The 516,538-nt window shown below is 37.7% G+C and overlaps 9 protein-coding genes, 1 long non-coding RNA gene and 1 pseudogene across 20 annotated transcripts; 8 read left to right on the top strand and 3 right to left on the bottom strand.

The window, feature by feature from the left end:
- Window positions 1-60,536: 60,536 nt before the first annotated feature.
- On the top strand, window positions 60,537-179,044 carry PRTG (protogenin). The gene is made up of 20 exons (XM_039216581.1): window positions 60,537-60,630; window positions 62,810-63,112; window positions 117,808-117,952; window positions 118,925-119,058; window positions 120,780-120,917; window positions 121,170-121,328; window positions 121,943-122,102; window positions 122,902-123,149; window positions 125,173-125,337; window positions 128,082-128,387; window positions 129,699-129,887; window positions 162,697-162,792; window positions 163,441-163,627; window positions 164,537-164,664; window positions 165,893-166,063; window positions 173,919-174,101; window positions 175,462-175,582; window positions 177,101-177,266; window positions 178,056-178,160; window positions 178,640-179,044. The coding sequence occupies exons 1-20, from the start codon at window positions 60,537-60,539 to the stop codon at window positions 179,042-179,044; spliced, it is 3,603 nt and encodes a 1,200-aa protein (XP_039072512.1).
- A 26,078-nt stretch (window positions 179,045-205,122) lies between these two features.
- On the top strand, window positions 205,123-228,281 carry PYGO1 (pygopus family PHD finger 1). The gene is made up of 3 exons (XM_039216583.1): window positions 205,123-205,405; window positions 225,864-225,949; window positions 227,007-228,281. The coding sequence occupies exons 1-3, from the start codon at window positions 205,357-205,359 to the stop codon at window positions 228,129-228,131; spliced, it is 1,260 nt and encodes a 419-aa protein (XP_039072514.1). The 5' UTR covers window positions 205,123-205,356; the 3' UTR covers window positions 228,132-228,281.
- Window positions 228,282-251,350: 23,069 nt separating this feature from the next.
- On the top strand, window positions 251,351-312,760 carry DNAAF4 (dynein axonemal assembly factor 4). Of its 3 annotated transcripts, XM_039216575.1 has the most exons (10): window positions 251,351-251,512; window positions 251,870-252,017; window positions 255,335-255,468; window positions 277,707-277,938; window positions 289,586-289,731; window positions 291,248-291,357; window positions 303,638-303,791; window positions 304,806-304,911; window positions 306,888-307,016; window positions 312,729-312,760. In XM_039216575.1, the coding sequence occupies exons 1-9, from the start codon at window positions 251,390-251,392 to the stop codon at window positions 306,995-306,997; spliced, it is 1,263 nt and encodes a 420-aa protein (XP_039072506.1). In that variant the 5' UTR covers window positions 251,351-251,389; the 3' UTR covers window positions 306,998-307,016; window positions 312,729-312,760. The 3 variants fall into 3 exon arrangements, with proteins under 3 accessions (XP_039072506.1, XP_039072505.1, XP_039072507.1); XM_039216574.1 differs by lacking the exon at window positions 312,729-312,760 and having other exon boundaries at window positions 306,888-307,098; XM_039216576.1 differs by lacking the exons at window positions 304,806-304,911; window positions 312,729-312,760 and having other exon boundaries at window positions 306,888-306,971.
- On the bottom strand, window positions 310,700-317,289 carry CUNH15orf65 (chromosome unknown C15orf65 homolog). The gene is made up of 2 exons (XM_039216577.1): window positions 317,206-317,289; window positions 310,700-311,171 (listed from the first exon to the last, which is right to left on the bottom strand). The coding sequence occupies exons 1-2, from the start codon at window positions 317,221-317,223 to the stop codon at window positions 310,824-310,826; spliced, it is 366 nt and encodes a 121-aa protein (XP_039072508.1). The 5' UTR covers window positions 317,224-317,289; the 3' UTR covers window positions 310,700-310,823.
- Window positions 317,290-317,574: 285 nt separating this feature from the next.
- CCPG1 (cell cycle progression 1) lies at window positions 317,575-357,082 on the top strand. Of its 3 annotated transcripts, XM_039216571.1 has the most exons (10): window positions 317,575-317,783; window positions 337,402-337,470; window positions 339,628-339,748; window positions 341,093-341,169; window positions 341,967-342,165; window positions 346,049-346,300; window positions 349,970-350,091; window positions 352,807-354,215; window positions 356,323-356,420; window positions 356,962-357,082. In XM_039216571.1, the coding sequence occupies exons 2-10, from the start codon at window positions 337,411-337,413 to the stop codon at window positions 356,976-356,978; spliced, it is 2,355 nt and encodes a 784-aa protein (XP_039072502.1). In that variant the 5' UTR covers window positions 317,575-317,783; window positions 337,402-337,410; the 3' UTR covers window positions 356,979-357,082. The 3 variants fall into 3 exon arrangements, with proteins under 3 accessions (XP_039072502.1, XP_039072500.1, XP_039072501.1); XM_039216569.1 differs by having other exon boundaries at window positions 356,323-357,082; XM_039216570.1 differs by lacking the exon at window positions 317,575-317,783 and adding an exon at window positions 332,720-332,782 and having other exon boundaries at window positions 356,323-357,082.
- PIGB (phosphatidylinositol glycan anchor biosynthesis class B) lies at window positions 357,074-393,951 on the bottom strand. Of its 2 annotated transcripts, none has more exons than XM_039216572.1 (12): window positions 393,734-393,951; window positions 391,848-391,983; window positions 391,299-391,416; window positions 387,339-387,443; window positions 385,533-385,663; window positions 374,539-374,679; window positions 367,464-367,515; window positions 365,966-366,177; window positions 365,438-365,502; window positions 359,657-359,870; window positions 357,882-358,062; window positions 357,074-357,442 (listed from the first exon to the last, which is right to left on the bottom strand). In XM_039216572.1, the coding sequence occupies exons 1-12, from the start codon at window positions 393,864-393,866 to the stop codon at window positions 357,305-357,307; spliced, it is 1,626 nt and encodes a 541-aa protein (XP_039072503.1). In that variant the 5' UTR covers window positions 393,867-393,951; the 3' UTR covers window positions 357,074-357,304. The 2 variants fall into 2 exon arrangements, with proteins under 2 accessions (XP_039072503.1, XP_039072504.1); XM_039216573.1 differs by lacking the exon at window positions 393,734-393,951 and adding an exon at window positions 393,492-393,586.
- LOC120219719 lies at window positions 358,072-374,658 on the top strand. Its single transcript, XR_005525373.1, has 3 exons — window positions 358,072-358,404; window positions 359,529-359,602; window positions 374,593-374,658. It is a non-coding gene; the product is annotated as an uncharacterized LOC120219719 (long non-coding RNA).
- LOC120219725 lies at window positions 374,025-374,114 on the bottom strand (annotated as a pseudogene).
- Window positions 393,952-394,013: 62 nt separating the features above from the next.
- Window positions 394,014-395,773, top strand: PIGBOS1 (PIGB opposite strand 1). 2 transcript variants are annotated; one of them, XM_039216579.1, is made up of 2 exons: window positions 394,014-394,262; window positions 395,398-395,773. In XM_039216579.1, exon 2 carries the CDS (start codon window positions 395,479-395,481, stop codon window positions 395,641-395,643), a length of 165 nt encoding a protein of 54 aa, XP_039072510.1. In that variant the 5' UTR covers window positions 394,014-394,262; window positions 395,398-395,478; the 3' UTR covers window positions 395,644-395,773. The 2 variants fall into 2 exon arrangements, with proteins under 2 accessions (XP_039072510.1, XP_039072509.1); XM_039216578.1 differs by having other exon boundaries at window positions 394,014-394,384.
- Window positions 395,774-409,363: 13,590 nt separating this feature from the next.
- Window positions 409,364-490,842, top strand: RAB27A (RAB27A, member RAS oncogene family). Of its 5 annotated transcripts, XM_039216587.1 has the most exons (9): window positions 409,364-409,458; window positions 426,723-426,846; window positions 428,556-428,629; window positions 442,615-442,721; window positions 456,395-456,569; window positions 466,178-466,263; window positions 468,961-469,064; window positions 476,761-476,884; window positions 488,542-490,842. In XM_039216587.1, exons 5-9 carry the CDS (start codon window positions 456,417-456,419, stop codon window positions 488,738-488,740), a joined length of 666 nt encoding a protein of 221 aa, XP_039072518.1. In that variant the 5' UTR covers window positions 409,364-409,458; window positions 426,723-426,846; window positions 428,556-428,629; window positions 442,615-442,721; window positions 456,395-456,416; the 3' UTR covers window positions 488,741-490,842. The 5 variants fall into 5 exon arrangements, with proteins under 5 accessions (XP_039072518.1, XP_039072517.1, XP_039072519.1 ...); XM_039216586.1 differs by lacking the exon at window positions 428,556-428,629; XM_039216588.1 differs by lacking the exon at window positions 442,615-442,721.
- A 4,643-nt stretch (window positions 490,843-495,485) lies between these two features.
- RSL24D1 (ribosomal L24 domain containing 1) lies at window positions 495,486-511,228 on the top strand. Its single transcript, XM_039216589.1, has 6 exons — window positions 495,486-495,636; window positions 501,446-501,559; window positions 503,283-503,355; window positions 507,430-507,493; window positions 509,408-509,493; window positions 510,924-511,228. Exons 1-6 carry the CDS (start codon window positions 495,556-495,558, stop codon window positions 510,995-510,997), a joined length of 492 nt encoding a protein of 163 aa, XP_039072520.1. The 5' UTR covers window positions 495,486-495,555; the 3' UTR covers window positions 510,998-511,228.
- The last annotated feature ends 5,310 nt before the right edge of the window (window positions 511,229-516,538 follow it).

The raw sequence follows: 516,538 nt of genomic DNA, 5'->3' as shown, positions 1-516,538 counted from the left end.
AATGTTTTACTATAAATCTGAAACTCTTTAGAAAAATGCTACCAATAGAATCCTACTTTAACCAAATGGAAGTACGTGAAAATCATGTGCATACATTCAACAAATGTGTTACTGCGTGCCTGCTGTGTGCTCGGCCCTGTGCCAGGCCCTGGGGGTCAGGGCTGTCAGCTTCAAAGATATCTAGCTCAGTCCTCACCTCAAGGAGCTTATAGATCTATAAATGAATTTGTAAACAATCCAGAGAGGGGTGAGCAGCAAAAGGCAAAAAAGAGTCCCAGGACACCTGCAAAGATAAAGTGTGCCAAGACTGTATTGATGTGTTTCATACGCTTATTAGAATGAGTATTCAGAAGATGCTCTTGCAGAATGTTCAGCCTGTTTCTCAATATGGTGTCTGGTCATTTAGGAATAATTGTAAATATATGTTATGAATCTTCTTAAATACATATATATACTACAAGAGTTGTAAAAAAGTGCTCCTGGCTGTTGGTTTTAGTTTGGCAACACAGTAGGTACCTATCAGCACATGGTAGAGATCTCAAGTGTGACAGGAGCCAAACCACTTGCCAAATACATCTGCAGCACGGCGAAGGGAAAGTAACTGACAGATCAGCGCACCCCGCGTTTTATCTTCACCTGTGTTAACCAGCATTCAGGCAAGACCACCAGATATAGTACTAGTTTTATCACATATCAGCTGTTTAAACTGAAGCAGCTTACTTAACCTCTCTGGGCCCCTGTTCTTTCATCCATCAAAGGAGAACAATCACACCCACCCTCATTGTCACGGAAGATTGTTAGAAGTTCCAGAGAGCTGCTCTGTAAAGTATGATACAATCAGAAGATAGATGCTTTGCGCTTTGTGCTGATCATCAGATTTTGTCAAATCAGGTGTGCACACTAGCTACACTCCCAAAGAAGAACCTCTTCATTTAAAAATAAAATGTCTGCTAATAGACAAAGAAGTAGGAACATCTCTGATAGTGTGTATATATGTTTATCTGTACATGGATCTTACTATCAGAATTCATTTTCTCCACATCAGCAAAATAATATTAATATGGGCCAATGCATTTTGAAATGTCTTCATTATAGAGACCTTAATGTGAAAACTATTTTTGTTAACACAGGATTTTACCACATGATTGTTTAAATGTCATTTCTGTGAAATATCATAGCAGACCAGAGCTTGAGAAAATACAAAGCGTGCTTTTCATCTGACTGATAATTCACTTGGATGATCCTGTAACTCCAATAAAACAAGGTGTCAATGAAACCAGACACTCCACCAGCTCCCAGCCATGGACCATCTTCCCCTCTGTCTTCAGGTGTGGGCTGATGGTCTGGACGGAACCTGTATCAAGTGACACAGCCTCTCATCCCGGATAGAAAAGTGTCTCAAATGCCCTCTACAGCTGGAGAGTAAATAGGGTCGTTTTCATAAAGCAAGAATGTTCTATTTTTCTAGGAATTATAAGCACATAATGTTAGCCTATATTTTCTCAGTAATCAAACTTTAACATAGACATAAAATTGTAATACAAACATGTTTCATCCTAACTCAAATTTAAAATGGTATTTGTTTTCATTTTTTTATTTATAATGCTGAAATTATTCCACACAATTATCAAGTTAAACACAATTCAATTTGATTATAAGCCATTTGACATTGTTTTAAAAATTCTTCTCATATGGTAAATATATATCAAGATTAATGTATCAAATTTATTGTATAAAGTATAAAATCATTTTTAAAAATCTTGACACCACAAATAAAGTTCTATTCTAATAAAAACAAAAACTGTGATTCATTCTGAAATAGAAATATTTACAAGCCAATATTCTGGGTGATATTTTCTGGTCTGGTCCTTTGCAGCAACATAAGGAATTCTCAAGAGCATCTTAAATTTGTATCTGATGAATTGGCATGATTATAAATTCATAACCACAGATAATTTCTGTTTTACAAATAGGTATTTTTCCAAAAGCCTAGTTGTTAGTGAAAGATCCAGAAGATAATATAATAACAAAGTTACAAATGGACTGGATTCAGACAGGCTATTGCTCATTCAAGAAGCCAGCTTGTAACCAAACCATTATTTATAACCTTGTTTCTATGAAAGCAGGAGTTCCAAGTATTAATTCAGAACTGAGTATCTTCTCCTCCTTCCTCTAGGCACCTGGAAGTTTCCCAGTTAGAAGGGAATCCCAAACTAATTCAAGCCAGCCCTGGGAACGTACTGTTCCAGCCCCCTGTTTGTGCTAAAATCCAGACCGTAACTTTTAATCCTTGGGAGTCAGGCCACTGCCCTGTCCACTTCTGCCCCTTCAGGGCTAACCGGCTCTGCCTCGGTGAGCCCATCTCATGCCTCCCTGTACATGAAACCTTTATTTTGAAGTCCATCAGGGGCAGACACATTCCTCATATAAAGGACATTAAACTATGTGTTAGAATCTTAGGGCTTCACTATGAATAAAGGGCTCCAGTAGATGTGTGTATATTTTTCTTGAAAGGTAAAGATGAACACTAACTTAGCCGCCTGTTTGGTGCTTCCAGTCCCCGCCTCTGCATCCATCCCATGCAGCCCCTCCATCCCACACCAGTGTTTCATCTCTAGTCCACACAGCTGATCAGGAAACTCTGCCAAACAACCTCTGAAGGCTCCCCGGAACCAGAAGTACAAAGCACAAGCCTGGCACGAAATGCAGGCTGATCTCAGCTTCACATAAGAGAGTCCCACCGTCCCTCACAGCCCACCCAGGGCCCCTGGGCTGCACCCAAACCAGGCCTCTCTCAGCCCCTAATTACTGCAACCTCCTTGGTGCCTGCCCTCCTTGTACGCTTTCACCCCTTGTGCCTACTTGAGAATCACTCCTTTTAGACCAGTGGGAAGGTGCTGTGGCCTCGGTAATTGATATATACTAGCAGGACTGGCACTGGAGCCCCTCCAGTGTCCCTGGCTCTGTGCGAGAGCATGCAGGAAGCTCTGTATTGACAGGGACACTGGGAACTATACAAATACATATGCATAGAGGGAGCTTGATTGCGATCCTGCTGAGCATCGGGGTCTGCAGTAAACACTTTACGTGGATCCCATTTAATCTTCATAAAAACTCAGTGAGGCAGGTTTTATAGGCTCAAGAAGGACAAGCAATTCACCTGAGGCCACACAGCTTGTAAACCCAGTGGATTATGAACCACAACAAAGTAAGAAAACTATGGGATCCGGCACACAAATCAGCATGTGGTAGTAGTTTCCTACTGCTGCATAACAAATTACCACAAACTCTGCAACTAAAACCAACACCCATTCATTATCTTACTCCAGTAGGTCAGAAGTCCACATAGTCTCAGTAGGGTTCTCTGCTTAGGACCTCACAAGGCCAAGAGCAAGGTGTCAATCAGCTGGGTTCTTCTGTGCTTCCATGATCCTTCAGGTTGTTGATAGTATTTAATTCCTCTTGATTGTACGTCTAAGGTCCCCATTTTCTCACTGGCTGTCAGCTGGGGGCCACACTTAACTTCCAGATGCCACCTTTATCTTCAAGCCAGCATTGGTGTGTGGAAAATCTTCATTCTTGGAATCTCCCTGATGTTCCCTTCTGCCACCAGGTTCTCTTTCTCAGGGGAAGTTCTCTGCTTTTCAAGGCTCACTTGAATAGATTAAGCTCATCTGGATAATCTCCCCTTTTGAAGGCTGACTGTGCCATAGACAGAACACAGGGAGTGAGAGCTCACCACATTCACAGGATGCAGGGATTGGGCACTTGAACTGTTGGGGGCTATTACTGAAAATTCGGCCTCCCGTACAAGGTACAAGTAAAGAATAGTAAAGGCTTATGGAGATACAGCTTGAAAAATACTGAAATATATCTAATTTTATAGTGTGCAGTTCAGTTTTCCATTCATTGTCAATGAAGTGCGAGATGGATAATGCTAATATCAGCCTGTAGGATTTGACTTCAGCAGCTGTAAATTTGCAAATCCTTGCTCTCAGGTGAGCCACCCATTTGCGTTGTTGTTTTTTTTAATTATTATTATTTATTTATTGTTGAGAGCGAGAGAGACACACACACACACAGTGAGCAGGGGAGGGGCAGAGAGAGAGGGAGACACACAATGTGAAGCAGGCTCTGGGCTCTGAGCCCGATGCGAGGCTTGAACTCACAAACCATGAGATCATGACCTGAGCTGAAGTCAGACACTTAACCGATTGAGCCACCCCGTTTTTGTTTTTGGGTTTTTTTCAGTGACATCAAGGTTAGATTGGCCTGAAATCAGATTCAGCTCATCCTTAGGAGACTCCTTATTACATAAAGGGAGATTAAAAAATCATAGCTGCTCTTTGTATTTGCTTGAAGGGTTGGTATTCTTCCCAGTGAAATCATGTTCAGGATGATGAGGTTAGGTGTGAATCAACTTAGAGCTGAGAAGGGAAGAAAGCTGTTCATAGCCCAGAGGTGCTGATCTTTTGGGGGCTTTCGGTCTCTGGAGACAAGGGGAGGGGGGCCTGAAGGGTCCCGTATAGTCACCTATCTCCGGAGCAGAGGTTTTTTTTGTCCTCGGGACACTAACCAGAAATTAAAACCATAACTATAGGTCCATGAGTATGCTCAGTCCATCATTTACGTTCTGATTTACATTCTCCCGTGAAAAATAACCAATTATTATGAAGGCAAACCCCATGACTTCCTGAGAGTTGTTTTTCTTTAACACGCATATTTTATAAATGAGAAACTCAGGCATATTCTCTCAAATTAAGGAGAGGTGATGAGCACAGCGAGCTAAGGATAATTCCAGTTTAAACAAACAAGATTTTCATTGATGCTAGACTTGAAAATGCCGTCCAGATTAGTGACTTTGTTAATACTCAGTCACTGGGCCTTAACCCAAGTGTAGCATAAATATTCTTTCAGACTTGATGACAGTGAAATAGCTTATGTTTAGCCCTCTAAAGGGATGACCAAGTTCTCAGTGATAAATGGGTAGTAGCCACCTGGGTTTGCTTTCATAATATGGCTGTTTATTGTAATGGCGTAACACTTGTGAATGCATGTTGATGTTGTGTGATTCTAAGCTACAAGGAATTCTGTAATGTTTATCCTTGTCTACTTCTTCGAAAAAAGTGTGAGAAGCAAAGACAGAAAGGTCTGTTAACTCAGTCACTACTAGGACTCCACAAATATCTGGGGTTGCCCGAGAGACTCAGTTAACATATCTGCTCCCTTCCCATCTGGGAACAATACGAACCAAATTTGGGATCTATTGTCAAGACCTACAATTACTAACTTAAGCATTGTCTGGGCAGGAAAAGGGAACATGCAGCACATACTGCAAGCTTTTGGACCATTGAAGACCTTACCTGGAGCCAAGGCCTAATCCAGCACCGCCCAACAGAAATACAGTACTGGGGCACCTGGGTGGCTCAGTCAGTTAAGCATATGACTTCAGCTCAGGTCATGATCTCATGGTTTGTTAGACTGAGCCCTGAGTTGGGTTCTGTGCTGACAGTGTGAATCCTGTTTTGGATTCTGTCTCCCTCTCCCTTTGTCCCTCCCCCACTTGCACTCTGCTTCTCTCAAAAATAAATATAAATATTTTTTAAAAAGAAATACAATACAAATGACCTGTGTAATTTTATTTTCTTGTAGCACATTTTTTTAAGTTTATTTTTGAGAGAGAGAGAGAGAGAGAGAGAGAGAGCAAGAGAGGAGACAGAATCCCAAGCAGGCTCTGCACTGACATATGTGAGTGAGCCCCGATGTGGGGCTCAAACCCAAAAACCATTAGATCATGACCTGAGCCGAAGTCAAGAGTCAGATGCTCAACTGAATGAGCCACCCAGATGTCCCATCTAGTAGCACATTTTTGAAAGTAAAAAGAGATAAATGACTTTCATTGTAATGATATATCTTATTTAACCCAATCTATATAGAGGAATATTACCATTCCAGCATGCAAGCAATAAAAAATTGCTAGTGACATAACTTTCACTTCTCACCACTAGGCCTTTGACATGGAGTATATATTTTATGCTTACGGCACATCTCAATCCAGACTGGCCACATTTCAAATAGCCCTATGTGGCTGCTGCTACCATTGGGCCCAATGGGCTTAGGTCATGGTTCCACACAACATAGGGGATTGAGAAGCAGCTAGAATAGCTCACCTGGTAATGTGCTAAATCAGCTTGCTTTCTCCAAGCAACTCCAGACACTTGGAAGAAGTCCCTCTAAGAAAGCTAAATACTGAAGACAAAGCGACATTCTAGACAGTTGCTCTGTGACCTTTTCAAATTTTATATTTAGGAGCTTAAGGATGGTGGTCTGGTGGAAAGAGGAATTGTGTTTACCCTGTAAGCCCACTGTTTCCACTTAAATTGTATGTTTAATAGGGATGACTTGAGAGAAATCAGATGCGGATTATGGGGAAGGAGACTAAATCCCCACATCACAACCTTTGACTGCTTCCTAGTGCTGACGTTGTTCTCGATGGTGTCCCGTACTGAAGATCATGGAAGCTGTGGGCAGCAGTAAATATATGGGAATTGCTGGAAACCAGCATCCAGCGTGAAGTGCTACATCCGAGCTCTTGGAATATCATCACCAGGAAAGGGAGAAAGGGACAGGGAATGGGGTGGTTTATCCGAAAGAAATAGCCAGAAAGTTGGGGGTGGCAGTAAGATTGGACAACAGGGAGGGAAGGCCACTGCAGAGGACGGAACTCGACGGGGTCGCAGGGGGTCACCTGGGAAAGAACTCCTTTGACATTGCAGGGAAGGCAGAGACTGTGGGAGAGACATCTGTTTGTTTTTTCTGGTGCAAGGAGAAGAACAAAATGCGACCAGGAGGGCTAATAGACTGCAGATGGAGAACTTCTGGCTGAGAGCTCAGTCCAGCCAAAGGCTTTGAACTGCAACCAACCCTCTAATTTTCAGCAGTGCGTGTGGCCCATGAAAAAGAAAGAGTGAAATACAACAAGAGACTCACCAGAGATAATTATGACTTACTCCCAATGGGAAAAATAGCAGAGATTATATTGGGCTGGAGAAACACAGGCTCGATTGTGAAAGGCCTTATATCAATGCTCAGGAATCCAAACGGTATATGCTGTCAACAATGGGGAAGCTATTCAAACGTTACAAGCCAATAGCTTGTGATTTGGCATAAACTTGAGAAAGCTTGTGCCACCTATTTAGGGGTAGCAAGACTTAGGAGCAGGTGCTGGTTGGGAAAACATTCCAGTGACACAAGAGAGAGACGGTAGCACCTGAACCCAGGGTGGAGATGTCTTTGCCAGAGGTGGCAGGTTGAATCGACCCCTGCTGTTGTTTCGGGAGGGCAAGAAGGGCAGACAGGCATCTAGGCTGACCCACTCTGATATCCAGACTGGGGTAACGACATGGGTCTCATGCTGCCACTGGAACAGAAACAGGAGATATGGACTCTGCACATGGTGATATCAAAGGGGGCCTTTGGTTGGCAGCTGTGGATCTGAAAGTGGGTGGAGATTCAGAGGTCATCAGAAAATAACTGAGAGCCTGTGGAGACCATAATACATGTGTGGCAAACTAGGAAAGCTTCTCCATATTACCAAGTACGACTTCTGATCATTGTGTTCTGCCTTGTAATTAATAAGTGATTCCATTTGAATGATTGGGGGTCAATTATAATCAAAGTAATTGATAGTGGTTTTTCTAGCCCAAACCAAGCTTTTAGGTGTTTCATCCCTCTTTGTTAGGTATCCTAGGACCCTTAATCATTGCCAAACAGCTTCTCCCCTGGTTCCAACAGCCCTTACACACACACACACACACACACACACACACACACACACACCAGTGCACACACCTGCAGCCTGATGCCTGTTGATGACCAGGCTCCCACTCCCAGTTTTCCCCATGCCAGGTCAGATCTGAATTTGCTCACTCCCATCTGAGACCCGGTCTGTGCTCCCCCCTCCCCAGTCTTCTTCACTTTAGCATCCAGGTGCTGGCAGGCTAGAGCTGTGGCACTCCAGCCCCAGCAACTGTGAATAACCGCTGATTGGGGAAAGCCCTAGAAAGTCCACGAGGAAGCGGGGGTGGGTGGAGAAGCTGAAACAGGCCTTGGCCCTTGAGGAGGGAGGTGAGAATGGGCTCCGAGATCTTAGGGGTGTCGGGGCAGAGGACGTGGAGGCTGGAGGTGAGCTAAGGAGCCTAGAACAGCACAGAGGAGGTGGTGAGCAGGCTGCCCGGCGGGAACAGTACTGGAGCCTGTGTTGTCACAAGAGCTACATGGATGAAGCCTTGGCGACTCCAGGAGAAGGAGCAGGTAAGGCGGCAAGCCCTGCCCAGAGGGGTGAAAGCCCCTGCGTACCCCCAAATGACCCTCAAGTACCTAAATGACTACCTTTAGTTGGGGTCTGGCCTCCCCAGCAGGAGGGGTGAGATTCAAGGGCAATTGGACATGCCCCCCACACCCATTTGCTGGTGACTGAAATTGTCTTTAGAGAAAATAAGACCTCTTACTTCCATACTTACAAGATTGGAATTAGAATACAAGGGAAACGTTTCCTGACCCCAAGTATATTCATAGTAATGTGCAAGTGACTGAGGTAAGACCTGATCCATCAGTGATAGAGGTGAGGAAGAGCGTCACCTCCCCTAGTTTGGAAAAGTGACCTGAAATGGGAGGTTGTGGTCCTTACAAGACTCCTATTCCTAATCTTTCCAATTTCTCCTGGGCTCTGTGTAACTGAAATCAACCTCAGACTGAGAGAAATGACCAGGGCAGAGTTCTCCGTGTGTGCAGTGCTGGTGGTGGTGTTAGCTGCAGTGTGGCCCACTGAATCATTTCATCTGCCAGAGACTTAACTTGAGACTTTGGTATAGACGTAGTTCACAAATCTCTTCACCTCAAGATTCTTCCAGATATCGAGTTACTCAAAAGATGCTTACTATTCATGGGGATGAACTCAGAGAACAAACATGCATACATCAAGAGGGACAGACATAAATGTGAGGTTTTCTTTAATTATACTGGTTCCCTAGTTAAATATAACAGGCACTACTTGTGTGAGTCTACAGAATCTTTTCCAGAGTGACAATAACTTTTTCCCTCTGACTCAACCTCTTTCTTCATCTCAGCCTCTCCTGCCAGCATTGTGGGGAGGGCCTTATTCCAAAGTCTGTTTTATGGGGCCCTGGAAGTCTCTTCAGCTGGTGGAATACAGATTTCCCAGCCCTTTTAAAATGATCTCACATACACACCGTGGTCGGAATAGTGACTCAGCCACTGAGAGGATATTTTTTTAATCCATGACAAATGTTTGAAAACTATCTAAGTGTTCCCTCTCTTCCTAATTAGGACCCTGGGAAGTGCTAGAACACAGTGCACTGACCCACTCTAGAGAGTCCTTTACATTTAGATAGTGCTTTCGATTCTCTTTAATGTATTTTTATTTAATTCTCTCCCTTTATTCAATGCCAGGAAAAGTGAGTAGGGCAGGCGTCATTACTCTCATCTGACAGATCAAAAAGGTAAAACAAGACACAGCAAGGGTTCGCCTCTGGTCACAGAGTAAATTAGGAGCAGACGTGGATCTAGAAGTGAGGTCAGCCTCTTTGGGTGGCCCCCTGACCCAGGCTTGATAGAATTTCAGAACTTTGTACCTAGGCCTAATGAGCTCACCTGAATCTCACTGTGACTGACCTGCAGGTGAGGTTTGGAGGCAACCCCCACATCGGGAATATCAGTCACGGGGCCGGTACTCTTCCTCCCATCCAGATAGAACAGGTGTAGGTACATGAGATGCACGCTGTCCATCCCTGAGCTGGGATGCTAATGGGCAATAGGAGCTAACCAGATTTGCACTTTTTCTTGTAACCTTAGGCCCTCAAAGTGGTACTGGTAGTAAATATTATTCCTAAAATAACAAGTATCAGCAATGGGTAAAGTTTTCCAAATAGCTTGACATTAGAAATTGAATATACCTAGATGCTTTTGGCTTAGAACGCCACCCTTCACTTACACAGAGGGCTTGCTGAAGATCCTCCAGTGAGGGTGGCTGTGCCAGAGTCTTTGTTCCGTCCCTCAGAACTTGTTCTCTGCATCTTAATCAATGCTTTTCTGTCATTCTGTGTGCTCTGTGGGCGTGTGAGAATAAGAAGAGAGGAGGTGCATATGTGTAAACTTCCGGCAGTATATCCAGTGCCTGGTTATTCTAATATAAGGGCTTTGCTGTCCTGGTTACGAAATTTACTCTTTGTCTCCTCTATTCTGAAATTCTGTGTCCCTGGTCACTGACTCCATTGTTTATATCAGCCTCCCCCTCCCCCTCGTCAAGAGAGGAACTGTTTATCTTTCTCAAGAAATTTTATGGTTTAGGTGGGAAAAATCTGGCTCCCCACAGAGCCCTGAGAGGAAGATCCAAGAAAGAAAATAATCCTGTATTTCTGGCATTTCCTGGCTGCCCAGAGCATCCTTGTACAGCTGACATTGATAAAATTTCATCAAAGGCATTGGTCATTCAGGCTACAGGTTTTTAAAACATCACTTACTATGTGAGTCCTACTAGCACATAAGACATGGTGGTCTTTTTTCTGCATAGAACATGGCATATTCTGTCTCAGCTTTGCATGTCCTCACATTCCTAAGCACTCCTTATGGTCCTTAAAGTAATTGAAAAGCAATTTAAAAATCAAACTTGACACCCGTGACAAACCCAAAAGCATTCCCGAACAATGGAAAGACACCTCCCGTTCTTGTACAGGATGACTCAACATTATAAAGATGTCATTTTTCCTAAGTTAATTTAAAACTTGAATGCAAAACCGACAAGCTTTCTTAGACAGGTTGATATTAAATAGAGTTCACACGGAAAAACAGAAATGCAAAAATAGCCAGCAAACACTTGCAAAAGAACAAGAGATGACTAGCCCTACCAGATAGTAGAATATACGATGAATCCTCTGTAATTAAAAGTGTGTGTGGAGGGGTGCGCTTGGGTGGCTCAGTTAGTTGAGCATCTGACCCTTGATTGCAGCTCAGGTCATGATCCCAGGGTTGTGGGATCAAGCCCTATGCTGGGCTCCACACTGAGCATGGAACCTGCTTAAGATTATCGCTCCTGGGGCACCTGCGTGGCTCAGTCGGTTAACCATCTCACTTCAGCTCAGGTTCTGATCTCACAGTTTGTGGGTTTGAGGCCCTCTTTGGGCTCTCTGCTATCAGCATAGAGCCTACGTTGGATCCTCTGTCCCCTTCTCTCTGCCCCTCCTCTGCCTCACACATGGTTTCTGTCTCTCTCAAAAATACACATTAAAAAAAATTTTTAGGGGCGCCTGTGTGGCTCAGTTGGTTAAGCGCCAGACTTCAGCTCAGGCCATGAGCTCACAGTTTGTGGATTCAAGCCCCATATCGGACTCTATGCTGACAGCTCAGAGCCTGGAGCCTGCTTGGGATTCTGTATCTCCGTTTCTCTTTGCCTGCCTCTCTCTCTCTCTCTCTCAAAAATAAACATTAAAAACATTTTTTTAAAGATTCTCCCTCTCTCTCTCCCTCTGCCTCCTCCCCGCATTCATGCTCTCTCTCTTAAAAAAATATGGGGGCCCCTGGTTGGCTGAGTCAGTAGAGCATGTGACTCTTGATCTCAAGGCTGTGAATTCAAGCCCCACACTAGGTGGAGAGATTACTTAAAAATAAAATGTTTAAAAAAAACTGTGGCAGGCCACATAGACCAATAGACCAATGAAATAGAAAAGGAAGCCCCGAAATATACCAAGTATATATGTGAATTTAGTAGACATTAATGGTGACATCTCAAATCCTAGAGCAAAGATGGGCATTTTAATAAATGGTGCTATTCACAATAGTCAAAGAAAGTGGAAACAACCCAATGTCAACCTAATGAATGGATAAACAAAATGATGTACTTATAAAATGGAATATTATCCAATAAAGAATTAAATATAGATACATTATACAACATGAATGAATCCTGAAAATGTGCTAAGTGAAAGAAGGCAGTCACAATAAAAAAAAAACCCACCATTGTATGATTCCATTTATGAAATGTCAAAATTAGACAAAACCATAGGGACAGAGTGGTTAGTAGATCCTGGGGCTGGGGAAGAATAGAGAATAAGATACAAGGTTTGTTTTTGGAGTGATGACAATGTCCTAAACTTAGATTGTGTTGATGGTTGCAGACTTCTATGGAACTATTAAAACCACTGAATTGTGGGTGCCCCGGTGGCTCAGTCAGTTGTGCGTCTGAGCAGCTCAGGTCATGACCTCACGGTTCACAAGTTGGAGCCCGGCATGAGGCTCTATGCTGACAGCTCAGAGCCTGGAGCCTGCTTCAGACTCTGTGTCTCCCTCTCTATCCCTTCCCCACTCTCACTCTGTCTTTCTAAAAAATAAACATTAAAAGAAAACCATTGAATTGTGCACTTGAAAAGGGTGAATTTTATGGTGTATGAGTTACATCTCAATAAAAATGCTAAATAAGGGACAAAGGACAAAAAATCCAATCGAAAACTGGGGATGATATTTTTCAAACATGAAAAAATGTTAAAATTCATGCATAATTAGAGAAATACAAGTTCAACAATACGGAGAAAGTACTTCTCACCTACGATATTGGCAAAAATGACGAAGTATGACGATACACTCTGTAGGCAGGGGGGAGACTGGCATTCCCACATGACGCTGGTGGAAATGCAAGCTGCAAAGAGGATTAGGCAATACCTAACAGAACTGAGAACGCAATTTGACCCGACAATACCGTGCCTAGGAAACTATCCTGCAGATGTACTTCCAACAAAGTGAAAATATAGGTACACAAGGTTATTCACTGCAGCACGGCTGGTAATTGCAACTCGAAATGTTCATTCATAGGGGACTGATTTAACAAGCTGTAGTTCATCTATAAAACGGAGTACCAAGCAGTTCTATAAAATAATGAACACCTCCATGAAGTTGAGATGGAATGATTGATTTCTAGGATATACTGTTGAGTGAAAAAATAAGAGCATCTATATAATTTTTTCCTTTGTGCAAAAAAAAATAGGGGAAGAATAAACCAGAATAAAGAGTTAGGTTACTGTTGTGGGTTGAATTGTGGTCCCACCACCCCCTTTCCCCACAGTACTGAAAAGCTATGTTGAATTCTTGATGTCCAGTACATCAGAACAGGACCTTGCTTGGGAACAAGGTCACTGCAGATAGAATTAGTTGAGATGTGGTCCTTCTGAAGCAGGGTGGCCTCTAATCTTATGTAAGGACTAGTGTCCTCGTAAGGAAGATGACCATGTAAAGAGAGAGACACAAAGGGAGAGCACCATGTGAAGATGAAAGCAGAGATAAGGATGAGGAATAAGCCAAAGAACAAAAAGATTGCCCACGAACCATTGGAAGTTAGGAAGTGCCAGGAATGATTCAGATGGAACACTGACTTGCAGACCAGTCACCTTGGGTCTCATCTCCAGAACTGTGAGACAACACGTCTCTGTTGCTTTAAGCCACTCAGTTTGTGGCACTTAGAAAGCAGCAGCCCTAAGAAATACAGTTCCCCACAGGGGGTGGGTGCAAAAGGGGTTGACAGAAGGGGAGAATTAGCATGGGGTGGTGGGGATGAGGAGGGAGGAACGTTCTCTGAATAATCCTTTTTGTGAAGCTCTGACTCAGAACCATAGTAACGTTTCACATACCACCCAAAATTCAACATTTAAAATCAACCAGGATGTGGGAGAACCCAATGTGGCACACAAACAGTAAAATAGGAACCCAAACCGAACTGAAAATGGATAACATAACTACACTAAAGGGAGTGAGGAAGAAGCATAACCCAGCTGCAGAAACATTATTTTGAGTGGAAACTGTAAGGTTAAAGACACTGTATATATATAATAATATATTATATATATACTGCCCTCCAGTTCCTTTATTTCTCACAGTGGCATGGATTAGCAACTCTGAAATTACCGGAGGTATATGCCAGGATGGAACAAACATATAAGTACACACATTGTGGATGTTGAAAGTCATATTTCTCAAGGTCTGAGAAGGAAGTTGCCAAAAACAAAAAGGGAGAAGGCTGGAAGGAGCTCTACAGTACTGGATCAACTTTGGAGGAAGCATGATAAACGATGTTTTGTGATGTATGTAAAGACAGATCCATCATTCTCCCGTAAAAGGAGCTAGGGCTCCTTGGAGAAATGGTTGAACCCAGGCCTGGGGCAGGGAAAATTAAAGATGGCCTTGAACAGCTTGTAATTACAGAAATAAGTTGCTCAAAAACTGATAAAAGGCATCAAAAGGTCACAGGAGCCAACATGAAGGAGCTCCCCACAGAATAAAATGAAGTTCCACGAGTCTGTACTGATACAAATAATTGAATAAATAAATACATGGGTGGAAGCTTCTTCCTTACAGAAGAATTCCAATTAATGTAAAAGAAATGAGAGAAATTGTAATTTATAATTAGGCAGACACCACCATAATTGTTGCAGGCAACATCCACCGACGGATGCTAAAAGGGCAAAAGTAGAAGAGAAATGGGATATTTGCATACTTTCGAAGTGTCTCCTCTGAGATACAAATTACCAAGGAAAATCATAACTTTGCTGTGGAGAAACCCTGTGGACAGCACCTTAATCAAGTGATCAAGGTTAACCTTGAGAAGTCATGTCGATAGCATGCAGCCCCGATATGAGACAGTGAGAAGGGCACACTTGTGGCCTTTTTGCCGAAAGCGCCTAACTTCGGTACGATAAAGGGAAGACCTCAGTCAAACACGATTTGAGATAGTCTACAAAACAACCGGCTAGTGCTCTTCAAAAGTGTCAAAGTCAAGAATGGCCAGGAGACTGAGAAACTGTCACATGTTGCAGGAGACTAAGGATGCAGGGCTGCTGAATGAATTGTGGGGTCCTGGCCTGCATCCTGACACAGAAAAAGGACAGTCGTGGAAAGACTGGTGAAATTCAGATCAGGCCTTTATTTTAGTTAATAGTATGGTATCAGTGCTAATTTTCTGGTTTTGATCATTGGACTATCATTATGTAAAATGGTAACATTGAGGAAAGCTGGACAAAAGGTGTGTGGGATTCTCTGCACGGTTTTGGGGTTTAGTTTTTTTTGGCAACTTTAAGCTTAAAATTATTTCAAAATAGAAAATACTGTTGTTCGAAATTCTTATCTATGCAACTATTGCATCCTTAGTTCTACACCCAGAGAAGTTTTAGTTATTTCCCATCTCCACATCCGTAAACAGTGTTTCTACCTCTATTCCTTGATTCATGAATTTTACACTTTATTTCCCTCTATAACACTATAGTTTGTTGATTCTACCTCTTACCATCATTAACTTCTAATATTTTTATATTCCGACTTTCAATTTCTCTCAGTCTATCACTATGGTCTGAAGGTTATGTCCCCCCAAAAGTCCTATGTTCAAATCCTAACCCCTACAGGTGTTGGTATTAGTAGGTGAGGCCTTTGGGAAGCCATCAGTCAAGTGGCTGGAGACTTCATGAATGGGATTAATGTTCTTTTAAAAGATCCCACAGAGCTCCCTGCTTCTACTACCATGTGAGGATAGAAGAAGTCTGAACGGGCTCTCACCTGACCATACTGGCACCTTGATCTCAGACTTGCAGCCTCCAGAACTGGGAGCAATAACATTCTGCTGTTTATAATCCACCCAATCTGTGGTGTTTTGTTACAGCAGCCAAACAGACTGACACGAGTTTTAGAATTTTAAGTGAAAATGATACCTTTAATATCAAAAAGGTATGTTAACATACTGGAATTAACATAAAAAAACTTTTTAAAAAAGATACCTTATTCTCTTCTTTGATCTACTATAAACAATATTCTTGGCTTCAAATCAGCACCCCTACTTTCTTCCAGCTGTCTTCTTTCTCTTAATGCTGTTCATCTGACTTCGAGTTTTCCATTTTGAAGAGTCATAACAGTTACATTTTGTTCGGAGACTGTCATTTAGTCTTCCTTATACTACCTATTGGTCAAGCTGAGCAGCTGAAAACCATTAAGCAACAATCATATTGTTATGACCAGGTAGGTAAATAATGTTCATACTAATTTACATAGGGTAAACACTATAATTAAAGTTCCTCTTTTTTCTGTGCAGGTTTCTGTTTTTCTGGAATTTCTCATTAGCTTTCTTTTGTGTTTCTTTTGCCAATTGTCTTTATCATAGTCCCAATTATTCCCAAATTCTTCATGACTTAAGTATTCTTTTAAGGTCCCATTTTCCCAGAGAGCTCCCTTCTGGAATGCCTGGCTTCCTGCTCAGGTGGGAACTTTTTTCTCAAGGACTCTGTGGGATAACCTTGACTCCCTCCTCGATTGGCTACAGTATTTCCTAGGTCTCATTTTTCCTCAGTTTGCTCCCTCCATTTTTGAGAGCATATCCTAAGGTAAATTCATAGGAACACTTTTGAAAGGGGTACCTGGTGGCTTAGTCAGTTAGGTGGCTGACTCAGGTCATGATCTCAAGGTTTGCGAGTTTGAGCTCAACTCACAGTGCAGAGCCTAGCTGGGATTCTCTCTCTCAAAATAAATGAATAAACTTTAAAAAAAGTTTTGAATTAAATAGGTTCAGTCCTTACTTGCCTGAAAATGCTTTGGCTTTACCCTCATGTTCAGGTGACAGTTTTGCTGGGTACACAAATGTTGAAGATCTTTTTCCCTCAGAATTGTAAGGTCTTTGTCCCATTGTTTTCTAGCATTTACTTTTGCAATTGCCACTCTGATTCTTGTTTTTTGATGGATATTCTGTTTTAGTCTCCCCTGAAGCATTTAGAATATTCTTTAGTCTCAGTATTATGAACTTTAATGTTCTATCTAGGTATGAATCTATATATCATTTTTTTAAATTTATGAGGTACTTACTGAACCATTTTAATTGCAGTGTCACTCATTGACATTGTAATGTCATTCAGCATTAGACATTTTTCTGAAATTCTTTCTGTCATAATTTCTTCCCTTACATATCCTTGGTTCTTTTTTCTGAAACTCAGAAAATAGGGGTTTAGACCTCTTTGATTGTCTTTTCTATGTCTTTTCTTTTTCCCTCTGATATTTAATGTTTTGTGGGTTTTTGTGTATATGTCCTAGTGTCTTATTATTGTGTCTGTGTGTGTTGGTTTTATTTTATTTTCTGGGAGATTTCCTATATTGCTATATTCTAATATCTATATTTCTATAATCTCTATTAAATATCTATCTCACCAATCATATTTTAATTTCTAAGACCTCTTTCTTATATTTTTCCTTTTGTCTATGGTGTTCTGTTCTTATTTTAAGGGCATGATATCATCTCACATTTTTCTGAGAATATTATTTACAGATTTTTAAAAAATCTGTTTCCTGAATTACCTTTGTTTCCTCTGAAGTCAATCTTTCTATTTGTTTAGCTTTTTCATTCATGTAATTTAAACCAACTGTCTGGTGACCCGTGGATTTCTGTTCATGTTTAAGAATGAGGGATTAAGAAATTGTATGAATGGGAGAGGCCTGTCATCTCTCAGGTGACTGAGCAGGAAGGCAACTATCCACTGGATGGTCTCTAAATGCTAGAATCCAGACAACTCTAGAGATACTTAACTTTGGTAGGAGAGAACTTCTAATTTAAGAAAAAAAATTTAAGGGCTGCCTGGTGGCTCAGTTGGTTGAACATCCAACTCTTGATTTCTGCTCAGGTCATGATCTCATGATTCGTGAGATAGAATCCCCCATACGCTGACACTGTGGAGCCTGCTTGGGATTCTCCCTCTCTCTCTCCCTTTCTCTGCTTCTCCCCTGCTTGCACTCTCTCTCTCTCACACAATAAATAAATAAACATTTTGAAAAATTAAGTATTTTTCCAAGAGAATAGATCCTAGCTTCCAAGAGTTTTGTATAAGAGAGAAGGGAAAAATGGTGGGATCAGCTGGTCTGCTCACATTCCTCCTGGCATGGCTTGGTGCGGTGGAAGTCTCCAGCCCAGGTTCAAGCTCTGGTTGTCTTCCTGGGAACCTCGTGTGAGTGGCTGTCATATCACAGACTTCCTCCAACTGCAGGTCCCACCAGGACATCACCCCCAATCTCAGCCAGGTCAGCTGGTAAAGGCCGATGCCACGAGGTGCTCTCTGTGCGGCCCTAAGCCTGTGGAGCAGGCCAAGCTCTATAAATAGCAGCAGTGATTACAGAGTAACACTCCTTTTAAATGCCTGGATTTTACAGCTTTCCATTCAAAACAGTCCTGGCCCAGTGTTTAGTCTCTCTGGGGGGCTGCTGTAAAGGCCACCTTGTTTCACAGCTAAGGAGAGGTTACAAGGCAATTAAAATATTTTTGTCTCTTTTCCTTTTTGATGATTATTCCCATGCGGTGGCAGCCACTGGAGCAGTTCCTGCCTCCATTACCCACAGGGGAACTGGAGAGCACAGTGGCGGCCACAAGTGCTGAAGCTGAGCTCAAATTAGAGTTTCAGCCTTAACCCTTCTGTTGGCTTTCAGAGATTTAGAAGGAGAAGTCAGAAATACTGGTGTCTTTAACAGCCATACCCAGGCAACTGTCACTCACTCTGCAGGGGTGCTTTTCCCCTTCAGGAGTAGAGCAAATGCTTCTTGTATCAGAGTAATTAAGTGCTCTAAACGCCGCATATGCTTTGGTCCGATAAATGCATTAAGTGCACAAATAAATGCATGTTCTAGCCACATGGAGATATTTTGGGTAAAGGCAACATTCCACGTGAATTAACTCCGAATTGTAACAAACAATAATAATAATGCTGGTTATAAACACCACCATCATATGGAAAGAACAGCTATCATGATCTTAACATTGATCCTGACATGTACAGCCTCTTGACAGTGTTCAAAAATACTCATTAACCCTTCAGAGCTACCTCACAGCGCAGCCTAAGCAGAGATCATGACCACCCCCATCATACAGGTGAACACACAGAGGTCTGGAGGAGTTCTGGCACTAATTAGTGGCCAACGCTGTATTGGGCCTGTCAGAAATCAGCATGCTCCATGTAGTCCATCTCAATGAGGCCTGGTGGCCAGTGGGCAAGAGCCCACATACCAGCCCTTGCTACCCCTCCCATTCTCTCTCTGAGAGCTGAGGTGATGGAGGCTGGTGTCTGAGGTGCTTGTTCCTGCACTGTCCTTAGGAATGGGTGACGAGGGGAGAAGGGGAGAGATGATTTGGAATATTAAGGATTGTCCAACTCAGCAGGGACAGATTCTGCAAAACCCTCTTCTTTCTTCCAAAAGAGCAATTATGGAAAATATTTCCAGGAAGGAAAATATTACGCAAAATAAATAGTTATGACTGTAAATCATTGAAGAAAAATGCCAGCACTGCTTTTGGAGTCCAGTGTAGACACTAAGGACTACTGGCGGTGATGCCAATGGAGTTGGCATCTGAGACTGAAAGGACCACAGAGGTGACCAGGTCCAGATCCCTTGTTTTACAGGTGGCAACCCTGGGAAGGGGGCACAGTTAGTGAATTCTTCCGATGATTGGAGATGGCGTTAGTAAAGTAGCTAGCACAGAGCCAGGTACAAAGCAGGTGCTTACACATCAGTTAGGAAAGTATTGAGCTACAAGCAGCAGAGAGCTGGCATTACAGGTTTGTTTTTCTCACATAATGAGTCTGAGGGCAGCCACCGTTGGGCCTGGGTGTCCCTGAGCTTAAACAAGAGAAGGAAGTCATACTCCTCAGGAGCTGATCTGCCCAGAGGCTGGATGGGGTTCTGGGGACACAATGTGACCAGAGAAGAAGAGGCCTTGTTTGGAAACCATAAAACAAGCCAAGGATATTTTAAGTTAAAGGAGAGGAGCCCAGTAGAAATTTGACCGCTATTGTATAGATGACAACCTAGATAGGTCCTATGCTGCCCAAGGGGTTAGAAAGAGTATCAGGGAGGGGTGACTCGCTAGCTCAGTAGATCATGTGACTCGATCTTGGGGTCATGAGTTCGAGCCCCATGTTGGGGGTAGAGATTACTTTTTAAAAAAATCAGGGAGTGCAATTGTTGAATGACAGACAGATTCAACAGGAATAATTCTAATGATATGCACTTATTGAAAGTACTGAGTTTCCTGGAGATATCAAGTTAAATGAGGAATGGAGAGGAGTTTGTGTGTGGAGGGAGTCCTGATTGACTTCTCAGGAACCACATGCCGTCCACAGATCGCATCCCACCACTCCCAGGTTCCTCCCCTCCCCTCCCCCCTCCACACAATGGCCTGTTTCCATCCAGATTCTCAGGACCAGTGAACAGGGCAATCTGTATAGTTTAGTGACAGCGTTTTTCCAGATACACTGGAGCCTGGGCTTAATATCTGTTCCATATGATGTCCAGATATCTGAAAGTTGGCTAGGAAGTACCAGAAAGGTAGTGGGGAGCTCAGTCATTGATTAGCTGTCATTTGAGCCTCTCTGCCCCTCACTTCTCTTACCTGGAAAGTGGGAGAGAATAGTATCTTCCTTATAAATTTGTCATATGTAACAGGCTTTGTGCAGTGTTCAGCCCTTGGTATTAATTCAACCGATGCGATTCATTTAGTTCCTCTGTCTCTGCTCTGCCACTGATTTGATGTCACTTTTCCAGGTCTCGATTTCTTCTCACAGGTTGGACTAGAACAAGCCCTGTGATTTCTTCCAGCTCTGAACTTTCTGGTGCCCAAAACAAAATGGCTGCCATGTTTTCCCAGCCTTCACCAGGAGGGGTCTCTGCCAGGAGGTGGCACCACTAATTCATGTTTCCAGCAGAGATGTGGGCTGACCATTTGTTAATCTCCCCTCAGCGTTGACAAGGAGCCTGAAAACTGGTCTGCTTAACAGCTGCCTCTAAACTGACTTTTAAAATGATGGTGCCGATGTTTCTCCGGGCGTGACTAGATTTTCCATTCTTGTTCCTGGCATATCAAAATCACCTTCCTTTGGACAGTCATCAGTATATAGGAAAGGGATAAATAGAGAACTCTCATGGAGCCAACTTCACCTTTGCTCCAAAGCAAAACTGCAGATACCAAGCACGTGCTGTTGAATTGCACCTAACATAGGCCATCTGCATGCTATTGCAAGGGCACAAATGGCCATTTATGCTGGCAATTGCCTAAATGCCACGTAGGAGATCACAGATAGAATTTTGCAGCCTCAGATCTCTGGCAGCAGCCAGGCTGGAGCGGCCCAGAAAATGTGGTTTTCTAGTCTTCTTGGGTTACTATGAACAGGATCGGTCTTGTGCCGTGTGAGCAGGACAGAAAGAGGACTTACAGCCAATAGAGCCAAATTCCTAATTTTATCCAAGGCCAGTGCTGGATATGTAAAGTGAATTCAAGACAAAATTCCCTCACTCTCTTCTACCCTTTGACTTTTCTCAATAGTTAAAGAAACAGAGGAAGGGAAGAAGGAGATGGAAAAGAGGAGAGGGGAAGAGAAAAAGAACAGTACTGTTTTTGTGAAATAGTTAACATTTAATGAGTTATCTTGTCTTTTCCCTCCTAATAATTTTAAGATTTGGGAAGTGAAGATATAACTGGATGAATTGGCCGTTGCTTCTAGCTTGCCCTGTTTTACACGTACAAGCTCTAAACATTTACTTGGCTGGAGGCTGGAAAATTAGTGGGCTAAATCAGATTATCCTGTGGATTGGTTTTGACCTTTTGAATGTTAGGTTGTCAAAACTTTCTTCTCTGGTACCAGCCTCAGCAGAAAGTTTTGGATGTATCCATTATGAAGAAGAAAAAATTACTTTCAGACTCTACACAAGATTTTCTTTATCACCCAAAAAAGATGATTATGATTCCTAATTTATGGCAAAAAAAAAAAAAGTGCAGGAAGAACAGTTTCCTCCCTAGCGTCTTTTATTAGAGCTAAACTGATTATTTTAGATTGCTAGAGAAATCACATCACAGACCATCAAGTCTCGTTGATGGTGGTGTAGATCTTGTTAGATCAAGTCATTTTTCTTCATTATTAACCAAGTGCTTTGTAAGTGGCTTTGAAATTTGCATTAAAAAGCCCACATCTTTTTGGTCTTTTAAGGTTTTAGAGGTGGAATGAGCAGTGGGTTGTCAGAATGATGATTCTACACTGCTGTGTAGACGTCACTGAGGATTGTTGTTTCACTGGGTTGGGAAGACAGGGGGTGGTAGATCCTAGAACATTCCCTCCTGCTCTTGCCCCCACACCTTCTGCAGAATGGGAGCAGGTGCATGTGGGTGAGAGCATTATTATGGTTTCATCTGTTGTTACTTATGGAAAGAGAACCTGCCTGTTGACATTACGGCTTTCTTCTGGTCTAATGAATGAGACCTACTCTAAAATTTACCAGGCATCTCATGACGCCACCAACAAATGAACTCTGTTAGAATATTCTGCAGTGGCTTTTTAAAAATGTCATCAAAAGCACGCCCAGTCCTTGCAAAAGGCAATTCTTTTCTCTTGCTTGCTTTAAAGTCATGCTTATGGTGTGTAAAGTGCCTTTTGTGACAGCACAAGAAAGGTAGTGTTTTCTATTTTGAAAAGCAAACCCAGACAGATTTCTGGCAAACTGGAAGATGCTGTAGACCTTTTTTTCTTCCTTTCCCACAGTGTCAAGTTAAGGATTGCAGGACCAATCCTACAGGCTCTTGAGAGGGGTAGTGCTTTATTAAAATGCATGGAAGTTGGGAAGAAACCAACATTTATTGGAAACACACTATGAGGGAGACATTTAACACATGGTATGAATTATCTCATTTAATACTCAGTACAGTGTATGAGTAAGGTTGTGTTATTCCCAGTCCTTAGATGAGGAAACAGGTTCAGAGAGAACAAGTAACCTGTTCTGAGTCACACTGCTTCTAGGTACTAGAAGAGGAGTTGAAATCAGGTTTGTCTCAGCAGCCCCGCGCTTTTATGATATTCTAGGTACACAGGTTGCTTTAGAAGCAAAGGATGTTACTTGTCAACCACTTCTACAGCACTTACTGTGTGCTAAGCACTACTTTTTTAATATATATATATATTTTTTAAATTATTTCTAGGAGAGAGAGAGAGAGAGAGACCGCGTGAGCACGGAAGATTCAGAGAGAGAGAGAGAGGGAGACACAGACTCTGAAACAGGCTCCAGGCTCTGAGCTGGCAGTCAGCACAGAGCCCGACGTGGGGCTCAAACCCACGAACCACGAGATCATGACCTAAGCGAAAGTCGGACGCTTAACCGACTAAGCCACCCAGGCGCCCCAGCACTGCTTTAAGTTAGGACAGCCTGCACTGGGCTGAGTGGAAGAGAGAGACTGGAGGAGGGGCTGGGGAAATGGGTGCTGGGATTGGCCAAAGGAAATACCAACAGCACCCAAGAGTGATGCAATGTGGGGCCTGAGGTGAGGAAGGAGCGGTCAGCCACGGTACCAGGCTGACTATAATCGGAACATTATTGCAGATGGACTTGGAGCAGTCACAGGTGGGGGAAGACGATCCCTTCCCCATGCTAGACTGCTCAAAACTGCAAAAGGCTCAGGGAAACATTGGCCAGAGGACTGGGAAACATTGCAATGACCACCAGCTGAAGCAGGTTTTAGACTTAGTTGAATGTCTTCTTGGCCCTATCCCCTCAAAGCTGTGAAGTTCTCAAGAGCCTGGCTTTTGCAGTTGAACCTGGCTTCCCATCTCTGTTTCAGCCCACTCACTATGTGACCTTGCACCTCAGTTTCTCATCTCTAATAACGACTGCTTAATAGGGTTATCATGAGGCTACAATGAGATCATTCCCAAGATGTGCTTAGCACGGTGCTGGCATGATTTCAGTGTTGTACACACATCCCCTCTAGGATTTCGCTTTCTTAGGTATCCCTCTCTCCATGGTGTTTCTGAACTCCTCATCTCTGTCACCTGTCTGTCTGAGACCATACCCTGGGCTCGCTCACCTTCATACCAAAGCAACAAAACAAAATAGACCTTCCCTCAACTACTTGGTGGTGCTACCCTCTTGGTTCTCATGACACCTGCAATCTTCCTTTTTTAAAATTGAGTTATATAACTGACATATAACATTTCTCCAGTCTTATTGAAAGGAGAGGATTCAGGCTGCTAGTCCCAAAACGTAGGGACCTGTGTTTTGCATATTTTTTTAAATGTTTTGTTTATTTCTAGGAGAGAGAGAGAGAGAAAGACAGCGTGAGCAGGGGAGGGTTAGAGAGAGAGGGAGTCACAGACTGAAACAGGCTCCAGGCTCTGAGCTGGCAGTCAGCACAGAGCCCGACGTGGGGCTCGAACCCACCAACCGTGAGATCATGACCTGAGCCGAAGTCGGACGCCCAATTGACTGAGTCACCCAGGCACCCCTGTTTTGCATATTTTTGTATCCCCAGCATCTATCCTAGTGCCTGGCATACAGTCAGCACTCAAATATTTGCAAATAAATGCATGGATGTCTCCATTTCCTCATTATACTTTCCCAAACGATACGTTTCTAGCCTCGCTTCTGCTCTCGCACCTCTTCATAAATTCCTTTTTCCAAAATTGCCTCTGACTTGATTACCAAAGCCAGAGGTTGTGGCTCCATCCTCTTCTCTCTGAGCTCTCTCCAGCCAACTCAAGTCTTTAAAAAAGGCTTCCACTTTGCAGTAAATAGTAAATGCAAAAGTACTCCAAGGGGCACAGACAGGCTGGGCTCTCCAGTTCTTAGTCATCCACTCAGTCAGCAGTATCCTTTGAAGTCTTCCGAGGTCACCTCTCTTTGATGGGGGTGAGTGGCATAAGACAGTGAACATCCCGGAAGCCATCTTCCCTGATCTCAACAGCTGGAAACAATCTCTTCCTGCCCTGACATGCTGTACTAAGCTTTATCTGTGCTTCTCTAATGGTACTCTCTCTTTATTTCTATTTTGAGTTAAGGTATTTATAACCATATCTGTGGCACCTGCTATGTGTGTACCCTTTGAGGGCAGGAACCAGGCTTTTTCTCACCCTCCCATCCTGCTCAGCCTCTAGTGTAGGGTCATACAAAGGGACCAACTGAAAGAATTGCAAAAAGAGGAGACCTTGCCTAACTATGAAAACATTGCCTGTGGAGAGTTTTATTACAAGCTTTTCCACTCATGTTAGACCTAGTATAGCCCCTCAGTGTACTCAGCCCTGGTCTGGGTACAGGAGAGGAGTAAGATAGAGAGTAACCCTGAGACCAGAGACCTAGCTTGTAAAATAGGTAGGACAAGTAGATATAAATGCAACAAAGTTAAATAGCAATTCAAAAATGCAATTAAAGCGGGGCGCCTGGGTGGCTTAGTCGGTTAAGCGTCCAACTTTCGCTTAGGTCATGATCTCGCGGTTCATGGGTTCGGGCCCCGAGTCGGGCTCTGTGCTGACAGCCAGCTCAGAGCCTGGAGCCTGTTTCAGAGTCTGTGACTCCCTCTCTCTCTGACCCTCCCCTGCTCACGCTGTCTCTCTCTCTCTCTCTCCTAGAAATAAATAAAACATTTAAAAAAAAATTTTTTTAAATGCAATTAAAGCAATGAGCAGTGTGGAAAGAACAAACACATATTTAAATAATAATTACTGAGTAGCAACTACATGCCTGCTGTGTGATACAGCCCTGAAAGGGTCTGGGGAATTGAGAATCCCCAATGCGGCTGTGTTGAGGGGTGGTTTTCAGAAGAGGGTAAGAATTATGCTAGACTCTGTTGATTATTCGATTTAATTTTCCACAGTACACGGTAGGTATGTCCTAGCATTAATTCCAGTGTATAAGCTATAGGTATTGGGCACTGCCCTCTTGAATGCCCAGATGGTTCCAATGCAGTAGAATAGTTAAGAGTGAGAGTTCTAGGTCAGCAGGACCTGGGTCTGAGTCCCGAATCCACCATCGTGGCTTTGGCAGGTCGCTTTCTCTTTTTCACCCTAAATCCCTCCACTAAGAAAGAGAAATGAAAATGTCTACCTCTCAGGTATTATGTAGACATTTATGGAGCAGTCCCTACATGCAAGAAACCATGCTGGATGTCAAGGATACAGCAGTGAGCAAAACAGCTGTATTCATTGCCCTTGTGGACCATGAAGAAGGAGATATGTGGGGACTGCTGGACGCAGTGCTTGGCACCCAGCAGTCACTCTAGGAACAGTCACCATGGTTATCCCAAGCATCTGATGGGGCTGCGTTCTCACTAAGCAGGCCCAATCTGGTTTCCAGGCTACTTTCTGAGGGCTTCCCCATCCTCACTGCACAGTCACTGCATTGCCTTCTCTGGTCAGGTAACTTTTCTCTATACTTGGAACTGGTGCCTAATCATAAGCTGTCTTACGAAGTTATTGCCCCTCAGCTTGAGTGGGCTTGTGCTGAGCCTAGAGAAAAGGCACCAGGAAAGAAGGTTAGGGGAGGATGGTCTAGCTCAGCATTACCTTGGGAATGGGCCTCATCCAATCAAATGAAGGCCTTAGGAAAAAAGACTGAGGTACCCAGAAGAGGAAGGAATTCTACCTCCAGACTCAAGACTTCAACATTAACTCCTACCAGAATTTCCAACTTGCTGGGTAGCTCTGCAAATATCAGACTTGGCAGCCCCCACAATTGTGTCAGCCAGTTCCTTAAATTCAGTCAGTCAGTCTCTCTAGATGGATAGATGGATAGACAGATAGACGGATTGGTTTGTGTGTTTGTACACACACAAATCCTATAGGCTCTGTTTCTCTGGAGAACCCTGACTAATACAGCAGATAAAGATTTATCAACTCTTAGAAAAATGCTTTTGTTCTGTGCAACACAACATTGTATTTCATGCTAAGACAAAACAAACAAAACCCACAAACTCTCAGAATAGATTAAACTCTGAAAATTCAGGAAGTGAAATAAAACGAACTCTGTCAATCCCCAGGATTCCTTAAGTTAGGCATTTTGGATGACGGACCACAGGCCCCTTCAAACTGGAATGTGTACTGTCATCCCAGGGGGCACTGGTGTTCCTTTGGAAAGCAATGGGAGAAAGGCTGGGATTAGCTTCAAACCCTAGTACAGACAGCCAAGGCCCTTCACCATTAGCTCCCAACAGCTTTACTGACCTCTCTTCTTTTTCTTTCTTTTTTATATTACCATCATTTCCATTTCTCTACCTCTATTTCTTCAAAATACCCTATGTTAAAACCTCAAAAGACTGGCATTCTTTGCTATTTTCTACATCTGAGCCTTGGCTAATGCTTTTCCTTCTGCCAGAAATGTCCTTTTATGACCCTCCACCTTCCTCCACTCCCACACTTATAATTCAGTCTCTACTTAGTGAAGATCTGTTCATTTAAGACCTACTTCCAATGTCTCTTTCTCCAAGAGCCTTCCTGAAGGGCCAACCCTCACCTCTCCCTCAGAGTGAGCCCTGCATCCTGTGCTTGGGCTGTGCTGTTAGCACACTTGTCCAGCGGGGGTGTAGTTATTTGTTCATATACTTGTCTCCTCTACCAGTATAACAGAGTACACAAGTCAAGAATTGGCTTATTCTTCATGGTAGCACCCAAGGCTACAATTTTGTTCAATTGAATGAGTAAGTGAATGGACATTTCTTAGTTCAAAAACTTCCAAAGTTTTCCTAAGACTCAACAGCGCATTTACACCCCACTGACTGTTAAGACCCTCCACCCATCCTCTGTCCACCTATACTTTCTTCCATACTCCTTCCCAGCATGCAATGTCCACATCTATCAGCACACACCACGGAGAGCGCGTGGTCAGTCCTAAAGTCATCCATTTGTTAGCACAACAGCTCCTTTCTGCGAGTTAGAAAGGTAAATTAAGCCATTTGCCTTTTACACCTTATTGTGAATTATCATGAACGTTGCCTTTCTCTTAAAAATAAAGTCCTATGAAAACAGATTTCTGAAAGGGGCTACTCAAACTATTTGCCATGCTGACTTAGGCCAACCTACTCCAAAAAGAGATAGGAACAAGCTTTCCCAAGCAAATGTGGTTTGTTTTTACCTAAAATCTCCTTGCTGGTCTAGTAATGTATTTACTGGAGACCCCTGCCACCTCTGAACATGACCTTTAGGGAGGAGGCCCCCATTTGCTGTTAGGGAGTGATGAGACAGTACAACTAGGGTCCTAATCCCCTCTCTGCCACTTTCTAGCTGTGTGATCTCAAGCAAGCCACCTAACCTCAATAACCTTATCTGAAAAATGGGAATTGTAAGGACTATGTTTACTTTACAGAGTTGTGATGTCTAGAAGAGTACATGAAAAGTGCTCAGTAGAGCGCCAGGCACATGGTGTATATTGTACACAGTAGCCTCTGCGGTCTTTGTTCTGCACTAGAGCACCTGACACTTACAAGACCCTCTTCCGGATGTGGATTGAAGAGGAGGAAGACATTTTTGAGCAATGGAAGGAACACTTTGGTGATGTCCTGGGTGTGATGTATTTATTCATTTCTCTATTAATTCAGCACTCTATGAGATGCTGGTACAGGCCAAAGCAGGCAAGCAGGACAGACATCAACCTGACCTCAAGGGCCCTAAGGTCTAGAGGGAGACAATATACAAACATCGCAAGTCAGAGCACATGAAGGAATCAAGAGATTAAAGATGGGGGGAGAGGGGAGAAGAGAGTGACCTCAGAAAGGAGATGGATTCAAGCGGAGACCTGGGGCATGAGTACAAGCTGGGGTGCTGGATGTGGAAGAACTACTGGGAGATGGAGGAGGCACAAAAAAATTTTAAAAAGGCCCAGAGCTGAGTTTTCACACCTCCATCTTTGGCTAGGTGTGGGGCCTATCTTCTCTTGCATGAGACAAGATGGAAAGCTGCTCCTTTCTTGGGGGCCCAAGGAGATGGGGTCCCAAGCCCCCAAAGCTCACTGTCCTTCCTGCCCTGGGGACCCAAGGTGGGAGAACTAAATATTTTCCATATATGGGAACATGCCTTTGCCCATTGCCAAGCAACCCAGCTCCCAAGCTCTAGGCAGAAGATGGAGACAGATTCACCTCCTTCCCCCCTCCTCCTCCACCCGGCAGCCTGCAGACCACTTTCCTGCTGCCAGAGGAAAGGGAAGCCCTTCTTCTCTCGGGCTCCCTCCCTCCCTCACCTGCCCAGGGAGCTGGAGGAGCTGGCGCCAGAAGGGAACCAATGGAGCCTGGAGAGGTTTTTCTAGGACAAAAGCACGAAGACACCAGGGAATGTACTTCTAACCATTAGGGGCCTCTGGCAGGGAGCTCTGTCTGCAACTCATCAAGCAGCCTTTGTTACCTGCTGCTGGGGGATTATTGACCCAATTGGCTATTATGCGAAGGTTATCGGTTTAAAATTCCTACCTGGCCTGAGGGCTGTGCTTTTTGCACTTTCTGTGCAAAAGATTTGCATGTGTGAATCCATTAGGGGACAGTGTTTCCTCCTTCGATTTATGGGGGGGGGCCTTCACTTTGAAAAGCTAAATCCAGGCTTGCAAATCATGCCAGTAGGTAGCTGTCATCGTCCTGACAACAAAGAAGATTGCTCTTGCAGTGAACAGGAAGAAATATTTTGAGAGCAGGCCCACAGCTTTTTGTAACCACTTTGCTCCCTCTCACTCCCACCTCCCACAATTACTCACTGGTGAGAATACTCACATGTCAGATTTTCACTGAACTATTGTAAATATGTAGTACATGATTATTTGAGTCGCTTCCAGAAGTAATTGCTCTCTACTCCCAGCCCCACCTGCTACTGAATCACAGCAAATGAACAAAGAGGATGCGCCTGGGGCTTCAGAAAGTCTCCTCTTCTCTTCCTTTGGAGGCTGAGGTGGCCACTGTGAAGACCTTGGTCCCCAACAGCTGCAAGGTAACAGGAACAGGAGAGATTTTGGCAACATCCGTGTAAGACTCTAGGAAGAAATTCTATCAAACGTTCTCAGATGGCAATTATAACATCAGAGTACTACCATGTTAATACTCCTTTCTTCCTCTTTTTCTGTTTGCTCACCTATTTTTGAATGAGTTTGACTTGATATTGCCTCCCCCCAAGTAGCTGGAGCCGTGCGAATCATGCCTCCTCTCCAGGGACCCTGAGATGACAATAATATGTGACTGTAGAAAGAGTCCAGGGGCCGAGCAGTCATAGTTTGGGGTTGTTTTTAAAGCAGGGGGAGGGCCACAAGGGTCCTTCCAGAGCAGGGGTGGGTAGCTGGTGCTGGGAACAGGCTTTGCAGACAGAGAAATCTGTTTATCTTCACACTCAGGAGAGGCAATCACTCTTCCCGTGACAGCAAGAGTACTGTAGCGAGCACATTCCAGGAGCAGAGATGTGTGGGCTCCTCAGCCAAGTGGCCTTCTCCTAATCAGCAGTGGGTCTCAATGAGATAAAATGGGGTGAGAGCAGCAGGCAGCCTTGTTCCATCTTTCCCCCTTGGTCTTCAGAAGAAACTCTGATCAAAGGGGAAGTGGTATTTGTGAAGAGCCGGGAAGACTTGAAAGAAAGTCACAGTGGGCATGGATATTTGTTTATATTTGTCTGGGTTCAGGGCAGTCTGGCCTGCAGCTATTCAGCAGGCCTGCCCTTTCTTCATCCCTCCACCCCTCACCCCATCCATTCCCCAAAAGGGGTAGCTTTTCTAAATGTTAAAAACATTTCTTATAATTCTGTGGTTTTCCCAAGCACCTAATACATTCATGATTTTATAGGCCGAGAAGGAGCTGTCTGTGATGGTTTATCTAGATTTACAAATTTTAATATCTATAAAAATAGATACCCTCAGTAATGGTCTTTGTCTCTGAGGCCTTAGAAAGCAAGGCTTGCGGACACAGACTGGATGGAGAGAAACCAAATGCGTGTGTGTGTGTGTGTGTGTGTGTGTGTGTGTGTGTGTTGGAGGGTATTTTTTTAGATCAAAGAGTTTCATTTGGTGTCCTTCCTTCTCTCCTCTTTCCTTCCCCTCCCCCCTTCATCCCAGATCTGTTTGAAAAGGACTCAGATCTCTTTTCCCACACACAGACTGACCTGATAGTAGAGGAATGAGTGGGGGAGGGGTCTGTTCTGGAGTGGAGCGTAGCCACTTCAGCACCCTTAGTCTCTGATCTAAAGGAGGTCCTGGTAAGAGGAGATCGTGAGCAATCACTGTACCCTGCGGAGGTGCAAAAAGCAAAAACAAATGCCCCACTTTGATTTTAAGGACAAGACAGTAGCGGTATTGCCTTTACTGCTTCACCCAAAACCACTAATAGTTGTCATGCGTGTATGGAACGTTTACGTTCCAGGCATTGTGTTAAGCACAATGCATGGATTAGCTCTTTTAATGCTACTGACAATTATTCTGTGATAGATATGATCCCTGATTTCCAGATGAGGAAAGGTTAAGGGATATTAACTGGCTACTACATAGCTAGTAGCGCTGGTGTGCACACCCAGGTCTGTCTCACTTCAAATACTGAGCTCTTGGTCACTATGCAATAAATGTTGCCGAATGGTAATGTAAATATAAATTGAGTGCGAGAATTCTGACAAGTGCCAGGCAATATACTGTCCACTATGAGGCAGACAAAATTAATAGCATACGTTAGTAAACATGGAAGGCTCTGTGAGAGCAGGACTACAGCTCAGTTGACAGATGGAGATGTTATTGTATGGACTGTCGCACATCTGGAAGCAGAGGCAAGCCTTGAAATCAGATGTATTCCAGACAGGCACAGGTCCCCTCCCTCCCCCTTGGAAAAACCTTTGCTGGGTCCTGCTGTGCCCTCCAGCTACGATACTGTTCTCTCTTCCCTTTCCCTGCCAACCTTTCTGAATGAAAAATGGAGCCACTCGTCATCCCATTTCCGCTACCCCACCCCTGCACCCCAGCTTCCTCCCACTGCCCTCCTGAAAGCTTGAAGAGGTTACTGGTGAACTGCTTAATTCCCAATGCAATGACATTTTCTCCATCTTCATTCTCTTGATCTCCCCCCAGCATGTGATGCTGTTCATCACCCCGTTTCCGCTTCGATTCTGTGATTCTGCCCTGTGTGATCCATTTTCCTTTGATTGTGGCCACCATGGCTTTGTCTTTCTTCTCTGTTTTCTCTAGGCTGTGCTCTCTCTTAGCCATGGCTCTCAGTTCTCTCACTGCTTCAGCTCCTGTCTCTGTGGAGAAGACAGCCAACAGGATTCAGTGAAAAGAGAACATGATAGAACCCTGGCCATTTCTCTCCACACCAGCTGGGAGGTCCCAGGTAAGCCATGTGTTTACTTTTCTGTGCCTTACTTCCCTTGTCAGTAAATTAAGGATGGCCACAGGTACTGTATCGGGTGAACACCCTATATACACAGTAAAGAATTGTGGAAGAATTAGTTATTGCTATTGTCATTACTGCTCTAGAAATAGTATTCACATGCTTTTTCTTGAAATTTGGAGCAGGACTTCTCAAATTCTAGTACTACCATTCCCATCCTAACATGTATAAATATTGTGAGTTAGTACAATGTATCAATTGATATCCAACTGTGCAGACCCACCGTGACATTTTTATGTCCTCCAGTTGGAGTGAGCCCTGGCCTTTTGCCAATAACCCTCCTGTGACTGCTCAAGCTCAATGCCCTGCAGTGACTGCTGTTAACCTTCTCTTTCTGTCAGTCTTAGAATTACAGAGACATGGTTCAAGTCCTGACTCTAAATCTCACTAGCTAGATGACCATGGGCAACGCATTTAGCCTCTCTGAGCCTCAGTCCGCTGATTTGTAATATGGGAGATGTTGTTGGTTGAATGTGTCCCCCACCACCATGAAAAATTCAAAATACAACCCATAACTCACAATATGACCTTAAATGAAAATAGGGTAGTTGCAGATGTAATTAATTAAGGTAAGATGTAGAGTAGGATGGTCCCCAATCCAATATGATTAGTGTGCTTATAAGAAGATGGGCCGTGGGGCACTTGGGTGGCTCAGTCGTTTAAGCATCTGACTTTGGCTCAGGGCATGATCTCATGGTTTGTGGGTTCAAGCCCCGCATCAGGCTCTGTGCTGACAGCTGGCCCAGGGCCTGGAACCTGCTTCAGATTCTGTGTCTCCCTCTCTCTCTGACCCTCCCCTGCTCATGCTGTCTCTCTCTCTCAGAAATAAATAAAAAACATTAAAAAAAAAGAAGAAGAAGAAATGGGCCGTGTGAAGATGAAGGCAGAGACTGGAGAGATGCATCTACAAGTCAGGGATACCAAAGACTGTCAGCAAACCACCAGAAGCTGGAGAGAGGCCTAGAACATGTCTTCTCATCCTTAGAAGGAACCAGTCTACCAATATCTGGATTCAGGTTTTTAGACTCCTGGACTGTGAGACTGTAAATTTCTATTGTTTCACACATACAGCAGCCCTAGAAAACTGATTCAGGAAAATACCCATCTTGAAAGAGATAAGATAACAGATCAAAGTGTCAGGATGCTACTATGTGCTCAGTCCCACCCCACCCTGCCTGTCCTCATGTTGCTTGCCTTTACAACTAAACTCTGTCTTTCCTGTGGTCTCGGAGGGAGAGGGATGTCCTTCCTGTGCTTGTGCATATCATAACCACCACCTAAGCTCTGGCTCTGATTTCTTCTTTACTCTTTAAAATCACCGCAGCATCCGGGCACCTGGGTTGCTTAGACTGTTGAGTGCCAAACTCTCGATTTTGGCTCAGGCATTGATCTCAGGGTTCATGGGTTCAAGCCCCGCATCAGGCTTCATGCTGGAGATTTTTCTCTCTCAGTCTCTTCATCTATCCCTCTACCCTGCTCACATGCACTCTCTCTCTAAAAAAATAAATAAAATCCTGTCAGGGGCAAATTTGTTTTCAGAAGCTGCCATGACTGCCAGGGCCATGCCCCACCCCTGAGACTGCACCTCCCCATCCTCACCTTTGCTTACTTGACCCCCTTCTCTTTCCCCCCACCCTACTGACTCAATTCTAATCACATCCTCCTGTTTCCACCAACATGAGAAGTGAACAATCCTTGGAATTTATAGCCTCCTTCCAACTGTCACTCTATTTTCTCTTTCCACAAAGCTGGTTCTTCATGATCCAAATCAGTGGGTTTAAGATCTATTTCTTTGTGATATAACCTTTTGCCACTCCAGCTTCCACCTCTCCAGTCTCCAGAACACTGTCCTAAGGATAACAGTAACATTTTTTTAAATGTTTATTTATTTCAAGAGACAGAGAGAGAGAAGAGAGGGAGAGGAAGAATCCTAAGCAGGTTCCGTGCTGTCAGCACAGAGCCCAACACAGGGCTTGAACTCCCTAACCATGAGATCACGATCTGAGCCAAAATCAAGAGTCGGACACTCAACCAACTGAGCCACCCAGGTGTCCCACGACAGTGACATTTTTTTTTTAAACAAATTTTCCAACTTTTCGGGATTGGACCAAATGTTCTTACCCAACATTTGCTTCCTCCAGAAGTTAATTTATTCTTTCCTCTGCCCTGTTCTCTCTTCTACGAAACTTTTCAAACAGGAATCTCTGTGAAGTAGATGCTTCTTGTGATTCTGTAAGGCTCACAAAGACTCCTCCGAAGAGTGGCCTCGATGACCTTGGAGATAGCTGATGGATCCAGGGGTGCATAATTCCCCCCAGCGTCCCTTCCGAGCAGGTTAGGTATGGACGGGAGAGATGGTAAGCCTGAATGTTGTCGGCCCTAAATAACCTCTGGAGCAAGGCTCTTGAGAGAACAACTTTCACTTAACCAGGACCCAGAGCCACCCTGGGTTCTCCTCTTCTCAAACTGGAGTCATCTGATGCTTTCTTGATCCAAAGTACGCCCTACAGAGACTTCCAGTTTCTGGTCCCATGCGTAAGGAACTTGGAAGTCATCACTCCCATCCACCCGTACACAAATGCTGAACAAACCAAGATTTGATAACTCTTCTTAAATCCTCCAGAGAACTGAGGTCACAGGACAACCCCCTCCCCGACAAAGCTGAAGAGTGGGAGGATACAGACAAACACAACATACCAGAGTGGAAGCCCAGGAACAGAGAACTCCACAGAAGTCACTACTTTCATCTGGCACATCCTATCCGACTCTCGGCAAATTTGACATTCCATGTTCCCGTTATAAGCTTAAGGCAGCCATTGTTGGCTCATGTTGCTCAACCCTGTGGGAAACATTCTAGTTTCTACATGCTTTCTACCTGGTACATGTCTCCATTTTTTCACATGTCCAATAGCTAGCTGGTGCCCGCTCACTAAAGATTGTATACCGGCCTCTGAGAGAAATAAGAAACATGGGATTCCTACTTTCACGGGGCTCATCACCTACGGGAAGCAGACTTACAAAAATAATGCTAAACTCAAGTTTGATTGGGATCTTCTGCTGAAGCAGAGGCACCAAAACATTCTATGGAGAATTAAGTGTGACTGTGGGTATTTGGGAAAGCTTTATAAAAGCCATGACATTCGAACTAGGTCTGAGAGGATTTCAACAGATGCAGATGGGGTGGGGTGGTGGCCCTGGACACAGTAGGGAGAAGGGGGGCAATCCAGTCACTTCCTCCGTGAGGAGGAAGCACAGACTGCTTCTGGGAAAGGAGGTGAGCCCGGTTGGGCCTTTCCTTCCACGTCGGCTTTCAGAATTCATCTTTCTCCACCCCAAGCCCTGCTCTTGTCACTTCCACCACCGGCACACACAGCACTTTAGTCAGACTCACGACTTAAGTCACAGATTTTTCAAAATGTAAGTGATCTTGTAGATTATAGAATCTTGATTTTGGCTCAGGTTGTAGAAATAAAGGTTTTCCTTATTTCATAGGACTGTGGTTTGGACTAAACAAGACTGAAGGTAAAGGGCTTGGAGCCATATTTACAACATACGACACATGTTTACTGTTACTATTATTGACTGCTCAGCTGTCTTTCTTGTTTTGAATAAGCAGCATGCATTTGAATATAAATGCAATTCCTTTGAGTATATATATAATTGCTCCAGTCAACAAATGTTACTAAGTATCTACCACGTGCTGAGCACTGTGCTAGTTGCGAGGGTAGACTCTGTCCCCTGCCCTCAGCTATTCCCCAGATCAGTGGTTGCTGGTATAACTGGGTCTGGAGACTGAGCTACGGGAGAATCCGACTGCAGGCATCAGGAAAACTTTCAAGAGAAGATATTTGATCTTCTTTAAGGATGAGTTTGCGGGCTGGGGAAGAGAAGGGAGAGAGCCTCACAGGCATTCCAGCCTCAGGGAACATACTGGCAAAGGGTGGGGCCGAGAAGCGGGTGGTCAAGGAAGGCAGTGGTGGGAAAAGGCTAGAGAGAGGCCCTGGAGCCACATGGCAAAAGGTTCTTATGAGTAAATTGCAAGCTTCCTGTCTGTCCCTTAGGGGTAATTAGCACAGTGCTTAATTTAAAAAATGACTTGATTGATTTCTTTTTTTCTCCTTAAAACACACATGGAGAAAACAGATTCACTCTCAGTTTCCGTTATCACCACTGTATGTTTTTGATTCCCAAATCTACGTTGCTGGTTCTCTTTTTTCTATCATGAGCCCCACATTGCCAGATGTCTGTGTGGTTGAAATATTAAAAATTCCCCTGCCCCAGTATTTCCTGTTACAACCTTCACTCTTGCCTTAATAGGGAAGCTAGACCAGAGCGTATCCAGTGCCTTAATAAGGGGAGAGAAAGCTTTTGACATCAGAGCCAAGTATTCCCATTCTTAAACCAAGATGAAGATTTTCTGCTTCAGAAGGAGGTGAGTCCAGTCTGGAGAGGAGGGCAGTGATAAAAAAAAAAATCATTACAGATAGCTTTCTGAAAAAGCACAGATTTGCCCTGTCTGCTTCTTTTAAATTGGCCTGGAGGGGAAGGTGGGAAATGACAACAGAGACTGCAGCTAGGTGTCGGGAAGCTGAGAGCAGAGGACACTCATGTCCCGGTCCTCTGGTAGACCCAAGAGACAGCCCAGAGCAGGTCTGAGCACCTGGCTGACACCACATAGCACTAGGTGATGAGCTCCTTTGAACCTGAAGGGCACAAAGGAGATAGAATCAAGGAATGAGGGACACCTCAGCCAAGCGCTGTGTAGATGGAAGACTCAAAACAAGATGGTTCTCTTTAAGTCCTCCAGGAATTCTACCTAGTCCCGGGGGAAAGCAGGAGAGACCCCCTAAATTTGTGTCACCCTAAGGAAAATGAATAGGACTTTTAGAAATGTACATTTACTTTTTTTTTTTTTTACATAAGTGGGGTTTGAAGCTATCCCTAATACCTATATTAAAAATTCACCTGTAGTTAACTTTAAACTCACTATGTGCCACATTTTTAAAAACAAGTTTTTTTTTTAACTTTTGAGAGAGTGCACACAAATGGGGGAGGAACAGAGAGAGCGGGGCAGAGGATCTGAATCAGGCTCTGCACTGACAGCAGAGAGCCTAGTAGGCTAGAACCCACAAACCATGACATCATGACCTGAGTCGAAGTCAGATGCTGAGCTCACTGAGCCACCCAGGTGCCCCAACCCACATTTTATTTCAATAGATGCCTTTTGGGCACTCATTAATCACAAGGCACCCACAAGAGGACAGTGGGGGAGGCAGACATGCAAATATGTGCATATTCAAAGTGCAAGCAATGTGTTGTAAGTACAGAGAGATGCATTCTGATTGACAGGAGGGGAGAGTCTTTTTTTTATGTATTTTTTTTTTTTTTACAAATAGTTTATTGTCAAGTTGGTTTCCATATAACACCCAGTGCTCATCCCCAAAAGTGCCCTCCTCCATGCCCATCTCCCCCCTCCCCCCACACCCATCAGTCATCAGTTTGTTCTCAGCATTCAAGAGTCTCTCATGGTTTGCCTCCCTCCCTCTCCCTGACTATTTCCCCCCTTCTTCTCCCCCGTGGTACTCCATTAAGTTCCTCCTAAGACAGGAGTGGAGAGTCTTAAGGGGTTGGCACTGGCCCAGGAGTAGAAACAGATGGATAGGAAATTGACAGTGAAACAATAGTGGTTCCTGACTATGAAGGCCATGTTTGATACTTTCCTCTCTCTCTTCCTAGGGCCAAGCACTTTCAAGTCTCATTTTTCCTATAACTATAACAATAGCAATAAACATCATAAAAATTGTTAGTAATAATAGCAACTACCATTTAGGGATTTGGCATAATAGGAAGTTTGTATTGAAATTATCTTCCTTATCCCTAAATAATCCTAAATATCAGAAGTGTTATCGCATGCAGGAGATTATCTTCTCTTTTCCAACCTCTATCCTAATCGTAATAGTGTCTAAATAACTACTAAGATTTTTCCCCCTAAGACTCTATATTATCCAAAGTGTTTTATGACATGTACATATATTATTTTTTTTGACAAAAATAATTTTAAGCCTCCAAGATAATCTTGTCTGTAAATTTCCTTCTGCTCTCTGTCCAGCGATTATAATTGCACATTTTTTCTTCCTCAATATGAATTCACACTACTATTTAATTGTTTAAGAAGCTGCTCACTAATTCCTACCTGTACGCCTCTCGACATTTGCTGCCTCTTCTGGGATTTATTTCAAGCTTTTTCTCTTCCTCCTCCTGGGAATATCCTCCCTGATCCCCTGCCCAGCAAAATCTGTTCATTAAATTATACCTACTCTTTAAGACCAGGCTAAATAACTACCTCCTACATGAAGCCTTCCGGAAGTCTTTCCGTCAGAATGACTCCCTTCCTCCTTTCTATTCCCATGAGTGTTGCTTCTGTGTCCTTATGTGGTTGTATGTAAGTTCTGTACATATTTTTCTTCCTCTTCCACTGAGTAGTGGACCCACATCTTAAACTTCTCGTGTGTCCTATGCATCCACATTGCTCACATTACAGAATTTTACTCATAAATATTTGTTGAATCAGTTGGAAACGAATCTAAATTTCTCAGTCAGGTGCTCAGAGCCTTTCCCTCATGTTCTGTTTCTCTGGCATGTACACTAGATTTTTGTGAGGTCGTGATCATTAACACAATCGTTTCCTCTTCTTCCCCTGGTTATTTTCTCCTAAAATGGAGGCGGAAGGAACTAGATGAGCATCTGGCAGCCAGAACTGCCCTGCCCCTATACCGGACTGAGTCCTCAACAGGCAAACACCATGGGAACTGGGGCGGGGGGCAGCGGAGGTTGTGGCAGTTTTGGTTCAGGGGAAGGCTCTGGATTTTCAACAATTGGAGCAGCCTCATCTGGGGGCACCCTGATGCTGTAGTCAACTGTGGTTTCAAGGAACTGAGGTCTCTATAGCTGGAAGCCTAGAAAATATTCAGACGTCAGACCCATATTCCAGCAGACTTTCCAAATAAAGGTAAAAATGAAGTGGAGACGTAGAGAGAATTCATGATGAGATCTTGCTGATTTCCTTTTCAAATTGATGGAGAGAGATTAATGAAGAAGAGATGTCCCTGAACACTTTAAGGTATAGGTGAACAAATCACTGGGTTTCTCTTTTAAAAGATGTCTGCCCAAATGTGCTTTAAAAGGTTCAGAGGTGGAAAAGACAATGTCTTTTTAATAAGAAATCATTGTTCCAAGTACTACATAAGTAATATACAAGTTAGAACTAAAGAAACCAATACAACCATATCCTGAGCATACACCATATGCAAAGTTTTTTTAAACGTTTGTCTTTATTTTTGAGAGACAGAGAGTCAGAGATCAGAGAGAGAGAGAGAGCACAGGTGGGGAGGGGGCAGAGAAAGAGAGGGAGACTCAGAAGAGGCTCCAGGCTCTATGCTGACAGCAGAGAGACAAATGCAGGGCTTGAACCCATGAACCATGGGATCATGACCTGAACTGAAATCAGATGCTTAACTGACTGAGCCACCCAGGTGTCCCACCATGTGCAAAGTCTTAGAAGCTTATATTAAAGTTCTTAAGTAGTTTAGGACTGAAAGCAGATTTAGTACTTGGGATAGGTGCCCAAAATATTGTATTCCACTTTCCAGAATACAAACCATTATATATAGAGAATAGTCGGCAAGAATAAGAGCAATCTAGTGCTTTCATTCCTGGAGAAATATTGTAGAAAACAGAACATGGCTTGTTTTTTGTTTTTTGTTTTTTTTAAATATTTTTATTTATTTCTAGGAGAGAGAGAGAGAGAGACAGCGTGAGCAGGGGAGGGCCAGAGAGAGAGGGAGACACAGACTCTGAGATAGGCTCCAGGCTCTGAGCTTGCAGTCAGCACAGAGCCTGATGCAGGGCTCGAACCCACGAACCGCAAGATCATGACCTAAGCGAAAGTCGGACGCTTAACCGACTAAGCCACTCAGGCGCCCCAAACATGGCTTGTTTTTAATTCCTTACTATTCAGGAACAAAAAACATAGGTCTTTTAACTATGCAGACTAACAAAATAAGCAAGAATATATCATGCAGTCCAACTTTCTCATTTTGTTGATGAGAAAAAAAATGAGTCCTAAAATGACTAAACAACTTGCTCAAGATCATCAAATACACTGATTCAAACTTACAGTCTTAGGGGTGCCTAGATGGTTCAGTCAGTTAAGTGTCTGACTCTTGATTTCGGCTCAGGTTATGATCTGAAAGTTGGCGGTTCAAGCCCCATAAAGGGCTCTGTGCTGACAGTGTGAAGTCTGCTTGGGATTCTCTCTCTCTCTCTCTCTTTCTCCCTCCCTCGCTCCTTCTCTCTCTGCCCCTCCCCTGCTCATGCTGTTTCTCTCTCTCTCAAAAATTAATAAATAAATGAATGAATGAATAAATAAAAACTTATAATCTTAGAGAAGCTGAAGGGAAATAATGCCAAGAATTGGAAACCATAACATCATTAAACAATTCTCACAGCTGGATGGGTAGGAGATTCCCCCATGTCCACTCCTCACAGTTTTGGCCACCCTGCCAAAGAGAAAGATGTTTGAACCCCAGCATCTGGTTGTCCATGTGCCTCTAGGCTAGAAAGGTCAGCCTGTGAGTCAGTTTTCAAATCATGCTGGCTATTAGAAAACAGCCATGCAGGGGGAGGCCAGAGAGGAGAGGGAGGGGCAGAAAGCTGAAGCCTTTAAAAGCTCTCCACAAAAGGCTAAGAGTTCTCCTCAACCAATCCTGACCTCTACCGACCTCCTGACCTTGTTACCTAAGGTCAGCTTAACACTTTAGAAATGATTCTGACTGCCTCTGTAACCTCTGTCATTCACAACTAACAAATATGTCTTTACAGGGGTCACCTTTTGGCCAGAAACTGGCAGATCCTTTCCTTTCAATTCATATTAACCAAAAGTCTCTTTGGTTAAGAAACTCAAGCTGTCTAATTTGAAACCATTTTCACCAACACAGGATGCTATGATCATTTTCACTAACACAAAATTCTCTAAAGAGTCTAAAATTAATACACAGTTTGGTAAACTGAGTACATTTCATATGGATATTCACAGAACAAACATAGTGTGTGCCCCCTGTAAACAATCATGCTGCTATTTAATGAGAGAACACAGGATGGTTAGAAACTTAAATTTTAGGGGTTCAAATAAGTCATGTCTTTGGAGAATTGTCAGTCATCTCTCTGGTGTACAGAGATACTTGGAGAGAAAGAATAGGCAATAAGAATAATAGGCAATAAGAATAAGGCAAACAATCATCCCTAATTATTCTCATCACGCAGTCAGTCAAATGTTGAAAGATCAGCTTGTCTAGAGTGAGGCGACTCCATGTGCACATAGAGAAATAAAAAGAATAGTGCTGAGGGAGGTGCGGATGGTTCAGTTGGTTGAATGTCCAACTCTTGATTTCGGCTCAGGTCATGATCTCACAGTTTCTGGGATCAAGCTCTAACTTGGGCTCCATGCTGACAATATGGTGCCTGCTTGGATTCTCTCCCTCTCCCTCTGTTTCTCTGTCTCTCCCCAACTCGCTCTCTCTCAAAATAAAAATAGACAAACAAGAAAAAAACCTGTAGGTATTCAGCATAGTAATCAAGTTTCAATTTTATTCAAGACAAGAGAGCAATCAAAATAATTTATACTTAGTCTCCAGCCCTCCAGTTCCTCACATTTACTGTAAAGATATCTTATTACTCAAGTGATTTACTATCTCAAGATTCTCTCTGGCTCGTCTTCAAATTCAAATAAAGTACCATCCAAATTCAAGTTTCCTTTATAAAAGTGGAGTTTGCTTCCAAGTTCTGGTCCTCAGACCTTCTTTGCTCATAATTTAATTCACAAATTTAATTTAGCCATGCTGTTCTGGATGTTGAATTCAGAACCAAATAAAGCCTAGCCCTTAAGTTCAATGAGTGCAAAATGAGGGAAAGTGAAAGTGACCTGTAAACAAGTGAGTGAAATAAAGAGTAATGTGAGTCCAAGGGGACCCAAGAGGGCAGAAAAAGCACACAGGAGTGTGGTGGAATGGTCAGAAAGGATTTCATATGAAGGGTGTGACAATGTGGTCACCTGCCTCCAATATGGACCCAATTAGCCTCACTTTCTGGTATTCACAACCTATATAGTCCCTCTGACATTGTATCAAAGTTAATCTGTGTCATGTGTAGAATATGATGGAAGTATTGGGGTGTGACTTCTGGAGCTAGCTCATAAAACACATTGCCATTTCTGCTTTGCTTTCTTGGTTCATTCACTCTAGGGGAAGTCATTAGTCATGTTTTGAGGATTTTCAAGCAATAGAAGAGAGTCCCATGTAGGAAGAAACTGAGACCTTTAACCAAGAAGCAACATCAACTTGACGAGTTACCTCCGAAATGCATCTACCGAGCCAGCTGACATCTGACTGCAGCCTCATGAGAGGCCCCAGTTAAGATGCACCTGAATCTCGAATCCACTATAATAGAATAATGACACCCTCTCCAAGATGTCCATGTCATAATTCCCAGAACTTGTGAATATGTCCTATCACATAGCAAAAGGGAATCAAGGTAGCAGAAGGAATTAAGGTTCTGACCTTAAAATAAGGGTATTATCTTAAATTATCCATGTGGACCCACAGTAATCACACATCTCCTTAAATGTGGAAGAGGAAGACAGAAGAGGTTGGAGTGAAGTAGTGTGAGAATTCAGCCTCTCGGCTGGGTTTATAGATGGAGAAAGGGGCATGAGAGAAGGAATGTGGTGGCCGCTACAAGCTGGAATGCGTGAGAAAACAGATTCTCCCCAGAGCCTCCGTTAAGAGAGGTAGGCTTGCCAACAGGACACCTTGTGTTAGTCCAGGCAGACCTTTTGTAGAGTCCAGAACTACAGAGCTGTAAGATAATAAATCTGTGTTGTTTTAGGTCACTGTGTTTGCAGTAATGTGGTACAGCAGCCATACAAAAGTAACATATTGACAGAAACTATAAAGACAAAGCACATCTGCTGTTGGTTTAGGACACTGAGTTGGGGGTAATGTGTTGTGAATCAATAGGTAACCAATACAGAATTTGATTCCTCAAAGTTGACTGCTGACAATAAAAACTTAGAATATGAGAGACATGTGGAACCACATGGGAAGAAACTAGAAAGACTTTAATGAGAGAATTAGTAAAAGCTCTAAAGAGACTGTCCATCGAAGCCTGGTCGCCTCTGAGGAGGCAGACAGTGGGGTCTTCAATGAAAGTTAGGAAAATTTTATTGTATCTGGAAGAAAGCTAATCCTTGTTATATAATGGCAGAAATTTTAGTAACACTATTGCCTATAATAAAAGGAAAGTAATAAATATACCTAAATGAATTAAGTGATCTAGCTAAAGATATTTCCGGGCTGAGTGCTAAAGGGACTACCCAGCTTCCTCTTGCTACCTCAGACAAAACATGAGAGGAAAAGCAAAAAAAAAAAAAAGACTTTTACACAAAAAGATCTCCAGAATTAGTGGGTTTGAAAATTTCTGGCCTCTCCAGATGACACATGTTGCTAAAATTAAGAAATCGCTTCCAAGTAAGATGAAATCCAAGACACCAAGAAGGGCATTATATACTAATTACAGGGTCTATCCATCAGGAAGAGTTAACAATTATAAATGTCTACACAACAAATTCAGAAGCACCCAAATACATAAAACAATTACAAACAGAAACAATCTTATTGATAAGCATATGCTAATAGCAGGGGACTTTAATACTCCACTTACAGCAATGGATAGATCAGCTAGACAGAAAATCACTAAAAGAACAATGGACTTGAAGGACACATTGGACCAGATGGATTTGACAAATATATTTAGAACTCTACATCCTGAGGCCATGGAATTCACTGTCTTCTCAAGTGCGCATGGAACATTCTCCAAGATAGATCACATACTGGGACATAAAGCAGCCCTCAATAAATATAAAAGAATTGAGATCATACCATGCACACTGTCAGATCATAATGCTATGAAACTTGAAATCAATCACAGGAAGAAGTCTGGAAAACCTCCAAAAACATGGAGGTCAAAGAACACCCTACTAAAGAATGAATGGGCCAATCAGGCAATTAGAGAATAAATTTAAAAATGTATGGAAACAAATGAAAATGAAAATACAGCACTTCAAACTCTATGGGATGTAGCAAAGGCAGTCTTAAGAGGAAAGTACATTGCACTCCAGGCCTATTTCAAGAAATTAGAAAAAGCACAAGTGCAAAATCTAACAGCTCACCTAAAGGAACTAGAGGGAGAGCAACAAGAGCATCCAAACCCAGTAGGAGAAGAGAAATAATAAAAATCAGGGCAGAAATAAACAATATAGAATAAAAAAAAACAATTGAACAGATCAATGAAACCAAGAGTTAGTTTTTGAAAAAATAAACACAGTTGACCTCTAGCCAAGCTTCTCATAAAGAAAAGAGAGAGCACTCAAATAGACAAAATCATGAATGAAAATGGACTTATTACAACCAACCCCTCAGAAATACAAGCAATTATCAGGGAATACTATGAAAAATTATATGCCAACAAATTGGACAACTTAGAAGAAATGGACAAATTCCTAAACACACACTCACTACCAAAATTCACACAAGAAGAGATAGAAAATTTGAACAGACCCATAACTAGTGAACAAATCAAATCAGTTATCAAAAATCTCCCAACAAATAAGAGCCCTGGGCCAGATGGCTTCCCTGAGGAATTCTACGAGACATTTAAAACAGAGTTAATACCCATTCTTCTCAAGATATTAAAAAAAAAAAAATCGAAAGAAAACTTCTGGACTCATTCTACGAAGTCAGTATCACTTTGATTCCCAAGCCAGACAGAGACCCAGGAAAAAAAGAGAACTACAGGCCAATATCCTTGATGAACACGGATGCAAAAATCCTCAACAATATACTTGCAAATTGAATTCAACAGCACATAAAAACAATTATCCACCATGGTCAAGTGGGATTCATTCCTGGGTTATAGGGCTGGTTCAATATTTGCAAATCAATCAATGTGATACATCACATTAACAAAAGAAAAGACAAAAAATAACATATGATCCTGTCAATAGATGCAGAAAAAGCATTCAACAAGATACAGCATCTCTTCTTAATAAAGACCCTCGAGAAAGTCGGGATACACGGAACTTACTGAAACGTCGTAAAAGCCTTCTATCTATCAGAAGCCCTCAGCTAACATCATCCTCAATGGGGAAAAACTGAGAGCTTTCTGCTTGAAATCAGGAACACGATAGGGATGTCCACTCTGACCTCTGTTGTTTAACATAGTGCTGGAAGTCCTGGCATCAGCAATCAAACAACAAAAGGAGATGAAAGGCATCAGAATTGGCAAAGAAGTAGTCAAACTTTCACTTTTCGCAGAGGACAGGATACTCTACATAGAAAACCCGACAGACTCCACCAGAAGCCTACTAGAACTGATCCATGAATTCAGCCAAGTTGCAGGGTACAAAATCAATGTACAGAAATGGGTTGCATTTTTATACACCAATAATGAAGCAACAGAAAGAGAAATCAAGAAACTCATCCCATTCACAATCGCACAAAAAAACCCACAAAATACCTAGGAATAAACCTAACCAAAGATATAAGAGATCTGTATGATAAAAACTAAGGAAAACTTATGAAGGAACTTGAAGAAGACACAAAAAAAATGGAAAAGCATTCCATGCTCATGGATTGGAGAAATACATATTGTTAAAATGTCATTACTACCCAAAGCAATCTACACATTCAATGCAATCCCAATCAAAATTGCACCAGCATTCTTCTCAAAACTAGAACAAACTATCCTAAAATTTGTATGGAACCACAAAAGACCTCGAATAGCCAAATATTGAAGAGGAAAACCAAAACGGGAGGTGTCACCATCCCAGACTTCAGCCTCTACTACAAAGCTGTAATCATCAAGACAGTACGGTATTGGCACGAAAACAGACACATGGACCTATGGAATAGAATTGAGAACTCAGAATAGGACCCACAAATGTATGGCCAACTAATCTTTGACAAAGTGGGAAAGAGTATCCAATGGAAAAAAGACAGCCTCTTTAGCAGATGGTGCTGGGAGAACTGGACAGCAACATGCAGAAGAATGAAACTAGATCATTTTCTCACACCATACACAAAACTAAACTCAAAATGGATAAAGGACCTACATGTGAGACAGGAAACCATTAATACTCTAGAGGAGAAAGCAGGAAACAACCCCCCTGACCTCCACCGCAGCAATTTCTTACTTGACACATTCCCAAAGGCAAGGGAATCAAGAGCAAAAATGAACTATTGGGACCTCATCAAGATAAAAAGCTTCTGCAGGGCAAAGGAAACAATCAATAAAACTAATAGGCAACCGACGGAATGGGAAAGGATAGTTGCAAATGACATATCAGATAAAGGGCTAGTATCCAAAATCTATAAGGAACTCACCAAACTCCACACCCAAAAAACAAACAATCCAGTGAAGAAATGAGCAGAAGATATGAACAGACACTTCTCCAAAGAGGACATCCAGATGGCCAGCAGACACATTAAACAATGCTCAGCGTACCTCATCATCAAGGAAATACAAATCAAAACCACACTGAGATACCACTTCATGCCAATAATAGTGGCAAAAATGAACAAATCAGGAGACTCTAGATGGTGGCGAGGATGTGGAGAAACGGATACCCTCCTCCAATGTTGGTGGGAATGTAAACTGGTGCAGCTCCTCTGGAAAACAGTGTGGAGGTTCCTTAAAAAATTAACAGTAGAACTCTCCTATGACCCAGCAATAGCACTGCTAGGAATTTACCCAAGGGATACAGGAGTGTTGGTACATAGGGGCACATGTCCCCCATTGTTCATAGCGGCACTGTCCACAATAGCCAAAACATGGAAAGAGCCTAAGTGTCCATCAACGGACGAATGGATCAAGAAGATGTGGTTTATCTATACAATGGAATACTACATGGCAATGAGAAAGAATGAAATCTGGCCATGTGTAGCAACATGGATGGAACTTGAGGATGTTATGCTGAGCAAAATAAGTCAGGCAGAGAAGGACAGATACCATATGTTTGCACGTATAGGAGGATTAGGAGGAACTTAATGGAGGACCATGGGAAGAAGAAGGGGAAAAATAGTTGGGAGGAGGGAGGGAGGCCAACCATGAGAGACTCTTGAAGGCTGAGAACAAACTGAGGGCTGATGGCAGTGGGGGAGAGGGGAAGGGGGGTGATGGGCACGGAGGGGGGCACTTGCTGGGATGAGCACTGGGTGTTATATGGAAACCAGCTTGACAATAAACTATTTAAGAAAAAGAAAAGAAACCCACATTCAAAGAATTAGAAGTCAGATGGTTAATAGGACTCCTCAATGCAAAATGATGCCAGAAGACAGGAGATGCCTTTAAAGTTTTGAAGGGCAATGATTTTTTTTTTAAGATTTTATTTTTAAGTAATCTCAACATCCAACATGGGGCTTGAACACACAACCCCCAGATGGAGTCTCATGTTTCACTGAATGAGCCAGCCAGGTGCCCCAGGATGATGATTGTCATTCAAGAATTCTGTATCTTGCCACACCATCAATCAAACACAAAGAGTGAAACATGATTTTCAGATATTCAAGGATTCAAGTAACACTGCCCAAGCACCCTTTCTTGGAGATCTACTACAGGACATGCTTCAGCAAAATAAAGGAATATACAAGAAAGAAGATGACATGGGATCCAGGAAACGTGGCTCCAACTCTGGAGAGCTGGGAAGGAGAGGCCAGGACAACAGCTGTGCAGCAGGCTGATACAGTCACCAGCCCAGACTGCAGGAAGGAGGGGGAGGCTCTGGCTGGGAGGGCCAGACACACTGAACTGCTCATTTGCATGATAACTTTTCACTCCACGAACATGTATTACCTTAATAAAATTTAAATTAATATTTTAAATTATATCCTATTTTTTTTCCCAAAGAGAGTGCACAAGGGGGTAGAGGGGCAGATGGAGAGAGAGGAAGAATCTTAAGCAAGCTCCATACTCAGCATGGAGTCCAAACCAGGCTCAATCCCAGGACCCTGAGATCATGACCTGAGCTAAAATCAAGAGTTGGATGTTCAGTTGGATGAGCCACTGGGTGGCTCAGTTGGTTAAGCGACTGACTTTGGCTCAGGTCATGGTCTAGTGCCTCATGAGTTCAAGCCTGGTGTCAGGCTCTGTGCTGACAGCTCAGAGCCTGGAGCCTGCTTTGGATTCTGTGTCTCCCTCTCTCTCTGCCCCTGCCCTGCTCTCTCTCTCGCTCGCTCAAAAATAAAAATTAACATTAAAAAAAAGAGACACTCAACTGACTGAGCCACCCAGGCACCCCAAGTTATATCCCATCTTGAATTGTCCTCTCCCCTACTTAAACACATTCCTATCCAGCCAAGTCCTTCCAACACAGCATATATAGTGCTGTTAGAGCACAGATCACAGAGCCTTATCAGCATTTGTTTATATGTCTGTCTCCACCGTTATGATGTGAGCTTTATGAGGGTTGGGGCTGTGTCATTTCATCTTGATTTTCTCAGCATCCAGCAATCCAACAGTGCCTGAGTAGACAGTGTGTGTTTGTCCAGTTAAACCAAATACTGATTAAGATAGCACTGGAAAGAAATTCCTCAAAAAGAGCACTTTAAAAAAATAGTCTTTTTTTTTTTTTAACGTTTATTTATTTTGAGAGAGAGAGTGTGCAAGTGGGGAAGAGGCAGATGGAAAGGGAGGGAGGGAATCTTAAGCAGACTCCATGCTGAGCACAGAGCCCAATATAGGGCTCAATTCCATGACTGAGATCATGACCTGAGCCAAAATCAAGAGTCAGATGCTTAATTGACTGAGCCACCCAGGTGTCCCCCAAAAGAGTGTTTTATATGACATAATAGAATTTCAAATCAGAGAAAAAAATCTATTTCAAACAACTAACATTTCAAAAATATTCTCTTGATATTAATATTAAACTATCAACAGGTGAATTGTTTATATCTCCAAAATGCTTATATCTCTAAAATAAGTCATTCGTTTAATAGAGACTGAATGCCCACTATATGCCAGAAAGTCTTCTACCTACTGTAAACCAGATAAAGTCTTCCAGTGGAAGAGATAGGAAATAAATTACAAATAAATATATGCCATAATTCTGGGCTGGGTAAGGAGACCAAGAAGGTGGTGGGAGGGGAGCGGACATGGGGGTGCTCTCAGATGGGGTAGTGAGAGAAGGCCTCACACCTCTTTGCCCCTGTTCTTCCTCTACTTCCCTCCATCTTATTAGGAAATAGGGCAACCTTAGAAAACAAATAGCAAGTTTTTAGTTGGGATGCCCCTGCACTAAGTAAAATTCTTTTTTTATGTTTGTTTATCTTTGAAAGAGACAGAGTGTGAGTGGGGGAGGGGCAGAGAGACAGGAGTCACAGAATGCAAAGCAGGCTCCAGGCCCTGAGCTGTCAACACAGAGCCTGATGCGGAGTTGAACTCACAAACCATGAGATCATGACCTGAGCTGAAGTCAGCGGCTTAACCAGCTGAGTCACCCAGGCACCTCTAAGTAAGATTCTTTAAGAAGAGTGGAGGAAGAGGAAGGGGGGAGGGCAGCTCCTCCTCCTGCCCTATGTTTAAGGTGATAACCTCTATGGGACTCAGTAAAGGATTCCTTGCACTCTCAAAGGCTGTGAAGAGGCCGCTATAAAGTCTTAGAAGAAATTAACACTCCTTCACTAGCGCAAGAGCTTTGAACCCTGGGTACCATCCCACATCAGCTGGTGCCATTCAGTGATCAAAGGGATGTGACTGCTACAAATGGGAAGATGATTTCTTAGTGGACCTCAAACCTAAGGGAAACTTGAAGAACTAAGCTTTAGAATTAAAGTTTCTCCCAATTCTTAAAACACACATAATTAAGGAGGATTAATTTTTTTAAATTTTTTAAAATGTTTTATTTATTTCTAGGAGAGAGAGAGAGACAGCGTGAGCAGGGGAGGGTCAGAGAGAGAGGGAGTCACAGACTCTGAAACAGGCTCCAGGCTCTGAGCTGGCAGTCAGCACAGAGCCCGACGCAGGGCTTGAACCCACGAACCGCGAGATCATGACATAAGTGAAAGTCGGACGCTTAACCGACTCAGCCACCCAAGCGCCCCAAGGAGGATTAATTTTTGTCAGCACCTGTGGTAAGTCATACCTACCACTCCCAAAATATATAGTGCATTTTCATCTTGGTAAGGTCTTTGTTCACAGTTATGTTATCACCAAAAATGCTATATAAGAAAGTTGCTCTATGTTATAAAATGAATATTTATTAATAGTATTTTTATTTATTTTATTATGACCTGAGCCAAAGTTGGTCTCTTAACCAACTGAACCGCTCAGTTACCCCTGATAAATAGTATTTTTAAAACTTCAGGGCAACTGGTAGCTTGTTAAGTCATCAATCTCAGTTATCTTAATGAGAAATTTAAACTTGCAGAATATGTTTTCTGAAAAATGTTAGCCAAAGCAAAATAATTATAATCTGCTTGTTTGTTTAGACATATCCCCACATTGATTTACCATTTCTTCCCTAACTCTAATAGCCAAGAGATCTAAAAAACACTTTGCAGTGATCCAAAAATCTCTGGAAATCTTATACAAACTTTAAAAAATTCTATGTCTATACTTATAATTATTAAAACTATTCTCCTTTAGTCACCTTCTCATAGTATATATCCCGTGACAATGATAGCCATACAATTTACAAACTAGAGAAACAGAAATGTATGTCTGTTAGCTGAAAACATGTGACTTAATCAAGGATATAGGTTTATGAGCTCCTAGATAGAGATGGTGAACCACGTGGGTACGGCCACCCAGTAGACAGTAAACAGCAATTACAAGTACCACTAGTGCTATTATTTATAATAGGAGCAGGAGAAATAGCAATATATAGTGACAGACTTGAAATTTCCCATTGATATAAAATGTACTTTCAATGAAACATTACATCACTTACCAACTTACAGAGATCTTTCAGGAGTTGATTGAGAAAAGTATTGGTTTAGGGGTGCCTGGCTGGCTTAGTTGGTGGAGCATGTGACTCTTGATGTCAGGGTTGTGGGTTCCAGCCCCATATTGGATGTAGAGCTTACTTAAAAAAAAATCTTAAACAAAAAAACCCATTGGTTCATAAAACATAACTTCAGTGAATTACGGGCTAGAAATTGCCACTATATCTGTGTGTATGTGTCATCAACATTTCCTATGGCAGGGAATGGCGAGAGCTTGGTGTTCTTGAAGCTTGGGCCTTGAAATACTGGCCAGATGAGTTGGGAGTTGGGTGGACACAATTTAGAGGCTTCTAATTGTGAACTTTGCTACTTCTACATCAGCGCCATCACATACATACCAACAATGGACTGCAGATTAGTGGCACATCTCCACTCATCAGGAGACAAAGTGAAAAGTAATTTATTCCTCCTTTTGAAAATGTGGGGACCCCCTGGTCCACTGTGTGCAAAGCACTTTGCTAGGTGCTATATGAAGGTGTTGAGGCATGGTGTGCTGCTTGAGGACAGTCATAAAAGATTTATGAATGTACTAAACAAAAGCTTAGCATGGGTAGGTCTAGAAATGGAGTGCTCAAGTCCCTATGGACCCCTGGAGTGCCTCTAATGAAGCATGAAGGTGTTGGGGCCAATATCTTAGTACACAGTGTGCCCTCCCTCACCACCACTTGTCATTTTCTCATCCACCGAGCAGAGCATAAGTAAGAACAGGCACCTCTTCAGTGGTCAGGAGATCAGCAGCAGGGTGGTTTAGAAGGTAGGGAATTTCTAAATCCCATAGCCATGTTGTGAATTTATTCCACAACTTTTACTTCTTTGGTTTAAACATTTTTCCACCTCTCCCTATTGCTCTTGCTTTACAGATCTCCACTGCAGTCGTCTTCAGCATCCTCAAATTTCCCATTTCCTATTTTTTTCCTTTTTTCTCCTTCAGCTGTATCAAGTGGCGCTAGAATAGAACTTGTATACGAAGACAAGCCCATTGATAAAGAGGAGGGAATAAGTAAGTTTAGATGCCAGAAGTTATGTGTAAGCATCCCATCGCCACGTTTTCATGCATGCATGTATTTTGCTTATTTCTTAGATGCTTTGCAGGAGAACTCCTGAAACAAAATCAGTTGATTTTAAATCCAGTCTCCATAGACTTTTGAAGAGGAACAAAGGAAAGTGTGAATCCAATGATATGTCAGTCTTGGTGTTGGTTAAAGAAACAAATATACATGAAGCAATAGAGCAGGGATTGAACTAGCCTACATTTGAGTTCTGCATTGTCACTTACTGCTTGTATGGCCCTGAGCAAGTTTCTTACGCTCCCTAAGTCTGTGTCCTCCTCTGTAAAATGAGATTCGTTATTCCTTTTTTTTTTTCTTTTTGCTAATATTATTTTGGCTTCCAAAAATTTCACCCTCTTGGTTATTCTGTTCCTGCATCTCAAAATGTGGTATTCAGAGACGAATATAATATTCTAGAACATTATATGACCAAAGCGGCTTATAGTAAAACTACACCTTCCTTGTCCTGGACACTAGATAGATATGAACACAGCACAGGTTTGCATTAGCATGATTGTAACCATACACATTGTGGGCTCAGTTGTGATCAATATCTGCAAGTCTTTTCTCACAAACTGCAGGTACATCAGGTTTCCCTGTACCTAACTCTGACTCCTGTCAATTGTATGCAATTAAACTAGCCAAAAAATACGACTTTATGTTGATCTCAGTTAAATTCCATGCTGTTTAAAAAACGAGAGAGATGTTTTTCACCCACCACACAGCCCAGCTCTACCAGTTGTCTGTGGTTTGCTGGTCCGTGCAAAGAAGAAAAACAGGTGGTAGTCTCAGATAGACTGTGACAGGAGAATGGAGAGTGTGCCAGCAAGAACCAGTGAGTAGTGTCATTTCAGAGCATACGAAATATAGAAGCAACCCTTGGCTAATATAACTTATTGTGTGGGGCATCTGTGTGGCTCAGTTGGCTAGGAGTCCAACTCTTGACCTCAGTTCAGTTCTTGATCTCAGGGTCATGAGTTCAAGCCCATACTGGAACCTACTTTAAAAAATTATTTTGTTAGAATCTGTTAGTAGCTCTGTCTGTCCACCATCTGCCGTCACTTCTCTCTCTCTTCAACTTTTCACAGGACACTCAGAGTTCTATGACTGAGGATCTGAGTCAAGTAGACTTTGGGGAGCATCATGCTTGTGTGATGTACCTGCTGTGTGAACCAGACTAAGCTACTTAACTTTCTTGAGACTCTGCTCTTCTGCAAAGTGAGGAGGATAACAATACTGAGCATATCTAGTGTGAAGATTGAGTGAGATAAAATTGCTAACGTGCCTGGCACAGGGCAGATAGCAAAGAGTATACTACAGGCAACTGTCCAAAGGGCAGCCTTTGGGAAATCATGGCCTGCAGGTTCAAGCTCCTTAGCATGGCATGAGGCCTTTTTGGACATGCCCCTGCCTCTCTTTTCTCCACTCTCCACTATGGCAATTGAAAGACCTACTCAGGGTTTCCTGAATATATCTTGAACTTTCATACTTCAATGCCATGTTCATACTTTTCTGTCTGGAATGCTAGCCACAATCCAGTTCAACTAGAAAACTTCTACTCATCCTCAACATTCACCACAGGTGTCAGCTCCTCTGTGAAGCTTGTGTTGGGAGACAGTGCTTCATGGCTCTCTCACATTTGGGCATATGAGAGAACAGCTTGCAAGAGAGACACCAGCTGCATTTCATTCTGGTCTGCCTCTTCAGGGATGTTGGTATAGTGAATAGCTGAGGAAGACAGAGTATCTCTCTCTGGGACAAAGGGGAGGCATGCTTACTGCCCATTATAAGATTTGGGTTTCCTTTTTAAAAAAATATATTTAAATTTTCTTGGAAGACAGTTTTACTTTTTTTGATGTTTATTTATTTATTTTTTTGAGAGATGGAGAGAATTGATGGGGAGAGAGGGGGACAGAGGATCCAAAGCAGGCTCTGTGCTAACAGCAGAGAGCCCTATATGGGGCTTGAACTCATGGACTGTGAGATCATGACCTGAGCCAAAGTCAGACGCTTAACTGACTGAGCCACTCAGGTACCCCAAGACTTGGTTTTCTTAAGTTTAGGATTCCTCTCCTGTAATACAACATACTGTATATGCAGGTGACATTTGGTTCTCTTTATACAGCACTGTGGAATTTGTGGCTTAGGGAACTGATGCAAAACTGCTGGTACTTTGGCTACTGCTATTGCCATGAGTAATAAACGGTCCTTCATCTCTGACACAGAAATTGTGTGTCTTTTACCAGTATTCACAAGAGGGTGGCAGGCTAACCCGTTAGCAGAGTAAAATCCAAGACCCTTCATATTTCTTGGTACCTTGCTCCCTCCCTTCCCATTTCATCTCCCTGTAGGGGTATACATTTCTTAAGCCCTGTTCTCAAATTATCCCAAATATTGCACTTTATCACAATATTCAGTATCTACGTACTTTTCTTATAACTGTATTTGCAACATCTATCAGTGCCTGGCACACACTGGATGCTCTGTACTTTGCTGAATGAGTGAATATGGTCAGTTCTTAGCAGTTCCTCTAAGATTTTTCTCATTGCTGGTATACTTCCAAGGTGATACCCAGTGCTCTTGGATTCAGTTCTAAATGTCTTTTGCTCTTCTAAATGTCTTGTGCTCTCTTTTGTCACAAACCCTTGATCACCTCCCCTTTCCTGCCCTGGAATGACCACTTCAGTTCTGGTGCCTTATGAGTTACTCCTAGCTCCTGCTTCCACTCTTCTGCTCCAGTAACTAATAACTAGCAACAAATATTCACCAAAGAGTCCCCCAGTACCTCTCTTCTTAGTTTCCATGTTAGACAACTATGAGGAATAGAAAAAAAAATTCATTCTATCATACAACTTACTGGTTATACATTATTTTACATGCAAATTCAGATAAATATGTCCTCTGTGTTTTAATCCAAGCCAATGATAGTAAAAGTAGAGTAGACAAGTTCATCTCCAAATACTGGACTTTACTCTCTCCAAGAACTTTCTTTCAATTGCTTTCCATCTATTTATTTATTCCATCAATATTTCAGTATAGTAATGCATTATTCTTCATTGAACAAATATCTATTGTTTCTCTTAATTGCAAGTCAGTGTCTTTCTCACTCAAATGAACACAAAGACAAATCAGATATGATTTGCATCCTCAAAATGTGAATGATTATGTATATGTAAGTTATATACTAGAAAAATACCGTAAGGTTTAAGACAAAATAACATCTGTGCTCTGCTTGAAAATATAGATAAAATTTAGAAGGCTCTCAATACAGGATGGGGGTGAGGGTAAAGAAAGTATTTTAGGCTCAGGGAAGAGCTTCTGCGAGGGCTCATAATCAGGGCAATTCAAGTGCTATTGGGCAATCATCAGAAGCTTCACTTCGGTCTGAATGTTGAAGACATTTAGGAAAAGACTGACTGTAAAGTTGTAATGGTAGGTTGAGGTCAGATCAGGGGACCATTAGGATTAAGGCATTTGTTATTTAATGAACACTGTGGTCTTTACAGGCAATGAGGGGGCAGTGAAAGTTTTTTGAACAGAAAGAAACACTTGATCACAGGCAAGTTGACCTGATAGTCACCATACAAATGGATTGGAGCATGGAAAGATTGGAAGAGTTAGAAGTCTGTTGAGAGCCTATTCTACTGCAATGGCTCAGGTGAGAGGTACCGAGAGCCAGAACATGGCCAGTGACAGGAGACACTGAGTGAAGAACAGATTTTTAAAAGATTTCAAGGAGAAAGTTGACAACTTGGAGCCCTTCCTTGAGTAGGAATGAGTAGATGCTTCAAACAAATGTGAATTTGCATAATCCCTTTTAAACGCAACTATTATTTTTCCAATATCATGAGATGGGGTGCTCAGATGTCTTGTTTTACTTTTCCTTTTTCCTTGACGTACCTTGACATATGTATTCTTAGCAAACGTGGGCTTCTGCCCCATTGTTACCACCACTGCCTCTCTCATGCATTTACAACCCTCATTTTTTTGTGGTAAAAAAAATCAACACAATATAAATTTATTCCTAACAATTTTAAGTGAGTAGTAAAATACTGTTAACTATATGTATAACAGATCTCTAGAACACTTTCACCTTACATAACTGAAACTTCATACCTATTTAACCACAACTCCATTCCTCCTCCTCGATCCCCTGGTAACCACCATTCCTCTTTCTGTTTCTATGAGTTTGATCCCTTTAAAGTTGTTCTTTTTTTAAATTTACTTTTCGTAATCTCTATACCCAGTGTGGTGCTCGAACTCATGACCCCGAGATCAAGAGTCATGTGCTCCACAGACTAAGCCAGCCAGGTACCCCCATTTGATTACTTTAGATACCTCATATTAGTGGACTCATGTATTATTTGTCTTTTCGTGATTGGCTTATTTCACTTAGCATAACGCCTTCAAGGTTCATCCATGTTGTAACAATGACAGGACTTTCTTCTTTTTTAAGGCTGAAAAATATTCCATCACGCATACATGAATATACCACATTTTCTTTATCCATTTATTGATGTACATTTAGGTTGCTTCCACAGCTTGGCTATTGTGAAGAGTGTTGCAATGAACATGGGTGTGCAAATACTTCCTCAAGATCCTATCTTCAATTCTTTTGATACATCCCTGAAAGTAGAATTGCTGAATCATATTGTAACTTCTATTTTTAATTTTTTGAGGCACCTCAATACCATTTTCCATAGCAGCTACACCATTTTACAATTCTACAAGTAGTTACCACTCTTCTTTAAAATAGTCCATTTCAGGATGTTTCTGATGGCAAAAATTAAGCTCATCAGCAGTGAGTGATTTCTGAAATCATGAGAGATGATATGTGATCCTCATGATTTGTGATCCTTATCCTGGGCCTGGTCTTCTAATCAACATAGTAGGAACTCAATAAATATTTGTTAAATGAAAAGTTGAACAACTATAGACTTTTGCTGTCTTTTATTATTCTCTATGCTTCACAAACATACATAAATGGTCCCAGGATTTCATGGAAGCAGATAATGTTCAGAGATCAGAGGATTTAAAGATTATTTGGTATAAATCCATAATTTGATGGATGAAATTATGTAATTCCTCCCCCCACCCCCAAAGTTGGGCCAGCTGACTTGAATTTACTTAATGAAACACCAATTCCTTTTTTATTTTCTTAACTTACCCTCATATTTCAGTTCTCAACTCTTTGGCTCCACTGTTTTCAGCCTGAAAATAAGTGTTCTTGTTTTAGAATGTAAAAGCAAAAGGAGTTGTTTATCTCAATGAGATTTATCCTTCAAGCCGGCAGCTTTGAGAGATTAAACACCTAGGCACTTCCTATCTCTTTCAGGACCAATTTAGGAACTTTTAAAGGAAGTAATTAGAGTCGCCATCAGTGCAATCACCAAACAAATTAATCAGATTTGACTTTACAAACTTGAATATTCAAAAATTAACCTACACTTTAAAAGGACAAAGATTGATCACTATTGGAAATATTTACTTACTAAATAATAATCATTTATAGAGCCATGCACAGTTACTTTCCATGCATTATATCACGGCAACCCATTGGTATTATACTTATTCCCATTAAATAGATGAGAACTGAGACAATAAATAACTTGTCTACGTAATGCCGAAATTTGACAGTGAGACAGCAGAAAGATTGTTTTTCATCAATGCAAGGTACTGTGCTGGAATCTGTGGAGCACTTGAGAACTGTGTAAGGAGCCTTTAAGTAGAATATGCAGCCTGGTATGTGATATAAGTCAAGTAGACAAGTGTTATACAGGAAAGAAAATGTACATGAGAAGCATGTACTGTGTTATTTAAAGAATTATGCTATAAATTCTGAAGCCAACAGGAATAGGTGTTTAAAAATTAAAAAGGTAGGAAGAAAAGAAAAATTTAAAAAAAGAGAAGTTTAAAGGCAGAAGGGATTCTACGGTAGAAAGGGCAACAAACAAATCAGAACACATGAATTCTGTTTCTCAGCTACAACTAACTAATTAGTGACCTTGGGTATTCCCAAGTTTTATATAATACAGTACAATTACATCATCAGAGTAAGTTTATTGCCACCTAACAGAGGACAGTAAATATATCAGAAAAGTTCGATAGGGTTGTTGAATCTCATTACATGATGTGTGTGCATACACACGTATCACATATATTATTTTATTTCTTATTAGATGCAATGCTATGTTCTTCTCCAATGCAACTCCAGGTGCAAAGCCATCCTATAAGAATCAAAGGCTTCTATGATCAATTAAAATGTTAAAGGGAAGGCAAATGGCAGTTTAAAAAAAAAATTCTCCCCCTGCTTTTTAGCTTACTTATCTCTCCCCACCACCAGCCTTTATACTTCTGATTTATTCAAGAAAGAGAGTATAAGAGCATCTTATTAGCAATTCTTATGCAGGAAATATGAGCACTTAGGGTCAATTGAAAGGAAACTGGGAGAAGGGGAGTCAAGAGGAAGAAGGTCATACAATTAGACAATATAGTTTAGCCGCACACAGTTAAGAAAATCCTGTAAATGAGTGTAGATTTCAGATATTTAAAACATCCTTGCAAGTATTTCATTTTATTACCTCTAAACACTTTTCCCTTTCCTTGAACCTTTATTGTGATGGTTAGACATTGTTCTAACTCATTTAAATTATGAGTAAGGTTTTGGAGGCGGTATAGCCAAGGGTAGTACTGTTTTACACGGGTTAAAATTGTTAAACAGGCTGATCCTTATTATAGAAAGCTTCCGGGCAAGGTAGTCCTGCCCTCCCAGCAGATGTGCTAAAACTGTTGATCCCCCCACCCCCTTTTTTCATAAGGAGGATTTGGGGAACATGCTACAGGCAGTGTATTGATGTCTTAGTGACAAAAGCTAGATTTCTGTCAGCAGCTTTCATTAAGGTTAGCTTTTAGCCTGTGCCCTCATCATGTGCCATAGATTTAGTTTGGGATTAGCAAGTGCTAATCCACATGGAAATGCTCTCTGTGATCCACAATGTTTAAGCAACCTGATTACATTTTCAAATGTACCTTTTAACTCCTCTTGTTATCCTTAATTCTGAGAGATGTGAGCAAATTAATAATATTTGTGTCTTTCCTGATCAGTTTAATTTCTAACCAGGTAGTCTATGGAAAGCCTAGTTCCCCAAGGCAAGCCCCGAGCATCTAGACATCTGATCTCGCCTCAACTCTTTGCACAGGCCTTTTGTATGCGCCGTTCTCACGAATTAAGGAACTTGACTAACTTGAGGTACAGATAGTAAACCGTCTCCCCAAACGGTAATTATTCATTTCAGGGTACTCTTCGGAGATGTTTTTAAGCCAGTGCTGCATCTGACGGGGGGAGGGAGGGTAAAAGCCATCTCCAAATGGGGCTTTAGCACCCGGAGATGCCTCCAGTCGAGCTAACAAATCTCCGAAGTGGGAATAGTCTGTTTTCCCTCCACAGGGCCTCGGCGTGTGAGGGAAGGAGGGGGATGGGCAGGGGGCCATCAGGGGAAAAGTCTCCGGCCTTTCCACGTCTCTCAACACCATCCCTCCCCCACCCGCCTCCTCCTTCGCCGAATCCTAAACAAGCAGGCGGGAGAGGGGCCCCGGGGGCTGGCTGGGCCGCGAGGCTCGGCCTTTGTGGCTCTGTCCTCGACGGTGGCGGGCAGGCAGAGGGGGCGGGGCCGCGGGCCGGAGACCCTCAGCCAGGGCTTGACCCCCAGGTGCATTGTCCGGCGGGGCCCGCCCCCTCCCCGCGGGGCAGCGACAGGGCCGCCACCGGCCCCCTCCCGCCGTCTCCATCCGCCGGCCGCACCGACCTCGCGGTCCCCAGACCAGGGGCCAGATGTAGAAAGTAGTCCCAGGCCGGCAGCGGCGGCGCTGTCCACTCCGCCGCCCCCGCCCCCGCCCCCGCCCCCTCCAGCCGCCGCCTCACTCCGCCCCCAGGCCGGACTCTCGGGGCCCCCCTCCCGCGAGCGGGTGTCCGTGTGCCGGCCTGGCCGAGACCACAGAGACCCACCGCCGGCCGCGCGCTGCCACGCCACGCCGGAGCCCGAGCAGGAAGCGCAGGCTGCGCGCGTCCAGCCGCGGCGCGGGGAGAGTCCGGAGAGGGGGGCTGGCAGAGGGGCAGCGGCTGCAGGGCGGCCGGGGAGCATGCCCGCGCAGCCCCGGTGAATGGCGCCTTCTCTGCGACCCGTCGCCCGGCTGCGGCCGCCAGGGATGCTGCTCCGCGCGCTCCTCTTCCTGCTGCTCCTCGGCTCCGGTCCAGGTGGGCGCGCTTTCTTTCGCGTTTCTTCTGCGCCTGTGGGGTTGGAGCAGGCGCGAGTGGGCTGGGGAAAGAGGAAACCGCGGGGCGCGGGGGGGGGGGCGTTGGGGGAGCGGCGGGGTCCTCCGCGCTGCGCTGACCGCCGGACCCTGCCCCCTCCCTGCAGCCAGTCGGGTGCCGCTGCTGGAGGCGGGAGCGGCCAGCGGGCGCTGCGGGGACGCAGGCAGGGCTGTGGGCTACTCTCCCGGCACACGCCCCTCCTCGCAGCGCTCTCTGAGTCGTAGGCTGCAGGGCCGTGGCATCCGCTGTCCACTCTTCCCCCCTTCTCCTCGCGCCATTGTCCGGGCTCCGGCCGCGTCCCCGCGCCCGCGGCCAGCCGCAGTTCCGCGCCGCCCGCCGGGGCCGCCGCGGCGCACGTGGCTTTATTTATATTGTTTCCTTAGTGGTAGCCTCGCCACGCAGGGGGCGCCGCGGTTTCTCGCGGCTTCCCCTTTTTGCAGTGGAGTTTCCCTCCACGTTTTTGGACTGGGGAGAGAATAGGTGAACTCAGCGTCCGGGTCAGCACCCAGAGTGCGCCCATTTTCCCGGATCCAGATCAAGAGAGGAGGGGACGGCAGGGGTGGAATTGCAAAGACAAGAGGGTTGGAAGGTGCTTGGCTGATTTGTGCTCCAGAGGGGAGGAGGGTATTTAAATAGGATTTTTTTTCCCCTCTTGTAGCCAGGTGTTTGGGGGAGGGCCTGAAGTGTGTACGAATGTGAGGATCCCAAACTCCAGGTTAGCCTTGTGCCAATTTGGATGAACTAATTTTTTTCGTTTGCGTCGGTGTTGGTTTATCCTCAAAGAGATAAAACGTGTAAAGTGGGTGTGTTGGTTGCAGGAGGCAGGGAGGAGAGACGTTCAGGAGAATGGGTTATTTTATTTATTTACAGGTTACAAACCCCCAAACTTTTGTCTTTTCTGGAGGAATTAGCTTTCTGTTAACATGAGAAAAGGATCAAAGTCAGATGTGACTCGGAAACACAATGGGCGCCTTCCGGAGCGGTCCTTGCAGCGCTGGGCTGTTAGGGTCGCTTGCGTAGTCCCAGGCACAAGTTTGAGGTCCGAAGCCCCAGCGTGGGAGTATGACTAGTGTGTGAGGTTTCCGAGGACCTGCCTTGATGAGAAACAGATCAATCCCGGGAATTTGTAATCATGGATTCAGAACATCAGAAGGAAGATTAAATGTTCCCAAACTCCTGACACTCCCCAATCAATATGCCAGACTTTTCGCAGGCCTTTGCGCAGAATGCAAGAGGTGATAGCGTATTAGGTGGTCATCCCATGCCTTCTGGCAGGGATAATGTGTATGCTTAGGATAAAGCCTTTCCTCTGCTCTCATAAAAATGTGTATTGGTTGATTAAGCAATCTCCTATCCCTATTAGACAGTTAGGACCAATTAGTCATGCACTTTATTTTCCAGCAGTTGGTGGTTCTAAAAAAAAGAAAGAAAGAAAATAAAAAGAAATAAAAGTTTTCTAATCCGATCACCCACTGAGTACAATCCGCAAGAGTTACCAACGTTTCGAAGTTGATTGTCCATTAAATACTTACCTTACTCCTCAGATATTAAGTAAATGGATCTCTTTCAAGAAGAGGAGATAGAGTCCTTGCTATAAAAAGACAGATATAAAAATGCAAACTTGTAATTTGTCATGAAAGATAAATGCACTTCCCAAAGGCATAGGTGCCAAGGGGTCCAAAACACTTCAAGGGACAAGGAAATAAACTTGCTTGTTCACAGAGTTGGAGTTTTGCTAATGATTTCTTGTAAAATTAGACTTTTACGACTTACTCTGTTCAAGATCTTTTTGACAAGCTTGTAAAAGTAGCAAACAGCGTGTGCTTTCCTGATGATTTTGATACTCTAGCAAGGAACTTGAGAACAAGATTCTTACAAGGCAGAGAAGATCATGAAATCTTCCCTATGCTTTTACAGTAGATGTAAAAGGTGATTTTTCCAATTTGTTGCAAAGGTTTGCTGAACATTAGATTCATTTATTAAGGTGTTTATAAGGTAACTAATATGGTTTGTTAAACTTTGTCATGTTATACCCTGCATATATATTTTACCATGGTGTGTTAAGAAATGATTTTATACCTATGATTCTGGATATGCCCCCCCCCTCTTTTTTTCCTTATAGGAGTGTGGTGCTTTAGTGAACTGTTTTTTATAAAAGAGCCACAGGATGTAACTGTCACAAGAAAGGACCCGGTCGTTTTAGATTGCCAGGCTCATGGAGAAGTTCCTATTAAGGTTACATGGTTGAAAAATGGAGCAAAAGTGTCTGAAAATAAACGGATCCAGGTTCTGTCTAACAGCTCTTTATACATCAGTGAAGTGGAAGGCAAGCGAGGAGAGCAGTCTGATGAAGGATTTTATCAGTGCTTGGCAATGAACAAATATGGAGCCATTCTTAGTCAAAAAGCACATCTTACGTTGTCAAGTAAGTGTTTAAATTCTTCATTGTTTGACACTTTTCATTGCTACATTTTGATGATTTTTTTATATACTATGTGCTAACCTTAAAAATCACACAAACATTAAGAACTACCTGGAGATAGTAGTTGATGCTAACTAAAGCATGCAGAAAAATCTGAGACAAAAATAAGTTTGATTAGTGATTAAGAACAAAAGTCAGGTTCGGTTTAGGACACTTAAATCTGTAGAAGTGGCTTTATATTAATTTAAGTGTTTCACACTATGGGAAGAGTTGGTTGTAAAAGTTTGGCTAAAACAGCAAAAGTTCTAAAATCTCATCTTTCATATATTAATTAAAATTTTAAAATCACAAGCAAATCTTCCTGCTTTGTAGATAGCCCTTGAGTGCTAAATCTTTCTTAAAGCCCAACCTTCCACTTCTCTGAGTACTTTAAGATCACTCAACTTGCTTTTTAATTGTAGAGATGGCATTGGTCAGTAACTCTCAAGCCTTTGAAGTATTCCTAGTCTTTTTCTGCTGGGAGAGAAAGAGGTTAAGGCCATTTCCATATTATGCCTAATGGATTTAAACCAGATCTGCCCCTTTTATTCCAGTTGTCATAAAGTTTGCTGTCTAATGATTTCTTTTGTATTAACAGCCCCATCAGATCAGCCATTTGTCCAAGTGATCCAGTGCTTGGTGGCTGATCTGATCTGTTGAGTGTAAAGATGGGCGTAAGATAGATAGGGATCTCCTTATTCCCACTGAGGCTTTCCATCTTCTCGGGATCAAACATGCAGTACTCAAAATGACAATAGACCATGTAAATCTTAAAACCAGTTTTCACAGACATCCTAGTAGCTACATTCTCTTGTTGATCCACAAAAGATAGGTTTTGTGCTACACCAACAAATTGATCATTTACAGGATGAACAATAGGAAGGGGGAGCCTTTGAGATAAAAACTTAGTCTTGATGAAATAGTTTCCTCAGGGTCTATACAGTTGAAATTTAGGGAGGTATTGGCAGGGTTTTTTTAGGTGACTTTAACTATTTTAAAGCGTATGTCCATATATATACCACCATTGTATTTGTATTTATTTTATTTGTGCAATAATGATTAATTGTAGAAAGTAAGTTGCAAGCAAATATGTTTATGTTGAAACGTGTCAGAAAAGTAGAAAAGTTTCTAATTTTAGCGCTTCCCCAGAATAGCAAAAAGCTCAGAATTTCTGATAAACTTTCTCTTTTGTTTGCCATAATCACTGGCCAATAATCATTTTGTTGTTGTTGAGTGATGTTGTTTCTGTACAGTGCTGTTATTCAGGATAATGTGCTTTTTATGCTTATATTCAGTTCATTTAATTTTTGTGTGACATGAAGTTGTTCTATCGAGCTGTAAGCTTTTCACCTTTTCCAATTTGTGGAAAGTATTTCATCCCCAGGAGCTGTAGCTTGTATTTCTTTGCTGGAGAGGAGAGGGGCAGGGTAGGAAGGTGGAAGGAGGCGGATGGGCCTTGAAAGGATGAAGCATCTATCGTGACCACACAGGATTTCCAGGACCTCCTTAGAAGCCTGACAAAAAAAATTTTAGGGCGCCCAGAAATACCTTGAACACACACACACAGCTTTGAAGTCTGAATAGCAGAGCAAGTGCTATTAACAGTGAAACGAATGTTAGTATTGGCTTTTTGAGCATCTTTTGATTTTTGTAACTTTGTAAAAAATAATACATATTAGACTTGAATCATTTTGAAAGGTATTGTAGTGAGGTTGTTTTCATATGAGTGAAAAAAAACTTTCTGGTGAAACTATGTAGAACGTTGCTTTGCTGTTCAATGTCAGCTGTAGTCAGTTACAGGGACCACACTTCATAGGCACACATTTTATATACCTCTGCGGAGATATTTTGCTACGAAATTGCATTCAGTATTATAGATTTAAAATTAATGCATAGGAGTTTTAGGTTTTTCTTTAGAAATATGAGACATCTTAGAGATTCTGAATTCACAAAGTTAGTTTTGATATTTAAGAAGCAGTGTCCAATGATGTGGGTTCAAATGACTTTATCCTATGTTCAGGGTAAAGACATTATACATATTAAACAGAGAGAGAATAGGCATTAAATGGACATTCTGTTTTGCTTTTTTTTTTTTTTTTAAAGCTAGTTCTCTCCTAGTTATTGATAGCAGCAGGGTGCAAGTGTGTTCTTTTTATTTTCTAATCAAAGATTTGTCAGCAAGCATATCTTTTGGTTCAGAAGTGTAATAATACAGCATCTGAAAATCTAAAACTTTAATCTGCGCAAGTTTAGATTTTTAACACACAGGCAATCAAGTCTTGGTTTCTAAACTTAGGAACTAGAAGCTGAAAGTTGCACTCTAGGCAAGAATTCCATTATTCATGTGTAAATTAGGAATTCACAGGGTTAAAAGGTTAGAAACTGGCCAGGATGAGGTTTACCCTTGTGATAAAGAGCAGATGACCCTCATTCATTGGCCAAAGCTTTCATGTAGCTCTTCTGCAAAGTTAGTTATTGCCATGAATTGTTCTTGAGGAATGCAGAAATTCAAATGTGAACAGGCCTTTCCTTAAGTGTCACTATGGAGCCTTATCTCCCAAGCACATCAGAGCTGGCTGCAGGGACAAGGTTCCTCCCCAAAGGGCTGGAGGCTTTGCTTTCCTGTTGTTCATCCAAGCACAAAAGAATTTGTCTAACTTAGTTTTTCTAAGGCATCCCATTTTTAAAGGAAAGTATAGGGTTAAAGTAATATTTAGGTTTTTAAAAAAGATAATCCTTTTTATTGATAGGCATTTTAGCCGTTTTACATTTTCATGAAATTAGGATAGAAAGGGGAGTATGTGGGAGGCCCCTTTTCTAGTTGTATGCCATAGTAAGAACAGAGGATTAAGTGGTTTCCTATAAATTTCAGTATTTTTAGCTTTTGGCAAATCGAATTTTCACTGTCACGGTTTCTAAGTCTTCACTATGTAAATAATTTAATTTAAATATTTTAGGAATAGGAAATAATCCATGGACATTTTGATGTTTCTTGCATTCTTAGCATTAAAGTAAGATGAATTTGATCGGAAAGCATTAGTGTTGTAAAATGGTCTCATATTTCAACAAGTTTAAATTAAGATAAGAGACATTTGAGAGAAGTCAAGGAGGAGGCGGTTGTGTTCTGTGATGTGTAAAAGACTGGCTGTAAGCTAGTGATTGAACAGGAAGCTAGTTGTTTATTTCCTTTCCATAAAAGGTGGAAATTGAAGTCTTAGGATAGAAGGAAAGGGAACATAAAGCTGGCTAATATTTCTTAGGTATTTCAGGACTGTTCGCTTGGGTGAAAAATCATTTTTTCAGTGAGCATTTGTAACTGGAAGACCATAGTATTGTAACTTTATGTTGTTGGGTTTTTTTTTCCCCCAAAATTTTGAGGTTAGTTTTGGCATCTGCAGAGTTCGGGGGGAGGGAGTCTGTTTCTACACCTTTACTTAGCAATAGTATTTCCTTTGAAAGGATGTAGTTTATTTTCCATGGATAAATTGTTTATCACTTCGGTTTAAATGGAGATGACACTTGAAAGGGTTGTTGTTGTTGTTGTTGTTAGACTAATGAAAAACTGTTCTATGAGTGTGGTTTCTATTTTGAAGAGTAATACATAAATGATACCCCAAAGTTGATCTTGAAGTGAGTTCATGTATATTGAGAACATTTAATGATTCATGTTAAAAAAAAAATTAGGTGGCTGGTTGAAAAGAGAAAGATAAGAACTGTGAGAGTATTAGCCTAGATTTTGACTTTTATTAATGATCAGGGACCCAAAATGGGGAAGATTTTGCTACACTGCCAATTTTTTTTTTTTTGAGATTTGTAGATGCTGTAAAGGAGATCATTTCTTACATGTGTGCTCAATCACTTTAAGCTCTAATTCAAGAGTCATAACAAAAGTAGAGGTCATTTGATTTCAGAAAAGTAAGACAACTGAGGCATTGAGAGAGACCAGTCTGACAACACTGTAGATAAGGTTTAGATGATGCTTTCTGGGATCCAAGAAAAATCATCTTTAAAGAGAAGGGGTGATAGTTCAAAAGTATATGTTTAACTTAAAAATTGACCATCTAAAAATTGCTTCGGAGAAGTAAAAGCACACAGAGTTCTACAGGCTTATATACAATGACATTTAATTCTTTTAAGTCTGTCTGCTTAAAAGGTTTATCAGGTAATGGAACCAGTTTTTCCCACCTTGCACTTGATTAGTGAGGATCATTTCTCATCTTCAGAAACCTGGAACACTGTCTCACTGTTGTTCAAAGTTGTTGGATGTTTTATTTTACAACCAAGCAGGATCCACTAAGGGGTAGAGTTATAATTTGCTTTAAGATGTATATAAATGTGTTGGTTTTATTTCTGTTCAGCTTCTTAATGGAATCTTGAAAGGGCATTTGGTATGCCCTCTTTTGTCAACTATCTCTGATTATTCTCAAGAAAAGGTCTCACTCTCAGCTGTTGTTTGCCAAGGGATTTGTTGTCATTGCTCCTGAATTTAACAGCTGGGCCTTTTGATGGAGTCTAGAGCAATTTAAAAAAACACCAAAAAAACCCAATAGCAACAACAAAAAACAAGCAAAACACAAAAACAGCTAAATCTTTTAAACAAGGTGTTAGGTTGAAGGAGCATTTCAATTAATAAATAAATGTATTTGAAGTTACTTTTTGGAAAAGCCTAATATTTCTGACTACAGTTTTGAGAGATGATGTTTATCTCTCATAGGCAGATTTGCTCAATTAGGATTGATTACTTTCAGCTTTTAAATTGGCAGTTACTATTTATTTGAAAAATAGTAATGTTAGACATTTTTTTTTGGGGGGATTATACTTGAATTTTAAGAACAGCTATGGTTATGGAGCTGTTTGAAGAGAAAACTCAAAAATTATACCCCAAGTTAAGTTTTCACTTTCAGTTAGTACTATTTTAATACTTCTGATTGTCCAGATTCTTTAGTAAAACATTTTTTTAATTCATCATTTAAATTTGGTAAATAAGAGAGGAAGAAGAAGACACAGTTGTGATCGTTGAAACAATATTGGCAGTTGCCTTAACATGATAATCTGTACAGTGCAAGCTCATGGTCAGCAGTTGACAAGGGTGATGTCAACTTTTACCTTTTTTGCAAAAAAGGTAAAAATGTACTAACTTACCTCCAGTGGCTATCATTCTGAAGCCAAGTGAATTGCTCCATGGATATGTATTGCAGAGGATAAAGGTGTCATCCTCACAAAGGTCTCTGACACTAATCTGACAAATACTTTCCTGACTTTTACATTCCTTTTTTCTTTTTTTAACCTCTGGTTCTCAGAAACTGCTTTTGATGAGCTTTAAAAGCCAAATTCTTATAGGCTGAGCAAAAGGCATCAATTAAAAATGTTTATTTTTTCAGTTTCTGGAGGGTTTGCCCTTTACTCATGTTTATGTGTATATATATATTTTTATAGCTTTAGCATTTGTGACTAATAGAGAATGCAATCATGGTCAGGGTTCTGGTTTCAAACTTGTGTCTTCACTGGGCTTATTTCTAAGGACTGATGAAGGCAAATTTTCTTTTAAAAATTTACTTTATGAAACCATAGTAAATCCCAGTTTAGAATAGTGTGATAGTTTTTTTTTAATGATGCTTTATATAGACTACTTTCTCTAAATCATATTCTTTTGGAGAAATCCTCCAGAATGGCCTTTTTATTATTTTGTAATCTTTTTGGTACTACTCAAAATGGATCTTTCACTCCACCAATTTTAAAAAACAATAACAAAAACAAAAAGATACTATATTTCCACTGTGTTTTGCATTTCTCAGAATTTCTCATCTTTGGTGCAGTTGACATTTGGGGCTAGATAATTCACTTTGGAAGCTGTTGTATGCAGTGTAGGATGTGCATCAGCCTCCTTGGCCTGTACATACCAGATGCCAGGAGCACCCCTTCCTAGTTGTGAAAGCCAAAAAATGTGTTTGGGGAAGCAAAACCACCCCTCATTGAGAACTACTGATGTTTCTGAAAGAGGTAGAAAACTTCTGGGCCATTGGTTATTTTAATGGTGTCTATCTTATACTTGATAATCTCCTTTTTTGAATGTTAACAGCGCTAAATATATTGATTGGATAAGTAGTTACTATTTTTAAGTATTGTAAAGGAAGCTCTTTTAAGAAAATGTGTTTGGGTCATTTTTTGTCTTAAGTGGGAGTGATGTCATCTCTCCATTCCTTATTCACACACATGGTACATTTAAACCTGCTATTAAGACTTCACCCTTCTATAGGATCATTCATTTTGATTTCAGTATTTAGATCTTTTCTTGAAGTATCTAGTCAAAGAGTAAGTGCAAATTGCAGTTAACCCTGTTTACACAGTGCATTTTATTTTCTTGATGTGATGGGCATCAAAGTTGAAAAATGTGATAAATCTCCATCTGTGGTAAATGTTAAAGAACATCTTTCGTGATGCTCTGCATGGAGACAAGTAAAACTGTATGATATTAACAGCCCAGAGAATAACATTTGTTGTGTGGTAGGTGGTTCTTTGGGTTAATGGTTAATAGAAATCTTTTCAGCTGACTCAGTGGAACCATAGATTTACTCTGGGTAGAAACAATTTAACTTTCCCTAGATAATGATGGAAAGATGGTAGTGTCTTGAGAGGGCATCAAGAGTAAGTAAAGGGAAAAGAATTAGAGACTATAGTATGTTAACTAGTACACAAGAAGTTGCAGGCAAATTTTTGAATGGCTATTTTGAAGTACTTGAAGTACTACTACTTTAGATTACTTAGTAGTAGTGGGTGGGGATTTCATACTCTTTATCTTTCTCAAAGTATCACTCTTTGTGTTTGCCTTTGTTTTAGTTAGCTATTTATGCTAGTTAATGTTTCTATATGCAGTTGGCCATCTGTACAGGCCAGTAGCCACTGGTGGCCCACGTGGCCATTGAGATGGATGAAGGATAAAGCATAATCTTTTCATGAGTGTCTTTAGTGCCGAGAAGGAATGGCTGAACATTGTCTTCATGTGTTCTACTTCAAAAAAATACTTGGAGTAGAACTAATCATCAGTTCAAATTAGAAGAGAAAAATGCACATTTCCTTATGTTTAAGGAAAATAGTAGCCATGTCAAAATAGAATTTTAGTGTTCTTCACTTCTTGTTTTCCTATTTTTGTAGTCAGAAATTATGAAATTGAAAGGTGCCAATAGCTCATAAATATTCTTAGTGCTGCTGTATATTGTAAGTGAACCGAACAAGCCTGGTTCTTTGTTGTTGTTGTTTTTTTAATGTGTATGTATTAATTTTTGAGAGAGAGAGAAAATCCCAAGCAGGCTCCAGGCTATCAGTGCAGAGCCTGCCGCAGGTCTCAATCCCATGAACTCTGAGATTGTAATCTGAGCTGAAATAGAGTCAGATGCTTAATCGATTAGTCACCCAAGTGCCCCACTGCTGCCATATTTTTTAGTTGAGTTGCTTGGAGCAGCGGTGGAAAACCAGAAGCACAAAAGACCAAAGAGCCAATCACTTATTTCTTCTCCATTGCTGGTGACTCATTTGACTATAGACAAATCCTTTAATCATTTTGATCCCTACCTGTCTTATCTGTGAAACTGGGTAGCTGGGGAAGAAAGGAGGGGGAATGGATGTTGAGCAACACAACACTTAGTTTTGTAATTTGGTCACTGTAATTCTAAGTAAATGGCCAATAAATTATATTTTTATAAGACTGAGTCCAGTCATACATTGTAAGAGAATGATTTAAGTCATTGAGAAAAAATTAAAATAGCTTGACCATTATTTAACTTGGTACTTTTAAGAATTCGTACTTTTTAAAAATTTTTTAAATGTTCTATTTGTTTCCGAGAGAGAGAGAGACAGCGTGAGCATGGGAAGGTCAGAGAGAGAGGGCGACACAGAATCTGAAGCAGGCTCCAGGTTCTGAACTAGCTGTCAGCACAGAGCCCGATGCGGGGCTCAAACCCACAAACCGCGAGATCATGACCTGAGCGGAAGTTGGATGCTCAACTGACTGAGCCACCCAGGCGCCCCAAGAATTCATACTCTTGCCATGCAGTTGGGAATAGTTGGGATCTTTGAAGATTGACATAGTATATGAAAGGTGGAACTTCACAAATGTGTCTGGGTTTGCTAACAATTAATAGTGTATTCTGATGTTTATTGACTCAGCATTTTAAAAACATAGTGCTAATTTCATCTTAACAGAGTTTTGCTAATGTATTAGTGTTTCAGTAGAAATAGATTATTTAATTTTTCCCCTAGCCTTCAAACTGAGTTAGCTTGAGTCACTCTGATTGTATTTACAGTAACTCCAATTAAAATATTGACCTCCAACTGAATATATAATAGGAAAAAATGCTGTGATGTTAGTATTGCCATTTTGGTATTTCTTTTTAAAAGAGAGATCACAGCTTTTCTTAAATAACTTTAACAGTTAAATGTATTTACTGTTTTTTTTTAAAGTAAGGCTCACTTTTTATTTGTTCAAGAAAGCCACATTTCCACTAGGAAAACTGTCCTAGTAATACTTTTATCATAGTTTTACTTGAGGGGTCAACCTCAGTAAAGCAGCAAGATTACCAAAAAGTTTTGCCAGAAAAGATTATTAAAGTTATCCCAGGGATGGAATATGATTTCTTCTAAACCTGCAAGAATCTTTACCTGGGTGATTTACCACCTTTTTAGGAATCTGTGATAATACATGAAAGATAGCATGCCAGTAGGAGAAACTTGGTGAAATTTAAGTTGAATTTTCAGTCCGCCAGATGTCAACTTGGAAGCTATGATATTCAGGGAGAGAATTTTACTGCTTAGAAAATGGTACACCGAAAAATTTCAAGTGAATCCACAGTTGATCAATAGAGAGGTGACTGGTTTCTTACATTAGAATTGACTCTTCTCAGGACAGAAAGAAGCTGACAATCAGGAGTTTTACCCTGTTAATCCATTTTCAGAAGGGGATGACATTTTTTAAAAATGGAAAGTAAGACAAAGAAAAAATACATTATTATTTTTATACTGATCTCCAGACTTTTTAAAGATTTGTTAAGATACTGGCCATGAACATTTTGAAGAGAAGATTTTCTGAAACCAATAGTCAGTAGAGAGTCCTTGCTCCCTAATTTGTCTTGCAGTATCATTTTGCTTTCCTCCAGCATGAGTTAAGATCACACTTGTAGTCCTAGAAATTTCTATTTTGCACATAAGGAACATGAAGCTGGAAGGACATAACTGCCTTGCCAAGGGGTACAGGCTCTAGATCTGGAACCAGAGCTCAGGTTTGCTGAGTCTAGTCATAAATTTGTAGTGTTTAAATAAAGATTTTCTGGGACATCTGGATGGCTCAGTTGGTTAAGTGTCTTACTTCGGCTCAGGTCATGATCTCACAGTTCATGGGTTTGAGCCCTATGTTGGGCTCTGTGCTGACAGCTCAGAGCCTGGAGCCTGCTTTGGATTCTGTGTTTCTGTCACTCTCTCCACTCCCCTGTTCTTGCTCTGTCTCTCAAAAATAAGTAAACGTTTAAAAAAATTAAATATTTTCTCCTGTGTATTATGTGGAAATGTATCTTTCTGTATTCAAATATATCTTATCCAGTCCATAATACAGAAAAGAGAATGGTAGTGGAACTGACCCTGGGATTAAAGACACTTCTTTAATTTCTTAATAATTATTTTGAAAGTATGTCTTTGGGGTGCCTGGATGGCTTAGTCGTTCAACTCTTGGTTTAGGCTCAGGTCTTGATCTTGTGGTTCATGAGATCCAGCCCTGTCTGGCTCTGTATTGACAGCATGGGGCCTGTTTGGGATTCTCTGTCTCTCCTTCTCTCTCTGCCCTTCCCTTGCTCATACTCTCTTGTGCTTGCCTGTGCTTTTTCTTTCAAAAGTAAATAAATAATTTTTTTTAAAAAGTATGACTAAAAAAAAGTATGACTTGGGGCACCCGAATAGCTCAGTCAGTTGAGCATCCAACTTCTGCTCAGGTCAGTATCTCTCGGTTTGTGAGTTTAAGCTCCCCTACCCCACTTTGGGCTCACTGCTGTTGTGCAGAGCCCATTTTGGATCCTCAGTCTCCCTCCCCTGCTCACAAGCTTGCCCTCTCTCTCTCTCTCAGAAAAAAAAAGTATGACTTTATCATTGCTCAACTCACCTTTTACTACTATATTTGTATAAGGTTTTGTTGATGATGATGTAAATAGGCAATTTTGAAATAATCACTAATGTGTTTTTATTTTAAATGTATTGTGACACTTCATGGAATTTTTTTTCCTGTGTATAACCTCATTACAGGGAGATTGTGCTCCAGTCCTGTTAGAGGTTTAGCAATTGTTGATTTATTTGTACATATGGAAGTTTGAGCAAAAACAGTGAATTTCACTGTATATTTAAATAACATCCTTGGAGTGAGGCTCTTTCATAGTCAAAAGGTCGAGATTTGTGGTGCCTAGGTGGCTCAGTTGGTTAAGTATCTGACTTTTGATTTCAACCCAGGCCATGATCTCATGGTTTGTGAGATCCAGCTGCAGTTGGGCTCTGTGCTAACAGTATGGAGCCTACTTGGGATTCTCTCTCCTCCTCTTCTCTCTCTCCCTCCCCTGCTCACTCGCTCACTCTCACTCACTCTCTTTCTCTCTCTCTCACACACACACACACTCGCTCTCAAAATAAACAAACATTTTAAAAAGAAAAAAGTGGTTGAGATTTAAATAAATGGTTGATTATGTGTTATTATTATTATCTCCTGGAAAGATAGCCTATGTCTAGCATGGAAATTTTTTTCAGTAGCAGCTTTATTGAGCTAGAATTCATTGATCACAAATTTCACCTTTTGAAAGTGTATATAATTCTGTGGGCTTTATGCATCTATTACAACTATCTAATTCAAGAATATATCCATCAGCCCAAAAAGAAACCCCACACCTCCCAGTTGGCTCTTCACCTGTACCCTGGAACCACTAATCTGATTTCTGTCTCTGTAGATTTGCCTGTTCTGGACATATCCGAAAAATAGAATTGTACAATTTGTGGAGTTTGTGTCTGGTTTCTTTCACTTAGCATAATATTTTCAAGGTTCATCCATGTTGTAGTACATATCAGTACTTCATTTTCATGGTTGAATAAGATTCTGTTGTATGATACACCATATTATGTTAGTCTAATCATCTGTTGATGGACAATTGGATTGTTCTTTCTTTCAGCTATTGTAAGTAATTCTGCAGTGAACATGGCATAGAAGTATCTGAGTCCCTGTTTTCACTTTTTTGGGCATATGCCTAGGAGCGGAAATGGTAGATCATGTGGTAATTCTACATTTAACCTTTTGGGGAGCTACCTAACAGTTTACCATACTCCCTGGACCATTTTATATTCGTACCAACAATGTGCAAGGGATTTAAGTTTTTTATGGCCTCACCACACTTGTTATTTTCCTTATTATTATCATTATCCCATGGTAAGTGTGAAGTGTTATCTCATTGTGGCTTTGATTTGCATTTCCCTAATGACTAGTGATCTTTTCATGTATTTATTAGCCATTTGTAAAAATTTTTTTTTTTGGAGAAAAATCTACTGCCCGTTTTTTAAAATTAGGTTGTTGATTTTTGTTGTGGTGGTTGTTGTTATTGTTGGATTATAATAGTTTTTTTATATATTCTGGATATTAAACCCTTACCAATTCTGTGATTTGCAAATACTTTCTCCAGTTCTGTATTTTGTCATTTCACTTTCTTGATCACTTTCTGGATACTGTCCTTTGATGCACAAACTTTTTAATTTTGATTAAATCCAATTTATTTTTTCTTTTGTTGCTTGTGCTTTTTATACCCAAGAATCCATTACCAAATCCAGTGTTAGGAGTCCAACTTCACACTTTTGCATGTGGAAATCCAATGGTCCCAGCACTGTTCATTGAAGAGACTATTTATTTCTTATTTTTATTATTACTATTTTTTTTTATTAAGAGAGCACAAGCAGGGGAAAGGGGGGGAGAGAGAGAGAGAGAGAGAAAATCTTACATAGGCTTCATGCTCAACACAGAGCTGAATGCGGAGCTTGATCCCATGACCTATGAGATCATGACCCCAGTGGAAATCAAGAATTGCACATTTAACAGACTGCACCACCAGGCATCCCTGTTCATTCCTTATTGAATGCACTTGACACCCTTATTGAAATCCATTAGCCATAGATATATAGAATTTATTTCTGGACTCTTCCATTGGGCTGTATGTCTACTTTTATGCCAGTACCATACTATTTTAATTATTGCAGTGTGAAGTAAGTTTTAAATTAGAAAGTGTGAATATTCTAAATTTTTTATTTCTTAAGACTATTTTGACTATTGTAGCCCCCTGAAAGTCTACTAATTGATTTTTTTGTTGTTGTTGAACTGCCTTGAATTCTTGGGATAAATGTCACTGGAATAAATCTCACTTGGTCAATACAGTCTTTTAAATATGATATTAGATTCATTTTGCTAATAGTTTGTTGATATTTTGCATCTATATTCATAAAGATGGTCTGTAATTTTCTTGTGATGTGTATCTGGACTTGACATTAGAGTTGGACTCATAGAATGAGTTAGGAAGAGTTCTCTCCTCTTCTGTTTGTTGAGAGAGTTTGTGAAGATTTGTATTAATTCTAATATAAATGTTTGGCAGAATTCACCAGTGAAGCCATTTTGCCCTGGACTTTTCTTAGTTAGGAGGCTTTTGATTACTGGTTCAGTGTCTTTACTCATTATAAGGCTATTGGTATTTTTAATTACCTTTTGAGTCATTTAGATAATTTGTATGTTTTTAGAATTTGTACATTTCATATAGGTTATCTAAATTGTTGGTGTATAATTATTCATAATGTTATCTCATAATCTTTTTTATTTTGTAAAGTTGGTAGTACTTTTCCCCATTTTCACTTCTTTATGTCTCCTTTCTTTTTTTTTTTTTTTTCCTTTGTCAGTCTAGTTCACCATTGGTCAGTTTTGTTCATCTTTTTAAGGAATCAATTGTTGTTTCTTTTGATTGTCTTTGTTGTTTTTATAGCCTCTATTTTATTTATCTCCATTCTAATCTTGATTCTTTTCTTCCTTCTATTAGCTTTGGGTTTAGTTTTTATTTTTTCTTGTTCTTCAAGATGTAGTTAAGATTATAGATTTGAGAATTGTTTCTTATTTAACATAAACTTTAACAGCTTACAGATCTGAGCACTGCTGCCACCAAAACTCTGTAAGCTTTGGTGTGTTGTATTGTCATATTCATTTGTATCACATATTTTTTTTCTTTCTTTTTAAAATTTTCTTATTATCGGGATGCTTGGGTGGCTTAGTCATCTAACTCTCAGTTTTGGCTCAGGTCATGATCTCATGGTTTGGAAGCTTGAGACCTGCATCGGGCTCTGTGCTGACAATGCAGAGCCTGCTCGGGATTTCTCTCTCCCTTTCTTTCTGTCTGCCCCTCCCCAGCTTGCTCTCTTTCTCTTAAAAAAAAAAAAAATTTAAAAATTTAAATTCCTTCTTAATATCTTTTGATTATTTCTTCCTTAACCCCTTGACTAATAGTGTGTTGTTTAATTTCCACGTGCATGTGAGTTTTCCAGTTTTCCTTCTGTGCTTTTTACTTCTAACTTCGTTCCATTATAATTGGAGAAGATACCTTATATGAATTTAATCTTAAAAAATGGATTGAGACTTGTTTTATAACTAAACATATGGTGTGTCCTTGAGAATGTTCCATGTATACTTGAGGAGAATATGTGTTCTCTTACTGGGTAGATTGTCTTTATATGTCTATTAAATCTAGTTAGTATACAGTATTGTTCAAGTCCTCTATTTCCATATTGTTCTTCTGTCTAAATGTTCTATCCATTGTTCAATGTGCTGTACTGAAGTCTCCAACTATTTTATTACTCCCTCAATTCTGTCAGTGTTTGCTATATATATGTGTGTATATAATATTTATATATGTATTATATTTTTATATATGTATGTTTTTATATGTATATAGCTCAACTCTGTTATTTGGTGCACATATGTTTATAATTGTTGTATGTTCTCAATGAATTGACCTTTTTATTAGTAAGTAATGTCCTTCTTTGTCTCTTGTAATGGTTTTTTACTTAAAGTCTATTTTGTCTGCTACTGGTATAGCCACCAGCTCTCTTTAGGTTATCATTTGCATGGAGTATCTTTTCCTATCCTTTCACTTTCAACCTATTTGTGTCATTGGCTATAAAGTGAATCTCTTATAGACCACATATAGTTAGATCTGGATTTTTAAGTCCATTCTTCCAACCTCTGCCTTTTGATGGAGACTTTACTCCATTTACAGTTAATATATTTACTGATAAAGAAGGATTTCTGACATTTTGCTATTTATTTCTCTATGTCTTGTACCTTTTTGCCAATTTTTTCTTCCACTACTACATTCTTTTTTGTATTTAGTTGATTTTGGTTAATGAACCATTGTGACTGCCTTCTCATTTCCTTTGGTGTATATATTTTAGATATTTGTGGTTACCATAGATATTACTCTTAATCTATATTTTAACAATCTAGTTTGAAGTGATGCTGCCTTAATTTCATTCTTCTATGAAGTTAAGCCTCTCATTTTATGTTATTATGATATATTACATCTTTATACATGTGTGTCCAATAATAGATATTTGTAATTATTTTTATACATTTGTCTTTAAATTATGTAGGAAATAAAAAAATGGAGGTACAATCCAAAAAATAGAATATTGTTGACTTTAATATTTCCCTATTTAGTTACATTTATTGGAAATCTTTATTTCTTTATATAGCTTTGAATTACTGTCTGTTATCCTTTCATTTCAACCTGAAGGACTCACTTTAGCATTTCTTGTAGGGCAGGTCTAGTGGGATAAGCTGGCTTGGCATTCATTTATCTGGGAAGTCTTCATATCTCCCTCATTTCTGAAGTACAGTTTGACTGGATATGGATTTCCTGTTTTACAGTTTTTTATGTCTCTTTAAATATGTCATCCCACTCTCTTCTGGCTCCCATGGTCTTAGATGAGAAATCAACTGTTAATCTTATTGTGGAAAAGTAAGATATGATGAGCTTCTTCTTTTTTGCTATTTTCAAGATTGTTTTTTCTTGCAGTAGTAGTTTGATTATAAATGTATTTCTTTGTGGATCTCTTTTAATTTATCCTACTTGAATTAATGGACTTTGTTTGGTATGTAGATTCACTTCTTTCATCAAATTTGTAAAGTTTTCAGCCATTATTTCCTCAAATATTCTTTGTGTCTCTTCTCTCTCTACTCCTAGAACTCTCACAGTGCATATGTTGGTCTGCTTATTGGGGTCCCATATGTCTCTTAGGCTCTGTTCACCTATCCTTTTCTTTTCTTTTGCACATTTGTGTGTTCTTCCCTATGGCTTTTATTTTTTAATTTTTTGTAAGTTTTCGTTTAAATTCCAGTTAACAGTATAATAGTAGTTTCAGGTGTACAGTTTAGTGACTCAATACTTATATACAACATCTGGTGCTTACCAAAATAAGTACATTCCTTAATCCTCATCACCTATTTAATCTGTCCCCAACCCACCTTCCCTCTGAAAACCATCAGTTTGTTCTGTATAGTTAAGAGTGTATTTCTTGGTTTTCTTCTCTCTTTTTCCCCTCTATAATTGTTTTGTTTCTTAAATTCCACTTATGAGTGAAATCATGTGGCAGCTAACATTTACTGCCAGATAATAATAGAGAATACCAACTGTGTGGGGGGAGGATCATTTTCTATGCACTTTACATGTATTTAATTTATTTAATCCTTATTATAATTTTATGTGATAGTATTATTTTCATTTTAAAGTTTGAGCACCTGAGGAACAAGATCTTATTCATTGCCAATGCTTTTATCTTTGTGTTTTGTTTCATGATTTTAAATATTTTATTATCTTACAATTTCCTCCAACTGTGCTATTACCTCAAGTTCTTGAGGTGTCAGCCTCCTTTTTTGTCTGGTAATTTTCCCTTATGGAAGATTGGTTCCTTAGTGATTTTAAATTTTTTATTATGACCTCATCTTTGGTAAGGCTTACTGTATCCTGTATTATGGAAGTGTTTCTGTTTGGTGCCCCTTGGGTTCCACTGATCACAAACCAGTTTTGGGGTTAATTCTTTGCCGCTCTACATTAGTTCTATAAATTTACATTTTACACAATTGTGTGAAATAGGCCAGGCGTTTATATTTGTCATAGTAAACATTTTTTTCTCATCGACAATTAAGCCTCCTTATTTCTAATCTGGCTAGTGAGTGAGTTTTTCTACTGACCCTTTCTCTAAGTGCTTTCAAGATCCCAACTTCAGGTCTCCATTAGTTATGTTGTGATGGAACAAATGCACTTCCTCTTTCCAGATGCCTGTGGCCACATCTGGAGCATCATAACATCAGTCCAAAGTTTACTACTCTGACCTTGACCTTGAAATTTTGTTAGTGGTGGTGATATTATTTTAAATATATTCCTTGTAGCATTTCTATGTGTTTTTAGTGGAAAATAGCATCTACATTCACTGTCTGCTCTTTTGTAAGAAATGAAATGAGGATGGAATCTTAAAGAATCTCCTTGTACCTTACAAATGACATGCCTGATCTTTGAGGATTTAGTTCCCAACTACCTAACTTAATTTCTCTGTATAATCCCGGCTCTCTTCATTTTAGTTTTCATCATCCCTCCTAACTGCATTTCTGTCTTTCTTTATTATCTTGTCCCCATGTTAGTTAATGAGATTTTTCAGTGACCTTCAGTGATACTCCCTTCTACTGCCAGAGCCCCCAGATTCTTGGCATGTTGTAGACACTAAAACAATACTTACTGATTGGGAATTTTGTGTTTAGGGTTATTTATGATTTAGGACTATCATTCATTTCTTTGACAAATATTTATTGAAAGCCTACTCTGCTAGGTCCTGAGAATGCTGCAGTTAATAAAAAATAGTCTCTGATTTCACTGATTGGTTAGGGGGAGAAGAGAATTCATATGTAAGTAATAACTAATACAGTTGGTTGTGCAATAGTAGAGTGTGCTCCTAGCAGAGTTGTATATGTGGTGTTATTTTCTCCAATTTTTTATGTTGAAAATTTTCAGATCTACAAAGAAGTGGAAGGATAGAATGACTCCCAGAATACCTTTCACCTAGATTCCCAGATGTTAACTAACATTTGCCACATTTACTTCATCCTTCTTTCTAAAAAAGTTACAGACATCATGACACTTCACCTCTGAATACCTCCTTATGCATCTCCAAGTCTGGAGTAGAGAGTGAGGGGCACTTAAAAACAGGTCCTTGTGGAAGTGATATCTAAGCTAAACTTTAAAGGAAAACTAGATTTTAGTTAAATGAGGGGAATGGATAATTCAATAAGTTACAGTAGTGAGAAACAACATGGTATGTGTGGAATAATAAGCTTTTTGGTGTTGCTAGAGAGTAAATTTCAAGGTAGTCAGTCCCCCAACCCTTGTTTTTGGTGTTTTTGGGACTATGATTTTCTAAGCACTTCAGTTATTCAATTTTAATATGCAATCCAACTAATATAGTGGCTTAAAAGTGTGTATGTTTGTAAAACCAGTTTTATATGTATGCATGTATAAAATTACTTATGAAAAGTAATTGACTCTTCAGAGATCTATCTTCATAAATGTAGTATGTCCGTATTTGAGAAGTTCAATGAAGATATTGCATTAAAAACTTGGATGAATTTTTACAGGGTTGTTTTCTTTTGAGGAAAAAAAAAGTTTCCTGTTAACTTTAAAATCCTGGATATTTTCCTATGTGATAGTGAAAATTACGATGATTTTTAAATATATAAGACAGAGAAACAAAACTTTCATCTAAATGAAACAGCAACATAGGTGTCATTAGTAAGATAAAGACATTTGGTTCTTCAAACATATTGTGTCCCACTACATAATAATCCACTAGATTAAATGAAGTTATTGATTTCTGCTTCATTACTGACATACTTTTATGAGCGGTTTCTTTGGCACCATAGCACAATGTCAAAGGTCATAACTTTCTTTCTTTGGAAGAATAAAAGCTTTTAGATGGCAAATCCCAGAAAACCTTCACTGTGGCCTTTTGCTTTTTCTCCCTTGCATAGAGTTACTAGAGAAGCATGGTTGAAAGAAACATCTCATAAATCAGCAGGAGAGAGCCTTTACCCTGTAAGGCTTTGTAAAATCATTAACCACTAGTAGAAATCCACTGCAGGATAATATTGTACTTTACCCAGATTTTGACAGTTTTCAATAGGAAATGATTCGTTATAATGTGCCTTCTTGTGTATACTGTTTCATGTGAAATGTCATTTATATTTTTAGTTAAAGCATTCTGTTTGAAATAAGTTAGAAAATTTCACCTATTTTAAATATATACATTTTCTGCTTCCCTGTAAAAGCCAGGTTTCTATGACATCAGGATTGACCATTAGAGAGTTAGGGATTTGGGGGGTTTCTGTCACTCACTTGTGTTGTGTAACTAAAGCCTTTGCATCAATGGCTGGATTTTCTACTTTTCATTAAGTTGTTTTGTTTATTCATTTGTGGCTAATGCCACATTATTTCACCATAGCTTACAGATCAGTTTGTGTGTGACAATATGATTCCCATTTGAAAATGAGAACTATTTATTTATTTACTTACTTGCTTGCTTGTTTATTTACTTATTTATTTTAGAGCGTGAGCACAGGCAGGGGAAAAGGGCACAGGGAGAGAGAGAATCTTAAGCAGGCTCCATGGTTAGCACAAAGGAATCACACTGGGATTGTGACCTGAGCTGAAATCAAGAGTTGGACGCCCAACAGAGTGAGCCACCTGGGCAACTCTGAAAAACTCTTTTAATTTCATAATCACAGCTTAAGTTTTAGAGACTATCAAGTTTTATATACATATATATACACACACACAAAATGTATATTTTTGTTATATGTATTTCTGTTAATTACCTTTTCTATGTTGTGATGAACTCAGCAATTATAATTGTAAGAATTCTTCATATCTTTGCCTAGTTAGATACAAAAAGAAAAAAAAAAAGAAAGGAATAGAAGCAACTTCTTTCTCTTAGAGTCTGGTCATTTGGAAAGAAAAGTAAAAACTAGATTATATTGTATTCTTGAAGATTAGATCCTCTCAGCATTTAAGTTGAAGGTAATTTCCATATTATGAAGATGTTGCAGCATCCTATTGAAACCCTCTTCATAGTCCAAGACCTCTTCAATGTCTCCTTGCCTCTGAGGCAACTACAAGAACTAACTATGAGTTGAGTCAGGTGGATTAGGGAGGAAAGGGAAGGTTCTGTAGTTGGCAGAGTAACTGTCCTTCAGCCGTAGGTTGTTTGTTCTGAATAAAAGCTCAGTCTTGGTTAACGACAAACTGGGATGTTATGACTGATAAAAAAAAAATTTTATTTGGACAGTCACCTGATCCTCAATCTAATTCATTTATTAGTGGCACCTGGGTGGCTCAGTCTGTTAAGCGCCTGACTTCAGCTCAGGTCATGATCTCACTGTTCGTGGGTTCGAGCCCCGCATTGGGCTCTGTGCTAACAGCTAGCTCAGAGCCTGGAGCCTGCTTCACATTCTGTGTCTCCTTCTCTCTCTGACCCTCCCCTGCTCACGCTGCTTCTCTCTCTCTCTCAGAAATAAAAACATTTAAAAAAATGTTTTTAAATCATTTATGAATTGGTAAATGATATTTCTTTTCCAGGAAAGTGCTATACTGTGTCTGTTCGGTAGCCTTTGGGGTGGTAGCTGGAAAATATGAGTTAATGTGAACAGATTTTAAGCATTTTAATAGCCATGCACTTATTGAGTAATTCACCTGTGCCTTCTCCAACATGTGCCAATTCAGAAAGAAATGAATTGTTTATCTGAGTGTTTTCCCTCTTAGGTTTTGTCTCACTTGGAGTTGGTGTTAATTGATAGACCAGACTAATAAGTAGTTAAATTCTTTTCTGAATTTCTTTCACTGCCTTTTTAGCTTAAATATTAGCCCTTTTAAAACTTAAAACCAATATTTTCTCCCACCCCCCACTTCCACTCCCTCACCCCTCAGACCTCTAGTTTGGATCCTTAGTACTCAGGGGTTTTTTGGTGACTATAATTCCAGAGGACCCTGGATGTTTTGATCCCAAATCAAAGACATTTATCTCTTCTTTTAAGGAAAAAGGGATTAGGAACTTCCTGCTGCTTTTGCAAACACTGAAAGCATCCTTTAGGGCTTGGAGTTGCCCTAAGGTCACTTTTACAAATGCTTCAAATACTCTCAAGGCCCCAAGTCATCTCCTAACTCCATGCTTTTGCTTTTAGGGATAAGAGCTTGAATTCCTAATAGTCTAATAGCTTTGTGTATAGAATCAATGAATCAATAAGATTAAAAACATAGTTGGGATTATTTAGAGAAAGTGTTTTTATCCCTGAAGGCAAGTGGAAAATCTCTTGATTAGCCTGAAAATTCAGATTTATTTTCTTAAAGTTTTACCATGGGCATGTTGAAAACTAATTCATTACAGGGAACAAATGTGAAAGCTTTGGCACTGAGGTCTTTGGATGATAGCGTTTTGTTTCAGGGTAAGTTTGTCACTGTAGCCTCAAGTAAAGAATAGATATTTTATTAAATATTTTTGGTGCTGGTATATTTTACTCTTTGAATAAATAAGAGATAAATTATTAGATTAAAAGAAAAATTATGATTGTATTAAATAGTATTATTAGAGTATCTTCTCCGTGTACTATATAGTTCAGCTCCTAAGAGGTTAAAGAGCTTTGTAAATGGCTGTTTCTCAAAAGTCCCCCTGTGGGGTTGCTATTTGAATTCATTAAACACAGACATTTTTAAGGATTGTTACTAAATGTTAACTTCAGCAAACTTTAATAAGCTGCTGCTTATTTCAGTGCATATATATGTACCTTTAATAAGCTGCTGCTCAGTTTCAATGCATAAACAACATTTTTCTGGTATAGAAAAAATGTGTATTATTTCTTATAGCTATTTTGTGTATGTTTTTTCAAAAAGTGTAAGTGGTTAAGAGAGTTGAGTAGTTACAATCTAGATTACATCATGATACCTGAAACAATTAATATTTCAAAGCTTATGTGATGCACAAGCAAGGGAAATAGTCTTTATTTAGAAACTTAACCTTATCTAAAGCCTTTTCTCCATTAAAAAAAAAGAGGGCAGTGAGTTCATGCTTTAATATATCCTCTATGTATCAAATACATAATTATAGGTAAAACATAAGAAAAGAAAACTAAAAAGATATCCTGGCTCAAAAACAAGAGAAAGATCTGTGGAAACCAAAACAGAAGAGAATTGTAGAGGGATAAGTGGCCTGACATTTTAGGCTTTTACCTAATTCTGGATCAGGAAGTATTTAAAAATAACTTACAAAAAAAATTTAAACAATGAAGAAAAAAATAATAACTTTTATAAATTTTTAAAAATTTAAAATTTCTGAATTTCAGAAGGACAATATAAATCTGGAATGAAATGACAAGCCACAAGCTGAATTAAAGCATGCACAGTGAATCTAAATAATGAACGATTAGTAATCATATATATAAAGAATTCCTACAAATCAATAAAAAAAGGCAAACATCATAGTATAAGTGATTAACAGGAGGCAGTTCATAGAAAAGAAAACTTAAATAGCTGTTAAACATAGGAAGCTATACTTATTAGCTCACTTGTAATCAGGGACATGAAAAAAATTTAGTACACTATTTTATATCCACTAGATTGACAAAGATATGTGAATATACAGTATATTGCATATAAATGTGTATTGATAAAAGTGTATATTTCCAAATAATAGCAAAAAAAAGCTGATGGTAATCTAAATTGGTGGAGCTGTTTTAGAAAGTAACTTCACAAAACCTGGAAAAATTTAAGATAAATATGCCGTTTGACACACTAGTTTCATTTCTAAGAATATGTTATAGAACTCTTGCCCATGTCCATAAGGAGACATATATAAAAATCCCCTATTAAGCATCCTTTGTGATAATGGAAAGTCTGAAACAACTTACACGTCCATCAATAAGAAAATGGCCAGTAAGTTGTGGGATACTATATACAGTGAAATGAATTAGTTAAAATGATTAATTAAGTTGTATATATCAATGTGGATAAATGGCAAAAAAAAAAAAAAAGAAAACCCAGTTGAACATAAAAGTAAGTTGCAGAATGGAGTATGATGCCTTTGTATATATATTGAAAGTATGTATGCAGAACAGTACAAATTTTGTTTATGAATACATGGATATTTAGTAATATTATAAAAAAGCCATGGGACTTGGCAAACACTAAATTCAGGATAGTAGTTAATACTGTGGAGGGAAGGAATAAGATCAGATCAGAAAGAGGTATACAAGAAGCTTCAACCAAATCTGTACTGTTTCATATTCTTAAAAAAAATTCTGAAACAAATATGACAGAGTGTTAATATTTGATAAAGCTTGGTGGAATATACATGGGTTTTTATTGTATTATTCTATGTGTTTGAAATTGTTTGAATACAGTCTTTGGATGGGTTGCTTAAAATACATTTTTCCCTAGGGGCACCTGAGTAGCTTAGTTGGTTAAGCTTCCTACTTTGGCTCAGGTCATGATCTCATGGTTCGTGAGTTTGAGCCCCACATTAGGCTCTGTGCTGACAGCTTGGGAGCCTGGAGCCTGCTTCGGAATCTGTGTCTCCTTCTCTTTTACTGATCGTCCCCTGTTCACACTCTGTCTGCCTGTCTTTCTGTCTCAAAAATAAATAAACATTAAAAAATACATTTCCCTATTTTGTCAGAGATAAAGTGAGCTATTAGTGACCTGAAATTAAATTATATTGGTATAAATGGTTTTTGTTTGCTTGAATTATTTAACAGAATACTTTTAAATTTTAACTGTCTTTTTACTATTTTTCTTATTTCCAAATCTTAAAAATAACTTAAATTTTTATTAATTTTATGATCTAAAAGGCCACTAATAATCTGAAATAATATTTGCCCTGGTATATGTTGAAAATTCAAAACCATATCTATGCTTGACACCAAATTGGGTTAAGTTAATTTGGCATGGCCTTTGAATTATCAGTTTGCCACGTGGTTAGTTCAATTTGGGAGGTAGGACAATTATAATAACCAGATCTTGCATCATTATTTTGGTTGTCTTAATGATCATATTGGATGAACAATTAGGATTTGAATCAGCTGCTTTTCAGTTAGCTATTATAATATCCCAAAAAAGCAAATCCACCTGAGATTTGTGGATTTGGTCAAGATACACAGCAAAGCTGTGTTCTGGTACAGAAAACAAGCTTCTCTCTCTCTGAAGACTAAAGCTATTATTTGAGACAGGGGTCTTTGTCTGTCTTTGACCAGTGGTCAGTGAACTCTGACCAAGCATTTCATTTCACCATCTTGACCATAGCGTGAGTTGCTAGTGATTGATTCATTAACCCTCTAAAGTTCACATTCTTATGTCAAAGACTTATCTGTGTAGGGAAAAAAAAAGATTCTATGTGAGCTTATTCATTTTATTTTAAAGGTTAGTATGCAGTTGTGTGATTGACGAGGTGACTTTGAGGCCTGGGAATCCCTTTATTGCTCCATTTTAATTTGACCCAATCCAAGTCCTATATGCAGAATCATTTGCCTTTTTTCTTTACCATTTCATATCACTGTAATCTCTCCCTTCTCTAATGAGAGATGTCATCTACTTATTTAACAGTTTTTATTTATCACTTACATCTTCATTTGTTGATTAAATGTTTTTTACATGCACACACAGTTGACCCTAGAACAGTGTATACACCTAACCCCTGTACAGTCCAGAATCTATATATAACTTTGGACTCCCCCAAAACTTACACTGATAACAAGAACATAAAAGATCACTTTTTGCCACCATATGCAATTTATTGGAGAGACGAACTGCTCATGTGGAGGTGATTAGTATCACTTTTTTTTTTTTTTTTTGAGAGAGAGAGAGAAAAGACAGCACACACAGTAGGGGCAGAGAGAGGGAGAGAGAGAATCCCAAGCAGGCTTTGGACTGTCAGCATGGAGCCCAATGTGGGGCTCAAACTCATGAACCATGAGATCATGACTGAGCTGAAATCAAGAGTTGGATGCTTAACCAACTGAGCCACCAGGTACTCCAGTATCACATGTTTTAAGTGGATACTTGGCAACATTTGGACTCACTGTAGTAACAATAGGAGGTGTCTATAAAATTATCACAGTAGTACAATGTGTAATATTGTATTGTAGTTATGTAATATATGCAGTTATGACTTAACACTGCATCTTTATTTTTGTTTACATTTTTCTCAACTGCAAATGGCACCATGTATGGCGTATAAGTGTTTGCATAAGTTTAGGCAGATTTTCACTTTTATAATAGATTTGTATGTATTTTATGGTCTTAGTGATAAAATAGACTAGCATCTACATATATTTTATGCCTTCTTGACATATCTTCTTTATGATTTTATAAGCACCCAATAAGCATATTGGGTGCCAGAAGTTGATGGGGTTGCTAAAGAAAGAGGTAGTATGCAAACGTAAGAGGACTGAAGACATAGCCTTATACTCAGTGAGTGGGTGAACAAAGAGGAGTCATCAAAGTGTGTTAAGGAATTAGTGAGAGAAAATAGTGACCTGGGAATCAAAAAGGAAAGAAGTCTCCAAATGCAGAAATTCTGTTGCAGATGCTATGGAGTCCAAATCAGCTGAGGATGGAGAACTCATTTGGTCCATCACTGTGGTCATAATGGGGTTGAAAAATGATGAGCACTTGGGTGGCTCAGTCAGTTAAGTGTCAGACTTTGGCTCAGGTCATGATCTCATGTTCGTGGGTTTGAGCCCCACATTGGGGTCTGTGCTGAGAGCTCAGAGCCTGGAGCCTGCCTCAGATTCTGTATCTCCCTGTCTCTCTGCCCCTCCCCCTATCATGCTCTGTCTCTCTCTGTCTCAAAAATAAATAAAACATTTTTTAATAGTCTAAAAAAAAAGAAAAATGAGTAGGAAATGTAGTGATGGAGAAGTGAAGTGGGAAAAAGATAAACTTAGGAGACCATCTATGTAGGATAGGGAAGACATGGGTGTATTAATAAGCAAAAGGCACCTAGGAATGAGGAAACACTGGAAGACAGAGGTTATAAATGAATCAGAGGAATGGGAAGGAATGGACAAAATTAAATCTTTATATAGATATTTAATTCTCACAACTTAATGAATTAAACTTCTCACATTTTTATAGATTAAGAAACTAGAGACATTAAATAACTTACTAAGTCACATAGCTATTAATTGGTGGACCTAATTCCCTGTTTTTCTGAGTCCTCACCATAAAATTTTGTTTTGTTTATTTGTTTGTCTTAAAAAAAAAAACATATCTGTAGGGCACCAGGGTGGTTCAGTCAGTTGAGCATTGGACTCTTGATTTCATTTTAGGTCATGATCCCATGATTGAGCCCCACATCAGGCTCTATTATAAGTATAGAGCCTTCTTGAGAGTCTCTCACTCGCACCTTCTCTCTCTCACAGACAAAACAAAACAAAAACCAAAAAGCCCTAGCTGCTATATAGCCTTGTAGAGGGGAAGAGCCAAGTCCTCTAACGTCAGGTATAAAGTTTCACTTTCCTTCTGTCTCTCACTGTGTCTTACATAAAATTTGGGGGTTTAATATGTTTTTAATTAATAATTTTGAGTACATAATCTATCTAAATTGATCAGAAATCAACTAAATGCATTTAAAGAGGTATAACATTTTAGCTTAGAGAAGACCTTTACATCTGTTGAAAGTAGAAGAGTGATTTAAGGACAAGTTAAAAGTACTTAAGCATACCTAAAGTAAGTATCCTAACCAAGAAAATATTAAATTCTAGAATCTTATGCTCTAATTACAACCCAAAATTTCAGAAAATGAGGCTTTTAAGGCAATTCCAGGTCCACATCTTTTCAAGTCTGAGTATCAGAGACAAACTAAATATGAGTGATTTTAGTGGTTTGGAGTTAGAGAATACTTTTCCATGAGGGAAAAAAATGCTACAAATAATTAGTTTGCAAACAGACCTGTTTAAATCATGTAGTAGTTAATAAATTATAAATATATAATTAAAAATATCAAATAGATTACTATATTCTATGTAAATTACTATAATCTAAATAAAATTAAATAGATTACCATTAAGACTGGTAAGAAATACTGTTTAACAGTTGCTCATGAAGAAACTGGTGCTTTGTGATTTTGAATAGGGCTTTCTGCAACTTTTAAAGGCTTTTGAGGATACTGATTTCTATTTCTATTTTCATTTTTTATTATTTTTAAAAAATGTTTTATTTTTATTTTTGAGAGAGCACCAGCAGGGGAGGGATAGAGAGAGAGGGGGACAAAGGATCTGAAGTGGGCTCTGTTGACAGCAGGGAGCCCAGTGTGTGGGGCTCAAACTCACAAACCTTGAGATCATGACTTGAGCTGAAGCTAGGTGCTCAACCAACTGAGTTATCCAGATGCCCCAGATTTCTGATTTTATTTTTGAAGTTACAGAGGTAATACATGTTTACCATAAATATTGAAATAATGGAGACTTGATGAAGTGCTGAGTTCCTTTGGAGGTGGTCATACTTAATGGTTGTGTAGATTCTTCCAGGACTTTTTCTTTGCATTTACAAACACATGTATGTCCATATACACGGGATTGTTATTTTTTTTCATCAGTCTTAAAACTTTATTGAGATATGATTGTACAATAGACTGAACATACTTAAAGTACACAATTTGGTGAATTTGACATATGTATATACAGATGAAACCACTACCACAGTGAAGCTAATGAACATACTCATCAGTCCCCAAAGTTTTCTCATGCTCTTTGTAATCCATCTTCCTCCCCATCCACAGACAACCACTAATGTGCTTTCTGTTACTGTCAATTAGTTTGCCTTTTCTAGAATATTATGCAAACAGAATCATATAATATATACTGTTCTGTTTGTCTAGATTCTTTCATCCAGCATACATATTTTTTGAGATTCACTCATGTTGTATAAATATCAATAGTTCACCTTTGTTGTTGTTGAGTAATATTACAGTTGTTTGTTTATTCATTTGTTAATGGACACTGGGGCTGTTTTCCAACAGTTTGGAGCTGTTAAAGCTGCCATGTCCAGATCTTTGTGTGAACAATGAGTTCATCTCTGCTGGCTGGATACCTGGGAGTAAAAAAATGTGTAGGTTGTATAGTAGATATATGTTTAACTTTTTAAGTAACTGCCAAGCTGATTTCCAAAGTGGTTGTTGTAACCTGTTAACCAGATTGCACTTTATATTGGTATTTAACTTTTTTTTTTTACCCCATTCAGTATATAAATACTTTGTTTTTGTTATTGCCCCCTTGATAGTGTTGAATTTTAACACACCCTTCACGTCTATAATTATAGTCATAAAGAAATTTAAACTATCAGTAAGTTCTTTTAGACCTTAAGAAAATCTGTAATTCTATTAACTATTCATTAGTTTCCCAGATAACTTTTTTAAAAATTTATTTCACAGCCCCAGCAGGGATTACTTTGAAATAATCCTGGTTAGGTGGATTTATTAGTAGAGCCAGGTACAGTGCTTTGTCACCAAACTGAAATGTACTGGAAGCTTTTGTCATGATTGTTTAGGTGATTAGTAGACCAGTGATTTGTTCCTTTGTTTTTAAATTTTGTTTCCTTTTATTTGTGCCATTCATTCCTGATCTCTTCTTCGTCTTTTTTGCTTGAAAATGCTTGTAAGTTACTACCTTTGTGGCCTCCAAGCATTGGAATATTTTCAGAAATCTTTCCAGTTACTTGATGCCACTGATAATCAAGGTCTCTGTTGACCCACATTTACATTAGGCTGTGAATAGCACTCTACACAAAGTTGAGGTATCCAGTTTTACAATTGGTTCTGAATGTAGTTTTATTCATATCAAAGTCATGATCCTTTAGGGATATCAATCTTGGATCAGGTGGCTGTGAGGACTGAATATGAGTAGAAGTATCATAATTTCTGGGTCACTATAAAAGAAGCATTACATGTTTAAACACTATATCTTTACTGTTGTTATGAAAAAAATCAGTTTTATTATCTTTTTTAGCAGGGTCCTGTTTTTTTTAAGTGCAAAATCTTTTCAATAATATTAATTATATGCTATCAAAGAAAAAGTCAGGGTATGTGGCTCTCTATATTGCCAATAATCAGCATTAAAAAGCAGATTTTATCAGTTAACTTCCCTCTCCTTGAATGAATTGACACTTGACAGCAGATGAAATAGGAGCTGCAAGTCTCGTTCAGCCCATTCCTATAAACCATGTGTTGTTTTGATTTGGCTTATTTAACACATTATAGGGGATTTCTGTATGGCTGTGGTCCAGAATTCTGTGCTTTTATTTTATTGAGCTGAAGGTTGCATATAATTTGGCAAAAATTTCTAGGAGAATGTATGCTATGCTCATTTAAAAAATTATTTATGAGCAGCAAATATAGTCTGTATCATCCCTACCCAAATAATTCAAAGGCCTTCAACAGGTAAAATAAGAGTAAGCTGTTTATATAACAGCTTAGAGTTGATGAAACAACTTAAGGAATTTGATTATACAAATTTGATTTAAATCGTTAGTTGGATAGGATTAGACATACCTTTGTCCTATTGAAGGTACATTCTTGGTGTTTGAGATAACCTTGTATGTTCCTTGTATCATTCATTAGGAACCTCTGTATAGATAAGGAAAACTTCTTTTTAAAAATTCAGCTTTATTGAGGTATAATTGACATATAAAATTGTAAGATATTTAAAGTATACATCATGGTGATTTGATATATGTATACATTGTAAAAGGATTCCCGTCTTCTAGTTAATTAACATATCTATCACCTTATATACTTATTATTTTACATATGTATGAAAACATTTAAGTTCTGTTCTCTTAGTAAATATCAATTATTCAACTCAGTGTTATCAGCTGTAGTCAAAATATTTTTTTAAAAATTTAGTGTTTATTTTTGAAAGAGAGAGAGAGAGAGACAGAGACAGAGCATGAGTGGGAGAGGAGCAGAGAGAGGAAGACACAATCCAAAGTAGACTCCAGGATCTGAACTGTCAGCACAAAGGCTGACACAGGGCTCGAACCCACGAGCCACAAGATCATGACTCAAGCTGAAGTCAGATGCTCAACCGACTGAGCCACTCAGGCACCCCATAGCCAAAATATTTTAATTAGACCCTTAGACCTCATGAATCCCATAGCTGAGAGTTTATACCCTTTTACTGGCCTCTCCCTGTTTCCCTCACCTCCTAGATCCTGGCAACTATAGAAACAGAGAATAGAAAAGTAGTAAGCACTTTTTTGAAACAATCATTCTCCAATATAAGAACCCAATAGCAAATAAACCATAAAAAAACCCCAAATTTGCATTTGTACCTACTCATAATTAGCCTTCCATATGGCTTTCAAATCTGATCATGTATATCCTTTGCTTCCAGTATTTCAGTAGCTTCTCTTTCCCTTCAGAATGCAAATTAAATGGTTAGAGATGTGCTTCTCAAATTTTTAAGTGCATATAAGGCACCTGGGCATTTGTAAAAAATGCTGATTGGATGTGGTAAGCTCAGAGGTGAAACCTGATATACTGCAGATCAAACAAGTTAAAGGCTGGTCCAAGGACCACATTCATTTCTCTGAATGTGTTGTGCTCTCTCATTGCCCTGTGCCTCTGCCTAGGCTCTGCCTTCTGCCTGGACCACTCTTCATATTCGCTTGCTGCTTCCTAGTCCTTCAACTCTCAGCCACACATGTCACCACCCCTGCAAAACCTTTCCTGACTCACAGTTTTGATTTGATGGCTGGAGACCATGGTAGCATCCTGTGGAGGGGTTGCTTTCCCAGGACTTAACAACACTTGAATTCTGAGTGTTTTTTAAAGAATGGCAAGTCGATTTATTTGGGGTAGCCAAGAAAGTCCATATTGGAAATTAATGTAGAATGTTGAATAAATAATTGTTTAGTTAAGTTGATATTGGTTATAGGTGCATGCGTTACTCAGCTGGTTAAGCGTCCAACTTCTGCTCAAGTCATGATCTCTGTTTGCGAGTTCAAGCCCTGCACCAGGCTCTCTGCTATCACTCTGTTCTCAGCACAGAGCCTAGTTCGGATACTCTGTCCTCCTCTTTCTGCTCCTCCCCCTCTCATGCTCTCTTTCTCTCTCTCAAACATCAACAAACATTAAAAAAATAAATTGATGTTGGTCAAAAATAGGTAGAAAGAGGGAGAAAAACCTGTTGACAGAAGATTTTAAAGTCCTCATTGATAACTTGGGGAATGATGAATATTTAATCAACTGGAAGGTTGGGGAAATAAATTTTTGTTGCTGCTACTAGTGATGTTTATTTATTTTATTTTAGTTTTTAAATATAACTTACTGTCATACTGGTTTCCGTACAACACCCGGTGCTCATCCCAACAAGTGCCCTCCTCAATGCCCCCCATCACCCACTTTCCCCTCTCCCCAACCCCCCCACCCTCAGTTTGTTCTCTGTATTTAAAAGTCTATTATGGTTTGCCTCCCTCCCTGTCTATAGCTTTTGTTTCCCCCTACCATTCCCCCATGGTTTTCTGTTAAGTTTCTCAAGATCTACATATGAGTGAAAACATATGGTATCAGTCTTTCTCTGCCTGACTTATTTCACTTAGCATAATACCCTCCAGTTCCATCCACATTGCTGCAAATGGCCAGATTTCTTTCTTTCTCATTGCCAAGTAGTATTCCATGATATATATAAACTACATCTTCTTTATTCATTTGTCAGTTGATGGACATTTAGGCTCTTTCTGTAACTTGACTATTGTTGAAAGTGCTGCTATAAACATTGGGGTACATGTGCCCCTATGCATTAGTACTTCTGTATCCCTTGGGTAAATTCCTAGTAGCGCTATTGCTGGGTCATAGGGTAGTTCTATTAGGGATGTTTAAAGGAGAGGAAATGTGAGAGAGGGAAACTGTTCTTTGTGCAGTAGAGGAGTAGAGTAGTACTCTTTGGGAGAGTAGATTCACAAGATGAGACAAGCATTACTACTCTAAAGTGCTGGCGAGGGTCGGGGTCGGGAACTCCTTCTCTAGGGCTGGAGCTTGAGTGTAATTTTAAAAAAAACTGTAATACCATTTTGGAATCCTGACTCCCACTATTTACTAATTCTATGACCGCGAGCAAGTGGCTCAACCTCTCAGAATGTATTTCCCCTACCCATAACTGAGGGTAATATTACTTACCTGTTAAGGTTTTTAGGAGTATTAAATGAGGTAGTATATATAAGACATGTAGTAAATTAATTCTCTCTTCTTCCCTTTAGGGCTATGTGTCAAGCCTAATAAATTGTTAGCTACAATATTATTAAAAGACTTCATTATGTTGTGGACAGGTAGCTTAGAACTCAAGGTCCACTTTGTAAATTCACTTTAACAAGTTTATCTGATATATGTATATGAGGGCATGTGTGTATATACATTTTTTCTGTTATCAATTAAATAGGCTTTGTCTTCAATAGGTATTAGAAGATTAAAGAGATATCTAGTTATTTCAGAGTGATTCCCAGTTTATAAATTGAATGTCATATATAGAACATTTAATTAGTGGAATAAATAATGATTACATAAACTGTAATGAATTGTACTGCACAGCAGGCACTTACTAAATATCCTTGGAGTGTGAGGTTATTAAGAGGAAGATAAAGGAAAACCAAGCCTTTTATAATCTAAGAAAGCAATATATAAAACCACTGTGGTAAGAAATACTGTAAAGTTTGTAAAAAAAATAATTTAATGTATTGAAGCTCCTGAATTCTATTAAATGAGATAATCATTTTGAAAAGTAAAAAAAAAAAAAAAAAACTAATAGTAACATTTCTGCTGTAATTTTGATGGATTTTATATCTTTCCCATTACAAATTTCTACATGAATGAAGTTGCTAAGTGACATGAGTTTTGTTACAAAACCTCACTCTTCTTAATGCTTTCTTGATCCTTCTGTTTCTCTGACTGATGCAAAGTGTAAAATTGCATGGAATGTTCTTCCTGCACAGTTGAGCTATTAAGCAGAACTAATTCTTTATGGAATGACAACAAGGCATAAGAAAGGCATCTCTTGGATTAGGCAATATAAGGCAAACACTTGGCAAACGGCTGAAGGGGAAGTGGAAAAAGCAATGGCGCTTTTTCTCTTCCCCTTGAATCCATAAGAGCCACACAAGTTGAATAGCTTTGAAGCTGGATAATGTGGTTTCCTAGACATGTTTTTCTGTACTGTTTCCTGCTTGTTTTTGTCAGCAAAGGGGTCAAGAATAATCACTTGATAAATGCGTTAGCATGTCTCATACACTTCTGTGACCACACACCGTTGGTGGGAAGACAGATAATTTGAGAAGACAAAAATCCGAGTTGGGGACATCTTTTAAAGTAAGATCAGATTTGGGGCGCCTGGGCGGCTTAGTTGGTTAAGCGTCCGACTTTCGCTTAGGTCATGATCTCACGGTTCGTGGGTTCGAGCCCCGCGTCGGGCTCTGTGCTGACTGCCAGCCCAGAGCCTGGAGCCTGTTTCAGAGTCTGTNCGCGTCGGGCTCTGTGCTGACTGCCAGCCCAGAGCCTGGAGCCTGTTTCAGAGTCTGTGACTCCCTCTCTCTCTGACCCTCCCTGCTCACGCTGTCTCTCTCTCTCTCTCCTAGAAATAAATAAAAACATTAAAAAAAATTTAAAAAAATGTAAGATCAGATTTTATTCCCAACTAACAGGATTCTGTCTAGATTATGAGAGTACCATATGGAGGCTGATTATTTTTAAAAAATTTTAAACTCAGGATTAAGTTGTAGCTGGGAAAGGTAAAAGGCAAAGTGAATAGTGGCTTATTTTCATTATATCAGTTCTAAAAAGGAAGACAAGGAATATTGGTAGTAATTTTATGATGGTTTAATAGTTAATAGAAAACTGTTTTTATTTCCATGGATTTTTCCTATTGGCAGCCTGCTCCCATTTATTTTGCTTGGGTGTATGAATTTCCTTGTTCCTAAACTCATCCTTAAATTTCTACCAGGACAGACCCTTTCTATTATAGCATCACATTTCTGTATCTACTTCTTGTGTTCTTATGATCTGTTCCTGAGAAGCCACCCTAGTTGCCTGTCACTCTCTAGTTAGCGCTGATCTTTTTAGGACGGACACCATCAATCCAGGAGAGAGCATAGGCCAAGGTGTAGCTGAAGAAGTCAAGAGAAGTAGTTGTGACTTCAGCATTGCCACCCTTCACTCAGTGTAGCTCTTTCTACCTCTGTTTTAGGAGATAGAAGTATGGCTGTGGCACAAATGTGTGTGCAAGACAGCACACCTTTGTTTTAGCTTTCGGTGGTGCAGTTTAATCCCGAAGGAGCTCTCAAATGTTCAGTGGTCTTGGTCAAACATGAATTCCAAAACCCTGTTACCACTATAGAAAATATATTTCTCATGTTCTTTGGAGCACAAGAAATAGAGGTTGTAGGACCTATTTCTAAATAACTTTAAGCCTGATCTGATGGAATCTGTGTCAGGCTGACTATTACGAGACTTCCCAAGATAAGCTCAGAATGCCAGGGGCCCTGGGAACTGACAAGTTTCTGCACTATATGCTGGGTCAGCAGCCTGTGAAAGGTCCCTGCCAGAATGGCAATCCTGCAGTGTGCTGCTGTCATCAAGGCAGAGGGCTGTCCTGGGCTGCTCAGGAAGGGCTTGTTTCTCAGGTGTATGCCTGTGTTTATGTGTGTGTGTGTGTGTGTGTGTGTGTGTGTGTGTGTGTATACATAAGTGTGTGTAATGCCTTATTTACTCCCCATTCTTCTAGCCTCTCAGCAGAGGTGTGACCGCCTTCCTATTATTTCCAGAGGAAGAGGAATAGCAGAGTTCTAGGCTTCTTAACTCCTCCTGTTCCTGAGGGACAGAGATCCATTTCTGTTTATTAGGATAAGTATTCTTGCATGTGCTTTTCATTTATAGTATTCTAAAGATCATGTAAACATAGTTTCAGCATCATGTGGTCCTTCAGCTTGTTATTATGCATACATTATACTGTACACTCCAGATGATGAAGATGGTAACAGAACTGAATGTACACGTACCCTAGGGAATATCTTACCCATTTATCAGATATCTATTGAGTGCCCTTTTTGTCTATGTGCTATGCCTGAAATACAAATGAAAAGACATAGGCCTTGTCGTATGGGTAGGGGCAGAAAGCAGAGCTGAGAAAACAATAGAACAAACAGCATATTCCAAGATCGCAAGAGCATGAAAGAATTCTGTACTTGAGAAAATCAGGTGTAACCTCACACAAGAAGTGAAGATGGTCTGCAGGAGTTGGCTTGTAAAATGTATGTGTGCTATCATCTTGCTTAATTTATAATTATTAAAAGTGACTAGAAAATGAAAAGCCTTTCTGTTTTGTAAAGAATATAGCCTTCCTCAAAGTTTATTTTTTACTTTACATCCTTAAAAAAGTAAAGCTTACTTTACTGGGTTCAGTTTTTTGAGTTTTGACATATGCCTAGCAATATAACCATCACCACAGTGAAGACACAGAATAGTTTCATCACCCCGAAACATTCTCTCACTGCCTGTATAGTCATTCTCTGCCTTTCCCCTGACTCCTACAGCCACATTATCTTGCATTTTCCAGAATGTCATACAAATGAAATTATACCGCATATAGCTTTTTAGGTTTTGCTTCTTTCACTTAACCTAGTGCATTTGAGATTTTTCTTGGTTGTTTAGTGTATCAATAACTTGTTCCTTTTTATCACTGAGTAGTATTCCATTGTATAGATTTACTGCAGTTTATCCATTCACCGATTGAAGAATGTTTGGCTTGTTTACAGTTTGGGGCTATTATAAATAAAGCTTCTGTAACCTTTCATGTATAGGCTTTTGTGTGAACATGTTTTCATTTCTATGGAGTAAACATTTAAAGACAAGAACACCATAAATGCCTGTGGTGTTTAACTTTTAAGAAACTGCCAAGTAATTTTCCGAAGTGACCTTACCAGTTCTCATTCCCACCAGCAAGTATTCTACATCCTCAGAGCACTTGGTATTTTCAGTGTTTTTTCATTTAACCCATTCTGTTAGGTGCATAGTGGTGTCTCATTGTGGTGTGAATTTGCACTTCCCTCTAACTATAACTAATGATGTTGATTATCTCCTCTTTTGTTTAGTTGCTTTCCATACATCTTCTTTGGTAAAGTACCTATTTGCATCTTTTGCCCCCCTTTTAAGTGGTTATTTCCTCATAATTGAATTTTGAGAGTTCTTCATATTTCCTGGATACAAGTACTTTGTTAGATATTTGATCAAATTTTCTGTCCCAGTTTATGGCTTGTATTTTCATTCTCTTAACGGTGTTTTTTTTTCAAGAGTAGAAGTTTTTTTGTTTTGTTTTGATGAAATTTAGTTCATCAATTTTTTCCTTTTGTGGATTGTACTTCTGGTGTCGTATCTAAGAACACTTTGCCTAATTCAAGGTTGCAGACATTTTTTTATGTTTCCTTCTGAGAATTTTATAGTTTCATGTTTCACATTGAGGTTTGTGACCCATCTTGAGTTAATTTTTACATAGGATGTAAAGTATAGGTCAAGATTAGTTTTTTGTAGGATGTTTAATGTTCAAGCACTGTTTGTTGAAAAGACCATCCTTTACTGAATTGCTCTTGCAATTTTATAAAAATCAGTTGACATATTTGTATTGGTTTATTTTTGTGCTCTTTCTTCTGTTCCATTGATCTATGAATCTCTGCTTTTATCATAGCTTTATTGTCATTCTGGAAATTGTGTCTTTAAATCAAGCAGGCAAGTTCTCCAATTTTGTTACTCTTTTAAAACTTCTTTTTTAATTGTATTTAATTTTGAGCAAGAGAGACAGTGTGTGAAGAGGGGAGGAGCAGAGAGAGAGGGAGACACAGAATCCAAAGCAGGCTCTAGGCTCTGAGCTGTCAGCACAGAGCTTGACATGGGGCTCGAACTCACAAACTGAAAGATCATGACCTGAGCCAAAGTCGGACCCTTAACTGACAGAACCACCCAGATGCTCCACTCTTCTTCTAAAAAAAAAATATTTTATTTATTTTTTGAGAGAGAGAGCATGAGCAGGAGAGGGGCAGAGAGAGAGGGGAACAGAGGATCCAAAGTAGGCTCTTTGCTGAGGCTGATAGCACAGAGCCTGAGTGGGGCTCAAACTCACAAACCATTGAGATCATGACCTGAGTGGAGGTCAGATGCTTAACTCACTGAGCCAGCTAGGTGCCCCAAGTCCTGCAGATTTTTGTGCTTTATGATACATCTGTTTATGCACACATGTAAATATGTCACTGCCTCCTTGTATACTAGAACTCAAACATGTGAAATAATATGGTATAAATATTTAGTACAAGAAAATTTGGACTGGGGTGCCTAGGTGTGGCTATTGGTTAAGTGTCCGACTTCAGCTCAGGTCACGATCTTGCAGTTTGTGGGTTTGAGCCCTGCATTGTGCTGACAGCACAGAGACTGGAGACTGCTTCAGATTCTGTGTCTCCTTCTCTCTCTGCCCCTTCCCCACTCAGCTCTATATCTCTTTCTCTCTCCTTCTGTTAAAAATAAATAAACAATTTAAAAAATTAAAGAAAATTTGGACTGATTTTAAGTCACTCATAGTCTCATTCTAAATCTTCTAGTTGCACACAAAGCACATTACTATCACAGCTAACTATGAGTTATCTTCATATCAGTAGATATGAAATGGCATGATGGGCAGTTATATCTAAAGCACTATGACTTTTAGGCCCATTAAAATTACTGCTAATTCCTGGCTTTTGAGCTCCTTGCATATTTAGGAGATAGATGCCAAGTTAATGATACTTGTCCTTTTTCTGAGAGTATGTATTAGAAGGAGTGCCAAGTGGAAAAGTGGGGGAAATCTACCAAAAAGAGCCCTCTCCTTAACAATTAAGCCTCAGTCTTAGGTAAGCTTGCCATTGAAAATAATGGGTAGCTTGGAACATATCATTGAGGATTAAGATCATTCATGTTGGGTCTTTTTTTTATGGCTACGATGGCTATAGCTAGACCAGTAATCCCGGTTAGCTCCATGAATCCTATGTTTTCAAGTTTGAAGATGGATCAGGGCACACCAAACTGTGGCTCGGGGAAGGTCCTTTAAGTGTGGAAGGAATGGCAGTGATGGCTGCCATTTTTATTCTTTTTAAGAAACAAGCTTTATTGCGGGCACCTGGGTGGCTCAGTCAGTTAAGCCTCCAACTTCGGCTCAGGTCATGATCTCGTGGTCCGTGAGTTTGAGCCCTGCATCAGGCTCTGTGCTGACAGATCAGCTCCTGGAGCCTGCTTCAGATTCTGTGTCTCCCTCTCTCTCTCTCTGCCCCTCCCCTGTTCATGCTCTATCTTTCTCTCAAAAATAAACAAACATTAAAAAAAAAAAGAAACAAGTTTTATTGATATTCAGTTCATCCACTTAAAGTACATAATGAAAAAAATATTTCATACATTCACTTGGGCAACCAGCACCCCAATCTAATTATGACATTCATATTCCCTATGAGAAACCTGGATACCCATAAGCAATCATGCCCATGGAACCCCATCTCTGCCACACACAGCCCTTAGCAGCTGGGTTCATTCTTCACAGCTCAATACCCAGCATGGGGGCCAGAGTCAACAAATGAGTGTAGAAAAACACTACCATTTTGTGTATGAGGACACCAAGAACTGGAGAGAGCTTAATTTTGACAGGTCATACAGATTATTTATAATATAGCTTGGAAAGAATACAGGTCCCTGACCTCAATTCAGTCCAGTTCCGTTTCTCAGTTTGCTTTGGTTTTTGCCCCATAGCTAAGGTTCATTCATACCCCAGATCAGGAGCCCTGGTGTGGGGCGTTTAAGACACTCATGCCTGCAATCTTATTCCCTCCTCAAAAAAACCTGGAGGTAGATGGCACTACCTCTGATCAATGCATGTTAAAGGCAGTGAGTAAGTAAGCCAAGACCAGAACTTCAAGCTCGTGACTCCAGAATCTCTCGTTGTGTCACAGCTATCTCTGTGTCAGAGATTTAGCTTCCAAGAACACAGCATATGCTGCTGGAATAATCGTGTCATGGAAGGGACCTTTGAGACTATGAAGGTCAATCAGCCTTCCAAACTACTTTGGAATCTTTTACCATATTCTTTTTTTTTTTTTTCATATTCTTTAAGGTTGAACAAAAAGAAGCAACTTTTACATAGATTATTTTACAAAAAAATGTTTATTATACATTTATAGTAGCTACCTACATAGGCATTCATTTATTTAGTCAACCAATAAATAAAATTCCCTGCCTCAGTTTTGCTTCTCTCCTAAAGCAATTAACCTATGCTGTAACTAAAAACTTTGAGTTCTCATTAAGCTTCTCTTAAGTTTTTCAAAGAAATAAAATTTCTTTGCTTAATTTTTTGCTTTTTTTCAGTCATATGGTCTCACATCTTTTTAAAAATTTTTTTAAATGTTTATTTTTGAGAGAGAGAGAGAGACAGAGCATGAGTGGGGAGGGACAGAGAGAGAGGGAGACACAGAATCTGAAGCGGGCTTCAGGCTCTGAACTGTCAGCACAGAGCCTGATTGTGGGGCTTGAACTCACAAACTGTGAAGATCATGACCCGAGCCGAAGTTGGACGCTTAACCAGCTGAGTCACCTAGGTGCCCCTGGTCTCACATCTTTTGATTTACTCTGTCCTCAACAACATTATCCAGTGCTTAGTAAGCCCACATTGTTGTCAAGTGCCAGTTCTTAGATGCCAGCAAAAGAGCTTTGGTTCACCTGTTCATATTTTATTAAAAATAAAAGAAGTTGTAAGAGTGGATTCTAGCTCTTTACTCTAGCAATCATGAGACAGTTCTCAATACTATAGTTTTGTATCTTTTTTCTCTTAGCATATTACAAACTTTTCCCCATGTAATAACATAGTCAGTTTAAGGGTTGAGTTCCATTAATTGAAGATATAATAGCATCCTAAGGCATTTTTGTTCATTGTTATACATTAACCTTTTTTGATATTGTACTGTCAATTGCAGTATATTATAAAAATGTTTGTTAATTTGCACTGTCAGAACATTTGCCAGTTCTGGTCATACTGGTTCCATCTCCCAAATGTCTCTTGATTCTGTCCCTGTGTTTCCATCTCCAGTCATTCCTCCAGTTCAGGCCACAGTTATTTTACCAAAATGTCTACCAGAGACAAAGGAATATGGAAATTTGGGAAGAGAGAATGAGAGGGACAGAGGAAAGAGAGAGGGAAGAAATTAAAGAGCAAGGGACTGTGTTAGTGACCGGACAACACAAAGTCAACAATTAGAGTTTTTCCTCTAAGATGAAAATTGATCGCCATGTGTCAGATAAATACAGAGATGCCTGGCATCTCTACAGGGGCGCAGTAGGCATTACAGTATGAGTAAACGCTCGTAAAAACGGGATCTTGAATGATGAAAAGTTAAAAAGGGTCTGTGGGAGAGGTAAATTTTCAGTTAGCTCCAGTTTAGTTCATTTCCTGTGCTCAGGATCCTGGGGAAGTCAGCAGCCTCTTCTTTCTTTCGTTAATTGATTATCCTTCTCAAGTGAGGCTTGTGGTTTCTTTGGCCAGGTGTTTTCTGGTCAGTGCATGAACTATATTTGCTGTGCCCTATTCTAGTTTGTACTGTTGTAGCCCCAAATAGTGGGTAAACTTGTGTTCTCTACTCCAAGTAGTCTTGTGAAAACTTTCAGAAGTTTTATCCAGCAGCCTGAATGCATTTCCCTCTCCCCTCTTACCTCCTCCTTTATGTACACATATTTAGGGGTCCTGATGGCTTGCCTAATGTGAGTCAGGTGGCCATGAATTCTGACACACTCCTAACCTAAACTGGTCAGTTGTTTTTAAACTAAATCCTTGAGCACCATGAGCACTATTACTACCTCTCTTAAGAGAAATTTCTTTCCCAAGGAGATTCCTGAGCCCTGCATATAAATACAGTTGACTCTTGAACAACATGAATTTGAACTGTGTGGGTCCACTTATACGTGGATTTTTCAATAAATATAGTACTGTAAATGTATTTTCTCTTACAGTTTTCCTAACACTTTTTCTGTAGTTGTGCTATAAGAATTCGGTGTATAATATATATAACATACAATATATGTTAAATGACTATGTTGTCTTTAAGGCTTCTAATCAGTAGTTGGGTATTAGTAGGTAAGTTTGGCAGATGATAAAAGTTACACGTACATTTTTGAGTGCATGGGGAGGCTGAGTGCCCCTAAAACCTCCATTGTTCACAGGTTGACTCTACACCTATGACTGTTCTCCCTCTCTCTTCATCCCTACCCTGTACCATTCCACCCCACCCAGCAGCAGTGAAGAATTAGGTTGATGGAGTGATTCCAGAAGAATGACAGTAGCAGAAAAGAGATGTATTGCATGTTGGCTTGGCTTGAGTTCTGTACTACTTTTTAGGATGGGAAGATATGAGTATGTTTATAGTCAGGAAGAAACTGGTATTGAAGGAATGATGCAATAAAATGGGAATAATAAATGGAAGAGGGGCCCAGAGATGGTCATCAGGGATGAGATTAAAAGAGCCAAGAGAGAGTTAACTTTGGTACAGATTGAAATGGTCTCTTCTTCCTCAGAACCAGGAGTGAAGAGAGAAGAGGTGAAGAAGGAGGGATTTTTAGGTGATAAGAAAATTTATATCCAATAAAATAATAGATATAGCTAAAGTCATTGAGTGCCTTTAATGTTATGGGCACTGTGCTAAGTGTTCTACATGCATTACCTTAGGTAATCCATAAAAACCCTTTTAAGAACCCTATTTTACATAACCACACTTTTAAAGATTTTTTAAAAGTAATCTTCACACCCAGTGGCTCAAACTTAAAACCCCTAGGTCAAGAGTTTCCTGATCTACTGACTGAGTCATCCAGGCGCCCCTACATAACCACACATGTTTAGGAAGAGTAACTTGCTCAGGGTTATACAGTAGGGAATGCTATAGCCAGAATTACCTTAATGTTCTCAGGGAGATAAGATAGTGTTCTGTTTTAAATAGGAGGGAGATGGTGACATGGTTCATTGAGTTCACTCAAGAAATCTTTATTGTCACTTCTTTATCTTTATTGACTCAAGAAATCTTAATGCCAGTTGTATGCAGGGCACTGTTCTGGCTCCTAGCAACATACAGAGCTGTAAGACATGTTGTCTGAACTCAAGGAGTTTATAGTCTGGGGTTCAAGTGGTTGGGGACCTGAATGAATTGGAAAGCTAGAGAATTCCTAAAACAAATTATTAATAAGAAAATTGTTGAACAGCAATGAGTGGCCCAGCTGACAGAAAGGAACTTGAAGAGCTTTGATTCACTCTTTCCAGACAAAGAACTTGAGTCTGGGAAGAGCCAAATCTGGCGTTTGGCAAGTCAAGGTTGATAAAATATCAAAGAAACAAAGACTTCTCAGGTGTTATTAAAGGTGTCTTTTAACATGGATACAGTAGGGACATATTGAAAAATAGTCCAGTCTGGAAACTTTATACATGGGATCTATTTCTGAAAGTTGCTGCATTCCACCCTTGTTATAAAGTTTCTAGCCTTTATTTTGTTTATATTTATTTTGACACTTATTTTGGCTAAACATTTCCTTTGAAAAGCAAAGGTATACTTCTTAGCAGCTAGCTGTCAGAATTGCTACAGTTTCAGGGCACCTGGGTGGCTCAGTTGGTTAAGTGTCCGACTTCGGCTCAGGTTATGATCTCACGGTTTGTGGGTTCGAGCCCTGCATCGGGCTCTGTGCTGACAGCTAGCTCAGAGCCTAGAGCCTGTTTCAGATTCTATATCTCCCCCTCTCTCTGACTCTCCACTGCTCACGCTGTCTTTCTCTCTCTCAAATAAATTTTTAAAAAATTAAGAAAAAAAGAATTGTTACAGTTTCAAGCAGAATACTAAACTGTCTAGAAGTCAGGTAATAAACCATTTATAGAATGCTATACTCTGTACAGCTCAAAAAAAGAGATTGACATTGAAGACATAAAATGAGTACATTTAGGGGCACCTGGGTGGCTCAGTTGGTTAAGCATCTGACTCCTGATTTTGGCTTAGGTCATGATCTCACAGTTCATAAGTTCGAGCCCTGTGTCAGGCTCTGAGCTAACAGCATGGAGCCTGCCTGGGATTCTGTCTCTTCTTCTCTCTCTCTGCCCCTCTCCGGCTCATGCATACACTCTATTCCTCTCTATCAAAATAAATAAATAAACATTAAAAAAAAAAAAAGAATGAGTGCACCTGTCTTTATTATATTATTTTTGTTAAGGAGGTAAAATTATTTCTATAAAATCACTTCTTAAAAAGTACAAGTAGTTTCTTGCCTTGTCTTGAGGATATAAAAAATTTTCAACTTCTGTTTGAAATTTGTATGTTGGTTGGTTTTTGCCTCAGTAGGTGAAGAATTAGTTACCCTGATACTTTGATTAAACGATGGATCGGGTCTCTAGGTTTACATCCCATTCAATTGCAGGTCAGTCTTCAAGTTTGAAGCCTCAGAATGAATTGGGCCTGATGAAATAAAAAGTTACAACTGTATTTCGATTAGTAAAGTCTTGAATAGATAAATGCATGATTTGAAAGACCAGTGTCATAGAAATAAGCTTTAATCTGTATACACTCCATGATGGACTCTGAAATTGTACACATTTAAGAGTGTGAGTTAAGAATCTCGTTGTATTCTTCATGAGCTTACAGATGTCCCCAGAGCTACTGATTGGTGACTTAAACCCATGAAGACAGTATAGGGGTGCTAGAATGTGACTATGGGCCATGTTCCCCTTCCATTTAGGACTCCCCAAGGAGTGGTTATGGCAGTAGCAACTGGTACAGTCCTGGACTGTCTGAGGCCTCAGAACCCTGGCTGATCCACAGTGTTCGGGCCACGGATAAAAACCCCACACCAAGATTCTGACTGACTGAAGTGTTTTCTGTTTAGTAGAAGAATATTTTAAATTGCATTTATAGAAGAAGGTGATTTTTTTATTTTTATTTTTATTTTTTTTTTAAATGTTTTTATTTATTTCTAGGAGAGAGAGAGAGAGAGCGTGAGCAGGGGAGGGTCAGAGAGAGAGGGAGTCACAGACTGAAACAGGCTCCAGGCTCTGAGCTGGCAGTCAGCACAGAGCCCGACACGGGGCTCGAACCCATGAACTGTGAGATCATGACCCAAGCGAAAGTCGGATGCTTAACCGACTAAGCCACCCAGGCACCCCAAAGGTGATTTTCTTAAATTAGGGAATAATCTATGAATTTATTTTAAATTATGTATGGCTGGGGTGCCTGGGTGGCTCAGTCAGCTGAGTGACTATTTCTTGATTTCAGCTCAGGTCATAATCCCAGGGTTGTGGGATTGAGCCCCATGTCTGGCTCTGCACTGAGCATGGAACCTGCTTAAGATTCTCTCTCCCTCTCCGCCTCCCTCTGCCCCTCCTCCTGTCCTTCCCCCCACTTTCTTTTACTCTCTAAAAAAATCACTGTTCATCATTTCAAGACTGTGTTCTCATAAATTTTAGTTGGTTTTAAAATTCAAATGTATTAAGTATTTTATTCATCCCTTTTTAGAAACATGAATGGCATACTAATTTAAAATTGTAATCCTACATATCCACTGTAGAGACGTCTGTATGTTGCTTTCTGATCAAATAAAGATTTGAAGAACATTCTCTTTTGAGCATCTTTGTTCCATTTTTTTCTGACTATAAATCATAGAAGCAAATGATTAAGTAGACAGGTGGAGAAGAGGAAGTCACAAATAAAATAGGCACTTACATTTATTTGTTTGCAAGATTGTTTTTTAGGATGGAGCATGTTTCTTGACACTGTGTTTCTTACCTATTTTATAGAGCTCTGGCCTCTTAACAGCACTGCTTTAATGACTTCTTGTGAGGCTCTTGGTTTATGTTAGCACTGGCTGTGGAGGGAAGAAAGAGGTCGGGTTTCACAAGGAGGCTATAGACTTGTAAAATCCTACCTAACTGGCAGAAACAAAGTCCATATCAAGGAGAAAGCCAAGATTTGCATAAGAACATTAAAGAAGTGCAAAATGTTCTGATAATGCTGAAAATAGTTTGTGAACTAAAGTTTTAGAGGGATCTAGCATTCATTTAAAGGATGTATTTATTTACTTGATTAAAACCCCCCTTTAAAAAAAGCAAAATTAAACAATACTGGAAAACAAAGTTTAAAGCTGTCGTGATAGAGATATGTATATTCATATGCTAAAGTTTCAGAGTTTTCTTGTGAAATTCTATATAATTTATATTTTATTGAAAAGGAGCTGTTTTCAGATGTTCTTTTTCTTGTAATTCTAAGATTGAGGGCACTGGTTAGAATTGGGCATCCATAGGTCATAGGTGATACCTGCCCAGAGAAAGGAAAGTTCAAAGTACTAAAAAGAAGGTGGAAAAAAATTAAAGATGAGGAATTATATCAAGTAGTGGAGCAACAGTAGAAAATTTATACAAATTCTTCCATGTCCCATGTAGGCATATAAAATTTATTTTAAAATATTACTGTTTCTTAGCTATGTGTATTATAAGAAAAATATCATTACAAAAAAAATCATCTTACATAATTCTACCACTTATGGATCTGAACTTAATTATCTTGTAATCTATCCCCTATTATTTCATCATTGAAATAATTTATCTGTGCACATGAAAAAATGGGAAGATTATTTGTTTCTCTTCATTTTATGTTCCTTTACCTAAAGCCTACGTAGTCTGGCTTAGCAGAAAAGAAGAGAAGAATCTTAAATCTTAGAATATCTCTGCCCTTGTTAGGACTTCAGTGTTTATTTTTACTGTATAAGATCACTGGCATCCTTTGCTTGCTTTCCTTGAAGTCATCGTCCTGAAGGTAAAAGCAGTGTATTCTTAGCAGGGCATCCTGTTACTGTTCCTACCTGCAGCAACCCTACTGGGATTCACTAGGTGCCCAGCAGTACCTGAGCACATTTTCATGTTGTTCTCTGTGCATATGTGTACACCTATGTATATGTGCACATAATTTAATTTTTTTCAATATCCTTATAAAATGTTATCCCCATCTTACTGAGGGATATTGAGGCTTGAGACTTCTCAAGGGCACGCAGCACATGAACTTGAGACCAAGGCTATGACTTTACCCCAGAGCTATATATTTTAATATGGGCACCCTTACCTGCAAGGCTGTGCTGCAATACTGCCTCCTTCTATCTGCCTAAGTTATACCCTATAATATACTGGAATTTATTCCTGATTTTCTTTAAACCAGCGAAGGCTAAGCTTCTGCCTTAGTCTTCATATCATCTGTTTTGGTTTTCTAATGCCTTAACTTCTATCATCAAGAAATGAGAATAAGTTAAAGTGGAAGAGCAATAAACACTGTGCTTCCTATGTTCAGCCTAACAGATTCGGAAGTTAGAAATTCTTTCCTCTGCTAATTTTACAGTTTATACGTTGCTTTTTTATAGGCTGCTGTTTTAAAAACTCAAGAATGTAGGTGCCTGGGTGACTCAGTCGGTTGAGCGCCCGTCTTCGGCTCAGGTCATGATCTCACGGTTCGTGAGTTCAAGCTCCATTTCAGGCTCTCTGCTTCAGATTCTGTGTGTGTCTCTCTCTCTGCCCCTCCTCTGCTCATGCTCTGTCTCTCTCTGTCTCTGAAAAATAAATAAGCATTAAAAAAAATTTTTTTTAATTAGAATGGATATATACTTGAGGGTTTGTATTATTAATCCTTGGCCTAATTTTATAGCTTCCTACACTTCCTTAATATGTCATTTTTTCTCATTTTGAGGAAATGAGAGTCTATAATGGTGATTCACGAATCTAAGCTCCTCTTCTCTGTCTCCTGTGCAGACACCATACTATACCCCAGCCTTCCATGTACATAGGCCAGAAACCTCAACCATTTGGATACTTCCAATTTCTTCCCTTGAACACCTTATGGCCAAATCATCTTGTTTGTTGTACATCATCATCTCTTATATGTGTGCCCTCCTTTCCATTCCATAGTCTCTTGCATCATTCAGAACCACAGCTGGTCTCTCATCTGCTGTTCTAATAGTGCTCTCCAGGTACTTGGCTTTCTGATGATCAAATGTATATGAGCTTAGAACTAGGAGAATAATAATACAGGAATTGTTAGCATTCCCATGTGGTAAATTTTTTAAATAGATTTTTTAATGTTTATTTTTGAGAGACAGAGTGCTAGCAGGAAAGGGTCAGAGAGAAAAGGGGACATAGGATCCCAAGCAGCCTTCACACTGACTGCAAAGGGGCTGTGGGCTCTAACTCATGAACCACTAGATCATGACCTGAGCCAAAGTCAGACCTTCAACCAACTGAACCACCCAGGCTCCCCTTAAGTAGATTCTTTAAAAATATAGTTGACTCCTAAATAAATATTAGACTAAGTTAGTATGATTCAATTAACATGCATTCTGATCTCTCTTATCCTAATGGGTTCCTAGAAATAGAGGAACTCCTGTTCAAGATGAAAGCCATAGCCTCAGAATCCTAGTATACAGGAGTTTAAAGGTGTTACTCTGCTTTGGAAATTTAGGATTTTAACACATACTCTTATCCAACTAGAAATTCAATACCTATTAACTTATACCAGAGCAGTAGAGCTGCTTGGATGTAGAACCAATATTTTTATCTTCAACAAAAACTTGAGGATCTCAAACTTGTACTCATGAGAAAATTCACATAAGGGTCTGTGGAGGTTACTTGGATTTAGATCCCAGCCTCACTACTTTATAGCTGCAGAACCTTGAGTAAGTTGCTTAATCTCCTGTGCCTCAGTTTCTTCAACTAAACTTTGGGGGTAATAATAGTTATGGGGTTTAAATAAATTGGAATATATATTGCACTTAAAGCACTGCCAGGCAATAAAATATTTTAAGCTATTGTTATTTTTATCCGTATTATAATTTGTTATGTGCTTTCATAATTCTTGGTACTTTTCCTTGAAGGCACTTACCACAATTTGAAGTTATATACTTGCATAGTAATTTAGTTAAATGCCTTTCTGCATCACTAGACAAAGATCCCTGAGGATTGTACCTCTATTGGTTTTGTTTATTATTGGATCTTCAACACCTAGATTATGCTAGACACTGAATAAATATTTGTTGAACAAATTAATGAATTTAGATGAGATTACTAGTCAAAATTTTTCTAATATAAGTGTAATTAATATACTAGACACTGAATAAATATTTGTTGAATGAATGAATGAACTTAGAAGAGATTACTAGCCTAAAATTTCTAAAATAAGTGTAATTAAAATCCTTTCCTGGATTGGGGAGATAGTTAATATGGCCCAGTATTTTATAAATAATTGCTTGACTTAAAGCCTGCCAGCATGGGTTAACTACAAGCTGAATGAATGGTGTGACTATACAGATAATGGGATTGATATTATATGACTTTGTGTCATAGTTATGTGTATCTCTAATAGAGATATTCAGTGTTTTTTAAAAATAGCTACTTAAGAATGACTATTTTAAAACTGTTGGGGCGCCTGGGTGGCTCAGTCGGTTGAGCGTCCGACTTCAGCTCAGGTCATGATCTCACAGTTCGTGGGTTCGAGCCCTGCATTGGCCTCTGTGCTGACAGCTCATAGCCTGGAGCTCACTTCAGATTCCATGTCCCCCTCTTTCTCTTCCCCATACCTGTTCATGCTCTGTCTCTCTCTGTCTCAAAAATAAATAAAACATTAAGAAAATTTAAAAACTGTTGTCCGCTTACCATATAAACAGTTTGGTTTGGGGTAATCAATGCCAAACCACTTTTTTTTTTTAACATTTATTTTTTTTGAGGGGGGGGCACGGAGAAAGAGGGAGACAGAGGATCCAAAGCAGGCTTTGCGCTTACAGCAGCAAGCCAGATGTGGGGCTTGAACTCAGGAACTGTGAGAACATGACCTGAGCTCAACCGTCTGAGCCACTCATGTGCCTCAAACTACTTTTTCTTTTTGCAGAAGAGAACCAGTGAATCTGTTTGTTGAGAATGTACTCAGCCAAAAAGAATTAAAAATATGTAGTTGGCATAAAGAAAACTATTTATCTTTTGATGTAGCAAGGCTATATACATTCAGGTTTTCTAATTAGGCTAAGCAGTTTAAAGACTTAGACGGAGGGGTTACTAAGGCACAGTGCTTTTGACAACGTTTAAAACTGGAATCACATTTTTTTTGAGATTATTCCTTTTTTGATTTTAGCAGTAATGGGTTGACTTATGGAAGCCTTTTGACTTAATAGGTGGAAGCTGCTTGTGAGCCCAGTGTAGCCATATCAAACACTTGTGTTCATCTAGAGGATGTTTTTGAAGCAGGGAAGAGGGGAAATAGGAGTAAGGAGACCAGAAAAGAGACTTTAATAATGGTTCCAGTGAGAGACATTGGGAGAGGAACACAGGAGTGGATTTGACGTGTGTTAAGGGGTTAAAATCAGTGGGAAAAATGAATGAGAATGCAGAACAAGGAGTTAGTAGTGTGTAGCTCAGGTGAGTATCTGGATAGTCATGTGACAAACTGAAGTGGAGATGCAGGCTTGGAGGAAAGAAGATGATTTCATTTTAGACTTAATGAGTTAGAAGTGCCTTTTATAAATTATAGGTGAAGATATCTAATAGCAATTGAAGCTATGAGTGTGAAGCTTTGGGGATGATGATCCAAGCTGGAGATGTATTTGGGGGGAATCCATAGAGGAATCCACAGTGAGAGATGGAAGTCATTGAAAACTGAATGTGGATGAGATTACCCAAGGAGAATCTGGAGAGAGAAAAGAATAGAGAATTTCTGGAGGAACGGGCAGAGGAGGGAGCACCCTTGAAAAGGGAGACTGGAAGGAGGAATCCGAGAAATAAGAGCTAAGGAAATGTGTAAGAGGAGCGCCTAGGTGGCTCACTTGGTTAAGTGTCTGACTTGTGATTTCAGCTCAGATCATGATCTCATAGTTTCGTGAGTTTGAGCCCTGCGTTGGGCTCTGTGCTGACAGTGCAGAGCCTGCTTGGGGTTCTCCCTCTCTCTCTGCCCCTCCCCAGCTTGTGTCTCTTAAATAAATAAGCTTTTTAAAAAAGTAAGTGTGTAAGAAATAAGTGTGCAATGTCCTAGACACTGTTTCAGTTAATTAATAGGTAAGAAGGCAGATTAGATGTTTGAGGCATAAAGTCAGAGAGGAAGAAGGGGAAGCAACTAGAATAAACTACTCTTTAGCAAAGTTTTGATGCCAGGGCGAAGAAAGTGGATAGCTGCTAGAGGGCTACATGCCATAGAGATCTGGAATTTTCTTTTTTGTGTTTTGAGGTTTGGAAAAACTTAATCACTTTTAAGGCTGACTGATGGAAAGATCCAGAAGACTTTAAATATGCAGGAGAGAGACAGAGAGGGAGAGAAGGCAGATACATCAGATTCTCAGAGGTGAGGGAAGAAAATGGAGTTGATTGACGGGTTACAAACAGAAGAATGACAACTTATTTTTATTGTTGAATCATAAATGCCTTTTTCTTTAGTCTCAGAGATACTAATGAGAGCTCCCAAGGGTATCTGGCTTGGCCTTCTTTGAGAAAAATCATTTTGCCAGCAGGTTGAATTTTCAAAAGGGGCCAGAAAGTTAGAAATGTTAAAATATAAAGGTGTTTAGGAGAATTTAAAATTTTTTGATACTTGCTTGAGACCTTACTGAGAACCAGAGTGAGCTCATTCCATTAAGTGTCCACCTCTTGATTTCATCTCAGGTCTTGAGTTCATGGTTCGTGAGTTGGAGCCCCGAATCAGGCTCTACTCTGGCAGCACAGAGCCTGCTTTGGAGTCTCTCTCTCAGCCCCTCCCCAGCTCTCTTTTTGTCTTTCTCAGAGTAAATGAATAAACTTAAAATAAAAAAAGAAATACCCTTATTTGATGGATGTATTAACTTACCTTCTTGTGATCATCATTTCCCAGTGTATACGTGCATCAGCTAATCACATTGTACAAAATGTTGTATGTCAGTTTCAATACAACAAAGCTGTGGAGGGAGGAAGGAAAGTAGATTAGTGATTCCCTAGGGCTGGAGTAGGGGAGGGGATGGGTAGATTAGGGAGTGATAATTAAAGGATATGAGATTTCATTTTGGAATGATGAAAATATTCTAAAATTGATTATGAAGATGGTTGTAAACTCTGTACTAAAAACCATTGAATTCTGCTCTTTGGTGAGTGAGTGAATTGAATGGTATGTAAATTACATGCTATATGATTATATCTCAATAAAGCTGTTTTTCCATACTGTCCCCAAAAGAAATACCCTTATGGAGTCAGATGATGCATTCATTTAGATTTTAGTTCTTGGTATTTGCTGACTCTAAAGTTTTAGCATATTTGACCCACAGTGCAGAGTTAATTCAATTTTTATCATAAAAACCTTAAGAGTTTCATAGACTTAAGCATCTGGAGGAAAAAGCAGAGAGCCATTCAAAATGAATGAATGAATGAATGAATGAATGAATGATCGATCCAGAGGGATCATATTGTTTGACTGGTTCAATGAAATCTAGGGTAGAAAACAACATTCAAGTGCTTAAGTGATTGGAGGGAAATACTCAAGGCAAAAGAGTGGTTATTAAACTCAATCACAACATTTATAAAAAGTCTTATATAGGGGCGCCTGGGTGGCTTAGTCGGTTAAGCGTCCGACTTTCGCTTAGGTCATGATCTCGCGGTTGTGGGTTCGAGCCCCGCGTCGGGCTCTGTGCTGACTGCCAGCTCAGAGCCTGGAGCCTCTTTCGGTCTGTGACTCCCTCTCTCTCTGACCCTCCCCTGCCCGTGCTGTCTCTCTCTCTCCTAGAAATAAATAAAACATAAAAAAAAATTTAAAAAAAAAATTTAAAAAAAAGTCTTATATAAAGACCCCTCACTTACTGGCTTATTTAATCTTCATAAAAATCATTTAATTGAGGAGGATTAGATTGTTGTCTCCAAAGATAATGCCACTAAAATACTGGACACCATTTGGAATTACAACAAACAACAAAATTATGAAAAGCATTTTTTTCTTCTCAAAATGAGAAGTATCTGTATTTATACCTGGGAAACTCCCTACCTTTCTGGTTACTGTGTTTAAAGATCTAATACAAATGAAGAAAAAATATGTATAAGTTCAGTTGAATAAGTATTGTTTTAGTGCCGAGTGTGCCATTCACTGTCTGCAGGGATCTTTCAAAGACTATGACCCATTACTAGCCCTCAGTGAGTTCCCAGTGTAGAATGGGAGAAAAATTGTGAACCAGTAGCTGTATTACTGTGGGATAAAAGTAACAGCAGAGGTCTGCAGTGTACAGAAGTTGCAGAGAAGGTGATCAGGAGCAACTTCCCAAAGGATGGGACAAGTGAACTAGGCTGTAAATGATGACAGGGTTTCATCAGGTGGACAGAGGGACCTCGGATATTTGAGAGAGAAGGATATGCTCATAGAAGGCTTAGAGGTGTGCAATATCATGATATATTCAGAGAATTAGTAGTTTAGTACACATGGAACAAAACTGTACGTGATTGAGGCAAGAGAATTTTGCAGGGACTAAATTCATCAGCCACACAAGTCAAATTTTATTTTTTGACCATCACTCTGGAGGTAACTCTGCTGGTAGAAGAAATAGCCCCTAAGAGGTACCTACAATACTTCCAGGCAGGAGATAATAGTGTCCTCGATCAAAGAGAGGACTATTAGAGGGATAAAGAGAAATCAGTTATAAGAGAGAAAGAGATGAGATAAAACATACTGAATCAGGTACTTCATCTGTTCTGGGGTGATGGAAGAAGTCAAATAGGGCAGAAGGAACAACTACTTTATGAAGAAAAATTAAAGTATATTGGATATTTCAGCGTAGCGTGGTAGAGACTGGAGATTAAGATAAATTTCTCACTTTGAAGTATGTAAGTTGAATACACTCTGGCTTATGAATGACAACCAGAATAAATAGTCACCCTTCATACATGAAAAAAGTAAATATGGGATCAGTAAGAGAAATTAATGCTTCATAAATCAGGCATTAAATTTATGGAAACTTAGGTCCTAATTCCCCCTAAATGTGAATGTATTCCACAAAAGTTTAGTTATTTGTAGACAGATAAGCTTACATTGTTATCAAGAAATCAGGCTATTCTATTGCAAACTTGATAACTTTGAAGATAAATATTTATTTCCTTATTCTTCAGTAGGTGGACCATAAGTTTGATACAGAATGAAAATGTCTGTAAGTAGGGGCGCCTGGGTGGCTTAGTCGGTTAAAGGTCTGACTTTCACTTAGGTCATGATCTCGCGGTTCGTGGGTTCGAGCCCCGCATCGGGCTCTGTGCTGACTGCCAGCCCAGAGCCCGGAGCCTGTCTCAGAGTCTGTGACTCCATCTCTCTCTGACCCTCTCCTGCTCACGCTGTCTCTCTCTCTCTCTCTCTCTCTCTCTCCTAGAAATAAATAAGACATTAAAAAAAAAGTTAAAAGAAAAAAGAAAATGTCTGTAAGTAGATTAACATCCCACAAAGTGATTATAGAGGCAATTAATAAGAAAAACTATATTGATATTTAGAGTTTGATGTTTTTGACATAGGTTCTTAAAAATTTTAGTCTTATTCTTTATGCTCTTAAAATTCATTGAAGACCGCAAAGAGCATTTATTTATGTAGGTTACATCTATTGAGACATAGTGTTAGATATTAAAACTGTGAAATTTAAGAAATTTCATTAATTTTAAAATGAAAGGATTGATCTGTTACATATTAACATGTCACATTTAATGAAACATAACTGTTTTCCAAAGCAAAAAAATTTTAAGAGGAGAAGAATTGTTTTGCATTTGTGCAAATCTCTTTAATTAGCTTGATAGTAGACAGCTGGATTCTCACATATATCTCCTTCTGCATTGAGCCTGTTGTAATATCATCCCATCATGTAGTTTCTGGAAAATTCTGTACACTCTACAAATAAGAGTAAAAAAGGCAGATGATAGTGATCTTGAAAATAGTTCCGACTTTGTTATCCACTGACAGTAGCAGCTTGAGAATCATTGTTCTTGAGGAGGCAGAAATTTTTTGTTCTATACACACATTAAAGTATTACTCTACCCCCAGTCTGCTTTTTGGAAGTAGATGCTCTTAAGAATATTTTCATCATTATTTACTGGCTTTGTGCTTTACCTCTCAAGTGTTGTGATTTGTTTATAGATTGATGCAGAATTTGTAGTCTTCCATCACCTTTTACCCTTTCCAGTCTAATGAAGCATAAGTCATGTAGATCTTATTCCCTCTGCTTTTCTTCATAACTTCTCATTTTGTTGATAAACCATAAAGGCTTATCTCCTTTTTTGAACTGGAGTCTGTGGAGGGGGAGTAAGACCATCATTGCGGCCTTCCCTTTATTTATGTTCTAGAAGACAGTACAGGAAAGGAAATCCACACTGTTACCTGGAGTCTGGACTCAATCAAAATATAAAACCATGGAGACTGATAACCAGCTCCTGGAGGCTTGCCTAGAATGAGAAAGAATTATCTTTAGAAATATCAACACTTAGAGATTTATCTCTACTTGGGAAGAAATGAGGCTAAAAATAGCCTCTTGAGTCTCTCTACCTTTTATTCATCAAACACACACATCATTTGCCTTCTCTCTCCTTTCTCATTCAGCTCCATCAATACCAACCTCATTTGACTCCAAACACAGAGTGACATGTCTGTGTCCAATAAGAATGAAGTCTTTGTTTCCATTAAGATATCTGTAGAGCCTCACCATTCATATAGCCACACCCAATTCTGTCATTCCTACTTAAACAGGCTGTTGGTCTTTTGACTTGAAGCTCCTTTTTTCACTCTATCCTGTGTAGCAAAGCCTGATTGATTTTTCCCAAACTCTGCTGTTATCAGGATTACTACTGTCCTTTGCTCAAAATTTTTCAGTGATATCTTCATTTGTGCCATGTTATAAATCTTCTTTATCTCTACTCACCTTCTACTTTTCCATGAACACTTAATCTGAAATATTCTACAGTAGTTAGTCCTGGCTCTTTCCTTACAATCCTGTGAACACAGGCTATACATGTAGAATGTCTTTATTTCCCCCCTCCCATCTGAAATGAGTCTTCAAAACTTAATTTAAAACCAATCCCTACAAATGATTTTGCCTTTCTAATCTGTTTCCTTTGATATCCCTCTTCTCTGAAATACAGTAGTATTTGAAGTTTGTACCACAAAGTTTGGTATATGATTACATAGCATTATTAAGTGTTTATTTTTGCTTCAGTTATGTTAAATTTTTTCTCCAAATAGGTTGCAAGTTCTTTGAGAATCTCTTCCTGGAAAGACTAGATTCCCTGAGCTAGGCAACTGCCAGTGGTTTTTCTATAATTATTACCTAAATTATCTTTGTGCTAGTTAAATTGTGTTGGTCTTCTGTCTGGGCAAGAATTCAAGTCTGATACATAATATCTAGCATGATGTTGTTTCCAAGTACAGTACAGTATAATAGTGCATGCATTTAATCTAAATTTGTCAAACTTTGTCTTAAAGCTATTTCTGCATTTGAAGTTCAGCCAATTTCTACTGAGGTCCACGAAGGTGGAGTTGCTAGATTTGCATGCAAGATTTCTTCAAACCCTCCTGCAGTCATAACATGGGAATTAAATCGGACAGCCCTCCCTGTAACTATGGACAGGTAAATGCAGCTTTTGTCTTTGGAGATGATACAGGAGTAATGAAGATATCATGAGACTTATACAGGGAAAGACCATTATGGAGCTTATTTTCAATAACAGTAGCAGTTATCAACTTCTTAAATACATTGCAGACTGAGGGAAAGAATTAGATCATCATTCTCTGACAAATGGAGAATAGTTTCTGTTTTTTGGTTTAGATCATAATTCAAATAGCCTATTTATTACTTTGTTGCTTTCCTCAAATATCTTTTCCAACCAAAGGACCACTTGAATACCTGGTTTATAGCCCAAGGTTTTAGGAAACCAAATTAGACCTTCATTGCTGCCAATAGCAGTACTACTGTAGGGGTCTCCTATGTATACCCTGGTAGCTGCCCACTTCTGTCTCCACGTTCCACTTCCCACTATTCACATATACATGTATGCACACATGCACACATACCTGTGCTCTGAAGGTGGTTGAGGTTTACGGATCAAGAACTTAGTAGAAATTCCAAAAAGTTTGATTCCTATTCTAATGAGTAGCAGTATTCCAAAGTAGATAAAAATCACTTGCTAAAATGGTAGGGTATTGAGTTGAAAGAAGTTATTCAAGAAAGTTTTTTTTTTAATTTATATCCAGGTGTACCATGGAGACTACATCTATATTTATAGGCAAGAAATCAAGATTTGAAAAAAGTCATACTAAGCTGTAGACCACCATTTGTAGAAGCTATAATGTCAAATGTAATTCTGTGTAAAATTAGATTGACAGATTTCACAAACCACAGACTGCATAATTATTTATGCTTTGGAGAGCTGTAGTGACCCAAATGCAAACAATTGAATCAAGCTAATATTTTAAAGGGTCTTGAAACTATTGCATTTGGCACTTTAAAAAGGTTGAACATATTAAATCTTAATCATAGAATGCATGTTAAAATCAGATTTAAAATCTACAAAGAACTTAATCATCTTATTTCTCATAACAGGATAACAGCCCTACCAACAGGAGTATTGCAGATCTATGATGTTGGCCAAAGGGATACTGGAAATTATCGTTGTGTTGCTGCTACTGTAGCCCACAGACGTAAAAGTATAGAGGCCTCTCTAACAGTGATTCCAGGTAACACACAGAAGTTATTTCAGTTTTTATTGGCCCAGCTGTTTTTCTTCTCTGGTGGTAGCAGTATGCCATAAAGTAGTACTTTAGTTTCATTTAGATTATTGTAATTCAGTTGGATATGGTCATTTTTACCCTTATTAGGCACCTCTTCTTTTACAGGCCAGCTCGTTTTATGTTATATCACAATCTTTAAGAAAGAATGAATATTTGTGCTGTAAATATTTCACTTTTGTTTTTAAAATATAAAATGCAAAAAAGAGACAAACCATTATCCATTTCCACCAAAATTGTCCATTATCAATAAATCTATTTGTTTCCAGTTTGGCATTTTTTGCTGTTTTAAGAAAAATTATAATTTGCATTTGTAAAAATAACACATGCATATTATATAGAGTATTGTCTATAAAAGTAAAAAAGGTAAATATTTTTACATTAAACAGTATAAAAAAGTATAAAGATAGAAGTTAAAAATATCTTCCCTAACTATCCCCCCAGTTCTAGTACCCAAAAATTATCATTGTTAACCTTAAGTGAACATAATTTTATATATTTTGCTATACATGAACATAGTTAGAAGGGAAACTAGCTGAAGAGATAAGTATGAAAAACAATATATATTTTGTTAAAATGGAACTATACATGCTAGTTTTTTATTTTAAAATAAATTTACTTGAATATAGTGGAAGAAAATCTGGATGAAAGACATTATTGAACTTCATATGAATGTTAACTTTCCACAAGATTCCGAAAAGATTCTTGAAAGTTAAAAAATCTCTTTGGAAGGGGTATCTGGGTGGCTCAGTTGGTTAAGCATCTGACTTCGGCTCAGTCATGAACTAACGGTTCATGAGGTCAAGCCCCACATTGGCCTCTGTGCTGACAGCTCAGAGCCTGGAGCCTGCTTCACATTTTGTGTCTCCCTCTGCCCCTCCCCCACTCACAGTCTGTCTGTCTCTCTCAAAAATAAATAAACATTAAAAACATGTTTTTAAATCCCTTTGGAAACTGTTGAGAAAATGAAATTATATTTTTAATGCCTTGTTTTAATATCACGTAGTATCTGTTAGCTTCCTGGTATGAAAGATTAAAGGCAAAAGCACTTTCATACTTCTCCCCTGTCACATAAATTCTTAAGAAGATTAGCGAAAGGATTAAATGAATATTTGAACCTCCATTAAAAGTGAACGATATGGAACAACCTAAACGTCTATCAGCTGAAGAATGGATAAATAAAATTTGTTGTATCTATATGATTAAATCTTATTCTATTCTTGTTACTCAATAAAAAGATAGAAATGCTAGTACACGTTGCAACATGGATGAATCTTGAAAACATTATGCTAAGTAAAAAGAAACCAGGCAAAAAAGATCATATAATATATGGTTCCTTTGTTATGAAATGTCTGGAATAGGCAAATCCAAAGAGACAAAAAGATTAGTGGTTGCTAGGCTGTGGGGAGAGGAGATTGCTAATGGGTATGGTGTTTCTTTTTGTGGTGATGGAAATGTTCTAAAATTGATTGTGGTAATAGTTCCCAACTCTGAAAAAACTAAAAATCATTGAATCACTTAGAATGGTGCATTGTATGTTTAAGTGAGTTATATCTCAGTAAATTTATATTTTGAAACGTGAATAACTTAAGAATAGATATTTTAACTTGTTTCACTTATTATTTCTTATTGATACTTTATTTTTATATTATGCCTTTTCCTCCCCAAAGCTGAAGAGTCTAATTCCTTCTACACACCAACCATTATAGCAGGCCCACAGAACATAACAACGTCTCTTCATCAGACTGTTGTTTTGGAATGCGTGGCCACGGGAAATCCTAAACCAATCATTTCTTGGAGCCGCCTTGGTAAGTTTTCTCAAGGAGAAAAGTCTTTAAACATTGTTCATTCTAATGAAACTGATAAAATGTTTATTTTATATATAAAACACATGTTTGGCATTTAAGTGACTTTTAACTTTTGGGCATTTCAGTGTGTAGAGAAAAGGTTTTTGTATAGCACATTTTATACTTTTTATGATATGATTAGATAGTGATCTTTTGATATAATTTTAGATCATATGTTACATTGTTTTAATTAAAGTATTGTCTTGGAAATAGATCACAAGTCCATTGATGTCTTTAATACTCGGGTACTTGGAAATGGTAATCTCATGATATCTGACGTCAGACTGCAACATGCTGGAGTGTATGTTTGTCGGGCCACAACCCCAGGCACCCGCAACTTTACTGTTGCTATGGCAACTTTAACTGTATTAGGTATGTTTTATTTCATTCTGCCATCAGGAGAATCTTATATATTTGAAGTTGTTGTTTTATCTCATTCATAGCTTACTTCTTCCTTTCTTGAATTCTGTAGCATTGATATGAAGGTTTATATGAACTATTGTAATCCAACAATGAATTTTAGGAGACAAAGCCCTGTGTTAAAATGTAACTATCATTCTGAAGTCATCCTGTTTGCTTGCATACCATTATGTTCTATCTTGTTTCAGCTTCCCTTTTATCTCTTTCTTACCTACCCACAAATCCACATATCCATCTTAAATTTTTTTTTTAAATTTTAATCTGTTGATCGTGTGCTATCACAGGTGGCTATATATTCTTGGGCTTAGTTACCTAGTATTATAATACGTATTTTTAGTGTGTTTACACAGAAGGTCTCAATAGGGGAAACTTGGGGGAAGTGTACATCTACATGAGCAATGCTGAGAGAAGGCATCTGAGATATATGTAGAATGTAGATAAGAAGCTCCGAATGTCAGATATTTTCAGGGATGGGGCTTGAGCTATTTGCTGTACTCTTCCTTGAATGACATTTGGTATCATTGGAACAAAGAAATTTTTTTCTTTTCTTTTTTCTTTAAAAATAGCTCCTCCTTCATTTGTTGAATGGCCAGAAAGCTTAACAAGGCCTCGAGCTGGCACTGCTCGATTTGTATGTCAAGCAGAAGGAATCCCCTCACCCAAAATGTCATGGTTGAAAAATGGGAGGAAGATACATTCAAATGGTAGAATTAAAATGTACAACAGGTAAGCTATGTCACTTTGCTACTATTTTAGTTATGATATAATGGCTTTAATAATTTTTATGTGAAATCATTGTAATATCAAGTATTTAAATTATCTTGCTACTTTATACTAAAAATAAAATAAATATGAAATTAAAATGATAACATCAGCATGTCATATATCCTTTTGTATTTTATATGTGGATCACGGAAGTGGTAGATTATAATGAAATAAGTGTTGGACAGTCCCTCAGACCTGAGTTCTAGTCTTGATAAGCCACTAGCTAATAAATTAATAGCAAGTATATCAATCCTTTGGGGTCTCAGTTTCTTCTTCCAAAAAATGAGAAAATTAGAAGGAAATATTTGAATCTCTAGGAATTTTTCCACAGTTCAAACTTAATAATTTTAAGAAATCTTTATTAGTGCAAATATGAGTCTTCTATTAACATTGTCATATGTTTAACAAAACTTTAAAATTCTGGTTGAATTGAATTTTATGTAACATTGCAATATCGTTATAAATGAGATGCTATTACAGAATACTGTATTTCTTAATAAACACCAAATTTTAAAAGAGATTAGCCTATCACTTAAAACAAGTGGCGTTTGGATATCACTAGTACTTATTTAGGTAGACTCAGAAAATAAGAGTGATTTTAAGCAACTCATAGATTTTTTTCAGTAGGGTTGATTATACATGCAGTTTTTTGTTCTTAGTAATTTCAGTCATTTAAAATGAGAGTCAACTTAGCAGTAGTTTAACTTTAGTTTTATATCATTCTTAGAATTTTTCATGAAAATATTTTTTCTTTCCTCAGTAAATTGGTAATTAACCAGATTATTCCTGAAGATGATGCTATTTATCAGTGCATGGCTGAAAACAGCCAAGGATCTATTTTATCTAGAGCCAGACTGACTGTAGTAATGTCGGAAGACAGACCCAGTGCTCCCTACAATGTGCATGCTGAAACCATGTCAAGTTCAGCCATCCTTTTAGCTTGGGAGAGGCCACTTTATAATTCAGACAAAGTCATCGCTTACTCTGTGCACTATATGAAAGCAGAAGGTAAGCAATGTGAGGAGTTTATTTTTCAAGTGGACTTGGTGTTAGTAATTTGTTTTCAGTGTGAATGACATCTTACATAATTTAGAAAATACTTTTGAACTTCTTTGGCATTTATCTCTTTTATTAAATAATCTATCACGTGCATATCCATTTTGCTAATTCTTTTATTATCGTATTCTTTGTGTAAGTATAGTTTAAGGTTTTTATGTTTAGAAATAAGTATCATCTCTGCTTGCTAAACATTACAGAGTGGTGAACTAATAAATTTCATTCCAGCCAAGAAATAAATTCTTTAACTAAGATTTAATATACCAGTGTAAGTATACAGTTACATAGGAACAATGGTGTAATTGCTTCATAAAATAATATGGTGAATTATGGTCACTGTAGCATGTTATTTTTAAGAGGGGAAGTAAGCATTTTCTGCTCCCCATAAGTTGATTTTACATGTTTTGAATGTTTTCTGAAATTATGTAGAAATCTCTGAACGGGACACTGTTTATCAATATGTCATATATTATATAAAAGTAGAAACCAGATCTGTCTCAAAATTTTTACTCAGAACTATTCTATTTTTTGCAATCTCTTTTATCCTACTATTTTCTTTCGGCAAAAAGATTAGAGGGAAAGGAAAAGCTACTTATAAATCCCAGAGATTTCTCTATTAATTTCTCCTAGAAACTATAGAAGTTCATAAATTTTAGTTGTACATCTAGTCTAGCTTTTATGCAATAGACATTAAAAACAAATTGCAGCACCCAAAAGTGATAGGATAAAATTGTTTGTAGAAGCAAGTGGTTTGTTGTTGTTTGTTTTTTGTACTTTGAAGTAGTATTTTGAAAAGGAGTATTTCGAATTTAAATCAGGGGTTGTGGTAGCCAGAAGAATGAAAGTCTAACTGAGCATGTTGGAGTATGTTAATTCCCTTCTTAGTGATTTAGGAAGGTGAAAGGAATGCTGGTTTTGGTGGAGGCCACTCTTGTTCCCTATTATGGTTGTTTCATTAGAGCCTCCGCATGTGGCTCAGTGGTCTATTCAGAGACAGAACAACGCTTTTTAATTCGAACTCAAGGACCTTGTTTGGTAGGTCAGAAATCGTACTATGCAGTTCCTAATTAACGAGCCATTAGCCTGTCTGTTTTGAAATGGCTGTAATCTTGTCTAATTAAAATGCTATCAAGTTAATTCAGAAATGTGGGAAAACTTAATAGTGGAATTTGCCTTCTGTTTTGTTTATAAATCCGGTGTGGGGAGAAGGGCCTTCGTCCTTACAGAGTTTTGATGAAGTTGACGTGCATTTACTGCGAACTGTTCACAGGGCTGCCAGCGCTCTTGTTCCACTTTACAGATTGGCTCTGTAGGAATTAAATCCCACAAAAGGCAAATTCTTTTCTATACCTTGCCATGCATATTTTATTAAGAATTGCTGAGAATTTTTTTCTCCTTTGGGAAAAAAATTCATTGTGGAACAAAGTGTTTTGAAGCACATTCTCTGCCTCCTCATTCTTTTGCTTTCAGTGTAAATAAAAAGAACAACTTGTGTCAGTCAAATTTAATAGAATCTCTAGGGCCAAAATGAGATCTTTTGCAGGACAACTTTTGGCTTCATTTGTTTTTATAAAGAGTAGAGCCATTACATTCCCTACTGTCTCTCCATTCATGTTTCAAACAAGAAAGCCATGAGTTTAAGCAAGTAAAACTTCCACTGTTATGAACTGCAGTGTTCTACAGTGTTAAGCTCTATTGTGTTACTGCTGTACGTTGTCTCTGCTATGGGTTTTGACTAGATGTTCAATGAAGTTTAGAGAAGATTATTTTCAGTTTGATTTATTAGGGAAAAATTCAAACTACTGCTGTGTAGCAAGACACAGTTATTTTTAGAAAATTAAAACCTTCCCATTCCTATTTTTTTAAGGGTCACAATAGATAACAGAGACAAGATTGTAGGACCAGGAAGGGAAAATGGTCTTATGAATTTTATTTTGAATATTCACAACTTTTAAACACTGGTTCTTTAATCTAGGTTTAAATAATGAAGAGTATCAAGTAGTCATCGGAAATGACACAACTCATTATATTATTGATGACTTAGAACCCGCTAGCAATTACACTTTCTACATTGTGGCATATATGCCAATGGGAGCCAGCCAGATGTCTGACCATGTGACACAGAATACGTTAGAGGATGGTAAGAAAAGACAAGACTAGTATGAATATTAATATGTTTAATCAATTTCAACGAATAAATGTGTTTTAAAGTAGAGAAAATCTCCTCTTTTAGGTTGAAAAAATAACCAAAAACAAGGTGACAACCAGCAAGCTAGTTTGCCATTTCAAATTTGACTCACTTTTTGACAGTCACAGGATAGGGGTAAAGAGCTTTTATAACTTATAATGGAGAACATAAATTTTAATAATAAAATTCTTGTATTTCAAGTTTCCTAGCTTAAATTGTAAATCTATTGTAGTTTTAAAATATTTTTTGACATTGCAGTTTTTTTTAACTGAGTAGAACAAAATGTGAGATTTTCTAGGCATGAATAAATAAATATATAATGAGTAAATAGATTGAGTGTATATAATGATAAGAGGCCAGAGGTCTTGGGCTTCTGAAACTAGGAGTTTATGAAATTTAGTTACCTGTCAGTTTGAAAAATTGTTGTAAAATCAGCAGTTAATTTATTTTTAGTTATAATATGTTTATTCTGCTTAGGGAGGAAAGTAATAGTTGTTCAGTTTGTTAACTGACTATGGATTAGAAATTGAGTTGTAGTCCTTTTGAAGGCAGGTCTTCTCATATTTTTACAGTGGTGGGAAATCCCATCCATTAGGAAAGTCCTGAGACTGATTCTCTCCCTCTCATTCATTATCTCTCTCTTCAGGGGCTCTGGAAGGCCTTTTTGTACCCTTCGCTGTGAAAAGTGAATGATTTAACATATGCCAAATTATACTATCCTTCCTTTAGAGGTGTTTCTCATCCTCACAAAATGGTCCACCCTTAGTTTTCAAAACATTTTTTGTATAAATGATTTCCAGATCATTTCCTTTGTTCATTTGGTCCCAGATCTCTTACATACATCTCTGGTTATGCCTCTTATTTAGATGTTTATAAATTCAGAGTTTGACTAAATGAAAACAATATTACTGAACTGGGTCCTAAATTCCAAGTTCAGTTTTCATTTAAGGGTCTGTTTCATTTTAGAGTGAATCACAGTAGTTATGACCTCTCTAGTTATCTTCTCACTTTTAACCTCTGACATGCATATCTATGGTGAAACACAAGCTGGTAGGGGTGTTCTCCTGGGGTTTGTGGGGGTTTTTGGTGTATGAGGTGTATTCCTCCCTATGTTTTTGAAGAAAAGGGATCTAACCATAGCAAGCTACTTGTTAAAGCTTGCCAATTCCAGTTAACTTTATGATATCAAAGTTTTTTCCTTTAAACCTTTCCTTACTCTGCAGCTTTTTCATTTCATGAAATTTCCTTTTGTCTTCTGGAAAAGATGGAGACTTCTGAGAGTGTCTTTCACATTTCTGCACCAGTTTTTCCCCATTTCTTAAGCCCATATTTCTCAAACTGAGATGTGTGGGTCTTGGAGGGTACACAGCAGTGTGTAGCAGATATAACCAACTAACACTTGGAGAGGGCTTACCCCTGCCTGTTCTAAAAACCTCTTCATTATCTCATTTAATCCCTACATAACCCTGTCATAGGAAAACTATTGTTACATAAGAAATAGTAAAGTAGAGGGGATAAGAATGTGGGCTTTGTTCAGTCTGCTTATATCTGCTCCTTCACTAACAACGTGTGACTTTGAGCAAGTGATTTGACTGCTTTGTACCTTAGTTTCCTCAACTGTAAAGTAGAAATGATCTTAGTACTTCCTTTGGTTTTTGTGAGAATTCATAAGTGCATACACATCAAGGACTCAGAAATGCTTAATTGATTTTCTCTTTTCCACGTATTATTTCATTCATGCAACAAATATTCATTGAGTACCTATTATGTGTTAACTAGTAGTGAACAAAAGAGACAAAAAATTGTCCCTGATTTCGTGGAGCTTACTTTCTAGTGGGAAAGGGGGCCAGAGGAACAATAAGATCAGGGACGCCCGAGTGGCTCAGCCGGTTAACCATCCTACTTCGGCTCAGGTCATGATCTCATGGTTCCTGAGTTCAGGCCCCACATGGGGCCCTTTGCTAATAGCACAGAGCCTGCTTCAGATCCTCTGTCTCCCTCTCTTTGCCTCTTCCCCAGTAGGTTGCATTCATTCTCTCTCTCTCTCTCCTCTCTCTCTCTAAACATTAAAAAATAAATAAATAAACAAGATGAACAATCCATTAATTATATTCTGTGTTGGATATTGATAAGTATCTAAGAGAAGGGGAAAAAATCAGGAGAGGGGAGTATGAAATGTTGGGAGGGTTTGAGATGAGCTAGAGTCACCTAAGAAGGGCTTATTGAAGAGGTGACATTTGAATGAAAACCTGAAGGAAATGAAAATGAGGGAGCTGGCCAGGTGGATAAATAGGAGAAGTGTACTCTAGGCAGAAGAAATGGAAATTGCCAATGGCTGGAGTGGAGGGAACAAGTGGAAAGCACTAGGAAGAGATTGAGGCCCAGAATTATTGAGAAGCCAAACCATATGAGTAGATACGGCTTTGTATGAAGTCACAGTGGGGGCTTGGGCTTTTACTATTAATGACATCTTATTTTCTTTGATCCTCTATGCTGTGATTGTCCCTCATAATTATTCCTTCTTTTTTTCTGGTTTGTGGTCTACTTGACTGAAAACCTCGACTGCTAGGGCTAAAGGTATCTCTCCCTTTGTTATGTTAGGTCTTGCTCTTAAGAGAAATCAGTAAATACTAGTGGGCTAATTGACAATTTTGATTCTAAATATTCATAAGCAACCTGTCTTCTTGTATGAATAGTTCCCCTGAGACCTCCTGAAATTAGTTTGACAAGTCGAAGTCCTACTGACATCCTCATCTCCTGGCTGCCGATCCCGGCCAAGTATCGGCGGGGCCAAGTGGTCCTATATCGCCTGTCCTTCCGCCTCAGTACTGAGAATTCCATCCAAGTTGTGGAGCTCCCAGGGACCACACATGAGTACCTTCTGGAGGGCCTGAAACCTGATAGTGTCTACCTGGTGCGGATCACTGCTGCCACCCGAGTGGGGCTGGGAGAGTCATCAGTGTGGACTTCACATAGGACACCCAAAGCCACAAGTGTGAAAGGTAAATTTCTAGAAACTACTGAGTAAAAATAAGACAGTATTTTTAGTCTTTTTAAATCTAAGTTATGTTTAGGGGCACCTGGGTGGCTCAGTCGGTTAAGCATCCGACTTTGGCTCACATAATGATCTCACAGTTTGCGAGTTTGAGCCCCATTTTGGGCTCTGTGCTGACAGCTCAGAGTCTGGAGACTGCTTCAGATTCTCTGTCTCTCTCTCTCTGCCCCTTTCCCACTCTTGTTCTGTCTCTTTCTCTCTCTCTCAAAAATAAATATTTAAAAAATATATTTTTAGTCTTTAAAAAAATAAAATAAACCTGTTATGTTTTTTTTGTTTTTAATTTCAGAGAGAGAGAGAGAGACAGCGTGAGCAGGGGAGGGTCAGAGAGAGAGGGAGATACAGAATCTGAAACAGCCTCCAGGCTCTGAGCTGGCTGTCAGCACAGAGCCCGACGCGGGGCCTGAACCCACGAACCGTGAGATCATGACCTGAGCTGACGTCAGACACTTAACCGACTGAGCCACCTAGGCGCCCCAAACCTAAGTTATGTTTAAATTGTTTTATGAATGAAAATATTCCATAGATCATGGACTTAACTGAAAATAATTTTAAACTTTTTGTTGAGTAGTCCCATTCTACTAAAGTTCAATAGCTTGTAACACTTTTAGTTACTCTGTTAGTTTGCTTAGCAAATTGTTTATAGATGGGTGGGTCCAAATCAAACTGAATTACCAAAAGGTAAATACTAATAGAGACCTAAGTAATATTATTACCCTATTTTTTTTAAATCGTCAGTTCAATAGACCATAAGACTAGAAAGTTCTAGACCCTCTTCGTTTAATAATGTGAAATATAACATGACGGGGGTTTTGTTGTTGTTCATTGATTAATTTGGTCCCCAAGTTTAATACCATTGTGAAAATTTGTAAGGTAAGTTAATTATTATTTATTATTTTTTATTTATTATTATTGTAAGGTAAGTTAAAATGTAATTGTTTGGAGGCCCCTGGGTGGCTCAATCAATAGACATCCAACTCCAGCTCAGCTCCTGGTCTCACGGTTCGTGAGTTTTGAGTCCTGCATTGGGCTCTCTGTTGTCTGTGCAGAGCTACTTCACATCCTCTGTCCCCCTTTCACTTTACCCCTACCTCACTCGTGCTCTCTCTTTTTTCTCTCAAAATAAATAAACATTTAAAAATATATATATGTATATATGTTTGGAATTGAATTTTTTTTGCAACTGTTAGCTTAAAGCTGTGTGTATTTATATGAATGACAGATTTTTTATACATATATTTCTGGTGAATTTTTCTAGCCCCTAAGTCTCCAGAATTACATTTGGAGCCTCTGAATTGTACCACCATTTCTGTGAAGTGGCAGCAAGATGCTCAGGACACCACAGCCATTCAGGGCTACAAACTGTTCTACAAAGAAGAAGGACAGCAGGAAAACGGACCCATTTTCTTAGATACCAGTGACCTTCTCTATACTCTCAGTGGTTTAGGTGAGTGAGCCCATATTGCACTTTCCTTTTTTCCTTCTTTTCTGACGAGTTGGGAAAAGAGTTTCTGGATATAGCAGAAGAACTGACTTACTGGTAGAAAGCGAAGAATTGCCTTTATTACATCACCGTGTATCACTATTGGTCTTTGACTCACCATTGTGAGCAAACTGGCAAAATGTCAGATAACTGTGGGATCTTTCCATCTTTCCCTCACCTCTGGGCATCTGGTTTTCTTTCTACAGTTCACTTCTGGTAGAGTGAGCTTTGATAAATTATTGTGAGTATGTGGTGTATGTAGAATAGGAATGTAAAAAAGAAATATCACCAAATGATCAGAAGATACGCAGAAATTACGATTAACTCAGAAATTGCCTGAGAGCACTATGCAAGTGTATTATATTTCCCTGTAAAATCTATTTAAATCATGTACAAAATAATGCTCTTACGTATGATCCATGTCACTACAAATATTTATTTTTTGTATCTCTAACACAGAAACACCAGAGAAAAAGAATTTAACTTTGTGTTTGGGTTCATAGTTCTAAAAGACATCATTTTTGAGGCACCCAGGTGGCTTAGTTAAGCTTCTGACTTGCACTCAGGTCATGATCTCAAGGTTCATGAATTCAAGGCCTGTGTTGAGCTCTGCACTGATGGTGCGTAGCCTCCTTCAGATTCTCAATCTCTCTCTCTCTCTCTCTCTCTCTCTCTCTCTGTCACCCCTTCACACTCACTCTCACTCGCTCAAAATAAATAAATAAGTAAGTAAATAAAAGACACCATTTTATTCTCTGTTCATCCTGTCTTTGCTGACTGAAGAATTTCAGAATGTAAACATGTTTGGTAGAAAGTAAAGAAATTTATGTCCATAATAAATACATGCATATGAACGGATATATACTCAGGTGTAAAATGCACACTTAGTTATTTCTTAGTTATTTGTTAAAGCAGCAACTTTAATTAACGATTATTATTTAAATTCCTACTAAATTGCACATACTGAAATTTTACAGTGCTCTCTGGCTTTCCCTGTCACAGACTACCCTTTGGAGTACAAAAAGCAAAGAGGCTCAGCATATAGGTGTGGACAGTTCCATTTATTTTTCTGGCCTCATGGCACAAACTGTGAAAACAGCATTAGACCTGAGACCCTGCACAGTTAGAAGCAGTGGTGGGAACTTTTTCAGATTCAGGGACACAGGACCCCATCATCTGTTTCTTGGCCTTAGTTTTCCAGATGGCATTTTGCTTCTAATCTTGTTGTCTTGGATTTTAACTTAATCTGCATTTGCTTAAATAAATTTCACTATTGATTCCTGTCACACATCTTTATAAATGATGAGGAGAAGTTACATATGTTCCAGAGTGACCTTCCTTAAAACCACTGATACAGAGATGACGTTAGCCCAACCTGTCACCAAAGTCAGGAGCATTTATTTCTAGCCATGGCTTCTCAGTCAGTATGCTCTCCCTTTCTGTGTTCATAATCATTTATTCAAAAAAGTTGTACTAAGTTTGAAACAGTATTTTGCACAGTTGCTGATGAAAAATTATACATCATACTCAGTATTTCCAGTTTCTTCACTGTGTTTTGTCTTTTTTTAAGGCATTTATTTATTTTTGAGAGAGACAGAGAGCATGAGCGAGAAAAGAACAGAGAGAGAGGGAGACAGAATCTGAAGCAGGCTCCAAGCTCCGAGCTGTCTGCACAGACCCCGATGCAGGGCTTGAACCCACAAACCATGAGATCATGACGTGAACCAAAGTCAAATGTTTAACTGATTGAGCCACCTAAGTGCCCCTCCACTTCCTTCATTGTTAAGGAAATAAAAATAAGTAGAAGATACAAAAGATAGGTTCATAGAGCATTCTTCTTGAACATATAACTCATTTATTGTAAACAAATGAATAATTTATTGGGAAGAACAGAATAATGCTCTGCTTGTGAAAAGTTTAGAGAAACGGTTTATTAAAACTTTGTCAACTAAAAGTAAAGCTTTGAAACTTAAACATTTTCTACGGGCGCATATAATGAAGACTCATTGATCTTTGTTGAAATTTTTTAAATAATCTCTGTATAATAGTTTTTAATACTATGAACTTTAATTTCCTTCTGTGTTTTAAAAATATATATATTACTGACTGTGCTTTTATCTTATAAAATCCTCTTTGAATATACTATTTGGGGTAGTTCAGCTTAAAAATTTATAATGTATAACCTAGGAAATTGTTTTGTTAGAGTCAGTTTACCCTGCCTATTAAAATAACTCCATGTACCCTGACTGTGGACCTGGACTGAGTAGCAGAGCTAACTGCAGTGCAGGTAACAGGGAACTCTCACAGCCTGTAGGACTTTCTTGTGGGACAGCAGGTTCCACACCCCTGGAGGTGCCAATCCAGGGCCGGAAGGGCTGACTAGCAGAGAGGCAGTTGTGTGGATCCAAGCATTGTATAGCTGTTGACCAGATCACCTTGAAGATGCCCTTTAATCGTGAGAGCCCTAGCGTCTTAAACAGACACTGTTGGAGCCTAGCCAATCTCACAGCAAGTTCAGTGGGTGCAGCCCACTAAGCAGGCAAGTGTTAACAGCTCTCACTCCCACCCTTCTTACTTTGGGCTATTGGGAAGGCAGTATGTTCTGTTAACTGGACAGCTGACCATCTGTGACCATTTTTAGCAAGAGCATCTGGCGGTAGCTGCCTGTTTAACAGAGAGTGATGTGTGTAGAGGGCAGTAGGTTAAGGGAACCCTATCTGTGTCTTGCACGGTGAATACTTGCTTCCACAGAGCTTTTGTACATTAAAGATGCTCTAACTAGAACTAGATTTACTAAGTGGGGTTGGAAATGAAATTTAAATGCTTCTGTTTGTTGATTCCGTGTCAATTTGAGTAGCAAACTGATGTCTCAAAATTTCATTTTAATACTAATCCCTTCTCTGATACCCTATTACACACATCCTTTCGTTGCTTTTGGTAATTAAGTTTTCAGCTGAAAAGTATGTTATTGGGACACATTCTCCATGGCAACACATACAGTTCTTTGTTTCTGAAAGAAAGAAAGAAACTTACGTATTTCAATTCATTTAATAAGAATTTACAAATTATTTTTCTAGGTAAGGCATTGTCATACTAAGTAAGAAGACTAACAAATAACCTCTGCTCAAAACAAGAATTAAATAAAAAAATATTAACTTTATTTACGTTCCCAATTTTCTCCCAAAGTTCTGATTAATTAAATTTAATTGTACTTAGTAATGAAAGTTGTTTCAGAACATTTTACTCTAAACCCTCAAAGCTCACTTCAGGGATATGGAATGTTTTGTTTTTTAAACTGGTTGAAAAGATTATCATGTCTTTATTAGTATAATATAAATATTTGCAGAGTAGTGGAAGTATTTTGATGTTGCTGGTTTGTTCTAGTTTAATGATTTGTAAATATACAGTTTGATTTTAATTAGAAGTGGTTTTGGGGAGTTGGGAAGAAAACATTTAGCTTGTAATTTAATGTCTATGTGATTTGTTCTAAATTGTGGTTTGAGGTTTTCTTCAAGGTTTTGCATCTTGTGATGATTTTCCCTTAGTTATCCTCCCCCTCCCCAGCACTTTTCACATTTACCTGTTTTAAGTAGAATTTTAAAACATTTGCTAAATCTGTCGTACAATAAGCTGAAGCAAAATTGATAACACACTTGTGTTCCCTGATAATAGACTTACTGAAATAATTTGCTCCTTTCTTTTTTTCTCTGTTTAATTCAGAAATTGGCTTTAAATTCTAAAGTTAGAGTTTCTCATTACAAAGGGAACTGTTTTAATAAGCTGTCAGAAACTTAATTGTTCAGTATCGATATAATAAGAGGTAAAGGGGAGATTATTTAGATGATGGTGTTGTTAGCTTAGCATTTGGAACATTGATGATCTTTAGTTTCGATTTTGCCGAAGAACGTGTGCTATTAAATTTCACAGCAAACTTGATTAGTGAGCATGAGATTTAGTACCAGTTATACAGATCCAAAATATTAAAAATCATTAGTAACACTTGTGGATTCCTTGTATACCTTATAAACTCAATCTTTTTTTTTTTTTTTTTTTTTTGAGAAATCCAAAATTGGATTTCCCAGTTACGGGGGGAAGTAGGAGGCAAAAGAAACAGTCTCTGGGTAACTATGTAATTTTAAAATCCCGTAGCCAGTTTGTGTGGAAACATAGTAAAATTAAGTCGTATTTCTGGATGCTATCGTTTGCCATAACAGAATAGGATTTGGTTATGTGGTTATGGATCTGAGGAAAGAAAATCAAGAACTACCGTTGGTGAACCCAACTCATATAGCTGGAGGGAATTGTAATCTTCTCTTTAGACAAGACAGGACAAGATTTTGTGGCATAAAAGAAACTACTTTTATCAGAGAGAGTTCATTGTGAACCTTACTATAATAGTGATTTTGTTTTGAAGAGAACTAGAATCACTGACTGTATGAAATATGGAAGTCATGTTTTAAGGCAAGCCAGAGTCTTTTTAGACACTGTGTTCCCTCATTCCCTGCACACAAGGAAGCCTTAGATAAAACTCAGAAAAATCTTTGGAAAACATGCTACAGGTGAAAATCCTTGTATTGTGGTTGTTTAGCAACTTTCTCACTACACCCCTTACGACAGTAAAAAAAAGAAATGATATTTTATAAAAAAAAAATCTTCCTGATGGTATATAGTTTCAAGTGTACCACACTGACTTCTAGACTATAAATTCATTTCAAATACTTTGGTGCCTTGATATCAATTACCAACTCAAAATATCATCGCAGATGCCAGGATTCTTCTGTTTTCTAAAGTAATGTATAATCAACCACATAGACATCATTAACCGTTCTGTCCAGATTAGTGTTGACTTTATAAAGCAGCATTGGTTTCGATGAGATCACTCTGCATTTATGTTAACAGATCATTTTTAGGGATTGGTGTAGAAATTCTGTTGACATATTGCTGTCATTTACCACAGATGAGATCGTTGGGGACATACCCCATATTTTCTGCCTCTTAGTTCTTTCTGTGCTTTATCACTGTTAAATTCTACTTTTTGTAGAAATAGCTGCTCTGACCAGTATCTGATTGCACTCTTTCATTCCTTTCTTTGAAAAAATTATAAAATAAACTCATTTAACTGAAGTCGGTAGACTTCCTACATGAATAATTTTGGAAACCACCGACTATGTAGGTCAGAAAACTGACTGACAACATGGGAGTACAAATAACAACAAAGGGAACATGGTAAAAGTATTTCACTTCATTGTTAATTATTTTTTAAGTTACCATTTCTTGTATTGTGTTTAATTTGTTATCTAGGCAGAATACTTTGAAACTTCAATGCAGACTTTAAGAAATACTCAACTATTTTTTTCCTTAATTTACTAGAATGAAATATTAATTCTTTCCTGTATCTGAACATGCCAAATATGATAGATATTCGGCTCAAGTTTTGGGATCTTAGTACTTGTAATATCAAAAACACAGTAACTGAAAAGAAATGGAGCATCGATTTCTTAAAACAATCCTGTTACTAAAAAAATACTGTTAACATTAAGACAGTAATGGAGAGCCTGGGTAGCTCAGTTCGTTAAGCATCTGACTTCAGGTCATGATCTTACAGTTTGTGGATTCAAGCCCCACATTGGTCTCTGTGCTAACCGCTCAGATCCTGGAGCCTTCTTCAGATTCTGTGTCTCCCTCTCTAGAATTCTGCCCCTCCTCTGTGCTGTCTCTCTCTCTCTCTGTCTCTCCAAAATAAATAAACATTAAAAAAGGTTTTTTAATAAAACCCATCAAGACAGTAACAAAGGAAATATTTTCATTTGCCAGTTTGCAACAGCCTCCATTTAAAAACAAAATGCGGATTTGGGAAACTGTAAGAACTATACAGAAACCACTGTGCATCAGCTGGTTATTTTTCCTTAAATTATTTTTCTTGAATGAAAGGTTATCTGCCATTCTGAAATATTTTTGATACTTCTGGATGAAAATGTAGATATGTCTCTTCACATTTGGAAAATCTTGCCTAGCTTTTAAGTCTCAACCCTTCGGGGAATCCTCTTGCAGCCTCAAATGGTGTCAGTCATTCCCATGGTACATGGTTTATAATGCTCTATTATAGGAAGCGCTTGACACTGACAGCTGAAAGAAGAGTATCAGTGAAGTAAATCTTATGTCTGCTGCCTGACATAAGATCTGTAACTTAACAAATTAAGTTATAGCTATTTGCCTAATCTTTTAGATAAGGATAATAATAATAATTGCTATTTTATTTTAAGTGTATTTATTCATTTTTAGAGAGAGAATGTGTGTGAGTGGGGGAGGGGCAGGGAGAGAAAGAGAAAATCCCAAGCTGGCTCCGCACTGTCAGCGCAGAGCCTGATGCGGGGCTAGAACTCTTGAACCGTGAGATCATGACCTGAGCCAAAATCAAGAGTCAAACACTTAACCAACTGAAACACCCAGGCACCCCAATAATAGCTATTTTAGAACGTTAGGAGGATTAAATGAAATAACGCACATAAAACTGCATTATGAGTCCTAAACAAATGTTAGCTGTTGTAATTGTTAAAAATTGTTCTCTTCCCAGGATGGAGCCTGGAAATCTGTATTTTAAAAATATGTTTTCCATGTGATTTACCATGATCACTGGATCTGGAAACTAGCTTCTTGAGCTTTAATATACCAGAGATCTTATTAAAATGCAGATTTTAATTTAGTAGGTTTGGGTGGGGCCTAAAATCTTTGCATTCTTGACCACTTTGACAAGCAAGGGTCTAGACAAGGGGCAGGCAAACTTTTTCTGTAATGGGCTTGACAGTAAATATTTTAGGATTTGTGCATGTTGTGAACTGAATATTTATGTACCCGTCAAATTCATATGTTGAAGCCCTAACCCTCTGGATTTGGGAATATGGCCTTTTAGGTAGGTAGGTGTTAACTGTTAAATGAGGTCATAAAGATGGGGCCCTAATATGATAGGCTGGTACCCTTGTAAGAAGAGGAAGAGACAGCAAGAGCTCTCTTTCTTTTCTTTTTTTTTTTTTTTAACGTTTATTTTTGAGAGATGGAGAGAGACAGAGTGTGAGCAGGGGAGGGGCAGAGAGAGAGAGGTAGACACAGGATCCGAAGCAGCCTCCAGGCTCTGAGCTGTCAGCACAGAGCCTGATGCAGGACTCAAAATCATGGATCAGGAGATAATAACCTGAGCCAGTCAGACGCTTAACTGACTGAGCCACCCAGGCGCCCCCAAGAGCTCTCTTTCTACCATGTCAGCAAGGACTAAGTGAGAAAGTCACTGGCTACAAGTCAGGAAGAGAGCTCTCATCAGAAACTGAACACTGCCAGACCTTGATCTTGGGCTTCCCCATCTCCAGAACTGTGAGAAATTAATTTCTGTTGTTTAAGCCTCCCAGTCTGTGCCATTTTGTTATGGCAGCCCAACCAGACTAATCCCGAGTGGACCATAAGGTCTGCCACAAGTATTCCGTTCTACCACTATCGCACAAAAGCAGCCACAGGAAATATATAAATGCATGGATATGGTTATATTCCAATAAAACTTTGGTTATGGCACTAAAATTTGACTTTCATATATTTTTGATGAGTCATTAAATATTATTAATTAAAATCATTATCTGACCATTTTAAAACATAAAAACTGGGGTGCCTGGGTGGCTCAATTGGCTAAGCATCCAGCCCTTGGTTTCAGTTTAGGTCATGATCTCGCAGTTTTATGAGTTTGAGCCTTTGTGTTGGGCTCTGCGCTGACAGCACAGAGCCTGCTTGGGATTCTTGGTCTCTCTCTCTTTTTCTCTGACCCTCCCCCACTCATGCTGTCTCTGTCTCTCTCAAAAATAAATTAATTTAAAAAAATTTTTTTAATATTCAAACCATTTAACTGGCAGGCTGACTCTTAGGCAGCAGACTGCATTAGTGTGTTTTCCAATTTCAAGTGTAGACTTTGATTATAGGTTTTGTTTTAAAGTCTATTTTTTCCAGTGTAAGTATTGCTACTCCAGCTTTCATTTGATACCTATTTGCATGATGTTTCTCACTTGAACCTGTTTAGGTAGGTGTCCTTGGTTTCTTGTCAGGTATAGACTCTAATGTGGTTATTCTTCAAAGTGCAGTCTCAGGATCAGCAGAATAATCTGGAAGTTTATTGAAATGCTGAATTTCAGACTTTGTTGTTCCCTCTCCAGATCTACTGAATCAGAATCTCGGTTTTAACAGGATTCTTAGGTGATTAGAATGCACGTGAAAGCTTGGTAAACACTGGTCTAGATGATCTAGTATATTTTTTCAAAATAGCCAATATTAATTCTTTTTAAGTTAATAACTTTTAGCTTTAGGTTTGTTATTCTTGTTGGAAATCTTTGAGAATTTGATTTTGTGCCTTCTATGTTCCTAATGCTGACTCTCTTAATTGTCAGGCCAATTACAGTTTTGTTTTTGTTTTTGTTTTTAATGTTTGTTTAGTTTTGAGAGAGAGAAAGAGAAAGAGACAGAGCACGAGCAGGGGAGGGGCAGAACGAGAGGGAAACACAGAATCTGAAGCAGGCTCTAGGCTCTGAGCTGTCAGCACATTGCCCACTGCAGGGCTCAAACTCACGAACCATAAGATCATGACCTGAGCTAAAGCCAGACACTTAACCAACTGAGTCACCCAGGCGCCCCAGGCCAATTACAGTTTTTATTTATTGTTGACATTAAGCCTCTCTTAAGTCTGCTTTTACTGCACTTTTTATTACATATCTTGTTTCTAGTCCTGTTTCCCCACACTTCTTGGCTTTCACATGAGGAAAAAAAATGGTCTTTCATGGGTATCATCCTTCAATCAATGAATTTCTTCCCATACATCCAGGGAATGGATGAATCACACGTTCTCAGGTATAATCTTCCAGTTTTGCTCCTTCTTCCCTGTATTTTGCCTGCCACTGAGTGCTCATTCACAAGTTCATTCTTTGATTCTCAGATATTTACCAAGCTTAGTGTATGGTAGTCCCAGTGTTACGTATTGCCATATTTAATGTAGATGTGGTCATAGTATTTGAGTCTAGAAAGAAGACCAACAATTAAATAAACAGCTAAAATATGTCATGAACTTATTGATAATGAACATGAGATCTCTGTAACAGCATTTGGCAGCATTCTGACCTGTTTCAGGGCTGGAATGGGAATTGCTTCCAGGAAGAAATAACATTTAGGTTGAAATCTAAAGGATGAGTAGGATTCATTAGGCAAGGGGGCAGGAGCAGTGGCAGGTACAGATTCTATGGGAACTAATAAAGAAGTACATAATAAAATAAAAAATAATCTAAAAATACACTGTCAGTATATGGCGTTGTACACCTACATTGTAGGTGTAGGCTTCATGCCAGTGGAGGGTTCTGAAAATTCAACCACACTCACAGCTTCATGGTAAACCTGCCTCTGCAAAGAAGGAAGGGCAGAACCCAAGAGATGCTCACAGAATTGTGAAATTCACTTGAGATGTCCAGGAGGCGAGGGGGACTGTGTTCCAGAGGAAATGAAGTATTATGAGATGAGCACAAAATGAAGCCAGTACCTGGTAAGCTACATGAGGGAATTTGAGCTGTATTCTAAGGGCAGTGTGAAGCCACTAAATAATTTTAAGCAAGCGAGTGACCTGATTAGATTTACGTTTAGAAATATGTTTCAGTTGCAGTGTGTAAAATATAATGTGGAGAAGGAAGGTGTGAAACAGCTCAGAACTGCCTCTTCTCTGAAAGAGGGGGTTTTTGTGAGCTTTCTTTTTCACTTCCTTTCTGATTGAGAGATGTTACAAAAGTCTGTCCTCCCCATTTGCTACAGTCCTATTGTACATGGCAATTTCCATTCACACAAATCATAAATATTTCTTCAGAAAATAGCATATTCTATTGTTTTAAGCCAGTTTATACTCAACTCTTAGAAACTACAATCACTGTATAAAATATATATATATTTATGTGTATATTTATAATTTAAAATATAAAAGTATAAATAAATATGCATATACACACATATATACATATATATGCATATATACACACACCCTACTGTTTTATAAAGTGAAGGTATTTGGATTTTTGGTTTATGCTTGTCTTTAAGTAAGTTCTGTAACTGTGTTAAAGTGTTTTAATTTCTCCTTCTCTTTGCTTGAGTCAGCTCTGAAGAGGCAAGCAGTCACAAATCTAATGATGTATTCTGTCCCCCTCAGAATGCCTAATTACTCTTGATTTGGTACATTTCATTTTAGGCAACTGTGATACTGCCAAGTTAATTAAATTCTGTGTTTTTAAATGGGTGGTGTTTTTTTTTTTTTTTCCTAGGAGAGAGAGAGACAGCGTGAGCAGGGGAGGGTCAGAGAGAGAGGGAGTCACAGACTGAAACAGGCTCCAGGCTCTGAGCTGGCAGTCAGCACAGAGCCCAACGCAGGGCTCAAACCCACGAACCGCGAGATCATGACCTAAGCGAAAGTCGGACGCTTAACCGACTAAGCCACCCAGGCGCCCCAAATTTTGTTTTTAAATGAACAAGAAAATAAAGGAAATATAGCCATGGATTCCATAAACTCATAGCATAAACTTCTTTGAAGCCACGGTGTGAATCCAGGAGCATTTAGTAGTCCCTCAAAAGAAGAATATTTTTTGAGCCCACTCAGCTGCTATCATTAAGCTTTAGGATAGGCTCTTAGAGCTACAATACTGTTTACAGAGCCCTTGTTAACACTGTGTGAATACAGTGAGTACAGTGTTTTATGGAATTCAATAGGTTTCAGATAAATAGACTTCTGTGCTTGGTTGGTTGTTCTTTTGGACCCCGGCTAGAAGGCTTAGGACACAGAAGCTCAGTGGACTTGCAAATCAGAAGATGAACTCAATTTAGAAATTACTGATAATGGGCTGCAGTTAGCATTAGTGTAAATTAATTACCAGTAAATGAATTACAAAATTGAAGCCATCGTTAAAGCCCACTGTTTTGACTTGTGTGATTTCTTTTCCTCTAACACCTCATGAAGACCTTGTCTAGAAGATAGAGCTAATTAAAAATGCAAATTTTCTAATTTTAGTGTTGCTACAATATATATTTTTCTCAGAACTTGATTTAGTGACAGGAGATGGCTATCTCTATCAATTTAATTGTCATATCTTGTTTCATAAAATTTTCGAAGTAAAGTTTACCCACCCTAATTGTAGAAGTTAAGTTTATTTTCCATTACTGTTAAAATTTAAAAATTAGTGTATATTGATGGAAAGCACATACTCTGTACCTGGTCCTGTCCTGGGAACAGAGAATGTGAACACCAGAGGGCATGCCTGCTTCCAAAGCATTTAAGCTCAGTATGAAGGACCTATCAGCAGTCATAGGAATATGCGATAATAGACAAAATTAAAGTATAATCAGAGTGTTCTAGAAGCACAAAGGATAAATGGCTAATTTTTAATCACATGATGGAAAGTGGTTTGCCTAGTAGAGAATGGAAGAAAATCATTCCAATTACAGCAAGTTACAGTGTACAGAAAAGAAGATTAAAGAGGTAACCTCATTGGTGTACTATGGCTAAGAGAGGGGTTACATGGGAAGGAGTTGTAGAGACTGAAGCTGTAGAGTTAAATAGGACCCATGTTTTAAGAACCCTGTGTACCCTAATAATTGATTTGGTCTTTGTCCTATAATACAGGCAGTGAAGAGCCATCACAGGTTTTTAAATGAGAGTAAAACACGGCTTGTTTTACTGGTAATGACAATGTCAGGGATAGGTGTAGAAAATGCAGTGAGTAAGGGCCAGGGAGGGAGTTCCTGAAGACAAGAAATCAATATGATGGTTGTTGAAATAATCTAAGATGAGGAGAGTGTGAGCTAAAGCAGTAGTTAATTGGAGATGAGGCAGGCTGAGGTTGTTTTGGGCTTAGAACAGTTAGGACTTGACTGATTACCTATGGCTACCTATGGCCTGATGGGAGGTCTTAAGATATAAGGGTCTATGAAAAGATGTTCAGCATCATTAGCCATTAAGGAAATAAATGGAAATTTAACCATTTAAACTACAATAAGCTACCACTACATACCTATTAAAATGACTGAAAAATTTTTAAATGCCAAAACTGCTAATAGCAAGTGCTGGCATGGCTGCAGAACACCTGGAACTCCTATGCATTATTGTAGGAATGCAAAATGGTACAGACACTCTGGAAAACAGTTTAGTGCCTTTTTTGAAAGTGAAACATGTCTGTACCATATGAGTCAGCAGTCCCATCCTAGGTATTTACTCTAGAAAAATGAAAATGTATGTTCACACAGAAACCTATACACAAGTGGATAGCTCCATTACACCCCAAATATTGGAAACAATAAATGTACTTCAATGGGTGAATGGATAAACAAGCTGCAGTATATTCATACAGTTGAAATACTCAGCAATAAAAAGCAACGAACTGTATTGCTGCTTGCAACAATTTGTGGTTGAATCTCAGTGGCATTATAAGTGAGTGAAAGAGGCCAGTCTCCAAAGATTATAATCTGTGTGATTGCCTTTTTATGACATCCTTGAAAAGTCAGAACTAGATTAATGATTGCCATGGATTAGAGGTAGGAGCAGGATTTAACTAAAAGGAGCAGGATTTAACCACAAAAGGGTTTCTTGATGTGATGAAATTCATCTGTATCCCAATTGTGGTGGTGGTTAACAAATCTGTACATATGTTAAGTAAAACTATACACCAAAAAAGGTCAGCTTAAGTGTATATTAATTTAGAAATTAAAATAGAAGACTGGGATTTGAGATCAGATGGCCAGAATTTGAGTCCTAGCTCTCCACTGACCAGAAATGTGATCACAGTCAAGTCACTCCATGTTCATAATCCTCAGTTTGCTGTAAATATCTAGGATGTTGAGGATTAAATGTGCTTGTGTATGTGGAACCCTCAGCACATTGTATTGATATGAACTATGTGCTCAGTACCTAGTAATTCTTTATAAATATGATTAAGGGAAGGAAGAAGTTGGAATGATTCCCAAGAGCTCTGTGTGGATGGTACTTTCATTGGAGTAGGGCTTTCAGGAGTAAGACCAGGTTTGGGGAAGTGGGAGATACTGAGTCAAGTTTGAGTTGAAGTTGGTATCCTAGTGGAGGTGTCTGTAGCAGCTTAATATATATTTAGATTTCAGAAGATCTGAATTGGTGAACCCGTGTGTAGCTGGAGTTAGGCTGCATATTGATTGATGCAATCCTTTTCCAAGAGACCTGGCATCTTTCTGGCTTTAGCTACCTTGAAAGAAACTGACAAAAGCACTTGAAGAAGAAACCTCTGTCAGCATAACTGTGAAATGAAGGATGTTAGGTCATTTTCAGGAAAGTGAGGCACATCCAACAAATCTCATCGAAATTTCTCTTACTATGTGAAACTTTGAACATTCTCATTTTCTGTGTTAATCGCTTTGAGTGCAGTCCTTTTAAAAAATCATTGTCTTAGACCTTGGGAAACTGAAATTCTTTCTTTAGTTTCCATATAGATAAGGTCATACTTACAATCTTATTTTGGTGCAGTTCTAAACATTTATCAGTTTCTCTTATTTGCCACAAAAAAACAGAGGAATTTTATAAGAAACAAGCAAAGAGAGGTAGATCATTGCTGCTATGTTATAGGAGAAATATAGTTGGCAGATTTCAAACTGAATCTTGTAACAAATTACAGAAGGTATCTTACACTGCAGTAACACTACTACCATAATTGCATTTTTGCCCCTTAAATTCAGAGGATTGTGAAAAGCATTAAAATGACAGTGCCTCCTGAAAGAATTAAAGCCTTATATTCTTTTGCTGTATATTGTCCTATATCAGAATTGTAGTGACGGCATCCTATGGGATGTTATACCAAACAATTTTATTTCTCATTTTTAAAAGGTCATTTTGGAGAAAGAGAAAAGGAAGGCTGCAAAAAATGCCTGTATTTTCTTAAATATTTTTTACCATCTTTGAAGAAATAATAAAGTTCAACTTTCCATATCAAACCCCCAAAAATAATTGAGAAAAGAATGTTGATGGTTTTTCCTGGGCTTTTTATATTCTTAGTCTTGAATAGTCATCACCTTTCCAAAAAGCTCTAAAACATGGAATGCTCTGTGAAAAACATCTGTCGTGTTTTTAAATGCAGTGTAATTTATGAACAAAACCAGTACACAGCTACCCTCCCCTGTCCTTTAATTTTTAAAGACTTTATCAAGCCAAGTTTGATTTTTCCCCCCAGGAACGAAATGCATGCATTTGCCTAAATGGTCATCACTTTTGTAGGTTTGAAGTTGTTTTACTGCTTTAGCAGCTGTGTGGCAAGTTTTCTAGCAGACAATGGAGGTGGGGAGGGAGGCTCAGTTGCATCTGGTTTCTCTTTGTAGAATGCCTGAAAAGTTGATATTTAGTGGTTTCTTGAGAAAGCAGTTCGTCTGTAGAAGAGGAACCTTTTTAGTACCTAAATTAGTTTGCTCTGATTCATATGCATTCATTTTGTTTTCCTGCTTAAAAAAGGAGAAAGAGAAAGAAAGAGAGAGAGAGAGAGAGAGAGAGAAAGAAAGAAAGAGAAAGGAAGGAAGGAAGGAAGGAAGGAAGGAAGGAAGGAAGGAAGGAAGGAAGGAAGGAGAAAGGAAGAAAGGAAGAAAGGAAGAAAGGAAGAAAGGAAGAAAGAAAGAAAGAAAGAAAGGGTAAAGAAAATCATCTACCCTAAAACTACATAGCACAGATAACCCTTTGACCTTTGGCGCTGGGGAAAGATTTACAGTACTTGCTGAGCCTCATTCACATGCTTGACTGAAAAGAGCCCTAAAGTAAGGCTCCTGTGGAGATGGAGAAAATAAGCAGGATAAGGAAGTTCCATTATTTCAAGTGGCAGTGTGTTGTTTTATTTTTACTAGTCTATAAAGTGAAATAACAATCGTGATGTGTTTCCAGTTTTGAATCTGATGTCACTTAAGTTTGGGGTCTGATGTTATAATAGTTTCAGTCAGGGATGCCCTGGGCAAAGCATCTTTCTTCGTCCCCTTTGCTACCCAGCAAAGATCCCTACCTGTTGACTCCCTCAAACTAAATTTCCATGTGAAATATCTGTCCTTTAAAAAGAAAGCAAAACAAACAACAGAAGACTTTTCTTTTTTTTTTTTTAAAGGTACTTTCAAAATATGGACAAGAATTAGAATCACTAGTTGTTTAGCTCTTATACATTAAGTCAAGTTTTTCTTCAGATAGAAAAAAAGTACATGAGAACAAAATTAGTTCCATTCTTTGTCTCCAAATGATTTTTAACTAAAAGCTTCATACTGAATCTTTAACTTTCTGTATCTTTATTGCAAAATATCCCATTGTTCTCTACAGCACTTTGTATTAATGTTTTGAAGCTTCTTTCTTAAACTGATTTTACTGTTTTATTTCCTGTTTCCTTTTTGTATGTCCTAGTAAAACCTCATTAAAATGGTGACAAATAAAAGCAGTTTCCTTGGTCTTAGGAAGATACTCCTAGCCATTGATCAGCTCTTGATTGTTTTATAGGCCAGAACTTTCAATTGGTGTTTTTTGAATGAAGGGAAAACTTCACTAAGCTTTTAATTCTATTTTTAAGAATCTGTAAACATGGCAAAATGTTTGACATGAATTACGAACAATTTTCCCTATAGAAGGGAAAACTCTTGTAGAAAAATTAAATCAATACTGCCCATTAATCATACTGCTTGTCAGCCCTCAGACCACTCTGGAAGTTTCTGGTGAATGTAAAAAGTCTTTAAATGTGTGAGGTCCTTAAAGATCTAAGTAATTTAAAGGAGAGGAGGTTTTTTAAATACCACCATTAGCACATGAAAGAAGCTTCAGGGTGGATAGAAAAAAAAATTAGTTGTAAAGCAGTAATTAGACTTGTAGGTTTTGTTTTGTTTTTTGTTTTAAGCCTGCTCTTTTAAAAAAAAACAACTTAGTTAATGCAAATAAAATTTTAAGCTTTGTACTAATTATACACTACATGGGGTAGAGGGGAGCTGTAAGACAGACCATTACTGGAGGAAAATATTTTGTAGCTTAGCCTTTAAAAATATTTGCATGTGTTTATTTCATAACATGCATAGTATATCAGGACAGTAATACATGTATATGTTATAAATAAAGGTATATATGTTATAAATATGCATGCTAGAAAAATATTTTACTAATGGAAGGTGAAATAAAAAGATTTGGAGACCAGTGTTCTAACTTATTGAATCAGATATTTCTAAGTAATTACCCAGTTAGTTATAAAGCTACAGTCTAGAAGAGAAAATAGCCAAGTCACCACAGAAATCATAATTACAACCTTTAGTAAGCACTGTGATGGAAAAGCAGAGGGAGTTATAAAAACCCTGTTATAGGGAACGCTGAATAGCATGAGGGTAGAGGTCAGGGTAGACTTCCCTGACTAACTGATATTGCATTGATATCTGAAGGATAACAGGTTAACTGGGTGAAAGGACCCTGATGGGATAATGAAAGATTAAAAAAGGCATGACATAAATGATCATCGTGGACTAAATAATCAGAAGAGGCTAAATACTGAAGTACCATACTAGCTAAACAATCTGATTTATGAGTTGATTCGGATAAACTGGTGTGATAACATAATGCTGATAGAGTCTGTTGAGATTTTGCATATTTTTCTACTCTGTTTTAAAACGTGAAATTTTGAAAGACTTTGGGTAACATCCCATAAAACATAGGCTGCCCTATGTAAGTGAAGGCCTCTTGAATTAGCCAAGATAATGGACTCCATGGATGCTTACCTTGGTTTAGTGTAGAAACTAGAACTGTTTCAGCTCAAGGTTAAAATAGCATCTTAGCTTGCTTAGCTTGCCATGCCAAGATGTTAACAATAACTTAAGAAACCTGTACACACAGTAGGCAGCACATCTTGGCTGATTATCATAGTGTGTGCATCTCTCCTGGTAGAGTGTATAAATATATCTAACCAGAGTCATTATTTCAAATGTACGTATCGTCTTGCTTTTCTAAGAAAGATTTGGAGTGACTCAGTACGAAAACACAAAATTCAATAAAATAAAAAAACAGATAGGTGACATAAGGCTCAGTGTTTGTAAGGGTTTGTTATTAAATGACATTCATACTAGTAGTAAAAGTGTAAATTGATTCACAACTTTTTAGGCATGATTAACACCAAAGGAGAAGGTTGTAATATGTGTACTATTTTACGCAGCAATTCCATTAGTTAGATACCTATCATGATGATAATGAACACGCACAAACATTTAACCATGAGGATGTTTGGGACAGCTAGGGGTTTCAGTCGGTTGAATGTCCGGCTTCAGCTCAGGTCACGACCTCACGGTTCATGGGTTCAAGCCTCATATCAGGCTCTGTGCTCACAGCTCAGGGCCTGGAGCCTGCTTCACATTCTTTGTCTCCCTCTCTCTCTCTGCCCTTCCCTCACTCACACTGTCTCTGTCTCTCCAAAAATAAATAAACGTTAAAAAAAATTTAACCATGAGGGTGTTCACTGTAGGGTCATTTATAATTGTGAGAAGCTGGAGAAAACCTAAATATTCAGCTACAGAGGTTTAGTAAAATAAACTGTGGTACATCCATACAATTTGGATAAATGTGGACTTTGAAAAGAATGTTTTAGAAGAATATTTAATAACATGAATATTTGTTCACGGTATATGAAGTGGAAAAAGCAGGCTATAAAATTTTTAAAAAATGTTGACTACATGTGTATATGAATAGAAAGAGGAATGAAAAAAACATCCACCCTAATGTTAAAAGTGCTATCTGGGTGTTGGTATTAGGATATTTTATTTTTATTTCCTCATTTTGGTTGTTTGAGTTTTATAAATTTCTTATAACAAACATTTGATCTTAATGAGAAAAAAATAGTATTTTTTAATCGAACATACCCAGATGAAGAAATTGGAGCAAAGATAAGTAAAAGTTGGAAAATCGGTGAAACCAAGATATTGGCTTCTTTATTGCATGCCATAAGGTCCTGTACAGTTGCTGGAAATGTCTATAAGTTTAGCTGTGAGCTTCCTGGCAACCAAAGCAAACCACAAACACTACTAGCTATGGGGAATAGGATATTTTAATTATTAGAAGAAAATTGTAATAGAGTCACCTGGGTTGCTCAGTTGGTTAAGTGTCCTACTTTGACTCAGGTCATGATCTCACAGTTCGTGAGTTCAAGCCCCGCATCGGGCTCTGTGCTGACAGCTCAGAGCCTGGAGCCTGCTTCAGATTCTGTGTTTCCCTCCCTCTCTCTCCCCTCGGCTGCTCATGCTCTGTCCCCCCCCAATTAAAAATGAATAAACATTAAAACAAAATTTTTAATAAAATAATAATATATTAATTAAATTCCCAAAATGCATTACCTCCAAAAAAACTGAATATTTGCTTAAATTGTTGGAGATTCGTTATGAATCTATATTGAAAACCATATAACTTAAGTTTGACAAGGGCTTAATATAATAAGGGAAGAAGATTCCTGTGGCTTCTAGCATCATTTGACAAGTTATAGGGTTTTGAATGATCTGGAGATATTAGTGGAGGAAACAATTAAAATAATTTTTTTGAACTTTCACCTTTCTCCATCTGGATGGCCAATTAGGATAGTTTTTAGTGTGTTTCCCTTTCTTGAATACATTCCCATTCTTTTCATAAAATGACCTTTTGTCTGAGAAAAAAAATCTTGGCAGATGGGCCTCAATTCTGACTCCACAAAACTATAGATACTACATTTCAAACCTCTGAAAACTTAAAGAAGTAAGGAGACACTTGTTCTCATTTTGCTAATGCACATTTCTGTTCTGAGAAATTACAGGGATTGTTGTAATTATGTTCTCTTTCCCACGTCGACTCAGTGGCACAGTTGTGTGGCCCTGGTTCATTGTGTACTTTATTCCCATGCTATGTGCATATTACAAATTGGCAGTCCTGTGTGACTCATTGAGAAGTCTTTTAGAAAAGAAATCTGCATTTGCAATAATTATATAAAAGGCATTAGCTATTTCTAGAAATCTTTCAAGAATCTTAAAAGTATATGCCTTTCTCTTTTTATTGTCCTCAGTGTCAGGCAAGAGTTCAATATGAACATTTATATGGATAAATGTAGATAAATAGATAAGATTGAAAGAGAGGAAATTAGGTTATTTTGAGGTTAGGAAAACTCAAAACCATAATATTCCCCTTCAACAAGCAAGCAAACAAATCCACACTTGCAAAACAACGTGAATTTTAAGTTTTATTTCCCTTAATCAAAAATGCTTTATTAAAGTCATAATCTGATGTAGTAGTCTTATGAAAAAAAGAAAATGTTGAATCTGAATCTAATAATGAGGAAACAAATAGGTAAATCCAGATTGTGAGATAGTCTCCAAACCATCTGCCCTGGATTCCACAGAGGTGTCAATGTTAGAAAAGACAGGAAGAGAACCAGCGATTCTGAATGAAGGAGATATGACATGCAGTGTGTGACTCTTCGGTTGGTGGGGAGGGAGCATTTTAAATAACATTTTGGAAGCAACTTGGGAAATTTAAAAGTGAGTTTCATGTTAGATTAAATCATGTTATTGTTAAATTTGTTGGACATAATAATGATATTATGGTTATGTAGGAGAGAATGTCCTTGCCCTCAGGAGAAGCATGTCCAGGTATTTAGGTGTGAAGTGTGATGGCTCAACGAAAGAAAACATGTGTGTACACTTACTTGCACATGCACATGCAAGTAAGAGAACAAGTAATAAAGCATATCATCAAAATGTTAAAAAAATAGTTTAAGAGGGTAAACATGCCCTGTACTTTATTTTTAATCTTTACTCAGTTTCTCCAAATTAGGAACGTGTTTACAGTGACTATGCACATGGTTAAAACAGTAGCACTTCTGAAATAACAAATGGTGAATATAAGAAACCTTAGGTTTTCTGTTCAACATTTTATTTATCAGAAAATCCTTTTGGTTTAATTATGTATGCTCAATTATTTGAGATTCTCTATTACATGTGTTGAAAACCATTTTAAGTTATAATGAATACTTTCCAGTACCTCGGTGATCTTTAAGGTCTTTTGATACCTGACAGATTTAAGGTTTATATAGAATTTGAGTAGGCCACTCAATTGCCTAATTGAGTAGGCAATTAACATGGTAGTGACCTACACCTGTTTGTATCAGAAAACTCCCAGAATTCCCTTATATGCTAACATTAACATTGACTTAAGAGTGATATATCAGAAAAGTTTAAATAAATTGTTGTAACATAGTGCTTATTGTGAGTTCTAAAGGAGGCATAAATAAATAACACGGATTGTGTTTTATCACTATGATTGATGAGGCTGATATTTTGCTGGCTTGCATTTCCCACTTGAGAAGAAATTTAAGTTTGGTTTCAAGCTGTCTACCTGCACGCTTCCCATCTTGTAAGCATGCTTTTTACTGCCGAGGGCTGAGATTTGGAGGAATGGTTATCAAACCACAGATGTTTTTGCAATGAAACTGTGCACCTCCGACCAAGTCACTGCGGTTCAGGAGATGATAGATGGTATTTTCATGTTGCCTCACAAAAGGGTCAAAATGGCATGGTGAGTCCATGACAGTGAAACAGAGAAATGTTAGTCCTGGAAAGAAATTTATTTCATGGCTTCAGGGGAAGTTTGGTTGTCATGAAAAGGCTCTCTCTGTCAGTCTATAAAAATATTGTTTGTAAGGCAGTGATGTATGTGAGACAGACAGCATAAGTGTGCTGGCAGACAGAGCAGCTACTTAAACAAATGCCAAGCCAAGTACAGTATCATAAGTCAAGTACTTGGATGTTTTTAGGATAAGAATTGCTCCTGATAGAAATAGTAACATAATTAAAGGAACTTGTTTCATTTTCTTAAGTAAACTTTATTTATAAATTTTACACCCCCTTAAAGTGTCCTAGGAGGCCTCGTCTTCTCTCCCAGTCTAAGAAATTTTTTATGTTATATTTATAAATTCTTATAATCAGCAATTACTGTATTTTATTCATTAAAAAATGTTTTTAAACTTTTTAAAAAATGTAAGCTCTGTGCCCAATGTGGGGCTTGAACTCACAACCCAAGAGGTGCATGCTCTGATTGAGCCAGCCAGGTGCCCCTCCATTTTATTCATTTTTAAGTTATTCAGGACATAAAGGACCAGCCTCATTAGTATTGTTAACATAAAGCTATCATAAATTTGGGGACAGTTAAACCGCTGCTTCTTTGAAGTCTTCCTTTTTCTTCTCTCCACCCCAAAGGAAGTATCAACCACTGACATCGTTCCATTAATTGATGATGTGGTGGCTTTGCTCTCTCATCTTATAAAATTGGACCAGTGAGGTACCTTTCTTCATGGGGATTCACAAAGGGAAAGGAGTAGCCTAAGAAAGGAACATAAAAGATCAAAAACCGTGTTTGTGGGAGATTCGTTTTTCAGAGTTTGGATGTAAATCAGATTCATTCGTGGCAACGTTCAAATAGGAATCTTCAACCCCAAATATTTCTAATTCAGACAGCCTCAAGTAATGCGTTTGTCAAAAATGAAAAATAGTTTTTATAAGAAGTCTTGAAAGCCTGCTAGATGTATAAAAATGAAATTGCGTGTTCAGAAAACAGCAAGACCAAAATATTAGTGAACACAGTATGATCGAAAAATCCATTTGCTTCTGGATTTTGCAAAATAAGCCCAGTCTTTTGGGGACGGAAGAGGTTTTTAAATAGAGATTATCAATAGGGTATACTTATTTTGGTAGGAAACTGATTCTCAAATATCACATACAAAGAACTTTCTTCTAAATTATCCTAAACTCAGTAGGAGAGGGGATGTTTTCACTGGGAGCGAGAGGTGTTATTTGTCTTCAGGCCCTTCAGGGGGGCAGAACAAAAGGCATTTCACGTTTAGACAAATACTCTACCCTCAGCTTCCACAGAGGTGTTACCCAGAACATGAAGGGTAGGTTAGAGTGGGGGAGCACCCACTCCATCTGCCATTGTGTAATTTTACACTCAAATATTCTATATTATCACAGAGCAGACATAACATTTTGGCATAGTGAGCATTAGCAAAAATCCTTTAAATTTATAATGTGATAGGAAAAATGTTTATCATTAACAATCCCTTGCAGAAATTCAGTTTATAAACAAAAGGAAAATGAAATTTTTAATTAAGGCTGAAAGGAAAATTTATAGATTTTTTGGGTTTGTTTTTTTTTTTTAGCTGAAGACCTCTGTTTTTAAATCAGCGTATTGGCACTCTCATGCCAGGCCTTGTTTTAACTATCACGAATTAACTTTTTCCATGAATTAACTCTGATGACAGGAGACAAAGAATTCCTACTTGAAAGAGGCCTGCTTCTCTCATGTCCCTACGTTTTCTCGCTCGGTTTCTCAGACGGGAGAAACGTACAAATCTAACAACGTTTGGATAACTTGTAGGTGAATCACATTGTTCACATGTGATTTGTGTTTTTGTTACTGTGCTTTTAAACATTGCATGTTAAACCAGAGTATTTCACTCTGCTTTCCTTTCCCACCCATCCCCCTTAGCATTTTTCCTGCTCCTCTGCTGCTGGAACAGACTTGAGCTGGCCCCAGATCCTGTGTCAGAGGCCACGACCCAGGTGTCACAGCAGTCATCCTGTTGGCCTCTTCTCTGAATAATTATATGGGGGGTATTGTGTTGGAGGGACAGGCTTGGGGGCAGTGCAGTCACCCTGGCTAGCCAGACCAAGGGGCTCTCCAGTCGGACCACAGAGGAACAATGGCCCTGAAAAGGCCTGCACAAAACCTTGTAGCACAAAAGATTAAATTAAAAATGTACATCAGGCCAGACACTAGGCTTCATCCTTCAGAATCTCACCTTTGTCACTTATTCTGAGCATTTCGTAATTTAACATTTCCAGACTTCACATGCAGTGACTTTACATCATTGTAAATTTTCAGATTGCTGCTTACCTCTGCATATATAATCTAATTTACTTTTTTAATTCTCTAAAGCCATCTTAAGTGTGACATGTTGTGGCTACCATAAGCAAAACTTTCTGTACTGATATTTTAAGCAAATCATTTAAGTTAGTGCATAAGGATGTTTAAAGTAATGCTTTGCATTTTCCTAAGACATTTTACCGAATGTGTTCCATGTCTACACTGAACCGAGTGGCAGGGACTGTCCCAAAGTAGGTGAAGTTGCTTTATCTTCCTTTGGTCTGAGGAAGATTATTTTCCCCACCACCTGAAAAGTTTCCCCTAGAAGGATGGGGAATAAAACTAAGTCTTATGCAGATTTGAAATTTAGAAATGATGTCAGAGGTGGCCTTATTCATGTCAGGTAAAAGTTTTCTCATGGTCCTGACCTCAGGTGTTTGCTTCATTTTATCTACCCTGGGCTTGCCCACTCTGGCCTGGCTCTTCTGAAGGTTTCTGGAACCTCACCATCACAGCAGCTCAAGCAAACAGACCTGGTTTTCATGACGCCAACACTCTCTTTTTCTGTTGGTCCACAGCTAAATACTTGGTAAATAATGGTTTTCTATTATGCATTTTCCAGGAAACCAGACTTTCGGAAATGTTAGTGTTTCAGCAAAGCAGTAGTTTGAATTGAGGTCTGTCAGTTTTACTATCTGAGTTTATCTTTCATCAGAGAACACTGGGGCCTCATAGTGTTTGGAAGAAGGGATGGTGTGGAAACTTCATAAGTCAGACTATTGATTACCTTTTGTATCTTAGAGAAGTTTAAGGGCAGAACAATGATCAAAATCTGGTAAGACTGGAATTCTTAAATGTTTTCTCCTTAAAGTTAATTATTTTGAATATTACATCTCTTGATTATTCTGCTTTTGTTCTGTGTATTTGGCTACTATGAATATATATTAATATCAGCCATCCCATCAGGGCTTACTTCAGAAATAACCTAAAACCCAGAAGTAAGTCACAAAGGAGGTTTAAGTCATGAAGCCACTAAGTAAGAAATGATGCCATTTTTCAGAATGTGTTCTCTTAATATACACATATTCTGACATGCTTTTCTGTTTGGCTTCTCAAACATTAGTGATTGTACGGCTCCTGGCTTTTCAGAAAATAGGCTCAGAAGCAGAATTGGAGCTGAAGGTCAACAAAAATAAGTTAAAAACAAAGCACTACTCTATGCTATGGAAGCTATAGTAATTGATGCTAATAAGGATGATTTTGAAGCATCAAAACAAATTTTGGTTATTTCTAACATATTAAAGAGCCTGGGAAGTTTGAAATACATTTTTGGATATTCTGTATAGAAGAGTGGTTAATTTTGAAACAAAAACTAATATAATTATATAGAAGGTGTCCTTATCTATAAAAAAGTTCTTAATATATAGGGCTATTACAGGATTATTTAAGATAATACATATAAAATACAGAGCAGCTTGTTGGCATATAAAAGATAATACATTTTCCCCAAATAATTCTTTATTGTTACCAAAGGAATTCATATTTACTGTAGAACAGGTAGAAATATAAGAAGTAGAATAACTAAAAATTCTACCATATAGAACTAGATACCACTATAAACATTTTGGTACATATCAGAAGATAAAGCATTTTTATTTTCATTCTGCTTTTTTAGCTCTGCCTCTGGCATCCCACCACTTCCTTGTTACTTAACTCTGTTTTTTCTGCTACCATCCAACCCCAGCCCTTCCTGATAAATTTACTCTGTTAAATGACATAGATTCCAGATGTCACTTTTACCCTCAGTGACTTCTCTATAGCACTGGACATTGCCAACCCATCTTTTTCTCATGACTCCTGTGATATTTTACCTTCTGGGTTTTCCTCATGACTTCTTAACACCACTTCCTGTCTCACAGCTTGGTTTCAGTCCCTGCAGTCTTTTCTCTCCTAGGTACCCTGTTCTCTGTGTACGTGACAGCTCATTGGCTCTCCATCCTAACTGCTGGCTCCAGCCCATACCACTGGTCGCCTCCACTTGAATGTTCCTCTGGCATCTCTGCTTTACAATGTCATAGGCTCCTCCAAGCATATCTTCTTCTAATTTTTTTGGTCAACACAGGCTGGAAACTTTGGAGCTTTCAGATTCCTTCTCATTAATCCCTTCTCTCAACAATCCCATTTAGTCAAGCCATCTTGTATGTATATATAATAATCCATAATGGCTAGCCTGGCTCTTGGAGGTGTCTGAGATCTACCCCTAGCCTAACTATTCTACATGACTTTCACCCACGCACCCTCGACTGAGCTCTTCCCCATTACTCATCCCTGATCTACATGTTCCAGTCCCTGAGCCTTTGCTTATGTTTTGTCCTTGGCCTTGCTCTTCTTCCCTGTACTTACTATAAAAATCAAATTGTGTTCATTGTCTTTCTTCAGTGAAGCCTCTCTCTCCTAAAAAACTACTAGTAATCTTTTCTTCTTTTGAATTCCCTCAGAGCTTTAACAAATCTGTTTGCAGCAGTATTTCCTGTCTTGCATGATACTTATTTGTACCTTGGTCTTAGCTCCCCTAATACACTGTTACCAAAACAAATTTGAAACAAACAGATTATTTCAATTTGTTAATCTTAAAGATGAGGAAACTGAGGGACTCCTGGGTGGCTCAGTCAGTTGATTGTCCAACTTCGGCTCAGGGCATGATCTTGTAGTTGGTGAGTTCGAGCCCCACATCAGGCTTTGTGCTGACATCTCAGAGCCTGGAGCCTGCTTCAGATTCTGTGTCTCCCTCTGACCCTCCCTCACTTGGACTCTCTCTCTCTCTCTCTCAAAAATAATATTAAAAAAAAAAAAGATGAGGAAACCAAGTTCCAGGAGACTGCCTTTGAAGTCACACAGCTACAAAATTGAAGATTAAAATTCAAATCCCCTAATTCTCAAACCAGCCTTCTCCTCTACATTTATTTATTTAGCACTGAAAAGTACCTGCCAAGTGTCAGGCATTTTTAAAAGTTTTTTTTTTACAAATGTAAACCCATTTAATTCCCATTTTGTAGATGAGGAAACTCAAGTCAAACCCAAGTAGTCTGGTTCCAGATCCTGTACCTTTAATCACTATGCCAGCCTGTCCTATCCGAGAGGGAGCAGGGATTTGGAGTCATGTGATACTGAGAGTAGTTATTTTATTACTATTGATGTTTTCATCAGCATCTCATTACTGTTACACACTGGCCCTTTTGTAAAACTTTGTGAATAAATTTATTTCTTCTTACCAATAGTCTCAAGAGGCAGATTCTGTTATTGTCATCATAGCTATCTTACAGTGATTTTACCTAAGGGACACAGAAAGAAAATAACTTCCCCCAGGTTTTGCACAGTAGTGACCAAGCTAGAATTGGAATGCAGGCAGCCTGGGCCTCACATCTCAGACCTTCATCATTGTGCTAGACTGTCCCTTAGCTTCCGATAGCACTGAGTCATTAAGAAAGTTGTCTTCTGTTTGTCTCAGCATCCTCCTCTGTAGAGATTAGGTGACAAAAGCAATAACCTAGCTCAGGGTTTTTAAAACTCCATGTGAAATATTTATATGACAAATACTAATCCAAGGCACCCTTTTTTTCTTTTCACTGCTTTGCAATGCATGCAGTTCTTCATTTGGTGAAACTTAAGCAGTCATCGTATTTTATGCATACCTGTTTTGAATTGCTCATTCATAGTTTTTAGCTGGTACCTGAATAGCTACCACCTTCACTAGCTGGATGAGCCAGGGGCCATCACTCTCCATACAGGCACACAGATGCCATCTAGTGTTAGAGAAGAGAAATACAAGTTATTGAAGTAAAACACTGGAAGACCTGAGTTTTTTGTTCTGTGGTCTTTGGGAACATGTATGCAATGAAAATTGGGTATATTGTAGCACTGTTTTTGTAGGTTACTAAAATATCTAAAGATACCATTAATATGTGATTGCTTTTAAATCATATGCTTTTAGAGTGGATTTTAGGTCATTGATCAGGACATCTTGAACTTGGGCCTTAGAGCAAATCTCACTTTCTTGAACTTTTTTTCTTGTTCTGAGTTGTAGTCATTGAGGGTGATAAATACCTAATTGTTAAAACTGGTTATAATTAACTGAATGAATTTGTTATCTCTATCTGTTTGCTGTTTCTAATGCTAGTCCTCAAACTTCCATATTTCCATTTCAGGAAACAATCTACTGTTCTTCCATTAGGGAAGAAATCTATTACATTTCCCAAAGCATTTATATCATCAGGTAGTTTCTTTGTTAGCAGATGAGAGAGTATTAAAAGATGTGGGTGAGGATGGATTTGAAACTGAGAGTGTTATACACCATGTGACATGGTTGCCAAAACAGCAAGCATTCTTAGTTACCATAAACACATGACACAGCTCCTTCAATCATATATACATACAGACACACACTTGGGAGCCTTTGCCTGCTCCACAAACCAGGGAATATTAATGAGGACAGAGAATAATTAGAGCTCAGCTTTAGTATCTGATAACAGCTACTTTACTGACATTCTGGATTCCCAACCTTGCCTGTTTGAATGAATATCCTTGATATTTATTTACCTTCACAAAGATGATTACTAAGTTTTTGGTAGAGTCTTTTCTGCTTCCTGGGCAACTCTCCTCATTAGCATAACAGCAATAAAATCATGTGTTTACTAATTATAGGAAATACAGAGTTTTTAATAGCCATAATTTCATTTAGTACTCTTAAAATCCCTATTAGGGATTATATCTCTATTTTCCAAATGAAAATAACAAAGCTTAGCAAAGTAAGATATATGCTCAAGGCTTTACAGTTAATAAATAATACATACAGAATATTCATTTGCCAGTCTGTACTCTGGCAGACTGGAATTAAAGCAAGAGTTATGGCTTCCTAATCCTTGAGTCTTCATATAGTACCTGACTATCAGTAGGCATTTGATAAATGTTTGATGCCTATGACCAAACTTCTGGTTCTGATGTCTCCTGGTGTAAAACAAACTCAAGTGGAAGAGTTGGTGGTGAGAATGAATCAAAGGAAAAAAGTGAGATGAGTCCTAGAGTCAGAGGAGAAAAGAGAAGGGATGTAGCCATAATAATGTTTCAGGAAGGAAATCTTTATTTTTCTGCCAAAAGTTGACTCTGTAATAAAGGTACAAATTACTCTGGCTGGGATGATGATCATGTTAACTTAAGCTGACACTCACTAGAGATTTGTGTTAAATTAATTTGAGCTTTCTTTCCTTATTCTTCATCTTTTATATTGCTAAATCTTTAAGCACGTTTAAGTATAAATTCAAATACTACCTATCTGAGCCATCACCCCTGAGACCATTGAGAATTAACCCTCATGAGTGGTTTTTATACCCCTTATGTTGAGTTTTGAAGCAAATGGGACCAACTCTCTCCCTTTCTCCTTTTTCCCTCACTGGGTTTTGGAAAAGCTTGTACTGGGGCGCCTGGGTGGCTTAGTCGGTTAAGCGTCCGACTTTCGCTTGGGTCATGATCTCGCGGTTCGTGGGTTCGAGCCCCGCATCGGGCTCTGTGCTGACTGCCAGCTCAGAGCCTGGAGCCTGTTTCAGAGTCTGTGTCTCCCTCTCTCTCTGACCCTCCCCTACTCACGCTGTCTCTCTCTCTCTCTCCTAGAAATAAATAAAAAAATATAAAAAAAAAAAAAAAAAAAACTCACGCTGTCTCTCTCTCTCTCTCCTAGAAATAAATAAAAAAATATAAAAAAAAAAAAAAAAAAGGAAAAGCTTGTACTATTCTCTGTGGCTGCTCTTCCTGACTCTGCTGCTTTCCCTATAAACCACATATAGCCTAAGTCTCCTGAGTCTCATGTAACCAAGAACCACATACGTGGCAATGGTTGACTCAAGAAGGACTGTTAGCAGGCCTTGGAAACTGGTTCTCTGTGGCATTTCACAGTGTTGATCCAGGGTCTCCACTCTGTCCAGTACGCAACAGAGGGTCTTTCAGAACTGTAGAGTTTGAGTACTTATGCTGCTTGGGCTAAGGTACATTACTTATGCATTTAACTATATTTAATATGTTGGTCCTATCTTGTGTTTTTTTTTTTTTACTCTAATATTGTTAATTCTGTCCTCTGTTTTCTTTCTTAGTTGATAACTCTTATGGCCTGATAATGTTCATCTTAACATTATTTGAGGGCTCTGGTCCCCTGGATCCATGATACCAAATTTCTAACAAATGATGCATAAAAATGGGCCATATTATTCCAGAGCCTCTGGATTAACAAACCAAAATAATATAGTGACTAGATTTTGAGATCGGAGTCCTATTTCTTAAAGCCTTGAGGCACATGGCAAATGCACATGGCTGACTGCCCAGCGTGGTCTCCAACCAGACACTTTTATTTTTTTAACTGAGACTCTGTGAAGACCATAAGGAGTTGATCACATGTGAACAAACATTAAGTGGATTGTCTTTCTCAGATTTTTTTTCCACATAGTATGTCTTCTGTTTTAATTTTTTTCCACTAAAACGGTTTCCAAAATTATCCTGTCTCTTGTACTTTTTTGTGTGTGGATACAAAGGAATCTCGTGCACCTGATGTACTTGGCTTGCCAGCCTAATGTCTTGCCTTTTCCTGACCTCATGGAAACGAGCAGGGGAAGTAGCCCAGCGCTGAAATGGTTGCTCTGGAGATTTGGATGATTTCCAGATGGGCACCAGAAGAGCGACTCCTCTTCATGCTGGCTTGTTAGAGTCTGTGCCGAGTGGGTTGTACAGGTGCTGGGTGTGTTCGGGGAGCAACTCTTTTCTCTCATTTCCTCAGGACATGTAGGCCCTCTTCTGTCTGACCAACAAGAAAAGGTTAATTTGGGGTTTAAAATTTAATGTAAGCAGCTCTTTTTTTTAAAGAGGAAGAAGGGAAGTTGAAGAATCGATTTTAGGACTAAAAATAAATAACCATTGCAGAGAAATATTCATGAAGTGTTGATTGATAGTTTGCACAGAGGAAAAAAGATTAGTCTCTCCACCCAGACTCTTAAACCTCATCAAAATCAGCTTTTTGTGGGGGTCCCTGGGTAGCTCACTTGGTTAAGCATCTGACTCTTGATTTTGGCTCAGGTCATGATCTCACAGTTCATGAGTTAGAGCCCTACATTAGGCTCTGAGCTGACAGTGTAGAGCCTGCTTGGGATTCTCTGTCTCTCTCAAAAATAAATAAATACATTAAAAAATCAGCTTTCTGTGAGGCCATATCCATGTCTGGCTCCCTGAGAATGTGAGCTACTTTAGTCATAACCCTGTCTCATCCATCCTTCCTTTTCAGTATTTCCTAATTCCTGGCATGGTGCCCCACTCCCAGGAGACTTTCCTAAAGATATTATTCAGATTGAGTAGAAACAGTGAAGAAGTATGTTTGAAGAACTAGACTGCAGAGAGCCAAATGAATTCCATTTGTACCCCTTCAGAGGGAGTATTTGTAAATGGCACTCAGGATTCAGTTGATTAAGGAGTTTAGCAATATGTTAGGAGAAAAGAAAGAAGAATACAGATTAAAATTAACTAGCCATTAATCTGAACAGAAATCTTTGAATCTCAGAATTTTAATGCTAAATGTTGGAAATCATTTGAGTAATGAAATCCAAATATATTTTTTTGTTTTCTGTAATTATTTTACAAAATGTTTAAAAATATTTCTATTTTAAAATTTATTATAAGGTGGCAGACTTCCTTGCTGTGACAAAAGACCATGTATTTATGTAAATTTAAAGGACCCTATATGCTCCTCATCAAAGAAATATTTTAGTTTAGCTTTGTGTAACATTGGACATGCTACTTAATACCTTGGTACCACAGTTTATAGAATGGGAATAACATATATATTATAGAATTTTGTTGTACTCAAGTGAGATAATGTCTCAAAAAACATTTTCTATATTATAATCATGTATTAGTTCTCCTTCCTTCTCTCTAATAAGTATAGAAATATTCTAAGTTGTGTCAATTTTTCTTCTTGTGGTTTTAACTTTGTCAAAATAAATAGAAATAAAAATTTTCTATTTTAGGACATTCTTTTGATGCATTTTAATATTAAATATTAGAATATATATCAGTTTCAAAATGTACAAACTCTAATATTTTGGAAATTTTAATAAACTTCACATTTTATTTTTAGGTTATTAAATGTTTAAATTCACTCTAAAATTATTTTTATCCTTTTATTCTAAGGTTTTCCACATTGGCTATATGTATTAAGGATTTTTTCCTTATAAAATGTAGGTTGTATTTATGTGCTTATTATTATTTAGACAAGTACCATATAGGAATACCTTAAAATTAGAAATATCTACTATATGATTCAGCAGTCCCACTTCTGGGTATATATCAAAAGGAAATGAAATCAGTGTCTTGGACCATGTAGTTGCATCCCCATGTTCATTGCAGCATTTTTCATAGTAGCCAAAATATGAAAACAACCTGCATGTCTTCTGACAGGTGAATGGGTAAAGAAAATATGACATATATACACAATAGAATATTAGTCAGCCTTAAAAAAAAGAAGAAAATTTTGCCATTTGCACAACATGAATGAACCTAGAGGATATTATGTTAAGTGAAATACACCAGACACAGAAAAACAATTACTGTATGATTTCACTAATGTATGGAATCCAAAACAGTTGAACCCATAGAAGCAGGGAGGAGAATCATGGTTGCCAGGGGCCAGAGGTGGGGGGAAACAGGTAGATGTTGCTCAAGGGTCCAAAGTTTCACTTATGTAATATAAATAAGTTCTGGAGATCTGATGTACAGCATGGTGAGTATAATAGTTTTCAATACTGTATTATATTTCAATACTGTATTATTGAGATTTACTAAGAGTGTATTCGACATATATGCACACACAAAAATGATAACTGTGAGATGATGGATGTTTATGAGCTCAATTATAGTAGTTACTTCACAATTATACATATGTCAAGCATCAATTTTATACTTTAAATATATACAACTTACATTTGTCAACTGTACCTCCACAAAGCGGGGGAGAAAAATACAGTGTTTCTCAATAGTATTTATTTTTGCCCCAAGTAAGCACTCTGTAATTAAATATTATCATAAAGTTATACTTAAACATATTTGTATCATTAAACTTCTTGAATATGTTCTAAAATATATCATTTAAAACGTATAACCATTTATTTCCTCAAAACCTGAAAAAAATTTTTGGTTTCTGTATGTTTGGGAAGGACTTTGGTTTTCATAGTATGACCATGAATGAGCACCAGTAGAGGGAGCTCCAACTCTTCTTTCTTGGTGAATTTAGGGGTCAGCTTGAAAATCCGATTCTGGGAAGGGCATGCATTGAGATAAATAACACATAGTTATGAAGATTTTTAAAGGTATCAAGGAATGACGTTTGTAATTCTCCTTACCTTTGAGGAGAAATGATCTCACTTTGATTTCCATACTTTAGAGTTAGCTATCCTCAGATAACTGAACAAAAAACTTCTATGTCATGTAACCGCTTATAAGTGATCCATCAGGTTACCTTTTAGAATCAAGAATCTGTCTCTGGTCAGTTGAGAAGGAGGAGGAAGAAGAGCAATAGTGGTGATGTTACTGTCCAAACCAAGGTTAAGTAAAATTTTAAATAACTAGTAGTCAGAATAGCAAGGTCATACTAAGGTGAATTGCTGTCACTGTATAGGATAAGGAAAGGAAAAAAATAATCTCAAACTGTGAGGTTTTCAGAAGATTTTTAAACCAAAATCTAGAAAGGCGCTAGAACCTTTGCTGATTATCTAGATGGCTGGACCAAATTATTACCTGTCAGTTTCTTTATAGACCCCAGAAGAAAATATCACGTGAGGCTACTGGCTTACAACAACATAGAAGATGGCTATCAGGCAGACCAGACAGTCAGCACCCCAGGATGCGTGTGTAAGTAAGAGTTGTGGGAGCACACTTCACTCTGTATGGTTCACAGTCCTTTTTCTTCTCTTCCTTCTGTAAATTTAAGTCTCATTACTACTGGAATCATTGGTGATTTTATATCTTCCATGGTGCCTAATATAGTTACTTTGAACAAGTACATGCTCAAAATAAATATTTGAGATGTATTTAATGCCAAGAACCTATTTTACTTTTGCAAGCAAAAGACCATTAGAAATTTAATTGGGAAAAATAACCCTGAACACCTATCTGCTTTAACCTCAAGCCTATTTATTTTCTTCCCATTTCTGTTCAGTTTTACTGCTGCTAAGACCTGGTAGGTTTTATTGCTACTGAGGAGGGTGTTGGTTTAATGTTAAGTCCATTGCTGGCCTTCTGGATGTTTCAGGCTGGTAGTTTTACTTCTCTGTGCTTCTGTTTTATAGTCTAAGTATTGATAATATTTGATTCCTTATCTAAGTCATGGAAGAGTTGCTCAGAGTTGAATGATACATCTTTAGATATATCTATGAACGTCTTTAGTGGAAGAAAGAATTAAAGCCAACTTATAGAGTGGGGAGTTATGATTTTATCATTTTACCACTTTCTACAGTAATATTATGCCATGTAGTAAAATGACATTTTTTCTTTCAACAGCTGTTCGAGATCGCATGGTTCCTCCTCCACCACCACCCCACCATCTCTATGCGAAGGCTAACACCTCATCTTCCATCTTCCTCCACTGGAGGAGGCCTGCATTCACCACTGCACAAATAATTAACTACACCATCCGCTGTAACCCTGTCGGCCTGCAGAACGCTTCTTTGGTTCTATACCTTCAAACGTATGTAGCTTCTAGTAATTTTTTTTTGCTCTTTTTGTTTTTCTTTGCTCTTCTCCCCACTCATACTTCTTTCTTACCATCTCCAGCCAGCTTAAGCTTTAGCTGTAAGCACTTGTCTCAGGATTTCCCTTCCTTATAAAATGGCTAGGAGTTTTGCATCTTTACCATATCGAGTTCTGAAAACTCTTTTGACATCTAGTTTCTGTAAATGATTTTTTGTTGTTTCCCCAGCCTCATGCAGTAAGATTAGACAAGAAGCTAGTATTACTTTCAAGTGGCTAAACTTAGCATATTTAAAGGAAAAAACAAAAGACCATTTTTATGCTAGCATCAAAAAATAAAACTAGTTATTCTGTTTTCTTGGTTATAGTTAGAAAGATACCCATTACTATGATTTAAAAGAATGATTTGACGGGGCGCCTGGGTGGCTTAGTTAGTTAAGTGTACGACTCTTGGTTTCAGCTCAGGTCATGATCTCAGGGTTCGTGGAACTGAGCCCCAAGTCAGGGGCTGTCAGCACATAGCTTGCTTGGAATTCTTTCTCTGCCCCCTCCCCAGCTCATGCTTGCTCACTCAGCTCTCTCTTTCAAGATAAATAAACTTAAAAAAAATTATTTGAATTGTAGTATTTGAGAGGAATTCCTTTTGTAGTGGGACATTTCTATACTGCTAATTTCCTAGTTTCCTTTCAGAGACACAACTTGTAAGCTAGTTTACGTAGGAAAATACCAAATGTAGTATTTTAATAGTCAAATGAGATTGCTCGTTTAGGCTAAAAAAATTGTTTTAAAGAAAATGAGGAGGTGATAAATAAGAACAGTATGCCTTACCTATATTAACTGGAAACACTGAAATCTTTCAGAAATAATGCACTACCAGCATTAACAACTTCACTACTCGTATTTCTAGATCAGAAACTCACATGTTGGTTCAAGGTCTAGAACCCAACACCAAATATGAATTTGCTGTGCGGTTGCACGTGGATCAGCTTTCCAGTCCCTGGAGTCCTGTTGTCTATCATTCTACACTTCCAGAAGGTAAAGACAGTTACCTAAATGTGTAAATAATATATATGTCACTTTAAAGAAGGTGCTATCTGAGTTGCCACCCTGGTTGACCTGTATGCATTTGTTTTGTTTTGTTTCTTAACTCTCGAAATTTATTTTCCTTTATTATTATTATTTTTTTTTTTTAAGTTCCTCTCACTGCATGTATTGCACAGACAGGTGAGATTAAATCTAGCCCCTCTCATTAGGGAACACTAAATTTTCCAAAATCAGGTGTGCTGTTCAAGACTGCACCCAAATAATTTAAAATGGAAGTAAGGAAATAGTGCATTTAATGATGTTAAGAGTCGCATTAGAGCAAATGTGAGTGGTAGGTTGTGTGCACAGTGCCGTGAATGTGATCCCTGACTGAGCACCATTTCTGTAACTTACCTATGACTCTCACTGAGGTAGTTCATGCCTGTGGGCCTGCATTTCCTTTTCTCTAGGATGAAAGTGAAGGAGTGGATGATCTATATAAGGACCAATGCAGCTCTGTTATACTTACACTGAGAGAAAACAAAGGCAGGACATTTACTCCAGAGAGCACAGGGCCACTTTACCTGTGGTTTGGGCTATATTCCCATATGTGATGTGGTGCCAAAACCCAGCTCTTCATACTTTTAGTTCATATTAAACTGGAGTCAACTAAAATCTCAAGACTTTACTACTTCCCCAGATACAAATCATTAGTCTAAAGTCTGCCCTGTAAACTAATTGATTCACATCTTTTTGGAGAATAACTAAGTGTTTTGGTCTCAGGTATTTCCTTTAGTGGCTTCTGAATCAGGTTAAATATACTGTACATTTTAGTAAGAAATGTAGTTTAAATTCAATTCCTAAACAGGGTGTGAGACTCAATATTTAATGGGCAGCTGCTGCTGGTGGAATTGTAAACATTCCTTAATTATCAATTTGGTAAAACAATATCAAAAGTCCTAAAAATGCTTACACCCTTTGACTTAATAATTCCCTAAGACTCTACCATCTCCTTTTTCATGATGTTTTAAATATTATAAAAATGAAATTATCTCTCAGAAAAAGAAGAAAAATAGTTTTTTACCCTTATCACTGATGATCTTTAACAGCTGTGATTCTGAGACTTTTTATTGTGGTTTCTAGTTTTTCTAACTCTTTTCCATGACTATCCATCTATTAGGTATTTGGGTGTTTGACCATTTAATCCTAGTAATATAGTATTTTTTACATGTGTGCACAGCCCCAACAGGCCCACCAGTTGGAGTAAAAGTGACGTTGATAGAGGATGACACTGCTCTGGTTTCTTGGAAACCCCCTGAATGCCCAGAGACAGTGGTGACGCGCTACACCATCTTGTACGCGTCCAGGAAGGCCTGGATTGCAGGAGAATGGCAGGTCCTACACCGAGAAGGTAAATATGATCATAAGTTATCAAAGAAGATGAGATGTAAGGTTATTGATGATAAGGAAACAAATAGAAGGCTCTAGTTTGTTTTAAATTTATATTTATGAAGTAACAAATTATTAAGGATTTGGGCTTTTTTTAATGTTTGTTTATGTATTTATTTAAGGAGACAGAGCATGAGTGGGGAAGCGGGGGAGAGAGAGAATCCCAAGCAGGCTCCACGCTCAATCTCATGAACCATGAGATCATAACCTGAGCTGAGATCAAGAGTAGGAAGCTCAACTGACTGAGCCCCCCAGGACCCCAAGGACTGGAGTTTTATTCGGAGAGCATGGGGAAGCCATCAGCATATCTTAAGCATGAGCATATGATTCACGTTCCAGAAAGACCATTCTTGATTATTGTTAATAGAAGGGGTTTGGTCCAGGAGGATTGGGTAAGAGTAATACAGAGACTAGGAGGTGACTGTAATGGTCCAGGAAACAGACAATAAGCCTGGATTAGGTCACTGAGGATTGGATATGAGAGGATGGTCAAAAGATACAAAGGAGGTTAAATTGACAGGACTTGGTAGCTTATGTAAAGAAGAGAGGGTTAAGGAAGGGAGAATTGTTATAGATGATTACTGGATTTCTGGTGCTCCCTTGCACTGGAGTAGCCAGTGCTGGAAGAAGACCTAGTTGAAGGTAGCAGACCTGTATACAGCTACTGAAATGGCCCACATACAAATAATGTGGCCCATATAAATATTAGGGTCCACTTAAGTACAGGAAAAAGCTGATTGGGACATAAGAACACTGAATTTAATTTTTTAACACTAACTTTTATTTTTAGGTGAGAAGTACTAAATTCTAAAGCATTTTAACATTCTCACTGCATGCTTTTATCATTCTATCCTTTTTAAATTTTTGAGTCTTCCATTTGGACGAGTCCCACATGGCAGTTTTTAGATGGGCCATCACATAAGTGGTAAAGCGTTATTACTTTGGTGCTTCTTTAATTCAGACATGCATACTGGGAAAAGAACAGTTTGCCAAGCAATTAAAAACTTAAGAAGGATTTTAAGAAGGAAATTTGTTGGCCATCTCTATATTCTAAACACTTTTCCAGTGTTTAGCTTTCTACATACATTTTACTTTTTGAGGAGAATGTTTACCTAATTAAGAAAATAAATTTTAAAGACACTCATGTGGATATAATATAAAACTATCTATGCAAGTGTAAAACAAACAAATGATGACTTTAGTTGGAATTTTAATAGTCATATATTCATATTTTTCATTCTGCTGAAGCCACACTAAGTAATGATTTCCTGGTCACTGAAGAGAATTGAATGTAATAAGTGCTTGACAGCAATACAGTTTTATATGTGTGTCAATTATCTATTGCTTCCTACCAAACCACTTTAAAATTAGTCATGTTATTTTCTCACAGTTCTGTGAGTCAGCAGTTTGGACTGGGATCAGCTGGATAGTTCTTCTCTTGGTCTCTCCTGAGGTCACTCATAAGACTTAAATCATCTCATGATTTCAACAGTGTGGGTAGCTTAAAAACAGCAGGAGAGAGTTCCAACATCAGGAAGGGAGGGAGGAGGCTGCACGTACAAAGCTTTGCAAGCCTCTACTTGTATCATGTTTGCTAACGTCCCACTGGGCAAGGCAAATCAGGTAGGCAAGCCCAGAGTTAGTGTTGGAGAGAACTGCTCTTGGGTGTGGATAAACAGAGGCTCCATTTATTTAGGGCTATTAGTCTTACAGGCTATCACAGTATTCTTCAAATGCATACTTTAGTTTGAGTTAATTCCAAAATGATTTATTGACACATTTGACCAACTTGATTTAATGAGGTGTTATTTATAAGTAATTAATCTTACAAGTAATTAGTTTATCACATGAGCACATATTCCCTTTAGCTCTTTATTTGTACCTGGCTAAAAAGAAACAGTATTTTGTTTGGGTTCCTTTCAACACATTCATTTGTCAGTTTCAAACAAGGCTCAGAAAACAATAGTTTGCCTTGCTGATGACCCAGTAGTGAAATGGATTGTAATTGCAGGTTTTTACATCTATATAAGCCTTTCTAACTGTATAATCATGCATGGGAGAAAAGAATCTATTTTTGCCATTATTCTACTTTTGTGATTTTAAGAAACATTCTTAGCAAAAAGCTTTTGTCTTTTTTTAAGTATAGAGAACCTTTTTAATAGCTAATGCTAGTGTTTCATAGTGGGCTAAATGAACAATATAGGTTAAAAAAAAAACCATTGAATTTATTTTTTTGAGAGCAAAAAACATAAAGGGTTTAAGTCATCTACTTTTATTAAAAATTTGTTTAATGTTTATTTTTGAGAGAGAGAAAGAGAGAATGCGAGTGGGGGAAGAGCAGAGAGAGAGGGAGACCCAGAATCGGGAGCAGACTCCAGGCTCCAGGCTCTGAGTTGTCAGCATAGAGCCCAATATGAGGCTAGAACTCACGAGCCATAAGATCATGACCTGAGCCAAGTCGGATGCTCAACCCACTGAGCCACCCAGGCACCCTGGGTTACCTCTTTTAAACCAAAAACAAAAAATGCAACATGACATTTAAAGATAAAAATAAAATGTAAAATGGTCTTTAACGTCTGATTATGGCAATTTTTTAAAAGGTAAAAGGAAAGAAGAAAATGAGGAAAATGGAAGAGGAAGAATATCAGTATTTCTTTCCTCTATCAATCTCCTATACGTATTTTGTTTATACATTTTATGTGTATATTTAATTCACATATTTATTACCAAATGGAATAAGATTTTTTCATTAGGGAAAATATTTTTATGTTTGTTTTCGAGAGAGACTGTGAGCAGGGGAGGGGCAGAGAGAGAGGGAGACACAAAATCCAAAGCAGGCTCCAGGCTCCGAGCTGTCAGACCAGAGTCCAACGCAGAGATTGAACCCATGAACCATGGGATCATGACCTGAGCTGAAGTTAGACACTCAAACGACCGAGTGACTCAGGCACTCCCATTAGTGAAAATATTTTTAAAAATATTCCTGATGACCAGATGATATTTGTGGCTAAAATTGTACATGGTGAAATGCAGGGGCAGAAATGTGATATGAAATCATACTTGCGTGTAGTTTAAAGTGAATCAGAAATTATAGTCTTTACCTTCCAGATCTGCAGTAAATTAGCACAAACTAGTCAATTATTTTAAAATCTAAAAGGCACTATGGGAAATTATGCCCTATACTATAGCAATTCCTGAACTCCATTCCTCATAGCATGTTTCCCAAGATTGTCCAAGATGTCCCTTCTTCAAAAAAAAAAAAAAAAAAATGTTCTATGACTAAGTAAATTTAGTCTAAAATTTAAAAAATAATTTTTTTACATTTATTTATTTTCGAGAGACAGAAACAGCACAAGTGAGGGAGGGGCAGAGAGCAAATGAGACACAGAATCTGGAGCAGGCTCCAGGCTCCGAGCTGTCAGCACAGAGCCTGACGTGGGGCTCAAACTCACAAACTGTGAGCTCATGACCTGAGCTGAAGTCAGACACCTAACTGACTGAGCCACCCAGGCGCCCCAAATTTAGTCAAGATAAAAATATCATTTCCACCTATTAGAGATTCACACCAGAAATTAAAGTATTTCAATAAAGGAATCCATTTAACTTAACATTCACCAGTTAAATCAGAATACCAAGAGTAGGAACAAATTAAGTTATTAAATGAATTCTTACTGAGTTATTATTTTGTGGCAGGCTCTTTTCTAGGCATTGGCAATACTACAGTGAACAAAACAATGCTCCTTCCCCATTGAAGCTTATATCTCAGGTAACACACAAACAAATATGTAAGTATTCCAGTAGTATCCTACGTGCTGTAAAGAAAGCTACAATGAGGAGAAGAGACAAAGTGATGGAGGTAGTAAGGTCAAATTCTTTTGGAAGAAACTTCATCTGAGCAGAGCCCTGTGGATATCGGAGGAAGTGCAAAGGCCCTGAGACAGAAGTGTGCTTGGCATGTTAGAGGAACAACAGGAAGGCCAGAGAGGCTGGAATAAAGGGAAGAGCAAGCAGTAGAAGATTGGGGGGAGGAAACCAAGCACAGATCTTATAGGCTGGACTTTGTAGACTACAGATTTTATTTTAAGAGAGATGGAAGACATTGGAGACTTTTGGTCAGATTTACATTTTGAAAGGATTTACCTGGGGGCACCTGTGTGGCTCAGTCAGTTAAGCGATTTCAGCTCAGGTCATGATCTCATGGTTCATGAGTTTGAGCCCTGCATTGGGCTCTGCACTAACAGTGTAAAGCCTGCTTGGGATTCTCTCTCTCTCTTCTCTCTTTGCCCCTCTTGACTCTTACTCACAATTTTCTCAAAATAAAAAAATCAACCTTAAAACAAAAAGCATTTAAAAGGATTACTCTGGCAACCACCTGAAAAATGGATTATAAGCAGGTAAGTGTGGAAGTTGAGAGACCGTTGAACATACAGGTGTCTACGTGAAAGTTAATGGACATTTGGACCAGAGTGATAATGAGGAAGATAGTAAGCTATAAGAACACAGTTTGAAAGAACAGCATATTAGGTTTGCTGCAGATTGATGTGGAGTGTAAGGAAAAAAGAGAAGCAAAATTGACAGAGAAAGTCAAAGGTTTGGTACTTAACATGTTAAATTTGAGATGCCTCCTAAGTGTTCAAATACAGAAATTGATTAAACAGTGGGAGGGTTAAATTCATGGGAGAGGTATGAAAAGTATACTAGTGGTGTAACTAAGACTAATTAAGACTATGGGACTGGAAAGCATTCACATTGTGTAGACAGAAGTGAGTTCTGAGACTGCATTCTGGAGCACTTCTGCAGCCTCAGAATCTTGCCCTGTGCTTTTTTATACTAAATGAACACTCCTTTGGTGACAAATAGCTCATATTTTAATAGAAGTTCAATTGGCATTTACTAAGAATTGTCTTATGCAAAGCATTATGCTATCCACCTTAAGTTGTTCAAATGTGCAAAATATTTCTGTCTTCCAGAAGGGGAAGAAGGGAAGGTCAGAGGTGAGGAAGAAGACTCCCTTTCATTGAGTCTATATACACACTTATGTCAGAGACTTCCCAGTGGTAGTTTATTTAATGCTTTCTAATAATTATATGAGGTGGGAATTATTGCCCCCATGAGGAAATTAAAGTTCAGTAATGTGCCCCAAGTCACAAATTACATAGTTGGTAGCATGCCAGCATTTGATCAACATTGATCCAACACTAAGGCTATTGTACTGTCTGGTTTGTGAAACTCCTAGAACAGCTAAAGATTAAGATACATGTGAACAGCTGTGGACTGGAGTAGTCACACTAATTGAGATTGAGCTAGTCTGCTGAGAGGATATAGGGAAAGGCATATCACTTCAGTCTTCAGTATTTGGGAACTGCTTTGAGTAAACTGTTTTGTTCTTGATAAAGAAGCCAGAATGTTAGTTTCCTTTTTGGTGTGAAGGAAGATTCTTTTTGTGGGACACGTCTAAACAGCTCTTCTGTTTATAAAACTTAAATGAAAAGAGTTTTAATTGCAGGTAGGGATTGGTTTTTGCCAAGCATTTTAAAACTTAAATATAAAGTATTCTGTGCTAAAATGGAAACTCTATTTATATGTCTGTTGTGAAGAAACTGAAATGCTTTTTCTTCTAGTTAACTGTAACCTGTCACAATACATTTCTATCTTTTTTTTTTTAATTCACCTGCCTGAGAACATGGTAGCCATAGAGAGACTTCCTGATTCTAAATAAGGGTCAGTTTGTTTATTTAACAGTTGTGTACTCAAGTCGCTCACACTGTCTTCAGTCCAAGCTGAAACCAGAGAACATGAAAACAAGCGTGTTCAGCCCTCGCATAGCTGCTCGGTTCAGCTGCCTCACACCGTGTGACCTCAGAGGTGGCCTCCGAATCATGACCTGAGCTCTGAGATCACCCCACGTTTCACTTGCATAATGAAATAGACTCTAGCAAGTGTAAGAGAATAGTGAGGTCTGGCTGGGGGTGACTGCTACAAGCTATCATAAGCTTTTTGAAGCTCTTATTTTAAGATTTATTTATTTAAGTCATTTAACATACAGTGTAGTATTGGTTTTAGGAGTAGATCCCAGTGATTCATCACTTACATGTAATACCCAGTGCTTATCCCAACAAGTGCCCTCCTTAATGCCCATCACCCATTATAAGGAGGCTCTGAGTTGGGGGAAATGTGAGATGAAGTCACCTTACGGAATCTAGGTTCCCTGTGAATATTGGCCCACAAATGCAGGATTGGGACACATTTCTGGTTGGATCCTCTTACACCTATGTTCTTAACATTAGGATTAATTCCTAGGGTGGGAATCCCTTTTGTAAGAAAAATACTTTATTTTTTTTTATATTTTTATTTCTAGGAGAGAGAGAGAGAGACAGCGTGAGTAGGGGAGGGTCAGAGAGAGAGGGAGTCACAGACTCTCAAACAGGCTCCAGGCTCTGAGCTGGCAGGCAGCACAGAGCCCGACACGAGTCTTGAACCCATGAACCTCAAGATCGTGACCTAAGCGAAAGTTGGACGCTTAACCGACTAAGCCACCCAGGCGTCCCAGAAAAATACTTTAGTGCAGTGGCAGAACAAGAGCAGAGAGACCCCACATGTAATAAAAGTGCCCAAATAGAAATCCTTCTTAGCCGTCAGGCCCACAGAAAAGATCTTTTGATACTAAATATATGTAAATTCAAGTGATGGTTACTTTGGAGAGAAGCAGATGCTAAGCAGATTACCAGTGGTGGTTTCTGTAATTAATCTGAAACCTAGGTCTTCAACACTCTTAGGTTCCTACATAACTTTGGCATTTTCCTGCTGTTTATTTTCAAGAAATTTTAGATAATGATTGAGAGAGTGAGAAATCTATTGATACTTTAAAAAATAATTGTGTTGTTTCTAACTTAAGAAGTAAGAACAAGATCATCTATCACAATTATCATAAATAGTTTAAACATTTCTCTCTTTTTTTCTGTTTTATTTATTAATTTTTTAAGTAATCTCTATACCCAGTGTGGGACTTACATTCACGACCTCAAGATCAAGAGTCACATGCCCTATCAACTAAGCCAGGCAGACATTCCTAAATATTTCTAAAAGAAAATAAGACTTTCACATTGGATTTAAAAAATCTAATTATGGCTGTTGAATCTGGGTTCATTATATCATTCTCTCTTTACCTGTGTTTGAAATATTAAAACACACGTTATATAAAAAACATATAAAAAACAAAACAAAAATACATACAACTTTTTTTTAATTTTTTAAAATTTATTTCTGAGAGAGAGAGAGAGAGAGACAGTGTGAGCATGGGAGGGTCAGAGAGAGAGGCAAATACAGAATCTGAAGCAGGCTCTAGGCTCTGACCTGTCAGCACAGAGCCCAACGGTGGGGGGGGGGGAGGGGGGGGCTTGAACTCACAAACCGTGAGGTCATGACCTGAGCCAAAGTCGGATGCTTAACTGACTGAGCCACCCAGGTGCCCCTACATACAACTTTTTAAAATTCCTAGAACAAAATTACAGAGAAGGATTATTTAGAGGCAGTGTGCATGGTACAAGGTTAAGTGAAAACTCTAAAATATAAAAAATGCATGTAGTAAATATGTACTCAGTAAATATGTGTGCATAGACACACATACACACAAATATACCAGAATGTTAACAAAGGAAGATTGTCATCTTATTTATATCTGTATTTTCCAAATGTTCTACAATAAACATGTTACTTTTATAGTCAGAAAAACATATCTCAAATAAAGAGTCATGGTTGTGTGTTTTCTAAAAGATAAAAAATAAAGTTTACTTCTTTTGTAATTGATACATTTATAGGGGCAATAACCATGGCTTTGCTAGAAAACCTGGTGGCAGGAAATGTGTACATTGTCAAGATATCTGCATCCAATGAGGTGGGAGAAGGACCCTTTTCAAATTCTGTGGAACTGGCAGTCCTTCCAAAGGAAACCTCTGAGTCGAATCAGAGGCCCAAGCGTTTGGATTCTGCTGATGCCAAAGGTCTGTATGCTGCCACAGTCACTGATTTTTCTTAAGAACGTGTAGTATTTTTTTCAGCTCTTCTGTACTTTATTTCCTCTCCTAGCATGGCCATATCCCTAAACCTCCACTCAGCTCCGTGAGTTGCTGCTCCATGGCTGTTCCCTGCACTCTAGCAGGAAACAAACTTTACCTCAGAATTAACTGCAGCTTTCAGATCACTGTGTTCCAGTTACTTCACTTCCCAGCTGTGCAGCTACTGAGACAAAGGAGTCACACGGCCCAAGGATTGATGGGAGTAGGCTTCCAGGGAGATTTCATGGAAATAAACAGCAGTGCTGGTTGTGGTGATCAAGCTGAAAGCATGGTTTTCATTAAGAGTTTTTACCACAGAAACAGAAAGTTGTTTCTCTCCAGAAAAGCAATAAATAGAAGAAATATCTTTGAAGAGCCACCCTCACCCCATTCAGGGCAACTGTCCTGTCCTAAAGGAAGCCAGGGCCTCCTGTGGTACAGGACAAGCCACCTTTTTTTCCTCCACTTCAGGGGAGTGGGCCTGTGGAGGGGGAGGGGCTTTAAATGGAGGCATTGCTGGCTGAACTCCGCGGGGCTCCAGCTCCTCGGATAGTCATTCAGTACCTCATTGCTGTGTATGCATGTTTGTGCATGCATGCGTGTGTGGGGGAGGGGAGGTGTCGGAAGAGAAAGACAGGGAAGGAGAGAGAAAAAAAGAGAAAGGACAGAGCTTTAAGCATTGGAGGGAGGTAGCGGTAGTATCTGCCTTATCATGGGAAAAGGAGAGCAAGGCTCATATTCGCTTCTCAAATACCTTGCTACTCAGAGTTTTTAGGGACTAGCAACATGAGTATCACCCAAGAGCTTGTTAGATGTGCAGAATATGGGCCCCACCCACCATGTAGTGAATCAGAGTCTGTATTTTAACATATCTCCTAGTGATCTGGTGCACATTAAAGTTTGAGGAACACTGGTATATAATGCAAGCATGTACATGGAAAACTAATCTTTAATATACAGTTCTGTTTTTAAGGTAACATGACATGAAAGCTACCCTTTGGTTCATCAAGAAACATCTATGTCTTTTGCCTTTTAGCATTATAAGTTATGCACTGGTGTCCATGTTTGATATAATAATATAATATTTAGAACTTGCATTTACAATCTTCAATATGGGAAGATAAACTGATCTTTGAGATGACTGATAAAAGTAGTATGTGTCTTTTCTGCTTGCACACAGACTGTCAAAAATTTTTCCTATGAGAAGAAAAAAATTATAGAAAAGCAAATACCTATCTCACAATTATGATAAATGGAACCGTTTATATTTCTGATTGATTCTGAGTGAATGTGTTTCTCCTTCTAGTTTATTCAAGCTATTACCCTCTGGATCAGAAGTCGATGACTGGCATTGCTGTGGGCGTTGGCATAGCCTTGACCTGCATCCTCATCTGTGTTCTCATCCTGATATACCGAAGTAAAGCCAGGTGTGTTTCCATTGCTAGACATGTTAGGTGGTTAAAAAAACATTTAAATTATAGTAACCACAAGAAGCAAATTGAAGTCAAGCACTTTCAGTAGCAACTGGGATTTTCCAACTTAAAATAATGTTGAGTTCTTAATTGCTATAGAGATGTGCTCACTTTGGGAGGAGATTATTTTTTTGCCCAAAAAACTATACCAATAAAATATTCTTTTAAAAAAATTTTTTTTATAGTTTATTTATTTTTGAAGGAGAGACAGAGACAGAGAGTGAGCTGGCTAGGGGCAGAGAGACAGGGAGACACAGATTCTGAAGCAGGCTTCAGGCTCTGAGCTTCCAGTACAGAGCCCAACATGGGGCTTGAACTCACAAACTGTGAGATCATGACCTGAGCCAATATCAGACGCTTAACGACTGAGCCATCCAAGTGCCCCACCAATAAAATATTCTTAAATGAGACTCTAGTTTCCTCATTTCCTTTTTATTTTGAGAAGTACAAAATATATCCTTTGATTTCTTTTTTAAAATGGCACACTTAATCTGATGTATGTCCTGATTGAGAAGATTTCTTACTGTCTGGAATATTTTCTTTTTAAGTAGGCTGCCATGAGAGCTCCTCCCTTACTTCCTCCACAGCACGTATGTTTGGGATTCTCCAGACATTGGTTAAAACAAATGCAATAAGTAGGGATCTGTCCTTTGTAAACGCTGTTAGACAGTCTCATTTGTAGTTTGACTTGGGCTAAACCCTCAGCATTCAGTAAATTTGTCTGTATCTAACCATTTATATTTTGGCTTTTGCTTTTATATATTTTTAAGGTTCTTTATTGTATTTTTTAAATGTCAAGGTCAGATACACATTATTTTTGGATAATCCCTATCATTGGACTCCTTCCATTAGCATTGATTATCAGAATTGACCTTAAAAGTTTGGTACTTGTTCATAAAAACGTACTCAGAAAGCATATTATGATAAAGAAAGAATTCTAACATCTTATAATATGATTTCACTGGCTTAGTTTTGCTGTACAAGCTTCTCACTTTGAGAATTTTTTTATAAAATTTTTCTGCACATTGTTTTAGTGATACCAAAATCTGACAGAAGCGCTACTCTGAATTTGCCATCCTTAACTGGCACGTGAATTGTTATGCTAGTGTGATGGACGATCTTCAGACCTGAAAGAGAACATGTGAATTTTAAAATTATAATTTTATGCATGAATTTGAAATAATAGTTATAAATAATAGTACTTTGTAACTATTAAAGCTTTTCTTAAGTGTGAAAAGTTATTTTATATAAGCAGATATTGGGGCAAAAGGAAGTAAAGAATGTTCCTCAAATCCTAAAAGTTCACAGCAGTGAGTTGGAGATAAAAATTTAATACTCAGTTTCTAAAGATATTTGAGAAACAAGCATTGAAGATCTCCACTGTTTGTGAAGTTGTGATTATAGACCGAATTTGGTACATCTGTCTAGATCTCCGATGAAATTAGAAGATTTCTTATTCTTGCAATATTTCAGGAAATCATCTGCTTCCAAGACGGCACAGAATGGAACTCAACAGATATCTCGTACTAGTGCCTCTCTAGCCAGTGGAAATGAAGTAGGAAAGAACCTAGAAGGAGTTGTGGAAAATGAAGACTCCTTAATGCCAATGATAATGCCAAACAGCTTCATTGATGCAAAGGTACTCTGAGCTGAGATACTGATTTACTACATATCAGGAGAAGTGGTGTGGGAAGAAAGACATGGGGAAAAAAGATAGAATCTAAAGTGGAAAGAGGGGCACCTGGGTGGTTCAGTTAGTTGAGCATCCAAGTTGATTTCGGCTCAAGTCATGATCTCATGGTTCTTGGGTTCGAGACCCCTGTATTGGGCTCTGTGCTGAGGGAGCAAAGCCTGCTTAGGATACTCTCTCTCCCTTATCCCTCCCCTGATCACTTTCTCAAAGAAAGAGAGAAAAGAGGCAAAACAGAGGAAGGCCTAGATGAAGCAGAGAACCCAGTTTGGAGGATGGAGCTCTCAGTTCCCTTGTCTTAGCCTAAGAGCTGATCCTCCCATTAGTGCCATTGTTGAGCACTGTGGAGCATATACGGACCCATTGTTTTTTCTTCCCAGCTGCTTTTTAAGTTTTCCAAATATGTGGAAAAATTGAAAGAATAATGAATGCACAAATAATTGTCAGTATCTTGTCATAGTTCTTTATTTCTCTTTGTTTGCTGTACCATTTGAAAATAATTTTTGGAATTACTACACTTCACCCCAAATACTTCAGCATATATATCTCTCTTGAGAATAAATCTATTATGTCTTTTTGGTCAGTAACAAATACCCTGAATTTGTTATGCATTGCTTGTGTGAAAAAAGAAATAGTTGTGTCTCTGATGGTTTTTTTTTTAACACTTAAAATTTTGAGTGCTACTTGTAATAAACTGAAATCTATAATATTTACTTTTTCTCCTCCTTTTTCCTCCAGGGAGGAACTGATCTGATAATTAATAGCTATGGTCCTATAATTAAAAACAACTCTAAGAAAAAATGGCTTTTTTTCCAAGATCCCAAGAAGACAAAAGTTGAGCAGGTAACCCATCTAAATGAGAAAAATTTTTGGCAACCCAAGGTATTATGAGATGATAATTAAAAAGAGAGGAAAATGTAAATGAATGCTTTAATTTTCATTTCTCTCTGGATATGATTTTATTAATTTGGGGCATGACTCTGTGAAAATCCATGGTGCGTGATTACTAAAGTGACAGTTGGAATAGTAATCAGAGCTGTGTTTTTCAGCAGGGAAAAGGGGCCAGTGAAGAAAGGGATGGGGCAGGAATATTCATCAAAAATCACTGAAGAAGACTTTGGACACTTCACTTGACCCAGTGATTCTGATGTACAGCCACTTGGGTGGAGAGCTACTGACCTAGATAATCCCTTCATGATGGTGGCCTTTCACCCATGTATTTGAACAGATTGCTATCAGAATATATGGAGTTTGTAAAACCATATATTATTTTTCAAAAGCATTCTATCATCACTGATGGTGTTTTATGTATTTTTGTATAGCCTCAAAGAAGATTTGCTCAAGCAGTCTGCTTTTACCAGCCAGGCACTACTGTGTTAATCAGTGATGAAGACTCTCCCAGCTCACCAGGTCAGACAGCCAGCTTCCCAAGACCCTTTGGTGTTATAGCTGATACTGAGCATTCGGCGAATAGCGAAGGCAGCCACGAGACTGGGGATTCTGGAAGGTTCTCCCATGAGTCCAATGATGAGATACACCTGTCCTCAGTTATAAGCACCACGCCCCTGACCTCCAGTTCCTTCACTGGCAGTGATTCCGGTGGGGATCCCTCAGTGAGGAAGTGTGAAGACCCTGCAGTGCTGCTAGATGCTGAGCAAACATCCCCTTCAGTTCTGCAGCCACCGTCGGCCATGCTATGCTTTGATAAAAATGATTTTCCAATCTAGATAGCCATGTTCAGGTATTCCCACCTTTAAGTCTGTTCGAAGGACAATGAACAGGGAGCCAAAGCCTTTTGTGAAAATCTGAATGTCTTATTGGGTATTTCAGCTTTTTTTAAATGTGTTTTGTTTTTTATTTTTAAACTCACGTATTTTGAATGTTTCATTGTCAGCAATGTGAAAAGACAGTCAAGATATTTGACTGAATTATAAAATATATCACTGGAGCAAAGGGAAGACTTTTCAAAGTCCCTTTGCTGATTATCTACCTCAGTTTGCCAGATTGCAAACTCAGAAGACAACTTTGTTATCTCATTTATTGTGATAGTTTATCTCAGCTACATAACCAATGATACTTCCTAGTAGCATTTTGTTTTCATTGCTGTATGTGTAGTGTGTGTGATCAAAGGAGTCATATAGGTATATGGGTAAGAATGTTTATCTGAAGCTCTGATTTTTTTAAAGAAAGCTGTGACATCTGCATGGTTTGGATAATTTAATACCACTGGCTGTGCAGACTGTCAAACCACAGAGAAGAGAAAAAGTGGGACTGTTGATTTTCATGCATGATCAAAACAAACAAAGTGTCTCTTTTGAGAAAAGAACTATTCAGTAGCATATAGGGAATACTGTTGTTTCAAGGGCCTTTATGTTTCGGGCATTAGAGTCTGAGTGCTTTATCTGCTGTACCCCAACCTCAGCCTGCCTAGAGCCGTGCCTTTTCCACCTTCCCCTTTGCCTGACAGTTGGCCAAAGGCTGCACTGTGTAGTTTGCAAAGCATCCTCAACATTCCAGAATTAGTTGCAAACCTCCATGCAGAAAACAGACTTTTAAAGAGAATCGGTTAGGGTTTTGGTTTTTGTTTTTAATCCCACCTTGGCTTAAAAAAAGGGGGGGGGTAAGGAAATTTCATAAAATTTTAAGAATAAAGATAAATGCAACAGTAGACCATAAAATGAACTAGAGGTTATCATGGTAACAGTGCCTTCCATTATATATTATGAAATTCTTTGCCTTATACCTTTTTAATATTCATGAAGTTATTTAGGACAGGAGAACAAGAAGTTGCCTTAAGAGTTTCTTGGATTTTATCAGTAACTGTTTTGATGTATAGCATCTTATCAAAGCAGTTTAGTTTGTTCTCATGCAGGTTTTGTTTAGGGGTAAGTATTCAGGGCTCTACCACCTTGCTTGTATTTTCTTGAATTCTTAAGGGAATTTGGTACTCTATTTAATCTTCTTTCAGTGTCAATGCTGTGAATGAGGAATGCTAACTCCAGGAGTGAGTTAATCCTCTTGCTGGTTTGAAATCAGCAAACTGTTTACTCAGCCACATAGAATAGGTCTTCTTTCAGTCATAAGACAGTTACCTACCAGGTACCCAGCAGCGGGAGAGGAAACAGAATTTAACACATGGTGTAGAAAGGGGGCCTCATATTTTTTTTTTTATAAGTATTCCTTCACATTATCTGAAAGTGACTTCTGAGCCTCATTTTAAAAGGAATCTTAATGGATTTCCCCTTGAAACCTTTGGTTTATGGGGATGGAGGACAGGCTATGCTAAGTGGTGTTTTAAAATCAAAAGAATATTTACTGGATAATAGTCCCGCCTCCATCATCTCCTATCCCATTGTCTGATGATGCATTTCTTCTTGTTTCTTAGTTTGTAGTTTTGTGCCAAACTGGATGTGTTCAGAAGTAGACCAATATTATGTGCTAGCAATCACTTCTGTACTAAATTCAAAGTCCCCATTTAGTTATTTAAGTCTGGGCTTCATGGCAAAACAAAAAAGCAGAGCTTTAGGTGAACAATCTGAGGCAAGAAAAAATGCTGCTCCTGCCTGTATAGCTCCTGTTTTATACTACCTCCTTTTAAAGTTATTCTAGTGTTACTTTTTTCCTGTACTCAGGGAACATTTTGTTACTTTTAAGCTGCCTCATGCAAGCATGGGCAAATTGACAGGGTATGGTGTCTTTTGATTTGTAAGTAGGTATGTGGGGCCAACTTTTATCAGCATCCAAAATTAAGAAATACAATGAGTTCATTTAATTTTTTTGATTAAACTTTCATTAAAAGGCAAATAAAATCTAAAGTTGAAACATCATCCTTTATGGTTATGGAAGATGTGTCCAGGACTGCATGAATTTGAATCATTTTAAAAGTCTAAAAAGATGATCTGAAAGCCCTTGAGGAAAGTATTTTGTTTGTTTGGTTTTTGATGAATAGGCCCATAGTTATTGTAGCTCTTTAACCTATAACTATTTGCTACTTATTTACCAGTACATTTTTACTTTTTCACCTTTTCATTTTGTTTTTATACAGATTTTTTCCATAATAATCCTGTTACCAAAGAATTTTCAGTAGAAAGTAAAAATTTGACTATAATTCCCCCCCCCAAATTGAATTAACTAGAAACATCTATAGGTATGAAACTTATATAAGTAGTTACTAACCCAAAATAATAGGGTTTATATTGACTGTTGTAGTTAAATAGACTAGTAATTTCAACTACCTTACTGTTACCAGAGCATTTAAAATAAGTTCTTTACCAGCAGATAGTTCCAAAGAACTTCAAGTGTAATTTTTTTTTCTTTAGCAAGTAAATGTTCATATACAGTATTAAATTATTTTTAAATTGTTGAAACTACTTGTTGGAGAGAAAAAAAATCTTTTCACCAAAGATAAATATTTTGGTCTCATTGAATAAGATATTTAGTATACACCAAAGACTTCTTTTTTCTTGGCCAAAGCTAGCTTCTTTGAAGTCTTAAGTCTGAAACTGTAACTAAATCGTGAAGGTTCTAATTCATCTCTCATAGTGGTGTTACTTCTTGGTATTTCATTTCAACAGGGCTGATACACAAATAGTAACTGTTTTCTTTTCCAAAGATTTATTTGCTGTAAGTACTGACACACACATGCCATTTTTATGCCAAATATTACAAGATTCTGCTCATCAGTATTTTCATACCAAAGACCATTAAAATATATAGATTAGCCTGTAAGTAAGTAAAGATGAGCAGATTTGAAATAATTTTATTTAGAGGCTGTTAGGAATCTAGCTTTAAGTAGCAAAAGATATCAAAGGGCTAAGTTTACATAATTAAAAGCAATACGATTATGTTGTTGGTATTTGTCAGTGTTTATATTCAAGTACTTTTTATCAGCAAATTTTAAAAAAACCAAAGATATTTAAGGTTACCTCCACATATAGACAAATTTAGTTGTTCATTATACTGTTGTTTCTTGTTTTTATGTCAACCAAACATGTCTCTCCAGAACCCAGTCTGTATCTGAATGGCGTACTCAGGGACTTTCCATTAAATCTGCTGATTCAGCCACAGGATGTTTTTGCCAAATGATGTGATTACTTTACTAAGCACCTTGAGTGTGAGATGTCAACAGAAATCTCAGCAAGTTTTTCCATTCCAGAGCATATGGCAATCCTGAATTATCCTGTACAGTCTTCCTCTTGTTAAAGCATTACCTGATTAACTCAGAGTCTTGAGCAGTCCCTTAATAATAGGGGATGTTGTCACCTGTGGGGAGCAGTGGGCTATATGGGCAAACAAATCCTATCACTGTTTCAGTGAGCTATCCTTCGGTAGATGTTGAAAGTTGTCCATAAATTAAAATATTTTAACTTCATCAAGGGAGCCAAGTATTTCAAACTTGAGGGGAACCCTGGATGAAAACCCTGGATTTTTAACAAAATATGGAGTTTTATATTTTGGTTAGCCTAAAAGAAAGGACACAGCTTTATCCGCTAAGTAGCTTTTAAAAGATCTGCTTTGGCACACCAGGGAAATTAGATCCTCAGTGAAATGCCTTTGCTTCAAACAAGAGCAGTGCCAGCACTGGGAACAATGACAGGGATTTGCATTAGTTTGTCTAGACTTTGTTAAGGACTTCTGCCAGAAACTTGCTCCTGTTGACTACTCAGGATCATTTGTCAATTCCATATGAAGACACCTTTCAGGAGTGTCAAAAAAGGTTGGAATTGAAAGTATGCTTCCCTTTTTTTAATGCAAAAATATCCAGATGTGGTTCCATCTGGTGGCTTGAGTGGTGGCTGCAGTGAGTCACATATATGTTTATATTTCGTTGAATGTAAATTTTTAATACTGAATGTAAAAAAAAAGTTCCAAATATATGGAACAGAGTCATGATCTTCTAAGACTAAACATATGTTTGGTAAACTTTGTTCGTGATAATTTTCCACCTGCATCTCTGGTAAAATTGCTTTGGTTTAATAGTCAAAATAATTTTTGTGGGCTGTGAACACAGAGTAGAGGGTTCTGGAGATCACCATATACAACCACTTGTCTAATTGTGACTTTTACTGATGTTTAGAAGAACGCATACATAGAGTTCTGTGTTAAGTTGATTTATGCTCAGGACATAAGATCACAGGCTAATGCAATGTGTATGTTTGCAGGCTTTAATCTTCTCAGGCAGTTTCCCTTTTTATTCCTTTGAAAGTGTTTAAGATTATGACAGTCTTGCATTTTTATCAGATGCTATATTTTCTTAATGCTGCTGTAACAAATTACCTCAACTTAATGGCCTTAAAACAACACAGATTTATTATCTTACAGTTCTGTAGGTCAGAAGTCTGACACAGATCTTACTGGGCTAAATCAAGGTCTGTTTCCTTGTTTGTTTTTTTTCCTTCTGGCTTTTAGAGGCTGTGGACTCTTTCCTTCATCTTCAAAGTCAGCAGTGTAGCATCTCTCTGAGCCTGCTTCCATCATCTCTCTTTTTCTGACCCTATCCAGGAAAGATTGTCCAGGGTTTTTTTTGTTTGTTTTTTTTTTAATTTTTTTTAATGTTTTATTTATTTCCAGGAGAGAGAGAGAGAGAGAGAGAGAGTTATATTTTTTGTGTTGGGGAGGGTCAGAGAGAGAGGGAGTCACAGACTGAAACAGGCTCCAGGCTCTGAGCTGGCAGTCAGCACAGAGCCCGACGCGGGGCTCGAACCCACGAACCGCAAGATCATGACCTAAGCGAAAGTCGGACGCTTAACCGACTAAGCCACCCAGGCACCCCAAGGTTCTCCAGTGTTAAGGACTCATGTGATTACATTGGGTCCACCTGGAGAATCCAGATTAATCACCCCATCTCGGAATCCTTAATCACATCTGCAAAGTCCCTTTGCTACGTATGGTAACATAGTAAGAGGCCAGGGATTTGGGCATGCACTTCTTTGAGAGGCCATTATTTTGCCTACAACAGATACACTGGTACTGTAGAATTCTGATATCCACAAAATGTCTGTGCATTACAGAGATTGGAAGTCTGAAATCATGTACCCTTTGGGGATCTTCAAAAGTTCAAAGCTATGGAAACCTCGGATTATAGCTTCTCAAATGTATGATTACACTTTCTCTCTAGATCACTTGCAAAAGCAATTCAGCTTTAAACTTTTTGAATATGTGCTGTGTAAGTTTAACTTTTCAGCTCTGTGTGTTTAACAGAAAGTTTCCTAAATATTTGGCTCTAACTTAGGGAAGTTATAAAAAATTTTTGATAACTGTTCTTATTATAGTTGAACTTTCTGCTTGTCTCTTAAGTAATTATGTTGTTGGGGTAGGGTTGGGGGAAAACACCTCAGACATAGGGATTCAATAGATGAACTGGATCATGCTCATGTTCATTGTTTTCTTTCTAAAAGCATATTTGCAACATGAGACTTTTCTACCTTTTTAAAAAATTTTATTTTTGAGAGAGAGAAAGAGAGAGAACAAGTGGGGGAGGGGCAGAGAGAGAAGGAGACACAAAATCCAAAGTAGGCTCCAGACTCTGAGCTGTCAGTACAGAGTCTGACATGGGGCTCAAACCCATGGACTGGGATATCATAACCTGAGCCAGTCAGAAGCTTTAACTGACTGAGCCACCCAGGTACCCCATCACCTTTCTACCTTTTAAATCAGGTTTATTTCTTTGGCTTCACCAGCTATTTTATTTTCATTTTGATAACCCCTCGATTTCCCATCAACCTCAACGGGAATTTCCACTCACTTTATCAGCATGTGCAAATCCTAAGCAATGTTCTCTTCCTTGTCATTCTTTCTTTGATTTCACTTACCTCTTTTCCTGGAAAGCTTTAGGTTTCACAGCGTTAGTTGGTTCTAATTCCTAGATCATTCAAGTGAACCATTCTTTAAGTTTTGAAAGAGTGTCTAATTCTACCCTAATTTTCAGTATATCTTAACTAAGGAGATAAAGCTATCTCCATCATGGGTGGAAACCATGATGATATTGTCAGTAAGGATAAGAGTGCTGGTCATTTTTCACCTGCTTTTGACTCCAATCTCTAGGAAGAGATACTGTGATTTACTGAGCATATGCAGTATGACAAACACATGCTTCATTTCTGAAAACTACTACATTCTGCAAAGCAAGTATTTCCCCCCATTTTAGAGATCAGAAAACTGAGATTTAAAATATCTAACTTGCCAAAGATCACAGATGGTTAAGTGGCTTAGCCAGATAAGATTTCTACTAGGATACATCTTCTCAACTAAGAAAACCTTCCCAAGGCTCATGGTGCCTTCCACCGTGTCAACACAACCTGCCCAAATAGTAATAGCCCACCAACAGAGAGTAGTCTACATTGTGTCCATTTATTCACGAGGGGAATTTAGGAGACTGAGCTGTAACTTACCCCCGTCATCTCCTAACCTCCCTGTTTTCTCCATTCAAACTTTAAATTTCTCTTAGCCAAAATTATGCCTGAAAACTGATGCTTGTGCTTAGGGTTGCATTAGAAAAAGGGTAGTCCTGGTTTCTGGAGTCCCTGTCTATTCAAGCATTTCTCTAATAGATTAAGTATTTAGAATTGGAATTTATCTTTTATGATTTTTGTGTAGTCTCCGTATCTAAACAGGAATTTATTAACTGGAAAAAGCCAGGCATGTAACGAATCATCCTTCCTTGCTAGATCTGAAGAGTCAGTAGTTTTTGTATGAATTACAACCTAATTAATTCTTCCCACTAATTTAGGAGGGAGCAAAGTTGAGGGAGAGTCATGTAATAGAACAAGTATTAGCTACTGGAGCACCTAAATTCTAATCACTTAACCATTTTTAGAATTGGCTAGTCAGAAAGTTCTTAACCTGCTTCTGTTCCTTCTCTATCCATGAAATAAGGATAATTTGTTGTGCAGAATGAAGCAGTAGTACTTTAAAAACTTAAGAGGAAATTCCAGTGTAAATAATTACAGTCTGAAAGTCATTTCTTTGAGGCTGTGGGACGTTTAACAGATTTTTTCTCTTTACAGGTCAGCCCTTTCAATTACATTTTTCCTGCCCTACAATGAAAAATGTTTGTGTTGCCTGTGTATGCACCCAAAACTAACAGACAAGTGGTTGTAAAAAGATAAAGACTAGTATTTAAACACTCATCTGAATGTAGGAAAATCTATAAGAGGAAATGGGAATTGACAGTACTTTTGAGAGTAGTACTAATCATCTACCTCAATTTAAATCTTGGAATTTTTTAAAGATGATATTGCTCTACATTTTATTATGGTGGTATTTATATGACTATACAATTACCAAATTTCATCAAAGGTTACTCTTTAAACTGATGTATTATATAATTTAAACTATATATCAACAAAGCTGGAAAAAAGTATTAAGTATTATTCTACAACATGACTTTTCATAGTAAAAAAAAAAAAAGTTCATCACAGAGATAATCAAGACTTGTTTGAATATACCCATATCCTCATAGCTACTAAACTTAAAGATCTTTCAGGAATTGCCAGAAATCAAATTTCCTGTGAAAAGCATTCTATCAATAGCTTCCTAGCTTAAGTTGGATAGCCTTTGTAATTATTCGACATTTTGCTTTTTAAAATCAGTTTAATATGAGATTTAAAAATTTATATTTACATTTTATATTTATATTTGTGTTTAATGTCTTTCTATTCCTGTTAGTTTATAAAGTCCGTGAGAACAGGACTCATGGATTTTTAATTTTAGCTTTAGATGCCTAATACCATTCCTGGAATCTCAGTTATTCAAGCAATAGTCCAGAATCAAACCTAAAGTAAGGACCTCCAGGCTTCTCTTTCCTTACAATTTCCATTTATTGTGGAGGGTGTTTTTTGTTTTGTTTTGTTTTTGTTGAAAAATTAGACCATGTACTAGAGAACTTACTTCAGACTACTACACTGAAAGTAGAGTACTGTGAGGTAAGATGTCAATAAGGATCCTACAGCTTCCAAATCAAATCACCACAGCAACAAATCTGTTGATGGTGGCAGTCATCTGAGAACCTTAGTTCTTATCCATTGTGCTTATCCACGTGGCCTCTCCAGATACTCTGGTTCAAGCTTCCCCCACAGCACAGTAACTGGGTTCTGTCACCAGGCATCCTTGAACAAGGATGGAGTGGGTGTCAACTGAGTTGTAGCTGTGTTATTGCGTGTTGGCCTTCAGCACCAAAGAGCAGGTTGATGGATCCTCCTTTGACCTCAGCGACTCCCTACCCTCACCCACTCCATCTAGGGCCCAAGAGGACACCGGGTAGGCAACTCTGGCCAGAAGCCACTGTTGGACTAGTGTGCAGGCTTCAGAGTGCATCGTGTCCCCACACTTGCCAGGTTGTGCCTTGCCTCAGCCAGGTCTCTCTGCTCCCCTAAATCTTTCATTTTTTGATATCTTGGCTTCTTAAACATTTAAAGAAAGAGTCAAATATCCGCAGAGGGGTAGAAGGGTGAGGAGAAAAGTGCATTTTTAGGGTTCTCTAACATTTACTTTTTCAAAGTTACTAAATGTCTTAACAGTTCTCTAAACTATTTGGAGTGAATTTTCTAGAGGTCAACACCTACCAGCACCTGTATCTAGTTTTCTACCTTAAAAGCTTTTTGGAAAGCATTAGTGATTATCATGAATCTGAACATCTTTGCAGATTTACTCAAGTTTATATCTTGTAAGTAGTTCACGGTATGTAGACACAATTGTAACTCCTAAACCATCTTTAAAAATTTATGCTACAGAAGTTTGTTTTTCTACAGCACTGTCTTTAAAATAGCAAAAATATTTTAAAATTTTACCTAAAACCTTTTTATTCCTGTTACCACATTCTCTTTATTTATTCTGTTTGCAAATGAAAATGATTACTGATGATTTGCATCTTGAGCCTGTTAAAGGAATTTGCAAAGCCTGAATACACACACATTGCCTTACCCTATCAGTAGAGTAGAGGACATATATTACCTAAGTTTGTTGCTATTGGACAAAATTTTATGTCTGTGTACGCGCTATTGTTTTCTGTTTTCTTCAAAGATGTGAATTAAATGAAAGTGTGGGAGCCAGCTATATTATTTTATATTATGGGTGTTCTGGATCCTTTCACTCTGTATACCAATTTCTTGTAAGGGCAGCATTTGCAGACTAGCTAGTGGACTCTAGAGCTGAGCTATTTTAATTTTGTACTTGACTCAGGGGATCAGCTCTGTGAACTCCATTGCATGAAGAAAGCAAATGTTTGCCTTGATTTTGAATGTACCTTTTTAATGTCTCCTTAAAACATATTTTTTTTAATAATGGTTTGTTTTCTTTTTCTAGCATCATAGTAAATATTGCCTAGTATTTTCCCTCTCCTCAGGGTAGTTTATATACTATCCTACAGGTCATGCCAAAAATGAGTAAAAGTTTAAATGCCAAAATGTTTATGAAACTGCTGTCTAAATACTGATTGATTGCACAGTTTAAATAAAAATTTTCCTTAGTTTAAAAAAAAAAGAAAAGTGTTCTTCTACCCTCTTTTTCTTTTGGGGAATGGGGAATAAAAGCTTTCACTTTATAGAATGATGCCTTTTATATGCTGGTATGGGGTGATTATAGAGGCTACTCAGGGCAAGAGGAATATTGCCTAAGGTATCTAAGAATTGTTATCATTGAGCATTTACTGAATAGCAGCAAGGAAGTAACAACTTCCCCTTCCCAGCAGAGGGCTGATCACCTCAGGAACTAAATAGGTAACCTAAAAGCTCATCCAGATAACAGTTCTAATTCAGCTTAAAATTTCTGTTTTTTATATGTAAAACATCTGTACAGTAAAAGACAACTATAACAAAGTTAAAAGGCAGTGAGATACTGGAAGAAAATATCACTCATATACAGAAAGACCCTGTAAATCAGTAAGAAAAAGGACAAATGAAGAGAAAATTTGGCAGTGGATTAGAAATTCACAGAGAAAGAACCAAAGTAGCCAATAAATGTGTATAAAAAGGTGTCGCTAGCAATTACAGAAATGCAAATGACACAAAAACCATGTCTGCCCATCAGATTGGGAAAAGTAAAATGTTTGATAACAACCAGTGCTGGCAAGGATGTGGGGAAATGAGCACTCATAAACCATTGGAGGGAGGATGACTTGTCTGAACCTTTGGAAGAGTAGTTTGGCAGTAGTAAATAGTGTTTTAACCCCACAAACTAGTAATCCCACTTCCAGGAGCTTCTCCTGTGATAGAAGAGGCACTCATATAAACATTCAGGGATTCTCATAGCAACATGGCTGACAAGAGTAAAATAGAAATTGGAAAAAGGCCTAAATGTTTCTCAATAATGGAATGTTCAAATAAAATATAGTGCATCCAGACAATGAAATACTCTGCAGCCATTTGATAAGAGGTACATCTATATCTAACAAGATAAGAAATATCAAGGTATAAAATGCTATTTCAGAATATGCTCATTTTTATAAATAACGATTTGTTGGTATATGCCCCAGAAGACTGCAGGAAAATACCCAGATGTTACAGTGAGCACCTACTAGTAGGAGCATGAAGGGAGTTCCATGATCTCCATTATCCACAAATGTGTTGGATTTTCTTTTGTGATTAGAAGAACAATAAGTAGAGTTAATGGTTTTTTCTTTTAAAATTTGTTTTTGTTTTCTAATATTCTTATTTTAAAAGGTTAAGAAATATTGAAAAACTAATAAAAATCTAGAAATAATAGAAGAAACAGATATATTAGAAAATGAATAGAATTTCTAGAAATAAAAAGGTACAGTCATTGAATTTTTGAAAATCTGTTAAATAGCATACCAAATACAGTGAAATAGTCTAAAACTGGAAGATAGATATAAGAAAATTATCCAGGATGCAGCACAGAGAGATGAACAGAAAATATAAAACAGAGGCAAACATAGAAGATTCAACATACATCTGACAGCCACTCTAAAATGAAAGACTAAAGAGAATGAAGGATAAGCAATATTCAAAGAGAAAATCACTAATTTATGAAGTCCATCAGATTAAAGAAGTACAAATCTCAATCTAGGAATATAGAAATAAATCCATACCAAGACATTTTCGTGAAACTGAAGAACATCAAAGATACAGAGAAGAATTTAAAGGCAGGTGGAGGGGAGGGGTGGGGAAAGATTGTACAGACTGCAGTGAGATTTCTCAGTAACGATAAAAGAAGCAAGAAGATGGTGGTACAGTGTCTTTGACACATCACAAAGAAAAATAACTACAATATGGAGTTCTATACCCAGATAAACTATCATTTAAACATAATTCTAGTTGAAGATTGAAAGAATTTACTGCTCATGTACCCTTGCTAAATGAATAGTAAAGTATGTACTTCAGAAAGAAGGAAATCCACGAAGAAGATATGAAAAGCAAGAAGCAATGATGAACTGGAAATACAAATCAAAAAGACAATCAGGTATCATCTCACATCCACTAGGATGGCTATAATCAAAAAGACAGATGATAACAAGTTTTGGCAAGGATGTGGAGAAATTAGAATACTTACAACTGCTGGTGGGTATGTAAACTGATGGAGCCATCATGAACACTAGTTTGGCAGTTAAACACTGAGTTGTCATTTAACCCAGCAATCTCACTCCTAATATATATCCAATGGAAATGGAAACATATGCTCACACAAAAGTTTGTAAAGACATACTCATTGCAGCATTATTCATAACAGCCAAAAAGTGGAAACAACCCAAATGTCTACCAACCAATGAATGGATAAATGGATTGTGGTATATCAACTCAATGTAATGTTACTCAGCAATCAAAAGGAATGAAGTACTGGGGCACCTGTGTGGCTCAGTCAGTCAGTCCAACTCTTGATTTCAATTCAGGTCATGATCTCATAGTTTGTGGGTTTGAGCCCTGCATCAGGCTCTGCACTGGCATCATGGGGCCTGCTTGGGATTCTCTCTCCCTTTCTCTCTGCACCCCCTAAATAAATAAAATAAACCTTAAAAAAAATAAAAAAGGACTGAAGTCCTAATATATCCTACAACAAGGATGAATTCTGAAAACATGCAAAGTGAAAGAAGCTAGTCAAAAAAAACCCACATATTGTGTGATTCCATTTATATAATGTTCAAAATACGCATATCTGTAGAGACAAAAATATAATAGTGGTTGCAAAGGACTTGGAGGTTGTAGAAAATGGGACATGACTGATGGTGGGTATAGGGTTTCTTGTCGAGGTGACAAAAATGTTCTAAAATGATGGTGGTTGTGATTGTGATTGTGATGGTGGTTGCACCACTCTGTGAATATACTCAAAACCATTGTATTGTGCCCTTCAAATGAGTATATTATATGGTATATGAATTATATCTCAATAAAGCTGTTTTTACCAAAAAGCCATGATGAGCAAAGACATAGAGAAACATGGATAAATCTAAATCAGCATTGACTATATAAAACAAAAATATAAAGTCCTTCTAAACTACAACAATAAAAAGGGGCCCCTGGGTGGCTCAGTCGGTTAAGCATCTGACTTCAGCTCAGGTCATGATCTCACGGTTCATGGGTTTGAGCCCTATGTCAGGGTCTGTACTGACAGCTAGCTCAGAGCCTGGAGCCTGTGTTCGGATTCGGTGTCTCCCTCTCTCTCTGACCCTCCCCTGCTCACGCTGTCTCTATCTCTCTCTCAGAAATAAATAAAACGTTTTAAAAATTAATAAAATACAACAATAAAAAATCAAAAGCCCAACTTAAACACGGGCAAAGATGTTGAATTGACATTTCGCCAAAGGAGCATGCAAATGGCCAACAAGGGTATGAAAAGATGCTCAACATCCTTAGTCAACAGAGAAATGAAAATAAAAACCACAATGAGATACCACTTCACACCTACTAGGATGGCTATAATAAAAATTTTTAATTTTTAAAGGAAAATAAATACTGGCAAAGATAGGGAGAAATTGGAACTCTCACACACTGCTAATCAGAACATAAAATGGTTGCAGCCGCTTTGGGAAATGGTTCAGCTTCCTCAAAAAAGCATAGAATTACCATGAGAACTAGAAATTTCACTGCTGGGTATACCTAAAAGAATGAAAACAAGAACTGAAACAGATACTTGTACACCAATTTATATTGACAGCATTATTCACGATAACCAAAAGTTGGAAACAACCTATGTCCACCTACAGATAAACAGATAAAACGTGGTGTATTTATACAATGGAATACTTTTCAGTCATAAAAGAGGAATGGAGTTCTGACACATGCTACAACATTGATGAACTTTGAAAACATTACCACTCCTATTTAACAACATAGTACAACAGCTAGACAACATCACATAGGTTGGTAGGTAGGATTGCAAAGGAAGAAATAAAACTTTCATCATGTGTATATGATGTGATCACCAACATAGGAAATCCAAGAAAAATCTATAGACAAACTATTAATCCTAATGATGGAGTTAAGTAAGATCGATGAGTGTAAGATCAAAATACAAACAGTTTCTGAATATCAACAACAAACCCCTGGAACATTTAATTTTTATTTTTAAAAATATATTTATTTATTTATTTTGAGGGAGAGACAGACAGAGAGAGAGAGAGAGAGAATCCTAAGCAGGCCCCGAGTTGTCAGCAAGCCTGACTTGGGACTTGATCCCACAAACCATGAGATCATGACCTGAGCCAAAATCAAGAGTCAACTACCCAGGGCACCTAGGTGGCTCAGTCGGTTAAGCTCAGGTCATGATCTTGCAGTTTGTGAGTTCAAGCCCTGTGTCAGTCTCTGTACTCAGCTTGGAGCCTGGAATCTGCTTTGGATTCTGTGTCTCCTTCTCTCTCTGCTTCTTTCCCACTTACACTATGTCTCTCTCTCAAAAATAAATAAACATTAAAAAAATTTTTAAGAGTTGGATGCCCAACTGACTGAGCCACCCAGGCACCCATAAACATATAATTTTTTAAATGCTCATTTATATTTATATAGTATAAATCATTTATATTATATAGTAAATAAATGTTTGTTTATTTTTGAGAGAGAAGGCATGAGTTGGGAAAGTGCAGAGAGAGGAGAGCCCTATGTGGGCCTCCAACTCATGAGCCATGATAAAATCATGAATTGAGCCAAAGTCAGACTCTCAACCAACTGAGACACCTAGGCACCGCAGAACATGTAATTTTAAAGAAAAATATAATTTACTATATCAACAAAAATTAAGGATTAAGAATGTAACATACAGGAGCCCATGGAATTATCTTGGAATTCTTTCTCTCTCCTTCTCTCCCTGCCCCTCTCCCACTCATACTGTCTCTGTCTTTCTCAAAATAAATAAATAACTTTTTAAAGAAGAATTTAACATACCAAATAGGTGTAACACTTTCAGAGAAAAATATTATAAAACTCTATCGAAGGACATGCTTGAACACCTATTTAAAGAAGGAGATAGGACATGTTTATGGACAGGAATATTCAGTATTTTTAAAATGTCAATAGTCCCTAATCTATATATTTAAGGAAGTTCAAATGAAAATTCTAATATGGTTTCTCACAGAAATTTCCGTATGAAAAAGATAATATAGAAGCCTACCTCATGCCAGAAATGGGGAAAGCTTTAAAGACCAGGTTGTGAAAAGTACAGCTAAACTGTTAAACTTCAGAAGAAAATAAATTTTTATATCAAGATAGGCAAAGACATTTTAAACTGTGCTTAACTAAAAGCAAAAACAACTAAAAGATGGACAATTCAACTACATAAAAATGTATAGCCTCTCCATGACTAAAGATAACCTAAACACAATTAAGAGAGAGCTGTGTACTGGAAGAAGCGATATACAAATATCAACCTCAAAAGTTTAGTATCCAGACATATAAAGAATTTCAAATAAAGGAATGAGAAAACTTCAAGCCACACAATGGAAAGATGGGCATGAATATCTAAATAGACAATTCACAGAAAAGGAAATCTGAATGGCTTACAAACCATTTGGTAATCAGAGAAATGCTTCAAAAACAATGAAATAACTCTTCAATAATAACTATTGGCAAGGATGGGAAGCTCTAGGATCCCTTATACTCTTCTAGGAGGGATATAAACTGACGCAATTACTTTGAACACAATTTGGCAACTTCTAGCAATTGCATTGCTAGGTACCTATTCTAGAAAAAGAACTTTTGCACATGTGCAAAAAAACAAATACAAAGTTGTCCCTGGCAGAACTATTCATAATGCTAAAAATTTATAAATAACCTGCCTCTTAGAAGAACACTTAAATAAACTATTGTTTGGTTAAGTTGTGGAGTATTATATAGCAGGTAAAAAACTACTCAGACCACCATAAACCAAGATTTACTATAAAACCACAATCGAGACAGTATATTACAGAACCAGACTCCTATTTATAGACACCCATTTTTACCAAAAGCACCAAGTAAGTTCAATAAATTTAAATTTTAAGAATATTAAATATAGGAGCTTCCTTTTTTATTTATTAAAAATTATTGCTTGATCAAGGCAAGAATCCATTTATATATGCAATTTTTTAAGGTTCCAGTTCACAAGGGCAGCAAACAAATATTAAAAACGGAATTTTAGGGGTACCTGGCTTAGTCGACTAAGCCTCCAACTGTCGATCTCAGCTCAGGTCTTGATCTCAGAGTCGTGAATTCAAGCCTTGCATTGGCTCTGTACTGGGCATGAGGCTTACTTAAAAAGAAAAAAACCTGGTGTGCCTGGGTGGCTCAGTCGGTTAAGCATCCGGCTCTCAATTTTAGCTCAGGTCATGATCTCATGATTCATGGGACTGAGACCTGCATCAGACTCTGCACCGACAGCACAAAGCTTGCTTGAGGTTCTCCCTCTCTCTCTGACCCTCCCCCATGCTCTCTCTTTCTCCTTTAAAAAGTAAATAAACATTTTTTTTAAAAACCCAGAATTTTAAAAAATGTGCAAAAAACATATACAAGGCCTGTATCAGGGATTTTTATCTAAAGAGGCCTTTTCAAATTTTAACCACCTTCCCCTCCCAAACCTCAACCCCAAAATTCTCATATAACCCTTTATTAAGATTCAGTTTCATGAGAAGAAAGAGATAAACTGAAAATAGTAGTGACTTGAACAAAATAGAAGTTTCTTTCTTTCTTGTCAAGAAGACTGTAAGTGGTCATTGCAAGGCTGGTCAGGGATGCAACAGTGTCAGGGCTGCAGGCTCTATCTTTTTATTCCATCTGTGCACAGATTCCATTTAGTTCATTTACAGTCATATATGGCTGCTGGAGCACCATTATTACATTCACATCCTGTTCCAGCTGACATACGGGAAAGAAGGGAACGGCTCCTACTTTTAAGGACACTTGCATCTCATTGCTCAGAACTTAGTCACCTGTTGCACCTTTCTGCAAGACAGCCTAGAAAATATAGTCTTTATTCTAGGCAGACATGTTCCCAGCCAAACAGAGAGTTCTGTTACTCTGAGAAGGCAGGAAGGGAGGAAGGGAAAGACAGAAAGAGGAAGGCCATTGAAAAACAACTTGCAGTCTCTGTGTCTCTGCTGTACCATCAAACCGCTTCGAATCATTTAGCGCGAGATATTCTGGATGGGAGGACATGCTCTTGGTGGCTATGGATGGGATGGAAGCAGAAAAAAAATCATTGAACACCACTGATCTCTAGGAAAAAGGAAATGAAAACAAGTTACTGAAGGATATAGAAGTTAACTTTTTACAGGGCAGTTTGGCAAGAAAATAAAATTTATGTACAAGAATGTTTAGCACAGTTTAAAATAGAAAAAAATGGAAACATCCTGTCTCATCAGTAAAGGCTGAAAATTAAACTACAGTATATCTATATAATGGAATATGATGATGCAATGACAAAGAATAAAGCAGATCTCTATTCATAAATGGGGAAATAAACATATGTAATATAATCAATTTCACATAACAGGTATGTATGATCTGATTCTATTTTTGTAGGAAAATAGAGACTAAATACAATAACAATAGCATGCATTTACATAGCCCTTACAGGCACTATTCCAAGCACTTCATTTACATTAACTCATTTAATCCTCACAATAAACTAAGTATTGTCCCTCTGTTGCAAATGAGGACACTGAGGCACAAGAGAGGCCAAGTACTTTCCCAAGATTACACAGCTAATATACGTTGAAGCAGTATTTGAAATCAGGCAGCCCGAATCCAAGAATCTGAGAGCTTAACCACTATAGATATACTGACTCTATATCACTATGTATACTGACTACATATGTTTACACACATATTCATGTTGAGATCAATACATATATAAAAGAAAATTGATCATTAGAAAATTTTAACTTTTTGTATTATTCAACCCTCCCTGGCTTCCTTCAATCCTTACCTCTCTCTGTCTCAACCTTCTTTACCTCCAGTTCCTTCAACTTAGCCTTACAAGAGCTACCTATAATTTTTGTGTAAGGTATTAACTAATTATAAAGCTGTAATTTACAATTTAATTGATAACCTTTCAAAAGCAAGGTAATTTTACAGTTCAAAAGAATGAAGCCATAATATAATAGTAGAGTGATAAGTTGTGAGTTTTGCATTTTGGGGAAAGAAGACTAAAATTAGTTAAAATGAATGACCATACGCTCTTAAATTGTCTCTACATGTATTCACAAATGCATGTGTTTGTAATTTGTGTGTGTTGTTAATATAATTTTGAAATTATAAATGAAAACTGTGCTTTGACATTTTGCTTTTTTTGTAACAAAAGCCCGAATAAATGTGGAAACTCAGGGAACCAAGGTTCTCACTGTAGGGGAAGAAAGATACAAGGAGGGAAAAAACATATGAAATTGGTTCAGAATTAGAGATATCTATTTATATTGATATAAATTAATAATTTAATATATATATTTGAACTATGTAACATTACATCCTCCTCCCAAAAATACTATAATCAGTGACACTTTAATAGCAATAGTAAACCAAGTACTCAGAGTTTGTTATCTAAATATCATTCCCCACTAAAAGGGATCAAGGCTTCTTGGGGGAAAACTGCTTATCTTAGGGCTGGGTCAGAGACAGTACTGGATTCTAGAATATCTTGTGTCAGAAAGTAAAGGAAGTGCCCAAAGAATCATGAGATACATTCAAAAGATCACAGGAGTCATCTGAAAGGCTCTTCATAGCCAAATCTGGGACAAGCTGAGTGTCAAAATGGAAAAATGAATAATATTGCAACCCATTGAATGTTTATTCTTTTTGGGGTGATAAAATGTTCTGGATTTAAGTAGGGGTGATGGTGGCACAACTCTGAGAATATACAAAAATACACTAAAAAGTGAATAAAATACACTGAATTGTACATGTTACCACAGTAAATTTTATGACATGTAAATTGTGTCTCCATAAAAAATGTGAATGTACAAATAAAGGGGGGACTTCAAGGAAGGTTACTGCACAAAGTTGTCATTACCTTGCCTTCTTTTTCCCACTCTTTCCTTCCAAACACACATACAAACCAAAAAGGCTTAAAATTGGCACATCTTCTGTCTTTTAAAAGAGATTTCATAAAATGCCAATTGTTCCATATTTACAGTTTGTTGTTTTAACACCAAGATTTGTCATGTTTCTTAGGTAGTCCTGCTTTGCTGTGTTTCATTCACGAGTATGCACATATCTTGCTCATTCCCACATGCTCTTAAAAAATTTCTCAAGCACCCACAGTGTTGCAGTCTGCCTATGTTGGCAGTATTTACATCCTGAAAAAAATCTGCCTCTTTTCCCATTGCTGTAAGAAACAGAGCAAAACAAGGCAAGAATCCCACATTACTTTGCCATATTGGTTTCATCAGCTGTCACATAAGAAGCATGTGATTAACTGTCTTTAAAATCAAAGATCAAAAACAGGTGCCTGACTAGAGGCACCTCTACGTAACCAGGAATGTTTTTAACCACTTTGTCCCAGGAAAGGTACCATGAACCTTCTTATGACAGTTATGTTAAACTAAAATATTTGGGTGTTGATTGCAAAAGGTTTGTCAGGTTCATATGACAAACAATGATCTACCTGGAGACCACATAGACATTTGTTCCTTTCTTGACTTGCAAGCCTCCTTAATATTTTTAAAGAATAACAATAATCATTTTATTTTTTTATTTTTCAATAATATTTATCTGTCAGAAATATTTAGAAAGAAATCTTAGCTTAAGTAATATATATTTCAGAGTGTATTAATGTAAACTGTGTATGGATCTAAAACTTGGGTAAAGGAATCTATTGCTTAGCAGACTACCCTGAACATGAGTAGTTAATCATCTTTTTTTCTACCAGCTTTAGAGTAGCTAATACATCTTAAATAAATAATGGGTAAACAAAATTATGGAATGTTGAGGCTTTGACAATGGATTCTTTGCTAGTATGTTGTTCATTTATTCATTCGTTCATTCAAAAAATAATGCTAAACTTGGGGTGCCTGGGTGGCTCAGTCCATTAAGCATCTGACTCTTGATTTCAGATCAGGTCATGATCTTACGGTTTATGGGATGGAGCCCTGCATCGAGCTCTATGCTAACAGCATGGAGCTTGCTTGGGATTCTCTCTCTCCCTCTCTGTCTCCCTTTCTCTCTGCCTCTCTCTCTCAAAATAAATAAATAAACTTTAAAAATAATGCTATTGAACACCTGATATATGCCAGACAACAATAAGCAAAAATCAACACAACCCTTGCTCTGATGAATTTCAGAGTCTGGAAGTGAAGACAAAATTTAATCAGGTATTCACAGAAATTAATATGTAATTTTAGACTGAGAGAAGTGTTGAAGGAAAGGGACTTGAAAAAACAGAACCTGAGGTAGATTAGAAGGAGGCCTCTCTGAAGAGATAAATACTTGAGATAAATACTTCAGGGAAAGAAAAGTAGAGTTTGAGTTAATTAGACTAGGACCAGGGATAAGAGCATTCCCCAAAAAGAAAACATTTGCAAAGCCCCTGTGGCAGGAGAATGTTGGAGGGAATTTTTAAAAGGCCAGTGAGCTTCAAAAGCAAGGGGAGTAGAACAGGAAGAGGCTGGAGAAGTCAGTGGAAATCATATTATATAAGCCTTATAGTTCATCTTAAAAAAAAAAAAAGATCTAGTCTTAATTATAATAGCAGTGGGAAGCCATTGAGGAGTTTAATGTAAAGTGATGACAGGATGATTTCTGTGTTTTAAAAAGAGCACTCCGCACTCTGGAAAATAGTTTGGCAGTTACTTTCAAACTAAAAATGGACTAACCATACGACCCAGTGATTGCATTCTTGGGCATTTATCCCAGAAAAATGAAGACTTATTTTCACACAGGAATTTGTACATTAATGTTCATAAAACGGTTTTATTCACACTAGCCAAAAAGTAGAAGTTACCCATGCAAGCTTTCAATAAATGAAACTGTGGTACATCCATACCATGGAATATCACTAAGTAGTTAAAAAGAACAAAACAGTGACACACACAATAACTTGGATGCAATTCAAGGAAATTATGTTGTGTGGGAAAAAAACCTCAAAAGGATACATCCTGCATGATTTCATTTGTGTAACCTTAATGAATAACATAATTATAAAAATGCAGAATAGATTAATGGTTGCCACTAATAAGTTAGGGATAGAGAGTGTGTGAATGTGGCCATAAAAGGATCATACAAGGGAGTCTTGCTATCAGAATCTTGTGGTGATGACATAGTCGAATATCTTAATTGTGGTGGTGGTTACACAAGGCTACACATGAGATAAAATTGCACAGAGCTCTACACATGCACACAAACATATACACACCAGTGCATGCATAACTGGTAAAATCTAAGTAAGCTCTATGGATTGTACCAGTGTCAGTTTCTGGGTTTTGATATTGTACTATAGTTGTACATGATGTTGACATTGGGGGAGGCCAGGGTAAGAATGCACAGGCCTTCCCTGTACCTATTGTAAGTCTAAAATTATTTCAAATTAAAAAGGAGCACTCTTGCTACAGAGTGGAAAATGGACTGTGTGGAAGTTAAAGTGAATGTGGGGGAAACTACTATGTGATTAGTATATTAGTCTAGAACAGAGATAAATGATCATGGCTGGAATTGGGTAGTGGCAGCAGGCATAGAGAATGAATACATCTGAGAAATATTTATGAGGTAAAGTTTATGGAATTTATAAAATTTATGGATGGGATCTAATAGGTTAAGGAGATGACTTCAAGGGTATTTTGAAGCAAAACTTTGCCCCAGATTCCATAGCCTTGAAAATAAATATACATTCAAAACAAGATAGCAGGATGCTGGGTGGCTCAGTCAGTTAAGCGTCCAACTTCTGCTCAGGTCATGATCTCATGGTTCTTGAGTTCAAGCCCCATGTCGGGCTCTATGCTGGCAGCTGTGAGCCTGGAGGCTACTTCAGATTCTGGGTCTCCCTCTCTCTCGGCCCCTCCAACCCCCCAAAAAAAAATAAACAGAAAATTTTTTAAAAAAAACAAGAGAGCAAAAATTTGGAAGGCATCATTTTTTGATAAAGCATTTTCCAGAACCAGAGGTGGTATAGATATGAGGTCACTTAGGGAGATTTCCTAGGTTGAAGTATAGCATTGTGTGAATAATCAAATCATTGCCTCTCTCTTCAGTAGTGGGTGCTGGAGGGATATTGCTGGAGGAAGGGGCTTTTCTTTCTGTTACAGATGCTCCTCTTGAAGGGCTTCTGCAGCACCCATGTCTTCTCTAGTGTCCAGCTTCTGTAGTGCTGGCAATTTATCCAGGGCAAGGCTCTTGAAGTGCAGGCAGCATCCAAGGGCCAACAGCTTTCCCTGGCACTCTACAGTGTCAGAATCTCAGCCTGGAAAGGGAAGGGCCTTTTCTTTGGGTGCTCTATCTCAGCCTTAAGGGTAGTGGCTCTTCCTTATATCTGCTTTTCCCATTAAAAAAAAAATTTATTTACTTATAATCTTTGCACCCCACATGAGGCTTGAACTCAGGACCCTGCCAGGTGCTTTTCCCATATTCTTCAGCTTTTTTTTTTTTTTTAACTTCTTAATATCCCTCCCTACAGCAATCTCCTGCTATAGTTAATAATTCTTTGTATTAAACTTACCCTATTCAAATTATGGTATGTTTTCTGGTCCTGAGTGAATCTGGACTCATAAAGCCATCCCCATAAGTGTGCTGTCGTGATTCCCTCAATTTTGAGCTTTCAGTGGCCCATCTATATTTGTGAACCATATAGATGTGGTTGACCAATGTATAGAGGTTGCTAAGCTGACCACGTTTGCAATTATATCATGAAAGGACCCAAATCAATGTTGCAAAACTTCCAAACACCTACAAATGGCATTGATTTTTATTTCTATTCTGTGTTAAACACATCTATGATTTTAAATGTTTGAAAAATAGAACTTACAGGAATATTTTCTTTTTTTTTGAAAAAAAGTTTGCATGTAAATCTAAACCAACTCATATCAGAGTCCTTACACTTAATCATTCCACTGTGCTACATTCCACAATACAAAAAGACAAAATTTGAGATGTAATGTATTTTTTTAAATTTTTTAATGTTTTATTTATTTCAGAGAGACTGAGAGACAGCATGATCAGGGGAGGGTCAGAGAGAGAGGGAGATACAGAATCTGAAGCAGGTTCCAGGCTCTGAGCTAGCAGTCAGCACAGAGCCTGACGCAGGGCTCGAACCCACGAAGCGTGAGATCATGACCTGAGCTGAAGTCGGACACTGAACTGACTGAGCTACCCAGTGCCCCAAGATGTAATATATTTAAAGCAAGAACTATAAATTCAGTACTTCAAAATATGCATAAACGACATGAGGAGAAGTTTAGTATATTCCCGGCCAAGGATGGGTGATGAAAAAAATGAGTACTTCTCTCTAAAGCATATGATCATGTTGATCATTTTTCTCTTTTCTTGATTGCCCTGACATTCCTTTTTTTTTTTTTTTTCCTCATTCCTTCTCAATTTCCTTCACAGACTCCTCTATCTCTACCCGTCTTTTAAAACGTGTTTCCCTGTATTCTGTGCTTGGCTCTCATTTCTCATTAGTCCTGGGTAGTTTATCCATTTTTAAATAATATCTCCTTCATTTATATCTGCAGCCTTAGGCCTATCTGTCCCTGAGCTCCAAAGTCCTTTATGTGATCCAACCTCTAGTCTAGGAGTCAACAGATTAGTCTCTGGATCAAATTCAGTACACTGCCTGTTTTTATAAGTAAAGTTTTATTGGAACACAGCCATACCCCCTTGTTTACATATTGCCTATGATTGATTTCCTCCTATAATGGCAGAGTTGAATAGTTGTGACAGAGAACACATAGCCTGAAAAACCTACAATATTTATTATCTGGCCCTCCACAGAAAAATTTTGCTGACCCTAAAATGTGTTTCTACTGAGTTTTAGGCATGACTGGGCATGTATTTTTAAACAGTGGGGTAAACCCACCAACAATAGATTTACCTGCATTTCTCTGTATGAAAGAGGGAGTAAAGATTGACTCTGGAATTCCTAATCAATCTCAGGGATAAGGACTACAAAAGCAAAGTGAAGGAATATTTTTGTTAGGAATTTTGTCATATTGGAGGCATATGGAATATAATGCACAATTCTCATTGCTGTAGAATCACCAAGAGAGCATTTAAAGACAGATTTCCGGACCTCATTCCCAACAATTTCAATTCAGTAAATCTGGGGAGAGGTTTGGGAATCTGAAATTTCAGAATGTCTTCCAAGTAATTCTGGTATGTAGCAACTAAATAGTCAGAATTTGGAAGTCAAATTGATCTAAAAAACCATAGCCAAGTAAAATGGTCTGTTTATTCCTGATGAATCATTTAAAAAAAAAAAGGCCAATTCGTTTTTCTTGATTTGCATATTATTTCTGAGTCTCTAGCTTTAGGGAATTACAGTAAAGAATTCAAAATCTCTTAGCAATGATTTTGCTCAACCACTCTCCTTGCACTATTGTTTATATAACAAAAATTCTACACTTCCATATTGACTGATACTTCCAAAGCTCATCTCTCAACAACCCTGTAAGGTAGAGTGTAAGACCTCAATTTGCTTTACTATAGGCTTTATCACACTGAACAAAAAAACCCTGTCAATCCCATCATCCTATGGTCACTTTCAGTCTATCTATTCATGTATGCATTCATTCAATAACAATAAAATCTTGAAGAGTTGCCAGTCATTGTCAGGTACCAGAGGTGAACTGGATAAAATCCCTGCCTGTATGGAGCTTACATTCTGGCTGGGGGGAGGAGATGGTGAGTTTCTCCTTAGATGTGCCTTCTGTACAAAATTTTCCTCAGCCTATCCTAGTCTGGATCTTCTAATTACGAATTTTCCTCAAAACTTACTAGAGAAAGGGTAACTTTTGTCTCCTGAACATACCATAGCCTGTCTTTTAAAGCTGATTCTGTGGCTATGGTGCTTGTCTATTAGGTAGCTGTTAAGACTATACATTAGTTTCATGTTTACACCTTCTTTCTGATATTCTTTGTGCAGTTGAGTGATTTTTAGGAGTCTTGTCTCAGAAGGATGAGACTCCTCTTGTTTGTGGTAGCCCTCATATGATTAATGAGTGCTGTTCAGTGATCCCGACATCAAACCCATTGTCTCACCTGACTGAAGATCAAAGCCTACACCTACAGAGTCCCTTTAGTAGGATAACTGGAAAACCTAACAACAAACAGGGGCAACAGTTTTGTAAAAGTCAAAGAACATCAGAACTAGATGAGACCTTAGAGATGCGGCCCCACTGCCTTTTAAATATCGTAAGTCTGAGACTCAGAGAGGTTGCCTAGGTTGCCTCAGGTCACACAGCCCAACTGATGGATGTGCAATCAGTGACCAAATCCAAAGTACAATCACACTGGGGCTCCTTCTCCTAAAATGTAACGTCTACATCAGGTCTAGCCTTCTCACCGCTCCTACCCACCCTCCTTTGCTGTCTTAAATTCCGCATCGCTCTTTCCTGAAGAGTCAAGTTATTAAAACTTTAAGTTGGGGCATTCAACAAACAGGTGTCCAGAGCACGGACACGGAGTCGGGGAATGTGGGTCTTCACATGCCGGCCGAGAACTCTCCAGCTCCCGCTTATAAAGTTTTCTCGGATCGTACGTTCGTCTTTCAGATCCCTGGCTGCGAGGCCAAGATGCCTGCTGTGGCCTCCGACGAAGTTCGGAGATGCCACTGCCTTGCAGAAGCCCGGCCGGGGCGCGCTGGCCGCAGAGCCGGGCGTCCTCGGGCCTGGCGGGCGGCAGGGGAGGCCGGGCGCGGGGCTGGGCGGGGCGGCCCCTCGGCGCGCGACTGCCCGCCCCGGCTGCGAGGACCGCGGGGCCGCGAGTCCCGGCGCGGAGCGAGAGGCGCGCGCGGGCCGTGGGGGCTGGGCCGAGGCGGAGCGCGAGGCGGCGGCGGCGGCGGCGGCGGCGGCGGCGGCGGCGGCGGTAGGCGCCGCGGGACCAGGCAGCGGCCCCCGCCCCCCGAAGTCCGTCCCCGCGCGGGGCTGGGGAGCTCAGGGCGGGGAAGTCGCGGGGCCGCGCCACGTCCCTCGCCCGCCCCACAGCGGGTTTTGCAGGCGGCTCCAGGCTGGGGGCTTTTGTGTCTGCGACTCGGGAGCGGCGAGAGCGCAGACCTCCTCCTCAGAGGGCGCTGTGAGTGCGCCGCCAGGGCCGGGCCGCCCGCCTCCTGCCTCCCCTGTCAGCGGCTCCCGAGGCGGCGGCGGCGGCGGCGGCGAAGAAGAAGGAGTGGGAGGAGGCGGCGGCGGCGGCGCACTCGTCCTCCGCACATGCCGGCCCCGGGCGGGGGGCCGCCCCCAGGCCGCGCTCTCGGCCGCCGCCGCTGAGCCCCGCCAGCCCCCGCACGCCGCCCGGCAGCCCCGAGGCCTCGTCTTCCTCCCAAACTTTGCAAAGTCGGGCAGCGTCCCCGCCGCCCTCGGCCGCGCCTCGGCTCGGAGGCTCGCCTCGCAGCCGCAGCGGCCCCGCGAGGAGGAGGAGCCGCCGCCGCAGCATCAAAGAGACCGAATTCCCGCGGCCTGGGGGGGAGTCATGCTTTGCGGTCTGTAATGTCAGCAGAACAGGAGAAGGATCCCATTTCGCTGAAGAGAGTTCGAGGTAACCGGGAAGGGCGCGGGGTTGGGGGGGATCGGGGTGAGCGCGGTGCGCGGGGGCCGCGTGCCCGGCCGCTGGGAGGCCACGGGGCTCTGTCCGGGCCTAACTCCGCGCAGCCGGCGTCCCGCCTGCGCCCCGCGGCCGAGGCTGCGGTTCCGGGACCGCAGCCCCCGAGCCCGCTCGCCCCTAGACACCCGCGCGGAGCCCTCGCCTCCTCGACTTTGTGTTAGGCGGCAGTTCAAGCCGCACTCAGCATCCTTCCGTACCCCGCTTTCCTACCTCAGCCCATTCGCAAGACAGTACAATAGGCACCTCGAAGGGTGAGAAAGAAACACCCCCTGGCAGAGACCACGAACGATGCCCACCCCCTGCAAAGTAAGTTGGACTGCCCAAGAGTTGAAGCTTTGAGGAAGGTGTACCGGGCCTTCGCGTCTCTCCCAGCCCCCCTTCCAACCCCTCAAAGGCAACAAATATACAGCTTATTTTCCTTGGGTTTGAGAGGAGACACTATATAAATTTCAAAGGCATTTCTTTATTGGCTTATGGATAAGAATCGAATCACCTAAAATCAATTTTATACGTGATTGGTTTGCTTCTTCCTTGCACACTAGTTAGGAAATTTTGTGCTGCCTATCTAAGAAAAATCGGAGGGAACACTGTACCAGACAAAAGATAATGCGTGTAAGTTCACAGACGCCAGATACCGGAGGGAAATTTGGGGGATGTCCTCCAGCTCTCATCTCTAGCTCAAAATAGGGTTAAGGCTGAAAGTCCCAAAGTTGAAATAACCCTGTTTGTTCATTAAGCAAATATTTATTGAACACGTACCGTGAGCTACGCACTGTTCTTGGCACTGGGGTACAGCAGTGAACAAAGCAAAAACAGTCTTCACCCAGCAGGAGTTCATATTCTTGTGGGGTAAACAGATGATAAACAAAAGATACAGAATGTCACATAGTAAGTGCTCTGGCGAAGAACAAAGCAGGTAAAGCAGGAAATCTATTTGAGGTTGGAGAGGTATTGATTATGTGTAAGAGGACTCATGTGGAAGATGATGTTTGAACCAGGACCCAAAGGAAGTGATAGACCAGAGCCGTGTGGATATATGCGGGAAGAGCAGTCTCCAGCAAGTGCAAAGGCCCTGGGTCTAGAATTTGCCTCCTGTATTCAAGAAACAGCAAAGAAGTTATGGTAACTGGCAGAGAGTGAGCAAAGGGAGAGTAGTAGAGTAGTATGAGCTGAGCAGAAAGGGTGAGAAGAGTGATCTGACTTCTATTTTCAACAGGTTTCTCTGGCTGCTCTCTGGAGAATAGACTGTAGAGAACTGCTAGTTAGGAGGCTGTTACAATAGCCCTTTCATCCTAACAGGTTAAAGTGCTTTAAAAATCTGTAAGTAATAAGGTAAATTTTGTAGTTGACTTAAGTGTTGTAGAGATCAAGAACCACAGGCATTCATCTATGTTTTTGTTCCATGTGACTAGAGATTAAACACACAGAATTGGATTGTGACACAGGGCCAATGTGGTATCCAAAATACATCCCTCGAATATTTAGGTAGAGATTGATTTTCTTAGCCTTTTAAGCAAAAACGTAATTTAGAGCAGAATATTGGTTTTAGCACAATCTTTCACTGGGTGAAGGTTTTTCTCTTTCAGCTCTCTATTTTTTGTTTGTTATTTTGAGTTGCCAAACACTTTAAGGAATAGACCTTTCTGAGATATAATTTTTCCTCTGATATTTTTACCATATTATTTTACCTATTATTATACATTACTTTGGAGTTGAAGGAAAAGAGAGCTCTCAGGTTTATACCTTTAAACTCAGTTATTGGTCTTAATCAAATATAATTTTAAATAAAATGAGTATATTATTGTGGGTCAAGAGCGCAGATCTGTCTTTATTTTGTTGCAGTTACTGCTTTTAAGTTTGGTGCCTTGGCTGTTGGGAGTTGGCTCAGGTGTCAGCTCAAGAATATCCTGCAAGTTAAGTACCCGAATAAAAGAGAAAGCACTTTTTAAAATAAAAAGTCAGTATGAGGTGGGATTTTTATGTCACTTTGTAGTGACTATAACATTAATTTTTAAAATATTTTTTGATTAGTTTATAAAAGGTACCGGAATATCTAGATGAGCTCTTTTGAAGCACGTTTCTGCTGAACTTCACTGCCCTGAAACTTTTTGTTGTAATTTATATCCTGAGACTACATGCAGGATGTGGTCTTTGCAGAACATAAACTGTGAGCAGTGCTTCTTAAACTGGTTCCCATCCATTCATGTATACAGACTTTTAAATAGTTATGTATTTATTTCATGTGTATTATAAAAAATATGAGATACAGTACCCTCGTTTTGGATAAGGCTAAGATACATCCACCAGAGTTTCAATTTGAAGAAATTATTAAGAAAATAATATTATAGATGGAACTCCGATGTGGCAAAATTATGACAACATAAATGACTAAGGACTTTATAGTACTATATTCTGTAGACCAAAAGTATCATATCCCTTGGGATGCTTATTTAAAATGTAGGTTTTGGGTCCCACAGAATCAGGATTTCGGGGAGATTTTTCTACATCTTTAACAAGATCCCCTGGTGTTCCTTTATGCCCATTAAGGTTTGAAAACTGCTGCTGTTAGACCTAGATTGAAAAGGTAAGTGTACCAGAGAAAGCTGATTTGTGGTTTCCAAACTTGTCCTGATAGTTTAATACTAGATTCAGAATTGCTGTTTAGTGGCAAAGTGTCTTAATCCTATTTTCTACCAGTTCTTACCTTCCCCAGACCCTTAGCCCTTGACTGTAAGAAAGATCCATGAAGAGGGACACCCAGGTGGCTCATTTGGTTAAGCATCCAACTCTTGAATTTGGCTCCGGTCATCATCTCATGCTTGATGGAATTGGTTCCTCGGATGGAGCCCCAAACCTTGCTTGGGCCTCTCTCTTTCCCCCTCTCTCTGCCTCTCCATGCTGCTTGCTCACTCTCAAAAATAAATGGCTGGGTGGCTCAGTCAGTTAAGTGTCCAACTTGGGCTCACGTCACGATCTTACAGTTTGTGGGTTCAAGCCCCGCATCAGACTCTGTGCTGAGAGCTCAAAGCCTGGAGCCTGCTTCGGATTCTGTGTCTCCCTCTCTCTCTGTTCCTCCCCTGCTCGTGCTCGCTCTCTCTCTCTCTCTCTCTCACAAAATAAACAAACATTAAAAAAGATCCATGAAGATAGGTGCAATATCTTGGTTATCTTTCTGTTTCTCCCTTCATTGCTTTCCCTGGTAAATACCAAATAAATGAATGAGTGAATACACGAAGTAACTCATATCTTTATGCTGCTTTCTGATCGTCTATAGCCCCTCATACTATTTTACATGGCTTTTTCTTTTAGAATGTTATTTTTAACCAACACTCACATTATCCAGTGTTCTTAAAACTGTTAGGTGTGGATCTGATCACAACATCCATTCATTTATTCAGGAAATATTTATTGAGCAATCATAGTGCCAGACAGTGGGAATATTGATAAAGAAGGCGTAATGCTGTCTTCAGGAAATTTTTAGTCCAGGGTACTGGCAAGTAGTAGTCAGTTACGAACAGCATAAGTACTATGATCATCTGTAGGAAATAAGGGAACATAAAACCTGTCTTCTTTAAGGAAATCAAGGAATGCCTCCTGGAGAAGAGTTGTAAGAAACAGTGAATGTTCCCTTGTGGAATGATGTAGAAAGAGCAGCAAAGTAGATGGGGGATTAGAAAAAGGTCTAGAAAATCAGCAGTGGTTTTAAGAAGGCACTTTCAGGAGAAAACCACATGTAAAAGTCATGAAAATAGAGTGATAAAGATGTGACTTAAGAAAGGTGGTAAACAGAAAGACAGCCAACAGCTTAGAGAAAGTCGAGAGAAAAGTGTCTTTTTATTTCCCTTGAAAAAAGGCTTCAGCATATTTGTAGACTTAAAGATGAACCCAATGTAGAGGGAGAGAGAAGAAGCTGAAAAACAGTAGAAGAGAGGGCAATTAATTAATACAGCATTCAGTACATGTTTTTAAATAAGTACCATGGTCTGGGAAGCTGGGGATGAGACAGACAAGACTTCCTTCTTGTAAGTCAGATCTCTGCTGGTGAGAGTAGGGGAATAGCATCGGGATTTGAAATAAAGAGACTTACAGAAAAAAAAAAAATGAAGAAAAACAAATCTAGAGAGAAGAAGGAAGTTGAGGCATTCATTCTGGAGAAGATGTTTTTAACCAGAGTTAGCAATGCCATTGGAGAGGTTAGGATGTGTTTTAGCCTGGGATAATAGCACAGAAATGTCATAAAAGTACAAAAGTAGACTTTACTAAAAAAAACGTAGGCCACGTTGAGTGAATATATGCAAGGTTTGGATTATGATTGGAGAAGAAGCATATGAAAGAGCCAGTGAAAGTCTAAAGGAAAGATTTGGGGCAGTTTTGTTCTTGTTCTGTTTTTTAATTGGTACATATAAGGGCCAGGCAGATTATCAGGAAAGTGAGTATGCCCCTGGGATGTTTCAGTGTGCACAATGGATATACATGGTTTAGAAGTGAGGGAAGTGGTCTGAGCCAGAAATAAGAGATCTGGAAGTTATCAGTAAACAAGTGAATACTAATTGATGCCTTGGGAGTAGAGCCCTCACCTGAGAGAGTAAAAAGTGAGAAAAGAAAAGCATTGAGGAAAGCAGCTTGGGGAATGCTAATATTTAGGAGACAAAAGAGAAAAAGAAGACCCTGAAAAGCAGAACGTGGAGTAGTCTGCGAGGTAGAAGAGAAACATCATAATATAAAAGGAGTGGATTTATGAGAGGGAGATAAATAGATACAGAAAGGTATCTATCTGTGGGATGTCCACAATGCTCTTTCTCCCACATTCCCTACTATCCAGTGACCCAAACCTATCTCCCACTCCCACCCAGCACTGTCCCAAAGTCCTAGAATATATGTCTCCTGACTATGTTTTGAATCCACCATCTCTTTGACCTTTCTACAACCACTCCTTTTAGTCCAGATTTTATCTCTTTGATTATTACAATCGCCCTCTCACTGGTTTCCTAGCCTCCTGTTTTGTCCTTCTTTATCCATTTTCCACACCACCACTGGTGATAAATAACTACTATCTATTGAGTATTTACCAAGCAGTTTGTTAACTGGTTTAAGTTGATCATCTTACTTAATCCTTTCAATAACTCTTTGGGTTAGGTGTTATTATCATTCATAGTTGAGGAACTGGTGCTCAGAAAGGTTAAGTAACACGTGGTTAAATAACACATTCAAATTTAACCAGCTAGTAAGTGGCAAAGCTAGAGCTCTAGGACTGAAAGTCTTAGCCACTGTGTTCCATTGCTGTAGTGCTCCAAAACATAATTCACGTTACTCTTTTTGTAAAATTCTTTATTATTTCCCCATTGTCTTTGGATAAAAATCCAACCTTCTTGTATTGGCCCTTTTTTATTTGGTCCAGGCTTACCCCTTACTTCTCCATTCTTTGTATTCCATGAAACGCTCTCCTATGCTCCATGTCTGGAGATGTTATAATGGTTTCTCGAGCCTTTAAAACTTTCTTTGCACGTTCTGTTCCCTCTGCTAGGCTTGCCCTCTCTTTTCCCCACCTTTTGTAGAATACTCATCCTCAAGGCATTAGTTCTGTTGAAACCTCCCAGGATGTGTTTCCTAATACTCCTCCTTCAGTCATTATTAGACGGGATTTCCTTATATTCCCTCAACATCCTGTGCTCATCTGTATCATAGTATTTATCTCATTAAATTTAAGAGCTTAAAAGAAAGAAAAATTGTTTTCTCTAGATTATGGGATCCTTACAGGGAGGAATTACTATTTTTATTTCTACACTTAAATAAACTCAACAGATGTTTCTGAAATCTAATTTGATGAATGTTAACAAAGAGGTTTCAATAAATTCAGTTAATTTAGCCTTCCTAGTTTGCTTTCCCCAGAGGTGTGCAGGAGTTACCTCTTGGGAAGATTAAATAATTCTCTCTTTAATACTCTTATTCCAAGCAATTCAAGGGGTCTAAGTCATCTTTACCTTCAAGGTATCCCTAACGCATGGTCAGGAGTAATTTTGGGTCTCCTTTCCTATTCCCAGTCTCTATAGACATGCTAATAACAATATTGAGAAACAATACATCATTTGCCTGTGGAGCGTGACTGCTGGGTTTCTTATCTCATTTCTCCTGTTTACTAACTGTGTGGTCCTTGGCAAGTTATTTAGCCTCTGTACATCAGTTTCCTGAAAAATGAGAATAATACTGGTACTTATAGAGTTGTTTAAAGGATTAAATGTGTTAGCATACATAAAGCATTTTGAACCATTCCTGGTTTACTTTAAGTTATCTGTTTACTTTTAAAATCAGCACTAGAATATGCATTCTAAAATACAAATAATATGATCAGCATTCACTTTTAGGTATATTTAATCAATAGGTAAAAAACTTAAGCATATTTTTTCTTGTTTTGATTGGGAGAGGGTATGAACTCAACAGAAATGAAGGTTCTCTCCCTTTACAGAGAAGACTGAACCAAAAAAATTATAAAATCAGAAACCCCTGAGATTTCAGTTTTGCCAAAAAGAACATATACAAACTGTTTATTACATGATTTTTATGAATATTTGCAGTTTTATTCTCCATTTTTCCTGAAATTTTTTTATTTAAAAATTTGGTTGACTTTGTTAATAAAATAGGTTTATTATTAGTGGCATTATTGTATAGAGTCAGCTTCATACATGAATGCCATTCACCCACCCTCTAAGCTTTACCTTTGTTAGCCACTTTAAACCTCATGCACCTCAGTAATAAAAAGATCATTAGTTTGGGGAGAGCAGCTGATATAAGAACCACAAATATTTAAAACCTTAAATTACAGATGTTGAGAGTTTTCAGAATTTAATATTCATTACATGCCCAGATTGATCTAGAGTCTGCGCATCACAAAGGGTATAATGGCACTTTCATTCCGGTCATATAAGGCCATTTCACCAAATGCACGAGTATTAAAATACTATATTCACATATTAATTCCTAATATTGTCATTCCATGGTAGAGACCAGTATTGCAGAAGTACATGTTGCAGGTGAAGGTAAAGCTGTTAGCTAAGATGTTCACATGCATAGTAAATGATAGAATAAGCCCCAAATCAGGCTCCATGTTGATGGCCCGGAGCCTGCTTACGATTCTCTCTCTCTCAACTTTTCCCTGCCACTCCCCCCCCCCAAATAAATAAACTTTAAAAAAAAATAAAGCAAAATGAAAACTACTTTTGAGGGTCCACTGTGTGCCAGGCATTGTGTTAAGCACTGCCTTAGTTCAGTCTGCTGTAACAGAATACCATAGACTGGGTGGCTTATAAACAATAGCTATTTATTTGGCACAATTCTAGAGTCTAGAAAGTACAAGATCAGGGTGCCAGCAGATTCTGTGTCCGGTGAGGGCCTACTTCCTGGGCAGTCTTCTCATTCTGTTGTAACATGTGTAAGGGCCAAAGGAGCTTTTTCAGGTCTGTTTTATAAGGGCATGAATTCAATTCATCCTACAGGGTAGAGGTTCTGCCCTCATGACCTAATCACCTTCCAAAGGCCCCACCTCCAAGTACCATCAAACTGAGGATTAGGATTTCAACACGTAAATTTTGGGAGAGACATAGACTTGGTTTGTGTCATTTATTCAGCATAGTACGTGTACTTAACCCAATATACACATACACTAGAATGCATACTTATTTGAACTACTCTTGAAGCAAATCTATTTTTGAAGGAAAACATAAAATATTAAAATTTATTTAGTTGAAGTATAATTGACAAGTGCAGTGTTAGATTAGTTTCAGGTGTACAACATAGTGATTTGACAACTGTATACATTATTCTGTGTTCACCACAAGTATAGCTACCATCTGTCACCATACAATGCTATTACAGTATTTTTGACTGTATTGTCTATGCTGTAACTTTCATCCCCCTTATTCATTCCATAACTGGAAGCCTGTATCTCCCACTCAACCTTCATCTACTATTCCTTTCCCCCACCCCCCTCCCTTCTGCCAGCCACTGGTTTGTTCTCCGTATTTGTGGGTCTGTTTCTGCTTTTTTTGTTTGCTTGTTTTCTTAAATTACACATACAAATGAAATCATGTGGTATTTGCCTTTTTCTGTCTGGCTTATTTCATTTAGCATAAAGCCCTCTAGGTCCATATGTGATGTCCTAAATGCCAAGCTCTCGTTCTTTTCTATGGCTGAGTAATATTCCATTGTGTGCGCTCATGTGTGTTTGTATCCCGTCTTATTTATCCATTCATCCAGCAGTAGATGCTTAAGTTGCTTTCATATCTTGGCTATTGTAAATAATGCTGCAGTAAACCTAGGTGTACATATATCTTTTTGAGTTAGTGTTGTTTGTTTTGAGTAAATATCAAGTAGTGGAATTACTGAATCCTGTGATATTTCTATTTTTACATTTTCGAGAAAAATCCATAGTGTTTTCCCTGTTAGCTGCACCAATTTGCATTCCCACCAGCACAGCCCAAGATTCCTTTTTCTCCACATCCTCGCTAATACTTGTAATTTCTTGTCTCTTTGATATTAGCCAGTCTGACAGGTGTGAGGTGATATCTCATTGGGGTTTTGATTTGCATTTCCCTGATGATAAGTGATGTAGAGCATCTTTTTATGGTCTGTTGGCCATCTATATGTCTCCTCTGATAAAACATTTTTGTATTCTCCCCATCTTTTAATTGGGTTATTTGGTTTCATAGTGTTGAGTTGTATAAGTGTTTTATATATTTTAGATATTAACCCTTTCTGAGATATATCACTACATATATCTTTTCCCATTCAGTAGGTTTTGTTTTCCTTTTGTTGATGGTTTCCTACACTGTGCAGAACCTTTTTTTTTTTTCTTGGTGTAGTGCTAATAGTTTATTCTTGCTTTTGTTTCCCTTGCCTTAGGAGACCTATCTAGAAAAATGTTGCTGTGGCTGATGTCGGAGAAATTGCTGCCTGTTTTCTTCTAGGAGTTTTGTAGTTTGAGGCTTCATATTTAGGTCTTTAATCCATTTTGAGTTTGTTTTTGTGTGTAGTATGAGAACGGGTCCCATTTCATTATTTTTCATGTAGCTGTCCAATTTTCCCAGGACCATTTATTGAAGAGACTATCTTTTGCCATTATGTATTCTTGTCTCCTTTGCATAGATTAATTGGCCATATTAACATGGGTTTATTTCTTTCCGTTTTGACCTTTTGATCTATTTTGATCTGTTTTGGTGCCAGTACCATATTGTTTTGATTACTACAGCTATTGCGGTATAACTTGAAATCTGGGATTATGATGTCTCCAGCTTTGTTCTTACTCAAGATTGCTTGGCTATTTGGGGCTTTTTGTGATTCCGTACAAATTTTAGGATATTTGTTTTAGTTCTCTAAAAAATGTCTTTGGCATTTTGATAGGGATTGCATTGAATCTGTTAATGGCTTTGGCACTATGGACATTGTAACAATATTAAGCGTTCCATCCATGAGCATGGAATATCTTTCCATTTGTTTGTGTCTTCTTCAGTTTTTTTCAACAGTGTTTTATAGTTTTCAGAGTAAAGGTCTTTCACCTCCTTCCTTAAATCTATTCCTGGTGTTTTACTATTTTTGGTATGATTATAAATGGAATTGTTTTCTTCATTTCTCTTTTTGTTACTTTGTTATTATTGTATGGGAACACAACTGATTTCTAGATGTTAATTTTGTATCCTGCAACTTAATACCAAATTAATTTATTACTTCTAATAGTTTTTTGGTGGAGTCTCTTAAGGTTTTCAGTGTGTAGTATCACATGCTTTCTGCAAAGAGTGATGATTTAACTTCTTCCATACCAGTTTGGATGCCTTTATCTCTTTTTCTTGTCTGACTACTATGGCTAGGATGTCCAGTACTATGGTGAATAAAAGCACTGAAAGTATACTTCCTTGTCTTTTTCCTGATCTTAGGGAAAAAGCTGTCAGTTTTTCACCTTTGAGTATGATGTTAGCTTTGGGTTTGTTATACGTGGTCTTTATTATGTTGAGGTATGTTTCTTCTACTTTGTTTCCCCACTTTGTTGAAGGTTTTTACAACGTTGAATTTTGTCAAATGCTGTTTCTGCATCTATTGAGATGATCATATGTTTTTTTACCCTTCATTTTGTTAGTGTGGTGTACCATGTTGATTGCTTTGCAGATGTTGGACTGTCTTTGGATCCCCATAACAAATCCCAGTTGATGGTGGTAAATTATCCTTTTAATGTATTTGAATGCAGTTTGCTAATATTTTGCATCTGTGTTCATCGGTGATAGTGGTCTACAGTTGTATTTTGGTTTCTTTAGTAGTGTGTTTGGTGTTAGTATCAGGATGATGCTCACCTTTTAGAATGTATTTGGAAACTTTCTTTTTTCTATATTTTGGAATAGTTTGAGGAGAATAGGTGTTAACTCTTCTATAAATATTTGGTAGAATTCATCTTCGAATTCATCTGGTCCTGGTCTTTGTGTTTTGGGAGTTTTTTGATTACCAGTTCAATTTCATTGCTAATAATTGGTATGTTTTCAGATTTTCTATGTCTTTGTGATTCAGTTTTGGAAGATTGGATGTTTCTGGAAACATTCATTTCTTCTAGGTTGTCCAGCTTGTTGGCATAAAATTTTTGTAGTAGTCTCTTATAATTCCTTGTATTTCTATGGTATTGGTTGTGTTTGAGTCTTCTCTTGATTTTTGTTTGTTTTTGTTTTTATTTTTTTTATGTGTTTAGCTGAAGTTTTATGAGCTTTATGTTTTCAAAGAATCAGCTCTTTGCTTCATTGATCTTCCTTCTTTGTTGTTGTTGTCTCCATTTCATTTATTTTCATTCTAATCTTTATTATTTTATTCCTTGTATTAGGCTTGGGATTTGTTCTTCTCTTTTTAGTCTCTTTAGGTTAGATTGTTTATTTGAGATTTTTCTTATTTCTTGAGATAGGTCTGTATCCGTATAAATTTCTTTCTTAAAACTGCTATTGCTGTGTCCCCAAACTTTTGGATCATTATGTCTTAATTTTCATTTGTCTCCATGTATTTTTTATTTACTCTTTAATTTCTTCATTGACCCATTGGTTGTTTAGTAGCATGTTGTTTAGCCTCCACATGTTTGTGCATTTTCCAGGTTTTTTTCTTGTAATTGATATCTAATTTCATGCCATTGTGGTTGTAAATGATACTTGGCATGTTTGTGGCCTAACATGTGACCTATTCTGGTGAATGTTCCTTGTACACTGAAAAGAATGTGTGTTCTGTTATTTTGGATGGAATGTTTTATATATATCTTTAAGTCCATCTGGTCTAATGTATTGTTCAGAGACACTATTTCCTTACTAATTTTCTGCCTTGATGATCTATCCATTGATATATAAGTGGGGTATTAAAGTCCCCTACTATTATTATATTATTGTCAGTTTCTCCCTTTTAATATTTGTCTGATTTAGTTGCTCTAATATTGAGTGCAAAGATATTTGCAATTATCATTTATTCATTATGCAGTTTTACCATTTTATCATTATGTAATGCCCTTCTTTGTTCTTTGTTACAGTCTGTTTTAAAGTCTAGGGGGTTTTTTTGTTTTTTGTTTTTTGGTTTGTTGCTTTCATTTGCATGGAATATTATTTTTCTATCCCTTCATTTTCAGTCTATATGTATTTTTAGGTCTGAAGTGAGTCTCTTGTAGGCAGCGTAGATAAGGCTCTTGTTTTTTAAATCCATTCCATTACCCTGTGTCTTTTTGGGGTTTTTTTGTTTTGTTTTGTTTTTTAATGTTTTATTTATTTCTAGGAGAGACAGAGAGAGACAGCGTGAGCAGGGGAGGGTCAGAGACAGAGGGAGTCACAGACTGAAACAGGCTCCAGGCTCTGAGCTGGCAGTCAGCACAGAGCCCGACGCGGGGCTCGAACCCACAAACCACGAGATCACGACCTAAGCGAAAGTCGGACGCTCAACCAACTAAGCCACCCAGGCGCCCCATCCTGTGTCTTTTTGTTGGAGTGTTTAGACCATTTACATATAAAGTATTTTTGATAAGTATATACTTACTGCCATTTTGTTCATTGTTTTCTGGTTGTTTTGTAGTTCTTTTTACTCCTTCTTGCTCTTTTCTTGTGATTGAGGACTTTCTTCAGTGTTATATTTGGCTTTCTTTCTCTTTACTTTTTGTGTATCTATTATAGATTTTTGGTTTGTGGTGACCATAAGGTCTGTAAATAACATCCTAAGCATATAATAATAGTGTATCATAAGTTGATGGTCAGTTAGGTACAAACACATTATAAAAGAACTTTATGTTTACTTCCCCTCCCAATTTTATGTATATGTTTTCATATTTTGCATCTTGTTATTTTGTGAGTTCTCTTAACTAATTAAGATAAAACTAATTTTGCTACTTTAACATTTCTCATAAGGCTTGTTTAGGGGTGATGAACTCCTTTAATTTTTGTTTGTCTCTCCTTCAGTTCTGAATGACAATCTTGCTGGCTAGCGTATTCTTGGTTGTAGGTTTTTTCCCTTCAGCACTTTGAATATATCATGCCTCTCTCTTCTGGCCTGCAAAATTTCTGCTGAAAAATCAGATGATGCTTGTGGGATTTCCTTTGTATGTAACTATTTTCATTTCTATTGCTGCTTTTAAAATTCTCTATCTTTTAACCTTTGACGTTTTAATTATTATATGTTGTCATGTGGACCTCCTTGGGTTCATCTTGTTAAGGACTCTGTGTCATTCGTGAATGTGGATGCCTATTTCCTTCTCCTCAGATTAGGGAAATTTTCAGCTCTTATTTCTTCAAATAAGCTTTCTGCCCTTTTTCTCTCTTTTCTCCTTTGGGGACCCCTCTAATGCAAATGTTTGTTCACTTGATGTTCCGCAAGAGATCCTTTAGCCTATCTTCATTTTTTTTTAATTCTTTTTTCTTTTTGCTATGCATCTTGGGTGTTTTCCATTACCCTGTCTTCTAGATTACTGATCCTTTCTTCTGTATCCTCTACTGTTGATTCCTTCTAGTTTTTGTAGTCTTCCACTGTGATTGTTTTTTTGTTTGTTTGTTTGTTTGTTTTTTCAATCTCTGTTGAAGTCCTCTCTGAGTTCTTCCACTCTTCTCTCTAGTCCAGTGAGCATTTTTATGACCATTACTTTGAACTCTTTATGGGGCATATTGCTTATCTCCTGTTACAAATGGATTTCATTTTTAAAAATCTTTAATTTATAAAATCTTTAGATGGGAAAAATTACCTGTTTAACAAGTTAGACTCACCTAGAAGACTATTAAGAGACATATAACTTCAACTTCCAGCTCTAAAAAAAGGTTAAAGGGTAAAAAGAGATAAAAGAAGTATTCTGTTTAATTGAGATTAAGTGGCATAATGTGATGATATCTGGAGAGATAAAATTCCTTTGTTTTCTTAAGATGAGAGAGGCTTCTTGTTCTATTTTATGATCATCCTCCCACAGTCTGTTCCCCTTGTGCATTGAGAGGTAACTGGGCAGGTAGGGTAAAGAGATGAGATAAAGAAATTGGGGTATTAACAAATTAAAAGTATCACAGTAGCCGGTGTTAATAATATGCTTTGGCAATTCCCATTTTCTTGGTTCTCTACCCACAGTTCTCAGCTCCTGACTGAATAGTCATGGTTTACCTTGCAGAGTTAGCAGCAACAGGTTTTTAGAGCAGCTAGAGAGAAGCTTTGGTACCAAAAGTTCTCAGGGTAACCTAAATGACTAGCTTAATAACCACTACTTTCCCCTTTCCTAGATTCTGACCTTTCACTTTATTTTTAAAGAGAATCATGGAAGTTCTTGGTAGCTTGCATTCTAATTAGCCCTGATTACTATGAATCTGATCTAATATTAATGATTACCCCTAGAGAAGAACCATCAGTATTATAGGTAGCAGCAAGAAGGACCTAGGTAAGGACAAGAGTCAGAACTATTTGCTTTATGGAGGGAGATATTTATACTGTGTCATAGAAGTTGGTTTCTAAAAAGAATTTTAGGTCATTTTACTCACAGATTAATTGAAAATAATAAGTTTATTTAAATGACGGCCAGTGTCAGAGCCTTGCCTTGCCTTACTGTGAACACAGCCAGTTATTACTAAGTTTTTGGAAAGTGAACAAAGATGGCAAATACCATTAAGAGTACATTTTGTCTGTCTTTAAATTATAGCATTTTAATTGTAACATTATAATTATTCAGTATTCTTAATGCTCTGAGTGCTAATTTATATATTCTAGATTGGAGATCAAAGATTAGTTTATTAGTAATTGTTTTTATTTTTTTATATTTAGCAATTAAATTTTTCTATTTATATTTTTGTTATAATGAAATACCCATGACAGATGTTAAGAAGTACAGAATTTTGATGTTTGGTATCTTTGTTTATTTATATAACCACTTTATTATTTGAGCTCTAAAAGCATTGCTGAATTCTTTTTCCCTTCCAAAGTCATCAAAATTTCTAGGTATTCAGATTTGAGAACAATACATTTCTCTGCTCTGCATGTCAACAGATATACTGTTAAGGAAAAGTGAATACAATTTGTTAACAGGGTCATTTTATATAGGCTACTGAATAGTTATAAATTAGTAGTAGAGTCATTCATTCCTGAACTATCAGATTCTGAATCAATGACTTTGAGGGGTGGACTGGATCTCATTATTACTTCTTTACTACCCCATCTAATGAAATAGGATTACTACCACATCAAAGAATTCAAAAATAGGAATCCTTTATTTGAACCACAAGTTTTCATTTTTGTCTTTTGTGTTTGCTAAGGAAGACAGTATGTGTATAAGATTTTAAGGAGGCAAATGAGTACCTTTGAAGTATATAAATCTAGTTTTATCTAAGCAATCAAAAGAAAAATAAATAAATTGGAGTTTATCAAAATTAAAAAGGTGTGTCAAAGGACACTATCAAAAGTGAAAAGACAGCCCACAGACTGGAAGAAAATATTTGCAAATATTATAACTGATAGAGTCTAGTATCCAGAATACATAAAAAAAATTCTTACAACTTAACAACAAAAAAAAGATAACCTAACTAAAATATAGGCAAATGATTGGATGAGTCATTTTTTCAAAGAAAAGAGATATGTATGTATAAATGATCAGTAAATACATGAAAAGATGTCAACATCATTAGTAATTATGAAAATGCAAATTAAAACCATAATGAGTTACTAATTTATACCTGTTAGAATGGCAGTATTTAAAAAACAAGTAAGAGGGGCGGCTGAGTGGCTCAGTCAGTTAAGCATCTGACTTGAGCTCAGGTCATGATCTCACCGCTCATGGGTTCAAGCCCTGCATTGGGCTCTGTGCTGACAGCTCAGAGCCTGGAGCCTGCTTTGGAATGTGTATTTCCCTCTCTCTCTGCCCCTCCCCCACTCGCAGTCTGTCTCTCTCAAAAATGAATAAATGTTAAAAAAAAAATAGGAAATAAGTGTTGGGGAGGATGTGAAGAAATTGGAACCCTCAGACTTAGCTGGGAGTATATAATAGTGCAGCCACTATGGAAAACAGTTGGGCAGTTCTCAAAACATTAAACTTAGAGATACCATATTGCCCAGTGATTCAGTCACCAGGTATATACCCAAGATAATTGAAAACATATGTTCATATAAAAAACAAAACTTGCATAAATATTCAGCAACATTATTCATAGTAGCCCTAAAGTAGAAACAGCCGCAAGTGTACTATCTTTCGCTCCTAAGACAACCTCTGCCCTTGGAAGCTGTTGATGATTTACAGAATTTTGAGACTTCTTCCTAATAACCCCATGTCTGAGGAGAAGCAAATTAAATGAGTACTCTTATCTTCTCATTATCTTCAGTAAGGAAATAATGAGTGAAACAAAACAAGTTAAAAAAAAACAAAAAAACAAAACAGGACTACCTCTGGCAGAAGTCTCCAGGGGTGCAAACTGAGTCAGGAACACAGGGAAACCATCCCATGTCAGTGAGTTACTGAACCCCACAACTAGGTAGATGTACACTTAACAAAAAGTCAGAATTAAGAACCTGGATGTTCCAAAGAAACAGAACAGGTTAATCTTACTAATATAGGCAAGCGTTCTAAAGAGATACTAGTATTTCTAGTCATATAGAAATGATAACATTCATATAAAAGTAAGTTGGTTTTATTTCAGGAATGCCAGTCTTGAGTTGAGCAGTAAAATAATTTAAAGGGAAAAAAAATCACATGATTATCTCAATATATACAGCATATAACCAACAAATCTTAGATGTGAATAGAAGAAAGTCAGAAAGTCACCCATGTAAATTCAGAGCAAGTAAAAGATCTAGACAGGATTGTAAGATAAAAATAAAAGCAGAGGCTCCTGGGTGGCTCAGTTGGTTAAGCATCTGACTTCAGCTCAGGTCATGATCTCACAGTTCATGAGTTTGAGCCCTGCATTGGGCTTTACACCAATAGTGCCGAATCTGCTTGGGATTCTCTGTCTCTGTCCCTCCCCTGCTTGTGCATGCACTCACTCACTCACTCTGAAAATAATAAACGTAAAAAACCCATAGTTATGCAAATATACTACAGCAAATGAATGAAATAACAAAAAAAAAAAAAGAAAGAAGAAACAGCATGTAGGAGATGAAGGCCTATAACCTAAAAGACAGAAGTAAATCTCCCTCTCTCTTTTTTTTTAATGTTTTATTTATTTCTGAGAGAGACAGCATTAGCAGGGGAGGGTCAGAGAGAGGGGGAGATAGAGAATCTGAAGCAGGCTCCAGGCTCTGAGTGAGCTGTCAGCACAGAGCCCAACATGGGGCTCAAACCCATGAACTGTGAGATCATGACCTGAGCCGAAGTTGGACCCTTAACTGACTGAGCCACCCAGGCACCCCCAGAAGGAAATATCTTAAATGTACTTCAAGTGCTAGGCATTAATAAAAACAAAAAATGAAAAAAACCAAGAGCTCAAAGACAGAATGATAATTCAACAAAATTAGATGAAACGTGAATTGCAGGGGCACCTGGGTGGCTCAGTTGCTTAAGTGTTAGACTTAAGCTCTGGTTATGATCTCATGGCTCATGAGTTTGAGTCCTGCATCAGACTCTATGTGGACAGCTCATAGCCGGAAGCCTACTTCAGATTCTGTATCTCCCTCCCTCTCTGCCCTCCCCTGGTCACACATGTGCTCGCTCTCACTCTCTCTCAAAAATAAAATAAACGTGAAAATTTTTTTAAACTTTTTTTTTAATGTTTTTTATTTATTTCTGAGAGAGAGAGACAGCATGAGCAGGGGAGGGTCAGAGAGAGAGAGACAGAATCTGAAACAGGCTCCAGGCTCTGAGCTGGCTGTCAGCACAGAGCTTGAACAGGGCTTGAACCCACGAGCTGGGAGATCATGACCTGAGCCAAAGTTGGATGCAGAACCAACGAGCCACCCAGACGCCCCTAAAAAAAAACCAAAAAAACAAGAACAAAAAAAAAAACAACAACTTTTATGGTGGGGAGTGTCTGGGTGGCTCAGTTGGCTATTAAGGGTCTTCATTTCAGGCCATGATCTTACAGTTCATGGGTTCAAGCCTTGCATCAGGCTGTCAGCATGGAACCAGCTTGGGATCCTCTGTCTCCCACTTTTTCTGCTCCTCCCCAACTGTGCTCTCTCTGAAAAGTAAATAAACATTAAAAAAAATATTTTTTAACTTCTCTTATGGTAAAGAAACACTTAATACACTCTTCAGTTTCACTTCTTTTTTCCTTTATTAAATTCTAATTAAGTTAAATTTTAATACTTTTATTTAAAAAATAATATCCTATCTTTGTAAAGGTATTACTATTGTTCTATATACACAGAAGGGAAAGTATGTAAGTAGATAATAAGCTAGATATCTGGCATGATGCTAACTTAGTAGTAATAACAGGTTCCCATGTCTAGCCAAGAGATAAAAACCCTACCAGTTATTTTTAACAGAAAGAATTTAATACAAGGTATTATTAACAGACATTAAACTGAAGTAGCAAAATAGGATACTAAAGTTTTCACAGAGGTATCAACTGTGGGAAACAGCTACCATTCCTAAGCCTGTGAGACAAAGGAAAGAAGTTGAAATTAGTAGAATATATAAATTCACATGAGGGGCGCAGTGGAGGCTCAGATATCTGAGAATAGGGTTACTGCTTAGGCTACTTAATGCCTCTGAGGAGAGCACAGCAGGACTGTTTGGGATAATAAATGAGGTTAAAAAACAAAACAAACAACAAAAAAAAAACAATGTTATTTTGTTCTAGGTGGCTAGCCAGAATAGGGAATACCCTTTCCACTTTTTAGAAGTCTTCCTATATGTCTCTCAATATAGGACTTTTGAAAGTTTTTATTCATACTGACCTTGTGCATTTTTAAAATTTATTGCTTCCCATTTTAGTTTAGTTTTGTTCCTATAAGTGAAAAGTTTTCTTCTACTCTATCTTTTGACTGGTTTTAGTTTGTATATAAGAAAATTTTTTGTTTAAATATTAATTTAACATCCAGAATCCTTACTGAATTTTGTTAGTTTGTCAGTTTTCCACCTTCACAGTATTTAAACTTTTATAAATAGCTCTTAGAGAAATCTGCTTCACATTTTGTCTAGGTGGGGGACTACATCCAACATACTGATTTCTCTTTTTTGCTAAGTAACATTTCTTTTCCTGAACTATTATTGTAAAATAGTGGTCTCCCTGCTTCTACCCATCTCTAATTCATTCTTAACACAATTGCTAATACAATATTTTTAAAAACATAAATCACATCAGTTTCCTACTCAAAACCTTTAAATGATCATCCACTGTTCTTCAGATAAAATTCAAATTCCTTAGCATAAGCTACAAGGTTCTGTGTCTTAGTCTACATGGTCCGCAAGAACAAAAATCAGTGACTGGGAGGCTTAAAGAACAGAAATTAATTTTTTCACAGTCTGGAGGCTAGGAAGTCCAAGATCAAGGTGCTGGCCAGTTTACTTTCTGGTGAGTGCTCTCTTTCTGATTTGCAGATGCCCACCTTCTTGCCCATGTTCTTGCCTGGCTTTCCTGTATTTGTACTTCATAGGTGGTCTGCGAGCACACTCTTCTTTCTCCTAACGCCAGTAATCCCATCAGAAGGGCCTGATTCTCATACTGGATGTAACTTTCATTACCTTCCAAGGGCCCTACATCTAAATATCATAATATTGTGCATTAGGGCTTCAAAATAAAAATTTTAGTGGGACGCATTCACTCCATTGTGCTCTAAAATGATCTGGACCCTGCCTGTCTCTAACCTTTCTAGTGGCATTCTCCAGAGTCCCTTAACACACTGGCATCTTTTAGATTTCCCAAACACATCAAGCTTCCTTCTACTTAAGAATCTTGACACATGCTGTTCTCTGCCTAGAGGCTCTTTCGTATGCTCTTTACGGAGAGATTTGTTATCCTCCTTTAGGTCTCAGTTTAAATGCACCTTTCTCAGAATCCATATTTGTGAGCAAGTCTCCTCTTAATTGTCAACGCACTGAGCTTGCTTATTTATTAACCTATTACAAATGTGTATCTGTATATGTATGTACATAACTTTATTCTTCTATCTACTTTTATAAAAGATCCAGACTCCTCCATAATAAGTGTTTTTCTAATGGAAAAAAAATCTGTCAATAAACTTTTTTAACTTCTTTAATTCATAGTCGAGGTTTTGCTTTTCCTTGATCATATACTGTTGAGAGAATAATACTCACATGCATTGTACTTGATCAATACCTTTAAGAGTTAAAAGGCCACAGTCCTTTAGCGTCTTAATTCCAGTTCTAGGGATGATTTGTACGTGTATTTTAAGACATTTATGCATGATTTTCATTGCAGACAGCAAAGTTTAGAGACAATCTAAATATCCATCAATGGGGAGGGGGCTAGTTTAATGAAATAGAATGTATAATCATACTGTGAAATACTACTCAGTTATTAGGGGATAGAGCATTTCTGTATTTAATAATATGGAATGATTTCCAAGAAGAAAGCAAGTGTACAGTGGCATTGTGTATAGTGTGTACACCCCACAAAAGATACTATATTGGGATTTATCTAGATTATTTAGAATTATCTAGATTATCTAGAAAGATAGAGCAGAAACTAGTGTTTGCTTCAGGGATAGGAAACCAGATGACTAAAGTTTCAAGGGCAGCACAGAGAGTTTCTTTCTCACTGAAAGAGTAATAAAAAATGCCATGGAAGTAGAGATGAATGACTGTTTCTGACTGAAATTATGGGGAAGACTTTGAAAAACAAAGATTTTTTTTAAAAAAAGCTTAGTATTGCTTTTATCTAACAAAAATAGAACACATATTAACAGGTAATTATGATAGATATTGCTATGAGAGATATACAGTTTCAGTTACAAGTAGAAATGTTATCTGGATTTTATTTTCTTTTAGGTGGTGATAGTGGACTGGATGGGTTAGGAGGACCAGGTGTACAACTAGGAAGCCCAGATAAGAAAAAACGCAAGACAAATACACAGGTAAATTGACAGTTTCTTTAATAACTGTTTTTGTCCACTGATATGATCAGGCTAATAAGGTAAATTTAAATTTGATCATGGGTTTATTTCCTGCCCTCATTCATAACCTAAAAGTGAATTCTACAGTGATTTTTTTTAACTCTGTAACCAATGATTATTGTTGGCCTATAGGCCTGGAGTGGATACTGAAAGAAGGAAGTGTAGGCAGACAAATTAAAATGTTTATTCTTAAATCTAACTTAAACAGCAGATATGCCTGTAGTTCTACTAAGAGATTTAAAATATATGGACACAGGTTTAACCTGAAGTAATGTTTAGCTATTACAATAATTCAGTAGTATGTACGTATTATTGAGCAGTCATGGGGAAGCAACTTTTATGTATAACTTGTGGTTGAAAAAATAGTTATCAAAACAGGCTTTTCTGGTTTTTATCTTCTGTAAATTTGAAGCACTCTTTTTGTTTTAAAGACTGCAAGTAAATATGATGTATGTAAGGATTATTTTTTTCCATTTTGGCCACCACCCCTTAAACTTGCAGTGTGACTAAGACTGGAAGTTTATTTTTCCATTCTGAGGCCAAGAGCACAGTGCTTGGGGAATACTTTAATAGCTACTCCCTGAAGTTAAGCTAGTAAAAAAACTTAGATCCTGTTTATTGTTACTTAATTTTATGGTTATTGGGGAGGGTGTAACAGGTACTTTTAGTTAGAATTTTAAGTGAAACATTCTAGAACTAAAGTTAAGCATATTAAATGTAAATTATGTAATGAAGCTTCTTTTGAAGGTTAAAAACCTTTGATATTTGAAGTAACAATGAATTTGAGCTCAGAAAAGCATCCTTTATTTCCTTTCTTAAATGGAAGAAATCTACACATTTTAATCATTGAATATAATTAAATATGAAAATTATTTGGAACTGAAAGGTCAGCTGAATTAAATTTTCATAACACATAGCAAGAGAAATTTGATTAAAACTAGGTTCTTACATGTTAAGATAACAATTTTAATGACTTCTTTGATCAATACATGTATTTTACTCTACATTTTCTTTTCAGGGGCCTTCTTTTCCTCCATTGTCTGAGTATGCTCCACCACCGAATCCAAACTCTGACCATCTAGTGGCTGCTAATCCATTTGATGACAACTATAATACTATTTCCTATAAACCACTACCTTCATCCAATCCATATCTTGGCCCTGGTTATCCTGGCTTTGGAGGCTATAGCACATTCAGAATGCCACCTCACGTTCCTCCAAGAATGTCTTCCCCATACTGTGGCCCTTACTCACTCAGGAATCAGCCACACCCATTTCCTCAGAATCCTTTGGGCATGGGTTTTAATCGGCCTCATGCTTTTAACTTTGGGCCACATGATAATTCAAGCTTTGGAAATCCATCTTATAATAATGCACTAAGTCAGAATGTTAACATGCCTAATCAACATTTTAGACAAAATCCTGCTGAAAACTTCAATCAGATTCCTCCACAGAATGCTAACCAAGTATCTAACCCTGACTTGGCATCTAACTTTGTCCCTGGAAATAATTCAAATTTTACTTCTCCATTAGAATCTAATCATTCTTTTATTCCTCCCCCAAACACTTTCGGTCAAGCAAAAGCACCACCCCAGAAACAAGACTTTAGTCAAGGAGCAACCAAAAACACTAATCAAAATTCCTCTGCTCATCCACCTCACTTAAATATGGATGACACAGTGAATCAGAGTAATATTGAATTAAAAAATGTTAATCGAAACAATGCAGTAAGTCAAGAGAATAGCCGTTCGAGTACCACAGAAGCGACAAATAACAGCCATGCAAATGGGACACAGAATAAGCCACGACAACCTAGAGGTGCCCCAGATGCATGCACCACTGAAAAAAGCAATAAATCCTCTCTCCACCCAAGCCGTCATGGCCATTCTTCTTCTGACCCAGTGTATCCTTGTGGAATTTGTACAAATGAAGTGAATGATGATCAGGATGCCATCTTATGTGAAGCCTCTTGTCAGAAATGGTTTCATCGGATCTGTACTGGAATGACTGAAACAGCTTATGGCCTCCTAACTGCAGAAGCATCAGCAGTGTGGGGCTGTGATACCTGTATGGCTGACAAAGATGTCCAGTTAATGCGTACGAGGGAAACTTTTGGTCCTCCTGCAGTGGGCAGTGATGCTTAATCACAGGCATTAAAGTGATTTTTTTTCCTGTGTCTTTCAGAGGTTCAGTGACAAAGGATTTTAATGTTTTACATTATTTTTTTAAATGCACATACAAAAAGATTATTTACCTTTCTGTTTTTATTAATATTCTACTTCATTACCAGTGCAAATTTTGTATTGTCTTTGTTTGCTATCGTAAATGAGAATAATGTATATTGGGGTGCTTTAGAAAGTACTATACAAATAAATGTTAGTTGTTGTTAATCATAAACATAAAAGCCTCTTGAAGCTTCAAAATAATATATAGCAAATGTAGGCAAGTTTTGACTTTTAAAAGTTAGAATCATTGAAAAATGTACACTGCAGAGCTGAACTTTGGCAATATTACATTAAACAGTTCAAAAAATGTTTCAAGGATCTATTTGACATATGTTTAAAAAAACCATGTAGCTATAACATGGAAGAAAGCATACATTTCAGTGGATGTTTTAAAAGATAATAGAGTATGACACCAGATTTCTCCCCACTAAGGTCCTTGAAATTAGTGACTTTACTATTTTCAAGTCAGTCTTTCCAAGATATCTGTTTGTACAGATAGGAGACAGATGTTAGCATATAGTAGATGCTCAGTAAGTATTTGTTGATTGACTTGTGGAGTGTACCACATGAAATTGCTAATATTAGATCAGTTGAAAATTGACTGCAATTAGTAGAGTTGAAGTGAAGTATGTTTCTAGTTGTGCTATTTAGAATTGTAACAGTATTATGCTCTTCACTCTTCAATTTCCTTTGATTATCGAGTTGTTTTGTTATTGTTTTCCAGAGAAATAAATAATATAGTATCCTTAGAAGAATTATGGATACTTCTTTTAATATGATTTCAAGCCAGGACATACTGCAAATGAGATAGGTGGAAACATCAAGTTGGCCCTACAAGCCTCCACTGGGGAAAGAACTATTCAGTGGTGGTTTGAAAAATCTTGTTCTGGGGAATCTGGATTCAAAAATGAGCCTCAGGGGAGGTCAGAATCCATCTTAAAGACCAATTAAGAGCCAGGGTGAGAGCTAACTCACAAACAACAATTCAAGGTCTTGAAGCAGCAAGAGCTTCTGCTGTGACTGGGGAAAGTGGAAAGATGGACCCAAGAACATCCTCCTGGGAGATGATCAAGAATGAAGATTGTGGAGGTGTACTCATTAAGATTCAAAGCAGCAGAAACCTATTTTTAGAGTGAATCGTAACCTGTGACCAAAAAAAAAAAAAAGATACTCTGTGACAATTGGTAGCAATTTATACAATGGTTGGATATTGTTGAAGTTCTTAAAGTTGTGCCATCATTATCATTGTGACCAAAAAATTCTGAAGGCCATATGGTGATCTGCAAAGGAATAATTACTACTATTTAAACCCTGGTAAAGTGACATCAGCAGCATATTGCTAAGAAACTAAAATTATGCATGAAAATTTTGATCAAGAAATGTCCTTTGGTTAATAAACATGAGCCCACACTTTTACATGACAGCACTTGATCTCACATGTCACAAGCCACGAAAGCAAAGTTAATTGAATTGGGATATTAAATGTCATCATGTCCATTGTAGTCACCAGACCTTTATCCAATGAACTACCATCCTTTTTATCATTTGAAGCTTTTTTTTAAGAAACAGCATGTTCTCCAATTAAGAAGCAGTAATTGGAGGACCTGAACAATTTATATAGCTGAACAAATGACAAAATTTTTTTAAAATGAAATATTTAATATCTTATTAGAAGAGTTATTAATGCTCATGATACATATTTTGATTGAATAAAACTTATTTTTTTAAATACAGTGTTTTAATTTTGACCTACGAAAACAGCAATTTCATATGGTACAAAGTAGTAGAAGGTTTTCTCCATTTACCTGTGACTAGTAGAGGTGAGTACAAAATATTTTCAATATAGTTGTAAAATATATATCTTTACAGTTTTAGGAAATGATATTATATAAATTCTAGTACTAGGTACTCCTCTGTGTGACAACTTTACCAGTTGAAGCAGGTTAAATGCAGTATTTTTGGCTGACTTTGACATTTGATGTGTTCAGTAGCATACTTGAAAATCCCATTTTGCTTACATTATAGTTTTTATTAGAGATACACAGTTTTTTAAATGTTTAAGAACCGAATCATGTTCTTGAAATCCTAGTGAGTGCTTATTTTTAAGAAATGATGCACTGCATGCTATGTGCTTACTCCTAGCATCGGGTCATGATTTTTAAGTACAGTTAGATATTGAGTAGAACCGTCCAGTGTCCTCAGGAGTTAACATTTTTCTTGCTAGTACTTGAGTTGTACTTATTGTTAAAATCAATTTTGCAGTTTCTTAAGCCATCTGTTGCTTACGCTTTCAGTAGTTGTGTGAAAGTGAAATAACCTCTCCCAAGCTAGTCTAAAGATACTTGATTCATAATGTGATTCTTTTCCATTTTCAAGTAGTTGTTTTTAAAAACTTACAAGTGAATTTTTATTCAAGTATTTAGGTCTTCAGAGCACCTTATTTAAGTAAGAATCTGTAAATATTCAAAAGAAAACTCATGGTTGATTGACAGTGAGTCACTGGCAAGCTGTAATCAAAGTTCATGAATGTCTTCATTGGTATTTGAATTACTTTTCTTTACTAGTTCCACATTTGTCTCCATATGACACTAAGTCAAAAATTGTCTAGACAGCTTTTGATAGGAAAAGTAATGAATTATAAGAATGGCTAGGTACTAATTTGTCCAGTTTGACTCAGATAAGGTAAGGCTATGATACATATTGGTATGGCTTTGTTAGGACAAGTGATGAGCTTCCCTAAACATTTTTAAATATTCAGTGATAGAAAGAAATGTACATAAGTGGGATAACCTTCCAGTAGCATTGCACGTTTTTTATGTAATCCTTTTCCTTCACTGAAAGGCCTCATCTTTCATGCACACATATACACAGACACACACACATACACAATTGAACAGAAAATTGTAGTTTCTCTTACATTCTCAAGTTTTGTCTAGTTTAACCTGACTAACCCTCAGCAGCTAGGCTCTCTCACAACAGCTAGTCCTGATAGTTTTAAAGCATCAGTTCCTTTCTCAGAACTTGCTTTATTCATTTCACTAGAGAATTCCTAGTCTACTTGCTTCTAGATGCTACTGGATTCACTAATGCTGAAACAGCTTAGCTTGTAAAAGAACATTTATTCTTCAGATAGAGTGCTTAGAAATAGATTTGTGATCAGTGTTTTCCTTTGGTGTGAAATACTTTTAGAGTACTGCTATTATGATTCTTGTTAATCCAAATTAGATTATGTATATAAAGCTAGATTTTCTTCTAATAGTGCTTATTCGTCATAGAGTAACACAATATAAAGAAATCCAGTCCTCTTTTTTTTTAGACTCTCATCTCTGCCTACTGGTAGGGAAAAAAAACCTCAATAGTGTGGGTCACCATAAATCCTGCTAACTTTAATCATCCAAATAAGCATCAGGAGTCTTCATCTAGAATCCTTTCAAACTTGTTTGTCTTGAACATACTGAGTGCTAGTACTTATTGTCTATACAATAGTAATTGTATTTAATAGTAAAAAAAAAATGTAAGTAATGGTTTTTTCTAAGGGAGCTCTAAAGAATTTTTGGATTTCTTTTTTTTTTTTTTTATAGTGTATAGAGGTTTCATATGCATGAACATTTGTGCTTAGATTTTTTTTTTTTTAATTAAAAAGTTCAATTAAGAGCATCCAGGCTCCCTAAGTTCATTTGTAAATAGTGGTTTGGAACATTTTATAAGGTGATTAGATTGTTAGGAAAGCTCATAAAGGCTTATTTAAACCATAATGTAGTTAACCAACAGTATCATGCTGAACACTCAGTTTTCTTTAGGGAACCAATCAGTGTAGGAGATAGGAAGAAACAGAGGTCTTCCTTTTTCCTGATGTGATTCAGGAAAGTTTAGTTTCTTGGTGTTAGTGTTTCCTAGTTGCCCTCTTACACCCTAAACCCCCCGGTGGAATGCTGTATAAGCCAGCTTGCCTCTTCCCTTACTGGATGCTCTGTGCTCCAAAATTTCATATATTTTCCTCCAATCAGAATTCCCACTTCTCTCTGTGGTTATAGTTGGCTGGATTTTAAGGAAAAAAGTGTTTCCCATGCAAATGAAGATAGTGAAGAAAGTGGGACTAAACTTCTTTTTTATTTGCTTATTCAGAATTAATTTTTATCTAATGTCTAAGATTTCAGACAATATGGCCACATTTCAGGCACCGTGGGAAGCAATATTTTTATCGAATTGATGGATGCTGTCTTGAGAGTACTTCCCAATTTCCCTTAGATTTTGGGGAATTTTCATAGTTTACTTTCCTCAACTTTTGAGCTCAGAGGTTTCTTCTCATATCCACATTTTAGTAACTTTCCCCTTTTCTGTATTTTCTTTATCCAATAGAGCAGTATAGAAGTCACATCTGCATTTTTTCACCTTTTGGTACAGTGATGGAAGTTTAGAAGTATTCCTGGAGTAAGGAGGCTAGGGCTGGCATTAACATCTCCTAAGACACACGGTTTAGGGGAAATGAAAAGTGGCTGTCTCTAAGCCAGACATGAATATGTCAGAGGCTGCCTGTATTTCGGTGAAAATATTTAATGAAACCCAAATGGATAAGCTTCATCTTTGTCAGTTTGTCTAAATACATTACTTGCAATTATATTAAAACTTATTCTAAATACCTGTACTTCTCGTTCTGTAGATGATATAGATGATGTTGCTTGTTAGTTAAAATATCTTTTATAAAAGAAAGTCCTGCTTCTTATCATGATGTATGTGACTTAAATGACTGTTTCATATTAAAACTATTTCTTCCTTATGTACTGTTTACATATACCTCTTTTTGGGATATTAGTTCAGTACTTTTATACAAATCTGAGTGTGTTCCACATTGGTGACATGTATTTTTGCAGTAATTTTTTGTTTTGTTCTTAGAGCATGTCTAAAGTAACACATGCACTAGTGCTGTGGTCTGTGGCAAAATTACTGTAATTCAAATTGGAAAATAAAATGTTTCCAGACTTTGTCCAACATTTATTCCTATGGCAAAGGAAATTACTATGTAATACTAATTATTTCTTATGCTGGTATGTTTAAGCTACTCTATGAAGTATGTGAAACATCAATATTTATGGATTAGTAGATGGCCTGATGTTTTGAAATGGGAGAGAGGGGTAAAATTTGGTGTTAGCAATTCATAACATGCAATACAATAAATACTTCTGAAAATGTTGATTTTCCTCTTACAGTTACAACTTTTTAAGGAATTATTATCTTAATTGGTAGCACATATTAGGACTTTTTTTTTTAGCCCATACCATTAAAGTTACATTCTAGACTTTGAACCTAGTCTGATATCTTACAACCAAAAAAGATCTCATTCACTTCACCATAACCAAAATAGGTAGAAATGCTAATCTTCACTTTTAAATAAACTATTATAATACCATAAAACTCCTCTAATTTTCTCAGAATTTGTAATCACTGATATAAGGAGTTGAATTGTGTTTAATTTGTACTATTTGATGAAAAGATTTGTTAATAAAAGTCATAAGGTTTTAAGGAAAAATGTTTAATCTTGGAAAATTAAGCTTATAAACCATTTATTTAATAATACTATTTTAAAAGCATTCTTTTGCCAATAAAACAAGTACCCAGAAGATTGTAATTGGTAATACTTGGCCAGTGCAAATTTGTATATTTGAAATTATATACTTGAAAGAAAAAAAAAAGAATGCTCATGAGTGCTTAAACAGCATATCTTTTTAAAGTATTCAAATTTTTAAACTTTTATCAATTCAAACTATCCTGAGTAAGGTTTTGCTATATTGATATATATTACAAGATAAATGTTTACCTGTGTTATGTTAACTGTATCTCTATACAGCATCATTTTTGGCATGGTTGTTGTGGTGTATTTTGTACATTTGATTGTTGGTAGGATTGACATAGCAATAAATCTCATTCAGTTCTTAATATTTAAAAAAATGCCATATACCATACTGTGGCATAACTCCATTATATTTTATTAGAATGCCTATTGTTTTCATTGGTCTATTTTTGGGGTTAAAAATTTAGAATTACATGTTAGGGATTTATTTTTTCCTGGAATCTTCACATACAATCTCTTTGAAATGGGTCTGCTTCTATTTAAATCATAGAGGTTTCAAGAAGTATTAGTATTAAATAATTCAGGAATTGCTTTGTGGAAAAATTTAAAGTATGAGTAGGTTCCCCCCCAAATTTTTATTTATATTGTTTTGTACAGGTTACAGTTTTCAGAGAAGCAAAATTGGCTTGGTAACTGTTGGGGTATAGTAGATAATGGATAATTCATCTAAGGGTCTCCAAGTATTAAACCAAAAATTCTCAGTTCTGAATTATTTTTAATAATTACTGTTAATAGTGGTAAGCCAATTTTCCTTTTTCCTTTAAGAACTTTGATTCTTTTAATTTCTTCCTTTTGATCCCTTTCTTTATTCCCAAAACACCATGCTTTAAATTCTTTTAAGAGGAGTTTATCTTCCACATTTCAGTTTTTTATTCTGCAGATAAGTAGTAAGACAAGTAGAAGTTCTACTTTCAAAACAGTCCATGTTATTGTTGGCCATTCTTTTCAGGGTTTGTACTAAATGTCATTTGTGCATTGTATAAAGAATGGTATTTATCAGTATTTAGACCTACTATTGGTAGAAATGTATCGCAGGCTTTCTTGAACAATATGTATTGTAAGTTTGTTCCTATAGTGTTATGCTTCAGATTCTTTTAAATAAAGCTAGTTTTTAAAGAGAGAAATAACTGTTTTTTCAAGTGCTTGACTTTCAACAGGACAATCTTAGGTTATAGGTATGACAGTCTTGACTTTGGGTAGGAAATGTTCTGGGAAACATTTACCAGGACAACAGCCTGTAATTGACCAGTAATTTAATTTTATACTGAGGACCAAACCAATATTATTGGATAGATCTTGTTATATGCATTCCCTCCCCTGTAAAGTTGATACATGGCACTGAGCCCTGAGTTTCCCTTAGAAAATCTGAGCATAACCTATCTCTATTTTGATTTTAACAAATTAGAACTTCAGTTCTGTTAATAGAAAATTAATTGGAGAGGAGCTCTACAACCTCACAGCTTAACAATCCCTGAAACAAAGACACCCTGTAGCAATATTAAGAAGGAACTTGTCTGAATATAAGATTAAGTTTATAAACTTAATCTTAACTCCAAAGTTTGTTGGAAACACCCATTAGGTATCTAGACTTACATGGAAAGATGCAAGTGAATCTGTCAGTTGATGGAACTTGATATTAGTGGTAATAGAAATGACAGTCAGATAAAATTATATGAAGATAAGATTTGAATGTGTGAACATTCTATTTAGATTTATGGAATGATGGGGTACCTGGCTGGCTCAGTTGGAAGAGCATAGGGCTCTTGATCTTGGGGTTGTGACTTCAAGCCCTACATTGTGTGTACAAATTACTTAAGTAAATAAGAACTTTAAAATTTTTTTTTTAAATCAATGAAGGAAAATCAACAAAAGTGTGTATATCTTACGTGCTGTAGGAGGAAGATGTACAGAGACTTCCTATCAAATAACAGCATGAGTGTCTAAAGCTCCCACTGTGTTCCAAGCATAGTATGATAAATATAAAAAGAAAAGTGTATTCAAAACCAAAAAATATATCCAAGGACAAGAAATAATAGGAAGAAATTTTGAACAATGCTGCAGCAGCAGCCTATCTGACTTTAGGTCCAGAGCAGTAATTTGCAGTCAGAAATTCTAATCTGGCAGGGTAATGAGATCTAAAAGTGCAACCACATTTCACAGCTTGTAAGATGCAATAACAGTACTTTTTAAAAGATAAATTTATAGCTTTAGATAATTTTTAAGCCCCAAACATAATGATCTCAAGAGAAAAACAAAAATGTAAGGAAAGTAGAAGAAAGGAAATAGTAAAGAAAAAATAGGAAATAAAACACAGGAAAGGAATAATAAAGCCACAAGTAGGTTATTTTTTAAAAGATTAATAAAATTAATGATCTTCTAGTGAAATTTTTTTTTAATGGCAAAAATAACAGGAATGAAAAAGGGGGCAAATACAGCACTAGTTTAAGCTAAAGGCCAAGCTGGTATTCCTCTCCATTGCTGCAGCTACCACTTGTGAAAGAAGGCTAAACAGCAAACCCTGCCTACAAATAATAACATGGGGCTCTAGCTCATAGGAAAATGTGGGCTCAAGGTTTGCTCAGTTGGTAACATGTCATCAAAGATACCAGTTACCACCAAATAATTGGTGATATGCTATCAACCAAAGAATTGAGACCGTGAATTAGCATATAACATTTGGCTAAATTGAGGTTTCTAGGACACAATTTAGAGGCAACTTAAAACTGCTAGAAAGGATGAACCCAGAGGAAACAAAGAAAAAATGAAAGAGAATATCCACTGCAAATCAAAGTTTCAAAATGTATGAAGAAACCTGGTGATAAGACAAACAGCCAACCAACACCTTTTGAAATTTCAATCCACTCAAGATGAAAATAATAGAACAGCCTGAAAAGGCCTTTAAGATAAGTATGTTTCAGGAACCTGAAAGGCAACCTAAAGAATAAAAATTAAAGTTATGAAACTTGGTAAGTAGACCTTAATTTATTTACTCAACATTTATTGAGTGTTTTTTAAGTCAGTGTTTACTGAGTGTTTTTTAAGTCAGTCAGGCACTGTTCTAGATGTTAAAAATATAGCAGTAAATCAAACACAAAAATCACCATTCTGAGAAGATTGTTATTCTGAAGAGAAAATAAGCTATAAAGTAGGTTAGAGAATAAGTGTGATGCACAAATAAAAAGGAATGAGATAGGAAATGCTCAGGCTGGTAGGGTAAGAGGTGCAAGTTCTTGATTTTTAATAGCTCAATTAAAAGACTCTTAAGTAATGACCTGAAGAAGTAAGGGAGACTGTCACACAGATAACCAGGGAAGAGAATTCCAGATACAGGTAACAGGTACAATTACTCTTTGGAAAGAGCATGCTTGGCACATTTCGTATTATTTCAAGGAAGACACTGTGGAGCGGACAGTAGAAAAAGTGAAAGGAGATGGAGTTAGAACATTAACAGGAAACCAGATTATATGGAACTTTGTAGTTCATTGTACAGCTTTTGGCTTTTATTGGAGAGTTTTCAAGGGAGAAGGATCTTCTAATTCTGACTGTGTTGAAAATAGACTCAAGGGTAGGGTAGGGAGTTGAAGGAAGAAGACTAGTTAGGAAGCTATTGTAATTAATTCCTGTGAGAGGTGATGTGATTAGAACCACAGAGATAGCAGTGAAAAGAGTAAGATGTGGATCTTATTTGGTCTTGATTCAAACAAAATAACTGTGAAAACACACATCTGGGGAAAAGTGACTATGAACTTGGATTATATGACATTGGTGATTGTTTTAGTTTTGTTATAATAATGGCATTGTGTTTATTTAATAAAACACCTATTTTTAAAAAGATGAATACTAAAATGTTTATGATTCTTCAATTGGCTTAAAAATAGTCCATAGGGGAGAAGGGCATCGAGGTGGTTCGGTTGGTTGTGCATCTGACTCTTGATTTCAGCTCAGGTCATGATATTATGGTACGGGATGAAGCCCCTTTTCAGGCTCTGCTGTGCTGAGTGTGGGGCCTGCTTAAGATTAACTCTCTCTCTTTCTCTATCTCTATCTCACCCTCCCTCCCTCCCTCCTTCTCTACCTCTGCTCCTTTCCCCAGCTCGCACGATTTCTGTCTCTCTCAAAAAAAAAAAAAAAAAAAAGGCCAGAGAGGAGGAAAGGAGCCCTCAGAATCGGTAAAGACATGTAAGACTTAACGATTTTTAAATGTGGCCTAGTGATCACATCCAGGAGGATGTTCAAGTGGTACTTAAGGCATGTTAGTTCTTATCTCGTTCAAGACATGTAATGATACTGGATAGTTTCAGATTTTTTAAGAAAAAAATTTAGTGAATTGCATTTTGTTTATTTATTTATGAGAGATTATGCACACATGCAGGCATGCAAGCAGGGGAGAGGCAGAGAGAGAAGAGAGAGGACCTTAAGAAGGCTCCATGCTCACTGTGGAGCCCTATCAGGGGCTCAGTCTCTCAACCATGATATCACAACCTGAGCAGAAATCAAGTTGGACTCAACCAACTGAGCCACCCTGGCACCCCATGAATTCTGTATTTAAAAAGTCACAACTTTTAAGAAAATTTAAAAGTCACAACTAAAAGAAAATAAATACAATATAGCTTCTAAACCAGCAGAGGGCAAAGCAGAGTTCAGAAAATGTTATCAAGCCAATAGAAGATAGAAAAGCAGATAAAAAGAAACAATAACAAAAATGTAAATAAAACCAAATGTAAATGGATTCGATTCACCTATCTGACACTGACAGATCAGACTAAGGACTTTTTTTTTTTTTTGTCCAAATGATGTTTACAAGAGATACACATAGAAATTTCAAAAGCAAGGGAATGGTTTATGTACAGTGATATTTATTAAGAACTAGAAAAGCCAAATTCTAAATGATTGCATACAAAGTAAGGCCTTTTATATGATGAAAGATTATGAAAAATTAAAACTCTTCATGTATAAAAAATAAAATGGAAGAAATGGTGACAATTGTTAAGTAAAAAAGTTTGAAAAACAAGTTATATACAAAATGATCACATTTTGTTCTTAAACATTTTATATATCTATGTACACCCACCTAGAGATAATCATCTGTAATATGACAAAATGTTATTGTGTTTTTCCCTGAACAATGGAAGTATGTGTGTGATTTTTCTCCTCAGTATTGTCAACAATAGATATGTATTCCTTTAGTCATCAGAAAACATAGTTTAAAAAGAAAAAAGTAAACAGATAGCAAAAGATGTAACAGGAAAATGCTAATCAAAGGAAACCATTATAACAATGTTAATATCAGACAAAACATGATGTAAGGCTATTATCAAAGAGATAGGAGATAACAAGTGTTGGTGAGGATGTGGAAAAGAGGGAATCCTTTTGTACTAGTGGTGGGAATGCAAACCGGTGCAGCCACTACAGTTTCCTCGAAAAATTACAAATAGAACTAACATGATCCAGCAATCCTAATTCTGGGTATCTGTCCAAAGGAAATGAAATCACTGTGTCAAAGAGACAACTGAACACCCATGTTCATTGCAGCATTATTTATAAAAGCCAAGACATGGAAACAACCTAAGTATCCAATCAATAGATGGATGGTAAAAAAAAAAAAAAAAAAATGAATACAATATATTATTCAGCCATAAAAGAGAATGAAATTCTGCCATTTGCACCAACATGGGTGGACTTTGATGGTATTAGTCTAAATGAAATAAGTCAGATAGAGAAGGACAAGTACATGATCTCCCTTTCATGTGGAAGTTAAAAAAACTGACATCACAGGTACATAAAATGGATTAGTGGTTGCCAGAGGTAGAAGGGTGGGGGGTCAAAATGGGTAAAGGGGGTCAAAGGGATCAACTTCAATTATAAATAAGTTCTGAGATGTAATACACAGCATGTGGAGTAAAGTTAATAATACTAGTATTATATATTTGAAAGTTGCTAAAAGGATAGATCTTAGAAGTTCTCACCATAGGAAAAAAAATTATAACTTTGTGAGGTGATGAATGTTAACTAATCTTATTGTGGTGATTGTTTCACAGTACATATGTCAGCCATATTTCAATAAAGCTGAGAAAACTATTTCTGGTTACACTTTTTTTTTAAAAAAAAGGATATAAAGACAAAAATATTAATAGGAAGGAGAAAATTTTGTAATTATAGAAGGAGCAACCCACCAAAATGATCAAACAATCATGAATACATATGCTTACAACAGAGTTTCAACACACATAAAGCAAAAGGCAATTACAGGAAGAAAAAAGTATCATAAAAGATACCAACACACAACTATTAGATTTGCTAAAATTGTTTTAAAAGTGCTAATGTTATTAAGTGTTGGTGAATATGCAAAGTAACTAAAACTTTCATACACTGCTGGTAGGAACAGAACATTTGTATTTTTGAAAAATTTTTTAATGTTTTATTTATTTCTGAGAGAGACAGTGTGAGCAGGGGAGGGTCAGAGAGAGGGAGACACAGAATCTGAAACAGGCTCCAGGCTGTGAGCTGGCTGTCAGCACAGAGCCCAAAGCGGGGCTCGAACCCACGAACCGTGAGATCATGACCTTAGCAGAAGTAGGACGCCCAACTGACTGAGGCACCCAGGCACCCCCATTTGTACTTTTGAAATAGTTTGGCAGTTTCTTGTAATACTAAACGTACACCCACTGCTAACCCGCTAAGCTGAAGCTGGAAGATTCTTGTGTCTGGTGGCATCTGCAAGTGAAAAAAACCTTTACTTCTGCTTGTGTGAGTGAGATATAATTCTACCTCTAGAATTAATATGATTTTATTTATTAATATAATAATAATATATATTATAATATATAGTATTAATAAATTATAAAGATCTTAAAGTAAAGATAAAGATTTTAAAATAAAGGAGCCCTATTCTGATTGACTTGGAGCAATTGTCTGCTTCTCCCCTTGAGGACATTTGACAACGTCTAGAGATATTTCTGGTTGTCACAACTTGGTGGTGTCTCTGGCATCTGGTGAGCAGAGGTGTGGTATGCAGCCAAACACATTGCAAGGCCCAGGTAGCCATACAGAACAAAGAATCATCTGCCCTACATATCAAGAGTGGCAACAGTGAGAAACCTTATTATGGAGACTAAAGAGCAGTTATATAAATCTAATAATTTCAAATTTTTCCCAAAGTAAAGAAATAAACAACTAATACTTTAAGTGTGGTGATCTTTTAAAGAAAAAAATTATTCTCACAGAAGCTGCTAGCTCAGAACCATTTTTTAAAAAATAAATCAAGTTCATGCAATCAAATCAGACTTATTTGATAATTTAGGTTTAAAACACAGCTATGCCTACTTCCTGGTTATATTAGTGTGAAGTAAAATACAAATGTACATTTTATTCTTTTTAAAGATGTGGATTTGTTTTCTCCTGCAGAGAATAGTTAATCTAAACTTCCTACCATATTCTGTATAGAGTTGATTGAATACATTAACTTGACTCCCAGATGTTTAGGATAAGGAACAGAGAAAAATTTTGTTTAACCAAATTGCTTTATAATTCTAACAAAATTTTTAAATATCAAGAATATATTATGTTCTAAAAGGATGTCAGTTTAAATGTTAACTTTAAGACCTTAAACTATATTAAACTGAATTAATTAATAATCTTTGGATGCTTTGATAATTTCTAAGTAATGTTAGAATATAACTATGCATAATTTTCTTACATACAGTTTTGGATTGCATTCTCTTGATTATAGAGTGGTTCTATCCTTGGGTCCTGTTACTGTGAAATTCACAGGCATGAAAGATGTCTGTGTGAACATATTATGTGTACTTCTGAGGCATATTGTTCCACTAAATTCTTGCTGCATATGACAGACACGTACTTCTCAGTGGCCTCTTGCCAGTAGTTTCTGCGAAGTAAGTAGAACTCTGTGAATGTGGACGATAAAGACTATCCTAGGTGCGATCCTGGCAAAGAATCATGAAGAGAGTAGTTTTATTCTAAACTATTTGATGCAGAATGTTATAGAAGATAAAAACATGAATGGATGAGGAAAATTATAGAAGTTATGTTAAAAGTGAACTTCATAACATGCACAGAGAAGAAGTCTAAAAAGAAGCAATGAAAGGTGTTAAAATTTTTGGCAAATTTTGCTTAGTTTTTTTTCAACATTCATTTATTTATTTTTGAGAAAGAGAATAAGCAGGGTAGGTGCAGAGAGAGAGGGAGGCAGAGAATCTCAAGCAGGCTCCACGCGGTCAGCACAGAGAACCCATGAACCATGAGGTCCTGACCTGAGCCGAAACCAAGAGTTGGATGCTTAACCAACTGAGCCACCGAGGTGCCCCATATTTTGCTTAGTTTTTATCAATAAGATCATTTTTTAAATTTAAGATTGGGACGCCTGGGTGGCATAGACATTTAAAAGCATCTGACTCTTGTTTTCAGCTCAGGCGTGATATCACAGTTTGTGAAACAGAGCCCCCCATCAGGTTCTGTGTTGACAGCACCAAGCCTGCTTGGGATTCTCCCTCTCACTCTGCCTCTCTCTCACTCACTCTCTCTCAATAAACATATAATAAGATAAAATTTAAGATAAATTTATTGCCAACTATCATATTAATGCAAAACTAGAATTTCTTTTTTCCCTTATGTTAAAATGATAAATTGGTTTTAAAGCCTATAATCTGCTGTTAATGAAAAGTAGTAAAATATTATTTTCTACATTCTGTATAGTCCACCCAGATAACTAAAATTTTGTATGTCATCAGAAAAGTTTTCAAGTTTTCCTTGATTTGTGGTGATTTTGTCATGCTTTTGATTACTAAACTGAAAACAAAAACCAAAGTCCTCAGGTCTGAGAAAGCTAAAGTTTCTTACAATTGTGTCACCTTCTGTGTTTTCTTGTCCTCTTCTATGTACCTTGGCTAATAGGTAGCCAAGTTAAAGTCATTCATTGTTCTCTGACTTCTATGACCCTTTCTTAATCAAGTGACAAAATCTCCCGTGATAATTTTTTTTATTATGCTTTCTAAGATCAGACCATAACTGTATTTTATGATTATGTACTTTACTATTTATGTATATATATATAATATATATATATACAATACATTTCCAAAACATCTTTTAGATGTAAAATGTCTTTTTCCAAGAGGTTCCTGGGAAGTCACAAGGATTCATTCTTTTATCTTACAAAAAATAAATAAAAGGTCAAAATATTTTGGATTGCCGGATATGTTTTATATTTCTTAATTGCCTCAACATTATTTTAAGAACTACATGGAAAGAGGTATCAAAAGAACAATTCAATCTTTGCTGGGTTGACCTTTAGGTAAATACTACTTAGGTAAACATATTTGAGAGATTATGAACTTAACATAATTTGTCAGTGTCCTCACTATCCACAATATGTTTTTTTTTCCTCTTGGAGGAAACACTGATTCAATGCTTATTAAATAGTTATGTATTGCATCCTGATTAGAAAAGTTTACTCTCCTCATTCTCATTTAGCTGCAGCCATTCAGTCTCATCATCAGAGGGTATTTCTGTTTTTCTCTCATGCTTGCCTGAAGTCTCTGCTGCAAGCCAGTTTAGAAATTGGGTCTTCAAGAGCACCTGGGTGGCTCAGTGGGTTCAGTGTCTGACTCCTGATTTTAGCTCAGGTCATGATCTCACCGTTCATGAGTTCAAACACTGCATTGGGCTCTGAGCTGACGGTGTTGAGCCTGCTTGGGATCCTCTGTCTCCCTCTCTCTCTCAAATAAATAAATAATTACATAAATAAATACATAAATAAAAGAAACTGGGTCTTCAGTCAAGGTAGAGAGTCTTTGAGTCTTGAAGAAAAGATTCTATTAGGTACTTTCAAGGTACTTGGTTGGTTGCTTACATAGTTACTCTTCTAGAGAACTACTGATAGCTCAAGAAATTATGACAATGGCAGTGAAAAGTGGATGGATCTGATAAATATTTAAGACTTGGAGATTGATTGGATTTGTAATCTCCATCATAGTTATAGTTGTCAAAGTCAACAGCATTCAGTTCATGAATATTAATAGCTCCACTATTCTTACTCAAGTAAAAAGCCATTTCATGTGTGCCAGGGTGTACATCAGAAAAATAATGCTTATGGTGAAGTCCAGGAGAAAAGCCCTGGATCTGTTCAAATGTCTAAATACCAACAATACTGAGCACTTTACACAAAATTCTATTTAATCCTCTTAACACCCTACAAATAGATATTATTGCCTCTATTTTACAGATTGAGGAAACTAAGGCTCAGGGGGTGAGAAACTTGCTCAAGGTCATACAGTTAATAAAAGTAAAGTTGGGGTTCTAACAAATTAGCCTGATTTCAAACAATAGATAAATAATAAATTATTTTAGCCTGAATTCGTGACCTTAGATCCTGAATTCCCTGTTTTTGAGAATCCTTCTCTGACCTTCTATGTGCACTTTCCCCAAAGGGCCAAGAAGATGTTGATCAGGAGGATGTGCCATCTGGCACCCATGCTCCCTCTTCTAGAAAATGTTTGGGCTGCCCCAAATCTGGAATCCTTGCCCAGTAGCCCTCGGCTGCTTTAAGAATATTACAAGTCTTTTCTCTGGCTAGCCTGCTAAGGGTATCTGTGTTGCTGCTGCTTTATTTTTTAATTGAGCTAAAATTGATACATAACATTATTAGTTTCAAGTATAAAATATAGTGATTTGATCTTTGTATGCACTAAAAGCAATCTCTACAATAAGTCCAGTTACCATGTGTTGCCATATAATTAACCCTCTTCACCCATTTTGCCTACCTCCCACTCCCTTCCCTTCTGATCGCACCAAACAGTTCTCTGGATCTGTGTGTTTTGTTTTGTTTGAGATACCCACACACATATATGTGTGTGTGTGAGTGTGTGTGTGTCCATTTCATGTAAATGAAATCATACAGTATTGTCTTTCTCTTACTTATTTTACTTAGCATAATATCCTCAAGGTTAAGGTCCACCCATGTTTTTGCAAATGGCTGAATTTCCTTCTTTTTATGGCTGAAGAGTATTCCACTTTACATATACCATGTCTTCTTTATCCATTCATCCATCAATGGACATGTAAGTTCATTCCATATCTAGCTATTGTAAATAATGTTGTAATAAACATCAAAATGCATTTATTTTTCTAAAATTAGTATTTTTCTTCTTTTTCATATAAGCACCCAAAAGTGGTATAGCTGGAACATATAGTAGTTCTATCTTTAATTTTTTTAGAAACCTGCATATTGCTTTCCATAGTGGCTGCACCAATTTGCATTCCCATCAACAGTGTATGAACGTTCCTTTTCCTCCACATCCTCTCCAGCACTTGTTATTTCTTGTGTTACTGGTTTTTTTTTTTTTCATAACAGTCATTCTAATAGGTGTGAGGTGGTATCTTATTGTTGTTTTGACTTGCATCTCCCTGATAATTAGTGACATTGAAGATCTTCTTATGTGCCTGTTGGCCATCTGTATGACTTTGGGAAAATGTCTGCTTAGAACTTCTGTCCATTTTTAAATTGGATTGTTTATTTTATTAGTTTTTGAGTTCTTTATATATTTTGGATATAGATATGTGATTTGCAAATGTTTTCTCCTACTGAGTAGGTTGCCTTTTATCTTATTGATAGTTTCCTTTGCTGTGCAGAATCTTTTTAGTTTGATGTAGTCCCACTTGTTTATTTTTGCATTTGTTGCCTTTGCTTTTGGAATAAAATCCAAAAATTCAATTTCAACATCAATGTCAAGAAACTTACCAGCAATGTTTTCTTGTAGGAGTTTTACAGTTTCAGGTCTTATATTCAAGTATTCAATCCATTTTTAGTTAATTTTTGTTTATGGTGTATGGTAGTGGTCTAATATCATTCTTTTGTGTGTGGCTGTTCAATATTCTCAGCACTAGTTATTGAAGAGATTGCCCTTTCCCCATTGTATATTCTTGACTCCTTGGTCATAAATTAATTGACCATATATGTATGACTTTATTTCTGGGCTCTCTATTCAGTTCCCTTGATCTGTGTGTCTGTTTTTATGCCAGTACCATACTGTTTTGATTACTATAGTTTGGTGGTGTAGTTTCAAATTAGGGAGTATGATAGTTTCAGCTTTGTTCTTCTTTCCCAAGATTGTATTGGTTGGCCTGTACTTCTTGTGTGTATATCCCTTTCCTCAAGGAAAAGCTTTCATTATGCCATATTCCTGCAGAAAGCTCCACAGAGACAACACAATATTGAAGGAAAAGAACAAAGTTAGACAATATCCAACTTCAAGACTTGGTACAAGGCTGGCTATGGCTCCCTCTAGGAAGCTGATTATTCTGGCCTCACAAAATAAGCCAGAAGTACACCCTCTGCCTCTGTCTTCTAAAAGAGGGGTGCTAGGTAGCTCAGTCAGTCAGGTGACCAATCTTTGATTTTGGCTCATGTCATGATCTCACACTTTTTGAGACTGAGCTTCATGTCAGGCTCTGTGCTGACAAAGCAGAGCCTGCTTGGGATGGTCTCTCACCCTTTCTCTCTTCCTCTCCCCTGTTCACATTCTTTCTCCCTCCCCAAATAAATAAATAAACTTTAAAAAATAAAAGAGATTGTAGAAAAATGGTATTTTTTTTTTCCTTATAGTTTAGTAGACTCACCAGCGATCCCATTTAGGCATGGTGTTTTCTGTTTGGGAAAATTATGGATTATTGACTCAATTTATTTAATAGATATAGGCCTGCTCCGATTATCTATTTCTTCTTGGTGAGTTTTGTATCTTTTAGAGAATTGGTCTATTTCATTGAGGTTATCAAAGTTATAGGCATAGGGTTGTTGATAGTATTCCTTTATTATCTTTTTAATACTCATGGGATCTGTAGTGATGTCCCCTCTTTTATTTCTGATATTAGTAATTTATGTCCTCTCTTTTTTTTCTTAGTTAGCCTGGCTAAGGTTCTGTCAATTTCATTAATCTTTTCAAATAGCTAACTTCATTTTATTGATCTTCTCTATTGAGCCCCTGTTTTCAATTTCATTGATTTTTGCTCTAATTTGCATTCTTTTTTAACCCCCTGCTTCAGATTTTACTCCTGTTTTTGTGGTTGCCTACAGTGGAAGCTTAGATGAATGATTTTATGTCTTTCTCTTCTCTAATGTATGCATTAAATGCTATAAATTTCCCTCTGGTCAATTAAACTTTGATAAAACCCCAGCCAGTTAGAATCTGGTTAAATGGTTTCATCCTAGGGCATACCTTGATAAGAAGAACAGAATGTTTTGGCCTATTTCAAAATGGTTTCTTTTCTCCTCCCTCTGCTGGGAGCACAAGGGGATTTTTCTCTGATATTGACTGTGCAAACCTGGTACAGCTTCAGGAAGTAAAATTCACACAAGTATAGGGGCTCCCTGATGACCATGGGTAAGCTTCACCTGGAGCTGGTGAGCTCCAGCAATTTGTCAACTACAGTTCAGGTTTTCCTACCTTGACACTGGTTCCCATGGAGGTTACTTCTCTGATTGGTTGTGATTCTCTGTATTCATTTGTTGGTCTCTCCAATTTGGGGGCATGGGAGGCAGTGATTTTTCTCTGTGACATCACTTTTTTTATGGATCTAAGAAGAATTGTTGAACTTTTACTTTGTTTAGCTTTTTACATAGAATGGAGTGGTGACTTCCAAGCTCTTTATATATTAGATCAGAGTTTAAAAAACAATTAAATAACTGATATTGTGCTAAAACAATCTAATAGGAAAAATCATAAGGATCTATACTTTATAAGTGTAAATCTAAGATATATGGGCCATAAATAAAAAGAAAGGAATATCACTGTATACTTTCTAAATGAGGTCTATCTACAAATTGTCTAATTGTCAACCACTGTCTTTTTTAAAACCCAAATTTAAAATAGTAAAAATAACAAATGCATTTAAAACCTAGTGCCTAGATTTTGGTCTGAAATGCTATTCTCCATTAAAAAGAACTAAGAGTTCTTGGAGAATAACTGATTCCATTACCTAGAGATTTAAAAGAGAGAGAGAGAAATTTCAAGGTGGGACTAAGTCTTGTTCAAAGAATAAAAGATTTTTAAAAGGCTTTTAAAATTCTGGATGGTCTTAAAAATCATAATCAACCTTTACCAATAGCCAAATATGACAATTTGACCATCAAAAATAAACAAATTATAGTTACTTAATTTTAGGTTAAGAATAATAAATCGGATTTAATTGTTGCTTCATAATGTACATCATCACTCCCTAAGAACCTCACAATATGTTAGGAGAAAATAGGGATCCTCCTTTACCACAGAGCTAGTTTTTACATTTTTACTTTATAATATTTGTCATGTACAAATGATGCAGATATTTGTATATGTAAGTTATGAATCATAACACAAATTGTACATATCCATCACCCAAAATTAGAGAGAGACAGAGAAAGAAAGAGAGAGATACAACTTGGCAGTTTCTTTGGTGCTCTCTAATGGCTTGCTCCGATGTAATGAACAGAATTAAACAAAAATGATCTTGGGTGTTCTCTCTGTCTTTTCTTGGGGAACCAGGCAATATGGCCTAGATCTCTTGTCTCCCCATAGGAAGGACTACATCTGAACTCAGCTGGCCATGGTACTATTACTTTCTTCCAACTAAAGCTCTCCACGCGAGTCAAGGTATCAAGTCCCCAGATACTGGGTAACTGACTTTCTTGGACAGGTCTTATAGTTGCATCTAAACCAAGACAAGTGCCCCAGTGACTTCCCTACTGACAAGATTCCTTCCATGTTTGCCCTGTAGGAAGGGAGAGCCACAGAAGGATGGGATTCCTCTCCTATAATGCAAACTCACACTGAATATCCAACACAGTGCTCTGGCCCCAATGTACTTCTCTCTTGAGATGATGGCACAATGGGGGAAACTATGTTTTTCTCCTTAGTTTTGTAAGTAAGATTCCTTTTTCATCAATAAAACCTAGCCCTTAACCTAGTAGGGTTTTTTTTTTTTTTATGTTTGTTTACTGAGATACCCAATGTTGTGTGTTCTACCTTGCTCAGTAAATAATGCACTCATCTTGTTCAAGTACATGGTTCTCTGTGGTCTTTGGCTGAAGGGTATATATATAAAATATCTTAACATTTCTTGTGCCTTTTGGTAAACACCAGTTCTTAATTTTAGTTCAAGTTTTCAATGTTTTCTCTTTATAGTTGGTGATTTTATGTCATATTTAAGAATTCCTGTCTGGGGCGCCTGGGTGGCTTAGTCGGTTAAGCATCCGACTTTCGCTTACGTCATGATCTCGCGGTTCGTGGGTTCGAGCCCCGCGTCGGGCTCTGTGCTGACTGCCAGCTCAGAGCCTGGAGCCTGTTTCGGTCTGTGACTCCCTCTCTCTCTGACCCTCCCCTGCTCACGCTGTCTCTCTCTCTCCTAGAAATAAATAAAACATTAAAAAAACAAAGAGTTTGGTATATTTAAAAAAAAAGAATTCCTGTCTTATTCTAAGATCATATGGATATATATTTTAATATTTCAAACGTTGTCTTTAGTTCATCTGAAACTCATTTGTATGAGGTCATTTGCATGTAGAAATCTAATCTCATTTTCTCCCATGTGGTAACCATTACTCCTAGCAACAATGTATTCAATAGCCATTCCTTTCTGTGCTTTTTCCCACTTACATGCAGAGCCATCTCTGCCATTTATCAAACTTCTATTTATGTATGGGTTAAATTATAGCTTTTTTGTTTTTAAACTGTAATAATAGTTTAAGACTTTAAGACTGAATGTTTCAAAGGTTGTGAAATACTGTTCAGATAAGTACATAAAACATAAAACAATGTGTAAAAGTTAATGTTTTAAATTGGTCTCAATTGATGCAATGATTCAGTAATAAACTTATCAAGTTTTTTACAGGGTAATTCATTCAGAGTGCAGAAAGTTTAGTAAGACTATGGTAGGCTGGAGAACCATTTAACTGCAGAGGTGTGCATGTGCTTAACAAAGTGATTGCTAACAGATTTTTTAAAGCCCCAAAGAACACAAAATATCTCTTTTTCTATCTTCCATAGATACATTTCCTCACTTTTGTTTTTACACAGAGAATCTAGACTTTAACATTTTATATTAAAGAAATGCATAAATCCTCTCTCTTGGAGCACATGAAAGTCCGAAACAAAATGGTACGAGTAAGAATAGAACCAAAGGGGAGAGAATGACAAAAGTGAGGACATGGATAAAGAAGTCTAAGAATGGCTCCTGGTATTCTAAGTTAGAGAACTTGAGATGATGAACTCATAACAAAATTGGGTAAAGTACTGAGGGTTGTCCTGTTTGAGGGAAAAGATGATTTTTTTTTCTCTCAAGTCTACTGTTCCTAAACTTTACTCAGGGAAAATTTCCGGAGGTTTTAAATTTGTGTTAAAGGCCTGCAAAAGTCAAAAGTTAAAACTTCAAGTCCAGGGTGACTGGGTGGCTCGGTCAATTAAAAGTCTTTTGGTTTTGGCTCATGTCATGATCTCATGGTTCATGAGTTTGAGCCCCATGTCAGGCTCTGTGCTGACAGCGTGGAGCCTGCTGAGAATCCTCTCTCTCCCTCTCTCTCTGCCCCTCCTCTGCCCTCCCTCTCAAAATAAATAAAGTTTAAAATCCAAATCTGTAGGTGGCAAGTAGTTCATAGGTGCTTACGTTTCATGTAAATTCATCGTGTTCTTTTCTTCTTTTTTAAACATCTCATCCCAGTAACTTATAAACCAAGTCTAGAGAAGGTAGCCCAGAGAAAGATAACTGGAATGGGAGTTGAGATCAGGATTTTAATCACAATTCTGTCACTCCTGTATGTGCAAGGGGGTTAAGTGTATGGACTTCAGATTCCTTAAATATGCAGGATGCACTATATCACTTTCATATCTCCTTCTAGAGCTAAAGTTCTAAGTCTCATTAAGCAATTGTAATATGTACCCATGCAAATCCAAGGTATTCTACAGCTGAGTTGCAATCAAGCATTTGTCGAATGAGTCATAGAGCCATTTCTCCCTAGGTCTCAAACCATGGAGTGAACCCCACCAACATCCTTTCGGTGGCCTTAAGGTTGATTGAATTTGGATCACTACAATAGTAAGGCCAAGCTCCCAGGCCAAGATGTTGGTATGATCAGGAGATTTCCAAAACAGGAACACCAAATGATGCTCTGACGGCCTCCACCGTAACAAAAGGCCAGGGCTGCAAGACACGTGGGCTTCGCACCTGTTTCCTACAGTTCACTCTTTCCCGTAAGGGAACTTTTTTTTTTTTTCCATTCATAAGAGCAAGGTTTTTTTCTTAAGACGAAGTCTTATTTCTTTGGTGATTCACGGCCAGAGAAGTGGCATCACTCGCACCAAGATGCCCAGGAAGTCACAAGAGGAGCTCACGAGGCGGTTACGGGGCGGTGGCAAGGGCGCGCCCGGGGCACGCTGGGAACGCGCGGGGCGCCGCAGCCCGGCCTGACCCGGAAGGGCTGGCGCTTGGTAACCCAGGCTTCCCTAGCAACGGAGCAGGTGCTCGTCCTAACCAGCCGCATCCTCGGGTACTACAGCCTCCAGAGATGCCCCTGCAGGTTAGCGATTACACTTGGCAGCAGACGAAGACTGCGGTGTTTATCTCTGTGCCCCTCCGAGGCGTCTGCGGCAGAGACGCGGACGTGTTCTGCACGGAAAACTATCTAAAGGTAGGAACTCGAGCTGTGCCTGCGGGGATCCTCGGGGGCGTGTCCCGAAGCTTCGGCGGTCGCTGCTGTGTACACTCCACAGGCGCGTTCTTGCAGATAAGCGTCCGAAAATTTAGTCCTATTTTTTTTTAAAACCGAATCCCGTTAGATGACACCTCATCTTTAGACAGATGTCATCAGATCAGAGCTTATTTTTATCCAGGATTTCCTCATATGCCTTGTTAATCCTTTACGACCTCGAGTAAATTTATAGCGGGCACCTAAGAAAATTACTTTGGCCTCCATCCCGTGTTTCCTAAAGGCTTAGTCTTTATTTTGTGTAACTAAATTAACCTTCTTTTATCCCCTTCCGAATAGGTCAACTTTCCTCCATTTTTATTCGAAGTGTTTCTCTATGCGCCCATAGATGATGAGAACAGCAAAGCCAAGATTGGGAATGACACTGTTATATTCACCTTATATAAAAAAGAAGTGGCCATGTGGGAAACCCTTTCGGTGTCAGGTGGTAAGTTTTTTTATTCAAAGGTGTTCATCTGGTTGTGCTTTTTGTATTTTATACCTTTTTAAAAAATTGTTTTTCAAAACAGCTGTTTCTCTAGTAGAAGAAAAAATAGGAACATGAATATGATTTAAATGATACAGTGCTTCAGCTGCCACTTAAAATGAATAGCTTAAAGACCGAATGATTCAAAAGTTAGAACACATTTGTAATAGTTGTCAAGCAGATGCTTGTATCTTCAGAGTCTAAGGGCTCTTGATATGATCTTTATTGAGTACTTATTTTGTATAGGCATTAACACATCTGGTAATCCTAGGCTCACCCTGTTACTTAAGTTACCTCCCTCCTCCGCCACCAGTTTGTTTTTTTTTTTTTAAGGTTACGCTACTGAGGCACAGAAGGGTTGAATAATTGTCACAGGTCAGGCAAGTAGTAACTGGCAGATTGGAACTGGAGCCCTAGCAGTTTGACTCTAGAGCAGTGACTTTGAATTATCTACAAAACTTTTAAATAACACAGATGTCTGAAACTCACCCTAGATCAGTCAAATCAGTTTATGGGAGTGGGTCACAGGTATTGACAGTTTCAAAACAGCTTTCCACGGATTATAATGTGCAAAGCTGAGATCCCCTGTTCTCTGTTCTCTTAATCAGTACTCTGTACTTCTGCCAAGATTGGTTTTGTTGGTCAGTAATTGCCCTCTACTGCTTTACCTCTATGTCCTTCCTCGTTCTAGTTGTAATATATCCTAGGGCTTTATATCTACTGCCTGAAATTTCCCTTAGGGCTCTGGCATTAAACCTTGGGTAGGAGCTACTGAGAATGGGTGGATGCCATTCTTTATATTAATCCTTTGTTGGTATCTTGCACTGGAATTTAATTTTGTAATCCCCAGGACCAGGTAGATTTTTCTCTGAAGTCTGATATTCAGCTCAGAAAATACTGGTTAAGGTAGATTGCCATACTCAGGTTACTTTAATTTTTTAGTGATTGCCAGACTAACTGAAGAGTTTTCTTTTCTTTCCTAACCATGATCTTCCTCTTTGTTTTTTACATCTGCTTTCATTGCATATCTACCTGATTCTTCTTTTTCATGGTCATATGGTCATCCCTTCCACATTTTGACCATTTAAACCAAGGTTTAATAAAATTTTTCCTATATAGGACCAGATAGTATTTTGAATATTATGGGCAATGTGGTCTCAAAAGCAGCCAATAGCCCATTCATACTTATTGACGCTGATATTTGAATTTTACCTTTTTTATATATCACAAAATATTATTTTGATTTTTCAACTATTTAAAAATATAAAAATTATTCTTAGCTTGTATGCTGGAGGATAATAGGCAGGAGGTCAGATTTGGACACAGTTTGCCAACCTCTGAGATGAATCAAAACAGTTTTAAAACTAGCTTTTGTAACAAGTAATGAACACTGATTTTACTTGAGGAACCAGGTTTGAGATTCCTTTAGAAATCAAACTCAGTTACACATGCAATTCAGTGAAATTATTTCTTTATTTTTTTATTTTTATTTATTTTTATTTATTTCTAGGAGAGAGAGAGACAGCGTGAGCAGGGGAGGGTCAGAGAGAGAGGGAGTCACAGACTCTGAAACAGGCTCCAGGCTCTGAGCTGGTAGTCAGCACAGAGCCCGACGCGGGGCTTGAACCCACGAACCGCGAGATCATGACCTAAGCAAAAGTCAGACGCTTAACTGACTAAGCCACCCAGGCGCCCCGAAATTATTTCTTTAAAAATACGATGATTTACATAAAGTATATGGAACTACAGTCCATGTGCCAAGCCTGCCTCACTATTCAAAACATATTTGCTCCATTCTTTCCCCATGAGTTCTTTCTTGGTATATTTTTCATTTTTTAGATGTGAAAGTAGGTTCTTTTAATTAATTTTGCCCCTGAAGCTGGTCCAACTGTCTCCACTCTGTTAGTAACTAGTAGGCGAGTTGGAAGAGGCGTCAGGCTTAATTTTAGTCCGAAACCCTAGTCAAGATCTTGAATGAGTAAAAATTCCATGCTTTTTTTTTCTTTTCATTTTTTTAAATTTTTTATTTTATTTTATTTTTATTTACTTCTAGGAGAGAGAGAGAGATAGAGACAGCGTGAGCAGGGGGAAGTCAGAGAGAGAGGGAGATACAGACTATGAAATAGGCTCCAGGCTCTGAGCTGGCAGTCAGCACAGAGCCCGACGCGGGGCTCGAACCCACAAACCGCGAGATCATGACCTAAGCGAAAGTCGGACGCTTAACCGACTACGCCACCCAGGCGCCCCTCCTTTTTCATTTTAAGACAGGTTTTTTAAAGTTAAAATTCCAGGAGAGCCTGGGTGGCTCAGTCAGTTAAAAATCTGACTCATCTTCATTTTGCCTCAGGTCATGATCTCTCAGTTTGTGGGTTCGAGCCCCATGTTGGGCTCTGCTCTTTCTCTCTCTCTCTCTCCCCACCAAATCAATAAATAGACTTAAAATTTTTTAAATTAATTGTATACTTTTTTTGAATAGCAGGCAAAAGTGGATTACAATATAAGATTAGAAAGGAAGAATAGTAGCAAACCTCTCTTTACAGAGAGGGGACATTTGAAAGTAAATGCCCCTAATTCATTACTTTTTATTTAACCTCCACCTGAAATTTAGCATTCCATTCAGTTATGAATATAGGCAACAAACAACAGTTGTGTCAACAAATATCACAAATACATTTATATCACAAGTATACTTTATTTTGTATACTCACTTTGGAATTTTAGTATTTATTACACTTGTTGCTATATATTATTTAATGCATTAATGAAAAAGCACATATTAGTATACCACAAAAAAAAACCCTCTCTTGTAGGAGACCTCATAGTAATGATTTATTGTGATTAGGTTTATAAGCAAATAGCCCTGGTTTCTTGACAGAGAAGGAGGGGGGATAAATGTGTATTCTTTCCCTCCCGCCTGTCCCCTCCCCTTCTCCACCTCTTCCCGGTCTCTCTTTCCATTACCTCTCTCTCCCTCTGTGTCCCTCTCATCATCATTCCCCATCTTATTCATCCCTCTCTGTTGTTCCTACTTTCTCTCATCCCCTCCCCCCACCCCGCCCTGTCTTTATCTCCTTCTGTAGTAATTTATTGCTGTTACAGTTGCTTGCTTACCTTTTAATGTTAGCTTTTTGGCCAGTTTAATATTGAGAAATGTTTTCATGTCTCCATGTGAAGTTGGGTCCCCCCAAAATCTCATCTTGGATCAGTATGGTGGACAGTTTTTCCCTTAACAAATCATTCATCAAAATCCTAATTTAGTGATATTTCTTATGTTTTAGTTGACAAAGAGATGATGCAAAGAATAAGGGAGAAATCTATTTTACAAGCACAAGAAAGAGCAAAAGAAGCTACAGAAGCAAAAGCTGCAGCAAGGCGAGAAGATCAAAAATATGCACTAAATGTTATGATGCAGGTAAGTTGCAGATTGATAGGAAAGACCTCTAATTAAAGAGATAATAGTAAATTGTGTAAGGATAACTTATTCCAGTCACTGTACTTCCTTGCATCTTTGTTCATGCTTTGGTTACAAGATTTACTATGTTATGTAGGCTATCTACACTTACATGTATTCCTCAAAATCTGTATGAAAGTGGAGGGTATAAAGGTTGAACAAAAGATTTACTTGTTTCAGGGAGAATGTTCTATTTCCAAGGTAGTAAAAAAAATTATAAGGCTGTATGATAGAAGTGTTTTACTTATTTTTTAATCTTGGAATAACAGACATGATTATTTAAGACAGTAAGAGTCTAGGAGTGCCTCTGTGGCCCAGTTGGTTAAGCGTCTGACTTTTGGTTTTGGCTCAGGTCATGATCTCATAGTTTCTGAGGTTGAGCCTTGCATCAGGCTCTGGACTCCGTGCTGTCAGTGGGGAGCCTGCTTGGGATTCTCTGTGTTTCCCTCTCTGCTCCTCCCCTGCTTGCTCTCTCAAAATAAATACATAATCTTTAAAAAAAATTTAAAAATAAAAAACAGCCTAGTTAAAAACACTAAATATTGACATATTAATATCTTTTTTTTAACTGTTGAGGCTTTCAAGTTAAAGCTTTTAATCAGCAATTTATTGTCTGAAATAAAATTCACATACCATATAACTCACTCATGTAAAGCTTACAATTCATGAGTTTGACATATATTTAGAGATGTGCGACCATCACCACAATCAATTTTAGGACATTTTCATCACCCCAAAAAGAAACTGTATGCCCATCAGGAATCACTCCCCATTTCTCCCATCCACTTCAGCTCCAGGCAACCACTAATCTACTTTGTGTCTTTATAGTTTTACCTATTCTGACTAATTTTTACAAGTAAATTCTTACTTCATATTCTCATTTTGACATCTTGAAATGATTAAGGAATCTATAACTAGCATCTCCTGAAGAGCTCTGTGGATCCGAGTTTCTTATTTTGTATTTGGATTAGTACTGTTGTATTCATAATGAACAGTTCATAATTCCAAACGTTTCTCCACTTCTTTCATTACTTCTACTTGACATATGGCTAATGGTCATATGCTTTGTCTTTTACTGGAAAATTGAACACATGGTCGGCTGATCAAAGATGCCTGCTTTCAGTATACTTAAGTTCCATCTTTATTGTGTGATTGCTAATGTCAGCCTTTTGATTTTAACATTTTCCTGAATTTTAAAAAATATAAGCAAAATAATATAAAATTTGTGGTAACAGATAAATACTTATTCAGCAAATTAAATAGTTAAATAATGGTATACATTTTGCTGTATTGGTAAAATAACAAACCTAGCAGTACCACCATGCTATATCTTGAAGTTATATTAATATACTGATATCTGAAAGCCTGACTTTGGTATTTGGAAAGGTGGTTTTAGGGGTGTTAGTGTATAAAATATGAAGCTGTAGATTATATTAAAGTGAATAGAACCTATAATAAGTCTATAGCCTATACCACAGATTGTCCATGTTATTTGTCTCCTTCCTTCAGTAGAGTTCAGAGTTGGGATTATGTTTTCTTTTTTCCTTATTATAGCCATTGCCAAGTTAAATAGTAGGTACTCAAATATTTGAATGATTTAATGTGAATACATTACTCTAGTACCCTGTGACAGTAGCAAATTTCTATTTTGATGGATAGATGCAACTGTTTTTATTCTGTCTCATCTTAGACATTCAGAAGAGACTGTTCATGGTTCAAGAAGAGTAGATGAAGACACAACAAAAGCCAACCTGTTAATAGCTTAAACCAAAAATTAACTTAAAATTTGAATAACATCTCAAAAAAAGAACAGTTTTTAGTAGTAATCTTTTAAAAATAATTAACAGGGCTGGTGCTAAGACTCATTATAATGTCAGTTCACTGTGGTGTATTAGTCTGCTTGGGCTACCATAACAACATACCACAGATTGGATGGCTTACGCAACAGACAGTTCCAACAGTTCTGGAGTCTCGAAGTCTTAGATCGAGGTCCAACAAAGTCAGTTTTGGGTGAGGAGTCTATTCCTGGTTTGCAGTTGGCAGAGAGAGAGACAGACAGAGAGACAGACAGACAAAGAAATCAGGTGTCTCTTCTTACTAAAACACTAATCCTGTCCTATCTGGGTCCCACCCTTAACATCTCATTTAGCTTTAGTTACTTCATCAAAGGCCCATTTCCAGATATTGCTACACTGGTGATTAAGGATTCCACAGATAAATTTGGGGACACACAAACATCTAGTCAATAACACTGTGTAATAAACTATCCAAAATTTAGTGACTTAAAGGCACAAATGCTTATTTCTCAACATCCTGTATGTTGGTGAGACATTTTTTTGTGGTCCGGGGCTGGATTTGTTATGCCTGGATATTCTAGGCCTCACTCAAGTGTCTGAAGCGTTGCCTGGAAGAGCAGTCGCCTCTCTACATGTGGTATTTCATTCTCAGGAGCCTAGCCCAGTTTTCTTTACTTCATAGTCCAGGTTGTTGGTAACAAGAAAAGGAAGGCTCTAACTGTATAAGCATTTTCAAAGCTTTTGCTGTATCATATTTACTAATGTCCCATTAGCCAAAATATGTCATATTGCAAGCTCAGATTCTAGGGCTGGAGAAATAGATTACACCTCTTCTAGGAAAGGGGGATTAAATCACATTGTAAAGGGACATGCATTTAGGGATGGGAGGAATTTGGGGCCACTTTGCAATTTACTTTACTCAGTTAGTTTGAATTTAAAATATTAGGGTTTAAATAATAAAGAGAATTTGACTCACACCACAGAAAAAGTTCAGCAATAAACCAGTGATCAGATATGGTTCAATCAAGGCTCCGATTCCATCTGTCTTCATCATCTTTAGCACTGCCTTTTCTTTGTGTCTTTTTTATCCTTAGGCTGATGATCCACATCCACATATAACAAGGCCCAGTGGAAGACAGGCTATTTTGTTGGCTGCCTTGTAAGCCCCATGAAACAATTGCTTTAGATGCTATTAGAAATGATAATCAGTTTGACACCTGTTCAGATGAATTTTGAAGTATTTGTCACTTCAAACTTAGTTTACAGCATCAGCTCTTTGGTATCTTTGCTACTTATCTATTGTATATTCATTTTATAGTCATTTTTTGAATACTCTGAAAGGTGTTGCTACAGAGCTGAACAAGTCAGTCTTCACTTTCAGTTTGCTCATGGTACGGAGAAAGTGATAGCAAGAAAAACAAATCACATTGCAGGATGCACAAGAGGTCATGGAGGATGAAAAGAGAACACTGACAAAAGACTGGTATCTCAGTCTGAGAGTATGGGCAGGAAATATGAGGCAGTGTTGTTTGTGCCCAGTACTGGAGAATGAGTCACAGGTACCTAGGGAATAAATGGAAAAATTAGAGACAGCTTGGATAAGCACGTGATAGAAAGTGGCACAGTGAGGGAACATTTGTTGGTCAGAAATAAAATCTTAATATTGTGAAAATTTTCCTGAAGGTAATAGGGCACACTTTAGGGATTTTCAGCAAGAATAGTAAATTTATTGGGTTTGTATTTTGGAAAAGCTCATTCTGGCTAATGAGCATGAAGTGCTTGTAGAGTAGAGGCAGAGCTTTTGTACTTTTAAGATGGAAAGACTTTGAACATATTTGTATGTTGAAGAAAGAGGCCAGTGAAGGAGAAGTTGATAATACAACCAAGGGAGGAGATTAATGATGATGATTGAGGGTGAAGAGGTGAAAAAATTACTCTTAAGTAATAATGGGATATATTTTTTAAATATTTATTGTTGAGAGAAAGAGAGAGAAGTGAAAAGGGCAAAGAGAGAGGGAGAGGATCCCAAGCTCTACATTGTCAACACAGAGCCTGACTGGGGCTTGATCTCATAAACTGTGAGATCTGACCCAAAATCAAGAGTCTGATGCTTAACCTACTGAGCCACCCAGGTGCCCTGTGGGATATTTTATCTTTGGACACTAGAGGGCAGGAATAAGGAATAACTAAGTATTTGGAAAATTGTTAAGGACACAGTTAGTTAATCCTTTGTTATTAGGGTGACGGAGCAAGAGGGAAAGAGATTGAGGCAGAAGTATAGGTTTTGAGGTGATTAATGAAAGTTTGGAATATAGATACCAGACGAATCTTCTGAAACATGCTCTCTTTGACAGTTTTGACTGCTATTGCCTAGTTTTTCTAACTTACTATTTTGTTTTATAGATTGCCTATTTTGAGTTTTCTTTTTGTTTTCTACTTCAGTGGAAGTACTACTTCACTTTTGCCCTCTGAACTTTTAACCTAGGTGGATTAAGTGTGAGGTGCTTTCTTCTTCTTTTTTTTTTTCTTAATAGTTTATTGTCGATTTGGTTTCCATATAACACCCAGTGCTCATCCCAACAAGGGCCCTCCCCCATGCCCATCACCCCCCCTTCCGCTGTCCCCCACCCGCCCTCAGTTTGTTCTCAGCATTCAAGATTTGAATGATTTGCCTCCTTTCCTCTCCCCAACTATTTTCTCCTTCTTCTCCCTCGTGATCCTCAGTTAAGTTCCTCCTAATCCACCTATATGTGCAAACATATGTTATTTGTCCTTCTCTGCCTGACTTATTTCACTCAGCATAACACCCTCAAGTTTCATCCACAGTGCTACACATGGCCAGATTTCATTCTTTCTCACTGGCATGTAGTATTCCATTGTATAGATAAACCACATCTTCCTGATCCATTCATCAGTTGATGGTCACTTAGGTTCTTTCCATGTTTTGGCTATTGTTGATATTGCTGCTATGAATTTTGTGGTACTTGTGTCCCTTTGCATCATCACTCCTGTATCCCTTGGGTAAATTCCTAGCAGTGCTACTGCTGGGTCATAGGGGAGTTCTATTGTTCATTTTTTTAAGGAACCTCCAAACTGTTTTCCAGAGAGGCTGCACCATTTTACATTCTGACCAACAATGGAGGAGGGTGCCTGTTTCTCCACATCCTTGCCAGCATCTAGAATCTTCTGATTTGTTCAGTTTCACCTCTCTGACTGGCGTGAGGTAGTATCTCAGTGTGGTTTTGACTTGTATTTCTCTGATGATGAGGGACACTGAGCATCGTTTCATGTGTCTCTTGGCCACCTGGATGTCCCCTTTGGAGAAGTGTCTGTTTATTTCTTCTGCCCATTTATTCACTGGAGTATTTGTTTTTTGAATGTGGAGTTTGGTGAGTTCCTTATAGATATTCGATACTAGCCCTTTATCTGATATGTTGTTTGCAACTATCTTTTCCCATTCTGTCAGTTGCCTATTAGTTTTAAGGATTGTTTCCTTTGCCATGTAGAAGCTTTTTATCTTGATGAGGTCCCAGTAGTTCATTGTTGCTCTTGATTCCTTTGCCTTTGGGGATGTGTCGAGTAAGAAATTGCTGTGGTGGAGGTCAAGGAGGTTGTTTCCTGCTTTCTCCTCTAGGGTTTTGATGGTTTCCTGTCTCACGTTCAGGTCCTTATCCATTTTTGAGTTCATTTTTGTGTATGGTGTGAGAAAAATATTCTAGTTTCATTCTTCTGCATGTTGCTGTCCAGTTCTGCCAGCACCGTCCGTTAAAGAGGCTGTCTTTTCTCCATTGGATACTCTTTCCTGCTTTGTCAAAGATTAGTTGGCTGTACATTTGTGGGTCCAATTCTGAGTTCTCTATTCTATTCCATTGGTCTATGTGTCTGTTTTTGTGTCAATACCATACTGTCTTGATGATGACAGCTTTGTAGTAGAGGCTCAAGTCTAGGCACCGTCTAGGACCTGGGGCACCCAGTTCAAAGTCAGCAACCCAGCTAGAACTAAAAACACTGCTTCCAAGCTGAAGTTTTTCTCTTCTCCAGGGACAGTTCTATGAGTAGTTTCAGCCACTCTTTCTTTTCCCCTTCACTCACTGGGCTGCCCGCGAGGGGGGCTCCCTTCCCTCCCTCTGTGTCTTGGGTCCCAGCCCGCTTTTATCTTCCCCAGTTCACACTCATGCACTTATGAGGTTGCCTTTCCTGTGTATTCTGTCTCTCCCTTCCCAGATTCCTGTGGCTCAGTGTCCTATAGCTTCAGCCTTCTGTTTGAGAGATGGGTGTGAGCGAAATGCACAGAGCTCCCTACTTCTCCGCCATCTTGCCCTGAAGCCCTCTTCCGTCTTTTTCTTAAGATGAAACCTGGAAATCTCAACCTCTGAAACAATTTTGTCTAATCATGCAGATGAGGTATGAGTTGCTCTCTGGAGTTGTCTAGATTATACTGTAGTGCCCTAAAAAGCTCTTATCCATAGGGGTTGCTTTCAGCTCAAGTCATGATCCCAGGGCCTGGGGATTGAGCCCTGAGCCCTGCATCAGGCTCCTCGCTGATAGCACAGAATCTGCTTGGGATTCTCTCTCTCTCTCTCTCTCTCTCTCTCTGCCTCCACCCCAGCTCTGTACCTCTCTCCTGCTCACTTGTGCCCTCTGTCTCTATCTAAAATAGTAAAAAAAATTCTTATCTGTGAAACCACATATGCTGTTTATTGAAAGAGTGTACAATGTACAAAAATACCACAAGGAACTACTTGGCCACTTTTATTCTGCTTTTTAATAGTAATTTTAATGTTCCTAACATTTTTTGTATCCCGCCCAGCCCCTCCTTTTTCTGCATCTTCTTTCCTTTCAGTGTACATCAGTACCCTGTTGACCCTATTGACTTTCTCACAATCCTGTTTCTTGCTTTTACATAGTTATCATTTTCCCTATAAACCCATCTTTAGGGCTCTGTGCTTTTGTTATCTCCTGTTCTAACTCCTTGACCTACTCTTTATGTGTGAAATCTTCATTCTCTTATGTTATTTGTTACTAACAGCTATTACCATCATAAGACACTTAATTATGCTATTTGTATACGCAGTTTTTGTATCATTATTCCTTTTGAATTTTATTTTTCACCTTTTCTATCTTTGATATTTCTTTTTTTAAAATTTGTTAATGTTTATTTAATTTTGAGAGAGAGAGAAACAGAGTTCAAGCAGGGGGAGGCAGAGAGAGAGGGAGGCACAGAATCCAAAGCAGGCTCCAGGCTCTAAGCTGTCAGCACAGAGCTCAATGCAGGGCTCAAACTCACCACGTGATTATGACCTGAACCAAAGTTGGATGCTCAACTGACTTAGCCACCCAGGTACCTCTGTCTTTGATATTTCTTATTGAGGAGTTTTACAGACCAAATATATTTGTTTTTGTTTGTTTGTTTGTTCTTCAAAATGTACTATGGTGGCTTTTGTTTTTTTTAAGCTTTTTTTTCCTTTAGTTTTACTGAGGTATAATTGACAAAATTCTAATATATTTAAAGTATGTGATGTGAACATTTGATATACATATACGTTGTGAAAGGAATCCCATAGTGAAGTTCATTAACACATATATCACTTTGTATAGTTATCCTTACATTAGATCTCTGCATTTATAATAAGCTGAAAATTTGTATTCTATTATCAGCTCCTCCCCATTTCCATAACCCCTAACTCCTGACAACCACCATTCTACTCTTTGTTTCTGTGAGTTCAATTTTTTCTAAAAAAATTCTATGTATAAATGATACCATGCAATATATATTTTATATATATCATAGTATGTATATATATGGGTGTGTATAATGAACAGAATGAATGTGTGTATACATACATATACGTATATCACATTTTAATCCATTCATCCATTAACAGATACTTAAGATTGTTTTTATATTTTGGCTGTCTTGAATAGCGCTTCAGTAAAGATTGTAGTATAGACATCTTCTGAAGATAGTGATTTCATTTCCTTTGGATATATAAACCTGTTAGTCATTTGTATATCTTCTTTTGAAAAATGCCTAGTCAGGTCTTTGGCTCATTTTAAAGTTTTTATTTATTTTCTTGCTGTTGAGGTATATGGGTCATATGAGTCTTCTGTATTTTGCATATTAATCCCTTATTGGCTATGTGGTTTTCTCCCATTCAGTACATTACCTTTTCATATTGTTGATGTTTTCTTTTGCTGTGCAGAAGCTCCTAAGATGTAGTCCCACCTTGTTTCTGCTTTTGTTGTCAAATATAAAAAATCATTTCCAAATCAAGGTCAAGGAGCTTATCACCTATATTTTCTTCTAGGAGTTTTAGGTTTTAGATCTTACATTCAAGTCTTTAATCCATTTTGAGTTGGTTTTTGTGTGTGGTGTAAGGTAGGGATCCAGTTTCTCTTACATGTGAATATTCATTTTTTCTAGTATCATTTACTGAACAGACTGTCTTTTCATCTTTGTACATTTTTCATGCTTTTGTTAAAAATTAAGTGATAATACATGCGTAGGCTTATTTCTGGGCTCACTATTTTGTTTCACTGATCTATATGTCTGCTTTTATGGTAATACCCTGCTGTTTTGATTACTCTAGCTTTGTAATATAGTTTGAAATCAGAAATCAGGATACCTCCAGCTTTTGTTCTTCTTGCTGAAAATTGCTTTAACCAATCAGAATCTTTTCTGTTCCATACAAATGTTCGGATTATTTTTTCTATTTCTGTGAAAAATGCTTTTGGAATTATGATAGAGATTGTAGTGAATCTGTAGATCAGTTTGGGTAGTATGGACATTTTAACAATATTAATTCTTCCAAACCATAAAGATTTATTTGTGTCATCTTCAGTTTCTTTAAGCAACATTTTGTAGTTGTCATTGTATAGATCTTTCACCTCTTTGGTTAAATTTGTTCTTCAGTATTTTATTCTTTTTTATGCTATTGTAAATGAGATTTCTTATTTTCTCTTTCTGATTGTTGTTAGTGTAAGAATGCAACTGATTTTTTAATACTGATTTTGTGCCTTGTAACTATACTGAATTTGTTCTTTAGTTCTGATAGGTTTTTGTTTTTTCTTTTCTGGAGTCTTAAGAGTTTTCTATGTATGTAACTTGCAAACATAGACACTTTTATGTCTTCCTTTCCAATTTGGACATTTATTTATTCATCTTTCTTTCTTTCTATCTCTCTCTCTCTCTGGCCTAATTGCTCTGGGTAGGCTGCAGTACCGTGTTGAATAGAGGTGGTGATAGTGGACATTCTAGTCTTGTTCCTGATCTTAGAGGAAAAGCTTTTGACTTTTCACTATTGAGTATGATGTTAGCTATGGGTTTGTCATATATGGTCCTCATTATTTTGAGCTCTGTTCTATATTGACCTAATTTGTTGAAAGTTTTTTTTATCATGGAAGGATGTTGAATTTTGTTAAATGCTTTTCTACATCTATAGAGATGACCATATGATTTTAATCCTTCATTTTGTTAAACTGGTGTATGACTGTGATTGATATCCATATATTAAATCATCCTGTACCCAGGAATGAATCTTACTTGGTTGTGATGTATAATCCTTTCAATGTACTGTTGAATTTGGTTTGCTAATATTTTGTTGAGAATTTTTGCATCTATATTCATCAGGGATATTGTCCTATAGTATTCTTTTCATGTAGTGTTCTTATTTGACTGCTACTTGGGTAGTGCTGGCCTAAGAAAATGAGTCTGGGAGTGTTCCCCCTCTTCAGTTTTTTGGAGGGTTTTAAAAAATGATGTGTATCAAATTCTTTTCAAACTGTTTGGTGGAATTTACTAGTGAAGCCATTTGATCCTGGAGTCTTTTATGCTGGGAGGTTTTTGATGACTGATTCATTCTCTTATAATTGGTTTGTTTAGATTTTTTCTTCATGAATCAGTCTTGGTAGGTTGTACATTCCTACAAATTTATCCATTTTTTTAGGTTTTCTAATTTGTTATCATATAATTTATCATTCTAGTCTCTGTTGCATTTCTTTCTGCTCTGATTTTTATTATATTTTTGCTTATACTAACTTTGGGTTTAGTTTATTCTACTTTTTCTAATTACTTAAGGTGTAAAGTTAGGTTGTTTATTTGAGATCCTTCTTTTTTCTTAAGGTAGGAGTTTATCTCTATAAACTTCCCTTTTAAAATTGTTTTTGCTTCATCCCATAAGTTTTGGCTATTTTGTGTTTCCATTGTCATTTGTTCGATCTATGTTTTGATTCCCCTTTTGATTTCTTCTCTGACCCATTTTTTTGTTCAGGAGTATGTTGTGTAATCTCCACATATTTGTGAATTTTTGTTTTCCTTGTTTCTGATTTCTAAGTCCATGTAATTGTTGTCAGAAAATATGCTTGAGCTAATGAATATTCTTATCTCTTTTATGACTTTTTTGGCCTTACATATGATCTGTCTTGGATAGTAGCCATCCTAATGGGTGTGAGATGGTATCTCATTGTGGTTTTGATTTGGTCCTCATTTCCATTTTAATTTGAAATGTATCTTTGAAAGCCACCCATTCTCCTTCCCTTCCTTTTTAATTCTTTCAGATATTGGTGAGTAGAACCTTTATTTTTGCTGGGTCTTTTCCTCTCTTCTGCCATCATTTGGCCTACACTTTTTTTTTTTTTTAAAATAACTGCTTTATTGAGATTTCCCATACACTGTACAGTTCACTCTTTAAGTATATAATTCTGTGGCTTTTAGTTTTTTCACAAGTTATGCAACCATCATAATTATGTAGTTCCAGAACATTTTCATCACTTCAGAAAGGAACTCCCATCCCCATTAGCAGTCACTCACTGTTCTATCCTCCTCTGTAGTCCCTAGAAATCACTCTGTCTACCTTCTGTCTCTATGGATTGTCTATTCCAGACATTTCACATACAGTATCTGACCTTTGGTATCTGCCTTCTTTCACTTAGCATAATATTTTTGCACTCATTCATTTTGTAAAATAGGTGAGACTTTCATAGCTGAACAATACTCCACTGTACAGATAAACCACAGTTTGTTTCTTCATTCATCAGTTGGTAGCATTTAGGTTCTTTTCACCTTTTAGCTATTGTGAATAGCACTGCTATGAACATCCACTTACTATTTATTTTTTTGGATACCTTTTTTCAATTCTTTTGTGTATATACCGAGGAGTAGAATTGCTGAGTCATTTGTACTTCTACATTTCACTTTTTGAGGAAGCACCAAACAGTTTTCCATAATGACTGCACCTTTTGGCATTCTCTTCAGCAATATGTGATGATTCCAATGTTTCTACATCCTTGCCAAAACTTGTTATTTTTCATTTTGTTGATTATAGTCATCAAGAAGTGTGAGCCCTCCAAGTTTTTTTTTCTTCTTTTCAAGATATTTTGGCTCTCCTGGGGCCCTTGTAATTCTATATGGATTTAAAGATTAGCTTTTTCATTTCAGTTATTATTGTAACACATCCATATGTTATCTGACAGTTTGAAAAGGTCATTATATAAGATCTTTTTTTATAATTAAAAAATGAATAGAAAATGAATGGATGGTGAGATCATAGTGATTTTTTTCTTTTGTATTTTCTGTGTTCTCACAATAATAAATACGTATTTTTTTCATTAAAAATTTTTAAATAAGCAACACTTATTACTTTCTGATGATTATTTTTTCTACTTTTAATTTCTCTTTGCTGTAATAGGAATTTATTATTTTCTGTGTAAATCTACCAAATTTCTAAGCATATGATAAGTTAACTTTAGCCATTAACAGGTAATCATCAGAAAAGACAGTATCTCTGTCACTGCTTTTCTAATCTATACATTTTGATTAGGTGGAACTTAATGGAAGACCATGGATGAGAAGAAGGGGAAAAATAGTGGGGAGGAGGGAGGGAGGCAAACCGTGAGAGACTTTTGAATGCTGAGAACAAACTGAGGGCAGATGGTGTGGGGGGGAGAGGTAGGGGGGTGATGGGCATGGAGGAGGGCACTTGTGGGGATGAGCACTGGGTACTATATGGAAACCAACTTGACAATAAGCTATAAATAAATAAATAAATAAATATAAAAAAAATCTATACAGTTTGTCAAGTGTGCTGAATTACTTCCCTTTTATGTAAGCATATTCTAGATTCACAGCATCTGTGTCAAAATAAACTTTTAGCAACCATACATATGTCCATTTTTTTGTTTACTTCAAACTTTTTCATCCTTTCCAAACGTGTGGTTAAAATTCATCATTCATTCATTCATTCATTATACCCATTAGGGTATTTGTTAGACTTGGAAAGAACAGAGTGTGGAAGCAGAAATACTTTTTTTTAGAGAAAAATTCAAAGAACTGAAGTTATTAGATGGTTATTAATCTTCTCATCAGCACAGTCTTCTGAAATGGAAGTAGCAGGATTCAATTAGGCATCTCTAAAAAGGAAATTGATTGTAAAAGTCATTTATCAGCAATGAACAAGATTATTACTGAGCAGAAAGAGTAGTATAAAGGGTAGGATACAAAAGTATATATTAACTGATTTTCATTAGTCCAAATCTGGTTTTAGAAATAATTTTCTTCTCTTCCTCTATTCTGTTAGTTTTGTTCCGTGAATTTGAAGGCTAGTCAAATGGGAACTTTGTAACATACATAACATTAAATATGTCTGTTCTGTCTGTGTAGTAAATTTGGGTACTGGCTTAAAAATTTTTTCTTCATCATTAAGCTGAAGCTGAATCTTTAAAAGATACCAAACAAATCTTGATGGGTTGTGGAACCATATAGCGTAAGAGAGAATTTTCTACCACATAGCTTCTTTGAAGGAGAGAAAGAGCTAACTAGTATAATGAAAGTTTGTTCATATCCTTGTCTACGTGTTTCGTTTCCAAGTTACTTACAGATTCTTAAGCTTTTTTATAGTAAGTCCAGATATTAATTTAATTAGGGAAACTGAAAGGGAGATTAGCCTATGTCCAAATATGTTGCAAAGCTGAACAAGTTCTTCTCTATAATTCATGAGTTTTAATTTTAGTTTGTGAATTAATTAGCCATTGGCTCTCCTTACAGCTCTTACTGTTTTCTTTGGGCCCTTTTCACTCACCTATTTTGAAAATCTACCAAAGGGAAAAGAGAACTGTCTTAGTTGGCTCAGGCTGTCATAACAAAAAACCACAGAGTGCATCGTTTCAATGACAGAAATTTATTTCCTCATAGTTCTGCAGGCTGGGAAGGCCAGATCTTGGTGTGGGGCCAATTCAGTTTCCAGTGAGGACCCTTTTCCTGACTTGCAGATAACTGCCTACACGCTGAGTTCTCAAAAGATGGAGAAAGAGAGGGGGGAAAAGCAAGCTCTCTGGTGTCTGTTCTTATGAGGACACTAATTCTGTTGTATTAGGGCCCCAACCTTATATTCTCATTTAACCTTAATTACCTCTTTCTAGGCTTTGTCTCTAAATATTGTCACATTTGAGGGTTAGGACTTCAAAATATGGATTTGGGGACTATGATTCAGTTCACAGTAAGAAGGGAATAAAAGGATATCAGTTTTGTTATATGTTACCTTTGGCTGTAACAGATGCCTGTGCCATTCTAAACACCAGATTCTTATTTCTATAGAACATAAACAAACAATTAAATAATACCGAAAATTTACAACTTTCAAGAAAAAAATTTTAAACTGTATTTATTAAACTTCAGATTGAGTTAATATTTTAATTTTATTTCTTAAGGTAATTCATTGTTGGAATTATACACAGCCACATGTGGAAGATAATACTTTAAGATATTCTCACCTGTCATTGTTGCACATTTTCTACTTTTTCTGTTAGAATCCTTAATATATTAAACAATCATTTTGAATTCTGTGTCTGATCATTCTTATATTTGTGTTCTATCTGAGTCTAGTTCTGTTGATTATTGTTTTTCTTGCCTTTGGCATGCCTGGCCAATTTTTTGTTGAAAGCCGGACACATTATATCAGGTAGTAGAAACAGGTTATTAGGCTGATAATAATGTGGCTAGGATTTAGGCTATGTTTAATGTTAACTGTAGCTGTTGGTATCAGAGGCCTTTCAAAGGCCTCTCAAGTCTTTTTTGTGTTTTGAACTCCCCCTTTGACTCTGGGCTTCTCTATCTATTCCTCTTCTGTGAGAGTCTTTTTCATAAGACTCCCTCTTATATAATCTACTCTCATTATCCTGGAACCCTGTTGGTGTGGTAGTAAATTATAAGGGAGGAGAAGCATTCATAGACTTTCAGTTAAATACTGTTTTTTTCATGGGCCTACATCTTGGGGCTGTGATCTTTACAAGTTTTCCTTCAGTGAGACCGTTTTTCCCCGCTGCCTCCTATTCCCTTCCTTGACTGTAGTGTTCCTGGTCTATTTTCTTGGATCCCTGACTACAAACTGTTTTCTTCTACCTGTAGGTGCGACAGAAAGGGTGAAGAAGACTGAAGTGGGAGGGATTTTCTTTCCCAGCAGAGATAAGGGACTTCTGCTCTGTCAAGGTCCTTTACTCTGGAGAGTAGATCTTTGTTAAGGAGAGTGCTCTGAGTATTTCTGTAATCCACAGTAATTGTGCTTTCCCTCCCTCTGCCAGAGACCCAAAGTTAATATTCAGAGCTTCCTCAGTGTAGCCTAATGCGGTTTCTGGAGGTGGAGCCCACAAAAATATAGGGGCACCTCTCAAGACTGTGGCCTCAAACACTTATCACTCCCCTGCTAGTCTACCCTTCAGCTCCAGTATTTTGTCAAAATGACCATTTAAGTGTTCCTACTAGTTTATACCTCTAGTTACTTTTGCTACAGGCAAGCAGATCTTTGTGTGTTTTTGGATACACCTGTCTGTCCAGATTTCAGGCTAAAAGTTTGCCCTGCAACTCACTTCTCTAATGAGTCCAAAAAAACTAGTTGTTTTTCACTTTGTCCGTCTTTTTTTGTTGTTGTAAGGATTCCGAGTAACAACTTCTAAGCTTTCTGCATGTCAAAACTGAAACTAGAGCTCCTTTATGACATATATATGTATATATTTATTTATATATGTTTGTATGTATATATATATATACACGTATGTATATATATACATGTATGTATATATATATAGGTTGTTGTAAAACTTTTCAGTGGCTGCTGTATGCTTTAAATTCTAACAATCTACCTCAAGTAAACACTGATTTTATTCCAGTAAAATATAGCAAATTTGTTTTAATACAACTCTGTTATCTCTCCTTCTCTTTGAGCTGCTTTGCCATTTTGTACATGTATTTGTTATAACTCAACAATATATGTTCTTGTACTTTAAAAATTACTGCTTTTGTTAAAAATAGAACTACACTACAACCGAGCAATGGCAATACTAGGTATTTATCCAAAGGATACAAAAATACTGCTTTGAAGGGGTTCATGCACCCCTGTTTGTAGCACCACTGTCAACAATAGCCAAAGTATGGAAAAAGTAGTGTCATTCGACAAATGAATAAAGAAAATGTGGTGTGTGTGTGTGTGTGTGTGTGTGTGTGTACATTGGAATATCACTCAGGCATCAAGAGAATGAAATCTTGCCATTTGCAACAATGTAGATGGAACTGGAGTGTATTGTGCTAAACCAAATAAATCAAAGAAGACAAATACCGCATGATTTCACTCACGTGTGGAATTTAAGCAACAAAACAGATGAGCATAGAGGCAGGGAAAGAAAAATACAGTAAGATAAAAACAGAGAAGGAGGCAGACTATCTTAAAGAGATTTTTAACTATAGAGAGCAAATGGAGGGTTGCTGGAGTGGAGGTTGGTGGATGATGGGGTAGATGGGTGATGGACATTAAGGAGGGCACTTGTGATGAGCACTGCATGTTGTATATAAGTGATGAATCACTAAATTCTACTCCTGAAACAAATACCACACTGTATGTTAACAAACGTGAATTTAAAAAAAACAAACAAACTTGAATTTCTTGAAACTTGAAGACTTGGAAGAAAAAAATTAAATAAAAACTTACTGCTTTTTAAAAAATCATAGGTTTTTAAAGAAATCAAGAGAATAAAGGCCAAAAGGTCTGTATTTTTTCTTGATTAAACAATGTAATGTATTAAATCAGCAGTACTTTTTCCCCTCTCATAATTTGTTTGTTTTATAACTGGAAATTTATACCTTTTGACCCCTTTTACACATTTTGCCTAATCCATCATCCCATCACTGGTAACCAACAGTTTGTTCACTGTGTCTGTGAGCTTGAGGGTTTTTTGTTTATTTGTTTTAGATTCCACTCAAAAGTGAGATCACATGGTATTTGTCTTTCTCTGATTTATTTCACTTAGCATAGTGTCCTCAAGGTCCATCCAAGTTGCTGTAAATGGCAAGATTTTATTCCTTTTTGTGGCTGAACAATACCCTATTGTGTATATATTCCACATTTTCTTTATCCACTTATCCACCAGTGGACACTTAGGTTGTTTCCATGCCTTGGCTGTTGTAATTAATATTACAGTAAAGATGGGGTGGGGCATTGTTTATCTTTTTGAATATGTGTTTTCATTTTCTTTGGAAGTAGGGTTACTGGATCATGTGTTAGTTCTACTGTTAATTTTTTGAGGAACCTCTCTACTGAATTCCATGATGGTTACACTAATTTACATTCCCTAACAGTGTACAAAGGTTCCCTTTTCTCCACATCCTTACCAACACTTGTTACTTCTTGTCTTTTTTGATACTAGTCATTCTAACAGGTGTGAGGGGATATCTCACTGAGGTTTTGATTTGCATTTTTCTGGTATTTAGTGACACTGAGCTTTTTTTTTTAACGTACCTGTTGGCCACCTGTATGTCTTCTTTGATAAAATGTCTATTTGGATCCTCTGTTCTTTTTTTAATTGGATGGTTTGTATTTTTGGTGTTGAGTTACATGAGTTCTTTATATATTTTAGATATTGCCCCTTATGAGATATTTTAATTTGCAAATATTTCATTTAGTAGATTTTTGTTTTCATTTTGTTGATGATTTCCTTTGCTATGCAGAAGCTTCTTAGCTGGATATAATTCTGCTTGCTTATTTTTGCTTTTCTTGCCTTTCCTTTTGGTGTCAAATCTAAAAAATCACTAAGACCAGTTATTAAGAAACTTACTATATGTGTTTTCTTTTAGGAGTTTTATGGTTTCAGATGCTACATCCAAGTCTTTAATCCATTTTGAGTTAAATGTTGTGTATGGTGTAAGGTAGGGTCAAATTTTATTCTTTTGCATGTGAATATCCAGTTTCTCCAATATCATTTATTGAAGATACTGTCTTCTCTCCATTAGGTATTTTTGGTTCCTCAATTATTTTCTGAAATATTGTTGATTGAAAACTATACATTTTAGGGGCACCTGAGTGGCTCAGTCAGTTGAGCATCCAATTTTTTACTTCAGCACAGGTAATGATCTCACAGTTTTGGGATTGAGCCCTGTGTTGGGCTCTGCTCTGAACATGGAGCCTGCTTGAGATTCTCTCTGTCCCTCTCTCTCTGTTCCTTCCCCATTCATGTGCATGAGCGCTCTCTCTCTCTCTCAAAAAAAAAACCCTACATTTTAATTAGTAGGTTATAGAAATTCTGGGTCCTGTTTTATTTATTTTTGTTTGTTAGTTTATTTATTGAGAGCTGTTTATTTTTTAGTAACTTGCCTATACTTTATTTGTGAAATCAGTCTTTTCTCCCTTATAGTACATATTTGCTGAAATCTCTGCTAAGTTTTTAAATTCTTATTATTTTCTTAAAATATTTTTTAATGTTTATTTATTTTTGAGAAAGAAAGACAGAGTAGGAGTGGAGAAGGGGTAGAGAGGGAGGGAAACACAGAGCTGTCAGCACAGAGCCCAACGCGGGGCTCAAACTCATGAACTGTGAGATCATGACCTGAGCCAAAGGCAGATGCTTAACCACTGAGCCACCCAGGCACCCCTAATTCTTATTTTTTAGGCTGGATTCCTTAGGGGTCTTTCCTGTGTCTGCATAACTTAATTGTTAGCTAATGATATGGTAAAGGTTTCCACTCTTTGCTGATTGGTCTATGTATAGGTTTTAGAATACATTCAAGGTTGGAGCCAGTTTTCAACTCTTCCTTGGTTTCATTTCTTCTTTTTTCTTTTTTTAAGATTTTATTTTTAAGTAATCTCTACACCCAACATGAATGCTCAAACTTATAACCCCGAGATCCAGAGTCACATGCTCTACCAAATGAACCAGCCAGGCACCCTGCCTTGGTTTTCATTTTTCAGGGTTCCCCAACAAATACATACCTTTCCACTTAGCCAGAGCTGTAAGTTTATCATAGACCTTCTGTGGTTTTCTCATTGACATGATCTTTTCATTAATTTTCTGACTGGTCAGCCATTTACCCTCCCCAGCACCTCTACTACCTTCACATTTTCCCTGTTCATTCCCAACCAAGTCTATCACTTTTATCCACCAAATCCATGGGTTTTTGACACCTCACCCTGAAATGAATCCACTGTTTTTGCCAGCAAAGCTGTTGTGTTCTTTTTGCTAGCTTTATTTGGCGGAACTGCCAGTCTCGTTATTCACGCTGGCAGTGGGTGGTCAGGAGCAATCTCAGGCAGACGAGCCTAGCCTCCCACTGTTCTCACCTGTAACTTAGCGTTTATTCTAGAGCAAACACTTCTCCATTTGCAGTCTGTCTTTGGTTAGTTTCCTATGCTCCAAAGTGGTTCTTTTGAATAGCTTTGTCCAGCTTTATATTTGATGTTTATGTATGGGAATTGTCACTTCCTTCATGCCTCTGTGGTACATACGTACATATATATATGTATATACATATGTACGTATGTATATATATTTGGGGGGGGGCAGATGAATTTTACATTTACTTACTCCCTAGGAAGTTTTGGTGGTATTTTGATTAGATCTACATTGACTCTATAAGCTAATTTTCAGAATATCAACATATTTACATTGAGATTTCTCTCTGGGAACATGGCATTTATCTACATTTATTTGGACTTAACCCTCAGCAAAATTATTTAACATACATATAGGATTTACACCTTTTTTGCTAAGCTTATTCTTAGCATTTTAAAAGTTTTTTTTGCCAGTCACTAATGAAATGCTTTTTCCAGTGTATTTTTCTAATCATTTATTGCCAGTTTGTAGGAAGGTTAGTTTTTATGAGTTTGTATTAGTTGATCTTGTATGCAATTGCCTTGCTGAACTTACTCTAATAGTTCTAATAGTTTGTCAGTTTCTTATTTTGGTTCTTTTAGGTAATCTGATTATTTGCAAATAATGACAATTTTATTTCCTTATAATTCCTTATAATTAAGGAATTAATTATAAGGAATAATAATTTCTTATAATTTTATTTTCTTACATTTCTTGTCTTTAAAATTCTATTGTATAAGTTACGATCTCTAGGAAAATAGTAAATTAGTAGTCATAGTGGCTTAGTGACTTTGCTAGAAATATTTCTAATGCTTCACCATGAAGTATGACATAATGAGTTTTTTAATTAAGCAACAATTGTTCTTTTATTTCTATTATCATCTAATATTTTGGCATATACTGAGATGATATTATTTTTTCTCTTCATTTCCTAATATAGATAAGAAATAATGCTATTTGATCAAGAAGTATTATAATTTTAATATTTTCCTCAATTCACTTTGCTAATATTTCATGATTTTTGCATTTAATTCATAATAGAGATTGGCTTATAAAGAACAATGCCTTAATAAACCAGATATTCATTCCAAATTAAAAGAAATTTAGATAGGGACCCTGGATGGCTCAGTCAGTTAAGCGTATGCCTTTTCCTCAGGTCATGATCTCACGGTTTGTGAGCTTGAGCCCTATGTCGGGCTCTGTGCTGACAGCTGGGAGCCTGTTTCAGATTCTTGTCTCCCTCTCTCTTTCTCTGACCTTCCCCTGCTTATTCTCGCATGCACTGTCTCTATGTCTCTCTCTTTCTCTGTCTTTCAAACATAAATAAACATATACACATTTAAAAAAAAGAAAAAAGTAGTGTATATGTCCCCTTCTTCAGAAATTTGGTTTAGGACCTGTTCATTTTTCTCCTATTATTTACATTAGCTGTCTATATTAAATTAATATTTCACACTATATGGCATCTTTTTTTTTAGCAGTACAAAGAATTTAAAGTCCAGTTTCTTCATATGTGATGATTGTTTTTCTAGCCTTCGGAGTTTTTCTGTTTACTATAGTTTACCATACAGCCTTCCTTTAAGAGTTATGCTTAACATATTTTTTAATAAAAGAATTACAAGAATTGTTTAGCATTTATGTGTCTTTCTCTTTGATATACTTAGTCTCTCTTTTCCTTTTATTATAAGCTTTGTGGTATTCCTCATGTTGTTCTCTTCATTCTAGTCCCTTCTGTCACCTGCTCTGTAAAACTTTTCTTGGTCCCTCCTCTTCCCCATTACTCCCTGAAGAGTTAGACTTTTTTTGTTTCTAATATAGTTTATTATAAATTAAGTTATATGTGTATGTTTATATATGTATGTATGTGTATGTATATATGTATGTAGTTCTCTTAATTATATCTTTGCTATAATACCGTAATTTCCCTGTTACTTTTGGTTATAAGGACAGTCTCATTTTTGGTACTTAAGACTTAGTCTTACATATTTTTAAAAAACTTTTCAAAACTCACTTCACTTGCAGAGATTCTGAGGGATTGAGGGTGTCTGACTGAACATAATTTTCCCTTCTTCCATGTGTTGGGGCAGAAAGGGAGGAGAAGAAAAAAGGCAAACATATTATTAAACTGGGTGAAGTTTTCATCTTCTCCTTTTAGGTTGTGGCTGTCTGTGGCTAACAGTGACTGTTCATCATGCCCTGTTGTCAGGCATTTAAAGGCTGGCTCATTGCCACACGGAAGATCCTTCCTGGCCCAACCTTTTGGCAACTCTCTGAACTTAGAACATGTAAAAATTACCATCTTGTGTGCTTAGTTTAGGCCTTATGTGCAATTCTGGGACTATAGGAAAATCCTGTTCAGTACTCTGTGAAATTTATTTTGAAGTTCATGTTCCACAGTCCAGAGGAAAATAACAGCCTTCCAGAAGAGGGTATTAGGTTGTGCAGATATTACAGAACACTTCTTCAGTGTAGTTTCATACTTAGAATGTATATTCTGTGTTCTGAAATAATTGAGCCCGTAGGAAACTCTGTCTCAACATGTTATTCTAGAGATGTGCCAAATGTACTATTTAAATGTAAGTTAACTTAAATTTACGTTAATGAAACTTAAAATAAAAATTCAGTTTTTCAATCACATTAGCCACATTAAAAAACATTCTTAAAAGTTTATTTATTTATTTATTTACTTATTTATTCATTTTCAGTTTATTTAAGTTTATTGCAAGCACGGTCGGGGTAGAGAGAGAGAGGGAATTAATTCCAAGTAAGCTCAGCACCTTCAGTGCAGAGCCCGATGCAGAGCTCAAACTCACAAACTGTGAGATCGTGACCTGAGCTGAAACCAAGAGTCTTTCACCTAACCACCTGAATCACCCAGGCGGCCCACAGTACCCACATTTTAAGTGCTTCATTAGCCACAAATGGCTAGTGGCTGCTGTATTGAATAGCACAGAACATTACCATCATTGAGAAAAGTTCTCTTAGATACTGCTTCTCTAGAGGATAGAGAGGAGGATATTTTTGTAACCATAGGAAAATCAGATACATAGAGTCAGTCATATATATCAACCAGTTACTCTTTCACAGGTTCTTGGGGTTTTTTTATTTCTTGCCTGTACGAAGGAAGTTTGTGAAAGGGAAGAAAGTTAGCGCATTCCTCTACAATGTACTGCTTTCAAATTCATCTGATAGTTAGCTTCTCTTGTGGAAGCTTCAAGTAACTGCTACTGCAAACGTAGTTGGCAGCAGCAGCATCCAGAGTTCAAACATTTCCACCCATCAGAGACAAATTCCCTGGTTCATCCTTCCTGTTTCCTTTCTTATTATTCCCTTATTCCTCCGGTGAAGGTAGGCGCAACTTCAGTACCAAGACAAGGTAGGGCTGGCATACATAGAAAGGTAAACGTGTGTGCATGCATGTGTAAATTTTGGAACAAGTGATAGGATTTTTAGAAAGATAATTTTTTTTTACCAAGTCCTTAGATATCATTTAATTGAATGCCTGCCCCCATTTTACATATAAGTAAACTGAGACTAGAGAAAATGATTGTTCAAGATTGTATTAATAGTAAATGGTAAATCTGGAACTAAAAGCTGTGTTCCATGACATGCTAAATCGTTTACCATTCCTATTTTAATTTTTTATTTACTACTAACAATTGCTGCAGATACAATGACAAGAATTTAGAGGTAAGACTAATTATTATAATGAATTTCTTATTTTTAAAATGTTGCTTTTTATATGTTTTAAAGTTTTGGTAATTATAATTTTTACAGATTGAAGAAGAGAAGAGGAAAAAAATTGAAGATATGAAAGAAAATGAACGAAAAAAAGTAACTAAAGAATTGGAAGCCTGGAAAGAATGTCAAAGAAAAGCTGAAGAACAAAAAAGAATTCACAGAGAAAAGAAATGCTGTGAACAAGAAGAGCAAATTGAAGAAGAGAGAAAGAAGTTAAACCATAAAAGCCATACTAGAATTTCAGCATCTAGACATCTTGCCACTAAAGGTATTTTCTGGGAAAGTGAGGCCTGTTGGTAAACTAGACAGGTCACTGTTTTTGTTATTTATTTACACGATTAGGTCATTATTTTGGTGTGTAGAGAATAAGTACTGTAATATAAAGGCCAAGGTGAAAGATCTCTTTCTTCTTTTAGGAAGTAGTGACATTTTCAGAATACAACGAGCAAGGATTCAGTGTTGGTTTTGCTGTGTGTTTCATTTTGAAATGTATGCAAGTGTTTTTAAATAGGTGTTTAATTCCAGTCGAAAAAGACTTGGAGTGGATTAGTGGTGCCAGGAGCATTCATTTACTTCTTTAGAGATAAGAAAATAGGAATCTCATTAAAATATACTTTCGTCACATGGCTCAGGAATACGAGTACTGTTACGCCAACTTACTTGTAAGCAAACGGGGGCTCTTCTGGCCTTTGATCCTGATGTGTTTAGAAATAGGTAAAAGAGCTTTTACTATTGAAAAGCTAGGAGTTTGATTTTTTATTTACTTTACTTTACTTTATTGAAAGCTAGGAGTTTGATTTTTTCTGATTTTAGAATATTAAACTTTGTTTTGGGTATATTTAGTAAATGGAATATTTTGTACCAAAATCACTCCTATAATAACAATAATTAACATTTATTGGGTGATCTCTCTATGCCAGGCGATTTTATTGATTGTGTGACTCAGTCTTGACAACAACACTTTGACCTAAGTGCTGCTTTTCTTATTAGAGGAAATAGATGTTCCAAAATGATATACAACGGCCCAACAAGTAAACCTGTGGGATTTGAACCCGATCTTTTTGCACCTGAAACCTACACTCTTCTTCTAGACTATGTATCTTTACTACTTTAAGTGAGGTCTAGTGTGTTGAAAAGTCATTAAATGACCCTAGGACTTAGGAACCATGATTATCCCTGTTTTCCAGGTGAGAAAAGGCATAGAGAGTCTTACTAGCCCAAGGTACCACTGCTAATAAATGGCAGTCAGAAGTTTGGATGCAGGTGACCAGGCTCTAGAGTAGGCGATGACAATTGTTGTGTTATATTGCTACACAGGCAGGCAGATTAGCCATGTTCATTATTTAATTCATAACATATGCTGGCAGGGACTGTTTGTATGTAGGGAAGAAGAACTCAAAGCATATAATACTGGTTTGGAAAAGTATTTCCTTTTAAATGTTTGTTGTCTAGCATCCCAAAGCCTTAAAATAACTTTGAAGAGTGACTCAGTTTGTGTTTAACCAAAATATTACTAATGATGAAATAGCTAAACCTCAGAAGTTGTAATTACCAGTCCTGTATTATAAAGTACATCCCCCCCCTAATTTTATCTCTTAATGTGAAGCTAGGAGCCAGACTGTGACACAATTACTTTGCAGGGCATAGCAATTAAACGTGATGTGACATCCATGCTCTTCTATACCTAAAACTTAAATATTGGGGGGTGCATTTTGATGAAAACTATGAAGTATTTTATATTAAGGTGATTACAGAAGTAAAAAGTTTCAAGAGGTACCTGAGTGGTTCACTTGGTTAAGCATCTGACTTCGGCTCAGGTCATGATTTTACAGTTTATAAATCTGAGCCCCATGTCAGGTTCTGCACTGACAGCTCAGAGCCTGGAGCCTACCTCAGATTCTGGTCTTCCTCTCATTCTCTGCCCTTCCCCAGCTTGTGTGTTCTCTCTCTCTCTCGATCTCTCTCTCTCAAAATAAATAAACATTTAAAAAACTTTTGATAAGATTTTATGTGATTTCAAAAATCAACTTAGATGTTTGGAATTTTGATTGTTGCATTCATTCTTTGGCACATGAACAAGCAAGACTCATAATTTATAATAGAATATGAGTATATATAATATATAGATAAGCCACTTTTGTACACACAATTATAATAATGTAATAGACAAACCACTTTTTATCTACAGAATACAAATAGTGTGGCAGGTGCAGCAGGTTTCCTACTCAATATATATTCTCCCCTTAGTTTTTACTAATAGCATCATGGTTTGGGGGAGGGGACAGAAGAAATTGTGCTCAGCTAGAAAACCTTGCCTCTTGAAAATTTAAATACCAGTTGAATATTTGAAAAATTAAAGAATAATTACAATTTTGCCTTTAGATGTGATAATGTAGTTAGATTTAGAAAATCCTTATCTCTGGAGCACCTGGGTAGCTCAGTCAGTTAAGCATCTGACTTCAGGTCATGATTTTGTGGTTTCTGAGTTTGAGCCCCACGTCAGGCTCTGTGCTGACAGCTCGGAGCCTGGAGCCTGCTTGAGATTCTATGTCCCCCTCTTTCTCTGCCCCTCGCCTGCCGCACTCTGTCTCAAAAATAAAGAAATGTTTAAAAATTTTTTTACATAGAAAGTAAGTCCTTATCTCATAAAGATACCTACTGAAATATGTATGGATGAAAAAATATGATGTCGAAGATTTGCTTCAAAATAATATGGTATGTGAAAGTAGATAGAAGCAAAGATGAAGTGACATTGACCAACAATTGAGAATTAAGTCAAATCATGAGTGCATGATGGTTAATTATTCTATTCTGTCTACTTTTGTATATGCTTGGAATTTTTTAATTATAAAAAGAAAAAATGAAGAACAAAGTATACTGAATCATTTTTATAAACAAAGTAATCTTGAATAACTAGGGAGTTTTTGTTTGTTTGTTTTTTTGTTTTGTTTTTGGTTGTGTTTTAGTTTCCAAATGTATAGAATGGAAATGCCTATATAGTTCTCATATGTAAAATTTCCTGGATCTCTTTGTGTATAAATTATAGTGTATGATATTTATTTGCGGTGTTTTAAAACAATTTTAATGTTTATTCTTGAGAGGGAGAGAGAGAGAGAATGAGTGGGGGAGAGGCAGAGAGAAAGGAAGACACAGAATCTGAAGCAGGCTCCAGACTCTGAGCTGTCAGCACAGAGTCTGATGCAGGTCTTGAATCCACAAACTGCAAGATCATGACCTGAGCTGAAGTTAGACGCTTAACCGACTGAGCCACCCAGGCGCCCCTATTTGTGTTTATTCTAAGGCTTTCTTTTAATAAACTTTGGGCTGGGGTACCTGAGTGGCTCCGTTGGTTAAGTGTCCAACTTCAGCCCAGGTCATGATCTCATGGTTTGTGGGTTCGAGCACCGCGTCCAGCTCTGTGCTGACAGCTAGCTCAGAGCCTGGAGCCTGTTTCAGATTCTGTGTCTCCCTGTCTCTCTGACCCTCCCTTGCTCACGTGTGCTCTCTCTCTCTCTCTCTCTCGTTCTGAAATAAATAAAAACATTTAAAAAATAAATAAACGAACTTTGGGCTGCTTAGATTTATTATTATAAATAAAATATATCCTTATATCTTAGGATTTTCTTCTACTGTCTTACTTTGTGACATATTTACCAGACTTTCTTTTGCATTCTTTTTTCTGTTTTTCTGTCTTGGATTTAAGAAGTGTTCTTAATTACTTTATTTTCCTTCTACTAATTTGAAAGGTATGTATTCTATTTTCGTTCTTTGAATGATTAATATTAAATTTTTTGTATCTATTTTGGCATATAGATATAATTCTAATTATTATATTTTAACACACATATTAAACAAAGTTTTAAGGTTAATCTCTACCATACTTGTATATATTACAAGGAAATTCAGTAAAAGTAAATCCTTGGGGGCACCTAGGTGGCTTAGTCAGTTGAGTGTCCGACTTTGGCTCAGGTCATGATCTCACAGTTCCTGAGTTCCAGCCCCACATTGGGCTCGCTGCTGTCAGCATAGAGCCCACTTCAGATCTTCTCTCCCCCTCTTGCTCTTGATCTCAAAAAAAAAAATTAAACATTAAAAAAACTTTATAAAAAAGTAAATCCTTTAATAGTTCTTTAATGAAGATTTATGGGTGTAAGTTCAATTATTGTCTTTCTATTTAAAAAAATTTTTTTAAGTTTATTTTGGGAGAGAAAGAGCGTGCATGCGAGCACAACAGGGGAACAGCAGAGAGAAGGAGAGACAGAATCCCAAGCAGGCTCCACACCATCAGTACAAAACCCAATCTGGGGCTCAAACTCAAGAACTTTGAGATCATGACCTGGGCTGAGATAATGAGTCAGATGCCTAACCTACTGTGCCACCCAGGTGCCCTGATTATCTTTATATATATTTTACAAATAGTTTATTGTCAAGTTGGTTTCCATATAACACCCAGTGCTCATCCCCACAAGTGCCCTCCTCCATGCCCATCTCCCCCCTCCCCCCCCAACACCCATGATTATCTTTATATTTTTACTTGTTGAAGCATGGTTTGGCTGGTGATAATTATTTTCCATCAATATATTGAAGATATTTTCCTATTGCCTTTTGCCCTCTAATGTTGCCGAGAAGTCTGCTCTTGATCTAAGGTAATGCATGTTTTGTTTCTGGCTGCTTTAAAATTCTTCACTTTGATGTACTTTGATTTTATAAGTCTCAGTGCAGTTTTATATTTGTTTCATGTCAGAACTGGGAATTTATTTTTATTAAAGAACTTATATCTTCAGTCATTTCTGGGGAGTTCTAAGTTATTGTCTTCAAATATCATCTTCCTCTGTTTTCTTTATATTTATTAATTACATTCAGATATCTGTATTAAGATTATCTTAATTGCATTAAGATAATCTGTATGTTATCCTCAGATTTCTTCAAGTTTGCAAATTTTCAACTATGCTTAATGTGCTGCTAAACTTTTCCTAAAGTTTTATATTTTAGTGACGGTATTTTCATTTTGGAAGTTCCTTTTTTTTTTTTTTTTGCTTGTTCTTTTGTCATCTTTGTTTCTTATTTGTTCTTTTGTCATTATTTTCTTAGTTTTTCATTATGGCATTAGCCTGTTTTTGCTCCTTAAATAAACATGTTTAAAATTATTATTTTAATCTCTTTCAGATTATTCTATTCTTTCAAGTTCTTAGGAAGCCATTCCTCCTGTTTGTTGTATCTGCTAACTGTTCTTCATGCTGGATTGTTTCCTTCCTTCCTTCATGATTGTTTCCTCATGTGATTTATGTGTTCATCTTCAGCAAGGATTTTTTGTTTAATGAGTGCATTTTAAAAAAATCTCAGGTGTTCTGAATTGTGGGAGGAAGAGTTGCTCAGAGGGATACCTGGAATTTTGATTTCTCACAAGAGAAATTTTTTTCTCCTCCTATCCAAAGTTCCAGGAAGAATAGCCTTCGCTTTCCTGAACCAGTGGGCAGAGATCTTATAAGTATCCTTTTCACTAAGGGTGCGGCCCTTCTAAGCTTCTAGTTTCATTTCCAGCTTCTCACCTTTGTAACTATATCAGCATTAATTTTCCAGCCTTTAGCCTTTATATATGTATTTTACATATAGATATAGATACATTTCCAAACAGTTTTTTAAAATTTTTAGTTAGTTAACATACAATGCAATATTGGCTTCAGGAATAGAATTCAGTGATTCATCACTTATTTTTTTAAGTTAATTTTTTAATTTATTTTGAGAAAGAACTAGAGAGGAATCAGGGGAGGTGCAGAGAGAGGAGACAGAATCCCAAGCAGGCTCTGCTGTGTCAGCAAAGAGCCCAAAAGTCATGAACCATGAGATCATGACCTGAGCCAAAATCAAGAGTTGGATGCTTGGACGACTGAGCCAACCAGGCACCAGTTTCATCACTTACATACAACACCCAGTGCTCATCACAACAAGTGCCTCCTTAATACCCAACACCCATCTAGCTCATTTCCCACCCACCTCCCTCCAGCAACCCTCAGTTTGTTCTCTATCATTAAAAGTCTCTTGTGGTTTCTTTCCTTCTCACCTCTTCCCCTCTTCCCATATATTCATCTGTTTTGTTTCTTAAATTCCACATATGAATGAAATCATATGGTATTTGCCTTTTTTGATTGACTTATTTTGCATATCATAATATATTCTAGCTCCAACCATGTCATTGCAAATAGCAAGATATCATTCTTTTTGATGGTAATATTCCATTATATATATATATATATATTCCACATCTTTATCCATTTATTAATTGATAGATATTTGGGTTCTCTCCATAGTTTGGCTATTGTTCATAATGCTGCTATCAACAGTGGGGTGCATGTAACCCCTTCAAATCTGTATTTCTATATCCTTTAGGTAAATATCTAATAGTGCAATTGCTGGATCATAGTGTTCTGTTTTTAGTTGCTTGAGGAACCTCCATACTGTTTTCTAGAATAGTTTTACCAGTTTGCATTCCCACCAGCAGCACAAAAGGGTCCCTCTTTCTCTGCATCCTCACCAACATCTGTTGTTGCCTGAGTTGTTAATTTTAGCCGTTCTGACAGGTATGAAGTGGTATCACATTGTGGTTTTGATTTGTATTTCCCTGATGATGAGTGATGCTGAGCATCTTTTCATGTATCTGTTAGCCATCTGGATGTCTTGACTTTGGAAAACTGTCTATTGATGTGTCTTGCCCATTTCTTCACTGTGTTGTTTTTTGGGTGCTGAGTTTGATAAGGTCTTTATAGATTTTGGATACTAACCCGTTATCTGTAATGGCATTTGCAAATATCTTCTCCCATTCCATCAGTTCCCATTCAGTTTTGCTGATTGTTTCCTTCACTGTGCAGAAGCTTTTTATCTTGATGAGGTCCTAATTGTTCATTTTTACTTTGGTTTCCCTTGCCTCTGGAAACATGTTGAGTAAGAAGTTGCTACAACCGGGGTCAAAGAAGTTTTTGCCTGCTTTCTCCTCTAAGATTTTGATGGTTTCCTGTCTCACATTTAAGTCTTTCATCCATTCTGAATTTATTTTTGTGTATGGTGTAAGAAAATGGTCCAGTTTCATTCTTCTGCATGTTGCCATCCAGTTTTTGCAATACCATTTATAGAAGAGACTATATTTTCTCCTTTGGATATTCTTTCCTGATTTGTTAAAGATGAATTAACCATAGAGTTGTGGGTCCAGTTTTGGGCTTTCATTCTCTTCAGTTGATCTATGTGTCTCTTTTTGTGCTAGTACCATACTGTCTTGATGACTATAGCTTTGTAATATAGCTCGAAATCTGAAATTGTGATGCCTTCAGTTTTATTTTTCTTTTTCATAATTGCTTTGGCCATTCAGAGTCTTGTGTGGTTCCCTACAAATTTTAGGTTTTATTGTTCTAGCTCTGTGAAAAAATGCTGTTGGTATTTTGATAGGGATTGCATTATATGTGTAGATTGCTTTGGGCAGTAAGGATATTTTAACAATGCTTGTTCTTCCAATCCATAAGCATGGAATGTTTTTCTTTTTCTTTCATAAGTGTCTATAGTTTTCGGAGTACAGATCTTTGACCTCTTTAGTTAGGTTTATTCCTATGTATCTTTGTGTGTGTGTGTGTGTGTGTGTGTGTGTGTGTGCAGTTGGAAATGGTATCGGTTTTTCTTTTTTTTTTTTTTTAATGTTTTATTTCTGAGAGAGAGAGAGAGAAAGAGAGAATGAGCAGGAGAGGGTCAGTGAGAGAAGGAGACACAGAATCTGAAACAGGCTCCAGGCTCTGAGCTGGCTGTCAGCACGGAGTCCGACACAGGGCTCGGACCCACAAACTGCGAGATCATGACCTGAGCCGAAGTCAGACACTTAACTGACTGAGCCACCCAGGCGCCCCTGGGATCGGTTTTTCTGCTGCTTTGTTATTGGTGTATAGAAATGTAACAGTTTTAGGCACATTGATTTTATATTCTGTGTCTTTGCTGAATTCATGTAGCAATTTTTTGGTGGAGTCTTTTGGGTTTTCTTCATAAGGTATCATGTCATCTACAAATAGTGAAGGTTTGACTTCTTCCTTGCCAATTTGGATGCCTTTTATTTCTTGTTGTTGTCTGATTGCTGAAGTTAAAACTTCCCATACTGTGTTAAATAGTAATGATGAGAGTGGACATCCTTGCCTTGTTCCTTACCATAGGGGATCCAAACAGCTTTTTGTCAGCTTTTGAATTACCCCAGCTGTAAATCACTGATAAGACTTTTTCTTTGCTTACCTTTTAAACTGAACTATATATTTGGACCTTTTTATTTGTTATCTTTTTATCAAGCATTTTATGTGTTTATAGCATTTTATCTGGAAATTGTAAAATTTTATAAAAACTTTAACTTATGTTTCTAGAAATAGAAAGATAAGTTTCTTTTATTCTTTATTTTACTATTTGTCTTATTTTACAGTAAGGTTTTGGAAGTTAGATACCTTATTTTTTTTTAGGATGGATACTCCATTTTTAATGTAACCAGTGGTCAGGGTGCCTGGGTGGCTCAGTCAGATGAGCATATGACACTTGGATTTTGGTTCAGGTCATGATCCCAGGGTCATGGAGACATGTTCTGCATTTGTGCTGAGTGTGGAGCCTGCTTGAGATTCTCTTTCTGTCTCTTCCCCATCCTTCTGCTTCCACGCATGGAACTCTCTCTCTTTCTGAAAAAAAAAAAAGTAACTAGTGATCACCTTAATGTTTTTAATTAGCATTTAAAAATGTTTATTTTAGCAAAATTAGTAAGAAATTTTTTTTTAAATTTCTCATTATGGAAAATAGTTCTTATTCCCCTCATGTTTATTTTAGTAATCATTAATGTAACAATCTGAAATTATATACTTCATTTTAACTTTTTATTCTCCTTTCCTTTTGTTCTGCTCACATTTAATCTTATTCATAACATTTAAAAAAATTTTTTTAATGCTCATTTATTTTTTGAGAGAGAGAACGTGTCTGATGAAGGGGCAGAGAGAGAAGGAGACACAGCATTGGAAGCAGGCTCTAGTCTCTGAGGTGTCAGCACAGAGCCTGATGCGGGGCTTGAACTCACAAGATTGAGAGATCATGACCTGAGCTGAGGTCAGACGCTTAACCACTGAGCCACCGAGGCACCCCTTATTCATACCATTTTTAGTGTGTTCTCTACTATTTAGAAAATCCACTCTTTTCCTTTGTTACCATTAAGTTCCCTACACTTGGGTTCTTAATTTCATTTCTCCATTTTCTGGAACATTTCTTTGAATATATTACAGTAAAACCTTTGATTGTTAATAACTTATTCTGTGAGTGTTCCTCAAGACAAGTAAACATTGCTGATAAGTTTTAACTTAATAAACGAGCAATGTGTTGCAATATGAGTTGTATGTGACACTGAATGTCACGTAGTCACAGCTGAGTCCATGGTTCTCTCTCGCTGAGGGATTGTGGGTAATCGCCTACCATGCTCCAATGCTCCATCTCAGGCTGTGGTGTTTGGCAGAAATCAGACTTTTCAGAATGTTGGAAGGTGCCCACAACTGGCACTAGTGTATGTTTTGTCGCTTCAAAACACCTATGGAGAGTCCTTTGTCTTTTATACAAGAGTAAACTTAGGAATGCTTTGCTTCCTTCTAGGTCAGGCTGACTGCCAATATAGACCCTTTCCTCTGCTGCCTTATTGCCAGTTACATTAAATACAGTATATGACAAGAGTTTATTAATACTGTACTGTAGTCAACATCCATGTAAGCATATACAATGGCCCCCATGCAGAAAAAGATTCCATTGAACCAATAGATAGCAGTAATTTCTGTTAGTGAGTGAAAGTCGTCCTACACGATAAATTACCTCTCTCTTACCTCCCTCACACCAGCCATGTAGGTTTTCAAAAGCAAGTGCAGGTTAATTTGTTTATTTTTTTCTATTTTCTACTTTATTATTTTGTATTATATTACAGTATTATAATCATTTTTATATGAGTATTTTGGGCTTGTGGAATGAATCATCTGAGTTTACATTATTTCTTATGGGGAAGTTTGCTTTGATACATAAGCGTTTTGGATTCTAAGCATGTTTCTGGAACAAATTATGTTCACAAACCATAATTTTACTGTATTTAGAAAAGACAGCTAAGTAATATATTTACTTAGTTCTTACATATCTAGGAATGTCTTTTGCCTTTATAAGTAAGCAACAATTTACTTGGATATAAAATTCTTGGGACATTGTATTAGATAATTAAAGTTAATTGTTATAATAAGGAGATCCAAATTATAGATCAAATGGATGCTGCAGTTGGCATTGTTTTTTGGCCAATGGGAAATGGAAAGAGAAGTTCTCAGCAAGCAGATTTACCTATAAGATGATGATCTATAAGTTATATATATCACTTCTATTCAGATTTTGTTGTCTCAGATTTGGCATGTAAGTTACACCTAATATTTTTTAAGTTTTAAAGTTTAATCTTTTTAAAGATTTAATCTTTTTAAATTTAAGTGGTTTTAAGTTTGTTATTTTGAGAGAGAGAGCTCCCATGTGAGCAAGGGAGGGCAGAGAGAGAAGGAGAGCGAGAAACCCAAGTAGGCTTCACACTGTCCCCGTGGAGACTGACTCGGGGCTTAAACTCATGAACCGTCAGATCATGACCTGAGCCAAAATCAGGAGTCAGAGGCTTAACCAACTAAGCCACGCAGGTGCCCCAATCACACCTAACCTTATGGGAGACTGGGTTATATCAATTCTAGCCTGACACAGTCATGTCCTCTCCTAGAACTCAAATTCTATCTCTAAAAGGAGGAGAGGAGAATAGATAGAATACTAGAAGATAGCTGTCTCAACCACAGGAATCTGTAGAAAACTTACACTCAAATTTTTGTTGATGTTGTTTCTTGTTTGTTTGAGTCCTTATTTTTTCCTACTTGTCCCCCACTTCCCTCTCTTGGAAATGTCAGCTTAGGCCATTTTCTAATTTTTTAATTTAGAAGTTTTTTTTTTTTTTTACTTGTATGTATTCATTTTATAACAAAGATATTACTGTCATGTTTGTGGAAAATCTGATTTTCTTAAAAATTTTGATATTTGCCTTTTAGATCTATGTATCTTGCTTTTGGTAGTTTTGCAGCTTTTAAACCGGCCTTTCCTTCCTTTTATTCATATAGTTTGCATTCTAACACATAGATTTATGTCTCCTCTTATATTGGCTTAACCATTATTACATGTATCTTAATAAAAACATATAGCTTTTCATTTTTTTTAAATGTTTTATTTCTTTCTGAGAGAGAGACAGCATGAGCAGGGGAGGGTCAGAGAGAGAGGGAGACACAGAATCCGAAACAGGCTCCAGGCTCTGAGCCAGCTCTCAGCACAGAGCCCGACATTGGGCTCGAACCCACAAACCGTGAGATCATGACCTGAGCCGAAGTCAGACACTTAACCGCCTGAGCTACCAAGGCGCCCCCATATAACTTTTCATTATTACTTTTAGCCTGTTCTCATTAGCTATCTCTGGTGGCTGAAAAACTTTGAAGCTTATACAAGGAAGGTTATAGAAGATATTGCCATAGTAGCTTAAGGAAAATAGAAGTAGTGTTGCTAGCAATGGCTTTCTAAAATGGAAAGTGGTTGTAGAGTTGCCTAGAGTGTCCGCCCTTTCCTAGACTGAATGTAAACTAGACACTGTATTTTAATAAACAGAATCCTAGAAAAGTACCTGGTCATTGATTAAAGAACAGATAGCTTGCTGCCACACTTTCAATGATGGATTTTACATTCCTTCTAGCAGAAGTTATCTTTGGTTTATTTGTATAGGATTTTACAGGTAGCTTTGCTGTGTAATTAGTTTAAAAATCATTTTGACTGTTAACCAGAAAATGAGAGAAAGAGAAACTCACTTGCTAATATTGCTTTTGAAGGAAGAGATTCAGAAAATATATTTTTGGAGAAGTTAAAGGAGAATAGTATTCCTGCTCCTCGCTCTCTTGGCAGTATTAAAATCAATTTTACCCCTCGAGTATTTCCAACTGCTCTCCGGGAATCACAAGTAGCAGAAGAAGAGGAGGTAAGTATTCTTGCTGTTAGTTACAGTGATCACAATGATAATATTTTTTATTTCATCTTTTAAAACTAATGCTGGTTCTGAATTTCTTAAGTATTCATTAGACTAAAGATAGTACTTCTTGAATATATTTTAGTATTTCGTTATGAGAAAAATATTTTGCAGAATTTTTTTTTTTTTATCTCCAGAACACTAATGAGAAAACACTGATTTAGTATGCAGTATTATTGTTTATTCTGGGAGATAAACACTTGCCATCTGTTTTTTCAAATACATCATTTTCTTTTATTTTTAATTTTTTAAACATCTATTCATTTTTGAGAGGCAGAGTGTGAGCAGGGGAGGGGCACAGAGAGAAGGGGAGACACATAATCTGCTTAACCAACTGAGCCACCCAGGTGCCTCGGGGAGACACAGAATCTGAAGCAGGCTCCAGGCTCTGAGCTGTCAGCACAGAGCCTGACACAGAGCTTGAACTCACAGACCATAAAATCATGACCTGAACCAAAGTCTGAAGCTTAACCAACTGAGCCACGTAGGCGCCCCTACGTCATTTTCTGTATTAGATTTGTAATGAGATATTCTAGTGAAATAGATAATATCTAGTGTGATTAGATATTCTAATGAGAATATTTCTCATTCATTTATAAATACCTGGGCCCTGGGATTTTCAATGTTATATCTTTAAGTATATAGACCCTAAGAACTGCATTATTTTTTACTACGAGATGTTAAGTGTTGTCTCTCACAATTCAAAAGTTGTGGAAGTGATTGAAGATCATTAAGACATAATGACAATTTATAAATATTAACTGTTTTATTATTATTAAACAATATATTCTAAATGTTATCATTTATAAAGTTATTTCTAGAATTATAAAACTATAATTGTTTAAAAGTCATTTATGTATTTTTTAATATAGAAAAACAAATATGCTATAAATAAGAAAAGTAAAATAATAATCCCATGAACTCCTAGAAATTTGCATGAAATTTGGATTAGAAATTTTTGTACCTTTGGTCTTAGCCAGCTGGTAATGTTAAACAAAAAAGGGTAAAAAACTGAATGTTTAAAAATATCACCATTATCAAATAGTGTATTAGTCTACTCAAGCTACTCTAACAAAATACCCTAGACTGGGTGTCTTAAATGACAGACATTTATTTCTCAAAGTTCCGGAGGCTGGAAGCCCAGTATTGGGTACAGGGAGTGGTGGGAGGAGAGCTGTGTTCTGGTCTCTTCCTCTTTTTGTAAGGACACTAATCCCCTCATGGGGGCCCCATTCTCATGACCTCATCCAAACTGGATTATCTCCCAAAAGCCCTACTTCCAAATACCATCACATTGGGGATTAGGGCTTCAACATATGAATTTCGGGGGACACAAATATTGAGTCCATAACAAATAGTATTTTTGTTTTATACAGAAGCTGGGTAATGTCAAAGTAGCTGTTAATATAATAATATAATAATAATATAATAGCTGTTTGTGTCCTTCATTAGACTTCTCTGATTTCAGTGGTTACACAAACAAGCAGAAGCACGGAGAGCATTGAATACTGATATTCCTGAACTTTCTGATTTAAAAGAAGAAGAAAAGAACCCAGAATGGCTGAAGGACAAAGGAAAGTAGGTTGTTTGAACTCTGGCTGTGAGATTTATAATAAATTTAGGTAGACCTTAGTACTAACTCCATTTTCTAGATATCTTGACATATGTGCTTATGTGTGTGTGTTGTTGGGGAAACATAATCTAAATAAGCAAATTAGATAGGAAGGACCTCCATATTTAAAAAGTCAGATTATATAACAAATAAGGCTTTTATTTTTATTTGATTTTGCATTTAAATGTCATAGAAATGAAACATATCACATCTTTTGGGTTAGATATTAAAATCCCCTTTAAAATCATTTATATTTAACTTAAGTCCTTCCGAGAAAGGTGTTTCTCTCTTAGAAATGTGTTTTCTAGAAACTAGAACTTCTTTTATTATTCATCTCCATCTTTAAAAGATTATCAAATTATCTTATATATTTTCATTTATATCCAAGAAATCCTTTTATTTGTTTACATGTTGCTCTGTGTGTTAAATAATTTTTTAATGTTTATTTATTTATTTTGAGAGAGAGAGAGAGAGAGAGAGAGCACAGCATGGGGAGGGACAGAGAGAGAGGGGGAGAGAGAATCCCAAGCAGGCTCTGCACAATCGGTGCTGAACCCAACCTGGGGCTCGATCTCACAACCATGAGATCATGACCTGAGCTGAAATCAAGAGTCAGATGTTTGACTGAGCCACCCAGGTGCTGCTATGTGTGAATATTTTTATACAATTATCAAAAATTCTGATACATTCTGATACCTTATGAATAACAGTACATTTTGATACATTATGAATGAAAATTTGATTTCATATTTTGAGGCAGTTGTAGATATTACTTATTATATATCAAGATATAGACTTTTATGTTATTTGTTTATTGTTGCCATAATAAACTACCATAAACTTAGTGGCTTAAAACACAAATTTATTTTTTATTTATTTATCTATTTTTTAAAAGTTTTTTTTTTTTTAATTTTTGAGAGAGAGAGAGAGTGTGTGAATAGGGGAGGGGCAGAGATTGAGGGAGACATAGAATCAAAAGCAGGATCCAGGCTCTGAACTGACAGCAGTGAGCCCAAAGCGGGGCTCAAACCCACGAACCATGAGATCATGACCTGAGCTAAAGTCGGATGCCCAACGGACTGAGCCACCCAGGCACACCAAAAACAACACAAACTTATTATCTTATAGTTTTGGAAGTCAGAAGTTCAAAATGGGTTTCACTGGGCTAAAATCAAGGTATCATCTGTGTTTTTTCTAGAGCCTATAGAGAAGAATCTATTTGCTTTCATTTTCCAGTTTATAGGTTGCCTACATTCTTTGGCTTGTTGCCTCCAGCCAGCAATTGCATCACTCCAACCTCTGCTTCCATAATCCTATCTTCGCAGACTCTCCTGCTTCCCTCTTTGTTTGATAAGGATCCTTGTGATTACATTAGTATCCTTTGCTTAATCCTGAATAATCTCCCACCTCAAGACCTTATTTTAGGCATATCTGTGGAATCCTTCCTGCCATGCCACATAGTCACAGATTCTGAGGATTAGGATATGGACATCTTTTGGTGGGGTGGTCTCCATTATCTGTCTACCACCATGTTTGTGTGTGTATTTTTCTTATCTTTCTCAGTCTTTTCTTCTGTCTATTACACCACCAGGGGTTAATATGTAGAGTTTAACCGAAGTGACAATTTTTCTGAAGGTCAGAGGCCTGGGGCTGACAAGCTGGTTTCTCTTACATCTGACATTAAAGCCTTACATGATCCTTCCTCCCCTTTCTCGCCTTTTCTCCCTCCCTTCCTTCCTCTCCATTTATCCAACCATTAAATAAACATCTACTAATTGTTTCCTATTTACTAACTAGGCTTTGAGCTACAAAGATTAGTACAGGAGACAGACAATACTTAATACTACTTTATGAGAAGTACAATACATAGAAAAGAACAAGGTAAAATGAGAATACAGAAGAGTGGCATCTACCCTTAAAGGAAGGAAAGCATGTTCAGAAAAAGCTTCATAGAGAATGTAGCACCTCAGATCCTCAGTGATAAGTAGGAGTTTTAAGAGAAAAGGAAAGAAAGGCATTCATTTCAGGTATTGGAGACACTATGAGCAAAAGCTAAGAGATAACAAATAGTGTGATATATGGGTCAGGAACTATGTGTGGTCTGTTTTTTGCTAAAACATAAAAATTGAGACTAGGAGTAATGACAGAGGAACCTAGAAAACTCATCAGGGCCTTGTATGCTTGGTTAAAATTCTTTTTTAACTTATTTTTTAATTTGAGGATAATTACCATTCAGTGTAATATTAGTTTCAGGTATACAGTATAATGAGTCAGCATTTCTCTACATTACTCAGTGCTCATCATGATAATTACTCTTAATCCCCTTCATCTATTTTACCCATCCCTCCATCCACCTCCCATCTGGCTACTACTAGTCTTTTCACTATATTGAAGAGTCTAGGTTTTTTTAGATTTATTCTGTAATATGAGGGTGAAAATGTGTTGCAGAAAACATGACAAAGGCCTTGAACTAGCATTGTTGTAGGTGTTGTTGTAGGGGTGCAGAGGAGGGCAACGTGAAAAATATTTATGAGGTAAAATAGACAGAACCTCTTGATTGATTTTGGGGGAGTAAGAAGGAGGAGTTCTTGGTTTCTAGTTTGGATGTTTGATTGCATGACGTCATCAGCTAAATTAGAGAATACTAGATGAGGGGCCAGTCAGGAGAGAATGCAGGTAAGTTCAGTTTTTAATATATTGAGTTTGAGTTGTTTCTGGGCTAGTCTGGGTGACACCATCTGGCAAGTTTGAAACTTAGAGAAGAAGCCAGCACTGTAGAAATAGATTTGGAGCTTATCAGCATTTATATTATAGTTAAATTTATAAAAGTATCTGAGATATCCACAAAGAGTGTGTAGACCCAGAGAACAGTGGCCTGAGGATAACACTCTGTGACCCACCAGCATTTGAAGGTCTGGCAAAAGAAAGGAATACACAAAAATATTCCCAGAAGCCAATGGAATGGAAACATGAAACAGGTTTTGTTTTGTTTTGTTTTGTTTCCTTAAGAATATAAAAGATTTGAATAGGTTTGGAGACTAGAGAAAGAAAAGATTGAAATCTTTCTGATTTCTCCACAGAGTGGAGAAAATTGGGTCAAAGCCAAGAATTGGATGGATTGTCTTGATTTTCTCTTTTTTTTTCTCCAAGTTGGTTAGCCTTAGTGAAGACCGTCTTAAGTGGTCTGGCTGAATTGTTCCTCCTTGCATTGTGAGAATGCTAAAGTGGGCAAAGCTGAGTGGGCTGTCCAGTTGGATTACTTTGCTCAGAAAATGTTGACAAATTGACTTGGAATAGACAGAGATACTCAGTTACTGAGACTGGAGGAAAGAATAGTGGAGACAAGTATAGACCTAGATAAGGGAAATTAATTAGTGAGTACTGTTGGCCCTGCCAGGTTGAATTGATAGAGATGTCAGCACAGGTGTGTGATTTACCTCCTTTAGGGTTTTGTCTTTTGGATTTAAGAATAGATCTCGGGCCAGAGTGAGAGTTTTAACTGACAAGTACAGTAAAAGACTAATAGTGCAAGGGACCAGATTGCTCATAGAAAAATAGCTCTGGTATTTAGCCACAAAGTCCAAGTTGGGTTAGAAAGGAAGAGATGCTGGGGCACCTTGGTGGCTCAATTGGTTAAGCATCTGACTCTTGATTTTGGCTCAGGTCATGATCTCAAGGCTCTTGAGTTTGAGCCCTGTGTCGGGGCTCTATGCTAACAGCTCAGGGCCTGGAGCCTGCTTGGGATTGTCTCTCTCCCTCTCTCTCCGCCCTTACCCAACTTGTGCTGTCACATACCTTCTCTCTCTTTCAAAATAAATAAATAACTTAAAAAAAAAAAAAGAAAAGAAAGGAAGAGATTCCATGAGGGGCTCATTGGACTAAGAGAAAATGGAGCAATTAAGAAATTAGAGGGCACTGATAGAAGTGCCCAGATAGATAGATAGAAAGATAGGTAAAAGAAGACTTATACTATCTATTGAAGACTTAATATAAAGAGAAAGTTGGCAGAATAGAGAATTCTGATATTCTGATTAGTGGCTGGGATTCCAGAGTTTGAAAGGTAGTGCAATTCAGGTGCTGATGAAGGCCAAGGTGTGGCCCTGGGAGTGAGTATCAGAAGTACAGTTGAAAGGAAGATATGTTGAATTAAGGAGTTCCAGTTATTTCAAGACTAAATTGATAAATGGGGCATATACATAAACCTTAGAATCTTCTGCAATCATGGCAGAAGTTGGGGTAGAGACAGATGCTGGGAACCAGTTTCAAAGCCCTTAATGAATATGAGAAGAGTGATTGTAACTTCTGTCTGTCTCTTTTTTTTTAAATAGGCTCCATACCCAACATAGAGTTTGAACTCATGACCCTGAGATCAAGAGTCCTACACTTTCACAACTGATCCAGCTAGTTGTCCCAGGAGAATAGTGATTTTTAAAAAGCCAGGAGATGACAGTGACCAGAAGGCTAGAAGGAAAAAGATGTCGGGAATCCCAAAGGATAGTGATTTCTATATAAAGGGAGAGTTACAGCTTGTATTTAGCAGAAGGGAACCTGGAGAATGCCAGTTACTGCAGTCCTAATCCCTGATGTGGGAAGGGACACAGTGGAGAAGGTGGTAGAGATTAGCACTGCCCTCAGGGCAGAGCCAAATTTATTTCTGACAGGTTTTGTAGAAAAGTTAAAGGTATAGGAAAGGAGAGGTAGAGTCAATTATGGCGAAACCAGGAATAAGAAAGTGTAAAGGAGGGGCACCTGTCTGGCTCATTCAGTAGAGCATAGAATTCTCGACCTGGGGTCTTAAGTTCTAGCCCCCCTTTGAACATAAAGATTACTTTTAAAAAATGCTGGGTGGATCAGTCAGTTAAACGGCTCACTTTGGCTTAGGTCATGATCTCAAATTTTGTGTTTGAGCCCCGCGTCAGGCTCTGTCCTGATGGCTTGGAGCCTGGAGCCTGCTTTGGATTCTATGTCTCCCTCCACCTCTGCCTCTTCCCTGCTCAGGCTCTGTCTCTCTCTCAAAAATAAACATTAGAACAAACAAATTTTTTTTTAAGTGCAAAGGAGTAGAGAGGGGGATGGGTTAGGAAAGGGCGGCAACATGAAGACAGGAAAAGTGTACTTTTACATCAGTGCTGAAAGATAACAGGGTTGATTGACATGGAGAGACAGGTCTTTGGTATAGGAGTTATGATCCTGTGACTGGCTAAAGGTCCTAGACAGTGTTGATCTGGTCTTATTTCTGATACCCTAAAGATGTGATTTGGATTTAAGAGTAGAAAAGACAGGTAAGATCACTGAGCCAGGGTTAGAATTTTGACTGAGAAGTGCAGTGAAAGACGTGTGTGCATGTGTGTGTGTGCGTGCGTGCATGTGTATTAAAATAAAATAAAAAATAATGGGTGCCTGGATGGCTCAGTTGGGTGAGCATCTGACTTCAGCTCAGGTCATGATCTTGTGCTGTGGGTTCGAGCCCCCGCATGGGGCTCTGTGCTGACAGCTCAGAGCCCGGACCTTGCTTCAGATTCTGTGTCTCCTCTTTTTCTGCCCATCCCCTGCTTGTGCTTTTCTCTCTCTCCCCCTGTCTTTCAAAAAATAAAATAAAAATGTTTAAAATTTTTTGAAAATTAAATTTAAAAAATGTTTTAAAGTGAAATCTTTAAATAAAATTGACTGCTGGCAAAAGCAATGAATTGGCAGCAATCTAGTGCGAAATTATACTTTGCAGGCGTCTGGCATGACTGGTAGATTGTAATTACTTTTAGTCTCTATTGTTTTTGTACCACTTTGCCTTACTACCTCCAATTAGGTAGAAAAAGAAAGAGAAGCAAAATAAGAGGAGAGGAAGAGAGCTGAGAACAGGGAGAGAAAGAAGAAAACTCAGTAGCTAATAACACCCAGAGAAACAGAGCAAAGTACAGTTAATCATAGTGCCAAGTACAAATAGATAAAAGGAAAGGTAAGACTTGTTAGAAGAATATCCTCACTAGCAATGCAATGTGATACAAAAGATAGAAATAGACATAATAGAACTGATTCAGAAGCAGTGTGTTGAACTTAAGCCAAAGGATGAAATACCTTCATCTCCAGAGGCTTTGTTTCGTGATAGCCTTCTATATTTACACAGGCAAAAACAGTCCAACTGTTCTTACTATGCTAAAACCCATGGGACACTTGTTTCACAAAAGGGTAGGGTGGGCTAGCCTTTCAAAAAGCAATAGCTTTTTCTTAGAAAAAGCCACAGATTGTTTTCATGTTTTTGGGGGGGAAGGGGGCCTGGCCTCCTACTGCTGTATCTTAGTTTTAAATGCCAAATCTCTACCTTTTGGGAAAATACATAAGCTTGGGTAATTTTACTTGCTCATGAAAGCCTTTTACCTTTTCCAATTAACATTATGTACCATGTAGCTTTTTACTGAGAACATCTCATAAAACAGAGTCTGAATGCTCTACTATAGACATATGCATGGTATGTATGATGTTATTTAACAGCCTTACATGACTCAGAATCTGTAAATAACTTTAATAGCTGTCCTTCTAGATACTTGTAATCATATTAAGTAAATGGACCCTAAGTGGATCATTGTTCTGTCTCAAGGACATTACTCTGTGCTTGACTTTTAGTGTAAGTTCTTTTGGACTCTGTTTTAACTTTAGACTTAAATGCCTTTTTTGCTCATGCTAGGGCCACTTGAATTCCATCTACATACCTCACTCTCTACAGAGAAGTCTAATGTTAGATAGGAGGGAATTAAGGATATATTATGCTACAATCCAGTTCCCAGCACTGTATTGCTATTATTACATAAAATCATTGTCTACCCTAGTTCTTGAGTCTGAATTTTCTTTTTATTCTCTTGGCCTAAGTGCCAGATTTTGTAGCCTGTCTAATACCCCATTCCTTTTAAGATTGAGGATCTGCTGTACTTTTGTATTTCCTTTTGCCACTGGCTAATTCTACTTCTGAGCTCCAGCTTTGTAGAAGCCGCTATCTGCTAACAGACTAACCTAGTCTGCCAGTCTGTATTTCCATGTCCTTATTGTTTGCATATGTTCTGTCTGGACTCGATCTGCCTCGCTGGATGTCCTATTACTTCATGTTGGACTTTTTGATGCTGATTATTGACCATCTTCTCCCAACACATTATATAATTTAACTTTCCTAACTGAATTTTTTCAAATACATAGGGTTGGGTCCATGCCCTGGCAAGAATTGTGAAGGATTAGCCTACCACAATTTCATGGGTACTGGGAGAAGACAGGAGATGCATAGGTCAGAGACAAAGGACTGTTATTCAAGGTGTAGCAAGCAGTGTGAGCTTCATGTTGGTTCCCTTTGCTCCTCACGTCCCACATGGCCAATACAAAGGCAGGCCCAGGTTTGAACCATAGCTGAGAACACTATGCTTAAAGAACATAATTCTTCATGAGAGGATTGTAAGCAAACATGTCCAACTTTTGACCCACAAGGAGATACTATCTTTTTTCATATTGAACAGCAGATAAATCTTCCATTGCCCCAGAGGGAGACACTATATTTTTCAAGGCTGTGTGCTATATGAGCTTTTTTGAAAAGATCATCACAATTAAAAGCGTTCTGTGCATCTGACATAAGACATTCATGAGCACAAGATTCCCATGGAGAATCATCTTCTAACAACCTTTTGCACCTGCCTACTTTCAGGACAGATCTGCCAAATCTGCCTTGCTCTGCTGCATTTTATTTTATTTTATTTATTAAAAAAAATTTTTTTAGTATTTTTTACTAAATTTGTTTAGTATTTGTTTTGAAGGAGAGAGAAACAGAGTGCAAGCGGGGGAGAGGGAGACACAGAATCTGAAGCAGACTCCAAGCTCTGAGTTGTTAGCACAGAGGCTGACTCGGGGCTGGAACCCATAAACTGTGAGATCATGACCTGAGCCAAACCTGAAGCTTAACTGACTGAGCACTCAGGTGCCCCTCTTCTGCATTTTAAAAACTATGTGTCTGGAGATAAGACAGTTTTCTTATACTGCTACCTTCTTCCAGACTTACAGAAGTTTAGAATCCATATTTATTCTAAGATGACTTCTTTGATGTAATTATTATTTTGTACAGTTGCTTGTTTGTATTCATTTTATAGTCCATAATATTCTGTTGCAATACAGTGCCTATTATGGCCTAACTTGTCATTTTGTTTAGTATGTAGTTTCCTTTTCCCATTTCCTTTTTTTTAAATTTTTAACTTTTTTCTTTTTTCTGAGAGAAAGACACACAGACTCTGAAACAGGCTCCAGGCTCTGAGCTGGCTGTCAGCACAGAGCCCGACGCGGGGCTCAAACCCACGAACCGTGAGATCATGACCTGAGCCTAAGTCGGACGCTCAGCCGACTGAGCCACCCAGGCGCCCCTCCTTTTCCCGATTCCATCCTCAGTGCTAAGTTGTACTGGTTGTTGTGCCTTCACTAAGGCATAATGATACTCAGCTTTAGAAGCTCTCGAGATACCCAAGAATGTTTTCTATGTTGAAAGATAAGATGCTGAAAGAGACAGTGATTTTTGAAGTCCTTTCAGGGGCAGTGGCTGTTACAGTTCCTCTTGCCCATAAAACAGAGCTCTTCTGTCTTCTGTTAGAATGTGTGTTGCCCCTGCCCCTCTGGCTGTTTCTAAGCCATACTACTCCTTACTTCTCCTAGCTCTCTTCTGTCCTTCTCTTTACTTCTCTCTACATCACTTCTTTCTTATCAGTCCTGCCTCTGATTGCTTCTCCCACAGTCTTGTACAAAATGTTGGGCCCTTTTGGCCATACTAATCAGAATGTTTCTTACTTTACAAAGGCACACCAGTCAGTCATCATAAAATTGACAGAAAAAAAAAATGACAGGATTGTTTGCAATTGTCCATGTCTGTTTTGTTCTCACTATACATTCAGTATAATAAGCACTCAGTATGTGTTGAATTAATGAGTACTTTTACATCATTCTTTTCACTAGCATTGCCTTATATGGAGCGTCAATGGAGATTTGATGGTTATTAACTTCTGTATTTAAAGTTGGTGTTCAAAGGTTACTGCCCTTTAGATAGAGGTTTAATTTTTTCCCTTTCCTTTTGAAATTTGACAGTTTCCAATTTCAAAATTATTCTGAAAGCCATAAAGCAGATTTTTGGTTGTTTGAAGTGGCATTAAACTTAAAAAAAGTAATGCTCATTTGGATTTATATTTTAATACATATATGTAAACAATATAAATCATTTAATATTTTATACTTCTTGCTTTTATGCCTCCTACAATGATTCTTAAATAATGCTCATTGTAGGGGTACCTGGGTGGCTCAGTCAGTTAAGGGTCCAGCTTCAGCTCAGGTCATGATCTCACAGTTCGTGGTTTCGAGCCCCACATCAGGCTCTGTGCTGACAGCTTAGAGCCTGGAGTCTGCTTCAGATTCTGTGTCTCCCTCTTTCTTTACCCCTCCCCTTGTCTTGCTCTGTCCATCTGTCTGTCTGTTTCTCTCTCTCTCTCTCTCAAAACTAAATAAACTTTAAAAAAATTCAAAATAATGCTCATTATAAACTCTTCTTCCCTTTGAACCTGGGAGATTTTTTCTGACCAAACTGTTATCGAACTATAAACTTATGTTAAAGATAAAAAATGGAACTGTTCTTCAAATATATAGGTTAATATAAGGTTGGTACAGACATATAGACCAGTGTATTAGATAGTCCAGAAATAGCTCCCCTATATGATCAATTGATTTTCAACAGTTATTCAGTGGAGAAAGGACAGTCTTTTCACCACATGGTTGTAGGAAAACTGGAAATTCATATGCAAAAGAATGAAGTTGGGCCCTTACCTAACACCTTATATAAAAATTAACTTAAAAGAGATCAAAGACCTAAACATAAGAGCTAAAACGATAAAATTCTTAGAACAAAAAACAGAGTACTTTATGATATTGGATTTGGCAATATTTCTTCGATGTGTCATCAAAACCACAGATAACAAAAGAAAAATAAGTAAATTGAAACGCATCAAAATTAAAAACTTTTGTGCATGAAGGACACTATTAACAGAGAGAAAAGACCACCCATGGAATGGAGAAAATATTTACAAATCATATACTTGATAAAGGGTTAATATCCAGAATATATTTAAAATATTCAACAGCTTAAAAACCAAGCAATCTTTTTAAAAAGTAGGCAAAGAAAATCTTTTCTTAATATGAAAAGATTATCATATTGTTGAGTTTTCTTAAATGCTCCCAAACAGTAGTATGTAGTACTGAGGTGTACAAGTGGGGGGAGAGAGAGAGACAGATGGGGAGAGAGATTGAGGAAGAGAGGGAGTGACTGGTGGTTTTATTAAGACAAAATATTTTTTTTTTAAAGTTTATTTTGAGAGAGAGAGCTTGAGTGAGGGAGGGAAGGAGAGAGAGGGCAAAGAGAGAGAATCCCAAGCAGACTCCATTTCAGTGTGGAGCCGACATGGGATTAGATGTGGAACTGTGAGATCATGACCTGAGCAGAAACCACGAGTCAGACACTTAACTAACTGAGCCACCCAGGCTCCCCAAAGCAGAATTTTTTTTTTTCTTTCAGGTGGGTACTTTTGGATAATGAGACAGGAAAGGAGGTGAACCAGGAGATTTCTGGGAAAAGTTTTCTTGCTCTTGAGGAGCATATAGCAGAAAGTACCGTCCCAATTTATTCTAATAAATACCGTGTTTGAATGTAATACCTTAAACTATGTGGTCATCTTATACTATGAGAAAAACCAGCCCTAGGATGAAGTAGCTTGTGAATATAGTAGAACGGAGAAATGGAAGGAATCTTAGGCCTTAATAATATGTTCAAGCTGCTTATGTCATTGGGCATGGATACTTTCTCTCTGGGTTTTTTTTTATTATTATTAATTTTTAAAGCTTATTTATTTATTTTGAGAGAGAGAGAGAGAGAGAAAAGAAAAGCACCAGCAGGGAAGGGGGAGGACAATGAGGAAGAGAGAGAATCCCAAGCAGGCTCTGCACTGTGAGCATAGAGCACTGATGTGGGGCTCGAATTCACAAACCATTAGATTATGACCTGAGCTGAAGTCAAGGGTCTAACGCTTAACTGACTGAGCAACCCAGGTTCCCCCATCTGCACTTTTTAAATTGAGATCATTTACTTCCTTGTTTAAGCCAGTTTGATTTGGAATTCTGTTATTTGAATTCAGAAACATCCTAGCTGATATGAGGCATTTCAGAAACATAAACTGTTACCAAAGAATTAGCTTTTACAGTTGGTGCAAGTTATTTTAACCTTGAATTAACAGACTTACATTAAATGTCACAATAGTGTCATCTTACCTTTTACTAATGTTTTACTGGTTGCTTTTACTTTTGATGCCATCAAGTTCTAGAACTGTACAGTATGCAGTAGAATCAAATGGAAATAAATACAAAGTGCTCTTTATATGACAGTTTTCTATTTGGTATTTTCTATTTTCCCTTGTTTGTGCATTTTTCAAAATTCTAGGAATTGTACATGAAAAATTAAAAAAAAACACTTTACATTTTAAATAAATCCCTTAATTATGTACATCTTTTTGAAGAGAATTTTGGAAGATCTCAACTGTATATTAGATGCTTTTGTTTATAATTAACAACAACAAAAAAAAAAACAATTTAAACTGGCTCTGTGTTAAAAGGAATCTATAGGCTTATATAACTAAAAAGCTAACGGCATGTTACATTTCAGGTAAAGCTTGATCCAGCAGCTTAATTGTATCACTAAGGACTCTAGTTCTGTCTGCCTTTTTATTCTTTTCATAATTCCATAGTATCAGCTTTATTCCAATGCTGGCTCTTTCCATGGTGTTAAAAATGGTCATCACAGTTTGGGCTGTGTGCTTTCTTCATTTGAATCCAGCAAGAGGAGTTTTCCCAATATTTCATTTTCCAACATTGGAAACAAAGTCACAGGCTTCGTTCTGAATAGACCAATTTAGGTCACAAGCTTATCCCCAAGTCAGTCACTGTAGGTAAGAGGATGGAAATATGCTTATGGTTTAAGCTACCGATAGCTACATTTGGAGGTGGGGGTGAGGTCAGTCCCATTCAGATTATATGCTGATATATACGGCAGAAAGTTGGGGGCAGGGTAGCCTACAAAGTCCATTGTATAGGGAATAGAAAAGGAGGTAAGCCATCTCCTCTGCCAAATATCACTAGATAGTATTTCTGTGTTTTTATTTCATTGTTACATTGTTTTCCTTTTTGTTTTTGTCTCATTAGCAAATTGTTTGCGACAGAAAACTATTTGGCAGCTATTAATGCGTATAACTTAGCCATAAGACTAAATAACAAGATTCCACTATTGTATTTGAATCGGGCTGCTTGCCACCTAAAACTAAAAAACTTACACAAGGCCATCGAAGATTCTTCTAAGGTATATATATTTATTTATATATGTTGCTTTAAAATTGTTATCCTCTTACTGGGTTAAACGATGTCTTTAATCTTTTTTTTTATTTATGTAGTTATGCAAAGATTAAAACAGTCATCTTGTTTTGTTTTTCTACTGAAAATAAAAAGACTGTTTTTGAATAGACAAAGAACTGGTGTTTTTTTGAGATTTCAAGTTTAATTAGAAATCCCCATCTATTGCTCCTATATTTCCTTGGTGTTTCAGTTGAAGTTCACAAGGAGATTAGTAAATGCTTGTCAGTTTGTGCTTACCCTTTTTCTTATTAAAGTTTTTCAGACTTAATGCAAGGTTGAAGGAAGAAAACTTGGTATTCTCTTGTTATCACTACCACTTGCCCAGTAGGATAGCTTCCTAATAACTTCCCGATTTTCAGAGTAACTTAGTATATCCTAATTTCATTACTAATATCATATCATTATCTTAAACTTCTAGTTTTTTCTCTTTTTTCCATATTCAAGTAAACTGTCTTAAGGGAAAATCACATGCGAAATCTCTTATGTCACTCCTTGAGATTGAAAATATGGAGGAAATAACCAGATCCTCATAATTTGATCTTATTAAGCTATTAAAAGATCTGGCAATATTTTTAGGATCCAGCTTTCCTTTTATTAGCACAATTCTGGGCATACATATTTATTGAATGATTGAATGAACTGAATTGCCCAATTTGAATTTTTATAAAAGACCTCCAAATGCTCTTTAATCATTCCTGCTAATAAAGATAAAACTGTAGAGGTTTCAAATGATAAACCAAAGATAACTTTTGGAGAGAGGGTATGAAACTTGTATAAGAACAATTGAATAATTCTTTAAATTGTTCAAACAAATATAAGTATTTGATACATTTCTATACAAGTTAAGCCCAAAATTTCGGTGGGTAAAGACTTGAGGCCTGTCTCAAAGTAAAGATTTTTACCATGTTTTTGCTCAAGTTTAAAATTAGGAAATTGTCTTTCCCTGATTTTATTTTGTAAGGCACTAGAATTATTCACACCACCTGTTGCAGACAATGCTAATGGAAGAATGAAGGCACATCTACGACGTGGAACAGCATTCTGTCAACTAGAATTGTATGTAGAAGGTAAGAAATTGATAGAAATGTTTTAAGTTCCAAGTTATACTCTGAAAAAAGTATCACTGTGATTAAGATCATAACTTTTTAGCACTCCACTGTTGTATTTTTTTAGCATTTAATATATTCTTTGCAACTTATCTGACAAAAAATGATTTTGAAATATTTAAAAATTTATTGTTGTAGAAGGGAGTTAAAACAAGATGTAAACAACTAATTTAGGTCTAGGAAAGTGCTGTAGTATCAGACAACTTTTCTATGGAAAGATATGTGATAAAGGATATAAATGATTCACTTAAGGAATGATGGTAATTTAAAATGAACTGCTATGGTTATACAGGTGCACACACACACACACACACACACACACACATACACACACGCTCAGAAATAACTGATCTACCACCGGGTATGATCATTGCTTATATTTGTGGAACTGTACTAAGGTTTGTAATTCAGCCTTGTGGATAGAAGCCATAACACTAATTTTTTATTGTTTTTCATTTTTAATATGTTTAGGGACTATTTTGCAGTTACTCATTTTGCTCCAAAGGCAAAATTTTATAGTACTTAGTGTCTTATTTTTAATGCTCTTCTACCCATACTTCTGTACCCAGAGGACCATTCAGCTTTCCTATATTCAAGGCCTAAAGGCATACTCCCTGATGATGCCTTGCAGGGAATGTGCTAGTCCATAAGGTCTTATTAACTCTTTGTTTTTAAACTTGTTTCTGACATTTTTAGATTTTTCTTTTCTAAAATTAAAAAAAAATTTAATTTTTTTTTGAGAGAGAGCATGCATGTGTGCACAGGGCAGGGGCAGGGAGAGAGAGAGAATCCTGAAAAGCTCCATGTGCAGCACAGAGCCTGATGCAGGGCTCAATCTCATGACTTAAGGTGAAATCAAGAGTCCTCTGCCCAACTGACTGAGCCACTGAGCACCCATATGAGATTTATATGCCCTATCCTTTTTATTCTTCTAATGTTTTATTCAGCTTTGTGAAGATAACAATTATCAACACAGGCATGAAACATTTTAAAGCATTCTTTAAAACTTACAGCACCATAGACTTTCTAAGCTAAAAGTACTCTTCATTTTAAAGATGAGAAAATGGAGGCTGAGAGAAGTTACGTGATTTACCTCGAGTGGTATGGCAAATCAGTAGCACTTAGAACTCAACTTTCCTTATTCTCAAAGAAAGTTTCCCACTGCTTATTTTGGCAAAGATTTAGACTCATTTGTATATTTAACAACCAACCCACAATGCTTTCCTTTTAAGCCAGTTTTTCTCAAAAGAATTCTGTAGATATGATAGCTTTAGAATAAACCATATAGTCTATGAATTATATAAAGAGTTGATTGAGTCTACCAACATTATTTTTTAATCTAGAATTATTTTAATATTTTTTAATGTTTATTTATTTTTGAGAGAGAAAGACACAGAGTGAGAGCAGGAGAGGGGCAGAGAGAGAGGGAGACACACAATCTGAAACAGGCTTCAGGCTCTGAGCTGTCAGCACACAGCCCATTGTGGGGCTTGAACTCATGAACCAAGAGATTGTGTGTATGAGTCTGTTCATGTTTTAATGAATTTAAGCTGTTAGCTTATTTGTACTTGAATTTAAAATAACTGCTTCTGAGATGCCTGGCTGGCTCAGTTGGAAGAACATGTGACTCTTGATCTTGACTCCACATTGGGTGTTGAGATTACTTAAATAAAATTTTAAAAACCTTAAAAAAAACTGCTTCTTACTGAATCCTGAGTGAACCTAGTATAATTATTTCTGAAATCACTGAAAAATTTCTGTAGTTTTTTAGAAATACTACATAGAGATGCATATATGAAAATGAGAATCTAATTGAAACCCAGGACTTGTCCTGAACCATGTTCTAATTGGTTTTTTTTATTAAAAAATATTGTCTAGATAACACAAGTATTTTTAAAATACTGATTTTATTGACTGTCATTCCTATATAAATATAGGCCTACAGGATTACGAAGCTGCACTTAAGATTGACCCATCCAATGAAATTGTACAAAATGATGCTGAGAAGATTCGGAATATAATTCAAGGAACAGAACTAAAATCTTAATGACTGGTGAAGCAACTAGGTATTGTACTAAATTTTGTTTGAAGTTTTTCAAAAATAACTGGAGGCATTAGGAATCTTTGTAAATATTATGGCTGATTGTGCAGAATCACTTTCTCTTTAGTTCTCTTGTTCTGTAGAGGACAAAATATTATAAATTCATTGAAAATGAAATGTTTGAGTTGAAGGGTTTCTGAATAAGTAAATCAAAACAAGAATGATTTCCTTCTTTGCTGCTTCAATACACAGATTAATTATATATATATATTGTTGTTACTAAATTCAGCTTGCTCTTATAACTAACCAAATATTTGTTGATGTGATGAGTATTAAGACACTGATTCATTTTTGACAAGGTAAAGTTTGAAAATAAAAGACCACGTTTATAAATTTTAAAAAAAATTAAATATACTACTTAATTGTCTGAGTGGTTGACTTTGGTATAATCAATACTAATGTTCACTTAGTTTTCAGTGCCCAGAACTTTTTTTCCCCTTTAATACTGTTTAATACCTGTTGTGGGAGGTTAGACCAGTTCAACCTAGCAGAACAGCTGTTTGGGACACCTTGTTTTCAACTTCAGGTATAGGCATTGTTCCCCAAAGCATTGATCATATTTCATACTATCTGATGAAGGTAAGTTTTCTAGTAACTTCAAGTACAATAGGAAAAAGAAAAAAAGACCGCAAAAGCTGAAATGTTAACACCGAATATTATGATACTGGCATCTGATTACACCACCATACAGTGTTGTATCACTGTGATGATGCAAGCATTAAGCAAAAACAGTACAGCTTCCCTTTTGCACACAGTAGTTATCACAATTGTTTAGATTTAGAGGAGTTTTAGGAAAACAATTTTTTAGAAACAAGATTTTATAACATTTGGTAATCTGATGTCATTCAAAGGGACCATAAAACAGTTTCATTCTTTTTTTTTTTAACACCATATTCTTTTTGAATGGGTAAGGGTAGTTCAGCAACCTTGAGACTTACTTTCATAAAACAATGTTTGATAACTTACATAGCAGCCTTGTCCAGTTATTAGACCTTCTAATAAGGCAGGATTGCTTTTACTTATAATCAATACTGGTTCATTTGTTTTTATTTTTAAAAATAAGTGTTACCAAAATAAAGATGGATCTTCATGTGTGTCAAATACCGGTTTGATGGTCAAAATATGTTAACTAACCTAGTGCTTCTTCAGGCTCTTCCTACTACTATCCTCTCTCCTTGCCCCTCAAAAAATACTGGGCCCAATAGCTGCCCTAAGGGCAAAAGATCTATCCTTGGAGGAATATAAGGGATAGTCTTAACTATCATATAGTTGACTATAAAAATATAGTCAAACCATATTTTTGACTCTATCCTGTAAATAAAGTCTTGGTTTAAATGCAACAAATAAATTTGTATTCACGAAACACTTGACCTCTTTTGAGCAATCTCCAGTGGTTTACAAGGGGCTTTTGTCTTAGATTGAAGTAGTGACAGAGTTGAAATATTGATACAACATTCCCATTTCCTTTTTGATAAAAAAAAAAAAAAAATACCTCCCAACTAATAGTGCTAATTATTATCAAGGCTTATGAATAAAATATAAGAAAAAAATTTATAGTCTTATCTGGCCTCATGATTTTAAATAATACCTTTGTGTGGATTTTGTTCAAATGGATTATATTCAACATGGGCTTCTCGCCTGAACTCCAGACTACATATTCAGTTGTCTCACAACAGCTCTACTTTCCCCAGAGATTGTCTTCACTTCCTTCAGGGGTTTGGTCAGACATCAACTTATCAGAGACCTTTCCAGACCAGTCTACCAAAAATAACTCCTTGCCCAAGCCTTCCCTTTCCCCACCCTATTTTATTTTTTTCCCCATAACGTTTATCACTTGCCATTATATATATGTATCACTTATATATGCAAATCTATACATGTATATACATGTAAATATATGCCTATATATATAACATGTATGTGTAACAGGTAAACATAAACATATATTTATATATATAAATATGGTACATAAATATGTATATGTACTTACACACATATATCTATACATATGTGGTTTGTTTGTTTTTTAAGTGTATTTACTTATTTTGAGAGAGTGAGAGAGAGCGAGGCAAAGGGAGAAACAGAATCCCAGGCAGGCTCCACACTGTCAGCACAGAGCCCAACACGGGGCTCAAACTCATGAACCGTTAGATCATGACCTGAGCCAAAATCAAGAGTCAGCCACTTAACCTACTGAGTCACCCAGGTACCCACCTATACATGTTTTTTGGTCTGTTTTTCCCTACTGGAATTTACTAGAATGTAAGCTCCATGAGGGGCAGGCTCTTAGTGCCTAGAATAGTCCCTGGACTTTAACAGGCACTAAATGACTACATAGTAGCATTCCAGACATTGTGCTTGATTCTGAGATATTCATCCTATCTGAGAATTTTAGCAACAGCCAAACAAAAAAGGGCCTAATCACCTGCCACAGTAAGAATCGTTAGGTTAATATCTAGATTTCTAAATTTTATTAAGTTGACTTCACTTGTCACAAATGAGTACCTACAGTGAAGGGGAAAACAGGTTATATAGATTTTGTGAGGAAAAGGCACCTAAACTCAAGGTTTTTTAATTTGCATTATTCACCTCAATATCTTGCACAATGCCTGAATTTTTGGTGTTTTAGGCGAAGTGAACAAAACTAATTTTTCTTTTTGTTTGTCATTATCAAATATCAAATTTTGTGGTATTTGGGAAAATCTCATGAGGCAGAGTTTGAACTATTTTCTCACATCAAACCATTTATTTTATAAATAGAAGATACAACTTTTATGATCCCCTAGCAACTCAAGATTATTTTTAATTGATGTTAATATCCTCAATCTGAAACTAAGAGGAAAAAATAAGAGCAGTGATTTTTTTTAATAAAGGTACTCAGATGCAAGTGTGGTTTCAACAGATGGCAGCTGAAATAAATAAATCTCTGTATACAGTGGAATTACATAGTTTGAAGAAGAGTATAGTCTGTTGTCCACCACTACTTACACTGTGTTAAGGATATATATATAACTTTATTTGCATTTATAAAAAACATACCATCTCTCTTACATCTTTGTTCTTCTATGTATTGCTTCTTCTTCCTCTACTGATCTTTCCTTTGATTTGGTTTTACTTTCTCCAGGATGCTTCTCCTGATGTCCTTGGTCTCAATTTGAGCCATTCTGTCTTTGTGTTTGAAATACCTTTTCATAATTTACATAAGTTGTAACACTTTATTAATTTGCTAATCTCATTCCCCTAAAATATTATACATTGAAACAATAAAAGATACTGTCTTTTATTTCTGTGTTCCGTTTGCATTAGATAGTGCCTGTCATTAGCAGGGGCTCTATAAATACTTGCCAGATGAATGAATGAATAGCAGGTCCTCTCTTCTACCAGCCTAGCAGTTGGAACTAACATTCCCCCAGGTTCTAAGCTATTAGTTGAAATAACAGAAAACTGGGAAATTACTGGTCAGTCTTCCTTAATTCACTTTTTTTTCTTAGTGCTCCTGTGTCCCTTTGTCTTGTTAAATATACTCAGTGGACAATTTTGGAGAACATGTACTAAATAACATACTAAATGTGTCTACTTTTTATTCTATTTTGAACACATTTTTATTTAAGAACTCACTGTCATTCAGTTATCAGTTCAAATGCTTTATTTCTTAAAAGTATTCTTTTAACTGATTCACATGCTTTTCTAGTTCAAACTTGGTACTCTAGCCTTGGTTTAAAAACTCACTTGTCCTGAGTATATTTTCTTAAATATACAAAGGAATATTTTTTCACAAAGTGTGTTGATAATTAGGAAAATCAAGGGTTCTGGTTCTGTCCAGCGCAGTGTTTAGAGTGTTATTTTGATAAAATCCGGTAGCTCTGATATGGCTTGAAAATACTTGCTCCTTTGGAGTATAATTGCAAGGAAAAAATTGTGGTATAGGTAAAAATTCACCATAATTACTTGAATTGGTTTTATACATAATCATCTTAGGTTTTGATAGAGAGGTAGCTGTATGGAGTGTCTTTGGGTCCAACATACATGAAAACACAGGATTTCCAGGGTTCACACAAGGGGGATTTTTTTCAGGTTTCATTTCCATATCTGAATTTGAAGCTGAGGCACTTTTCTTGTCCTAAAATATAAAGATATAAAATCATTTTCAATTATAAAGTTTTGGGGAAAAAAAACTTAAACTTAGTACCAACCTTGTCTTATACCACTCACAAAAATTAACTCAAAATGAATTAAAGACTTAAATGTAAGACCTGAAACCATACAGCTCCTAGAAAAGAACACAGGGGAAGTGCTGTGTGATTTTGTTCTTGGCAGAGAGTTTTTAGATATAACATCAAAAGCATAAGCAACAAAAGCAAAACTAACAAGTGAGACTGCATCAAACTAAGAAACTTCTGTACAGCAAAAGAAGCAACAGAATGAAGAGACAACCTAGAGAATTGGAGAAAATATTTGCAAACCATATGGATAAAGGGTTAATATTCAAAATATACAAGGAACTCATACAACTCAGTACCAAAAAAGAATCTGATTAAAAATTAAGATGTCCTGAATAGACATTTTTCCAAATAAGACATACAGATGTCCACCAGGTACATGAAGAGGTGTTCAACATGATTAATCATCAAAGAAATGCAAATTAAAACTACAGAGATATATCACCTCACTGTTAGAATGGCTAGTGTCAAAAAGACAAGAAATAACAAATATTGGAGAACATGTGAAGAATAGGGAACAATTTGCACTGTTGGTGAGAATGTAAATTGGCATAGCCACTGTAGAAAACAGTATGGAGGTTCCTCAAAAAATCTTGAAGAGATATTTGCACTCCCATGGTCATTGAAGCACTATTCACAATAGCTAAGAAATGGGAACAATCTTAAGTGTCCCATTAATGCATGAATGGCTAAAGATGTAGTATACTATATTCTCATGTATACATACACACATGAATATTAATCAGCCATAAAAAGGAAGGAAATTGTGCTATTTCACACAGCATGGAAGCCATTATGCTAAATGAACTCAGATAAAGAATATTAGATTCTCACATATATATGAATATAAAATTTTAAAAAGTAAAACTCATTGAAGAGTGCCCAAGCTGCTCAGTTGGTTGAGTGTCTGACTTGGGCTCAGGTTGTGAGCTTAGGGTTCATGAGTTCGAGCTCCACATCAGACTCTGTGCTGACATCATGGAGCTTGCTTGGGATTCTGTCTCTTTCTCTCACCCCTCCTCTGCTTGCTATCTCTCTCTCAAAAATAAACATTAATAAAATTTCTTTAAATAGAAAAGTCTAATTCATTGAAACAGAATAGTGATTGCCAGGGGATGGGTGATGGGGGAAAGAGATATCGGTCAAAGAGTACAAACTTACAGTTATAAGAAGGATAAGTTCAGGGGATCTAATGTATAGAATGGTGAGTATAGTTAACATTACTGTATTATTTATTTGAAAGTTGCTAAAAGAGATATTAAATGTTCTCACTACAAAAATAACCTTAATTATGCAAAATGATCATCAAAACAAATAAATAAACATTATAAAAAATAGATGTACTTGTGGCTAGTTATAATCTTGAAAAATAAAAAGATGCTACAAGTTGAAATTAACCTGAATTAAAATGTTTTCCTCATAATTACATCCCTAAAAGCTACCTTTTTATTCAACAGTACTATAAAATCATATTCAATTAACTCTTCAGTCAACTGTTAATGTTCTACTTGAAGAGTGCCCTTAATAAACTTTTTGGAAGTATTTTTCTGTGAATAAGGGATTTAAAAATCTGAATCAAGTTTAGTGAAAAGAGCACTGGAGTGCTGGTTCTGGTCTCCTGGACTTGCTGGAAATGTGAGAACCTACGTAAGTCTGATTCTCTATGCTTCAGTTTCCTGTTTGTAAAATAAGAGAGGCTGGATTATTTGTTCTTTTAGATATCATCTAATGACTCCCTTTATCCCATGGAACTGGTAAAGTTTGTAAATTTATAGTTTATAAAATGAGGTAGTATCACAAAGTAGTATACTATGTTCTCATGCTGTGCCTCATTTTAATGATATTCATAAGGCAAAGTAACTTTTCAGAAGAGCTTCTTTAAATAATTTTGAGAAATCTTTTGGATCTTCTTGAAAATCCAATCCAAGAGCACTTGTTTTGCTGCTGGATTTGCATAACTGGAAAAAGCCTTTTTCTTATTGTAAATTTCCCTATTGCAGACATACTTGTTAGAGGTGAAATTGCTGTTTGCTTTTTTTTCTTAAATTCTCCAGGTTAACTATCCATTTCTTTAAAGACTGACATTGTAATTGACAAAGGTTTCAAGTGTTTGGTTATCGTTCTGTTGTCTCAGTGTCTTGAGCTGAGAGCCTTTAATATTTGGCTTCAGAAAAACTTCATTGGTCAGTTCTTGAGAATTAAGCCATTATTTTATGAATATTTATCTCGTTAGAACCTCCAGCTACCACTGACCCAGCCACCTTTAAGGTTTGTTTCATTCCTTTGATTTTGCTAATCAGGAACAAAATCTTAGTAGTGCTTTACTACCTACTAATAACATGGAGAAGTTATCTGAAACTAAAAGTCCTTTATCTATAGTCGTGTTGTTCTCTTGTACAGTCCTTCTCTTTTATGTACATATGAAATACACAGGAATCTGGTTAAAAACTAGATTCTGACTCAGGTCTGGGGTAGGGCAAAGATTCTGCATTTCTAACAAAGTCCTAGGAGATGCTTAAGCTGCATCTTAGATGCAGCTGGGAGATACGCAAAGGAGTGTCGGTAGAGAGAAAGGGCCATAATCATACCTGCATGGCTTATACAAGAACATGTCAACAGACTAGTTGGGAAACTTGGTATTTGTGTACCTTCTGCTTTAAGAGTTGTAAAGAACACCTATTAGGTGTCACCAGTTATTTGTTCTGATATTAGCACTGATAGCTAGATGACTGGCAAAATTATTTTACAAGAATTCAAGTTCCTTGTCTATAAATATAAAGGAGATGGATTAGATGGCTGTTTCCTAATCTGAGAACTCAGATATCAGGACCCTCCAAATGTAGCAATAGCTACTGGTAAAAAACAAAGTTCAACAAAGTAAAATTGAAGATCTAATTGGCTTTAGTAAGCAGTTATGAATCAGGCAGCATCCCATCAAGTAAGTGGAGGGTAGCTCTGAGGAGTGGTACAAAATGGAAGGTTTTCATAGGAAGGATAAATTACTAGCAAAAGAAAAGACTGTTTCAGGCAAGGTCACCTTCCTCTAGGGGAAAGGACAGAGGGTTTTATCATGCAGATTATCTCATTTTCCTTTGGGGGAGGGAGAGGGTGGGCCAAGGTGACAGATCACCTGATTGGTGCTGACTAGAAAAATTCCAGATTGATTGGCTTAAAATTCCTCTTATGGAGTGGCTGAAACTGCAATTAAGTCTTGGTTTGCTGTCCTGGGGGCAAATGATTCTACCTTGGCCCGAGGCTTTCTTTTTAACAGAGCTAAGGGATACTGTTCAAAAAGCATAAAGGGATATGCATATTTGCTAGTGATAAGGCCCTTTATTTGTCATAAGACTGTTAATAAGTACAGTTCTGTGGTATCCAAATAGGCAAAACATTTTGGTTAGTTTAAAAATACAAAAATAAAAATATTTGGCAGTTTCTGGAATATTTAAAATCTAAATCCTTCCAGATTAGAAGTTATGTTATGATATCTAAATAACTTCATGGTAGTTGACAGGGTACTGTAACTGTTTTTTTAAAGGTTGTATTAAATAGAAGATTGTTTATGTATCATATGTAAATTAGTAAGAAACAAAACAAAAAACTGCCATAGTTCTGTGGCTCTGGAGATAAAATGAAATAAAATTGGATGTAATAATACAAATGGAATCAGTTTTTATCATTTTCTTTCAGGTTTACCTCAATGCATATGGATGATGTTCCAGAATTCAGTTCCAAAGTTAATAACACTAAATTAGTATAGTAGTTTACTAATACATCATATTCATGATCTTTTTTTTTTTTTTTTTTTGAAAGAGAGAGAGAGAGGATCCCAGGGGAGGGACGGAGAGAGGGAGAATCCCAAGCAGGCTCTGTTCTGTCAGCACAGAGCCCCATAAGGGGCTTGATCTCATTAACTATAAGATCATGACCTGAGCCGAAATCAAGAGTTGGACGCTCAACAGACTGAGCCACCCAGGTGTCCCACTATATTCATAATCTTGTAGGAAGTTGGCAAAGCTGGAAGTAGACCATATCAGATCTTGCTACATATTCTTTGTGACACTGCCTGTTAATTAAAAAATATATATATCAACAGTATAGACACTGCATAATAGCAAGTCATCAGAATCCTACAGTACCTCAACACGTCACCTTTTTCCAAATGTGTAGATTTCTGGGGGTACCTGGGTGGCTCACTTGATTAAACCTCTGACCCTTGATTTCAGCTCAGGTCATGATTTCCTGGTTCATGAGTTGGAGCCCTGAGGTGGGCACTGCAGTGTGGAGCCTGCTTGGGATTCTCTCTTCCCCCTCTCTTCCACTCAAGCTTGCTCTCTCTTAAAATAAATAAATAAACTTAAAAAAAAATTTTTTTTTTACTGTATAGGTTTCTGGAGCACAGGAAAAGCTTCTTAAGTGGAAGGTGGCTTCCCTGTAACTTGCAGGAACCAGTAGCAACCCTAATATACTTTATGGACACCCAGTCAGGTTGCCCATAGCAACCTCCGTCACAGAGTACTCTCATCAAATCACTTTCTACTAAATTCTGATCATCTTTGGCCCAAAATAAAATACAGAAAACCAAATCCATTCAAACCAGAAGACAAACTTTGTTGGCCAGATTTGTACCACACAATCTGGAAATGTTAAGTGTCTACCTAAATCTTTTAGACTTCCAAGATAATTAACAAATGTTAATAGACTTAGAAACAAAATACTCAAGGGGTGCCTGGATGGCTCAATCTGACTCTTGATCTCTAACTCTTAATCAGTCTAAGGAACTGACTCTTGACCTCTGCTCAGGTCATGATCCCATTTGTGAGATGGAGCCCCAAGTCAGGCTCTGTGCTGACAGTGTGGAGCCTGCTTGGTATTCTCTCTCTTCCTCTCTCTATCCCCCCTGCCCCTCCCTCAAAAATAAATAAACTTTAAGAAAATACTCATTGCTTTTACTTTATGTCATAGGCCTCACTGCAGTTTTCTTATTTGGGTTTCACCCTCTTAAAATCTGATATCTTTAAAACAGAGAGTTCAAACTAGATACAGTTAAAAACATACAGCCTAAAACAAAGAATAACAAAAGGATTATTTTAAATGCTTTGCCAGGTTACACAGCAAATATCACTTAAGGATGAAAAGGTTAATTAAAATTCTAAATGATTCTTCTAAAATTGATTATCTTAAAATTAGACTGTGAAATTGCTTTGAAAAGAAAAATCTATAAACAGATGGTATTAGCTTTCTAATTTTCAGTCTCCCCTGGAATAACAGAAAGCCAAGCCACTGACTTTTCAAAGTTCTTCATTATAAACACATGCACATTTTCAAAAAGATAAATAATAAGCTCTTGAGTAATGCCCTTTATGGAAGCTGTAATTGTAAAATTAAAAATCATGTTTTCTTTTTTGGCTCATGGCACAAATGATGTTAATTATAGTAATACCAAAAGCAAACAAAAAAACCCTCCAAAAGTCAAATTCTGAGGTCCCTTTTTCTTTCCGTGCAGGCCCATCGTCTTCCTTGTTAATGTTTTTATTTAATTATTTTTTGCCACAATTGAGGGACAAAAACCTTAACTTTAACCTTAAACCTTAACTTACTGCTTCCACCAACAATAAACGCAAGGGCACCATATCCTTTTTTTTGCCCCCCATCCTTTTTAAATAAGTCACAGCGTAAGAATGTAAAATTAACAAGGTACACTTTTTTCATTTAAAGCCATCACCGCACAGTCTGCAATGGCGTACGAGTTGCACACCATCCCCAATCATTTTTATATTTTCAGAGGCAATTCTGGGTCAATGCAATGCACAATCACATCTGTGTAGCCCAGTGGTTCCCTAAAAAGGAGTGTGGGGGCGGGGGGGGGCAAGCCCAAATTTACAGCAAGGAGTACCAGCCGGCAAAAACATTCAGCCCTCTGTCCAGACCCACCCAGTCATACTCGGTCATTCTCGGTATCTTCCTTAGTTTTTCGGCAAACGCAGTTTTTCCTGGTAGCGGAGGGCAAGACCAGCGAGCGCCCAGGGGACGCGGCCTTTTTACTACACCCAGTTAAAGCAGCGAAGAGAACGTGATATGTCGGCTGAATCAATAGGTATCGACTAATCCGCCTAATCCAGACAGTAACCCTCGGGGTGAAACCGCGAGTCCTTTAGTGTGGTAGGAGCAGCCCGTCTCCATAGCAACCGGCCGCGGCGCCTCTCCAACGCCGGGGCCCGGATGTTGTGAGGATCGCCGCTGCCCCGCCCAGCTTCCTGCAGCCTGAAGGCGGCGGGCTGCGCTCCTCTTCGGGAGTCGTAGTTCTTCCCTCCTCGGGCGCCAGACATGAGGTGCGGGAGGGACTACGAGTCCCGGCAGGCGTTGCGTTGCCCCGCCGGCTGCCGCCTCCCGGCTGCGGACGCCTGCGAGCAGGTTGTTGTTTTTAAGAGAGGCGTCACTGTGGTCGGAACTGTGACCGCCGCCACCGCGACAGTCAACGCAGTCGAGCGGAGGTGGCGCTAGTCTTTCAGGTACGGCCCTAGGCGGGTTGGGACCCTGGGAGAAGAGTCGCGACCACCGGTCTGGGTCCTGACCGGCATCCTAGTCTGGAGGCAGAGGCGGGGTCTTCTCTGAGGCTGGGGCTGCTCGGGACAGAGGGCTCCTCCGGAGGGGGCCGACTCCTGGAGCCTGGCTTGTGCAGGCGCACGGGCGGTCTCGGAACGCGAGTCCGAAGCCCCCTAACCTGAGCCGGCCCTTGAGGCGTCGGGTCGGGAGGTCCTGCAGTCTCAGATCCCCACTGCAGACCCGAACGGCGTGTCCGGGGCGCGGGGAAGCTGATGTCCCGGGGAACCCTCCCTCCTTCACCGAGCTTGCTTGGGGCGCTTCTTGGTCTTGACTGTTGGGTATCCATATGGTGAGATGTTACGTGCGTCACCCGGCCGGGTTTTTCAGCCGGCCCTTCTTTTTTGGTGACGTTTGAGCCCCGTGATGCCAGGAATAGAAAGATTAAATATTAAATAATGCAGTTGAGATTTCTGCCTATACGCCAGTCTGACAACGATCAGATCCCCTTCCTTATCCTCTCCGTATCCACCAGCCCACTGTAGCATGGTCTTCCTAATAACTCCTCTGTAGCAGCTGCCCTCCCAGTTGCTTGTATGCGTTACATGTTTATCTCTGTTAATGAATGCAGCTCTGCCATTGGGAACGCCAATCGTAACGAACTCAGTAAATTAACGTACTTTGTTGAGTGGGTGAAATTTGCACTGCTTCACAATTGCTTTATTTAAAAACGAAGTGAAGCTTTCTTGTAGTTAGAGTAGGTTAACTACTTGAGTCCTGCGAATTTTAGATTTGCCTCCTCCAGTAAGGTTACATCCATTGGATAGCGCTTGAAATGTTTTGTTAGCGCTTCATAGTTTTAAGGTTTGAATCTTATTAGGTTCCACATTTCCCAGAGGGATCTGATTTATCACACCTTAAATGCTAGTTTGAATGGCTTAACTATTCTTTGTTGAGCTCTCATCATAAAGGTGAAGGGACGGAGTAAGGGTATTATTTTAATGCATAATTTTTAATCCTTTACGCTAAGAATAGGATTCTAATTAAATCATTAAAAAATCACACATAATATTCGAGGATGTGGGAAATACTACTTTGTAATGAGAACAGGTTAGAAAATAATGTAATTCTCATTTTGTAAACTAGAGCTAGAAGTGATCAGAAATAAGCTCAAAGGATAGTTATAAAAGTGAGTAGATGGTGAAACTACAGATGACTTTGTCTTTATACTTTCTGGTATTTTCCAAATTTTCTATGGGAAGGAACTTAATTAAGCAGCAATTCCAGTTATATAGACCTTTTAAAGATTACTTTAAAAAGCAAATAAGCAACAACAAAAAATACACAGAACTCCTGTTACTCCATCCACAGACTATATGAGTAACTATTTGAATGTAAATTATTTGTGCAGAAGGGGCATTAGGTCGATTAAAAGGGGAAGAAACCCTCACATGTGACAATAATTCTTAGCATTTGTATCTCATTTTTTAAAAAATCTGTTTCTGTTTTTTTACAGTAAAATCAAAGACAGAAGTGCTTAGTCTTTCATTTAGGCAGTACAGTCTTGATTATTCCTGTAAATCTAACAGGTGACAAAAGATGGGCATATTAATCTGAAAAGATTTGGAGATAGGAGAATTTTAAATTTATTACTTGTAAGCATTTGCCAGTGGAAATAAAGAACTTAAGCAGTAACAAAATGTGGGCTTTTAACATTTGTTTTCATTGAATCACATTGAGGACCATGTTTAATATGTCTGATATTTTAGATTATGCATACTTTTATTTTCTATTATGGATATGTTGGATATGGATGAGTAAGAAGCATATTATTTAGCCCACATTTTGTTTTCTGTCATAAAGAAAGGGTCATATCGGTCTTCTATAGGAATATTCTATTTTTGCAACTATCAGTCCTGAAAAATTGAGGTTTAAATTCAACTCCAAGTGTCCACTAACTGTTAATAAAATCATTCTGAAGCCCTTTTGTTGTTTTTCAAGCTATGGCATTCATATTTTATTTTCTTAGATTTTTGTTCTTTGGAGCTTTGCTTCTTCAAATTCCAATTCCTTTTCACTATTTTGTACTTGTTAATTTTGTATATTTTGTGTATTGTGTTGGCTCAGTATCTTATTAGATATTTGGTTCCATACACAAGACATAAGAAACATAACTGATTAACATCTTTTATTTACTAACTGGTTCCATGGTATTGTAGTCTAGATTGTGTAGTTGTATTCTTATCCAACTTAAATAAACATTTAAAAAAGCTAGGTGAGCCTGAACTGTTAAGATCCTAGAGCAGTAGTTTCTGACATGTAAAGAACATGGACACAGCAGCAGGGCCTGTTAAGCCCAGGATATTTTAAAACAGAAAATGCAGACTCATCTAACAATGCAGAACTACTAGAGGCTGGATTGTTTGCAGGTTATGTGTGGTTAGGTGAGGAAGTTGCCATAAAGTATGTGATAACTTCTATTTTCAAAAACTTCCTCGTGGCAGTTTTACAGTTTTGACTAGATTAAAACAATTTAGAGATAGGAGTGTGTTTCAAAGGACATGTCCAATATATAGTACCAGATAAACTTAAAAAAAGTTTTCAGTTTGAGTTCTAAGATGAAATTTAGCCCTATAATGTGAGAAGGATTGTAGTTAACTGATAAGTTTAGGGATTTTTTTTTTTTTTTTAAAGGGCTTCTTTGTGTGGAAAGCTGTTTAAGGAAGAGCCAGGGTTTTCTGAAGGAAGTATTAAAAATGAGTAAAGTGAGTCAAAGATGTTCCTCTTTCATGACAGGAAGTCAGAAATTTAATTTTTTTTTAGTGTTTGTCCATAAATCACAATCTAAAACTTTCTATTATGTTACCTTATTCATGTTACCATCATGATGAAATGTAAAAAGAGCATTGGATTGGGACTTAGGATGTTTAATGATGTTGAAGCACATAATTTATGCGTCTCTTTTGTTTCCCTGTGTACATTGTACCTCATAGCCAGTTGCCTTACTTCCTGGGGTACTTGTGAAGATCAGATCAGATATGAAAATGACATCCCTTTGTGAGTGGCTGAGTGGTCTATTAATGCATAGTATTATTGGTCTACATAAAGTACTATTTACATAAAAGTAGGTAATGCATTTGAAGTGTGATGATAACGTGATAATGTGTTTTTTGACTGGGAAGTTTGATGGAAAACAGTCAAATGGGCTATTACTTTGATATTTTGGTAAAGCTTTTGGCTTTTTCTAGTTTGAAGGAGACCTGGCCCCTTTCCTGACTGTGACTTTGCACTCTTTTGCATTGAAGGTCCTGAAACTTCAGTATGCTTTTATGGTTGGGCTTTTAATTTTGGTTTTGGTTTTGGTTTTAATTGCACATCTAAAGTATAAGGACATCAGTCTAACTTCTAACAGTAAGAAGTGGATGTTTTTTATGTCTAAATGTGTTTAATGTCCTAAAATGTTACTTTAAGTTGTTTTCATAACAGGCTTATAACAGTGAGCCTACACTGAATATGAAGTCGTAGGTCCTCTGAGAGATACACTGCATGTGTAAGCATTGGACTTTCAGAAATAGTTTACAGCTTTAGGTACCTTCTTCTGGGGAAGTCACTGCAGCCCATTACAGCATCTGACCCTTGAGATTAACTTCAAGTAAGGTGGACATACAGAATATTAAAGTTAAAATTTGTCTTTTTAGAAACTTTTCTGAGGACTTTATAAGAGTAAATATAAGTGAAAGTAAAAGACAAAGAAATACATTATGTATCCTGGGTTGGTAAAGACTTTATATAGTTAGTTGATAACTCCATATCTTTACTAATATTTTCAAATATTACTACTAAAAAGTAACAAATGGATGTTTATATATTTTAAAATGGAAAACAAGAAAAGTGTAAAATCCCTTTGTGTTTCATAAAATTAGGACAGGTTAAAAGAAAAATAGATATATGGTGAATATTTTTTAACAAGAAAAAATAATTTTTTAAAAAATTTGAGAATAAAGGAAAACAAAGAGGCAATACCCAGTAGTTTTTATGTATTCATTCATTCATTCTTTCGTTCATTCATTCATTCATTCATAAAAGGGGGAAAGGGGCCACCAGAGGCTCATTGTCCTCTGGAGCCAGGTCAGGTTTATTTGTTTATTTGTTGGCTTTATCAGACTCTTCCAGAATTAAGATATAACAATCTCAGAAAGCCAGGATTTTTGCTTGGAATGAGAATACTGGTGAAAGGAATGTTACATGTTAACAGGCATCTTCATTTCCCTATGGGAAACCTCATTTAAGGTTTGAATTTATAATGTTTTCTCTATTCCAAACTTTTTTTTTATTTCTGAGAGAGAGAGAGACAGCATGAACAGGGGAGGGTTAGAGAGAAAGGGAGAGACAGAATCTGAAACAGGCTCCAGGCTCTGAGCTAGCTGTCAACACAGAGTCTGACACGGGGCTCGAACCCACGAACCGTGAGATCATGACATGAGCCGAAGTTGGACGCTTAACTTACTGAGCCACCAGGCGCCCCCATTTCAAAGTTTTTATCAAAGGTATGGCTTCTTTTAGATTGAGGCAAAAATAGAATACTTTTTTTTAACTCTGAATATGGTAGTTGCTTTTGTTTCCCAATTTGAGGGATGTTACATCATAGAACGAAACTTGTGAAGAAATGTGTATTCATTCACTTCTTAGAGAATTTATTTTCTAGATCAAAAGGTTAATCTGCTATACATAACAGTGCTGGTGCCTCTTTCTGGGCATGGATAAAATGAAATTACTACTCTGTTCTAGATTTTTTCCCAGATACATATCTTTAGTGATAGATTTCAGTGTTTTAAATGAAATTCCACTCCATTAGAATTAGGAGAGGGTTACTTAACAAAGATCGATTATGTTTATCTTTGCATCCAGTAACATGATGAATATAGTAACCAAGAGGCAGGGCAGCCATAGGACCCGCACGTTAATGCTGTATTTATTGCACTGTGGACTCCTTAAAGCCCTGAGTAATGCTTTCTTCTCTAGTGTCAGTTTTCCACAGTAAACTTTGCATACCTCAGATAGTAAACATTTTTCTATGATTCCCTTAAGCCCTTTAACTTGTTTTGAAGAAACTGGTCATCCAGAAGATGATTGGATATGTATCAGTCATATACTGTACTTAAAATTGGGTTTGTCTTTTCATTTTAAAAAAGTGTTTATTTTCTGCTGACTATAAGGCTAATAATAGTCATTGAAAATTTAGCAGATATATTACATATAATTTTAGTTTTTTAAGATTTGAAAGATACTCATTTTAGTGGTAAATATAGGTTAATATAAATAGCATTTTATCATACATATTTTTCTTGCTTTTTTAATATATTGATATCTCTCCATGCCAAGGCATGTTGATCTCCTTTATCTTTTTAATGGCTCTATAAATTATAGATGCTACAGATTTTAATTTTAATAAATTCACTCTTGGTAGACATTTTACTTTCTAATTTTATATTATAAAAATTGTTCCATCAGCGATTCTTACATATGTATATTTTCTTTCTTTAATTTTTAAATAATTTTTTTAACGTTTATTTCTGAGAGAGAGACTGGGAGAGAGCTGGCGGGTGGATGGGAAGCAACAGAGGATCAGAGGCAGGCTTGGTGCTGACAGCAGAGAGCCCTATGTGGGTCTGGAACTCACGAACTGTGAGGATGTGACCAAAGTTAGAGGCTTACCCTACTGAGCCACCCAGGTACACTGTGTATATATATTTTCATACTCATGTTAGCATTTGTCAGGTAAATTCCTAGAAATGAAATGAGTAGGAAATGAAAATTTTTGTTGTTAAAAATCAATGAAAGGAGGGGTGCCTGGCTGGCTCAGTTAGAAGAGCATATGGCTCTTGATCTTGGGGTCATGAGTTCAAGCCCCACATGGGGTGTAGAGATTACTTTTAAAACTTAAAAAAAAAAAATCACTGAAAGATGATAATAATATTCACTTCCCCTGTTTGCAATGCCTATTTCCCCATATCCAACTTACTAACCTGTTTAGTCTTTGTTAATTGGTTAGGCATTAAAATAATCTTGTTTCTCTTTGGTTGTAAGATTGACTTTTTCCCCCCACTATTTTAAGTTATTTTTATGTGTCTTATAAATTGTTTGAGTATGTTCCTTGCTAAATTTTCCACTCCGTGCTTTAACCTTTTTTCTTACTGGTTATTGGTATACTTGAAGTGTTTTGAAAACTCTGTCATATATGTCACAGATATTTTCCAAGTATATCATTCATATTTGTGTATAGTTACTTTTGGCAAGCAAGTGTATGATTTTTATATTTTTTCCTTTACAGTTTCTGGATTTTGTGTAACGCTTAGAAAAAGATAATCTTTTTTTAAGTTTATTTATTTTGATAGAGGGAGAGAGAGAGAGCATGAGCGGGGAGGGGCATAGAAAGAGGAAGAGAGAGAATCCCAAGTAGGCTCTGTGCTGTTAGCACAGAGCTGGATGTGAGGCTCGAACTTGTATGAACTGTGGGATAAGCTGAGTAGAAATCAAGAGTCAGATACTTAACCAGCTGAGCTACCCAGGCACCCTAGGTAAAGGTTGTCTTTACCTCAGGATTATAAAGCTATTTTCTATTTTCTTTTCAGTCTTTCTATGGTTTCATTTTGTACATTTAAATCTTTAGCCCTGTTTTACCAGGTGGTCTTAAAGTTTTATGAAACCATATGTTAATAATGCTTATCTTTTATAAGGCAAACAAAAGATGACATATTGAAAGTCTTTTGTAACATCATATTTATGAAGTTTTAATGAAGGTTGTAATTCTTGAATGATGTAACTTGGAAAAAACTGATTATTTTTTCTCCTTTGGGATGCAGGATAGGGAGAACAATGAAATTTGCTTTGTTTTTAAATTCAGAAGTATTTTATGTGAAAGTGACTATTGTATTTCTGCATCTCTTTCATCCTACACCAACAGTGGGAAGCTTTTGTGCTATGTTGTGAGCATCCAGAATGATAGCCAGTACTTAGTTCCATATTCAGAATTGCCTGTCAAATTTTTTGTTCCTTGATGTTTTTGGAAAGCCACGTAGTTTGGCCTTTGCTTGCTGAAAATACGTCCAATATTTATTAGCTGTAACATTTTAAAAGTCCTACAGAAACTTAGTCTTTCCCTTTTTCTTTTCTTTTTTTTTTTTTTTAAAGTCTTTCTCGATCAAAGGATTTTCCTGACCATTCTAGCCAGTAAGCCTTGAAATCAACTTCCCTGGGGTAGTACTTCTGTTTCCCATAGCACAAAGACCTACTGGGTACTGGGTACTAGGTATTCCTAAGCTAGGTTTATTTATTGCTAGAATTTGGGGACCGAAATAAGGTCCATTTTACCTTTACACTGTCGATGGTAAAAATATAAATTGATCCATCACCTAAGATTAGACTACTTTGAAAAAAGCAAATACAATGGAGAGTTCTTCCCTCCTACAATGAACCTATTGAAGACTCTTTAGTTCCTGAGAGAGACACATTTCTTACCATCTAACTACAGAAATATTTATGTCAATATAACTTTTTAAAATGGAAGTCTGCCAAATTCCATAAAGCATAGTGACAGAACCATCTTTATTAGACAGTAAAAGCCTTGGATGGCTTTTTCTTGCATCACTGTTTTTCATTGATGATTAAAAAACTCTTCCACCACTTAGACATCCATTAATAAGATCATAAACTATGATAAATATAATTGTGTAGTCATTAAAGTCATTTTTGAATAATTTTTAAACATTAAAAAGTTTGTTGAACAGCTAATTGGAAAAAGTAAAGTAGAAAATTTGTTGACCCCAATGCTTATATAAAATGTTTGGAAGGATATATCCCAGGTGCATTTAAATAAAATTTGCAGCTATATTCAGACCACAACGATATGATACTCAAAATCAACCACAAGAAGAAATTTGGGAAGACAAGGAAGACTTGGAGATTAAAGAACATCCTACTAGAGAAGGTATTTGCAAACAACATATCAGATAAAGGGTTAGTATCCAAAATCTATAAGGAACTTATCAAACTCAACACCCAATAATCCAGTGAAGAAGTGGGCTAAAGACATGAACAGACACTTCTCCGAAGAAGACATCCAGATGGCCAACAGACACATGAAACGATGCTCAACCTCACTCATCATCAGGGAAATATAAATCAAAACCATAATGAGATACCACCTCACACCCATTAGAATGGCTAACATTAACAACTCAGGCAACAACAGAGGTTGGTGAGGATGTGAAGAAAGAGGATCTCTCTCTTTTTTTTTTAATGTTTTATTTATTTTTAGGAGAGAGAGACACAGCGTGAGCAGGGGAGGGTCAGAGAGAGAAGTAGTCACAGACTGAAACAGGCTCCAGGCTCTGAGCTGGCAGTCAGCACAGAGCCCAATGCGGAGCTCGAACCCACGAACCGTGAGATCATGACCCAAGCGAAAGTCGGACGCTTAACCGACTAAGCCACCCAGGCGCCCCGAAAGAGGATCTCTTTTGCACTGCTCTTGGGAATGCAAACTAGTGCAGCCACTCTGGAAGACAGTATGGAGGTTCCTCAAAAAGTTAAAAAATAGAACTACCCTACTTCACTACTAAGTATTTATCCAAGGGATATAGGTATGCTGTTTCAAAGAGACACATGCACCCCAGTGTTTATAGCAGCACTATCAACAGTAGCCAGAGGATAGAAAGGGCCCAAATGTCCATGGATGGATAAATGGATAAAGAAGTGGTGTGTGTGTTTGTGTGTATGTATATATTGATTGCCAAGTAATACTCGTATTACTTGGCAATCAAAAAGAATGGAATCTTGCCATTTGCAATTACGTGGATGGAACTAGAGGGGTATTATGCTAAGTGAAATTAGAGAAAGACAAATATCATGACTTGACTCATATGAGGACTTTAAGATATAAAACAGATGAACATAAGAGAACGGAAGCAAAAACAATGTAAAAACAGGGAGGGGGACAAAAACATAAGAGACTCTTAAATATGGAGCACAAACAGAGTTACTGGAGGCGTTGTGGGGGAGGGGGATGGGCTAAATGGGTAAAGAGCATTAAGGAATCTATTCCTGAAATCATTGTTGCACTATATTCTAACTAATTTGGATGTAAATTTAAAAATAAATAAATTAAAAAAAAAGAACATCCTACTAAAGAATGAACGGATTAACCAGGAAGTTAAAGAGAAAATTAAAAAGTACATGGAAGGCAATGAAAATGATGACACCACAACCCAAAAGCTCTGGGATGTTGCAAAGGCAGTCATAAGAGAGAAGTATGTAGCAATCCAGGCCTTCATAAAGATACACAACCTAATCTTACACCTTAAAGAGCTGGAAAAAAAACAGCAAATAAAACTCCAAACCATCAGAAGACAGGAAATAATAAAGATTAGAGCAGATCAGTTCTCTTGAAACAGTAGAAACAGATCAGTGAAACCAGGAGTTGGTTCTTTGAATTAACAAAATTGATACTCCCCTATCCATTTTGATCAAAAAGAAAAAGGAAAGGACCCAAATAAACTCAAGAATGAAAGAGGAGAGATCACAACCAACACTACACAAATACAATCAATAAGAGAATATTATGAGTAATTATATACCAATAAAATGGGCAATCTGGAAGAAATGGACAGATTCCTAGAAACTACCAAAACTGAAACAGGAAGAAATAGAGTTTTTGAACAGACCCGTAACCAGTAACCAGGATATAAAATCATTGCACAGAAATCAGTGGCATTTCTATACACCAATAATGAAGCAGCAGAAAGAGAAATCAAAGTATCAATCCCATTTATAATTGCACGAAAAACCATAAAAGAAACCCACAAAATACCTAGGAATAATCCTAACCAAAGAGGTGAAAAATCTGTACACTAAATATAATAGATAGCTCATGAAAGAAATTGAAGAAGACACACAAATGGAAACGTATTCCATGCTCATGGATTGGAAGAACAAATGTTGTTAAAATGTTGATACTACCTAAAGCAACCTACAAATTCAATGCAATCCCTATCAAAGTAACACGAGCATTCTTTTCAAAGCTAGAAGAAACCATCCCAAAATTTGTATGGAACCAAAAAAGACCCCGAATAGCCAAAGCAATCCTGACAAAGAAAACCAAAGCTGTAGGCATCACAATTCCGGACTTCAAGATATATTATAAAGCTGTAATCATCAAGACAGTATGGTACTGGCACAAAAAGAGACACACAGATCAACGGAACAGAATAGAGAACCCAGAAATAGACCCACAGATATATGGCCACCTAATCTTTGACAAAGCAGGAAAGAATATCCAATGGAATACAGATAGTCTCTTTAGCATGGTGTTGGGAAAACTGGACACCAACATGCAGAAGAATGACTGTGGACCACTTTCTTAAACCATCCACAAAAATAAACTTGAAATGGATGAAAGACCTAAACGTAAGACAGGAAACCGTCAAAATCTAAGAGGAAAAAGCAGGCAAAAGCCTCTTTGACCTTGGCTGCAGCAACTTCTTGCTCAGCACATCTCCAGAGGCAAGGGAAACAAAAGCAAAAATGACCTATTCGGACCTCATCAAGATAAAAAGCTTCTGCACATCAAAACCAAATGACATCTGATGGAATCAGAGAAGATATTTGCAAATGCCATATCAGATAAAGGGTTAGTATCCACAATCTATAAAGAACTTATCAAACTCAACACCCAAAAAACAACCCAGTGAAGAAATGGGCAGGAGTCATGAATAGACAGTTTTCCAAAGCCAAGACATCCAGATGGCCAACAGACATATGAAAAGATGGTCAACATAACTCATCATCAGGGAAATACAAATCAAAACCACAATGAGACACCCCCTCACGCCTGTCAGAATGGCTAACATGAACAACTCAGGCAACAACAGATATTAGTGAGGATACAGAGAAAGAAGAACCCTTTTGCACTGCTGGTGGGAATGCAAACTGGTGCAACCAGGAGAAAACTATGGAGGTTCCTCAAAAAATTAAAAATTGAACTACTTTACAACCCAACTGTTGCACTACTAGATATTTATCCAAAGGATACAGGTATACTGTTTTGAAGGAGCATGTGCACCTCAACGTTTATAGCAGCACCATCAACAATAGGCAAACTATGGAGAGAGCCCAAATGTCCATTGACAGATGAATAGATTAAGAAGTGGTTAAAAAAAAAAAAAAAAAAGTGGTATATTTATACAATGGAACATTACTTGGCAAAGAATGGGATCTTGCCAATTGCAACAATGTGGATGAAACTAGAGTGTATTATGCTAAGCGAAATTAGAAAACTATCTTAGACTTCACTCATGTGGAATATAAGATACAAAACAGATGAACATAAGAAAAGGGAAGCAAAAATAACATAAAAACGAGGAGGATATAACACAAGAGACTCTTAAATATAGAGAACAAACTGAGGGTTGCTGGAGGGGCCATAGGTAGGGGGATGAGCTAAATGGGCAAGGGGCCTTAAGAACACTTGTTCGGATGAGCACTGAGTATTATATATAGAGAATGAATCACTGGATTCTGTGCCTATGCCTTTTGTTGCCTTTGTACATGCTCTGATTTTTGCCTGAAACACCCTCCCCATTCTTTATCTGCACGGTTTTGCTTCTGTTTGTACTCAGCTTGCATTTTGCCAAATCAAAATCTATTTTGAGTCCTAAATGATAATAATTAAAAAGATTTAGAACAGTGTCATATAGTTGATGTTTAATACATATTTGCTGAATGAATGTGAATGAATGAATTTATCTTGTTGCCAGAGGGTTGAAGCAACTTGTGGAGGTGGACAAAATACAAGAAGGTAACAAAAGTAGAAGGGAAAAATGACTCAGGGAGAGCATAATGGTAGGAATTATGAAATGGAACCAAGGATGAAGATATTCTACTCACAATATACATTATGAGGTCTATATTTTTACCAAGGCTAGGTAACAAGAGGGAAAACTCTTCGGTTACTGAAGCCAGGTCAGGATAAGCTCAGTTCTTCTAACACTAAAATCAGAAAGAAATTTCTACTGATGGTTTTTCTAAAGAAGATGCTTGAAAACCTAGTGAAGTATGTGCTTACTAACAGTTTCAAGAAACAAGATAATGAGTTCAGTTGGACTTAATTTTAAGTGACTTGTTAATGTATGTCAGTGGCATCACAACAAAGCAAAGTTATGTTGGGGTAAGGTTAAGGTGTGACACTTTTAAGAGGGTTTTCTTTGCTACGGAATTAGAGTAAAATGCCTTTGCGTAGATCTGAACTAGACTTCACTATCTTTAAGACTAAGGTGAGAGCATCTTTAGTATTACATCAGAAGGCTGGGGTCCTGATGGATGCAAGAATATCATCGTCTCTGACTGCTGAAAGTAAGTTGAAGTAATACAGAAGCCAGCTCCATCTGGAGACTTTTCCTTTTTAAGATAGATTCTGCTATACTTTTGCAAGATGTCTTTTTAAAATTGAATACAGTAACAGGGTCAGACCACTTGGGTGATGCGCATTAGGCTCTTTCCTTGCTGCTAGAGACTTTAATGGGATGCTGAAGAGTGGGTGAAATTGTAAATAATAGTAGATTTCTTGAAGTTTTCTTTTTTGACCTCTTCGCTGTGGTAGTGGGTGTAGTGGCTCTAAATCCCTTTTGAAAATAGGCAGCATTAGAAAAATACTCATTAACTATGCTAAGTTTAACAGAGGCAAGCTTAGGGGTGGGGCTAAAGTTGAAGCTCTTTATCAAAGCTTTGAATATAATACTAACAAAGCAAAATAACTCAAGGACAAAAGTGATACAAACTACCATTAGGTAAATTGTGCTAAGAAGTAAATGCTGTAGATTTAGGAGGAGAATCTATTGTGTCAGAAACTGATCTAGAAAAATTTCATGGAGGAGAGCTGAGCCTTAAATATAGAAATGAAAAGGAAGGAAGGAGGAAAGCATTCCAGAAAGTATAACTTGAGCAAGTGAAGACATGGACATAGGGATGTCCTTCTGTATTCAGGAGGCATAGCAGGTAGATTACTTTGACCAGGTGAGATAGTTCAGGAGGGAGACCCAAGTGATTGCTACCTTAGCAATAGTGAAAGATAGTGAAAGTTTCTGAATATCTCCCTAAAGGGTTTGGCTTTTTGTAGAGAATAGTTTCTTGAGGTCAGGTTGAAGTAAGTATTATATGTAACCTGCAGTCAATTTCATCTTTGCCTGTATATAATTGTTTTGGGTGGTTATATATGTTTAGGAAGGGACCAAGAAAAATGTTGAAAAATGGTACTAGAGAAAGTGACAAGTACCATAATAATTAAAACAGCATTGTATTGGTACAAGGAATGGAGGCTACATAAATTGATTCATAAATGTATAGAACTTTATTTTTAAAATTTTTTTATGTTTGTTTATTTTTGAGGGAGAGAGAGAGACAGAGCGTGAGTGGGGGAGAGACAGAGAGTGAGGGAGATACAGAATTCGAAGCAGGCTCCAGGCTCTGAGCTGTCAGCACAGAGCCTGATGTGGGGCTTGAACTCAGGAGCCATGAGATTATGACCTGAGCTGAAGTCAGACACTTAACTAACTGAGCCACCTAAAGCACCCCTATAGAACTTTATATAATAAAAACTGGCATTTCAAATCATAGAAAAAGTATAAAATTTCAATAATTGGGATAATTTCTAACTCACACTAAAGGGGGGGAATCCAGATTCATAGATTTAAGTAGCTAAATGTAAAATCCAAAACTGAAAAAGAAAATATAGGGGAATAATTTTGTAATCCTTGGAGTAGGAAAGATTTTCTAAGAGCAAGCAAGAGATATAGTATAAATGTTCTAAAGAACACCCTGTTCTCCAACCTTTATATTTGCCTAAAATTTAAAAACAAATCTATGGTAGAAGGTATTTTTAAAAAACTGAAGCATTTCAGAAGAAAATATTTGTGATAAGTGTAACAGTGAATTATTTTGTGACCCACTTTAAAGAACTTCTACAGATCAATAAAGATAATCCAATAGGAAAGTGAACATATTAGATAATTTACAGAAAAGGAAATAAGGATAGCCAGTAAACCCTGGGAAAGATGTACAACCCCACTATGTTATCTGGGGAATGTAGATTAAAATGAGATTGTTTTTGCTTATGAGATGATCACAAATTAAAGATGGTTGTTACCCTTTTGAGGTTATGGAGAAATCGATGCCCTCATATTTTGGTAGGAGACCTTGCCTAATCTTATTTAAAATTCTGATCCCTATCCTCCAATCCCTACATTCTGCTTTCCTCCTTCATGCTTTATTTTTCTCCACTGTTATTTGCCACCACCTGGCTTACCACATTCTGCTTGTTTGTAGCCCTAGAATATGAACTCTTTGGGGGAGGTCCTGGTGTTCTGCCACTCTGCTGTGCTGTATCCCCAGCACTTGGAATAATTCATGCATGACACATGGTATTTGCTCAAGAAGTATATGCTGACTAAATGAATGAAATATTTATGTTCCAGATTAAGATAGATTCATTTAAAATATCTCTGAAGAGTTGTTATTGGAGAAGAAATTAAATATAAAGGACATTTAAAAATTTTTTATTAGTTGGGATCTTGGATCTTCTTCCCTTTCTCTTGATGAAGTCTGGTTTAAAGCAGGCATTTTGGTATCCTTTTGGAGAGGCGAAAGTTCCATAGCCTTTGAAAAGCATTTTAGAAATTGGTTCTTGAAAGCTATCAAGACTGACTCATCTTTGATCCCACTTACAGCACAGCAGCACTTTTGAGACCTTTGCTGACAGCCCATTGGTTGGCTTACGTTGGAATTATAGACGTGTGGGAGAATAATGCCCCCATTCTTCTTCATCATGTCTAATTCTAGAAGATACGCTGATAGGAAACCTTACCCTTTTCCATAGTAAAATGTAGCTACTCAGGAAGGATGAGGGGCACCATCATATCAGGTAACACTCATTCCAGGTATACTTTCTGAGGTAAAATTAATGCTGTTGCTGTTACTGCCTTTGACAACTGCCACCTGAAGTGTTTTAACATCTTTAGCCGATAACTCCCCTAAATTCAGTCTCCAGCTTCCTGCTTGATGTTTCCACTTGAATGTGATAATCGCTTTCTCAAATTTAACATGCCCCAAATTAGTTCACTAGTTTTCTTTTCATAACCACCTGCTTTTGAAGTCTTTCCTTCTCAGCGACAATTTAGTTTTTGTATTTCTTTAGGTCAGGACTCCTGACACCCTGTATTCAGTATATTGGGAAGTACTGTTACTTAGCTGTACCTTTAGAATATATGTGTTATCTGTCCACTTGTAACTGTCTTTACAGCTACCACTCTGGTCCAAACCACCATCTCTCAGCTGGCTTATTGTAATTTTGCAAATGACCTTCCTGTTTCTGCCTTTGCTCTCCCCCACAGTACTGTCTAAATAAGGCTACCCAAGTAATATCTTTCTTTCCTTCTGTGACTCTTAGTTTCTCTCAAAGTAGAAAGCTGAAAAGTCTTAGGATACGTAAGGTCCTACATGCCTGTTAGCCCTCTGTCCTCATCTTTTCCTGCTTTCTTGCCAGGCCACTCTTCTCTACCACACAAGCCTCATTGCTGTACTCAGAGATGTAGGCAGGCCTCCTTCCAACTTAGTTCCTACTGTTTGGTCAGAAACGCTCTTCCCCCAATTAACCGCATAATGATTTCCTCACCTATTCAAATATTTGCTCAAATATACTTTCTTAATGAAGCTTTTTCTGACTCTTTAAAAATAAGTCCCTTCCAATCTTGCATTTTCTGTACCTCTCTCTTGTTTTTCTTCATAGTTAGGAAACATACCATCAAATATCAGACATCAGACAATACCATCAGACATTATTGAATGTCTCCATTGTGGAAGATGAAATTCACAGTATAATTGATGATTTTAGTTCAGGCTGTTGCAATATAGAGAAAGTTCATTAATGAGAAACATCTCAAAGAGGGAAGAAACCAAGGGGTTTTATAAGGAGAAGTAAATAAGGGAATCATTAGGAGGGGTGGAAGTGACTCTTACCTAAGATTTTGTGAGGAAAACTTGGTCCTTTGCAGATAGTCATTTGTCGGAAAACAAAACAGGACTGGGAGATTTTTCATTGTTCCTTGCTTTTCTCTAGCACAGGGCTCAGATGCAGTTCAACGTATTCAATTATGAATAGAATTTAAACCCCAGGAGGCAAGACTCCTATCTGTTTCGTACTTTGGTATATAGTATTTTCAATACCTAGCAAGTGCTAAGAAACTCAATAAATGCTGAACAGATGGATAAAGGAATGAATTTAAAATGGTAACCACCTTAGGTCTCCTGTCTGCTGAAGAATGTGTGATTATACCAGTGTAGAATTGGTCTTTCTGCTGTAAGTGGCTTCATAAATGAGATGAGCTTCCATGGAATATATTTACATCCTATCATCACCAGTATGTGGTATATTCTCTGTTGAAACCATATGTTTGTAATACTTACTGTCAAATTCTCTTTCATAGAGAGAGTCAGAATTGCTGACTTAAGAGGGTTCTTTTAGTAGGACTCTGAATTCTACTTAACGAAACTGTTTCTCTGGTGTTATGGCCAGTAGAGAATCTTTTTTTCTTATTTGGGCTAGATGTCAAATTTGTCCTTCCTTCAACATGAGTAAACAAAGAATTAAACTGGGCCTGATTTAATTGGGCTCCTTGATTTGAAAAACTCACATTTAGTTGTTCCAGTTTAGGAATGTATATAACTTTATTTTGAAATGTTGGCTTTGTTAATTTCAACAACTGAGCTACTAGAGTACTTTGTTAGAAAACAAAAGCTAGGAACTACCTATTTAAAAGAGCTGTTTAAATGGAAATTACCTAGAGAAGGATAGGAGATACACACATATTAAATATCTCTGACTGGGTTTGGTAACCCACAAGTTTGGAAGTTTATTAAGAAAATAAAGCACTGGTGGGGCGCCTGGGTGGCTTAGTCGGTTAAGCGTCCGACTTTCGCTTAGGTCATGATCTCGTGGTTCGTGGGTTCGAGCCCCGCGTCGCGCTCTGTGCTGACTGCCAGCTCAGAGCCTGGAGCCAATTTCGGAATCTGTGTCTCCCTCTGTCTCTGACCCTCCCCTGCTCACGCTGTCTCTCTCTCTCTCCTAGAAATAAAAAAAAAAGAAAAAAAATAAAGCACTGTTAAGTCTCAGTGGTGAGATGAAGCAGCAGTGAGAATGTGGGTTATAGAGGAGGGTAGAAGCTTTCACAGCAGGAAAAATGCTTTTTAGGCTTCAGCCAAGTTTCTTTATCCTACTTCTTGTTCCATATAGAATGGTTTTTCCAACTACCCAGTCACTTAAACTAGACCTGGGAGTTATCCTACCAACATTCTCTCTCTTGGTTTGGTTAGTAAATCCTTTAAAAAAAAAAAAAAAAAATCCTTCACATCTTTTCAGATCTTTCCTAACCCTTTCCATTCTTCTTTGTTCCCTCTTACTCATAAATCCTGGTTAAATGTAGGTGCTCATCTTTTCCAGGGAGTATTGGCACTGATGGCTTGCATCCTTCAGGTCTAGGGCCCTTTAGTTGCTTACTAACTCATCTTATTATATACTCTTAAATTAAGATTGATACCTGATTTTCTTTTAACATTCCACTCATACTAGTTTAGTTGCCTTGCTTAGAACTTTCATATTTAATTTTTCTGCCTTTGTTTTTGCTCTGTAATGTTTTTTCTGTTTTTTGGGAGGGAAATCCTTCCAGTGTCATCATTTTTTTTAATGGGAAAACAACTTTATTTTTTTGTGATATCTCTCAAATTTAAATTTTGGCAACTAATTAATTCAGTTAAAAAAACTTGCTGTCTCCCATGTCTAAAAAACATTGAAACCTCATAAAGCTTTCTTTGACCATTCTTCTTTCCTCCTGCGAAATTAATTGCTCCGTCTTTGTGTAGTCTCATATGTCAGCTCATAATTTTCAAATTGTTCTAAAAGAAAGTACAAATAGTAATGTATCAAAGTTTCTTTTTTCATTCATAAAAACTGGTTCAATGAGGAATTGTGAGTTATATAATAATAAGGAATGCTGAAATAAAATTGCTAAAATATAAAATTGGTTGATATTCTATAGGGTAGGCAGACTATATAGCCTTTGAGATATACTGGAACTACTGGAATAGTTTACTTTTACATTTATGGAGTTGTAAACTGCCTGGACCCTAATCAGTTGTAAGTTGGAAATCAAATAATCAGGTGACATCTGGTGAACTTATTTAGAAAATCCTCTGCATGACAGTAAAAGTCACACAAGTCATCTTTGTATTTTATTTTAGATTTTGAGTAGTTTGTCTGAAAACATGTTAATTTATATATTGTTAGTGGCCAAGTACCTCTTCAAATCTTCTCATTTTATTTTAAAATGTTAATTTTTCCGGAATCACCAATGGAAGATTCAGACCAGTATTTTTTGGCCTGTTCTTTTTTTTTTTTTTTTAATTTTTTTTTTTAATGTTTTATTTCTGAGAGAGAGACAGCTTGAGCAGGAGAGGGTCAGACGAGAGAGAGGGAAATACAGAATCTGAAACAGGCTCTAGGCTCTGAGCTGTGGCCTGTTCCTAAATGAGCACTGGTTCCATATTGAATTGTCTGCAATAGAGTTATGTTAGAACATCAACCACCAACTTGAATTTAATGTGTTCTCAGTATATGTATAAGAATAGAAGCATTCATAGGACTTAAATGTATAGAACAAAGTCAGTAAGATGCCATTTGATTAGTTTGGTTTTGAAGTTTAAATAGGAGCTTCACACAGAAAGGGGAGAACAAATCAGATAGAGTGACCAATCTGCTTTAAGACCAACACTGCTTTAAGACTTGAGTGTGGGTTATTGTCAGTGACCCCAAGTTTCTAACCAATCTCTGGTCTTTTCTTTTTCCACATTTTAATTCAGGTGAATTACTGCTGACATAGTTATTTTCATAAAAACTTTGATCATGGTCCTTCCCTGCTTAAGAAATCTAAATTGCTTCATGTTGCCAACACATTAGACTTAATTTTGCTTGGCCTGGGAGCTCCTCCATTCCCTTGTTCTTTCAGACTCAGTTTCTTTATTCCAACAGTATGATGGTCTGTATATTCTGTGGAGGTTCTCTTGTCTTAAAAGTTTGGTTGTATAAGGGGCGCCTGGGTGGCTTAGTTGGTTAAGCGTCCGACTTTCTCTTAGGTCATGATCTCGTGGTTCGTGGGTTCAAGCCCTGCGTCGGGCTCTGTGCTGACTGCCAGCTCAGAGCCTGGAGCCTGTTTCAGTCTGACTCCCTCTCTCTCTGACCCTCCCCTGCTCACGCTGTCTCTCTCTCTCTCTCCTAGAAATAAATAAAACATTAAAAAAAAAAATTTGGTTGTATTTGTTCATAGAGATATGCAGTTATATACCCTGTATGGTAAATCTCTGGGTGGGTGTCTCAGTTTCACCTGGAAGGCAGCAAGCCACTTTTCATACTAGGTCACATATAGTGCTTCATATGGAATTTTTGCTATATAAAAATATACCTCACATGTCAATATATTTTTGTATTTGTAGACCTGAAAAATGTCTGAAAATTCCAGTGACAGTGACTCATCTTGTGGTTGGACTGTCATCAATCATGAGGTATGCTGTTTAATACTTTTTATAAGGCAGTTTGTATTATTACAGTGTTAATGGTGTAAGCTGGGTTTTTTGAAGACCATTATTTTTCTACATTGAAACCTAAGGTGCCATTGTCTATAGCTTGGACATTTTTGTACCCATATTAAACTTCACTACTGAAAACTCTTCATGAGCCAGTATCTTCTGCATTACTGTACATTGCTTTCCTCAGCTTTGAGACATTAGGCAAATATTTATTGAAGGTTTATTGTTGTTCAGGGCCTGCACTTTACCTACATTCTCATAGAATTGTGAACAACCCTCTGTGGTATATAGATTGTTTCATTTCTCATTTCATAGTTGAGAAACCTAGAGCTTAGAGAGGTTATTAAGTAATTTGGCCAAGATTATATAACTAGAAGATGTTGGAGCCTGCATTTAAACAGATCAGAAAAGAGCATGGAGAACATATATTCACTTTTGATATGTTATGCTGTGTTATGTTATTAGCAGAACTTGACAGAAACAAGAATTCTTTCAAAAAAATCAATATTCTTATAGAAGTGTGATGTTACATGACTAGTATATAATAACCGTTATTTTTCTTTTCCACACTCGTAATATATGTTCATTGTAGAAAAATCATAAAATACTGATGAGTAGAAGCAATAAGTTAAAAGTCACTTATTTCTATTTAAAGTTTTAATGGATTTATCTATAGCTTTCCTATTGGTTTTTAGGATCTCTTAAGCCTTGACTTGTCTTCCTTGATTAGTAAAAGTTTTAAACAGTTTTTTAAATAATTACTTTGATAATTTAAGGCTTAGACAGTTGGTTACTCATGTCTTCTAAAAACCAATATTAACCAAAAAAGGATTTTTTCCGCAATAAAGTTTGAAAATTTAATAACAGCTGTACCAATTGAGATTGTAGTGGTTTCTTTTTTTAATATAAGTGTTTTTTTCTATTTTTAACCTGTTTTATACAAAGCTTCCATAGCAGTAACTTCTCCTTCAAGGATAATTAACATTATAGGAGCAAGGAAGCTGTGAGAGCCTTACTTAGGATTCTGCATTGGGAAGCAAGAAGAAAGCCTCTCCGGCACTTATCCAAGTGTGTCATTAGGGTGCTGTTCACCAGGGATAATCTTGTCACACAGTAGATCAGATTTGTATTTTCATCCCTCTTCCCTCAGTATCTAGTTAATCAGGTTCTACTCTTTCTTGCTAATGTCTCTTAACATGTGTTTCCTTTTTCTTTTCCTTTACTGCCATTCTATTTTAGGCCAGAACCTGTGTCCCCTGCAGTCCCGAATTCAGCCCTACACTTGTCTGTTCCTGTCATTTCCCTGCCACTTTAGGCAACCCAAGAGTCTTAACATTCAGAATTCTCTTTTGGACTAAAGTGAAAACTTAGTCCTTTAATGATTTCTTTTAATTTTTGTTGTTTTGAGTTATGTATATTAGGAGAACTTAGACCTTTCAATTTCATGGATTAGTAAACCACAGAAAAACTTGAGAGGGGCATGAGGATCGGCAGAATCAACTTAGTGGTTCACTTTATTTTGCTAATTAAGATAAGAGAATAAGTGGATCTGTAAGATCCACTATTTTATTAAAGAGAAGACAGTTGACATCAAAGTAGGAAGGACAATATTAGAAGAATAAAGAATAATCTAAAGTTTTACAGAGGAAATTTACTCCATCAATCCTGTAGACACATTTTAATCCTTGCCCTTAGATTTTTAGCTCTGCATTGCCAAAGTAAATAGTTACTTGCATGTGGAAATTTCTCTAAATAGGCTGCAAATTTGAATTTTGGATTTGAATTTTTTATACCTCACAACAGTGCAAAGTGCCTTGCATAGTACTTTTGTAAATGCTGAGTAGGAGTAAATTAATAGAAATAGCGAAGCTTAAAAACTCACCCTCTGTGATCAAATTTATTGCTTGGGCTTATGAAATAGAGTAGAACATTTGACTTTTGGTTGACTTCTCTTAGAATCTAAACCTGTTTCCCTGCCATAGGCCTTTATGGACTAAATTGAATAAAAGGTACAAATTAGATACTGTTCCCTTTGGAGTATGGCAGCATCTAGGACTTTAAACAATGGAAGTATCTACGTGTAGTGAAATCCAGCTTTGATAGACATATAACTCATTATCATTATTTTCCTAGGGGTCTGATATAGAGATGGTGAATTCTGAACATGGCACAGCCAGCGACAGCTGTGAGCTTGCTCCAGAATGCACATCTTTGGAGCAAGAGGAGCTGCAAGTATTGCAGTCAGAGCAAGGAGGTAAGATGTTAAAAGGAGTCTGATTTTTTTTTAATAGAATTTATGAACAATAGTGTAAATTGCCTTCCTTCTAGGTGGGCAGCCTTTCTGGCTAATCATTGATCAGGTCACTAAACGACTAGAATTTTCGTGTGGATTGGGTAGTGGCACCAACCTGCTCAGGGGTTTATTTGCATCCATAGTATGTATTACAGCCTCCCTTAGTTACTCAAGAGTTATTAGGAAATAGAGTGTTATACAGTAACTAAACATTACTAATGTTAAGACTAGTGATGTACAAAATACAGGGGATTTACTAAACTCTTTTCAAGTTATCATCACACTTCAAATTACTTTTGGTTAGAGGTGGTAAAAAAGTATTTAACTGCTGTACTCTTCATTTTTAAATTACTTCTTAAATGTTTTTAAAAAATTGAATTAAAATGTAAATAGAACATATCCTCCTCAGGATAAAGTGGATGTGTCATGTCTAGAAATAATGATGGATTATTCTTTTAAATCTTGTTTTCAGCCTGTGTATTGATTATTCTCATTTGAACAGTGATTCTCATCTTTGATAGGTCAGAGATTTTCCCAAGAAATGCACATACTCACTTATGTAAAAGTATTTCCAAACTTCCTTGGGAGTCCTTGGACCCATGTCCACCTTTGTTCAAGAGACTTAATATCAGATTAATACTCTATTAGGGGCTTTGTAACACCATACAGATGGCATAGTTTTTCTTTTTTTCCTCCTTTTTTTTTTTTGGAGGGGATAAATTCTATGAGAATTGCATTGACAGAAAAAAATTATGAACAAAACAAATTTTAAGTCACCCTTAATTCTTTTTATCTGGAGATAACTGCTATGAGCATTTGGTATATGTTCATGTATTAAAACTTTTAACTTTTATGAAAAATTTATAGCCTTTTTCATGAAAAATAGAATTTTTTATAAACTCTAGGTTTTTTTTGTACATTTTTTTCTTTGAGGAATTTCTTATAAAATATATCTGCTGTAGTAACATCTTGTTTTTCTGTGTTCTTTTGAATCCTTGTTTTTTATAGTCCTTTTCATTGCAAAGAATTCATAATTTGAAGCTGTAGTTTTGTTTCTTGTGTTACCAGGTATTGACAGTCATTAGAATAGTGCTACTTTTAGGAATTCTTAATAAATTAAGAATTCAGGAAATGTACCCTCAGATGTCTGAAAATTATTTTCCCGTATTAACAGATTTTTACAAACACCTTGGAATTAAGTCCACTTAAAAATTAGGAATAGATTTTATGTATGCAGATTATATTTGTGGCCTATAAAAAGTCATTTAAGCATAACTGATTGAGTTGATCTTTGCTTTATGTCAGAGAGTAGCCAAAATGGCACGGTGTTAATGGGAGAAACTGCTTATCCAGCTCTGGAGGAAACGAAGTCAGCCCTTGAGGTAAACTTGTGTTTTACTCTGTGGATATATGATAAACAGTATTCCTTATGCTTCCCTTTGTAATTGTGCTTCTGTTCCTCTTTGAATTATATACAACCTGTCTTAAAAAAATTTTTGAGATTCCACATTGGTCACTTTTATGATTAGTATTAGCTTTTGTTTTAATTCTTACGTGAGATGTCTTTTAATTTACAAAAGTAATTTCTTGGTAATTATATAATTTTCCTTGGAAATAGACTACATTCTTGAATGATATTGAGAAATTAAATTATTAGGGCTGATCTCTAAAAATGATTCATTTTTAAATTTGAGAACAAACAAAATCTTGTTTTTTGGTGTGTTACTTGACTTCTAGACAAAACTAGATTACATGATCTTTACATGGCATAGCTATTGAAGTTTATTACATAGATAACCAGAGAAATTTTAATCAGTCTTTTCCTGACTATAGAGTCATGCCCAAATAAACCCGTAGAACTGGTAAGAAATGAATCCTCTCTTTCATGGCCCTTGTGTTTTAAAGGTGGGCTTTGTAGCTTCTGCAGCCCACAATAATTAGGCAGCAGTTTGATCTGATCCTGAGAGAGAGAATCCTCAAAGGGATTGATGATGTTTTCAAACTAAAAAATGAGCCTACTTTTGAGTAATCTGTGTCTTTTGGGCAGGACTCATATCTTTTATTTTAAGCCTAAATTACCATACCACTTAAGTACTGTTGTACACTTTGAACTGCATAGAAAATAAAAAGCTTTTAAATAATTGTTAAATTTACTACTGTCTTTAAAATTATCTCTCAGAGAGAAGAAAAGTCGTCTGAAGACAATGTCTATTTTGGAACTGTCAGTGATGATTCTGATATTGTTACCCTTGAGCCACCTAAGTTAGAAGAAATTGGAAATCAGGAAGCTATAATTGTTGAAGAAGCACAGAGTCCAGAAGACTTTAACATGGGCTCTTCTTCTAGCAGCCAGTATACATTCTGTCAGCCAGAAACTGGTAAGAACTGCATAAAGAATACACTGATAAGAGACTTAAGGTCTCCAGTGACCACCTTTTATGTATGTATAATGGTCAAGTTTTTAATATATTTGAGATTTTCTGGGTAAAACCTACTGTTAAATCTGGTGTTTTCTTAGATTGTAGGGCTTAGAACACAATTGCTATAACAATAAATACCATCTTTTATTAAGTGAAAGATAAAAAAATATATCTTTAAGGAGATTTGTTACTGTCTGAAACACTCTAAAATGTGTTGACGTTTTAGATCTTTAAAGGTGGGAGATTGAGTCATTGTAACTAAAAACAGGAGAAAGTTAAGATTTCTACTTACAGTGTACAAATTTTATATTCTAGAGATAAGCTGCTTTTTTAAGTCTGTTAGATCCTTTCAATTAATCATTTATTGGATACTACTTTGTGCCAAACAGGGTCCAAAGAGTGGCAGTACAAGCAGCAGCCCAACACCCCTGACCTTTGTATCTTTCATCTTAGATTGAGTTATGAAAGGTGTCTGTTTTAAGTCACATTATTAATGCAGTTCATGCCTACTGCTCAGATAATTATTTGGAGGTTAAAATGTGAGTTACTGAGCTAATTCCTTTCTATATTTCTTTGGCTCAGTTGAATGGATGTATATACAACATCTTTTAAGGTGAACATAAATGTTAAGACACAAAGTTACTGGAAGATAAACAGACCTGGAGTAACTCACCCTTATTAACCAATATCTTGAGCTGTAACTCAAGGATGAATTTTAGGAAAAACAAGTTGGTACACTGCTAAGTGATTCCAGAATGTCCTAATTTGTGCAAAAATAGGAACATGTCTATTTTGGATCATTTTCTTAGAGTTTACCGTTCTTTAATACTTACATTTGCCAGAATCAGACAATGGAATTTCTGTTATTCCACTTTAAGCTAGTAGAGATTTTTAGTTATATAATTTAATGGCGAGTTATTTTCAGTTAGTATATAAGAACTTGAAAACACTTTATTCAGATATTTAAATACTCAACTGTCCTTCTTATTGGTGGTCAGCCTTGTTCGAATGGTATATATGTAGTTCGTTTATTACAAGGACTAATGAAATTATTTTGGAACCTTTTTTGTTCATCAGATTTTATTTTGTTTAAATCCAGGATTCATGCTGTTTCAAGTAGTCTTCGTTTTTCCTATTTTTGGAAGACTATAGATGCTGGTTTAGTTTGAGAATATTCAGGGGCCAGAAAAAGTAGTCACATTGAAGCAGGAGTATTGCAGAAGAGTCTAAGCAGTCCTTTAAGAAATTGATGATACAAACTTAATTTTTTTCAGTAACTTGGGCACTTCAAAGCACATTATTCTAATTTTTATCTCCATTCTAAACTTGGACTTCTTGGGAATTTTACAGTTTCAGTTAAGAGAAATATTTTATTAGGAGTATTTCTATCCATTGCTATCTCTCCCAAAGGAGGAAGTTATTTCAATAAAGAAAGTATTACTAAATACTTTACAACATGACATTTTGGATTATGTTGAAAATATTATATATAAATCCATTGCTAAGAGTCTTTGGTTTTGTTTTCTCTCTCTTATCTCCTCTATTTTTCTTGGTTTAATTCCCGAGTGCCTATTATCTGGTTATTTTGATTTTTCCTTTCCATTCTTCTCCCTCTCTGTAGGATTTCAACTTCAGGTTTTTTTCTTCTTCTAAATTAGATTCTGGGAGCAATATACTTTTTATTTGAGAATATTCTCCACTGCTGCCAGAGGATTCTCCCCTAAGAAAGCAAAGTTGGTAGCTGTAGAAAAGTTCGTATTGCATATGTTTTTTTAAAAGGCATGCTGTAAAATTTTGATGGAGCACAAATAATGATGTTAAGTGATAATTAAAATAAGTATTTTCAATTCTCTTTTTCCTTTTTAGTCCTTATAACAAAGCTTTATACATCTTTTTTTCCTGTTTATTCACAAAAGAAAGGTGGTGGGAGAAGCTGTGGAAGATTCCTGAATGCATAAGGGGATGGGATGATCAGCTGAAACACCATGTTCCTAGCCAACTCGCTTCCCAAGGTGGTGTGACTAAATCTGATCAGCTTTTCCAGAGCTGAGTGTGCCTAGTCACATTTACTATTTACTTAGTGCTTTAAAGATATCTGTTGCCATCTGTGATACTCTAAACAGGTGTTCAAATTGATCTTGTAATAAAGCTGGCTGAGCTTACTGCATGCCTTTGCATTGCCTGCATCTTGGACTATGGGCCAAATTAAGCTTTGGAAGAAATGTAATAATCAAAATACTTTAGCTATCATATGTATGGGTTAAAAAAGATGGAAGCATTAGATGAGATGAATTTATTAATATAGATTAGGCTGACTTGTTTACTGAGAAAATATAATGGCAATATGCTCACGTAGAATTAAATTAATTTTGTGACATTTCAAATGAAATTTGAAAGGAATTTTGACAAGTTGTTTTTGCATTTATCCATCTTAATACGTATTGCCAGAGAGTCTGACTTAAATACTCCAGCCATGATCTTGAATGCCTTTGTATTATGTAATGCTTTGTTTAAGTCTTCCTTTTCTTTCTCTTTGTCCAAGAAACGTAACCTCACAGCTGAGGCGACGGCATCTGGGAAAAACTAGTGATCAAGAATAACCTGATAAACATGATGGGCATAAGGGTCATGATCAAAAGATCTCTCAGTGGCATCTGTATAACTAAATATTAGGAATATTCATTCATTCAGTAGTTCTTTTTGTCTTTGTGTGTGTTGTTGTCAGTGTGATAGTTAACTGAATTCCTTTGTGATCCATCTTTAAAAAGTACTGCCTAACCTAAGTCACCAGCTTTCCTGTGGCATGGATATCCTGTCTTCTGAAGAACCGTTTTACTTTTTTGAAGCATGAGTGTTTGTTATTTTGGAGCTCTTTGTATGAAATTGAGGTTCACGTTTATCCTTTTGGTGCCTTTTTTTTTTTTTTCCTTCTAACTGGCCTATGGAAATTCTTACTACCAAGCCATCTAACTTTCTTTGTCAACATATAGTTTATTGACTGATGGAACAGTGTTAACAAATTATACATTTGAAAAAACCGAAGGTGATTTTTTTAGTGGATATACCTGGACTTGAGATTTGTTGTGGCTTTTTGTTGTTGTTGTTGTTGTTGTCCTTTACTATTCTTTTCATAAAGGAGCAGCACCAGACTAGTCCTTAATATCGGAGATAGCTGTTGTGTCACTTCCTCATGCTGACATATTTACTAGAGGGTTAAATTAATAACCTTCTAGTAAGAGTGGCAGTCGAAGGGAAGGGCTCATCTGACTTCTGGAAACCTGTGTTAAACTATAGTGCTTTGAACCTTGATTGAGGACTCAAGGAATGGAAATGAAACTAGGGTCCAGATACACCCAAGAAAACTTTAGGAAGTAGTTGTACTTTGTAAGTCACAGGAACTGTTTATATACCTCCCTGTGTTTCTTGAACAGTTGAGCTTAAATTGCCTCTATTTGATATTCAAAGAAGAGATTGAGAGTTAGTTTTTTTTTTCCTTCCAGAAGGAGTATCTGTTTATGGTTCTAATAGCAAAGAAATTTATTAGTCTATGAGAATGATTGTTCTAACAGTATAAACTATAAGAGAGGTTTAAAAAATAAAACCAGATAGACCCTCAAAGGCACAGAATATGATTGATTCTTGTGTATCACAGTTGAAATCTTTGATGTTTTGGCTTTATGTTGATAAACTTGAAAACTTGAGTGTTTGTGTTCTTTTGTTTTTATTTTTGGCTGTCTTATGTAAAAGGGAATGTAGGGATGGCATTGATTATTCTAAATCATGTTTACTGGAAAACACAATTCTAAAATTTTTAATATTTACATTTTTCTTTTTAAAATAGTATTTTCATCTCAGCCTAGTGACGATGAATCAAGTAGTGATGAGACCAGTCATCAGCCTAGTCCTGCCTTTAGACGACGCCGTGCTAGGAAGAAGACTGTTTCTAGTTCCGAATCTGAAGAACGGCTACTTCCCGAACAAGAAACCGAACCCTCTAAGGAGTTGTGTAAACGCCAGTTCAGCAGTGGTCTCAATAAATGTGTTATACTTGCTCTGGTGATTGCAGTCAGCATGGGATTTGGACATTTCTATGGTAAGTATTTGAAAATTGGTCATATAGAAACTGATGGTGTAGTGTATGGACCCTTACTAAGACTGAGGAATTCTGGGATCTGTTTTCAGTGTCCCCAGTAAATATATAACCTTGCAAAGCTTGCCATCTGTTTGAGTCTAAGTTTTCTCATTTAGAAAATGGGGATAGCGCTACCCTACCTATCTCACAGGCCTGTTTTTTTTTTTTCACTGAAGTTAGGTGTTATTTATTTAAGAGGTGCAGGGATTTTTCACATGCTTTTTATTTTTTAAGAAAAAGAAAGATTAAAAATATGAATTGCTTACCACGAGGCAAATCATCTTAATTTAAAATCACAAACTAGCTTTAATTGTGGCTTTATTTGGAAGATTATTTAAATCTCAGTTGAAATGGTTACATTTGAAATGTCACAATAATTGGTGCTCATTATTTTCCCCCTTAGGTTTTATGCAAGCATTATATTTTGTGACATTTGTTGCTGTTTCCATGATCCATATGAATTGAGAATTTATTTGTTTTATAATTTAGCATTATACTTTACTCATTATTATTCTTGTTAGTGTTTATGTATATTGATCATCTTTAATGCAGAGCTCTTAAAAGTGTCTTGGATGAAAAGAGGAGGGAATTCCATATGTTGTTATTTTTCATTTGGGAGCCTAACTGTTGAGTCTTAGTTAATGTGATTGTGTATACAAAGATAAGACTGTTTGAGAACTGAGCATTCACACTCTTTGCTGTATTAGAATTTTGTAAAACAAACAAACAAAAAAACCACTTTAAACAAATGTTTTAGATCTTGTCACCTTTACAGGTTTCAATTTGTCTTACATGAAGTACTCCTCTAAGTTTTTTGCCGATATGATCCGCAGTTTAACTTTTGGAATATTCTTGTTTTGCTAGTTCCTTTGAACAATGTGTTTCTTAATACAGAGTGCACCATATGTTAATTTTTGAAAAAGATACATTATTCACCACAGTGTAATGTTAGAACAAACTTAAGATAGTCAATCCTTGTTTAAAGTCAGAGTCAGTAAAACTTCTGAAAAGAAAAACTCTTCTTCTCTAACTTTATATTAAAAAATTAAGCATTTAGACTCCTGGTGGATATCTGCTTGAATTTAATACTGAGATACTATAATTTGTATCCACCCTTGAAGTTTGTTGTAATGGGTTTTGACTTGAAATATATGCTTAATTTTGTTATTATCTAGCTGCGACAAATGTATGAATTTTTGAGCATGATTTTTTCCCCCACAGGTAAACATGGAGGTAACAAAGGAGAAGGTCTTCTCTTAATCTTTTTTTATCTTACTAAAAAAATTGGACAGCGATTTAATGTTAATCCAAACTGCATTAAAACCCCACCAATTGCATGACCTTTAAGTATTTCATAGAAAGTATAATTTAGAAAGGAGTTCTTTCAAAATTAAAAAACTACTCTGTTTAAGATTTTGGTTATTTGTAAAATTTACTTTAATGATTATATTTAATAAAACACTTCCTTATACTTTAAAATTATCTTTCTGGATATGAAAAGCCTGGGTAATATGAAGTAGGTCTGCATTATGAGGAGATTGGCTTGGTGAACATATAAAAACTTCTCTGAATGACTGTTTGCTTTTCAAGGTCACTGTTTAAAGGACATCATATTTTTCTTAATTCTGGCACTTATCTCAACACTTCAAGAGCTCTTTTGAGTTGATTTCAGAGCCCGTTTGAATTTCTCATGCACCATGAAATTAGTCATTGCACTCCATAATCTATCATTTGCTTACTAATTATTTAACACAATATCTTATTAAGTGAATCACTCAGAACATTCAGCAATGTTGGCTCTGGATGAGCTTAGAGAATCAGATTGATCCTAAAGGAAGGGAAAACTAGCAGAATTGAGGATAGTAAAACAATGTACTATAGGTGATTGGTTCTGCTTTAGGTTCTAAAAGTGCTTACAAAAGTTTTTTAAAAATCTTCATGTATGAAGCACCTGTCTTCATTACTCTTCTTTTACATGTAGGCTATCCATATTCTAAATTAATAGTGGACTTCAGTTGATTTGATTTTCTCATGGAGTTGCTTTAAGTATTGATAGGCTACCCTGCTCTTCAGACATTACAACAGAATATAACTAGCTACTAAGTTATGTAGCACAGACAAGAATTACAGCTCAAAGGCTATACTTACTGAGTCATTCTGGAGGTGGTAGGATTTGAGCTGGGTCTGGTCTTATGCTTATAATCGAAGGAAAGTGGACCTTTGCGGCAATGGAGAACATGATAATCTGAATGTAAACTTTGCTGGGTTTGGGAGCAGTGAGAAGACTGACTGGCTTATAGCAAAGGAGATAAATCAGGTCACGTTAAGAGAGTTGTCCAACATATGCTGTGTAATAGTACTGCAAATTCAGATCTCAATACATAGTTTTAGGTTATATTCCAGGGGGTGAAGGAATTCATCCTGTCAGCAGTTTGAAAACAAAGAGGTTTTCTGTTATTTGGGGAACTACAGATGAATTTTCAAATTTAAAAAAATCTTAAATTCTTCTGAGTAATATTGAAACAAATTTGACATGCTTTTATAAATTAAAAAATTAAGAGAGGAGATGAACCCTAACAGAAGACTGTCAGAGCTGGTAACAGTTGTTTATAATTTGTCAAAAATTTTCTCGTTAGTGTAACTCAAGATAATTGAAGAAATTGAAGGGAATTTATTTTAGCAATAGGGGAAGAAATAGTAAACTATCATTACATCCTTTCATTACAAATCCTGTGATGTCTTTGATTAATAGAATGCCACTGTAGATGTTAATGTCATGGTTGCCAAATGTCTTTTACCTTATTATTTTTTTTTTAACATTTACTTATTTATTTTGAGAGAGAGAGAAAAAGAGCACACTTGTGCACATGAGCTGGGGAAGGGCAGAGAGAGAAGAGAGAATCCCAAGCAGGCTCCACGCTGTCAGCCCAGAGCCCAATATGGGCTCAGTCCCACAAACCGTGAGATCATGACCTGAGCTGAAATCAAGAGCTGGATGCTTAACTGATTGAGCCACCCAGGCGCCCCCTTTTGCCTTAATTTTGATTCTGTGTTGTTGTTGCTGTTGTTTTTTCTCTCATGCATGAAGAATGTAGCAGCATGTGAACAGCATGTCTTGGCAAATTAACATTGTGGTTTTTAGGGTGAAACATAGAGAATCCTTCTTGGTTTAAGATTTTTCACTGCTGGGATGGGGATGGTGGAACTCTAGCACAGACCTTTTAAGAATGCAGAATTCTTAAAAAGATTTGGCTGTGAGAAGGGTAGGTAATCACAGCCAATTATTTTCCTTGCCATACTTTTTGGGCTGTTAAACCATTTAGGCAAAATATAGTGAGAAGAAATAGACATTTTTATTATTCCTTATTGATTACATCCTGTGAATAGATTCCATGGTTTACACAAGACTTTATATACCTCAACCATCTCTCAAAAACAACAAACTTTGAGGCTCCTCAATATGGTAGGCCTGGCTTATTTTAATCAAAAGAATAGTAAACTGCTTAAGTATCTGTCAGTGTATGCTAAATTTTAAAAAATGTATTAACCTACTTGGCCTGATTTATATTAACATTTATCTACCACCGTTTGATGAATGACATCATGAGATTTTACTTATTCATTTTTCAGGCACAATTCAGATTCAGAAGCGTCAGCAGTTAGTCAGAAAGATACATGAAGATGAATTGAATGATATGAAGGATTATCTTTCCCAATGTCAACAGGAACAAGAAACTTTTATAGATTATAAGGTACATACCACTAATAAACTTTATAAAAAAGACTTGTTAGCCACTAAGTGTTGTGCTGTTCAGATAAGTACAAAGCAAATTATTAGTTAGTGAATAATAATATTGTAATTGGAGATTACTTACTGTGTCCTAGTCACTGCTGTGAGTACCTCACATACAGTATTTCTTAGCTCACCACAGCTCTGTGAATTAATAAGCAAGTATTAACTTCATTTCATAGATGGGAAAGAGGTTCAAAAAAATTAACTTTTCCAAGGCTAGCAACTGGCAGAGCTGAATTTATCTGACTCCGAAGATGTTATTTCTGATTACTATAATTAACATTTTAATTGATACTATATACAGAAAACATTGTTATTATTAACATTATTTTTACAGAATTGAGCAAAACATTTCCAGTCAGTAAAAAAGAGGAGTTTGTAGCCTCTAAGATCTTTCCTTGTCAAAGGAAATAATCAGCCAGTATTTTTTTCTTTGGCTTCTTGTTGGGTCTGATAGAAGAGAGAGCATGTTCTACTTGCCAACCTACAACTCACCCAGCAGCTCTTTTAATACCTGCGTGGATATGAGGACCAGCGCAGTAGCTGGTCTCCTATCTGGTTCTTCCATAAGAAGGGCATAGGGCTTGTAGGTAAACTCCAGGTAGAAAAGTAAGCTGTGGCTTTTTCCTCCATTCCCTTAAATTTCCTTTATAGTTTCTGTGTGTTTCCCTTATAAACGGACATGATTATATTTCTTTAAAAAAAAAACCCACTTGACATCTGAGTTCTTTCAGGCAGGGAACTACTCAAGTTATTTGTAAGTAGTGTAGTTTTTCCTGCCATGATCAAAGGATGTTTTAAAAAGTAGCCATTTTCTTTACCATCACAGTTTTTGGTTCCATAGGATGATGTTGGCTTTTAGGAGACTGACACTGCTTAGATCTTTACTGAGTCAGTTCTTGCAGATTTCTTATCTCCAGATAGAAGTGGTTTGGATTTTGAAGATCTTCATGGGAGACCTGCCCCAAGATTTGCTTATCAGGCACTTAGTTTAAGACTGTGGAGTTTACTGAATGCAGAATATACCCTCCAGTCATTCTATGGCCTCTTGTGCTTTTGTATTTAAAGATAATGCTACATTAGTCTGTACTACCCTGTGGTCCACATCCATTGCATACATGAAACTTGTTTTCTCTCACATTTAAAGAGCAGTAGAGATGATTATAATGAAATTTTAAATTTTTGAAGACTAATGAATCAGACAGTGAACTATCCATTTCAGATAGTTATTTTTCAAGTGGAAATACTGTCATTTTCTTAAAGGACTTTTTTTTGTTTCTTGTATATCAGATTTTTTTGGTCTCATTCAAATGGATCGCCATAAAGTTTGGTAAATTAAGTAAAATTTAAATATTATTTGCTGATTTATACATAAGATACTTTGATTAGATAATGCTATAACCGTTAACCTGTTTAACCATATTATTTCGTTTCTTGCTGTTTCGATGAAAGTTTGTTACTAATAATGTGAAAGAAAGGCCATTCAAGGATACTTTGAAATGCAGCAAAATTCTGTAAACCTAATTGAACATGTTTTTTTTCTCTTATCAAGGGTGCTGGCTTCAGAGTTACATTGCTATTCTGGTTATAATCTTTTCAGAAGATTATTTGAAATTGGAGAAATTAGTTATAAATGTTACCAAGATTGAGTCCTTTAAGAAGTTCTGGGAGAACCTGTAGGACTCACCTGAACTTTTTTAGGGTTGTTATAGACATAGGCAGGGTGAAGATCTTTCAGATAGAACTAAAATTATTGAAATGTTTTTCTTTTAGAGTGCAGGGAATATAAGTAGAATTTTTTGAAGCTTAAAGTAATCTCTAGCTATAATTTTACTTTTTATAAAAGATCATCTTCTTCACTTAAGGATCGGAGAAACCTATAGTCCTGCCTAAATTCTCCTTAGGAGACTTCTCAGGAGAGATTAGTCGTGTAGTCAAAAGATAGAAGACTTTTCTCCTTTTCTACTAACTTGTAAGTGGACCTAGAAACCATTAAGGATTTAATATGATTATGGGAAATAATAATCACTAATAAGCACTAATCAAAAGTACTCCTAGCTCTATTTTAGAAATCTTACTAGAGATAAACAAGGCTATAGCTAATTTTTTCCCTGTCTTTAATGTCTTCCAACATGCTCTGTTGTTGTTACTATTTTTTTAAAGAAACATTTTATTTACTTTAGGTTCTACACTCCAGCTTGGAGTCCAGTGTGAAGCTTGAATTCATGATCCCTAGATCAAGACCTGAGCCGAGATCAAGGACTGGGGACTTGCATACTGAGCTGCCCAGGGGCCCCAACTATGTTATTATTTTGATGTAGTTCTGTGCTGTGTATTTTTTTGCATATGAACCTTGTATTTTCTGATTTTTACATCTTGAAATACAGATGTATACACTACAAATATATATACTGAATAAAGGATAGTCTGCAGAAGTAGATACTTGGGGCTCCTGGCTGGCTTAGTTGGTAGAGCAAGAGCAAATTACTCTTGATCTTGGTTGTGTTTGAGCCCCACATTGGGTGTGGAAATTACTTAAAAATAAAATCTTAAAAAAAATAGATACTAAGAATTTACAAGTATTGGTTATATATGGTTATGTCTTACAGATTTAAACTGAGCTTTTAAATAGGGCATTTGACATTTTTCTTTCCTCTCTTTCAAAAAAATTTAGTCATTGAAGGAAAACCTTGCAAGGTGTTGGGCCCTTACTGAAGAAGAGAAGATGGCCTTTGAAACTCAGAAAAAGAACCTTGATACAGAAAATCAGTATTTAAGAATATCTCTGGAGAAGGAAGAAAAAGCCTTATCTTCATTACAGGAAGAGTTAAGGAAACTAAGAGAACAGATTAGGATATTGGAAGATAAAGGGACAGGTACTGAATTAGTTACAGAAAATCAGAAACTTAAGCAGCATCTGGAAGAAGAAAAGCTGAAGACACACAGCTTCCTTAATCAAAGGGAGACTCTTTTGGCAGAAGCAAAGATGCTGAGGAAGGAACTGGAGAGAGAACGACTAATCACCATGGCTTTAAAGGTGGAACTCCAGCAGTTAAGCTCTAGTGAATCATACAGCAACCCAGACTCTCCCAATGTAGTGACTGAAAAAAAGGAAATAGAAATCTTACGGGAAAGACTCACTGAGCTGGAGCAGAAGCTAAACTTTGAACAGCAGCGTTCTGATTTGTGGGAAAGGCTATATATTGAGGCAAAAGATCAGAATGTAAAACAAGAAACTGATGGAAAAAAGAAAGGGAGCAGAGGAAACCATAGGGCTAAAAATAAGTCAAAGGAAACATTCTTGGGTTCAGTTAAGGAAACATTTGATGCCATGAAGAATTCTACCAAGGAGTTTGTGAGACATCATAAAGAAAAAATTAAACAGGCTAAAGAAGCTGTGAAGGAAAATCTGAAAAAATTTTCAGATTCAGTTAAATCCACTTTCAGGCATTTCAAAGATACCACTAAGAATATCTTTGATGAAAAGGGCAATAAAAGATTTGGTGCCACAAAAGAAGAAGCAGCTAAAAAACCAACAGTCTTTAGTGAATATTTACACCCACAGTATAAGGCACGTACACAAAACCAGAATAATAGAGGCCCTGCTATGCAAAGAGAGGGAAGGAAAGAAAAGCCAATTCACTTTGAAGAATTTAGAAAAAATACAAAATCACAGAAATGCAGTGCTGAGCATGACTGTAGTGCAAATTTTGATTCTTTCAGAAAGTCTTGTTCTGGTGTATTTGAATGTGCTCAACAGGAATCCATTAACCTTTTTAATATGAAAGTGTTGAATCCTGTAAGGATAGATGAATTTAGACAGTTAATTGAAAGGTATTTATTAGAAAAACTGGATAGTTTTCGTCACTGGAAAGAACTTGATCAATTCATCAATAAGTTTTTCCTAAATGGTGTGTTTATACATGATCAGAAGCTCTTCACTGACTTTGTTAATGATGTTAAAGATTATCTTAAAGACATGAAGGAATATCAAGTAGATAATGATGGAGTGTTTGAGAAGTTGGATGGATATATATATAGACACTTCTTTGGTCACACTCTTTCCCCTCCATATGGACCCAGGTCGGTTTACATAGCACCATGTTATTATAATAGTTTTTAACATTTATAGATTGGGTAGCATTTTTATCATTTTAACATTTTGGAATGTTACGATCTGTAAAGTACTTTTTGTGAAGGAAAGAAAAGTCCTATTTGTAAAAGTACTTTATTGCTAGAGAATTTAGAATAAATTAAATGGAAAGATACAATTTTAAGTTAATAGCTATTACAAACTGAAAATTTCATATGATCAGTTTGACTTGCAAATGGTTTAATTTCTGCCTTAAAGATGCCTTAAGGAAAAAAAATCCTATTTTAGCCTATTTTGTTCATTATAGTTGATATAAAAAGATAATCACCCTAAGTAAAATTATTTTCATTTAATCTTTTATTTTTTTTACTCAGTTTGGGTGAACAGTTAGAGATTTCACTTTGAAATTGGGAAAGCTCATATGTAACAATTTGCGTTGACCCACTGGTCTAATTCCACTTACTGACTAAATTATGATACTTAATAGTTAGTACACAATTATCATTGATAAAAGTAGATGCAGATTTAGCAAGCTACAAGTTATAATGTGTGTGGTTTCTATGCATAATTTCTAAATAAAACTATTCACTGCTTATTAGCTTTATATTCTGTAGCCTGAAACTCCCCTAACCTTCAAATGTTAGCTTTATTTTTTTATCTTTGAGATAGTTCTATATATCTTTTTGAATAAATGTAATGTGTCTATAAAATAATGAGACTGATTCTGGTATCTTTAGTCACTAAATTATCTAGTGCCTAAATGAGCAAAACAGTTTGAGGCTGCCCTGATGAAACATGAAAAACTCTAGACATCAAGGAGCTCACAAGCTTTTGGAGAGTTAGGTAAATATAAGAAATGAAATGGAGGAATGGAGGCATTGTATATGGTGGCCTCAGCCTAGAGATGTTTGGGGAAGCTTCATGAGTGAGGTGGTCTTTGAACTGAACTTTAAAATGGTTTTTGAAGGAGAAATGAGAATTTGCCAAGTAGATAGAGTAGGACATTTTACTCAAAGAGAACTTTATTTGCACAGGTTTGGAGATGGGAAGACATGCCACTTTAAGGAGGCAAGGTAGTGCTTGAGTATGAAAAGAAAAGGTACAGATCTTTTGTGAAAATCAGAAAGACTTCATTTCATGCTAAAAGACTTGTTGCTTCATTGCATTTTGGATCATTGGCAATAGCCTCGAGGATTGGTTGGAAAGAGTGAAGCTGGTCTGGGTTGGTTCACTAGTTAGATAATGGCATCACTAAGGTAAGAGATACCAGAGTGTTTGGAGTACGGGGAATTGGAAATGAGAATTGGGCTTGGAGGTTATCTATTGACAGACACGTGGAAAGAATTAGTTGGCCATTAGATATATGACTTTCTAGTCAGGATTCTGTGTGCATATAGATAGTCTAGGCTGGGGGGGTTATCAGACTCTTGGGGAACACTAACACCTAAGGGGTTTTGGAGAAAGAGGGTTGAGAAGGAGACCATAGAAAGGCATCATGAAAATCGAAAGATCATCTCAAGTGAAAGGAAAATACAAAAGTGTGTCAAATGCTTTAAACATTAAACAAAAGAGACTGGATTTCTTGGGTGGGGAATTGGGTGGTCATGAATGGCATTATGGACTGTTTTCAGTGAGGTAGTGACAGAAGAAGCCTGATTATGAAGTTTGAGGAAAGCTGTAAATACAGACCTTGTTTATGAATCTTAGCTGTAGCTGTGAGAGGAAAAATAAAACTTTGTTTTGTTTGTAAGAGATATATACATATTCCTGCTGAGGTGTGAAGCAATGGGGAGTGATTGACTTTGCAGGAGAGGAAAAATAATGGAAACACATCTCATTATTTTATTGTCACATTTCTATTTATTTGTTGAGTATTTCCCCTTTTTTGCCACTACAGTTATGTTTGCTTATTTTTCCTGTCTGTAGGATAAAAGTATAATACTGAATCTTTTTGGTATGGTTGTATTAGGATTATACTTAAGGTTAATTTACGTCCTTTTTCAGAGTGTTGTGATAATTAATGGAGAAAAACATTAAAGTTGTTTCTTGTTTAAATTTAACTCTAACATAGATGAAAAATGTGTTTACTGCTTTCAGTCGACCAGATAAAAAGCAACGTATGGTAAATATTGAAAACTCCAGGCATCGAAAACAAGAGCAGAAGCACCCTCAGCCACAACCTTATAAAAGGGAAGGTAAATGGCATAAATATGGTCGCACTAATGGAAGACACATGGCAAATCTTGAAATAGAATTGGGGCAGTTACCTTTTGACGCTAAATATTGATCATGATTAAGTTAAATTAGAAAATGGTAACAGAAACATGGATGTTTTCTACAATGTTTGGTGTTGAAACTAAAGTGAAATTTCTTTGTCATTTCTAAGTATCAGTTTGATGACTTTACATTATTACTCAGAAGCATCAAGCAAAAGCTTACTAACTTGCATTTTCCTGTAGTTTAGCTTTGCTGAATTTTTTTTTTTTTTTTTTTGGCACTGGAAATGTTCAACTGTAGTTTCAAGGAAGCCAGGCATGCAACAGATTTTGTGCATGAAATGAGTCTTCCTTTCAATGTTTGAGCTTAAAGCAAGCTCAGATCCTATGACAAAGTGTAATTAACACTGATATTTGTGTTAAATTTGCAGTAGAGCTTGAAAAAAGTACCTTGTGATGGGATTTCATCTTTAACACTTTATAATCTGACACTTGCTTCTTGTCTTTTTGTGGGTTCAAGAGCCCGCTGACTTATGAAGAATTTGCTGCCTTCTTATGAGCTTGCTGACTTGTTCTCTTGTGAAATTTCTTGCACATCTGAATATTGTGGAAGAAACAATAAAACTACACCATGAGGAAAACTAAAGGTCTTTATTGAAAATCTGACATCTGTATTAATACATGAATTTATACTTTGTGATATTTTCCATACATTTCCTCAGTAGTGGTTTTTGGTTAATCAGTTCAGTGGTTGCTAGTTCATGAATCTTACCCAGTATTTACAAGTGTATTTATGCAGCAGCTGAATGTTTCTACCCAGCAATGTCTTTTCTCTAGAAGAGATTTAAACACATTTCAGAATTTCAGCTTCTGTTGAGTTTCCTTTTTAATTTCCGTTCATAGACATATATGTGACTTCCAGTTCGACCTTCTGGCAAGTGAGTGTGGAAGAACACAGCAGTTCTCTCGTAGCTGCTTGAAATTAGGAAAGCACTTATTTCCTAGAAGTAAATAAATGTTTAAGTAAATAAAGGCTACATTTTGCTGAGCACTGTTTCAGGAATTTTAGAATGACTTGATTTGCGTCTATACCACTTTTGTCTTAATAAAACAACATAGTTTCTTAATAAAAGAATTAACTTAAGTAACATATGTATCCTGAAAGTTATAGATCTGGGACGGATTTTGACCAGGGAAAAGACCAGTTACAAAATATGGGGGTTTGTGGGGCACCTGCATGCTGTCAGTGCAGAGTCCACTTCAGATCCTTTGTCCCCCTTTGTTTGCCCCTTCTCCACTCGTGCTCTCAAAAATAAAATATTAAAAAATATATATGGGGGTTGGAAGGGATCTTTAAAAAGTTGTGTGTTTATTTGCTTAAGTGCTAAACTTGAGATGGAATATAAATAGTAAGTTTTCCCTTTTTTCATGTTTCCTTACCTCCTCTAAGATGCTGAAGATGATCAAGTGAGTAGGCAATGTTGAATCATTGTGAAACTCTTTATAAAGCCAGTTTAAGGGATTTAGATAAAATGTATCTGCTTCATCAAGATACTGACTTTTTCCAGTCAGGTCTGGGGGACATTGGAGAAATCTCATTGGAAGTGGGTAATGGACATGACTGTGAAGAGAAAGTTAACAGTTACAAGAAGTAAAAAGAAAAAGTTTTTGAAGTACTCTTAATATCTATCATGTTCACATAAGAAACTGTGAAATCTGAATCTTAATGGAGTTCCAGTTGAAGTGAAGAAGCAAGTCTTTAATGTATGTAGTTTTCTCAGAGATGGACAATATGATTCTTAAACCATGTTGCCTTTTGCAGCAGCAGCATAACCTTTGAGTCCAAACTAAAGCATGAAACATCATTTCAAGGTGGGATAGTAAGTCAGTAGTATGGGTGTCTCCATATTCTCCTACATTAGTGTGCTCTTGCAAGAAGAATGGAAGGGGCCTTTGGGACCAGGTAGGTTACTTGTTAATAAGAGTAATTTCCCATAGGCTTAATTGGCAAGGTAGAAAATTTCTTGAACCACAAAAGATTCTTGCTTTCTTCCCTTTCTGCTCTGAAAGGGGATGGATCATGTCCTTAAATAAGTTTTTTCCTGGGTGGTGGTGGTGGTGGTGGTGTTCTATATTTATTTAAATAAGATTTAGTAAAAGAGAGCAACATATGCTCACTGATTAAAATCCAAATAAGTAATGGTTTTATTGTGGCCTAGAAAGACTAGAATGCATGTAAAAGATGGATTGATGAATTAGGACAACTTAAGCCAGTTACTTGCACTATGCAAAAGCCACTTTTATAACTTTGCCTCAGGAAAAATAAGTATGTGATAGAGGTTTTTGTTATCTATGAAATGCATACAAGTAAACTTACACAAGACCTAACACTTCATGGACTTTTATAATTTAGGAGATGAAGGTCTTGTTTCAGGGAGAAAATAGAAACAGCTGGACTTTTTTTTTTTTTTTTGCTTCATTGTGCAGTTTGAAAAATCTAAGAGCTTGGTGAACTACTCAAAAGTCTAAGACATCAACTACTACAACCATGTATGGAAAGGATCTTGGTGCCTCTAGAATTCCTTTTGTCTTCAGCGTTACCGCTATCATGAGCTTGGAGGGAGAACGAATGTCCCACTCTTAGCTCTGGTCTTTTTTATATAGCAGGTGAACCTCAAGCTGAAAGGATACCTGGGATCTTACATCAAACTGGTGGCTTTGCTAGGCAATCCCAGCTTTCCAAATGTGTGGCATTAATGATTCAGTTAAGTAGACTATTGTAAAAGTGTTGTATTACCTTAAAATGATATCAGCTTTGATACTTAGTTGACTATGCACATGGAAAATTACTTACATATTGTTTAAAGCCAGGTTAAGTAGGTGTAGAACTTTTTAAAGGAAAGCAGTTTACTCTTGTACCATTATTGGGCAGTTGGTAATGAATGCAGCTTAGAATAAAAGCATAGGACCAAATGGATGTCTTTTAAAATGTCCTGCATAGTTAAGGCGATTTTAGTGTTATATTTCCCAGAAACACTTAAGTCAAACATTAGGATATCACCTAATTGAATTAACTAATTCTTATAGGTGAGATAGCTGATACGAAGACAGATCACTTGATCAGTGGTCAATTAATTTAAATTCAGGAACCTGAAAGGAATGTAAGTAGTCAGTTTCATTTTCTTAATAGCATATACTGGGACAACTTGTATTACCTATAATAAGGAGTAGAGTGGCAAGGCATCATTACAAATACTGAGTCTGACGATGTATTGGGATTATTGTAACAGAGTTCTTGAACATGAGTCATGACATCAAGAGTACCTCGTTGATGAACTAAACCAGTATAGAGGGCAAGGAGCATATTTGATAAAAACAGGAAACTCAGTACTGGTGTCTTCCACGTTTTGAGGTGGTTTAGTGAGTACCCTGTATGAAAATAGACACATTGAACCATAATACTGGCATTCTTGTTTTAGGCTAGCTAAGCAAATGTTAACTGCAGATACATTTGTAATATTTAATGGAAGTAGCACAAACTAATGCTGTCATAGGCAAACAAGAAATAAGCAATAGATCATCTGTGTAATCTCTCTAAACCATTCGCTGTCATTGTCCTCTGGTCTTGACCTTTTTCTGGAAAAAATAATTAAGGGATAGTGGAAAAAGTATGGCTGGGGAGTTCAAACAGACCCAGATATGAATTCTAAATTCTGGCACAAGTCACTTTACTGTGCTGAGCATTAGTTTCCCCATCTGCAAATGGGATAACAGTAACTTTTCCAAGTATTAGAAACATGTATGTCCTATGCTTGTCCTGGTACATAATGGTTTGTTTACCTGTCTCTTCTCTTTCATCTCCCAAGCATAGGACATACATGTTTCTTGCATACATACAAGTCTCAGTAATTCTGATGAAGAATGGCAGAGTGTCCTCATAGAAAAATAAACCACTGGGAGATTTTCAGTAGTATGTATGGTGGCATGGATGGATATCCTTTTCTGAAAGAACTGTCTTTTCTTTCACCACAATGTTGGGCAATTTGGAGACGCCGAACACTTTTTTCCATTTGTAAAATAATCCTTGCATGTGGCAAAAAACCAAGGAGAATAGAGTAAATGAAAAGTAAAAGTCCCCTGTCCTCCTATAGTCTTGCTCCCCAGTAATAATCATTGGTAATGAGCACATTAGGATCTGTTGAAAATACTATACAAGAACAGGGCTTCCCACTGGGAAAGAATAAACTTTCTTGCCATTTTGTTCACACTTCACAGGTACCGTCTCCTGGGATTAGATCATTGTTCTTTAGGAATTTGGGCACCCAGAATCGAGTCTGTGGCTTGCCTAAAATTTTAGCACTAATTCCCACTGTGGCCAAAGCACTGTTTTCCATGATTATCGCCTAATTGACTGTTACTAGCTGTTTTAGCTTGGCTCAATCACTAAAACTAATTGAACATGAATAAAATCAATTTTGAACTGTTCCCATTTAAGAACATAAAAACTGGCCTCGGAGGGATTGTTTCAAAAACAAGAATCAATTAATACCTATACTTCACTTGAATCACATCTAGTACATGACACTAAACGAAGACATTCATTCTTTAAAGTTACCATTGTTGCAGATTAAGAAAACTATTAACATTCAGTTTAGGAAAAAATGAAGATACCTTTCATTGTACACTTAAATGTTAATTAGGTATGGTGCCTTAACAGCTTTTATCTGTATTCATTAAAGATTATAAATAACATACAGCACATAAACAATATAATAATAGAAAATATGGCTATTGAAACTAATAATGAAAATAACTTCATCAATTCCAAGACGTTTGATACCTGCCACTTACTTGATAGCTGAATCAAATCTGTGCAAGAAATCTTAGATACCCAATTTTGTTGCTCTAGGAAATGTTTTAGATAACATTACCTGAACAGAATGTACAGTCCTCCCTTCTCTGCGGGGGATACATTCCAAGACCTCAGGATGCCTAAAACTGCTGATAGTTGAGAACCCGATACTCTTCCTATACCTACATGCCTATGATGATGATGTTTAACTTAAAAATTAGGCATACTAAGAAGTTAAGAACTAATAAAACAATTATAACAGTATATTGTAATAAAAGTTCTATGAATGTGGTCTCAAAATTTATTGTACTTCCTCTTTGTGATGTGAGATGATAAAATGCCCATGTGATGAGAAGTCTGGTGAATGACAGGCATTGTGATATAGTGTTAGGCTACTACTGACCTCCTGAGGATAGGTCAGAAAGGGGATCATGTACTTCTGGACCACAGTTGACCACAGGTAACTGAAACTGGAAAGCAAGCCATGAATAAGGGCATGCTACCATAGTAACTCTAACTCATGGTAAATAATATCCCAGAATCTTTAATTTGCTTCTGTTATCTATGCCAACAAGGATACATAAAAGAAGGTATAAAGGAAGTTTTTGTGAGAATTTATAAGAAAGTGATAATTATCTCTGGGAAATGGGGCTAGATTATTCAGAGGATGACACTACAGGGTTTTTTCTTTTTGTACCATGAGTATATTTTTATAGTAAACACAATGGGTTCTTATCCAATCACTCTCATCAGGTTATTATTAAGATTTTAAATCCATTATGTCCCAGTTGATTACTCTCCAGGATAAAATCTAAAGACTTGAATATATAAGAAGGCCCTGCATGAGTTCGTTGCTTCTTTACTCAGCCATATCTTCTAGTCATCACATGATTTTTCTTGATAATTCATAATTACTTTTTAAGTTTTGGATACTTAGTGTTAAAATTTGTGTTCTTAAGCAGTGACTGATAAATTCTTCTTACCAAGGTCAGGTTCATTGTAATAGAGAGGATGAGAAAGTCAGGTCAAATTACTGATCCCATCAAACACAGGGGTAGCAAGGATACATCCTGGTTTTGGCAAGATGGAATAGAAAACCCAATCTAGGGGCGCCTGGGTGGCTTAGTCGGTTAAGCGTCCGACTTTCGCTTAGGTCATGATCTCGCGGTTCGTGGGTTCGAGCCCCGCGTCGGGCTGTGTGCTGACTGTCAGCTCAGAGCCTGGAGCCTGTTTCAGTCTGTGACTCCCTCTCTCTCTGCCCCTCCCCTGCTCACGCTGTCTCTCTCTCTCCTAGAAATAAATAAAACATTAAAAAAAAAAAAAAAAGAAAACCCAATCTAAAAGCCCAGGAAAAAGATCACCAAGTTCTACCAACCAGAGATGTTTCTCTGTGTTGAACTTTTCGTTTTGACATACTCTAGGAAAGTTGTTAGGTTAACTTAAATTCAGTGTTTACATGAGAAAAAGTGTTTTAACTGTGTGATGTAACACACAGGAGAATCAACCTGGGGAAAAGAGACTTCATTTTTTATTTTTATTTGAAGGGAGACTTTATTAAGAATAAGAACAATAAGAATATTGGGCACAGAGATTGGTATCAGGAAGAATTTAATTTTGCTACTTTGCTAAGGAAATAAAGTTATTTTCATCTTCATAGTGAAAAGTCCTAAATAATGCAAAAACAAAGATGTTTAAGGGCATTATTAGTATTTTATTTAAAGAGATGAATATCACCACCTAAAAAAGTGTAAGTGCTTCTGAGAAGGGGAATTAGGAGGGTGGGCAGGAAACCATTGTTTAAAAAAAAAAAAAAAACTTATGGAATGGCTTTTGAAACAAAATGCATGTTCAATTTTGACAAAAAGATTAGCATATGGAGAAACAAAGTGGTGTAATCCGAGACAAGTTTGCCTTGGCCACTGTGGTAGACACAAATTAAGCAGATACCCAACCTAGAATTAATAGCAGGTGTTAGAAACCTCATGAGCACAAATGACAGAGGTTCAACTAAAAATGTCAATGTTACTAAACCAATGGCACCTTTCTTTTACAGATAAGGAAACTGACACACAAGGTTATATGGATCACTAAGGATAAGAGCCAAATATAGAAAATATGTTTTCCAGAGTTAGGTCCTATTTTGGATAGGACTGAGGGAAATTCATATTGGGCAAGAGAAATTATTTAAGATTGAAGAAGTGGCTGCAGTTTTTCCACTTCATGTGTCCAGTCCCTACCTGAGCCTGAAGTTTTTCTTTCATCTCTTGAATCTGGCCTGGCTTTGTGACTTGCTTTGACTAAAAGAATGTGGTGAAATGGACAGTGTGCCAACTACAGACATAATAAATGAAGTTTTAAGCCACTAAAAGGTGGCTGTTACATAGCAATTGCTGGTAGAGTTGTGTTTATATAAAAACCAGGTTAAAATAGGTCACAAAAGAATAAAAACTGAGATTTGAGATATAATAGAACTCAAGATTTCATGACACAAACTGGACCATTTAAAACAAATCCAAAGAGAACTACTGGCTGATACTGTGCTTAATATCCAAAGATTAATGTCTAGTGAGCTCACTACTGACCCTTAGTGGGAATACAGGTCTCCTAGGAATTAGAATTTTTAGGTCCAATTCAAGGACCTTAGGTATATGTGTCCACAAGAAAAGATCACATTCAGTGAGAAGACGAGGGATTTTGCTAGTTCGCAGTCCTTTAGGGATCCTTCTGAGTGGACACAGAATAGCCCAAAGGCTGATTCTCGTTCATTAGAAGGGGATCTCTTCAACCTTCATCAGCATTTTATTTCAGTCTTGGGACTGGAAATACCACCAGGAACCTGCCACTTAAACAACTGATTCTTTTGGACTGGGAATGAGGATTCAGACAACTCAGTCTGTCTCTAAAACACTCTGTAAAAACAGAGGGCACAGAAGTGGAATGCTGGAAAAACCCAAAATTATACAAATGGAATGAAACCAAATTCCTAAATTAACCAAACAACAACACAGACACACACACACACAATTTGTCCTCCAGTATGGCAGTATACCTGGGCAAAAAACCCAAAAGATTTAATTATAACTCTTAACTCCAACTCACGTCATTGTAAAGCAAAATTTTAAATGTGAATAGTGATTCATAGATTTGCTCTGCCGAATGGGTCCACTATTCTTAAGAGTTGCCAAATAGCTGTTCTGTTCGATGCCTATATTTTTGTGCCTGCATTTATATATGAAGTAAAATTATAAAGTAAAGACACAAATGACCTTTGGTTTTAGTACTTCAGATATATCAAATATTTAGGGGTGTGTGTGTCAAATGAAGAGAGTACATGCATCTGAGATCTGTAGAAGATGATGTACACTAGATCAAAGATGGCTGCTTAACTCAGTTGTTTGCAGTGTTGTTGTTTTTTTTAAGTAAAAAGTCTGATACCATTGACTACCTAGTTTTTCCCAGCCTCCAGTCTCAGCTGATTACTTATTCCCTCCCTAGTTCAGTGATTTGTTTTTAGTAATTAATAATTGAAGGAAGCCAATAGTCACTTATTCTGAATTAAACTTGTAGTTAGTAGTTTCAATTCAGTTTTTCCAAACCAACCAATGTAAAACTTCACATTTTCCAGAGGTGAGGAATAGAAGACTTTGTAGAAGCCATGCATAAAAAAAAAATTACTGCAAAGACCTAGTGGAAAAATGGAGAAAAGGTAAAAAATATGGATCACTTAAAAAATTGCATATGCATTAGAGTGAGTCTTAAAGGGGTAGATGTATACAAAGAAACATTAAAAAATAGTTTTAACAGTTATAAATATATTTTTCATTTGTGGAATGAAGAGTTTTATAGTCTAATCATAAACTCAAAATGCTAAATAGACATATTCCGTTACTTTATAGGGAAAGATTTCTAACAGCCAGAAACACTTAGCACCAAAAGGCTTTGGATATTATATTAAATCCTTCTGTTTTTATTTCATATTATATGACACAGGAAAAAGTAGGCTGCAAAAGGAATACTGCCGTAATATAATTAAGTATTTTTCATGTAGCTTAGTTGAAAACTATTTCAGTGTTTATGGAAAATATACTGTCTTTACTATTTCTCTATAAATACAACTTTTTCTATATTAAACAAAAATACTTACCACAGAACACCATACAAAATGGTAAAACTGGATAGATAAACCTGAATTCTTTGTGGCTCAACATGCTATAATAAAAAAAGATATTAAGAGAAAATATTATTTTCTCATACTACATGACAGTTTGAGAAATAATACATTCTGAATAAGAGATTTCTATTACCAATCCAACTAAGTCCTATTACTCAAATTTGGAATAAAGATATATACATTTTCATTGAAAAATATAATTTCTCTAGTCTTTCAATACTTAAAATTTTGGTAGTTTTAGTTTTTAGAAGTGAATAAAATGTTTTCAACTTCTTAAAAATTTATTGTAATCCCTGTCAAGTGAACTGAATATATCAGAAGTATTTATTCTAAGTATTAGCATAATTATTACCTTTTCTGTCTGCTAAATAATATTGCTAACAAATCTTAATAGTTAATACATCTCCAGAAGATAAGCAGTTGACTTTTTGAAGAATTTAGTTAATTTAATTTCTTGGTAGCATTAGAAAAATCTAATTTTTTAAAGAAATAAAATCTTACCTATAAACTAGCAGTGTCCACAGTATTGTTACCAAAAGTATTCGGTGCCTCTTTGGGGCTAGAAAGCAGCCATGAATAAAGAACGGTAAGTGAGTACCCAGGACAACTGGAAATCCTTGACTGAAGTACCAATGCCACGGATGAGAACCATAAAACGTTCCCAAATTCTGCAGCACGTTAAATTTCAAAAAATTATATTGAACCAGGGTCCACTGGCATAGTTGATGGAAAAAGAAATAGAAATGTATTAGTGTCAGATATGAATCTTTGGCATTAGACAATTTGGCAGAATCTTGACATTAAATCAGGAATGAAGAAAAAAAAGAGACAATAGTTTATGTTCACAATTTTGATTAATGACCACATGAAATCATTTTTTATTCACTTTTAAAATTCTAAGTTTTAATGTGTTCTGTTGATTTGTAAGCTAGGTTTCTGCAGTTCAAGAAAGTATGATTAAAGGCTGATATGTATTTTGATAATGTAAGTGTTACATGCAATAATAGGTAAAGATCCTCAAAAATAGTTTTTATATGAGTATGTGTTACTGATAAAAACTTTAGTCCTTATGATATCACACATTACTAAGATAAAGTTTGAAAACATTGCCATTTGAATTATAGCACAAAGCTATAACATCAATAGCAGTAGTTAACAGTAAGTTACCATTTCTGCCAGGCACTGTTGTAAGTAAGCAAGCCTTTACATGGATTATCTCATTTAACCCTTCAGCCTTAAGAGAAAATACCACAGTTATTTCCAGATAAGGAAATTAGCAAGAAAGGTACATAACTTATCTAAGGTCACGTAGCTAATAATGAGGGCACCAGCTTTCAGACTGGCATCTAATGCCAGAGCCCCTCAGTGACTTAAAATCAGAGAACTTAAAAACAACCAAAGGGGGGCGCCTGGGTGGCTCAGTTGGTAGGGCGTCCGACTTCGGCTTAGGTCATGATCTCACGGTTCATGGGTTCGAGCTCTGTGTCAGGCTCTATGCTGACAGCTACCTCAGAGCCTGGAGCCTGCTTCAGATTCTGTGTCTCCCTCTCTCTCTGACCCTCCCCTGCTCACACTGTCTCTGTCTCTCAGAAATAAATAAAACATTAAAAATTTTTAAAAAACAACAACCAAAGGCCATTACCAACAGTCATGACATTAAAATGTCAAACAAAATGCTTGAAGAATAGAGAATTTTTTGGATTAATTTTGAATTCTGATTAATGGGTTCAATTAAAGTCATTTAACCTTTATTGTTAACAAACCTGACTAAATTGTACAAACTTAACAAAAATGTCATAAAATGGACTTCTTTGAACTTCAACTAGGAATACAAAATTATGTTTTATAGAAAGCACAGCAAATTGAATGAAATGTATCCCATAGAATTTTTAAAAAGTGATTTGCCTGTGTTCCCAAATATTCACAGATTAAGAGGTCAGGTTAAGTTTTTAGTGTAATAAATGGTTAGATTAAATTAGTTTAATATATTTTTACTTACTTGACCAAAAAAAATACGATCAATTATCAGAGATAAACTTAAAGTGACAAATCTGAAAAACAAAACAGAAGAGTGATTAATACTCTGAACTTACTGAAAATCCAATATGGGCATATGGCTTTGCAAATACTTGGCATCAAAAGTCATTTTAAAAATGCTTTACAATTTTGTCAACTGAATATGGATTTACACATGTTGCAAGATCTTCCACTGATAGAAGCTGTATTTAAGGAAAGTTTCTAAAAGTAATAAACGCTGTAATATCTATTGCTGTACAACAAATTACCCCACAACCTGGCAACTTAAAACTGTGAACATTTATTATCTCACAGTATTATGCGTCAAGAATCCAAGTGGTGCTTAGCTGGTGTCTCTGGGGCAATGTCTCATGAATTGTCAAAATGCTGGCTGAGGCTAGCTGAGGCTAGAGTTTCATCTGAAAGCTTCACTGGTGCTGGTGCGGAAATCTGCTTCTTTGCTCGCTCACATGGCTGTTGGCAGGGATCAGTCTCCCTCACGTGACCTTCGTCTTAAGACTACCTCCTGACATGGAGATGGGCACCTCAGGGTGAACTAGCCAAGACAGAGTAAGGTGGGCACCCAACCTGGATGCCACAGTCCTTTTATAACCCAGTGTTGGAAGTGTCATCCCTTCTGCCACATTTCTCCTTGTCAGAATTGGGTCAAAATGTCCAGCACATGCACAAGGGAAGGGGATTACACAAGTGCATGAATATCAGGGGGATGGGATCAACAGGGGCCATCTCAGAGGCTGCCTACCATAAACATATACATAGAAAAGTACACTACGAGTATAAGCCTTCACAAATCATCACTATAGTAACACAGTGTGTAACTGTCCTACAGTTTACAGGATACGGAGCATTGGCAGTACTTCAAAAGGCTGCTGCTTCATCTTTCCAGCCAATCTCCTCTCTCCTCCCCAGGGTGACCACTATCCTGATTTCTGATAGTGTAGATGTTTTGCCTTAATTATTGAGTTTTACAAAAATGAAATCACACTATATGTATTCATGTCCAGTTTCCTTAATTATGTTTGAGATTAAGCCATGTTTTTTTTGTATATTGTAGTAGCCCATTCATTTATAACACTATATAGTATTCCACTGAATTAATATACCACAATGTATGTATTCTGTTGACAAACACTATGCTTCCCTTTTTTAACTTATGAACAGTTCTATGGATGTTCTTTTATCCACTTTTTGTTTCCCATATACATATATACATTTCTGCTGAGTATATATTTAGGATTGAAATTACTGGGCCCTAGGGTTTAAATGCAGTCAGCCTTAATAAATTCTTACAGTTTTCCAAAGTGGTTATATCAATTTATATTCCCACAGGAATATGTAAGGGCTCTATATCTTTTTAGGCCATTTGCGTAGATGTACACTAGTACATCATGATGGTTTTAATTTACATTTCCTTGATGACTAATGACCTTTATACTTCTTGGCCACTTAGATATCTTTTGAAATACCTGTTCAGGTCTTTTAATCAATTTCCTTTGTTATCTTACAGATTTATACAAGTTCTGTTGGTGTGTTTTATATTGCAATTTTTTTTTCTGGTCTGTGGCTTGCTTTTTCACTCTCAGTGGTTAATCTAATGAAAAAAGTCTTGAATCTTAATGTATTTAAATGTATTTATCTTTTCCTCTATAGTTAATACCTAACTGTATTCTATTTAGGAAATCTTAGCCGGCCTCAAGCTCATGAAGATATTTTATCATATCTTGAAGAAGTGCCACTCTTTTACCTTTACATTAAGATCTATAATTTCCTTGGATATTTATTTATTTGTTTGTTTATGGCAAGTAGGAATTAAAATTAATTTTTTCCCAAATGGAAATCCAGCTAGTTAAATATTTATTGGAAAAGATTATCCTTTCTCTACTGTAGCCTTATCACTGTTATCATAAATGAGTGACTATATGTGGGTCTGTTGCTGGACTATCATGTTCCACCATTCTATTTGTTTTACCTGGCACTAATTCTAAGTTGTCTTAATTACTGTAACTTTAGTGTAAGTCTTCCAACATTTCTATGATTCTTTTAGCTAATATTGGTATTTTGCATTCCACTGAAAAATTTAAAATCAGCTTTATCAATTCATACACCTACACATCGCATACTGGGATTTAGTTGGAATTGCACTGTAGATCGGAATTTAGGGAGAACTGATATCTTCAAAATATTGAGTCTTCCATCCATGAACATAGCATATATACTCTCTATTTATTTAGGTCTTCATTCGTTTCTCCCAAAGCTTTATAGCTTCCTGTGTAGAGTTCTTGTACACCTTTCATTACTTTATTCATAGACATCTGATGTTTTTTGATGCCACTGTAAATGATAGTTCTGTTTTCCTTTTTTTATTTTGACATAATTTCTGACTGAGAAAAGTTGCAAAATAGTATAAAGAATTACCATTTATACTTTACCTAGATTCTCCAAATGTTAACATTTTACCATATTTGCTTTATCTTTTTCTTTCTCTTCAAATAATGCATTTTTTCCCTGAACTGTTTAATTAAAGTTGCAGACATCATTCACCTTTATCCCTCTACTTTTAGTGGGTATTTCCTAAGAACAAGAAAATTCTCTTACATAAACCACAAATAATCAGAACCAGGAAATTAATATTAAATTTTTATGGCTATCTAATTTAGACTTTGTTCAGATTCTTTCAATTGGCTCAACAGTGTCCTTTATACAAAGAAAAAGAAAACCCTGATTATTTGCTGTATTCACTTGTGTCTCTATAGTCCCCTTTAACCTAGAATATTTCCTTAGTCTTATTATTCATGACTGGCATTTTTGAATACAGGTCAGTTATTTTCTAAAATGTATATCAATTTGGGTTTGCCTGATGTTTTCTCATAATTAGATTCAGGCTGTGCATTATGGTAGTAATACCACAGAAGTGTCAAGGTGTTTTCTCTGCTTCTAATCAGGAGTTTCATGATACTGATCTCTCCAATTACTGGCAATGTTAACTTTGATCACTTCCAAAAAATACATTTACTTATTTTTTTTTGAGTATTTTAAGTAATCTCTACAACCAACACGGGGCTCAAACCCACAACCCTGTGATCAAGAATTGCATGCTCCGTCGATTGAGCTAGCCTTGTGCCCCTTAACTTTGATTGCTTGATTAAAGAAGTATCTGTTAGGGGCGCCTGGGTGGCTTAGTCGGTTAAGCGTCCGACTTTCGCTCAGGTCATGATCTCGCGGTTCGTGGGTTCGAGCCCCGCGTCGGGCTCTGTGCTGACTGCCAGCTCAGAGCCTGGAGCCTGTTTCGTAGTCTGTCACTCCCTCTCTCTCTGACCCTCCCCTGCTCATGCTGTCTCTCTCTCTCCTAGAAATAAATAAAATATTTAAAAAAAAAAAAAAAAGAAGTATCTGTTAAGTTCTACTGTAAAATTATCTTTTGTAATTAATACATATTTTATGGGGAGATACATTGAGACTACATAAATTATCCTATTATTCCTCAAACTTCTACCCACTAGTTTTAGTATCCAAATGCAATCAATATTTCTATATTGACCTTGTATCCAGTGAGCATGGTGAATTTACTTACTAATCCTAATTGTTTATCTCTAGATTCTTTTGGATTTCCTACATATGGTCATGTCCTTTCCAACCATTTGTTTTTCTTGTCTTACTGCACTAGCTGGGACATATACTGTTAAACAGCAATGGAAAGAATGACCATCCATATATTGTCTCCAGTCTCCGGAAAAAGGGATTTCAGTGCTTCAACACTTTAGTGTGATTTTTCTAGAACATTTTATAGAAATCTTTTTCATGTTAATGAAGTTCCCTTCTGTTACACATTTTCTGATGGTTATTCCCATCATGAATAGGCTTTTAATTTTATCATATGGCTTTTCTGTGCCTATTAAAATAGTCACATGAATTTTCTCTTTATTCTGTTAATGTCATGACTCATACTGATTGTTTTTCAATACTAAGCTAGGCCTACTTCACATTCCTGGCCTAAAACCAATGTGGTTATCATGTATTCTCCTTGTTAATACATCGCTAGATTCTATTTGGTAAGATTTGTTTAGATTTTTGCATTCACAGTCATGAGAGAGAACTGATTTATAATTGACTTTTATTGTAATGTTCCTTGTCAGATTTTGGGATCAAGGGTATGGTACCTTCATTAAAGGAGTTGGGAATTTTTTTTTTCTATTCTGTGGAATAGTTTATGTGGATTGATGTTTCTTCATCTTTAAATATATGATAGCATTCACCAGTGAAGCCATCTGAACCTGGCGTTTCTTTGTTTTAAATTCTGAATTACAAATTCACTTTATTATATATAGTACTATTCATTTTTACTATTTCCTCTTTTGCCAGTTTTGGTAAGTTGTATTTTTCTAGGAATTTGTCTATTTCATCTAAGTTGTCAAATTTATTAGCAAAAAGTTCTTCATAATATCCTTTCCTTATCTCCTTAATGCCTGTATGATCTATAATGATGTCCCATACACTGTTTTGTCTTGCTAATTGTTGGTGAGAGAATGTGGCAGCTGAAAGACAACTGAAGTATGTTTGATTTTACAGAATGAATGACAAATGATATCCCAAATTCTCAAAGTCATGTAAAAGGCAAAAAGAAATAGGTCCATACATATTAGCATTTTTCCTAAGACTAAAGCAAGATTTTTCTCCATATTTAGAGATACTATTCCTGTCTGGATATGCAGTGTATTTTTGTTTGTTTTTTCTTTTCTTTTCTCAAAATAAATAGCCCTAGGTGCTTGAGGTTTTGGGTTTTAGTCCCAGTTCTGACCCTGATCAGGCAAAAGAGCTGCAGGTATCATTTTCTTCCCTGAACCTCCACTGCCTCATCTATAAAGTGGAGGTGTTTAGATTAGATGAATTTGTGTGTGTGTGTGTGTGTGTGTGTGTGTGTGTGTGTCTGTGTGTGTATTTTAAGGAAACTCTACCCCCACTGTGGGGCTTGAACTTATAACCCTAAGGTCAAGTTTCAAGCTCTACGGACTGAGCCAGCCAGCCACCCTGCAACTGGTTATTTTTTAAGGATGCATGAGGTACCTGGGTGGCTCGGTCAGGTTAGTGTCTGACTCTTGATTTCGACTTAGGTCATGATCTCATAGTTTGTGAGTTCGAGCCCCATGTCAGGCTCTGTGCTGACAGAATGGAGCCTGCTTGGGATTCTGTCCCTCTCCCTCTCTCTCAAAATAAATTTTTTAAAAATTAAAAAATATAAAGGGTGCTCAATACATAAAAGGCTGTTGGCTAGGGCCAACTCTATGTACTAAAACTTGAGAAGGTAAGACTAATTAGGACTGTGAATCATATTTGTCATGCACTGTATAATTTCAAAGCATTTTCACATTATCTCATTTGTTCTTTTCTATATTTCCCTTCAAAATAAACAAGACAAGCATCTGATCTATATGAATAGGCTCATTCAGGCCTCTACAGCTTGAAGCGGGCTGATTCCCTAGGCCTGGCAAACTCATGTTCATTTTTGATGTTATTTAAAACATTCCCTACTTTATAAATGTTTCCCTATATAATGTTTCCCCTGCAAGCAGAATTAGGCTTTTTATTATTTGTTTTCCTGTAACATTTGGTTATAGTAACTACTTAGAACACTTTATATTGCTGGTCAAGAATTACTGTTATATCTCTTCTTCCCCCACCAATTTTGACCTTGGGAGTAGATACCGCATCTTCCTCACTTCTGAATCATCAAATGCTTGACACAAAGCATCAATGCTTGTTGAACAAATAAACTATACATCATATTGCTGAGGAGAGAAAAAAAGGCTTTTTATCTCCCTGTATAAAAGCCTACATGATCTGAGCCTCTGCTGTCTCTCTGACCTCATTATCCTATTCTCCCAAACTCTTTTTTAGCTCAGTCTCACTGCTGTTCCTCAGAAATGTCAAATACACTGTTAGGTCAAGGTCTTTGCACTTGCTGGTCTCTTTGCCTGTAGTAGTCTTTCCTTATCTCATTATCTCAATTCCTTTAGGTTTTGGCTCCAAGGTCACCTTATCAAGGTGACCTTCCCCAGTTTACCCTATAAAAATAACAATGCTTCTGTCCTATACCAGCATACTATCCTTATCTCTTATTATTTTTCCCTATAGCATGTATTATCACTTGACAAATATACATTACTCATGTTTTCAATTGTCTTCTCTCACTAGAATATAAACTTCATGAAAGCAGGGTCTTTGTTAAGTTGCTATATCTCTGGCACCTCGGACAGTATCTGGCACATACTGGATTAAATAAGTATTTGCTGAATTAATGTAATACATTAAAAACAATGTTAATCTGAGAAATGGCAACAGTGGCAACTTGGCTTCCAGATGATTTGGCCCTATTTTTAACTCCTACCCAAAAATATTCATACATTGTGAATACTACTATATTAAAAAGATTACTGTTCTAAGAGTCAGAACACATTCAGCCCTTTCAATAAATAACTGTTAAGGAAACTCTACCGGATACTTGGGATCCGTAGGATGGTAGGAGCTCAAAATTAGATGACAGGGTTGTTTTGTTTTGTTTTTGCACAGGGGTCATGCTAATCTTCTTTGTATTGTTCCAATTTTAGTATAAAAATTTTTTAATGTTCTTTTCTGAGAGAGAGAGAAAGTGGGGGAGGGGCAGAGAGAGACAGACATACAGAATCCAAAGCAGGCTCCAGGCTCTGCACTGTCAGCACAGAGCCTAACTGCAAGATCATGAGCTGAGCTGAAGTCAGATGGTTAATCAACTGAGCCACCCAGGCACCCCCCAACTTTAATAGATATGCTGGTGAACTGAGCACAGATGACATGGGTTTCAATCCCACTTCTGTTACAGCTACCAACACAATGACTCTAACTCATTTTTAATTTCTCCTGTTTCCTCTACTACAAACAAAATTAGTCTGACAATTGTCATTGACATTAGAAGATATAATAATTGACTACAAATGTAAAATCTTGTTCATAATCTGTAATTTATAGGTTATTAAAATTAATAGATGGATTGCAGCCATACTTACCCTATAGGTAAAAACTGATACAGAATAAGATGAACCTTTCTCTGTTCTTGCCAGAAATGCCTGAAGACCAAAGGTATCCATGGAATGATAGCTGTGGGACGAATTATGAAGGCAAGTGCCACTAGGGATGAGTACTTGACACTATAAGCAAAGAAAATGTGTTGTAGGAAACAAGTTTAGAAGTGATCTACAATTTATGCTGTAATATAACATTTTTTTTTTAAATAAGCATTTTCCTTTCGGTATAAATAGCTATGTGAACTTGGGTACGTTACTTATACTTCCTGACTCTTTAATTTTTCTTATCCATTAAAAAAGGTAATATCTAAGGTCTTTTCCAGCTCTGATAACCTAATTCTAGTTCTTTAAGTTAAGAAGTTATTCTGTGTCTTAATGTTGGTCTTGTTTGCTGAAATGTATACCAACTTTTAGCTATACAACTCTGTCAATTGCTTTCATGATGGAAAAATGATCAAGTCTCTCTTAAGGAGATAAAGTCATATAAAACCATTCTCTTCAAAAATGCATTTAAGGAAACATTAGGATTATTTAGGCAATAATGGGCTTCTGAGTACATAATGATTTTGTTTTGAAAGTAAGCTAATTTCATCCTGATGAAAGATATGTATGTATAATTGATAAAAACCCTACTATATAAGCCTCTAAGAGCATGGATAGAAATGTGAATTTTTATTATTAGGACTTCTCTCAAAACCTGACTAACGGAGACTAATAATTTAATTGTGAGGACTACAGACAGTAGATTATTACATGGAAATAGACTTAGCCCTGGAAATAGACTTAGCCCTGCTTAAAATTTAAAGCAGGGAAAACAAAACAACTTTTTGGTACCTTTATATATCTATTAACTAATAAGTAGCTATAGAGAAATTTCTGATGTTGGTGAGAATATAAAAGCAGGGATTTCAAATTCAAATGCTTGCAGAGACCACATAAGTAATAAAAATGAGTGATGCAGACTGTGGGGAGGCTCTGATACCTGAAGGAATCCTGGCCCAAAATGTTGCTGGGCCTCTCATTTTTTCAAAATAAACCAGAAATCCAGATTTTATGCAAGATCTCGCAATTTTAAAATGTTGCCGAGTAGTTTCTTCAAAAAACAAAACAAAAACCACTGTGCAGGTGAATAAAACATAAGTTGGTTTGTTTTGCATACATCCTGATGCAACCTCTGCTTTAATGAAACTACCAACAGCATCCCCGGATATACAACTGTAGTCCTAACCTCACTCCAAACTTTCACACTGTATTTCTTACTTTTTTTCTGAGTATTTCTACACAGGTCTCTACTGGCACTCAAAATCAAAGTGTCTGAAATAAGCCCCAAACCTTCTCTGAAAATTGTTGAGTATCAATCACTCAGTTTCTCAGTCTTAAAATTTTAGAGGCCCTTAAATACCAGCATGTCACCCCACACATCCACTTTGTTTCCTTTCCATTCCTATAATTTTACTTCAAGTTCTGTCACTTGTCTGGAATATTTTCATAGTTGCTGTTTTCCTTCCTCCCTCCCTCCCTCCCTCCTTCCCTCCCTTCCTTTGTATTGCCCCCCAAATATTCCTTTACTTAATTAACATCATTGTCATCAGCAACATTTACTGAGCACTTACTTTGTAAGAGGCCCTGTGCTATATACTTTATATAGATTCTCACTGAATTCTAATGAGAGATGTTTTATTGTTATCATTTTATAGAAATCAGTGCTTAGGTATTCTCACACCATGCTTAAATCTTCCATTTATAGTAATTGCACTTTATTAAAAAATTTTTGGGGCGCCTGGGTGGCTCAGTCAGTTAAGCGGCTGACCTCGGCTCAGGTCATGATCTCACAGTTTGTGAGTTTGAGCCCCACGTGGGGCTCGGGGCTGACAGCTCAGAGCCTGAAGCCTGTATCTCCCTCTCTCTGCCTTCCCCTGCTCGTGCTCTGTCTCTCTCTCAAAAATAAATAAATGTTAAAATTAAAAAAAAAATTTTTTTAAGTTAATTTATTTTTGAGAGACAGAGAGGGAGGGAGAGAGAATGCCAAGCAGGGTCCACACTGTCAGTGAGGAGTCCCATGTGGGGCTCAAACTCCCCAACTGTGAGATCATGACCTGAGCCAAAGTTGGATGCCTAACCAACTGAGCCACCCAGGTGCCCCTAAAATAATTGCATTTTTAAAGGAGTTTGCAAAATGTCATATATTTCTAAGGCCAGGAGTAGTAACTGTTGTGTTCATCCAGGGAGGAATGCTTATACAGTGGTCATCTGTGCTACATGACCTTCCATTCTTGACTTAATCAGGGGAGGGCGTCTGAACCCTGGCAGCCAATCTAAGTCAGGCTAGTGTGAAACTATGTCCAAATAGGGATAATACATTTAGCAGACCTAATCAGATTTTCTCAAATTGAATGTATATAGAGTTGGACAGTTGGTAGTGAGGACAGAAATGGAAACTAGCTAAACTTAAAATTAGACAACTAAGACGGATTCACAGACTGGGCTATAAAGGCATAACAGAACAGACTTTTCCTCAAAACTACCTTGGATTCTACAAAATTCATTCATTTCATTTATGTGGCTGAGTATTCTATAATTTTATTCCATGGCTGGCTACAAGGTGCCTCTTTTCCTTATTTTTATTTTCAGCTTCATAATAAAGCTCTAGTGGTATAAGTAAACTTAACTGAATGCCTCTTCTTGCAGTCAAGAGTCTAATGCAGAAACTATCTTAGTTGATTTGATTTTCCCAACAACTTTTTTATATAGGAAAAATGGATACTAGTTTTTTAATCATATCAAATTCTGGCTTTCTCTCAGTATATCCTAAATACTGGTACCTCAAGAAAATTCTTTCTAAATCGGATTTGGCTATATCATGTTTTCAAAAGGCTTCAATATTCAATAGTTCCTTACAACCTACAGAATAAAGTCTAAATTCTGGAGAAGGGCAAAGTCCCATTTCTGTCTCATCCCTTATTCTTCTCTTCTCACTAGATAAGCGGGAACACTAGAGTGTGTGCTAGTATGGACAGCCTTCCCACAGTAAGATAAAACCCTTTTACAGCTCTGTGTTTTCCCTTTGCTTGGCATTTGTTTCCCCTGTTTATATAAGCCCAAATCAGTCCCATATATTTTCTTTAATTTACTTCTCAAAACTGAGTTATAGCTGATATACAGTATTATTAGTTTCAAGTGTACAATATAGTGATTTGACATTTATATATATTATAAAATGCTTACCACAATAAGCGAAGTTACCATCTGTTACCATACAAAGTTATTACAACACTACTGACTATATTCTCAATGCTATGCTTTATATCTTCATGACTTGTTTACTTTATAGATGGAAGTTTGTACTTCATAATCCCCTTCACATGTTTTGCCCATCCAGTCACCCCTCCTTCCATCTGGCAACCATGAGTTTGTCCCATGTATCTGTGAGTCTGTTTGTGTTAAGTTTGTTCATTTGGTTTTTTAGGTTCCACTTTTAAGTGAAATCATATGATATTTATCTTTCTCTATCCAACTTATCTCACTAATATTCTCTATGTCCATCCATGTTGTTGCAGATGGCAAGATTTCTTTCTTTTTTATGGCCAAGTAATATTGCTGTGTGTGTGTGTGTGTGTGTGTGTGTGTGCGCGCGCGCGCATGCCAAACCTTCTTTATCCGTTAATCTATTGATGGATCCTTAGGTTGCTTCCGTATCTTGCCTAGTAAATAATGCTGCAGTAAACATAGGTGTGCATATTAATGTTTTCATTTTCTTTGGATAAATACCCAGATGTGGAATTGCTGGACTATATGTGTGGTGTTTTATTTTTAATTTTCGGAGGAACTTCCATACTGTTTCCTATAGTGGCTGCAACAATTTACATTCCTGTCAACAGTGCATGAGGGATCCCTTTTCTCCAATCCAAGCCAGCACTTGTTATTTTTTGTCTATTTGATATAGTCATTCTGAAAGGTGTGAAGTGATACCTCATTGTGGTTTTGATTTGCATTTCCCTGATGGTTAGTTATGTTGAGCATCTTTCATGTGTTTCTTGCCCATCTATAGGTCTTCTTTGGGAAAATGTCTATTTAGGTCTTCTGCCCATTTCTTAATTCGATTTTTTTTAATTGTAGGAGTTCTTTATGTATTTTGGATATTAACCCCTTACAAGATACATCATTCGCAAATATCTTCTCCCATTCAGTAGGTTGCCTTTACATTTTGTTGATGGTTTCCTTTGGTGTGCAAAAAAGCTTTTTATTCCCACATAGTCCCAATAGCTTATTTTTGCTTTTGCTGCTCTTGCCTGGGGAGATAAATCTAAAAATACATTGCTAAAACTGGCATCCAAGAGTTTAAAACATGTTTTCTTTTGGGAGTTTTATGGTTTCAGGTCTTACATTTACGTCTTTAGTCTATTTTAAGTTTATTTTTTGGTATATGGTTTGAAAAAGATGGTCAAGTTTCAGTCTTTTCCATGTAACTATCAAGTTTTCCTAACACTACTTATTGAAGAGACTGTCTTTTCCCCATTGTATATTCTTGCCTAGCTTTGTCATAGATTAATTGACCACAGAAATGAGAGTTTATTTCTGGGCTTTCTATTCTTTTTTTCCTTTCTTTCTTAGAGAGAGCAAAATGGGGGAGGAACAGAGGGAGAGAGAGAATCTCAAGCAGGCTCCATGCCCAGTGCAGAGCCTGATACAGGGAGGCTCATGATCTGAGATGAAATCAAGTCAGATGCTTAATCTACTGAGCCACCCAGGCACTGGGCTCTCTATTCTGATCCACTGACCTGTGTTTTTATTTTGGTGCCAATACCACACTTTATTTAAAAAATAATAAAATAGTATAACTTTGTAGTATAGTTTGAAATCTGGGAGTGATACTTACTGCTTTGTTCTTTCTCAAGATTGCTTTGGCTATTCAGGGTTTTTTTTCTGTGGTTCCATACAAATTTTAGGGTTATTTTATTTCTGAGAAAAATGCTATTGCTTTGGGTAATATGAACATTTTAATAATATTCATTTTCCAGTTCATGAACAAGGTAGATTTTTCCATTTACTTGTGTCATCTTCAATTTCTTTCATGAATATCTTATAGTTTTAAGAGTACAGGTCTTTCACTTCCTTGGTTAAATTTATTCCTAGGTATTTTTTAAATGCATTTATAAATGGGATAATTTTTTTAATTTCTCTTTCTGCTAATTTGTTAATAGTGTATAGAAACACAACAGATTTCTGTATATTAATTCTGTATCCTCTAACTTTACTGACTTTATTTATTAACCCTAATAGTTTGGGGGGGTGTATGTGTGTGTAGTGTTTATGGTTTTTGACATGTAGTTTATTACCTACAGTAGTGAGTTTTATGTCTTCCATACCAATTTGGATGCCTTTTCTTTTTCTTGGTCTGGTTTCTGTTGCTAGGACTTCCAGTACTATGTGGAATAACAGTGGTTAGGTTGGGCACCCTTGTTCTGTTCCTGATCTTAGAAGAAAACCTTTAACTATTCACCACTGAGTATGCTTTGAGCTGTGGGTTTGTCATATATGGATTTTATTATGTTAAGGTGTGTTCCCTCTGTATTCATTTTGTTGTGAGTTTTTGTCATAAATGGATGTTGAATTTTGTCAAAAATTTTTTTTAATTTTAAAGTTTACTTATCTTGAGAGAGAGAGAGTGTATAAGCAGGGGAGAGGCAGAGGCAGATGGAGAAAGAGGGAATCCCAAGCAGGCTCTGTGCTGCCAGCATAGAGTCTGGTGCAGGACTCAAACACACATAACCATGAGATCATGACCTGAGCTGAAGCTAAGAGACAGATGCTTAACTGACTGAGCTCCTTGTCAAATGCTTTTTAACCTTCATTTTGTTAATGTGGCATATATATCATGTTGATTTGTAGATACTGATCCTTGCATCTCTGGAATAAATTCCACTTGACTGTGGTGAATGATAACTTTTAATGTATTGAATTCAGCTTGCTAATATTTTGTGAAGATTTTTGCATCTATATTCATTAGGAATATTGGCCTGTAATATTCTTCTCCTTATATTTTTTTAGCGTCTGTCTAATTTTGTTATCAGGGTAAGGCTAGCCTCATAATGAATGAACTTAGAAGTGTTCCTTCATCTTCAATTTTTAAGAACAGTTTGAGGATAATTAGTGATTTTTCTTTAAAAGTTTTGTAGAATTTGTTTGTGAAGCATCTGATCTTGGACTTTTATTGGTTGGGAGTTATTTTGATTACTGATTCAATTTCATTAATAGAGATGTCTGTTCAGATTTTCTCTTTCTTCCTAATTCAGTCTTGAAAGATTATAGGTTTCCAAATTTATCCATTTCTTCTAAGTTGTCCAATTTGTTGACATATAATTTTTGTAGTAGTCTTTTATAATCCTTTATATTTCAGAGGTGTTAACTGTAACTTCTCCTGTTTCATTTTTTAATAATAGTTTTAAGTTTATTTGTTTTGAAAAAGAGAGAGCGAGCATGCTCACACAGCAGGGGCAGGGAGAGAGAGAATTCCAAGCAGGTTCCACACTCTCAACATGGAGCCTGATATGGGGTTTGAACTCACGAACCAAGAGATCATGACCTGAGCTGAAATCAAGAGTTGTATGCTTAACCAGCTGAGCCACCCAGGCACCTCCTTTTAAAGAATCAGCTGTAGATTGCACTGATCTTTTCTATTTTTTGTCTATTTATTTTCATTGTGATTTTTATTATTTTCTTCTACTAACCTTGGGTTTTCTTTGTTCTTTTTCTACTTCATTTAAATATAAGTTTAGATTGTTTGAGATTTTTCTTATTTCTTGAGGTAGGCCTGTTTTGCTATAAACTTCCTTCTTAAAACTGCTTCTGTTGCATTCTAAAGATTTTAGAATGTTGTGTTTCCATTTTTATTCGTCTCAGTATTTTTTTATTCCCTCTTTGATTTCTTTGTTGACCTACTGCTTGTTTAGTAGCATGTTTTTGGCCCTCATGTTTTTTTCCATTTTTTAAAAAATTGTCATTGATTTGTAGTGTTATTCTGTTGTGAGCAGAAAGGATGCTTGGTAAGACTTCAGTCTTCTTAAATTTATTAAGACTTATTTTTTAGCCTAATATGTGATCTATTCTGGAGAATATTCCATATGCACTTCAAAAAAATATGTATTCTGGTGTTTGAAGATGAACTATTCCATTTGTGTCAAGCCCATCTGATTTAATATGTCAGTAAAGCTATTGTTTCCTTATTATTTTCTGTCTGGACGATCTATTCATTGTTGTAAGTGGGGTATTAAAATCTCTTCCTCCTACTATATTTCTTCTTTTAGATTTGTTAATATTTGCTTTATATATTTAGATGCTGCTGTGTTGGATTCACATTTAGAATTGTTATATCATCTTGTTGGATTGATCCCTTTATCCTTACGTAATGTCCTTGTCTCTTATTACAGTCTTTGTGTTAAAGTTTATTTTTGTCTAAGTATTACCACCCCAGTTTTTTCTTCACCTTCATTTGCATGGAATATTTGCATTCATCACTTTCAGTATGTATCTTTTGGTCTGAATTGAGTCTCCTCTATGCAGCATATAGATTGGTCTTTTTTTTTTTTTTTTTTATCCATCCAGTCACTTTATATCTTTTGGTTGGAACATTTAGTTCCTTTACGTTTAATGTAATTATTGACAGATATGTACTTATTGTCATTTTCTTAACTGTTTATTGTTTGTTTTTGTAGCTCTCTGTTCCTTTCCTCTTCTCTTATGATTTGATGACTTTCATAGTGTTGTTTGGATTCCTTTCAACTTTTTTTGTGTATCTATTATTGATTTTTAATGCCATGAGGTATAACACTTTATGTATACATAAATTTATTTAAGTTGATGGTTGCTTAAGTTTGAACACATTCTAAAAGCACAGTACAGTATCCTCTGCATGATTATGTATTTTATGTCATATTTTACATGTTTTTATTTTTGTATCCCTTAACTAGTTATTATAGCTGTGGTTGATTTTACTAATATTGTCTTTTTATTTTTATAGAATAAAAAATAATTATTATCTTTTAATTTTTATACCAGCTTTAAGTGATTGATCTACTTTTACTGTATTTTGCTTTTGCAGTGAAATTTTTCTTTCATAATTTTCTTACTCTTAGTTAGGGACTTTTCTGCTTAAAGGATTTCCTTTTGCATTTCTTATAACACTGGTATAATGGTAATGAACTTGAAACTTTTGTTAGTCTGGAAAACTTTTTATCTCTCCTTTAATTCTTAGTGGGTAGAGCATTCTTGGTTATAGGTTTTTTCATTTCAGCTCTTCGAATATATCATGCCAGTCTCTCTGGCTTGCAAAGTTCTGGTAAAAAGTCAGCTAACAGTTGCATGGGTGTTTTGTTGTATGTAAGTAGTTGCTTTTCTCTTGCTGTTTTTAACATTCTCTAACTTTTTGGCATCTTCATTATTATGTGTCTTGTTTTGGACCTCTTTAGGTTCATCTTTGTGGCTTTCTGTGCTTTCCGGACCTGGATATCAGATTCCTCCCCCAGGTTTGGGAAGTTTTCAGCTATTTTCTCTTCAGATAAAGTTTCTACCCCTTTCTCTCTCTTCTTCTGGGACCCATATAATGCAAATGTTTATCTGCTTGATGTTGTCCTAGTGTCCCTTAACCTATCCTCATTTTTAAAAGTTCATCTTCCTTTAGTTCTTTTGTTTGGATGATTCCCACTACCCTGTCTTCCAGATTGCTCTTCTGCATCCTCTAATCTGCTGTTGATTCCCTCTAGTGTATATTTCATTTCAGTTATTGTATTGTATTGTAAAAAACTGATTGGTCCTTTTTTATATTTTCTATCTCCTTAAGTTTTCACTGAGTTCATCTACTCTTCTTAGTTGAGTAGCATCTTTATGACTATTACGTTGAATTCTTTATCAGGTAGATTGCCTGTCTCCATTTAGTTTAGTTTTTTTTTCCCCCTGAGGTTTTGTCTTGTTTTCATTTAGAACATACTGCTCTATATCATTTTATCTGACTCTCTGTGTTTGTTTCTTGGTTTTAGGTAGGTTAGCTATGTGTCCTGTGTTGAAGGTAGTGTCCCATTGGCCTAAGAGTACAATTCTCCCTGGTCACCAGAACCAGGCATTCCAGGGGTATCCTCTGTATGGGCTGTGTGACCTCCTATTATGATTAGGCGACAAATGCTGTGGATGTGCTGGTGGGCAGGCTAGCCTTGGCACATCTGGCCGAGAGGTCTGGCTGTGGCTGCTGTGGAGATGCTGATGGATGGCATTAGGCCTCAGCGTAGATGGCTCTGAAGCCCAGCTACAACTGGTATGGGTATGCTGGTGAGTAGGGCCGTCCCCCCACCACCATCCCAGGGCTGGAGTCACTGTGAAGGGGTGCCATTCCCAACAGAGGCTGGCCCCTGGGTAGGAGCTGCTTTGGAGGGGCACCTGCCAGGATGGGTGGGTTGGGTGGGAGAGGTCTGCAGGGGAATGCCATGGTGGGATGAGCTTTGCTAGCAAGGTAGATGGAAAGTATCAAACTGTTACTTGCCAGTGTTGGGCTAGCTGGGCTAAAGGTGGACAAGAAAAATAGTGTCTATTGGCACTTCTTTTCCTGAGGAAAGTGCCCAGCCTCTCCAGTACACACCCTAAAATTTGTCAATAAATTTTATGTCTGGTTAGGTGATTTTCAGACTGCTGTCTCTTTGCTGGTTCTTGGATCAAGTGTTACTGTCTGTAGGTCCTTTAACAGCAGAGTCGAGGTTTCCTATGGGCCTCGGAATCTTCTGGAGTTAAACTCTACCAATTATAAAAGCAGACATTATAGGGACTCATATTCCTGATGTGGATTCCCAAGCGGGGTGGGGGGGGGGCGTTCCTGATGTGGAGTTGATCCCCTTTCTCCTCATAGAAGACCTCCACACCTGTGACATCCCTCCTGCTGTGGGTCACTATTGGTCACCTCTCAAACTGCTGTTTTTCTACTGGGTCTAAAGGGTAAGCAAGCCTACACGTGAGCCTTCCAAGTGGGAAGTCTCAATCTCCTATAGCACTGGGGGACCCTGGATGTCAACCCTGTCGATTTTCCAAGCCAGATGTCCTGGGTGCTTGTTTCTCTGGCGCAGATCCCAGGGGCTGGAGTGTCTGATGTGGAGCACCAACCCCTTGCTCTTCTGTAAGAAATTCCTAGCTGATGAGATCCCTCTCTATTATGTGTTGCCACACTGCAGTGGGGGGTGTATCGTGAGACTGTGTCTCTGCTTCTTTTACCTTCTTTAACCATTTGTTGTGGAAAGCAATTCATCTAGTTTTCAGATCTTTTTTGGAGGGAAATGATCCATATGGTCCTGTAGATTTGGTGTGTCTGAGAGAGGAGGTGAGTTTAGGATCTTCCTAAGCTGCTATATTGGACCTAATCTCCTGGGTCCATATACTTTTTGTTTGCCCTTCCAGATCTTTTTTCCTCTACTATTCACTTGTTCTGTGTATTGGGATGCTGACCTTTCTGGACTACATCAATGAGCTCACTTGCTTTCTGGCTTCTGATTGGCTTTGGCTAATTGGAGGGCAGAAGAATTAAGTGTGAGTATTTAACCCCCCAACTTTCTCCTTGCCGTGGCTAAAGGCTGGCTGTGCCTGTCTCCTATTGGGGCCCTCTCTGAAAGTTACAGCTATGTATGGATTCCTGTAAGAATTTCCTCTCCTTGGGGGCCAAGTAGAAACAGAAACCTCCTCCTGTGACCAGCCCTGGGGTCCTCTGGTTATCTCCTTATTGACTTTTCTAAACATTGACTAAACATTTGTACATAATCCTTTTATTATACTGCTCTTCATTACCTAGTATTCATATATCTGTTTCCTATTATAATAAATCTATCAACTGAAAATGTGTGGTTTTAATAAACTTGAACATCAGGGAGTCCACCAGATATTACAATATGTTGATATTTAAGATTTTTCAAGTTTTGCACATAATTATTAATAGTAATATATCTCACCTGTTCATAGACTTTGAACCTTCCAAAGGATAGTAGAAAAGAGCAATTATAGTGAGAACAGTTTCCATGGTGTTTGTAAGAGTTCTGGTACAGCAATACCATGTGAACCAAGAGCATAACTGGCAAAAAAACTAAGAACAATTATAAGCAAACATATATTGAGTGGGAAATGGAGAAAGCTCAGTATTACTTTCTTCTATGGAAAACAGCAAGTCAAAATACTGCAAAAATCACATCAAAAGGTAAATGATATTGAAAACAGACATGCCCAAACATTGTTTTTAAGAAGCTATATTACACACAGGTCTATGGAAGTTAACCACATATATATGTGTTAACGTTAAGTTTATATTTTCAAGTAAATTTCTATGGCATTGCATTTGATTGAAATCTAACTTCCCACAAAGAAAAGACATAAAACAAACCATTTCATGATAGAATTTAGAGAAGACTGAAGTTCATTAGTAGATTCTTCTAGTCAGTATTCCTGAAATTGTCTTGTATTACTGACAAGTATTTTAATGGTTTTTTGCTGACTTTGGTTGGGAATGTTGCCTCATTTTTTATGAAAAATTAAGACAGCATAGGAGAGAATAAAACATGACTATCAGGATGTATCGTTAAACTTTAATTTGGAAATTGACTAAAATAATAAACCAGTTTTTGGAAGAACATACAAACAAAACCGTCAAGTCTACACAGCAGATGTCTTCCAAGAAGCTTGTTAGCTGGTGCAAGGATGTTAAACATGCAGTACTAGCATCCTATCTCTTCAAAAATGTAGCCTTTAAAAAAGTTTTCCAATTGTTTGTGGATTTAATGACTTTTCCTAAACCAGAAGAATCTAGTACTTCTACTCTGGAGGAAGGATTTCAAAAGTATTATGCTTTTGCCATTTTAGGTTAAGCCTTCAGCAATGTATAGTATATAGAGACTGACTTTATCCTTAAATCAAATTAGCAAGGAGTCAATCAGACCAATCTGTCTTTTTAAGGCAAATAAATACTCCATCTGCAGATATGTCTTATTAAAAATTACTAAATTATTGATACTTATTAATAAATAATTAATAAATTATATTCCAAAAATGTGTTGATTAATTGGTCATTTGGAATTTGGAACACATTTTCCAGTAGATAGTATTAAAAAGGCAGCAAGATTTCTAAGCTGGCTCATAGAAGTTTATTTAATTTAGGAAACAGCCAAGTGAGGTTAACTACAATATTAAAGAATCCAGTCACTCTTCAGAATATGGTTTCAAAGGAAACCACTGAATGGTTGAATTCAAGATTGAGTGTGACATCAGGAATCTCCCCACTGTGAAATAAAAAGTCTGACAAAAGACAGTTTTCTACACCACATTCACTCCCTTACAGAATCAACTGTTTCAAACATTCTAGCTGGAGGTGAAGGAATGCTTCAGTGAAAACGTACTTCTTAGGCTCAGTCACAGGTAGCTAGAGGTAGTGAACAAAGTCTGTAAACAGTGGATGTGATTTGTGAGGTAGGCAATTCCTACTGAATTTTATGGAAAGTGAATGAAGGTGCTTCCAAAGGCTGTTTCTAGGGCTCAGTCTCTCAAAGATTTTGAGGGCATCAGTGGCTTCCATCGCCCAGGGTGCAATGAGAAGGAAATATATGGCATGCACCACTTGCATTTTGTTATTCTTCATTATGGAAGTACCTCTATAAAGTTGTACAAATTATCTTTTGAAGCTATTTTGAGAATTGATATTTTTCTATGTATTTCATTCCTGTAGGAATGAAGTTAAGTGACATATTGTTTCTAAAATGTTTAGGACTTACCACCCATCTTGCCATTTGCTGATTTTCTAGTTGCTTCATTAATGAATAAAGCTTGATGTCTGCTATAGCAGACAGAAGTGCTTGGGCAAGTCTAGGAATCCAAATCTTTAATAGTTAAAAAAGAAAAAAAGAAAAAGATATTAGAAATATCTACCAGTTCACATTTGAATTATCATAAGAAATCAACAAATTGATCCAACTATCAAAAAACAGCCTTTTTTGTTTGTTTTTTTAGAAAAATTACATTAAATTTTTCAGGGAAATGCCCAAGGTAGTCTTATCATTCTCATTCTTGCTCTGTAATGTATATATTACAACACTACTACTTTTAATTTAGATAGCCAGCAAAACATTTCATTGTGTTAAGGTTCTATTTTAGAAGGACATTTGGTGGTTTTCATTAAATTTTTATGAAGCACTTACTGTAATTTGTACTAGGTATCATACTAAGTACTTTATATCAGCTCATTCAGTCCTCGTAACAATCCCTGTGAGATAGGTACTACTTTGTAAGTGAGAAAACTGAGGTACAGAGAGCTTAAATAATTTTCTCAAGGCTGCACAGCTAGTTAGTATGGAAACCAGAATTCAAACCCCAGTTTGCCTGATTCTAAAGCCTGTGCTCTTAACTACTAAGTTACAGTGCTTCCCCATCCTGCAATACAGCTGATAAAATTACATTTTTTTCATAAAAGAAGAAGTATTCCACAATTATAGAAACATAGTAATCCAGTGACATTAAAAAGTAATTTAAGGGGAGCCTGGATGGCTCAGTCAATTAGCGTCGAACTCTTGATTTCAGCTCAGGACATGATCTCACGGTTCATGAGATTGAGCTTGGGGTCAGGCTCTGTGGTGACCACCAGAGCCTGCTTGGGATTCTCTCTTTGGCCCTGCGTTGCTCATGCACTCTCTCTCTCTCTCTCTTAAAGTAAATAAACACTTTTAAACAAAGTAAATTTAAGAGTAAAACTAAAGAATAAATGTATTATAACTTAATTACAGCTAGTAATTCTAATGCTACACATTGACATCTTTGAGAGTTTTAAAACCATTTATCATTAACAAAATAATACACTGATAGAACACAATTTAAACTTAGTTTGTTCAGGGGCACCTGGGTGGCTCAGTTAGTTAAGTGTCTGACTTCAGCTCAGGTCATGATCTCATGGTTCGTGGGTTTAAGCCCTGCATTGGGCTCTGTGCTGAACTCTTGCTCAGAGCCTGGAGCCTGCTTCAGATTCTGTGTCTCCTTCTCTCTCTGCCTCTCCCCTGCTCATACTCTGTCTCTCAAAAATAAATGTAAAAAAAAAGTTATTTAAACTTAGTTTGTTCAAAAGATGTATTTATTAAAATATATGTAAATTTGTATTTCTGTTGGATCAGTCTTTATTAACTTTATAGAGTGGGCTTACTCTCAGGTATCAGTGGCTTCTAATATTTATGTTCCTTTTCTTTGTCAAAAATCTGTAAATTAATGTCTAAGTCTTAAAGGTATGTTGTACTTCATAATTTCTCTGCATAAAGATCTATATAATTCATTCTTATCTCTCAGACCTGAAAGTAGTTCATGTGAAAAGCCAATCTGGCTACAAACTTAATATAAGCCAACAATATGAGGAAGTCACTAAAACTAAAAGAATCCTTGTGCATTTACAAGTATAGTATTTATAGAATTAATGGTTCCAGTGTACTCTGAACTAGTTACACTAGCTATTTTTTTTTTAATTTTTTTAAATTGATTTATTTCTGAGAGAGAGAGAGAGGCAGCGTGAGCAGGGGAGGGTCAGAGAGAGAGGGAGACACAGAATCCAAAGCAGGCTCCAGGCTCTGAGCTAGCTGTCAGCACAGAGCACGACGCGGGGCTCAAACCTACGAACCATGAGATCATGACCTGAGCCAAAGTCGGACACTTTAACTGACTGAGCCACCCAGGTGCCCCTCAAAAATTTTTTTAATGTTTATTTTTGAGAGAGAGAAAGAGAGTACAAGCAGGGCAGGGGCAGAGAGAGAGGGAGACACAGAATCTGAAAAAAGATCCAGGCTCTAAGTGTCAGCACAGAGTACAATGTGGGGCTCGAACCCACAAACCATGAGATCATGACCTGAGCCGAAGTCAGATGCTCAAGTGACTGAACCACCTAGGCGCCCCTTACTCTGCTTTTGACATGCTGTGACCTTGGTCTATTTACTTCACTTCTCTGACCACTTCTAGTTTCAAAATTATGTAATCTATATTTAAAATAATCAATTATGACAGTATATTTGACCTACTGATAGCATCTTAATGTTTCTCAACTTGGTCAAGTTACAGGTAGGACAGAGGTTTTGGGGGACACAGCAGGGTGGGGGTGGGGACTACAGGAGACTTACTTTAAATCACAAAATGGCCAGGTGGGTCAGTTACACATTGAGGAAAGGGGACTGGTCCTTGAGGAATAGGAAGTTTTCTATCTTGAAGACGCCTTCATTGATAATATAACCACTTCTTGGGATATAAGATCTTAATGTATATATGCCTGTGGTTCCAGACTTTATAGTTATCCTACACAATCTAGAAGCCCTGACAGGAGAAGAGAATTCACAGCTCCTAACTTCTGTGTGTATCAATGGGAGAAACTCTGCTACTGCTTTAAATTCTCCTTCCCCGTGATCCTTCCATGTGTCTTTCTTTCCAGGCTCCAAAAAACCCTCAGGATTTGGACTACCTTTGGAATTCTGGGCCACTTCCCTAACGGAAAATGGGGAAGGCCCAAACTTCTGAGTCTAACCTGACAACAGCTTAATGGAAAGTGAGTTTAGAGACACTCTGGCACCATTAGTTCTTTTGTACCCTCTCTTGGCACACGACCCCAGAAATTCATGATGATGTAATTACAAGCTTACTATTGCTGCCTAATTACTACACACAGAGCACAATGACTGTGTATATCACTAAATTCCTGTCAAATTAATTTTCCCTAGGTAATAATTTCAACACTAAATCCTGAGTAGGTTTTTATGTGTTTAGTTTTCATAAGCTCCTATAACATGGTCATATGCTGGCAAGTTAAAAAAAAAACAACAAGGTACAACACTGCTGTTATGTGATTCTTTCATGAAGGAAGAATACTTTTCTTTTTTTTTATTCTTTTGTTTTGTTTTGTTTTATTTATTTCTAGGATAGAGAGAGAGAGAGAGAGACAGCATGAGCAGGGGATGGTCAGAGAGAGAGGGAGTCACAGACTGAAACAGGCTCCAGGCTCTGAGCTGGCAGTCAGCACAGAGCCCAACGCGGGGCTTGAACCCACGAACCGCGAGATCATGACCTAAGCGAAAGTCGGACGCTTAACCGACTAAGCCACCCAGGCGCCCCTGAAGGAAGAATACTTCTAAAGTCCAAATAACGAACATACAATGTAGTCATTCTGAAAGTCTGCATATCTTAACAGGATTCCTTGAAGTAGGACACTTTCATGCCTAGTTTTGTGTTTTAGCATGTAATGAGGAGTTACACATCACAGTACTTGGAATTGTGGGCTTACCAGATATGGTCAGAGTTTGACAGTATCTTTCTAAAAACAAATTTTGTGATACCAATAACATTTCGTCAATATACATTAGCCTTTTAAAAAGGACAGAATAGGGGCACCTGGGTGGCACAGTCGGTTAAGCATCCTACTTCAGCTCAAAGCATGATCTCACGGTTTGTTGTGTTCAAGCTCTGCATTGGGCTCTGTGCTGACAGCTCAGAGACTCGAGCCTGCTTCACATTCTGTGTCTCCCTCTCTCTCTGCCTCTCCCTTGCTCATGCCATGTCTTCCTCTCTCAAAAATAAATAAGCATTAAAAAAATTTTTTTAAAGGATGGAATAAATCTGCTTTTAATTACTATCATTTAGTTAATATACATTATTAGCCTTTTTAAAAGGATGGAGTAGGTCTTTTAATAACTATTTTGATTACTTTTATATAAACTTACCAGCAGCTGAACACTATCTTTTCCCAAAAGATGAAGAATCTTGTAAATGCTTGCAAAGATTAACGGATAAGTGTAACCCCTCAATCTTTCTGTCCATTCCCAGGTCAAATAACCATAATTAGTAATATTAAGGACTAATGTTAAATAGCACTGAAACAAAACCTGTTTTCATTTCTATGCATAAAACTTTTTTTTTTTTTTTACAAAGAAGCTTAAAAACAGCGTTTTATACTGGTTATTTGAACTAAAAATAGAATTGACCAGTTAAACTCGTAACTTCTTGAAGATAGAAATGTGCTTTTTACTTCATCTACATCCTCCACAGTAGTGAGCACTATGGAAATACATGCTAGTTAAAGGCTGAGTCAAGTATATTAACATCAAAGACAGATATAGAAGAAATATTAGTGTAAAATAATGGTATACTTTGATAAGTTAAAACTACTTGGAGAATATATGGAAAATTGATTGAGAATACATAAATGAAGTTAACACCATTTCTAAGATGAATATACATTCCTAATATGGAAAAGAAACTACAAAGGATATTTGAAAACCATGTGATGTGCAACTTCAAGAGACTGCCAGTATTCATCTGGAACAAAACTGGTCTGGACTAAAAAACAGTTACATATTCGTAGTGCTACAGTAAACAAGACCAGATAAGTGTTTTCACCAAGAAGATCTGAAAAACAAAACAAAACAAGTGATTGTAACATAAAAGTCAGGCAAGTTTCACTTGCATAATTAATGCTCTGGTTGGCCCCTTGCTTAGATTTTGTTAAGTCACTGTAGAGAACTCTGGCCTCCCTATACTCTGGCCTGTCCTGTCAAAGCAGGACTGAAAGTTATACAAGGGCCAGACTCTCACCATTGGGTTATTGCAACACCTTTCATCCTTTTTGGAACTAACAGTATAAAGAGAATAGTAAGATAGAAATACTGAAAAAAAGACTGGGTTAACTAAAGCCTGAGGCTAATGAGGTGTAATATCCTCTATGGGTAGCTAATGAAAGAAACCAGCTAACAAATTACTAAGAAGCAACTCTTCTATATTAGTCAAACAGTGGCATATCAAACGGTCCTCTGTATGTTTTTAAATAGCTTTTATTGATGTTTATGCAAGGTGCTCAGTTCATTACTTCATAATGCCCTATCTCATTTAATCCTCCAAATCATGCTAAAGGGTAGGTACTGGTCCCATTTTACCTAGGAAATTGAGACTTGTCCAAAGTCAAAAGGTTGTAAATGACTAAACAGGACTCAAAACCAGGTCTGTCTGCTGCATCCAAAGCCCTGCTCTTTTCCACAACTGGTCAGTCTGCAGGCTGAATACAGAGTTGTTTTTTTTTTAATGTCAATTTAGTTGCCAACATTTTAAAATCCGACTTTATATTAACAATCTATATTGTAGCATTTCAAAACTAAGAACTGACCCAGAGCTCAACTGTCAACACCTGGCTGGTTCTGAAATATAAGGTGCTTTAACTTATTTAGACCTGCCTGCCTGGCCTCCTGAGCATTTGTGTTTGCACTCTAATCCATTTTGAGTCTTTTGCTCTCCTTATAGGTTCCTGCCACTCTCCCTTTTTCTCCAGGAACACACAAGTATTTTCCAGACAACTGGTACATTCAACACAACATACATGCCCCATCTCAACTTTCACCTTTCAGAAACACTTAAAGAAACCTCCTGACTGAAATAGATCTGCTGAACGAAAACTTTGTGAAAAAACCCTTTTACTCTGTGGGCTGGGGCAGAATAAACAGTACACAGAACTGGCCCATGAACAGGTGATCTTGAATCCCTAAAAGTTCAACTATTTGTCCATCTCCCTCTCCCTTTCCCCGCGTCACAATCCTCCTCTTTGACTTAACAAAATGATTCTCCCCTTTCTTGGTCTCGGTTTTCCCGAAGAGAAACTCGGCATTCTTTCCAGCGCTTATACCGTGCTTGGCATATATAAGGCACTCAAATATTTATTGAATGAGAAGTCCATCTTTATATTAAATACCCTCTCCGACAGATCAAAACCCACTTGCTGGGGTGATTTTTCTCCTGTCAACACCATCACAAGGTACCAAAGAAAAGACAGAGGGGGCGATGGGAAAAATAAATGGGATAGGAGTCAGACTGTAACGCCCCCCCCCCCGCCCCCAATCCACGAATCAACCTCTCTGCGGCTACCAAACCTTAGGGAACTCCCGGTCTGGGTACCCCCTAAAATGGGGGTGGCTACGTCATGTCCATTCACTCCACACGGCCGCGGCAGAATTCACTGATGCAGAAAAGCACCGTGCAAGAGGGAAGGATCGAGAATCCGGTCTAGATCGCACGATTTCTTGGCAACCTGCCCAGCAGATGGAGCCCTCGCTGAGGGTCCTAGGCTTCCCGCCACTGCCTCGGAGCTCAGCGCCCGCACCCGATCACTCACCTCCGCGGCGCTCGGTACTATTCCGGGGACTGAGATACAAAGTTGACTTTCTCTTTCGCAGCTTCATTTTCTCGTGGGAGCGGTTCTGCAGACCGCGGAAAAAGAGTTGGCCGTCGCCACCCTCTTGCTCCATCCTGCACCTATTTCGATGTTTACTGAGGATCCCCTGGCATCTTGAATTAACACGCGTTGCTCTTCCGCTCACTAAGTTTGGCCACGGCAGCAGCCGTCGCTTGTGGGCGCAACGATAGCTGGGAAGAGGCAGATTCTTTACGCCGGCCGCCGAAGTTTGTCTTTCCTGCGGAATACCGCATATTTGTTTGCTGCTGTACGCTTTGTCGTGAGCTCGCCTGCATTTTCCTTTTGGCTTCTCCTTCTCGTGAGATTGCTGCCCGGCTTTGGCTTCTAGGTCTCTGCGCCCAGGTTTCTCTTCCGGAAACTGCTGAGAGGAGCCGGAGCGCCCTTGTGCGGAGGCAAGCGGGAGGCGGGGTCAGCGAAGCCGAGGCCGAGTGTTCGGGATGTGTCAGTGGTAATGATAATAGTAAACGTGTTTGTGTGACATTTCACTGTTTGGGCGATCGCACAATTACTGTTGAACCAAGTGGGCAGCGTACGGATGATTTAACCTGTTGTACAGATGTGGAAAATGAGGTTCGGAAAGGTTAAATGACTTGGTTAGGGTCACTTAGCAAGCTAGCGGCAAAAGGGGGAATCTCCGTATTTGGTGTGGTTTATGTTCCAAGGAGCTGACTTGCAGTTTTGTTTTGTTTTGTTTCTATTACACTCAGCAGGCGATTAACCATAGCATCCTTGATAAGCTATCATTTATATAGATTTCTTCTCCATTTTAGCGATATTAACGACAACCTAGTTTCTAGTACCGATTCTGCCACTAATGATTTTTGTAACCTCTGGGGCAGGTCTAGGTGACGCTGAAGGATTGCTATGAGAAAACATAAAAATCCTTTACCCTGCTTTCCTCTTTCATAAACATGTTTTCTCCAGAAACTATGGTGTTCTCAAGTATAACTTTCTGAGAAATACTGGAGTTTTAGCTCCTCAGCTTTTAAAAGTAAACCCAGCCAGATCTCCTTTATATTTTTATCAAAAGTGGATGCCAATTTTTTGTTTGATGTTTACTTGTACTTTCTAAAGCATCAAAGGGAGCTCATAAAATCTTTTAGCCTGTTTTTTAAACATTGTTTTTAGTCATACATATTGCCAAAAAAATAAAATAGTAAAAAAAAAAAAAAAAAGGGACGGGGGTGATAATAATGAAAAGTAACAATTCTCTGTCTTTTACTTACAGGTTGGATTGACAGTCACTTTTCAACTTCTGGGGAGCAATTTCTTTTAGTTTCTTTTAGCTTCATGTAGTATGTAAAGGTGTAAACAGTATGTCTCCCTCCCCCACTTTTGCCATTTTAACAATTGTCCATTTAAAACTATGGAGAATATGCTGTAATGGAATTTAGCTTTGTCTCACACCATCCCCAACCCTCATTTGCCATACTCCCTATATATTTCTTATTTTAGTTAAATCAAGTAATACGTACATATTATGATGAAAGTACTGTTCACTCTGGAACCAGGTAGTGACATGGAATCTTTTAAAAGGATATTGTGCTAAGTTACTGCTTTGCTTCCCATTTTCTTTTACACAGATGTGAAGATCTTTCCTGGATGTGGACAATAATTTTCAAAACCACTGTGTGGCAGAAGTAGTGAATGACATTTGTTGAAAAATGTTTGGGAGATTGACTCTTCCACAACTGCTTTTTGCTAGCATCCTTGGAATTGCTGGAGGAATGTATATTTATCAACCAATATTTGAACAATATTACCAAGATCAGATGGAATTTAAGAAAAAGTTAAAATTGACACAAGAATCAGAAGAGAAGAAAAATTAATACTACATGGAGTTGAACTGTAATTGTTTAAAGTTCTGTTGAAACTATACCTTGACTATAAATAATGTAGTAAAAACTTCTCAAATATATTTTAAACATAAATAAATCATAGGTCATGATTTTAAAACAACCATTGTCAATTTTAGTGTTTACTTTTATTTGCCATCTTAAGTCTTTTCACCAGGACATATTAATAATTTTTTTTAAGTACATAAACATGCATGGTGAATGCGAGTGGGGAGGGACAGAGAGGGAGAGAATCTTAAGTAGGCTCTGCACTGTCAGCACAGAGCTCGACTTGGGCCTCGAACTCACAAACTGTGAGATCACAACCAGAGCCAAAACCAAGAGTCAGACACTAACCCAACTGAGCCACCCAGGTGACCCTAGTAATTTTTTTTAAACTAAAATGAATGCCTTAAGGAGTATTTTGTTTCCTAGTTGAGGTTTTTTTTTTCTGGGAATGCAGCATATACAGGATCACGGGAAGATAGTCTAGACTATAGTTATAAGATAGCTGAGAATGTTGTTTATAGTACTGTTTATAGATGAAGTGAATCATGTCAACCACCTCAGGCAGAATGTCCCTCAAGTAGTCTGCAATTAGCCTGGTTTAATATACTTGAGCAGTCTTTCAGCCCCAGGCAGAATGGAGGAGTAAATTGATAATTGGGTTAACTCAGAGCAAGTTGAGGTTTTAGAGAAGATAGATAGTGTTATGTAGGATGGCAAATATGACACAGAATCTGTTTAACCTAAGCAAATTGGCATTAATAATGGTGGTAAAGGCGATTAATTTGTTATGAATCTGTTATTTATATAAATAATGTTTTGAAATTACTAGGGACTGATCATTTTTATTCTAACAGTCTTAAGCTTGTATTTTCAGTGAGAGCTATCAGTGTAATCACATGCACAAAATGCTTTATTGTTGCTTTTTCTTGAAAAGTAAATTTTATTAGAACTTTATCTATGTTGAATGGAGGGCTAGCATGGGTATTTTTTTAAAAAGAGCGAAGAAAAAATTACAAAAATAGTACGTTTATTAAAATATTCAAATGATACAGAAATGAACAGTGAAAATTATTGATGCATGTATTGATTTTATCAGTGCCTTCAGCAGTTTAGGGTGGGCTTTTGACATGGTTTTCCTCTTTGTGCGTAAAAATACACGTGAAAATTTTATTTCATCTACCAGGTATTACCATGTGACCGGTTTAGCTTTTCTTGACTACAGCTAGATTTTCTTGCAGGAATCTTTTCATTATGGGACCCAGGCTCAAGGAGCATCCTGTTTCTGGGATATGAAAATATAGGATTGAGAGACAGACAGACTGAGAGGAAACTGGAAATTGTAAGCTTCTGCTCAGTTGTGGCAAATGTCAAGCCTTGTCATATTCTTTTGGTTTATAGCATGTGACGTGGTCAAGGCCAGAGTCAAAGGCAGGGACACAGCCTTAAATACAGGGTGTAGAGTCAAGTCACATGACAATGGGCAGGAATATATTATCCTATTATATCCAAGGAATGATAATCCTATCAAGTTAAATTGAACTGCTTTTGATACTCCTGAGAATGATGGCATTGATCAGTTTATCATTTACATACCAAGTGGCAGAGAATGAGTTAATTTTTTTTTTCTAATAAAGATATTGCAGCCATTTAAATGAAGGTCACAATCAGATACCGTCGACATACACACAAAAAAGATGGAAAATAACAAGTGTCAGGTGCCTGGGTGGCTCAGTCAGTTAAGCATCTGACTTCAGCCCAGGTCGTGATTTCACTGCTTGTGAGTTCAAGCCCCGTGTCACATCGGGCTCCGTGCTGATGGCTCACAGCCTGGAGCGTGTTTAGGATTCTATGTCTCCTTCTCTCTCTGCCCCTCCCCAGCTCAAGCTCTGTCTCTGTCTCTCTCCTTCAAAAATAAATATTAAAAAAAGAAAAACAAGTGTCAGCAAGGATATGGAGAAATTGAAACCCTGATCTGCTGCTGATGGGAATGTGAAACTGCATTTGCTGTGGAAAATTTGGCAGTTTCTCAAAAAGTTCAGCAGTGTTACCATATGACCCAGTAATTTTACTTCTAGGTATAAATCCAAGAGAGGTGAAAACATGCCCATACAAAAATTTATATGTGAATGTTCATAGCATCATTATTATAATAACTAAAAGAGTGGAAATTATACAAGTGTCTATCAGTGAATGGATAAGACATTGTATTTCTATACAATATTAGCCATAATTAATGATATAGTGATACATGGTACAACATGACTAAACTTTGAAAAACATGAAAGAAGATGGTCACAAGAGACTCTATATTGTAGTTCCATTTATATGACCTGTCTAGAACAGGCAAATGCAGAGAAACGAAATAGATTAGTGGCTGTCAGGATGTAGGGTTTCTTTTTAAAGTGATGAAAATGTTTTGGAACTAGATAGTGGTGATCAGTAACAACTTTGTCAATATACTAAAAAACACTGAATTGTATGCTCTAACATAGTGAACTTTATAAGAACTCTATCTCAATAAAGCTGTCTTAAAAATGAAATAATAGCAGCTGCAATTGAGATAGTTCATTCTTTTCTGCCACAATCTATCTAGTCTGTTTTTTATGTGTGGTAAAATGAGATCGTTCATTCTTTTCTGCCACAATCCATCTAGTTTGTTTTTTATTTGTGGTAAAAAAAAAAAAATACACAGCATGAAATTCATTATTTTTACAGTCTTTATGTGTACAATTCAGTGGCATTAAGTACATTCACATTGTTGTGTAACCATTTCCATCCATCCTTCTCTAGAACTTTTTCCATTTAATTTCTGCAAGGCCCAGAGAGGTGAATTCAGTGGGGATATAGAGATTCTGTCCACATCCTTAAAATCTTTAAAGATGGCATTAATGTCTGCAGTTCTTTGCTTAAATAGTTTCTCATTTACTGTTTTAGCCAGAGAAAGAAGATCAGAGGCTTTCAGTTGGTTCTTTCTACAGTAAGGATTTGGTAGAGACTGAATGTGACACCCCTGGCAAAATTCTTATGTTGAAGCCCTAATCCCCAGTGTGATGATATTTGGAGGTGAGGCCTTTCGGAAGTAACTAGGTGATGAAGGTGGAGCCCTTATGAATGGAATTAGTGCCCTTATAAGAAGAGATACAGGAGAGATGATCACTCTCTTCACCATGTTAGGATTATAGCAAGAAGGTACAACTGGAAAAGGGCCTTCTCACCAGACACCATGAGCACATTGAATTTGGACTCCCCAGTCTTCAGAACTGTAGGAATTATTTGTTGTTTAAATCGCCCATGTTAGGATATCCTGTTACAGCAGCCTAAGGCAGCGTTCTTCCTAGAAGGTCAGTGATTATAGTGTATGATTCTTTCAATGTATTGTTGAATTTGGTTTGCTAATATTGAGAATTTTTGTATCTATATTCATCAAGGACATTGGCTTGTAATTTTCTCTTTTTTGTGGTATTCTTACCTGGTTTTGGTATTAGGGTAATGCTGGCCTTATAAAATGAGTTTAGAAGCATACCCTCCTCTTCAGTGTTTTTGGAAAAGTTTGAGAAGGATAGGTATTGACTCTTTAAATGTTTTGTAGAATTCACCAGTGAAGCCATCTGTTCCTGGGCTTTTGTTTGTTGATGTGTTTTTGATTACTGATTCAACCTCCTTACTAGTAATTTGTCTATTCCAATTTTCTCTTTCTTCATGATTCTGTGTTGGAAGATTATCTGTTTCTAAGAATTTATCCATGTCTTCTATGTTGTCCAGTTCATTGGCATATAATTGTTCATAGAAGTCTCATGATCCTTTATATTTCTGTAGTATAAGTTATAACCTCTCTTTCTAGTTTTACTTGTTTGATCCTTCTCTTTTTGGTGAGTCTAGCTAAAGGTTTGTCAATTTTGTTTTTCCTTTCAGAGAACCAACTCTTAGTTTCATTGATTTTTAAATTTTATTTTTATTTTCTATTTCATTTATTTCTGCTGTCATCTTATTTCCTTCTTTCTACTAACTGGGCTTTATTATTCTTTTCTAGTTCTTTGAGATATAAAGTTCATTTATTTGAGATTTTTCTTCTTGAGGTAGGCTTGTATTACTATGAACTTCCCTATTAGAACATATTTTGCTGCATTCCATGGATTTTGAATTGTTACAGTTACATTTTCATTTGTCTCAAGGTATTTTCTGATTTCCTCTTTGATTTTTTTTGTTGACCCATTGTTCAGTAGCATGTTGTTCAATTTCTACATATTTGTGATTTTTTTCAGTTTTCTTCTTTTAATTGATTTTTAGTTTCATGCCATTATGATCAGAAAAGATGCTTGATAGAATTACAGTCCTCTTAAATCTATTGAGACTTGTTTTGTGGCCTAACGTGTGATCTATCCTGGAGAATGTTTCATGTGCACTTCAGAATCATATGTATTCTGCTGCTTTTGGATTGAATGTTCTGTATTCACCTATTAAGTTGATCTGGTCTAATGTGTTGTTTAAGGCCAATCTTTCCTTATTGATGTTCTATCTGGATGATCTATCCATTGATGTAAGTGGGGTGTTAAAGTCCACTGCTGTTATTGTTGCAGACAATTTCTCCCTTTAGATCTGTTAATATTTGTTTTATACATAGGTGCTCTTATGTTGGGTGCATAAATATAATTTTTACATCCTCTTGTTGGATTGACTGCTTTTTCATTAGGTAATGCCCTTAGTCTTTTACAGTCTTTGTTGTAAAGTCTGTATTTTTCTTATATAAGTATAGCTATCTTCATTTTCCAGCTTTCTCTTCATTTTCATTTACATGGAATATTTGTTTTCATCTCTTCCCTTTCAGTCTATGCGTGTCCTTACTTCTGAAGAGCCTCTTTTAAGCAGTATACAAATGAGTCTTATTTTTTAAATCCATTCAGCTGCTGTCTTTTGATTAGAGAATTTAGCCCATTTACATTTAAAGTAATTATTGATAGGTATGTACTTCTTGCCATTTTGTTAATTGCTTTCCAGCTATTTTTGTATTTCCTGTCTGTTCCTTTATTCTGCTCTTTTCCTTGTGCTTTAATGATTTTCTTTAGTGTTATGTTTATTTTTTTCCTCTCATTATCTTTTGTGTATCTACAATAGGTTTTTCCTTTGTGGTTACCATGTGGTTCACATATTACAGCCTATACAGCATATTTTAAGTCAATAGCAACTTAAATTTTTACATATTCTATTTTTTTTTAATTTTTTTAATGTTTTATTTATTTCTAGGAGAGAGAGAGAGAGACAGCGTGAGCAGGGGAGGGTCAGAGAGAGAGGGAGTCACAGACTCTGAAACAGGCTCCAGGCTCTGAGCTGGCAGTCAGCACAGAGCCCGACACGGGGCTCGAACCCACGAACTGCGAGAATATGACCTAAGCGAAAGTCGGATGCTTAACCGACTAAGCCACCCAGGCGCCCCAAATTTTTACATATTCTAAAGCCTCTACTTTTTACTCCCCCTTCCATGTTTTTATGTTTTTTTATTAAAAAAAAAATTTTAGGGTTTATTTATTTTGAGAAAGAGAGAGAGTATGAGCAGGGAAGGAGCACAGAGAGAGGGAGAGAGAAGATCCCAAGCAGGCTCCATGCTGTCAGTATGGAGCCTGATGTGAGCCTCAATCTCACAAACTGAGAGTTTATGGCCTGAGCCAAAATCAAAGAGTCAGATGCTTAACTGATTAAGCTACCCAGTTGCCCCCACATTTTTTAACATTTTATTTATTTCTAGGAGAGACAGAGAAAAAGAGACAGCGTGAGTAGGGGAGGTTCAGAGAGAGAGGGAGTCACAGACTGAAACAGGCTCCAGGCTCTGAGCTGGCAGTCTGCACAGAGCCTGACGCGGGGCTCGAACCCACGAACCGTGAGATCATGACCTAAGTGAAAGTCGGACGCTTAGCCGACTAAGCCACCCAGGCACCCCTATTTTATGTTTTTGATGTCATATTTTACATCTTTTTATTTTGTGTATTTGTTAACTAATTATTGTAGTTGTGTTTGCTACTTTTGTCTTTTACCCTTCTCCTACTTTTACTATATATTTGTCTTCACCAGTGAGATTTTTACTTTTATATATTTTCTTAATTTTTTTAACGTTTTATTTATTTCTAGGAGAGAGAGAGAGAGAGAGAGCGTGAGCAGGGGAGGGTCAAAGAGAGAGGGAGTCACAGACTCTGAAACAGGCCCCAGGCTCCGAGCTGGCAGTCAGCACAGAGCCCGACGCAGGACTCGAATCCACGAACCACGAGATCATGACCTAAGCGAAAGTCGGACGCTTAACCAACTAAGCCACCCAGGCGCCCCTACTTTTATATTTTCTTGTTATTAGTACATTTTCTTTTCTTTTCTAAAGAAATCCCTTTAACATTTCTTGTTAAGTTAGTTTATTGATGAGATCCTTTAGCTTTTGCTTATCTGGAAAAATTTTTATCTTTCCAATTTTGAATGATAGATTTGCTGAGTAGAGTATTCTTGGTTGGAAGGGTTTTTTCTTCAGCACCTTGAATATAGCATGCCATTCCCTTCTGGCTTGCAAAGTTTCTGCTGAAAAATCAGCCAATAGTCTTAAGGGGTTCCCTTGTACATAAGTTTTTTTTCTCTTGGTGCTTTTAAGACTATCTCTTTAACTTTTGACATTTTATAATGTATCTTGGTGTGGATCTCTTTGGAGTTATCTTGTTTGGAGCTTCCTGTACCTAGATGTATGTTTCCTTGAACAGGTTAGGGACATTTTCAGCCATTATTTATTCAAATAAGTTTTCTGTCCTTTTCTCTTTTCTCCTTTTGGGACCCCTACACTACTAATGTTATTCTCCTTGATATTGTTCTATGAGTCTCCTAATCTAGCTTCTCTTTTTAAATTTCTCTTTTCTTTTTGCTACTGTGTTTGAGTGAATTCCATTGCCTTGTGTTACTGGTTACTGATCCATTTTTTTGTGTCTTCAAGCCTGCTGTTGAATCCTTATAGTGTATTTTTCAGTTCACTTATGTTCTTTAGCTTTGTGACTTCTGTTTAGTTCTTTCTTATATTTTCTGTCTCTTTTTTGAAGTTCTCACTGTATTCATCCATTCTTCTGAGTTTGGGGAGCATCTTTATGCTTATTACTTTGAACTGTATCAGGTAGATTGCTTTTTTGCATCTCATTAAGGTTTTTTTCTGAGGTTTTGTCTTGTTCTTTTATTTGGAACATACTTTTTCTGTTTTCTCATTTTCCTTGACTCTTGATGTGTGCTTCTGAGTATAATGTAAACTAGCTACCTCTTGCAGTCTCGAAGGAGTTGCCTTATGTAGGAGGTGGACCTTGTTGTTCAACTTTGCCCTAGGTCTTATTTGTTTTTGGAACCTTTGTGATTGCTTGAGTAGACTGATTTATTCTTTATGGGTTCCAGTTGTTGATGGTGTGCTAAGACCTGTGATCTCAGTCAGCACCTGGGTTCAGGCTGATGGAAGCCAGAGTCTTAGGCAGCAGCTTTTAACATATGTAAATACATATAGTCCTTTGGCACACAACTGTAGACCCTGCTGACCTCTAGACCAGCAGATCTGGAGGTTTCCCTTGGGTACAAGTTGTAAAAATCAGGACTTCAGATGAGTGTATAAACTCCTTTCGGGGAGGTACCAGTAGGCTCACCAGTGATGAGGCCAAGGGAGGGTGCAAAGATGGTGATTCCCTGCCTACGTTCCCAGGTAGTCTGTAGATATCTGACAAACCTAAAGCCTGAACGTCGGGTTAAAGCTACAGAACCAGTAAATAGGCCTTATCTACAGGCAGATAGGGGTTGTGTTTTGCTCGGTTTTCTATATAGTGCCCTTGGTATAGTAGCCTGCCCTGAAATGTTTTTCCAGTTTTTACAATCCCATGGTGCTGCAGGAACACAAACCTTTTGGCCACCAAAGACAGGTATTCCAGAGGTGCTCCCTGTGTGGAATGTGTTTACCTGCAGGCTTTAGCAAGGCCTGGGACAAGTGCTGGGAACAGGAAATGCCTGTAGCTTTAGTGAGTGGGATTCTTTTATTTCTAGTTGATAGTAGGGAGACCTGTTGCAGTAGCATCTTCAGCTCTCAATCTCAACCCATAAAGGGCAATGACCATTGTTCTTTTCAAAGATGTCAGGCCTTCTCACCAGTGCCTCAGTGAAAGGAGTATCATCAGGGCCTTCCATGTAACAATCAGGTAGTAGTTTCTTCAGTCTCATCACAAATCCATTCTAATTCTTTTTTTTTTTTAATGTTTTATTTATTTCTAGGAGAGAGAGAGAGAGAGACAGTGTGAGCAGGGGAGGGTCAGAGAGAGAGGGAGTCACAGATGGAAACAGGCTCCAGGCTCTGAGCTGGCAGTCAGCACAGGCCCGACGCGGGGCTCGAACCCACGAACCGCGAGATCGTGACCTAAGCGAAAGTCGGATGCTTAACCGACTAAGCCACCCAGGCGCCCCAAATCCATTCTAATTCTAAGATCATCAGAGCAGATAGAGTAAAAGAGTGAGAAAGCCAAAAAATTGATTTTTAAGTGGGTCACTAGATTTGATCCAATGGGATTTCCTAAAGAGACTTTTGAAAAATTTTTTTTTAACTATTGTGAAATAATGTCACACTTAAAGAAAAGTTACAAAAATAGTACAAAAATTTTCACCTACTTGTTACCCAGATTCCACAAATGTTAATATTTTACTACATTTGCTTTAATCCCTCTCCATATATGAGTACTTACACATGAACACACACATTATTGTTTTTCTAAACCCTTTGAGAATAAGTTGCCCACATGATGCTGTTTTACTACTAAATATTTCAGTGTGTACTTCCTAAAAACAAGAATATTGTCTTTCATAATTACATTGTAATGATCAAGATCAGGAAATCAAGATGGATACAATATTATCTAATCTCAGGTTTTATCCAAATTCTACCAAGTCCTTTTAATGCCCTTTAGGTCAATAGACAATTTTTTTTTCTGGACTGGGAACTAATCCAAGATCACATTGGACTTGCTGGATCATATGGTCATTCTGTTTAACATTTTGAAGAACTGCCAAACTGCTTTCTAAAGTGACTATTGTTTTACATTCCCACCAATAATGTATAAGGGTTTCAATTTCTCCATATCCTACTAGCACTTTTAATTTTTCTTATTTAAAAAAAGTTATGGCCAATCTAGTAGATATGAATGAGATCTAATCTTGGTTTTGATTTGCATTTCCTTATTGACTAATGACATTGAACATCTTTTCATGTGCTTGTTGATCATTTTTATAATTTCTTTGAAGAAATGTCTTCATGTCCTTTGCCCACTTTTTAAGTGAGTTGTCTTTTCTATTCTAAGAGTTCTTTGTTATATTCTGATACTATATTCTTATCAGATATATGATTTGCAAGTATTTTCTCCTATTTTGTATATTGTATTTTCACTCTTTTGACTGTATCCTTTGCTAAACAAAATTTTAAATTTTTGATAAAGTCTAATTAACCCATTTTTCCTTTGCTGCTTATATTTCTCATATTAGATCTAAGAAGCCATTGCCAAATCTGAGGTAATGAGGATTTATGCCTATGTTTTCTTCTATGGGTATTATAGTTTTAGTTTTATAATTTAGGTCTTTGATCTATTTTGAATTAACTTTTATAGATGATGTGAGGTAAGGGTCCAGGTTTATTCTTTTGCATCTGAATATCTAGTTCTCCCAGCACTATTTTTTGGAGAGACTGTTCTTACCTCATTGAATGGTCTTGGCATTCTTGTTGAAAATCATTTGGCCCCAGATTTATGGGTTCATTTCTGGATTCTTATGTCCATTCCATTCATTTATATGTTTATTCTTATGTTAATACCACATTGTTTTGATTACTGTAGCTTTGTATTAATTTTTGAAATCAGGAAGTAAGTCCATCAATCTTGGGTTTGTTTTTTCTTCAAGATTGTTTTGGCTATTTAAGGTACTTTACAATTTAATATGAATTTTAGGATCAGCTTTTCCATTCCTGCAAAAAATCATTCCTTTTGGGAAGGATTGTGTTGAATCTGTAGCTTCCTTTGGGAGGTATTGCTATCTTATATAATGATGAACGTGGACTATCTTTTCCAAGCCATGAACATGGAACATCTTTTCATTTATTTAGGTCTTCTTTAATTTCTCTCAGTGGTGTTTATAGTTTTCAGTGTATAAGTCCAGCACGTCCGTGGTTAAATTGATTCCTAAGTTTTTTTTTTTTTTAATGCTACTTCACATAGGACTTTTTCTTAATTTCCTTTTTATATAGCTCATTGCCAATGTATAGGGAAAAAAACCTGATCTGTATCATGCATCTTTGCTTATTTCACTTATTAGCTCTAATAGTTTTTGGGGTTTTGTAGATATTTTAGATACAGTCATATGCCTGTTGCTTTTTTTGCAAAAGGGTATTTAGAATTCAAAATCTGGGTGCTAAATGTACTCATAACTACTGTGATATAATTGCTTTTAGATCTTAGAGGACAGTACTGGAAAGTACATACATACATGCTATCAGTATATAATTCTGTTCCTATCTAAATCTATGTGTTAAAAATGAGTTTTTTTGTTTTTTTTTAATGTTTTTTATTTATTTATTTATTTATTTATTTATTTATTTATTTCTAGGAGAGAGAGAGAGACAGCGCGAGCAGGGGAGGGTCAGAGAGAGAGGGAGTCACAGACTGAAACAGGCTCCAGGCTCTGAGCTGGCAGTCAGCACAGAGCCCGACGCAGGGCTTGAACCCACGAATAGCGATATCATGACCTAAGCGAAAGTCGGACGCCTAACCGACTAAGCCACCCAGGCGCCCCTAAAAATGATGAGTTCTTGCTGATATCTCCAGTTTCAATCCTATTAGTGATACTGGAAACTGGGATTCTGCGTGTTTCAAGCAGCAGCCTACATTGTCACAGAAGCCCCAGGATGGGAAGCAAGAGGTATATTGTGACCAGTTCTGTGATTAGAGTAATTGGAATAGAGAGGATTTTGACTTGGTATACAAAGTGTGCCCAATATATTCAGTCTCTGTAATTAGCTTTTTCTCTTTTCCTTTTTACTTCTCTGGGCACTCCTTTTTCAGACTTCTTTTACTGAGTGATCCTCTGGGTTTTTTACTAAGCCCCCTCTTTGCCCACTTAGTACTTTTTCTAGACTAGCTCACTGACTTCCATGTCTTTGAGTACCCTTTGTGCAATAGCTTCAGTCCATGTCTTCTGTGCTTCAGATCAGCCTATTCAACTGCATACTGAACAGTTTCACTTGTATGTTCTCCTGATGCCAATATATCACAGTTAAAATGTCCTAAACTTGTTCATTATGCCCTAATTTTACCCTATTGCAACAAGGCTCTCTTCCTTTTGCTCAAAGGTTCCTTCCTAGTTGCCCAAACCAGAAACGGGCATTTCCATGGATTTCTCCCTCTTCCTCACCTACAATCAAGTCTTCTCCATTTACTCTCCTAAAAATCTCAAATCTGTTTATTCATCTTCATCCTCATGGTCACTGTCTTAAACTAGATTACTGTTATCCCTTACTTGGATTCCAGCATGCTAATCGGCCTCAGAAACCCATTCTTAGCCTTATAGCCATTTAGAAAATGAGTTCTAAGTTCTAGTCCTGGCTGTGTCACTCTCAGCTGTATGACCTTGATCAGGTTGTTTCATAGCTTTAAGGCTCCGTTTTCTTATCTGTGATACAGAGACAGGAATAGTACTTATTTCAGAGGGCAATTTTGAGAAGTATATGAAGGGATAGATGCAAAGTTCTTAGCATATTGGCTGATTCATAGTAAGTGGTCAACAAATGTTAGCTAGCTATTATCATTATAATCATTCCAGGGTTCTTAAATCCAGCCTCTGCTTTTTCTCCAGTTTCTTCTCTGATCGATTCCTTTTATTCAGTTTTTCAGCTTTTCTGAACTTCTTTCAGTTGCTCTAATATCTGATGCCCTCTTTTGCCTCCAGGTCTTTCCTCTGCTCCTTTTCCTAAAATTCTCTTCCCCTTCATCCTCCTACCTTATTTACTCTTCTTAATTTATGCATCAGTTTCTCTTGGGAATTTTGATTTGGTATCATTTATTTGTGTTCCAACAACTTTAAGTTCCCTTATCAGGGATCTTATCTCACCACACTGGAGTTAACTGGTTACTTGTTAGTCTATCAAGCCACTGAGTGTAGGGACCAATTTACCTTGTTCACTATTGCATCTCCAATTCCTAACCTGGATTCATTCAGTGAATGAAAAGATAATGAATGGGCCACATTAACATTGTATGTTTTTTGATCTCCTGCTTGGTTAACTCCTGGTCACAGCCCTGCTTGGCTTCAGGAGTGGGGAGGATTGAAAGGGAAAACTGTCCTTGTAGCATATCAGCTATTAGCAGTTGCTGCAATAATTGCTGGCCTCCCAATTATTAGCTGATCAGTAACTCCCAGCACTGTTCCTTTACACATGAACTTTTCCTGTCTTACCTCCACAAGTCTTATGGCCTTTCTTACCTGGGGAACATCCTTTGACACTATCGCCCTATGATGAAATCTGTTATCTCTAACTCCGAGATTACTCTGTTATATTTGCCTGGAAATAATTAGATTAAATGCATATTCAATATTTCACAATTTCATATGGTTTATCCTGTCTGCAATTTTGTCAATTGGACATATATCTGAGAAGCTAATTATATTGCAGTGCAAACTGTGAATAGCTGCAGACTGGAAGGATAAGGGGGTTGGGCAGGTGGGCCTGGAACGGCTCGAATTTGTGGTGGAAGAAGACACAAATCAGTGAGATGGAACAGATGGTTAAAGGACACAGCTGCAGGTCCAAACAGGGGCACACAAACCGGTCCGCGCTGAAATAAGGAAGACGCTAGGGGGCAGCAAAGGTCCGCAGATTTCTCCTTACAGCTGCTCTTTACCTTGCTGTAGTTTGCCTTTTTTTTTTTTTTTAAACGAACTGCTCACTTAAAATTTAGAGTGATTTTATAATTCGAGTTAGACGGAGCAGAGACCTCGTTTGTCATTTCTTTTCAGAAATATATATATTTTTTTCCTGCCAGAGTTTACCTTTTCTCTATCCTATCATTTCCAAGAATACCAAGGCTTTCCCTTGCCTCAGGAAGGTCAGGTCCAGGCGGATCCGAGTGAGTTGCTGGCGGGCTGGACGGACGGTGGCAGAGCCGGACGTTCGGCGCGGATCCGCCCTCGGGAACCCGGACCAGGGAGCACCTGCAGCAGGCGCATACTGGGCCTGGGAACGCCAGCTGGGCCGATTTTGAAGCTGCTCTGCACCCGTGGCTACTACGGTGGAGACACTGAGACGATGCCCTGGAAAACAGCATTAAGAACACGGCTTTTGGGGGAGGAGATTTGGCGAGAGTCACCAAAGCACACCTCGCAGCTCGCGGGCCCCAGAGACGTTTATAAATGTGACCCCTGTGCCTCAACACGAAAACAATTTTCTAAGGTTTCACACTTTCCAGGAAAGGGCGGTGGACACCTGATAAGGGCCAATGAAGCGTGCGGGGGGGCCTTTTCGTGCTCACGAGAGGAGCCCCGCGGTAGGTGCGGCAAGGGCGGCGGGCCGGCAAAGCTGCCCCGCCGAGTCGGGCGGGAGTGCTCCCTGAGGTGACAGGAGGAAGCGGGAGGTGGCGGGTGGAGAGGAGGTTCCGCCCCCACCTCGCTCTCCTCTACGGGAAGTGATGTGAGGCCCGACGGAAAATAACCCGCCGAGAACCCACAAGGGCCGGCAACGGGCGCGCGCGCAGGAGGAGCGGCGCGCGGACTGCGGGGTGGAGCCAGGTGAGCCGGGCTGCTGCGGGAGGTCCGGGAGGCGCCGCGGGTCCCCGGCTTTGGGGGGCTTCCGATTCAACCCGGAGGGCGACGCACGGTAGCCGGCGAGTGGCGGGGCTGGCCCCGGGGCTGGCCAGGGAGGCTGCGATTCCTCCTCCAGCTTCTGCGCCTCTGAGCCCGCCGGAAAAGTTGCTTTGCCTCTGGCAGGCGCTCGGCACAGACCCTACGGTGACAACCGCCGGGGGTGGGGGGCAGCTTGAGCGACGTGCCGCTTAGTTGAAGTTCCAGGTTGGCTCGGGGCTGAAGGCTTCTCCGGGTGGCATCCAGGAGCGAGCGTCCCCGTTAGTGGGGAAGGAAACTTCACTGGCAGGAGAGGAGGAAAGTCCGAGACCTCCTACACTGCCCCATAGCTCCTTCCTCCCTCCTGTTGTTTTCAGCTTAATTACTGAACGTCTTTACACCCTTGCTGGTAAGGGCCTGGACAGCACATTCGCTGGGTGAGAGAAGGTTCTCCAGTATCCTGTCAGTCAGACCGAAAACACTACCTGGCAGCCAAGCCCTTGGGTCTTGACTCATGGTAGGACTGACGTGGAGACAGGTTTTGGTAACTCTTGCCAAATCCTTCTCTCTCTCCCAGTAGATCACCAATTAAGCAAAGTTAGGCCTGAAATGAAGGAACCCTTGTGAGCCCTTGACTTCATCTTCCCAGCCTTTTGGCTCCTGCTGGCCACTAGGCCACATGGCCTCAGAATGTTCTGCCACAGGGCCCTCTTCCTTACCTCTGTGGGCTAACAGCTGTTTCCCCCCCCCGGCTTCATGAAGTTTCACTTTATGTTTGGCTCCTCACCCAGATGTGGGGTTGGGGGAGTAGTGTTATGTCCTATTAGTTTTCTGTAATTATTGCTGATTTAATTTGCTGGTAGCCCATTGTTCCTATCCCCTCCCCCCTTTTTCTGCCCTCTTAAAAACTTATTTTAGGGGGAAAACAGTCTGGAAAACTGCTCTGCAGATGATTAGAAATTAAGAAAGGTTAATAAAATGCTGAAAGAACCAAAGATCATTCTTTATGTTAGTTTTCACCTACTTTCTTCCTTTTCTTCCTTCCTTTTCTCTTCCTTTGTCTCTCTCCTTTCCCTTTTCTTTCTTCTTTCTTTCTTTCTTTCTTTCTTTCTTTCTTTCTTTCTTTCTTTCTTTCTCCTTTCCTTTCTACCTTAAATTCCATGGCTTGCCTTGATTTTTTATTTTGATGAAGTATAATTAAGTTTCTCTTTTGTTGCTTGTGCTTTTAGTGTCAAATCTAAGAAAGCACTTCTGAACCTAAAGTCACAAAGATTTATGCCTGTGTGGTTGTTTGTTTGTTTTTTTAAGCGTTTTATAGGAACGCCTGGGTGGCTCAGTCGATTAAGCATTCGACTTCGGCTCAGGTCATGATCTCACGGTTCGTGGGTTTGAGCCTCACATTGGGCTCTGTGCTGACAGCTCAGAGCCTGGAGCCTGTCTTCAGATTTTGTATCTCCCTCTCTGACCCTCCCCTGCTCACGCTGTCTCTCTTTCTCTCTCAAAAAATAAATAAAACATTAAGAGAAATTTTTAAAAAGCGTTTTATAGTTTTAGCTCTTACATTTCAATCTTTGATTCATTTTAAGTTTATTTTTGTGTATGGTGTGAGGCAAGGGTCTAATTTAATCCTTTTGCATGTGGATATGCAATCCTTCCCTAGGACAATTTGTTGAAAATATTATTTTCCCCCTTTGAATGGTCTTGGCACCTTTGTTGAAATCATTTGGCTGTTCATGTGGGGGGTTATTTCTAGACTCTTAATTCTATTTATTGATTTATTTGTCTATCCTTATGCTAGTATCCTACGATCTTTATTATTGTAGTTATGTAGTAGGTTTTTTGAGGTTTGGGAAGTGTGAGTCTTCCCATTTTGTTCTTCTTTCTTTGAAATTGTTCAGGTTATCCTGGGTCCCTTCAATTTTCATATGAAATTTAAGATCAGCTTCTCAGTATCTTTTGCTTTGGTTTTAGAGCAGATTTAATGGTTTTGAAGTGGGCCACAATCTCTAGGAACCAGACTCTCTATTCCCCTCTCCTAAATCTGCTTTCACTTGGTCTTTCCCATCTCGGTTAACGGCAACTTCACTCTTCTAGATTCCCACACTAAACACTGTGGAGTCACCTGATTTCTCTTCTTTTTCTCATTCCCACATCTAATCCTTCAGTAAATCTCCCTGGCTCTACTTTGAGAAAATATAGTACACATGGGATAAAAACCATTTCTCACCATTTCCACCGCTTTTACCAAGATCCTTTCATTTCTGTCATAATCTTTTGGATTACTGCAAAAGCCTCCCACAACACCCCCCCCCTTCACCCTCACCACTCTACAGTCTGTTGTAAACATAGCAGCTAGAGTTCATTATGCCACTCACTCCTCTGTTCACAACTGTCCAGTGGCTTTTTATCTCAGAAGAAAAAGTCCTCATTGTGGCCTGCAAGCTCCTGATGTGCTGCGTGGCTTCATCTTCATTATCCTCCCCTTTGCCTGCTCGGCTTCATCCACACCTTAAGACTGTTGCTTTTGCTCTTTCCTTTGCCTGGAATCCTTTTCCTTCAGATGTCTGCATGACTTTCTCTCTCATTTCGTCCAAGTCGAAAGTCATTTCTTTACAGAGGCTTTCTTGAACCATCCTATGTAAAATAACATTCCTCACCCTACCTATCATTTTTTTGCCCCCTTACCTTGCCTTATTTTTCTTTAGAGTATCTATAGCACTGTCATCACACACACACACACACACACACACACACACACACACACATGCAAAGCTATTGTTTCCCACTGGTAGAATAGGCTTCATGAAGATCAGGAATTTGCTTGTTCTGTGGTGTGCATAGCACCTAGAATGGCTTCTGGCACATATCAAGCTCTTTAAAAAATGTGTGTTGAAAGAATGAAAAGGGAATGAGAGACTGAGAAATGGGGATCACTCTACTGTTGCTTTCTCTCTGTTCCTTCAAACTTCACCTAAGAGAAGCTATGTCCAGTTACACTAACATCTCCTCTGTCTCCCCTGTTCTATCCTCCTATTCCCCCAAGAGAATTGCTTTGGGTTCTTCCCACAGTGGCAGTGGGGAACCCTCTTCTCTGTGGCCTGGGCAGACTGTGTGGGGGTACTGAGTACCTGTCTCCAGGTATACTGCTTCTTGTGCTGAATTCAAATTCAAGAAATTCATTTCTTGATGAATACTTTGCATTATGGTGAATTAATCCTTCTCTGGCTTCTAACTGAAATTGCAATTCTGAGACATTTTGACATTTAATTACATAACTACTTTAGACTGGAAACTGTTTATGTATATTAGTGTCTTACATGTCTTATGGCTAGATTGTAATATCCTGGAGGCAGAGCATGACTTCAGCTCACTTTTTGAGTCTTATACTGCAAGGTATCTTAGATAAAAGAAATGTTCAATAATAAATTCTTGCTGAAGGTACCAATAAGCTAATGAATAAACCTGGATTTATTTTTATCATTGGAAACTTCTAGTCCATATGTTTAATTTTTCTTAGCCAATAGCTGTAAATATCTTGTTTTAGTCCACCTTATCCTGCTGCTTCTGATAGAGCAATATTGGCTGCAGATTCCTGCTGCCCTTTCTCAGTGAGAATTAAATTACTCAGCCTAGAGAGTATAGTAATTAATCTTGTAAGTTATTTAAAAATTCAATCAATGTTCCATTATTATTTAAACTATATCTATATTTGCAAATATGGAAAAGGATTATTTTTACATATATATGGGATATATATATATACACACATATATACGTGTATTTCCCCTAATGAATTATATTTGAATCTCCCAAAAAATAAAACAGAGCTTGCATTTTAAGTCTGACCCCCTAACTAACTAGATGTGGGTAATCCTCTCACAATGTAAATGTGCATCAAATTATCATGAAGTACACTTTAAATATGTGGAATTTTATATGTCAATTATACCTCAATAAAGTTAAAATTAAAAACAATGTGAGCTCCTAAGAAGCAAGATTGTGTTGCCATTATTAAAACAAGATTGCTTTCTGAAGAGAGTAATTTTTCCCTTTCACTGCTTTCGCTTTTTATGCTTTGTGCAGTTTTTGCTTGAATCACATTTATTCCTCTGCCTCTTGGTGAGGAAGTTTAAGTTTATGATCTGGTTTCTCTTGAGCTGATTACCTTGGGAGCAGACATGAGCTCTGAATTGGAGGAAGAGATAAAGGCTTTGTAATTAACTTTATGTCCAGAGAGTGAGATATCTAGTAGAGCAGCGAGCGTCCAGCTTGTTTGCCCTCCAGTCTGGTCATGCAGCACAGAAGGTATACCGCATTCTCTTCTTGTATTATTGAGGTCTACTAACACTCTTATTTTATTTACTGTTAACTAAAATTTGTTGCTCTGTTGACTCAAGAGGAAAGTTGAAAATTATTTCTCCATTTATTTATTTATTTATGCCTCTATGTGTGTTACTCTTTTTTAACTTTGTTTAAATAAAAAATATTTGGCATGGGGCCCTACATGGGGCTTGAACTCATGACCCTGCAATCAAGGCCTGAGCTAAGATCAAGAGTCAGCTACTTAACCAACTAAGCCACCCAGGCACCCCTCTGTATGTGTTATTCTTGAAAAGGCCTCCCATTTTGTGCCTCAGCCACCTCAGAAGTACTCACATATATGGAACCAGACTTTTGATTCTTAAAATTGAACTTCTCATTTGTGGTTGGAGGTAGGGTGCTAGATTTAGCAAGAAAAAAAAAAAAAGAAATTTGCATTTTTTAACGTTTTTTATTTATTTTTGAGAGAGAGAGCATGAGTAGGGGAGGGTCAGAGAGAGAGGGAAACACAGTATCTGAAGCCAGCTCCAGGCTCTGAGCTAGCTGTCAGCACAGGGCCTGATGCCTGATGAGGGGCTCGAACCCATGAACTGTGAGGTCATGACCTGAGTGGAAGCCGGATGCTCAACCAACTGAGCCACCCAGGTGCCCCAAGAAATTTGCATTTTGAATAAACAATGAATAATTGCTTACTATAAGGATGTTCTATAAATACTTATACTAAAAACCTGTTTTTATGAAATGCAAATTTAACTGGGGATCTTGTATTTAATCTAGCAACTCTAGTCTGGTAAACCCATGTTTATGTGTAGGAAATGCATTGGTTATGATAATGTCCAAAGAATGACCAAGCTACGGCTCATTCTGGTAACAGCATATGTGTCTATCTTGTGTCTATCTTAAGGACAGAGAGGGGGTCCCGGATGGCTCAGTCGGTGGAGCATGCGACTGATGATCTCATGGTTGTGTGTTCGAGGCCCACATTGGGTGTAGATTAGTTTAAAAAAATAAAATCTTTAAGGACAAAGAGAACTTGTAAATTCAAGGAGTATAAGAAATGGAAGTAAGTTGAGGAAAATTGAGTTTTACTTTAGTCTTTCGTAACTAAGGAAATTCACATTCACAGACATTAAGTCACGTTGTAAGATCACAGAGTTAGTGGCAGAGTCAGGACTGAAACTCCAGGCACAGTGGTTGGTCTACTGCATAATGTCTTCCGTAAGATATCTGTCTATCATCTATCTATCTATCTATCTTATGTTTTCATGTTGACCCTTAATCACTTTTTTTTTTTTAGTTCCAGTAAAGTTAACATACAATGTTATATTAGTTTCAGGTGCACAGTTTAGTGATTCAACAGTTCCCACCCTTAATCACTTCTGTTGTCACTCTCCCGTAATCACTCCCTTATCATGCTTTCCCTTCCAGTCCCCAGATCCAAAGGTGGCAGGCACATGAGACACCCTTGTCTTTTCTCTGAGATCTACATGACTGTTGAAAGCCACGATTTGGCTGTATTCCCTGTGACAGTGCCAGAAAGCTTGTCATTCAATGTGTTTTTATTCTTTTTGAGGTCTTGTTAATATTTTTGTCCCTCTAAAATTTTTATCATAAGATCCTTTGATGCTTTTTTAAGTCCACAGTAACCAAATGTTGTCTTACTGACAAGCTCCTTGCTTTGTGGCCTACTCCTATGAAACTGCTTACCCTCTTGCCTTGTGGCAGAAATATGGAAGATACATGGTAAGGATAAATGTGTTAGATAGATAGACATGACTTGCCTTTTAGAGATGTGTTGTTATAAAACACTGTTGTTTTTTATTATTTAAAATTTATGTGTACCTATTTAAGAAAGCAGCTTTGAAAATAAGCATGCTTCCTCTGCCACTAGAATACCATATTTCAGAGTCACTAATCTTGTTTTTTCATAGATTCATTGATTAATTCATATAAAGCCTTACCAGTTGCCAGGTCAAAGCATAATAATAAAATTGGTTGCCAAGAGACTGAAAAATCTGTTCTTTTTTATTAACTAAAGTTCATCTATCCTGCCCTGATCCCACCACATGGATGGCTGGTTAAATCTTATCTGGGTATGACTGGTTACTTATCTCCTGTGTATTTGTATCATTAAAAACAAAGACAGGATCTCAGTCAGCTAACTAAACCTTATGATAAGACATATTTTTTCTTGTTATACTAGCCCTAATATGGGGAGGAATAAGACATATACAGATAGTTCATGACTTAAATGTTCATTTGAGTTACCCAAGAATTTTATGTTTTTATTATTTAAATTTAAAAACATGTTTTATTATTTATTTTTGAGAGACAGAGAACAAGCAGAGGAAGGGTAGACAGAGAGGGAGACATGGAATCCAAAGCAGGCTCCAGGTTCTAAGCTGTTAGCACAAAGCCTGATGTGGGGCTTGAACTCACAAGCTGTGAGTTCATGACCTGAGCGGAAGTCAGATGCTTAATCAACTGAGCCACCCAGGCACCCCTGAGATACCCAAGAATTTTAAAATTTAATCAAAGGTGGTGGTGAGGGTTTCTTTGTTTCTTGAAACATGTGATTAGTTTTCATAACAAATCTTACCACTACAAGGGAATGAACCCAAGAATGAGTAAAAAGGTCTAGCAGACCTTGAAAATGTACGGTATTGTTCCAGGTAGATACTGGAGACCAAGTGTGGCCAAACAAGCTGCTGGCTGTTCCTGATGAGGCTTTTGCTGCCAGGGGCAAGGCCAAGTCTCCATTGCCCTGCTCTGCTTAGCAGTGAAGTGGGTTGTGGTGCTTCCTCAGGGAGTGACTCATCCCTGTGTTCTGGATCTCCTGCCCAATGTGGAAGAGCTAACATAGCTGGGAACTAATAGGCTGGGTTTTAGTCTCTAATACTGCTGCCAGTTAACTATGTGATATCGCACCAGTGGTTCTCAGGGCTGATTTTGACCTCCTCCTCCCCTGAGGACCCTTGGCAATGTCTAGAGACAGTTTTGGTTGTCACAGCTGAGGAGTTACTTCTGGCATTTAGTGGAGAGAGGCACAGGACAGCCCCTTATGACAAAGGATTGTCCTGTCCAAAATGTTCACAGTGCCAAGGCTGAGAAACCTGCATTAGGCAAATTGCCTGCAGTTTGCTGACTGACAGCTTCTCTCCATTAACTAAGCATGACTCCACCATTGTTGTCTTGGTCACCTCTCCCTTACCCTGATTCTAAGTCATTAAATATGGAATATGGCCCAGGTATCGATACTGTTTTTAAAGTCCCCATAAGAGATTCTGATGTGCTGTCGAACTGAGAAACCACTGCCCTCAGGGATCACATGGGAGAAGGTCCACATAGAGGTGGCAGGTGGACCATTTGAGAGGAATGGACCCTGTGGGGACAGCCTGTGGTGGGAAGTCTGCCATGTGATTCAGCGTAGATAGAAGCCTGCCAGAGACCCACAGAGAGCACTGTGACTGAAGGCTTGGGCTCTAAATTCCTCAGAGACCTGTGCTCTCAGCACCTATGCATGATAAGCTCTCAGCTGATCAAGAGTGTCTACTCCCCAAATTTCCAGCTGGCAACCATATCCTCGTTTCAGGTTTGCCTTGGACATTATAGTCTTCTCAGGAAATAAGAGTGGACAGTCTCTTCATTAACACCTTGATTAACTATAGCTTCTCTGAAAGATTAAAAGTCAACAACAAAAAATCCCTACCCTGAGTCATTAGCCCATTTTGCCACCCAGGTAAGGAAACATCATTTATTATACTTACAGCATCATGTAATTCAAGAGTTGGTAGGCATTCTAGAAACCAGGTAGCCCAGCCTCCCCTCCACCTCAGAGGTTCAGAGCTGTGCCCAAGGTCACATGGTTAATTGATGACAGAGAGGGTTCTAGAAGAAAGGCCTGTCAGCTGTTTCTCCATTGTGTTCTTCCCATGTCCCTGTGCTAATAGTTCTTGATTGTAACCAGGTGTAAGATGGGCGAGACAAGATTGTGTTTTGTTTATAAACAAAATGACTTTCAGGTGAAATCTTACCGGCGTCTCTTCCTTGACCGTTCTGAAATCTTACAGGAAGTGAAACAAGTATATTATGAGTTTTTTTTAAAGTGTATTCGAGAGAGAAAGCATGAGGATGGGAGGGGCAGAGAGAGAGAGAGAATCCCAAGCAGGCTCTGCACTGTTAGTATGGGGCCCAATGTGGGCTCCCACTAACTTTGAGATCATGACATGAGCTGAAACCAAGAGTTGGGTGCTTAACTTACTGAGCCACCCAGGTATATTATGATATTAACCTAACTTAGAGCCATTCCAAAACATCTGAGTGCTTGCTATGGCTATGTGCCAACTGTCAGTTAAAGGCCACCATCATTTCTTTCATATATTGTTGTTTTTCTGGTCCCCTTCTTGCCTCCCTCACCCTGCCCCTGCCATAGCCATTCCTCACACAAAGCCAGTGATATTTAAAAATGTAAATCAGGTCATATCCTCCTCTTTTAAATTTCTCTGATGTTTTCCTACTGCAGTTGGTATAAGATTCAAATGTTCTGAACATGGTCAGTAGAGGTGGGCTCTGCTGGCCTCCGTGATCTCAGCTCATCCCTGTGCCTCCATCTTTCAGCCTCATCTTCCCTTCTGTTCCTTGGAAATTCCAAGCTCATTCCTTCCTCAGAGCCTCGTGCCCTCAATGTGTTTTTCTACAGATCTTCATGTTGCTGGTCCCTAGGCATCATTCAGACTTAATTTCAAATATCGCCCCCCCCCCCAAATAGGTGGGTGCCGGGGGTAGCTGGATGGCTCAGTCAGTTAAGTGTCCGACTCTTGGTTTCAGCTCAGGTTATGATCTCATGGTTAGTGAGATCAGGCCCTGCATCAGGCTGTAAGCTGACGGCACGGAGCCTGCTTGGACTCTCTCTCTCTCTCCGTCTTTCTCTCTGCTCCTCCCCAGCTCATGTGTGCATGCATTCTCTCTCTCTCTCTCTCTCAATAAGTAAACTTAAAAAAAAAAAAAAAAGAGAGAGATGAGTGGTGATGTTCACCCTGATGACTGTTAAAATTAGCTTCTGGTCACTCGCTCTACTATTATTGTATTATTGCCTTCATGGTACTTATTACTGTTTGAAATTATTTTGTCCTTATGTTCACTTATTTATTGTCTCTCTTCATGCTAAAATGTTCTCAGTGAGGACAGGAACTTTGTTTTGTGAACTACTATGTGCTTAACACCTAGAGTCATACCTAGTACATGACAGATGCTAAGTTAATGAATGAATGACAGAGAAAGTAAACAGTTGGTGTTAAGAAGATTGCTTGACAGATTCAGTCCTATATAATTCCTGTCTTTTCTTACACATTGGCCTTTAATTTTTAAACTGAAACCAGGATACTAGTTTATTAATACATGAGAATTGGAACTGTTAAGCAGACTGGATTCTTTCCTTTGAGAACTAATGTACTTGCTTCCTGTAGTAAAAATTCCATGGGGAGCAAATATAAAAGAAGAAAGCTACTTGGTAAGCACAGACTCAGGGCACAGGGACTTAGAATTCAAAAAGATCCTGCTGGAAGAAACTTGAAAGATCACCGTGGTAATGGTTCCTCACAACTGGCTGCCTGTGAAAATCACACAGAGAGGTTTATTAAAATATACCCACACAAAGCCACACATTTTTCAGTCTCTCCTTTGGAAATTTTAATGCGTTAGTTTGCAGTCAGGGGTGAGGAATCCATGTTTCCTTTAAAATGTTGCCAAATTTGGGGCTCTTTGGTGGCTCAGTCAGTTAAGCCTCTGACTTCAGTTCAGATCATGATCTCCTGGTTCATGGGTTCGAGTCCTGCACTGGGCTCTGTGCCAACAGCTCAGAGCCTGGAACCTGCTTTGGAATCTGTGCCTCCCTTTCTCTCTGCCCCTCTCCTGCTCACACTCTCAAAAATAAACATTTAAAAAATTTTTAAATACTGCCAAAATGATTGATGGTACATGACCAGGTTTGGGAGCTAGTGACTGAGCCCATCCCCATTTCCAGATAAGTAAACTGAGGCTCAGAGAGATCAAATGCTTTACTCAGGGTCTCACATCGGGTGAGCAGGGATATGGCACTCAAATCTCCCAGCCTTCTCTCTGTGCTGTTCACAAAACATGGCAAGAAAGATTCTCAGGATCAGAGGCAATACCACTTTAGAAATTGCTGGTTTATTACTTTTTTCTTTATTTACGTGTAGCTAAGCAGTCTGGTGTCAAACAGGAAATGCATACGGCATAGTTTTCCTTTTTATCATCAAGTGTCAGATCAGCTTGATTTTAGATTCTGGGGCTGCAGAGTGACCACCAAAGTATGGTTCTGGGACCAACCCCATCAGCATCACCTGGAACTTGTTAGAAATGCAGATTCTCAGCCCAGACCTACTGGATCTGAAACTCTGGAGGCAGGGCCCACAGTCTGTTATTTTAAAGCCATCCAGAAGATTCTGACACACACTCAAGTTTGAGAACCACTGTCCATAGGTACATTTTGAGGTCCAACCTCTAGATAAAGCTGCTGGCCTCAGCCTTTTAGTTGGTGATTCATTAACATCAAGGCCTCAACTAAAGCTAGTCATCTGCTTTCTTTGGTGACATTTATTCAAAACAGGGCCTATTGTAAATCTTCATCAGAATGCCATACACAAGAAAGAAGAGGGGGTTAATACATATTGAACACTTGCTGTGTGTGAGGAACCGTGTTTGAGGCTATTACTTGTCTCATTTAATTCCCACCGCCATCCTGCTAGGTGAGTGTTCTTGTCCTCATTTTACATATTTGGAATTTGAGGCTGGTAGAAGTTAAACATGGTCTATCCTACAGGTTATTTGACACATTTATAGTTATAATTGTGCATTTTGCGATCTGTTATCTCCCTAGAACAGCTGTTCTCAAACTTTATTATAGATAACTGGGAATCCCCTGGAAAGCTTGCATTTATGCATGCAGATTCCCTAGCCTTTCTCAGATCCTAAATCAGAGGCCTGGATGGAAGCCAGGACTTTGGATTTTCATGAAGTACTCCAGGTGATTCGGCTACCAGTGGGCAGCAGACCAAACTTGGAGAAATCCTGTCCTGGCTCCAACCCCAGTGGTTGGAACTGGGTGCTCCTCGAGGTTTTTATGAAGTTGTGTGGGTCTCCAGTGTTTCGTGTCCTCACAGGCCTTGGGTACCCGGTAGGGATATTGGCGGAACAATATGATCATGGGAGGAGGGAGTTTGGGAGCAGGTATAAAGTTGTCTCTTATATTTCTGCTCTCTGCTACCTCTCAGAGGGTTCCCAGGCCATGTTTTGGTTTTGAGTAACTTTATCCTTCCTGTTATCTACCCTACATTGTGCAACTTTGCCCTTGTGTTGATGGGGTGCACAGTTGTGAGCTGTTTCCTTCAGGCTGTAATTAATATCTATGTAATACTGAGTTGCTTCAGCTTTTGAGGTCAGAAATAGTATTTCATCTGTTTGATGATAACATAGATCCCTTATTTTTCAGGGATGGAGTTGGCATATTTAATGAATGAGTTGCCAATAAATTAGGAGGAGACTGAGTGATTTGGTTCCATTATGAAGGAAAAAACTAAGATGCAAATTAAAAAGAATGTCAGGTGTGATGCCTGATGCCTTTCTTTATGGGGTAGCTTGTTGATTGGTCCATAGGTTTGGAAGCAACTACTGACAAAATTACCCCAGGTCTCCCATAGTATAAAAAAGATGCCTGTGTCAAAATATGGCAAGAACCTCCCAGGACTTTCCCCAGTGGAGAAATTAGCAATACTGAAATACTAAATTTCTTTAATATGTCTTAGTCCCTAAAATAAAATTGTGTAGGGCAAGGGCAGAAGGAAATTCACAAAAGCACACATTTCAACCTCCTGAGATTTACTGTATATAAGGCAAGTTATTTTTGCCAGTAAGAAAATAACCAAGTTACAGGGTAGGTATTTAAGAATGATTTCTTTTGCCACTGATGTTAGAGTTGATAATAATTTGTAACTAGTACAGTAGCTAGAGCTGCCACTTTTTGAGAGCTTATTATGTGTCAGGAAGTATGCAAACATTCTCTCATTTAATCTTCACCAGACTTTCAAAGTAGATATTATCCTTTATTTTACAGATGATGAAGCAAGCTCGGAAGGATTATGTAATCTCAGGGCTGGCACTGAGGTGTCCAGGGGTACAAGACTGTCAGTGCTAAAACTAAGACAGTCCTGGAGAACTGAGATGGTTGGTTATCCTGAGTGTCAACCAGCCCACTGACCCACAGTTGATAGTTTGGAAGTAAGCCCAAAGGGTCCTCAGGGGACAGACAAATGGCCCATATATTGAACTTGCTGATCTGTCTCAGCAGTTCTGAGACTTTCAGAACATTTCTTGAGGCCCAGTTTCCTCCATTTTACATGCAGTTTTAATATGCTTGATTATTTCCAGGTGCCTTATCAATTAGAAACAACATTGGAAGGGGAAGGGGTTATTCTAGAAAGGCATATGGATTGCCCTGGTGAGGGACATCTGGCTGAAGGTGGGAGCAAGGAGAATGAAATATAAATGAGTAAAGGATAAAATCAATACAGTGGTCAGGAGTCATTTATTAAAGGGGAAACATACCTTAATAAAAATAGCTATTATTGAACACTATGTGCTGAACACTATTTTAAGCACTTACAGTTATCACATAATCCAGTTTTTGCAAAATAATCCTATTATCTCTGTTCCACAGATGAGGAAACTGATGCATAGAGAGGTCCAGTAACTTGCTGAAGGTCACACAGCCAGTGAATGGTAAAGCTGAGATTCAAATTCTCCAGAGCCCAGATCCTCAACATCCTGCTTCATTGTAGGTCCTAGATGCTGAGGAGATAGCACAACAAGTTAGTGATATTTATTGTGATGTTCTGAATCGTCCAAGAAAAAAATTAAAGCTTAGACATTACATTTTACAGTAGTCCTGCCCCCCCCCCCTCCATGGGGAATATGTTCTAAGACATATTCTGGATGCCTGAAACCATGAATAGTACTAAACCCTATATATACTATGTTTTTTCCTATACTTATATACCTGTGGTAAAATTTAATTTGTAAATTACGTACAGTGAGAGATTAACAACAGTAACTAAGAATAAAATAGAGGGGCGCCTGGGTGGCTTAGTCGGTTGAGCGTCCGTCTTTCGCTTAGGTCATGATCTCGCGGTTAGTGGGTTCGAGCCCCGCGTCGGGCTCTGTGCTGACAGCCAGCTCAGAGCCTGGAGCCTTTTTCAGTCTGTGACTCCCTCTCTCTCTGACCCTCCCCTGCTCACGCTGTCTCTCTCTCTCTCCTAGAAATAAATAAAAATCTTTAAAAAAAAAAAAAAAAGAATAAAATAGAACAGTTATAACAATATACTGAGTAAAGTTTATGCGAATGTGGTGTCTCTCTCTCAAGATATCTTATTGTGCTGTACTCATCCTTCTTGTGATTATTTGAGATTATTAAATGCCTATGCAATGAGATTCAGTGAGCTAAGACGTAGCCTTTGTGATGTAGCTTTTGGCAACTATTGGCCTACTAATTAATCAATAGGCATTATCTGCTTCTGGACTGTTATGGACCCCAGGTTCCCGAAGCCCCGGAAAACAAAACCACAGATGGGGTCGGTATACTACTGTAGTTTTTTATTAATTAACTTTTAAAATTTTATCAAGGTTATACATGGACATAGTACTAGGGGCCTGTTACCAAAAAAAAAAATTCAGTCCCCCTCCCCCAGCCCATTTCCTGCTCCTCAGAGACAACTGCTTTCAATTCTAATAGTTAAGTGACTCTTGCTGGTAGTCAAATCCCTTGTTTCTAAATGACATACTGATATTTCTGTGGTCAATTTTCAGTTTTAGGCACTACTTAAATGCCTATGCCTAGACACTTTACCATGGAGGAAGAGAATGTTAACTCATTTCTCCACCTTTACCACACACGCATACATCTACCACACGTGTACGCCATATCCGTTCCTCCTCTCAACAGTTATGAAATAGTTTTAGTCAGATCAGTATGTCCTGGGCTTGTTATCTTTATCTTTAGGGCTTCCCTCCGGGGCTGAGCAGATTGTCCAGAGAAGAACATTTGAACCACCTGCCTGTAGAGAATGCCTGCATTCTAGAAGTTCCAGCATGTAGATGGGGGTGGAGGTATCTCAGTATTTAGAGATCTAGGTAGACTTCCACTATTTTTAGCTTTAACGTTACCCTCCCCTTAACCCCCTAAGTGTTTCTGCATATTCTGTGATGAGTTGCTTTTAGGCTTTCCCTAGTGGCAGATAAGGAGTCACCTTTCCCAGGTCTGCTAATCACTTACCTCTTAGCCATTTACTTTCTAGCTTCCACATTCCATTACTGTTCTTTCCACTCACTTTCTTTTTGTCTTTTTGAGTTTGTGTGTAAAAGAATAAAACCCAGCTTTTTAATGTTACGTTAGTGAGATTTGGGGAGGTAGCAGAACTAAGGTGTGTGTTTAGTATGTCATCTTTATCCTGAAGTCGAAAAGTCATTTCAGGGGCGCCTGGTTGGTTCAGTTCGTTAGCGTCCGACTTCAGCTCAGGTCATGATCTCACAGTTCATGGGTCGTGCCCCGCGTCATGCTCCGTGCTGACAGCTCAGAGCCTGGAGCCTGGTTCAGATTCTGTATCTCCCTCTCTCTCTCACCCTCCCCTGCTCATGCTGTCTCTCTCGGAAATAAATAAAACATCAAAAAATTTTTTAGAAAATTCATTTCAAGAAGCTTTCATTGTAGAGGAGGTCAAAAAAAGTTTGTGTTACCCGAATGGGAAGACCAATAGTTCTGTAAAAAATGGAATCATTACTTGATTCTCAAAGTGCAGTTCTGGGACTAGAACCATCAGTATTACCTGGGCATCACCTGGGTGCTTGTTAGAAATAGAGAATTTTGGACCCTACTCAAAATTATTGAATCAGAATTAGCATTTTCACAAAATCTCTAGGAGAGTCCTATGCATCCTGAAGGTTGAGAAGTACTAATATGAAACTTTACTCAACTCCTACTATAATTAGAATAAACTAATTGTAATGAACTTTAATCTGGGATTTAAAAGTCTTGGTACATTACCTTAATAAATTATTCTCCGATTTCTAGAGGTTGCTATAAGATAATATAGAGGAGCTTGTAAGTTTTCATGAAAATGTACCCTTTCTCCCTTTATAAACCATGTCTGTAAATCTGAGTCAACATCAGATGTGAACCAAAAATTCCATGTCATTTGCCATGAGAGATGTCAGACTGGTATGTTCATGCTTTTTTAGTTGCCCACAGTTCTTGAGGTGGTGATAAGATTTTATAGATTGGCTAGGTTGAGTTTTCAGTCACATGTCAAGCTGCCAAAGTTAGAAGGTGGCTTACCCTAGAGGCAAAGGATAGATTAATTAGTTTATGCCCAGCATCTTTCCCAGTGAAAGTGTATGCTCAGCAAGTGATTGTGGGATGAGTGAACTAAAGAAGATACAGTTCTTGTCTTCAAGATATTCACCAACCAAAATGAAATAAATTGGATATCACGATACAGGGTTGACCGGCTCTAGGAAAGCATAAGCACAGAGCAGGGGCATCCAACTTGGCAGGATTGACAGAAGGAGCCAAAGAGCTCCATGTCTTGATGAACCAAGCTTGGAGGGTTTAGAGCTGTGGCTCTCAGTTTAATGTGTATTAGAACTACTTGGCAGGCGTGTTGAAACATAGACCCTGTGGCCATCTTGACAATTTCTGATTCCGAAGGCCTGGGGTGGGCCCAAGGATGTACATTTCTAACCGTGTCCCAGGTGATTCTGATGATACTGATTTCACATTTTGAAAACCACAGGTTTTAGAGAATTATAAATAGTTCTTGTGGCTGGAGACAGGAGGCTGGGAATGGTAGGTGATGCTGAAGGCAGAAGTCTAAGGAGTAGGGATTTCATTGTGGAGGTTGTGAGAAGTCAGTGACAGGTTTTACAGAGGAGAGTGGTGGACACCCATTTGCAATTTGGAAAGATCATTTTGGGTGTGGTGTGGAGGATGGATCACTGCAGCCAGAAAACCAAGTAAGTGGTTGATCATAGCCATCCAGATGAGAAATAATAAAAACTTGGAATAAAGGTGGGAGGAAGAAAGATCCCTAGAACTTGGTGGCCAGATGGAAGTGGGAGGGAAAAGGAGGGGAGGAGTCAATGCAGACCATCAGATTTCTGGCTGGGCTGGTGTTGGGATTGTGTTCCTCAAGACACAGGAGGAGAAGGGGGCCTGAAGCAGAGTCTGTGAAAGAAGAGCAAAGGAGGTAAGTTGAGGGCAGGACATGCTGAATTTGAAATGCCAGAAGAAATCTGGGTGGATCCTTTAGTAGACAGTTTTATTTATGGGTCTGGAGGCCAGGAGTGGGAAGTCTGGTAAGTCATCCAGCCCCATCCTTTCTGCCACTTTGATTTGATCTCCTATGTTGTTTGTTTGGATCAGGCATTGCATTTGTGAAGAAACAATTTTAGTATAATATTTAAGGGCCCAGAGAATGCAATACTTTGAAAGAATCTTTCTCAAGAAAACAAACATTCTAGTCATTTGACTGGAAGAAAACAGAGAGTTGGAGTACTAGTCTTCTAACACTAGAAGAGGTTAATACAGCTGCCTTCTGCTGAGAGGCCAGTGGAATTGGGTTTTAGCAAGCTTGAAAGGGGCAAAATCACTTGACTGGTCTGCAGGCCATATGACGAACAGCTGAGACTAATTAGCTGGATTGTGGGTTTTTACAGAGATGCCTGATTTTGAAAGTTGATGGAGTAGACTGCTTTTCAAAAGAGTCTTTTAAAAACTTTTATAAGTAGATAATTCTGACTTTAACATTTCTCTTTGCATCACATAGATAAAAAGTAACCTTTTTGAAGAGGACATGTGATTGGAAGTTGTCTAATTGTTGAAGTTTGGGAACAGCACTTCTAAAGTTTTAGGTGTTTAGAAAAACACCCAACGATTTATACTCCATCAAGGTATGGTTTTGTGTGTTTATCTTTTTTTTTTTTTTTTTTTTGGTAGAGATTTCAAATTCTGCCGGGCCAATTTTTGTGTACTTAGAATACGTGCAATTTGACATAGAATACCATTGCGTATACTAACTTCTTTTTAAACCAAAGACTTCTAGACACCTGCTAAATTTCTGGGGTGTGGTTTGAAAGTTGCATTTTCAATTACCAGAGAATGGGTATGAATACTGACTACATTTTTCCTTTCTTTTCTGTGCTTTAATAAAGTAACAAGGGTTTTTTTTCCCCTCAGATAATATGTTGAATAAGGGAGCTGATTAAGGACTTGAATTTGCTCCAAGAGTCTTGCTCATCCTCTCAGGATTTTATTCACAAAAATTCATGCTTATTGGGATTTTGTTTTTAATATTGTAAACAGCTTTAATGGAGGAAAGCTTTACATAAGGATGTTTTAGTATAAGGTATATTTCTTCTGTAAAATAAATTTGCCCAAAATGTTAATTTTGTTTGGTTTGGCAGCGGCATTGTGGTTATATAAGGACAGGTCCATGTATTTTAGAGATGCTTAGTGATAGTATACAGGAGTGAAAGATCTGGGGATGGTCTGCAGGGAAGTTCCTTATACAATTTTCTCTACTTCTGGATGTGTACTAGTTTGCAAGGACTGCTGTCACAAAGCAGTACAAACTGGGTGGCTCCAACAGCAAACCTTTATTGTATCAGATCCAGATGTTGGCAGGGGTTGGTTCCTTCTGAGGGCTGTGAGGAAGAGTCTGTTCCATCCCCCTCCTTGGCTTCTAGATGGCCGAGTCTCCCTGTGTCTCTTGTAGGCTTCCTCCTGTGTGTGTCCTTCTATGAAGAAGGAATCTGGATGCAGACACACAGGTCATCCAGCTGATTAGTATCAAGGCAGTCCCCTCACCTCCACTCCAGGGTGGTGACCAATACTTCCTTTTGTTTTCTCTGCCGCAAGTTCAAGCTTTTCTCCTAGCAGTGAAATCCAGAGTTCCTATGATCACACATCACTGTGGGAAAGACCCTTGATGAAAAGTTGACTTTCTGTGTGTAGATTCTTGGATTATAAATACCAGAAAAAAAAAAAAAGGGAAAAACTGTTTTGGGGAGGAGAGTTGATTCATGAGACGTCTTATCCATAGAACATCCAGGTCTAATTTAAGACATTCCAGAGGAGTTTATCCCCATCTTGGTTGCTTTCTGTCTCTTACCGCTTTCTTCTTGTCCTTTCCAGACACTGTTCAGTGACCCAGAAGCCATTAGAATGCAAATAAACAACAGGTTTTTTTTTTTTCTTTTCACTTGCTGCTGCCCACAAGACAGGAACTGTGGCAGAAAATGCTGATGAAACCTTGAGGCCGGCAGGATGGCACCATGGCAACCAAGATCTTCACTTGTTAGCGGGTCCCAGGACCCAGGGCTGCCTCCACGGCTGTTGCAGCTTCCGCCCTTTCCAGACCCTCAAAGAGGAGATGCTTGCCACTTCCCTCTGTTTCTGTTTTCTTTGTTTAGGATTAGAGCTTCCTGAGATGGATGTTCATCTTTTGCTTTCATTCCTTTCCTCTGCCCTCTGAACTGGGTTGATTTAGCTAGAGCTCCTGGCATAGCATACCTGATAGCTGATGAGTCACATACAGCCCATTAAAAACAAAAGCTGATTTTTCGCAGAAGCCATAATTCATTTGTTCTGTCTTTGCAAGACGACGTCTTCCTGCTTGCTTCTGTGCTCCTGGTGTTGCTGCGGTATGGCTGGGGCCCTGCCCTCTCAGCAGTGGTGAGTTCCGTGGGGGTTGGAGGGTTGGGAGGAGATGAGTGAGATCAGGGTGCTGCTCATGAGATGAGTATGCATCATTTCTGATTTTCTGGAGGCAGGAGACAGTTTGCTGAAATACAGATACAGCTCATCATTCCAAGAACTGAGTGCATCGATGTTTGTTTGTTTCTTTGTTTGTTTTCCTCATTTCATACTCTGTTAGGCTTCTCTTCTCCCTGATGTAATCTGAGCAGGGAACATTTAGCTATGAATGCTAGATTCATCACTCAGCAAATACTGAATGGATCCTTGCTTTGACAAGAAGAAGTAAGTCCAGATTTTTAGAAGCTGGCACCTCTGTGCTTTGGTGACTGGACTATTGTTTAAAAAAAATCTCTTTCCTAGGGATCTTCTTGTTTCTCTTCAGTCTCAAGGATCATCTTCTCTCTCTTACGGCCTCAGGAAATCAATTATGTTGATCACTCTAAAATCTCTATTGTAGGGGCACCTGGGTGGCTCAGTCGGTTAAGTGTCTGACTTTGGCTCAGGTCATGATCTCACGGTTCGTAGGTTCAAGCCCTGCGTCGGGCTCTGTGTTGACAGCTAGCTCAGAGCCTGGAGTCTGTTTCAGATTCTGTGTCTCCCTCTCTCTCTGACCCTCCCCTGCTCATGCTGCCTCTCTCTCTCTCAGAAGTAAATAAAAAAAATTTAAAAAATAAAATAAAATCTATATTAACACTGATTTTTCTTCTGAACCTTACTCTGTTTTCCACATGCCAATTAAACACAATTCTGGAAGTCCAGCCTGTCTAAGGGACATGTAATTGGTCCTCTGCATTGTAGTAGAATGTGTCTCAGTTCAAATCTTGGCTCCACTGCTTACAGGTTGAGTGACTTTGGAGAAGTTATTTAACCTTTCTGTCTATTAGTCTTATCTGAAAATTAGAGCCCTCATATGGTTGTTGTGAAGATTAAATGAGTTGGGATTTTATTTTATTTTTTTTAAATGTTTTATTTATTTTTAGGAGAGAGAGAGAGAGAGAGACAGCGTGAGCAGGGGAGGGTCAGAGAGAGAGGGAGTCACAGACTGAAACAGGCTCCAGGCTCTGAACTGGCAGTCAGCACAGAGCCCGATGCGGGGCTCGAACCCACAAACCGTGAGATCATGACCCAAGCGAAAGTCGGACGCTTAACCGACTAAGCCACCCAGGTGCCCCAATGAGTTGGGATTTTAAAAGCCTTAGAGAAGTGCTCAGTGTTAGTTAAAATAATCATCTCAAATTGTTTTTGCCTGTTTTCATTGATTGTGGTATTCATTCTGTTACCAAGCGAAAAGTTTGGTTTCTTTAACTTCTACACCGGTCAATTGAGAAGTTACACTGATTTTTCTACTGCCTGAATATATCTTGAATTAATCCTTGCCTCTTCATTCCCACTTTCACTGACAGAAGTCAAATCCCTACGTCTCCCATCCCTTCCTGACCCTCTGTTGTATAGTCTCAGTCTCGGTGTGGCTGTCGGAAAGATCTCTCTAAGGCACACACTTCATGTTGTTCTTCACAAAAGTCTGCAGTGGCTTTGCATTGCCCAGAGGATAACACAGACCCTTTATGTTATAGAAGAGTCCTTTCAGTCCTAGGGGACTGCAAAGTCTCTCCCACCTTTATAGCCTCTGTCTGGACACCTCCTCCAACCTCCATGCACTGCTCTAGCCCTCCATTTGCTTAGGTACCCCTAAGTGCACCATACCCTCTCCTTATGTGTCTGCAAGTGCAAATGCCTACATTCCACTCTCACCCTCTCAAGCTGTTACCCAGCACTTGCTCCATTCTCATGGCCATAGACCTTGTCTGGGTTTTGTATGTTGAATGCCAGACAGCCCTTACCTAATTCCATCAACAGTGATTTTTACCTTTCAGATTGGCATCTATGATCATTTTGTTGATAGTTTGTTATCTTTAAAGAGTGATGCTTATTTGATATGTCAAGTCCTTTACCACATCCTTTTGTGTGAACTGTGATTTTTGTCCCTTCACATGTGTCACTAGTACCTTTGTGTGCCAATTTTAGTCCTTGGCTCGGATGCTACTCTGTGAAGTTTTCCTGATTGCTCCACAAGGCATACTGGACTCTTCTTTGAGGCTCTCTTCCCCAGCCCTCCCACCTGCCCAGCATCCTGTGCATATTTCTGTTACAATTCTCATTTCACTGAAACATTGAATCTTGTTCACTGAATGTTTCACTGTTCATTTCCACAGAATGCTTCTATTAGACTGCTGCTCTTCTAGTGGGGTGGGATGGGGGCAGTGTGTGGATGGGCGTTCATGGATCTTTCAGCTTTTTTTCTCTCTCTCCTGTTCTACACCATTAGACTATAGAGTGCTTTCTCCTAGAGAATGCTAGCCTTACATGTACTGTTTAGGACTGCAAAGTACTTCCAGAACTTCTGCATCCCAAATCCCCAAATGCCTCCTCTACTTCTGAGAAACCTTCCCTAACCCCCTGACCTATATCTAGCTTAAGTGTTAATCTCCTGGGATCCTTCCATTATGCCTAATATAGATACTAAGCATACTTGGCATCTTGTTTCAGTGGTGCATCTCTTCTGTTAGTAAACTCTGTGAGGGCAGGTGCTATATCTGTCCTATTTGCATTTCTGTCCCCTTGCACAGCATGCAGTGGATACTCACCTATTAAGGGATTATTGGATTCTGTATTCATTTATTAAGACAGAACCTGCTCAGAGTTTTCTAGTAGTATAAACCGCCTTGATGCAGCATGGCAAAAAAATCAGATTTGTTCACCCTACTTAAATTTTTTTTTTTTTTTTTTGGTAATTTGAGAGTGAGCAAGATAATGCAAATGGGGGAAATGGTCAGAGGGAGAGAGAGAGAGAGAGAGAGAGAGAGAGAGAGAGAGAGAATCTCAAGCAGGCTCCATACTCAGCCCGATGCGGGGCTTGATCCCACAATCCTGGGATCATGACCTGAGCCAGAATTAAGAGTCAAACACTCATCCAACTGGGCCACCCCAGCATCCTCACTTTGCTTTAAACAAGAGGAAATTGCCTATATTTCCCCCTCTGTCTCCACATTGTTTGTACAAATTAGATCATCATTGTGGCTGGTCTTATTTAGATTCTGAACAAAAGTTTTGAGGCATGCCCGTCCACTCTGACTGATAATATTGAATTACAGAATGTGTATAAGTAGAACTTTGTATCTCTCTAACATGCCTGTTTTTGAAATGTTACCTCCAATTGGTAGGTGTTATAATGGGGGAGCTTGAGCTCTAGTTCTTAAAGTCAATAATAGTTCTTAAATCATTTTTTTAAAATGTTTTATTTATTTCTAGGAGAGAGAGAGAGCAGGGGAGGGTCAGAGAGAGAGGGAGTCACAGACCGAAACAGGCTCCAGGCTCTGAGCTGGCAGTCAGCACAGAGCCCGACGCGGGTCTCGAACCCACAAACCACGAGATCATGACCTAAGTGAAAGTCAGACGCTTAACCGACTAAGCCACCCAGGCGCCCCTAAAGTCAATAATAGTTCTGAAAAGAAAATTCAAAAGATAACTAATGACTTTCTGATATTTCTCTAAGGAGTGAAATACTCTTTCACTTGGAAAACTTTCTATGATAATTACTTCTGCCTCTAAGAGACTGCATCTCAAGTAACCTTTTATATTTAGCTCCAAAAAAGAGCAACCTTATATCAATGTAATGTGTTACATTTGAAGGTTAGTTTTGGGTAATCACCTCAAATACCTGGTATTTACTATGTACTTCATTTTTCAATCTTTCAAATATATATGAATGACTCTGAGAACTCTGGCCTTCCCAACACCCCTCTCAGGATGGAAATGACCTGGATGGAGAGTATAAATTTAAAAGTCAGGAAGCTTAGAAAAGAAAAAAAGACTAGAAAGCTCAAAGGCACAATAAATGTAAAAGCTTGTCAATTAACAAGTTGAAAGAAAAATTACATAATTTTCCCAATAGACACCAGAACAAACTTGATAAAACTGATACTCATTTGTAATACTCTTATAAAACTAGGAATAGAGAAATTCCTTATTCTGATAAGCATCTACCAAAAATCTATAGCAGATATAATTATGTTTTAAGTTTATTTATTTATTTTGAGGGAGAGTGAGACAGTTGTGGTAAGGGCAGAGAGAGAGAGAGAGAGAGAGAGAGAGAGAGAGAGAGAGAATCCTAAGCAGGCTCTACACTGTCAGCACAAAACCCAATGTGGGGATGGAACCCACAAACCATGAGATCATGACCTGAGTTGAAATCAAGAGTTGGATGCTTAACTGACTAAGTGACCCAGGTGCTCCAGCAAATGTTAGTCTTAATGGTGAAATGTTAGAATCAAGACAGGACTGTCTACTAAATACTTTGGGAGGTCCTAGCTGGAACTGCAAAACAAGAAAACAGACAAGTGTGGCTAAGTAATAGAAGATATATACATTTTTAAAAGATGTCACAATAGTGATAAAAGTTTAAAGTATCGTTAAGTCCAAAGATGTACAAAGTCTTTATGAAGAGAATTTATTTATTGATCACATTTTTAAAAACATTAGAGAAGGCCTAAAATAAATGGGAACGGTAACATCTACATGCACAGGTATGTTCAGTATCGTGAATATGTCAGTCTTCTCAATTTGGTCCATAGATTTTCATGCAATACCAATCAAAGTTCCCATATGGTTTTTGAGGAACTTAGATAAAAGTTTGAGAGGTTAAGAATGTCCACAGTAAGGTGGAGGAGACTGGTCTTCCCAGATACAAAGTTGTACAGATAGTCCTTGACTTAGGATGATTTGACTTAGTTTTGACTTTATGATGTTGTGAAAGCGATATGCATTCAGTTGAAACTACACTTTGAATACTGAATTTTGATCTTTTCTCAGGCTAGTAATATTGTAGGAAGCTCTCTTGTGATGCTGGGTAGCCAGGGTGAGCCTCAGCTCCCGCTTAGCCACATTCACAAGGGTAAACAACTGATACACTTAAAACCATTCTGTACCCAGATAACCATTCAATTTTTCACTGTGATTACAGTATTCAGTTACATGAGATACTCAACATTTTATTTCAGACTAGGCTTTGTGTTAGATGATTTTGCCCAATTGTAGGTTAATGAAAGTATTCTGAACATGTTTAAGGTAGGCTAGTCTAAGTTTTGAAGTTTAGTAGATTAGGTGTATTAAGTGCATTTGTGACTTCAGATATTTTCAATTCATGATGAGGTTTTTAGGATATAACCCTATCGTAAGTTGAGGGATACCTGTATAATGAAGTCATAGTAATTAAGGCCTTGTGACATTGGCCCAGGGGTAGTAAAAATGATCAAGGAACAAAAGAGAGAGCCCTGTAACAGATCTGCCCTTATAGAGTGAACCATTAGGGAACCATTAGGGATAGTGTTTTTCAATGAATGGTACTATGACACTTAGATATCCTTCAGAGAAAAATAATGAAATTGGATCCCTGTATATACCTTAAAATTGTTTCAATGGATTAAAGACTTAAATGGGAAAGGTAACATGTTTAGGAAAATAATGGAGAAGAACATCTTTATCACTTTAGGTAAAGAAGGATTTCTTTTGACTACTTGAAGAGCCATTAAAAAAGTGAAAAGATGAACTACCAACAGGAAGAAGATAGTTGCAACATCTGTTACTGATAAAGGACTACTGTCTGAAAAATGTGAAGAACTCCTGCAAGTCCATAAGAGGAAGATAACCCAAAAGAAAAATATGGAAAAGACATGAATATGTTTCCAGAAGAAGAAATTGAATGGCCGACAAATTTTTAAAAATATGCTCAACTACGTTAGCAATCAGAGAAATGCTAATTTAGATCCGAGCGTGTTATTATTTTGGGAAGTCTGACAGCAAACACCAGATCTTGGTGAAGATGTGAAGTTGGGAGTGTAAAACAACTGTGTTGGACAGTTATTTGGCATTATCTTGTATTCTTGAGCAGGTACATACCTAAGCCCCAGGAATTTCACTTTTTGGTACTTACCCTAGAGCAGAGCTTCTTCTCTCATATGCCCTGAATTGGTTGAGATGGGTTGAGATATTTGAACCCCTTTTTCCCCAGAGTGGGTGAGTGGATTCTAGCATCACTGAAGCCCCAAATCTGTTGCCTTTCATCATAAGCATTTGCTCCAGCTTGTCATACAATTAGGAAAAAGGTTGGAAAACAATTTTCTAGAGAAACTTGCTAGCATGTATGTGCCAGGAGATGTGCACATGCATATTTATAGCATTATTGTTTTATTTTTTTAAAGTTTTTTTTTTTCTAATTTATTTCCGAGAGAGAGCATGAACAGGGGAGGGTCAGAGAGAGAGGGAGACACAGAATCTGAAACAGGCTCTGGGCTCTGAGCTAGCTGTCAGCACAGAGCTCTATGTGGGGCTCAAATCCACAAACCATGAGATCATGACCTGAGTCGAAGTCGGACGCTTAACTGACTGAGCCACCCAGGCGCCCCAGCAGTATTGTTTTAAATGAGAACAAAAACATGAAGGATATGGTTTAGTTCTGCTAATTCTCCTTTGAAAACCCACAGGCATTAAGTAATTAGAGAAGATCTTGGCATGTCATTTCTTAACATCAGTGGTAAAAAGCCATAATAATTGCAAGCCAAGTGAGACAGGCAGAGAAAGAAACTGAAGGAAAAATTTTTTTTTTCAGGCCAGTATGTGTTTTCAACAACATGTAGTCAGATGGGTAGTGTATAATAATGGGCAAGGTCTATTTTGAAACTGAGCAGATGCCTTAATGATGGCTGCCCAAATGAGAGAAAATGGTAGAGGCAAAGTGACATCCAGCTGTCTTCCCTGATATATCCCTCTTACTCCCTGCCAGATAAAGTACCATACAACAGAGGCATGATGTCTGCAAACAAAATTTTGTCAGAACAGCAGGGACTAGCCATCATGTCCCATGTAATTTTGTTTGGCTGAGAATCCCTGCTGTGATCCTTGGTCTTACCTGTTCCCTCTTCTCTGGTGGGTACAGGCCGGCCTTCTTTTTTGTCCTTTCACCATTGGTCCCTCTGTCTCTATACCAAGGTCAGAGATAAATGTGGGACCATAGGGAATGAAGATGGTTTTTTGGCATTTATCTGTGATGCAGCTTTCCTAACCCACATCTCATCATCTTTCACCTCCAAAAACCTCATACCCACCATGGACACCTAATGTCCACTCCAAATTTTTCCCTCCCCCCATTTCAATGTCCTCTTTCTGTCTGCAATACTGCTTTACCCACTTTGATTGTTTGGAGTGCTATGTCTTTGCTGCTTTCTCTCCCACCCACTGTGGCACTGCATTCTATTATTTTTAAATTAATGTCTCTTGGGCTCCTTCCATCTCATTCCCACCACTGGTGCCTTTGTTTAGGCTCACATCTTTAAAGAATGAGAGGTAATATAAGGAACAGCTGCCACCATGAGTCCCTTTAACTCTCATTTCTCATGGCCAAACCCTGGACTCTGAACCTAGAATTGGAGAATAGAATGTTTTCTCAGAGAGAGACCATAGAATTCAAACCTCCTTATTCATATTTGAGGAAACAAGGCCTGGAGAGGGATGGCGACCCATGGTGGGTCACACAGAGATAGTGGCAGAGCCAAAAGTAGAAACCCATCCACTGGTGGGTTAGTCATTCATCCCTCTTCAGCTTGCCACATTACCTTGTAAGCATTCCTTTGAATTCATACTCGTTTGTCTTCAGTCTCTATGATTACATTTTTAGGGGAAGAATTATTTCTTAGTCTCATTTGTAGCCTTTTCAGTAATTAAGAGGGCTTCTCAGTACTTGTTAAATTGAAGTCAAAACATGCCCTAGCACCACACATACCACCTTCCCTATTCCTGACCACCTCACTAAATCCTTCTTGGCTTGGAAGGTATTCATGTCTGGCCTTGGTCAGATAGTTCCCCACCCCACACCTTTCTGACCTCCCAGGGTCTACTTGTCTTGTAAAACCACCATCTTACATGTACCCAGAAGTTTATAGTTTATAAAATATATTCACATAATGTATCCTGTAATACTCCTAAAATCTTGCTAGATAAATATTCCCATATTGAGGAAATAGGCTGGGAGAGGTTATGTGACTTGCCATAGGTCACACAGCAAGGAAATAAGTAGCAGAGTTCAGGTCTTCTGACTTTATGCCCTTTGCAATTTTGATGTCCTTTGCTGGGTGGTCTACATGGCACACTAGACATTTTGCTTCCTGATTATCTTATGTGTCCTTTGTTGAAAATGAATTCATTTTTTTAAATGTTTATTTTTGAGAAAGAGAGAGTTGGAGTGGGGGAAGGGCAGACACACACACACAGAATCTGAAGCAGGTTCCAAGCTCTGAACTGTCAGCACAGAGCCCGACGTGGGGCTCAAACCCACAAACCCTGAGGTCATGACCTGAGCTGAAGTTGGACACCTAACCAACTGAGCCACCCCGGAGCCCCAAAACTGAATTCATTTTGTTTCCTCCAGTTACCAACTTCTTGAGGGGAGTGGCTGAGTCACATATTTCTTTCATGTCATTCATAGTTGCTAGCACAGTACTGGGCAACATAGAAGTTGTGTAAGTAAGGTTAAGTTGAAGGAAAATACAACTTAATTTACCAAAAAAGGCCAGCTATCATTGGACTTCCAAGACCCTTTTTGAGTCACCTCTGAATGAAATCAGCAATGAACAGAGGGAACCAGAGGAAGGAAGAGGCTGTTAGAGAAAGCCAGATGGTAGACACAATTAGCAGTTGGGCGACAGCTGGCTTGTTGTCAGTCTGGTGATGAGGGGTGGTAGACAAGCAATACACAAGATTGTCTTCAGGAAATGTGCAGTTTTGCTGGAGAGTTTAGACACTTTGATGAGAAAGGAGAGGAATACTTAGAAGTAGCATAATACCCATACAAGTTAAGCAGATAGAGCACTCATACATACTGAGAAAATGTTGGTTAAAGTATATCCAGAGTAGGATGTGGCTTATGAAGACAGGTTTTTGGGTTGAGAGTGGAGTGGGTAGAGAAGCATTTGACTTGGTTTGTGATCATTCTTTTAGCGACTGAGGCTGTGAGAAAAGAAACAATATAGGTAAGGATATTTCCTTTAAAACAAATTCCCTTCCTTTTTCTCTTCTATAGCAATCAATAGGGCCTCACCCCTGAGCCCTGGTGTCAGAAGTGAAGGGAGCCCAAATAATTAAACATTTCATCTGTGCATGGAGATGTGTTGTAATGACTAAATCCATGAATTTCTCCAGGACTGCTTCATTTCATATATTCTTGTGCATTTGCCCCATTGATTAGTGAGATGCTTCATAAATCCTAATACTTGGACAACCAAACTATATGTACAGACTATATTTCCAAACTTTATTAACTTTTCTCAAAAGGATCACAAAAATCTACTAACAGATCACATACACCACATTTTGGTTTGGAAATCACACTGCATCTCCTGAGTTCTTTAGCATTTTGCATCTGAATAAAATGTAAAACCTCTTCTACTAGAATGCATATGAAAAATGTCCAATTTCCTAATAACAGAAGCCTACACATGTTCTTTTATGGGCTTCTGTTTCTTAGGAGAACATAAGATTAAATCATTTTAGATTAGTAGTAATAGAACTTTAACATCTGTTCCTTTCTGTGTCAAAATGTCCACAGTGTAGAATTACTTAATAGGAGCTGAAGGAATGTGTATGTCAACTACTCAGAGGTGTCAGCAATTAAGGGAAATTATTTCAAATTAGAAATTGTAATATCTATGCAGTAGACTCTGAAATGTAAATATGTAAAACCTTTTCTAGGACATTCATATATGAATTTTTAAGGTAATTTTTCATTAAAAATTAATATCATTTGGGGTCTATTGTTAGAAGCTTTGGTTTATTTTCAATGCTTGATACCTATACCGCAATTGTATTTTTATGTGATGTGCAAATATATATGGGAAAGTTCTAATTTAAAAAGGTTACCAGGGGCACCTGGGTGGCTTAGTCAATTAAGACTCCAACTCTTGATTTCAACTCACGTCATGATCTCACGGTTTGTGAGTTGGAGCTCCAAGTTCAGGCTCCCTCTCTCTGCCTCCCTCTTTGCCTGCCTTCCTCCCTCCCCCTCTCTCTCAAAATAGACTAAAAAAAAAAAAAAAAAAAGGATACCATTAGTAATACTGGTTTTGGGGGTTTTTTTTAATGGAAACATAATTCCTGAGGTCAAAACATTCAACTTAAAAGCTTTTGCAGTCGTTTGTTGGTATGTGGAAGTTAACTTTAAATTTTAAAAAGTTGATTTATTAAACCATAATTATAGAATTGTGAAATTGATTTCCACTGTGGCTTCTAAAAACTTTTTCTTACTACTTTACAGTTACCTCTCATGTATATAGAATCTCATTTCGTCATCATTAAAAATTTTAATATCATTTGTTTCTTTAATGTCCTCCAACTACTCAAAAAATTTTCTAAAGCTGTTGCTTATCAATTTCTAAAATATTCATAGATACTTAAATCCTCATGGTGTTTTGTCATGTGGTTTATGCTCCTCTTGTCTATAATTTTCTTTACTCTCTTGGCTTGTTCTCTTGCTGATTCACAGTTAACTTTTTTTATTTTGTGTTAGTAAACTTCTATTGAGTTTTCTTTATTTTCAACAAGACCTTCTAGGTATTTTCCGAGTGACCATCTTGCCCACTCACTTTAGCCCCTATATACTTAGACTCCTGCCTTAAAATATTGTTCAGGAAACAGGGGCTTGGTTCCCATAGGTGCCCTTATCTCAGGCTTGGCTGATGGCAAAGACAAGTATGGCTTTGGGGAACCAAATGCTAATCTGGATGCATGGTTTTCCATCTCCCCAAGGTAGGAGGAAGAAACTTAGTGAAGGAATCTTGTTGGAACAATTAGGGAGCCTTCGAAATTGGATGGGCCAACAGAGGAGAGCAACCAGATGGGAAAAATTGCCCTGACTTAGAAGGGAAGGGGCGCCTGGGTGGCTTAGTCGGTTAAGCGTCCGACTTTCACTTAGGTCATGATCTCACGGTTCGTGGGTTCGAGCCCCGCATCGGGCTCTGTGCTGACTGCCAGCCCAGAGCCTGGAGCCTGTTTCAGTCTGTGACTCCCTCTCTCTCTGACCCTCCCCTGCTCACGCAGTCTCTCTCTCTCTCCTAGAAATAAATAAAACATTAAAAAAAAAAGAAGTGGGACAAAGACCAACGATATGTTTAAAAAAAAAAAAAAAGAAGGGAAGAGAATCTCTCTGAATTCCTAGAACACTCTTCCACAAATCCATAAGCCACTTCTCCCCTTTTTGTTTTTTTTGTTTGTTTGTTTTGTTTTTTTAATTTTAATTTTAATTTTTTTTTTACAAATAGTTTATTGTCAAATTAGTTTCCACATAACACCAGTGCTCATCCCCACAAGTGCCCTCCTCCATGCCCATCCACCCCTCCCCCCCACATCCATCAGTCCTCAGTTTTTGTCAGCATTCAAGAGTCTCTCATGGTTTGCCTCTCTCCCTTTCCCCCACCATTTCCCCCCTTCTTCTCCCCCCTTGTTCCTCAGTTAAGTTCCTCCTAATCCTCCTATACGTGCAAACATATGATATTTGTCCTTCTCTGCCTGACTTATTTCTCTCAGCATAACACCCTCAAGGTCCATCCATGTTGCTACACATGGCCAGATTTCATTGTTTCTCATTGCCATGTAGTATTCCATCGTATAGATAAACCACATCTTCTTGATCCATTCGTCCGTTGATGGACACTTAGGCTCTTTCCATGTTTTAGCTATTGTTGAGAATGCTGCTATGAACACTTCTCCCCTTTTTGATCTGTTCCTTACTTTGTTGGTGTTTGACTTTGATGTGACTTTGACCACCTGTCTTGAACTCACAAACTGCGAGATCATGACCTGAGCCGAAGTCAGATGCTCAACTGACTGAACCACACAGGCACCCCTATATTTATCAGTTATTAAGTTTGCCATATCAGTGTTTCATTCTGTTCTCCAAAACCTATCTTGACTTTTTAGGGTCAAGCATAGCTTCTTGAGTCTATTGAGATTAGTATGGATATATTTTCTGATGGCCTCAGTGTGTCCATTTAGTCCCATTAGCAAGGATCACCAAGATAGCTGGTTGTAAGCATCCTTCTAACAGTTGTCATTTTCAAGGACACTGATTCCTGTCCCAAGGCGGGGTGTGTCTATGTGTCTCTGTGTCCCATAGTGCTACCTTTATGTTTACTTCTGGCCAGCTTGGTCTGGACTTTCCCAGGACTATTTAGACTTAGACACATAAACTTTCCCTTCCTGTGAATGATCCAATGATGGTTGTCTCCAAGACTCTATCTATTGGGCTTATCTTACTTCTCTCAAGCTTAAGGTACCCCTTCTTGGAGTTCTCATCAGGGACACCCAGGACATTTTGGATTTTCCCTCCCAGGTGAGAAGTTTTCTAAGATTGTGGTAAGTGGGGGAGATCTGAGAGGTGGCATCTTAAGGACATGTTCAGTAGAAAAGCCTGCCAAGCCTTACAAAGGAGTTGTCAATCTAAGGTGTTTAGGCAGTGTTTGGGTCCATAGACAAATGAGATGATTCAGAGTTGGCTTGAAGGTAGAGCTTTCCTCACTGGTTTATAAATGTGTACAAAGGGGCTCTTGTTAGTCTTTGTAGGGGCCACAGCCTTTGGAAGTCAGATCTCATCTTCATCTTTATCTTCTTATCAGAATGGTTCTACTTTCATTGGTTTTGTATAGTGGAGTGCCATGTAAGATTTCATTTGAAGAAACTTGCTAAAGAAGGTTTGCAACTAGCTGGACCAAAGCAGTTTTCTGAGGTAGTGAAAAGTTTGCTGCAATGACCTTATGTAAGTTTTCTGAGACCCTGTGCAAGAGTATCCAGCTGGCTGTGAAGATACTGATCTGCTACAGACAAGAAGTAACCCAAACTTAGAATAGCTTGATCATATTTATAGAAGTCAAACAAGAAGTTCTCCAAACATAAAATTATCTCTACAGTAATCTGTAATCAAATGTTTTGATGCAACATATTGTGTTCATTCCTTATTGCTCAATTGACTGTCCTAACAGGATGGAAGCAAACATGCTGAACAGATGTGCCTGAGCCTTGCTGTTATGTACTGAGAGTGGCTCACATACGCCTCTTGAAATAATTTCACAAGAGCGGACACAGAGATCTACTCTGAATTTTACAAAAGAGAAAGAAAAAGGAGAGAAAATCCTATTGAAAATTACAGCCTTTTCCATTAATGATACATATATAGAAATTTCAAATAACATGTATGCTCTAAAGACAGAAGCAAATAACTTAGCCAAGCAGCATAAATGAATAATTTGGATATCTCTAAATCTGGTATATAACTTGTATAACTGGAGGAGTTTTTATTCCAAATCAAAAAAATAACAATAAAGGGAAAACAGACCTGTGAATAAAAGTTTACAGAACTCTTAAAGTACCTCCATGGTTCTCAGTGTTCTATAGCACACAAAGGCCACAGATTGAATGCCTCGTGAATAAGGACTGCAATGCCTTGTTCTTTTATGATCCTTTATATTTATCTTCTTTAAGATAGTATGTTGTATTTATTTTATTAAAGAAATACAGTTTCTTAACACACCTTTCTCAGAAAGAGGTAAAATAGTAAAATGTAAGTAAAGATATATCAGATTGAGAAACATAACTAGCTAGCATACAATAAACAGGGTGTATAGATCATTTTCAAACAGTTATGGACCCTTGATAAAACTTAAGAAATCACTCAAAATTTGATATTATGCAAATCAATTTTGCTGACCAAAATGCAGTAAAATTAGAAATCAATAGCAGTATCTAAACAGCCAACTGTGATCATACAGGTTAATTTAGAAATTGGCTGGATAGTTGCAAGTACATTGTAGTTCCTCCATCCTTTTGCATAAGTAAATCCAAGGCACGCCCCATTCTATAAACAGCTGCTGACAGAAATGCAAACAGTCCATGCCAAGACTGCATACTGAATGGGTGGAAAGACTTCCTGAGAATCCATAAGAAGTATACCCGATTAGACCTTGTTCTTTGGGTGAGTTCCTTTTCTTTCCTTTTGATTTAACTATTAAAGAATATGATACTATTTAGGGAGCAGTTGAACACATGTTCTAAATATATTACTGTAGAAAGTAGACCTAACAAGAACCAAAAAGGCCTTATTGACATGTAATGGGCAAGGCTAAGAATCCTCGTGTCATTGTTTGAGTTTTGCTAACACATTAGGAAATAGTTTGATTTTCTGAGCCTATTTCAATGTTCTTTTTAAAAATTTTTTTATATCTTAAAAAACTTCTTTTAAAAAGGTGGTATAATTGATATTCATTGTATTAGTTTCAGGTATATAGCATAATGATTCAGTATTTGAATCTATTGCAAAATGATCACCACAATGTCATGTTATCACCTGTCACCATATATACAAAGTTTTTGTGTTATGAGAGCTTTTAAGATTTACTCTCTTACCAAGTTTCAAATATGCAATACAGTGTTATCAACTATAGTCACCATTCTGTATGTTGAATCCCCATAACTTATTTATTTCATAACTAGAAATCTGTATCTTTTGACTTCCTTAACCCATTTTGCCCCCCCCCCCACTTCCTGCCTCTAGCAATACCAATCTGTAGTCATAAGCTTGGGATTTTTGTTTTATTCCACATATAAGTGACATGATACAGTATTTGTCTTTCTCTGACTTATTTCACTTAGCATAATATCCTCAAAGTATATTCATGTTGTCACAAATGGCAAGATTTCCTTTTTTATAGCTGAGTAGTATTCCTGTGTGTATGTGTGTCCATCTCATTTTCTTTATCATTTATATAATTTATATAATTTATTATTTTTTAAACATTTTTAATGTTTATTATTTATTTTTGAGAGAGAGAAAGCATGAATGGGGAGGGGGCAGAGAAAGAGGAAAATACATCTGAAGCAGGCTCCAGGCTCTGAGCTGTCAGCACAGAACCCGATGTGGGGCTCAAACCCACAAACTGTGAGATCATGACCTGAGCCGAAGTTGGATGCTTAATCGACTGAGCCATCCAGGCACCCTTCATTTATACCATTTATAATATTGATGGGTATCAAGGTTATTTCCCTATCTTAACTGTTGTAAGTAATGCTGTAGTGACATGGGGTACATATATCTTTTTGAGTTTGTGTTTCTATTTTCTTTTGACAAATACCAAAAGTGGAATTACAAGGTCATTTGATAGTTCTGTTTTTAATTTTTTGAGGTAATTCCATACTGTTTTGCTCAATGGTTGCACAATTTACATTCCCACAAACAGCTTATGAGGGCTTCCTTTTCTTCCTTTCCTCATCAACACTTGCTATATCTTTTTGATGATAGTCATTCTAAGAGGTGTAAGGTGATAACTGATCATGGTTTTGATTAGCATTTTCCATGATGACTAGTGATTTGGATATCTTCTCATGTACCTGGTGGCCATCTGTATGTCTTCTTTGGCAAAATGTCTTTTTTGGCAAAATGTCATTTCAGGTCCTCTGCTCTTTTGTAAATCAGCAGATTTGGTTTTTTGGTTTTTCGTTGTAGGACTTCTTTATATATTTTGCATATTAATCCCTTATCAGATATATGATTTGCAAAAATTTTCTCCCGTTTATATGTTGACTTCTTTTTTTTTCCTTCACTGAACAGTGTTTTTAAAATAATAAAGCTGGTGTATGGAAGAAATATTTATAGATGTTTTAAGTTCATGACAAACTTGTATCAGTATGTTGCCTGTTCTTTAACATTAAGGAAAAAACAAAACCAGCACAATACTTAGAAGCATTTATGTTCCTGAAATAGCTCTATTCCCAGGAATAAATGGGGGAAAGCTCTTTTCCTTAGTGGAAAAGTAGAAGTCCTTGAGGACACAGCAGCACTTGAGCTTATTGAGAGGATCTAATACCTTGAAGTTAACATGACAGCTCACTATGTTATAAGAAAATATGCATTTGTTGACTGGCATTGTTGGTGTAAGATCAGTTTTTGCACACACAAATTGGAGTTTGGGAAAGTACCTGAAAATGAGAGACAAGAAAGCCAGAAAGGGAAAAAGAGAGTAGAGAGGTCATGGCACAGGAGTAAGTATTAGAAACAGGGCTGTTAGAACCCATCATGGGGCATGGTCGAGGGTAGATGTTAGACTGTGGAAAATAAAAGAAAACCAGTTTTGTGGTGATGGAATCCTGTGTGTGTTAATAAGCCACCATACACCCAAAGAAGATATTTCTGGGAGCTGAGAACAGCTAACCTGTGATGTGATCAGCAGGGGTGAGCATGTGGGGAAGCTAGGACAGGGGAGAAGTGGAACCATACCTGGCACATCTTAGTGGCCACTGTGAGCATCTGTGTGCCAAACCAGTGGTTCGATTTAGCCTTTGGAGTAGGAATGTGGGATGGGAGCTCTCAACATTCACATTTCCTCTGTCCTTTAAGAAATCAGTGAAAATTATTTCAGTATACTGTAAAAAATTACCCTTATAAAACAAACGTGAAAATAATAACAAACGTGAAAATAATATCCTAGTGTGTGATTGGTTGGATCTGGAAAGGCAGGGTGTCTGGACACACTTTCTCTACAGGGTGAACAATACAGAGTGCTCACATTCTTATTTTTAAAATAAGGCAATGATAATGGAGCTCTTCCCTTCCCCATTTATTGTCAACTCAGGGATATTTATCTAATTGTTTTTATTATTTGGACAGTGATCCTCAACAGGTCTTCTGTCTTCTAATTCTTAAGGTTTTTTTTCCTATCCTAAAATTTTTCTTGGGATGAAAGAAACATCATTGCTACTTCACAAATTTAAGTTGTTTGCTTCTTGATTTGGTGTGTTTCTCCTGACAGATTAACACCTTTCTTGTGTTGCATTACACTAAAAACTTGAAGCAGGTGAGATGCAAGAGACAGCCAGTATATGCTGGTCAAAGGCTTTACCACACATGTCCCATGCTCTGGGAGGATAAGTCTGGGCAGAACCACTGATTCCATTTCTAGGTGAAAAATGGAAAGGTGTTGGGTGTTTTGTGACCTTGGAGATGCACATTCCAATATCAAGTCCTGCGAGTGCTACTTGATTTTTTATCCTTGCAGTCCTGGCTGGGGTAGCAGCACTGTCATTCCTAGTATTTCTGGCTTTGAGTCCCAGGCCCAGAATTTGGTGGCACTCTGACATAGCCAAATGCCATCATTTGGCTTGTAATAGCAGAATTCCCTCTGTCAACCAGTTGACTTCTGGATAGCCCACCTTTCATGTACTTAAGTCATTGCTCCTTTTCCATTTTTGGAAAATATTTTCACTCCATTCTTTGAGAGTTTTATAAAGTTTTCAGTGTCATTCTTAAGGTATTATGGAAAAAGTACCATGCTTAAAGTCGTAAGATCAGTGTTCAAGCTTAAATCTGTTGTAATCAAAAGAAGAGCTATGACATACTGATACCTATTAGGCATTTCTCTATTTTACACAGGTAGGTGGTGGTGTCCTGTTTGAATATAGGAGACCCTGACTCCAATGTCTGTTAACATCATCTTCTATGTACCTTTAAAAAGCAACCATTGTGTGAGAGTAAACTTTACAGATTTTTCACTTCTATCAGATTCTTAGAGACTTTCCACCTTCATGGTATCATTCAGAGGCACATTTAGCCCTGGGTTGGACATTGCAGTGACATATGGTTGTGTCCATTATGGGGCTGCTTCCACATTGTTTGGGATATTACTCAGTAAACCAAACAGCCACTCCTATTGCCACAGTATGGCCTATATTTTACAAATGACATATTCTATAATGTGCCCTTTCCCTGTTACCTTGTATCTATAAAACAAGAATTTCTTATCACAAACTATAAGTAATATAACACCCAGTGTTTACTTTCCATAAATTCCTATAAGGACTCATATTCTGATCCTAAAAGAGGTTCAAGAAACAGATAACTTCTTTTATTTAAACAAATGAATCAATGGTTTCCATAAATTTAAAAAAAGCCTGTATTTCATTTGAATCATCCCACAATGTCTTCCAGAAGAATGCTTTCCACTTTCAAGAATAATTCCAGTGTCTCCTTCTTTCCTAATGTGTAGTTGCTTGTATTTGTTTACTGGGTTATATTGCTTACCTACTGAGGTGACAGTAACATTTCAGAAATAGGTCAACTCCTGGATTGAGACTGTTTATTCTTTCTTTACCCTACTCTGTCTCTTTAATTCTCACAAAAAATTTGCAAATGTCTAGAGGAAGATTTTACAAATGAGGAAATGTTTGGATGTCCTGCCAGTATTTGGAAATGTATATTTAATCTAATGGTATTTGCAGATCACTTTATTTTTTCTCTGGATAACTTGCTATGTTGGAATATTATCATGTGTTACAAGTCATTCTTTTCACTTTGTTTAAACGGGGAGAATGGTATATTCATATGTAGCAGGTGCATTTATAAACAGTAAGCCAAGTGATATGCAAATTTAGATCCTTTTGATTTTTAGCCAGGAACATCTCCCCTGACTGTTAAGGATGGATCCATAATATTACTACAAAACACTGTATTGATTGGAATGTATGTATGAATCATAGGTTATAGGTGAATATCTAATGCAGTTGTATAATATTTTGAATTTAGATAAACTCCTTCAATAAAGTGTCAAGGAAGAGCTAGATTGCAATTTCCTTCTATTTTTCTTTTTCTTTTTCTTTTGTTTTTAATGTTTTATTTATTTCTAGGAGACAGAGAGAGAGAGAGAGAGAGAGAGAGACAGTGTGAGCAGGGGAGGGTCAGAGAGAGAGGGAGTCACAGACTGAAACAGGCTCCAGGCTCTGAGCTGGCAGTCAGCACAGGGCCCAACGCGGGGCTCGAGCCCACGAACCGCGAGATCATGACCCAAGTGAAAGTCGGACACTTAACCGACTAAGCCACCCAGGCGCCCCTCCTTCTATTTTTCTAAGCCATTAGATTTCTACTTAGTTCTTTCTACCCGAGATCTTTTCACCAAGACCAGCTCCTGTTCAGGAGGGCAGAAACCTATCTACCCATATTTGGACCAGAAATTGAGAAGAAGCTCATGTACATGGAGGGCAGAGGCTGTCTCCTCTTGTGAAAATGAGGAGCCCCACTATTGGGGAGTACATGTGTTGTTTTTGTAGTGAAAGTGGATGTGTTTCACTCCAGGGCATAGGAGTTGCAACGGTCTGAGACAGTTGTAGCCAGGGCTTATTTGGTAAACACAAGTTGACCCCACTCATATCTTGGTACATCTTAAAATGCTTTTACTACCCTGCCTCACTCTGTATGATTTCTCTTCCCTTTTTCTGCTGTTTCTATTATGTGTGTGCTTCAGAATGCCAGGAATGGGTCAATAGTGGTGCCATAAACAAAACAAAACAGTATAAGCCTCCTGATTTTTAACATTAAATTTTAAAAACACTGATAGACTTTATTGTTCTATGCCAGTCATTGGTATGTGAACGTTTTTCTCTAGATGAATGCTTGGATAAGGAGATACTAATATATACAACAGAATATGAGGCAATATAGTTCTCAAAAATGCTGATGTTTTCTACTTTATCAGAAAAGTAATGGTTATATTCATATATTCCTATTTCTACATAGAAATCACTTTGGGCAAGGTAAGTGGAGTCCATAACCTCTATAGGAACACTGTAATACTTTATTAACCTTTCTAAGAAGTTCAAAATATTTTCCAATAAAAATTCTTTACGTATACCTCATGTTTCTCCTTTAAAGAGAACATGTGCTCTTTTGGCACACCTGGCTCAGTCAGTTAAGTGTCCAACTTGGTATCAGCTCAGGTTGTGGTCTCGCAGTTGTGAGATGGAGCCCTGTGTCAGCCTCCAGGCTGAGTGTGGAGCCTGCTTGGGATTCTCTGTCTTCTTCTTGCTTGCTTTCTGCCTCTCCCCTCCTCAAACTAAGTATTCATTAAAAATGTTTTCTCTTTATTCTCTATTGAGCTTCACATTTTTATTCCTTTTGCATCTTTACATGCATGCCAGACATGTGGCTTGTGCATATATCTGCAGGGAAAAAGCCCTATGGGGATATGAATTTTGATGTCATATTGTGTTATGTTTAGAAGGGAAGATTGATTGGCTTTTTTGAAAACCCAAAGAGGTGGGTATAGTCATTAGAAGAATATAGGTTAGGATGTGTCTGAAAGTGTAAGATTTCCATGCTGAGTATTGGCTCTCCATTGTGCTCTGGCACCAAGCACAGAAAAGGCAGTCACTAAATAGTTGATCAATGAAAAAGACTGTGGATGAGCCAGAAGAAGTATCCTTACAGAGAACTTTAGTCAGCATCACAGAAAATAATCTTGATTTGAGAGAAGAGTACCAAGCTCAAGACCAAACAAGTTTGTAGAAAATTGAAAAACTTCTTGATTTTTATGCACTTTCCATTTTGAAACCACAAGAAAGAAAGGCCTAAAGAAAGATGATTTACAGGGGATGATACAAGTTTCAAGATATGTAATTGCTTGGATTTACTATGACCAACAAGAGGCAGACAAGCCCTCATTTTCTAACTTCTCTTCTTGGGGGAACCAATCAGAAGGAAGGGCTTTGTGACAGAGAGGCAAAAGTACAGGCCTTTCATCTCAACTTCTCTGAGTCTAAGCCTTAGTTAAAAAACAATTCATCTCTATAGGGACTGGCACCACAGAAAACTTTGGTTCTCAAATCCAAGCAACTATAACTGAGGTTCCTGGCTTTGAAGGAAGGAAAGGAATGCAGAGAGAACAAAAATTATGGTATGTTAGAAAAGGATACAATACTAGAATTTAGACTAGGGATCTAGCTCATCTAACCTGCTGGTTGATTTTTATATCATTCACTTGTCTTCTCTGAGCTTCATTCAGTTTTTTCTTCTGAAAATTAAAACACTCAACCCTCCAGCTCTGAAACTGCCAAAAATCAGACAGATAAAACTTAGCATTAGATTGGAATGCCAAAGAGAGCGTTTGTGATGTTTAAAGATCTCATAAGTGATTGCACCTAAATTGAATTTTTCCTATGATTTTTCCAAAGGTTCAGACACTGGGTTAAGTAAGTAAGTATAGATGGTAAAATGACATGCCTTGCTGAAAACTTGATGAGACTATTAGGAATAGTATTGCTAAAGACAAGTTTCAATTATTGAACAGTTAACACAGACCAGGCAATATGCTAAAAGCTTTCTGTAGATAATGTCACTTAATAGCCATTGTTATCTCCATTTTACAGTTGAAAGAATGGAGGCTTAGTTTAAAGAACTCAGACCAGGTCACATAAAGAGTCAAAATTTGAACCCAAGCCTACTTCCCATCATATTAAAATATCGCTATGTATTATAACTCATATACAGACCATTGAGTTTTCTTTAATGATGATGAGCTGATAAAATCATGCATGTCTAGTACTTTTTGTGGCACATGGTAATTATTCAGTTAATATTCTCCTTCCCTCTTTTTAACTTTCTGTACTAAATATGGGTGATAGAGGGAAAATTTGGCTTTCAAGCCTCATTCTTTTCCCTGATCCTTTGCTTTTTCATTCCCTCTCCTCCCCATCCCACTCTCCTGACTATCGACGGGAAAGGTGATCCCTAGAGAGGGACCCCCTTGTAGAAAGACTAACGCCTCTGTCTCTTCAAAAGAACAACCAGTAAAGTAGCCTCTGGTGTCCTGGGAACTTCTGGTTGCGTGTGGTATCCTGAATCCTTTTCAGAGATCACATCCCAGAGTGAGAATAACAGGCCAATTGCCTAAGAAAGAAAGCTGTTTGGTTTTCCTTTTGAACTACAAAAAGCCCCTGTTAACAAACACATTTTAGACAGAGGAGAACAAGGACTTTGTTCTGTTTTCTACTACAAAATGTGAATAGTTTAAAGAGTGACTCTTTTGTGATGGTTGATGTCTCTCAGGAACAAATGGTCTCCAGCATTGGGGGGATGCTTTCAGTCTCAAAGACTGATGATCAGAAAAGTAGGGGAAAAAAAAAAAAAAAGGCTTTCAAGAAATGGCTGCTGACCTCTCTAGAGTAGTTTTAGAATGATTCTGCCAAATGATAGGGGATCCAAAGGTTGGAGTCTATGATTGACTTTAATAGGAAGCTCTATGGAGAATTTGGGTTAGGAATGTGTGTGTGGTGGGGGGCAGGGAGAGGGAGGGAGGGAGGGAGGGGGAGAAATAGATCCAATTCCTTTCTTCTTAACTAAAACCACTGTCTCCTATCTTATTCCCTGAAAACAATTAAAATATGTTTTCTTTTTTAAATAAGGAAGAAGATCATTGACTTTCTCTCAGCAGGCAATTATCACCACTTAGTGAATGTTGAGGAAGTGGGTGTTTCTTGCTTTCTATTGTTAATCTGATGAGAGTGAGGGTGGAGAGCACTTTGAAAAAATATTTGTGTAGGGAGGAGAAGTAGAAGTGAACTGAGTAAGAAAGTGTTTTGCAAGTCCAAAATTAGAGTCATTCTTGACTTTTTAGAAGACATTTCCTTAAGGTATTTCAGATGCTACTTCCTGAAGGAAACCTAGAGTTTAAAGAAGTGAACTTCAGTTCAAATGCTCTTCATAGATCCTGTTTTTTCATTAATTTTTAGGGACATAGTTCTTTCTTACACTTCTAGGAAAGAAAGGAATATTGCCTGAATATTGACTGTTGGAAGCTAGATTGCAAGATGATAATGCTAATAGGAGTTAATACTATACTGGATTTACTCTCTGCCAGACTCTGTTCTAAACTCTTCATGTATACATTAACTCAGTCTTCACAATAACCCTCTGAGATAGGTTTACTGCTTCATCAAATCTAAAATGTGTTGATGGTGCATCTGTGCTCTTGCTAGAAGATGCTCAAGAAAGGTTTTCACACAATTATCTTCAGTGCCACCTCACTTAGTAACAATTGCAAGGTGTCATGGGTTGTAAGACTTTGAAATGTAAGATGCACCTCAATTATAAAGAAATGGAAATAAGCATATGCATGATAGAATTAACAAAATAAAAATTAATTTTAAAAAATCATTCCTAATTTTAAAACAGTGCAGCCTGAGGCAAAAGGGGTTAAATTTTCTAAAGTGAAATGACTGGATTCACACCCAGGTGACTTGGTTCTAGAGTCCATGCTCTTAACCTCAACTTTTTCCTGTCTGTCAACAACATGCTGGAATTGAGCCCATGTTGGATAGGCTAGACTGCCTAAGGCCTACTTACTCATCTTCTCTTTGGGGCATCCATGACAGAAGAGCACTGAGATCCTTTGGAGAGGGAAGTGTGTGCAGTGTGTAGCCCTTGCCTTTAGGGCTGTGATAAAGATTGTAAAATACTTAGTGTGTGGGCTTCTAACCCATTTTTAGCAAGAGCAGTGCAATTGGAAAGAGCTTTCATGAACTGGCTTCTGAAACATCAATAGCTTGGAATACTGACTGCAAATAGTATGCACAAAATGTTTGGGTGTCCCAAATGTCAAATTCTGTCCTGTGTGTTTTCAGCTGAAACTTAGTGTTAAGTTTTCTTCATCTGGTGGTAATAAGCAGTGGTGAAACACACATAAGGGACTGCAGGATGGGTTTGGGGTTGTAGTTTGCTAAGCACTAGAATTATCTTCTTTTGGAAGATGGAATGGTTCCATTAATTCTAGACTTCGACTAAATGACTACAAAGTCAGATAAGAATCTTGTTAATATCAATACCCTGCCCAAACCCTGAAAAATCTCTGTTATCAATTTGAAGGCCTGCCTCCTTCATTAGTCCTTTTATTTCCTTGCAGCTTCCTACTTTTAAGAATTCTGGTCTCTGTTAACCCAGACTAGCCTAGTCATTGTGATCAATTTAGGGCACACTTTACATGACCTCCAAATTTGCTAAACGTTTTCCCCGATTTGATACCTCTATTTTATTGTTGGATCATGGATTACTGTTTCACTGCCAGGTTCCTGAGATAAAATGAAAGGTGAGTTCTTAACCAAGGAAGCCTCTGTCACTCATCATACCTTTTCCTATTGTTTATCATATTCTCTGCCAGTGTGCCGTGCTCCTTTCTCCCAACCTGATTATTACTCTCCAACACATACAACTGAGGTAATTATAAGTAAAAATTTAAGTTTGTCAGTTCCGCATATGTTTAAAGCAGCAAACCATTGCTTTTTAGCTTTTGTTTATTATATTACATTTCTAGCCTTGAACTGTTTGAACATCTGATCTGTACACTTGGACTGGTTTGAACCAATTTTTAATCCATCTAAGACCATAAAAACCATTTTATAGATGCCATGAACTAATTTACAAGCAGTTTGATAAAATTAGAGCCAGCACGGCCTCGTTGGAGAGATTTAACTCATTAGTACTAACTTGACTCAGTTAAATATACTCTGAACCAATCCAACCTAACGTTAACCAGTCAGAACATCCTTGTCCAGGTCAGAACTTACTTGAGCTAGGCAAAACTAGTTTGAAGAAGTTAGAGCTATGCAAACCAGACCCAAGTAATTTTCACTAGATATATCTACTTTTAGCCAAAGTAGCTTTAGGTCAGTAAAAATAGTTTTATAGGTGGAAACTCTGAACTCAACTCTTTCATTCTGAACTAGAATGAACCTTTCAGATGTTTTTGGACAGTATTAGCTTATTAGAATGGATTGCAGTGTCTGATACAGATTTGAACCTGTTTTTAAGCTGGTCATAACATTTCTGCAATAGACATGTCAATTTAAAATGGGTTAAAAATGTTTTAAACCAGCCAGAAAAGTTCAATTAGTTTAAAGGTGATCTATGTTGACTCAGAGAATGACTCTGAGTTAGTCAGAAATCCTTTGTGCTACAAATATGTTCTGAGCTGATCAGAGGCAATTTCAGAGATTGTTCTTGGTCTTCAGAGCCAGTCTGATTTGTCCAGAATGGGGTGAAGAGAGTGAGCTAACCTTTACTGTGTACCCAGTATATGCTAAACACTGTTCTGGGTGCTCCACAAAGAGCATCTCATTCAATTCTTAGAACAATAGCGTGAAGGAGTGTATATTATCTTCTTTTTCCTAGAATAGAAACTTGAATCCAAGGCTCAGAGACGTTTCAGTAGCTGACATGTGGGAGACATGGAGCTCTGCTGGACTTCAGAGGTCATGTGTTTCCTATTAGGCTACCTGTACAATATCATACCTGGTCACTTTTAAGCCCCAAGATGCATTTGTAGAAACTTGAGGAACAGACAATAAGCTTGGAGATAGAGTGCACATTGGACTTGGAGTTAGGAGATGTATATTCTAGACTGTGCAAATGAATTAACTTCTCTGGGTTCTATTTTTCATCCTTTTGAAAACTCAACGCAGAGAGTGTAAAATCTGGACCTTTATCTGCCTTGTTAATCTGAAAATAATTGCCTAGAGGCATGATCTGAAGAGTGTAAACTATGATCAATTATACCTTCAGTTGTGGTATTTGGTTTGTTAATACCTTCCTTTATGATGGCTGAGTTTGCGAACAAACTGTTATGTATTGCTGCCAACATGAATAGAAAACAAAACCCACAAAGAGCATTTATAGATTTCTCTGTGTGATTGTTCTCCCATGATAACCAAACACATAAAATTTTGGTGCAGCATAGATAGTTTCATCTGTCTTTGAGTTCCATTCAAGTGGATTTAGAGATTTATAGAAGAGTGATGCCATTGATGACAACATTTTTTTCTGTACCTTAAATGATGTAAAAACATAGATATAGAAATGACCAGCCTCTTTCAAATTAAAAAATAAATAAGATAGTTATTATCATTGCAGACTTCTGAGTTGCTCTCTGCTCCCTCATTCATTTTGAGGGGGAACTTCCAAAATGATTAAACACTAGCTGAACCTGCTCTACAATTCTTAGCTCTTATTAATGAATCACTGGGAACCAAATGAGATGCTGTAATATAATATACTAGAGTATTTGTACCCTATTGGTCATCTTCCAGAGAGGAATTCTATTATGTACCATTAATACTGGCAACCAACCTGTGCATTCTGAAGCTATAACATAGGAAAGCCGTCATCTGTGAAGTGTAATTCTTTATAGTGTGCAAATAGAATTATGAATGTTTGTGGAGGCTCTGCCCTTAGCAGCTGACCAGCCATATCTGAATGTGAGGCTACAGATCTTCACTAAGGCATGATGAGAAAATAAACTGCAGTGCCTCTTGGGGGTCAGCACTCAAGATTTTTGACCATAAGGTGAGTCATCAAATTGAGGATAGTGGAGGCAAACTTGAAAATCAATAAATGTCCTTGCTTAAGCTTTATTAATTTTTTAGATCTATAGAAATAATTCTATAGGAAGCATTGAGAACTGTGGTAAAGTTTCTCGATGTAAGGCTGGGTGAAAGTGGATAATGAGAAGAAAATCATCAGCATCTAATGTAGGGCATCTGATGTGTGTGTGTATATGGGTAAACATGCATGTTTGAATGGGCAGATAGGGTGGCCAGTGGTAATGGTATTGCTGATTATTTTTCTGATTTTCAAAAGGGTTTATTGCTATTACAAATGAGAAGATAAAAAGAAGTAAGCTCTCCCTGGAAACAGACTACATTTTCAGTTGGACTGATATTTTGAGTAGTTTGAATCTATTTAGAGAATAAAAACAAATCCTTTGCTGATTGCAAAGGATAAAAATAACCATATTTAGGTCTTGCTGGTAAAAACAGAATTTTTCTTCCATAAAGTGGACTTTTGTTTTAGTTAATGTTGAAGACCTGAATTGGTAGCATTTCTCATTCAAATACCAAGGCAAGTAAGGGTAAGTGAGCCCTTTGTAATGGTATTATGGTCTCTGAACAGTGACTGCCCAAATCTGGAATATATGCAGTATATAATAACAATAAAATAAAAGAAGCTGCAAGCCAAATTTTACTTGTGAATTAAGCGTTGTCTTTGAAGGAACTATTGTGACATTTGAAAATTAATAGGATAAATGAAATTGCCTAGATGTCCACATAAGGAGAAAAACCAAGGATCTAGGGCTAGAAGACTTTGAAGAAGAAGAAGGGGTTAGAATCACTTTTACTCTTAAGAATTATTATTTCATTAACATTCTCCTTCCTCCTTTCTTTTTTGTTCTAAAATTTTCTAAAATTTTTTGTTCTAAAATTTTTGCTCTATATGATCTGTATGTAAGACTGATTGGTTGGGGGCACCTGGGTGGCTCAGTCAGTTAAGTGTCTGACTTCAGCTCAGGTCATGATCTCACAGCTCGAGTTCAAACGGCAAAAGTTCAAGCCCCATGTCAGGGGTTGAGCAGAACCTGGAGCCTGCCTTTCAGATTCCATGTCTCCCTCTCTCTCTTGCCCCTCCCCTGCTCATATTCTGTCTGTCTGTCTCTCTCGTGCTCTCAAAAATAAATATTTTTTTAAAAATAAAAAAAAAGACTGAGTGGTGGTTACCCTCTTGATTTTCATTCTCACTAGGAATTTTCATCTTGTCAGTACTATAATACGCATGTTGGATTTAAATAAAACTGTTATTTATTATTTCAGTAATACCTCATCTAGCAAATTATTATGTCCTTGAGGGCAGTAATAACTAATCCTCTTCATAGAATCCTTAGGCATAAAGGTGTCACATAGTACTTACTGAACTGGATATTAAAGTAACTCACTTTTTTCATGGAAGATTCTAATATTTCCTAATGGCTTGTTAGTAAATATGCATTTGTTTGTATTTTACAGGTGAACCACTGAGTTATTCATTATGTCTGATGGAGATTATGATTACCTCATCAAGTTTTTAGCATTGGGAGACTCTGGAGTAGGGAAGACCAGTGTACTTTACCAGTACACAGATGGCAAATTTAACTCCAAATTTATCACGACAGTGGGCATTGATTTCAGGGAAAAGAGAGTGGTAAGTTCTATATAAAAATATCTGAGTCAACATTTGCCTATTTGATTAGTCTATTTTGTAGAAATTAGAAGGACAAAGTTTGGAATATAAAACTAAAGGTTGCAATTGAAAATGTATTATGTTCAATCTAGGCAATGTGATTTAGAAGGTTGTGCTGAAAAACACTTAATATAAAACCAAGGAGATGGGCGCCTGGGGTGGCTCAGGCTCTTGATTTTGTCTCAGGTCTTCATCCCAGGGTTGTGGGATCTAACCCTGTGTCAGGCTGTGTAGTGAGCGTGAAGCCTGCTTGAGATTTCTCTCCCTCTCTCTCTCTCTCTTTGTGTGTCTCTTCCGCTCCTCCACCCTCTCCCCCACTCATGCACTCAATCTCTCTCTTTCCCAAACTAAAACAAAACCAAGGAGACAAAAGTGAAGATTTTTAATTTTCCCTTTATATCCTTTTGGCTTGTATCTTTCCCTGCGCCTTTATAAAGTTATTTGTCTACCTTTGTTATGAAGCATACAAACCACCCTGACCCTCATACTTCTGTTTTGTCAGCTATGTCTTCCACCTTTGATGACATTTTTAATAGCCTTTGCCTTAATTCAATCCCACTAAGTGGCAGAACTCATCACTGCTGCCAGGAAAATGAGGTTGGGGTAGGTGTGAGAATGCAGTAGTGCATGTTGATCTGGAAAGTAACCAAAGGAACATGGAGGTTCTATAGAATGATGAAGGAGGGGACTCTTTTTTTTTTTTAAAGGACTACAGGACTGAAAGTTATTCTGATGGTAGAGAGGAGGACAGGAAGTCACTATGTCAGATTTGCAAAGAAAAGATGACCTTCTCCGTGAACTACATTTCTTGCTGAAAAATCGACACTTACCATGAAGCAGGTCCATAAGGGGTCAGGAGATTAATGACAGAGATATTTCAGTGGGGAATATTCTACCTGGAAAAGATACAGGGTCTCTGTCTTCCAGGGCAGAAGAATTCATTCCCTCTTATTCACTGTAGGTCTTTTTTTCTACTGCTAGAGTTTTAAAGATCCACTGAGTAAGAATAGGAGTTCATGAAATTTTTAGTCTTGACATTTAATTAGTAGAATCAATATATATGTATGTGATTATATTTATCAATTCCCATTTTATAACCTGTTTTTAAAAAATGACTTTATTGAGATATTTACATAACATAAAATTCACTCATTGAAAATTCACTCAACTCAGTGTTTAGTATATTTACCACTAATATACTAAAACTAATCATTGTTCAAACCATCACTACTATCTAATTTTAGAATATATCACCACCCTAAAAGAAACCTTATGCCCTTTAGCAGTCATTCCCCATTTACCCTCCCTCAGCTATTCTATACGTATCATATCAATGGAATCCCCTCTATTCTCTGTTTGGTACATATCAATGGAATCATACAAAATGTGGCCTTTTGTGTCTGTCTTCTTTCATTTGGCATGAACATGGGATGTTTTCCATATATTTATCAAATATCAAAGCCTGATATTTTCAAGGTTCATCCATGTTGCGACATGTATCAGAACTTCATTCTTTTTTATGACCAAATAATATTCCATTGTATCAAAATACCACATTTTGGTTATCCATTCATCCATTGATAGACATTTGGGTTGTTTCACTTTTCAGCTATTATGAACAATACTTCTATTAACAGTCATATGCATTTTTTATTTGGACTTATGTTTCCAAATTTCTTGGGTATAGACGTAGGAGTAGAAATTGATTGGTCATATGTAAACTGTTTAACTTTGAGTAACTTCCAAATTTTCTAAAGAAGCTACACCATTTTACATCGTTCCCAGCAATGTATGAGAGTTCCAGTTTTCCATATCCTCACCGCCTCTTGTTATTGTCTATTTGATTGTAACCATTCTAGTGAGTATTACATGGTACCTTATTGTAGGTTTGACATAAATTTCCCTAATGACAGATGTTTTGAGAAATCCTTTTTTTTCATGTACTAATTAGCCATTTGTATATTATCTTTGGAGAAATGTCTATTCAGATTATTTAGAAATTGTCTTTTTCTTTACTTTTAAGAGTTTTAAAAATATATTCAGGATAAATGTCCTTATTAAATATTTGTAAATAGTTATAGCTCTTACAGTTAGATCTGTGATCCACTCTGAGTTAATTTTTGTGTATGGTGTGAATAGGAGTCCAACATCTGTTTTTTTTGCATTTGGGTATCCAGTTGTCCCAGTAGCATTTATTGAAAGTGTTCCTTCTCCTGTGAATGACCTTGGTGCTCTTGTTGAAAATCAGTTAACCATAAATAAAAATATTAATTTTTGGACTTGCAATTCTATTCCATTTACCTAGACGTCTATCCTTAAGCTAGCACTATCTTGACTACTGCTGCGTTGTACTGTTTTGACGTTAGGAAGCATGAGTCCTCCCACTTTGTCCTTCTTTTTCAAGATTGTTTTGGATACCTTGCAATTACATTTGAATTTTTCAGTCAGTTTATCGAGATTCTGGTAGGGATTGCACTAATCCCTATTGTAGATCAATTTGGGAAATTTTGGTATCTTAACAATATTATACCTTCTGATCCATGAACATGGGATGTTTTCCATATATTTAGATCTTCTTTAATTTGTTTCAACAACAATGTGTTGCAACTTTCAAAGTGTGCTTTACACTTTTTTGTTAAAATTATTCTTAAGCATTTTGATTTTTATGCTATTATTTTTTAAAAACTATTACTATTATTTTAATTTTAGAGAGAGAGTGTGAGTAGGGGAGAGAGAGGTAGAGAGGGAGAGACAGAGAATCTCAAGCAGACCCCACGCTCAGCATGGAGCCCTGACTTGGGGCTTGTGCCTAGGATCATGACCTGAACTGAAACCAAGAGTTGGACACTCAACCGACTATTTTTATGCTATTGTAAATTGAGTTAATTTTTTAATTCATTTTGAATTGCTTATTGCCAATGTATAGAAATAAAACTTATTTTGTAAATTGATCTTGTACACTGAGAACTTGCTGAACTTGTTTATTAATTATACTGTGTGTGTGTGTATTCCTTTGGATCTTTTACATACAAGATCATGTTATCTTCTATTTTACTTCTTTTCCAATTTGGATAAGTTTTATTTCTTTTTCTTGCCTAATTACCCTGGCAAGAACTTCCAGTAAAATGTTGACTAGAACTGATGAGAGAGAACATCCTCATCTTGTTTTTGACTTTTAGGGTGAAAGCTTTCAGACCTTCACCATTACACATAATGTGAGCTCTTGAGTTTTCCATAGATGCTGTTTTTCAAGTTGGGGACATTCTCTTCTATTTCTAATTTGTTGAGTGTTTTTATTATGAAAGGCATTGGATATTTTCAAAGAATTTTTTCTGCATGTATTGAGATGGTCATGTGGTTTTTGTTCTTTATACTATTATGGTGTGTATTGTGTTGTAGTGACTGATTTTTGTAAGGCAAATCAACATTGCTGTTCCTGTGATAAATTTCACTTTGTAATGGCATATAACCCTTTTTATATGTTACTGGATTCTGCTTGCTAGTATCTTGATGTCTATACTCAGAATGGATGTTGGTCTGTAGTTTTGTTTTATTGTTTTTTTTTTTTCCCTCATGATATCTCTGGTTTTGGGATCAGTATAATATTGGCCTTATGAATTAAATCAAGAAGTAACTCCTCCTTTTCTCTATTTTGGAAGAGTTTAGGAAAGATTGGTGTTGATTCTCCTCTAAACAGTTGGTTGAATTCATCAGTGAAGACGTTTGTGCCTGGCCATTCCTATGTGGAAAGTTTTTAATTACTAATTCAGTCTCCTTATTGGTTATATGTCTATTTAGATGTGCTATTTCTTCTTGAGTTTGTTTCCATTATTTGTGGTTAATAATTACTTAATTATAGATTATCTAATTTTTTGGCATACAATTGTTCGTAGTATTACTTTATAATCTTTTTATAAATGTAAGGTTGGTAGTTTTGTCCTTAATATTTTTCTACTTAATTTTTATTATTTTTTAGTATATCTGGAGATACAGAGATCTTTTAAAAACTTTCTGATTTTAAGAGTTTGAGTCTTCTATTTTTATCCTTGGCCAACCTAGCTAAAGATTTATTAATTTTGTTGAACTTTTTAAAGAAAAGATTATTTATTTTCACTAATCTTTATGATTTCTTTCTTTCTGTTTGCTTTTGGTTTAGTTTCTCCTATTTTTTTAGTTTCTTAAGGTTGAAAGTTATTTATTTGAGATCATTTTTCTTTCTTAATAGAGGTGTTTACTGCTGTTTCCCTCTAGGCAATGCTTTAGCTTCAGTTGATCATTTTTTGTACGTGTACTTTTGTTCTCATCCATCTAAAAGTATTTTTTAGTTTCTCTTGTGTTTCTTCTTGTTCTTTTTTTTAAATGTTTCTTTTATTTTTGAAGAGAGACCGAGTGTGAGCAAGGGAGGGGCAGAGAGAGAGAGAGAGACACAGAATCTGACCAGGCTACAGGCTCTGGGGTATCAGCACGGAGCCCACTGTGAGACTTGGACTCATGAATTGTGAAATCATGACCTGAGCTGAAGTCGGATCCTTAACCAGCTGAGCCACCCAGGCACCCGTCCTTTTTGTTTCTTCTTTGACCTATTGGTTTTTTAAGACTGTGTTGTTTAATGTCCACATACTTGTGAATTTTCAAATTTATGGTTTACTGTTAGTGATTGCTAAATTTACCCATTGTGGTTAGAGACACATTTTGTATTATTTCAGACTTTTGAGTTTATTGAGGCTTGTTTTATGATCTAACAGATGGCCTGTCCTTAAGAATGTTCCATGTGTATCTGAGAAGAATGTGTGATCTGCAGTTGTTGAGTGAAGCATTCCGTAGATGTCTGTCATGTCTTTGGTTCACAGTGTTGTGCACATCTTCTATTTTCTTGTTCATCTCCTTACTTGTTCTATCCATTATAGAAAGTGGTCTTGGAATCCCTCAGTATTATTGTTGGCATGTTTATTTCTCCTTTTTTCTCCCTATATGTTCTCAATGGGGTAACCTGTTTATCATTATAAAATACCTTCTCTGTCCCTAATAACAATTTTTATCTTAAAGGTTTTTTCCCTGATATTAGTATAGCCACTCCAGCTCTTTGTAAGTTATTGTTTACATGGTATTTTTTCCATCCTTTTGTTTACAACCTCTGTGTGTCTTTGAATCTAAAGTGTCTCTTGTACATAGTATGTTGTTGGATCATGCTTTCAAGTCCATTTTGCCAATATCTGCCTTTTATTTGGAATATTTAATCCACTTACATTTAATATAATTACTGATAAAGTAGCATTAATGTTTGCCATTTTGCTACTTGTTTTCTATGTATCTTTTTTTTGGTCTTTATTTTTTAGAGATAGAGAGCACAAGCCGGGGAGGAGGAGAGGGACCATGGAGTGGGGTTGGGGGGAACAGAGGATCCAGAGCAGGCTCTGCTGACAGCAACAAGCCTGATGTGGAGTTTTAACTCATGAACTACAAGATGATGACCTGAGCCAAAGTTAGGCACTCAACTGACTGAGCCACTGAGGCGTCCCTGTTTTCTACGTATCTTATTTCTCTTTTGTTCCTTGATTTCTTCATGGATACTTTATTTTATTTTATTTTTTTAATGTTTTATTTATTTCTGAGAGAGAGAGCATGAGAGAGAGAGTGAGGGTCAGAGAGAGAGGGAGATACAGAATCCGAAGCAGGCTCCAGTCTGAGCTAGCTGTCAGCACAGAGCCCGACGTGGGGCTCGAACCCACAAACCGTGAGATCATGACCTGAGCCGAAGTCAGACGCTTAACTGACTGAGCCACCCAGGTGCCTCTACTTTATTTTGTATTCTGTATTTCCTAGTATGCCATTTTAACTCCGTTGCCGTTATTTTACTATATATTTGAGTTATTTCTTAAATAGTTCCACTAGGAATTATAATTATCTTCTTAATGTATAACAATCTAGTTAGGATTAATACCAATTGAATTCCAATATTATAATGAAACTGTTCTTATAAATGGCTTCATTTCCTACTCCTTCCTCTGCACTGTTATTGTCATACAAATTGCAACTTTATATGTTGTGTGCCTATCAACAGATTTATAATATTCATGCAGTTCTATTTTAATCAGATGTAAGAAAAGAATTACAAAAATGCATTATCTATGTAGTTATCTTTCTGGTGCTATTTGCTTTTTTATGGATTTGCTTTACTGTCTAGTGCCCTTTTATTTCAGCCGGAAGCATTATCTTTATTATTTCTTTAGGGCAAATATGGTAATGATGAATTTTCCATTTCTGCTTATATGGTGATGTCTTAATTAATCTTTCAGTTTTAAATAATAGCTTTGTTGCATATAGAATTCTTGGTTGATAGTCTTTTTTCTTTCTTTCTTTCTTTGATTATGTCCTCCTACTGCCATTTGGCCTCTATTGTTTATAATGATAAATCCAGTTCTTGGGATCCCTTGTATGTGATGAGTCACTTTTTGCCTGCTGCTTTTAAGATTCTCTCTTTGTCTTTGGATTTTGACAGTTTGATGATGATGTGTCTAGTCAGTCTCTATGAATTTATCCTTCTTGGAGCTCACTGAGTTTCTTCTTGAATGTGAAGGCAAATGTTTTTCATCAAATTTGGGAAGTTTTGGGCCATTATTTCTACAAATATTTTTTCTGCTTCTGTCTTCTTTTTATATGATTGCCAGTATGCATATGTTCGTATGTTTGATGGTTCCATGGGTCTCTGTAACTCTGTTCATTTTTCTTTATTCTATTTCTTTGTGCTGTGGCCTAGATAATCTCAATAGACCTGTCTCTTCAGATAAGTGGTTATTTCTTCTGCCATTTCAAGTCTGCTTTTGAGCCTTTCTAGTAAATGTTGCACTTAAGTCATTGTACTTTTTAACTCCAGGATCTCTATTTACTTTTTATAATACCTATCTCTTTATTTACATTCTCTATTCAGTGAGGCATTATTCTTTTTTTTTTTTTTATTTTTTTTTTTTTATTTCTAGGAGAGAAAGAGACAGTGTGAGCAGGGGAGGGTCAGAGAGAGAAGAGGGAGTCACAGACTGAAACAGGCTCCAGGCTCTGAGCTGGCAGTCAGCACAGAGCCCGACGCGGGGCTCGAACCCATGAACCGCGAGATCATGACCTAAGCGAAAGTCGGCGCTTAACCGACTAAGCCACCCAGGCGCCCCAGTGAGGCATTATTCTTATACTTTATTTCTTTAGATATGATTTCCTTTAGTTCCTTGAACATATTTATAATAGCTGATTTAAAGTATATATATAGTAATTTCAACAGCTGGCCTTCCTTAAGGATGGTTTCTATAGATTTCTTCACCCCTATACCCTGTTCCTGCCATGTGTAAGCATACTTTCCTGTTTCTTCGTGTGTCTCATAAACATTGTTGAAAACTGGACATTTTTAAAATTTTTTAAATGTTTTATTTATTTCTGAGAGAGAGAGACAGCGTGAGCAGGGGAGGGTCAGAGAGAGAGGGAGTTACAGAATCTGAAGCAGGCTCCAGGCTCTGAGCTGGCTGTCAGCACAGAGCCTGACATGGGTCTCAAACCCATGAACTGTGAGATCATGACCTGAGCCGAAGTCGGATGCTTAACCGACTAAGCCACCCAGGCACCCTGAAAGCTGGACATTTTAAATGATAAAACCTAGCACTTCTGGAATCAGATTCTTCCCCTTTCACAAGAGGTTCTTGATTTTGTTCTTTATTTTTGTTGCTGTTGTTGCTGCTGTTTGTTTAGTGGCATCCCTGGACCAATTCTGTAAAGCCTGTATTACGTGCTGGAGTTAACTGAAGTCTGCACAGTTAAATTAGTGATAACCCAATAAGTGGACAGATTTCTTAGAACCAGTAGGTCTATCAGCCTTTTCCAACAGATTGTGTGTGTGTATGCCTGCACCCATGGTGGGACATGTGCCTAATGCTCCTGCAGGCAGTTTACAACTCTGCCTTAGCCCTTGCAGCCTGCTTGAGAAGAGTCTCATAGTCAGCCACTGATGAGAGAATAGGGTCTTTTCAAGTCTTTTCCAAGCATATATATGGTCCTATACATGAAACTGGCCTAGTAGATTCCAAGGAACATTTGGGAGCTTTTCAAATCTTCCTATGGACATCTCATATCTTGTCTTTTTGTTTCTTCTCCAAGATTTTTGGTTAGACAGCCCCAGTTGGTATTGCTGCCTTTGGTATCTGTGATGTTAAATAATTGCTGCTGATTGTTTTCAACAAATGCCCTAAGGGTAAGGTTATCATCATAGAGCAAGCTCAGAGTCAGGCAAAGTCAAGTTAAGGCCTGAGAGTGGAGATTTATAGGCAACTTTTAGACAGTTCTCTGGAGATGAGACTTGGAGAGCTCCAAAACTGTTGTGCCTCCTTTCAGTGGCTACTATGCTAATGTTTTTCACAACTACCATAGTTATGCATATGTTGGTTTTCAAGGCTACTGAGGAGCTGGAGAGAATAGGATGGGAATAAGATAAATTAAAACAGCACAAAGTTTACTGTTTTTACTGAAAGTCAGCCATTTTTATGGAATAGATTCTTCTTGGGATGTTGCAATCCTTTGTTCATTCTCAGTGTTTGGAAAAAGTGGATTTTGACATTTTTGCCAGTGTTTCATTGCTTTATTAGGGGATGAGATCTTCAAAGGTCTTTCCTATAAAATTGTTTTAGAGTACTTTTTAAAGATGGGATGGTGAAAAATCATAGAAAGGTAATATTTCCTGAAACTAGTGACCTGAGGGAAATTTGAGGAAAGGTGAGTGGATTATTGTTTTGTTTCTTTTTTAAATATTTGTTTATTTTTGAGAGATTCGTTTGAGAGAGCACACATGAGAGAGGGAGAGAGAGAGCAATCACATGAGTGTGTGCATGCACAAGTGGGGCAGGGGCAGAGAGAGAGAGAGAGAGAGAGAGAGAGAGAGAGGGAAACAAAGGATCTGAAGTGAGCTCTGTGCTGACAGCAGAGAGCCTGATGTGGAGCTCAAACTCATGAATGGTGAGATCATGACATAAGCTGAAGTCAGATGCTCAATCGACTAAGCCACCCAAGTTCCTTGGATTATTGTTATTTATACATATTATGTGATATTTATATATATTTCTCAATATATTTATAAAAATATGTAATGTGTATATTTGTGTTTTAATACAAATTATTGTATTATCCAAAGATAATGACATATAAATTTGGAATTTGGAATGACGTATAAACAAGGTTGTATTCCAGAGGGTTTTTTGGAAGTCTAGGGGCACCTGGGTGGCTCATTTGGTTAAACGTCCGTCCGACTTCAGCTCAGGTCGTGATCTCATGGTTCATGGGTTTGAGCCCTGCATCGGCCTCTATCCTGACAGCTAGCTCAAAGCCTGGAGCCTGTCTTCAGATTCTGTGTCTTCCTCTCTCTCTGACCCTCACCTGCTCATGCTGTCTCTATCTCTCTCGCTCAAAAATAAATAAAACATTTTTTAAAAATTTAAAATATATTCTTAAAAAAAAAGTCTAGATGCTTATGGGAGTTTTACTGAAAAGTAAGAAGAGTAGTGTTCTCAAAAGTTTTCTTTTTCATTTTGCTGTTTTAGGTGTATAGAGCCAATGGGCCAGATGGAGCCACTGGCAGAGGTCAGAGAATCCACCTGCAATTATGGGACACAGCAGGGCAGGAGAGGTATGAGATCTTCAGTTATGTGTTCCTTACTAAACTGCTGTGCTCTTCATACAGTGCCTGAGCAGGAAGAGGCAAGATGTTTGGTTGATTTGCACCTAGATAAGACACACTTCCAAATTAGCAGGAAATGTATTAATCTGAAATGTAATGATGTATACCTTATAAGAGGTCAGAGGAAAAATTAATCTTTTTCAAAATATGCCATCTTACCTGTGGACTTTATTCTTCATTTTCCTTCTTTCTCCCTCTTTCTTTTCCTGCTTTCTCCTCCCTCCTCCCTCCTTCCTCCTCCTTCCTCCTGCTTCTCTTTCTTCTCATCCTTCTTTCTCATTTGCTTAGACACTTTGCTCCATTTATTTTTGCTGTTTACTTAGCCACAAAGACAATTGTAGAATTGCATGCATTATTCTTGATTGTTGAAACCTCATAGACAATCTGATTGGAAGTAATTCATATGGTCAGAGGTTGCTTGATCAAGATAAGGCACATGAAATTTTGATATAAAATTTCTTTAGGTTAGCTATGGCTAGCTGCTGTTTTCTCTCAGTTTCCTTGAAGTATTCTTCTGTTTTTTAAAATTTTATTATGGAAATCTTAAAATACTAGATTTACTATGTATACTAATATACTGTATTATATATTATATATACTATATTATATACTTGATATACTATATATTAACATACTAGAGAATATAATACAATAACACCATGAACACATTTCCCAGCTTCAACAGTCATCAAATTGTGGCCTATCTCATTTCATGTTTATCTCTACCTCTTCTTATCCCCACCCTTAAATTATTTTGAAGCAAATTCCAAATACCAGATTTTCCCATTTATAACTACTTCGGTATATATTTCTAAAAAATAAGGACTTTTTTTTGTAAAAATATTGATTAGAAATTATTAGATTTTAATTATTATTAAAAATTAGAAATATTTAAGAAAACTTAAAATAACAGGTTAGATGACAAATTCATACCAGTATTTTCTTCCCTGGAGCCTATGCCTGTCAGTTGCAAGCTTTGTGGGAAAGTCAAGTGGAAATAGATTCAGAGGGAGACAGAAGGGATACAGCTGGATAAAGCCTTGGAAGAGAGTGTACCAAGAAAGGCTAGGGACTGAGTCAATAGTACTTCTATCTTAAAGCCAAAGAAATGGTTGTCAGTGTTATGAGACTCCTGTAGAGACTGAAATCAAAAGTTTATGGAACTCACTGCAATGTCAGGTCAAGCCAAACTTCCTCAGGACAAGGAAAACCCACACAGCAAGCACCATGGCTTTTGGCCTAACTAACTCATAATTGTACTGTACATTCTTGGCTGAGACTAAGGTATCATGAGCTAGTTCTTGTGGTCCTTATCCAGCAGGCTGGTTTTTCAAATCACATGTCTATTAACACATAAACTTAAGTGGTAAATAACTGTCATATACCCTTTTGGAATATCAGTTTTTTAAATTAAAAAAAATTTTAATATTTATTCATTTTTGAGAGACAGAGTACAAGCAGAGGTGGAGCAGAGAGAGAGGGAGACACAGAATCCAAAGCAGGCTCAAGGCTCTGAGCTGTCAGCACACAGCCTGATGTGGGACTTGAACTCATGAACCATGAGATCATGACCCGAGTCAAAGTCGGCTGCTTAACCAACTGAGCCACCCAGATGCTCCTCATTTTTTTTTAATTCTTAAAAATTTACACAGATTATTATTATTTTATTGATTTTTATTCATTTAATTCCAGTATAATTAATATACAGTCTTATATTAGTTTCAGGAATACAATATAGTGATTCAGCTATACACTCTACTGAGTTCCATAAATGCTCAGTGCTCATCATGAGAAATGTACTCTTAATTCCTTAATCCATTTCACCCATCTCTTCCCCCACCTCCCCTCAGGTAACCATCAGTTCTCTGTAATATTGTGAGGGGAGGCATAGAGAGAGGGAGAGATAGAGACACACAGAATCCATGGCAGGCTCCAGGCTCTGAGCTGGCAGCCCAGAGCCTGATGCAGGGTTTGAACTCATGAACTCTGAGATCATGAACTGAGCTGAAGTTGGTCGCTGAACCGGCTGAGCCACATATGAGCTCCAAGGTTGTTTTTATTTTAAAAGTAAATTCCTGCGACACCTGGGGGGCTCAGTCAGTTAAGCGTCTAACTTCGGCTCAGGTCATGATCTTATAGTTTGTGAGTTCGAGCCCCATGTCGGGCTCTTTGCTAACGGCTTAGAGCCTAGAGCCTGCTTCGGATTCTGTATCTCCCTCTTTCTCTGACCCTCCCCCACTCACATTCTGTGTGTGTCTCTCTCTCTCTCAAAAGTAAATGTTAAAAAAAAAAGTAAATTTTAAGTATAATTTTAGGTAATTGTCATTTTATAAAGTATCGATATGTTTCCAAATATTCTTTCTAGCTCTAGATATTTCTTTACTATATTTTATAAGATACCCAATATCATTGGTTATACATATATTTTATACTGTTAAAATAATATAGCATAATTTGTTAAATCTTGTGTAATTAAAAGGTATCATATGAATGTATAATGTGAAGTTATTAGAAATAATGGCACATTATTAAACACCAAATTTGTTATTGATGGATTATTGGAAGAAGCTGAGGGAACTGCTGCTAGTTTTATATTTCAGGAGTGGGGTCATGATTTAGGTGACCAATCTGCTTTTATGTTCCTAGGTTTCGTAGCTTGACAACAGCATTCTTCAGAGATGCTATGGGGTTTCTTCTGCTTTTCGATCTGACAAATGAGCAGAGTTTCCTCAACGTCAGAAACTGGATAAGTAAGTCTTACTGTTTCCTTGTCTCCCATTGCCCGCTGCCCACAGTAAAGTGCCTATTATATTCTACTTCTGTTGCAAGTTGTTTGGAGAAGCTCTTAGTGCTATTTAAAATGCTGTTTAAAGGAACAAAGTTTTACTTTAGGAGCAAAGATAACTAACATACTGTGCTTTTCCTAGTAATACTGACTTTGATTCGCTCAGTACTTTTTTAAAAAATAAGTATTCTATCTATCTATCTATCTATCTATCTATTTATTTATTACTTTCTAAAACAAAACAGTATAAAGAGATTTATTGACCCGCCCATGAAAGCCAACCAGAGAAGTAGCTGGCGTGTTAAATGGTTAAAAGCTTACATACCTAACTTAGTAGGGAGATGGAGGCAGGGAGAAAAAGGCTTCTATGGGAAGAACAAATAGGTTTCTGGAGGAAAGGCAAATAGCTCTTTAGAACAAATGAGAGATGAGAGAGTTTGTGATAAATGTCTGCCTCTAATGGGCGGTCTTTCAGTCTCCTTCGGGCCATAATCTTTCCTATAGAAGGGATTTGGGAATGGTTTTATTTTCCCTCTTCTGGGAGTAGCTCCACCCTGCAGAAGGAATTTATGGCACCCTTATTTTCTAGAAGTTGCTGCTTCTAGTCAGGTAACGGGGGGCTCTGAGAGGACTTCTTTTTTCACCTGTCAAACCTCACACGTCTTCACCTTAAAACAGTCTTTGTAGCAACTCTGCATTCCAAGTACGTCCCCACACCAGCAGCAGGGACGTCACCCTGGCAGCCACTTGAGGTGTGAGGACAGTGTGGGGTCTTTACAGTGGATACCATTGTGGGCCTCCCCATTGTACACTAGTTCCTGCCTCTGGGAAAGGAGGGATGAGGTTGGCAAAGAACTTCCCAGTCTTTAAAGGGTGCGGAAATATCAAACCATTTTTTAATTCAATATATTTAATTGTCTAGTACCTTTGTTACTTTTGCTGATGGTAAACACAATACGTATTTCTTTTTTCGAATTAGATACGTACCAGAAAGAGCGTAAGAATTAAAACCCTGTGTACTTTCACCACACACAGAGAGCCGCTGACCACCGATGTTTGGGCATTCTGTGGCCTAAATACACAAGTTCTTAACGACTGGGGTCATCATGAATATATAATTGGTTTTCTTAATGATATGCCATGAGCATCTTTCCACTACATTAAATACTCTCTAAAAATAAGATGTTAAAAGTGGCTGAGATTCACCCTACAGTTCTGAGCTCTACCATAATCAATTATCCAATTCCTAGTCATGGGTGTTGAGTTTGGGAGCGTTTTTGCCATTAGAACTGCCTGTCCCTGGACCAGAGCAGATGTTTCGGAGTGTCTGCTGGGTGTCAACGGGGCTTGGAGATGGAGGGGACTAGCCAGAATCCTACTCACTGCTTCCCTAAGAAGGACGGACCCAGGGCAAGTGACTGCAAGGAAGGTGCCAGCCTACAAGCACAGAGTTGGGAGGGAGCCAAGGAGGGGAACCTTGGAAGACAGTTTGGGGCCAGACTTTAGTCCCAAGGAAGAAGAGGGGCAGCCCTGGTGCCCACATCTGGGTTGGGAGGTTGGTGGTAGTGTTACCGCTGGACTAGACTTCCTTTTCTCATCGCCCTGCCCCTGAGAGACTTCTCCCTTGTATTCGAGGACTATAGGCCTTAGGTAGGGAAGCCTTCACCCCACTCTACTCCCCAGCTCTCAGATCCTCAGGGGACCCACAGTCATGTGGGTCAGTGCAACTATAACCACCTAACCTGGCAGAGGAATGTTGAGGGAGGCAGGTGTCCTGTCTGTCCTCACTGAGGCCCCAAGTTTGTGGAGGCTGGAATGCTGAGAGGGAATAGGGCTTTTACTGGAGGAAGGAACCTGTGACTGCCTGACTCCCAGGCCTCCCTAAAGGACAGAAGTTTGTAATTGAGGCACGCAGGAGCCCACTGAGGTGCTTCTGGCTTCTTCTCTCACCCTGCCCAGTAGCTGGCACCCTCCCAATCCCCCCTTAGTGAGCCACAGCAGCTCAGGAGTTTCTAAAAGCTTTGAATTGGTAGAGAGAATTCAGTAGCGCTGCTCGCTGGAGAGAAGGCCAGCCCCTTGACATCAACAGTATGCAGATGGCAATGGGGTGTAGCAGAAAAGCGGATTTGCTTGGGTTTCATAGTGCTGGGCTCAAATCCAGACAGAGTGACCACTCAGACCCTCAGTGTCCTCATCTGTTCTGCAGCATGGGGATAATAACACCTCATTCACACCCTGGCCTTGTGGGGATTGGAGATGCTGCTGGTGAATGTCAGCACATGAGGGCCCTTGGTGAGGGGCGGTTATAAGTCAGGTGCCAGTTCCCTTCCCTGCTGCCCCCTCCTCTCACAGCCTCTCAGAAGGGCAGACTGTGTGCTGGAATCCCCAGAGCCCCTGTCTTGGGCCCCCTTCCCTCTTCTGGGCTCAGCTTGTAAGCCGATAGCTACCTCCCTACCTGTGCAGAGCCGCTTCCTCTGCTGGCAAACAGGAAGTCACTCACCTCAAGGGAGGCAGGAAGGGGCTCCCTGGCAAGGGTGCATGGCAAGGGCTGTGGTCAGGTCAGGAGGCTGGGTATCCTCTGAGCCCTGGGGATGGGGATGGTGGGCAGGGAGGGGATCTCCAGCACGGGGAGGGGTGGCAGATCAAAACCCCCGCAGGCAGGGGGCTCAGGACAGGATCCTGCTTGCCTCTGCCTGCCCAAATCCCAGGCACACAGCCACTGAGCCAGTGACCCCTGGGCTGTAGCCAGAGGTCCCCCATCCGGAGTTTGCACCTGGCAGCCTTGGGAAAGAGATGGAACAGAGCTGGTGGCTGCTGCAGTCACGGACTCAGTTCTTGGGATGGCAGGAACATCCCACACCCCCAGACACACGCCTCCTGCACACACCAGCCCTACTAAGTGTTCTTTTTAAATGTTTATTTTGAGAGCCTGAGCGAGCAGGGGAGAGGCCGAGAGAAAGAGAGAGAGAGAGAGAGAGAGAGAGAGAGAATCCCAAGCAGCTTCTGTGATGTCAACATGGAGTCTGAGGGGCCGGGGTCGGGGGGTGTTTAAATCCACAAACTGTGAGATTATGACCTAGCTGAAATTAAGAGTCAGAGGCTTAACTGACTGAACTACCCAGGCATCTCTTTGCTGAGTACTTCTTATCCTATAGGCACATGGCAGTACTTTCCATGTAATCATTTTGACTTTTCCAGAGGGTGCTTTTATCCCCATTTTATAGATAAGGAAACAGAAGCCCAGAGAAGTTAAATCTCTAAGTGTCTGCTTGCCTATCATAGGCTATGAGGATTTGTATCATCCGAGGGCTTAACACATATATTACATAGACATAAATGTTTTCTGAAGGCTTTGAAGATCATACCCCTGGCTCCATGTCTCTTCTGTACTCAGAGGTCCCTTTTCTGCTTTTAGGGACAGATCATTTGGCAGGAGGATCCCATCATGGAAGACTCTAGAATTAAACATTGGCAAAATTGGTCACTAGCACTACACACACACACACACACACACACACACTCTCTCTCTCTCTCTCTCTCTCTCTCTCCTTCAAACCTTCATCTTGGCTCTTTGCAGAGATCCTAAAATCTTAAATGATTGGTTAGTAGCCACCTAAAATCCTGCTACTTGATCAAATAACAGTTTGCAAATGTACATTTTAATCTGTTGGTTGTATTAGTGTAAACCTAGACTAGAGAAATCTGTTGAGGAAGGCTGTTGTGTTAAATTCTTGACATCCAAATCTTTAAAATAAAAATGCTTACTTAAGAATACCTACTATTTAAAAATAACTTGGTGTTTTGGTATTATAAAAGGATCATTGGCTGTGATTTTGATAGTAGAAAACCTTATTTTTAAAAACAGGTTTTTAAATAAGTAATTTATGCAGTGCATTGTGAATTTGAAAGCATTTCCCTATACTTTGTATCTGATCCTTACAAGCTCTGTGGGAGAAGATTCAGGCAGGTGGTGTGTCTTTATTTTAGGATGAGGACTCTGGGCCTTAAAGAGTAGTTGACTTCACTGAGGACATGTAATTTTGGCTTTCAGTTCAGTAGGCTTTTGTTTTCAATGTTTATTTTTGAGAGAGAGAGAGAGAACAGGGGAGGGGCAGAGAGAGGGAGACACAGAAGCTGAAGCAGGCTCCAAGCTCTGAGCTGTCAGCACAGAACCTGATGCAGGGCTTGAACCCATGAACCGCAAGAGATCATGACCTGAGCCAAAGTCAAACACTTAACCAACTGAGCTACCCAGGTGCTACAAGTTCAGTAGTCTTTCATGCACTTGCTCAACTAAATTTATCATGACCAGTTGAAGAGCTGTTTAATATTTTTAAGTATAGGTTTGCCAACTTTAGTTATGCTAACTGGACTTGACTTTGTTAATGCCTGTGTTGCATACCTCATTATTTCTCTTACAGCTGAATGATGGTAGCTATTTTTAGTCCTTTATCTTCAGACCTTGCTCATCTCCTCTTCTTGGCAACATTAGAATAAATTCTGGGGGTGCCTGGGTGGCTTAGTTGGTTGAGCATCTGACTTCAGCTCAGGTCATGATCTCACAGTTGATGGGTTTGAGCTCTCTTCAGGCTCTGTGCTGACAGTCCAGAGTCTGGACCTTGCTTCAGATTTTGTGTCTCCCTCTCTCTCTGCCCCTCCCTCACTCATGCTCTGTCTCCCTCTCTCTCTCTCAAAAATAAATGTTAAAAACAAAATTCTGGGGCTTTCTTAAGTCAAACACTTAATAAGATTTTTATTAGAGATGTGCTCATAGAATCTTTGCATTGAGAGATGATCATGCCACCTTGAGAGATCAACCAACCCATCACAGATACAAATGGAAACTCTGAGACAGATAAATTTTGTCTATCTGGCCTAATTAGATAAACAACAAAGTTATGTGAAATTATGTGTGACGTATACATGTTACTTTGTTTTCCTTATAGTGTAAAAGAATTCTTATACACAGTTAAAGAAAACATATACATTTTGAGGATTTCATATCTTCAATGGAAAGTATTCTCCCCCCAACCCAGCTTAAAACAACAACAACAACAACACAACAGTTATAATGTTCAGGGTCAGAGGTAATAATATCAAATCTTAATTAGGAATTAAAATTTATTATCTATACATTTTATTTTTTCTCTGCCTGTTAGCATTTTGAATATTATACGTATCATTCATTTCTTCTTTTTTGCGGGGGATGCATATCAGAACAGAGGTACTGTTACATTAAACAGCTGATTCCTGGGCTTTGATTGGCCTGGGGAGAGGAGAGCAGGTCTGCACCCTCCATTTGCTTCTCCATACCTGCACTGGCCATTCCTTTTCTCTTGACTCCTAATCTCCCCATGCCCTATTGGGAAGGGGATACATACAAAGGTGAACCCTGCTGCATTCAGGAGGCTGAACAGAGAGCTGAGTCCTCTGAGCCTAAATCTGAAATCTGAAAGGAATCAGGCAGTGTTATATTCATTCATCTGTCTTCCTGGACCTCAGAGGATGGACAAGTCATGCCCATAGTCATTCCTCATCTAGTGACAGCCTATTTTGTAAAGAAAGTTTAAAGTTGCCTAAATTTATTTACTAAACCTTTCTTTTGTAGCCTCACATAAATGGTATAAGAGCCCAACAGATCTATATTGTACCTATTTTTGACTCAATATTTTTATTCCTATTATTCCACCTGTCTGAAAATCCCCTTTTACCTACTCCCCCCACCTCCCTTTTTCAAATTGGTTGGAGTTCTACTTATTCTTTAAAACCTGGAAAGTTATGGCCTCCATGAAAATTTCTGTGATAACTGTAGCTGGATTAAACTTTCCCTTCCTAATGGCTATTATATCTTGTACTACTTTGAGAATTTTTAGCATAAACTACCTCAAGTTGTAGGTTTTTACGTATATGCCTTTTTCTCTAGTGAGATTTTTAAAAGATTTGGTAACTTTACTTTTTATATAAATAAGTCAGTCTTTGTAGAAAAAATGGGAAGGAAGAAATAAAAAGAAAAATCACCAATAATCATACTTAACAGAGTCTCCAAAATAAACAGTGTTAAACATCATTACTGGTAATACTCACATAGCACTTCTACTTGCTTTAACAGATTAACCTAGTGGTTCTCAAATATGCATCTGGATCACCCAGAGGGCTTATTAAAACATGGATTCTGGGCCCCAGATCCAGAATTCCTGATTCAGTAGGTCTCAGGTGTGACCAGAGAATTTGCATTTATAGCAAGTTCCTAGTAGTGGTAAGACTGCTAGTCCATGGGCCTCACTTAGAGAATCACTGAATTAACTCGTTTAATCCACACCTTAACCCTATGAAGTAAGTACCATCATTGTTACCATTTACAGATGGGGAAACAACTTGGTCAAGGTCACACAGCTAGTAAATGGCAGAGCCAGGAATCAGCCTTAGACACGGTCTGTTCTGAGTTCATGCTCATAATCATGACACTGGACATATATGGGGTTAATAGAACACAGAGCTTCTCTGGAGACCAGAAGGGTTTCATAGTAGAGGTAACTGAGAGGAAAGTCTTAAAAGAACGGTCAGGATTCCTGGAAGGAAGGTTGTGGCTGGGTATTCAAGCACATGGGGACAGAATGTGTACCAGCCTGGAGGAAAGAAAGGGCATGGAAGTTATTGGAAACATACACAGTTTGGTTTTGCCAGTATAGGCCTTGTTGCCTGGTTGTTCCTTGAGGGCAAAGATCAGGGCCCTGAAATTCCGCACCAAGTATCTGGCATATGTTAATGATCAGTGAATGCTTGCAGACTAGATTTTCTCTTGATAAGATATAATGAACATGACTTTGTAATGAGGAACTAAAATGTCAACACTTCTCTGGTTAACCATGATAAAAAATAAATTAGGCCATACCAACTTTGAGGTATGTCTTAATGTGAAAGTTTGGGCTGCTTTAATTGTATTATAGGGTGTGATGAATAAGAAATAAGACTTTATTTTACTGCTTTGGGAGATTAAATTTTGTTTTTTTAATTGCCTTTTAAAATTATGCCTATTTACAGGTTTTCAGGTGAAAAGAAATAAAAGCTATGGAAAAAGAGTTATGCTCTCCTGCTTCCTCCTGGTTCTGGTGACAGGATCATTAACTATTTATTCCAAATTTTCCCTCCCTTAATCTTATATCTTGTTTATTTTAATTGAATTGATTCTGCCTTAGGATAATAGAAAAATGTGAAAAACATTCCAGAGAGAAACAAGCTAGTTTTTGTATAAAGACCATTCTTCTGAAAATGTTGTTGCATGGAAAGAAACCACATGAAAAACCGAGCTTTCAGATTAGCAATAAGTACTAAAAGTTTTCCAATTATTTTTCAAATGGCCTTCAATAGAAATATAGCCACATGTGTGCCCGTGGCCACCACGTGCACATATGTTCTTTTGGAGGGTTAGCAAATTATCCCACTCCTCTCTGATATGTAAGTAAGGCGGGGTATGAGCTTAAGGATAAGTTTTACATCTCTGTCCCATCCATTCAGTTTTGTCAGTTAGATTATTGATGCTTTTGAAAGCATTATATCATTCCTTATGTCTCTCTATCCGTTTACAGTTTCGAAGCACTTTTGAATACATTTTCCGTTGACCATACACTTATATTATTTACCTATAATCATTTTTCTTATAGGCCAGCTACAAATGCATGCATATTGTGAAAACCCAGATATAGTGTTATGTGGAAATAAGAGTGATCTGGAAGACCAGAGAGTAGTAAAAGAGGAGGAAGCAAGAGGACTTGCAGAGAAATACGGGTGAGTATTTTTGTGAAGAAATCTAGAGAACACATTTCCAATTCAAACATTAGCACATGAATGGGTAATAGAAAATATAAAAGCAATAAATTAACACACTCAGATGTAAGCCTGGGGAGGTATAAATACCTACTTTGCATATTAATATTATGTGATAGTAAGGACCCTAGGGCCCTAGGAAAAACACCGGGGGAGGGCTTTAATTTACTGTTTCAGTACCATTTTCTCAATCTCATGGTGTTTGAAGAAAGACACATTTGAGTGCAAATGGCCTAATTCTAGAAGGCTGCTTTCCCAAGATGCAAATAGGAGATGCATGGGATGAGAAAATTCTCTCTATTCAGCAAAAAAATTTCAAAGCCAGTTCATGAACTGCTATAGACAGCCCCAGCATACAAGAAGGCCTATTGGTTTGAAATTTCTATGCTCAGAGAGGAGTGTGAGGGCCTTGGTTTAGGTTGTGGTTTTGTGGCAGAGAATCATCTAAATACTGTCTTTTCCTTGAGCTCCTGAATAGGATCACAGTACAGTAGCAGCAGCATTAATTGGGCGTGAAAGAAAGGGATAGCCCCTGCTTATTAAAAATGTCAGAGCACCTCTACAAAGCAATTTGTGCTTTACTTCCTTTCTACCTCTAACATGTATGCATTAGTTATGCTTAATGTAAGTGGGAGGCAACAAGTGGAGTTGAGAAGGAAGCAGGGAAGTGGAGAGAGGGGTGGTGTGGTGTGCAGGGGATGTTACCCAACTACTGGCCCTGGTTGTTAAGCAGAATCCAAGGAGGCCATAGGAGGCCCTTACTCTTTTTATCTTGTGACAACTGCTTTGTTCATCCTTGGGCTGATGTAGGACGAGAAAACACTGGAGGATAGGGTTCACCTTGGGAAGGGAGTAGAAGGATAGGTTGGCCAAGTGGGAAGAAGCCAGAGTCTGGACAATTTTGAATACCAGATAAGGAGAGTAGACTTGATCTCCTGGGGGACAGGAAGTTGCTGAAAGCCTTTGAACATGGAGGGATGTGATAAGTACTTGTCTACATCAGTCTGGGGTGAGGGATGGGTGGGGTGAAATGGAGGGAGGAAAGACAGGGAGATTGTGGTGATCTGTTAGACACGAAAGGACTATATTTGTGGAAAAGAGTAAAAGGAGTAAATCAGAGAAAACAGATAGGGTGGGGCAGAGCAAGATTTGAAATCTTTCTCAATTCTAGGGGTGGGACAAGGCAGGGTGAGGCTGTGGAGTGTGTATATTCTCATCAACTATACTGGCTTACCCTGGCACAGATTTGAAATAGAATGTAGAAGTTTTCACTGTAGGATAGATGGTGCTTAACTGTGTTCGAAGCAACTGAGGAGCCAGGCACCTGGGTTGGCTCAGTTAAGTGTCCAAGTCTTGGTTTTGGCTCAGGTCATGATCTCACAGGTTTGTGAGTTCAGTCCCTCCATTGGGCTCTGCACTGCTGGTGCAAAGGCTGATTGAGATTCTCTTTCTCTGCCCTTCCCCTCCTCCTTCAGTGTGCATGCTCTTTCTCTCTCAAAATAAATAAATGTTCTAAAAAAAAATTCTGAGGAGCTTTTAACAAATGGTTATGTCTGGGCCTCCTCTCTGAGCTTCCGACATAATTGGTCTGGAGTGGTTTATTAGGCAAGATTCAATCGAAGAAAATTATATCTAAAAAGCTTTGTTACAGGGATCTGTGGGAGCTGGTTAAGCAGTTTCTGTAAAGTGTTGCTTCTGATGCTGAAGCGTGAAGTCCACAGGACAGGCAGTCAGGAAGGGAAGGTGGGTCTAAGATGAGGAGAGAGAACACCAGCAAACACCAGCTGGGACCCATAATGAGAGACTGAAACCATGTCAATATTTGTTGCCTCTGACCTGAATGGTGTGGGTCGCCTAGAGAAGCCAGGGACCTTTGTCACAGGACCAGGCACACCCACCTGGCCCAGGAGCTGGAGAAACTGAGAGGATCTTAGGGAAGGTGGAGCAGGTACAGGTGTGTTTGCTGGTTTATGCCAATGAGATGAGCCAGCAGGTGAGCAAGAATGTATGAGAGCTATAGAGTAGCTGCTGCTTCACTTCCGCCCCCTAATCTCCCCCAAATCCCTCCTGTGATCTACCCTAACCAGAAAGGAAATTCTGGGAAATGTTCAGCCTACCAAGTTGACCTGTTAAAAAACCACCACAGGCGGGGGCCTGGGTATTGATGTCTTTTAAAGGCTCTACACATCATTTCATGTTAAAAGTACCTCTGGAGGTTTTAACAAATACTCAAATCTGGGCCTCACCTCTGAGCTTCTGCCACATTGATCTGGAGTAGTGATTCTGAGGTGGAGGCTGGCAAAGCCCCACAGGCAATTCTAAATACACTCATCTATTCTTGAGAGGCACTCGTGTAATGTAGTGCAAAGGAAAGGAAAGGAAAGAGGGCAGGCCAGATACCACGAGAATACTGAAGTGTCGAAACTGGGACCTGGGAGCTATGTTGCAAGTGGGTGAGGAGGAAGTGAGCGATGAAGCAATGGAAACCGTGGACCTAGACCATGATTTTGAGAAGTATGTGAATGAGGCCAAATGAGATAGGGCATCTAGGAGAGCTAGCTAGATCCAACAAGTATGTTCTCAAGTACTTGGAAGGGAGCCAGGATTGACTTCTTCCCCCTCTGGGCTTCTTCAGCCTTTTGTTTGTTTCCTCTGTTCTGGTTCTCAGGATTCCACATCTTGCCTGGTATCAAAGAGCCCAACATTGCCTTCTGTCTGTAGGGGGAATCTAGGGAGACAGGAATTGTCTTTCGTCTGTGCCCAGCTCACAAGCTCTGGGGAAATTCATAAGAGGGGCTCAATCTAAAGTTTCTGAATTAAAATGGAGAGAAGGGATTAGCAGATAAAATGATGGAATCTATTGGAGAAGAATGGAAAGGGATGGAGACAAACTTTCTTTAGGAATTAGGAAGCATAAAATATAGTTCTGTAGGCTGTTTGGCAATTTCAGGAGAAGCTATAATGAAACAATTTAGTGCACATGCATTTCATAAATTTGATGTCTAAGTTTAATGATTGTTTTCACAGAATGTTTTCGTTTTTAATCATTAGCATTTTCATTGGTTGTACATGTACTAAAGGGCTATGTTGGTCAGTTTTTCTCTGCTAATAGTCGTAAAATAGAGTACAGTTTATGGCACATCTTCATATCATTTGAATGTTTGATAAATTTGCATTTTTTGTTACTATTGTGCTGCCTTTTCTCCCTGGTTCTTGAAAATCAATCCTTCATTCATAAATGGTTCTTTTAAATATACATGCTTTTGGAGAAAGACTTTGTTTCAGAAAATGTGAATTCTTTTAAAGGCTCTACACTTCATTTCATGTTAAAAGTACCTCTGGAGGTTTTAACAAATACTCAAATCTGGGCCTCACCTCTGAGCTTCTGCCACATTGATCTGGAGTAGTGATTCTGAGGTGGAGGCTGGCAGTTTGCCACATGAAATTCTTATTCACAGATCTATTGTCCTTGCAGACACAGATTTATGTTCCATATTTGTACTGTAACACGTTCTTTATTAGGTCTGCAAAGCTTTTCTGAAACAAAGTCTTTCTCCAAAAGCATGTATATTTAAAAGAACCATTTGTGAATGAAGGATTGATTTTCAAGAACCAGGGAAAAAAGGCAGCACAATAGTAGGATTAGGAGGAACTTGACGGAGGAACAAGGGGGAGAAGAAGGAGGGAAATGGTGGGGGAAAGGGAGAGAGGCAAACCATGAGAGACTCTTGAATGCTGAGAACAAACTGAGGGGATGGATGTGGGGGGTAGAGGGGAATGGGCATGGAGGAGGACACTTGTGGGGATGAGCACTGAGTGTTATGTGGAAACTAATTTGACAATAAACTATTTGTAAAAAAAAAAAAAAAAATTTCATGTGGCAGCCAAAAATGGAAAGGGTGAATTGAATGCATGATGTAGAATATCAGAAATTTTATTTTTAGTAGACTAAGAATCCATTTACCTGTAATTCCCGGGAACATTTAGGTTTGTCTAGAACAAATGCAAAATAATACTTCTAGTATGTTACATTGAATAATATTGTCAATGAAGTCAGAGAAAAGAGCAAAACAGATTTGTTCAAACTTGTACTGCTGCCAGTCAAAACAATTACAGTCTACATAGTTGCTGAAACACTTTAAAAAATAGCTAGGAAATCAAATGTGTTAGAAGAGAAAGCAGAATCCAGTATTGGTAACATTCCTCTTTGAGGTGATACTTTTAGATTTCAAGCCTTAGTGTAGTATGGGTCCCAAGGAGTTTCTTTATTTTATTTTTTAATGTTTATTTATTTTTGAGAGAGGAAGAGAGAGAGAGAGAGGAGCATGTGTACACATGCAAACACATGAGTTGGGGAGGGACAGAGAGGAGGGAACAGAGGATCTCAAGTGGGCTCTGCACTGATAGACCAATGCTGGGCTTGAACTTGGGAACCATGAGATCATGACCTGAGCCGAAGTTGGATGCTTAACTGACTAATCTAACAAGGAGTTTCTGATTCAGTAGATCTGGGGTGGAACACAAAAGTTTATGTTTCTGATTCCCAAATGCCGCTACTGCAGGTGGTTGAGTCCAGCACTTTGAGAACCACTGGTGTAGACGTCAAGTTACTATCTGATGTGCATGCTGGTGGATATTTTCCTTGACAGTATAAGTTGGATAAACCATTATGCACAAAATGTGAAGCAGTTGTCTACTGTGCCATGGATGGATGAGGGAAATGTGCTCAATGACGCATCACGGGAAAATCCATGTTTAAGAGAGGATTTTTTTTTCTTCCACAGTTGATTTAATCAGCTGGGAAGGAACACTGGGGTTGGTACTGAGTGCCTGCCATGAGTGGGCAGGCAAGGACTTTTTAAGTAAAAATGGCTGCATCTAAATGCCTTCCCACACTCTTATTTTTTCATACAGGATAATTGGTGGTCCTTATAAGCCTTTTGTTCTTGATTCACAGCTGAAGGAAATAGAAAAATTTGTGACTACAATGAAGGAGTGATCATTGAATATACATATTTCATGTGCTGTACACAGGAATGAGCAGCAAATTTTTTAAAATTGAGAAATAATTGACATATAACATTGTATTAGCTTTAGGCATACAACAGGATGATTTGATACATGCATATATTGCAAAATGATCACAGTAAGTTAACATCCATTACCACATATAGTTACAATCTTTTTTCATCTGATGAGAACTTTTAAGATCTACTTTCTTAAAGTCAGCAAATATAAAACCACTTTTTCCCCCCTGGAGGCCATGGGCTTTGTGCTCAGGAAGAGAGGAAAGCGCCCTGGAGTTTCTGGATTAAAGGGTGTGTTAAAAACATTTATTTACATGGGGCGCCTGGGTGGCTCAGTCAGTTGAGCGTCCAACTTCGGCTCAGGTCATGATCTCACAGTTCGTGGGTTCGAGCCCCCTGTCAGGCTCTGTGCCTACAGCCAGCTCAGAGCCTGGAGCCTGCTTCAGATTCTGTATCTCCCTCTCTCTGTGACCCTCCCCTGCTCACGCTCTCTCTCTCTCAGAAATAAATAAAACAGGGCACCTGGGTGGCTCAGGCAGTTAAAAAAAAACATTTATTTACAGCATTAATAAGTACAGGCTATTTCTGGGTTTCAAGTGGCTTAGCTTAAGGGCGTACTTAGTGTCATATGTAGACTGAACTAGATGAAATGTGGTATGAACAGTTTGATCTTGAATAATGTGATTCTTTGCATACTTCATGACATCCTTCCTTTATTCAAGAAATAATGATGTATTATTGGGCATATTTTAAAACCACATAAGCTGGGGGTGCCTGGGTGGCTTAGTCGGTTAAGCATCCGACTTTCACTTGGGTCATGGTCTCGCGGTTCGTGGGTTCAAGCCCCGCGTTGGGCTCTGTGCTGACTGCCAGCTCAGAGCCTGGAGCCTGTTTCAAAGTCTGTATCTTCCTCTCTCTCTCTGGCCCTCCCCTGCTCACGCTGTGTCTCTCTCTCTCCTAGAAATAAATAAAAATATTAAAAATAAATAAATAAATAAATAAAACCACATAAGCTGAAACTAAACATACAAGATTGATTTTCAGAACCCCACACAACTCAGTTACAGGATCTAGATTTTATTTGGCACAATCTCCTAGTTTGAAACAGCCCAGAAACCAGCCCTTTCTTATAAATGGCTGTTCATTTAGCTTTCAACAGACTATTGAAAGTAGTGAGACTCATTGTGTAATTTAGTAAAAAAATATCTCCATAATATCTGGATCCACACTAGAGTCCAATAACTAGAACCATTTGAGAGAATCCTCAGATATGCTTGCTTTCATTCCTCTAACTGGAATCTAGATTGTGGAATCTAGATTCCACAAATCTTCAAGTTTTGTGGAAATAAATAGTAGAAAAGAAACCAGCCTGATGTGGATCATATCTATGGTATGAGCAGGATCTAGATATGCTGATGAAAACTGTAAATGATAATAATATCCTTCCTCATTGATTTGAAGTAGTTGGCCATTTTCCTCATGTTATTAGTTTTAAAATTTGTGATTAATCTATTTCTTTTTTAAAAATATACCAAAATTGGTGTTCTGCATGCATTCCAAATGACTATTGAGTGGTCATTTCTGGATTAATATCATAGGTAGCTGCACAGTATTTTTTCAAAAGTTTGGCGATACTGCCTCTAGTAATGCTACATTAGCACCACCATGTGGAGAGAAGGGACAGTATCACTCTATGGTTAAAGGTGGGACAATTGATCCTCCTGAATTTAAGCTAATTTTATTAAATTTTTGCCTAATAAGTTTTCGGAAAAACAGAATATTGTTTTTAGAGAAGAAAAAACTCATTATATTAACATTTAGTGAGCACTTTGTTGGATGCTAGGTTTGTGCTAAGTAAGCCCTTTACATGTATTATCTCAATTCCTCCTTACCCTGACCCCAAGAACCAGTTATCCTCTTTACGGTTATGGAGAAGTGTTCAAATAATGTAGCCTTAATGCCTTCTAAAAGTGAACATCAAGAAGATATGGACATAAAAATAGTAGAACTCCATCCACTAGACTCCTATGCCCTTAGGACAAGCTAGGCAGTCCAGTTTTCAAATGTGAACACAAAGGCACATTTCTGTCTCTGGAGCAACATTATATTATGGAAATAAAGTCTTATTTCAGGGTCTTCTCTGTGGATCTCATTTGCTTCTCCTCTGGCAGCTTAACAAGCAGAGAGCAGAGAGGAGTGAATTCTGGCCATCATTCATTCCTGTCGAAACAAAAACTGCATTGCCCCAGAGTCTTCTGAGAAAGACTCTGAATGATTAGTCTGAAGATTAAGGTTGTTAACCACACTCCTGGTCCCATGACCTGGAGCTTCACAAATGGCAGGAAAATATACTTGACTGAGATGTTTTTAAGTGAGTTTGGAATTAAAATTTAAACTACATCTTATTAAAAGATGTACTATATTACCATGAGTGACTTAAAAGTTTGTATATAGGGGCGCCTGGGTGGCTTAGTCAGTTAAGCGTCCGATTTCGCTTAGGTCATGATCTCGCGGTTCGTGGGTTCGAGCCCCGCATCGGGCTCTGTGCTGACTGCCAGCTCAGAGCCTGGAGCCTTTTTCTGAGTCTGTGACTCTCTCTCTCTCTGACCCTCCCATGCTCACGCTGTCTCTCTCTCTCTCCTAGAAATAAATTTTTAAAAAATTTTTTTTTAAATTTTTTAAAAAGTTTGTATATAAAAGAACTCATATACCCTGAAGTTCTACCAGTTAAGTGTTTGATTAAGTTAGCAACAGTAGTGGACAATAGCTTATAGCTCTGCTAGAAGTATCAGTCATTTCTACCTAAGTATTAATCAGTGAAATAAAGTCCATTTCTCTCCATTTGGTGAAGATCACTTGAGGGATTGAGGGATCTGATGAGAACTCACAGTGGGCAGATGATTTGGGGCATGAAGAACTTTGGCAGTGATGGGTCTGAATGAGCCATCCCTGATGTAGGGAAGGAAGCATAGCATGGTCCCAGGTGCTAGAATTTAAGGTAGTACTGTAGATCAGCTACATTATGGATTAAATCAATAGTTTGTAAGATAGTTTGAGAAGTTAATGTTGATAATGTTGCTCAGGTCTCTTAGAGTTATGACTGTCCCATGACTCAGTGACAATGTTTCTATGGGATGATGTGTTCTTAGTGTTAGACAACAAAATTACACACAAACGTTTATGATCTAACCTATTTCTGTGTTATAAATAAGAAACAGTTATCAATGACACATGTGTCAAAAGTGACACATTCCCTGTGTGTCAGTTTATGATACAAATGCTTTAAATGTTAACTCATTTAATCCTTATAAGACACTACTGATATTATTTAGTTTTACGGATGGAGCAAATAAGGCACAGAGTTGAATGGCTTGTCAGCGTTCCATAGTTGGTAAGAGGTTGTACTAGGATTCAAATCCAGGCAGGCTGACTTCAGAGGTTATGGCTCTTAACCACTGTCCAAGATGTTTGTAAATTCCATGCATAGATTTTATAGTTCTTTTTTTTTTTTTAAGTTTTTTTTCCTTAATGTTTTATTTATTTTTGAGAGAGAGAGAGAGAGAGCATGAGCAGGGAAGGGGCATAGAGTGAGGGAGATGCAGAATCTGAAGCAGGCTCCAGGCTCTGAGCTGTCAGCACAGAGCCCGATGCAGGGCTTGAACTCACCAGCTGTGAGATCATGACCTAAGTCTAAGTCAGATGCTTAACCAACTTAGCCACCCAGGTGCCCCAGATTTTATAGTTTTTAAAAGTATTTTCAATTGTGATTTTTCATTTATGCCTCAAAAATAACTGTGAGGCAATTTGCAGGAGCAAGACGGGAAAAACTGGAAAGTAGAAACAGCTTAATAGAGATTCAGTCAAGAGATTCAATGAGGCTCAGGACTTGAGTTTGAAAGCTATTTACATTGGATTTTGAGGGGATTTCAAAAAATTAGATGTGCATTATGATGTTCTTCTGTTCAACCAATCTTCTTTCCTTCTTCTTTCTTTTCCTTCCTCTCCTCCTCCTCCTCCTGCTGCTGCTGCTGCTGCTGCTGCTGCTGCTTCTGCTTCCTCTTCTTCTTCTTCTTCTTCTCCTTCCTCTTCTGTCTCTCTCTCTCTCTCTATGTGTGTGTGTGTGTGTGTGTGTGTGTGTGTGTGTGTGTATTTGCATTTCAAATTTCAGCTGATTATTCAGGGGGAGTGATGAAGTTTTTCATGAAACAGTCTATTTCTGAATGGTGATAGAATGATTAAGCCTTCTTTTAAGTATGAAAAATGTTCTATAAACCTTAAATGATTCTTCATGGTGTAGTTAAGAAAGAACACGATGAAGAAAATATATTTAAATTTTGACAATTCTCTATCTAAAATTCAATTCTTATAACAATGGTAGCCTCACACACTGTCCCTGTGATTCACCTCAATAACATTAAGTGCTCAATAAATAAATACTTGTTGAATCCCCACAAAGGTTGTACTCCTCACACTTGGTCATCAAATATTGCACCTGACCAGAGGAACGGGAAAGAAAGACACATTATCTTCATTTTATGGATAAGGCAACAGATGAAGATGGAATTAAGAAGACTGACAATTACCAAAGATGTAGCCAGGCAGGTTTAAAAACAATAAGAGCATGTAATTTGCCCAGCATGCTGTTTCCTGATTAAGATACGATAGAATCAGTATACGAAGGGATATGAACATGGGCATGGTGGAATCAATAGAGCAACCGTGTCTTGTAGTACTTACAGATGGATGGATAAATGCTCATTTGAGAGTTCCTCAACCAGTTTTCAAGAGCTATCCTGAAGCAAGAGAGAAGTACAGAGGTCCAGTTAGTTCCAAGTCCTATCAGTTCCTACAGGAAGTGTGCAGATAATAAGACACCCTCATGAGGAATCACATGGAGAAATAGCCTTCCATTCCTATACATGTAACCCTAATGTGCTGGGGGTTTTTTGTTTTGTTTTGTTTTTATAAAGAGAGAGGGGGCACACACACATGTGTGAGGGTAGTCGGGGAGATGAGGTAGGAGAGAGGGGAGGGGAGGGGCAGAAGGAGAGGGAGAGAGAATCTTAAGCAGGTTCCATGCCCAGCGAGGAGCCCATGCAGGCTCGATCTCAGATCTCAAGATGGTGAGATCATGACCTGAGCCAAGATGAAGAATTGTCCGATGCTTAACCAACTGAGCCACCCAGGTGTTTCCTCCTTCCCCCACAGTGTGCATCTTAGTGACCTGAGAAGCAAAGCAGTTGTGAAAAGATCTGTAAAAGCATCTATAAAAGCTCTCAGGTGGAAGCTGCTCCTAGCCAAGAAATAATAAAAGAAGAACTTAAATTGTAATCAGAGTCACTGATGTGCTATTAACATACTAGGCAAACACAGGAAAACAAAGATATTCTCCATAAAAAAGTAATACTAATGGAGAATTTTAAAGTCCCTATAAATGTAAGGAAAATTTAACTAGACTCAATTGCAATACCCCCAGAGGTGCTCAAACAACTTTCTTTTGTAGTCGTTATACCTCAGAGTCATTATACCTCAGTCATTATACCTCTGACCTTTTGGTCAGATTCTTTACTAAGTGGTGGAAATGAAATCAATAGTTTGAGAAAGAGGAGGAGGAGAGGGAGGGAGGCTTTATTGAGAAGAAGGAAGAATTTGGCAGTTGATTAATCCTGTTGCAAAGACTAACTCAGGTGTATAATAGGTGGCCCCTGAAAGAAGACTCATTTTTCAAGATGATGTGAAAAGCAGCCTTAATAGTTTTGAAACTATGTTTTGTGAGTTATTTAAAAATTACACATATACCATAGGTCCTTCAATAAGAAAAGACTGATGTCCTTGAGAAACTCTGAGATGATGTATGTCATCTCAATGTCCTCAAATTTATGGCCAGAGCATACAGCCTAGAATTAACAAGTGGCAAAGCCTTTGACAAACACAGCCAGGGAGCTTGCATTTTTATCTCCTGTCAGTGCATGTGCAGCCTGCAGTGGAAGGGATTTGTTTTGGAAATCCTCATACAAAGTAGATTTGTTTGGAACCAGTAGAACTTAATGGTTAAGTTGGTGATGCTGGAATGAAGCAGCTGTGGATTCACATCTTGGCTATGCTACTTTGTATATTTATGCAACTGGGGAAATTATTTCATCTTTCTGAGCCTCGGTTCAATTACCTGTGAAATGGAGGGGCGCCTAGGGGACTCAGTCAGTTGAGTGTCTGCCTTCCGCTATGGTCATGATCTCATGGCTTGTGGGTTCAAGCCCCATGACAGGCTCTGTGCTGACAGCTCAGACACAGCTTCACATTCTGTGTCTCCTTCTCTCTGCTCCTCTTCTTCTCGCTCTCGCTCTCTCTCTCTCTCAAAAATAAACAAACATTTTTTTAAAAAGTCATCTGTGATATGGGAATAAAAATTTCCAGAGGTTTTTCTCTGTTAGGAATTCAGTGTTATTTTTTTTATTGTCTTCTTATGCTTCTTGATGAACTCTGTTGTGGTAAAGCATTTTTACTTTCTCATATATTTATGTTCCTCTTATTTTGAAGTTGAATTATTATTTCTCTCCACATGTTGTTACCTGAGTTGTCTCTGTCTTGCAGAATCCCCTACTTTGAAACTAGTGCTGCCAATGGGACAAACATAAACCAAGCAATCGAGATGCTCCTGGACCTGATAATGAAACGAATGGAACGGTGTGTAGACAAATCCTGGATTCCTGAAGGAGTGGTACGATCCAATGGTCACACCTCCACAGATCACTTGAATGAAGAAAAGGAGAAGGGGATATGCGGCTGCTGAAGAGTCCAGTGAGCTACACAGTAACTCAAGTGGTCTGTTATCTCTGTGGGTGATATGTGGCACAGAGAGATGAACCGGCGTTGTGTACAAACTGCTTCTCACCATCCCAATTAGACCTATCAATTAAAGCATCTGGTTTATAATTAATTTGCTGCAGCTTTGTAAATATTTAAGATTCAGCCTGAGAGTTGTGAGAATGTTTTACATTGCCAGAAGTGCCTTAAAAAACCTTAGCCCATGGCAGTATATCATTCAAGAGTTGAGGATTTTGTAGTCCCAGAGGAGTGCATTTATTAAATAGAATGACTGAAGATACCATCACTTGCCTTAACATACATCAGTCCAGAATCTAACACTTAAAATCTTAGATACAATTATAAAACAATCAATCTTTAATCCAAATTTAAAAACCCTACTTGTACTGTAGGTGACTTTGTAAAAATGCCATCTAAACCACTTGAATGTTAAATAAGAATATACACAAATATCAGTTCAATATCCTTGAGTATTTATATAAATATTATCTCTAAAATGAATATAGGATAAATTATGTTTATGTCTATAGACTCTGGATAAACTGAATTGACCAATTATACACTCAATGTGACTCTTGGTAGGAAAGGGATTGGGGGTGAGGTCAGGTATATCTTAATATAGTATGAACAACTGAAGTGGGGCTTCTAGCTCCCTGCTATATTCCCACTACTCTGAAGGGTTGATTGAAGGATCAGGGAATTAGATTTTTATGGCCTTATTTCACTGTGATATGTGCATTTATACTTGGCTTATGTGCTGGCCACATTTGAACATAGCTGGTGCTTATGCTGAAGTTATTTGTGAGAAGTAAACATTTAGCTTCTTTTTCTTCATATTTATAATGTTGGTCTGGCATCCTCAGAGGTAGTTTTAATTAGCTTGTGAAGTACTAATCTTTTGTCTCACCATCATGCTTTATGACATTAATATTTGCAATTTGTTTTATTTTTTATATTGGTATAATTGGAGGAATTAGTTTTTAATTACATAAAATGTTTGCCATTTGGTAGAAAAAAAGATGTTTGTATTTAAGCAGTTACATTTATACTATAGCTCAATATGAAAAAATGAAGCCTTGTATAGCCTGTATTTTTTATTGAGATCACAGGCATTTATTGCACTTGCTGGGTCTTGCCAAGCTCATGGATTCCTCTGCAATGCCTAAGTGTCTTCATATCAAATTCAAGGTAGTTTTGAAATGTGCCTTATGGAAGGTGTTTATAAAGGTCAAGAGGGGAAAATTCTTTTTTATTAAAAGTGGTTTAAAGAAATCAGGTTAAAAGTTTCAAAGATCTTAGTGGCTATTTAGGAAGAAAATACCACTCATTGTAATTTAAACAAAGAATAAAAGTAAATGTATTTTTTGGTGGCCAATGCTTGGAAGAACTATAATCAGAAAAATACAGCTATGATAGAAAAGTAATTACTTTTACATGGTAATTTTCAAATAGCTTTTTACTGAGTATCCTGTTTTTTTGCCACTTCGCTCCCACCACTCCCTTAAAAAACTTAGCTGTGGTTACTAAGATCTTACATATTTCTAGCCTTGAAATAAAGACTTCTTTTAAATACCAAAGAAGTCATTGAGTCCTGTGCATTTGAATTGTGTTATACCAGTAAGAAGAAGATTCAGACATTACAAGGGCAGGATCATAATCACAAACATGGCCTTTTAAAGTTGCCATAAGACTTCAGTGAGGCAAATCATAATTTTACAGCTACATTTCAAGCAGCATTTTATATGTAGTTAAAAAGAAGACAATATTTGTATGTTTCACTTTTTCAAGAACCAAATGAGCAATTAGCTACATATCCCACTGGCCTTAAATATAATACAAGGTTAAACATATACATGATATAGTCCACATGCAAGAACTATCTTTAATTATTGAAATAAATAACCTGTATTCTTTTGGGAAATCATTTGTTTGGATTTGGTATTGAAGTATCATATTTTTGGGCATCAATGTATTTTTCTATTTATCAGATTGTGTAAAAGAAAAGCGTATCTTCAGTGAACTTTGTGCCAATTAAGCTTTTAATTAAAAAGTAGTCTAGTCTGTCAAGTTTGTGTGTGAATGTAATTCCATTTCCTATCACAATAAAGTCTCAAACAAGAAGTTAGAATATTAGAGAAAACTAAATTCAGGGATACAGATTCCATTAGGTGTTTGATGAGGAGCCAGCCAAGACAACAGATTCTGGAGAAGGTAATTCAAATATATTATCACCAAACATTTATAGAGCACCTACAGTTCAGGCAGTGTTATACTAGCCATTCTCTGGTGAGCAAAACAAGGATGGTAAGGGCCTGAATTAATATTAAAGCTGAGATATGGATGCAAGAGACTTTGGGAAGTGGATATCATCCATCAATGGATGGAATATGGAAGGAATATGTGGCTAGATGGACTCTGACCTTATTTTCTGTCACTGTCCCCCTCACTCACTCCCTTGCAAGCACACTGGTCTCCTTGGGGCAGTCAAGTGTGTCCCTGGCTCAGGAATATTTACTGTTCCCTTGATATCGAAGCAGTTGAGTCTGTGAAGCTCTGAAGCTCAGCGAATGTTACCAACAATTTTGGGGAGACCTGGAGTGATTTAAATCTTTTCTCCTTCCCACACCTTTTAATTAAAAAACATTTTCATAAGAAACTAGGGTTCCCTCCTCAGACTTCCATTCGCCACACTGGCAATTGGTTCCTTTTCAAGGAACCTTATTTATGTGCATAGATAAACATGTTTATTTCTGTGTGTGCTTGTCTCTTCTTTTTAACACCAGTGAGTATCCTATTCACCCTTTTCTGGACCTGGTTGTTACCGGTCTCCCATTACTGGAATAAAAGGACAGGGATTTTTGTCATTTTGTTTACAGCTACAGCCACGATGATGAAGTTTGGGGGTGATGGTGGGGTGGTCTGGAGGCTACAGCCAAGAAAGAATTCTTGAAGACATCTTTGGTGCAAAATGGTGATTTTATTAAAGTACGGGGGCAAGATCCTTGGGCAGGAAGAGCTGTTCCTAGTCAAATGATGGGACAAGAAAAGTAAAAAAAAAAAAAAAAAAAAAGTAAATATATCAGATAAAAGGAAAAATTGGATCTCTTTGTAGATTATAATTAGACAAATGGATTCTAAAGTTAAAATGAAAAAAAAAAACTTTAAAGAATAGCCAGGGAAACAATGAATAAGAAGGCCAAAGAAGGGAGAAGAGGGCTGCAAGTAAACCTAGTTATTTAAAATAATTTACAAGAATTTAAACATTTTCGAACTGGCACATAAATAGATAAAATCAAACAAAGAGTCCAGAAGTACACCCATAGAGAGGTGACATTTTGTATTAGTGGGGGAAATATCAACATATGGTATTAGAAAGAAAATAGAATCCTATGTCTTTACTTATATTTTAACAATTCCAGATAAGTTAAAAATTCAATGTGAAAAATACTATAAAAATAATAGAGAAAAATTATTGAAAAGGAATTTTGAAAAGGGAAATGCAGTTCCAAGCAAAACACCAAATCCAAAACCATAAAAGACTGGATAGATTTGGATACATACAAAGAAAACATTTCTGGATGGAAAAAATACTATAAGTTTAAAATATTGATAAATTGGGTTGGGGCTCCTGGTTGGCTCAGTTGGTTAAGTGCCCAGCTCTTGGTTTTGGCTCAGGTCATGATCTCACAGTTCTTGAAGTTTGAGCTCTGCATCGGGCTCTGCACTGGCAGCATGGAGTCAGCTTGGGATTGTCTCTCTTTTCCTCTCTCTCTGCCTCTCTCCTGCTCACACTTGCGCTCTCTCTCAAAATAAGTAAATAAACTAAAAAAACTGTTTTGAATTGATAAATTGGGAAATAATATCTCAATGTTCTCAATGTCAGCAAAGTACTAACTTTCCTAATACGTAAAGTGCTGTTAAAAATCAACACAGTAGAAAACTGTGTAAAGGACACAAACAGGCAATTCAGAGAATGAAATAGATTTCAATATTTGGAAATATTCTTAACCTCATTTGTAATTAAATAATACAAGTTAAAATAATAATGAAACAAATTTTAATCTCAGACTGGCAAAGATTATCCTTAAAGATGTGAAATCATTTATCTTACAGGTTGTTGTTGAGTGTTAATTGGTAAAACCTTTTAGAGATCATTCATTGTTGTCTATGAAATATTAATAGTGTACAAATCACATCTTCTGACCCAGCAGTTCTATGTAGATGAACTCTTTTTTTGGAGAAAAAAAAAAGTATATCAGTAAGTGACAGATTGGCAGACATGAGCTGGAGGCAAGAAGAGTCCATATTAGAAGCTAGGGCACAACATCCTGACCTTGTGGCTTCCAAGACTTTGGGGCTACCAGACCAAGAGCTACAGGTGCAGAATGTGGCTATCCTCTTCCACCTCTGCCCCCAGGGTAACCCCTAGTTTATAATGCACTGGCAGGGTGGTTTTAGCCTCCCCCTCCCCCCTCCCTGGCAGAAGGTGGGTGGGGAGGAAAGGCTGCAATGAATGTTTTGGTACAAACCTTGTAGGGTCAGAAACTCCCCCTCTCAACCTGGGGGAGGAATCCCCCAAATAATTGGAAGCTCCCTCTATGACCCAAGACTCTGCTTGTATAAAAAGAAAGGACCCTTCTAGCCTCAGTGCAGTTACCTCCTCTGGGCCACCCTGCTCTCCCACCTTAATAAAACTGCTCTCCACTAGCTACTTTCCTTCAGGCTATCTTTATTGGAGTGCAGATCCTCAGGTAAATATTTCCCAAGGGGAATCCAAGAACCTAGACCTCCTTTCACACAATGCTGACTCTCCCACCAGTAATATAAAGATACTTGTTATGTTAAAAGATAGGAAACAAACGTCCATCAATAAGCCACCAACTAAAATGATATCTTCATATAATTGTGTATATACAAAATGGTGAAAAAGAATGTTAAATATTAATAATAGAATATATATTTGTGTGCCAGGAACTGTTCCAGGTATTTGTTGATGAGGGAGCCTAGGGCAAGCTGAAGGCAAAATACAGGCTAACAGTACTCCCCTGTCCCCTAGTGGAATAAGGTGATATTCCTCAAACACTCCTGGCTACCCAATAACAAAGGCTTAACTACTTGACGTGGTAATGTGGGAAACTAATGCAAATGAAAAGTAAATTCCCTTACTGCCCACAACCCATTGACAAATCCTTGAAACAGGCAGAGTAACCTCCCTCTAAATTCAGCTGCCTTGATGATACTTTGCTAGGGGCAAAAGAGAATCTTAGCTTAACATTATCCCAACCTTGAGGATCCTGTAAGTCTACCTTAACATATAAAAATTCCTTTAAAAACTTCCTTTAACTCGGAGAGAGGCAAACCATGAGAGACTCTTGAATGCTGACAAAAACTGAGGACTGATGGATGTGGGGGGGAGGGGGGGAGGGGCATGGAGGAGGGCACTTTGGGGATGAGCACTGAGTGTTATGTAGAAACTAATTTGACAATAAACTATTTGTAAAAAATTAAAAATTAAAAAAAAAAACTTCCTTTAACTCAATTCTCCAAGATATATGCTGGCAGTCATACTCCAGGCTTATGGCCCTCTGATATACATCTGAAGGGTCCCATGACTGAGGTTTTACTAAACAGTAATAAATGGCATTTCCCTGGCAACAGCTAATCTCTCAAGGTCCCGGAAATCTTGTTTCCAAAATACCTCAGAGACTTACGCTATCCCTAACTCCCTCCCAACCTGGGAGTATATAATCAGTTACCCATCACCCCAGTACAGCTCTTCCTGCCCAAGGATCTTGTCCCCGTACTTTAATAAAATCACCATTTTGCACCAAAGATGTCTTCAAGAATTCTTTCTTGGCTGTAGCCTCCAGACCACCCCACCATCACCCCCAAACTTCATCATCGTGGCTGTAGCTGTAAACAAAATGACAAAAATCCCTGTCCTTTTATTCCAGTAATGGGAGACCGGTAACAACCAGGTCCAGAAAAGGGTGAATAGGATACTCACTGGTGTTAAAAAGAAGAGACAAGCACACACAGAAATAAACATGTTTATCTATGCACATAAATAAGGTTCCTTGAAAAGGAACCAATTGCCAGGGTGGCGAATGGAAGTCTGAGGAGGGAACCCTAGTTTCTTACGAAAATGTTTTTTAATAAAAGGTGTGGGAAGGAGAAAAGATTTAAATCACTCCAGGTCTCCCCAAAATTGTTGGTAACATTCGCTGAGCTTCAGAGCTTCAGAGACTCGACTCTCGACTGCTTCGGTCGTAGGCTTTGGGCGGCAGGTTTTCCTTGCTGCCACAGCGCAAGCACTCTGGGGACATAAGCCAGTGGCGGATCTGGGGCAGGCGGAGCCCCAGTGCTCTCTAAGGAGTTCCTGGAGACATCCCAGTGTGTGGAGAGTCGGCCAGGGATAAAGCACAAATCATTGAAGATATGAGTAAATGCTGACATTAATAGGGTATAATAGAAAAGAAAACGAGGCGCTGTGAGAACAGGTTCTTAAGGTGACGCCCCCGCACGTTCTACTTCCCCACAGAGAAGGTAGCCAAGCCGACTTTTCAGCTCTGCGCCTGCGCCAAATGGCAGCGCTTTTGCTCACGCTGCCGCTGAGAGGCGCTGTCACATTCGGAGCGCTTTCCAGGGCCCACAGGACCGACGCACGCACACTATTTCCGGGTCAGGTACTCAAGAGACGAGAATCACTTCCTGTGATGGGGCTTCGTCACTTCCACTCGAGATCGGCGTTTGGTCTGTGAGAACTCACGCGGTTTCAACATGCGTATTGAGAAGTGTTATTTCTGTTCGGGGCCCATTTACCCCGGCCACGGCATGATGTTTGTCCGCAACGATTGCAAGGTGAGGCGGCCCAGGCCGGCGCGCGTTCTGCGACGCTCCCGCGACGTGAGGAACGCCGCTTCCGCGCGCGGCTCCTTTGCGCCTGGACGTTTAGCTCGGGTTTTCCGCGCTGCCCTCACAAGGGGATGATTTTGTGAGAGCTCCGGCCTCGGCCTCCCGACCGGGAAGTTTGTCTCTCCTGGTTTCCCGAACCGAGCTGGACACCAGGCCACCTCACTCGGTGAGGTCCCCGAGTTACTTTAGCCAGCGCCGGAAGTAGTTTGGGGGGTGTGTTTGGGCTGTTTGGCCACTTTTGTTCGTGGGTGAAGTTCTTGAATTAAGTAAACTTGGTTGAATTCATGCCTGGTCAGGTATCATTGCTAGGGTCTATGTCCGTAGAGATGAATAAGGCCTGGGACTGTCCGTAACAAGCAGAGATTGTTAGAAATGTTGCATATGGTAGTCGTTATGTGTTAAGAAGTTGCTGGCAGTGATTTGGTGAGGGTCGTATATGAAAAGGCTCAGAAAGGAGATGTCATTTATCCTGATTCTTGGATGTTGCGTGAAAAAGTGAGAATTCTAGGTGGAAATAGAATGAACAGTTGAAGAAAGGCACAACGAAGCAATCTCCAGGGATGTGAGTGACTTGTAGATGGTGATCCAGGCTTGAAGTAAGGCTACAAATACGTATATAAGTCCGTATATAAAAAGATTCGTCTCTAAACATAAAATACATAATTAAGGGCCTGGTTGTGAAAGACTTTGTGAATGATACATGAATTTGCTTTCATATATCAGAATGAATCTCGTTCCTCTGTTTAACACATTTTTTCCTCAGAATTTGGATCTAGGACTTGACTTTTTTTTTTTTTTTAATGCTTATTTATTTTTAGAGAGAGAGACACATAGTAGGAGCAGGAGAGGAGCAGAGAGGGAGGAAGACACAGAATCTGAAGCAGGCTCCAGGCTCTGAGCTGTCAGTACAGAGCCCAGTGCCGGGCTTGAACTCACAAACCTAGCAATCATAACCTGAGCGGAAGTCAGAAGCTCACCCAGCTGAGCCATCCAGGCACCCCTAGGACTTTACATTTTAACAGGTGATGTTGTTAGTCTAAGGATTACAGTTCCTGCCTCATCACCTTGTATCTCTTACAGATGGGAGGTACTGACATCATTAATTTGTAGCAAGGGGTTCTTGCAGAAAGTGTGGGACCTAAGCTAGGTTTGGGAACTTGAAAGATAATATACAAGATTTTGAACCTGCTCTCAGGAACATGATAAAAAAATTTATAGAAACAAACCTAATGATTGTTAAGTTGACATTTAATTCACAGTGGGCAATATGGCTTTGTAGATGATCTGGTCTTCATAATTTTATGATTTTTGTCCAGCAGGGCTTATCAGGTGGGTATAGGAATTAGAACAACAAACCATGGGAGCTATGTAGAGTTGAGTGTTGATCTGGCAGACACAGTGGAAGTTCATATTGATGACGAAGTCTGTATTGCTAGCAAGGACGGTATTGAATTGGCTAGGATCCAGCTTACTCTAGGGAAGACCAGTGGATCCAGAACAGAGTTGGCTGGGGATAGAAGATGCAGAAGCCCTGAAGCACTAAGAAAGATAGGAATCTCGTTTTTCTGTGTTAATGATGTACAAATCTGTATCTTCTTTGCTCTAGTCTGAATTTTCCACTGGATAGGGAAAACCTGTTTGTTGCGAACAGTGAACTTACTGAGAGTGCCTAATTCAAATCTTTGTTTGCTTTCTCATTTAATACCACTGTCTTATGCCTAGACAGTTTTGCTAGAAATGTGAGAGTCATCTTTGAACCTTTCACCTTTTTTTTATCTAGTTATCAAGTCTTATTTATCTGTGTCTACAAAGGTTAGTGGTCTTTGTTTTCTTTCTGCCCTCCCACTCTGGTTTCACAATATGCATCTGTTACTTTTATAGCCTTTTAACAGTCTTTCTGCCTTTTTTTTCTTCTTAACTTTTGGGACTGTTTTTCTTTCCTTATTCTTCTTAATGTTCATTTATTTTAATTTTTTTTTAAACGTTTTATTTATTTTTGATGGGGAGAGAGAGAGAGACAGCGTGAGCAGGAGAGGGACAGAAAGAGGGAGACACAGAATCCGAAGACCGGCTCCAAGCTCTGAACTGTCAGCACAGAGCCCGACGCGGGGCCCAAGCTGTGAGATTGTGACCTGAGCCAAAGCCAGATGCTTAACCGACTGAGCCACCCAGGCGCCCCTAATGTTCATTTATTTTTGAGAGACAGAAAGAAGGAGAGGTGTGAGCGGGTAAGGGCAGAGAGAGAGGGAGACACAGAATCCAGAGCAGGCTCCAAGGTCTGAGATATCCAGCTCAGAGCCTGACACGGGGCTCAAACCCAGGACCAGTGAGATCATGATCTGAGCCGAAGTCAGAGGCCCAACCGACTGAGCCACCCATACACCCTTAAGACTGTTTTTCATAGAGACCTCCCTCTTAGGCTTCTTAGGTAATTTCTTAAGGGTACAACTAATGTTAATATTCCACATATTTATATACTTTTCAAACATAAAAAATATATGCACCCTTAATGAGTGCTTAGTAAGTATTCAGTCAGTGGAATTTTATAAATTTTTTTTAATGTTTATTTATTTTTGAGAGAGAGAGTAACAGAGTGAGAGTGGGGTAGGGGCAGAGAGTGAGGGAGACACAGAATCTGAAGTGGACTCCAGGCTCTGAGTTGTCAGCAGAGCCTGATGAGGGGCTTGAACCCACGAACTGTGAGATCATGACCTGAGGCAAAGTTGGATGCTTAACCGTCTGAGCCACCCAGGTGCCTCCAGTCAGTGGAATTTAAGAAAGAGTTGAAGAACTTTGAAGCTGAGGTATTAGATTATTTGTTTGCATGTTGAAGACTGAGGATAATAGAGGACTAGCTTAAAAGGGAAACTTGAGCCTATGAATCTTTGCCTAACAATCCATCCACTACCAACACCACCATAGATATAACCACCTCCTTTTTTATATTTCTATATTATTTCTATATGAATATATATACATATACATATATATACATATATGATCATTGTATATAGTTTTATCCCACTGTTTATGCTCTATCTCATTCTCTTCATTGTTACCTGAGACTTTATTTCAATGCTAGCCTAATCTTCCTAAGGTTTTTTTTTTTTATTTTTTTTTTTTTTTACAAATAGTTTATTGTCAAATTAGTTTCCACATAACACCCAGTGCTCATCCCCACAAGTGTCCTCCTCCATGCCCATCCCCCCCCCCATCCATCAGTCCTCAGTTTTTGTCAGCAGTCAAGAGTCTCTCATGGTTTGCCTCTCTCCCTTTCCCCCACCATTTCCCCCCTTCTTCTCCCCCTTGGTCCTCTGTTAAGTTCCTCCTAATCCTCCTATACTTGCACACATATGACATTTGTCTTTCTCTGCCTTAATCTTCCTAAGGTTTTAATTATTCTTCTATCCATAGCACCTGGTAATATCAGACACATAGTAGATCCTATTTGTTGATTAAATTCCCTTCATAGCTCCATTGATTGCAGTCTCTTCAGGTACTTTATTGTGCTTTTCAGTTAACATCTGTTAGATACAGAGTTCAAATAGACTTCTCTATAACTTTCTGTTGGGTCTTTTTGGAATTGAGGAGATCCAGGACAAGTTAAAGCCTCTCGTTAGATGTATCTCAGAAATGGGACTTGTCTAGGAATTATCTAGTATATATTAAACGTAGGAACCTTTTACTTTAAAAGATAATAGTCCTTTGAACTGAAAATATAAAATTTACTGATTCATGGTGGGAGACCCATTCGTATTCTTAGATTTCTACTTGCTTTGAAAGTAATTCAACAATATAGGCATGTTTTGACCCATGTCTCTTAGGAGAGGGCTCTCCAGAAGGTACTGACCTAGATCAGATGAAACTTGTATTGGCTTTTATTGGGGGGTGGGGTGAGAGGGAGGGTCAGGGGAGCACAGAGTAGGGACAGAGAGGGAGAGAGAGAGAGAGAGACAGAGAGAGAGAGAGAATCCCAAGCAGCCTCCATGCTCAGCCCCAGTGTGGGGCTCTATGCCCTGACCCTGGGATCCTGACCTGAGCCAAAATCAAGAGTCAAACGCCCAACTGGCTGAGCCACCCAGGCAACCCTAGTATTGACTATTTTTTTTTTTTTAATTTTTTTTTAATGTGTTTTATTTATTTCTAGGAGAGAGAGTGAGCGAGCGTGAGCAGGGGAGGGTCAGAGAGAGGGAGTCACAGACTGAAACAGGCTCCAGGCTCCGAGCTGGCAGTCAGCGCAGAGCCCGACGCGGGGCTCGAACCCACGAACCACGAGATCATGACCTAAGCGAAAGGCGGACGCTTAACCGACTAAGCCAACCAGGCGCCCCTTGACTATTTCTAAGAAAATTGTGTTCTCATGTTTATAGGGGGGACCTGCTTGAATTTCCCCATAGAACAAAGTGTACATAACATGAAAAATATTTTGGCTTGTGATATACACTTCTGTGATGTATATACACAATTTGAAATGTGTATACTTCATTTTGACCTTTTTTTCATGGGTCACATCTTCTAGGTGTGATGATTCACCTTAATTTTCTTTGCCAAGATCCATATACTCTGAAGTAGAACATTTTCTCTTCAGATTTCCTTTTTTTTTTTTTTAATGTTTTATTTCTGAGAGAGAAAGAGGCAGTGTGAGCAGGGGAGGGTCAGAGAGAGAGGGGGACACAGAATCCGAAGCAGGCTCCAGGCTCTGAGCTGTCAGCACAGAGCCCAACGCAGGGCTCGAACCCACAAACTGCGAGATCCTGACCTGAGCTGAAGTCCGACGCTTAACCGACTGAGCCACTCAGGTGCCCTCTTCAGATTTCCTATACACATACAAATTGCAATGTGTTCTAAGACATTACAGAGTAACAAAATATGCATTTTAGACTTAAAATGAGTACCAGTTAGCCATTTCAGGGGCACTTTGAAGCATCATTAAGTTTTAAGTTAGTACTCTTAAAGGATGTCTTCTGGGATTAAGGTGAAGAATTAAAAGTATTGAAGAATTTTCCTACTGTGAATACATACATACTTTAGAAAACAAATCTGTAGACAGTGTTAGTTGCTTTTTTGAAATTATTTTCTTTTAACAAAAAGGATGCAATGAATAAAAGGGCTTCACAGGAGTTGTTGAAACTTTCACTCCCAGTGAGGTATATAGAAAGTGATCTTTGAGAATTATTAAGTGGGGAGGGATTTAAATAAGTGACTTTTCCTTGAAACTATTGTGTTTTTTTTTTAATTTTTTAAAAATGTTTTATCTATTTCTAGGAGAGAGAGAGAGAGACAGCATGAGCAGGGGAGAGTCAGAGAGAGAGGGAGTGACAGACTCTGAAACAGGCTCCAGGCTCTGAGCTGGCAGTGAGCACAGAGCCCGACGCGAGATCATGACCTAAGCGAAAGTCGGACGCTTAACTGACTAAGCCACCCAGGCGCCCCTGAAACTATTGTTTTTATTCAAGATGATTGTAAGGTTTTACTAATAATCTATAAAAATGACTGGAAGTTTTTTAATCATAATTTTGGGGCCCTCAGCCATTATTTGTGATATTTGATAGATTTTAGTCAAAAAATAGTTCAATTTATATTAAATCTTTTATGTCTTACATAATTCTAAATGGTGTTGTAAGTAGAAGAAATTGTGAGTGACAGCCATTGTCATTTCTCAGACTTTGCAGTAGATTTTGTCTAGGCAGGTGTAACATCCTGTGATAGAAAAATTTTTAATGTTGACTTTCCACTATTTTAACTTGTCTTACAGGTGTTCAGATTCTGTAAATCCAAGTGTCATAAAAACTTTAAAAAGAAGCGCAATCCTCGCAAGGTTAGGTGGACTAAAGCATTCCGTAAAGCAGCTGGTAAAGAGCTTACAGTGGTGAGTATAGTTAGCTATCGATAGAATTTTTACGGTTTTCAAAGTTTTAACTTTTGTAAGAGATGGCATATAATTTAATTAACTATAACAAGGTTTTCTGTGATAAGATTGGTAAGTGATTTATTTGGGTTTGGCTCTAATTAATAATCTCATTTCCACATGATCTTAAAAACCATAAATCTGTAGAATTCTGAAACGGAAAAAAATTCCTAATTCAGTTTTTGAACATGATTTTCCTTATTCTCAGAAAGCCATTTTTTATATCCTGCAGACAAAAGGGAAAATCGTTTAAATTGATTGAAGTTGAAAATTACTACTCAAGGATTTTGAGACGAAGCCAAGAGATTAATTAAAGAATTCATGAATAGCATTGTGGGTTCTGATCAGATTTATAGTAGACTCATCTGGATGAGTAGTTTCTGGGTTTCCTTACAGGATTTCGAGAACAGAGAAATTAGTTAATAGTGTTGGTAGAAGGAGGAATAGTGGGTAGTCGGGTGAGAGAACTTCACGCATGAGTCACCTGTCATCAGGTTGTTGGTACTGAGTTGGTATAAGGGCTTGGTGAAGCTAGTTCACATTTGACCCCTCTAAAAGGAGGTGAAAGCTGCTGCACAAGCTAGCTTTGAGGGAGGAAGATCTTTAAACTGTTCCTTGCCTCCTTGACTTCATCTTTCCCACCTCTCCTTAAGGGCAATATCTAAGCAGTTGCTATAAAGCTTCTTCCTGGCTTCCTTAATACCATTCATTTTCCACAAATGGGAAGAATATATTTTGACAAGATGCAATTCACAGCCAAATCACAATTATTGTCACAAAAATAATTTCCAGTATGAATGAGAATAAACAACACTTCAAATTCAAGTGACAACTGCATGAGTGAAGAAAGGATGCCAGTCACTGTCATTTGCTGGTGACCAGTTACCTTGTCATTGCTGAGGTTATTGTGACTGAATAGGCCACATGTATATAAATGAAATAGATAAATACAGAGTTAATGCTGTTCTATGTGGCTATCTCACATAAATTTGAAGACTAAGAAACATACCTATAGTTTTTCTAAGAGATTATAGCTTTTCTAAAATTGTTTCTCATGTTTTAAAGGTAAATAGTATTGTTAACTGTCAAAATACCAACTACACTTCAAGGGCACTTGAAGAATTTCTGGGAGAGAATTGTGTCATGCAGAGTAGCACCACATTTATTTGAAGATGTGTAGTTTTATAGGTTTATGTTATAACAAAGTTATGTAAGTATGGAGATATATGAACATACATGATCAGTATTTAGGTTGAACCATGAAATTCTCAATGTTTGACTCATTTTGGTCTTTGAAAAGTAGTAATTCATATGGTTCAGCCTCATAGAAAGTTTTCTGCCTGTGAGTCTCATTTAGGAACTGCAAATTAGGGAGGCTTCTTTACTTTTTTTGTAATCTCCATGATTGTTATATAATCCTCTGAAGGGTGGGGCTGATACCATCCACCTGATGTCCTGTTAAAAATCACTTATATACAGATTTTTCAGTAGGGCTGTCTTGTACATCTGGTGGTGTAAAGGAGAAAAAGTATGAAAACTTGGGTTTGCTGGGGTCACCCTGGGGAAATCTTAATATGTGTCTATGGTTTTAAACACTTGGAAATCTTATGAAAAGGAGAATAAAGTTTTAAGTAATGCTTCCTTTGTATCGCTTTTAAAACCATTATTTTTCCCTCTCTTACAGGATAATTCATTTGAATTTGAAAAACGTAGAAATGAACCTGTTAAATACCAGCGAGAGTTATGGAATAAAACTAGTAAGTGACAAAAGAATACCAGGAATTTTCGAAACTGGTTTGGGATATTACCTTGAATTTAATGTTTTATGTTGTTTAAATATTCTTTTCATTGATTAGCTTTTATTCTTTATCTTTCTTTTACTGGTTTTGTTGTATTTGCATCTTTTATTATAAGCTGTCCCAAATCCTTTTCAGAATTGGCTGATATATCTATTTTAAAAGTAATGTCATTATTAGATATATTATTTGAAGTACCTACACAGAGGTATGAAAATGTAAAAATCTGAAAAACATAAGAGGTGGAGAATACATTTTTGGGGTGAGTGTGGCATAGTTAAAGTATACACAAAATTTAACACTTTTTTTTTTATTCACTTATTTTGAGAGTGTGCATGCATGTGTGCACTCAAGTGTGGAAAGGGCAAAGAAGAGAGGGACAGAGAATCCCAAGCTGGCTCTGCACTGTCAGTACAGAGCCCGATGTGGGCTTGAACTCATGAACTGTGAGATCATGAGCTGAGCTGAACTCAAGGGTCAGATGCTTAGCTGACTGAGTCACCCAGGTGTCCCAACCAAATATGCTTTATAAGTTTAGATAATTTAGTTTAGGGATAAAAACATTATATATATTTGGTATATCTTATAAAATGTAATGTTTCTGTAAAATTAAAAAGTGTAGCACTTAAGGTGATAATTGCATTTCCTAACAATTTCTAAGTGCATGACTTAGGTATAAGTGGAGCTATATCTTCTTGGACTGTGTGTAGAAATTAGACTCCAGTTTTGGAATTGGTTTCCACATAACCTTGGCATTTTGTTTTTTTAAAATAAGGTCTTTCCCTTCTGTTTTGTAATTAGAGGAAGAGTTAATTTCTGAAAAGCAGTTGAATATACTGGTTTAAACTGAAGGATTTCTAAAGAATTTAAAGGGATTTTTTTTTAAATTGAGGTATAATTGACATGTAACATGTGTATAGTGCAATGATTTGATATTTATATATATTGTGAAATGACCAGAGTCTATAGGTAGTATCCATTCCTTGGTGGAGATTTAGTTTGATATTGAAACAGGTAACTATCTTAGTCATCTGTGGATATTCAGTTACTATGACCCTCTGTGCTGGTTTCATGTTACCAACGTTGCTCCTGAGAAATATGTTGTGTTAAGATTTCATATATTTTAACAATAAGTACTTAGTCTTGCATACAGAGATGAAGAGGGTACATAGAGTCCCTGCCCTTCAGATGCATTTCACGGAGTACTCCTATTTATTGTTCCTGTTACACAGTAACTGGTTCGTATGTTACCAGTCATTGCCCCACTCATTTATATGTACATAAATTTTGTAAGCAGCAGTGTTCTATTGAGGGTTTTTTTCCTTCATAGATTTTATTATCTTTTTTTTTTTGAGATTCTAAAAGCAAACATTTTGTAGTAAATCTTCTCTGTAGACTTTGAAACTTGAAAACTATTTCTTACTACACAATTAATAAAAATTGTTAGTTTTCCTGAAAAATACGTTCTTCTAAAAGATTTGTTTATACCTCACACCCTCTATTTCAGTATCAGGTTTGCTAATCTGTTGGCAGTAGTTTTATATTAATTGCTTATATTTTTGAATTGTGTAAAGGTGTGGACTGAGTAACATTTCTTAAGATTCCAGTATCCACAGAAACAGCAGGAGAAATTCAAAGACAAGAATACTAGAAAGAAAAGTTTGTATTTTATTCTTCGTGTCTCTGTATTGTGAATCAGTTTTTATTATCAGGTGTTTTCTGGGGCTCCTGGTTGGTTCAGTTAAGTGTCCAACTTTGGCTCTGTTCATGATCTCACGTTTTGTGAGTTTGAACCCCGCGTTGGGTCTGTGGTGACAGCTCAGAGCCTGTTTCAGATCCTGGGTCTCCCTCTCTCTGCCCTTACCCCGCTCATACTGTCTCTTGCTCTCAAAAAAATGAACCTTAAAAAAATTTTTTTTTAAATGTCAGGTGTTTCTTACATTAATTTTTTTTAAATCTTCTGGAGTATTTGGAAATGTAGTGCCTTACTATTTGGATTTATCTGCCACATTTTTTAAAAAGTTTACTTGGGGGAGAGAGAGAGCAAGCACTTCTGTGGAGGAGAAGCAGAGAGAATCCCAAGCAGGCTGTCAGCACAGAGCCTGAAACAGGGCTCGATCTCACGGACTCTGAGATCAGGACCTGAAATAGAGTTGGATGCTTAGCTGATTGAGCCATCCAGGCGCCCCTACCCACCACTTCTGTTTATTTCCCCTCTGACTAATTTTAAGGTACAGAAATACTTTTGAGTACTTGGCCTTATTTTTATTGAAAACTAAAGTTACGTATTCAGCATACGCAGATTTAAAGTTGACTTTGTCTTAGATTATTTATACAGATATCATGAGGCCTTTGGGGATCTTGTTAAAATGCAGATTGTGGTGCATTTCTGCCATGCTCTCAGGTGGTATCAATGTTGGCTGGTCCCCAGATTACACTTAAATGTTTTTATTTGGACATAATTTTAGACTGAACAAAAAAGTTGGAGAATTCTGATACCCTTCATCTTTAATTCTTCAAATGTTAATTATTAAATTTAACATTCTCCTTTTCTTTGCTTTTATAATTTTTTGAAGTTTTTAAGTTGAATCCAAAATGCTTTTATTCCTAAGTAATTTAGTATGAAGAATATTTCCTGAAAAATAGAACATTCTTGTATATAACCATAAGTTTTTAAAATTAAGAAATTAACATTAATACAGTATTATCATTTAATCTCAGACTTGTGGAAGAACAGTACATGTCATGCCTGAGTTTATATACTGTATGATATTGACAGGTTTTTAAGAATTTTTTTTTATTTTTGAGAGACTGAGAATGAGTGGGGAAGGGGCAAAAAGAGAAGAGGACAGAGAATCCAAAGTGGGCTCCAAGCTCTGAGCTGTCAGCACAGAGCCCTATGTGGGGCTTGAACCCACGAAACGTGAGATCATGACCTGAGCCAATGTTGGATGCTTAACCAACTGAGCCACCTAGGTGCCCTGATATTGATGGTTTTGAAGAGTATGAATCAAGTGTTTGTTATAAAATGCTGCAATTGACTTTTGTTTGATACTGCCTCAAGGTTAGATTTGGGTAATGGACGTTTCGCTGGAATACCATAGGTGGGATGCTGAGTTCTTATCGTTGTATCCTATTAGGAGGTACTTTCCTTGTCTATTGGTCTTATTACTGGCTCTGTTAACTTTGATCATTGTTTAAGGTGACATCTGACAGATTTCTTCACTGTAAAGTTAGTATTTTATCCTTTATAATTAAAGTATATTGTCAAAAATTTAAGATTATGTGAATATCCTGCTATTGTTCACATCCACAAAATATAAGAAGTTAGACTGGGAGTATATCGCTCAGTCTGGCAGCCGCTATCCACTGGAGCTACTGAGCAGTTAAAATGTGGCTTGTCTGAATAGAGATTTGCTGTAAATGTAAAATACATCGTTTTTGAAGACTTCATATAAAAATAATATTCCTCAGTAATTTTTGTATTATGTTAAAATGACAGTAGTTTGATATGTTGGGTGAAACAAAATTTATTAGATTTTTGACTTTTTAATGTGGCTGCCAGAAAATTTAAAACTACGTGTATAGTTTGTCTTAGTATTGATGTAGATTGTAGAGCATAGTTGGATTCAGCTTTTCTATGCATTTTCTAAAACAATTGGATTTTAGTGGTTGGGAACATGGCAAATAGATTGGTTCATTCTACCGGTATTCCCCATGTGCAGACCATACCCCAGGAATTTAGAGAAAAAGTAGTATTTATGCCCAGAAGGGTGCTTTTTATTAATGGAGAGGACAAGGTAAGAATGAGATTAGTTGCCATTAATCCAGGTTCTTTGTAAACTTTGAGCATTGCTATAGAAGGAAAGTTTAGTAGCAATAAAGGCTTTTGTAAAATAAAAATTAGAGATATATTTGTGAAAGATAAAGAGTTAACAGTGATGTCAGTTAAGAGTACCTACCTTCTTCAGAAGTGATTGTTAAAGTTTTTGCTTGAATGTGCAGAAATTTGTAACTCTTAAAATTTTTTTGTAGTTGATGCAATGAAGAGAGTTGAAGAGATCAAACAGAAACGCCAAGCTAAATTTATAATGAACAGGTATGAATATATGTATAAAGTAACTCTTGGAAAATTAGTACTAGTAGAAATACAGAAATTTTTTTCTACCTTTTTTCACATAACTTAAGAAAACTTGCAATAATAGTATAAAGAACTCTTGTATATTCTGTTAGCATTTTGCCACATTTACTCTGTTCTTGTCTCTGTAGTAAGTTGAAGACATGATACCTTCTTCCTGAGTATATTTCAATGTATATAAAAATAAAAACATGTCTTATGTAATTGTATAGTTACCAGGAAATTAACATTGGATGATACTGTTATATAACCTACAGACCTTATTTAAATTTCACCAGTTCCAACAGTAACAGTAAATCCTGGATCTTGCATTGCATTTAGTGGTCCTGTTTGCTCAAGTGCCTTTTATTTGGACAGTTTCTCATCTTTGTCTTAAGTGACATTGACATTTTTGAAGAACATAGGTCATTTATTTCATAGAATATTCCTCAGTTTGTGTTTATCTTAGGTTTTCCTCCTGGTGGGATTCAGGTTAGGTACCTTTGGCCAGAGTAGCATAGAAATGATGATACATAAGAAGGACACACATAGCAGGAGCCACGTGTTGTTTCAAGTGACTGATCACTTGGTTAAGGGGTTGTCTGCCAGTTTTTTCTACTCCATTGAAAAGTTCTTTTTTTCCTTTTGAATCAGTACATATCTTAGGGGAGATACATTAATGCTCTGCAAAAAGTCCCTTCCTTAAACTGGTACCTGCTCGTGTTAGCATCATTAGAAGTTTGTCTGAATTTGTTACTATTGTGATTGGTGCCAAATGGTGAGGTTTCTGATTCAGTAATTTTTTTCTACTTTTATTAGTTTCCTTTCTCATATAAAAGAGCTTTTCCAGTTTCAAAATGTATTCCTTTATTCATATATTTGTGTGTGTTCATTGATTCGTATGGTATTCAATGGGTTATTATTCTTTGTCATTATTTCGATGTTCTAAGTGCTCCATATTGGCCAATGGGAGTTCCTTCAGGCAGGCTGCCATGTCATTGTGAATTTTCTCATCTTTCTTTGGGTGTTTTCTTGATTTATGGCTAATAAGATGTGGCCTCATCTTGTACTTCCCTGGCGTGGAATTGGCTATTTCTTTAGAATAGGGGCATTTGTGGGAGAGGGGGCGGATTTGTTGTTTTGATTTTTTTGAGAGAGAGTGAGCACTTGAAAGCGGGAGGGGTAGAGAGAGAAGGAGACCAAGAATCCCAAGCAGTCTCCATGCTATTGGTGCAGAGCTGCATGCCAGGATAGATCCCAGGAACTGGGAGATCATGACCTGAGATGAGATCAAGATTAGGACACTTAACAGACTGAGCCACCTAGAGGTCGCAGGAGCATTTGTTTTTGATCTCATTACTGTTTAAGTTTGTTACAGAAAAACATGTGCTGACAGCTTTCTGGCTTTAAAAAATGTTAAAGTGATACAGAAAGGGAGCCTAAATGTTTGAGAACTAGTCTCTCAGCATATTTGTCTCACATGAATGTCTTACGTGTTTTGTGTTCTTGTAGTTACTGATTTAAAAAATTAGGTAGCACAGACTGTATATTCTGTATGAGGAGAAAAGATCTAGGCACTTAAGCAGTTGAGAGATTTACATTGTATGTGTATAATAGACATTGATGTCTGAGGTTTAATTCTTCGATCACATTTCTTCATTCACTCAGCAAATATATATTAATCCCTACTTAGTTAGGAATAAAGTATGTAGGGATGTAATCAATGAACCAGTTGTTAGTAGAGGATTCTTCTTAAGCTAATTAGGAACTAGAAAGTAATTTTGAGTTCTTATTGCTTGTCTCTGGGTAAAATACTTTATTTTATAAATTATGCATTAATGTCTTCTTAAGAAATTTTAGTAACTACAGTTTTGGCTTTGATGTGTTGTGTCCTAGATTAAAGAAAAATAAAGAATTACAGAAAGTTCAGGACATCAAAGAAGTCAAGCAAAACATTCATCTTATCCGGGCCCCTCTTGCAGGTAAGTGCTGCATTACACAAAAGTTCTTTTTCAGTAGAGAAATTAAAAATCTAGATTGTTGTGGTCTGTGTAAATGGGTATTAGTCAACTTTTTATGGGTATTTTTTCATGTAAATAGCTCATTAATGACAGACTTGGTTTATAAAGATGTAATTTCTTCAGTGTATTTCCTAATTTCTTCCTTCATAAAAATCCTGTATTCCATAAGCTAGTTATGAATATTTGAGTAATAATTTCCATAGATTTTTGCCTCATATTTTAATTAAAGAATAATGTTTTTATTTTAGTGGTTTTCCAACTTTGGTTGGTATGGGAATTACTTGGGGCACTAAATACAGAGGCCCAGCCCTTTTAAGTCTGAGCTTCTGTTCCTTAGCTTTTTGGTACTGATTTTGATACTAAAGTTTTGAGAACTACTGTTTGTGTTAAAACTTTCTCTTTGTGTTTCTATAACTTGCCTGTAGTCACTCATTTGGACAGTTGTTTGTGTAGATAGTTTCTTTTGTGGTGCTAGAAAACCAGCCTCTTACTCAGGTGGCACCAGATGCTATCTGCTATACAATTTACTTAATGCAGATTACCCAAAGGGAGAGAAATTCTGTGAGACTTAGTTAATTCCTGTGAATGATTCCATGCCTAAACGTTAATAAACGTCAAATTCTGTAATAATACATTGAATAGATGTATGTAAAAGTTTTTTTGTTAATTTTTTCTGATGCTTATTATTGAGAGGTAGAGCATGAGCTGGGGAGGGTAGAAAGAGGCAGAGACACAGAATCTGAAGCAGGCTCCAAGGCTCTGAGCTGTCACCACAGAGTCTGACGCAGGGCTCGAACTAACATACTGTGAGATCATGACCTGTGCCGAAGGAGGGTTCTTTACCAACTGAGCTACTCAGGCGCCCCTATGTAAAAGTATTAAGTAGGTTATTTTTTCTGCCATATTTTATTAAAATAGGCAAAATCTTGGAATATTTGTTCCACATATAGATGATATGAACTACACCCAAAACACTAGTAATGAACTGTTGTTATCTAACTTTTTAGGTAACCCTCTGAGGGTAGGTAAGTACAGTGTTAAAAACAGAGACCTTGGAATCAGAGGGCCAGGGTTCAAATCCTAGCTCTTTGACTTACTAGGCTTACTGAGTGATCTGGGACAATTTCATCCGTCTCTGGGTCTCCATTCTTTCATATTTAAAATGCATGTTGTTAGGGGGGTGAAGTAAACAAATGTGTACGGAATGGTTATTTTATGCATGACATATCATAAGACCTGTTTAAGTTTAGTTATTCTTTTAGTTACTCTTCTTAAATTTCTTAGAAATGGCTAATGTTATTTTAAAGCATCTAAGATCCTTTATAAAGTGTTGATATGAGTTCTCCAAGGTTACAGTGAATTGATAGTTTTTTTTTATTTTATTTTTGAAGGCCAAGGAAAACAGTTGGAAGAAAAAATGGTGCAGAAATTACAACAGGATGTGGACATGGAAGATATTTCTTAAAGATCTCACTAACAATTTCTATAAGCACGTTTGAAAATCTCCTTAGGAGACTAAGAACTCCAAAATTATCTTTTATATTTTAAATAAGGTCACTCAAATGAAAGGTAATTAAAAATACATGTCTTCTGCATTGCTGTCTGTTAGATTGCGTTTCCATTGTTAAACCTTCACTGATAGTTACATTTATGTAAATCCTGCAGATTCTCTTTCTAAATACAGAAGTGAAATATAGGCGTAAAATGGTCCTACCTTTTGGGTAATAGCACTATGCAGTAGTTGTGTAAGAACTAATAATTTATTTACATATCACTATCCATAAATTTTTTTGCAGTAAAATATTAATTTACTTTATTAATGTCATAGAAGGGGGCTTACAACAAGGAACTAAAACAATATGTATGATAATTAGCCTCTAGTAATCTTTTGGTTTCTTAGTTTCTTAGAGTATAATGACCTCACATATTAAAGTCTAATTATGTTGGACTCTTTTCACCTGGTTCAACTGTTTTGATAGGCTGCGTTTGTTGGAGGTGAGAGCTGAATAGCATGTTCCTAAAATGGCAGGACTCAGCATTTCTGCTCTCAGACTGAGAGCCCTGCCTTGACTCAGGAATGTTCTGGAACCTACATTTCCATCCTTTGAACTTGCACCCTACAGGACTGCCCCAAGGTCTTGCTGTGTGAAGGGAGGTCAACTTAGAAAAGCAGAAATGGGATAAGAATGACTACCTCGTGAGTCAAAGTTTTGCATTCAAAAGGCCACTGGTTAAATTGAGGAGAGAGAGAGCTATCTTCCCTCACCCTCTAAGTACACATGAAGCAGGATCTACCCCCACCTTTTGGCTCAGCTTACCCACAACCATTTTGCCTGGGATCCTTGACACACCCTACGTTTGGAGACAGTCACATAATTCTGAAACCCAATCTAGAGAGGCTTATTTCAATACCTGTATCATAACCACAAGCACACCACCAGACTCCGGCGCTGAGAGAAGAGGATTTGATTCTAAGACACTGGCTCTGATCAATTCCATGCAGCATGGTTTTTCAAGAAAATGGTAAGTGGTGGACATTGAGACCCAGACAAAATTATTTGGACCTAAGATCATCTAGAGTAAGTATCTACCTTTTGTTAGTACCTTTATTAGTGGAAAGGTAAGAATTATTAATTAATGGGAAGAAAATAACTCCCTCTCACATACTACTGAAGTAGGAAATACAATTAAAGAAAAATATATACAGAATACTTTTTATTGTTTTTACATTTTTTGCAACTCTAAGGATATTTTGTAATCCCTTTTTATAGTTTTTTAAGGACAGGACTTAGAATAAATTATAAAGTAATGGCTAAATTTTTACTTTAGAATTAGTGTTAAAGTGATCACTGGACAAAGTGTTCAGGACAAAGACCTGAATTCCAGTGTGATTTTTGCCCTTGTGTTCTTATTTGTTAAATATGGCTCATTAGTAAACATTATTAGTTAAACAGGAAATGATACATGAAATCAAAGGCATTTGTTAAATTACTTGAAATTTTTTTTTCCATTCTAGATTTATGTTTGTTTTAATATAAACATGTTTAAGATTACATACTGTCCGCATATTTCCTACCTTGTTAGCGAGCTATTGCCTTGGGACCATCAATTTGGGAAATGAGCTGAAAGGAAGAACTGACATCACGTCTCAAAGTTTAACATCCAAAGAGTTCTCTTAACTGTCAGGAGTTCACAGTATTTTTATCCCAATAAACTGTATGGATATGGATGCAGATGCCACAGTCTCCCCACCCCCAGCTCTCTAAGCATGGTTTTATCACTGAGTTGTCCCTTTAAAATGTGTCTTGAGAAGTGGCATGGTACAATGCTATTGTTTCTGTTTGTCTGATTGAGACCTCTGCTGGGCAGTTAGTATAGCACAAAAGCATGAAATTTTTCAGACCTTTCCTTCACAGAATTTTTATATTCTCCAATTGTTTAAGGGTAATATAGCTTTAGACGTCCTAGAAAGTAATTTCCTTACAAATTTAACTTACAAAACCTTGTTGGACAGCAGGAAAAAAAAAAACTCCTTAAGGGGCACTTGGCTGGCTTAGTCAGTGGAGCATGCTACTCTTGATGTTGGGGTTGTGACTTCCAGCCCTGTGTTGAGGGTACACTTAAAAAAAAAAACATTAAATCTTATTTCTTAAAAATAGAAAACGTTGAAAGATGTTTATGTTATAGAAAGAAATTCCATAAGGCTTGGCCTTTTCCTAACATCCCAAGTACCACTCTCCTTTTTTAGATGGAAGAATTTTTAGGTAACTTGCCTCTATCACATAGTTAGAAGATGGAGGAGGCAGTGATCTGTATTCATGCAGTTGCCTATGCGTACAAGGGATTTATCGGGAGCATCAGATATGGTGTTCACAAGTTCTGGTAATTGCTATGTGAGCAGACTGTAGAAGTTACCTGAGTGATGCCCAACTTGGTTTTTTCATTGAAAAAATGGAAATGATAATATGACTAACCTCAGGATTTTTTTCATGAGGATACAGGTAATATATGCAAAATAATCATTTCAAGGCCACTTCCATAGTAGATAATATTGAAATGTTAGCTATTAGGATTGGCTGTGTGACCACACAAAACTTACAGGCAGTTGGCTTTGCCTCTGGAGAAAGGTATTAGGGTTTGGGGATAGCTCTCATTAAATTGAGTACAATGAACTTAGTCCATGGAAACAGGATATGTTAGGTTTAAAATGTTAATTTTAACTTTTAATTTCACCTAGAAAATTCACTTGTTGAGAGCATCTTCTTCCCTACTCTGTTACAAAAATTGGGAGGGAGAGGGAGAAATGTATTTCCTATTTGTCAGCTAGTAGTTTAAACCATGAATTGTCACCCATAATTTCAAGGGCTAATTCATATAAGGGAATTTATACCTGTCCCCCCATGTCCTTTAGTTTACATTTTAAATGAAGATGTGAAAAAGGCATCAGACTTTAATTGCACAGATGTACAGTATACATTCTAATATTGAATGAATACTAGGTGGTAAAAATTAGCATTGTAGCCTGCTAAAGTTAAAAGTGTTGAAAAGGGAAAATCAGTATCAAAGAGAACCCAGTTTCAAAGTCTGTGGAAAGAATTTTCCAAAATCATTATTCCATTATTAATATATAACAGAATTGGAAATGTAATACAGTTTTTACTGTGCATATCTTCATATTGAGTATCAATTAGCTTCATGTTGATTTGAATAGTTTTTATGTCAGTTGATGAATTTCATTTCAAAGAAGTGACTTTTTAAGAATGTATTCTCAGGGGTGCCTGGGTGGCTTAGTCGGTTAAGCGTCCGACTTTCGCTTGGGTCATGATCTTGTGGTTCGTGGGTTCGAGCCCCGCGTCGGGCTCTGTGCTCACTGCCAGCTCAGAGCCTGGAGCCTGTTTTGGAGGCTGTGACTCCCTCTCTCTCTGAACCTCCCCTGCTCACGCTGTCTCTCTCTCTCCAAGAAATAAATAAAAAACATTTAAAAAAAATTTTTTAAAAAGAATGTATTCTCATGTTGTTTTTTTTTTGTTTTTTTTTTTAATGTTTTATTTATTTCTAGAAGAGAGAGAGAGACACACAGCGTGAGCAGGGGAGGGTCAGAGAAAGAGGGAGTCACAGACTGAAACAGGCTCCAGGCTCTGAGCTGGCAGTCAGCACAGAGCCCGACGCGGGGCTTGAACCTACAAACCGCGAGATCATGACCTAAGCGAAAGTCGGACGCTTAACCGACTAAGCCACCCAGGTGCCCCTGTATTCTAATGTTCTGAATGTAAGAATCTACTTTCTGGTGCCACTGGTGAGCCTTTTTTTTTTTTTTTTTAATTTTTAAAAATTTTTTTAAAAAAATTTATTATTTTAAATATTTAAACCCAGGCACCCCTGACTTGAGTTGTCCTGCTCCAAAATTTTCCCTGGCTTTTAATATTTAACTGAAGCCATCATATAGGGATTGAAGGTGATATTTATGCTGCATAACCTTCCCTAAGGTACCAGTTACTGCATCTCATTCTCTAACCTCATTAATTCTGTGGCTGCCCTTTGATCTTGCCAATAGATTCCTTTTTCAACATTTGTGATTAAAAAAAAATATTGACTAATACACATCTCCACCCTGTCCAGCAAACTCAGCCCACTTCTATCATAATCTCCAAGGGTCCGGCAATCGTTTCTATTTTATCCCAGGCACATATTAGGTACGGGATGCCTGGAAGATGCTTGGTAAGTGTGACTAAGTGGGAAGTAAGTGTATAGGCACATGCTAGGTTTATTAGAGTTTTTGCTTTTTTTAATAAACAGTAACTTGAAAGATACAAAGAATAAATTACCAGCAGTGAGCTGTATTAAGAAAGGAAGCATTCTGTGACTTCAGCATTAATCAAGTCTGTTGGGAAGACTTGCTGAAGAGCCGTTGTTTGCATACCAGATTTTGCTTAGGTCTACTTAGTGGTGATGAGTTTGGCTGGAGCATTCACATGTCAAGAAATCCCAGGAAGGACTGAATATAGCTGTTGTGGCAGGGTTCTTAAAAAAGTTGTGCCTATAACTTGCTTTGCTGATGGAAGAACTACTTTAGGAGTTGTAGAGTATAAAAACATAAATAAGGAAAATGAATTGGGAAGAATCTATTAATACCTAAAGAGTACTGTTCCAAAGGAATGTTAACCAAAGAATACAAGAGATGGCACTTAAGTATTTTGTGGAACTCAGTTTTCAGAATACAAGGTTTTTTTTTTTTTAATATTTTTATTTATTTCTAGGGGAGAGAGAGAGAGAGAGACAGCGTGAGCAGGGGAGAGTCAGAGAGAGAGGGAGATACAGACTCTGAATTAGGCTCCAGGCTCCGAGCTGGCAGTCAGCACAGAGCCCGATGCGGGGCTCGAACCCACTAACCGCGAGATCATGACCTAAGCGAAAGTCGGACGCTTAACTGACTAAGCCACCCAGGCGCCCCACAGAATACAAGCTTTTAAATATTACAATAAAGTAATAATATGTTTAGTTTGGTGCCAAGCTGTGGACTCTTAGGAACACCAATGTGTGCCATTCTAGTCAGAGTGTACGTCTAATGAAACTTTCCTCTTCTGATACCAAGGAATGGAGTATAGGGAGGAGTGAGCAAGTATTAAAAGCAGTCTACTTGATTAAAAGAATTTGCCATTCAGGAGGATAGTACAACGTACTCCTATATGTTAAACTATAGGTTTACATTAACGTTACATTAAACTATAGGTTATACATTGCATTGTTCACTGAGTTTGTCTTCAGTGGTCTCAGATTCTTCATGCTGCCAAAATACCACAGCTAGTAGCATTTGAGTCTGTAATAATAGTTTTCTCCATTTCTTAGAATATACACAAGAACTACCAGAAAATACATTAGAAGAATAGACAACAGAAATAAAAATTGGGTAATGGAAAACATCCCAAAGGAGACAATATGCAGGTCACAACCTCTCAATACCATTGTTCAACATTTGCAAACATGTAGTACTACCTAGTTTCAGAGT

This window comes from Hyaena hyaena, unplaced genomic scaffold, assembly GCF_003009895.1.
Source record: "Hyaena hyaena isolate Hyena2069 unplaced genomic scaffold, ASM300989v1 scaffold_645, whole genome shotgun sequence".
NCBI lineage: Eukaryota > Metazoa > Chordata > Mammalia > Carnivora > Hyaenidae > Hyaena > Hyaena hyaena.
Note: the sequence above shows the minus strand (reverse complement) of the source record. Positions and strands in the feature narration are given on the sequence as shown.

What these genes read in the sequence shown, in the direction of transcription:
- PRTG (XM_039216581.1), top strand. Translation starts at nt 60,537, where the DNA reads ATGGCGCCTTCTCTGCGACCCGTCGCCCGGCTGCGGCCGCCAGGGATG. An exon ending in CTCCCTGTAACTATGGACAG is followed by an intron (nt 117,953 to 118,924) that starts GTAAATGCAGCT and finishes TTCTCATAACAG; the next exon opens with GATAACAGCCCTACCAACAG. An exon ending in GCAGGTCCTACACCGAGAAG is followed by an intron (nt 166,064 to 173,918) that starts GTAAATATGATC and finishes ATACATTTATAG; the next exon opens with GGGCAATAACCATGGCTTTG.
- PYGO1 (XM_039216583.1), top strand. Translation starts at nt 205,357, where the DNA reads ATGTCAGCAGAACAGGAGAAGGATCCCATTTCGCTGAAGAGAGTTCGA. An exon ending in TTCGCTGAAGAGAGTTCGAG is followed by an intron (nt 205,406 to 225,863) that starts GTAACCGGGAAG and finishes ATTTTCTTTTAG; the next exon opens with GTGGTGATAGTGGACTGGAT. An exon ending in AACGCAAGACAAATACACAG is followed by an intron (nt 225,950 to 227,006) that starts GTAAATTGACAG and finishes TTTTCTTTTCAG; the next exon opens with GGGCCTTCTTTTCCTCCATT.
- DNAAF4 (XM_039216575.1), top strand. Translation starts at nt 251,390, where the DNA reads ATGCCCCTGCAGGTTAGCGATTACACTTGGCAGCAGACGAAGACTGCG. An exon ending in GCACGGAAAACTATCTAAAG is followed by an intron (nt 251,513 to 251,869) that starts GTAGGAACTCGA and finishes CCTTCCGAATAG; the next exon opens with GTCAACTTTCCTCCATTTTT. An exon ending in AAGTAGCAGAAGAAGAGGAG is followed by an intron (nt 289,732 to 291,247) that starts GTAAGTATTCTT and finishes CTCTGATTTCAG; the next exon opens with TGGTTACACAAACAAGCAGA.
- CCPG1 (XM_039216569.1), top strand. Translation starts at nt 337,411, where the DNA reads ATGTCTGAAAATTCCAGTGACAGTGACTCATCTTGTGGTTGGACTGTC. An exon ending in ATTCTGTCAGCCAGAAACTG is followed by an intron (nt 342,166 to 346,048) that starts GTAAGAACTGCA and finishes TTTTTAAAATAG; the next exon opens with TATTTTCATCTCAGCCTAGT. An exon ending in GGGATTTGGACATTTCTATG is followed by an intron (nt 346,301 to 349,969) that starts GTAAGTATTTGA and finishes TTCATTTTTCAG; the next exon opens with GCACAATTCAGATTCAGAAG.
- PIGB (XM_039216572.1), bottom strand. Translation starts at nt 393,866, where the DNA reads ATGGAGCAAGAGGGTGGCGACGGCCAACTCTTTTTCCGCGGTCTGCAG. An exon ending in TAGTACCGAGCGCCGCGGAG is followed by an intron (nt 391,984 to 393,733) that starts GTGAGTGATCGG and finishes TTTGTTTTTCAG; the next exon opens with ATCTTCTTGGTGAAAACACT. An exon ending in ATCGTATTTTTTTTGGTCAA is followed by an intron (nt 366,178 to 367,463) that starts GTAAGTAAAAAT and finishes CAACTATGCCAG; the next exon opens with TGGACCCTGGTTCAATATAA.
- PIGBOS1 (XM_039216579.1), top strand. Translation starts at nt 395,479, where the DNA reads ATGTTTGGGAGATTGACTCTTCCACAACTGCTTTTTGCTAGCATCCTT.
- RAB27A (XM_039216584.1), top strand. Translation starts at nt 456,417, where the DNA reads ATGTCTGATGGAGATTATGATTACCTCATCAAGTTTTTAGCATTGGGA. An exon ending in GACACAGCAGGGCAGGAGAG is followed by an intron (nt 466,264 to 468,960) that starts GTATGAGATCTT and finishes TTATGTTCCTAG; the next exon opens with GTTTCGTAGCTTGACAACAG. An exon ending in CAACGTCAGAAACTGGATAA is followed by an intron (nt 469,065 to 476,760) that starts GTAAGTCTTACT and finishes TTTTTCTTATAG; the next exon opens with GCCAGCTACAAATGCATGCA.
- RSL24D1 (XM_039216589.1), top strand. Translation starts at nt 495,556, where the DNA reads ATGCGTATTGAGAAGTGTTATTTCTGTTCGGGGCCCATTTACCCCGGC. An exon ending in TTGTCCGCAACGATTGCAAG is followed by an intron (nt 495,637 to 501,445) that starts GTGAGGCGGCCC and finishes CTTGTCTTACAG; the next exon opens with GTGTTCAGATTCTGTAAATC. An exon ending in TATCCGGGCCCCTCTTGCAG is followed by an intron (nt 509,494 to 510,923) that starts GTAAGTGCTGCA and finishes TTATTTTTGAAG; the next exon opens with GCCAAGGAAAACAGTTGGAA.